This window comes from Dama dama, chromosome 11, assembly GCF_033118175.1.
Source record: "Dama dama isolate Ldn47 chromosome 11, ASM3311817v1, whole genome shotgun sequence".
NCBI classification, from domain to species: Eukaryota; Metazoa; Chordata; class Mammalia; order Artiodactyla; family Cervidae; genus Dama; species Dama dama.
Genome location: NC_083691.1, coordinates 43,150,535 through 43,727,250, shown reverse-complemented (window position 1 = coordinate 43,727,250; position 576,716 = coordinate 43,150,535). Strand labels below are relative to the sequence as shown.

The 576,716-nt window shown below is 37.9% G+C and overlaps 2 protein-coding genes and 1 non-coding gene across 3 annotated transcripts; 2 read left to right on the top strand and 1 right to left on the bottom strand.

Annotated features, from left to right (window-relative positions):
- Positions 1-121,331: 121,331 nt before the first annotated feature.
- On the bottom strand, positions 121,332-417,534 carry WDPCP (WD repeat containing planar cell polarity effector). The gene is made up of 16 exons (XM_061156106.1): positions 417,528-417,534; positions 417,353-417,417; positions 323,588-323,672; positions 310,631-310,678; positions 309,761-309,805; positions 308,144-308,214; positions 307,810-307,869; positions 280,992-281,106; positions 278,672-278,805; positions 274,946-275,137; positions 256,390-256,999; positions 225,990-226,178; positions 222,786-222,909; positions 189,080-189,143; positions 145,531-145,633; positions 121,332-126,722 (listed from the first exon to the last, which is right to left on the bottom strand). Exons 1-16 carry the CDS (start codon positions 417,532-417,534, stop codon positions 126,685-126,687), a joined length of 1,950 nt encoding a protein of 649 aa, XP_061012089.1. The 3' UTR covers positions 121,332-126,684.
- On the top strand, positions 283,526-283,597 carry TRNAC-GCA (transfer RNA cysteine (anticodon GCA)). Its single transcript has one exon. It is a non-coding gene; the product is annotated as a tRNA-Cys (tRNA).
- Positions 417,535-418,050: 516 nt separating the features above from the next.
- MDH1 (malate dehydrogenase 1) lies at positions 418,051-441,366 on the top strand. The gene is made up of 9 exons (XM_061155207.1): positions 418,051-418,202; positions 423,097-423,195; positions 424,235-424,331; positions 426,633-426,808; positions 429,050-429,172; positions 439,069-439,245; positions 439,702-439,815; positions 440,369-440,458; positions 441,028-441,366. Exons 1-9 carry the CDS (start codon positions 418,200-418,202, stop codon positions 441,151-441,153), a joined length of 1,005 nt encoding a protein of 334 aa, XP_061011190.1. The 5' UTR covers positions 418,051-418,199; the 3' UTR covers positions 441,154-441,366.
- Positions 441,367-576,716: the final 135,350 nt, after the last annotated feature.

Below are 576,716 nucleotides of genomic sequence, written 5' to 3'. Positions count from 1 at the left end.
AGCGCCATTTTGGAATCTTCCCTCTAGCTTATTAGTGCCAGGACCTAACCTGACCTCTGCCCAGCAGCCTGTAAGCACCAGTGATAACTGTGATGGTTCAGGCCAAGCAACTAAACTGTACAGGGACACAATCCCACCCACCATCAGTCAGACTGACTTAAGACCCCGGGGGTCCACAACTGCTCCTGCACATGGCTCTGTCCACCAGAAGGCCCAGGACTCAGCCCCATACAGTACTGTGTAGGCACTAGATCCAGGACCCTGTAACCAGAGACCTTGGGAACCAGCCTTATCTACCAGCATGCAAACACTAGCCCCAGGGCAGTGACAGCCATGCTGTCTGTGGAACCAGTCTGCCCCCCAGCAGGGCAGCACCAGCCCCAGGCTCTACCCCCTGGCAGGCCAACACAAGTTTTGAGACACCTTGGACACTGCAGCCAGCTGTTAGGAACAGGCCCCAGCCACCAGCAGCCTGACATCAACTCTGAGACTGCTGGGCTCTGCAGCCAGACTCTAGGATTTGGGTCAGCCAACTAGTGGGCTGGCATTAGCCTTAGGACCTGGCTTCATCCACTAGTGGGTGGGCACCAGACTCAGGATTTTCTAGACCCAGACTCCACCCTCCAGTGAGCTAGTACTAGTCCTGGGGCTTCCTAGCTAGCTGCTTTGTGACAGAACTGTGCCAACCAGCTGTTGGCAGGCTCCACACAAAGTAGGGTTTGGCAATCAACTGGATCAGGGATCAACCAACCCTACCAGACCACTCACATTAGTCAGCCCACTACAAAGGGAGGGACCATACAGCTCATGTAGGAAACACCCCTAGAGAGAGACAGAGAGTGTATGTGTGTGTGTGTGTGTGTGTGTGTGTGTGTGTGTGTGTGGAGTATATATATATCTCTGGTGAAAAGAGGAAAGTGCATTGCTGGGATACATAGGACATCTACAAAAGGCCACTTCTTCGAGGAAAGGAAATGTAACCTATCAGAAACAGAAATAAAACAACAAAGTTAGGCAAATTGAGGCAACAGAGGAACATGTTTGAAAGGAAGAAATAAGATAAAACCCCAAGAGGAACTAAGTGAAGTGGAGATAGGCAATCTTTCTAAGAAAGTTTTCAGTGTAATGATCAAAAATTATCATATTTGTTATGAACAAATAACTTGAGAGAAAAATGGACACACAGAGTCAGAAGTCAAGAGTTGGAAAACATGAAGAACAACCAAAAAAAGATGAAGAATACAATAAATGATATGAAAAATACACTAGAAGGAAGCGACAGTAGACTAAATTATACAGAGGAACAAATCAGCAAGCTGAAAGACAGAACAGTGGAAACCAGTGACACTAGACAGAAAAAGAGAAGAATAAAAAGAAACGAGGACAGTTTAAGAGACCTCTGAGCAACATCAAGCATACTAATACTTGAATTATTGGAATCCCAGCAGCAGAGAGCTTATTTCAAGACTGGAAAACCCATAGCTTTGACTATATGGACCTTTGTCAGCAAAGTGATGTCTCTACCTTTTAATATTCTGTCTAGGTTTGTCATAGCTTTCCCTCCACGGAGCAACCATCTTAATTTCATGGCAACAGTCACCATCTGCAGTGATTTTGGAGCCCAAGAAAATAAAGTCTGTCACTGCTTCCATATTCTCCCCTTGTGTTTGCCATGGAGTGATGGGACTGGATGCCACAATCTTAGTTTTTTGAATGTTGAATTTCAAGCCAGCTTTTTCACTCTCCTCTTTCACTGTCATAAAGAGGCCCTTTAGTTCCTCTTCACTTTCTGCCATTAGAGTGGTATCATCTGCATATCTGAGGTTGTTGATATTTCCCCCAGCGATCTTGATTTCAACTTCTGATTCATCCAACCTGGCATTTCTCATGATGTACTCTGCATTCAGTTTATTAATAAACAAGCAGGGTGATGTTATACAGTCTTGTCCTACTCCTTTCTTAATTTGGAACCTGTCATTTGTTTCACCTCTGGTTCTAACTGTTGCTTCTTGACCTGCATATACGTTTCTCAGGAGACAGGTAAGGTGGTCTGGTCCTCTCATCTCTTTAAGGATTTTTGGGCCTTGTCCTTTTTTGGGATTGGAATGAAAACTGATCTTTTCCAGTCTTGTGGCCACTATTGAGTTTTCCAGATTTGCTGATGTACTGAATGTAGCACTTCAACAGCATCATCTTTTAGGATTTTAAATAGCTCAGCTGGAATCCTGTCGTCTCCATTAGCTTTGTAGTAATGCTTCCTAAGGTCCATTTGTCTTCCCATTCCAGTATATTTGCCTTAGTTGAGTGACCACACCACTGTGGTTATTAAGGCTTTTTTGTATAATTCTGTATATTCCTGCCAATTTTTCTTAATCTCTTCTGCTTCTGTTAGGTCCTTACCATTTCTGTCCTTTTTCATATCCATCCTTGCATGAAATGTTCCCTTGATATCCCCAGGTTTCTTGGAGAGTCTCTACTCTTTCCCATTCTATTGTTTTCCTCTATTTCTTTGCATTGTTCTTTTAAGAAGGGCTTTTTATCTCTTGACCTCATGGACTATAGCTTGCCAGGCTCCTCTGAGAATTCTCCAGGTAAGAATACTGGAGTGGGTAGCCATTCCCTTCTCCAGGGGATCTTCCAAACCCAGGGATCAAACCCAGGTCCCCTGCATTGCAGTCAGATTCTTTACCATTTGAGCCACCAGGGAAGTCCTTTTTAATATCTCCTTGCTATTCTCTGGAACTCTGCATTCAGTTGGGTATATCTTTCCCTTTCTCCCTTGCCTTTCACTTCTCAGCTATTTGTAAAGCCTCCTCAGACAACCACTTTGCCTTCTTGCATTTCTATTTCTTTGGGATGGTTTAGGTCACTGCCTCCTGTACAGTGTTATGAACTTACGTCCATCGTCTTCAAGCACTCTGTCTACTAGGTTTAATCCCTTGAATCTAATTGTCACCTCCACTGTTTAATCATAAGGAATTTCATTTAGGTCATACCTGAATGACTTAGTGCTTTTTCTTACTTTCTTCAAATTAAGCCTGAATTTTGCATTTAGGAGCTCATGAACAGAGCCACAGTCAGCTCCACATCTTGTTTTCACTGACTGTATAGAACTTTTCTATCTTTTGTTGCAAAGAACATTGTTGTTGCTCAGTCCCTAACTTGTGTCCGACTCTTTGTGACCCCATTCACTGAAGCATACCAGGTTTCCCTGTTCTTCACTATCTCCCAGAGTTGACTCAAACTCATATACATTGAGTTGGTGATGCCATCCAACTGTCTCATCCTCTGTCGTCCCCTTCTCCTCCTGCCCTCAGTCTTTCCCAGCATTTAGGGTCTTTTCCAGTGAATTGGCTCTTTGCAATCAAGTGGCCAAAGGATTGGCACTTCAACTTCAGTCCTTCCAAAGAACATAGTCAATTTGATTTCAGTGTTGACCATCTGATGATGTTCATGTGTAGAACTGTCTCTTTTGTTGAAAGAGTGTTTGCCATGACCAGTGTGTTCTCTTGACAAAACTGTTAGCCTTTGCCCTGCTTCAGTTTGTACTCCAAGGGCAAACTTGCCTGTTATTCTGAATATCTCTTGATTTCCTACTTTTGCATTCCAATCCTCTTAGATGAAAAGGACATCTTTTTTTGGTGTTAGTTCTAGAAGGTTTTATAGCTCTTCACAAAACCGGTCAGCTTCATGATCTTCAGTATCAGTGGTTGGGGTACACATTTGGATTGCTATGGTGTTGAATGGTTTGCCTTGTAGTAGTAGTAGATATAATGGTCATCTAAAATTTGCCCATTTCCATCCATTTTAGTTCACTGATTCCTAAGATATAGATGTTCAGTCTTGCCATCTCTTGCTTGACTACATCCAATTTACCTTGTTTCATGAACTTAACATTCCAGGTTCCTGTGCAATATTGTTCTTTACAGCATCGGACTTGACTTCTACCACCACACACATCTGCAGTTGAGTGTTTATTCTTTTGCCTTGTCATTTCATTCTTTCTGGAGCTATTAGTAATTGGCCCTCTGCTCTTCCCCAGTGGCATATTGGACACCTTCAGACCTGGGAGGGGCTCATCTTCTGGTGTTGTATCTTTTGCCTTTTCATACTGTTGATGGGTTTCTCCAGGCAAGAATATTGGAGTGGGTTGTCACTTTGTCTTTCAGTGGACTACGTTTTGTCAGAACTCTTCACTGTGACCTGTCCGTCTTGGGTGCCCCTACATGGCACAGTTCATAGATTAATTGAGTTACACAAGCCCCATTTTCCATGACTAGGCTGTAATTCATGAAGAGAACAGAATTAAATACCTGCTGTTAATAAGATGGTGAACAAAAAATGGACACAAATACTGCATTTAAGAAACAATGTATGGCAGACAGTTAAACCAAAAGGGATAATAAAAAGTGATCTTTATGGTATTTAGAAGAAGCAAAGGATACTGTAGAACTGCGTAGAAGGAACAACTATCTAGTCAGTGGCTTGCAGGAACAGGGTGTATCATTCTGAAGCTTGGGATGAAGCTTGTGCTGAAGACACCAATTAATGTCTTTCTGCTGCTCATTCCTGAGAACTGATCAAAATGTCAAGAAAGAATACATAGAATTTAAAGACGAAAAGGCTAGAGGCAAGTAAAAAGATTCACACAAGGAGATAAGATGAAATAAGGTAGAAAAACTAGTGGAGTGTGGTATGATGGAAGTTAAATGTTTCAAGGTCAAGAGCAGAGTCAAGAGTGTTAAATAGTATAGAGATCTGTGATGAGTTAAATACTAAGTTTTTCTATTGGGTTTAGTGGTTTAAAAGTCATTGGTGATTAAGTGGAAGCAGTTTCAGTGAAGTGTTTAGTTAAAACAATGTTAATCTTTAGGGGCTAAGGTTTTTTAATTTTATTTTAATTGAAGGATAATTGCTTTACAAAATTTTGTTGTTTTCTGCAGTATCTGCATGAATTAGCCATAGGTATACATATGTCTCCTCCCTTTTGAACCTCCCTCCCATCTCCCTCCCCATCCCACCCTTCTAGATTGTTGCAGAGCCCCTATTTGAGTTCCCTGAGTCATTGGCTATCTATTTTACATATGGTATTGTAACTTTCCATGTTACTCTCTGCATGTATCTTACTGTTTCCTTCCTCCCCTCTGCTCTGTGTCCATAAGTCTGTTCTCTATGTCTGTTTCTCCATTGCTGCCCTGCAAATAAGTTCATCAGTACCATCTTTCTAGATTCCCTGTATATATGTGTTACTATAAGATATTGGTAATTCTCTTTCTGACTTACCTCACACTGTATAATAGGCTCTAGGCTCATCCACCTCATTAGAACTGATTCAAATGTAGTCCTTTTTATAGCTGAGTAATATTCCATTTTATATATGTACCACAGCTTCTCTATCCATTCATCTTTTGATGGACACCTATGTTGCTTCCATGTTCTAGCTGTTGTAAACAGTGCTGCAGGGAGTATTGGGGTACATGTGTCTTTTTCAGTTTTGGTTTCCTCAGGGTATATGTATATGCCTAGTAGTGGGATTGCTGGGTCATATGGTGGTTTTATTCCTAGTTTTTTAAGGAATTGCCATACCATCTTCCACAGTGGCTGTATCAATTTACATTCCCACCAACAGTGCAAGAAGGTTACCTTTTCTCCACACCCTCTCCAGCATTCATTGTTTGTAGAACTTTTGGTGATGGCCATTCTGACCGGTGTGAGCTGGTATCTCATTGCAGATTTTTTAATTTGTCTTTTTCTTTTTTTTTTTTGGTCTTTTAAAAAATTTATTTTTAACTGAAGGATAAATGCTTTGCAGTATTGCATTGATTTCTAGCAAACATCAACATGAAACAGCCATAGGTCTACCCATGTTCCCTCCTACTTGAAATGTTTAGGAGCTAAGAGTTGGAAGAGCTACAAGGGAAAAAACAGAAATAAATGAAATAAAGCCATCTTCATCTTATTTTTAAATTGGAAATATTAGTTAAAACTCATGTTTATGTCTTTTAAAAATATGTATTTATGTTCACTGAAAATTCTAAAAAGCTGTAAATCTAGAGAAATTGTAGAAATGGAGAAATGGTAGATTCCAAGTTTAAGGCAGGAAATATATGAATCAGGTACATGTTGCACCGTAAAAGTAAGACAGCTGCCAAAGCCTAATTGGGTAATAATCAAAAGGAGAAAGGAGATGACATGAAGAGAAACAATTGGAGAATCAACACTGATAACGACTACAGGAGGTTGGAATATCAAGCATCTAAAATTCACAGGTTCTTAAAAAATAAAAATAAAAAAATAAAATTCACAGGTTCTTAAAGGTTTTTCACACACACATACTCACACACACACAGTCTCTTTCTCTCATTGGATGTGTGCGGGTTGCTAGGGCATCAGTTCATGGCTCTACACAAGGGGGTGGCAGGCTATAGCTATGTCCCGAGTGCACCTCTTTTTGTTGTAAGGCCTGTGAGGAAAGAATAGTTTTTACATTTTAAACTGGGAAAAAAATCAAAAGAATATTTCATAATATGAATATTACATGAAATTCAAATTTTCAGTGTTCGTGAAGTTTCATTGGCACATAGACATCTTTATTCATTTAAGTATTGTCTGTGGTGGCTTATTTGATGTAATTACAGAGTTGAATTGTTGTGACAGAGACCACATGGTCTGCAAAGCCTAAAATATTTACTGTCTGGCCTGTTACATGGAAAAAGCTTGTTGATCTCTGCTCTGAACATTAGTAAATAAAAGGAAAGAATCAAGCATTTATGCTGGCTTTTGTAAAGTTCCTTTCAGGGAAACGAAACACTTGATGAAGGGTTTTTTTTTGTTTTGTTTTGTTTTTTACAGAAAATTGCAAGTTATAATTACAGATGAAATGACAGAAAATCCCTATTTTTGAAACATCCCATGAAAAAACTTTTAGGCAGTGTTCACCATTGTATTTTAAAACCAATTAAAAGTTTGATGGGGGATTTTTAAGTGGAGGAATTAGATACCATGTGAATCTACTGGTCAATCATAGTATCACTAAATGTTGAGACAATCAAATATTCATGTACCTCATGATGTAAAAAGTTGGCTAGAAAGTTGCACTTCAATCAAGAAAATGGATCAAAAATACAGGAAATAATAGGGGAAAGAAGAACAATTTAAATGGATAATCGATCAACAAAACCCAAAATGTGAGGCATTATGTAGAGTAAATAACCTGGTTTTGCTAAGGAGTGAACTATGTAAATGGATTAGATATAATTGTAAAAGGCAAAACTTTAATAACAGGAGAATATCTGTATAACATTAGGAGGAGGGAAAGACATCTTAAACAAGACATAAAAAAACCTACCATAAAGTAAATGTTGGTATATTCTTATCTTTAATGTGATTGATTTTCTTTTTAATAACTATAAAGACACAGACAAGGCAAGAAACAAAAAGGGAGAAGTTACCTAAAGGATTAGTTGCAGAATGTATAAAGAACTCCTCCAAATCAGTGAGAATAGGGCAAAGAACCCAATAAAAATGAGTGAAAGATAGGAATAGGCATTTTTATAAAGAAAGAACATAAATGACCAGAAACATATGAATGCATGTTTAACCTTATTATTAATTACATAAATGCAAATTAGAATTTCAACAAGAAACTATATCGCAGATACTAGGAATGCCAAAAATTTTGAAATATGAATATTCAGTCTTTAAGTGTTAGGTTGTAGAGCAGTAGATTCTCTTATACTTCATTAATGGAAATAAAAATTGGTAAAACTGTTTTGGGAAAAATTTGGGATTATTTCTTTTTTTTAAAAGTACTTAAAATTTATTGATTTATTGATTTTTAATATATTGATTTTAATTGGAGGCTAATTACTTTACAGTATTGTAGTGGGTTTTGCCATACATTGTCATGAATCAGCCATGGGTGTACACGTGTTCCCCATCCTGAACCCCCATCCCACCTCCCTCCCCATCCCATCCCTCAGGGTCATCCTGGTGCACCAGCCCTGAGCACCTTGTCTCATGCATTGAACCAGGACTGGCAATCTGTTTCACATATGATATCATACATGTTTCACTGCTATTCTCTCAAATCATCCTACCCTCACCTTCTCCCACAGAGTCCAAAAGACTGTTCTAAACACCTGTGTCTCTTTTGCTGTCTCGCATATAGGGTCATTGTGACCATCTTTCTAAATTCCATATATATATGCATTAGTATACCATATTGGTGTTTTTCGTTCTGACTTACTTCACTCTGTATGATAGGCTCCAGTTTCATCCACCTCATTAGAACTGATTCAAATGTATTCTTTTTAATGGCTAAGTAATATTCCATTATGTATATGTACCACAGCCTTCTTATCCATTTGTCTGCCAATGTACATCTAGGTTGCTTCCATGTCCTGGCTATTATAAAACAGTGCTGCGATGAACACTGGGGTACACATGTCTCTTTCAATTCTGGTTTCCTTGGTGTGTGTGCCCAGCAATGGGGTTGCTAGGTCATACAACAGTTCTATTTCCAGTTTTTTAAGGGTTTTCCACACTGTTCTCCATAGTGGCTGTACTAGTTTGCATTCCCACCAACAGTGTAAGAAGGTTCCCTTTTTTCCACACCTTCTCCAGCGTTTATTGTTCGTAGACTTTTGGATAGCAGCTGTTCTGACCGGCGTGAGATGGTGCTTCATTGTGGTTATGATTTGCATTTCTCTGATAATGAGTGATGTTGAGCATCTTTTCATGTGTTTGTTAGCCATCTGTATGTCTTTGGAGAAATGTCTGTTTAGTTCTTTGGCTCATTTTTTGATTGGGTCATTTATTTTTCTGGAATTGAGGTGCAGGAGTTGCTTATATATTTTTGAGATTAATTCTTTGTCTGTGTCTTCATTTGCTATTATTTTCTCCCATTCTGAAGGCTGTCTTTTCACCTTGCTTATAGTTTCCTTCATTGTGCAAAAGCTTTTAAGTTTAATTAGGTCCCATTTGTTTACTTTTGTTTTTATTTCCATTACTTTGGGAGGTGGATCATAGAGGATCCTGCTGTGATTTATGTCGGTGTTTTGCTTATGTTTTCCTCTAGGAGTTTTATAGTTTCTGGTCTTATATTTAGACCTTTAATCCATTTTGAGTTTTATTTTTGTGTATGGTGTTAGAAACCGTTCTAGTTTCATTCTTGTACAAGTGGTTGACCAGTTTTCCCAGCACCACTTGTTAAAGAGATTGTCTTTTCTCCATTGTATATTCTTGCCTCCTTTGTCAAAGATAAGGTGTCCATAGGTTTGTGGATTTATCTCTGGGCTTTCTATTTTATTCCATTGATCTATATTTCTGTCTTTGTGCCAGTACCATACTGTCTTGATGACTGTGGCTTTGTAGTAGAGCCTGAAGTCAGGCAGGTTTCACAAACTGTGAAATTATTTTTTCTAGTTCTGTGAAAAATACCGTTGGTGGCTTGATAGGGATTGCATTGAATCTATAGATTGCTTTGGATAGTATACTCATTTTCACTATATTGATTCTTCCAATCCATGCACATGGTATATTTCTCCATCAATTTGTGTCCTCTTTGATTTCTTTTATCAGTGTTTTATAGTTTTCTATATATAGGTCTTTTGTTTCTTTAGGTAGATTTATTCCTAAGTATTTTATTCTTTTCATTGCAATGGTGAATGGGATTGTTTCCTTAATTTCTCTTTCTGTTTTCCCATTGTTAGTGTATAAGAATGCAAGGGATTTCTGTGTGTTAATTTTATATCTTGCAACTTTACTATATTCATTGATTAGCTCTAGCAATTTTCTGGTGGTCTTTAGGGTTTTCTGTGTATAGGATCATGTCATCTGCAAACAGAGTTTTACTTCTTTTCAAATCTGGATTCCTTTTATTTCTTTTTCTTCTCTGATTGCTATGTCTAAAACTTCCAAAACTATGTTGAATAGTAGTGGTGAGAGTGGGCACCCTTGTCTTGTTCCTGACTTTAGAGGAAATGCTTTCAATTTTTTCACCATTGAGGATAATGTTTGCTGTGGGGTTATCATATATAGCTTTAATTATATTGAGGTATGTTCCTTCTATTCCTGCTTTCTGGAGGGTTTTTATCATAAATGGATGTTGAATTTTGTCAAGGGCTTTTTCTGCATCTATTGAGATAATCATATGGTTTTTATCTTTCAATTTGTTAATGTGGTGTATTACATTGATTGATTTGCGGATATTTAAGAATCCTTGCATTCCTGGGATAAAGCCCACTTGGTCATGGTGTATGATCTTTTTAATATGTTGTTGGATTCTGTTTGCTAGGATTTTGTTAAGGATTTTTGCATCTATGTTCATCAGTGATATTGGCCTGTAGTTTTCTTTTTTTGTGGCATCTTTGTCTGGTTTTGGAATTAGGGTGATGGTGGCCTCATAGAATGAGTTTGGAAGTTTACCTTCTTCTGCAATTTTCTGGAAGAGTTTGAGTAAGATAGGTGTTAGCTCTTCTCTAAATTTTTGGTAGAATTCAGCTGTGAAGCCATCTGGTCCTGGGCTTTTGTTTGCTGGAAGATTTCTGATTACAGTTTTGGTTTCTGTGCTTGTGATGGGTCTGTCAAGATTTTATATTTCTTCCTGGTTCAGTTTTGGTAAGTTGTACTTTTCTAAGAATTTGTCCATTTCTTCCAAGTTGTCCATTTAATTGGCATATAGTTGCTGATAGTAGTCTCTTATGATCCTTTGTATTTCTGTTGTCTGTTGAGATCTCTCCATTTTAATTTCTAATTTTGTTGATTTGCTTCTTCTCCCTTTGTTCCTTGGTGAGTCTGGCTAATGGTTTGTCAATTTTATTTATCTTCTCAAAGAACCAGCTTTTAGTTTTGTTGATTTTTGCTATGGTCTCTTTTGTTTCTTCTGCATTTATTTCTGCCCTAATTTTAAAGATTTCTTTCCTTCTACTAACCCTGGGGTTCTTCATTTCTTCCTTTTCTAGTTGTTTTAGGTGTAGAGTTAGGTTATTTATTTGACTTTTTTCTTGTTTCTTGAGTTAAGTCTGTATTGCCATGAACCTTCCCCTTAGCACTGCTTTTACAGTGTCCCATAGGTTTTGGGTTGTTGTGTTTTCATTTTCATTCATTTCTATGCACATTTGATTTCTTTTTTGATTTCTTCTGTGATTTGTTGGTTAGTCAGAAGCGTGTTGTTTAGCCTTCATGTATTGGAATTTTTAATAGTTTTTTTTTTTTTTCCTGTAATTGACATCTAATCTTACTGCATTGTGATCAGAAAAGATGCTTGGAATGATTTCAGTTTTTTTAATTTACCAAGGCTAGATTTATGGCCCAGGATGTGATCTATCCTGGAGAAGGTTCCGTGTGCACTTGAGAAAAAGGTGAAGTTGATTGTTTTGGGGTGAAATGTCCTATAGATATCAATTAGGTCTAACTGGTCCATTGTATCATTTAAAGTTTGTGTTTCCTTGTTAATTTTCTGTTTCGTTGATCTATCCTTAGGTGTGAGTGGGGTATTAAAGTCTCCCGCTATTATTGTGTTATTGTTAATTTCCCCTTTTATACTTGTTAGCATTTGCCTTACATATTGCAGTGTTCCTATGTTGGGTGCATATATATTTATAATTGTTATATCTTCTTCTTGGATTAATCCTTTGATCATTATGTAGTATCCTTCTTTGTCTCTTTTCACAACCTTTATTTCAAAGTCTATTTTATCTGATATGAGTATTGCTACTCCTGCTTTCTTTTGGTCTCCATTTGTGTGAAATATCTTTTCCCAGCCCTTCACTTTCAGTCTGTATGTGTCCCTTGTTTTGAGGTGGGTCTCTTGTAGACAGCATATATAGGGTTCTTGTTTTGTATCCATTCAGCCAGTCTTTGTCTTTTGGTTGAGGCATTCAACCCATTTACATGTAAGGTAATTATTGATAAGTATGATCCCGTTGCCATTATTTTGTTGTTTTGGGTTCAAGTTTATACACCTTTTCTGTGTTTCCTGTCTAGGGAAGATCCTTTAGCATTTGTTGAAGAGCTGGTTTGGTGGTGCTGAATTCTCTCAGCTTTTGCTTGTCTGTAAAGCTATTGATTTCTCCTTCATATTTGAATGAGATCCTTGCTGGGTACACTAATCTGAGTTGTAGGTTTTTCGTTTTCATCACTTTAAGTATGTCCTGCCATTCCCTTCTGGCCTGAAGAGTTTCTATTGACAGATCATCTGTTATCCTTATGGGAGTCCCCTTGTGTGTTATTTGTTGTTCTTCCCTTGCTGCTTTTAATATTTGTTCTTTGTGTTTGATCTTTGTTAATTTGATTAATATGTGTCTCGGGGTGTTTCGCCTTGGGTTTATCCTGTTTGGAACTCTCTGGGTTTCTTGGACTTGTGTGACTATTTCCTTCCCCATTTTAGGGAAGTTTTCAACTGTCATCTCCTCAAGTACTTTCTCATGGCTTTTCTTTTTGTCTTCTTCTTCTGGGACTCATATGATTCAAATGTTGAGGCATTTCACATTTTCCCAGAGGTCTCTGAGGTTGTCCTTATTTCTTTCCATTCTTTTTTCTTTTTCCTCTCTGCTTCATTTATTTCCACCATTCTATCTTCTACCTCACTTATCCTATCTTCTGCTTCAGTCATTCTACTGTTGGTTCTCTCCAGAGTGTTTTTGATCTCATTTATTGCATTATTCATTATATTTTGACTCTTTTACTTCTTCTAGGTCCTTGTTAAACATTTCTTGCAAAATGAATTCATGAATTATATTAGCTCTAAGCATGGAGGTCCCCCCAAGCCAGTTCTCTCAATGCTATGATTCCTCTTTTATGTGTGTTTTGAGCTGTTATGTTCTATAAGGTTTTTAAATTTCTCTTAAATATGACTCTTTTAGGAATAAAAAAAAAAAAAAAAACACCAAAAAAAACATTTCTTGCATCTTCTCAATCCTTGTCTCCAGGCTATTTATCTGTAACTCCATTTTGTTTTCAAGATTTTGGATCATTTTTACTATCATTATTCTGAATTCTTTTTCAGGTAGACTCCCTATCTCTTCCTCTTCTGTTTGGTTTTGTGGGCATTTATCATGTTCCTTTACCTACTGAGTATTTCTCTGCCTTTTCATCTTGTTTAGATTGCTGTGTTTGGGGTGGCCTTTCTGTATTCTGGTAGTTTGTGGTTCCTCTTTATTGTGGAGGTTCCTCCCTGTGGGTGGGGTTGGACGAGTGGCTTGTCATGGTTTCCTGGTTAGGGAAGCTTGTGTAGGTGTTCTGGTGGGTGGTGCTGGATTTCTTCTCTCTGGAGTGCAATGAAGTGTCCAGTAGTGAGTTTTGAGATGTCTGTGGGATTGTTGTGACTTTGGGCAGCCTGTATATTGAAGCTCAGGGTTATGTTCCTGCGTTGCTGGAGAATTTGCATGGTATGTCTTGCTCTGGAACTTGTTGGCTCTTGGGTGGTGCTTGGTTTCAGTGTAGGTATGGAGGCTTTTGGATGAGCTCTTATCAATTAATGTTCCCTGGAGTCAGGAGTTCTCTGGTGTTCTTAGGTTTTGGACTTAAGCCTCCTGCCTCTGGTTTTCAGTCTTATTCCTCCTGCCTCGGGCGGGGGATGGGCCGGTCCACTGCTGGCCTGCTCACCTCTGGTATTCGCTCAGTCCTTTGTTCTGGGAGCTGCCCAGCAGTGCCTTAGGTTAGGGCTTTTCGCAAGAAAGTTTCTCTCTCTCTCTCTCTCTGGCTATCCCACAGTTTGGGTTGCTATCTGAGGTTAGCGCTCTCAGATTGCCCTCAAGGCATTCAGTCCTGCTCCTTACCCTAAGCAGTGCAGCCCTTACCTCCCTGTTCAGCCCTCCCTTGCTGATGGCTGATGCAAGCTATTTCTCTGCTGGGAGTTGCCCTTAGGCACGTAATTTGTGGGGTTTATTTATTTATTTTTCTTCCCAGTTATGTTGCCTTCTGAGATTCCAAAACTCCCCACAGACCCCCTGGTGAGAAGGTTTCCTGGTGTTTCCAAACTTCTCTTTTGTGACTCCCTCCGCAGGATGGATCTCAGTCCCTAACTCTTTTGTCTCTCTTTTTATCTTCTGTATTTTCTCCTACCTCCTTTCCAAGACAATGGCCTGCCTTTCTGGTTGCCTGGTGTCCTCTGCCAGCATTCAGAAGTTGTTTTGTGGAATTTGCTCAGCGTTCAAATGTTCTTTCAATGAATTTGTGGGGGAGAAAGTGGTCTCCCTGTCCTATTCCTCTGCCATCTTAGGACTGCTCCTGGAATTATTTCTTAAAATTTAAGATGTGCATTGCCTGTAACCAGAAATTCTATTCTTGAGTATATTCCCTTAGAGATATGTAGAAAAATGTTCATAGCACCACTGTTTGTAATAGAAAAAGCTTGAAGCTACCTAAATGTCCATCAGTAGTAGAATAGATGAATAAATTATGATATTCACCCAGTGAAATACAATAGGCAGTGGAAATGAATAAACTTACACATCAGCATGGATATTTTTCCAAAGCATAGGATTGAGTGAAAAAAGCATGTAACACAAGGAATGCACTATGTTTTTGTTTATATGAAGTTTAAGAACAGGTAAGACTAAATATGTTATTTAGGGATGTAGCCACATACAGGAAAATCATAAAGACAAGCAAGAGGATGATTAACGTAAAATTTAGGACTGTGAGAGTAGGTAAAGGGCTAGGAATGTATTTGGGGAGGAGCATCCAGGAAGCTTAAGAAGTTTGGGAAATATTAATGATTAACTCTGGATAGTGAAATTTTAGGTGATTTTCATTTTCTTAACTTTCTGACTTCCCATATTTCTGTATTGTGGCTTTTGCAGAGGCAGTGTTCTGTAGGGGTTTCTCTAGAGCAGTGGTTCTCAACTAGAGGTGATTTTGCCATTCTCCATCATCAAGGAGACACTTGGTTATGTCTGGAGATGTTATTTGAATGTCATGACTGAGGTGGGAGAGTTAGTAGCATCTACTAAGTAGAGGCTAGGGATGTTGCTAATGTTTAATTCCAGAGTGCACTGGATAGCACCCTTAAAGCAATGAATTATTGGGCCCAACATATCAATAGCTCTAAGTTTGAGAAACCCTGGTCTAGAGCCAGACTTAGGGATTGAATTCCAAGCTGTACACCTCACAAGTTGTGTGACTGTGAAAGTTACTTAATCTCTGTGTCTGTTTCCTTGTCTATAAAATGGGGCTAATAATAGAATCTACCTCATAGGGTTGTGAGAATTAACTATTAAAACATTTAAAGTACTGAGACCAGTGCCAGTCATGTACCAGACACTTGATAAACATTAGCATTAATTATTTGATTTTAAAATTTTATTTCTTATTGAATATATTCAGCTGATTAAAGTTGATAGTTGATAAAGAGAAATATGTTGAAAATAGTTATTATGGTAAAAGAAAATTATACAAAGACATACACACAAAATTATACAGAGACACACACACCCTCCTTTAAAATGCAGTGTATGAAAATTTTGAATGAAGGCCTTTGCAAGCAATAATGGCAGGATATTAGGATCTGTGTTTTATCTGTACTTAATAATAATTCATAAATAAGAAACCAGAGGGCTAAACAGAAAATGTGTATGAGTTGCCTGAACATAAACTATACTAACATCTGAACTTAAAGATGTGTGGCCTAACGATTCGGTTATGATAATCATCCTATACTTTAGTACACAATCTGATATTTCTGTTATTCTATATAGCAGCCTTTCCAGTAAGATTCTTGAAAAGTCAGTTTCTTGATTGGATCTCAGGATCTTATCTCATACAGACTTGTATATCAGGTGAATGTGTTTTTAAATTTTGATAGGTTGCAGCTTTTTTAAGAGTTAGTGTTCTAAAAAATAAATTACTTAAAAATATATAAAATTTATGGTTAAATTTCTTTAAGCTTTAATAAACTAATTGTAGATTATTATGCATGCACATTCAACAGTAATATGGACATTTCCCTCCAATCAGTTATTATATTTTCAATATAGATATATTCATAAAGAAGTAGATTGAAATAATGATGTTAATAATGACTATCAATAGTATAGTTCCATATAATTAACAAAGTCCTAACACATACATGGTCTCAACAGAGCTTCACAAAAATCTTTTGGGGTATTTGGAATTATCTATATTTTACAGATGAAGTAGTTGAGACTTAACAGAGATGATTTATTTTTCCAAAGTTATAATTCTAATAATTGTGAAACTATCATTCAAACTCAAATCTTATAATGAATCAGTTACTATGATAATCCACTTTGTGCTTTTAATAAAACTATGAAGCTTTCTCTGACTTATACATAACCTTTTTGGAATTGATATAGCAGGGCACTGATTTCTCCTCTCAAAATGACTTTAGTTGTGATATCAGCAACAGAAGATGGAAAGGGACCCCACATCTGTTACCTCTAAAAATTACACATAAATGTGATAAAAATGAATTTGATAGCTTCATAATTATTATAAACCTTTTATTTTTAAAAGTTTAATTTTGGATAATTGAAAATACACACCAAACTAGAGAGAATGGTATATATAAGCTACTATATTACCCATCATCCACCTTCATCAATCATCAACTCATGACCACTTTAAGTCATGTATATCCCTACTATTTTTTCCACACTGGATTCAGTCAGTTCAGTTCAGTTCAGTCTGTCAGTCGTGTCTGACTCATTGCGACCCCATGACCACAGCACGCCAGGCCTCCCTGTCCATCACCAACTCCTGGAGTCCACTCAAACCCATGTCCACTGTGTTGGTGATGCCATCCAACCATCTCATCCTCTGTCGTCCCCTTCTCCTCCTGCCCCCAATCCCTCCCAGCATCAGGGTCTTTTCCAATGAGTCAGCTCTTCACATCAGGTGGCCAAAGTATTGGAGTTTCAGCTTCAGCATCAGTCCTTCCAGTGAACACCCAGGACTGATCACTTTTAGGATGGACTGGTTGGATCTCCTTGCAGTCCAAGGGACTCTCAAGAGTCTTCTCCAACACCACAGTTTGAAAGCAACAATTCTTTGGCACTCAGACATCTTTATGATCCAACTCTCATATCTATACATGACTAGTGGAAAACCCATAGCTTTGACTGTACAGATCTTTGTTGGCAAAGTTGTTGGCACAGTCTCTGCTTTTTAATATACTGTCTAGGTTTGTCATAGCTTTTCTTCCAAGGAGCAATCATCTTTTAATTTCAGGGCCCCAGTCACCATCTGCAGTGATTTTGGAGCCCAAGAAAATAAAGTCTGTCATTGCTTCCATTGCTTTTCATCTATTTGCCATGAAGGGATGGGACAGGATGCCATGATCTTAGTTTTTTGAATGTTGAGTTTTATGTCAGCTTTTTCACTTTCCTCTTTCACCTTCATCAAGAGTCTCTTTAGCTCCTCTTTGCTTTCTGACATTAGAGTGTTATCATCTGCATATCTGAGGTTGTTAATATTTCTCCCAGCAATCTTGACTCCCGCTTGTGGTTCATCCCCTGGCATATCTCATGATGTACTCTGCATATGAGTTAAATAAGCAAAGTGACAATATACAGGTTTGACATATTTATTTCCTAATTCTGAACCAGTCCATTGTTCCATGTTCAGTTCAGTTCAGACTGGTTTTAACTTGTGCTTCTTGACCTGAATATAAGTTTTGCAGGAGGCAGGTAAGGTGGATGGGTATTCCCATCTCTCTAAGAATTTTCCACAGTTTGTGGTGATCCACACAGTCAAAGGCTTTAGCATCATCAACGAAGCAGAAGTTAGATGCTTTTTTCTGGAATTTTCTTGCTTTTTCTATGATCCAACGGATGTTGACAATTTGATTTCTGGTTCCCCTGCCTTTTCTAAATCCAGTTTGTACATCTGGAATTTCTTGGTTCATGTACTGTTGAAGCCTAGCTTAAAGGATTTTAAGCATGATGATACTAGCAGGTGAAATGAGTGCAATTGTGTGGTTGGTTGAACATTCTTTGGCATTGCTCTTCTTTGGGATTGGAATGAAACTGACCTTTTCGAGTCTGGTGTCTACTGCCGAGTTTTCCAAATTTTCTGGCATTTAGACTGCAGCACTTTAACAGCATCATCTTTTAGGGTTTTAAATAGCTCAGCTGGAATTCCATCACATTCACTAGCTTTGTTTGTACAATGCTTCCTAAGGCCCTCTTGACGTCACACTCCAGGATGCCTGACTCTAGGTGAGTGACCACATCATCATGGTTATCCTGGTCATTAAGACCTTTTTGTATAGTTCTTCTGTATGTTCCTGCCACTTCTTCTTAATGTCTTTGGCTTCTCTTAGGTCCTTGCCATTTCTGTCCTTTCCCTCTTTTCATGAAATGTTCCCTTGGTATCTCCAATTTTCTTGAAGAGATCTCTGGTCTTTCCCCATTTTATTGCTTTCCTTTATTTCTGTGCATTGTGCACTTAAGAAGGATTTCTCTCCTTACTATTCTTTGAACTCTGCATTCACTTGGGTATATCCTTCCTTTTCTCCTTTGCCTTTTGCTTTTCTTCTTTGCTAAGCTATTTGTAAGCCTCCCCAGACAACCATTTTGCCTTCTTGCATTTCTTTTTCTTTGGGACCGTTTTAGTCACCACTTCCTGTACAATATTGTGAACCTTCCTCCATAGTTCTTCTGGCACTCTTATCAGATCTACTCTCTTGAGTCTATTTGTGACTTCCATTGTATAATCAGGGGCTTCCCTGGTGGCTCAGAGGTTGAAGCATCTGCCTGCAATGTGGGAGACCCGGGTTCGATCCCTGAATCGGGAAGATCCCCTGGGAAGGAAATTGCAACCCACTAATTCCTAAAATGTGATGTTCACTCTTGCCATATCCTGATTGACCATTTACAATTTACTTTGATTCATGGACCTTAGAATCCAGGCTCCTATGCAATATTTTTCTTTACAGCATTAGACTTTACTTTCACTACCAGATATAGCCACAGCTGGGCATCGTCTGCTTTGGCTCAGCCTCTTCGTTTCTTCTGGATCTGTTTTCCGCTCTTCTCCAGTAGCATATTGGGCACCTACCAACCTGGGGAGTTCATCTTTCAGTGTCGTATGTTTTTGCCTTTTCATACTGTTCATGGGGCTGTGAAGGCAAGAAAGCTGAAGTGGTTTGCCATTCCCTTCTCCAGTGGACCATGTGTTCTCAGAACTCTCCACCATGACCTGTCTGTCTTGGGTGGCCCTACATGCCACAGCTCATAGCTTCATTGAATTATACAAGATTGTTATCCATGTGATAAATTTGGTTAGTTTTCTGTGATTGCAGTTTTCATTCTGTCTGCCCTCTGATGGATGAGGATAAGAGGCTCCTGAAGCTTCCTGATGGGAGGGACTGGCTGTTGGTAAAACTGGGTCTTGCTCTGATGGGTGAGGCCATGCTCAGTAAATGTTTAATCCAATTTTCTGCTGATGGGTGGGGCTGTGTTCCCTCCCTGTAGTTTGGCCTTAGGCCAAAGTATGGTAGGGGTAATGGCATTAATGGCAACCTCCTTCAAAAAGACTCCAAGGACCATTGTAGTCAGTGGGCTAATAGCAACCTCCTCCAAGAAGGCTTATGCCAACATGCTGTGCTTCCCAGGACTGCTGCTGCCAGTGCCCCTGATCCCACAGCAGGCCACTGCTGACCCATACTTCTGCAGGAGACCGTCAAATACTCACCGGAAGGTCTGGCTCAGTCTGTTATGGAGGTCACTGCTTCTTTCCCCTGAGTCCTGGTGCACAGCAGGTTTTGTTTGTGCCCTCCAAGAGTCTCTAGCAGGTATGGGGTTTGATTTTAATATGATAGTGACTGTCCTACTGTCTCGATGTCGCTTCTCCTCTGTCTTTGGATGTGGGGTATCTTTTTATTTGGTGGGTTCCAACATCTTCCTGTTGATGGTTCAGCAGCTAGTGTGATTTTGATGTTCTTGCAGGAGAAGATAAGAGCATGTCCTTCTACTCTACCATTTTAAGCTAGCATTCAGGTACAACATAAATAAAAGCCCTTATGATTATACAGTGAAAGTGAAGTCGCTCAGTCATGTCCAACTCTTTGCAACCCAGTGGACTGTAGCATACCAGACTCCTCCACCCATCAGATGCTCTAGTCAAGAGTGGGTTGCAGTTTCTGTGGGGAAATGAGGGCTAGAGGGACCTCCTTTTCTGCCATCTTGCTGCTGCTAAGTCACGTCAGTCGTGTCCGACTCTGTGCGACCCCACACACAAAAGCCCAACAGGCTCCCCCGTCCCTGGGATTCTCCAGGCAAGAATACTGGAGTGGGTTGCCATTTCTTTCTCCAGTGCATGAAAGTGAAACGTGAAAGTGAAGTTGCTCAGTCATGTCCGACTTCTAGCGACCCCATGGACTGCAGCCTACCAGGCTCCTCCATCCATGGGATTTTCCAGGCAAGAGCACTGGAGTGGGTTGCCATTGCCATCTTGCTAGTAGCCATCAATTTGTAATTTCAACTTTTTTGCTAGCCTTTTAATACCATTGCCTCTACACATTTTTTCAAATTAACGTGAAAGCAGAGACAAACATACTGTATTTTTCTGAAGACAGAATCATGTATCTTTCAGCCATTAATGCCAAAAGAATCATTTTTTTAAATTTTTAAAATGTTTTTCTCCCAATTATTTTTATTAGTTGGAGGCTAATTACTTATCACTTTGAATTGTTTATTCATCTGCCCATCCTTTATATGAATCATTCCATTGAAATTTTGATTTCATGTTAAGAACAGCTGAAGAGTTGAAGTGACAGTGTTCTGGGTCAGAGTTGGAATCATATAGTACATTTGCTTTGTAACATTAAGTTGGTAGGCCTCAGTTTATGGGGGAAAAAAGTAACTGCTGTATTCTTGGCACTAGGCAACACTTAATACTTCTTTTTCTCTCTCCACCATCTCTCAGATGCTCAAGTTGCTGTCATGTATTCCTTCCTTGGTCTCTTTAGAAAAAAGAACTTCACAGAAAGCCTTTTAACTCGACACGCCTATCTCGTCTTCTCTATCTTCCTTTCTTCCAAATTTTTCATTTCAGTTTCCCTTAGTTCAGCAGAATTGGCCCATTCTCAGAGGTAAAGGTATGAAAATGAGTAGCCCAAACTTACGCTCATCTTTAGGGGACCGTGAAGGGGACTTAGTGAGAACATGCAAATATTTCAGTCCCTTCACAGGCAGCCATCTATGTATTATCTATGTTTTCTGTTTTCATAATTTTGTATGCATGGTCAAATCCTACTTATTTTTGAAGGACACCTGCTCAGCTGAACATCTTGGCTGGAGGTGAATGCTGTTAGCTCTTCATGATTTTTTGGGTACTACTTTTAGGAAGTGTATTACATAGCTGCCTTACATTATAGTACGTACTGTTTTTATCTTCTTGTTACTGAATTGGGTAAGAATCCTGTCGTTTTTCTCAGTGACCTTCGAACTCTGACTTTTTCAAGTGTAATCTTCAGGCCAGTACCATGAACATCACTTGAAAGCTTGTTAGAAAATAAGAATCATGAGCTATACCCCAGATCTATTGAATGAGAATCAGCATTTGAACAGAACCCCCAGATTTATTTGTGTGCTTTTAAAATTAAGCCTTTGTTATAATCAGGTGGCTTAGTATTTTACGTTATACCAGCCAAGAGCAATCTTACAAGATATCAACTAAAAATGGTCAGGATTTTCTTGTTTTTATGCATTTTCTGAAAGCTCTTGCCAGCTATAACACTGTTTTTCTGTCACACTTTGAATACTTTGTGTACCTTGGATACCATTATCTTCATTATGTGTGTTAACCATCAAAGATCTAGCACAGATGTCTTTTTCAAGTTCATTCCTTCTATCAAATACTTGTCTACTGTGTATAGGTTTTTTTTAGTTGGAAAAAGAATGAAAAAGGAAATCATAGGGTTAAATGTTATATATTTTAAATATTGAATATTTACAAATTTAAGAGTTTTTTTAAAATATAATGAAAAAATTCCTTGGGACCTTTCAACTATATACTCATTTAAATACCATAATATTAAAAATATTAAAACCTTTTTAACTTTCACACTATTAAACATTTTACAGCACATTTTTTTTTTTTTTTTTAGTTTGGTTTCTTGTCTTTATTCAATAACTTTTCCAGTAAATATTTAATGAATGTGAGTTAAGTGATAAGCTGTTTGAAAACCCCCTCCTTATTTAATTTTAAGAACCTCTCCTTCCAGCTCATAATTGAATGTATTTAAATTTTTTCTTTCCTTGTTTACATAGTTTTATTTATTTATTTATTTTTTAATTAATTAATTAATTTATTTTTTCAGTGGGTTTTGTCATACATTGACATGAATCAGCAATAGATTTACACATATTCCCTATCCCGATCCCCCCTCCCACCTCCCTCTCCACCCGATTCCTCTGGGTCTTCCCAGTGCACCAGGCCCGAGCACTTGTCTCATGCATCCCACCTGGGCTGGTGACCTGTTTCACCATAGATAATATACATGCTGTTCTTTCACAACATCCCACCCTCACCTTCTCCCACAGAGTTCAAAAGTCTGTTCTGTACTTCTGTGTCTCTTTTTCTGTTTTGCATATAGGGTTGTCGTTACCATCTTTCTAAATTCCATGTATATGTGTTAGTATGCTGTAATGTTCTTTATCTTTCTGGCTTACTTCACTCTGTATAATGGGCTCCAGTTTCATCCATCTCATTAGAACTGGTTCAAATGAATTCTTTTTAATGGCTGAGTAATATTCCATGGTGTATATGTACCACAGCTTCCTTATCCATTCATCTGCTGATGGGCATGTAGGTTGCTTCCATGTCCTGGCTATTATAAACAGTGCTGCGATGAACATTGGGGTGCACGTGTCTCTTTCAGATCTGGTTTCCTCAGTGTGTATGCCCAGAAGTGGGATTGTACAGCACATTTTGAAGAGCAATTCAACATTAAAATATAAATGAAATATTTCACATTTACAGTTTTCAAAAACAGCAATCATGGAAACAAAATGTGATGCTCTAAATTATTCCTGGGTCTTACAAAATTAGAATGAATGGTAAAAGTTCCCTGTTAAATAAATTATGTTTTTCTAATTTTGATAGTAATTTCTAATTTTACATGTAGAAAAACAAACAAATTTAACAGAACATTAAAAAACAGAAAAAGAACATTAACATAATCCAAATATCCAGCATTCTTATCTGGATAGTTAGCTGCTATACTTATTATTATGCACCTTTTTTAACAGAGGTGAATCTATATTGTCTTATGATGAAGTTTTAGGTAACTCTCCTATATATTTAATAAGTCTTTGGATTTAAAATTTTTATTATATAAGTGAAAGAAAGAGAAAGAAAGTGAAGTTGCTCAGTCGTGTCCAACTCTTCACCACCCCATGGACTGTAGCCTACCAGGCTCCTCCGTCCATGGGATTTTCCAGGCAAGAGTACTGTGGGTTGCCATTTCCTTATTATATAAGTTACTATACATTAAAGTGAACTTTTATAGATATAGATTCTATGGATTTTAACAGATGTATAGATTCATGTTATTACCACCACAGAATACAGAATGGTTTCATCATGACCAAAGAATTCCCTCAAGACTTTATAGCACATCCTCCCTTAGCAGTACTCCTGGCAATTGCTTCTCACCATGACTGTAGTTTTGACTTCAGGAATGTTGTATAATTGAAATCATACATATAAAGTTCTATGCCTGGCTTCTGTCACTCAGTATATTGCTCTTGATCTTCATTCAAGATATTACATGTATCAATAGTTTGTTACAATTATATTGCTGAGAAATATTCCATTTTATAGATATTCTAATTTGTTTTTTCACCTGGAATTCCTTAAATATATTTTTACTTTATAAGAAACTGCTAAACTGTTTCCCAGGATGGCTGTACCATTTTTGTATTTTCATCAGCAGTGAATCAGTTCTTGAGTTGCTCTGCATCTTAACCAGTGCTTAGTATTGTCAGTATGTTTTTAATTACAGATATTCTAATAGGCAAAGAAATAGAGGAAAACAGTAGAATGGGAAAGGCTAGAGATCTCTTCAAGAAAATTAGAGATACCAAGGGAACATTTCATGCAATGATGGGCTCAATAAAGGACAGAAATGGTAGGGGCCTAACAGAAACAAAAGATATTAAGAAGAGGTGGCAAGAATACACAGAAGAACTGTACAAAAAAGATCTTCATGACCCACATAATCACGATGGTGTAATCACTCACCTAGAGCCAGACATCCTGGAACGTGAAGTCAAGTGGGCCTTAGGAAGCATCACTATGAACAAGGCTAGCGGAGGTGGTGGAATTCCAGTTGAGCTATTTCAAATTCTGAAAGATGATGCTGTGAACTTGCTGCACTCAGTATGCCAGAACATTTGGAAAACTCAGCAGTGGCCACAGGACTGGAAAAGGTCAGTTTTCATTCCAATCCCAAAGAAAGGCAATGTCAAAGAATGCTCAAACTACCACAGAATTGCACTCATCTCACATGCTAGTAAAGTAATGCTCAAAATTCTCCAAGCCAGGCTTCAGCAATACGTGAACCAAGAACTTCCAGATGTTCAAGCTGGTTTTAGAAAAGGCAGAGGAACCAGAGATCAAATTGCCAACATCTGATGGATCATCAAGAAAGCAAGAGAGTTCCAGAAAAAACATCTATTTCTGCTTTATTGACTACGTCAAAGCTATTGACTGTGTGTATCACAATAAACTGTGGAAAATTCTGAAAGAGATGGGAATACCAGACCACCTGACCTGCCTCTTGAGAAACCTGTATGCAGGTCAGGAAGCAACAGTTAGAACTGGACATGGAACAACAGACTGGTTCCAAATAGGAAAAGGAGTATGTCAAGGCTGTGTATTGTCATCCGGCTTATTTAACTTAAATGCAGAGTACATCATGAGAAATGCTGGGCTGGAAGAAGCACAAATTGGAATCAAGATTGCTGGGAGAAATATCAATAACCTCAGATATGCAGATGACACCACCCTTATGGCAGAAAGTGAAGAGGAACTGAAAAGACTCTTGATGAAAGTGAAAGAGGAGAGTGAAAAAGTTGGCTTAAAGCTCAACTTTCAGAAAACTAAGATCATGGCATCTGGTCCCATCACTTCATGGCAAATAGATGGGGAAACAGTGGCTGACTTTATTTTTCTGTCTCCAAAATCACTGTGGATGGCGACTGTAGTTATGAAATTAAAAGACGCTTGCTCCTTGGAAGGAAAGTTATAACCAACCTAGACAGCATATTTAAAAGCAGAGACATTACTTTGCCAACAAAGGTCTGTCCAGTCAAGGCTATGGTTTTTCCAGTGGTCATGTATGGATGTGAGAGTTGGACTATAAAGAAAGCTGAGCACAGAAGAATTGATGCTTTTGAACTGTGGTGTTGGAGAAGACTCTTGAGAGTCCCTTGGACTGCAAGGAGATCCAACCAGTCCATCCTAAAGGATATCAGTCCTGGGTGTTTACTGGAAAGACTGATGTTGAAGCTGAAACTCCAGTACTTTGGCCACCTGATGTGATGAGCTGACTCATTTGAATAGACACTGATGCTGGGAAAGATTGTGGGCAGGAGGAGAAGGGGATAACAGAGGATAAGATGGTTGGATGGCATCATTGACTTGATGGACATGGGTTTGGGTGGATTACGGGAGCTGGTGACGGACAAGGAGGCCTGGCATGCTATGGTTCATGGGGTCGCAAAGAGTCGGACACGACTGAGCGACTGAACTGAACTGAACTGATTCTAATAGGTGTGTAGGGGTATATAATCACGATTTTAATTTTACACTTTATTCATAGCTAGTCATATTGAATATTTTTTTCATGTCTTATTTGCCATCTGTATATCTCCTTACTAAAGTATCTGTTCAAGTCAAACCTTTTACCCATTTTAATTGGGTTGCTTTCTTCTTGTTGAGTTTTGAGGTTTTTTAAAATACATTCTGCATATAAATTCAGTGTCTGTCATGTGATTTGAAAATATTTTCTCCAAGCAAGTAGCTTGTCTTCTCAGTGCTCTTAACATTGTCCTTTGAAGAATAAAAATTGATGAAGTCCAGCTTATCAGTTTTTTAAAATTAGGACTTGTACTTTCAGCATCAGATCTGAGAATTCTTTGACTGTTTCCAGATCATGAAGATTTCCTCCTACATTTTCTTCTAGAATTTTTGTAGTTTTACATTTTATATTTAGATCTAGGATCCATTTTGAGTTAATTTTTGAATAAACTGTGAGGTTAAGTTTAGGGCTCATGGTTCTTACACATTGATTCCAGTTGTTTAAATACCATTTATTCAAGAGTATCCCTTGTTCATTGAATTGTCTTTATACTTCTGTTGGAGATCAGTTGGGCATATTTGTATGAGTCTACTTCTGAGTTCTCTGTTTTGTTTCATTAATTTATGTCTATCCTTTTGGTAACACCATACTTTAATTAGTTTAGCTTTAGAGCAGGGAATGGCAAACAACAATCCATAGCCAAATCCAGCCCATACCTAGTTTTATAACTATAATTTTATTGAAACAGAGTCATTCATTTACATATTGTCAATGGTTGTTTTCTCTTTACAGTTACAGCCTTTTGTAGCTGTGACAGGGACTGTATAACCTGCAAAACCCAAAATATTTACTAACTGGCCCTTCACAGAAAATATTTGCTGCCTCCTGCTTTAGAAAGACTTATGATCATGTATGATTCTTCAAACATTGTTTCCCCCTTTAAAAATTACTTTTCCTGTTCTGATTTCTTTGTCTTTCTCTATGAATTTTGTAATCACCTTGCTTGTGTCTACAAAAATCCTTACTGGGATTTTGATTAGAATTGTGTTAAATCTTTAGATCAGTCAGAAGACCACTGACATCTTCACTATATTGAGTTTTCCAATCCATAAACTAGTTGAGTGTATCCATTTATTTTGATCTTTTATGATTACTTTAAATAGTATTTTATAGTTCTTGGCATACAGATTCTGTTCAAGTTTTGTTAGATGTATTCCAGAGTAACTTCTAGATTAATATATTTTGGAGCTACTGTAAACTTTAAAAAATTTGACTTTCAATTGTATGTTACTTTTATATAGGAATACAATTAACTTTTATGTGTTGGTTGTATATTCTGTGATCTTGTTAAACTCACTTGTTAGCTGTAGTTTTTGGTAGATAATCTTGGGATTTTATATGTAGATAACCATGTTGTCTGCAAATAGGGGTGGTTTTATGTCTTTCACAAGCTATATGTTTCTTTCTTTTTCCTATCTTATTACATTGGCTAAGACTTTTAGCACAGTGATGTATATGATTGGTGAGAGTGGACATCTTTGCTATTTTCCAAGCTGTGTAGTTTTGTTTTTGTGGCTTCTCTGTATAGATTGAGAAAGTCTCCTGTTTTTTTTTTTTTCTTTTTTTCTGAGTTTTAGAAAATCCTAAATGGATATTAAATCTGGTCAAATGCTCTTTTTGTATCAGTTGATCTGATCTACCAGTTTTTGTTGTTTGAACTTTCAATATAGTAGATTTCACTGATTTTTCAAAATTGAATGAGCGTTTCATTTTCCAAGGTAAACTACACTTGTTTGTGTTGTATTTTTTAAAAATACATTACTGAATTACATTTCTTAATCTTTTGTTGAGAATTTTTGCTTCTATATTTATGCGAGATACTAATATAAAGTGGTTTTTTGTTTGTTTTGGTAGCTTTAGAAACTAAGTTGGGACAAGTTTCATAATCTTTATTTTCTGATAGCGATTGTGCACAATTGATCATTTTTTCCCCCTCTCAATATTTGATAAGAGTTCACCAATGAGACTCTCTGGACTTTGATGTATCTTTTTTGGAGTTTTCTTTTTCTTAACTATAAAGTCAATTTTTAAAATAGCCTTAGAGTATTCAGATTATCTTCTTCATCTTCAGCAAGCTTGGTAGCTTGTGGTTTTTAAATAATTAGTCTGTTCCAACTGTGTTATCAAATTTATATGCATAGAGTGGTTCACAACATTATTATCTATTTAGTGTCTGAGGTCTATTAAGATATCCTTTCTTTCCTGATAATGAGAACTTATGTCTTCTCTTTTTTTTTTGGTCAGTCTGACCAGAATTTTATAAATTTTATTGATCTTTTCAAACAATAACTTTTGACTTCATTGATTTTCTTTGTTTTTCTATTTTCAGTTTCAATGATGTATGCTCTTATGTTTACTATTTCTTTTCTTCTGCTTGTTTTGAGTTTATTTTGATATTTTTTCCTCTAGTTTCTTAAGGTGGTAGCTTAGTCTGTTCATCAAGACATTCTTAAAATAAGCATTTAGTGGAATAAAATCTCCACTAAGCACTGTTTTAAGTTATATCCCACAAATTTTGATATGTTGTATTTTGATATTTTTCAGTTTATATTATGTTCTGATTTCCTTGAGACTGCCTCAGTTCATTGGAGACAGATAAAACCGAAGAGAAAATGAAAACATTCATTTTGTTCTTCAGCTCCCATTATCTTTCTTATATTACCTTCATCTGCATTCTTAAACATAGGTAGAGATGCAGTGAAAACCTGTAAACATCTTTAGGTTGTCAGATTGCTGATACCCTTTCATGTTTATGTTTTAAAAGAGCTTAATATTGCCTATTTTTGGAAATATGCTTAAAATTAGCCAGTTTTAGCCCTATATTGAGCCTTAGAAAAAGACTTTTTAGTTTCTAGTTTTATGGCAACAGACACTTAGTAGGGATAATATGAACTTAATTAGTTCTATCTAATATACAATTAGCTACCTTAATAGCCAGACACATTGGATATGTTCAGTATATTCTACATTTTTTTCAGTTTAAGATGCAGAAATGGACTTCGTAGACATATGCCATATGTTCTTCTCTTATGCCAAGATAACAGGAATTAAAAGACTGAGATGAATAAACAAGGTCAACGTAGACTGAGCCAAATTAGACAACAGAATAATTGTCAGATTTTCTGTTGGCAGGGACAGTTTGTTTTGAGCCAATCTTCATGAATTATAGGCTGTAAATTTGTCTTTTTCTGGAAAGTCTACCACCAGGGATTCTGTTGACAATTATCTTTGTTTTGTAAACACTGAAGATTTTCATCAATTATATTGTTTATAAGCACACATAAGGAATCTGAATAGATGGCCATTTTTTTTTTTTTTTTTTTTTGGTTCCAAGTTAAAGAAAACTGCTTACATATGAATAAACACCAAAACAAAATTTAACAACTTTTAACAGGATAGTATTTCACTTGGAGTTTCTTAGGTATGAATTCAGATATAACAAAGCAAGAAACTAACCAACACTATAATAAATTTATGACAGTAAATATCAGAGTAGATAAATTTGCTAAAATACAAAGTTTATTTGCTCTACAATAAAGAATTTTAGACATCAAAGGGGATTATTTAGTACAAATGAAAAATTGAAGCAACTAGAGAAGTTGACTACTTGAAATAAAATAACTAGGATGATATCAAATATAAAGTAGCTTTTGCTTAGTCCTAGGATCATTTATTTTGCTTATCATTGCTGTTCTCACGCTGTGTGGAATTTTTTCCTTCTAAATTGTTTTTTCTTTGAGTTGTGTAACTTTAAAAATTGCTGATCAAAAATATGAAAAATGAGCTACTTGAATAATGGTTGTCTTGGCCACATCAAAAATATGAATACCAACTTGTTGAATAACGTGTTAATTGCATATAAGGTATGAAGTCTCCGTCAATTCACATAATGGTGGTATTTTTTAGAAACTCATTTATACCAAAGTGTTGTAACTGTTTTACATGTGAAAGTGTTTGATTCTTTTGTATATCTAAAATGTCTACTTTACACACTTAATACCAGCTATGTATTCTTATATCCTATACCTTTTCTTGAATTATAAACATAATCCTTTTATTTATTCAGTATATATCTATTGAGTATCTGTTGCATGTCAGGCACTTTTTTTTGAGTTATAAAGAACCAGCTAAAAAGTATCTTTATTTCCTTGTAAAACTCTCATAAATAATGGGAAATTGAGAAATGTATTACACTGAATCCCAACTCTAGGCTGAATTGGAGTAAGTTTGGCTTCTGTAGATAACCTCCATCTCTGCTTCATTTTCTTGCTGCTACCAGGCCCTTTTCAAAGTCCTGGAGGATGAAGCAGTGCATAATAAACAAAGAAAAGGCAAACATCTCTACCCTCAGTTTAAATGCTAGGAAGTTTGTTTATAAACTCAAATGCAGTACAGTCTATTTAAAACCATTTTTCAGTTGGTTTCTGTGTTACATTTAGTTCAAATTAATTTGGTTTATTAATTTTGCCATACGTTACCCAAAAATTAAAATTTTGTTCAGTGATTTGTAAGTATGTGAAGAATGAGAATAGTATATGGGAAAGATTTACAATTAAGAAACCACATTATGGTTCATTCATGGATTGTCAAGAGTCAAAGTGTTAGTTGCTCTGTTGTGTTCAACTCTTTGCAACCCCATGGACTCTGGCCTGCCAGGCCCCCCTGTCCTTGGGATTTTCCAGGCAAGAATACTGGAGTGGGTTGCCATTTCCTTCTCCAGGGGGTCTTTCTAACCCAGGGATTGAACCCGGGTCTCCTACATTGCAGGCGGATTCTTTACCACCTGAGCCATCAGGGAAGCCCATTCATGGACTGAGTATTTGTTAAATGCTGGTCACTCTGTAACTGGTAATGGATTAGATGCTGTGGAGACAACAGTGAGCAAAAACAGACAGTTTTAACCACTGGTGAGTAGGTCCAGGCTGCGGGCCATGCTGCCTTGCTCTTTTTCTGCCTCTCTGTCTTTTAGAGATTGAGACATTACCAAGCTCCTATAGAACTTTCTTTTTCTTTTCTCTGGTTAAACTTGCTTTGTCTACTGAGAGAGAAGTTACAACAAAATTTTTAATTATCTTTGGGAAGCTAAACTTCCCAAACTAATATTCAAATTAACTCCTGAGCCATAGTATTCAGATGGTGAAGCGTGAAAACAGACCTCACGTCAAAACTTCCCTTGATTTCAAGGCAGGTTTCCCTGTCAATTCAGCACAATCAAAATGATCTATTAAAAATACAGACCACATCCTAACACTTTGTATCAGTTTTATCTTCTACTGTAACAAATGACCACAAATTTAGTGGCTTAAGCAGGGTACATTCCTTTCTGGAGATTCTGGAGGAGAATGTTTTTTTGCTTTTTGACTTCTTGCTTTCCTTGGCTTTATAGTCTTCTTCGTACACTTTTCAACTTGTAGTGGCAGGTTGAGGCTTCTTACTGTGAATCACTCTGATAGTGTCTGTTCTGCCTCCTCCTTCCACATTTAAGGACCTTCTTCCACATTTAAGGATTACATTAGGCCCATCTGGATAATCCAGGATAGTCGCCCTATTTTAAATTTAATCAGATAATTAGCAATCTTAATTCCATCTGCTACCTCAGTTCCCCTTTGCCATGTAATAAAACATAGTCTCAGAATTGGAGGATCAGGATGTGTCTCTCTTTGAGAGACCATTATTCTATCATTCATTCAGATGTCCTGTAGTGGCTTCTCACTGCAATCAGAACAAAGATCATACAGCATAGCATGGCCTACAGAGGCCCTAACTAATTTATCATCCTCCATCTGCTTTTACAGTTTGATTCTACATACTGACTGCCTTTACATATTGACTCTTTGTCACTCAGTTCAGTTCAGTTGCTCAGTCGTGTCCGACTCTTTGCGACCCCATGAATCACAGCACGCCAGGCCTCCCTGTCCATCACCAATTCCCGGAGCTTGCTCAAACTCATGCCCATCGAGTCGGTGATGCCGTCCACCCATCTCATCCTCTGTCTTCCCCTTCTCCTACCCACAATCCCTCCCAGCATCAGGGTCTTTTCCAATTAGTCAACTCTTCGTATGAGGTGGCAAAAGTATTGGAGTGTCACCTTCAGCATCAGTCCTTCCAATGAACACCGAGGACTGATCTCCTTTAGGATGGACTGGTTGGATCTCCTTGCAGTCCAAGGGACTCTCAAGAGTTTTTTCCAACACCACAGTTCAAAAGCATCAATTCTTCAGCACTCAGCTTTCTTCACAGTCCAACTCTCACATCCATACATGACCACTGGAAAAACCATGTCCTTGATGAGACGGACCTTTGTTGGCAAAGTAATGTCTCTGCTCTTTAACATGCTATCTAGGTTAGTCATAACCTTCCTTCCAAGGAGTAAGCGTGTTTTAATTTCATGGCTGCAGTCACCATCTGCAGTGATCTTGGAGCCCCCAAAAATGAAGTCTGACACTGTTTCCACTGTCTCCCCATCTATTCCCCATGAGGTGATGGGACCAGATGCCATGATCTTAGTTTTCTGAATGTTAAGCTTTAAGCCAACTTTTTCACTCTCCTCTTTCACTTTCATCAAGAGTCTTTTCAGTTCCTCTTCACTTTCTGCCATAAGGGTGGTGTCATCTGCATATCTGAGGTTATTGATATTTCTCCCAGCAATCTTGATTCCAATTTGTGCTTCTTCCAGCCCAGCATTTCTCATGATGTACTCTGCATATAAGTTAAATAAGCAGGGTGACAATATACAGCTTTGATGGACTCCTTTCCCTATTTGGAACCAGTCTGTTGTTCCATGTCCAGTTCTAACTGTTGCTTCCTGACCTGCATACAGGTTTCTCAAGAGGCAGATCAGGTGGTCTGGTATTCCTATCTCTTTCAGAATTTTCCACAGTTTATTATGATCCACACAGTCAAAAGCTTTGACGTAGTCAATAAAGCAGAAATAGATGTTTTTTCTGGAACTCTCTTGCTTTTTTGATGATCCATCAGATGTTGGCAATTTGTCCTGTGGTTCCTCTGCCTTTTCTAAAACCAGCTTGAACATCTGGAAGTTCTTGGTTCATGTATTGCTGAAGCCTGGCTTGGAGAATTTTGAGCATTACTTTACTAGCATGTGAGATGAGTGCAATTGTGTGGTAGTTTGAGCATTCTTTAGGATTGCCTTTCTTTGGGATTGGAATGAAAACTGACCTTTTCCAGTCCTGTGGGACTGCTGAGTTTTCCAAATGTGCTGGCATACTGAGTGCAGCACGTTCACAGCATCATCTTTCAGGATTTGAAATAGCTCAACTGGAATTCCATCACATCCACTAGGTTTGTTCGTAGTGATGCTTTCTCAGGCCCACTTGACTTCACATTCCAGGATGTCTGGCTCTAGGTGAGTGATCACACCATTGTGATTATCTGGCTCGTGAAGATCTTTTTTGTACGGTTCTTCTGTGTATTCTTGCCACCTCTTAATATTTTCTGCTTCTGTTAGGTCCATACCATTTCTGTCCTTTATCGAACCCATCATTGCCTGAAATGTTCCTTGATATCTCTGATTTTCTTGAAGAGATCTCTAGTCTTTCCCATTCTGTTCTTTTCCTCTATTTCTTTGCATTGATCGCTGAGGAAGGCTTTCTTATCTCTCCTGGCTATTCTTTGGAACTCTGCATTCAAATGGGAATATCTTTCCTTTTCTCCTTTGCTTTTGCTTCTCTTCTTTTCACAGCTATTTGTAAGGCCTCTTCAGACAGCCATTTTGCCTTTTTGCATTTCTTTTCCATGGGAATGGTCTTGATCCCTGTCTCCTGTACAATGTCACGAACCTCCGTCCATAGTTCATCAGGCTCTCTGTCTATCAGATCTAGTCCCTTAAATCTATTTCTCACTTCCACTGTATAGTCATAAGGGGTTTGATTTAGGTCATACCTGAATGGTCTAGTGGTTATCCCTACTTTCTTCAGTTTAAGTCTGAATTGGCAATAAGGAGTTCGTGATCCGAGCCACAGTCAGCTCCTGGTTTTGTTTTTGCTGAGTGTATAGAGCTTCTCCATCTTTGGCTGCAAAGAATATAATCAATCTGATTTCGGTGTTGACCATCTGGTGATGTCCATGTGTAGAGTCTTCTCTTGTGCTGTTGAAAAGGGTGTTTGCTACGACTGGTGTGTTCTCTTGGCAAAACTCTATTAGCCTTTGCCCTGCTCATTCTGCACTCCAAGGCCAAATTTGCCTGTTACTGCAGGTATTTCTTGACTTCCTACTTTTGCATTCCAGTCCTCTACAATGAAAAGGACATCTTTTTTGGGTGTTAGTTCTAAAAGGTCTTGTAGGTCTTCACAGAACCATTCAACTTCAGCTCTTTCAGCATTACTGGTTGGGGCACAGACTTGGATTACCGTGATATTGGATGATTTGCCTTGGAAATGAACAGAGATCATTCTGTCATTTTTGAGAGTGCATCCAAGTACTGCATTTCAGACTCTTTTGTTGACTATGATGACTACTCCATTTCTTCTAAGGGATTCCTGCCCACAGTAGTAGATATAATGGTCATCTGAGTTAAATTCACCCATTTCAGTCCATTTTAGTTCACTGATTCCTAGAATGTCGACATTCACTCTTGCCATCTCTTGTTTTACCACTTCCAATTTGCCTTGATTCATGGACCTAACATTCCAGGTTCCTATGCAATATTGCTCATTACATCGGACCTTGCTTCTATCACCAGTCCCATCCACAACTGGGTATTGTAAACCTCCCAAATTAGTTCCCACCCAAAGGCTTTGCATGTACAATTTCCTCTCCCAGGAATGCTCTGTCAGTTCACCATATCTTCATATAGATGACTCTTTGTCATTAAGATCTTAACTCAGATATTATCTTCTCAGTGCATATGATATTTCTCTGATCATCAAGTCTTTGTATTTTTTCCTAATAATGAGTTGGAAAGGCTGATTCATATCAATGTATGACAAAACCCACAAAAAAAAAAAAAAAAGAGTCAGAAAAAAAAAAAAAATAATGAGTTGGAAAAAGTTTGTTTGGGTTTTTCCATAAGATGTTAGGAAGAACCCAAATGAACTTTGGTCAGCCCAGTACTTATCATTAATTGACTACTTTTTACTTGTGTATTTTTGCTTCTTATATATATATAATTTTTCTTCCTTCTTCCATGCACCTGAGTGAAAACTCTTTAAGAGAGCAGTGGTCCTACTGTGTGCCAACTCTGCATCCTGAATTTTTTTCACTGTTTTCATAGGTATTACTGTGGGCTTATTTTTTATGTGAACTTTAGTATCAACTTGTCTAACTTCATAAAAGTATGTTGAGATTTTTACTGGGATTACATTAAACTTGTAAGTTAATTTAGAAAGAACAGACATCTTTATAATGTTGAGTCATCCCATCCACGAAGATGGGTTATTTTTTCATTTGTCCAAGGCTACTTTTATATCATTCAGAGTGTTTTTAAGTTTCCCTCATACAGATTTTGCATATTTGTTGCTCAATTTATTACTAAATTTTTAATCTTTGTTGAATTCATAAATGGGATTTTAATCAACCATTCTCTAGCTGGTTATTGTTTGTGTATATGAAAGCTATTGATTCCTACATGTTAATTTTATATTCCTTACTGAATTTTTTTTTGAGGCAAGGAATATGACTATTTGGGATGCCAGCAGGCCCAGAACTTGACAGACTAATGTCTTAAAATAACCATCTTCTCCTTACTGAATTTTTAAAATATTTTATTTTATTATTGATGCCTTAGGGCATTTCAGTTATATTTTCATTTCATTGCCAATAGAGTTTTATTTCCTTACTAAATCTTATGTATCTAGTTTGAAAACTGGCAAACATTTTTAGCAAAGGGCAAGACAGTATGTATTGGATTGGCCAAAGAGTTTGTTTAGGTTTTTCTATAAAGTCTTATGGAAAAACCAAATAAGCTTGTTGGCCAACTCAGTACTTTAGGTGTTGAGCTGTATAGTTTCAACTATGAAGTCATGGACAGTAAATAAATTAATAGCTGTGGCTGTAAAACTTTATTTACAAAAATAGGCAGCAGGTTTATATTTGGCCTGTAGGCTATAGTTTGCCAAGTGTTGCTCTAGCTGACTTACCTAATGATACTGGCTTAATACCTCTTGTACAGTTTTGAATCATAGCAGAGGTATTGGGCATTTTGGCTTTGTTTCTGGTCTTAGTGGAAATGACCTTAGTTTTTACCAGTTAAATAAGATACTGGGATTAGGACTAAGTATATATATATATATATTAGTATTATATATATAATGTATACTAATGTATATGTATTCTCTTGTTAAGAATATATCCCCCGATTGCTATTTTCTTGAGTGTTTTTTTAATCAGAAATGGGGGGAGAATTTTGTCAAAGAATTTTTTATAGCATCTAAAAGAGATAAATCTTATGATTTTTATTGACCTTAGATTTATTAATATGTATGATATTAGTGGATTTGGTTTGCTAATATTTTGTTTAATAGGAATTTAATTTTTAATTTTGACACTGATATTTATGAATGATATTGCTTTATAGTTTTCTTTTTCTGTACTTGAGAAAGTTTTCCTTTATTTTTAACAAATTGGGACAATTTGTAGAACACTGAGAATATCTTGGTAGAATTCTCCTATCAAACCATTTGCGCTTGTTGCTCTGTGTGTGTGTGTGTGTGTGCATGCATGTGCACACTCAGTCACTAAGTCGTGTCTGACTCCTTGCAACATCATGGTCTGCAACTTGCCAGGTTCCTCTGTCTGTGGGATTCCCCAGGCAAGAATACTGGAGTGGGTTGCCATTTCCTTCTCCAGGGGACCTTCCCAACCCAGGGACTGAACCCATGGAGTAGGATTGCTAGATCCTATAGTAGCTCTACTTTCAGCTTTTTAAGGCACTTCCATACTGTTTTCCATAGCGGCTATACCAGTTTGCATTCCCATCAACAGTGCAGGAGGATTCTTTTTTCTCTACACCTTCTCCAGCATTTATTGTTTGTGTGGCCATTCTGACTGTGAGGTGATAACCTCATTGTAGTTTTGATTTGCATTTCTGTAATAATGAGTGATGCTGAGCATGCTTTCATGTGCTTTTTCACCATCTGCATGTCTTCTTTGGAGAAATGTGTATTTAGATTTTCCACTCATTTTTTGATTGGGTGGTTCTGGTTTTTTTTTTTTATATTGAGGTGCATAAGCTGTTTGTGTATCTTGGACATTACTCCCTTATCAGTTTCTTGCTTTGCAGATATTTTCTCTCATCTTGAAGGTTTTCTTTTCATCTGGTTGATGATTTCCTTATAATAGGCCTCATTTGTTTATTTTTATTTCCATTAATCTGGGAGGTGGATCAAAAAATATCTTATTGTGATTTATGTCCAATTCTGCCTATGTTTTCCTCTAAAAATTTTATAGTGTCTGGCATTCCATTTAGGTCTTTAATCCAGTTTGAGTTTACTTTTGTGTATGGTGTTAGGGTATGTTCTAATTTCATTGATTTACATGTCACTGTCCAACTTTTCCGGCACCACTTGCTGAAGAGACTGTCTTTCCCCATTATAGTCTTGCCTTCTTTGTTGTAGAATAATGGGCTATAGTTGTGTGGGTTTATCTCTGGGCTTTCTACCCTGTTCCATTGATCTATATTTCTGTTTTTGTGGCAGTGGTATACTTTCTGGATGAATGTAGCTTTGTAGTATAGCCTGAGGGAGACTGATTTCTCTAGCTCCATTTTTATTTCTCAAGATTGCTTTGGCTATTTGTGGCCTTTGTGTTTCCATACAAGTTTTAATTTTTTTTTTTGTTCTAGTTCTGTGAAAAATGCCATTGGTAATTTCACAGGGATTGAATTGAATATGTAAATTGCTTTGCATAGTATGTCATTCTTCCTACCCAAGAGCATGTTATATCTCTCCATGTTTGTGTCATCCTTTATTTCTTTCATCAGTATCTTATAGTTTTCTGAGTACAGGTCTTTTGCCTCCTTAGGTAGGTTTATTCCTAGGTATTTTTTCTTTTTGTTGCAATGGTAAATAGGATTATTGCCTTAATTTCTCTTTCTGATCTTTTGATGTTAGTGTATAATAATGCAAGATATTCCTGTATATTAATTTTGTATCTTTCAACTTTACCAAATTCATTGATGAGCTCTAGTAGTTTTCTGGTTGCATCTTTAGGATTTTCTATGTATGTATAATGTCATCTGCAAACAGTGACAGTTTTACTTCTTCTTTTCCAATTTGGATGCCTTTCATTTCTTTTTCTTCTCTGACTGCCTTGCCTAGGTCTTCCAAAACTGTGTTGAATAATAGTGATGAGAGTGGACATCCTTGCTTTGTTCTTATCGGAGAGGAAATGCTTTCAGTTTTTAACTATGGAGAATGATGTTTGCATGGATTTGTGTATATTGTCTTTAATATGTTGAGGTAGGTTCCCTCTATGCCCACTTTTTGGAGAGTTTTTATCATATGTAAGTTACGTGATTTCCTTACCAGCTGGCCTTGAAGGTTATTAAAAAATTAATCTTCAAAATATAAGATTTTTGTTGGGAAATGTTTTAAAGCTGATTGTTCTAAGATAATTTTTCTCAGGGACCTGGTAGAATCTTCTAATATATAGATCCAAGTGTTTGTTTTTTAAATTTAATTCTGAAATATTTTCCTAGATTATAGTTTTAAATCTTAATTCTGTTCCACTGTCTTAGTTTTCTTTTTCAAGGAATCAAAATATGTAAGTGCTGTTGCTATTTTGCTTTATCTCCCACTGCATTACTTTCTCCTTGACTTCCAAAAAATTTCTTTACTTCCTTTTTATTCTCTTGTTTTCTGCCATTTTTAGTGCATTTTATTTAAGTTTAATTTATTCATTGGAATGCCTTGGATTTATTTTTCATTTCTCGAATAATATAATCTTTTCCTTCCTTTTCTTTCTTGAGTTCAGTTAACGTACACTCTACTGTCTTGCTGTCTCCTCTCTTTTTTCCTCTCCTTAGTTTATGTCTTTTTAATCCAGTGGTTTCCATGTACTTAGTTGCTTGTTTGAGTATATTTAATTCTGCTTGCGATGTTGCTATATGATTTTCTTCTATTTCACAGTTGTTTTGAGGGAGAGAATTTTCCTTAATTAATGTGTATTGATTTTCATTTTCTGTTCCTTTAAAGTAACTCTGTGTGGAATTGTTTTAACTTCTTCTTCTTTTTGTTGTGTTGGGTATATTTTGTGAAATTCTGGTTCACTAGTGCCCTCAGTATAGCCAAGTCTAGGGAAGGTGTAAGGACAGATGTAGTAACCAGTGGAACTTAATGGCAAATCCAGATTTAATTTGCTTAAAGGCAAAACCTTTACATTTATATGGTCAACTGATTTTTGACAAAATTGCCAAGGCAATTCAGAGGGCGAAAGGAGTCTTTTTCACAAATGATGCTAGGGAAATTGGATTTCTGTGTAGAAAACGATGAAGTTAGATTCTTACATCACATAATATGTGAAAATTAACTCAGAATGGACTTACATGTAAGAACTAAAACTGTAGAACTTCTGAAACCAAACATAAGTAAAAATTGGGGGATTCTTAGGTTATAAAAGTACTTCAAAAGCCATTGTTAAGAAAATGAAATGGCAAGCCACAGACTGGGAGAAAAATATTTGCAAATCACTAATCTGATAAAGGACTTACATTCAGACTACATAAAGAAATTTTGTAATTCAGTAATAAGGAGACAACCCAGTGAAAAATGCATGTATGTTTTTTATAAGTATTTCACCAGAGAAGGTGTACTAATGGCTAATAGCCATTTGAAAATATTCAGAATCGTTGGTCATTAAGGTAAGTTCAGTTCAGGTCAGTCGCTCAGTCATGTCCAACTCTTTGTGACCCCATGAACTGCAGCACACCAGGATTCCCTGCCAATCACCAACTCTCAGAGCTTACTCAAATTCGTGTCCATCGAATCAGTGATGCCATCCAACTGTCTCAATCCTCTCTTGTCGCCTTCCCCTCCTGCCTTCAATCTTTCCCAGCATCAAGGTCTTATCCATTGAGTCAGTTCTTTGCATCAGGTGGCCAAAGTATTGGAGTTTCAGGTTCAGCATCAGCCCTTCCAATGAATATTCAGGACTGATTTCCTTTAGGATTGACTGCTTGGATCTCCTTGCAGTCCAAGGGACTTGCAAGAGTCTTCTCCAACACCACAGTTCAAAAGCATCTTCTGTTTGGTGCTCAGCTTTCTTTATAGTCCAACTCTCACATCCACACATGACTACTGGAAAAGTGAGAGAGCTGATCCTTAGGTAGGTTGATAAGGAGTCTGGGCCCCTCAGGGAGGAAGGGGTCCAGGGTCCTTGAGAAGGAGAAAGGGGTCCAAGGCTCTCCAGGAGGAGAAAAGGACAATTTTTTTCCTACATTCCTCCCTCTTAGTCACATAAAAGGTTTTTTCTTTAAGCCCAGAGGTAATGGCTCAAGGGTATGTTTTTCCTTAAGCTCTATATTATGTATGTAACAACAGTCTATCTTGCTTGAGGATATATTTCTCCTTAACAGGAACTTTCTGACTAATCCTGTTATCTTAAAACATATGTTGTGGGAGTGGGTCTGGTAAAAGTATATAAGGCCTTAATAAGACTAGTGAGTGGGGGCATCCTCCATCCTCCTTCTGATGTCTATGTCAGAAGTTTTCTCTGTCCCTTTTTATACTTTAATAAAACTCTGCTACACAAAAGCTCTTGAGTGATGAAGCCTTTTCCAATCAATCAGTTCTTCACATCAGGTGGCCAAAGTATTGGAGTTTCAGCTTCAGCATCAGTCTTTCCAAGGAATATTTAGGCCTGATTACCTTTAAGATGGACTGGTTGGATCTCCTTGCAGTCAAAGGGACTCTCGAGTCTTTTCCAACACCGCAGATCAAAAGCATCAATTCTTCAATGCTCAACTTTCTTTATAGTCCAACTTTCACATTCATACATAGCTACTGGAAAAGACTCTGATGCTGGGAAAGATTGAAGGTGGGGGGAGAAGGGGACGACAGAGGATGAGATGGCTGGATGGCATCACCGACTCAGTTGTCGTAAGTTTTAGTAAATTCCGGGCGTTTGTGGTGAACAGGGAAGCCTGGCATGCTGCAGTCCATGGGGTCGCAAAAGTAGGACTAGACTGAGCGACTGAACTGAATTGAGAGCCAGAAAGCAGACCAATGACTGGCACAGGGGTGAGATGGGAGTGGAAACTTTTTTGTAAATTGGCACACGGAACCTATTTGGGGTGATCGAGATATTCTAAAACTACACTGTTGTAGTTGCACAACTTTATAAATTTACCAAACATCACTGAATTTTATACTTAAAATGGATGAATTTTATGGTACATATAAATTAAGCCTTGGTAAAATAGTTTTTTAAAAAGTAAGTAAAGACGTAGTAGGACTTCCAGGTGGCTGAAGATAATAGAGGCTATCTTCATTTTTACCTCCCAGTACTTCCTCTATAAATGATACAGAGCATAGGAAAGGGAGGGAGGATTGAACCTCATGAGAGAAGTGAAACTACATGAAAACTATACATTTGGCCTAACTTGAAGACAGAGAATGTCCAAATTTCAAAATAAGTGTAAAAAATGGGAAAAAATCCCAGTGCCTCATTTCTCGAACTCCTGGTGGCCTTGTAGATCAGTTATATAGTTGTAATTTGAGGCATTTTTCTCAAGGGTGTTAAAAGTATATAGGTACAGTTGGTAAATATGAAATATATATCATATTTCATGTATCACATATCATAGCTTATATTCACATATATAAGATATATATATGAAACGTGTGGCCTTGTCATAATTATTGTATATAATTGGAATCCTCAAGAGCAGGTGTACAAACTAAAGACAAAGAGCCAAATCCTGTCCACTACCTGTTTTTGCGTGCTTCCTGGTGACTCAGCTGGTAAAGAATCCACCTGTGATGTAGGAGGCCTGAGTTCAAACCCTGGGTTGGGAAGACTCCCTGAAGAAGGGAATGGCTACCCACTCCAGTATTCTGGCATGGAGAATTCCATGGGCTTTACAGTCCATGGGGTTGCAAAGAGTTGAACATGACTGAGTGCCTTTGACTCACCTATTTTTGTAAATAAAGTTTTATTGTAACACAGCCACTCTCAATCATTTGTATATTGTCTGTGGCTGCGTTCATGTTACAGTCCCAGAGTTCAGTAGTTGCAAGAGTCTACATGGCCCACAAAGCCTATACTATCTGGCCTTTTACGCCAAAAGGTTTTTAACCTTAATTCAAAGCATTATCATTATTATAATTAATATTATAATTATCATTATAAATAATACTATTACTTTGTCCAGTGTTTTTGATTTCACTTGTATTCTTTCTTGTTTACTCAATAACCCAATGCAGCAAGCTGGATAGTTAAATGATCATTTATCATATTTCAAAAACAAATAGCAAGCTTGCATAAGTATAAACATATAGAATCCTAATGCTAAGTAAATATTCTAAGAATATTTTAATATTATAATGATACTAAAACTTAGCAACAGAATACAAATAGAATTTAATATATTATAGTAATTTCATTTGTCCTGGAGTAACATTCATTCTAACAGTGTACTTTTCATATTCATTTCTGCCTCCTCATGCCTGCTCTTCCATGACGAAACTGCTGCAGAATCCTGGCTGTGAGAAAATGCATAGTTTTTCCTTTGACATTTTGTAATTTCCTTGCTTAACTGTTAGTTTGCTTTTAAACAAAGAATATTTCCATTGTTTAATACTAAACACTTTTCCTTTATAGAGAAATTTTCTCAGTTTAGCATAGCTTACCTGTCAGCAGAGACATTCTGTGTTCTTTGTTGAATAATATGTCTGTGGATTGAACAATAAGGAGGGAGGTTATCTGTAAATGTGTCTTTAGCACCTTTAGCATGAGGTGCTAAAGATAGGCCAATAAAACCTTCATTTAGCATATCCCATTTGTCCAAAAGCCCCAGGGGTTTTGTTAAAAAAGAATTAAAATATGAGTCAAATACAAATGTAATTTCTGAACTTGTTCATAAGCACAGATAAAGGAAAATTTTCACATATCCCAGTGAAACACACAATGAAAATCTTGTAGTCATGGTTCCCGACGTCTTGTGTTTTTCTTAGACTTAGCTCAGTCAGGGTAGTTTGATAACTGAATTTTTTTTAATTCAGATTTTAAAAATTCATTTATAACTTGTAATTCATGGTGTTTTAAAATAGCATTTTAGTAATCAAATATTCTGGTTTTTGGTTGTTTACCGATTAACTAGAATATATTATTATATTGGAAACTTGTACGGAATTTTTTATTTTACTCTCTCACATGTAGAACACAATTTGAAAACAGAAAGAAAAATCTTTTTTCCAACATTTATTCCTAGTAAGAATTTTAAAATGTCTGTAGAGTTTGCTGTTCCCACGTCATAGAGATGAATAGAGAACGCTTTAATATTGGCAAATTTGATACAACATTGCTTGAAAAAAATCATTTGAAATATAATGACGTGTGAAAAATATATCTTGAAACACATAAACCTTGTTAAAAACTAACAGCTCTTAGAACTGTAGTGTATCTGTATATATTCTTCTTTATTGAAAAAAAAATTTTAATTGTAAAAATAGTAAACACATAATTTTTACCGTGTTGAGCATTTTTTAAGTGTACAGTTCAGTAGTATTTAAGTATATTCACATTATTGTGCAACAGATATCCAGATCTTGCAAAACTGATCCTGAACATCTGTTAAACACTCCCTATTTTTGCCTTCCTCCAGCACCATTTTACCTTGTTCCCTATAAATGTAACTGCTTAAAATGCATCATGTAAGTAGTATCATGCAGTATTTGTTATGTAACTGGCATATTTCAGTTAGCATAATGTCCTCATGGATCATCCATACTGTAGCACGTGACAGGATTTTCTTCCTTTTTAAGGGTAATATTCCACTGTATGTATATACCATATTTTGTTTCTCGGTTCTATTTCCACTTCCTGGTTATTGTGAATAATGCTGCTATGAACATGGTGGGTCTGCAGATGTATTTTTGATACCCTGAATACAATTTCCTTGGATATGTACATATATAAGTGGGTTTCCTGGATCATATGTAAGTTCTATATTTAATTTTTTGAGGAACTACCAAATGGTTTTTATTGTGGTTGCACCATTTTACAATCCCACCAACAATGCACAAGGGTCACAAGGGTTTCAGTTTCTCTACATCCTTACCAACACTTGTTATCTTCTGGTTATTTTTTAAATTTCATAATATATATATTTTCTTGAAGCATAGTTGACTTACAGTGTTTCAGGTGCACAGCAAGGTGATGCAGTTATACATATATGCACATATATTATTTTTAAGGTCATTTTCCATTATAGATTATTACTGTAATATAAGACACTATCTGTAGTTCCCTATGCTATACAGTAAATCTTTGTTGCTTGTTGCATATTTTTTGTTTAAATTAAAAATCTATCATTCTATTCACAGTAAAGCAAACAAGTGGAGTCACAATGTCATAAATTTTTAGTTAAGCAAAACCTCCATAAATTTTCTAAGATATATATATTATACATACTATTTATGTATATGTATACAAAAGCTTTTCAATACTATGCTTGATAAAGGCTTGATAAAGAACATAAAAGGAGATGGAGAAATCGGAAAACAAAGTAATTGAAATGGGAGCATAGAATATGAAATAGAGAAACTGAAACAGACTAGATAAAAGTAAAAGATCATCATGTAGTCCAGTTGTTTTTAAACATGATTGCTCATTAGAAAAATATCTGGAGCTTTGGGGAAAAGCAATATCTGGGAATTTGTATTTTTCAAAAAATTTCAAGATAATTCAAGTAGCATCTGTATTTTAAAAAGTGGTTACAGGTTTTTCTGCTAAATGGTAATTTTGGTGCTACAAAATTCTGTTACTTTTCTGTCCACCAGTTATGATACAGAGGTATTAAGTGAGTAATAGTTAATGTGATCACAATAGTGTCAGTGTATCAGTTTTCACAATCAATAGCCAGTTAAAAAATAATGGAAAAATGATTGCAAGCCATAATGGAAAAATTATTGACCTAACAGTATAAATAAATACTTGTAGTTTGTGGGGTCAAGCAGATTGATTTGGTAAGTGAAAGTGCATATATGCACATGTTTTCATCTGCCCAGCCAGTCTACTCTTTTGGTTGGTGCATTTAATACATTTAAATTTAAGGTAATTATCAATATAAGGTAATGATCTTTTAATTATTAATTTGATCATTTGATAATTATCAAAAGATCATATTACCGTTTTCTTAATTGTCTTGGGTTTATTTTCTGTAGGTCTTTTGCTTGTCTTGTGTTTCCTGCCTAGAGAAGTTCCTTTAGCATTTGTTGGAAAGCTTGATTTGGTGGTGCTGAATTCTCTCAACTTTTGCCTGTCTGTAAACCTGTTGATTTCTCCATCAAATCTGAATGAGAGTCTTGCTGGGTAGAGTATTCTTGGTTATATAGGTTCTACCCTTTCATCACTTTAAGTATATCATGCTGTTTCCTTCTGGCTTGTAGTTGTTTATGTTAAGAAATCAGCTGAAAACCTGGTAGGAGTTCCCTTGTATGTTACTTGTCACTTTTCCCTTGTTGCTTTTAGTATTTTTCAGCTCAGTTTAGTTCAGTCACTCAGTCGTGTCCGACTCTTTGAGACCCCATGAACTGCAGCATGCCAGGCCTCCCTGTCCGTCACCAGCTCCCGTAATCCACCCAAACCCATGTCCATCGAGTCGGTGATGCCATCAAACATCTCATCTTCTGTCATCCCCTTCTCCTCCTGCCCTCAATCTTTCCCAGCATCAGGGTGTTTTCCAGTGAGTCAACTCTTCGCATGAGGTGGCCAAAGTACTGGAGTGTCACCTTCAGCATCAGTCCTTCCAATGAACACCCAGGACTGATCTCCTTTAGGATGGACTGGTTGGATCTCCTTGCAGTCCAAGGGACTCTCAAGAGTCTTCTCCAACACCACAGTTCAAAAGCAACAATTCTTCGGCGCTCAGATTTCTTAATAATCCAACTCGCACATCCATACATGACTACTGGAAAAACCATAGCCTTGACTAGACGGACCTTTGTTGACAAAATAATGTCTCTGCTTTTTAATATGCTGTCTAGGTTGGTCATAATTTTCCTTCCAAGGAGTAAGCGTGTTTTAATTTCATAGCTGTAGTCACCATCTGCAGTGATTTTGGAGCCCCAAAAATAAAGTCAGCCACTGTTTCCACTGTTTCCCCATCTATTTCCCATGAAGTGATGGGACCAGATGCCGTGATCTTAGTTTTCTGAATGTTAAGCTTTAAGCCAACTTTTTCACTCTCCTCTTTCACTTTCATCAAGAGGCTCTTTAGTTCGTCTTTACTTTCTGCCATAAGGGTGGTGTCATCTGCATATCTGAGGTTAATGATATTTCTCCCAGCAATCTTGACTCCAGTTTGTGCTTCCTCCAGCCCAGCGTTTCTCATGATGTACTCTGCGTATAAGTTAAATAAGCAGGGTGACAGTATACAGCCTTGACGTGCTCCTTTTCCTATTTGGAACCAGTCTGTTGTTCCATGTCCAGTTCTTTTTTTTTTTTTTTTCCTTTATTTATTCATTTATTTTTTCAGTGGGTTTTGTCATACATCCATGTCCAGTTCTAACTGTTGCTTCCTGACCTGCATACAGGTTTCTCAAGAGGCAGGTCAGGTGGTCTAGTATTCCCATCTCTTTCAGAATTTTCCACAGTTTATTGTGATCCACACAGTCAAAGGCTTTGGCGTGGTCAATAAAGCAGAAATAGATGTTTTTCTGGAACTCTCTTGTTTTTTTGATGATCCAGTGGATGTTAGCAATTTGATCTCTGGTTCCTCTGCCTTTTCTAAAATCAGCTGGAACATCTGGAAGTTCATGGTTCACGTATTGCTGAAGGCTGGCTTGGAGAATTTTAAGCATCACTTTACTAGTGTGTGAGATGAGTGCAATTGTGCCGTAGTTTGAGCATTCTTTGGCATTGCCTTTCTTAGGGATTGGAAGGAAAACTGACCTTTTCCAGTCCTGTGGCCACTGCTGAGTTTTCCAAATGTGCTGGCATATTGAGTGCAGCACTTTCACAGCATCATCTTTTAGGATTTGAAATAGCTTAACTGGAATTCCATTACCTCCACTAGCTTTGTTCATAGTGATGCTTCCTAACGCCCACTTGACTTTACATTCCAGGATGTCTGGCTCTAGGTGAGTGATCACGACATTGTGGTTATCTGGTTTGTCAAGATCTTTTTAGGTTTCTTAACCATTTTTTGATTTGCTTGTCAGTTTTTTATTTTTTAATATGGCCTGATTTATGTTTTTAACATTAACCCTCTGGTGGTGACAGTATTTGTCATTTGCAAATACTATCAGTTTATAGGTTATTGTTTCATTTTTTTAAAAAATGATTTCTGTTGCTGTGCAAAAGCTTATAAATTTGACTAGGTCATGTTTGTTTATTTTTCTTTTATTTCTTTTGCCTCGAGAGATTTATCTAAAAAAATCATAAGATTTAGGTTTCACCTGTTTTCCTTCAGCATCTTTGATGAATATAGATTCAATTTACTTATCTTTAGATGTGGATTTTTGCATCTATATTCATCAAAGATACTGTCCTGTCCTTTTTTTTTTTTTTTTGTAGTGTTTTCTGTCTGGTTTGGTGTCAAGGTAATGATGAACTTGGAGAATGAGTTTGGAAAGCTTTCCTCCTCTTCAGTTTTTTGGAGTAGGTTGAGAAGGATAGATTTACATTTTGCTTTCTATGTTTGGTGGAATGCCCCAGTGAAGCTGCTCAGTCTTGGAGTTTGTTTTTTTTTGTTTTTTTTTTTTTTTGGCCGTGCCAGTCACACAGGCTACAGAATCTTAGTTCTCTGGCCAGGGATAGAACCCTGGGCATGGCAGTGAAAATGCTGAGTCCTAACCACTGGACCTACAGGGAGTTTTTATTATTACAGATTCTATTTTGCATATAGTGATTGGTCTTTTCAAATTATCTTTTTTTTTTTTTTTTTGACTCAGTCTTGACAAGCTACATGTTTCTAAAGATTTGTCCATTTCTTCTAGGGTGTCTGATTTCTTGACATATAACTGTGCATGTTACTCTTTCACTCTTTTTGTATTTCTATGATACAAGTTGTTGTTTCTCCTCTGTTATTTCTTATTTCATTTAGGTCCTCTCCCTTTTTAGGTAAAGGTTTGTCAGTTTTATCCTTTTAAAAAACAAATCCTTGGTTTTATTGATATTTTATTTGGTCTCTTATTTTTCTTATTACTTTCCTTTTGCTGACTTGCAGCTTAGTTTTTTCTTTTTCTAATTCTTTCAGGTGATAGATTAGGTTATTTATTTGAGATTTTTCTTGGTTCTTGAGAAAGGACTGTATCACTATGAACTCTCCTCAAGCTGCTTTTGTTGCATCTAGAGATATTGTAGCTATGTTTTCATTTTCATTTTTCTCAAAGTATTTTCTGATTTCTCTTAATTTTATTGTTGACCTATTGAATTTTTTTACCACATTTTTTCTCCACATTTTTGTGTTTTTTTCTGTTTTTCTTTCTGTAGTTGATTCCTAGATTCATACCATCATGGTCAGAAAAAATGCTTGATATATTTTCTTTCAATGGAAATTTGTTGAGGCTTGTTTTGTGGCCTAGTTTGTGGTCTATCTAGAATATTCCTTGTGTGCCTGGAAAGAACGTGTATTCTAATCTTTCTGGTAGTGTCCTGTAGATATCAATTAAGTCCAACTGGTCTATTGTGTCATTTAGAACTTCTGTTGCTTTACTGATTTTCTGTTTAGAAAATCTGTCCATTGATGTTTGTGGGGTGTTAAAGTCTCGTACTGTTATTATGTTTTTATCCATTCTCCCTTTAAGTCAGTTATTATATTTTAAGAATATATTCAGATGCTGCTGTATGTTACCAAGTCTAATATCCATTTCATGTGTTCATCCCTTTATCATTATATGATGCCCTTTTCTTTCTTTATGGCTTTTGTTTTAAAGTCTAATTTTGTCTGACATGTGTATTGGTACTTTCACTTTCTTGTTATCATTTGCCTGAAATATCTTTTTCCATCTCCTCACTTTCAGTCTTTGTGTATCTTTGTCCTGAAGTAAGTCTCAGGTAGTCAGTATACTGCAAGTTCTTGTTTTTAATCCATAGCCAGTCTGTGTCTGTGTTCAGAGCATTTAGTTCATGGACATTAAACACATTATTGATTGGAGGGTTTTTGCAGAAACTAATGCCTGAGGCCAGTGATTTGTTATGTAAATGAATACTGAAGCACCCTTGTTTGGGTAAGTATCCACTTTTCTTTCATTTAATGTGTTTATTGTACATCTCTTCCCAAAGCTTTCTAATATCTTGTTAGCATGGTAGGCAATATAACAGGCAACTCTATGCAGGGGAACAGAACATCTGTTACAAATATATCATGTTTCACTTTGCTTTCCCCTGAAGAGCGGACTCTACACTTTCTGGCAGCATTTCTTATTTAGTCCTGAGAGTAGTATTTCCTTTAGAATATATTGTTTTATTTTACCCAGTAGTCAACAAGGTTTATATTTGTGGTTGGTTCTTTTAGAAATGAGAAATTTTCTTTCTTTCTTTTTTTTTTTTTTTGACTGTCTTTTATGTGGCTTTATTTTTTTTTCCATTTATTTTTATTAGTTGGAGGCTAATAACTTTACAATATTGTAGTGGTTTTTGCCATACATTGACATGAATCAGCCATGGATTTACATGTGTTCCCCATCCCGATCCCCCCTCCCGCCTCACTCCCCATCCCATCCCTCTGGGCCTTCCCAGTGCACCAGGCCCGAGCACTTGTCTCATGCATCCAACCTGGGCTGATGATCTGTTTCACCCTTGATAGTATACTTGTTTAAATGCTGTTCTCTCAGAACATCTCACCCTCACCTTCTCCCACAGAGTCTAAAAGTCTGTTCTGTATGTCTTGTCTCTTTTTCTGTTTTGCATATAGGGTTATTGTTACCATTTTTCTAAATTCCATATATATGCATTAGTATACTATATTGGTCTTTATCTTTCTGGCTTACTTCACTCTGTATAATAGGCTCCAGTTTCATCCATCTCATTAGAACTGATTCAAATGTATTATTTTTAATGGCTGAGTAATATTCCATTGTGTATGTGTACCACAGCTTTCTTATCCATTCATCTGCTGATGGGCATCTGGGTTGCTTCCATGTCCTGGCTATTGTAAACAGTGCTGTGATGAACATTGGGGTGCACATGTCTCTTTCAGATCTGGTTTCCTTGGTGTGTATGCCCAGGAGTGGGATTGCTGGGTCATATGGCAGTTCTGTTTCCAGTTTTTTAAGGAATCTCCACACTGTTCTCCATAGTGACTGTACTAGTTTGCATTCCCACCAACAGTGTAAGAGGGTTCCCTTTTCTCCACACCCTCTCCAGCATTTATTGCTTGTAGACTTTTAGGTAGCAGCCATTCTGAATGGCGTGAAATGGTACCTCATTGAGGTTTTGATTTGCCTTTCTCTGATAATGACTGATGTTGAGCATCTTTTCATGTGTTTGTTAGCCATCTGTGTGTCTTCTTTGGAGAAATGTCTGTTGAGATCTTTGGCCCATTTTTGATTGGGTCACTTATTTTTCTGGAATTGAGCCTCAGGAGTTGCTTGTATATTTTTGAGATTAATTCTTTGTCTGTTTCTTCATTTGCTATTATTTTCTCCCATTCTGAAGGCTGTCTTTTCACCTTGCTCATAGTTTCCTTTGTTGTGCAAAAGCTTTTAAGTTTCATTAGGTCCCATTTGTTTAGTTTTGCTTTTATTTCCAATATTCTGGGAGGTGGGTCATAGAGGATCTTGCTGTGATTTATGTCGGAGAGTGTTTTGCCTCTGTTCTCCTCTAGGAGTTTTATAGTTTCTGGTCTTACGTTTAGATCTTTAATCCATTTTGAGTTTATTTTTGTGTATGATGTTAGAAGATGTTCTAGTTTCATTCTTTCCCAAGTGGTTGACCAGTTTTCCCAGCACCACTTGTTAAAGAGGTTGTCTTTCCTTCATTATATATTCTTGCCTCCTTTGTCAAAGATACGGTGACCATAGGTGCGTGGATTTATCTCTGGGCTTTCTATTTTGTGCCATTGATCTATATTTCTGTTTTAGTGCCAGTATCATACTGTCTTGATGACTGTGGCTTTGTAGTAGAGCCTGAAGTCAGGCAGGTTGATTCCTCCAGTTCCATTCTTCTTTCGGAAGATTGCTTTGGCTATTCAAGGTTTTCTGTATTTCCATACAAATTGTGAAATTATTTGTTCTAGTTCTGTGAAGAATACCGTTGGTAGCTTGATAGGGATTGCATTGAATCTCTAGATTGCTTTTGGTAGAATAGCCATTTTGACAATATTGATTCTTCCAATCCATGAACACGGTATGTTTCTCCATCTATTTGTGTCCTCTTTGATTTCTTTTATCAGTGTTTTATAGTTTTCTATGTATAGATTTTTTGTTTCTTTAGGTAGATAGACTCCTAAGTATTTTATTCTTTTTGTTGCAGTGGTGAATGGGATTGTTTCCTTAATTTCTCTTTCTGTTTTCTCATTGTTAGTGTATAGGAATGTAAGGGATTTCTCTGTGTTAATTTTATATCCTGCAACTTTACTATATTCATCGATTAGGTCTAGTAATTTTCTGGTAGAGTCTTTAGGGTTTTCTATGTAGAGGATCATGTCATCTGCAAACAGTGAGAGTTTCACTTCTTCTTTTCCTATCTGGATTCCTTTTATTTCTCTTTCTGCTTTGATTGCTGTGGCCAAAACTTCCAAAACTATGTTGAATAGTAGTGGTGAGAGTGGGAAGCCTTGCCTTTTTCCTGATTTTAGGGGAAATGCTTTCAGTTTTTCACCATTGAGGATAATGTTTGCTGTGGGTTTGTCATCTATAGCTTTTATTATGTTGAGGTATGTTCCTTCTATTCCTGCTTTCTGGAGAGTTTTAATCATAAATGGATGTTGAATTTTGTCAATGGCTTTTTCTGCATCTATTGAGGTAATCATATGGTTTTTATCTTTCAATTTGTTAATGTGGTGTATTACATTGATTCATTTGCAGATATTAAAGAATCCTTGCATTCCTGGGATAAAGCCCACTTGGTCTGATGTATGATCTTTTTAATATGTTGTTGGATTCTGTTTGCCAGAATTTTGTTAAGGATTTTTGCATCTATGTTCATCAGTGATATTGGGCTGTAGTTTTCTTTTTTTGTGGCATCTTTGTCTGGTTTTGGAATTAGGGTGATGGTGGCCTCATAGAATGAGTTTGGAAGTTAGAAATGAGAAATTTTCTGATGCATCAGTTTTGAAAATTTTACAGTAATCAGTTTGCATTTATAATATACATAAGGTTGGAACAAAAACCTAAGGGAGCAAAATGTAAATGATAATGACAATCATAAGTTGTATAATTAACCCATGATCAATTTTAAGCTTTAAGAACTTTGAATGGTGATGTTAATTGTATCACTCTCTAAAAACATATTGATTTATCTGTGGTCAGTGAAATTTGAGCAACAAAAATCATTATTATGTCTCTGGTCAATGATATGTTAAAATAATTATTGATAGGTATACACTTATTGTCATTTTATTCTTGTTTTTCAATTGTTTTGTGTTCTTTGTTCATTTCTTTTTGTTTTTGCTTGGTGGTTTGAGGATTTTCTTTTGTTGTGTGCTTGCATTCCTTTCTTCATGTTTTTGTGGATCTGTGGTAAGATTTTGACCTGTGGTTACTGTCGGGTTCCTGTATGTTTACCAATAACTATTTCTACCTGCTTTAAACTGATAGTCATTAAGTTCCAAGGTATATTTCAAGATTTATGTTTTTTACTCCCCTCCCCTTCATTTTGTTTAGATGTAGATTTAGATGTCCTATTGTACATCTTTACTGTTAGCCTTTTAGTGTTTAATAGCTATAATCACTTTTACATTTTTTGGTTTGTTTTTTAATTATGTACTGGCTTATTTAAGTGATCTTCAGTCCTTTCAGAAAGTTGCTTGCCTTGTGATTTTCCTTTCCTATATATCCTTGCTTTTCTATTTAGAGAAGATGTTTCAGTATTTCTTTTAGGTTAGGATTAGTATTGCTGAATTCTTTTAGTTTTTGCTTGTCCAAGAAAATCTTTATCTCTCCTTCTATTCTAAATCATAATCTTGCTTGGTAGAGTACCCTAGTTTGCAGTTGTTTTTTTTCTTTTCAAGACTTTGAATATATCATGCCACTCCCTTTTAGCCTGTAATGTTTCTGCAGAGAAATACACTGATAGCCTTAAGGAGGTTCCCTTGCAGGTAACTATTATTCTTTTTTTTTTTTTTTTCTTTTTTAAGTTATGAAAGTATGATAACACATTTGCAGGAGACTTGGAAAATACCAAATAAAATTATATATTCTTCCACTATACAACTGTTTTTTAAGTAGATAAGATATTTAGTTGAAGTTTCCATTTCAAACTCAAAAATTAATAGAATGAATAGACAGAAAAGTAGAAGGATATAGTAGACCTGAGAAACACTATGAGCAAATTCAACGTAATTAAGACTTATACAGTTTTCACACAACAACAGGATACAAATCCTATTCAAGTTCCCATAGACTATCAACCAGTAGACACTGGAACATATCCAGAGATGTAAAACAAAGTGCAAATTTTTCATGGTCTAGAGGTATTGAACTCATAGAGTCTATTCTCTTATCACTGTGGAATTATGTTAGAAATCAATATTGAAAGCAATTTGAAAATAACCCACATATTTTCAAGTGCAGTGTGACATTTACCAAGAGAGATCTTTGACTTAGCCATGGAAAGCCTCAATAAAGTTAAGAGACTGAAAAATACACAGAAAGTGATTGCAGAGAAGAAAGCATTTAAGAGAGAGATTAATATCAAGGATACTTAAAAAAACCCACATGTTTGGAAATTAAATGTCCACTTTTTTTTATAAAGCTTTAGTTGTAATATTCTTTGTTCATTGTCTGAACTGATATTACTAATGTAGGAATTGCAAACTGGACAGTAAATTTCCACTTTTAAATGATGGGTATATCTAAGAAGCTACGACAAGGAAAATGAGAAAAAAATTTGTAAGCAACTCTTTGCTTTTCTCTTACTGCTTTTAGAATCCTCTCTTCAACTTTTGCCATTATAATTATATCTTAGTGTGGGTCTCTTTGGGTTTATCTTATTTAAAATATGTCCTTATGTTCTTTCTGTACCAGATATTTGTTTCCTTCTTTAGGTTTGGGAAGTTTTCTGTCATAATTTCTTCAAATCCCTTTTCAATCCCCTTCTCTTTGTCTTCTTCTGGAGCCCTTATTATGTTGGCTTTTTTTTTTTTTTTTTTTTTTTAATCGTATCATATCATAGAGCTTGTAGGTTGTTTTCTTTTTCCTTTTTTTGTTATTATGTCTGCTGTTCTGCTTCAGTGATTTTCATTGTTCTGTCTTCCAGATCACTCATTGATTTTTCTGTGTAACTTAGTTGGCTCTTCACTGCTTCTAGCTTGCATTTTATCTCAGAAGTAGAATTTCCTATTTTTGATAGGTTAATCTTTATAGTTACTAGTTTCTTGTTATAGTTCCAGTATTTATATTGATAATCTTTTGTAATTTAGTTGTACTTTAAAAATATTTATTGACTTATTTATTTGGCTGTACTGGATCTTGGCTGCGGCATCTGGGTTCTTCAGTCATCATTGCAGCACGTGGGTTTTTAGTTGCAGCATGTGGGATCAAGTTCCCTGATCAGGGGTCGAACCTGGGCTCCCTGCATTGGGATTACGAATTCTTAGCTACTGGACCACGTGGGAAGTCCCCAGTTACATTTTTATTGGCACCTTTTGAACTTGAGGTCTTGTATGATGATAGGCTTTGTTTTATTATTTATTATTCCAGGGGATCTTTTTTGTCCTTTTAATAGGGAGTAGTCTTTTTGCCTTTTCATTTAATTAAATTTCTCTGTCTTATGTGAGGTTTCATGTGAGAGCATGCTTGTGTAGACTGTGTGTACACTGTTTTTGATACAAGGCTGGTTTTGGTATGGATGCCAGCCACACTTTCCTCGGGGTGTACTGTTCAGTATCACCTTGATAGGGGATCTAGTCTGTGTAGGTTGTGAGGTGGGACTTGCTCTCTGCTCCATGGCTGTCACCTTCATGTCAGGGGTGGGGTCTGCTCCCCAGTTGCTGGAGTAAAGGCCCTGAGTGTTGGGCTTGATCCATTACTGTTCCTCTTTAGTGCATACTCTGTCCCAGAGGAGGGGAGTGCTGAAGCAAGTGAGGCCATGTGCTCACATACAACTGATGTACCACCTGGGTAGGCATCCATAGCACTGCTCAGATGCAGCCCAATGTTGCATCCCTTCCCCTGTTAGTTTCATCCCAGATCTAGTGCAAAATTGTGGCATGGTATGAGCACTTACTCAGCTGGTAGCTTGGCCAGGAGTGGGAACAAAGTCATGCTGGTTCTCAGCACCACCTGAATAAATATTGACAATGGTTGCCACTGCCCTACCCCAGGCATATCCAGGCACCCCACGTCTCCTGCCAGTTTCCAGTTGTTTTCCATGAGAATTGTTCCACACATAGGCGTATTTTTTGTGTGTTTGTCAGGGGAGGTGAACTCCATGGTGAGCACCCTGTTGTCTCTGCATAGCTAGACTGAGTCTTTTCCCCCAGGTTGGCTGGCCCAGATTTTGTGCCAAGTTGTGGTGGGGAGTGAGTGGGATCAGGGTTTTCACCCTACTCAGAGTGGGGAGAGTGGCAAGGTGACTTGACCAGTGCAAAATTCTCTCCACTGTGGTTGTTGGCAGGCCAGCATGTGTGCACTTTTTTGAGTAATGTCTAGGCTTCTCAACCCCTTCCATCTGTCCCAGGGGTTCATCCGCCCCAGCAAACAAGGGAAACCTTCCTGTAGCCCAGTCTGTGACTCAACCAGCTTGCTCGCCATGATGAGAATCTATCTATGCATACTTTCTATTCTTTACAGAGCCCTCCCAGGGGCAAAAGTCATGACCTTATGTCTTTTCTCCATCCTACCTAGTTAAAAAGAAATCTTTCTTGTATTTTTGATTGTATAGAAGTTCTCCTGCCAGTTTCCAGTTAGTTTTCCATGAGAATTGTTCCACACATAGGCGTATTTTTGATGTGTTTGTCAGGGGAGGTGAGCTCCATGTTCTCCTGCTCTGCTACCTTGATCTGGTCTACTATTTTATTTTTGGAGCATGGTCCTGAAGGATACAATAATCATGGTTGACAGTTTTTTCTTTCATTACTTTGAATATATCATCCCCATTACCTTCTGACCTACAAGGTTTTCTGCTAGGAAATCTGTTCATAATCTTACTGAGGCACTCTGCATGTGATGAGCCATTTTCTATTGCTATTTTTAAGATTCTCTTTTTGTCTTTGACTTTCAACAGTTTGACTGTAATGTTGGTGTCTCTGTTTATACTAGTTGGAGGTCATTGATCTTCTATAGTTTGTATATCCATTTCTTTCTTCAGATTTGGAAAATTTTCAGCGTTTATTCCCTCAATAAGCTCTCTTTGTGTATGTGTATTCCTTCTAGGACTCCCTCAATGCACACATTGGCCTCTTTGATAATGTCTCAGAAATCTTTTAGACACTCTTCACTTTTTTGCATTTTTTATCTCTTCGCTTTTACTTGTTGATTTCTAGTGACTTATGTTCAAGGTTTGTGATTCTTCTGCCCAGTCAACTCTGTTTTTTAATCTCAAGTGAATTTTTCAGTTCCATTGTGGTATGAAAATTTTCCATGAAAATGTGAAATGGAAATTTTCAGTTCCATTTTTCAACTCCAGAATTGTTGCTCTTGTTTTTAATAGTGTCTATCTCTGCAGATATTATCATTTTATTCATGCATTGTTTTCTTGAGTTTGTATAGCTTTATCTGTTCTCTTTTAGGTTATTTATCACCCATATGACACTTACTTTAAATTATTTGTCACATAGCTCATAGATAGGACTACATAGAGGAGGTGGAACTGAGGGAACAGCAGATTATGTGCCTGCAATCCAGGCCCTCTGACTATGGCAGCTGAGCTAAGTGAAGCCAGTCAGATGGAGAGAGACAGATACCATAAGATTTCATTCATATATGGAATATTAAAAAAAAAACTAATAAACACAAAAAAAAGCCCAAAATGAATGAACAAGCCAAACAAAAACAAACATGTATGTAATAGATACAGAGAATAATTATGGTTACCAGAGAGGGAGGGCAGTAGGGGGAAACGTGAAACAGGTAAAGGGGATTTACCTGTGTGGTGACAGATGGAAACTAAATTCTTGGCGTTGAGTAGATTGTAGGGTAAACAGGAATAGAAATATGTTGTACATGAGTCACATAATGTTATAAATCAATGGTATGTCAGTAAAATTATTTTCTAAGTACAGAGTTCTGACTTTTTGAAAAATCATAAGATCTGACAAAATCTGACCTCCATTTCTTAACAGCAGAAATCTGCTGAATAAGAATAGCTATTGCCCACTTTAGGGAGATAGACATACTCCAATTCATACCACGGGCTCCATCATACCCTATTATTTCCTCAACACTGAAGCTAAGTATCTGTTCTGGTTATCATTAGGCTTATACTCCCATAGGCATTCACATGCCTTCTTAGACACTCAGTTGTGTTCCTTTTTATCCTCCAGCTTCATGGACTTCAAAGTGAGAAAATATTTTAGAGACTATCTTATTTAGCATTTTTGTTGAATAAATGAGGAAATACATGCTGAAAGAGACTAAATAAATTGTCTAAGATCACAGAGAATTAAAGTCATAGATGAGAACTGTCATCTCCTGGGCTTTTCAGTTTTCTGTCTTGATGTGAAATGAAATTTGATAATGTAATTTTATCCTGGGTCTGAAGGCACATGTATAAGAACAAGAAAACAGTATAAAAGACAAGAAAAGGAAAAAGATTAAAGAAAAAAGACTAAGGAGATATTTCCCCTTTTGTTCTAGAGCAAAACGAAGCAAAATTCTTTCATTAGCAAATATTTTGGGCTTTGAAGTGAAGTCGCTCAGTTGTGTCCGACTCTTTGTGATCCCATGAACTGTAGCCCAACAGGCTCCTCCGACCATGGGATTTTCCAGGCGAGAGTACTGGAGTGGGTTGCCATTTCCTTCTCCAGAGGATCTTCCCAATTCAGGGATAGAACCTGGGTCTCCTGCTTTGTAGGCAGATGCTTTTACCGTTGGAGCCACAGGGAAGTCATTTTGGGCTTTACAGGTAATATAACTATCCACAAACTGCCTGAATCAAAAGAAGTGAGCTAAGAGAACTTACTGCTGTTCATTTGTCTATGAAATAAATGGCACTATTTCCCTGATGATCTTACACATTATTCTTTAATTCTATTCTTTTGTTGGCGTTGTGCTTTAAAAAAATATATATCCTTTCCAGTCTAAAATCTCAAAGGATTTTTAGGGTAAAATACATTATAAGATATGCGATCATGTGGAAGAATGAAAGCCTTAAACTGACAGTGCTACTTAACAGAAGCCATTAAAATATTTACAAAGTAGCAGCTGCTCTTGCAAAAAAAAATATACAGCTTCTTGGAGGTATAAAAATAAACAAGTTGATAAGTACAAGATAAACCATTTGATGGCTTCTTTGTGTACACTGCACAAGATATAGAAAATGCTGATAACACAGACTTTTGGACTCTGTGGGAGAAGGCGAGGGTGGGATGTTTCAAGAGAACAGCATCAAAACATGTGTATTATCTAGGGTGAAACAGATCACCAGCCCAGGTTGGATGCATGAGACAAGTGCTCGGGCCTGGTGCACTGGGAAGACCCAGAGGGATCGGGTAGAGAGGGAGGCAGAAGGGAGGATCGGGATGGGGAATACCTGTAAATCCATGGCTGATTCATGTCAATGTATGATGAAAACCACTACAATATTGTAAAGTAATTAGCCTCCAACTAATAAAAATAAAAAAAAAGAAAATGCTGATATTTACAGAACAATTATACTATAAAGCCTTGTAAGTTATAAGGACATAGACCCAGACCCAGTAAGCTGTTTACAAGAATTCTTCATATGCATTTTCTAAACAAAATTTTAGGAAGCCATCAAACATCATAATCCTTTAAGAAATGTTAGGTTTTTGGTTTCTTTTTAAAATCAGCTTTGTTCTTAGAAGATAATTAATTTACCTATCTATCTGTCTCAATTGGGAATTCTCTGTTGATCTAGAACTTCAGTCAGCAATCTAAAAAAAAAAAAAAAAAAATGGCAAATCTTAGGAAATAGACCAAAAAACAAAAAATATTAAAAAGTAACTGAACCATTTGCATTTTAACACCTTCAGTTCAGTCGCTCAGTTGTGTCCAACTCTTTATGACCCCATGGACCGCAGCATGCCAGGCCTCCTTGTCCATCAGCAACTCATGAAGTTTACTCAAACTCTTGTCCATCGAGTCGGTGATGCCATCCAGCCATCTCATCCTCTGTTGTCCCCTTCTCCTCCTGTCCTCAATCTTTCCCAGCATCAGGGTCTTATCAAATGAGTCAGCTCTTCGCATCAGGTGGCCAAAGTATTGGAGTTTCGGCTTCAACATCAGTCCTTTCAATGAACACTCAGGACTGATCTTCTTTAGGATGGACTGGTTGGATCTCCTTGCAGTCCAAGGGACTCTCAAGAGTCTTCTCCAACACCACAGTTTAAAAGCATCAATTCTTCAGCACTCATCTTTCTTTATAGTTCAACTCTCACATCCATACATGACTACTGGAAAAACCATAGCCTTGACTAGATAGACCTTTGTTGGCAAAGTAATGTCTCTACTTTTAAATATGCTACCTAAGTTGGTCATAACTTTCCTTCCAAGGAGTAAGCGTCTTTTAATTTCATGGCTGTGCTCGCTTCGGCAGCATATATGCTAAAATTAATTTCGTGGCTGCAGTCACCATCTGCAGTGATTTTAGAGCCACCCCAAAAAGAATCAGCCACTGGTTCCATATCTATTTGCCATGAAGTGATGGGGCTGGATGCCATAGTTTTCTGAATGTTGAGCTTTAAGCCAACTTTTTCACTCTCCTCTTTCACTTTCATCAAGAGGCTGTTTAGTTCTTCACTTTTTGCCATATGGGTGGTGTCATCTGCATATCTGAGGTTATTGATATTTCTCCCAGCAATTTTGATTCCAGCTTGTACTTCATCCAGCCCAGCGTTTCTCATGATGTCCTCTGCATGTAAGTTAAACAAGCAGGGTAACAATATCTAGCCTTGACGTACTCCTTTTCCTATATGGAACCAGTCTGTTGTTCCATGTCCAGTTCTAACTATTGCTTCCTGACCTGCATACAGATTTCCTAAGAGGCAGGTCAGGTGGTCTGGTATTCCCATCTCTTGAAGAATTTTCCACAGTTTATTGTGATCCACACAGTCAGAGGCTTTGGCGCAGTCAATAAAGCAGATAGATGTTTTTTTGGAACTCTCTTGCTTTTTTGATGATCCAGCGGATGTTGGCAATTTGGTCTCTGGTTCCTCTCCCTTTTCTAAAACCAGCTTGAACATCTGGAAGTTCACTGTTGAAGTCTGGCTTGGAGAATTTTGAACATTACTTTACTAGCGTGTAAGATGAGTGCAATCGTGTGGTAGTTTGAGCATCCTTTGGCATTGCCTTTCTTTGGGATTGGAATGAAAACTGACCTTTTCCAGTCCTGTGGCCACTGCTGAGTTTTCCAAATGTGCTGGCATATTGAGTGCAGCACTTTCACAGCATCATCTTTCAGGATTTGAAATAGCTCAACTGGAATTCCATCACCTCAACTAGCTTTGTTCGTAGTGATGCTTCCTAAGGCCTACTTGATTTTGCATTCCAGGATGTCTGGCTCTAGGTAAGTGATCACACCATTGTGGTTATCTGGTTTGTCAAGATCTTTTTTGTTTAGTACTTCTGTGTATTCTTGCCACCTCTTCTTAATATCTTCTGTTTCTGTTAGGTCCATACCATTTCTATCCTGTTTGAGCCCATCTTTTCGTGAAACGTTCCCTTGGTATCTCTAATTTTCTTAAAGAGAGCTCTGGTGTTTCCCAATCTATTGTTTTCCTCTATTTCTTTGCACTGATCACTGAAGAAGGCTTTCTTATCTCTCCTTGCTATTCTTTGGAACTATGCATTCAAATGGGTATATCTTTCCTTTTCTCCTTTGCTTTTGGCTTCTCTTCTTTTCACAGCTATTTGTAAGTCCTCCTCAGACACCCATTTTGTTTTTTTGCATTTCTTTTTCTTGGGGATGGTCTTGATTCCTGTCTCCTGTACATTGTCATGAACCTCCATCCATAGTTCATCAGGCACTCTTGTCTGTCAGATATGGTCCCTTAAATCTATTTCTCACTTCCACTGTATAATCGTAAGGAATTTGATTTAGGTCATACCTGGATGGTCTAGTGGTTTTCCTCACTTTCTTCAATTTAAGTCTGAATTTGGCAATAAGGAGTTCATGATCTGAGCCACAGTCAGCTCCTGGTCTTGTTTTTGCTGAGTGTATAGAGCTTCTCCATCTTTGGCTGCAAAGAATATAATCAATCTGATTTCGGTGTTGAACATCTGGCGATGTCCATGTGTCTCTTGTGTTGTTGGAAGAGGGTGTGCTATGACCAGTGCATTCTCTTGGCAAAACTCTATTAGCCTTTTCCCCGCTTCATTCTGTACTCCAAGGCCAAATTTGCCTGTTACTTCAGGTGTTTCTTGACTTCCTAGCACCTTATTCTACTAATTTGACATTTTATATTTAAATTGAATGATTGATTTTGCCTTTTTAAAATGAAACTTTTTAAAAAGCAACATTACAGAGCTGCTTTGTTGGTAAGTTTTATTAGCAATGATATACAATTTTATGATCTAAAAGTATTTATGAAGTGAGGATAAAATATAAGAAGGTGGCTTTTGTCAGTCTTGATAGTTAAATGGAAGACTGACACTTGTCATGGTCCTATGATACAAACTTGGAAATTTTATTTAATGACTTCTACTTTAACATTCAGAAAACTGAGATCATGGCATCTGGTCCCATCACTTCATGGGAAATAGATGGGGAGACAGTGGAAACAGTGTCAGACTTTATTTTTTTGGGCTCCAAAATCACTGCAGATGGTGACTGCAGCCATGAAATTGAAACACGCTTACTCCTTGGAAGAAAAGTTATGACCAACCTAGATAGCATATTAAAAAGCAGAGACATTATTTTGCCAACAGAGGTCCATCTGGTCAAGGCTATGGTTTTTCCAGTGGTCATGTATGGATGTGAGAGTTGGACTATAAAGAAAGCTGAGCGCCTAAGAATTGATGCTTTTAAACTGTGGTGTTGGAAAAGACTCTTGAGAGTCCCTTGGACTGCAAGGAGATCCAACCAGTCCATCCTAAACGAGATCAGTCCTTGGTGTTCACTGGAAGGACTGATGCTGAAGCTGAAACTCCAATACTTTGGCCACGTCATGCGAAGAGCTGACTCATTGGAAAAGACCCTGATGCTGGGAGGGATTGGGGGCAGGAGGAGAAGGGGATGACAGAGGATGAGATGGCTGGATGGCATCACCGACTCGATGGGCATGAGTTTGAGTAAACTCCGGGAGTTGGTGATAGACAGGGAGGCCTGGCGTGCTGCGATTCATGGGGTCGCAAAGAGTCGGACACGACTGAGCGACTGAACTAAACTGAACGGGACTTTTGGTAAAAGCATTAGAAGGAAAGTGAAGTCGCTTAGTCTTGTCTGACTGCGGCCCTGTGGACTGTAGCCTAACAGGCTCCTTTGTCCATAGGTTTCTCCAGGCAAGAATACTGGAGTGGATTGCCATTTCTTTCTCCAGGGGATCTTCCCGATCCAGGGATCGAACCCGGGTCTCCTGCATTGCAGGCAGACGCTTGCTTTACCCTGTGAGCCACCAGGAAACCCAAACATTTAAAAAAAAAAAAAATGCATTAGCTGAACAAAAATCTGTTACTAATTTCTAAATCTGTGATATTGACAGTTTGAGAAAACCACATATTATAATTTCATTATCAAATACTCATATGTGTTACAGGATTATTCTAATCTTAAAAACATTTTGATGACATTTTTCCCACCATCAAGTTCAGTTTTTCTTGTCCTTTCAAATACGTTTACCATGTTCTTAAGAAAAATAATTGTTTGTATTTTTTAGAGCTGGAAAAGGGCAAGAACCTAAGGTGATAATATGAGAAGTGTTACGATGGTCAGGCATCATCAGTGTATCAAATTTAAGAAACAGCAGGAGGAAAGAGCCAAGAAATGTAAAAGAGGTGAGCATAAGCAGCTTATCCTTTAGGGTTAATGTTAATGAGGTCCAACACCATTCTCAGTAATTTCAATGCAAATGATCTCTATGAAAGTCATGCCCTCTGGTATAATAGATACAGTACATATTTTGTTGAACAGTTATTGTTTTCATTAGAAAAATATGTAAGCATAAATGGTAAAAGTATATGTATAATTGGATCACATTGCTATACACCTGAAACTAACACTACCTTGTTAATTAACTATATTCCAATATAAAATAAAAAGTTAAAAAAATAATGTCTTATCATCATATCTGTGAGTAAAGTTTGTTCTTTTAACATGGAATTTTTGGATGTCATTGCTTGAGACCTTAGATATAAGTTGATGTGCCTCTACAGAAATAATTAATAACAACTCATTTGTTGCTGCTGTTGTTCAGTTGCTATGTCATGTCCAACTCTGTTACCCCATGGACTGCAGCACACTAGGCTTTCCTGTCCTTCACTAGCTCCTGGAGATTGCTTAAAGTCATGTTTAAGCATGAGTTGATAATGCCATCCAACATTCTCACCCTCTGTTGCCCCCTTCTCCTTTTGTTTTCACTCTTTCCAAGCATCAGGGTCTTTTCCAGTGAGGTGGCTCTTCACATCAGATGGCCAGAGTATTGGAGTTTCAGCTTCAGTGTCAGTCCTTCCATTGAATATTAAGGGTTGATTTCCTTTAGGACTGACTGGTTTGATCTACTTGCTGTCCAAGAGACTCTGAAGAATCTTCTTCAGCATCACAGTTTGAAAGCATCAATTCATCAGTGCTCAGTGTACTTTATGTCCAATTCTCATATCTGTACATGACTACTGAAAAAACAATAGCTTTGATTATCCCTGATAGCTCAGTTGGTAAAGAATCCTCCTGCAATGCAGGAGACCCTGGTTTGATCCCTGGGTTGGGAAGATCCCCTGGAGAAGGGAAAGGCTACCCACTCCAGTATTCTGGCCTGGAGAATTCCATGGAGTTTATAGCCCATGGGGTCACAAAGACTCAGACTCGACTGAGAGACTTTTCACTTTGCTTCACCTTTGTTGGAAAAGTGGTGCCACTGCTTGTTAATATGCTGTCTAGGTTTGTCATAACTTTTCTTTCAAGGAGCAAGCGTCTTTTAATTTCATGACTATAGTCACCGTCCACAGTGATTTTGGAGCCCAGGCTCTTAGGCTGCTTTACTTATCACTGCTTCTACTTTTTTCCCTTCTATTTGCCATGAAGTGATGGAACCAGATGCCATGATTAGTTTTTGAATGTTGAGTTTTACATCAGCTTTTCCCCTCTCCTCTTTCCCCCCCATCAAGAGGTTTATAAATTCCTCTTTGCTTTCTGCCTTTAGAGGGGTATCATCTGCACATCTGAAGTTGTTGATATTTGTCCCAGCAATCTTGATTCCAGCTTGTGATTCATCCAGCCTGGCATTTTGCATGATGTATTCCGCATAGAAGTTAAATAAACAGGGTGACAGTATACAGCCTTGATGTACTCCTTTCCCAATTTTGAACCAGTCTGTTGTTCCATGTCCAGTTCTATCTATTGCTTCTTGACCTTCATACAGGTTTCTCAGGAGACAGGTAAGGTGATCTGGTATTCCTATCTCTAAGAATTTTCCACAGTTTATTGTGATCCACACAGTCAAAGGCTTTAGCATAGTCAATGAAGCATAAGTAGATGTCTTTCTGGAATCCCCTTGCTTTTTCTATGGTCCATTGGATGTTGGCAGTTTGATCTCAGTTTTTCTCCATTTTCTAAATCCACCTTGCATATCTGGAAGTTCTACTACTTCTAAAGTCTACTACATACTACTAAAGCCTAGCTTGAAGGATTTTGAGCATTATCTTGCTAGCATGTGAAATGAGTGTGATTGTATGGTAGTTTAAACATTCTTTGGCATTGCCTTTCTTTAGGATCAGAATGAAAACTGACCTTTTCCAGTCCTGTGGCCACTGCTGAGTTTTCCAAAATTTGCTGGCATATTGGGTGCAGCCCTTTAGCAGCATCATATTTTAGTATTAGAAATAGCTCGGCTGGAATTCCGTCACCTCCACTAGCTTTGTTTGTTGTAATTCTTCCTAAGTCCCAGTTGACTTCACATTGCAGGATGTCTTGCTCTAGGTGAGTGACCACACCATTATGGTTTTCTGGGTCATTAAAACTTTTTGTGTACAATTCTTCTGTGTCTTCTTGGCATCTCTTCTTAATCTCTTCTGCTTCTGTTAGGTCTTTGCTGTTTCTGTCTTTTATTGTGCCCATCTTTTCATGAAAAGTTTTCTTGAAGAGATCTGTAGTCTTTCCCGTTCTATAGTTTTCCTTCTATTTCTTTGCATTGTTCAGTTAAGAAGGCTTTCTGATCTCTCCTTGCCCTTCTCTGAAACTCTGAAGTCAGTTGAGTATATCTTTCCCTTTCACGTCTCTTTTTCTCAGCTATTTGTAAGACCTCCTCAGACAACCACTTTGCCTTCTTGCATTTCTTTTTCTTTGGAATGGTTTTCGTCATTGCCTCCTGTACAGTGTTGCAAACCTCTGTCCATAGTTCTTCAGGCACTCTGTCTACCAGATCTAATCCCTTGAATCTATTTGTCACCTCCTCTGTATAAGCATAGGGATTTGATTAGGTCATTCTTTGGGGTGATGTAGATATATTGAGATTAAAGTACTTTATAAGAACTTTAATTTTCAGTTATTTTTACTGTGTATTGATTGATGGTTGAGTTTCAGTGTACATATGTTATCAAAGTGTATCATATGGCAGTTACTTGAATCAGTCTATTCTAGAGTGGTATGGTGTGAAAATAAATCTCATTAACCAAGATCAAATTTTGTTTTTCAGTGTTCGTCCCAGATGAGAAATTCTAGTGAATATCAAGAATCTCTATTATTTATTATAATATCTATTGTTTATTATATTTCACTTGGTAATCAGTTTGTTTTTGAAAACTGAAATTTAGTGGTGAGATACTAGTAATCATTATTCTATTTCCATATGTGCTACGTCCAAGTCACTTCAATTGTTTGACTCTTTGCGACCCCATGGATTATGGCCTGCCAGACTCCTTTGTCTGTGGGATTCTCCATCAAGAAGCCTGGAGTAGGTTGCTGTGCCCTCCTCTAGGGGATCTTCCTGACTTAGGAATCAAACCTGCATCTCTTATGTCTCCTGCATTGGCAGGTGGGTTCTTTACCACTGGCGCCACCTGGGAAGCCCTATTTCTATACATTTCCTCAAAAATATACGATAAGCTTACAATGAAATATGAGGGCGGTAAAATATGTAAAGTTGAAGTCTTGTTTAAGTATGATTTATTAAATGATTTACTGCTGCTGCTGCTGCTAAGTCGCTTCAGTCGTGTCCGACTTTGTGCGACCCCACAGACGGCAGCCCACTAGGCTCCTCTGTCCCTGGGATTCTCCAGGCAAGAACACTGGAGTGGGTTGCCATTTCCTTCTCCAATGCGTGAAAGTGAAGTCGCTCAGTCGTGCCCAATTCTTAGCGACCCCATGGACTACAGCCTACCAGGCTCCTCCATTCATGGGATTTTCCAGGTAAGAGTACTGGAGTGGGTTGCCATTGCCTTCTCCCAAATGATTTACTAATAGTCTTTAAATTTCAAGGATTCGTTACTCTTATTTTTGAGTTAAAATTAATGGAAACCTATTTTCACTTATTTCATAAACTTTTATTAACTTGTAACTAGATTTTTAAAATAACTGGTAGAGGGTAGACTTTTTATTCAAAGTTTTAAAAATGCAAATTTAAAAACTGTTCCACTAACAAAGGCAAAATGATAATTATTGATCATTATATGAGCTTTATTCTAGGCCATACCATCTGGTCTTAGGTAGGTCATTTTTCATATTGTTAATGAGGGTGTGTAGAAGTGAGCATCTTGCACATTGTTAATTGTGTATTGTTGTTAAATAAATCCTTTTTAAAGAGAAGTTTTTCAGTCTCTATAGAAATAAAAATTTTCATACTCTTTTCTACCCTGGAAATCCTGTATCTTGAAATTTATCCTTTATAAACAATAGCATAACATGCACAAAGATATTTACGAAGATTTTTATGCCAACTTATTAAAAACACACACGTTTTATTATGAAATTTCAACATGTCTGAAATCAGGGAGAATACTGTAATGAATCTCTAAGTTAGTTGTCCATCATCTAGCACTTAGCAATTTATGGTCAACCTTATTTCTTCTACATCTCCAGCTACTTTCACATCCTGCCCACTGGATTATTTTGAAGCAAATCCCAGACAGATGATTTTATTTGAGATATTTTATAACATATCTCTTAAGAGATAAGGGCTTCTTCCTCTTAAACATAACTCAATCAAACCTCTACAGAAATAAAATCGTTAAATATCCAGTCAGTATTTAACCTGGTTAGCTAGTTGTTATATATATATTTTAAGTTGCTGTATTTGAATTAACAGCCAAATGAGGTCCACTAATTGAGTTTGGTTTGTAAATTTCTGAAAGACTCTTTAGAATTTAGAATTCCCTCTTCTTGCACATTTAAAAAATTGGGTCATTTGTCCCACAGAGTTTCCCAGAACCTGGATTTTGTTGATTGAATCTTTTGGGGGTGATTTAACATGTTCTGCTGACCCCTGTATTTTCTTAAAAATTAGTAGTTAGGTATTGGGACTTGATTAGACTTTCATTATTTATTTGGAGGGAAAGGAGATTAAGACTTCCTCATATACAATGTTACGCCCTTCCATCACAAGATACATAACTTTTGGTTCTTTCTTTTCATAAGGTTAGTAGTCGGGGATGGTGACTGTGTCTGTTAATTCTTCAGAGTTTGCAAAATAATTATGTTCTAATTTTGTCATTTGACTTTTAACATATGATATGTTCTGATCCAATACAGTGACTATTCTTAATGATGCTCAAGTTACTGCAATTTTAGCCAGTGGGACTCTATTCAACTTAGTTTTATGTCTTTTATGAATGACCCTACCATTAGTCCTTGATACAGTCCTTGCATTCTGCTCTGAAAAAGTGTTCCAGGATCATCTTAAACATTTCCAGCTAAAGAATAGGAACTGACTTTCTTGCCAAGAACTTCTCAATCCTTTTAATGGGAAAAGTGGTATTCAGGAACCACAACCTGGTCAGTAGTGCCTTTTGATTTAGGAATGGTATTGTCTCTAGAAACTTTCAATGATACAACCAGGATAAAGGTTTGGTTTTCTTTTTTAATTAAAAAAATTTTTTTGTTGGAGTATAGTTGTTTTATAATGTGTTGGGTTTTTTAAAATTTTTTAAAATATAAACTGCATCACTAGTTTATACTTATATTGTCAATTCAGTATAGGCCTACAGTGATTCATCAATGTTACTATATTTATATCTTCATTCTACTATGTTGAAGATTCTAGCTCTTACTGTTCATTTACTTTTATTCTCCACTATATGTGTGACTTTGTCACACATTGTCTAACTCAGTGAAACTAAGCCTTGCCATGGCGGGGCACACAAGACGGACGGGTCATGGTGGAGAGGTCTGACAGAATGTGGTCCACTGAGAAGGAAATGGCAGACCGCTTCAGCATTCTTGCCTTGAGAACCCCATGAACAGTATGAAAAGGCAAAAAGATAGGATAATGAAAGACGAACACCCCCGGTTGGTAGGTGCCCAACATGCTACTGGAGATCAGTGGAGAAATAACTCCAAAAAGAATGAAGGGATGGAGCCAAAGCAAAAACAATACCCAGTTGTGGATGGGACTGGTGATAGAAGCAAGGTCTGATGCTGTAAACAGCAATATTGCATAAGAACCTGAAATGTTAGGTCCATGAATCAAGGCAAATTGGAAGTGGTAAAACAAGAGATGGCAAGAGTGAATGTCGACATTCTAGGAATCAGTGAACTAAAATGGACTGAAATGGGTGAATTTAACTCAGATGACCATTATATCTACTACTGTGGGCAGGAATCCCTTAGAAGAAATGGAGTAGTCATCATAGTCAACAAAAGAGTCTGAAATGCAGTACTTGGATGCAATCTCAAAAATGACAGAATGATCTCTGTTCGTTTCCAAGGCAAACCATTCAATATCACGGTAATCCAAGCCTATGCCCCAACTAGTAACGCTGAAGAAGCTGAAGTTGAATGGTTCTATGAAGACCTAAAGACCTTTAGAACTAACACCCAAAAAAGATGTCCTTTTCATTATAGGGGACTGGAATGCAAAAGTAGAAAGTAAAGAAACACCTGGAGTAACAGGCAAATTAGGCCTTGGAGTACGGAATGAAGCAGGGCAAAGGCTGATAGAGTTCTGCCAAGAGAACGCACTGGTCATAGCAAACACCCTCTTCCAGCAACACAAGAGAAGACTCTACACATGGAAATGTGGTCAACACCGAAATCAGATTGATTATATTCTTTGCAGCCAAAGATGGAGAAGCTCTATAAAGTCAGCAAAAACAAGACCAGGAGCTGACTGTGGCTCAGATCATGAACTCCTTATTGCCAAATTCAGACTTAAACTGAAGAAAGAAGGGAAAACCACTAGACCATTCAGGTATGACCTAAATCAAATCCCTTATGACTATACAGTGGAAATGAGAAATAGATTTAAGGGACTAGATCTGATAGACAGAGAGCCTGATGAACTATGGACAGAGGTTCGTGACATTGTACAGGAGGCAGGGATCAAGACCATCCCCATGGAAAAGAAATGAAAAAGGCAAAATGGCTGTCTGAGGAGGCCTTACAAATATCTGTGAAAAGAAAAGTGAAAAGCAAAGGAGAAAAGTAAAGATATTCCCATTTGAATGCAGACTTCCAAAGAATAGCCAGGAGAGATAAGAAAGGCTTCCTCAATGATCAATGCAAAGAAATAGAGGAAAACAACAGAATGGGAAAGACTAGAGATCTCTTCAAGAAAATCAGAGATACCAAGGGAACATTTCACACAAAGATGGGTTTGACAAAGGACAGAAATGCTATGGACCTAACAGAGGCAGATGATATTAAGAAGAGGTGGCAAGAATACACAGAAGAACCGTACAAAAAAGATCTTCATGACCCAGATAATCACAATGGTGTGACCACTCACCTAGAGCCAGACATCCTGGAATGTGAAATTAAGTGGGCCTTAGAAAGCATCACTATGAACAAAGCTAGTGGATGTGATGGAATTCCAGTTGAGCTGTTTCAAATCCTGAAAGATGATGCTGTGATAGTGCTGTACTCAATATGCCAGCACATTTGGAAAACTCAGCAGTGGCCACAGGACTGGAAAAGGTCAGTTTTCATTCCAATCCCAAAGAAAGGCAATGCCAAAGGATGCTCAAACTACCACACAATTGCACTCATCTCACATGCTAGTAAAGTAATACTCAAAATTCTCCAAGCCAGGCTTCAGCAATACATGAACTGTGAACTTCCAGATATTCCAGCTCGTTTTAGAAAAGGCAGAGGAACCAGAGATCAAATTGCCAACATCCGCTGGATCATCGAGAAAGCATGAGAGTTCCAGAAAAACATCTATTTTTGCTTTATTGACTATGCCAAAGCTTTTGACTGTGTGGATCACAATAAACTGTGGAAAATTCTTCAAGAGATGGGAATACCAGACCACCTGACCTGCCTCTTGGGAAACCTGTATGCAGGTCAGGAAGCAACAGTTAGAACTGGACATGGAACAACAGACTGGTTCCAAATAGGAAAAGGAGTATGTCAAGGCTATATATTGTGACTCTGTTTATTTAATTTATATGCAGAGTACATCATGAGAAACACTGGGCTGGAAGAAATACAAGCTGGAGTCAGGATTGCTGGGAGAAATATCAATAACCTCAGATATGCAGATGACACCACCCATATGGCAGAAAGTGAAGAAGAACTAAAAAGCCTCTTGATGAAAGTGAAAGAGGAGAGTGAAAAAGTTGGCTTAAAGCTTAACATTCAGAAAACTAAGATCATGGCATCTGGTCTCATCACTTCATGGGAAATCGATGGGGAAACAGTGGAAACAGTGTCAGACTTTATTTTTTTTTGGCTCCAAAATCACTGCAGATGGTGATTGCAGCCATGAAATTAAAGGTGCTTACTCATTGGAAGGAAAGTTATGACCAACCTAGATAGCATATTAAAAAGCAGAGACATTACTTTGCCAACAAAGGTCCGCCTGGTCAAGGCTATGGTTTTTCCAGTGGTCATGTGTGGATGTGAGAGTTGGACTGTGTGGAAAGCTGAGCACTGAAGAATTGATGCTTTTGAACTGTGGTGTTGGAGAAGACTCTTGAGAGTCCCTTGGACTGCAAGGAGATCCAACCAGTCCATCCTAAAGGAGATCAGTCCTTGGTGTTCACTGGAAGGACTGATGCTGAAGCTGAAACTCCAGTACTTTGGCCACCTCAAGCGAAGAGCTGACTCATTGGAAAAGACCCTGATGCTGGGAGGGATTGTGGACAGGAGGAGAAGGGGACGATAGAGGATGAGTTGGCTGGATGGCATCACTGACTCGATAAGACGTGGGTTTGAGTAGAGTCCTGGAGTTTGTGATGGACAGGGAGGCCTGGCGTGCTATGATTTAAGGGGTCGCAAAGAGTTGGACACGACTGAGCAACTGAACTGAACTGAACTGATATGTGTGACTATTGGATTCTCATTACCTACATTACTGCCATGGGGTGATATGATTACTACAAAAGCACAGAGTTTTTAGAAAGAATCTTTTTGCCCTTTTGGTACATCTATTTAGGATGTACAGTCACTATGGTTTTTAAAGTCACTTGTTATGATTTTTGTTTTGTTATGGCCATGATTGGGACTTCCCTGTGGCTCAGATGGTAACGAGTCTGCCTGTAATGCACAAGACCCAAGTTTGATCCCTGGGCTGGGAAGATCCCCTGGAGAAGGAAATGGCAACCCACTCCAGTATTCTCGCCTGAAAAATCCCATGGATGGAGGAGCCTGGTGGGTTATAGTCCATAGGATGGCAAAGAGTCGAACATGACTGAACCATTTCACTTTCTTTCTTTCTTATGGCAGTGATTGGGTAGATAGTTTCATTTTTAGAACTACTTTTTGTTTTATAATTATGTAAAATTACTTGGTTCCAAAGTTTAACCTATAAAGCAACACATGCTCAAGGAAGTCTAAATTCTATACCTGCTTCCTAGTTTCTTCTTCTCTATATATAATAAGGATTGTAAAAATTAATAGTCATCCTTTGATTAAAAGTTAAAAATATATTTAGGCAAATGGTAGCATACCCTTTTCCCAACTTGTTTGTTTTTTTCTTTTCACAATAGACCCTGAAGATCACTCTGTTGTATGCATATGTATATGTGTGTGTATTCTTTAATCCTCTCTAGAATGCTCAGTTCTCAATTATGTGGCCATACTATCATGTTTTCAACAAGTATCCTTTTAATAGATATTTTTGTTGTTATTCAGTCACTGAGTTGTGTCTGACTCTTTGCGATCCCATGGACTGCAGCATGCCAGGCTTCCCTCTCCTTCACCATCTCCCAGAGCTTGCTCAAACTCATGCCCATTCCATCCAACCATCTCGTCCTTTATTGTTTTCTCCTCCCCCTGCCTTCAGTCTTTCCCAGCATCAGGGTGTCTTCTAATGAGTCTACTCTTCCCACTCTTCAGATGGTTAAAGTGTTGGAGCTTCAGCTTCAGCATCAGCATCAGTCCTTCCATTGAATATTCAGGATTAATTTCTTTTATGATTGACTCGTTTGATCTCCTTGCAGTGCAAGGGACTCTCACGAGTCTTCTCGAACAACAGAATTCAAAAGCATCAGTTCTTTGGTGCCCAGCCTTCTTCATGGTCCAACTCTCATATCCGTACATGACTACTAGAAAAATGATAGCTTTGACTAGATGGACCTTTCTTGGCAAAATAATGTCTCTGCTTCGTAATACGCTGTCTAGGTTTGTCATAGCTTTTCTTTCAAGGAGCAAGTGTGATCTTGGGCTCCCAAGTCACTGCACATGGTGACTGCAGCCATGAATGAAAAGGCACTTGAATAGATATTTAATAGTGCTGTAATAGTTTTTTGCATTCATCTTACCATGTGTGTATATGTTTATACATTTTTCTTCTTTTTTGGCCAGGTCTTTGAGTTAGATTTCTAGACATGGGATTTCTGGATCAGCGGGTAAATTAGATATTGCTAAATTCTCTTATATAGGCTTTATACAGTTTTGTACTCTCAGACTTTTGAAATCTAACAGGTGAAAAATATCTCAGGGTAGTTTTATTTTGCTGTGAACTCTGTTCGTATCTTTGGCCCACTTTTTTAGAATTGGGCATCTTTTTCCCCCCTATTTTTAGAAGATATTTATATATTAGATAATTAAAATGTTATTCATGTAAATTACAAATCTTGCCCTTATTAGTTATATCTTAACATTTTGTTACTGTGAGGTTTTTTTGACCTCTGTTTTAATTTTAGGTTATCAGATTTACCCTTCTTACTTCTAGATTTTGAGACATAATGTACTGATTTTTCTGTTGCTGCCATAAACAAAGTAAAAGTGTTAGTTGCTCAATCATGTCTGATTCTGCAACTCCATGGACTGTGCCCACCAGGCTCCTCTGTCTATGGAACTCTCCAGGCAAGAATACTGGAATGGGTAGTTGTTCCCTTCTCCAGATGATCTTCTCAACCCAGGGATTGAACTAATGTCCCCTACATTACAGGCAGATTCTTCCATGTCTGAGCCACCACCAAACCGAGTGGCTTAAATCAACACCCAACTATTTCCTCACTGTTCCACAGGTCAGAAGTCCAGGTACAGTGCAGCTCAGCTTAGGTCCCTTGCTCAGAGCCCTATGAGACTGAAATAAAGTTGACTGGGCTAGACTATTGTGTGGTGTTTCTGTAGTTAAGATTGTACTCCTAAGCTTATTCAGGTTTTTGGCTGAATGCAGTTCCTTGAGGTTATAGCACTGAGATCTCCCTTTCCTTACTGGCTACCAGCAAGGGACATTTTTGTTTGTAGACGTTACCTGAATTCCTTGTGAGCTTTCCATGGGGATTCCTTCAGCAACAGAAAGTCAGGTCTCTATCACACTTGAAATATTTCTGACCTCCCTTACTATCACATCTTTCTGACTCCTCTGGCTAGTGTGATAGATTGGGCCCATCTTGGTAATCTCCCTACAAATGTAATTATATTAGCAAAGTTCCTTTTTTACCATAATATAGCATATCTGTGGGTTTCCCTGGTGGCTCAGTGGTAAAGAATCTGCCTGCAATGCAGAAGACTTGGGTTAGAACCCTGGGTTGAGAAGATCCCCTGGAGAAGGAAATAGCAACCCACTCCATTATCCTTGCCTGGGAAATCCCATGGACAGAGGAGCCTGATGTAGTATAGTCCGTTGGGTCACGAAGAGTCAGACAGGACTTAACTATTAAACAACAACGAGTGTATTCATATGTTCTGGGGATTCAGATATGGAAATCTTTGGGGGACCCATTTGGCCTACCACTCATTTTTAGGAAAAGTCTCCCCAATTCCCCAGCTTATACTGGACTTCACCCATGTATTCTAGTACCTAAACAGTTTACATTTAAATCCCTCATCCTTCTGGAATTTATTATGGTGTGAGGAGTAAATACAATTTTATTATTTAAAAAATCTAAAATAGCTATAAAGATTCCATTTACAAAAATGTTTAAGTTAATGTTTTCCTCACTGATTTGGACGGCCTTTGCATTGCTCAGTCATGACTGACTCTTTGTAATGCTATGGACTGTGGCCTGCTATGGATTTCCCAGGCAGGAATACTGGATTGGGTTGCCATTTCCTTCTCCAGGAGATCTTCCGGACCCAGGGATCAAATCCAGGTCTCCTGCAGTGCAGGTGAATTCTTTGCCATCTGACCCAGCAGGGTAGCACTGGGCTGCCTTGATCGTATACTAAATTTCCATGTAGATCATCTACTCTGTTCCATTGGGATGTTAATGTAATACTTTTAATTATAGAGTCTCTAGAGTATTTTTCAGTGTCTGTGGGAACAGCTTCTTCTCATTGTTATTTTGTAGGATTTTCCTGGCTTATTTTGGTTATTCATTGTTCCAAAAGAATTTTACACTTGTTGATCTCAGGGGTAAAAAGTCTTGTGATATTTTTACATACATACTGTTAAATCTGTTAACTTGCCTAGAACTGATTTTGTCAAATGCCTTTTTGTGTGTCTGTGGAGGTCATCATGTTTTTATTCCTCAACTCTACAAATAAGAATAAATGTATTCCCTAGCAAAGCCAGTCTTGCAAATGGAAATAAAATACTTGGTTATAACTTTTTAAATGTGCTACTGAATTCCATTTCCTAACATTTCATTTTAGTTGCATCAAGGATATTTATAAGTGAGAATGGTCTGCAGTATGGTCTTTAGGTTAAGATCAATGGTTTACTTTCTTCATAACAAGAATTTTGAAATTTTCCTTTTTTTTTAAAGTGGTCTGGAAAAGTTGGAAGAGCCACTGAAATAATCTGACTTTTTACAAGTTTGGTAGAATTTCCCTATTAAATTATCTGAGCCAGGAGTTTTATTGTGGTGGGAGACCTTTAGTTTTTCTGTTTTCTTCTAAGGTAACTTGCCATTTCAGTCTGGTAAATTGTGGCTTTTCTTAGAAATGAACCATTCCAACTAAGACTTCGAAGTTATTTCCATAGATACGTAAAAAAGTCTCTTATGATACCTTAAATTTCCTGTCTCAGTGATTATTCCCCATTTCTCACATCTGATTTTGTGTATTTGTGATTTCTTCTTTTCCCCATTAACTGATTAGGTTAGTTACTGATTTGTTTATGCTGATATTTTCTTCAAATGACCAAATTTTAGACTTAGTAGTTCTACTGATTTTATTTTACAGTTTCAACTTCTAGAACCTAATTTCTGCTCTTATTTTATTCTTTCATTCAGCTTTTTTTGGGGGAGGGTGATTTACTTTGTTATTGTTTCTGAAGTTTTTAAAGTTATGTCTGATTTTTTAAATTGTATTTTTAATATAAGTATTAAATGCTATATTTTCCTGATAAATATATTGATATATTTTAATTATTTTTAAGAAATTTTGTAATTTAACTTAATCTAAGAATTAATCACTACTATGTTTTTAAATTTCCAAGTAACAGGCCTATTAATTTTTGTTATTAATTTCTCATTTTATTGCTTTCAGAAAGGTCATATTTTCCAGGTTATATGGCTATTTTTCCTAAATGTTTTCATGAGCATTTGCAGAAAGTTATATCCTCCATTATCAGAATTTAAAATATATTATTAGAGATCTAAAAGAGTTAACTTACTAATTACCTACATCATTAACCTACATAATTAGTAATTAACCTTAACCTACATAATTAGTAATTAACCTTACTAATTAACCTACATCATTTAGGTCTTCTTTTCCCTAAGTTTTTGTCCAATTGATCTGTCTTATATTGAGAAAAGTATAATAAAGTCTCCTTTGATTGAGCAGCTCTTTTTCTCTCTTCTTGCATCTCTTGTAATTTTTTGATGAAAATTTGTTGCTGTATTGTTTGGAATTTTCCATAACCGTTACACCTTCATTGTGAGTTGCATCCTTTAGTAGTATGAAGTGTGCTATTTGTTTCTTTTTTTGGTCAAAATTCTAAATTCTACCATATCAGATATCAAGAGTGTACCCTCTCGTTTTTTTAAAATTTGCATTTGTCCACATTTTATCCTTTTATTTTTAACCTTTCTGAAAATCTCTCCTTTTCCCTCTCCCTCCATCCCTCCTTTACCCACTCCCTGAGAAAGTGAGACCATGTGTATCTATTTTGCAGGCAGTATAGTATTGGATTTTGCTTCGCTAGATAATCCAAACCTTTTTCTTTTTGTAAATGAGATAAACTAAGTTTTATTTATTGATGTATTTGTTAGGCTTCACCTGTCATATTGTTTCAGTGTACATGCACAGTCTATGTGATCTGATTTACTTAATGTATATATCTAAAGTTTTAATACTTAAGAAGTTCTAAATTTATTCTGATATTTACATTTCTGTATTACATCTGTTCAGTTCACATCAGTCGCTCAGTCGTGTCTAATTCTTTGCAACCCAATGGACAGCAGCACACCAGGTCTCCCTGTCTATCACCAACTCCTGTGTTTACTCAAACTCATGTCCATTGAGTCAGTGATGCCATCCAACCATCTCATCCTCTGTCATCCCCTTCTCCTCCCACTTTCAATCTTTCCCAGCATCAGAGTCTTTTCCAGTGAATCAGTTCTTTGCATCAGGTGGCCAAAGTATTGGAGTTTTAGCTTCAGCATCAGTCCTTCCAGTGAATATTCAGGACTGATTTCCTTTAGGGTGGATTGGTTGGATCTCCTTGCAGTCCAAGGAACTCTCAAGAGTCTTCTCCAACACCACAGTTCAAAAGCATCAGTTCTTCAGCTCAGCTTCCTTTATAGTCCAACTCTCACATCCATACATGACCACTGGAAAAACCATAGCCTTGACTAGATGGACCTTTGTTGGCAAAGTAATGTCTCTGCTTTTTTAATATGCTGTCTAGGTGGGTCATAACTTTTCTTCCAAGGAGCAAGCCTCTTTTAATTTCATGACTGCAGTCACTATCTGCAGTGATTTTGGAGCCCAAAAAAACAAAGTCTATCACTGTTTCCACTGTTTCCTCATTTGCCATGAAGTGATGGGACCAGATGCCATGATCTTAGTTTTCTGAATGTTGAGCTTTAAGCCAACTTTTTTTACTCTCCACTTTCATTTTCATCAAGAAGCTCTTTATTTCTTTTTCATTTTCTGCCATAAGGGTGGTGTCATCTGCATATCTGAGGTTATTGATATTTCTCCTGGAAATCTTGATTCCAGCTTGTGCTTCATCCAGCCCAGCATTTTGCATGATGTACTCTGCATATAAGTTAAATAAGCAGGGTGACAATATACAGCCTTGACATGCTCCTTTCCCTATTTGGAACCAGTCTGTTTTCCATGTCCAGTTCTAACTGTTGCTTCTTGACCTGTGTGCAGATTCCTCAGGAGGCAATTCAGGTGGTCTGGTATTCCCATCTCTGAAGAATTTTCCACAGTTTGTTGTGATCCATACAGTCAAAGCCTTTGGCATAGTCAATAAAGCAGGAGTAGATGTTTTTTCTGGAACTCTCTTGCTTTCTTGGTGATCCAACGAATGCTGGCAATTTGATCCCTGGTTCCTCTGCCTTTTCTAAATCCAGCTTGAACATCTGCTTGTTCACAGTTCATGTACTGTTGAAGCCAGGCTTGGAGAATTTTGAGCATTATTTTGCTAATGTGTGAGATGACTGCAATTGTACGGTAGTTTGAGCATTCTTTGGCATTGCCTTTTTTTGGGATTGGAATGAAAACTGACCTTTTCCAGTCCTGTGGCCACTGCTGAGTTCTCCAAATGTGCTGGCATATTGAATGCAGCACTTTCACAGCATCATCTTTTAGGATTTGAGATAGCTCAACTGGAATTCCATCACCTTCACTAGGTTTTTTCATAATAATGCTTCCTAAGGCCTACTTGATTTTGCATTCCAGGATGTCTGGCTCTAGGTGAGTGATCACAGCATCGTGGTTATCTGGTCTGTCAAGATATTTTTTGTATAGTACTTCTGTGTATTCTTGCCACCTCTTCTTAATATCTTCTGTTTCTGTTAGGTCCATACCATTTCTGTCCTTTATTATGCCCATCCTTTCATGAAATGTTCCCTTGGTATCTCTAATTACCTTGAAGAGATCTCTAGGGTTTCCCATTCTATTGTTTTCCTCTATTTCTTTGCACTGATCGTTGAGGAAGGCTTTCTTATCTCTCCTTACTATTCTTTGGAACTCTGCATTCAAATGGGTATATCTTTCCTTTTCTCCTTTTCTTTACACTTCTCTTCCTTTCCTAGCTGTTTGTAAGGCCTCCTCAGACAACCATTCTGCCTTTTTGCATTTCTTTTTCTTAGGGATGGTTTTGATCATCCTCCTGTACAATATCATGAACCTCCATCCATAGTTCTTCAGGCACTCTATCAGATCTAATCCCTTGAATGTATTTGTCACTTCTACTGTATAGTCATTTAGTGTACTATACTTATAGTCATTTAGCCTACTGTATAGTGATTTAGTTCAGTTCAGTTGCTCAGTCATGTCCAACTCTTTGCAACCCCATGAATCGCAGCACTCCAGGCCTCCCTGTCCATCACCAACTCCCGGAGTTTACTCAAACTCATGCCCATCGAGTTGGTGATGCCATCCAGCCATCTCATCCTCTGTCATCCCCTTCTCCTCTTGCCCCCAATCCCTCTCAGTATCAGGGTCTTTTCCAATGAGTCAGCTCTTCACTTGAGGTGGCCAAAGTACTGGAGTTTCAGCTTCAGCATCAGTCCTTCCAATGAACACCCAGGACTGATCTCCTTTAGGATGGACTGGTTGGATCTCCTTGCAGTCCAAGGGACTCTCAAGAGTCTTCTCCAACACCACAGTTCAAAAGCATCAATTCTTCGGTGCTCAGTTTTCTTTATAGTCCAACTCTCACATCCATACATGACCACTGGAAAAACCATGTCCTTGACCAGACGGACCTTTGTTGGCAAAGTAATGTCTCTGCTCTTTAACATGCTATCTAGGTTAGTCATAACCTTCCTTCCAAGGAGTAAGCGTGTTTTAATTTCATGGCTGCAGTCACCATCTGCAGTGATCTTGGAGCCCCCCAAAATGAAGTCTGACACTGTTTCCACTGTCTTCCTATCTATTTCCCATGAAGTGATGGGACCAGATGCCATGATCTTAGTTTTCTGAATGTTGAGCTTTAAGCCAACTTTTTCACTCTCCTCTTTCACTTTCATCAAGAGTCTTTTCAGTTCCTCCTCACTTTCTGCCATAAGGGTGGTGTCATCTGCATATCTGAGGTTATTGATATTTCTGAGGTTATTGATATTTCTCCCGGTAATCTTGATTCCAGCTTGTGTTTCATCCAGCCCAGCGTTTCTCATGATGTACTCTGCATATAAGTTAAATAAGCAGGGTGACAATATACAGCCTTGACGTACTCCTTTGCCTATTAGACCCAGTCTGTTGTTGCATGTCCAGTTCTCACTGTTGCTTCCTGACCTGCATACAGGTTTCTCAGTGATTTAGGTGAAACCTGAATGGTCTAGTGGTTTTCCCTACTTTCCTCAATTTAAGTCTGAATTTGGTAATAAGGAGTTTATGATCTGAGCCACAGACAGCTCCTGGTCTTGTTTTTGCTGAGTGTATAGAGCTTCTCCATCTTTGGCTGCAAGGAATATAATCAATCTGATTTCACTGTTGACCTTCTGGTGGTGTCCATGTGTAAAGTTTTCTCTTGTGTTGTTGGAAGAGGGTGTTTGCTGTGACCAGTACATTCTCTTGGCAAAACTCTGTTAGCCTTTGCCCTGCTTCATTCTGTACTCCAAAGCCAATTTTGCCCGTTACTCCAAGTATTTCTTGACTTCCTACTTTTGCATTTTCAGTCCCCTATAATGAGGAGGACATCTTTTTGGAGTGTTAGTTCTAGAAGGTCTTGTAGGTCTTCATAGAGCCGTTCAAGTTCAGCTTCTTCAGCATTACTAGTTGGGACATATACTTGGATTACTGTGATATTGTATGGTTTGTCTTGGAAATGCACAAAGATCATTCTTTCGTTTTTGAGATTGCATCCAAGTAATGCATTTCGGACTCTTTTGATGACTATGATGGGTACACCATTTCTTCTAAGGGATCTTGCCCTCAATGGTAGATATAATAGTCATCTGAGTTAATTTCACCCATTCCAGTTCATTTTAATTCGCTGATTCCTAAAATGTTGATGTTCACTCTTGCCATCTCCTGTTTGACCACTTCCAATTTGCCTTGATTCATGGATCTAACATTCCAGGTTCCTATACAATATTGCTCTTTAAAGCATTGGAGTTTACTTCCATTACCAGTCACATCCACAACTAGGTGTTGTTTTTGCTTCGACTCCATCTCTTCATTCTTTCTGGAGTTACTTCTCCACTCTTCTCCAGTAGCATATTGGGCACCTACCATCATGGGGAGTTCATCTTTGAGTGTCCTATCTTTTTCACTTTTCATACTGTTCATGGGGTTCTCAAGGCAAGACTGCTGAAGTGGTTTGCCGTTCCCTTCTCCAGTGGACCATATTTTGTTAGAACTCTCCACCATCTTGGGTGGCCCTACAGGGCACGGCTCATAGTTTCACTGAGTTAGACAAGGCTGTGGTCCATGTGTTCAGATTGGTTAGTTTTCTGTGATGGTTGTTTTCAGTCTGTCTGACCTCTGATGGAGAAGGATAAGAGTCTTATGGAAGCTTCCTCATGGGAGAGACTGACTGAGGGGGAAACTAGGTCTTATTCTGATGGGCAGGGCCATGCTCAGTAAGTCTTTAATCCAATTTTCTGCTGAAGGGCGGGGCTGTGTTCCCTGCCTGTTACTTGACCTGAGGCCAGACTATGCTGGAGATACTAAAGACAATGGCTACCTTCTTCAAAAGGTCCCCTGCATGCACTGCTACACTCAGCCCCCACCCTGCAGCAAGCCAGCAGAGACCCATGCCTCCACCAGAGACTCGTGGACACTCAGGGGCAAGTCTGGATCAGTCTCTTGGAGGGTCACTGCTCCTTTCCTGGTTCTGTTTGTGCCCTCCCTGTACCTTCATGTAAATGCCCTTACACCTAAGAAAGGGGGTTTTGTCTGTTGGTTCCCTACTGTGAACAATACTGGAATTAGCTGTTGGCACCTTTTCCACTTTATCCTTCTACAGTATCAGATTTGAAGTAATACTCCTTTTACCTCCAGCCAGTATCTGTAAGGCAATCACTGTAATTATTTTACCCTTATAATTTTTTTCAACACTTTTTGGTAGTTACATTGTGTCATGTCATTCTGTCTGCTACAACTATCATTTAGGTTTTTTTTTTTTTAATGTGTGGTAAAAATAATGCAAGTTAAAATTTGTCATCTTAACTTTTTAAGTATACAATTCAGTATTGTTAAGTATAGTCACATTGTTCTGCAACAGGTCTCAGGAACATTTTAATCTCACAAAATGAAACTCTGTGTCTAGTAAACACTAGACCCCCACCTTCTGCCTCAGCGACCACCTTTCTACTTTCTGTTGGACTACTTTTGATACTTCATGGGAGTAGAATCATACAGGATTTGTCCTTTTTGTCACTGCTTTCATGACTTTTGTGACTGGTTTTCAATAAATGTTTTTTTTTTTTTTTAATTTTTAATTCTCACCACTGGTCTTCATTTAGATGTCTTCATTTATTTTGGTTGTCTGAATATCTTTCTCTTTTAGATTTCCCAGGAATGGCTAATGGGAATAATAGGTTGTTTTGAATGAATTTGGTTGAGATTTTCTTTTCTTGAGTGTCTTACATATATTACTATATTTTGTACTGGAATAAATTGATGCTATAAAAAAGTAATCATAATCTGATTTTATTTGCTTTATAAGAACCTATTCTTCTTGCCTAAATGACCAAAGGATTTCATTTGTCTGTTTTCATTAAAGTCCAAGAATTTCATTAGAATTTGTCCTGGTATCGGCAAAAGTACACTGATTTTTTTCCTAGTTGTGTGACATGCCTTTTAATCTTATGGTATAAAGTATTAAAAAATTTTTATTAGAGTATAGTTGAATTACAATGTTGTGTTAATTTCTGCTGTACAACAAAGTCTATCAGTTAGAGGTATATATATATCCACTCTTTTTTAGATTATTTTCCCATATACCTCATTATGGAGTATTGAGAATAGTTTCCTGTGCTATATACAGTAGGTCCGTATTAGTTATCTATTTCACATAGAGTACTGTGCATGTCATTTCCAGTCTCCCAGTTATTTCCTCTCCCACCTGCTGGCTTTCTCCCCAGTAAGTGTAAGTTTGTTTTCTACATCTGTGACTCTATTTGTGTTTTGTAAATAGGATCATTTGTACTGTTTTTTTTTTTTTTTTTAATTCCACATATATGTGGTCAGTCAGTTCAGTCAATCATATCTGACTCTGCGACCCCATGGACTGCAGCACGCCAGGCCTCCCTGCCCATCACCAACTCCCGGAGCTTGCTTAAACTCATGTCCATCAAGTCGGTGATGCTATCCAACCATCTCATCCTCTGTTGTTCCCTTCTCCTCCTCTCTTCAATCTTTCCCAGCATCAGGGTCTTTTCCACATCAGGTGGCCAGAGTCTTGGAGCTTCAGTTTCAGCATCAGTCCTTCAGATGAATATTCAGAACTGATTTCCTTTAGGATTGACTGGTTGGATCTCCTTGCAGTCCAAGGAACTCTTGAGAGTCTTCTCCAACACCACAATTGAAAAGCGTCAGTTCTTTGGTGGTCAGCCTTCTTTATGGTCCAACTCTCACATCCATACATGACTACTGGAAAAACCATAGTTTTGACTATATGGATGTTTGTTGGCAAAGTGATGTCTGTGCTTTTTAATATGCTGTCTAGGTTTGTCATAGCTTTTCTACCAAGGAGCAAGTGTCTTTTTAATTTTATGGCTGCAGTGATTTTTGAGCCCAAGAAAATAAAATCTGTCACTATTTTCATTTCCCCCCATCTATTTGCCATGAAGCAATGGGACAAGATGCCATGATCTTAGTTTTCTGATAGCTGAGTTTTAAGCCAGACTTTTTACTCTCTTCTTTCAACTTCATCAAGAGGTTCTGCTCTTTAGTTCGTGTTCACTTTCTGCCATTAGAGTGGTGTCATCTACTTATCTGAGGTTATTGATATTTCTCCTGGCAATCTTGATTCCAGCTTGTGCTTCATCCAGCCCAGCATTTTGCATGATGTACTCTTCATAGTTACACATTTTTTTTCTTTTAATGAGGACTTACATGATCCATACTCCTAGCTAATTTTGAATATGCAACACCAAACTGGATTCTTGCTCCCTTGCCAGCACTTACTGACAAAGGTCCATATAGTCAAAGCTATGGTTTTTTCAGTAGTCATGTACAGATGTGAGTTAGACCATAAAGAAAGTTAAGTGTTGAAGAACTGATGCTTTCGAATTGTGATGCTGGAGAAGACTCTTGAGAGTCTCTTGGACAGCAAGGAGATCAAACCAGTCAATCCTAAAGGAAACCAATCCTGAGTGTTCATTGGAAGTACTGATGCTGAAGATCCAATACTCCAGCCACCTGATGCGAAGAGCCAACTCATTGGAAAAGACTCTGATGCTGGGAAAGATTGAAGGCAGGAGGGGAACAAGGTGACAGAGGATGAGATGATTGGATGGCATCACTGACTAAACAGACATGAGTTTGAGCAAACTCTGGGAGTTAGTGAAGGAGAGGGAAGCCTGGCGTGCTGCAGTCCATGAGGTTGCAAAGCGCTGGACATGACTTAAGTGACTGAACAACAAAGCTATAGTCACCAAGTTGTACATTACCTCCCTATGACTCATTCATTTTAAAACTGGAAATTTATACTTTTTGACCCTCTTCAACAATTTTGCCTGCACACCCTTCCTCTTACCCTGTTTCAGGCAACTACCAATTTGTTAGCTATATCCATGAGCTCATTTTAATATTGTTTTTGTTTTTAAATTCCACATATAAGTAAGATTGTATGGTCTTTATATTTTCCCATCTGACTTTTTTCACTTGGAATAATGCCATCACGGTCTATCCATGTTGTCAAAAATGGCAAGATTTCATTCTTTTTTATGGCTGAATAATATTCCACTGTGTGTTTGTGTATATGCCACACTATGTTCATCCATTCATCAGTTGGATAAAACAACACTTCAGTTTCTTCAATGTCTCAGCAATTGTGAATAATGCTATAGTGAACATGGAGTGAAGATATTTCTTTGAGATCCTGATTGCAGTTTTTTTGGATTTATACCCAGGAACAGAATTGCTGAATTATATTGTAGTTCTGCTTTAAGTTTTTGAGGAATCTCAATACTGTTTGCTGTAGTAGCTCTACAAATTTACATTTCACCACAATTGCACAGGCTTCCCTTTTCTCTGCATCTTCACCAACACTTGTTTTTTTTTTTTTTTTTTCTTTTTGATAACCGCCATTCTCAAAGGTGTGGGGTAATACCTCATTGTGATTTTTTTCTTTTCCTAAAGTTATGTAAATATGGTAGCACTTTTATAGGAGACTTGGAAAATACAGAACAAAGTTACATACAGAAAGGATCCTGATGCTGGGAAAGATTGAGGGCAGGAGGAGAAGGGGTCGACAGGATGAGATGGTTGGATGCCATCACTGACTCAACAGACATGAGTTTGAACAAACTCCAGGAGATAGTGAAGGACAGGGAAGCCTGGTGTGCTACAGTACATGGGATCACAAAGAGTTAGACACAACTGGACAACTTAACAACAAAATATATTACAATTATTTTCTAGTATATTCAGTGAACTCTCAATGTCAAACTCCAAAAAATTAATAGATTGAATAGACAGAATAGGAGGACATAGTATGTTAGAAAAGCACTATGAACCAATTCAACATAATTAAGAATTGTACAATTTTCTCACAACAGCAGAATACAATTTCTGTTCAACTTCCCATAGAGTATCAATTAGTAGAAACTGGAACATATCTAGAGATGTAAAACAAGGTGCAAAAATTTCATGATCTAAAGGTACTGAAATCATAGAGTTTGTTCTTTTATCACTGTGAAATTGTTAGATATCAATATAAAAATATTTGAAAATAACCCACATATTTTCAATTGTAATTTGAAATTTACCAAGAAAGATCTTTGACTTAGTCATTTGAAAGTCTCAATTAAAAGACTGAAAAAACACAGAGGGTGATTGCAGAGAAGAAAGCATTTAAATGAGAAATTAATATAAAAATGAGAGATTGCTTTCAAAGATACTTTAGAAACATTGTGTTTTTGGAAATTAAATGTCCACTTTTAAATGATGAGTGTATCTAAGAAGCCATAACCAGGAAAATTAGAAAATATTTGTAATGGAAGTTTTAAAATGAAAGGAACATTTATCAGATTTGAATTTGCACGCAGCTGAAGCTGCTTAATACAATGTAGAATCTTGAGTAAGGTATGAAAACAAATAATGGACACTAGCATAAAATTTTGTGAAATCTGAATGAAATCTGTACTTTAGTTAATAATACTGTATCACATGTTAATTTTCTATGTTTTTTACCACATAGTATTTTACATTCTCAGAAACAGATTAGAACTTCAAGCTTCATTCAAAATGTTTTTTAAAAAACCACTAAATAATAAGCTTTCTAAATTTTTAGCTATAATAGTCGATGCCAGAATAAATGGAACTATATCAAAATTTTGAGCAAATATAAATTAGATATCTGGCATTCTATTCATACTTAGTCAAACAAATGGAACCAAAACATCATAATTTTTTCAGCTGAGCAGAAACTTGTAAGTTTCCTAAAACATTTTAATATGATGCATACTATTTATATATTGTTGTTCAGTCACTCAGTTGTATCTGACTCTTTGTGAACCCGTGGACTGCAGCGTGCCAGGTTTTCCTGTCATTCACTATTTATATATATGTATATGAATACAAAATCTTTTCTACTACACTTGATAGAGACTTGAGAAAGAAAATAAAAATGGAGAAATTGAAAAACAAACTAAATGAAATGGGTGTATTGAATATGACGTGTAGTTTTTTTAGGTCCTTTCCTTCTTTTGTGTTTCTTGCCTAGAGAAATTCCTTTAGCACTTGTTGGAAAGCTGGTTTCGTGGTGCTGAATTCTCTTATCTTTTGCTTGTCTGTAAAGCTTTTGATTTCTATGTCAAATATGAACAAGAGTCTTGCTGGACAGCGTATGCTTGGTTGTAGGTTCTTCCCTTAATATAATGTGTCATTCCTTCTGGCTGGTAGAGTTTCTGTTGAGAAATCAGCTGATAACCTGATGGGAGTTTCCTTGTATGTTATTTGTTACTTTCCCCTTGTTGCTTTTAATATTTTATCTTTGCCTTTAAATTTTGTCAGTTTGATTTCTATGTGTCCTGGTATATTTCTCCATGGGTTTGTCCTTCCTGAGACTCTGCTTCCTGATCTTGGTTGACTATTTCCTTTTCCATGTTAGGGAAGTTTTCAGCTATTACCTCTTCAAATATTTTCTTGGGTCCTTTCTCTCTCTCTCTCCTCCTCCTGGGACCCCTATAATATGAATGTTGGTGTGTTATCCTAGAGAACTCTTAGACTGTCTTCATTTTTTTTCATTCTTTTTTTCTATATTTTGTTTTGCAGCAGTGATTTCTAACATTCTGTCTTCCAGATCACTTATCTGTTCTGCCTGTTTCTCTGCTTTATTCTTTCTAGTGTATTTCATCTCTGTTTATTTGTTCTTTAGTTCTTCTAGGTCTTTGGCAAACATTTCTTGTAACTTCTCCATTCTTTTTCTGGGATCCTGGATTATCGTAAGTATCATTATTCTGACTTCTTTTTTTCTGGAAGATTGCCTATCACTTCATTTATTAATAGTTGTTTTTCTAGGGTTTTATCTTGTCCTATCATCTGGGATATAATCCTCTGTACTTTCATTTTGATTAACTTTCCATGATGTAACTTTTGTTCTGGTAGCTGCAGGATTGTAGTGCTTCTTGTTTCTTCTGTTTAACCTTTGGTGGATCAGGCAAAGAGGCTTCTTTAAGCTTCCTGATGGAGGGACTGGCAGTGCGAAAAACTGGGTCTTGGTCTGGTGGGCAGGGCCATGCTCAGTGAACCTATAATCCAATTGTCTACTCATGGGTGAGGTTGTGCTCCTTTCTGTTAGTTTTTTAGTCTGAGGTAACCCAGCTGTGGAGTCTACAGGCTCTATGATAGGGTTAATGGCGACCTCCAAGAGGGCTTACACCAAGGGCACCTCCCAGGATTGCTGCTGCCAGTGCCCCTATCCCGACTCAGCAAGCTACTGCCAACCAACATCTCCACAAGAGACCATCCAACACTAGCAGGTAGGTCTGGTTAAGTTTCCTGTGGGGTCACTGCTCCTTTCTCCTGGGTCCTGGTGTGTGCAAGATTTTGTTTGTGCCCTTTAAGAGTGGAGTCTCTGTTTGCCCTGGTCCTGTGGAAGTCCTACAATCAAATCCCACTAATGTTCAAAGTCAGATTCCCTGGGGATTCCTAGTCCCTTTGCCAAATCCCCAGCCTGGGAAGCCTGACGTGGGGCTCAGAACTTTCACAATAGTGGGATACCTTCTTTGTGTTATAGTTCTCCAGTTTGTGGGTTGTCCACCAGGCAGGTATGGAATTTGATTTCATTGTGATTGTGCTCTGCCTACCGTCTTATTGCAGCTTCTTTTTTGTCTTTGGATGTGGGGTATATTTTTTTGGTGTGTTTCATCATCTTCCTGTTGATGGCTGTACAACAGCTAGTTGTGATTGCAGTGCTCTCACACAAGATGAACACACGTCTTTTACTCCACCATCTTGAACCAATCTCTCAATAGCTCAATATTCTAAATATGTTGTATTGAATATTTATCGAGATATGTGCATGAGATTCAGTAGCCTTGTAGAGTTTGTGAACTAAGCTTTAATAAGAATGTACTTTAGAGCTTCCCGGGAGATTCAGTGGTAAATAATCTGCCTGCCAATGCAGGAGACAGGAGTTTGATTCCCGGCCCAGGAAGATCCTACTAAAGCCCATGTGCCACAAATACTGAACCTGTCATTGTAGTTTTGATTTGTATTTCCCAGATGATATGCTGAACACCTTTTCATGTACCTGTAGCCATCCATTAATCTTCTATGGGAAAATGTCTGTTCAGCTCCTCTGGCCATTTTTTAATCAAATCATGTGTCTTTTTGCTATTAAGTCATTGAGGTGCTCTTAAGTTATTGAGTTCTTTATATATTTTGGATATTAAGCTGTAATCAGATTTATGATTTGCAAATGTTTTCAAACTTTTTGTTGATGATTTCCTTCACTGATTTCTAATTTTTAAAATGTTTCCACCTTTAAATTCTCTAGTTTTCAAAAGGCATTGAATTCTCTCTTAAGGCCATAGTAAGTCCCTTCATGTTCCTAATTAGATGACAAGGCATTTGGCTACCTTAAGAGATTCTTGGTTACTTTTATCATTTACCAGAACTTCATTGTATTTCTTCATTTTGACATTCAGAACACTAGGCAGAAATCATACTGCATTAGCACTCAATATGGGCCTTTGTGAATACATGAAAATTTTAATACATTTTGTAGCTGCTGGTTATTTGTTCTAATCCACTTATATTTGGTGATTGATGGGAATATGTTGTTACTAGATTTTGGTGTAGATAGATTTTGGGGTTTACTATCCTATTTGCTCTTTATGTTTTACAAGGAATTTCAAAGAGATTGCAATACTACAGTGATGCCATCTTTTCAGAATCCTCTGGCAGCACTGATTTTCATGAAAACTGAGAAAAACTCAAATATCCAGCAATAGAATACTAATTAAACAAATTATAGTATATCCATACAAATTAATAATATAGCTGTTTAATAAAAAGGGGTCAATCTAAATACACATGAAACTTTCCAAAATATTGTTAAAATTTTTGTAAAGGAAATTTGTAAAACAAAGCAATATGTGACCATATTTTGTTAAAATATGTTGGGGAAAAACTAGAAAAATACATAAAATGTTAAGATTTCTTTTATGGTAGGTGGGGTTATACACAGCTTTTATTTTTCCTAATTAAACATTTCATCAGTGTTTGAATTTTATGTAATGGACATGTATAATTAATGTTTGTTATCAAAATACTTAATACCTCACAATACTTAATACTCATCTAAAACAGGTATTTTGGAAGTGGCCAAACTTACTTTCTTTTCCTGAAAGTTCATTAGCATAGTAAATTTTAAAACAGAATAAATGGAGCTAGATTTTATACTGCAAAATGACGTTTTCTGTTCAGGACTACTACAATAATAATGTGGTCTGAAGTCACTGGATTAGGTTCATCTAGAAGAAATATTTTAAATGGCAATGTTACCATTTACTCATTCTAGCAACTCACTGATAAGATTTTAAAAGATCTATCAAATACTTTGAAAAGATTTAAAAAAAAATTTAAAAAACTTCTGTGACATCCTTTTCTTTTGAAGCATTGAAATAATTCACAAAGCAAGAACCCAAATAATCTGTTAGAACAAGGGTTGCCAAACTATGACCAGGCCCAATCTAGTCTGCTGCATTTTTTTCTGCAACCTGTAAAACTAAGAATGATTTTTCCATTTTCAGTGGTTGGAAGAAGATCAATAGAAGAATACTTTGTTACATGTGAACATTATAGAAAATTAATATTCAAGTGTCCATAAAGAAAGTTTTATTGGAAGACAGCCTTGATCTTTCATTTACACATTGTGTATGGCTGCTTTTGCACAATGTCAGATTAAGAGTTGAATTGTTGTGATAGAAACTATATGGTCCACAGATTCTAAAATATTTACCATCTGGACCTTTACAGATAATAATTTGCTAACCTTTGCCTTAGAATACTTCATTAACTTAGAAAAGTGCAGTCCATTAGAATTATAGGTTTTAAATCTCTCCAATTCTATTTTGGTTTAAATAGAGTGATGAACAAAACAATTTGTTTGATCCTCAGTAAATAGTTTTTTTGTTTTTATTCATGACTTAACATAAATTCTTGAGAGCAAAAGGTAAAATAAAATATTTGAAATAGCTTTCTTTATCCTGAACTAAAATCCTACCTCACATCTGTCATGCTAGAGTAAACGGGATGACTAACATATCATTTTGTGTTGGGCCACATAATTAATGGACCAGTGCACACATTGATGAGTTTAGATGAAAAGTGACTGAAATTTGAACTGTTAGCTTTCCCTTTCTTGTTACTTCAAAACTAGTTTGGGCTTTAAACATCAGCTTAACAGGTGCTTATCTTTTCTTGTCAGATAAATAGGCTTCCTAAGACATAGTTCTGTGGTTTGGTCCACCTGAAAAAGAAAAACCCAAGATTCCTACAAATAAAGCACAGATAGACTAGATTATCTCATGCCCCTAAAGACTGCCTCCACCCATTGACACAGCCTTCATATCCCTTCAGATACAAAAATTAGAACTGTCACCACTGAATACCAAGTTACTGAGTAATCACACAGAAAAGTTTTTATCTTAAATTTGAGCACTGACTAGAATTCAATTTGGTAATTCATGGTATGATCCCTGAGTCGGGAAGATTCCCTGAAGAAGGGAATGGGAACCCACTCCAACAGTCAATGTATGACAAAAACCACTACAATATTGTAAAGTAATTAGCCTCCAACTAATAGAAATAAATGGAAAAAAAAATTCCATGAACAGAGAAGCCTGGTGGGCTACAGTCCCTGGGGTTGCAAAGAGTTGGACACAACTGAGCGACTAACACACAACACAACAAATTCATGGTACCAAGTATTAAAACCTTTAATCCTTAACCTAAAAGGTAGATATTTGAATTATTACCTTATTTAAGTTTAGACCACAAAAATTATTTTGTTGGAAGTAAGATTTTGCTCAGATTAGCAGGGGAAGATCATGGGGGGTTTTTATTGACTCTGTTGTGCTTTTCTGTACAGCTTCTACTTTTTGACGAGTTCATATTTTATTAAGATTAAATTATCTAAAATTCAGGAAAGAATATTTAGAATATTATTAAAACTTTAATACTTGTTTTCCTTATTTCAATCCAAAATTATGTAGTTGTTAGAAAAGTATGATGTGAATATGTATTTGTTTTTGCATTTAATATTTTAATGTAACATTAGTCATTTCTCATAAGCTATACTATGCTTTAAAAGAGATTTCCCCATAGTTTTTTACAAAGATAGTAAAGGTCTTCAGTGAAACTTCTCATATTAATAGCAGTTTAAATTCAATATATATTAACAGTATGTTTTAAAATACTGGTTAAAGGGAGGGGGGATTGGGATGGGAAACACATGTAAATCCATGGCTGATTCATGTCAATGTATGGCAAAAACCACTACAATGTTGTAAAGTAATTAGCCTCCAATGAATAAAAATAAATTTAAAAAAATAAAATACTGGTTAAAAACTGCCAACAATTAATAAAATTATTTTCTTCATCCTCAATCTGAAATAGTTGCTGAACTATAATGAAGTTTGTTTTATCTAATTGTTATGTTTAAATATTCAATTTACATACATACATAGTTCCATAAATATTCTTTGCCTTCCTCTTTATTGTTTGGATTTTTTATTTAGTTATTTCCCAGATGGATGATTTTATGAGCCGAAACACAGGAGCACTTTCTGAATTTACCTTTAGGCATTAAGACAAAAGAAGTAGGAGTATTATAACCTGAGTTGTTTAAAACATCACCATGCTACTTTGAATGACAGTTTACAATTTACAAGTAGGGTGTGGCTAATAAAGTCACTGAAGCAGACATAAGCATAGGTTTTCCTTTATACACAGTTCTGGCCTGTCAGTCATACCTCCTAAATGCTTTGTTGCACAGGCATGCCAATAACTAAAACCACATTTTATCACTTTGTACCCAAAGGCTTTAAAAGGCCATGCAACCACATCAGCGTTTGAAAATCCAAGATTAAAGTGTAAGTCCTCAAGGAGAGACTTCTATTCCATCTACAAGAGTAAAATTTCCTTGCAATTAAAATAATGTATTATAAGAATTATAAATACTACATTTTAACAAAATTGTTAAAACTTGGTATTAAAGTGCTTGTTCTGACTTGCTTCCAAATTTTCCATAAGGGAACTTTTACACATCTAGAAAATATTAATATGAATGACTTAAATATGTGTATTATCTACAGTGGTATAATGAATATTTATGCATGTTAAGGCATGGTAAAAACAAAATAACAGCAAAACAAGAAAAAGCTATGGCTATGAATATGTTGACTGTATCTCTTTCCCATGCTGCCCAAACATAGCATCCTTAGTAATTCTTTTTATGCGTTGTCTATGTATATTCCATCTTTTGTGTAGTAATCTGGTACATAGTTTTAACTCAAGGAAGTAGATTTTGATGGTAGAAGCAGGGTTTAAGCCAATGAAAGTTCTCTATATGTCTCAGTGCTTTTTAGTTTTAGAAAATTGGTTCCTATTATAGCAGATTGGAAAGCTGGACATGAGGTTTTTGGGAGCTTGTTAACTTCTTGCATTCCTTCTATGATTAGGGCATGGGATGGGAAAGTAACGAGAGTTGTAAGGTGCAGCAGAAGAATGAGTGAATCTGATTGAACATGCATAACACTAAGCTAAATGTGAGGTAGTTGACTGTAAGTATGACTCTGAAAGGCTCTAGTAAATTTTTAGCTAAAATGAATAGATGGATGTGTCCTGGAGGAAAATGTTTTTTCCAGCTATGATGATGTCTCCTGATGACTGTTGTTTTTTGTTTGCCATTTTAGAAAGTTTTCACTGCCTTACTAGGTGTCTGAAGTTCTCCCTAACTAGTGATTGATGAGAGTTTATAAAGTTATCCAGTACTGCAGATAGAAAGCAGGTGTAGAAGTCAATTACTATGCAGTAATATTCATCAAATGAATAGTAAATTATTATTTACTGGTTAGTGCTGGACCTATGTTTGAATTTTCTTTTAGATACTGAGCCGGGTATATTTGCAGATGACTTCTCGATTTACTGGCCTGTATCTCTTCTTTTTTTTTTTAATTAAAAAAATTTTTTTTGCTAATTAGTTTACAGTGTTGTTGTGGTTTTTGCCATACATTGATCTGACAGCCATGGATTTACATGTGTTCCCCATCCTGAACCCCCTTCCCACCTCCCTCCCCATCCCATCCCTCTGGGTCATCCCAGTGCACCAGCCCCGAGCACTTGTTTCATGCATCAAACCTGGACTGGCAATCTGTTTCACAATTAATAATATACATGTTTCAATGCTATTTTCTCAGATCATCCCACCCTCGCCTTCTCCCAGGGTCCAAAATCTGTTCTATACATCTGTGTCTCTTTTTCTGTCTTGCATAGAGGGTTATCGTTACCATCTTTCTAAATTCCATATATGCATTAGTATACTGTATTGGTGTTTTTCTTTCTGACTTACTTCACTCTGTATAATGGGCTCCAGTTTGATCCACCTCATTAGAACTGATTCAAATGTATTATTTTTAATGGCTGAGTAATATTCTATTGTGTATATGTACCACAGCTTTCTTATCCATTCTTCTGTTGATGGACATCTAGGTTGCTTCCATGTCCTAGCTATTATAAACAGTGCTGCGATGAACACTGGGGTACACGTGTCTCTTTCAGTTCTGGTTTCCTTGGTGTGTATGCCCAGGAGTGGGATTGCTGGGTCATATGGCAGTTCTGTTTCCAGTTTTTTAAGGAATCTTCACACTGTCCTCCATAGTGGCTGTACTAGTTTGCATTCCCACCAACAGTGTAAGAGGGTTCACTTTTCTCCACACCCTCTCCAGCATTTATTGCTTGGACTTTTGGATAGGAACCATTCTGACTGGCGTGAAATGGTAACTCATTGTGGTTTTGATTTGCATTTCTCTAATAATGAGTCATGTTGAGCATCTTTTTATGTGTTTTTTAGCCATCTGTATATCTTCTTTGGAGATATGTCTGTTTTGGAGATATGTTAGTTCTTTGGCCCATTTTTTGATTTGGTCGTTTATTTTTCTGGAATTGAGCTGCAGGAGTTGCTTGTATATTTTTGAGATTAATCCTTTGTCTGTTTCTTCATTTGCTATTATTTTCTCCCATTCTGAAGGCTGTCTTTTCACCTTGCTTATAGTTTCCTTTGTTGTGCAAAAGCTTTTAAGTTTCATTAGGTCCCATTTGTTTAGTTTTGCTTTTATTTCCAATATTCTGGGAGGTGGGTCATAGAGGATCTTGCTGTGATTTATGTCGGAGAGTGTTTTGCCTCTGTTCTCCTCTAGGAGTTTTATAGTTTCTGGTCTTACGTTTAGATCTTTAATCCATTTTGAGTTTATTTTTGTGTATGATGTTAGAAGATGTTCTAGTTTCATTCTTTCCCAAGTGGTTGACCAGTTTTCCCAGCACCACTTGTTAAAGAGGTTGTCTTTCCTCCATTATATATTCTTGCCTCCTTTGTCGAAGATACGGTGACCATAGGTGCGTGGATTTATCTCTTGGCTTTCTATTTTGTGCCATTGATCTATATTCCTGTCTTTATGCCAGTACCATACTGTCTTGATGACTGTGGCTTTGTAGTAGAGCCTGAAGTCAGGCAGGTTGATTCCTCCAGTTCCATTCTTCTTTTGGAAGATTGCTTTGGCTATTCAAGGTTTTCTGTATTTCCATACAAATTGTGAAATTATTTGTTCTAGTTCTGTGAAGAATACCGTTGGTAGCTTGATAAGGATTGCATTGAATCTATAGATTGCTTTGGGTAGTATACTCATTTTGACAATATTGATTCTTCCAATCCATAAACACGGTATATTTCTCCATCTGTTTGTGTCCTCTTTGATTTGTTTCATCAGTGTCTTATAATTTTCTATATATAGGTCTTTTGTTTCTTTAAGTAGATATATTCCTAAGTATTTTATTCTTTTTGTTGCAGTGGTGAATGGGATTGTTTCCTTAATTTCTCTTTCTGTTTTCTCATTGTTAGTGTATAGGAATGTAAGGGATTTCTGTGTGTTAATTTTATATCCTGCAACTTTACTATATTCATTGATTAGGTCTAGTAATTTTCTGGTAGAGTCTTTAGGGTTTTCTATGTAGAGGATCATGTCATCTGCAAACAGTGAGAATTTTACGTCTTCTTTTCCTGTCTAGATTCCTTTTATTTCTCTTTCTGCTCTGATTGCTGTGGCCAAAACTTCCAAAATTATGTTGAATAGTAGTGGTGAGAGTGTGAAGCCTTGCCTTTTTCCTGACTTTAGGGGAAATGCTTTCAATTTTTCACCATTGAGGATAATGTTTGCTGTGGGTTTGTCATATATAGCTTTTATTATGTTGAGGTATGTTCCTTCTATTCCTGCTTTCGGGAGGAATTATGTTTTATCCTAAATGGATGTTGAATTTTGTCAAAGGCTTTCTCTGCATCTACTGATAATCATATGGTTTTTATCTTTCAATTTGTTAATGTGGTGTATTACATTGATTGATTTGCAAATATTAAAGAATCCTTGCATTCCTGGGATAAAGTCCACTTGGTCATGATGTACGATCTTTTTAATATGTTGTAGGATTCTGTTTGCTAGGATTTTTTTTGTTTGTTTGCTAAGATTTTGTTAAGGGTTTTTGCATCTATGTTCATCAGTGATATTGGCCTGTAGTTTTCTTTTTTTGTGGCATCTTTGTCTGGTTTTGGAATTAGGGTGATGGTGGCCTCATAGAATGAGTTTGAAAGTTTACCTTCTTCTGCAATTTTCTGGAAGAGTTTGAGTAGGATAGGTGTTAGCTCTTCTCTAAATTTTTGGTAGAATTCAGCTGTGAAGCCATCTGGTCCTGGGCTTTTGTTTGCTGGAAGATTTCTGATTACAGTTTCGATTTCCGTGTTTGTGATGGGTCTGTTAAGATCTTCTATTTCTTCCTGGATCAGTTTTGGAAAGTTACACTTTTCTAAGAATTTGTCCATTTCATCCAAGTTGTCCATTTTATTGGCATAGAGCTGCTGGTAGTAGTCTCTTATGATCCTTTGAATTTCTGTGTTGTCTGTTGAGATCTCTCCATTTTCATTTCTAATGTTGTTGATTTGGTTCTTCTCCCTTTGTTTATTGATGAGTCTGGCTAATGGTTTGTAAATTTTATTTATCTTCTCAAAAAACCAGCTTTTAGCTTTGTTGATTTTTGCTATGGTCTCTTCTGTTTCTTTTGCATTTATTTCTGCCCTAATTATTAAGATTTCTTTCCTTCTGCTAACCATGGGGTTCTTCATTTCTTCCTTCTCTAGTTGCTTTAGGTGTAGAGTTAGGTTATTTATTTGACTTTTTTCTTGTTTCTTGAGGTAAGCCTGTACTGCTATGAACCTTCCTCTTAGCACTGCTTTTACAGTGTCCTATAGGTTTTGGGTTGTTGTGTTTTCATTTTCATTCATTTCTATGCATATTTTGATTTCTTTTTTCATTTCTTCTATGATTTATTGGTTATTCAGAAGCGTGTTATTTAGCCTCCATATGTTGGAATTTTTAATAGTTTTTTTCCTGTAATTGAGCTCTAATCTTACTGCATTGTGGTCAGAAAAAAATGACTGGAATGATTTCAATTTTTTTTAATTTTCCAAGGATAGCTTTATGGCCCAGGATGTGATCTGTTCTGGAGAACGTTCCGTGTGCACTTGAGGAAAAGGTGAAATTGATTGTTTAGGGGTGAAAAGTCCTATAGATATCAATTAGGTCTAACTGGTCCATTGTATTATTTAAAGTTTGTGTTTCCTTGTTAATTTTCTGCTTAGTTGATCTATCCATAGGTGTGAGTGGGGTTTTAAAGTCTCCCACTACTATTGTGTTATTGTTAATTTCCCCTTTTATACTTGTTAGCATTTGCCTTACATATTGCGATGCTCCTATGTTGGGTGCATATATATTTATAATTGTTATATCTTCTTAGATTGATCCTTTGATCATTATGTAGTGTCCTTCTTTGTCTCTTTTCACAGCCTTTATTTTAAAGTCTATTTTATCTGATATGAGTATTGCAACTCCTGCTTTCTTTTGGCCTCTATTCGCGTGGAATATTTTTTTCCAGCCCTTCACTTTCAGTCTGTATGTGTCCCTTGTTTTGAGATGGGTCTCTTGTAGACAGCATATATAGGGATCTTGTTTTTGTATCCATTCAGCAAGCCTTTGTCTTTTGGTTGGGGCATTCAAGCCATTTACATTTAAGATAATTATTGATAAGTATGATCCTGTTGCCATTTACTTTGTTGTTTTGGGTCTGAGTTATACAACCTTTCTGTGTTTCCTGTCTATAGAAGATCCTTTAGCATTTGTTGGAGAGCTGGTTTGGTGGTGCTAAATTGTCTCAGCTTTTGCTTGTCTGGAGTGAAGGTCGACACTCTAGGAATCAGCGAACTAAAATGGACTGGAATGGGTGAATTTAACTCAGATGACCATTATATCTATTACTGTGGGCAGGAATCCCTTAGAAGAAATAGAGTAGCCATCACAGTCAACAAAAGAGTCTGAAAAGCCATACTTGGGTGCAATCTCAAAAATACCAGAATGATCTCTGTTCGTTTCCAAGGCAAACCATTCAATATCACAGTAATCCAAGCCTATGCCCCAACCAGTAATGCTGAAGAAGCTGAAGTTGAATGGTTCTTTGAAGACCTACAAGACCTTTTAGAACTAACACCCAAAAAAGATGTCCTTTTCATTATAGGGGACTGGATTGCAAAAGTAGGAAGTCAGGAAACACCTGGAGTAACAGGCAAATTTGGCCTTGGAGTACAGAATGAGCAGGGCAAAGGCTGATAGAGTTTTACCAAGAGAACGCACTGGTTATAGCAAACACCCTCTTCCAACAAAACAAGAGAAGACTCTACACATGGACATCACCAGATGGTCAACACCGAAATCAGACTGATTATATTCCTTGCAGCCAAAGATGGAGAAGCTCTATACAGTCAGCAAAAACAAGACCAGGAGCTGACTGTGGCTCAGATCATGAACTCCTTATTGCCAAATTCAGACTTAAACTGAAGAAAGAAGGGAAAACCACTAGACCATTCAGGTATGACCTAAATCAAATCCCTTATAACTATACAGTGGTTATGAGAAATAGATTTAAGGGACTAGATCTGATAGACAGAGAGCCCGATGAACTATGGACAGAGGTTCGTGACATTGTACAGGAGACAGGGATCAAGACCATCCCCATGGAAAAGAAATGAAAAAGGCAAAATGGTTGTCTGAGGAGGCCTTACATATAGCTGTGAAATGAAGAGAAGTGAAAAGCAAAGGAGAAAAGTAAAGATATTCCCATTTGAATGCAGAGTTCCAAAGAATAGCCAGGAGAGATAAGAAAGCCTTCCTCAGCGATCAATGCAAAGAAATAGAGGAAAACAACAGAATGGGAAAGACTAGAGATCTCTTCAAGAAAATTAGAGATACCAAGGGAACATTTCATGCAAAAATGGGCTCAATAAAGGACAGAAATGGTATGGACTTAACAGAAGCAGAAGATATTAAGAAGAGGTGGCAAGAATACACAGAAGAACTGTACAAAAAAGATCTTCACGACTCAGATAATCACAATGGTGTGATCAGTCACCTAGTGCCAGACATCCTGGATTGTGAAGTCAAGTGGGCCTTAGAAAGCATCACTACGAACAAAGCGAGTGGAGGTGATGAAATTCCAGTTGAGCTATTTCAAATCCTGAAAGATGATGCTGTGAAAGTGCTGCACTCAACATGCCAGCAGATTTGGAGAAATCAGCAGTGGCCACAGGACTGGAAAAGGTCCGTTTTCATTCCAATCCCTAAGAAAGGCAATCCCAAAGAATGCTCAAACTACTGCACAATTGCACTCATCTCACACGCTAGTAAGGTAATGCTCAAAATTCTCCAAGCCAGGCTTCAGCAATACGTGAACCGAGAATTTGCAGATGTTCCAGCTGGTTTTAGAAAAGGCAGAGGAACCAGAGATCAAATTGCCAACATCCACTGGATCATCAAAAAAAACAAGAGAGTTCCAGAAAAACATCTATTTCTGCTTTATTGACCACGCCAAAGCCTTTGACTGTGTGGATCACAATAAGCTGTGGAAAATTCTTCAAGAGATGGGAATAGCACACCACCTGACCTGCCTCTTGGGAAACCTGTATGCAGGTCAGGAAGCAACAGTTAGAACTGGACATGGAACAACAGACTGTTTCCAAATAGGAAAAGGAGTACATCAAGGCTGTATATTGTCACCCTGCTTATTTAACTTATATGCAGCGTACATCATTAGAAACGCTGGGCTGGATAAGCGCAAGCTGGAATCAAAATTGCCGGGAGAAATATCAATAACCTCAGATATGCAGATGACACCACCGTTATGGTAGAAAGTGCAGAGGAACTAAAGAGCCTCTTGATGAAAGTGAAAGAGGAGAGTGAAAAAGATGGATTAAAGCTCAGCATTCAGAAAACTAAGATCATGGCATCTGGTCCCATTCCCTCATGGGAAATAGATAGGGAAACAGTGGAAACAGTGGCTGACTTTATTTTTGGGGCTCCAAAATCACTGCAGATAGTGATTGCAGCCATGAAATTAAAAGACGCTTACTCATTGGAAGGAACGTTATGACCAACCTAGATAGCTTATTAAAAAGCAGAGACATTATTTGCCAACAAAGGTCCATCTAGTCAAGGCTGTGGTTTTTCCAGTGGTCCTGTATAGATGTGTGAGTTGGACTGTGAAGAAAGGTGAGCGCCGAAAAATGGATGCTTTTGAACTGTGGTGTTGGAGAAAACTCTTGAGAGTCCCTGGAACTGCAACGAGATCCAACCAGTCCTTCCTAAAGGAGATCAGTCCTGGGTGTTCATTGGAAGGACTGATGCTGAAGCTGAAACTCCTGTACATTGGCCACCTCATGCAAAGATTTGACTCATTGGAAAAGACCCTGATGCTGGGAGGGATTGTGGGCAGGAGGAGAAGGGGATGACAGAGGATGAGATGGCTGGATGGTATCACTGACTCGATGGGCATGAGTTTGAGTAAACTCCGGGAGTTTGTGATAGACAGGGAGGCCTGGTGAGCTATTATTATTCATGGGGTCGCAAAGAGTCAGACATGACTGAGCGACTGAACTGAACTGAAAGCTTTTGAATTCTCCTTCATATCTGAATGGGATCCTTGCTGGGTACAGTAATCTGTGTTGTACGTTATTCTCTTTCATCACTTTAAATACATCCTGCCATTCCCTTGTAGCCTGAAGAGTTCCTATTGAAAGATCAGTTGTTATCCTTATGGGAATCCCCTTGTGTGTTATTTGTTGTTTTTCCTTTGCTGCTTTTAATATTTGTTCTTTGTGTTTGATCTTTGTTAATTTGATTAATATGTGTGGGGTGTTTTGCCTTGGGTTTATCCTGTTTGGGACTCTCTGGGTTTCTTGGACTTGTGTGACTATTTCCTTCCACATTTTAGGGAAGTTTTCAACTATTATCTCCTTGAGTATTTTCTCATGGCCTTTCTTTTTATCTTCTTCTTCTGGGACTCCTATTATTCGAATGTTGGTGCATTTTACATTGTCCCAGAAGTCCCTGAGGTTGTCCTCATTTCTTTTGATTCTTTTTTCTTTTTTCCTCTGTGCTTCATTTATTTCTACCATTCTATCTTCTACCTCACTTATCCTATCTTCTGCCTCCGTTATTCTACTGTTGGTTCCCTCCAGAGTGTTTTTGATGTCATTTATTGCATTTTTCATTATATATTGACTCTCTATTTCTTCTAGGTCCTTGTTAAACATTTCTTGCATCTTCTCAATCCTTGTCTCCAGGCTATTTATCTGTAACTCCATTTTGTTTTCAAGATTTTGGATCATTTTTATTATCATTATACTAAATTCTTTTCCAGGTAGATTCTCTATCTCCTCCTCTTTCATTTGGTTTGGTGGGCATTTTTCATATTCCTTTACCTGCTGAGGATTTCTCTGCCTTTTCATCTTATTTAGATCGCTGTGTTTGTGATAGCCTTTCTCTATTCTGGTAGTTTGTGGTTCCTCTTTATTGTGGAGGTTCCTCCCAGTGGGTGGGGTTGGATAGTTGGCTTGTCGATGTTTCCTGGTTAGGGGAGCGTGCATTGTTGTTCTGGTGGGTGGAGCTGGATTTCTTCTCTCTGGAGTGCAATGAAGTGTCCAGTTGTGAGTTTTGAGATGTCTATGGGTTGGTGTGACTTTGGGCAGCCTGTATATTGACACTCAGGTCTATGTTCCTGCGTTGCTGGAGAATTTGCATGGTGTGTCTTGCTCTGGAACTTATTGGCTCTTGGGTGGTGGTTGGTTTCAGTGTAGGTATGGAGGCTTTTGGATGATCTCTTATTAATTAATATTCCCTGGATTCAGGAGTTCTCTCGTGTTTTCAGGTTTTGGGCTTAAGCTTCCTGACTCTGGTTTTCACTCTTATGCTTCCAGTAGCCTCAAGACTTCTCCATCCATACAGCACTGATAATAAAACTTCTAGGTGAATGGTGAAAAGATTCTCCACAGTGAGGGACACCCAGAGAGGTTCACAGAGTTACATGAAGAAGAGGAGAGGGAGGAAGGAGATAGAAGTGAGCAGGAGGAGAAACAGGGGGACTAACGAGGAGACACATGTCCAGGCAGTACTCTGTTCCCTAAGTGTTCTCTGTGGCCCAGAACACCCACAGAGATTCACAGAATTGGGTTGAGAAGAGAAGGGGAGCGGGGAGGAAATAGAGGTGACCTGGGGGAGAAAAAGGAGAATCAAAAGGGGGAGGGAGTATTCAATCCAGTAATCACACTCCTGAGTAAAAATGGGTACTGAAGATTGGATTCTTACATGTACAAAGTTGATATCAAATACTGAAAAACAAAGATTAAAAATCTAGAGTAGAGGTTAGACTCTTAAAAATACAATATTAAAAAAAAAAGTATAAGAAATATATATGAAGTTCGCTTTAAAAATAGGGTCCTCTTTTTTTTTGCAAGGTAATAGTGGGTTATAAAAATGAAAATTAAAGAAGTAATAGAGGACTTTAAAAAAAAAGAAAAAAATTTTAATTAAATAAAATAATAATAGTAAAAATATATCTAGAAATTTCTCTGGAGCTGTTGCAGGCAGTGTGGGTTCAGTTCAGTTTCAGATAGCTCCTTGTTCCAGCTTATATTTCTCAATATCTATAGGCCCCTTCCAGTGTAGTCGGTGTTAACCACAGGGATTTTAATCTGTTGCACCTGTCACTTCTAAAGCAGTTCCCTTTGTTTATTTGGCTTGTTTGCGGGTCTGTTCAGTGTCTAATTTCCGCCCTGACATAAGGGGGTGCAAGTGGTCTCTTGTTTAGGCTCAGTTGCTCTTTCGTGCTGGGGGGCGGGAGAGGGGCACTGCAAATATCACTGGCGTCTGTGGGGAGCACTGGGAGTGTTCCCGCCACACTGGGTTAGCCCCTGCTCGCAACGTTGTGCTTTCCCTGTCTACACTGCTCAGGCTCCAGGCTGCTCTACAGGGAGCGGGCCCTCAGTTGCGTGCACTTCCCATGCCTAAGCTGCTCAGGTTCAGGTTCTTCGGTACTCCACAAAGGCGCAGACTCGGTTGGGCCTGCATTTTGTGCTGTTTCCAGTCCAAGCAGCTCAGGCAACCAGGTGCTTGTCGAGCACACTCTCTTCAGGTGCAATGAGACTTATCCCCTCCCCATCCCTGCCTCGGTTTCTGGGCGTGCCTGGTCCGGTGTGCCTTGAGTCTCTTCTGAGGAGCTGATCTCTGGCTGCGACCCTCCTGGCAGATGTCAGCCATCCAGAATCTCAGGAAGTCTTTGGTTAGAAACTGGAAGCCTGTTTGCAGTTTGGTAGGGGATGCCCTCTCTGGGGCCGAGTTTTCCCCTTTCCGGCTCTGGCTAGCGCCTGCCTCCCTCCCTGCCTCCTGCCTCCTGCCTCCTGTGGCAAATGGGCTGGTCCGCAGAGGGCTAGCTCTTCTCCCTTATTGCTCAGTCCTTTGTTCTGTGAACGGCTGGCAGTGCCTTAGGTTAGGGCTTTTCACAGGTTAATTCTCTCTCTCTCTCTTGCTATCCCACAGTTTAGGTTGCTATCTCACATTAGCTCCCTCAGATCGCCCTCAGGGCCTTCAGGCCCGGTCCTTACCCTAAGCAATGCCGCCTGCTCCTCTCCATTCAGCCCCCACTTGCTGGTGGCGGATGCCAGCGTCTGGGGTACTTTCCTGCTGGGAGGTGCCTTTAGGCATATAATCTGTGGGTTTTATTTATTTATTTTTCCTCCCATTTAGGTTGCCCTCTGAGATTCGAAAACTTCCCCCAGACCCGCCAGTGAGAGGGTTTCCTGGTGTTTGGAAAAGTCCTCTATTAAGACTCCCTTCCTGGGACAGATCTCCGTCCCTAACTCTTTTGTCTCTCTTTTTATCTTTTATATTTGGTCCTACCTCCTTTTGAAGACAATGGGCTGCTTTTCTGGGTGCCTGATGTCCTCTGCCAGCGTTCAGAAGTTGTTTTGTGGAATTTGCTCAGCGTTCAAATGTTCTTTTGATGAATTTGTGGGGGAGAAAGTGGTCTCCCCGTCCTGTTCCTCAGCCATCTTAGCTCCTCCCTGGCCTGTATCTCTTACCTTGAGGGGCCTGTCTCGAAAAGATTCCTGATTAGGTTAGGCATTGCTATGTGTAGACGTCCAATTGTTTATTCCTATTGTCTCAGTTTATTAAAACAGTAGAAAATTTATGATTAGAACTCTAGCAAAGCTTTATACACTTTTTTAAAGGTTAATTAAGAAGGGCAATGAGGTTATAAAAATGGAAGATGAAATAATGTGTGAGTCCCAGAAGAGTTTAAATATTTTTGATGAGGGGGTTTGTTATCCTACTCTATGGTGGATCCTTTCCTATAGTTGCATATAATATTGCTTAGGAGAATCGTCTCCAGGCTCTTAAAGATGCATTGTTTGGGGTTGGTCAGGTGGTGTTACTCTTACAAGAAATTTAGCTTTACCTGGATAGAAACTTATATAAAGCTGAAAATTAAGAATAAAAATCAAAATCATCCATATATATGATTACTCCTGATACATTATAAAACATCAGCCTTTGGAGTCTGGCTGAAGCATTGCATGGGTTTAAAGGGCCATCACAAGTTTTAGCTCAAGAGTATTTGGAAGACTTTTTCACTTACGATTCTACCCAGTAAGTCCAGATCCTTTAAGACTCACACCATCAGAGCTGTAAGGTATTGGCACAGTAGGAGTTCCCCCACCCTCACCCCCATTTTAAAAAACAAGACAGTGGCTAAAATTGAAGATATTATGTACCATGGCTGGAAATTGGAATACAGGAACAAGAACTGCTGGCTTGGATAATAATTACATTGTTTGCCATGCTAAATAACAAGTCTTTTACTTGCAGTTATAGTGATCATGTAACTCTTTTTGTCTCCTGGTCTGAGGAGGCCAAGAGGAGGCAGCACATTTGGTCAGAATTCTACTAGTGGATAGAGCAGATGGTGCACATAGCTAGGTGGTTTTTCGACTATGCTTAAGGCCCTGCCTAGAGGTGAAGCTTGCAGCATTTGAGTCCTCAGTACAACATTGATATATCATTCTGTATTTATAGTGATGACATTTACAGTGATTTTATATACATCTATAAGCTAGTTAATACTTCATTATGCCTTTCAGTATAGAAGTGTCACAAGGACTTAAAATTTTAAAATAGTAAGACTACTTTACATTTATTTCTAATCTACATTAAAATTATAACAATGTATTATCTTATTAAAATTATGTATGTGTGATTGGTACATATTCATTATCTGTGACTGATTACAGCAAAGGAAAACTGATGTCACATATTTGTTTTAGAAGAGGAAAAGGTAGAAAAATGTTAAGAACAGCTGATCTAACCTATAAAGCATAAAAAACGGGGAAGTAGCACAAGAAACCAATTATCTATAAAATGGATAAATTCTAAAAAAAAAAAGGATAAATTCTTTCATTCTTTTAGTCCCTGATGGACAAAAATGAGAATTAATTATATCAGTACTGAATAAATATTGTTGTTGTGTTCAGTTTCTAAGTCGTGTCCAACTCTTTGCAACCCTATGGACTGCAAATCTGCTCACTACTTTATTGTTGCTGTTCAGTCCTTACATCGTGTGCCACTGTTTGTGACCCCTTGGACTGCAGCATGCCAGGCTTCCCTGGTCTTCACTATCTTGTGGAGTTTGCTCAGACTCATGTCCATACAGTTGGTAGTGCCATCCAACCATCTCATCCTCTGTCACGTCCTTTTCCTCCTGCCCACAATCCTTCACAGCATCAGGGTCTTTTCCAGTGAATTGGCTTTGCATATGAGGTGGCCAAAGTATTGCAGCTTCAGCATCAGTTCTTGCAATGAATATTCAGGGTTGATTTCCTAGAGGATTGACTGGTTTGACTTCCTTGCTGTCCACAGGACTCTCAAGAGTCTTCTCCAGCACCACAATTTGAAAGCATCCATTCTTTGGCACTCAGCCTTCCTTATGGTCCAACTCTCACATCATACAAGACTATTGGAAAAACCATAGCGTTGACTATATGGACCTTTGTTGGGAAAGTAATGTTTCTGCATTTTAATATGCTGTCTAGGTTTATCATAGCTTTCCTTCCAAGGAGCAAGCATCTTTTAATTTCATGGCTACATTCACTGTCTGCAATGATTTTTGGACCCCAAGAAAATAAAGTCAGTCACTATTTCCACTTTTTTCCCATCTATTTCCCATGAAGTGATAGGACTGGATGTCATGAGCTTAGTTTCTTGAATGTTGAGTTTTAGGCCAGCTTTTTCATTCTCCTCTTTCACCTTCATCAAGAGGTTCTTTAATTTGTCTTCACTTTCTGTCATTAGGGCAGTGTCATCTGCATATCAGAGGTTATTCATTTTTCTCCCGGCATTCTTGACTCCAGCTTGAGCTTCATCCAACTCATCATTTGCGTGATGTACTCTGCATATAAATTAAATAAGCAGGGTTACAATATACAGCCTTGACGTACTCCTTTCCCAATTTTGAACCAGTCTGTTGTTCCATGTCCAGTTCTAACTCTTACTTCTTGACTGGCATACAGGTTTCTCAGGAGGCAGGTGAGGTGGTCTGGTATTCTCATCTCTTGAATAATTTTCCACAGTGTGTTGTACACAAAGGCTTTAACATAGTCAGTGAAGCAGATGTTTTTCTGAAATTCTTTACCTTTTTCTATGATCCAACGGATGTTGGCAGTTTGATTTCTGGTTTCTCTGCCTTTTCTAAACCCAGCTTGTACACTGGAAGTTCTTGGTTCAGGTACTGTTGAAACCTAGCTTGAAGAATTTTGAGCATTACCTTGTTAGCATGTGGCATGAGCTCTGTTGTGTGATATCTGAGCATTCTTTGGCAATTCTTCTCTTTAGGGTTGATATGAAAACTGACCTTTCCAGTCCTGTGGCCACTGCTGAGTTTTCTAAATTTGCTGTCACATTGAGTATAGCATCAACTTTTAGGGTTTTAATTAACTCAATTAGAATTCCACCACCTCCACTTGCTTTGTTCATAGTAATGCTTTTTAAGGCCCATCCTTCACACTCCAGGATCTCTGGCTCTAGGTGAGTGATCACACCATCGTGGTTACCCAGGTCATTAAAACCTTTTTTGTACAATCCTTCTGAGGATTCCGGCCACCTGTTCTTAATATCTTTTGTTTTTGTTAGGTCCATACTGTTTCTGTCCTTTATTGTGCCCATCTTTGCATGAAATGTTCCCTTGGTATCTGATTTTCTTGAAGAGATCTCTAGTCTTTCCCATTCTGTTGTTTTCTTCTATTTCTATGCATTGTTCACTTAAGGTTTTCTTATCTCTCCTTACTATTCTTTAGAACTCTGCATTCAGAGGGGTTTAGCTTTCCTTTTCTCCTTTGCCTTTCACTTCTCTTGTCCTCTCAGCTATTTGTAAGGCCTCCTCAGAAAACCATCTTACCTTGTTGTATTTCTTTTTCTTGGGATGGTTTTGGTCACTGCCTCCTGTACAATGTTACGAACCTCTGCTCATAGTTCTTCAGGCACTCTGTCAGATCTAATCCTTTGAATCTATTTGTCACTTCTTCTGTATAATCGTAAGGGATTTGATTTAGGTCATACCTGAATGGTCTAATGGTTATCCCTACTTTCTTCAATTCAAGTCTGAATTTTGTAGTAAGGAGTCCATGATCTGAGCCACAGTCAACTCCTGATCTTGGTTTTGCTGACCGTATAGAGTTTCTGCATCTTCGGCTGCAAAGAATATAATCAGTCTGATTTTAGTACTGACCATCTATCTGGTGATGTCCATTTATAGAGTCATTTCTTTGTTGGAAGAGGGTGTTTGCAATGATCAGTGCAATCTCTTGGCAGAATTTTGTTAGCCTCTACCCTGCTTCATTTTGTTCCAAGACCAAACTTGCCTGTTACTCCAGGTATCTGTTGACTTCCTACTTTTGCAGTGCAGCCCCCTATGATGAAAAAGACAACCTTCTTTTGTTTTTTGGTGTTAGTTCTAGAAGGTCTTTTAGATCTTCACATTACCATTCAACTTCATTTTCTTTGGCATTAGTGGTAGGGGCGTAGACTTGGATTACTGTGATATTGAATGGTTTGCCTTGGAAATGAACAGAGATCACTCTGTAGTTTTTGAGATTGTACCCAAGTACTGCATTTTGGACTCTTGTTGACTATGAGGGCTAGTCTATTTCTTCTAAGGGATTCTTGCCCACTGTAGTATATATACTTTAGCAAAATAATCATTTGCAAAAAGCATAGAGTGAGAAATGAGCATTAACATGATGCATAATATAATGACATTTATTAAGAATATATTCCAATATCAAACAGCAAATATGAACAGTGCAAAAACCGTAATTATGTTTGCACCAACCTAATATGTAGCTATCAAGCTTTCCTAATACTGCTTGTTGAGGAGAATGTCTTTTCTCCATTATATATTCTTGCCTCCTTTGTTGTAGATTAATTGACCTTATGTGGGTTTATTTGGGGGTTCTCTATTCTATTCCATTGAGCCAGATGTTTGTTTGTCCCAATGCCATGCTATTCTGATTATTATAGGTTTGTAGTATGGTCTAAAGTCTAGATGGACTATGCTTCCACCTTTTTTCTCCTCAGGATGCTTTGTCAATTTTGGGTCTTTTGTGCTTTCCTATAAATTTCAGGATTATTTATTAAATAATAAATATTATTTTTTACTTTGATTTATAAGGCAGTAGTTGAGATGCAGACACAGAGAACAGACGTGTGGACCTTGGTGTCTTGATAGGGATTGATTAAATCTATAGATTGCTTGGGTAGTATGGACTTTTTAACAATATTAATTCTTGCAATCAAAGAATGTATATTTGGATATCATTTCCTGTGATATAAATGAAGTCCAATTGCTCTATTATGTCATTTAGGATCTCTGTTGCCTTATTGATTTTTCTGCCTGGATGATTGGTCCATTGATGTCAGTGGAGTATTAAAGTTCCCCGCTATTATTGTGTTACTGTCAACTTCTCCCTTTATGACTGTTAGAAGCACCTCAAAATACTATGTTGGGTACATATATATTTACAATTGTTATATCTTCTTGGATTGATCCTTGATCATTATATAGTGTCCTTTTTTGTGAAGCCATCTGGTCCTGTTGTTTGTTTGTTGGGATTTTTTGAAAATTTATTTTTAATTGGAGAATAATTGCTTCACAATTCTATGTTGGTTTCTGCTGCACATCAGCATGAATTAGCCATAGGTATACATATGTCCATGGGTTCATAAAGAGTCAGACATGACTGAGCAACTTTCATATACAACCTTCCTCCCACCTCCCACCCAATCCCACTCCTCTAGGTTGTTACATAGCACTGAGTTGAGCTCCCTGCATCATACAGCAAATTCCTACTAGCTATCTATTTTACATATAGAAATATATATGTTTCAGTGCTATTCTCTCAGTTCATCTCATCCTCTCCTTCCTTCACTGTGTCCCCAAGTTTGTTCTTTTGTCTGTGTCTCTATTGCTGCCATACAAATAGGTTCATCAGTACCATTTTTCTAGATTCCATACATATGTGTGAATATATAATGTTTTTCTCTCTCTGACTTTGTTGTTGTACAGTTGCCAAGTATTTTCCAACTCTTTGCAACCACATGGACTGCAACATGACAGACCTCCCTGTCTCCCACCATCTCTTGGTGTTTGCCCAAGTTCATGTCCATTGAATCGGTGATGCTATCTCATCCTCTGTTGCGCTCTTCTCCTTCTGCCTTCAGTCTTTCCCAGCATCAGGGTCTTTGCCAATGAGTCAGTTCTTCATATCAGGTGGCCAAAGTGTTGGAGCTTTGGCTTCAGCATCAGTCCTTCCAGTGAGGATTCGGGGTTGATTTCCTTTAAGATTGACTGGTTTGATCTCATTACTGTCCAAGGGACTCTCAAGAGTCTTCAACCATTCAAAAGCATCAATTCTTTGGTGCTCTGCCTACTTTATGGTCCAACTCTCACATCTGTACATGACTATGTGAAAGACCATAGCTTTGACTATATGGACCTTTGTCAGCAAAGTGATGTCTTTGCTTTTTAATACACTAAGTTTGTCATAGCTTTCCTTCCAAGGTGCAGTTGTCTTCTAATTTCATGGAGGCAGTCACTATCTGCAATGATTTTAGGGCCCAAGAAGAGGAAATCAGTCACTGCTTCCACCTTTTCCCCTTTTATTTACCATGAAGTGATGGGGCTGGATATCATGATCTTTGTTTACCATGAAGTAATGGGGCTGGATGCCATGATCTTAGCTTTCTGAATGTTGCGTTTTGGCCAGCTTTTTCATTCTCCTCTCTCACCTTTATCAAGAGGCTCTTTAGTTTGTCTTCATTTTCTGCCATTAGAGTGGTATCATCTGCATATCTGAGGTTATTGATATTTCTCCCTGCACTCTTGATTCCAGAGTGTAGTTCATCCAGCCTGGCATTCCACATGATGTGCTCTGCATATAAGTTAAATAAACAGGATGACAATATACAGCCTTATATTACTTCTTTCTCAATTTTGAACCAGTCAGTTGTTCCATATAATTTTCTGTTGCTTCTTGGCCCGCATACAGGTTTCTCAGGAGACAGGTAAGATGGTCTGGTATTCCCATCTCTTTGTTTCCACAATTTGTTATGATTCACACAGTCTAAGGCTTTTGTGTAGTCAACAGAAGTAAATGTGTTTTTTTGAATTCCTTTGCTTTCTCTATGATCCAGTGAATGTTGGCAGTTTGATCTCTGGTTCCTTTGCCTTTTCTAAACACAACTTGTCTATCTGGATGTTCTCAATTCAAGTACTGTTGAAGCCTAGCTTGAAGGATTTTGAACATAACCTTACTAGCATGGGAAGTGAGTGCAATTGTCCAGTAGTTTGAACTTTCTTTTAGACTGTTCTTCTTGGGAACTGGGATGAAGATTGACCTTTTCCAGTCCTGTGGCCATTGCTGGGTTTCTGTATTTGCTGATACATTGAGTGAAGCACTTTAATGGCATCATCCTTGGGGATTTGAAATAGCTCTATTGGAATTCCATCACCTCCACTAGGAGGTACTTTTTTGGCACCAGTGGCTTCCTAAGACCCACTTGACTTCACACTCCAGGATATCTGGCTCTAGGTGAGTGACCACATCATCATGGTTATCTGGGTCATGAAAATCTTTTTTGTACAGTTCTTCTGTGTATTCTTGCCATCCCTTCTTGATCTCTTCTGCTTCTATTAGGTCTTTACCATTTCTGTCCTTTATTGTGCCCATCTTTGCATGAAATTTTCCTTTGATATCTCCAGTTTTCTTCAAGAGATCTCTCGTCTGCCCCCTTCTGTTGTTCTCCTCTATTTCTTTGTGTTGTTCATTGAAGAAGGCCTTGTTTCTTTTTCTATTCTCTGGTACTCTGCATTCAGTTGGGTGTACCTTTCCCTTTCTCTGACTTACTTCACTCTCTAATTGGCTCTAGGTTCATCCACCTCACTAGAACTGACTCAAAATCATTCCCTTTTATGACTGAGTAATTTTCCATTGCATATATCTACCACATCTTCTCTATCCATTCATCTATCATGGATATCTAGGTTGCTTCCGTGCCCTGACTGTGGTAGACAGTGGTGCAGTGAACATTGGTTTACATGTGTCTTTTAGAATGGTCTTCTCAGGGTATATGCTAAGTAGGGGGATTGCTGGTTTATATGGTAGTTTTGGGATTCCCTGGTAGCTCAGCTGGTAAAGAATTTGCCTGCAGTACAGGAGATCTCACCTCTATTCCTGGGTTGGGGAGATCTGCTGTAGAAGGGATAGGCTACCCACTCCAGTGTTCTTGGGCTTCCCTGGTGGCTCAGGTGGTAAAGAATCTGCCTGCAATGCAGGAATTCAGTTCAGTTCAGTCACTCAGTTGTGTCCGACTCTTTGCAACCCCATGGACCACAGCATGTCAGGCCTCCCTGTTCACCAATCCGGAGTTTACTCAAACTCATGTCTATTGAGTCGGTGATGCCATCCAACCATCTTATCCTCTGTCGTCCCCTTCTCCTGCCTTCAATCTTTCCCAGCATCAGGGTCTTTTCAAATGAGTCAGCTCTTCACATCAGGTGGCCAAAGTATTGGAGTTTCAGCTTCAGCATCAGTCCTTTCAATGAACACTCAGGACTGATCTCCTCTAGGATGGACTGACTGGCTGGATCTCCTTGCAGTCCAAGGGATTCTCACGAGTCTTCTCCAACACCACACTTCAAAAGCATCAATTCTTTTGTGCTCCGCTTTCTTTATAGTCCAACTCTCACATCCACACATGACTACTGGAAAAACCATAGCCTTGACGAGACAGACCTTTGTTGGCAAAGTAATGTCTCTGCTTTTTAATATGCTGTCTAGGTTGGTCATAACTTTTCTTCCAAGGAGTAAGTGTCTTTTAATTTCATGGCTGCAGTCACCATCTGCAATGATTTTGGAGCCCCCAAAAATAAAGTCAGCCACTGTTTCCACTGTTTCCCCATCTATTTGCCATGAAGTGATGGGACCAGATGCCATGATCTTAGTTTTCTGAATGTTGAGCTTTAAGCCAAATTTTTCACTCTCCTCTTTCACTTTCATCAAGAGGCTCTTTAGTTCTTCTTCACTTTCTGCCATAAGGGTGGTGTTATCTGCATATCTGAGAGACCTGGGTTCAATCCCTGGGTTGGGAAGATTCCTTGGAGAAGGGAAAGGCTACCCACTCCAGTATTCTGGCCTGGAGAATTCCGTGGACTATATATATAGTTCATGGGGTTGCAAAGAGTCGGACATGACTGAGTGACTTTCACTTTATTTCATGGTAGTTTTATTCCTAGTTTTTTTTTTTTCTTTTTAAAGAAATCTCCATAGTGGCTTTATCAATTTACATCCTCACCAACAGTGCATATGTTGAAAAGCTCAGCATATGTGCTGAGCTCTTAGTTTTTTCTTACCTGGGAAGTTTTTGATTTCTCCATCAAATCTGAATGAGAGCCTTGCTGAGTAGAGTATTCTTGGTTTTTAGCACTTCCCTTTTATCACTTTAAATATGTTGTGCCACTTCCTTCTGGCCTTTAGAGTTTCTGCTGAAAAATCAGTGAATAACTCATGGGATTTCCCTTGTATGTTATTTGTCAGTTTTCTCTTGTTGCTTTAATATTTTATTTTTGTCTTTTTGTTTGATTACTATGTGCCTCAGCATGTTCCTCTTTGGGATTATCCTGCCTGGGACTGTGTGTGCTTCCTGGACTTGGGTGGCTCTTTCTTCTCCTGTTAGGGAAGTTTTTAGCAAGTATCTCTTCAAATATTTTCTCAGGCCCTCTCTCTCTTTCTTGTCCTTCTGGGACCCTAAAATGAACATTTAATGTTGCCCCCACAGGTCTCTTAGACTCTCTTAATTCAATTCTTTATTCTGTGGCAGTGATTTCCACTGTTCTGTCTTCATGTCACTTATTTGTTCTCTGCCTAATTTATTCTGCTATTGGATCCTTCCAGTGTATTTTTAATTTCAGTTATTGTATTGTTCATCTCTGCTTTTTTCGTTTTTAGGTCTTCTAGGTCTATGTTAAACATTTTAATCCATCTTCTTAATCTTTGTTCCCATTGTTTTCCCAGGATCCTGGATCATCTTCACAGTCATTATTCTGAATTCTTTTTCCAGAAGGTTGCCTATTTTTACTTCACTTAGTTGTTTTTCTGGGGTTTTATTTTGTTCCTTCATCTGGGACATATATGCTTGCTATTTAATTTTATCTAATTTTCTGTGGTTGTGGTTTCTGTTCTACAGGCTGCAGGGCTGTAGCGCTTCTTGCTTCTCCTGTCTGCCCTGTGGCAAATCAGGCTATCTAAGAGGCTTGTGTAAGCTTTCTGACAGGAAGGACCAGTGGTGGGTGGAGATGGGCCTTGTGCCTCTCTGATGGGCAGGGCTGTGCTCAGCAACACTTATTTATTTATTTTTTTATTAGTTGGAGGCTAATTACTTCACAACATTTCAGTGGGTTTTGTCATACACTGATATGAATCAGCCATAGAGTTACATGTATTCCCCATCCCGATCCCCCCTCCCACCTCCCTCTCCACCCGATTCCTCTGGGTCTTCCCAGTGCACCAGGCCCGAGCACTTGTCTCATGCATCCCACCTGGGCTGGTGATCTGTTTCACCATAGATAATATACATGCTATTCTTTTGAAACATCCCACCCTCACCTTCTCCCACAGAGTTCAAAAGTCTGTTCTGTACTTCTGTGTCTCTTTTTCTGTTTTGCATATAGGGTTATCATTACCTTCTTTCTAAATTCCATATATATGTGTTAGTATGCTGTAATGTTCTTTATCTTTCTGGCTTACTTCACTCTGTATAATGGGCTCCAGTTTCATCCATCTCATTAGAACTGATTCAAATGAATTCTTTTTAATGGCTGAGTAATATTCCATGGTGTATATGTACCACAGCTTCCTTATCCATTCATCTGCTGATGGGCATCTAGGTTGCTTCCATGTCCTGGCTATTATAAACAGTGCTGCAATGAACATTGGGGTGCACATGTCTCTTTCAGATCTGGTTTCCTCGGTGTGTATGCCCAGGAGTGGGATTGCTGGGTCATATGGCAGTTCTATTTCCAGTTTTTTAAGGAATCTCCACACTGTTCTCCATAGTGACTGTACTAGTTTGCAGTCCCACCAACAGTGTAAGAGGGTTCCCTTTTCTCCACACCCTCTCCAGCATTTATTGCTTGTAGACTTTTGGATAGCAGCCTTCCTGACTGGCGTGTAATGGTACCTCATTGTGGTTTTGATTTGCATTTCTCTGATAATGACTGATGTTGAGCATCTTTTCATGTGTTTGTTAGCCATCTGTTTGTCTTCTTTGGAGAAATGTCTGTTTAGATCTTTGACCCATTTTTTGATTGGGTCATTTATTTTTCTGGAATTGAGCTGCAGGAGTTGCTTGTATATATTTGAGATTAATCCTTTGTCTGTTTCTTCATTTGCTATTATTTTCTCCCAATCTGAGGGCTGTCTTTTCACCTTACTTATGGTTTCCTTTGTAGTGCAAAAGCTTTTAAGTTTCATTAGGTCCCATTTGTTTAGTTTTGCTTTTATTTCCAGTATTCTGGGAGGTGGGTCATAGAGGATCTTGCTGTGATGTATGTCGGAGAGTGTTCACTTTTAAATTGCTTCTCTGCTGATGGGTGAGGGGTATGTTCCTACCCTGTTGGTTGTCTGGCCTGCGAACCTACAGGCTATTTGGTGGGGCACATGACAGCCTCCAGGAGGACTCAAGCATCCCACAATTGGTAGTGCCAGTATCCTTGTCTCCACGGTGCCCCAGCTGCCCCCCACCTCCACCAGAGGCCCTTCAATACTAGCAGGTTGGTCTGGTCCAGTATCTTAAGGGGTCAATGCTTTTTTCCTCTGGGCCCTGGTGCACATGAGATTTTTTGTGTGCCCTCCAAGGGTGGAGTTTTTTTCCCTCAATCCTCCAGTCAAAGCCCCACTATCTTTCAAAGCTAGATTCCCTAGGGACTCTTCTACCTGCTCCCGGACCCCAAGGCTAGGAAGTCTGACATGGGGCTAAGAGCTTTCACTCCTGTGGCGTAACTTCTATGGTATTCCTGTTTTCCAGGTTGTGGGCTGCTCACCAGATGGGTATGGGACTTGACTGTATTGCACTGTGTCCCTCCTACCATCTCACTATGGCCTTCTCTCTGTCTTTGGACATAGGTGTAGGTTCCAGAATTTTTTTTGTTGATAATTGTTAGGCAGTTGGTTGTGATTTTGGTGATTTTCTTTTAAAGAAGAGGTTGAGCTCACATCCTTGTTAACTATCTTGTGGTAATCTGACTTAAGCCATTTTAATTATGTCTTGGTGTGGGTCTGTTTGAGTTTCTACATGCTTTCTGTATCTGGATATCTGTTTTCCTTCTTTAGGTTTGGGAAATTTTTAGACACAATTTCTTCAAATACACTTTGAATCCCCTTTTGTCTCTCTTCTCTTTCTGGAGCCCCTATTATGGGTAACTTGACATGTTTTATATTATCTCATAGATGTTGTATGTTGTTTTCAATTTTTTCTTTTGTCTGTCTTCTAATTAGTAGATTTCCATTATTCTATCTTCCATATCAATTAACTGTTCTGTTTCATTTAGTTGGCTGTTGCTTCTCTAAGACTTTTATCTTGGGCAACTGTCTGTTTTTTATTGATTAATCTTTATAGTTTCTAGTTCCTTGTCATAGTGAACTGTGTTTCTATCAATAAGCTTCTTTAATTCTTTTGAGTATTTTTATTACTACATTTTTGAACTTAGGGTCTAGACTGGTAAGCTCTGTTTCATTATTCTTCAAGGGGATTACTCTTGTTCTTTCAATTGGGAGTAGTTCCTATGCCTTTTTATTTAACTTTCTCTGTTTCCGTGAGCTTAGAAGAAACAGTTATGTATTGTGATCCTGAAGAGTGTTTTTATGAGGGAGCATCTCTGTGTAGACTGTGTGTGCTGTGTTTTTGGTGCAAGGGCTGTTTTTGGTATGGATGCCAGCCACATCTTTCTTCAGGCATGCTGGAAGTTATCCCCTTCATAGGGGTTATGGTTATGCAGGGTGTGAAGTGAGGCTTCATCTCTGCTCTGTGGCTACTGCCGTTCTGACAGGGGTGGAGTCTGCTCCCCATTAGTTAGCAGGAGTCCTGAGGGTTTGGTTTGATCAGGCTCTGTTGCCCTTAAATGTATGCTGTGCTCCAAAGAAGGTGAATGCTGAAGCAATGGAGGCCTGTGTGGTCACAGAGGAGCTAAGTGCCACCTGTGTTGGCATCTGGGGTTCCATTCAGATGTTACCCAAGGTCATGTCCCTTTCTCTGTTGTTTTGTCTCAGATGCTAAAGAATCTACCTGCAGTGCAGGAGACCCGGGTTTGATCCCTGGGTCAGAAAGTTCCCCTGGAAAAGGGAATAGCTTCTGACTCTAGTATTCTTGCCTGGGAAATCCAGTGGACAGAGGAGCGTGGAGGGCTACAGTCATGGGGTTGTAAAGAATTGGACATGACTGAGCGACTTCCGTATCAGTTCAGTTCAGTCGCTCAGTCATGTACAACCCTTTGCGGCCCCATGAATCGCAGCACGCCAGGTCTCCCTGTCCATCACCCACTCCCAGAGTTTACTCAAACTCATGTCCATCGAGTCAGTGATGTCATCCAGCCATCTCATCCTCTGTGGTCCCCTTCTCCTCCTGCCCCCAATCCCTCCCAGCATCAGGGTCTTTTCCAGTGAGTCAACTCTTCGCATGAGGTGGCCAAAGTATTGGAGTTTCAGCTTCAGCATCAGTCCTTCCAATGAACACCCAGGACTGATCTCCTTTAGGATGGACTGCTTGGATCTCCTTGCAGTCCAAGGGACTCTCAAGAGTCTTCTCCAACACCACAGTTCAAAAGCATCAATTCTTCGGCACTCAGCTTTCTTCACAATCCAACTCTCACATCCATACGTGACCACTGGAAAAACCATAGCCTTGACCAGATGGACATTTGTTGGCAAAGTCATGTCTCTGCTTTTTAATATGCCGTCTAGGTTGGTCATAACTTTCCTTCCAAGGAGTAAGCGTCTTTTAATTTCATGGCTGCAATCACCATCTACAGTGATTTTGGAGCCCCAAAAAATGAAGTCTGACACTGTTTCCACTGTCTCTCCATCTATTTCCCATGAGGTGATGGGATCAGATGCCATGATCTTAGTTTTCTGAATGTTAAGCTTTAAACCAACTTTTTCATTCTCCTCTTTCACTTTCATCAAGAGGCTTTTTAGTTCCTCCTCACTTTCTGCCATAAGGGTGGTGTCATCTGCATATCTGAGGTTATTGATATTTCTCCCGGCAATCTTGATTCCAGCTTGTGCTTTTTCCAGCCCAGCGTTTCTCATGTACTCTGCATATAAGTTAAATAAGCAGGGTGACAATATACAGCCTTGACGTACTCCTTTTCCTATTTGGAACCAGTCTGTTGTTCCATGTCCAGTTCTAACTGTTGCTTCCTGAAGGCTATAGTTTGGAGTTGGTTGGGGCTGGGATTTGAAACTATGTGGCTGCAGGAATTAAGGTGACTGTGCTATTCATTGCCTGAGATCTTGGCTGCCTCTGTGTCCTAGGGATTTTTGCAGCAGGAAAGGGGGCTTTTCTTCTCTTTACAGGATTCCTGGACTGGGATGCCTAGATTATGACTTGATCTGCTCACTCCCTAGGGTGTGGGTCTGCCCATGCAGACCTCTTCCTTAGATCCCTCTCAGGGGCACAGGTCCCAACCCAGTGGGTTTTTATCCCCATCATACCTGGTTATGTGAAAATCTTTCATACAGCTTTGGTTATATAGGAGTTATGCAAGTTTCTAGTTAGTACTCCATGAATATCATTCCACATTTAGATGTGTTTTTGATGTTTTATGACGGGGTGGAGGGGGTAAGTCAGTTCCATGTACTCCTCCATCATCATGATTCCACTGTTCCATATAAAATTTTCAATGATCTTATCTGTATCTGGCATTAAACCTCCTAGGATTTTGATAGAAATTGAGTTAAATCTGTACAACAATTTGGAGAGAACTAGTGCCTTTTCTTTGGTGAATCTTCCAATTCATGAATGTGGTATGTTTCTAGATTGATTAAGTCTTTCATTTTTTCATAAGTGTTTTATAGTTTTCAGCAGAAAAGTCTTGAGTTGTCACATATACACCTAAATATTTGATTGTCTTGAGCAATTGTATGTGTATTGCATTTTAAATCTTGGTATCTATGTGCTTATTATTAGTTCTATGGAAGTACAGCTAAGTTTCAAAATCTCTCATCCTGCAACCTTTCTGAAATCATTTATTAGCTCTAAATGGTTTTATTGTTTTTAGATTCCTGCAATTTTCTATATAGACCATCATGTCAACAGCAGACAGAGATAGTTTTAATTCTTCTTTTCAGTTTGTATGCTTTTTTCCCCCTACTTTTTGCCTAATTGCACTGGCTAGAACTTCAAGAACTTTGCTGAATGACAGTGATATGTGTGAATATCTTTGCCATGTTCCCAACTTAGGGAAAGTAATTGTCTTTCATCATTAATTACAATGCTTACTGGAGGCCTAACATAGATGCTCCTTATCAAATTGGAGAAGTCCCACTCTTTCTGTTTTTCTGTTTTTTCCATCATGAATGAGTGTTGAATTTCCTTAGATGCTTTCTTTACATTGACATATGATCATGTGATTTGTCTTCTTTAGTTTGTTCATGGAGTAAGTTACATTCAGATACCAAACCAGTCATTTATGCCTGGTGTATTCCACTTCATAATATGAATTAATTTTATATGTTGCTCAATTCCATTGCTTAATATTTTGTTAAAATTTTTTCATTTATCTCCATGAAGAATATTGAGTTGTTCTTTTCTTTTTTGTACTGTGTTTGCCTGGCTTTGGTATCAGGGTCATTCTGGCTTTATAAACTAAGTTGGAAAGTGTTCCCTTCTCTACTTTTTTATTAAAGAGATTGTGTTGAATTGGTGTTTATTCTTCTTTTAAGCTTGATAGACTTCTCCAACATAGTCATCTGGTCCTGAAGAAGCTTCTGAAGTTTTCAAATTATGAATTTTATTTCTTTAATATCCTAAGACCATTTAGATTATCCATTTCATACTGGAAGTTTTGGTATATATGGAGAATTATTTATACTATTTCTTTATTATCCTTTTGATGTTTGCAGAGTAACAACAGTTCCTTTTTCTTCCCAGTAGTAGTAGAACAGAAAGTTGTCTTCCCTCCCCCTCTCTTGTTTTGATCAGCCTTGCTAGAAGTTTATTTCATTTTATTGACCTCGTCAAAAAACCAGTCCTGTCTTTCTCTATTATTTTCCTGTTTTCAGTTGTATTGACTTATGCTCTTCTCCTTATTATATTCTTCCTTCAGTTTACTTTATTTTGCTTCTCTTTTTCTAGTTTCTTGAGGTGAGAACTTAAGAGTACTGATTTGAGACTTTTAATGTAATAGAAGCACTTAATGCTAGAAATGTGCCTTTTGGCATTTCTTTAACATGTCCCATAAATTTCAATTTTATTTTTACTCAGTTCAGTATATTTTAAAATTTCATTTGAGACTTCCTTTTTTGATTTATGGATTGTTTAGAAGGGTACTTTTTAGTTTCCAACTGTTGGAGATTTCTTGTTATATTTAGATTTTCTATATTATCAGTATCTACTTTGACTTCATAAGATCCAGAGAACTCAGTTGTTTTAAATTTGTTGACATTTGTTTTTTGACTCAGTATATGGTCTCTCTTGGTATTTATTTCACGAGCAATGGAAAAGTATATATATTCTGATGTTGTTGGGTATTTGATGATGCTGTTGAATTCTTCTCTGTCTTTGCTGAATTTCTCTAGTTGTTCTAACAGTTGTTGAGAGAGGGGTGTTGATGTCTTTGAGAAACATGGGCTTCTCTAATTCTTCTTTTTGTCCTTATTTAGCTTCACTTATTTGGTAGCTCTCTTGTTCAGCACATAAAACCTTTAGGCTTAGTATGTCTTCTTGCTGTGTTGCTCTTTTATAATTATGTAATGTCCTATGTCCATGGTAATTTTCTTTTCTTTGAAGTCTACTTTATCTGACATTAATAGAGTTAGTCCTGATTTCTTCTGATTGTTTTGACAATACCATTTCCTTCTCTAGGCGATCTTCCTGACCCAAGAATGGAACCTGGGTCTCCTGCATTGCAGGCAGATTCTTTACCAACTGAGCTATGAGGGAAGCCCCTCCTATTTATTACTCTCCCACAAATGTGTTTTAAAATTGATGTTTAGACCACTGACATTATTGCTGTGGAAAGGCTTATGTATGTAATTTCATTTTTTGTTTTTTCTTTTAAAATGATACATAATTGATATATGACACTGTACTAGTTTAGGTGTACACATAATGACTTTTATTATGATATATCATAAATATATATGTGTAAATTATATAAGATTAGTTTCCATCACCATACACAGTTACAGTTCTTTTTTCTGTGATGAGAACTTTTGTATTTACTAGACCAAAGAATTTCACAATTTGTATGGAAATACAAAAAACCTCGAATAGCCAAAGTAATCTTGAGAAAGAAGAATGGAGCTGGAGGAATCAACCTGCCTGACTTCAGACTCTACTACAAAGCCACAGTCATCAAGACAGTATGGTACTGGCACAAAGACAGAAATATAGATCAATGGAACAGAATAGAAAGCCCAGAGATAAATCCACGAACCTATGGACACCTTATCTTTGACAAAGGAGGCAAGGATATACAATGGAAAAAAGACAACCTCTTTAACAAGTGGTGCTGGGAAAACTGGTCAACCACTTGTAAAAGAATGAAACTAGAACACTTTCTGACACCATACACATGAATATGCAATACAGTACTGTTAAGTGTAGTCACCATGATGTATATTACTTTACCAGAACATTATCTTACAACCAGAACTTTGTACCTTTTCAGCAACTTCATTTCATCTCATCCAGCCTCTGCCTCTAGTAACTACAGATCTGCTCTCTGTATTCATGGGTTTTTCTTAGACTCCACGTATAGTAAGACCATACAGTGTTTGTATTTCTCTGACTTATTTCACTTAGCATGATGCTCTCAAAATCCTTCCATGTTATGACAAATGGCAAGATTTCCATTTTCATTTACTGGCTTAACAACATTACGTTGTGTGTGCATGTGCATACCTGTATACCCATGATGTCTTGGCTATTGCAAATAATGCTTCAGTGAATGTGAACGTGCAGATGTCATTTTGAGTGTCTTTGTTTCCTTCAAATAAACGACCTAGAAGTGGAATTGCTTGATCATATGGTAGTTCCATTTTTAATTTTTTGAGAAATTTCATACTGTTTTCCATAGTGGCTGTGCTGGTTTACACTCACACCAAAGGTTAAAGGTCCCTTTCCCCATATCCTCACAAACACATGTTATTTCTTTTAAGAACAATCATTTCACAGGTGTGAAGTGCTATCCCATTGTTTTTTGATTTGCATATCCTTAATTATGAGCATTTTTTCATGTACCTTTTGTCAATCTTTATGTTTTCTTTGGAAAAATGTCTATTCAGATCCTCTGCCCACTTTAAACTGGATTGTTCAATTTTTTTCTGTTTAGTTGTGTGAGTTCTTTATATAGATTGTGGATATTCACCCCTTATCAGAAATATGATTTGCAAATATTTTCTCTCACTCTATTAGTTGCTTTTTTATTTCGTTGATGGTCGCAGTTATTTTGCTTTAGTCCTACTTACTTGTTTTACTTTTGATGTCAAATCCAAAATATCATTGTCAAGACATGTCAAGGAGCTTTCCTATGTTTTCTTCTAGAAGTTTCATGACTTCACATCTTATTTTCAAGTCTTTGATCCATCTTGAATTAATTTTCTGTATGCTGAATATGAGAGAGTGGTTCAGTAATTCCTTTGCACATGGCTGTACAGTTGTACAGTCCTAATGCCGTTTATTAAAGAGTCTGTTCTATCCTCATTGAGTATTCTTGGCTCCTTTGTTGTAAGTTAGTTGACTATATTTGCATGAATTTATTTCTGGACCCTCCATTCTATGTTATGGGTCTCTGTGTCTATTTTAATGCCTGTACCACACTTTGTTTTGATTACTACAGTAATGAGGAAGCTTGACGTTACAGCTTTGTTCTTCCCCAAGACTGTTTTGGCTATTTTGGGTCTTTTGTATTTCTGTACAAATTAAGATTGTTGGTTTGATTTCTGTGAAAAATGCCATTGGAATTTTGATGGGGATTGCATTGAATCTGTAGGTTGCTTTTGATAGTATGGAAATGTGAACAATATTCTTCCAATCCATGAACACGATTTATCTTTCCACTTACTGTGTCTTCTTCAATTTCTTTTCAATTTTGTAGTTTTCAGTGTTCAGGTCATTCACTTTGTTGGCTAAATTTATTCCTAGTCTTTATGGTGCAATTGAAAATAGGATTGTTCTCTTAATTTTTCTTTCTGATAGTTCAATATTAGTGTATAGGAATGCAACAGATTTTTGAAAATTGATTTTGTATCCTGAGAGTGTACTAAATTTGTTTAATAGTTCTTTGTGGGGAGTCTTTAGGGTTTTCTGTATATATTATCTGCAAATAGTGACAGCTTTTCTTCTTCCTTTTTGACTTAAATGTTTTTTATTTCTTTTTCTTCCTTAATTGCTCTTGTTAAAACAGCCAATACTCTATTGATTCAAAGTAGCAAGGGTGGGTGTCCTTGTCTTATTACTCATCTAAGAGGAAAAGTGTTAAACTTCCCACTTAGTGGTAAGTATGATATAAGTTATGGGTTTGTCATATTTGGAATCAATAGCAGAAAAAAAATGAGGTGGAAGTGAATAAGTGAGCTAGAAACTCCAGAAACTGGTCATAGAGGGAACCTACCTCAAAATAATAGAGCCCATATGTGACAAATCCCCATTAACATCCTTCTCAATATTGAAAAACTAAGAGCATTTCCTCTAAGATCAGGAACAAGATAAGGATGTCCATGCTTGCCCCTTTGATTCAGCATAGTTTTGGAAGTCCTAGTCATGGCAATCAGAGAAAAAAAGAATCCAAATGGGAAGAGAAGAAGTAAAATTGTCACTGTTTGTAGCTGAAATGATACTGTATATAGAAAACCCTAAAGATGTTACCAGAAAACTACTAGAGCTTATCAGTGAGCTGGGTAAAGTTGCAGGTTACAAAATTAACACACAGAAATCTATTGCATTTCTTTACACTAGCAATGAAAGATTCGGAAGAGAAATTAAGGTAATAATCCCATTTGCCAACACATCAAAAAAGAATAAAATCCCTAGGAATAAAACTACCTAGGGAGACAAAATAACTGTACTGTGAAAAACTATAAGACACTGATGAAAGAAATCAAAGATGATACTAACAGATGGAGAGATAAACCATGTTCTTAGGTTAGAAGAATCAATATTGTCAAAATGATTATACTACCCAAGGCAATCTAAAGATTCAGTGCAATTGCTATCAAATTACCAATGGCATTTTTCACAGAACTAGGACCAAAAAAATCTTGAAATTCATATGGATACAGAAAAGACCCAAATAGCAAAAAAAAATCCTGAGAAAGAAAAACAGAGCCGGAGGAATCAGGCTTCCTGGCACCCGACAAAGCTATGGTCATCAATAAAGTATGGTACTGGCACAAAAATATATAATAGATCAATGGAACAGGAGAGGAAGCCCAGAAATAAACCTATGAACCTGTGGTCAACTAGTGTACAACAGAGAAGACTATACAATGGAGGAAAGATAGTCTCTACAACAAACAGTGCTGGGAAAACTGGGCAGCTAAATGTAAAAGGATGAAATGAGAATTTTGTGTATCACCATACACAAGAAATTTTGTGTATGCACCATACACAAAAAAACTCAAAATGGATCAAAGACCTAAATGTAGGGCCAGAAACTATAAAATTCTTAGAGGGAAACATAGAACACTGTTTGACATAAATTGCTGCAATATCTTTTTGAATCCATCTCCTAGACCAATGAAAATAAAAACAAAGGTAAATGGTTATTATCTTTGTAATTATCAAAAACAAAGATGTGATTCAACTTAAGAGCTTTGCACAGCAAAGGAAACCATCAATAAAATGCAGAGACAACTCACAGCATAGGAGAAAATATTTGCAAATGAAGTGACCAACAAGGGATTAATCTCCAAAATATACAAATAGCTCATGCAGCTAGCTGTATGTCAAAAAAAGAAAAAGGAAAAAAAATAAAACCCAATCAAAAAATGGGCAAAAGATCTAAATAGACATTTTTCCAAAGAAATGGCCAAAAAGTACATGAAAAGATGCTCAACATCACTAATTATTAGAGAAGTGCAAATCTGAATTGCAATGAAGTATCATCACCTCATACTGGTTAGAATGGCCATCATGAAAAAGTCTAGAAACAAATGCTGAAGAGGGTGTGTAGAAAACTGAACCCACCTACACTATTAGTGGAAGTGTAAATTGGTACAACCACTATGGAGGTTCCCTAAAAAAACTAAACAATAGAACTACTATATGATCCAAGAATCCCATTCCTGGGCATATATATATCCAGAGAAAACTATAATTTGAAAAGATACATGCACCCCAGTGTTCACAGAAGCACTGTTTACAACAGCCAAGACATGAATGCACCCTAAATGTCCATAGGCAGAGGAGTGGATAAGGAAGAATTAGTAAAAATATCACTGTAATACTACTCAGCCATAAAAAAGAATGAAATAATGTCATTTGCAGGAACATAGATGGATCTATAAATTATTATACGAAGTAAAGTGAAGTCAGATAGAGATAGACAAATATATTATCACTTATATGTAGAATTTAAACAAATGATATAAATGAGCTGATTTAAAAAAAAGAAAACCACACTCACACAGATTTCAAAAACAAACTTACAGCTATCAAAGGAAAAAGTTGCGGGGAGGGATAAACTAGGATCTTGGGAAACAGATAACCAGGATCTACTGTATAGCATGTGGAACTGTACTTAATATTCTATAATAACCTATATGAGAAAAGAATCTGAAAAAACGGAATGTATGTGTAACTGAACCACTTTGCTGTATACCTGAAATTAACGCAATATTGTAAGTACACTAATATCCAATAAAATTCAAGATGTACTTGAAAGATAAGACAATATTAAGTAGAGTGGAAGAGTTTGCATCGCATGAGAATTCCATCTGAGAAGAAATAAAAATCTGGATAAAATTTTTTAATTTTATCTTTTTCACTTGCCACAAATTGTATCATATACAATATATATAACATTATTATATGTGTCTTTGTGTATGTATGTATGTACACACACACGTAGGTATAGAGGAAGGTCAGAGGTAGGCTGAATTTTACTAAAATTACAACCCAGCATCAATTTAGCACATTTACTGACTGGATTAAAGTTGTCATCCCTCATTCTTCTTGCCCAGCACAGGAAAAGGAAAATCTTCTCTGGAGGAATATAACACCATTGATACATGTATAATTTTTTAATTCAATAATTAGAATTCAGTAAAAATAACTGGCAATGCTAAGAGATAATATCATACCAATGGAAAACAAGAGAATAGGTAGAGGATAAAAAAAAACAGTTTACAGGATATCCAGGTATAGGCCATTAGTAGACAAGGACCACTATAATTTGGTTATTAGTTTTGTTTTATTGTTGTTGGTTTGTAGTCTCTCTTAAGTAACTTCAGGAGCCACTCTTTTCTTTCTTTCTCAATGGTGCTTCTGTTCCACATATCTGCTCCAGTCTCCTTTTTAAAAAGAAATCAGTGCATATAAGACAAATACTCAAAAATTTACTTATGAAAGCATACAGAAAATGAAACCCAAAATATAATACTACTTATAATCGCAAAAATATCCTAAATGTTTAGAAATTAAGAATTTCTGCATTGAAAATTATCAAATATTCATAAAAAGTAAAGACCTGAATAAATGGAAAGATATATGGAAGGTTCAGTGTTCTACAGATGTCAGTTCCTTTTAAACTGATTTTAACAGATTGAATGCAGACCCAATTAAAGTCCTAACAGAGCTTTCTGTGTTGATAGTTGTTTGTAAAATGGAAATGCAAGTGCATAGGGCCAAGAATAGTCAGGCAATTCTGAACAAAAACAAACGGAAAAGACTCACATAACTAGAAACCCAGACCTTTTATAACTCTATAGTAGTTGAAACAATGATGATAGATACAGTGCAATTACCTGATTTAAAACAAAGGTGACACTGAAGAGCAATAGAGAAAGGTTAATCTTTTAAGTAATGGGTGCTGGTTCTTGTGGATATCCATGTGGTTAAAACACATTTTTAAAACCCTTCCCCACAATGTATACAGAAAATAAATTTTATATGGATTATAGATTGAAGTATAAAAGGTAAGACAAAGATCTTAAAACATATCTCTGCAATACCTTGGAGTATTACAAACATTTTTAAACAGGGCACAAAATCTAATCAACATAATGAGAAAAACTAAGAAACTGCAGTACATTACTACTAAAAACTTCTCATCAAAATATAATATTAGAAAAGCAAAAAGGGGAACTCAAGTAGTAGAAAATATTTGCAGTTAAATATTAGGATTATATAAAGAGCTGAAAAAACATGAGAAAAAGAACTGTACAAAACATACTCAAACTGCCAAAAACATATAACTAGATGCTCAGTTTCAGAAGTCATCAAAGAAATACAAACTACATCTATAATAGCAGTATACACCCTTCAGATTGAGTTAAGATGATGGCGCTAACAACTGTTGGCAAAGATGAGACTAAACTGTAGTTCTCATGTACTGATGACAAAAATATAAATTGTTTTAGCTACTATGAAGAAATCTTTAGAGGTATCTATTGAAGTTGAATATATATAGAAATGGATGGGTATATTCACAATGGATATTTAGAAGACTATTTATAAGAACCCCAAACTGGAAACAACTGAAATACCCATCATTGACAAAATGAATAAATACATTGTGTTATATATTGCTATATACAATGGAATAATATACATAATATGGGTGCATTTCACAAAAGTAATCTTAAGTGAAATAAGTCAGACTCCAGCCCTGCCCAAAAAGACCCTACTAGTCATCAACATACGTTACTGAAGTACATACATTTATGAATGAACCTATTAATATTTCTAGAGAAGGACAGACCATTTTCATACAAGATCAGTTAAAACTGACTTGTAGTATTAGAAGTCAGAAATGTTTATCCTTTGGAGGTTTGAGAAGGTGGGGCAAGGGAGACTTGTTAGGGTGTTGTGAAGTTCAGTTTTATTATCTGGCTGTTATATGGGTATGTTTACCGAGTTGAACACTTACAGTATATACATTTCTCCAAGTGTATGTCATACTTTACCATTTACTAATGTACACAGTTGTTTTCCTATGACAGAAAAAAAATTCAGCCCTTTAAAAAAAAAAAGCAAGCTTTGTGATCTAACCATGTTCTTTGTTGAAATCCCATGCTTTGGGACAGGAATTCGTAATGAAAGCTAAACAATTGCAAAGGCTTCAGACAAAAAGGAAAAGTAGGTAATGGAATCGTTATCATTGAATTTTTGGTCAACAAATAGATATATAAACTCGAAACAAACAGATATGTCTGCCGGTAGGCACTCCTAATTTTAAAGGAAACAAGAGATTCCTCCCCAACCCGAATTAGCAGGGCACATTACCCTAATTCACTTTCCTCTGAGTAAAAGACTTTCCTCAACATTTAAGCAGTTGAACTCAATTCTTTTTGATAGATAACAGGGTTTAAAAAAGAAAAAAAGACTATACTACACTCTACAGATCTTTAAGTACTATTTATTTAGGCCCTTTTAAAAGGTACTGTTTTTCTGACTTCTTGCAGTTCCTGACCTGAGTCATCTCTGTGATATGTCATACCCTGTCACATCTAGTTACCTTACACTGAATAAAGAGAAGAAAGGTTATAAACAGCATGCATACCACCTGACATAAAACATTTGCCAGCTATTTCTTCTGCTTAAATGAATACATCACAAATATCTAGACTATTAGCTTGAAAGACTATATATTTTCTAAAAAATAATGAAACAGCCATCTTTACTTATTATAGTACATATATTTATGAGTACACCTAATTCTAGATAAGGAATGAGTTTTACTAGAAACAACATGCTTCTCTTTCACATTTTGTCTTCACTTTTGACCATGCAATATATATGTATATGCACAAACTTGTTTTACTTCCTTCTTAGAGGCAATCTTACCAGGAACACAGTAACTAACTAATTGTGGAATTTAGCCAAAAAATAAAAAAGAAGCAATTGAATTGTAACAGAAAATTTGCCCCAGAAGCATTTATCGTACTTAGGTTAACATACCATTTGTTATGAAAAAGTGTTAAGATCTAAATACTTGTCTTTCTGATTATTAAGGCAAGGTGAAATGAGAAGTCCATAAGAAAAAAGATTTTTTTGACTTAAGAAATCACTCCGCACCTACACTTCATGGCCTCTGTTAATGTAAATTATTTAGCTACACTTTAAGCAAATTTACTGTAACAATGCTTAGTCTTCTATCCCATATTTTGTTGTTATAAATACAACTTTAAATCAAAACACTCAACAAACAAGTCAGTTTCCTTTAACTTTGGAGAAATTGCTGATGTTTACCACTGAATAGGTGAAGGAACTGTTTAGAGCTCAAAGTCTAAGGTAGGGAAATTCAGTTCCATAGTAGTACTATAATCTGCCAGCGCACTGCTCAGGGTTATTCTAAAGATTGTAGGACACACCGATCAAAGCTACTTTCCTGCATTATGCTGTGAAAATGGTAGAGGTACTCACTTTTGGCATCGTTAGGATAATTCAGTAAACAAAGGTGACAAAGTAAACCTCAGGATAATTTGGTAAACAAAGATGACAAAGTAAACCTATCTTTTTTTTTTTAATGACAACCTCCCACCCCACGAAAGACAAAACAACTCAAAAAATAAGTAACATTAGGCAGTAAGATATATATGGGAAATTACAGTGAACTAGCTTGCTGTTCAGAAGCAGAATGACAGAGTGGTTCAGAGTCTAAGATTTGGAATCAAACAGGAATGGTTTTAAATTCTGCTTCTGTCACTTGAGTCTCTGTCCTTACTTATAAATGGGAAAACTAATATTTAACTCTTAACGGTTGTTTGGTTGTTATAAATATGAAACATGATGGTAATTGCCAAGCATAGAACTATGCTGGGTAAGTAACGTGTGCTAGTCTATAGTAATTTTTGTTTGATGAAGATTGGTTCTTTTATTCTCCTACTTTGATAATAGTTCATTTCTGGACTCAGCAGAGTAGAGAATACTTGCTTTCAGAAAGAAGGACTTATATGTAACAATCTCTGTACATCATACTTTCTTCATCTGTAAAATAGATATAAGATTACTGTGACCATTAAATGAGATAATGCAGTGTTCAACATATTCACCAGCTAAAAGTATGCACTTGATAAACAGTGGCTGAACTCTAGCTGTTGCATTGATGACTATGTAATATGTATGCAAGGCACTCAGCCTCTCTGAATTTCATTCAAAAAATTGACAAAACATCTGTCTTGTGTATCTCTTAGGGTTGCTAAGATAATAAAATGATTCAGGTAAGCACTCAGAAAACAGGAAGGCACATAAAAATGGATGGTGTTATTATGGTTTTGATGGCAGTTTAGATGTTAAGTACCATAAAAATGAGATTTAAAAATCTTTTTCATATAATCAAGAAAGTTGTACTTGTTCCACAGACAGTACATAAATGATGACTGTTACAAAAGGACTTTTTCTGTGTTGAGATTAGTTTATTGTAGTCTGGATCAGAAAAGTTACTTAAGGTGAACATTTTTTCTTGTTCATCTCTCAGGAGTGAGATATTTAAGACTTGAATTTATATACACTGTAGTATAGAATATATGACAAATTGATTGTTGAACATTTCTGTTACATAGAAAGGCCTTCTTTGACCTCAGGAATTCACTAACAGGAACAATACATTATTATAAGATTAATTATAATTAATCTTGTAAAGTCCTTTAAAGAAATTCTATAAATGCTTAGCATTTTTAGCTACTAACATCTAACAAGGTTAAGCTCTTCTTCAAAATGAGCTACAGCTTGATGAGTTGGTTTTAAAATAACCTGACATGCCACAAATGGCAGCTGCTCTATCATGTGAGTGATTTAATGATTAGAGCAATCATTAGAACGTCTATGATTAAATAGTTGAATTATTAACTGCTTATTCCTCTAAGATTACTGTTGTCTCAGAAAACTAAAGCACTGAAGAGTTTATCATTTTATTCCACACATCACACTGGCACAGTGTTGAGGCTCAAGGGTCTGCAAGACTTTTGAGGTTCTGATGCTTTATAGTTGCACTGTCCAGTATGGGAACTACTACTATGGGTGGCTGTTGAACTCTTGAAACATGGCTAGTATGACTGAGGAACGAATTTTTTAATTTCATCTATTTAAAAATTTTAAATTTAAAAACTGATTCTCAGTAATTGTAAAAACTTTTAAAGACTGTATGGACCAACTTGGGTACCTGAAATTACTTCTTCAACTGAAAACTATGAACTCTAAATACAGATAAAGTATTTCTGATGAAATTTAACATGTAATTTAAGATATACTTTTAACATGTAGAAAATTTAAGGTTAATAAGTATGTGGCTTGCATTATATTTCTATTGAACAACATTGCTATATAGGTTCAAAGACAAGCAATAAATTACCTATTGTATGGACCTTACTCTCTCTCATATCCATCTGGAGAAGGATTCATGAAAGTTAAAAATTCAGTTCTGGGAGTTGTACAAGTAGGAACAGTTACAGGTCTTGTCTTTGATATATGGACACTTGGCTGTCAGGAACCATAACCTGGGATTACCTCAGTCATGTGCTATTAAATGACTAACAACCAGCTCTTCAAAAACCAAACCCAACAAAAGCCCCCAAACCAACCATTTTCCTGATTTCTGTGGTGTAAAATATTTCTACGATAGCCAGTTTTGAGTTACCAACATCATGTCCTTGAACTTGGAACTGGGAGGAGATAGCCTTAATTGGCACTTGCAAGGCCACTGGAGTTAGTCATAGTGAGTGAAAGTCGCTCAGTCGTGTCTGACTCTTTGCAACCCCATGGACTATACAGTCCATGGAATTCTCCAGGCCAGAATACTGGAGTGGGTACCTTTTCCCTTTTCCAGGAGATCTTCCCAATCTAGAGATCAAACCCAAGTCTCCTGCATCACAGGCGGATTCTTTACCAGCTGAGTCATAAGGGAAGTGTTAGTCATAGTGCATCACTGGAATGCTTTACAAGTTCCTGACATCTGTGTTTCTTGAGAGGTGTGTATGTCTGTGGTGGAGGCTGAAGTAGATCAGCTTGAAATGGAATTCTACATCACAGCAAATTGTAGGATGATTAGACTTGGGCATGAGGGGCATTTTATTTTCTTTATGTCACTAGAAAAACCCTGATTCTTCTCTTACTCCCCTTGAGAATATAGATTTATGGTTATATGAAGCCATTTTGTAAGCTATAAAGATATATAAAATAGCCTAAAGATACTACCTCATTCTGATAAGGAAGATGCATGATTTTAACTCAAACTTTATACACCAACAATATAGCAAATATTTTTTGTGTGGAAAGAGACATCTTGGGGACATGGTAAAAGTATAGGAAGAATTGATATAAATTCTGAATGGAGAACTTAATATGTAAAATATCTGTAAGAAGTCCAAATTCAGCTCTAAAGTTCAATAATTTTATGACTTTTGTTGGCAAATATATGTGAAATCATTCTATTTACTTAGAAATTATTCTTTCTACATTAGCTCCTTTGCTTGGACACCTTGATATTATATCTTATGTAATCTTATGCTCGAGTAAATTTCAGCATAAAGTAAGTCTTTTAAAGGCAGTATGTAAGAGGATTTAATTCAAAAGCATTTTTGAATAAAGTAGTTCACCCTCTAAGAGAATATTCAAATTTATTTGTACCACTAGGTGTGCTGTGCTTAGTCATTCAGTCATGTCCAACTCTTTGCAACCCCACTGAGTGTAACCTGCCAGGCTCCTCTGTCCACGGGGATTCTCCAGGCAAGAATACTGGAATGGATTGCCATGCCCTCCTCCAGGGGATCTTCCCAACCCAGGAGTCAAACCCAGGTCTCATGTATTGCAGGAGGATTCTTTGCCATCTATGCACAAATGATTTTTTCCCCCCACAGTTGTATATTGTATATAGCATTTTAATTTGAGTTCTATTTAATTATATGCACTCATATGCATAGAATTTTAGTGCTGAAAAGACTCGTCTAGTTATCTCTTATTTTATAGATGAGCAAACTGAGATCCCCAAAAGTGACTTGTCACATGGTTAGTCTTGACTTGCTTAGCCAAACTAGGACTTGGCTTTCTTGACTACCATGGTAGTATTCTTAAAGTTTGTAGGATAAAAACTGCCTGAATCTGTCTGTCTACAACTGGGGACTATTGATACAAGGTATTTTTCCTGTACTCTATACTAGCCAAGTTAGTAGCTATTCTTTTTGCTCTTAACTTCATGGTCTAATTAGTTACTTTTACTACAACATATCAATCCTCAGGCAAAATTCTTCATTATTTGATTGCAAAAATTTATTTGGGAACAGTTCTATCCTGGATCAGCACGGTTAACTAGTCTAATTACTAAGTAAGTCAGAGAAGGTTTGAGACATTGAAAAGGAGAAAAAGTTGGGTTAAAGCCCATATTGTTCAATGTTTGCACCTAAGATTATTGTTATCTTTTGCTAAGTTACTGTCCATTTACGAGTAGGAGAATTCTGAAAAGAAGACCTCTTGTTTTATAGTATTGTGATCTAGTATATTAGAATTCAAAAATATGTTAAATATTTAAATGACAGAAAGGTATAACCTGAAAAAAAAAAAAAAAAAAAGAAAGGTATAACCTGAAAATCCACATCTAACAGGAAAAATCTATATATAAGGGCAATTAAAAGTTGGTGTTAATATGCCACATTCTATGATTGACAACGTTATGTCACCACGAAAAATAAAGGTTGGATAATCATGCTTTCTTAGGAATTTTACTGAAAACTTTTATGTCTCTTTTAAGTTACACATGTAATACAGTCTTGTATAGATTTCTGCAGCTAAGCAAAGAAGATAGTCTTTGATGTGCTTATAATTGTGATGGGTTTAGGGCTGCCTTTTTAGGCAAAGATGCCTAGAGGTAGGAAGGTATAGATCAAAACTGACATCATGACACAATAAACAGACAATAGGTAAGTAAAGTGGAGCCAAAAGTGGATTGGCCTGAATGTATCACCTTAATCAAACAAGTAATATAGCCTCAAAATGTAGGTAAACAGTTAACCACAATTTCAAATTGTTTGTAGAAAGAAAAACTTGTAGCCTAATTTTATAATGATTTTATATTAATAACAAGATTTTAAGTATAAAAGAATCTTCCATGTTTTATCATCTGTAATTCTATACAGTTTTACAATGGTACCATGATTTTACAGTAAAACCAGTAAGGCATTTAGGAAGAAGATAACATTAAAAATGAGGCTTTTGAATGTTTTTTAATGGCATGGGAATGTAGGCACAACATACCACTGGGTAACAAAAAGGAAGATAAATAAATGAGTTTTGTTAAACATATGCATAAGAAAAAAAATAAGTTGACTAATATTGTCAGTTATCTCTGGGTGTAATAAAATGAGTAATTTTTTTTAGCCATCCCATGTGGCATGCTGGACCTTAGTTCCCCAACCAGGGACCAAACCTGTGCCCTCTGCAGGAAAGTCCTCGATATTCTCTAAAGTTCAAAATTATGCACAAATAACCTTTCATATCAGAATTTAAAAATATATTTTAAAAGGAAATGGCAAAGCTTCAGCTTTGGAAATTATAAAGCTTCAGCCATTTATAGTATAGTATCTGAAAGATTATATATGATGAGTGTATTTGGAAATATAATACATTTGGAAGAATTTCTAAAATATATAGACAGCCATATTATGTGCAGCTGGGAATAATTTTTGAAATAGGTTTTTAAATCATTTTATTTCTGTGCATATGAGGATCATATAAAAGACGTTCTCCCATTTTGCTTTTCTTCTTCTAAATACTGTTCTTCAAAACTCAGTGTAACAGATGAACAGGTAGCTTTCCCTCGAGTGGCAACTGCTTTTAGCTGTGTTTCTTTTTGCTGCATATATGGTCATCTCAATTAACATAATTTCCAGATTTTCTTACAGTTAGGTGTAGCTTTGTGACCAGGATTTCTCCAATGGGATATGTGTAGAAGTGTTGGTGTGTAACAACTCCCAAGATTGTTACATGAGAAAATAAAACTCTTTCTTAAATTATTGTGGTCTCTTGTGGAGCAGCCTGGAGTGTTATATACTTAACATTGTAGCACCATTATACTACCACTAGGGCACTAACAATGAAGCTCATGTTACCCTGGCCACTTTGACTCAATGTTATTGGAGGTCCTAGCTACAGAAATTAGGCAAGAAGAAGAAGTAAAAGGCATTCAATTCAGAAAAGAAGAAGTAAAACAGTCTTATTTTGCAGATGACATATGTAGAAAACTAAAAAAAAAGTGAAAACAGATAGTGATTTATCTAGATCTGACAGACAGAGTGCCTGATAAACTGTGGATGGAGGTTCGTGACATTGTACAGGAGACAGGGATCAAGACCATCCCCATGGAAAAGAAATGCAAAGGCAAAATGGTTGTCTGAGGAGGCCTTACAAATAGCTGTTAAAAGAAGAGAGGAGAAAAGGAAAAAGATATTCCCATTTGAATGCAGAGTTCCAAAGAATAGCCAGGAGAGATAAGAAAGCCTTCCTCAGCGATCAATGCAAAGAAATAGAGGAAAACAACAGAATGGGGAAGACTAGAGAGCTCTTCAAGAAAGTTAGAGATATCAAGGGAATATTTCATGCAAAGATGGGCTCAATAATAGGACAGAAATGGACCTAACAGAAGCAGAAGATATTAAGAAGAGGTGGCAAGAATACACAGAAGAACTGTACAAAAAAGATCTTGACAAACCAGATAATCACGACGGTGTGATCACTCACCTAGAGCCAGACATCCTGGAATGTGAAGTCAAATGGGCCTTAGGAAGCATCGCTACAAACAAAACTAGTGGAGGTGATGGAATTCCAGTTGAGCTATTTCAAATCCTGAAAGATGATGCTGTCAAAGTGCTGCACTCAATATGCCAGCACATTTGGAAAACTCAGCAGTGGCCACAGGACAGGAAAAGGCCCGTTTTCATTCCAATCCCTAAGAAAGGCAATGCCAAAGAATGCTCAAACTACCGCACAATTGCACTCATCTCACAACGCTAGTAAAGTAATGCTCAAAATTCTCCAAGCCAGGCTTAGCAATACATGAACTGAGAACTTCCAGATGTTCCAGCTGATTTTAGAAAAGGCAGAGGAACCAGAGATCAAATTGCCAACATCCGCTGGATCATCGAAAAAGCAAGAGAGTTCCAGAAAAACATCTATTTCTACTTTATTGACTATGCCAAAGCCTTTGACTGTGTGGATCACAATAAACTGTGGAAAATTCTGAAAGAGATGGGAATACCAGACCACTTGACCTGCCTCTTGGGAAACCTGTATGCAGGTCAGGAAGCAACAGTTAGAACTGGACATGGAACAACAGACTGGTTCCAAATAGGAAAAGGAGTATGTCAAGGCTGTATATTGTCACCCTGCTTATTTAACTTATATGCAGAGTACATGAGAAACGCTGGGCTGGAAAAAGCACAAGCTGGAATTAAGATTGCCGGGAGAAATATCAATAACCTCAGATATGCAGATGACACCACCCTTATGGCAGAAAGTGAAGAGGAACTGAAAAGCCTCTTGATGAAAGTGAAACAGGAGAGTGAAAAAGTTGGCTTAAAACTTAACATTCAGAAAACTAAGAGCATGGCATCTGGTCCCATCACTTCATGGGAAATAGATGGAGAAACAGTGGAAACAGTGTCAGACTTTATTTTTGGGGGCTCCAAAATCACTGCAGATGGTGATTGCAGCCATGAAATTAAAAGACGCTTACTCCTTGGAAGGAAAGTTATGATCAACCTAGACAGCATATTAGAAAGCAGAGACACGACTTTGCCAACAAAGGTCCGTCTAGTCAAGGCTATGGTTTTTCTAGGGGTCATGTGTGGATGTGAGAGTTGGACTGTGGGGAAAGCTGACTGCCGAAGAATTGATGCTTTTGAACTGTGGTGTTGGAGAAGACTCTTGAGAGTCCCTTGGACTGCAAGGAGATCCAACCAGTCCATCCTAAAGGAGATCAGTCCTGGGTGTTCACTGGAAGGACTGATGCTGAAGCTGAAACTCCAGTACTTTGACCACCTCATGCAAAGAGTTGACTCATTGGAAAAGACCCTGATGCTGGGAGGGATTGTGGAGATGGGGACGACAGAGTATGAGATGGTTGGATGAACATGAGTTTGAGTAAACTCCGGGAGTTGGTGATGGACAGGGAGGCCTGGCATGCTGCGATTCATGGGGTTGCAAACAGTCGGACACGACTGAGCGACTGAACTGAATCAAAAAGAAAGTGAAAGTGAAGTGGATCATTCGTATCCGACTCTTAGTGACCCCAGGGACTGTAGCCTACCATGCTCCTCCATCCATGGGATTTTCCAAGCAAGAGTACTGGAGTGGGTTGCCATTTCCTTCTCCAGAGGATCTTCCTGAGCCAGGGATTGAACCTGGGTCTCCACATTGTAGGCAGATGGTTTACTATCTAAGCCACCAGGGAAGTCCAAAACTAAAGATGCCACGAAAAAAATTTTTGGACCTAATAAAAGAATGCAGTAAAGTTAGAGAATACAAAATCAGTACACAAAAACCAGCTGAGTTTCTATATACTAGTAATAGATTATGATAGAGAAATTAAGAAAGCAATCTCATTTATAATTGCATAAAAGCAGAATAAATTTAACCACAGAAATGAAAGATCTGTACACCGAAAACAATGTCTTTGAAAGAAATTGAAAATGACAGAACTGGAAAGAGAGACCATATTCATGAATTAGAAGAATTACACTTAAAATGACGATACTACCTATCTATAGATTCAGTGCAGAACATACAAATCCAGATAAAGAACAAAGCTGGAGAAAACACACTTCCTGATTTCAAACTATACTATAAAGCTGTAATAATCAAAACAGTACAGTTCTGGGATTAAAAACAGACATATAGATCAATGGAACAGAAGAGATAGAAATAAATGCACACATATGTATCAAGTAATATCTGACAAGGGAGTTAACACTCAGTGGGGACAGGATAGTCTCTTCAATAAATGGTAGTGGGAAAATGAAAAATACATGCAGAAAAGTGAAATTGCACCCATATCTTATACCATTCACAAAAACTGACTCAAAATGAATTAAAAACTAAATAACTGAAATCATAAAGTTACTAGAAGGAAACATAGGGAAAAGCTCCATGACCTTGGTCTTGGCAAATTTTTTTTTTTTGGAAGCATCAGCAAAAGCAAGTGACAATGACAAAAATAAGTGCGACTATATCAAAATTTAAAAGCTTCTATGTGGCAAAAGAAACAGTTTAAAACAACTGAAAATATTGGCAGAAGACCTGAATAGACATTTTTCTGAAACAAACATACAGATGGCCAACATGTTCATGAAAGGTGTTCAATACCACTTTTAACCAGGGAATATGGAAATCAAACCCACAGTGAGTTATCATTTCTCACCTTTTAGAATGGTTGTCATCAAAAAGAATAGAGAGAATGTGTTGATAATGACATGAGAAAAAGGAACCCTTGTGCACTGTTGGTGAGAATGGACACTGGTACAACCAGTACTGTTTTTTTTTGGAAGTTAACAAATTAACAATAGAACATATAATCCTAATCCAGAAATCCCACATTTGGATATACAAAGGCAATTACAGAAATATTGAAAAGATATCTGCACTCCCGGGCTTATTGCAGTGTTATTCACATAAACCAAGACATGGAAACAAATGTCCCTCAATAGATGACCTGGTAAAGAATAGGTTGTGTGTTTGTTTAAATTACATACAATGGAATATTATTCAGCCACGAGAAAAAGGAAATCCTGCTATTTGTGCCCACTTGGATGGCTCATGAAAGTATTATAAGTGAAAAAGAGCAAGTCCATATCACTTACATGTAGAAACAGAATTACTGATGGTTCCTAGGGAGTGAGGGGTAGTGGGATTAGGGAGGTGTTGGTCAAAGGGTGCACATTTCCAGTTATAAGATGAACAAGTTCTGGGGATGTAATGCACTGCACTGTGATTATAGTTAATAGTGCTGTAGTGCTGTACTGGTTTATTAAAAATCACTAAGAGTAGAAAAAAATATCACTAAGAATAGAGTTTAAATATTCCTCACAACAAAAACAAAATGGTAATTATGTGATGTGATGGAGGTGTGTCTTTTCTTTTTCATTGTCTCCTTTTCCTGTTTTAATTTTGTATTATAATTCTTCATGCATTCACATATTCATTCATTCAACAAATACTTACTGAGTTACTTATTGTGGGAAGGTCTACACCATGTGCTATGAATTCAATTTAGTCTGTATTTATTAAGCCCAACATCTGGACTTCCTTAGAGTCAGTTTCTTTTTATTTATTTATTTATTATTATTTATAGGGCATACTTTGTTTCATTAAATATCATGTTAAGTGAGGGGGGAGGGGAGAATCAAGATGGCAGAGGAGTAGGATGTGGAGCTCATCATCTCCCACAAATACATTAAAAATACATCTACAAGTAGAACTATTTGCACAGAACATCTACTGAATGCTAGCAAAAGATGTCAGACTTCTGAAAGGGCAAGAAAACCTCCATGTAACCAGGTAGGACAAAAGAAAAAGAGAAAGGAATCAGGACAGGACCTGTGCAGGGATGGGACTGTGAAAGAGGAAAGATTCCTGTACCCTGAGAATTCCCCTCACTGGTGGGGAGATCAGCCTGGATGGAGTAGCTTTGAGAGTGCAGCGACCAGTTTGTCGTAGGCAAAATAGAGAGTAACAGGCACAGACAGTACTGATGCCCTGTGTTCTCCTGTCTCAGATGCTAGGCCATCAGCATGGGTGAGGGCCTGGTGCTGAAGCTCAGGCTTCAGCGGTCAGACCTGGGATAGATTGGCTGTGCAGACATAGGCTGAAGAGGCTGGAGTGTGGCAACAGAGGGTAAACTCAGAAAAGCTGGGTTTCACCAGAGAGGCAAGGAGCCATTATTTGGGAGCATGTTAAGAAAGGGATAGGAGTGCCATGCACTCTCAGGCAACAGGACACCTTCTTCATGAGTTCCAGGGATGGTGTGAGCTGCCATTTCCATCCTGGCTTCCACAGAAGGGCACGGGCCACCAACCCCACTAAGTCCTGCATCCAAGGGCCAATCACTGCCCCTGATGTCCCAGAAGTGCACAGACCCTTGTTGTCACTACAAGACCTGCAAGAAGTCACCAACCACTGTCTCGAGAGTGCACAGGCCACTGCTGCCACTATAAGACCTGCAGTAAGATGATCATTGCTGCCCCCATTGTCCTAGGCTCATCCCTCATGAAAACACCAAAATCACAACCAACTGGTAAACACCCATTGACAAAAGACATTGGAACCTACCAAAAAAGATATTTTATATCCAAAGACAAAGATGCCACAACTAGAAAATAGGAGGAGCACTTCAGTCAAATCCCATTTCCACCAGGTAGACGATCCATAAACTGGAAAACAATTATATTCCAGAGGTTCACCCATGGGAGTGAGAGTTATGAACCCCATATTAGGCACCCCAGCCTGAGGATCTGGCATTGTGAGGAGGATCCCCTAGAGCATGTAGCCTTGAAGACCGGTGGGGCGTGAGTGCAGGACTGGGGGAAACAGTTCACTCTTGAAAGGTGCACCCAAGGTTTCATGTGCACTGGGAACCAGCACAAACCAGTGACGCCATAGGAGCCAAGGTTAAACCTACCTGCAGGTTTTAGCGAGTACCCTGGGGAAGCACGGATCAGCTGTGGCTCACTGTGGGGGCAAGGACACTGGTGGCAGGGGCCCCAGGGAATACTGATTGGCATAAGGCCGCCATTTTGGCAGGAAAACCTGGCGGCAGCCAACAGTGTGCAAGCTCCAGTGTTGGGATGCCTCAGGCCAAACCACCAACAGGGTGGCACAGAGCCCCACCCATCAGCAGATGGGTTGCCTAAAGTTGTACTGAGCTCACAGCCACCTGTAAACACACCACTTGACATGACCACCAGAGGGAGAAGATCCAGCGCCACCCACCAGAGGGCAGGCACTAGTCCTTCCTACTAGGAAACCTGCACAAGCTCCTGGACCAACCTCAACCACCAGGCAGCAGACATCAGAAGCAACAGGAATTATGACCCTGTGGAAAGGAAATCACAAACACAGAAAGTCAGACAAAATTAGATGGTAGAGATGTATGGCCAGCAAAGGACAAGATAAAAACCTAGAAGAACAACTAATAGGCAATCTACCTGAAAAAGAACTGAGTAATGAAAGTAAACATGATGTAAGATTTGGAAAAAGAATGGAAGCACAAACCAAGAAGATACAAGATAGGTTTAATGAAGAGCTGGAAGACTTAGAAATGAACAATAAGTGAAATGAAAAATTAAGAGGGACTCAACAGCAGAATAAATGAGGCAGAAAAACAAATAAGTGAGCTGGAAGATAGAGTGGTGGAAATCACTTCAGAACAGAGTAAAGAAAAAGGAATGAAAAGAAATGAGAACAGTCTTAGAGACTTATAGGGTAATATTAAATGCACCAACATTTGCATTATAAGGGTTCCAGAAGGAGAAGAGAGAGAGAGGACCTGAGGAAATATTTGACAGTTGTAGCCAAAAACTTCCCTAACATGGGAAAGGAAACACTCACTCCAGTCCAGGAAGTGCAGAGAGTCTCAGGCTGGATAATCCAAGGAGGATATTAATTAAGCAAAGGCCAGGACATATTAATTAAACAAGGAAAAGACAATCAGAATATATTAAATGCAATGAAATAAAAGCAACAAATAACATACATGATAATACCCTTGAAGATATCAGATAATTTTTCAGCAGAAACTGCAGGCCAGAAGGGAAAGGCACAATATATATAAAGTGATAAACGGGGGAAATCTACCCCTTTTAAGAATACCCTATCAAGCAAGGTTCTTGTTCAGATTTGATGGAGAAATGAAAGGCTTTATAGACAAGGAAAAGCTAAGAGAATTCAGCACCACCACCAAACCAGCCTTACAATAAATGCTAAAGGAATTTCTCCAGGTGGAAAAGAAAAGGTCACACTTAGAAACAAGAAAAAATTATGAATGGAAAAGCTCAGAGGTAAAAGCAAATGTACAGTAAAGATAAGAAAGCATCCACAGACACATATGACAAAGCCTGCAATCATGAGAGAGTACAAATGCAAAATATTGGAAATGCATTTGAAATTAAAATGCAACTTAAAGCAATCTTGATACATATATATAGACTGCTATATTAAAACCTCACGGGAACCACACTCCAAAATTCTACAACAGATAAAATTCTACAACAGATACAGACACAATAAAGAAAAAGCAGTCCAAACACAACACTAAAGATAGTCATCAAATCCCAAGAGGAGAGAACAAATCCAAACAACAAAATGGCAATAAGAACATACATATGACAATGACCTTAAATGTAAATGGATTAAATGCTCCAACCAAAAGACACAGACTGGCTGAATGGATACCAAAAAGGAAAAACCTCATATACCTGTGTCTATAAGAGACCTACTTCAGATCTAGGGACACATACAGGTAGAAAGTGGGGATTAAAAGAAACCATGGGTAGTAATACTCATATCAGACAAAATAGGCTTTAAAATAAATACTGTTATGAGGGATAAGGAAAAACTACATAATGATCAAGAGATCAAGAAGAAAATATAAACATTGTAAATATATATGTACCCAACACCAGGCTTCCCTGATGACTCAGTCAGTTAAGAATCTGCCTTCAATGCAGGGGATACAGGAGACGTGGGTTCAGTCCCTGGATTGGGAAGATTTGCTGGAGGCGGAAATGGCAACCTTACCAGTATTGTTGCCTGGGAAATCCCACGGACAGAGGAGCCTGGTGGGTTACAGTCCATCGAGTCACAAAGAGTTGGACTGAGCTCAGTCATGTCTGACTCTTTGAGATGCTATGGACCGACTGTATTCTTCCAGGCTCTTCTGTCCACGGGATTTTCCAGGCAACAATACCAAAAGGTGCAATTTCTTCCTCCAGGGGATCTTCCTGATCCAGGGATTGAACCTACACCTCCAGCATTGGCAGGTGTATTCTTTATCACTGAGCCACCAGGGAAGCCCCTGGAGCACCTCAGCACATAAGGCAAATGCTAACGGCCATAAAAGGGGAAATGAACAGTAACACAATAGTGGGGGATGTTAACACCCACTTGCATCAGTGGACAGCTCTTCTAGGCAGAAAATAAGTAAACACAGGCCTTAAATGACAGACCAGATGGACTTAATTGATATACCCATGGGACACAGCAAAAGCACCTCTAAGAGGGAAGTTTAGAGCAATAAAATCCTACATCAGGAAAGATTAAAAATCCAAAATAAAGAACCTAATCTTATACCTAAAGCAACTAGAGGAAGAACAAACAAAACGAGAGTTACTGGAAGAAAAGAAACCATAAAGATCGAAACAGAAGTAAATGCAATAGAGAACAGAACAATAGAAAAGATCAATGAAACTAAAAGAATAAACAAAATTGATAAACCTCTAGCAAGACTAAAGGAAAAAAAAAAAAAAGGAGATGGCTCAAATCAATAAAATTAGAAAGGAAAAAAAGAAGGTACAACTGACATTCCAGAAATGCAAAGGACTGTAAGAGACTAAGCAATTATATACCAACAAAATGGACAGCCTAGAAAAAAATGGACACATTCTTAGAATGGTTAACCTTCCAAAACTGAACCAGGAAGAAATAGAAAATATGAACAAACCAATTACAAGTACTGAAATTGAAAATGTGATTTTTTTAAAAAACTGCTAACAAAAAGTCCAGGACCAGATTAATTTATCAAACATTTAAAGAGTTAACACCTATCTTTTAGAAAATCATCAAAAAAATTGCAGATAGAACACTCCCAAACTCATTCTAGGCCACCATTATACTGATAACAAAACCAGACAGATACCACACAAAAAAGAAAATTTCAGACAAGTATCACTGATGAATGCAAAAGTCATCAACAAAATACTAGCAAACCAAGTCCAATAAAAGGATGATACAGCATGATCAAGTGGGGTTTATCCCAGGGATACAAGGATTCTTCAATATCTGCAAATCAATGAGTGTGATATACCACATTAAGAAATGAAGAATAAAAACCTTATGATCATCTCAATAGCTGCAGAAAAAAGCTTTTGACAAAATCCAACACCCATTTATGATAAAAACTCTATGGAAAGTGGGCATAGAGGGAACCTGCCTCAACAATAAAGGCCATATATGACAAATTCACAGCTAAAATTCTCAACACTGAAAAGCTGAAAGCATTTCATCTATGATCAAGATGAAGAGAAAGATGTTCATTCTCATTACTTTTATTCAGCATACTTTTGTACATCCTAACCATGCAATCAGAAAAAAAAGAAAAGTAATTCAAATTGGTAAAGAAGTAAGACTGCCATTCTTTGCAGATGGCATGATACTATACATTGAAAATCCTAAATGTGTTACCAGAAAACTACTAGAGGTTATAAGTGGATAAGTTTCAGGATACAAAGTTGATCAACAGAAATTTCATGCATTTGGGGTTAACATTACACACTTATATATATATATATATACACATTACACATTTATATATATAAAATATATAAATAACAAGGACCTAAATAAATCTATAGGGGGAAAATATCTGAAAAAGAATGGATATATGTATAATTGAATTACTTTTGCTGTACACAGGAAACTTAACATTGTTAATCAACTATACTCCAATATGAAATAAAAACTTAATTAAAAAAATAAAATTTTGTTTAAACACTAGACATTTAATATTTAAACATTATAAATATTCAATACATATATAATTTAATATACTTAAATATAACATGGAAACTCTGGAAATCACTTTTCTCTAAGGTTTGTTGTTGCTATTTGTTGTTTGTTTGGTAACTTTTTAAAACTGAATCTGCAAAGTCTATATCCTTTGCTGTGTGCAGCCAGTGAAATTTCTTTTCAGTTACCTTAAGAGTCACCTATAGATGAACACAATTTCAACTTAAATATCCATATTATACTATTTACCTAAGCTTCTTTTTTTTTTAGACACTGTATTCACAGAAAAAGTAATTCAAATTAACCAACAATTCCCTACAAATGTAAACAGAAGTGATACCAAATAAGCATTGATGAAAACAAAAAGCACTTTAAAAAAACAGCATTAAATCTTACCAACTCCAGAGGTTATTGATTCTGCATCAATATCACTAGCTCTCCTTCTTGCCACTTCAGCTAGTGCTAGTTCTCCCTTATCTAGTGCAAGGTAATGGATGTCCTTTGGAAATACAGCAAATAAAAGATTAATCCAAAATGAATCTTAGTCAAGTTACAAAGGAGATTCTGAAAAAAAGAACTTATGGTTCAGATTACAAAACAGACATGGCTGATGAACATTCTTTTTTATATTTTAATTTTCTGAGTTTTCTAGTACAAGGAAATTTTCGTAAATTGCAAATCCTGGCTGTAACTAGTGGCAGTTACTTAAATAAATTATTTTGAGTCTTTAGGGAAAAAGACAAGCTGTTAAATGTTCAATATACTCAGTTTTATCAGGGAATAAAAATCTTAGTTGCCGTTTTCTATAATGAAATTTTACTATCTCAGATAGCTTCTTCAAAATTCAATTGTTCATTATGATAAGCAGTTTACAAGGAATATTATTACACAAATTGTTTCTGATATTTATGCATTTGGCACATATTACTTTGTTATTATTATTAATACTACTATTATCTTGAACTCATTCAGTCAACAGATAATCAGTGCCTATTAAGTGCCAGGCACTGTTGTGAAAAGAGAGGTCAATTACAATACCATTTCTCAACAAGCTTTGAGTCCAGTAGGGAGAAAGACCACTGTAAACAACAGCTAATAACTCAGTGGGATAGGTTTTATGGCAGAGTTAAGAATGGTATGGAACCAAAGAGAAGGAACTGATCCTTGATCTGCGTTTTGAAGGATAACTAAGAGTTATACTAGAAGGGAAAATGGAGGTAAGCCAACAGAAAATGAATGGTATCTGACACACATATGTAGAGAAGATTGAAAAACCACAGTTCTATCAGGCAATAACAGGTCTTTCAGTATGGAAGGAATATTTGATGTGTGAGAGAATACAGTGGAAAATAAGGCAGAGCTACTAAAAAAGACTTAGAAATCTTTGGTATACAAAATGATTGTTGGAATGAGAATTTTATTGCAATAAAATGGTTAATAGAATATGAACAAATTTTTAATGATAAAATATAAATGGCCTATAATCATGAGCTTTCAGGGCTTTCCTGATACCTGAGTTGGTAAAGAATCCACCTGCAATGCAGGAGACCCCGGGAATTCCCTTCAATTCCTGGGTAGGGAAAATTCACTGAAGAAGGGATAGGCTGCCCACTCCAGTATTCTTGGGCTTCCCTTATGGCTCAGCTGGTAAAGAATCTGCCTGCAATGCAGGAGACCTGGGCTTGATCCCTGGGTTGGGAAGATCCCCTGGAGAAGGGAAAGGCTACCCACTCCAGTATTCTGGCCTGGAGAATTCCAGACCATAGTCCATGGGGTCACAAAGAGTTGGACACAACTGAGCGACTTTCACTTTCATAATCATGAAAGGATATTTTACTTTCCCAATATTCAAGTTGAAAAATGTAACTTCAAACTGCACAAGTTTTTTAAAGTTGCTACTTATTGGTTGCAGTTTTGGGGAAAACAGGTATTTACATTTACTGGGAACATAGACTTTATACAGCAGGGGTTGGTAAGCTATGGCTTACAAGCCAAATACAGCCTGCCTTTATACAGTCCTTGAGTTTTCAATGCTATTTACCTAGCATAATGCCTTCCAGGTCCATTAATGTTGCTGTAGATGGCTAAAATCTAATTCTTAATTAGGGCTGAGAAATATAAGTATTCTGTGTATCCATTCATCAGTTGATGGACACTTAGGTTACATTTGTATCTTGGCAATTGTAAACAGTGTTGCTATTAACACTGGGGTGAATGTATCCTTTCAAATAAGTGCTTTTGTTTCTCTCAGATACATACTCAGGAATGTAATTGCTGGGTCATAAAGCTATGACAAATTTAGACAGCATATTAAAAAGCAGAGACATCACTTTGCTGACAAGGTCCATCTAGTCATATCTATGACTTTTCCAATAGTCATGTATGATGTGAGAGCTGGACCATAAAGAAGGCTGAGCACTGAAGAAATGATGCTTTTGAACTGTTGGAGAACTCCGACTCTTGAGAGTCCCTTGGACAGCAAGATCAAACCAGTCAGTCCTACAGGAAATCAACCCTGAATATTCATTGGAAGGACTGATGCTGAAGCTGAAGCTTCAATACTTTGGCCACCTGATGGGAAGAGCTGACTCACTGGAAAAGATTTTGACACTGGTAAACATTGAAGGCAGGATGAGATGGTTGGATGACATCACTGACTTGATGGACATGAGTTTGAGCAAACCCTGGGATACGATGAAAGACAGGGAACCTTGGCATGCTGCACTTCATGGGGTTGCGAAGAGTTGGACACAGCTTAGTGACTGAACAGCAACAATGGTAGTTCTATTTTTAGTTATTTTGAGAAACCTCTGTGCTGTTTTCCCCAATTTACATTCCCACCAACAGTGTATGAAGATTTCCTTTTTTCTACATTCTTGCCAGCATTTGTCATTTGTGTTTTTTGTTGATGGCCCTTCTGACAGGTGTGGTGATATCTCATTGTGGTTCTGATTTGCATTTCCCTGATGATTGTACATCTCTTCATGGCTGTCTACATTTTCTTAAATTTTGGAAAACTGTTCAGATCCTCTGCCCATTTTATAATCAGGTTGTTTCTTTTTTGATGTTCAGTTGTGTGGACTGTTTATATATTTTGGATACTAACACCTTATTGGTCATATTATTTGCAAATAATTTTTCCCATTCAGTAGTTTTGTTTTGTTGTTATACTAAGTGAAATAAGTCAGAGAAAGACAAATACTAGATGATATTACTTATATGTGAAATATAAAAAATGCAATTAGCAAATGTAACAAAAAAAGTAGACACAAATACAAAGAGCAAACTAGTTACCAATGGAGAGGAAAGAAGGTCATGATAGGCATAAGGGATTAAGAAGTGTAAACTATTAGGTATAAATTAGGCTACAAGGATATATTATATAATATAGTCAACATAACAAATATTTTATAATAAATATAAATGGAGTTAACCTGTAAAAATTGTGAATCACTATATTATATATAGTATATACAAAGTATATATACTATATACTGTATATATGATAATGTACAGCAACTATACTTCATTTTTAAAAAGAACAGTGTTTACATTTTTAAATGGTTGGAAGAACTGTATTCAACCTCTCAAATCTGAATAGCTCTGGAATTAGCTCATGTTGCAGACTGGAAAATGTTTCAATTTAAAACAAGCCAAATAGTACTTATTGTGAAACTTAACATTGTGATAAAGTTTCTCAGTGAGAACTAACATTGTTTTTACTTGCAAGTAATACCAGGCTGTGTTACACACTTCCTGTAAAAATTAAAAGTCAAAACTGTCAAAAATTAAATGTGAGATCTCCATTCTTATGCAAAGTCTGAGCAATATATTTCAGTCCATGGCATTTTTCAGCATTGATACAAGTGCCAAGGAAATGCTTCCATAGCTCAAACTCTATCTAATGGTGCAATTAAGGGAAGTAATTAATTTACAATGTACTAACATATTAAAAGGCAGTCTAGTCTTTAGCTGATAGCGTTCTAAAAATGCCTTCTGATCAGTGAAAGTGTGCAATTAACCATACACTCATGTCATATATATCAATATTTGGCAGTAGTTGTCTATGAGGAAAGAAATTTGCAAACTGAAAATAAATTTTACCATAGATCAGTATCCACAGATGAATATTTACAATGGATTTTGTTGACAAGGAATAGCACCTTTCAACTCTTATTCCCCCAAAAGAACTCCCTTATTTACATCTGTAGAACTTCATTATGAAAACTGTACTCAATTATTAGATTTTTAACTTTATAAAAAATATTTATGTAAATTTGCTTTCTATCATACTCAATTATTACATTTAAAATTATATTTTATCGATAAAGATCTATGGAAATTTGTTTTCTCAAGTACTTATATAATAACCTCGATTTTGCTTCATGACCCGTTAGTCTATACTATTTGCTATTTGGTGCTTTAATAGAAAAAGTTTGATGATTCCATATTTAATTAATATAGCAGAATTTTAAATTAGCATATATATAATTTTGGAAACGTTTCCTAAGGAAATGATGTGATCAATCTTATGTCCAAGATTGGTGATGTAGAAAAGGAAGAGTCAAAAGAAAACAGAGTAATCAAGCCAAAAATCAAATAATCCTCCAATTAAAAATAAAATTAAAACAGATTGGTGATGACAGCAATACTTATTTTTTCTCACAAAGGAATCCTACATTTATTTACCAAAAATATTACATCTACCTTTTGTGCTTATAATATATAACATGATATTGTTTTTGAGGGGCAAACTCCCTAGATGAGTAGGTGCCCAATATGCCACTGGAGAAGAGTGGAGAAATAGCTCCAGAAGGTATGAAGAGGCTGATTGAGACAAAGCAGAAACAACACCCAGCTGTGCGTGCGTCTGGTGGTGAAAGTAAAGCCAGTGCTGTAAAGAACAGTATTGCATAGGAACCTGGGACGTCAGGTCCATGAATCAAGATAAATTGAAAGTGGTCAACAGGAGATGGCAAGAGTGAATATCAACATCTTAGCAATAGTGAACTAAAATGGACTGGAACTGGCAAATTTAATTCAGATAATTATATCTACTACTGTGGGCAAGAATCTCTTAGAAGAAATGGAGTAGCCTTCATAGTCATCAAAAGAGAACAAAATGCAGTACTTGGGTACAATCTCAAAAATGACAGAATGATCTCTGTTCGTTTCCAAGGCAAACCATTCAACATCACAGTAATCCAAGTCTATGCCTCAACCACTAATGCCAAAGAAGCTGAAGTTGAATGGTTCTATGAAGACCAACAAGGCTTTATAGAACTAACACCAAAAAAGATGTCCTTTCTTCATCATAGGGGACTGGAATGCAAAAGTAGGAAGTCAAGAGATACCTGAAGTAACAGGCAAGTTTGGCCTAGGAGTACAAAATGAAGCAGGGCAAAGGCTAACCGTTTTACCAAGAGAAGACATTGATTATAGCAGACACCTTCCAACACAAGAGACGACCATACACATGGATATCACCAGATAGTCAATACCAAAATCAGACTGATTATAGTTTTTGCAGTTGAAGATGGAGAAGCTCTATACAGTCAGCAAAAACAAGACCGGGAGCTGTCTGTGGCTCAGATCATGAACTCCTTATTGCCAAATCAGACTTAAATTGAAGGAAGTAGAGAAAACCACCAGGCCATTCAGGTATGACCTAAATCAAATCTCTTACGATTATACAGTGGAAGTGACAAATAGATTCAAGGGATTAAATCTGATAGAGTGCTTTAAAGAACTATGGATGGAAGCCAGTGACACTGTATAGGAGGCAGTGATCAAAACCATCCCCAAGAAAAAGAAATGCAAAAATGCAAAATGGCTGTCTGAGGAGGCCTTACAAATAGCTGAGAAAAGAAGAGAAGTGAAAGACAAAAGGAGAAAAGAAAGATAAACCCACTTGAATGGAGAGTTCCAAAGAATAGGAAGGAGAGATAAGAAAGCCTTCCTAAGTGATCAATGCAAAGAAACAGGAAAACAATAGAATGGGAAAGACTAGAGATCTTTTCAAGAAAATTATGATACCAAGGGAACATACCATGCAAAGATGGGCACAATAAAGGACAGACATGGTACAGACCTAACAGAAGCAGGAGATACTAGGAGGAGATGGCAAGAATACACAGAAGAAGCATACACAAAAGGTCTTAATGATTCAGATAACCACAATGGTATGATCACTCACTTAGAGCTAGACATTTTGGAGTGCAAAGCCAAGTGGGCCTTAGGAAGCATCACTACAAACAAAGCTAGTGGAGGTGATGGAATTCCAGTTGAGCTATTTCAAATCCTAAAAGATGATGCTGTGAAAGTGCTGCACTCAATATGCAGGCAAATTTGGAAAACTCAGCAGTGGCCACAGAACTGGAAAAGATCAGTTTTCATTCCAGTCCCCAAGAAGGGCAATGCCCAAAAATGTTCAAACTACCACACAATTGCACTCATTTCACATGCTAGCAAAGTAATGCTCAAAATTCTCAAAGTCAGGCTTCAATAGTAATGTGAACTGAGAACTTACAGATGTTCAGGTTGGATTTAGAAAAGGCAGAGGAACCAGAGATCAAATTGCCAACATCTGTTGGATCTTAGAAAAAGCAAGAGAATTTCAGAAAAACATCTGCTTCACTGACTATGCTAAAGTCTTTGACCATGTGGATCACAACAAACTGGAAAATTCTGAGAGAGATGGGAATACCAGACCACTTGACCTGCCTCTTGAGAAACCTGTATGCAGGTCAAGAAGCAACAGGACATGGAACAACAGACTGGTACCAATAGTGAAAGGAGTACGTCAAGGCTGTACATCGTCACCCTGCTTATCTAACTTATATGCAGAGTACATCATGGGAAATGCCAGGCTGGAAGAAGCACAAACTGGAATCAAGATTGCTGGGAGGAAATATCAATAACCTCACATATGCAGGTGACACCCCTGTTATGGAAGAAAGTAAAGAGGAACTAAGGAGCCTCTTGATGAAGGTGAAAGAGGAGAGTGAAAAAGCTGGCTTAAAACTCAACATTGAAAAAACAAATATCATGACATCCAGTCCCATCACCTCATGCCAAATAGATGGGGAAACGATGGAAACAGTGACAGACTTTATTTTCTTGGACTCCATAATCACTGCAGATGGTCACTGCAGCCATGAAATTTAAGATGCTTGCTCCCTGAAAGAAAAGCAATGATAAACCTAGACAGCATATTAAAAAGCAGAGACATTGATTGCCGACAAAGGTCTGTATAGTCAAAGCTATTTCTTCCTGTGGTCATGTACAGATGTGACAGTTGGACCATAAAGAAAGCTGATCGCCAAAGAATTGATGATTTTGAACTGTGGTGTTGGAGAAGACTAGTAAGAGTCCTTTGGACTGCAAGGAGATCCAACAAATCCTTCCTAAAGGAGATCAGTCCTGGGTATTCACTGGAAGGACTGATTCTGAAGCTGAAGTTCCAATATTTTGGCCACCTGATGCGAAGAGTCGACTCACTAGCAAAGACCCTGATGCTGGGAAAGATTGAAGGCAGGAGGAGAAGGAATGACAGAGGATGAGATGGTTGGAGGGGCATCACCGACTCAATGGACATGAGTTTGAGCAATCTCTGGGAGATGGTGAAGGACAGGGAAGTCTGGTGTGCTGCAGTCCATGGGGTCACAGAGTCGGTATGACTGAGTGACTGAACAACCAAAATGAGTTATCAAAGGTACCATATATTATCTAGTTCTATTTCTTACTGAATTCTTACTGAGTACAGAAGTATTGGTATCTATCAGTTGTTGCAAAGGTTGTTAGATATTTGATTAAGGTTACATAGCTGCTCTGGTATTGTCTTAATACTGAAAATCATTACCTACTTCAAATATCTTACGGATGAAGGGACAGCATTTACAATCCACTGATTGACTGACTGACTTAAGGTCCAGTAGAAATCTTGTCACTTTAAGTCAGAAACAATATGCTCAGGGAATCTTATCAACTAGAACAAGATGGAAATTATTATACAACTAAAGTACATATTTAATATTTTTTCAGAGATTTTTCTTTTCATTGAATACCATTTGGTAATTTAGGAGTTTGATCATATTTTTAGGAAAGCAAAGTTTTAGGGTAGAATATGTCGATTAGGTATTTCAAGTAATGTAACTACTGGCGGCCTTTGTATGGGAGAGTTGTCCTTTATAAATAATGTCTTTTCTTGGTCTAATTGATAAAATTTAATTTTGTTAAATTGGCTCAGGATATGAATAGAGACTTTAAACTGATAGCAATACTTAATAAAAAATTGGAAGCAACTTAAATGTACATCAATGGAAAAAATCATGTTGTTTTTCTTTTTATAATCCAAGAATGCCATGATACTTTCAAAATAGATCTTTATATTCAATAAAGAAATTAGCAGTAATTTAAAAATATATTTCCATGTTCAATTTGCTAGTATTTTATTTAATATTTTGGCAACTTTTAAAAATCTGAAGTATCGTTGCTATATAGTATTATATAAGTGCATCTATAGTCTTAGAAATTCTATCATCTTACTTAACACTTGACTGCTAACAAACCCTCAACTTATATCAAGGTTATAGTAGCCATGCAGAATAAGTTAAAGTGGCTTCTTCCCCCTATTTTTTCATCTCTGGCAAAATTTTTATATGTCTTCACTGAAAATAATCTAAACATATACAGTGCACTTAAGAAGAAACTACCATCCATTAGTAAGTGACATAAATGAACATCTGGTTAAAATAAAGATAGACTATACACCTGCTTATGGCTGAACGACTATAGATCATAAATATATCAATCCTGACACAAAATAACCTCTAAAATTTAGTAGAATTCCAATCAAAATCCCTGTAAGATTTTTCATGGACCTTGACAAGTTGATCTTAAAATTCACTTGTGAAAGTAAATGGTCAAGAATATCTAAGACTTATTCTAGTTAACATTAAGACTATAAAAAGTATTAGCATGCAAATCAAAGAAAAAAGAAAGTTACCCATAAAAAATATCCCTTTTTTGGGTGAGTTACTAATGTTAGTAATTCATGTTTAAAAGTGATGTAAGTGTTGACGATGAGATCTCTGGTCCACAAATTTATTTCTGGAACATGTTCTCTGCCTTTCACTCCTCCTTATTTCTGTGATTTCTACTAGTTATTTAATTCTTATTGGAAATTTGGGTCATTAATTTCAAGAAGGTAATAAGGCTTAACAGGTCTTGAGATGATATTGTATCTATACCATGATTTTCACTTAATATTTCTGTGGGCCTTCTCACTATTTATATATCTGAATGTAGTTTTTAGTAAAATGTAGTAGACAGTATATTTCTGTAACTCCATGTCTCTCAGTGTGAGTTCATGAATCTTTAGAGCCTGAAAAAACACATCTATTAACAATGTCTAGTATCTGTATTACCCCTCAACCCAGCTATCTTCTGGCTACATTTGTTTTAACTTTTAGATAGTTTTAGAGTTGCAATTTAGTTTCAGTATTGGATATAATTAAATAAGCTCATACATCCCTAGGAAATGGTTGTAATTCTAAAAAAGTCAAAAAAGTAAAAGACACTTGGCTATATATTTCATTTTCATGTCTTTTACTTGCCTTCTTAAGTGAACAATGCAAAAGAAATAGACAAAAACAACAGAATGGGAAAGACTAGAGATCCCTTCAAGGAAGCTGGAGATACCAAGGGAACATTTCATGCAAAGATGGGCACAATATAGGACAGAAATGGTAAGGGCATAACGAAAGTAGAAGGGCTTAAGAGGTGGCAAGAATACACAGAAAACTATACAAAAAAGGTCAGAATGATCCAGATAACCACGATGCTGTGGTATCTCACCTACAGCCAGACATCATGGAGTGTGAGGTCAAGTGGGCCTTACGAAGGATTACCACAAACAAAGCTAGTGGACCTGATGGAATTCCAGCTGAGCTATTTCTAATCCTAAAAGATGATGCTGTTAAAGTGCTGCACTCAAAATGCCAGCAAATATAGAAAACTCAGCAGTGGCCACACGACTGGAAAAGGCCAGTTTTCGTTCCAATCCCCAAAAAGGGCAATGCCAAAGAATGTTCAAACTACCACACAATTAAACTCATTTCACATGCTAGCAAGGTAATGCTCAAAATCCTTAAAGCTAGGCTTCGACAGTATGTGAACCAAGAACATCCAGATGTACAAGCTGGATTTAGAAAAGGCAGAGGAACCTGAGATCAAATTGCCAACATCTACTGGATTGTAGAAAAAGTAAGGGAATTCAAGAAAAACATCTAAACATCTGCTTCTGCTTCACTGACTATGGTAAAGCCTTTGACTGTGTGGATAACAACAAACTGGAAAATTCTTCAAGAGATGGGAATACCAGATCACCTTACCTGCCTCCTGAGAAATCTGTATGCAGGTCAAGAAGCAATAGTTTAGAACCAGAATAACAGACTGGTTCCAAATTGGGAAAAGAACAATCAAGACTGTATACTGTCACTGTGCTTATTTAACTTCTATGCAGAGTACATCACAGGAAGTGCCAGGCTGGATGAGGCACAAACTGGAATCAAGATTGCCGGGTGAAGTGTCAATAACTTTAGATATGCAGATGACATCACCCTAATGGCAGAAAGCAATGAGGAACTAATGAGTGTCTTGATAATGGTGAAAGAGGAGAGTGAAAAACCTGGCTTAAAAGTTGACATTCAAAAAACTAAGATCATGGCATCTGATCCCATCACCTCATGGCAAATAGATGTGTAAACAATGGAAACAGTGATGGATTTTATTTTCTTGGGCTCCAAAATCACTGTGGACGGTGAATGTAGCCATGAAATTAAAAGACATTTGCTCCCTGGAAGAACAGTTATGGCACTCCAAGAGAGCATATTAAAAAGCAGAGACAGGGGGAGGAGCCAAGATGGCAGAGGAGTAGGACAGGGGGACCACTTTCTCTCCTACAAATTCATCAAAAGAATAACTGAACGCAGAGCAAACTTCACAAAACAACTTCTGATTGCTAGCTGACGTCATCAGGCGCCCAGAAAAGCAGCCCATTGTCTTCGAAAGGAGGTAGGACAAAATATAAAAGATAAAAAGTGAGACAAATGAGCTAAGGACGGAGATCCGTCCCGGGAAGGGAGTCTTAGGCGGCATTGCTTGGGGTAGGGTCCGGGCCTGAGAGCCCTGAGGACAATCAGAGGGAGTTTCTGTGAGTTGCCAACTTGAACTGTGGGAGAGCAAAAGAGAGAGAGAGAAAATTAACCGGCTGAACACACTGCCGGCCGTTCGCAGAACAAAGAGACCGAGAAAGTCCAGAGAAGAGCTCCCAGGCTGCGGACCGGCCCAGCCACGCAGGAGGCAGGAGGCAGGGGGGAGGGGAAGGTCGCGGCGAGACACAGGGCGCAGGCACCCGACCAGCGCGGGCGGGGACTGGGGCTGGGGACGCGGAGGGCAGAAGGCGCACGCACCCGACTGGCGCCAGCGGAAACTGAGACTGGGTCCGTGGAAGGGAGTGGGCGCGCCACACCTGGGGAGAGTGCGCCCACGAAGCCCCTGGCTGCCTGGACCGCTATGACGGGGAAGGCACAGAGAGCAGGCGCAGCTTTTCGTTCCGCGCTTTTGTGGGACACCTGAGGGCTGGAACCGCGCGCACCGCGGGCGTGCTCCATATGGAGCGGCCGGGAGCCTGAGCAGCACAGACGGAGAAAGCAGTGTCAGCCCCTCCCGGGAGTGCCAGCCCGTCCCCGCGGCGCAAGCCCATCCCCACAGCGCCAGCCCCTCCCCGAAGTGCCAGCCCCTCCCCGCAGAGCGACGGAACTAGCTACCTGAATAAGAGTCCACCTCCGCCCGCCTGTGTCAGGGCGGAAATGAGGCTCTGAAGAGACCAGCAAACAGAAGCCAAATAAACAAAGGGAACTGCTTCAGAAGGGAACTGCTTCAGAAGGGACCACTGCAAGAGATTAAAATCCCTGTAGAAAACACCGACTACACCGGAAGGGGCCTGTAGATATCGAGAACTGTAAGCTGGAACGAGGAACTATCTGAAACAGCCAAAGCCACACTGACCGCAACAGCTCCAGAAAAACTGCTAGATATAATTTTAATTTTTTTTTTTTTAAAGAAGGAAAAAAAATTTTTATTTTTTATTTTTTCTCTTCTATTTTCCTTTAAAATTACCTATTACTCCCCAATTACTCCTTAACTTTCATTTTCATAGATTTTTATGATTTGTTTAATTAGGGAAAAAAATTTTTTTTTATTTTTTTTCTTTCCTTTTTCTCTTCTATTTTCTATTTTTCTTTTTCTCATTTCTTTCAAAGTCCTCTAGTACTTCTCTACTACTCCTTAATTTTCATTTTCAGTACACTATAACCTTACAAAAAAAAAAAAGAGAGAGAAGCCCTATTTTTAAACCAAAATTCAGTTCCCATTTTTATTCAGGAGTGTGTTGATTATTCTCGCCCCATCTTGACTCTCTGTTTTCTACCTCAGAACACCTCTATTTCCTCCTTTCCCCTTCTCTTCCCAATCCAATTCTGTGAATCTTTGTAGGTGTCTGGTCTATGGAGAACACTCTGGGAACAGACAACTGCGTAGATCTGTCTCTCTCCTCTTGAGTCCCCCTTTTTCTCCTCCTGCTCATCTTTATCTCCCTCCTCCCTCTCCTCTTCTTCATGTAACTCTGTGAACCTCTCTGGGTGTCCCTAACGGGGGAGAATCTTTTCGCCATTAACCTAGAAGTTTTATTATCAGTGCTGCATAGTTGGAGAAGTCCTGAGACTACAGGAAGAATAAAACTGAAATCCAGAGGCAGGAGACTTAAGCCCAAAACCTGAGAACACCAGAAAACTCCTGACTACATGGAAGTTTAAGTAATAAGTGACTGTCCAAAAGCCTCCATACCTACACTGAAACCAACCACCACCCAAGAGCCAATAAGTTTTAGAGCAAGACATACCACGCAAATTCTCCAGCAACGCAGGAACATACCCCTGAACGTCAACATACAGGCTGCCCAAGGTCACACCTAACACATAGACCCATCTCAAAACTCATTACTGGGCACTCCATTGCTCTCCAAAGAGAAGAAATCAAGTTCCACGCACCAGAACACTGACGCAAGCTTCCCTAACCAGGACACTTTGACAAGCCAATCGTCTAAACCCACCCACTGGGTAAATCCTCCACAATAAAAAGGAGCCACAGACCTCCAGAATACAGAAAGCCCACTCCAGACACAGCAATCTAAACAAGAGGAAAAGGCAGAGAAATACCCAACAGGTAAAGGAACATGAAAAATGCCCACCAAGTCAAACAAAAGAGGAGGAGATAGGGAATCTAACTGAAAAAGAATTTGGAATAATGATAATAAAAATGATCCAAAATCTTGAAAACAAAATGGAGTTACAGATAAATAGCCTGGAGACAAAGATTGAGAAGATGCAAGAAATCTTTAATAAAGACCTAGAAGAAATAAAAAAGAGTCAATTAAAAATGAATAATGCAATGAATGAGATCAAAAACACTTTGGAGGGAACCAAGAGTAGAATAACAGAGGCAGAAGATAGGATAAGTGAGGTAGAAGATAAAATGGTGGAAATAAATGAAGCAGAGAGGAAAAAAGAAAAAAGGATCAAAAGAAATGAGGACAACCTCAGGGACCTCTAGGACACTGTGAAACGCCCCAACATTCGAATCATAGGAGTCCCAGAAGAAGAAGACAAAAAGAAAGGACATGAGAAAATACTCGAGGAGATAATAGCTGAAAACTTCTCTAAAATTGGGAAGGAAATAGCCACCCAAGTCCAAGAAACCCAGAGAGTCCCAAAGAGGATAAACCCAAGGCGAAACACCCCAAGACACATATTAATCAAATTAACAAAGATCAAACACAAAGAACAAATATTAAAAGCAGCAAGGGAAAAACAACAAATAACACACAAAGGGATTCCCATAAGGATAACAGCTGATCTATCAATAGAAACCCGCCAGGCCAGAAAGGAATGGCAGGACGTACTGAAAGTAATGAAAGAGAATAACCTACAACCTAGATTACTGTACCCAGCAAGGATCTCATTCAGATATGAAGGAGAATTCAAAGGCTTTACAGACAAGCAAAAGCTGAGAGAATTCAGCACCACCAAACCAGCTCTTCAACAAATGCTAAAGGGTCTTCTCTAGGAAATGCAGAAAGATTGTATAAATGTGAACCCAAAACAACAAAGTAAATGGCAACGGGACCACACCTATCAATAATTACCTTAAATGTAAATCGGTTGAATGCCCCAACCAAAAGACAAAGATTGGCTGAATGGATACAAAAACAAGACCCCTATATATGCTGTCTACAAGATACCTATCTCAAAACAAGAGACACATACAGACTAAAAGTGAAGGGCTGGAAAAAAATATTTCATGCAAACAGAGACCAAAAGAAAGCAGGAGTCGCAATACTCATATCAGATAAAATAGACTTTCAAATAAAGGACGTGAAAAGAGACAAAGAAGGACACTACATAATGATCAAAGGATCAATCCAAGAAGAAGATATAACAATTATAAATATATATGCACCCAACATAGGAGCACCGCAATATGTACAGAAAACACTAACGAGTATGAAAGAGGAAATTAATAGTAACACAATAATAGTGGGAGACTTTAATACCCCACTCACAACTATGGATAGATCAACTAAACAGAAAATTAACAAGGAAACACAAACCTTAAATGACACAATGGACCAGCTAGACATAATTGATATCTATAGGACATTTCACCCCAAAACAATCAACTTCACCTTTTTCTCAAGAGCACACGGAACCTTCTCCAGAATAGATCACATCCTGGGCCATAAATCTGGTCTTGGAAAATTCAAAAAAATTGAAATCATTCCAGTCATCTTTTCTGACCACAGTGCAGTAAGATTAGATCTCAATTACAGGAAAAAAATTGTTAAAAGTTCAAACATATGGAGGCTAAATAACATGCTTCTGAATAACCAACAAATCATAGAAGAAATCAAAAAAGAAATCAAAATATGTATAGAAATGAATGAAAATGAAAACACAACAACCCAAAACCTATGGGACACTGTAAAAGCAGTGCTAGGGGGAAGGTTCATAGCATTACAGGCTTACATCAAGAAACAAGAAAAAAGCCAAATAAATAACCTAAGTCTACACCTAAAGCAATTAGAGAAGGAAGAAATGAAGAACCCCAGGGTTAGCAGAAGGAAAGAAATCTTAAAAATCAGGGCAGAAATAAATGCAAAAGAAACTAAAGAGACCATAGCAAAAATCAACAAAGCTAAAAGCTGGTTCTTTGAAAAAATAAACAAAATTGACAAACCATTAGCAAGGCTCATTAAGAAACAAAGAGAGAAGAACCAAATTAACGAAATTAGAAATGAAAATGGAGAGATCACAACAGACAACACTGAAATACAAAGGATCATAAGAGACTACTACCAGCAGCTCTATGCCAATAAAATGGACAACTTGGATGAAATGGACAAATTCTTAGAAAAGTATAACTTTCCAAAACTGAACCAGGAAGAAATAGATCTTAACAGACCCATGACAAGCACGGATATCGAAACTGTAATCAGAAATCTTCCAGCAAACAAAAGCCCAGGACCAGATGGCTTCACAGCTGAATTCTACCAAAAATTTAGAGAAGAGCTAACACCTATCTTACTCAAACTCTTCCACAAAATTGCAGATGAAGGTAAGCTTCCAAACTCATTCTATGAGGCCACCATCACCCTAATTCCAAAACCAGACAAAGATGCCACAAAAAAGAAAACTACAGGCCAATATCACTGATGAACATGGATGCAAAAATCCTTAACAAAATTCTAGCAAACAGAATCCAACAACATATTAAAAAAATCATAAACCATGACCAAGTGGACTTTATCCCAGGAATGCAAGGATTCTTTAAAATCTGCAAATCAATCAATGTAATACACCACATTAACAAATTGAAAGATAAAAACCATATGATTATCTCAATAGATGCAGAGAAAGCCTTTGACAAAATTCAACACTCATTTATGATTAAAACTCTCCAGAAAGCAGGAATAGAAGGAACATACCTCAACATAATAAAAGCTATATATGACAAGCCCACAGCAAGCATCACCCTCAATGGTGAAAAATTGAAAGCATTTCCCCTGAAATCAGGAACAAGACAAGGGTGCCCACTCTCACCACTACTATTGAACATAGTGTTGGAAGTTCTGGCCACAGCAATCAGAGCAGAAAAAGAAGTAAAAGGAATCCAGATAGGAAAAGAAGTGAAACTCTCACTGTTTGCAGATGACATGATCCTCTACATAGAAAACCCTAAAGACTCTTCCAGAAAATTACTAGAGCCAATCAATGAATATAGTAAAGTTGCAGGATATAAAATTAACACACAGAAATCCCTTGCATTCCTATATACTAACAATGAAAAAACAGAAAGAGAAATTAAGGAAACAATACCATTCACCATTGCAACAAAAAGAATAAAATACTTAGGAGTATATCTACCTAAAGAAACAAAGGACCTATACATAGAAAACTATAAAACACTGATGAAGGAAATCAAAGAGGACACAAACAGATGGGAGAAACATACCGTGTTCATGGATTGGAAGAATCAATATTGTCAAAATGGCTATTCTACCCAAAGCAATCTATAGATTCAATGCAATCGCTATCAAGCTATCAACGGTATTTTTCACAGAACTAGACCAAAGAATTTCACAATTTGTATGGAAATACAAAAAACCTCGAATAGCCAAAGTAATCTTGAGAAAGAAGAATGGAACTGGAGGAATCAACCTGCCTGACTTCAGACTCTACTACAAAGCCACAGTCATCAAGACAGTATGGTACTGGCACAAAGACAGAAATATAGATCAATGGCACAGAATAGAAAGCCCAGAGATAAATCCACGAACCTATGGACACCTTATCTTTGACAAAGGAGGCAAGGATATACAATGGAAAAAAGACAACCTCTTTAACAAGTGGTGCTGGGAAAACTGGTCAACCACTTGTAAAAGAATGAAACTAGAACACTTTCTAACACCATACACAAAAATAAACTCAAAATGGATTAAAGATCTAACTGTAAGACCAGAAACTATAAAACTCCTAGAGGAGAACATAGGCAAAACACTCTCTGACATAAATCACAGCAAGATCCTCTATGACCCACCTCCCAGAATATTGGAAATAAAAGCAAAACTAAACAAATGGGACCTAATGAAACTTAAAAGCTTTTGCACAACAAAGGAAACTATAAGTAAGGTGAAAAGACAGCCCTCAGATTGGGAGAAAATAATAGCAAATGAAGAAACAGACAAAGGATTAATCTCAAAAATATACAAGCAACTCCTGAAGCTCAATTCCAGAAACATAAATGACCCAATCAAAAAATGGGCCAAAGAACTAAACAGACATTTCTCCAAAGAAGACATACAGATGGCTAACAAACACATGAAAAGATGCTCAACATCACTCATTATTAGAGAAATGCAAATAAAAACCACAATGAGGTACCATTACACGCCAGTCAGGATGGCTGCTATCCAAAAGTCTACAAGCAATAAATGCTGGAGAGGGTGTGGAGAAAAGGGAACCCTCTTACACTGTTGGTGGGAATGCAAACTAGTACAGCCGCTATGGAAAACAGTGTGGAGATTTCTTAAAAAACTGGACATAGAACTGCCATATGACCCAGCAATCCCACTTCTGGGCATACACACTGAGGAAACCAGATCTGAAAGAGACACGTGCACCCCAATGTTCATCGCAGCACTGTTTATAATAGCCAGGACATGGAAGCAACCTAGATGCCCATCAGCAGATGAATGGATAAGGAAGCTGTGGTACATATACACCATGGAATATTACTCAGCCATTAAAAAGAATTCATTTGAACCAGTCCTAATGAGATGGATGAAGCTGGAGCCCCTTGTACAGAGTGAAGTAAGCCAGAAAGATAAAGAACATTACAGCATACTAACACATATATATGGAATTTAGAAAGATGGTAACGATAACCCTATATGCAAAACAGAAAAAGAGACACAGAAATACAGAATAGACTTTTGAACTCTCTGGGAGAAGGCGAGGGTGGGATGTTTCGAGAGGAATCGGGTGGAGAGGGAGGTGGGAGTGGGGATTGGGATGGGGAAGACGTGTAAATCCATGGCTGATTCATATCAATGTATGACAAGACCCACTGAAATGTTGTGAAGTAATTAGCGTCCAACTAATAAAAAAAAAAAAAAAAAATGGGCCAAAGAACTAAACAGACATTTCTCCAAAGAAGACATACAGATGGCTAACAAACACATGAAAAGATGCTCAACATCACTCATTATCAGAGAAATGCAAATCAAAACCACAAGGAGGTACCATTACACGCCAGTCAGGATGGCTGCTATCCAAAAGTCTACAAGCAATAAATGCTGGAGAGGGTGTGGAGAAAAGGGAACCCTCTTACACTGTTGGTGGGAATGCAAACTAGTACAGCCGCTATGGAAAACAGTGTGGAGATTTCTTAAAAAACTGGAAATAGAACTGCCATATGACCCAGCAATCCCACTTCTGGGTATACACACTGAGGAAACCAGATCTGAAAGAGACGCGTGCACCCCAATGTTCATTGCAGCACTGTTTATAATAGCCAGGACATGGAAGCAACCTAGATTCCCATCAGCAGATGAATGGATAAGGAAGCTGTGGTACATATACACCATGGAATATTACTCAGCCGTTAAAAAGAATTCATTTGAATCAGTCCTAATGAGATGGATGAAACTGGAGCCCATTATACAGAGTGAAGTAAGCCAGAAAGATAAAGAACATTACAGCATACTAACACATATATATGGAATTTAGAAAGATGGTAACGATAACCCTATATGCAAAACAGAAAAAGAGACACAGAAATACAGAACAAACTTTTGAACTCTGTGGGAGAAGGTGAGGGTGGGACAGCATATATACTATCTACGGTGAAACAGATCACCAGCCCAGGTGGGATGCATGAGACAAGTGCTCGGGCCTGGTGCACTGGGAAGACCCAGAGGAATCGGGTGGAGAGGGAGGTGGGAGGGGGGATCGGGATGGGGAATACGTGTAACTCTATGGCTGATTCATATGACAAAACCCACTGAAATGTTGTGAAGTAATTAGCCTCCAACTAATTTAAAAAAATTTAAAAAAAAAATAAAATAAAAAATAAATAAAAAGCAGAGACATCACTTTGCTGACAAGTGTCCAGATAGTCAAAGCTATGGTTTTTCCAGGAAACAAGTTCCAATGTGAGTGTTGGACAATAAAGATAGCTGAGCACTGAAGAACTGATACTTTTGAATTCTGTGGTGCTGAAGATGACTCAAGAGTCCCTTGGACAGCAAGGACATCAAATCAGTCAACCCTAAATGAAATCAACCTTGAATATTCATTAGAAGGACTGATGCTGAAGCACCAATACTTTGGCCCCCTGATGCGAGGGGCGGACTCATTGGAAAACACCCTGATGCTGGGAAAGATTGAGGGGAGGAGGAGAAGGGGGCAACAGAGGATGAGGTAGTTGGGTGGTATCATTGACTCGATCAACCTGATTTTGAGTAAACTCCAGAAGATAGTGAAGGATAGAGCAACCTGGCATGCTGCAGTCCATGGGGTCACAAACAGTTGGACATGAGTGAGCGACTGAACAGCAAAAATAAAAAAAATTATTCCACATATAATTGTGGAATATTTACTATGGGCCAGATGTATAGGTGAATTTACTACAACAGTTAATGAAACTTAAGCTTCTCTGTCTTATTCTTACATGTCCTTCCAGTACCTAATTTTGTACCTAAAATATTAAATTCTTCTTGAAATTGAAGTAGAGTTGATTTACAATATTATAATAGTCTCAGGTGTACAGCATAGTGATTCAGCATTTTTGTAGATTATATTACATTTAAAGTTATTAACAAAATAATGGCTATGTTTCCCTGTGATGTATAACACATCCTTGTTGTCACCTTTATCATAGATAGTAGTTTGTAGCTCTTAATCCTGTACTCCTACCTTGCCCCTCCCTGCCTTCTCTCTCCCCACTGGTAACCATTAGTTTCTTTTCTATTAGTCTTTTCTTGTTTTGTTATATATATTGATTTTTTAGATTCCACTTCTAAGTGATAACATATAGTATTTGTCTATGACTTACTTTATTAAATATAATATTCTCTAGGTCCCTTAAGAAGTATAAGCTTCAAACCCCATAAAACATGGATCTACCCCCTGATGCCCATTCATCAAGTTTTCACATACTGTACCATGCTTAGTGGTTTAGAATCATGTGTCTGGGAGCCACATGGCACAAGGAGACACTGTAAGATATGCAGTCCTTTTTTGTGTTGTTCGTCTCGTCTCTTTTTGGATACTTACTGTACAAGGTTTAAATGGCATGTAATGAGTCTAAAGAGACAATATAAATAAAAATATATTTGAAAAGTGTCATATTGATTAATCCCAACCTTTACTGCCACCCAATCAGGATTACCTAGTGAATGGCTTTATTTAAATTGTTACTAATTGGAAGTTCAAAAAAAAATATTCAGAAGAATGAATCACTTAGTTTCTGTCATTCTCAATGAAAAATTTTAGTTTATCATTTGCCAAACTGACTTATATTAGTAACATCATTTAGCAGTATTAAGTGAAATTGGCTTCCACTGAACAAAAGATGACATACACTGATAGTCTTTGGCCATGATCCAGGTTTAAAAATTTACACATATCCTGTCTGTATCATCTAAGATCTATTTAATAAAATAAAACACTTGCTATTCCTGGGAGCTCATTACCTTTCACAGATGATGTTTAATGTACTACCAGAATGAATATGCAGATTTAAAAGAATATGTATTTCAAGTTAGGGAGTTCCCTGACAATCCAATGGTTAGGATTTGGTGCTTTTACTATTGAGGGCCCAGGTTCAATACCTGTTTGGGGAACTAAGATCCTTCAAGTTATGCAGCATGAGCAAAAACAGAGTATTTAAAGCTTAAAAGCAAACAGTGCAAAACAGAAGAAAACAATAGAATGAGAAAGATTAGAGATCTCTTCAAGAAGTTAGAGATATCAAGGGAACATTTCATGCAAAGATGGGCACAATATAAGACAGAAATAATAAGGACATAATGGAAGCAGAGAAGATTAAGAAGAGGTGGCAAGAATACACAGAAAACTATACAAAAAAGGTCAGAATGACCCAGACAACCACAATGGTGGTCATTCACCTACAGCCAGACATCATGGAGTGTGAGGTCAAGTGGGCCTTACGAAGGATTACCACAAACAAAGCTAGTGGACCTGATGGAATTCCAGCTGAGCTATTTCTAATCCTAAAAGATGATGCTGTTAAAGTGCTGCACTCAAAATGCCAGCAAATATAGAAAACTCAGCAGTGGCCACACGACTGGAAAAGGCCAGTTTTCGTTCCAATCCCCAAAAGGGGCAATGCCAAAGAATGTTCAAACTACCACACAATTAAACTCATTTCACATGCTAGCAAGGTAATGCTCAAAATCCTTAAAGCTAGGCTTCGACAGTATGTGAACCAAGAACATCCAGATGTACAAGCTGGATTTAGAAAAGGCAGAGAAACCTGAGATCAAATTGCCAACATCCATTGGATTGTAGAAAAAAGTAAGGGAATTCAAGAAAAACATCTAAACATCTGCTTCTGCTTCACTGACTATGGTGAAGCCTTTGACTGTGTGGATAACAACAAACGGTGGAAAATTCTTCAAGAGATGGGAACACCAGATCACCTTACCTGCCTCCTGAGAAATCTGTATGCAGGTCAAGAAGCAACAGTTTAGAACCAGAACAACAGATTGGTTCCAAATTGGGAAAAGAACAATCAAGACTGTATACTGTCACTGTGCTTATTTAACTTCTATGCAGAGTACATCACAGGAAGTGCCAGGCTGGATGAGGCACAAACTGGAATCAAAATTGCCGGGTGAAGTATCAATAACCTTAGATATGCAGATGACATCAAACTAATGGCAGAAAGTGAAGAGGAACTAAAGAGTGTCTTGATGAAGGTGAAAGAGGAGAGTGAAAACCTGGCTTAGAAGTCGACATTCAAAAAACTAAGATCATGGCATCTGATCCCATCACCTCATGGCAAATAGATGTGTAAACAATGGAAACAGTGAGAGACATCATTTTCTTGGGCTCCAAAGTCACTGCAGATGGTAACTGCAGCCATGATATTTAAGATGCTTGCTCCTTGAAAGAAAAGCTACAATAAACCAAGACAGCATATTAAAAAGTAGAGACATCACTTAGCCAACAAACGTCCTTACAGTCAAAGCTATGGTTTTTCCTGTAGTTATGTATGGATGTGATGGTTGGACCATAAAGAAGAATGTGCGCCAAAGAACTGATGCTTTTGAATTCTGTGGTGCTGGAGAAAACTGAGGAGTTCCTTGGACAGCAGGGAAATCAAACCAGTCAATTCTATACAAAATCAACCCTGAATATTCATTGGAAGAACTGATGCCGAAGTTGCAGTTCCATTACTTTGGCCACTTGATGCAAATAGTTGACTCATTGGAAAAGATCCTGATGCTAGAAAAGATTGAGGACTCAAGAAGGGAATGACAAGAGGACAAGATGGTTGGATAGCATGATGGACTCAATGGATACGAGTTAGAGCAAACTCTAGGGAATAGTGAAGGATGAGGAGTTCCAGCATGCCGCAGTCTATGGCATCGCAAAGTGTCAGACATGACAGCAACTGAACCACAACATATGGCAGTTCATTATTTTATTCACCACTTTTTATCTATGATAAAAATAAATTCAAAACAAAATGGATAGTTTTCCCATTTAAAAGAAAATTTCCTTTGCCACAGTTACGTCCTTTTCAATCCTAACTTTTTTTGTGTGTTTATCTTCTTTTTCTGTGCCTTGATGACATTTTTTTCTAAACTATTACCTTACAGGTTTCTTCTAGAATGACTTTGATTTTGTTGAGGAATTTTGTTTTTAAATTTTTGATTTAATTTTTTTATATTCTTTATTTTCAGTTCTGTATATTATTTGGATTTGTCTTTGTCTTCTTGAGATGAAAGCACAGGTCATTTATTTTCAATCTTTTTTTAAAATAATTCATTTAAGGCTATGAAGTTTCTTCTGAATATTACTGCTCTGGCTACAAGCCACAGATACTGATATATAATATTTTCATTGTCATTAAGTTGTAAGTTTATAATTTCCATTTGATATCACCTTAGCCCAAGAGTAATTAATAAGTATGCTATTAAATTAGCTCAGGTTTTCTATTTATGCTATTCAAGTTGTTAATATCCTTACTGTTTTTTTCCTACATCTCATGCATCTCATGTGTTGCAGGCAGAATTTTTACCACTGAGCCATTGAGGAAGGTTCAAGTAGATACAGCATTAAATTCATTTAACTACTGAGCTCCAAACTTTTTTTAAAAGAAAAACTTTCAAGGAAAAATTGAAACATCCACAAAGTGCAAGATGTTAGTGCACTCTTCTCTGAAAAACATACTGTAACATCTTGTACTTCGTGGATTTTTCAACATTTATAAGATGCATCTGTTATCTCATTGCATAGGCTGCTTGAATGTCCTCTTGACATGGCAGCCAGCTTCCCCCAGAGCAAGTGATCAGAGAGAAAGGGGCAAAAAGGAAGCCACAATACATTTTATCACCTAGTTTCAGAAGTTACACATCATACTTGAAGTGAGTTACCAGGTCTAGCTCATTCAAGGGATGAGAGGTTAAGGTACCACCTTTTGAGAAGAGGAGTATCAAAGAATTTCAGCACACATTTTAAAGCTGCCTCATGTTTTTTCCCTTTTTAATACTTTGTCTTCGGATCTTTTGTCTGACACTTGGTTTTCGAAGCATTTATTTATATATTTCCCCATTTGAACCATGATATTTTGGGTTTGGAGTGTTTTTTTATATGCAACACATACTTGGATATTTAAAAATCCAATTTTATGGTCTTTGATTTTCTATAGGTGAATTTAATTCATTAACATTATAATTACTGATGCTTAGACATTCTTGACAGCTTATTTTTTATTTTTTATTCACCATACCTTTAATTATTTCCTTCTGATTATTTCCTGTTTGCTTTCTAATAATTTATCAAGTTTTCTTTTTTTTCTTATTTGATGATTCTAAAGTTACACCATTTGTATTGGTTGGTTAGAGCTATTGCCAGAAGAAAACAACATAGCCTGGGCACATTAAATAAGAGAAATATTATTTTCTCATAGCTTTGGAGGCTGGAAGTTTAATACAAAGCTGTTGACAGGTTTGGTTTCTCCTGATGCCTCTGTCATTGTCTTGCACGTGACCATCTTCTTGCTGGATTTGCCTCTGTGCACATACATCCCTGTTGTTGGTCTTTCTTCCTCTTCTTATAAATACACCAGTCATACTGGATTAGGGCTCCATCTCCATGGCCTCATTTAACCTTAATTATATCTTTAAAGGCTTCACTTCCAAATATATTACATTGGGAGTTACAGCTTTAGCATATCAATTTGGAAGGAGAGGAGGATGTAATTCACTTCGTAAAACCACCCATTCCTATTTTTCTGGTGAATATTCTTAAATTCTTTACATACTCGTATCAGCTTATTTTTCTAACAATACATGGGGTTTATCAGTATTTACTTATTTTGACCTCTCCATTCACCTGCTTTTGCTACAACTTAATTTTCACCCTTCCTTTCCCAGGAACATTTTCTTGATTCTTAGTATCCCCTTTTTACAACATGGAGAACTTTTGGCACTTCTGTCAACTTTAGGAGTCATCTTATCTGGATATTAGATTTCTGCTTTCTTTCTTCAATCTAATTTTGCTTGTTTTCCTGTTTTCAGTGGATTCTTCACAACTTCTGGTCCCTTTATGTATTCTTGACTTGAATTCCAGTTATAAGTCTTAAACGCACAGACACACACACACTTATATTTCATCATTAATAGAGGTATGGCAGAGGAGGGAGAAGCTGATGAATACACTCAATCCACTGTGTTAAAACAGAAGAGGGACATTTCATATAGAAGTCAATTCTACAAAGTAGAGACTTCTGACTGGGAAAATTTGAACTTGGAAATTCAAGACAGGTTTGAGTCAACAGAAGTCAAATAAATTTATATTCATAATATTGTTTACAATTATTTTAATTAATTTACATTGATTACAGTTATAATGCTAAATGGTAATTCTTGCTTCAGAAGTGTACAGGTATAAGACTCTTCTAAATAAAAACAGTGCCAAAGAAGCTATTTTATGTCAATCTGATCACCAAGTAAGTGCCTTAGGAGTGGCAGATGTAAGCCATGCTACAGAAATCATGCCAACAGAAGACAAGCTACCCGTACATTATGCCAAGGGAAGGCCCAGGTGGCTGGGGAGCAGCGGCCACAGGTCCTTTCACAGTGTTACCAAATGGCACACACTTGGCTGCCAGCGGCCGAGGTAATCAGGGATGCCAACGTGAGAGAGTTCAGAAGGCACGCTCATCCTCATGCCATCCACCACTGGACCAGAGAAACAGTCGTGGGTGGCACATTAACTGGGTTTTGTGCCACAGTAATAATTAGGTTGGAGAGGTCACTTAAACTTTTAAGAGCAGGATAAGTTCCCAAAGGCACAGAATTAAAAGTATTTCTATGACCAATAGAAACAGATTCCAAAACCACACAACTTCTACCTAGAGAAAGCAGGGACAACAAAGAGTCTAGAGCTTCAACGACAGTGAAAATTTTAAATATTCTTAGAGTTACAGAAAAGTTTGCAGTACAAAGACCTTTTTTTTCTGGAATCATTGGAGAGTAAGCTGCCAACATACTCTTGAAAATGTTTGTGTTTATCTCCTACAAATTTGGATATTGTCAATCAAATCATTAGAATCATGAAATGAACACTGATAACATTACTCTCATTTAATCACTGAAATTTCACCATTTGTTGCAGTAATGTTCTTCACATCATACAGATCCATTTCTTGATAGATTTAGCTGCTGTCTCTCTTTAGTATAAAATAGTTCTTCAGTCTTTCCACTGATATGAACTTAGAATTTTTGAAGAGTATAGGCTAGATATTAGAATGTCTCTCAATTTGAGTTCAATTGGTGTTTCTACATGATTAGATCCAGATTATGTACATTTTTTAATTTTTTGCAGGAATGTCACAGAAGGGCTATTGTTTCCTTATTAAAATATATAAGGTAGCAAGTTATTTTCACTTGTTCAGTTTTGATCATTTGATTAACATGGTGATCTACCAGCCTTCTCCACTGTAAAGTAACTCTTTTTCCTTTTGTAAATTGCCTTGTGGGGAAATATTTTAAGACTATGTAAATAATACTCTGCCACATTCATTAATGACTGTTGCCTTATTCAAGTACTGTTATGATATTTGCCAAACTGTGATTTTCCTCATTTTATCATTCCTTTTATATGTATTAAACAACTTTGTTTATTTACTTATGTAATTACTTATATCAATATGAATGCAGGGTGCCTCATTTTATTACATAATGGATTATAGGCATACTCTGGAGATACCGTGGGTTCAGTTTCAGACCATTGCAATAAAGCAAGTCACAAGAATTTTTTTGGTTTCCTACTGCATATAAAATTTATGTTTACACTATACTGTAGACTATTAAAAGTTTGCAATAGCATTATGTCTTAGAAAACAATGTACATACCTTAATTTTAAAATGCCTCAGAGTGCCTGAAGAACTATGGACAGAGGTTCATAATATTGTACAGGAGGCAGCAAATACAATCATCCTAAAGAAAATGAAACATAAGAAGGCAAAGTGGTTGTCTGAGAAGGCTTTACAAATAGCTGAAGAAAGAAGAGAAGTGAAAAGCAAGGGAGAAAGGGAAAGCTACACCCAACTAAATGCAGAGTTCCACAGAACAGCAAGTAGAGATAAGAAGACTTTCTTCAATGAACAATGCAAAGAAATAGAGGAAAACAACAGAAGGGGAAAGATGAGAGATCTCTTTAAGATAACTGGAAATATCAAAGGAACGTTTCATGCAAAGGTGGGCACAATAAAGGACAGAAACAGTAAAGACCTAAAAGAAGCAGGAGAGATCAGAAAGAGATAGCAAGAATATACAGAACTGTACAAAAAAGATTTTCATGACCCGGATAACCACAATGGTGTCGTCATTCACCCAGAGCTAAACATTCTAGAGTGTGAAGTCAAGTGGGCCTTAGCAACAGTACTTCCAGTAAAGCTAGTGGAGGTGATGGAATTCCAACAGAGCTATTTAAAATCCTAAAAGTTGATGCTATTAAAGTGCTGCACTCAATATGTCAGCAAAATTGAAAAAGCAGTGGCCACAGGACTGGAAAAAGTCCCTCTTCATCCCAATTACCAAGAAGGGTAGTACTAAAGAATGTTCACACTACTGGACAATTGCACTCATCTCCCATGCTAGTAAAGTTATGCTCAAAATCCTTCAATCTAGGCTTCACCATTACGTGAACTGAGAAATTCCAGATGTTCAAGCTGGGTTTAGAAAAGGCAGAGGAACCAGAGATCAAATCGCCAACATTCGCTGGATAACAGAGAAAGCAAGGGAATTCCAGAAAAACATCTATTTCTGCTTCATTAACTATGCTAAAGCCTTTGACTGTGTGGATCATAACAAACTGGAAAACTCTACCTGTCTCCTGAGTACACAGGTCAAGAAGCAACAGTTAGAACCTTATATGGAACAACTGACAGGTTCAAAATTGAGAAAAGAGTACAAGTCTGTTTATTGTCACCCTGTTTATTTAGTTTATAAGCAGGGTATATCATGCAAAATGCCAGGCTGGATGAGTTACAAGCTGGAATCAAGATTGCTGGGAGAAATATAAACAACCTCAGATATGCAGATGATACCACTTTAATGGCAGAAAGTGAAGAGGAACTAAAAGCCTCTTGATGAGGGTGAAAGAGAAGAGGGAAAAAGACAGTGTAAAACTTAATATTAAGAAAACTAAGATCACATGGTATCCGGTGCCATCACTTCATGGCAGACAGAAGGGGAAAACGTGAAAGCAGTGACAGATTTCCTTTTCTTGGGCTCTAAAATCACTGCGGGTGGTGAACTGCAGCCATGAAATTGGAAGAAGATTGCTTCTGGGCAGGAACGCTATGACAAACCTAGACAGTGTATTAAAAAGCAAAGACACCACTTTGCTGACGAAGGCCCGTACAGTCAAAGCTGTGGTCTTTCCAATAGTCATGTATGGATGTGAGATTTGGCCCATAAAGAAGGCAGAGTGCTGGAAGAATTGATATTTTCTAACTGGTGCTGGAGAAGACTCTTGAGAGTCCCTGGGACTGCAAGGAGATCAAACTAGTCAATCCTAAAGTAAATCAACCCTGAATACTCATTGGAAGGACTGATGCTGAAGCTGAAGCTCCAATATTTTGGCCACCTGACGCAAGGAGCAGACTCACTGAAAAAGACCTTGATTCTGGGAAAGAATGAAGGCAGAAGAAGAAGGCAACAGAGGATGAGATGGTTGGATGGACTCACCAATTCCACGGACATGAACTTTGGCAAACTCCAAGAAGTGGTAAGGGACACGGAATCCTGAGGTGCTGAAGCCCGTGGGGTTGCAAAGAGTCAGACACGACGTGGCAACAGGACAACAAAATTGTTTAACAAGTGCTATCGTCTGAGTCTTCAGTCAATTGTGGTAGCAACATAAAAGATCACTGTTCACATATCACCATCACAAATAATGAAAAAGTTTGAAATGTTGCAAGAATTACCAAAATTTGACAAAAAGCCATGAAATAAGCAAATGCTATTGGAAAAATAGTGTGATGGACTTCCTTGAGGTAGGGGTGCAACAGACTTTTGATTTGTAAAATATGCAGTATCTATAAAGGACAGTGAAGATGCAATGAAATAAGATATACCTGTATAATCATCCCATACCATTTTCATGTATTCATTTAAAATTAAAAATATTTCCTAGTTTCTCTTGTGATTTCTTCTTTGATCCATAAGACCTTCACTGTAGCACTGTTTCATATGCTGTTAGTTGGGAAATCTGTATATGTATGTATGTTACTGACATAATTTAATTCCTTTGGTGTCATACTTTAGTCTTCTAAAGTGTATTATGCTTTATTTTATGGACCAGCAGACAGTCTATGTTTAGTTAATATCCCTAGACATTTGAAAAGAACGTGCATTCTAAAGTTGTTGGATATAAGTTCAAAAACTGTCAGTTTAAGCTGGTTAGAAGGTTCAACATATCTTTTTTGGATTTTTTTTTTTTTTTTTTACTACTTGTTCTTTGAATACTGCATTTGTCTGTTACTCTTTTTTGTGTCAGCTTTTGCTTCATACATTTGAAGTTCAGGTATTTTGTACATAAACATTTAGAAATATGTCTTTCTACTCAACTTTATCACAAGTGTCCTTTTTTATCTCTGGTAATACTTCATCATGAAATCTAATTTGTCTGATACCTTACTGTTTGCAGGGTGTTATCTTTATGATTTCAATCTATTTTGTCATAACAACTTAAGTGTTTCATCTTAGAGACAAAATATAATTAGGTCTTGCTTTTTATCCAGTTCCTCAATCTTGGACTTAAAAAAAATTCAGTCTCTATTTTTTAATTGGAGTGTGAATTTAATTGAATTTAATATAATTATAAATATTTGGGTTTAAGTATCTTGGATCTTATCACCATCTTGCTTGTTTGTTATTATCCTGTACTGGCCTCTTTGGGACTTTTAAAGTATTTTTACATTTCTGTATTGACTTTTTATTTTTTATTTTTGGCTGTGCTGGGTCTTCACTGCCCTGCAGGCTATTCTCTTGTTGCAGAGCATGGGCTCCAGGCACAAGGGCTTCAGTAGTTGCAGGACATAGGCTCAATAGTTGTGGAGACAGCTTAGATGCTCCGTGACATGTGGGATCTTCCTGGATCAGGGATTGAACCTGCATCTCCTGCACTGGCAGGTGGACTCTTCACCATGAGCGACCAGGGAAGCCTTCTCTATTGACTTTTTAAAGTTGCATATCTACTTAAAATTTTAAGAAAATCATCTAGGCACTATAACATGCAGTCTCATCACAGTTTATGTAGAATGATATTATACCACTGCAGGTAAAATGTACAAACGTTGCTGCTGCTGCTAAGTCGCTTCAGTCGTGTCCGACTCTGTGCGACCCCATAGACAGCAGCCCACCAGGCTCCGCCATCGCTGGGATTCTCCAGGCAAGAACACTGGAGTGGGTTAACATTTCCTTCTCCAATGCGTGAAAGTGAAGTCGCTCAATCGTGTCGGACTCCTAGCGACCCCATGGACTGCAGCCTACCAGGCTCCTCCATCCATAGGATTTTCCAGGCAAGAGTACTGGAGTGGGTTGCTATTGCCTTCTCCAAAGTATAAACGTTACAGCTGTAATTTTTATTTACCCCAACTCCTTGTGATATAATTTCATATCTATATATGTTATAACTACAATACTGTATTGTTGGTACCTTTGCTCTAAACAGTTATAAAGACATTTTTCCACTGGAAAAATAGTATGAATAATTTTATTATAAGTATTATTAATAATACTTTTATTGATTTTGTTAAGAAAATACTTTTATTGTTAATATTTACCATCTCCAAAGCTCTTCATTCTTTTATGTAGATCCACATTTGTTAGCATATTTGTTCTACCTAAAGAATTTCCTTGTGCTGCAGGAACTTTTCTTGTGGTTCAGATCTGCTGGTGTTGAGTTGTCTCAGCTTTTATTTATTCAAAAGTCTCTTCATTCTCATTTTAGAATAAATTTCACTGGATATAAAATTGTGTTGAAAGTTCTTATTTTTTTCAGTACTTATGCTCCATTATCTTCTGTCATCATTGCTTCTGATGTGAAGTCAGCCATAATTCCTATTAGCTGTTAATATTTCTACATAAATTTTTTATGGGTATTTTAAAGATTTTTCTCTTCATCATTGGTTTCAGTATTTTGGATACTGTGCCAAGATATTGTGGGCCTGGGTAAAGCTGCCTTCTGTTTGGAGCTCACTGAGCTTCTTGTTGTCTGTAGACTAACTTCTTTCACCAATTATATATGTTTTATAGAGTACTTGATTTTGTCTCACCTGTTACTGAGGCTTTGTTCATTTTTGCCATGTTTTCTTTCTTTTCTTCAAATTGGATGATCTCTATTGAACTATCCTCCTATTCACTAATCCTTTATTATATGGTGGCCAATACTTTTTTAAGTAGAATTTTTCATTTTAGATTTCATATTTTTCATTTCTAGAATTCCTCCCCTCACACTTTTTTAAGTAGTTTGTGTCTCTGCTAAGAATCGCTATATATTCAGTAATTATGTTCTTTTAAAACCCTTGAACATGTTTGTAACAGCTGCTCCAAGTGCTTGTCTGCCCATCTCAATCTCTTGGTCATCTTAGGGTCTGATACTATTAGCTTCTTTTTCTCTTCATAATACATCACATTTCCCTGCTTCTTCACAAATGTAGTAATATGTTTGTGCTGGACATTGTGGATGTCACATTGGAGGGAGTTTGGATTATACTGTCTTTCTTTAAAGGATATTGAATCTTTTGTACTAACAAGCATTAAATTAGTGGTGGATTACTTTGATCCTGTCAAGTTGGTTCTATGATTTTTAAAGGCATATCTATTTCAGTTTTATAAATTGTCATAGGATATGGCTCTTAAAGCATGACATTTCTGGTGTTTCATATAAATGCTCAGAGGTTGCTTCACTTTGGCTGAACCAGAATTAAAGCATTATAAATTGTCATAGGATGTGGCTCTTATTCTTAAAGCATGACATTTCTGGGGTTTCATACAAATGCTCAGAGGTTGCTTCACTTTGGCTGAACCAGAATTAAAGCATTTCTCAGCACTGTGCAGCCTCTCCACTCAGCTCTCTGTCACAGCAGAGGCTCTTTGATAAGTTTTGTCTATTGGGTCCCCACTCTTCACACAGATTCTCCCTTTCTGGTATCTTGCACCACAAATTCTAGAACCCTTATCATCCCTGAATTCTGAACTCTTATCTCTTGCTCTTCAGCTGAGTGACATCAGTGGTCTCTGCTCTGGAAATAGTATACAGGGCTCATCTGTGTATTCTCCACTTACTGAGGATCATGGTCCTGCTGTCCTTACTGTACACTGCCTAGATACAGTCTTTTTATATATTTTGTCCAGTTTTACAGTAAGAGGGCAAGTCTGAGAACCAATTTGTCCATTGCCTGGAAGGGGAAGATTCCTCTTTCCCTATTTTAGATCAGTTGAACCACTATTAATTATATCATTATTTTTCTTTGTTTGAATTTAGTAAGAAACAACATTGAACTATATAGGGACCAGTGAGAAGCTGATGCTTTTCTAAAGGACAAGAGATTGAGGATGGTCACAAAAAGTGTTATATCTGTTCAGTTCCCATGACACTCTAAGATACAACTCTTCTTTGTGTCTCCCAAGATGCAGATGAGTTCTCAAACAGCCGACTCATGCATGGCTCAAGGTTCTGAAAGAGCTGTTAATATGATGTGTAGCATAAACCACATCTACTTGAGAGAAAATCATGCATAAACATGAGAAAGTATTCTTTTCTGGGACTGTTAATGAGAAAATAGGGAAACAGGCAATAAGGCTACTTTTCTATGATCCTTTTTTATATTCACTGCACAATGGACTTTTCCTTTTGCTATAGACAAACTTTAAGAGCACTTAATTTGGGTGAATCATATTCCAATAAATGGGGTTCTGTAAATAATTCAGACTAGATCAGACTGTCATGTAGATTGTCATTCTACAAAAAGTAGTCTTCCTGAAATCTTTGTATATTTTCATAAAGATTAAAAAGAAAAGACTAGCTTTCTTAGACTTAGTTATGTGTAGTTATCAAGTCATAAATTACTAAGCTCTGGGGAACTTTCTAATCTTTATATGAGCAGTTTGGTATAATTGGAAATGGCATGGATTTTATACTCAAACATAAACATATCTGAGTTTGAATCATGATTTTCAGTTTTCCTTATCAATTTATCAACTGTAAAATAGGTATATAATTCTATTGGTTAGAATTATTATGCAAATTGAATAATAACATACATAGCCTCTGGTATAATTCAGCCCTTTTGAAGTTGATTAAGAAAAGTTAATTCCTTTAATTTTTTAAGCTGTAATGATTTTGTTACTGGTAATCATAAAGCACTGCTATAAATTTAAGCAGGCATAAAAACAAATATCTTCTACTGTTATAAAAAAGAAAGACTTGCATTCTTCATCATACAAGATTAAAACAATTCTTTAAATGGAAGAGCTGAAATTTTATTTTTTTACTTTCTTTGAAATGAGTTAAAACTGGAAAAAAATTAGGTTTTACTCTTTGAATGCTTTTACTTGGAATCATAAACTCTAGTATGCAACATTTTATAGTTTTATTTGATCTATTTTGGACACAAAATTGATGACATGTCATGCTTAAAGGTAGAATTTGTGACATTTAAGGCTCTTAATGATTAATACTTCAAACATAATAGCACATTGCAGGGAGCTATACAGAATTAGAAAGCAGCTAGTGCCAAGTTTAACACTTATAACTCACCTTCAAAAAATATACTGAAAGCTTCTGATTCCAGTTATCCATTTAAGAATATATAAGAGGATACTCTTGCTGGTAACAACTAGAACAGCTCAATAAAATAATTTTTAAAATTGTTTGTTTTTTGAAGACACTGGAGACCTACCAAGACAGTATTTGAATGACCAAGATCCTAGACAGAAGCAAAGCCCAGAGAGGTAAGTCTGACATTTGGTGCTGCTTTTGCTTTAAAAGCATTTGCAGATTTGTAATTGGTGGCTCAGAGGCTGAGAAACTTAGCAGAAAGCAGTGTTTGAAAAGTTGACAAACCACACAGATCTTTAGGTAAGAGCCAGGCGCCTCTGTCCTAAACTTCCTCCCGGAGTTTGCTCAGTTTCATGCCCATTGAGTCGGTGATGCTATCTAACCACCTCATCCTCTGCTGCCCTCTTCTCCTTTTATCTTCAATCTTTCCCTGCATCAGGGCCTTATCCAATGAGTTGGCTCTTTGCATCACGTGGCCAAAGTATTGGAGCTTTAGCTTCAGCATCAGTTCTTCCAATGAATATTCAGGGTTGATTTACTTTAGGACTGACTGGTTTGATCTCTGTGCAATCCAAGGGACTCTCAAGAGTCTTCTCCAACACCACAGTTCAAAAGCATGAATTCTTCGGTGCTCAGTCTTTATGGTCCAACCCTCACATCTGTACATGACTACTAGAAAAACCACAGCTTTGACTATATGGACCTTTGTCAGCAAAGTGATGTCTTCGTTTTTTAATACGTTATCTAGGTTTGTCATAGCTTTCCTATCAAGGAGCAAGCATCTTTAATTTCATGTCTGCAGTAACTGTCCACAGTGATTTTGAAAAGGAAAGGAGTATAACAAGAATATATATTGTCATCCTGCTTATTTAACTTATATCCAGAATACATTATGCAAAATGCTGGGCTGGATGACACACACACACAAGCTGGAATCAAGATTGCCAAGAGAAATAAAAACAACCTCAGACAAGCAAATGATGCCACTCTAATGGTAGAAAGTGAAGAGGAACTAAAGAGCCTCTTGATGAAGGTGAAAGAGGAGAGTGAAAAGGATGGCTTGAAACTCAACATTCAAAAAACTAAGATTATGGCATCTGGTCCCATCACTCCATGGCAAACAGAAGGAGAAAAAGTGGAAGCAGTGACAGATTTATTTCCTTGGGCTCCAAAATCACTGTAGACACTGACTGGGCTAAGGTTACAAAGTTATCAGTGTCTGCTGAGGAGGTAGAGGTTTAAGCTGGGACTCCTGAAGGGCTACAGTCTTGATGTAAGTATAAAGTGGAAATACACTCTCAGATTGAGACTCAGCTTCAAATAAACTCAATTCCAGAATAGATTAAAATGTAGTTTAACCTTAACCTAACTATTACACTTGCCAGAAACAAAGTAAATTCTTTCTGGAGGAAAATAACGTCATACATAGTCTCAAATTATCACTAAACTTTTAAAATCTTACGCCAAAAATTCAATTTAAAAAAAGGTAAGAGTAAATAATCCCCAAACAACAGCAACAACCAAAAGGCTTACCAAAAAAGGCAATAGTCTTGAGAAAAAGAGGAAAAATACACTAATAAAAGAGAAAAACAGAATAAATATAGTTAATACAAAGAAGGGCAAGAACATATAATAAGTCGGAGAAACAGAAAAGAAATAGTGTACTATTATTTATGTCATATGTCAACTAAATAATCCAATTATAGATAGACTGCCTTTTCTTTTTCTTGGTGGTTTCCTTTGCTGGGCAGAAACGTTTTGGTTTGACATAGTCCTGCTTATATATTTTAGCTTTCACTGCCTTTGCTTTTGGTGTCTTACTCAAAAAAATTACTGCCAAGACCATTGTCAAAGGGCTTTTTCTCAATGTTTTTTTCTAGGAGTTTTATGATTTCAGGTATTACATGTAACTCTATAACCCATTTTGAGCTGTTTTTTGAGTGGATCCAGTTCCATTCTTTTGCATGAGGCTATCCAGTTTTCCCATCACCATTTACTGAAGGGACTATCCTCTCCCCATTGTGTGTTTCTGGTGCGCCTGTCAAAGATTACTGCTGCTACTGCTAAGTCACTTCAGTCGTGTCCGCCTCTGTGCGACCCCATCCCTGGGATTCTCCAGGCAAGAACACTGGAGTGGGTTGCCATTTCCTTCTCCAATGCATAAAAATGAAAAGTGAAAGTGAAGTCGTTCAGTCATGTCTGACTCTTCGCGACCCCATGGACTGCAGCCTACCAGACTCCTCCGTTCATGGGATTTTCCAGTCAAAACTACTGGAGTGGGGTGCCATTGCCTTCTCCGTGTCAAAGATGAGTCAACAGTATATGCATAGGTTTACTGCTAGGCTGTCTATTCTGTTCCATTGGTCTCTATGCCTGCTTTTATACCAGTACCATTAAAATATGGAATACAATGTAACCATTAAAGTAATGATATAGATCTATATTTACTTTATGGAAAACTGTCACTGTTAACATTGTTGAATAAAAAAATTCTAGCTATAAATAAAAAGTTTAATATATAGACTTACATAGAGAAATACTTTAAAGGATGTTCATTTCTGCATAAGAAAATTCCAAGTGATTTTTTTACTTTTTGTTCTTTATATTTTATGGTATTATTTTTTTATATTATTATTTAGTCCTATAATTAAAACATTTTATTTTCATCTAAGGGCTTCCTGAATCAATGATTTTTGCTTACAAAGTATATTATCCTATATATTCATGAAATTTGGGTCCTGTTTCAGGTTATTATTTCTTGCAATTGGTATGTAAGAGCCATCTCTTACTAGTAACAACACATGATATCTCTTTAGTACTCTCTAGTTTACAAAGTACTTTCAATACAGTATCTGCATGGAGACTCAAAAACAATCTCAAAATGGATTAAAAACCTAAATATGACACCAGATACTATAAAACTCTTAGAGGAAAACATAGGCAAAATACTCTTGTGTAAATTGTGGCAATATTTTTTGGATCCATCTCATAAACTGAAGAAAACAAAAGCAAAAATAAACAAGTGGGACCTAATTAAACTTAAAAACCTTTGCACAGCAAAGAAAACCATTCACAAAATAAAAAGGCTACCTAGTAAATGGAGAAAATATTTGCAAATGATATGACCAGTAAGGGGTTAATATTCATACATCCCCTGGATCACAGCCTATGGTGGTGATGGGGCTTGTGTAACTCAGTGACGCTATGAGCCATGCTGTGCAGGGCTATCCAGGACAAACAGGTCATAATGATGTTCTGATCAAATGTGTCCACTGGAGGAGGAAGTGGCAATCCACTCCAGTATTCTTGCCATGAGAACCCCATTAACAGTATGAAAGGCAAGAAGATATGACTCCTGAAGATGAGTACCCCCAGTTGGAAGGTGTCCAGTGTGGTACTGGGGAAGAACAGAGGGCAAATACTAATATAGCTCCAGAAAGAATGGAGGAGCTGGGCCAAACCAGAAGTGATGCTCAGTTGTGGATATGTCAGGTAGTGAAAGTAAAGTCTGGTGCTGTACAAAACAATACTGCATAGGAACCTGGAATGTTAGGTCCATGAATCAAGGTAAAGGGGACGTGGCCAAGCAGGAGATGGCAAGAGTGAACATTGACATTTTAGGAATCAGTGAACTAAAATGGACAGGAGTGGGCAAATTTAATTCATGTAAATATTATATCTATTACTGTGGGCAAGAATCCATTGGAAGAAATGGAGTAGCCTTCATAGTTAACAAGAGTCTGAAATGTAGTACTTGGGTGAAATCTCAAAAAGGAGAGAATGATTTCTGTTCGTTGCCAAGGCAAACCTTATTCAATATCACAGTAATCCAAGTCTGTGCTCCAGCCACTGAGGCCAAAGAAGCTGAAGCTGACAGTTCTATGAAGATCTACAAGACCTTCTAGAACTAACATCTAAAAAAAGATGGCCTTTACATCATAGGGGATTGGAATGCAAAGTTAGGAAGTCAGGAGATATCCAGAGTAATAGGCCAATTTGGCCTTGGAGTACAAAATGAAGTAGGGCAAAGGCTTACAGAGTTCTGTCAAGGGACCATGCTGGTCATAGCAAACATCCTTTCCCAATAACCCAAGAGATGACTTTACACATGGACATCACTACATGGTCAATACCAAAATCAGATTATGTTCTTTGCAGCCGAAGATGGAGGAGCTCTATACAGTCAGCAAAAACAATACCTGAAGCTGACTGTGGCTCAGACCATGAGTTCCTTATTGCAAAATTCAGGCTTAAACTGAAGAAAGTAGGGCAAACAACTAGGCTACTCAGTTATGACCTAAATCAAATCTCTTATGATTTTACAGTGAAAGTAACAGATTCAACAGATTAGATGTGGTAGACAGAGTGCTTGAAGAACTATGGACAGAAGTTCATAACATTGTACAGGAGACAGTGACCAAAACATCCCAAAGGAAAAGAAAATGCAAGAAGGCAACGTGGTTGTCTGAGGATTTTTTTTTTTTTATAAATGCTGAAGCTTTTATTATAAATAAAAGGTTTTTTTTTTTTTTAATATAAATAAAAGCTGAAGAATGAAGAGAAGCAAAAGGCAAGTGAGAAAGGGAAATATATACCCAACTGAATGCAGAGTTCCAGAGAATAGTGAGGAGAGAGAAAAAGGCCTTCTTACATGAACAATGCAAAGGAACAGAGGAAAACAAAAGAATGGAAAAGACTAGAGACCTCTTCAAGAAGACTAGAGATATCAACAGAACATTTCATGCAAGGCTGGGCATGATAAAGGATAGAAATGGTAAGGATCTAACAGGAGCAGGAGAGATTAAGAGGTGGGACGAATACACAGAAGAACTACACAAAAAAAGTCTTAATGACCCAGATAACCACGTTGGTGTGGTCACTCACCTAGAGCCAGACATCCTGGCGTGAATGTCCAGTGGGCCTTAGAAAGCATTACTGCACACAAAGCTAGTCGAAGTGACAGAATTCCAGCTGAGCTATTTCAAATCCTAAACATGATGCTGTTAAAGTGTTGTACTCAGTATGTGTTTAAATTTGGAAAACTCAGCAGTGACCACAGGACTGGAAAAGATTAGTTTTCATTCTAATCCCACAGAAGGGCAATGCCAAAGAATGTTCAAATACTATACAATTACACTCATTTCACATGCTAGCAAGGTTAGCTCAAAATCCATCAAGCTTGCATTCAGCAGCACAAGTACTGAGAACTTCCAGATGTAGAAGTTGGGTGTCAAAGAGCCAGAAGAACCAGAGATCAAATTGGCAACATTTGCTGGATCATGGCGAAAGCAAGGGAATTCCAGAGCCTCAGTGACTACATTAAAGCCTTTGACTGTGTGGATCACAGCAAATTGTGGAAAATTCTTAAAGGGATGAATTTATACTGCCTATCAGATCACCTTACATGTCTCCTGAGAAACTTGTATACAGGTTAGGAAGCAACAGTAGGAGCCAGACATGGAACAATTGAGTGGTTCCAAATTGGGAAAGGAGTACCTCAAAGCTGTATATTGTCAGCTTTTTTGTTGTCACCTACTGTCACCTATTTATTGTTTTTATTGTCACCTATTTATATAACTTATATGCAGAGTACATCATGTGAAATGCCAAGGTGGATGAATCACAAGTTGGAATCTAGATTGGTGGAAGAAATATCAACAGCCTTAGATCTGCAGATGATAGCACTCTAATGGGAGAAAGGAAGGAGGAACTAAACAGCTTCTTGATGAAGGTGAAAGAGGAGAGTGAAAAAGCTGGCTTAAAAATCAACAGTAAAAAAACACAGTAAAAAACTAAGATCATAGCATTCAGTCCCATCACTTCATGGCAAACAGGGGAAAAAGAGGAGGCAGTGACAGATTTTATGTTCCTAGGCTCTAAATCCCTATGGATGGCGACTGCAGTCATGAAACCGAAAGACGTTTCCTCCCTGGAAGGAAAACTATAACAAGCCTAGACAGCATATTAAAAAGCAGAGACATCACTTTGCCAACAAAGGTCTGTATAGTCAAAGCTGTGTTTTTTCCAGTGTTGTGTATGGATGTGAGAGTTGGACCTTTATGAAGGCTGAACCCCAAAGAATTGATGTTTTCGAATTGTAGTGCTACGGAAGACTCTTGAGGGACTTCAAGGAGATCAAACCAGTCAACCTCAAAGTAAATCAACTCTGAATACTCATTGGAAAGACTGAGGCTGAAGCTGAAGCTCCAGTACTTTGACCACCTGATGGGAAAAGTGGACTGACTGAAAAAGATCCCGATGCTGGGAAAGACTGAAGGCCTGTGAAGTAGGGGGTGGCAGAGGATGAGATGGTTAGGTAGCATCATTGACTCAATGGACATGAAATTGAGCAAACTCTGGGAAATAGTGGAGGACACAGGAGCCTGTTGTGCTGCAGTCCATGGGGTCACACAGAGTCAGACACGACTTTGCGAATGAATGACAACAATAACATTCATTACATATAAAAAGCTCCTACGACTCAACATCAAAAACCCCCAAAATCTCGATTACAAAATAAGCAGAAGAATTGAATAGACAGTTGCTTCAAAAAGGATATGTAAATGGCCAACAGGCACATGAAAGAATTCTCAGCATCACTAGTCATCAGGGCAGTGCAAATCAAAACCACAATGAGATATCTCCTCATACCAGTCAGAATGGCTATCATCAAGAAGAACACAACAAATGTTGGTGAGGATGTGGAGAAATGGGAACCATCATGCACTGTTGGTGAGAATGTAAATTGGTACAGTCACTGTGGAAAACAGTATGGGGTTTCCTCAAAAAACTAAAAACAGTACTACTAGCAATTCCACTCCTGGATATATATCCGAAAAACAAAAGCCACTAATTTGTAAAGATACATGCACTTCAATGTTTATAGCAGCATTATTTACAATTACCAAGGTATTAGATAAATATATATATATATAAAACACATTTTCATATATATATATATATATATATATATATATATATATATATATATATAAGCATACTATTCAACCATAAATAAGAATGAAATTTTGCCATTTGAAGCACTATGGGTGGGCTTGGAGGGCATCATGCTAAGTAAAATAAGTCAGAGGAAGACAAATACTGTATGTTATATAAAAGCTACAGCAAATTAGTGAATATAACAAAAGAAGCAGACTTAAGGAACAAACTAGTGGTTACCAGTTTGAAGAGGGAAGCAGGAAGGGCAGAGAGAAACAAGTGGTTATTATGGGATTGTATGAAGTCATCTGTGTGAAACTTAGAAATTGTAAAGTATTATAGAATTCAAAACCTCTTTTATTCAATTAAAAAATCCAACGTATGGATAGGTACTATATTATTATCATCATTTACACATAAAACTCAAAAGTTACTGACTTTGAAGACAACTTATGACCCAAATTCCATGAATCTTTTATATCTTGTATCTTCCAGGTATCTTCTTGTATCTTATATCTTGTATTTATATCATGTATCTTCCAGGTATCCATTATACCTTCCCATTACACCCTTCCTTAACATGATCTGGATATAACAAAGAGTAGAGTATACTTCCCAGAACTGAAAGAAAGGTGATATAGCTGAGAGTAGAGGGGCTGTAGATGCCACTTCAAGGAGTTAGAATTTATCCCAAAGGCAATGAGAAGATGCTAAAAGGTTTTAAATATGGAGGAGTGAAATTATAAATTATGATTGTTTTGACCAGGGGTCTGCAAACATATTTTGTAAAGCACCAGAAAGTAAATATTTTAGGCTCTACAAGCCAGACAGTCTCCTGCAACCACTCAACTCTGCCATCGTAAAGCAGTCATACACATTACATAAGTAAGTTTGGCTATGTTTCAATACCACTTCATTTATGAAAATCTGAATTTGAATATCATGTATTTGAATATCATGTATTTTTAATATCATATATTTTAAAGTATATTGATACTATTTTTTTTAATGATTTAAAACTGTAAAAAGCCATTTAGGGGCTAAATTTTCTTGGTAGGCCATAGCTTGCTGACCCCTAATTTAGAAGACGATCGCTTAGGCTATGTGTAAAGTAGACAAAGAAGTCCTTTCTGGCTGATTTCATCAGGTCTAGTACCCACATACTGACTTTTTAATATTCAAGGTCTGCTCTATCATGCTATATGTCTTTTATCTCTCTACCACCAACAGATATGCTAATGCAAAAAGAATATTCTCAAATTAAGCATTACATTTTATTTGTGACCCCTTTGTGTTCAATGTAGTCATATTTTTATTCTTTAAGGATGAGATATCTTAGGGGTAGAAGGTAATGTATAGGTAGGAATAGTACTGTTTATTTTATAAATTTTTAAATCCAAAGAGATAATAATTCTTAGTATATAGGCTAGATCATAATTTAAATAGTAATAATTGATTAGAAAACATGATAAATTCTTTAGACAGTTTCAAAGTGGAGCATCAAATGTATCTGGTAGATTCATAAGCTTAAATGGAACTTTAAGGCCTTAATGCTCTCTTAAGGCTTTTAATGCTTCTTAAAGGCGGACCATGGGCTATAAATAAATAGTCACATATGAAGAATAAGGATGTAGCATTTTGATTGTTCACTTTTACAAATAAAAAGGAAAGCAAAAGTATCTAATTTCCTTATTTTAGATTTTTATCTTCTACTAGTAAAAGTCCTCATGGGTTAAGGTTAGCCTATTAGTAGAAAGTCTTTTTGGCTTTAAACTAACATGGAGACTTTATATTGTTACTGCCTAAACTGAGACTAAATGCTGAAACATACATGATTTGAAAAGAAGTTTGTAAGATGGCTTTGATGAGTATGGGTGCGTGCTCTGTCATGTCTGACTCTTTGCAACCCCGTGGACTGTAGCCCACCAATTTGTATTGGTTAATACAAATTAACCAATTATGTATTGGTTAATAGTTAATGTAGCATAAATTACAGAACAGTATAATACTACATTGGGAAAGAAAGTTTATCAGACACTAAACATATAAATATTCATCTCTTTAGTTATTATCTTGGCTAGAAAGAAGACTGGGACTACAGACATAAAAAAATAAGGAAATAAGAAGAAAATCTACCTTTATTGCTGAGTAGTGGCAGAGGTGAGGAGGAAATAAAGTGACAAAGTCACTTGGGTCAGAAAATCTAAGAAGTGTTGTAATTAAATTTCTGACACTGTGATGTTTGAATGCATAGACTTTGGTGAAAATAATAAAATGTTCCCTTAATATACTAATATTCCTGATCAATGTGACCTTACAAAATACAGACAACCAACAGATAACAAAAGGTTCATACATTTGAAGTAATTAGATTTTTTTCCCATCATCAATGAATGCACAAAGTACAGTTTAATTGAGTGATGCAAAATTAGAATTTAAACAGCAAACTCATTTCAGAGACAAGATAAACTAATATCATGAACCCATATTAACATCTAAAGCATCAAAGCTTAAAGTACAAAATGTCTCCACTGTACAGAAGATTCAGATAAAAGAATCTTCTCGAAGTTTTTGTTGTTTTCAAGATTTTTTGACAACAGTGAAATTTCTATGGAGCAGAATGTGCTGAAAATCAGGAACCCTGCCTTTGTTTATCTGATCTCATTGTGGCAAAAGATCTTATAAAATTAGAACCTAAATCAGAGCACAAAGATGTGTAAGAAACTAGTCTATTTTACTGTTCCATAACTAATAAATTGAGGATTCAAGCATATTTGAACTTACATTCTCTTGGATCTACTTTGCACTGTGGTCACTTTAAAAATACTAGTGAGAACATTCAAACTTACTTCACACTAAAACCTAAGGGACAAACTGAGCACATTCAAGATCTCGGGGACATGTCTTATCCTGTGTCCTGGTTTCTGAAGCTGTACTTCTATAGGGAATGGATTAGAAAGAAATTTAAGCTTGTTAGATACGAAGGTGTCATCCTCTCACATCAAAGTACACGAGGAGAGACATTCAAGAATTATAAATTCTTAGAAAACATAAAAAATCCTTTGGGTCTGGCAAGGAAAATGTCAGCAAGTCAAAAGAGGCTAGATGGCTATTGACCAGTTTCATGAAGGCAAAGCTGCAAGCCAAGATGGAATAATGCTTTCCCACCATGTGTCGAAGGCACAAATGACACTAATCCTTTTTAATGGTCACAAAAGCTGACAACTTACTCAGCGTTAGAACTGAAGGCACAAAATCATCTCAAGGAATGACTCACCATAAACAGGTCACGAGCACCAATGTCAACAGCTAACAGAAATGCCTTTTCAAATCTTTGGTACCTGTAAGGAAGAAATGTTATATGCTGTGAACAAAACTATAGAAGAGGAGAGAGAAGTTTGTTTAATGTGCTTATATGCTATTGTTTTTGTTCTGATAAAAATATTCTCAAACAGTAGGGACTTCGCCTGCTGGGATCTTCCCGTTGTGAACTTTTATTGTACTTAGGAGGTGCTGATGGACACAGCCTGTGAAGGGGTTCAGTGTAACTGTCAAGGGCAAACATAACCAGATTAGGTGCTGCTAAATGTAGAGAAATGACAACTTAGGAAATACATTTTCTCATTATTTTTTCCTTTGTTGTATTTTGTTGTGTAAGAAGAAAGTAGGAGGATATGGACAATACAGCAGGATAAGAGCAATTAATAAATCATATAATTATATTTTATGTTTCTTAGGTAAAAGTTGAGAAGTCAAATGTTGCATTTTTACAAAACTCTCACATTTGTGATCTGGGGTTGTAAATGAAAATAATAAGTGCTTTCTAAGTATTTTTAAAAGGTATTACTTTCCTACTATTTCATCACAATCATACTATCTTTCCCTGAGGTATAACTGAGAATTTTCTTTGTGAGAACAAACTTTAGTTTACATTAATTACCTCTACAGAAAATTTAAAGCCCTGAGAGAAAAGCATGTCATGAACATATAATTTGCACAGGATTTTGGAATGAAAGGTCATCTATGCTGAAACTTACACAGATGTAACTATCAGTTTTTCTGACTCAAGAAACAAGCAGATATATAACCAACTTGTTCTGTTCTATATTGTGAAATATGATGGTATAAAATACACTAAATTTTCAAATAAAATATAGCAGAAATGTGGAATATTATTAACAGAGTATATAAAGTTTATTAATGAAATAGCTAATATAATTAAAATTCAAACAAGGCTTATTATTATTCCATATGAACTGGTAGGCCAGAAACTAAAACACTTTGTAATTTCCATACTGTGTTTAATAGCTGTTCTCCCATCTACTCTCTGGTTCTTCTTACTAGTATCTCCAGTATTTGCTGAATCCTTTTCAACTATGGAAAATCAGAAGAAAATTGTGTTCATTTTTGTTCCAGGAAGATGGCTGACTCTATATATTCAGTGGACGTGGGATGTAATAGGAAAAGGACAGAAGGTCAGCAAGTTGTACTATTACTACTATTCAAACATTTACTGCCATTTTGCATTTGCTCCCACCTACTACATTGAAACTTTTCTAGCAATAGTAATTATTCATCCTCTAAATTCAAACTTAAAGATAAGTTCTTATCTTATGTGCTTTTTTGGCCATATCTGACCCTATTAACTTCCCCTACTTGAAACCCTCTTTCTTTGCTTTTGGAGATCCATTCTTGCATTTGGAGATTCATCTTTTGTTTTCTCAATTCTTAGATTTCACCTTCTTAGTCTCCTTTTTAAGTTAAGTTTTCTCTGCCTGTTCCATGAAGGAGCAGGCAGTAACCTACTCAGATAGGGTTACTACCTCAGTAACCATAACTACTCCTATGGCATTGATACATCAAAGACACAAATCTCTAGTATCCATTTATTTCTGGAGCTCTAAACTCTTTCGTTCCAGGTATCTCAAATTTAACATGTCTAATAGGTCCATTGACACACCAATTTGGCAACCATAGATGTGACTCATTGGAATTGGGAAATATGAAATTAAGGTGAGCAGCTTAGGAGGCACAGTTCCTTCTAGGTAAGAGGTAATGATTCACATTATGATAAAATGAAAGAATTGGCACTGGCATCTGGTAGCATGATCAACCGAAAACACCAAACGGTGCTCCCAACTATACTGCTTATAAAATACATCTTTAAGTACAACGTAAGACTCTTAAAAAAAAAGAAAAGGAAATTTCCAAGGACAACACATTTTCAATTAAAAAAAAAAAAAAACCAATTAACCAAAGTTCCTTGACTGAAACTAGAGTTAGGATCCATAACCGGAGATCAAAAATGGGGGAAAAGGGCAGAACTACTCTGGCCATCACCCTCAGAAGACTGAGCCTTGACCAAGTCTTAAGGTAAAGGTGCTTAACTTGAGACTTCTGATAAAGCCAGGGGCTAAAATGATCCCAAGTTTTAAGTGCCCTTAACATCGACAGAAACAGTAAAAAGAAAATTCATGTCTGGATTAAAGCACTTTTGATACAAGTCACCAGAATTGCCATAAATTAAAACAAGTATGAGTTCACACTGAAACATTACTAAGTACAAAAGAAACAAGCTACTGTGATGGGAAATTAGAAAATAAACAACAGATTCACTTCTCCGTGGATTTCAGATGATTGAATTATTAAAGTTAGAATGTAAAACAGTTCAGCATATTTAAAGAAATAATGATGGGGCCATGAAAATAAGCTTACAACAGGATATATTAATAATAAAAGTGTTACCCAGTAGATTTTTTAAGAAATAAAAATAGAACTTTTAGAAATGAAAAATTGAAGTTAAATAATTTGGTATAAAGAGAGAATTAGTGAAATAAAAGAGGCATAAGTAAGGAATTACACAAAATGTTAAAGAGACAAGAAAAAATTATAAAGGGAAGTTAGCAATACAGAGAACATGGAAGTTAGCAAAACAGAGAACATGGAAGAGTCTTAACACATCTAATTAGGTAATTAAGGTAAATGTGGACAATTTTCCAAAGCTGATAAATGATATGAATCAATAAACACAAGAGGGACAATATATATCAACCAGGATACACTGAAAAGAATCTATAATTATGCAAATATACAATCAAGATGCAGAACTCTAAAAAAGGTCTTAAAAAGCAAGAGAAAAGACAGGTCACCTACAAAGAAGATAACCTACAAACAGACTGACACCAGACCTCTCAATGACAGTGATGGGTGTAGAAGACAGTAGGGATGTATCTTCAAATGATAGGACAGTAGGGATGTAGCTTCAAATGATAGAAAATAAGCATTTCTCTTGTATAATGTAACAATGGAATTCTCAACAGGTAAAGCAAAATAAAGACACTTTAAGATACGTAAAAACTGAAAGCATTCAACAGATCTTCAATAAAGGGACTTCTAGGGGACATAACTCAGGAAAAAAGGAAGATGATCCCAGAAAGAAGGTTTGAGAAGCAAGATGGAATAGCTTAAAAAAAAAGATTTGGTTAATATACAGGCAGATAAATACACACAGACATACATGCACATACATGAATGTTTTGCTATTTTTAAGATCAGAAAACACTAATTAGATATGTCATACTAATCAGAAAAAAGTTATAGTGCTATGGTCCTTGCTTTTTGAATTGTTGAAAATAATTGATTTTGGTAACTATCACAACCAGATTACAAATGGCAATCATTAAAAGTTTGTATAAATGCTTAAACAGTAATATAGGTAGAGTGGGGTGAAGGGTGAGCAAATTGAAAAATAAGAAAATTCAAGAAGTATTAAAGAAAAGAACACTGGATCTACCCCAGTACACTGGTGAAAACAATGCCTGAGGGCCAATTGCCAGCAAACCCACAGTTAAAGTGTGGCCAAGAGAAGTGCCAGTCAAGCGTGTAATCTGAGGGCCCACACAACAGGGGAAAGGTGATGGCAGAGCACAGCCAGGGGTGAACATCTCCAGAGGGAGAACACTAAGTGGCTTCTCTCCCAGTGTGAGTTCTCTAATCCCACCTACCTCACACCACAGATCAGAAAAGAGCTAAGAAACAGATCTGGGGACCTCTGCTCCAACAACCAGGGAGCAGACCCCACCCCTGACAAGGCAGTGATAACCAGAGAGTCTGTCTGATATGTCCTTTTATACATCAGTTTGGCAGCCATATATATGATTAATTAGTTCAGGATGGGGAACACATGTACACCCATGGAGGATTCAAGTCAATGTTTGGCAAAACCAATACAATATTGTAAAGTAAAATAATAAATAAATTTTTTTAAAAAGAGGAAAATAAAAAGAGAAATATGAAATTAAAGTGGACAGCTTAGGCAATACACTTCTTTCTAGGTAAGAGGTAATGATTCACATTCTGAGAAAATGAAAGAATTGGCTTTGGCATCTGGTAGCATGATCAACCAAAAATATCTAAGAGTGCTCCCAACTAGACTGCTTATAAATATACATTAAAACACAACACAGAACTCTTTAAAAAAAAAAAGTTTCCAAGAATACCACACTCTCAGTTACAAAATAACTAACTAACCAAAGTTCCTTGATTGACACTAGAGTAATGCTCCCTGAGCAGAGAGCAAAAGAGGGAAAAAAGGCAGAACTAGTCTGAGCCATCACCCTCAGAAGACTGAGCCTTGAACAAGTCACAAGATAAAGGTGCTTAGCCTGAGACTTCTGATTAAGCCAGGGGCTAAAATGATTGCAGGTTTTAAGTGCCCTTAACATTGACAGAAACAATAAAAAGAAAATTCATCTTTGGATTAAAACAATTTTAATAGAAGCCACCAGAATTGCCATAACTTAAAACAAGTACAAGTTCACAATGAAACATCACCAAATACAAAAGAAAACAAGCTACTATAATGGAAAATTAGAAGATAAACAACAGATTTACTTCTCCCCGGATTTCGGATAATTGAGTTATTAAAGTTAGAATATAAAATAAATCAGCATAAGATATTTAAAAAATAATGATGGAACAATGAAAAAAAGCATACAACAGGATATACTAATAATAAAACATTATCAGGTAGACATTTGAAGAAATAAATAGAACTTCTGGAAATGAAAAACTGAAGTTAAATATTTCAGCACAAAGAACTAATGAAGTAAAAGAGGCATAAATAAAGAATTACATAGAATGGTATACAGAGAGACAAGAGAGAAAAATATAAAGTAAGTTTAGCAATGCAGAGAACATGGAAAAGTCTAGCATGTCTAATCAGGTAATTAAAGGCAGAGAATATTCCAGAGCTGATAAATGATATGAATCAATAAACACAAGAGGGACAGTATATACCAAGCTGGATACATTGAAAAGAATCTATAATTATGCACATCTATAGCAGAGATGCAGAACTCCAAAAATAAAAAGATCTTAAAAAGCCAGAGAGAGCAATGTATGACAAAACCCACTGAAAAAATAAATAAATAAATAAATTAAAAAAAAAAAAACAAAACCCCAGAGAGAAGAGAGATCACTACAAACGAGATAACCTACAAACAGACTGACACCAGGCCTCTCAATGGCGACAGTGGGACACAGAAGACAGTAGGGGCAAGCAGTAAAATCAGTAAAGAAAGAGAGGTCTTAAACAACATAATTACACAGCTGGATTTACTAGATACACAGAGCTTGTTACTCATTAATTAGTAAATACACATCTTTCTCAAAATACATGGAATCCTCACAAAATTATGTTAGTAAATAAAAAAGCATGTCTCAATACACTGTAAGGAATACTATATATAATGAATCTATTAGCAATGCAGTTTTTGATAAAAAGATAAGCAATAAATTTCATACACATTTAGAAATTAAAGTCATTAATCAAAGAAAAATTCTTAATTTTAAAACACTTAGAAATAAAAACTTGAGCAAACGAGATAATTGAAGAGAAATTTGTAGCCTTAAGTGCTTATATTAGGTAAAGAAGAATGGTTAATGATTGATGAGCTAAATATCTCATTTAATAATTTAGATAAAAACAGAATAAAGGCAAATAGAAAGGGGAAAAATGGAAGCAGTGTCAGATTTTATATTGCTGGGTTCCCAAATCACTGTAGACAGTGACTGTAGCCATGTACTCTTTGGAAGAAAAGCTATGACAAATCTAGACAGTGTATTTAAAAGCAGAGACATTAAAAAACAAAGCACAGACATCACTTTGCCGACAAAACTCTGTACAGTCAAAGCTATGGTTTTTCCAGTATTCATGTACAGATGTGAGAGTTGGACCATAAAGAAGGTAGAGCACCGAAGAATTGATGCTTACCAATTGTGATGCTAGAGAAAATTCTTGTGGTGCTAGAGAACTCCAAGTCCCCTGGACTGCAAGAAGATCCAACCAGTCCACCCTAAAGGAAATCAGTCCTGAATATTCATTGGAAGGACTGATGTTGAAGCTGAAACTCCAATACTTTGGCCACCTGATGTGAAGAGCTGATTCATTTGAAAAGACCCTAATGCTGGAAAAGATTGAAGGTGGGAGGAGAAGGGGACAACAGAGGATAAGATGGCTGGATGGCATCACCGACTTGATGGGCATGAGTTTGAGTAAACTCCGGGAGTTGGTGATGGACAGGGAGGCCTGGCATGATGCAGTCCATGGGGTCGCAAAGAGTCAGACACGACTGAGCGACTGAACTGAACTGATAACATATGTAGGTAATATATGTGGCAACTATATACAAAGAATGGGGTCAGGATGGTAAATGAACCAGTTGAGATCTAAGATTTCTGCATTTTACATGAAATAGTACTATATTAATTTGAAGTAGACTATGGAACATTCAGTTCAGTTCAGTTCAGTCGCTCAGTCGTGTCCGACTCTTTGCAACCCCATGGACTGCAGCATGCCAGGCCTCCCTGTCCATCACCAACTCCCGGAGTTTACTCAAACTCATGCCCATCAAGTCGGTGATGCCATCCAGCCATCTCATCCTCTGTCGTCCCCTTCTCCTCCTGCCCTCAATCCCTCCCAGCATCAAGGTCTTTTCCAGTGAGTCAACTCTTCACATGAGGTGGCCAAAGTATTGGAGTTTCAGCTTCAGCATCAGTCCTTCCAATGAACACCCAGGACTGATCTCCTTCAGGATGGACTGGATGGATCTCCTTGCAGTCTAAGGGACTCTCAAGAGTCTTCTCCAACACCACAGTTCAAAAGCATCAATTCTTCGGTGCTCAGCTTTCTTTATAGTCCAACTCCCACATCCATACTGACTGTTGGAAAAACCATAACTTTGACTAGATGGACCTTTGTTGGCAAAGTAATGTCTCTGCTTTTTAATATGCAGTCTGGGTGGGTCATAGCTTTTCTTCCGAGGAACAAGTGTCTTTTAATTTCATGGCTGCATAATGTGAAGAGATATAGCTAAAAAAGCTTATAGATAAAACAAAATTCTGAAAAATACTCAAATAATCAAAAGAAATGAAAAGAGGAACAAATATTAGAAGAGATAAACAGAAAAAAAAAATGGTAGAGTGACTTTCAACCACATATATAAGTACGTAATTATTAATGGGTCAAACACTCCAATAAAAAAAAAAGATTGCTAAAATGGGTAAAAAAGGAAAACTCAATTATATGCTAGTTTACAAGAAATCTACTATACAGACACAGTGGACAGTAAATGGATGGAAAACAATGCTAGAATGATTAAAATTACTAGATAAAATAGACTTCAAAACAAAAACAAGGAGGCTTAACAGGAAGACATTAACAGTCATAAATGGGCTTCCTTGGTTGTCCAGTGGTTAAGAGTAAGCCTTGCAATGCAGGTTAGTGGTTTGGACCAGAATGAACACTGGTTCAATCACTGGCCCAGGAAAATCCCACATGCTGCAGAGCAACTAAGCCTTGGCCCCACAATGACTGTGCCTGCGCACCACAATTACTGAAGTCTGTGTACATGCTCTGAAACAAGAGAGGCCACCAACAATGAGAAACCCCATACACTGCAAGTATAGAGTAGCCTCCATTCACCGCAACTAGAGAAAGCCCTTGTGTAGCAATGAATGACGAACCAGCACAGCCAAATGTAACTAAAAAAAAAAAAAAAAAGTTATATATAAAAAAGGATAATTGTCTCTAGGGTTAATTGCAGTTGCTTCCTGCCTCTTTGGAGATTCCAAGATCAGCAGGTAGGTCTGACCCAGACTCCTAGCAGATTACTGTTTCTGTCATGGATCCTGGAGCATGTGAGATTTTGTGTGTGCCATTTAAGAGTGATGTCACTTTTTTGCTTGAATATATTTTTCCATCCTTTCACTTTCAACCTATTTGTGTCTCTGAGTCTAAAGTGAGACTCTTCTAGACAACATATAGTTGGGTCGTGTTTTTTCCTACTCTTTAAATCTCTGTACTTTAATTGGTGGGATTGATGTATTTTCATTTAGAGTGATTACTGATAAGGAAGTTTAGTTCTGTCATTTTACTGTATTCTACATCTATCTTTTTGTTCCATAATTCCTACAATACTGTCTTCTTTTCCATATGGTTGATTTTGTCTAGTGTACCATTTTGATCCTTCTCTTTCCTCTTTTGTATTTATTTTAGTTATTTCATTAGTGGTTACTCTAAAGATTATAATATCTTTTATGTTATTTTATTTTATTTTTATTAGTTGGAGGCTAATTACTTCACAACATTTCAGTGGGTTTTATCATACATTGATATGAATCAGCCATAGAGTTACACGTATTCCCCATCCCGATCCCCCCTCCCACCTCCCTCTCCACCCGATTCCTCTGGGTCTTCCCAGTGCACCAGGCCCAAGCACTTGTCTCATGCATCCCACCTGGGCTGGTGATCTGTTTCACCATAGATAATATACATGCTGTTCTTTCGAAACATCCCACCCTCACCTTCTCCCACAGAGTTCAAAAGTCTGTTCTGTACTTCTGTGTCTCTTTTTCTGTTTTGCATATAGGGTTATCATTACCATCTTTCTAAATTCCATATATATGTGTTAGTATGCTGTAATGTTCTTTATCTTTCTGGCTTATACTTCACTCTGTATAATGGGCTCCAGTTTCATCCATCTCATTAGAACTGATTCAAATGAATTTAAAGATTATAATATCTTAATTTTATAAAAATGTATGTTTAAATGATACCAACTTTATAGCATACAATACTTTGCTTCTATATATAGCTCTATCCTCTCCTTTTTTTTATTATTGTCAGAAAGTATCTTTAAGCACTGTGTGCCCATTAACAGATTTACAGTTCTTGTTGTATGCATTGTTTTTAAAATCAAATGGGGGAAAAAAGAGTTACAAACCAAAAATATAATAATACTGGATTTTTTTTATTTACCTACATAGTTATCTTTCCTTGTCTTGTTTATTTCTTCCAAGAGCTTTGAATTACTGTCCTTTAGCCTGACAGACTCTCTTTAGTATTTCTATAAGGAAGGTCAACTAGCAGTGAACGTCCTCAGTTTTTATCTGGGAATATCTTACTTTTCCTTCATTTTTTAAAGGATAGTTTTGCCAGGTGTAGAATTCTTGGTTGACTCTTTTCTTTAGATCTTTAAAATGTTATCCTGCTACCTTCTGTCTTCCATGGTTTCTAATGAAAAATTAGAAAGCTGTCTCGGGTGGAGAGGGAGGTGGAAGAGGGGATCGGGATGGGGAATACGTGTAACTCTATGGCTGATTCATATCAATGTATGATAAAACCCACTGAAATGTTGTGAAGTAATTAGCCTCCAACTAATAAAAATAAAATAAAATAACATAAAAGATATTATAATCTTTAGAGTAACCACTAATGAAATAACTAAAATAAATACAAAAGAGGAAAGAGAAGGATCAAAATGGTACACTAGACAAAATCAACCATATGGAAAAGAAGACAGCTTGTACTCTTATTGAAGAGCTCTTCTACAAGACCAGCTGCTTTTTGCTTGCTGCTTTTAAGACTCTCTGTCTTTATTTTTTGCCATTTTGATTTTGTGTGTTTTGATGTGAATCTCTTTGAGTTGATTCTACTTGAATTTCATTGTGTTTTTTGGATATGTAGATTTCTGCCTTTAGTCAAAATTTTCTTTCCTTCTAAGACTCCCATAATGGATACTCTTGAAAGCAACCCACCTGCCCCTCAGATTCTGTTCATTTTTTTCATTCTTTTTCCTCTCTGCTTCTCTGATTTGATAATTTTATTAAATCAGGTCATATTCTCTGATTCTGTCTTTTGCCTGCTCAAATCTGCTGTTGAGCCCATATAGTGGATTTTTGATTCTAGCTATTATACCATTTAAGCTCCAAATTTTCTATTCAGTGTCTTTTAATTATTTCAATCTCTACTGATATTCTCTATCTGGTAAGACATTACTCTTCTGATCTCCTTGACATCCATTACTTTTCTAAGCTTATATGAGATAGCTAACTTAAACTCTGATTCTAGGAAGCCCAATGTTTGTGCTTCCCATGCTATTTTTCCCCTGTGCATGGGCCACACTTTCCTACTTTTTTATATGCCTTTTAATTTTTGTTGGAATTAATATGTTTTGAATATAATACAGTGATAACTTTGAAAATAAAATTATTCTAGGTTTTACTGTTGTTGCTTTTGAGGGAAGTCATCCACTTGTCTAGTGATATTCTCAAAGCCTATATTTGTTGTCATATGTGATCACTGAAATCTGTTTCATTACCTCAGCAATCAGCCAAATATTTTTAACATCCTGACAGACTGATGTGACAGGTTCTTTTAAAAAATTCTGAAGCAACAAATAAGCAATCCTCTCAGTCTTTGTAGATTGGATCTGAGCTAAGGCACACTTTCACTACTTAGCCAGTGTACCTATGTAGAGCTCAGCCTCAGAAGTCCATTCATGCTTGTGCAGAGCCCAAAACTGCTCCAGTGTTTTACCTCTGGGGTTCTTTCAGGTTTTTTATGAGCAAGCATCCAGATCTGGGCATATGTGTGGAGCCCCTGGTTTCCTGGCATATGAGGTAGTCCTTTAAGGACTTTATTTCCCTTATATTTAAAATGGAAAACTAAAAAGGACCCACCGTATAGCACAGGGGACTCTGCTCAATGCTGTACAGCAGCTTGGATGGAGAAGGTCTGCAACAGAATGGATACGTGTCTGTGTACGGCTGAGTCACTCTGCTGTGCACCTGAAGCTATCACAACACTGTAAGTCAGCTGTATTCCAACATAAAATAAAAAGTCAAGTTACAAAAAAGAACTTAATTCCTCCCCAAATCTTCCTTTTAGCCTTCTCTTTCTCAGGTCTTTCTGTCGATCCACTGCTTTACCCACTCTTCATCTGTTGCCTAAGAGACAGCTATGCATATTATGTCTTGAAATGCTTTTGATGTACACAAATGCTTTTGCCAAACATGTTGTTCCAGTCTGAAGGAGGTGGAATAAAACCAAGTGTCTACAATGGCCCCTTTGGAAATGACAAGACCAAATTCATGACCAGTCTTTGAGGCAGAAGTCCATTGTTGACCTCTGGCAGCTAGCTGACACCAGAAATGGTGACTGCTCTCCCCATGGCCACTGTCATACTAGAGAATGGGGGATGCAGACAGGTAAACAAAAATGCAGCAATGTTTCCTTACTGAGTTAGTGGTCTCTGTCCTTATTAAGCATGTCCCTGATTACTGCAAGTTTTAAAAAAATATGATCCTAGAGTTTTTTTAAAAGTTAATTTTGTCAGTTTTTGTTTGCGTAGTGTTTGCTTCATTGGAAGGACTGATTCTTGGAGCTCTACTCTGATGTTTTCATGGTGTCTCTCCCACTTCTATTTATAGGACCCAATGTGGCATTCATGAGAATATCATTCTGAGATCTCCTACTGAAGGGAATGTAACTGACAGCCCCAGCTGTTCAATTTCGAAATCTGTTGTTGTGTTTTTGTGTTAATGCTACACTTTCCACAAGTTCCTCTGAGGCAATAAACGAGGGCACTGAGGGATACTAAGGCAGTTCTGTTCCTGACTGACATCAGACTGTTAGAGTGGGCAATATTGGCTTGAGGACTCCTGATAGATGAGCCCAACCTTTCTTTGAATTGTTCTGTGGTGTGCTGGAATGGGGGTGGAGACTGTGAATGGGCAGTGGTTAGTAAGTAGACAGTAACATAGGCTGACTACTACTAAGTTGTATTAATGTCCTAAGGAAGAATAATCAGAGACTGAGTGTTCTTTATAGTTAATGGCTAAGTGTGACAGCCAGAAAGCCACTTTGGTAGCTTACTTGTTGTTGTTATTGTTCAGTCTCTAAGTTGTGTCCAACTCTTTCTGACCCCACGAACCACAGCACACCAGGCTTCTCTGTACTTCACTATCTCCTGGAGTTTGTTCAAATTCACATCCATTGAGTCAGTGATGCTATGTAACCATTTCATTCTCTGCCAAGCTCTTCTCCTTTTGCCTTCAATCTTTCACAGCATCAAGATCTATTCCAATGATTGACTCTTTGCATCAGGTGGACAAAGTATTGGAGCTTCAGCATCAGTCCTTTCAATGAATATTCAGGGTTAATTTCCTTTAGGATTGACTGATTTGATCTCTTTGCTGTCCAAAAGACTCTCAAGAGTCTTCTCCAGCACCAAATTGGAAATCATAAATTCTTTGGCACTCAGACTTCTTTATTGTCCAACTCTCACATCCATACGTGACTACTGGAAAAACCACTGCTTTTGACTACACAGAACTTTGTCAGCAAAGGGATGTCTCTGTTTTTTAATATGCTGTCTAGGTTTGTCATAGCTTTTCGTCCAAGGAGCAAGCGTCAAGAGGGTCTTTAGTTCCCCTTCACTTTCTGCCATTAGAGAGGTATCATATCCATATCTGAGGTGGTTATTTCTCCCAGCAATCTTGATTCCAGCTTGTGATTCATCCAGCCCAGAATTTCGCATGATGTACTCTGCATATAAGTTAAATGAACAGGGTGAAAATACACAGCTTTCTGAAACTCCCTTCCCAATTCTGAACCAGTCCGTTGTTTCATGTAAGGTTCTTTTTGACTGCATACAGGTTTCTCAGGAGACAGGTAAGGTGGTCTAGTATTTCCATCTCTTCAAGAATTTTCCACAGTTTGTTGTGCTCCATACAGTCAAAGGCTTTAGTATAGTCAATGGAGCTGAAGTAGATGTTTTTTCTAAAATCCCCTTGCTTTTTCCATGCTCCAACGAATGTTGGCAATTTGATCTCTGGTTCCTCTGCCTTTTCTAAACCCGGCTTGTACATCTGGAAGTTCTTGGTTCACATACTGCTGAAGCTTAGCTTGAAGGATATTAGGCAGAACCTTACTAGCATGTGAAATAAGTGCAACTGTACAATAGTTTGAACATTCTTTGGCACTGCCCTTCTTTGGGACTGGAATGAAACCTGATCTTTTCCTGTTCGGTGGCCAAAGCTGCCTTTTCCAAATTTGCTGACATACTGAGTGCAGCATTTTAACAGCATCATCTTTTAGGATTTGAAATAGGTAAGGTGAAATTCCATCACCTCCAGTAGCTTTTTTTGCAGTAATGATTCCTAAGGCATACTTGACTTTTACACTCCAAGATGTCTGGCTCTAGGTGAACACCACCATGGTTATTTGGGTCATTAAGACTTTTTCTCTCTATAGTTCCTATGTGTATTCTTGCCATCTCTTCTTAATCACTTCTGCTGCTGGTAGGTCCTTGCCATTGCTGTCCTTTATCATGCCCCTCATTGCACAAAATGTTCCCTTGATATCTCCAGTTTTCTTGAGGAGATCTCTAGTCCTTCCCATTCTGTTGTTTTCCTCTACTTATTTGCATTGCTCATTTAAGATAGCCTTCTTATTTTTCCTTGTTATTCTGTGTAACTCTGCATTCAGATGGGTATATCTTTCCCTTTCTCTCTCGCTTTTTCTTCTCTTCTTTCCTCAACTATTTGAAAAGCCTCATCAGACAACCACTTTGCCTTCTTGCATTTCTTTTCCTTTGGGATGGTTTTCATCACCACCTCCTATACAGTGTTATGAACCTCCATCCATAGTTCTTCAGAAACTCTGTCTACCAGAAAATCCCTTGAATCTATTCATCACCTCCACTGTATAATTATAAAGTGATTTGATTTGGATTATACCTGAATGCTCCAGTGATTTCCCATACTTTCTTCAATTTAAGTCTGAATTTTGTAATAAGGAGTTAATGATCTGAGCCACAGTCAGCTGCAGGTCTTGTTTTGGTTGACTATATAGAGCTTCTCCATCTTGGCTGCAAAGAATATAATCTCTCTGATTTTAGTACTGACCATTTGGTGATGTCTATGTGTAGAGTCTTGTGATGTTGGAAAAGGATGTTTGCTATGACCAGTGTGTTCTACTGACAGAACTCTGTTGGCCTTTGCCTTGCTTCATTTTGTACTCCAAGTCATGTTACTCCAGGCATCTCTCAACTTCCAACTTTTGCATTCCAATCCCTATGATGAAAAGGACATCTTTTGTTGTTGTTCTAGAACGTCTTCTAGGTCTTCATAGAAACAATCAACTTTGACTTCTTCAGCATCAGTGGTTGGTGCATAGACTTGGAATACTGTGATATTGAATGGTTTGCCTTGCAAATGAACCAAGATCATGCTATCATTTTGGATGTTACATCCAAATACTGTATTTTGACTCTTTTTTTTTTTAAACTATGAGGGCTACTCCATTTCTTCTAAGGGGTTCTTGCCCACAGATATTAATACTCATCTGAATTAAGGTCTCCCATTTCTGTCCATTTTAGTTCATTGATTCCTAAAATGTTGATGTTCACTCCTGCCACCTCCTGTTTGACCACAGGCAATTTACCCTGATTCTTGGAACTAACATTAAAGCATTGTACTTTACTTCCACCACCAGACACATCCACAACTGAGCATCATTTCCACTTTGGCCCAGCTGCTTCGTTATTCTTGGACCTAGAGGTAACTGCCCTCTGCTCTTCCCCAGTAGCATACTGGACATCTGCCAACCTTGGGGGCTCATCTTTGGTGTTATATTGTTTTGCCACTTCATTCTGTTCATGGGGTTCTTGTGGCGAGAATACTGCAGTAGGCTGCCATTTCCTCCCCCTAGTGTACCACATTTTGTCAGAACTCTTCATTGTGACCCATTTGTCTTAAGTCACCCTGAACAGCATGGCTCATAGCTTCACTGAGTTATGCAAACCTCTTCACCACAACAAGGGTGTGATCCATGAAGGGGTATCAACATAATAAAGGACATATATGACAAGCCACAGTTAACATCATTCTCGATGGTGAAAAGCTGAAAATATTTCCTCTAAGATCAGGAGGAAGACAATATGTCCACTCTTGCCACTTTTATTAAATATAGTTTTGGAAGTCCTAGCCTTGCAATCGAAGAAGAAAGAAAAGGAATCCAAATTGGAAAAGAAGTAAAAGTATCAATGTTTGCAGATGACATACTGAACGTAGAAGATCCTGAAGACACTACCAGAAAAATAATACTAGAGCTTATCAATGAATTCAGTACAGTTTCAGGAAACAGAAACCTGTTACATTTCTATACATTAGCAATGAAAGCTCCAAAAGAGAAATTTAAGACAATCCCATCTGCCAATGCTACAAAAAAGAATTAAAATACCAAGGAATAAACCCACCTAAGGAGACAAAAGAACTGTACCCCAAAACTGTAAGATGCTGATTAAAAAAATTGCTGATGACACAAACAGATGGTGAGATATACTGTGTTCTTGGATTGGAAGAAGCAATATTGTCAAAATGACTGTACTGTCCAAGGCAATCTACAGATTCAATGAAATCCCTATGAAATTACCAATGGAATTTTTCACAGAACTAGAATAAAAAAATTTTTTAATTTGTGTGAAACACAAAAGACTTCAATGAGCCAAAGCAATCCTGAGAAAGAAAAAGAGAGCTGGAGGAATCAGGCTCCTTGACATCAGACTATACCACAAAGTTACAGTATTCAAAACAGTATAGTATGGGCACAAAAAGAGAAATATAGATCAATAGAATAGGATAGACAGTCCAGAAATAAATTCACAGACCTGTGGTCAATTAATATACAACAAAGGAAGCAAGCTAATACAATGAGCAAAGATAGTCTCTTCAATAAGTGGTGCTGGGATAACTGGACAGCTACATGTAAAGAATGAAATTAGAACATTCTCTAACACCATGCACAAAAATAACGTAAAAATGGATTAAAGACCTAAAGGAAAGACCACAACACAATAAAAGTCTCAAGGGAAAACATAGGCAAAACATTCTTTGATATAAACCTCAGCAATATCTTTTTGGATCCACCTCTTAGAGTAATGAAAATTAAAACAAAAATAAACAAATGGGGGTACTTCCTTCTTGGTCTAGTGCTTAGGATTTCACCTGCCAATGCAGGGGATTGCAGGTTCAATTCCAGGTCAGGGAGCTAAGTTCCCACATACCTCATGGTGGAAAAGAAAAAAAACATAAACAGCAAAAAACTATGTTAACAAACTCAAGAGGCTTTTAAAAATGGTCCACTAAAAAGAGGGGGGGGATCTAATTAAACTTAAAAGCATTTGCAGAGCAAAGGGAACCATAAACAAAACAAAAAGACAACACACAGAATGGGAGAAAATATTTGCAACATACAGATAGCTCATGCACCTAAATATCAAAAAAGCAAACAATCTAATCAAAAACTAATTATAAAGGGCTTCCCTGGTGGCTCAGTGGTAAAGAATCTGCCTGTCTCAATGCAGGAGACATGGGTTTGATCCCTGATCTGGGAGGATCCCACATGCCAAGGAGCAACTAAGCCTATGTGCCACAACTATTGAGCCTGTGCTCTAGAGCCCGGGATCTGCAACTGCTGAAGTTCACACATCCTAGATCCCATGCTCTCCATCACAAAAAGCCACCGAGTGAGAAGCCTGTGCACTGCAGCTAGAGAGTCGCCCTTAGAAGCAGCACAGCCAACAATAAATAAACAAAATTATATGTTAAAAGTTGTTTTTAAATGGGCAGAAGATCTGAATAGATATTTCTCCAAAGAAGACATATAGATGGGCAAAAAGCACATGAAAAAATGCTCATGCCACTACTTATTACATAAACACAATTAAAACTTGCAACGAGCTATCACTTCTCATCAGTCTGAATGATCAGCATCAAAAAGTCTACAAATAGTAAATGCTGCAGAGGATGTCGAGAAACAGGAACCCTCCTACACAGTGGAAGGGAATGCAAATTGGTACAACCAACATGGAGAATCAGTATGGAGCACTGTAGGGACATTCCTTTAAAAAGTAAATATAGAATTACTATGTGATCCAGAAATTCCACTCCTGGGCATACATCCAGAGAAAACCATAATTTAAAAAGGTATCAATGCCCAAGCGTCCAAAGCCCAATGTTCACTGCAACACTGTTTACAATAGCCAAGACGTGAAAGTGAAAGTCACCCAGTCATGTCAGACTCTTTGCTACCACATGGACTATACAGTCCATGGAATTCTCCAGAATACTGGAGTGGGTAACTTTTCCCAAATATCATATGATATCACTTATATGTGGAGTTTTAAAAAAATTATACAAATGAACTTAACTGGTAAACAGAAACAGACTCAAAGAATTAGAAAATAAACTTACCGTTACCAAAGGAGAAATGTGTGTGGAGGAAGGGCTAAAGTAGCAGTTTAGGATTAACATGTATATATACTACTACTCATCTCACACACTACCAAAGTGATGCTCAAAATTCTCCAACCCAGGCTTCAACAGTACGTGAACCGTGAACTTCCAGATGTTCAAGCTGGATTTAGAAAAGGCAGAGGAACCAGAGATCAAATTGCCAACATCTGTTGGATCATCGAAAAACCAAGCAAATACCAGAAAAACATCTATTTCTCCTTTACAGATTATGCCAAAGCCTTTGATTGTGTTGATCAGAACAAACTGGAAAATTCTTAGAGATGGGAATACCAGACCATCTTACCTGTCTCCTGAGAAATCTGTATGCAGGTCAAGAACCAGGCATGGGACAACAGGCTGGTTCCAAATTGGGAAAGGAGTACCACAAGGCTGTATACTGTCACCCTGCTTATTTAACTTATATGCAGAGTACATCGTGTGAAATGCCAGGTTGGATGGCTGGATGAAGCACAAGCTGGAATCAAGATTGCCGGGAGAAATATCAATAAACTCAGATACACAGATGACACCACCCTTATGGGAGAAAGCGAAGAAGAACTAAAGAGCCTCTTGATGAAAGTGAAACAGGAGAGTGAAAAAGTTGACTTAAAACTCAACATTCAGAAAACAAAGATCATGGCTTCAGGTCCCATCACTTCATGGCAAATAGATGGAGAAACAGTGGGAACAGTGACAGACTTTATTTTGGGGGGCTCCAAAATCACTGCAGATGGTGACTGCAGCCATGAAATTAAAAGACGATTGCTCCTTGGAAGGAAAGTTATGACCAACCTAGACAGCATATTAAAAAGCAGAGACATTACTTGGCTGACAAAGGTCCATCTAGTCAAAGCAATGGTTTTTCCAGTAGTCATGTATGGATGTGAGAGTTGAACTATAAAGAAACCTGAGCACTGAAGAATTGATGCTTTTGAACGGTGGTGTTGGAGAAGACTCTTGAGAGTCCCTTAGGCTGCAAGGAGATCCAACCAGTCCATCCTAAAGGAAACCAGTCCTGAATACTCATTAGAAAATCTGATGCTGAAGCTGAAACTCCAATACTTTGACCACCTGATGCGAAGAACTGACTCATTTGAAAAGACCCTGATTCTGGGAAAGATTGAAGGCGGGAGGAAAAGAGGACTACAGAGGATGAGATGGTTCAATGGCATCACTGACTCAATGGACATGAGTTTGAGGAAACTCTTGGAGTTGGTGATGGGCAGGGAGGCCTGGAGTGCTGCAGTCCATGGGGTCGCAAAGAGTCAGACACAACTGAGCTACTGAACTGAGCTGAATCTGAAGAATATTTTGTTACAGAAGCCCAAATGGATTAAGACGATCTGTATGCCAGACCCTTTTCCTTGCCTCCAGTAAGACAAAGGACACCCATGTAGGGATGACTTTCTCCAGCTTGAGGGCACTAGCTCTGTTCCTTGGAAGCATGTGTTCTTTTCTTACAAACAAATGACATGAATTTCCTGACTCTTGCTACGTCCTAGAAGGTAAAGAATGATATGCTATACTAAGAAAAATTAGTAATGCAATAGCTCTCTTTAATAAAAATTTGCCAAGTGCTTTTTAAAAATCATAGTTGTATTTGTATTCATTTACTATTTCAGTCCTATTACTGTTTATTCATGGTTTTAAAAATTAGTAATAACAATTTATCTATGGAATACCTTACAGATGTAAAAGTGTTTTTTAATAATTGCTTTATTGGATACAGTACTCCCAAGAGGTAGCAGAGGCAGGTGATTTGATTTCCCATTTTACAGATAAAAAAACTTGCCACCTGTTTCTTGAATCTTTGGAAGAACTGGGATGACTCCAATTCTCTTTCAACTCCACCAATTAGATGCTTAAGTACAATTCACAGGCAGTTAAAATCTCTATATTTCAGGTAACGACTTACTTAAAACATCTCCCAATCTTCTATATGGTCTACCTCAGTCTCTGCTTTCCATTAGTCCCGGAGACACTTCCTGGCCAACTGAGAAAAGCCCTTGGTCCCAGGGTGTACTTAGCTTTGCAGTATTTCTTCTTTCTCCTTGCAGCCATTGTATCTGTTACTTATCGTCTATCATCATTCTTCCTATTATCTCTGTCTTTATCTCTTCCTTACTGCCCCTCTATTCTCTCTCCATACACTGTTTCCCTCCTTTCTCCTCTCCCTATTTTCTCTCCCTCTTACATGCATATCTCAATACAATCACCCCAACGTTAGCTTCTTAAGATAATTCAACCACATCATTCTGGAACCTGCAACTGCATGAAAGCATCCACAATGTCATCAAATGGTCTTGCGCTATTTCTCTCATGCTTACAAATATAAAGTTGCATTCCCAAAGCATATCAACAAACTTTATTAAAGTATATTTTCAAACAATCTCATTAGAAAATAGACAAAGGACATGAAGAGATATCTCACTAGGATATAAAGAAGGAAAGTAAACACATGGAAAGGTCCTCAACGTCACTAGCCATGAAGAAAACACAAATGAAAACCACAATGAAACATAACTACACATCTAAAATTAAAAAATTATGATAGTGTTGCCACAGATGATGAGAAACTGAATTTCTGACACATTGCCAGTAGGAATGCAAAATGACACAGCCACTCTGAAAACAATATGGCAGCTCTATACAGAACTAAACACCCACAGCCTAGCATGTGACTTAGCAGGCACTCCTCAGCATTTATGAAGAGAAGTGAAAATTCACATCTACACAAAAACCTACAGTTGAATGTTCACAGAAACTTTATTTGCAATAGTCCCAAACTGAAATAACCAAAATGCCCCATGATATGCAAATTACTTGATTTTTAAAATTGTACCTTACAATAAAATTGTACCTTACAGAATTTCTTAAGAGTCAGATTGGTGGCTTTATATATATCTGTTAAAAAGTAGTATCCATTTAAACATTTCTGAAAAACTTTTGAAGCTTTTTTTTAAAACTCTCTTTTATAAAGAGATGGGAATACTAGACCACCTTACCTGCCTCCTGAGAAACCTGTATGCACATCAAGAAGCAACAGTTAGAACCGGATATGGAACAATGGACTAGCTGAAAATTGGGAAAGCAGCATGTTAAGGCTGCATGTTGTCATACTGCTTACTTAACTTATATGCAGAGTACGTCACGCGAGATGCCAGGCTAGAGGAAGCACATGTTGGAATCAAGATTGCTGGGAGAAATATCAATAACCACAGATATGCAGAAGACACCACCCTTATGGCAGAAAGCAAAGAAGAACTAAGAGCCTCTTGATGAAGCTGAAAGAAGAGAGTGAAAAGAGCTGGTTTAAAACTCAACATTCAGAAAACAAAGATCATGGCATCCAATCCCATCACCTCATGGCAAATAGATGGGGAAACAGTGGAAATAGTGACAGACTTTATTTTCTTTGGCTCCAAAATCACTGTGGACAGTGACTGCAGTCATGAAATTAAAAGACACTTGCTCCTTGGAAAAAAAGCTATGACCAACCTAGACAGCATATTAAAAAGCAGAGACATTATTTTGCCAACAAAGGTCTGTATAGTCAGGGCTATAGTTTTTCCAGTAGTTGTGTATGGATGTGAGAGTTGGACCATTAAAAAGGCTGAGCACCGAAGAAGTGATGCTTTTGAACTGTGGTGTTGGAGAAGACCCTTGAGAGTCCCTTAGACTGCAAGGAGATCCAACCAGTCCATCCTAAAGGAAATCAGTCCTAAATATTCACTGGAAGGACTGATGCTGAAGCTGTAACTCCAGTACTTTGGCCACTTGATGTGAAGAACTGACTCATTTGAAAAGACTCTGATGCTGGGAAAGACTGAAGGCAGGAGGAGAAGGGGACGACAGAGGATGAGATGGTTGGATGGCATCACCGACTTAATGGACATGAGTTTGAGTAAACTCCAGGAGTTGGTGATGGACAGAGAAGCCTGGCATGCTGCAGTACATGGGGTCACAAAGAGTCGGACATGACTGAGCTGAACTGAACTGAGACTTTTGAGGTCAGATGGACTCAAGTTACAATCCTGGTCTGCCATATATTATATATAATTGTTGGACAAGTTAGTCAGTCCCCCTGAATGTCCTCGTCTATAAAACAAGGATAATACATGCTTACATATTATGACGTGAAGATTAAATGTGATCATGTATAAAGTCCTTAGCTTTAACTGGCACACAATAAATAGTAATCTTTCACAAAATATAAATAGCTTTTATATATATACACACATATCTATATATGAAAATGTATGCTTATAACGATTAGTAGAAAAAAGAGATCAATATTAAAGCAGGATGGGGAGAGAGCGTGTATTGGAAATCTCCAGATTTTCCTCTCAAGTTTGCCTCAAATTTCATTGCTCTAAACAATAAAGTTTATTACCTAAAATTTTTAAATAAGAATGAATTTAATATGACAAAAATTAAAGCAGCAGGGTGCCAAATTTCACCTATTTGTCATCACTTTAAGATATTATTTCAACTGTGGTTATGATGACTAATTTGACAAAATGGTGACAGGAACATTTGACAAAAATATATCAAGAACCTTATAAATGTAAGTAACTTCTGACTAGGAAATTTCACATATAGGAATTCACTCTCAGGAAATAATCAGATAAATGCACAAATATAAGTGTGTGTGTGCATGCCTGTGTGCATGCATGAATACACTTGTTAGGATACATGAATATGGTGTCTATTACAGCATTGCTCATAGTAGCAAAATTTGGAAATAGTCCATGTCCATGAATAAGAGGATGGCTGGTGGTATGTCTTTATAATGCATGATGTGAATCTATTTTTACTGACATGACAAGAAGAAGGCAATGATAGAAAAGAAGACAATGAAGACAAAGAAGACAAGAAGAAGGCAATGTGAAAGAAAATCATCTATTACTTCTACAGTCAGGAAGTTACTTTTATTTAGGCCAAAATGTAGCCTAATGTTCTAAACTGCAATGACAATATGCAGTCCTATGGATTAGGAAGAGTTGAATTCATGGGAGAGCTTTAGGTTTAAACAACATTTATTCATAAAATCTATGAAATAAAAGACAAATACATATCCTCTCACAGCAATAACCACATGTGATCAGAGTGTTCAAGAAAGATTTCACCAAAGTGCTGTCTTTTTTTCAGTCATTTCAACACTTCTGAGGCACATATGTTACCTTTTTGAGGGAAGCTAATATTTGTTACATCCCTAAAACTTAGATGCTCCTTAGTTCTCCAGGTGCTGACAAAAGTCAAGCACCTCTTTAAATAAAATTTTATGAGATAGTTAATAAGAATCAGAACCTATATAGCAAGCTGAATATTTTATTATTTGACCATGGTTATCAGGGGAAAGCAAAATGGAAGTGAGAATTTAAACAGTTGGAACTGAATGGTACTTATCCTATCTACTCTAGAGTATTTCAGATGTGTGCCAATACTTACTATAAGTGGAAATAAGGTTACAACATCTGTTCATAGTTTTTTGAGTTCTAATAAGTTTAAAATGTAATAAAAGAGTAAAGAATTATTAATGTTATATCTATACTTTATCAAACACACAAGAAGCATTTCCCATAAAAATAAACATATTCTGAAACTTATTTATTGCTGCTGCTGCTGCTAAGTCACTTCAGTTGTGTCCCACTCTTTGTGACCGCATAGATGGCAGCCCACCAGGCTCCCCCATCCCTGGTATTCTCCAGGCAAGAATACTGGACTGGGTTGCCATTTCCTTTTCCAATGCATGAAAGTGAAAAGTCAAAGTGAAACAATACCATTTACCATTGCAACAAAAAGAATAAAATACTTAGGAGTATATCTACCTAAAGAAACAAAAGACCTATACATAGAAAACTATAAAACACTGATGAAAGAAATCAAAGAGGACACAAACAGATGGAGAAACGTACCGTGTTCATGGATTGGAAGAATCAATATTGACAAAATGGCTATTCTACCCCAAAGCAATCTATAGATTCAATGCAAGCTACCCTATCAAGCTACCAACGGTATTTTTCACAGAACTAGACCAAAGAATTTCACAATTTGTATGGAAATACAAAAAACCTTGAATAGCCAAAGTAATCTTGAGAAAGAAGAATGGAACTGGAGGAATAAACCTGCCTGACTTCAGACTCTACTACAAAGCCACAGTCATCAAGACAGTATGGTACTGGCACAAAGACAGAAATATAGATCAATGGCACAGAATAGAAAGCCCAGAGATAAATCCATGAACCTATGGACACCTTATCTTTGACAAAGGAGGCAAGGATATACAATGGAAAAAAGACAACCTCTTTAACAAGTGGTGCTGGGAAAACTGGTCAACCACTTGGGAAAGAATGAAACTAGAACACTTTCTAACACCATACACAAAAATAAACTCAAAATGGATTAAAGATCTAACTGTAAGACCAGAAACTATAAAACTCCTAGAGGAGAACATAGGCAAAACACCCTCTGACATGAATCACAGCAGGATCCTCTATGACCCACCTCCCAGAATATTGGAAATAAAAGCAAAACTAAACAAATGGGACCTAATGAAACTTAAAAGCTTTTGCACTACAAAGGAAACTATAAGTAAGGTGAAAAGACAGCCCTCAGATTGGGAGAAAATAATAGCAAATGAAGCAACAGACAAAGGATTAATCTCAAAAATATACAAGCAACTCCTGCAGCTCAATTCCAGAAAAATAAATGACCCAATCAAAAAATGGGCCAAAGAACTAAACAGACATTTCTCCAAAGAAGACATACAGATGGCTAACAAACACATGAAAAGATGCTCAACATCACTCATTATTAGAGAAATGCAAATCAAAACCACAAGGAGGTACCATTACACGCCAGTCAGGATGGCTGCTATCCAAAAGTCTACAAGCAATAAATGCTGGAGAGGGTGTGGAGAAAAGGGAACCCTCTTACACTGTTGGTGGGAATGCAAACTAGTACAGCCGCTATGGAAAACAGTGTGGAGATTTCTTAAAAAACTGGAAATAGAACTGCCATATGACCCAGCAATCCCACTTCTGGGCATACACACTGAGGAAACCAGATCTGAAAGAGACACGTGCACCCCAATGTTCATCGCAGCACTGTTTATAATAGCCAGGACATGGAAGCAACCTAGATGCCCATCAGCAGATGAATGGATAAGGAAGCTGTGGTACATATACACCATGGAATATTACTCAGCCATTAAAAAGAATTCATTTGAATCAGTCCTAATGAGATGGATGAAACTGGAACCCATTATACAGAGTGAAGTAAGCCAGAAAGATAAAGAACATCACAGCATACTAACACATATATATGGAATTTAGAAAGATGGTAACGATAACCCTATATGCAAAACAGAAAAAGAGACACAGAAATACAGAACAGACTTTTGAACTCTGTGGGAGAAGGTGAGGGTGGGATGTTTCAAAAGAATAGCATGTATACTATCTATGGTGAAACAGATCACCAGCCCAGGTGGGATGCATGAGACAAGTGCTTGGGCCTGGTGCACTGGGAAGACCCAGAGGAATCGGGTGGAGAGGGAGGTGGGAGGGGGGATCGGGATTGGGAATACGTGTAAATCTATGGCTGATTCATATCAATGTATGACAAAACCCACTGAAATGCTGTGAAGTAATTAGCCTCCAACTAATAAAAAAAAAAAAAAAAAACAAAGTGAAGTTGCTCAGTCATGTCCAACTCTTCGCGACCCCATGGACTGCAGCCTACCAGGCTCCTCCGTCCATGGGATTTTACAGGCAAGAGTACTGGAGTGGGTTTCCATTGCCTTCTCCACTTATTTATTGAGGTTCATTTATTATACTCTATTATGGTTTCCTTGAGCTATGAGATCCGCAGATATATACAATCTGCCTAATAAATTGTTGATTGTATCTTCTCTGCATGTCTCTTTTCCAGACCTCAACAGGTTAGAATATCTAACAAAGCAGAATTTCTCCTAGACTTTATGAAGTATTCAGTAGCCAAGAATCATCTCTCTCTTAATAGCCACAATTTGCATATCATGTATGTCCTTCACTGTCAGAGAAGACATCTCTGATTTTTGCATTGTGGATAAAGGGTGTCTTCACACCACAGCTTTAAAATAGCTATAGTTGTGTTACATGGTCTATGTTACATGTCCATAGTCATCTTGAGTACACACCAGTTGTGGCCAGGTGCTACACTCAAATGTGCCCAGAGGTCATGTATTTAATACAGTTGATGAGAATACATCCTAGTGTTTTTTAGTCACTTTCATCTGCTAAACTAAAGAGTTAAGACTTCCTGACAAGAAGCAGAAGGAGGCCATCAGTTGGGGCAAGTCTGGAGTTTAAGGTCAACAACTGTCTTGGTCAGCAGCGTCAAACCTGCAGACACAGTTTCCTTACCTATAAATGTGGCCTTTTGCCCAGGCCCAGGAAATCATTCATTGAAGAAGAGTAACAGAGAAGACCATGAAGAGTTAACATCCAAGAGAAAATAAGAATAATCAGTTCTGAATAAACAACTCAACTAGAATTTAGGCAGAAAATGAATTCTGTACATCACAAATGTAAACAGTAATGACTGGAGTGAAAGTCTTAGGATCCATCTGTTCAGCATAATGCCTAATAAGCGAACTGGCACTACTCCTGCCTCCACCGCTATCAAGAATCTAGTATAGTCCTTTCACACTGGACAACAGAGTCCTTAAGGCCGTTACAGTAACTCAAGTGGAACAGAATGGTTATTATCATAGCTTTTTACATAATCATGATTTTCTTTATAATAATGCAAGTTTTACCCATTTGGGTGTTCACTGGAAGAACTGATGTTGAAGCTGAAACTCCAGTACTTTGGCCACCTGATATGAAGAGCTGACTCATTGGAAAAGACCCTGATGCTGGGAAAGATTGAAGGCAGGAGGAGAAGGGGATGACAGGATGAGATGGTTGGATAGCATCATCAACTTGATGGACATGGGTTTGGGTAAACTCCGGGAGTTGGTGATGGACAGGGAGGCCTGGTGTGCTGCAGTTCATGGGGTTGCAAAGAGTTGGACGTGACTGAACTGAACTGACCCATTTTTATTTTTAGACATAATATCTGAGAGAGAATGTTAGCAATATAAGTAAAATTTAAGGACTTATTTCACTGGTATAGTTATATATATATATAGGGAAGTGACGCTGTAAAGGAAAGCCATACTGCCAAATGTAACACAGTTTGGATGCTTTGGGCCATTCCCTGAGTAACTATGAACTGAACTGATTACAGTTACAGTTACAACCTTTGTTTAGGAAAAGGATCAAAGAGCAAAACGGGATTTAGCTCTAAAAGAGAAATCTTGAGGAAAAAGAAACAAGTCTGTGGAAACAGATTTCATGAATCTGTTCATGAAATGGCCTTCAAGTTATTTGTACCTACCCTGAACCAATTTTGTTTAGTTTACTAGTTTACTGATTAGCATCACAAGTTTTTTTCAAACTGTCATTATGGTAGAACTTTCCTCACCTCTTGGCAAGAATCTCAAGTTCCCCGATACCCACAGTTTTCATTTCCAAACAGCCCTAACTGGGCCCACATGAAAATAAGCTCCTGCATCTATAAAAAAGCACACTTATCAGGGGCTTTCAGTTAAAAGCCTTAAGGTTTTGTCCTTGTTCCCTTCTGCTATTTTTCCATTTTGTTGTTTGATCCTTTTCCTAAAAAGGTCTGCTCACATGTAAGAGTCACTTTCTAGAGTCAATCTTTAAATATAATTACCATATCAAAGAAAATAAAAGTCTCTTAGAAGGTCATCATAGTGAATCAATTCAGGATTTTTTTTTAATTTCATGTGCAACAATGTAAATAAATACGTATTTTAAAAAAACAACTAAAACACAATGAAGAAAAAGTATAAGTACAGTGTAGACCCTCATTTGTTAAAAACACCTTGGGACTGGCTTACTTTGTGGGAAAAGTGTTAATTACTAATTTAATTTCATTAACGGTTATAGAGCTATTCAGATATTCTATTTCTTTTTTAGTCAGCTTTGGTTATTTTTAATTTTTAAAGAAATTTCATCTAATTTTTCAAGTTTTTTTGTAATGAAGTTATTCATAGTATTCCGTTTAATTTTTAAAACTTTCTGACATGTCTAACATTAGATCCCATTTACATCCCTAGTATTGTTTACTATTTTCTATATTACCAAATTTGTCAAAGAACAAATGCTTAGCTTTATTAATTCACTTCTATAATTTGTCATTACATTAATTTCTGAACATATTTCTTTCCTTCTACTTTTTTTAGGCTTATTTTACCAGTATTTTCTTAAATTACGTGGTGCTTTTTAAAAAACTGAAGTATAACTGATCTACTGTCGTGGTGATTTGATATCTCTGTACATTATAAAATGATTACTGCAATAAGCCTAGTTATTAGTTTTTTTGAAATGTTTTTGTTTATGAAAAAAGTATAGTCTCCAGTTGTATACAGTACTGTATACATGTCCATTAAATCAATATTCTCTATTTCCTTAATGATACTTTGTTCATTTAATCTATCAATTACCACACCAAAGGAATTAAAATTTTTAACTGTGAAAAGTTGATTTGTCAATTTTTATTTTATGTGTAATTGTACACATTTAGAACTGTTATATCAATTGATTTTTCTATTGATACCAATCTCTAGTAATCCCTACTACTGATTTTGCTTTAGAGACTATTTATATAACATTACTAGCTCTCTTTTGACCTAGCATAATTCTTTACCCATTCTCTAGCTTTTAAACTAAGTACATTTTAGGTGTCTCTTGTAAAAACTTATAAAAAACTGTTTCAACAATCTCTGCAAATGAAAATTTTAATCTACTTACATTGACAATGATTATTGATTTTTAAAATTCATTTCTACTATTACTGTGTTTCTGGTTTTCATCTTTTTTCTGTGGTTTTCCCCTCTTCATGATGCACCCTCCCCCAATTCTTGCCTTCTTTGGGATTCAATTGTTTTTTCCCTTATCCAACATTTTCACTCTATTTGTTTGAAAATTATACACTCTATTTCTGTTCTTTCAGTGAGCACCCCAAAATTTTAACATGTATCTTTTATTTATAAAACCTGGTATTAATAAGTATCTCTACCTTCACTTTAAAAGTCAGGAACCTTAGACTGCTTTAACTTTTTCACTTCTCTTCTGATTTATGTGTTACCATTGTCCAGGATTTTATCTTAATTTTAATCACTTGAATTAGACATCAGTGTTTATGTTTTACATGATCAATTTTTGTTTAGGCTCCCACAAGTTTAACCATTCCTTCCTGCATCTCATACCTTCCTTCTTTTTAGATCTCTCAAGGAAGATGCTGCCCTTCAAGGGTCCTAAATTGATGTGGGAATCCCTGATCCAGTTTCCCATTCTGCTTGAGCCCTAGGTTTTGTCTACAATCCTCTGAGTACACAGCCTTTATAAGCCAAGCACCTCACTGCCAGGTGCCAGCAAATGCCCTCAAGACAAACTGTGACTTTGCTTACTCTTATGGAATCAAGCATCCTTGTCATTTCAACCTATGAGTGTTTCCCTAAGTTTCCTGCCAGCTCAACCATGCTTCAAACAAATATTTTACATATATTATCCATTACATAGATGGTCTGACTAGTAAGTTTTTCTCTGTAGATCATTCTTATTCTCTAAATATTGTTTTATTTACTGAATGTGTTTTATTAGTAAATAAAAGTAAAGTAAAAGTAAATTTTAAAAAGTCTTTTAAAAATCAAATTGGCTAACAGTTTCTTTTTGCCTAACATACGTACTTTTCATAAGCTAAGAGTCATTTCTAAGAGATTACTTTTCCCCCTGAATTCCAAGTATAAATATTGACTCCAACATAATACGCATTATCCTCCAATATAATACAAATTTTCAAACATCCAGGAAAGTTGACATAATATATATATATTTTTTACCACTTAGATTCTATCATCATTTTACAATACTGTTTTATCACATATGTATTCATTTCCCTTTCTATGCATCAGTTCATCTCACTTTTTCTGTTGCAGTGCCAAGGAAAATGCAGACATCAGTACATTTCCCCACAAATATTTTATAAACATGATATTTTTATTTTTAGGAAATAAAGCTCCTTCTCCCAAGATTTTGCTTACTATTTCATAGGCATTAAAAAAAAAAAAACAACTCTAATGTGCCACAATCAATAATACCATTTGAGAGCTTCCCTGGTGGTTCAGTACTAAGGAATCTGCCTGTCAGTGCAGAAGACACAGGTTTGATCTCTGATCCAGGAAGATCCCACATGCTGTGGAGCAACTAAGCCCATGAGCCACAATTATTGAGCCCATGCTCTAGAACCCGAGAACTGCAACTACTGAGCCGTATGCAGGCACTACTGAGGCCCACGTGCCCTAGAGGCTGTGCTCCACAACAAGAGAAGTCACTGCAATGAGAAGCTTGTGCACCACAGCCAGAGCGCAGCCCCTGCTCGCCACAACTAGAGAAAAGCCTGTGCACAGAAACAAAGACCTAGCACAGCCAAAAATAAACAAACAAAATTACTAAAAAATAGTAACACCATTTGAGTCAGAAAATGATACTCTCACAGTTAAGAGGAGAAATAAACAAGTAAAATGAATTATATTTCCATGTTAGTAAAATAAGCTTCATATGTGGCACATTCATTTGAAATGTTTGCCCTTTTATTTCATCATTATCTAGGAATTTCTCTTATACTTCCTATCTGTTTATAGTGAAAAGCTGTTACTTGCTAATACTTCCTTATTCAGCAGTTCTGGAAGAGTATTCAATTTTATGGAAGCAGAGAAATGAACAATCACCTTTCGAACTTAATTTAGGCAAACTTACATCTTCCTTCTATGATATTGTGATTTATAGTAATATGAAATATATATTAGATCTTTGTCCTGTTTGTGACAAAGGAGCTTCCTGGAACTTCCTAAGTGATACAGAGCCAAAAAGATGAAAGTCTTTTGTTACTCTTTCAATCATACCTGAGTTTAGATGAATGAGTTGACTTTCTAAAAGCCTCTACAGATAGGGGCTGAAGCGAGGGAAATCAACCACATGATTAGCAGAACTTCAGCCTCACTCCTGAACTTCTGGGGAGAAGGGAAGAAAGGGGAGCTACAGGTTGAATTAATCACCAATGGCCAATTATTTAACCAATCATGTCTATGTAATGCAGCCCCCATAAATACTCAAAAGGAGGAGATGCAGAGAGCTTCTGGACTGAAAAGTGTGGAGGAGCTGGGAAGGTGGTACACTTGGAGGGCATGGAGGCTTCGAGTCCTTTCTCACATTATTTGCCCTATACATCTCTCTATCTGGCTTTTATTTGTATCCTTTAAAATATTGCCAGTAGTAAGCAAGCTCTATTTTCCTGGGTTCTGTGAGCCACTCTAGTATACTACTGAACATGAGGGGATGGTAGAAACGTACAATTTGTAGACAAGTCAGACAGAAATTGCAGGTAACCTGGGAATCTACTACTTGTGAATGGCATATGAAGTAGGGATAGTCTTACAAGACTGAGCTCTTAATAATGTGGGGTCTGAGTTAACTCTGGTTAGTATCAGAATTGAACTGAACTGTAGAGTTGGTGTCAGAGAATTGGTAGGTGTGGAGGAAAAAACTCACATATTTGGTGTCTGAGTGTTGGAGTGTGAGGGTAAAGGATAACACACGGAATTTTTTTCAAGTCACATTCTAGAGGTCAGTTCTTCCAGCTTAATGAGTTTATGAATCGGGCTGTACAATCTCTTTTAAAATTTTATTGTAACAATCCCCTTATTTAGCTACCATATCAAGATTGTACTTCTACTGATTTCTATCTTTAATGTTAGGAGCAATGATTTACATTATCAGGAGCATTTCTTTAATGAACACTGACCACTTTGAACACATAGAAAACGTTGTCAGTAAAGGACATGAGAAATAAGTTTCAAAATTTAGATTCATCTCGATTTGAAGGAAGGCTGTCAAAATAAGTTTCATATTTGCTCAAGACAAAAAAGGTCAAGAAACAAAAAGCTGTCTCTAGACTTCTACTACTATCAAGATAAAAACAAAATTGTAAACATTTGTTTTAAAAGCCCACACAGTATATGTGTATATCAGCACAAATTCATACTATGACCTCACTATATACTTTTTGATATTAAAATCAATATAATGTTTTATTCTTTTTTTAATCTGGACTCGAGCAATCTGACTCCTCAGCTTAACCAGCGAGTGATCTTAGATATATCCCTACTCTGCATGGTGCTCCTTTTCTTCATCTTTAATTTACTTTATGATGGTCTTCACTATTAGGACTTATTCCATTATCTAATAACTTTTTTTAGAGTATTAAAATACTGGCTAGCAAAGTACAGAAAAAAGTGAAAAAGTGATGCAATTCTAGTACTTCACAAATACAAAATTGTACTTGGCCTTTTTCTCCTCACTTACACAGGAGAACTTCTTGTTGGCAGATTAAACAAAAGGATGGTTCTAACTTAAGCTATCTCATTCAATTTCTTCTAAACTTGTTTCTTTTTTCTAATGCCATGTATAGCCTACTGTCAAAAGAACTACCAAACATTCCTTATAATTGAAACAACAGGAAGCATACAAAAAAGGAAATATGAAAAACCTAGTACACTCTAAGAGACAATGTTCAATTTCAGATGTAATCACACAGAAATGCTACAGTCTAATAATAATGACAGTAATAGTCACCTCATCAAAATACATCCAAATAATAATTAGAATACTATGAGAAAAATCAATGAAAAAATTGCACATCAGTAGAACGTGTGAACATTAGTAGGATATGAGTATTCTAAAGCCAGCAGCATTATAAACTGTGATACTTATGCACAACCAAATCACTACATAAAATCAGGGCAGAGACAGTGAAGCCACTAAGAATATGCCACCAGAATGTCAGCTTCATTAATGTTAATCTTTTTGTGCTCTTCAGGCAAGAGGTGAATTAATTAATTTTCCCCAGAAACAAGGAAAGTAGACTAACAGAGCAAAGAATAAAGCCCTAAGTCCAAATAAATGTGATGTCAGTTTCAGTATCTTTGTCATGAAGATGTATATGTTTATGGATAGAACACTGCTTCATTTAGGGTGAAGGATCTCTTGGAATATACCGAAGTCATTCAGATAAAAAGGCAACATTCAATTGTAGGTCATAACATATACAATATATTAACATTTCTACCTTCTAAAAAGATTTGTTTTCCAAAGGTTTCACTGTTTGGTAGAGATCAAAGTGCCACTTTATAAATAGCTTACTCATTTGTCAATTGATAAACTCAGAAATTTCCTAAGTTAAAAAGAACTGTAACAGTTAGGGTACACGAGAAGTAAAATTGAAACCCAGTTCAACTGGATGTAGTAACTGAAAATTCTATTACTTTCTATTATAAAATATATCATATATTAAAGTATACAAAATGTATACTCTCAGCTAAAAGAATAATACTTTTTAATGGACCCTGATATATACTACACTCACTTTAAGAAAAGGAATACTACTAATACCTTCGAGGCTCCCATGGGCTTATTCTCTTGTATTTCTCTTAACCCGCTCGACAATATCCTAAATTTTGTTCTGAACACTTCCCTGTTTTTATTTCTAGCATTGATATTTTTAGGTGTATCCCTAAAGTAACTGGCTAGTTATTTATGTCCATCCATCCATTCATCTTCCACTCATTTTTTGCAATTTTATATATAGAGAATATACTCTATATTCTCCTTTGATTTCTACAGCATCTGTCTCAGAGTAATTTCTTGTCATTACCTAATTTTTCATATAATCCTTAAGACTAAAGGAATTAAAGGAATTTAAAGGCGAGAAAATGAGACACAGTGAAGCTAGCAACTTGCTATATTATATAGGAAAACAATGGACAAATCTCTCTATAGTAATTCTGAAAGTAAAGCAAACCAGTGGACTGTCTTATAACTTTATAGTACATTTATTTTAGCTGCAATTAAACATTTCTCTGTTCTTAAGAGTACAATTAAGTTAATATTTTTAAAACAACTTTACAAAGTTGGTAATTTTTGCTTTCATATTAAAGGGGCAATTATATTAAAGTGTACTGATGATGTAAAAGACCTCAATGATACTCCAGTATAGTCCTTAATAGGAAAACAAGAACAAATTAAAGAAAGAATATCAAGAGCTTATTTGTTTTTCTCTTATGGGACAGACTATTAGGAAAGAGATAGACATATTATGGAATATTCTAATTAAAGAAGATGGTTCCTTAAATAGGTAATTAGTCTGACACTAATTAATCCAAAATTATCATTTACCTGAGCAAGTGGTGGAAGAATCTCCTTGCATATTTGCTGATTTGGTCTCTGTATTCTAATACAGTCGTATCCAGGAGTGGTCTTGTTGGAGCATAGAAGGTTCCAAGGCTTGCCTCAAGCTGTGCTGTGGAATTCAAACATAGCAGCACTAAAACAAGTTAAACTCCTTCAATTACAACAGAATACTCATGTTTGCAGTCAGTCAGGTTTTGCAAACTTGGACGAAATGTGAGCCTGTTGCAGGAAAAGATGAAATTAAAATATGACAGCTGGTACAAAAACAAACCTGTGTATAAACTTTCACTTGAAGCAAAGCTGACAATGACTCTGAGCAACAAAAAGCTGTCACAACTGAAGAAATCCATAATGAATCAACCTCTCACCACAAATGGGTAATTAAAACAGTGACTCATCAGAGTAACACAATTTGAAACTAGTATTTCCAGTAAAATCAACTCTCAGTGTGCACATTTACTCTCTTTAGCTGAAAGGAGAAAACTAGTCTTACTACATTAGGCATTGAAATCAGTATTAGAAATATCTTTAAAAATAATGCAAATAAAAATAGACTTATTGGAGTAATAATATTTCTTTGTTACAACTTAAAGATAAAAAATCCCCCTCCCTTTCCTAAATACTGTCCTAAACAACACAACACCCTTGGTTTTGTCCAAGGGTGAAAGCTAACATCCCTGGGAGGGATCCCATGCTAATCGACTCTGGTCAACTGACTTCCTGATAGCAAAGAAGGACCAGAGAACAGGTTTGAGAAGCCAAAGGGCTAGTGATTGGGAGAAAAGGGCACTTTTTGTCTAATTTACACTTTTGCCAAGACATGCCAGTGGGGTTGTGTTACCTCCAAGAAATAACTGTGAAATATATAATTACCATGATGGTGAGAGCTGTATCAGAATACAGCTTACAGCAGGATTCCTCTGATTTTTTTTGCACTAGTAGCACTAGGTTGGATAAACAATACCTTATTTAGCAGAACTCTTTTAGGTATATTTGGGTTTGAAAGTATTAAATACCTCATCAGAGTAATTGCTATGGACTTTGCTAAGCTGCTGGTAATTTCTTTTTTTTAATCTCAGATCTAGACAGTAAAGTAAGATGAACTTTGGGGGTATTTTCTTTCAAAGCAGCAGTCAATTTAGATTAAAATTGAATACAGCAATGCCATTGTGAAAACAAGCCAGATTCTCTTGCCATTGCTTGTTTTCTTGACAGCATGTTTCGTACATCTGAAATGTTTGAGCCTACATGGAATACTTGTAGTTCCCAGCACAGTTACAGATTCATTAGATAGCCCAGCTTGATGTTTAAGGCAGAAATGAAGATCTTGAAGATAACCACAGCCCCAGCTACAAATAAAAGAGCTCACTGGGCTCCATTAATAAAAGGAAACAAATTACCATGTCAAATTTGTTAGATTCAGATAGAATAAATCTCAACAGAGAAGAATGTGAATGTTTTAGAAAAGTGTTCTGCAATTACTTGGGGGAAAATGCATACACCTACTTAAAATGTACATATTCTGATAACCTAGCATCATGAAAGCATTTTATTTTAATAGCCTAGTGTATCATACAAATTTTTTATTTCCCTATCCACCCAATATGGTTCCTTGATAATATCCTTTATTAAGGCAGGAACCTGATAATACCCATTTGTGAATTCCCTAATAATCTCACTTACTACACAGGAATCTTATAACACAAATACACTACGGTGCTAACAATTTCACGGTGTTCTGAGTAAGAGTCAATATATTGTTGTCTTCATATTTCCTCAACTGTAAATTTATCATCTCTTACATGGGTTATGTGTACCATAACAGGCTTTCTTTAGGGACCCTGCTATCTACCTAATCTTGAGAGTATACCAATACTAACAAATAATTACTTGAGATAACTCTGCAGGTGAAAATATTACAGTCATCTTAGAGCCCCCAAATTCTGGTTATACTCTTTTTATTTTTAACTAATATCCATTGAGTACCTACTGTGGGTCAAGCATGTGCTAGGCATTTTCTCATTGCAGATGCACTGGAATCTCCATAGATGTGTTGGACTACCTCCAAAAAGCACATTCAGTTAACATTAAATAATTATTGTGGGCCTCCTTTGAGTTGAGGCCAAGTCTCATGATGCAGACTTCTTAAAAGAACATGTTCATACTGATTATTCTTCTCCAAAATTACTAAAAAGAAGGTTAGGTACAGAATACTATCTACCATGTTTACTTTGAAATGGAATAAAATGGAATAAGAAAATCTATAAATATGGAAAGAAAACAGTGAGGGAAAAAGCTCTCCAGTAAAGGCTTTTTGACATATTTCCTGTTTTCTTTACTTTATAAATCACCTATAGAAACATCTTCATTGGCCATGGTTTCCCACTATTAATGTCAATGCTAATCACAAACATTTGAAATAAAGATACAAATTCAAGAATGTTTAGATGCATTTTACATTAAGAAAATAAATTACTCATAATAAAAATAATATATACTGGGAAATATAAAAACTGATTTCATTATTGCATGTGGCACTTTTTTTTCCCTTTTGGTGGGGAGGTTACAGTGCCTCATCTCTCTCTGAAAATAAACATCTGAGATCCTATGGACAAAAATTACTTATTTACAGAAGGTTAGGAAATCCAAGCAGCCAGAAGGTAGAGGGCGATTAGAAGTCTAAGTTAGAATGAAAACAAGAACAACCTAAGCTGTAATTCTCTCTCTGTCACACACACAAACACACACAATCAGTGGTAAGGTCTACTGTCTGGCCAAAGAACTTGGGATGTGAGAAATACTAATGTTTAAAGTGAAGAAGAAATTAAGGATTTTTGTTTAGGACCCTTTGTCTTCCAAACCCTAGGAAGTACATTAAATTCCTCATCAAAGTTTAAAATCTGAGCATATTCTACATATGAATTTAGTCTGAAATGTGCAATGACTTCATTGTGAGTTCCAATACAGGTATATACAGAAAAGTTATTATGTTGACAAATACTATACAGTAAGTTACCATATGGGAGTAATTATTTGATACCTGATTTTGTCAGTTTAATACGGCATGAATATTTTTGTCTTTTAAGTTACAGTAACACAACTCCAAAGCATCCTCAAAAAATAACCAACTCATAAAACATATTTCATGTATATACAAAACTCACTTATGAAATATATTTTAATTCTGACCTTCTCTCTCTGGTGTGAGCTTTTGTCTAAGAAGATGGTTTACAATGGCACACATGCTGATAAAGCACTCATAGCCCAGAGTGTCCCAGTTCATACTACTCAGGATGTTTATTGCCTCATAGATCTCATCACAGTGAACATACTGGAAGATGATGTCTACCAGACCCAGGTGTCCTTGTGTGAAGATACCTGTCACAAAAAATATATAAAATCAAGTGAATCATTTAAAAATAAAAATAACAAAAACATGTTTAATTCTCAAGAGGAAAAAAAAAAAAACAGTGATCTTTTCTTGCATAAAGAGCTTGAAACGTGGGGTTTGTGGGGGCCAATACTCATATATGGCACTGTGGTCAAGTCTTCAAGTATCACCTACCAACTCCATCTTGCTTATGCTTACCATTTACCATATATTAAAACTTTTTACTCTACATGATCAAACTGTTTAGACTAAAAATGAATAAATGTGAGAACTTTTATGTAAATCACAATAGCTAACTGAATTTCCCATATGTGATTTAGGCCTCTATTGTGAGTGTGTGTATTTTTAGCTGTGCTGGGTCTTCACTGCGAAAGGTGGTCTTTTCATTGCAGTGCACAGGCTTCTCTAGTTATGGGGCACATGCTCCAGAGCATGTGGGCTCAGCAGCTGTGGCACAAGCACATGGCTTCTTTAGTAGCGGCATGTGGGTTCAGTTGCCTCATGAGATCTTAGTTCCCTGATCAAGAATCAAACCCACGTCTCCTGCATTGGAAGGCAGATTCTTAACCACTGGACCACCAGGGAAGTCCCTGTGGTATATACCTAAAGACAGAATTTTGATGTAACACAATTCTTATTGACCAGATTCATTATTCTAGGTTGCATCTGATCTTCAGCCCCATGTACTTGGCAGAAAAAAGTACAAATATTCATGACATGCATATTATTCACTGTGAAACAGATCGCTAGTCCAGGTTAGATGCATGAGACAAGTGCTCGGGGCTGGTGCACTGGGATGACCCAGAGGGATGGGATGGGGAGGGAGGTGAGAGGGAGGTTCAGGATGGGGAACACATGTAAATCCATGGCTGATTCATGTCAATGTATCATGTCAATGTCAAAAACCACTAGAATATTGTAAAGTAATTAGCCTCCAACTAATAAAAATAATTGAGAGAAGAAAAATAAAATAAAATAAAAATAGAGAAAAAAAAAGAATACCACATACCAATTTACTTCAAATTGGCATTTAAAGATTATCATCTTTGATTACTAATGATTATTCAGTTCAGTGCAGTCACTCAGTTGTATCTGACCCTTTGCGACCCCATGGACTGCAGCATGCCTGGCTTCCCTGTCCATCACCAATTCCTGGAGCTTGCTCAAACTCATGTCCATTGAGTCGGTGATACCATCCAACCATCTCATCCTCTGTCGTCCCCTTATCCTTCCACCTTCAATCTTTCCTGGCATCAGGGTCTTTTCCAAGGCATCAGTTCTTCTCATCAGGTGGCTAAGGTATTGGAGTTTGACCTTCAGCATCAGTCCTTCCAATGAATATTCTGGACTGATCGCCTTTAGGATGGACTGGTTGGATCTCCTTGCAGTCCAAGGGACTCTGAAGAGTATTCTCCAACACCACAGTTCAAAAGAATCAATTCTTCGGCATGCAGCTCTCTTTATAGTCCAACTCGCACATCCATACATGACTTAGGAAAAACTATAGCTTTGATTAAACAGACCTTTGCTGGCAGAGCAATGTCTCTGCTTTTTAATCTAGGTTGGTCATAGCTTTCCTTCCAAGGAGCAAGCATCTTTTAATTCCATGGCTCCAGTCATAATCTGCAGTGATTTTGGAGCCCCCCAAAATAAAGTCTCTCACTGTTTCCATTGTTTCCCCATCTATTTGCCATGAAGTGATGGGACCTGAAGCCATGACCTTCATTTTGTGAATGCTGAGTTTTAAGCCAACTTCTTAACTTTCCTCTTTCACTTTCATCAGAGGGCTCCTTAGTTCTTCACTTTCTGCCATAAGGGTGGTGGTGTCTGTGTATCTGAGGTTATTGATATTTCTCCCAGCAATCTTAATTCCTGCTTGTGCTTCATCCAGTCTGGCATTTCACATGATGTACTCTGCATATAAGTTACATAAGCAGGGTGACAATATACAGCCGTGCCACTGCTGAGTTTTCCAAACTTGCTGGCATATTGAGTGCAGCACTTTCATAGCATCATCTTTTAGTATTTGAAATAGCTCAGCTGGAATTCCATTCCCGCCACTAGCTTTGTTAGTAGTGATACTTCCTAAGAGCCACTTGACTTCGCATTCCAGCATATCTGGATCTAGGTGAGTGATCACACCATCGTGGTAATCTGGGTCATGAAGATCTTTTTTGTATAGTTCTTTTGTGTATTCCTGTCACCTCTTCTTAACATCTTCTGCTTCTATTAGGTCCATACCATTTCTGTCCTTTATTGAGTCCATCTTTGCATGAAATGTTCCCTCGGTATATCTAATTTTCTTGAAACAATCTCTAGTCTTTCCCATTCTATTGTTTTCTTCTATTTCTTTGCAATGATCAATGAGGAAGGCTTTCTTATCTCTCCTTGCTATTCTTTGGAACTCTGCATTCGAATGGATATATCCTTTTCTCCTTTACCTTTAGCTTCTCTTCTTTTCACAGCTATTAGTATAGCCCCTTCAGACAACCATTTTGCCTTTTTTGCATTTCTTTTTCTTGGGATGGTCTTGATCACTGCCTCCTATACAATGTCACAAACCTCCGTCCATATTTCTTCAGGCACTCTGTCAGATCTAATCCCTTGAACCTGTTTGTTACTTCCACTGTATAATCATAAGGGATTTGATTTGGGTCACACCTGAGTGATCTAGTGATTTTTCCCTACTTTCTTCAATTTCAGTCTGAATTTGGCAATAAGGAGTTCATGATCTGAGCCACAGCCAGCTCCCAGTCTTATTTTTACTGACTGTATAGAGCTTCCCCCTCTTTGGCTGCAAAGAATATAATCAATCTGATTAAAGTATTGACCATCTGGTGATGTCCACATGTAGAGTCTTCTCTTGTATTGTTGGAAGAGGGTGTTTGCTATGACCAGTGCCTTCCGTTGGCAAAATTCTATTAGCCTTTGCCCTACTTCATTTTGTACTCTGAGGCTGAATTTGCCTGTTACTCCAGGTATCTCTTGACTTCCTACTTTTGCATTCCAGTCCCCTATAATGAAAAGAACATCTTTTTTTGAGTGTTAGTTCTAGAAGGTCTTATAGGTCTTCACAGATCCATTGAATTTCAGCTTGTTCAGCATTAATGGTTGGGGTATAGACTTGGATTACTGTGATATTGAATGGTTTGCCTTGGAAACGAACAGAGACCATTCTGTCATTTTTGAGATTATTGTAAAGAAATGATTATTTGTAAAGAAATACTTTAATCTTGTTATTGATCCTCTTGCATAACTAAAGAAAATCCACTTCTAAGCTAAGAGAAATAAGAACATCAAACAAAGCAGGGAGTGGGAGGAGAGGCATTCTGTTAGAATTTTATCTTATCTTTTAAATATGGAAGAACTCTTTTGAAACTAACAAATTCTGTGTAATAAAATGACAATACGTACTAGCACCTTTTAAGTTTTTTTTAAGCTTTTAAAAAAATATTTGTTTGTAAAATCTTTTTCCTTCTGCAAACGTTTACTGATTTGAGTGAATCTACAAAAACTTCTCAGTACAAAGAATCATAAAGTTAAATAAGAAAATGTATGTGAAGTTATTTGGAATCTGTAAAGTATATAATATACGACTATAACTCTTCATTACTGTCATCATCATCATTTACCTGAAATAGTTATAGGTTTCAGAATTTTTAAAAATGTATTAGCTCATGAGAAAGATCCTGAAATTATTTATATTAACTTCAAACTCATATAAAAATGAGATCTTGTGCTATACCAGCAGGACTCAACTTGATAAGGAATCTGGGGAATTACCCTGACTATTCTGGAGGGAGAAAATGGCAACCCACTCCAGTGTTCTTGCCTGGAGAATCTCATGGACATAGGAGCCTGGAGGGCTACAGTGCACAGGGTCACAAAGAGTAAGACAGAACTAAAGCAACTTACACCAGCACCCCCACTATACTAAGCAATAAAACTTTACTATTCTTTTTGTGTTGGCAGAATCGACAAATGCTGCTGTCCAAAAGTCTTCATGCTGCTGCTGCTGCTAAGTCACATCAGTCATGTCCGACTCTGGTGACCCCACAGACAGCAGCCCACCAGGCTCCGTCTCTGGGATTCTCCAGGCAAGAATTCTGGAGTGGGTTGCCATTTCCTTCTCCAGTGCATGAAAGTGAAGTCTCTCAGTCATGTCCAACTCTTCGCGACCCCATGGACTGTAGCCTACCAGCTCCTCCATCCATGGGATTTCCCAGGCAAGAGTACTAGAGTGGGTTCCCATTGCCTTCTCCGAAAACCTTCATGATCCTACAGTAAAGTGCTAGAGGTCTTCATAAATCAGTGTGGTTCCTTTACAGTAGATGTTAATGTTTAAGAATTTTGAAGACAACAAAATATCTGAAATCTATTGAGTCTGTCTATATCCTAATACTTCTTTTTTTTTATTTTTTATTATTATTATTATTATTTTTTTCCAGTGGGTTTTGTCATACATTGATATGAATCAGCCATGGATTTACATGTATTTCCAATCCCGATCCCCCCTCCCACCTCCCTCTCCACCCGATTCCTCTGGGTCTTCCCAGTGCACCAGGCCCGAGCACTTGTCTCATGCATCCCACCTGGGCTGGTGATCTGTTTCACCATAGATAGTATACATGCTGTTCTTTTGAAACATCCCACCCTCACATTCTCCCACAGAGTTGAAAAGTCTGTTCTGTATTTCCGTGTCTCTTTTTCTGTTTTGCATATAGGGTTATCGTTATCACCTTTCTAAATTCCATATATATGTGTTAGTATGCTGTAATGTTCTTTATCTTTCTGGCTTACTTCACTCTGTATAATGGGCTCCAGCTTCATCCATCTCATTAGGACTGGTTCAAATGAATTCTTTTTAATGGCTGAGTAATATTCCATGGTGTATATGTACCACAGCTTCCTTATCCATTCATCTGCTGATGGGCATCTAGGTTGCTTCCATGTCCTGGCTATTATAAACAGTGCTGCGATGAACATTGGGGTGCACGTGTCTCTTTCAAATCTGGTTTCCTCAGTGTGTATGCCCAGAAGTGGGATTGCTGGGTCATATGGCAGTTCTATTTCCAGTTTTTTAAGAAATCTCCACACTGTTTTCCATAGCGGCTGTACTAGTTTGCATTCCCACCAACAGTGTAAGAGGGTTCCCTTTTCTCCACACCCTCTCCAGCATTTATTGCTTGTAGACTTTTGGATAGCAGCCATCCTGACTGGCGTGTAATGGTACCTCCTTGTGGTTTTGATTTGCATTTCTCTAATAATGAGTGATGTTGAGCATCTTTTCATGTGTTTGTTAGCCATCTGTATGTCTTCTTTGGAGAAATGTCTGTTTAGTTCTTTGCCCCATTTTTTGATTGGGTCATTTATTTTTCTGGAATTGAGCTGCAGGAGTTGCTTGTATATTTTTGAGATTAATCCTTTGTCTGTTGCTTCATTTGCTATTATTTTCTCCCAATCTGAGGGCTGTCTTTTCACCTTACTTATAGTTTCCTTTGTAGTGCAAAAGCTTTTAAGTTTCATTAGGTCCCATTTGTTTAGTTTTGCTTTTATTTCCAATATTCTGGGAGGTGGGTCATAGAGGATCCTGCTGTGATTCATGTCGGAGGGTGTTTTGCCTATGTTCTCCTCTAGGAGTTTTATAGTTTCTGGTCTTACAGTTAGATCTTTAATCCATTTTGAGTTTATTTTTGTGTATGGTGTTAGAAAGTGTTCTAGTTTCATTCTTTTACAAGTGGTTGACCAGTTTTCCCAGCACCACTTGTTAAAGAGGTTGTCTTTTTTCCATTGTATATCCTTGCCTCCTTTGTCAAAGATAAGGTGTCCATAGGTTCGTGGATTTATCTCTGGGCTTTCTGTTCTGTTCCATTGATCTATATTTCTGTCTTTGTGCCAGTACCATACTGTCTTGATGACTGTGGCTTTGTAGTAGAGTCTGAAGTCAGGCAGGTTGATTCCTCCAGTTCCATTCTTCTTTCTCAAGATTACTTTGGCTATTCGAGGTTTTTTGTATTTCCATACAAATTGTGAAATTCTTTGGTCTAGTTCTGTGAAAAATACCGTTGGTAGCTTGATAGGGATTGCATTGAATCTATAGACTGCTTTGGGTAGAATAGCCATTTTGACAATATTAATTCTTCCAATCCATGAACACGGTATGTTTCTCCATCTGTTTGTGTCCTCTTTGATTTCTTTCATCAGTGTTTTATAGTTTTCTAAGTATAGGTCCTTTGTTTCTTTAGGTAGATATACTCCTAAGTATTTTATTCTTTTTGTTGCAATGGTGAATGGTATTGTTTCCTTAATTTCTCTTTCTGTTTTTTCATTGTTAGTATATAGGAATGCAAGGGATTTCTGTGTGTTAATTTTATATCCTGCAACTTTACTATATTCATTGATTAGCTCTAGTAATTTTCTGGAAGAGTCTTTAGGGTTTTCTATGTAGAGGATCATGTCATCTGCAAACAGTGAGAGTTTTGCTTCTTCTTTTCCTATCTGGATTCCTTTTACTTCTTTTTCTGCTCTGATTGCTGTGGCCAGAACTTCCAACACTATGTTGAATAGTAGTGGTGAGAGTGGGCACCCTTGTCTTGTTCCTGATTTCAGGGGAAATGCCTTCAATTTTTCACCATTGAGGGTGATGCTTGCTGTGGGTTTGTCATATATAGCTTTTATTATGTTGAGGTATGTTCCTTCTATTCCTGCTTTTTGGAGAGTTTTAATCATAAATGAGTGTTGAATTTTGTCAAAGGCTTTCTCTGCATCTATTGAGATAATCATATGGTTTTTATCTTTCAATTTGTTAATGTGGTGTATTACATTGATTGATTTGCGGATATTTAAGAATCCTTGCATTCCTGGGATAAAGCCCACTTGGTCATGGTGTATGATTTTTTTAATATGTTGTTGGATTCTGTTTGCTAGAATTTTGTTAAGGATTTTTGCATCCATGTTCATCAGTGATATTGGCCTGTAGTTTTCTTTTTTTGTGGCATCTTTGTCTGGTTTTGGAATTAGGGTGATGGTGGCCTCACAGAATGAGTTTGGAAGCTTACCTTCTTCTGCAATTTTCTGGAAGAGTTTGAGTAAGATAGGTGTTAGCTCTTCTCTAAATTTTTGGTAGAATTCAGCTGTGAAGCCATCTGGTCCTGGGCTTTTGTTTGCTGGAAGATTTTTGATGACAGTTTCGATTTCCTTGCTTGTGATGGGTCTGTTAAGATCTTCTATTTCTTCCTGGTTCAGTTTTGGAAAGTTATACTTTTCTAAGAATTTGTCCATTTCATCCAAGTTATCCATTTTATTGGCATAGAGCTGCTGGTAGTAGTCTCTTATGATCCTTTGTATTTCAGTGTTGTCTGTTGTGATCTCTCCATTTTCATTTCTAATTTTGTTAATTTGGTTTTTCTCTCTTTGTTTCTTAATGAGTCTTGCTAATGGTTTGTCAATTTTGTTTATTTTTTCAAAAAACCAGCTTTTAGCTTTGTTGATTTTTGCTATGGTCTCTTTAGTTTCTTTTGCATTTATTTCTGCCCTGATTTTTAAGATTTATTTCCTTCTGCTAACCCTGGGGTTCTTCATTTCTTCCTTCTCTAATTGCTTTAGGTGTAGAGTTAGGTTATTTATTTGGTTTTTTTCTTGTTTCTTGATGTAGGCCTGTAATGCTATGAACCTTCCCCCTAGCACTGCTTTTACAGTGTCCCATAGGTTTTGGGTTGTTGTGTTTTCATTTTCATTCATTTCTATACATATTTTGATTTCTTTTTTGATTTCTTCTATGATTTGTTGGTTATTCAGAAGCGTGTTATTTAGCCTCCATATGTTTGAAGTTTTAACAATTTTTTTCCTGTAATTGAGATCTAATCTTACTGCACTGTGGTCAGAAAAGATGACTGGAATGATTTCAATTTTTTTGAATTTTCCAAGACCAGATTTATGGCCCAGGATGTGATCTATTCTGGAGAATGTTCCGTGTGCACTTGAGAAAAAGGTGAAGTTCATTGTTTTGGGGTGAAATGTCCTATAGATAGCAATTAGGTCTAGCTGGTCCATTGTGTCATTTAAGGTTTGTGTTTCCTTGTTAATTTTCTGTTTAGTTGATCTATCCGTAGTTGTGAGTGGGGTATTAAAGTCTCCCACTATTATTGTGTTACTATTAATTTCCTCTTTCATACTCGTTAGTGTTTGCCGTACATATTGCGGTGCTCCTATATTGGGTGCATATATATTTATAATTGTTATATCTTCTTCTTTGATTGATCCTTTGATCATTATGTAGTGTCCTTCTTTGTCTCTTTTCACATCCTTTATTTGAAAGTCTATTTTATCTGATATGAGTATTGCGACTCCTGCTTTCTTTTGGTCTCCGTTTGCATGAAATATTTTTTTCCAGCCCTTCACTTTTAGTCTGTATGTGTCTCTTGTTTTGAGGTGGGTATCTTGTAGACAGCATATATAGGGGTCTTGTTTTTGTATCCATTCAGCCAATCTTTGTCTTTTGGTTGGGGCATTCAACCCATTTACATTTAGGGTAATTATTGATAGGTGTGGTCCCGTTGCCATTTACTTTGTTGTTTTGGGTTCACGTTTATACAACCTTTCTGCATTTCCTGTCTAGAGAAGATCCTTTAGCATTTGTTGAAGAGCTGGTTTGGTGGTGCTGAATTCTCTCAGCTTTTGCTTATCTGTAAAGCTTTTGAATTCTCCTTCATATCTGAATGAGATCCTTGCTGGATACAGTAATCTAGGTTGTAGGTTATTCTCTTTCATTACTTTCAGTACGTCCTGCCATTCCCTTCTGGCCTGGAGGGTTTCTATTGATAGATCAGCTGTTATCCTTATGGGAACCCCTTTGTGTGTTATTTGTTGTTTTTCCCTTGCTGCTTTTAATATTTGTTCTTTGTGTTTGATCTTTGTTAATTTGATTAATATGTGTCTTGGGGTGTTTCGCCTTGGGTTTATCCTGTTTGGGACTCTCTGGGTTTCTTGGATTTGGGTGGCTATTTCCTTCCCCATTTTAGGGAAGTTTTCAGCTATTATCTCCTCGAGTATTTTCTCATGGCCTTTCTTTTTGTCATCTTCTTCTGGAACTCCTATGATTAGAATGTTGGGGCGTTTCACAGTGTCCCAGAGGTCCCTGAGGTTGTCCTCATTTCTTTTGATTCTTTTTTCTTTTTTCCTCTCTGCTTCATTTATTTCCACCATTTTATCTTCTACCTCACTTATCCTATCTTCTGCCTCCGCTCTTCTACTCTTGGTTCCCTCCAAAGTGTTTTTGATCTCATTCATTGCATTATTCATTTTTAATTGACTCTTTTTTATTTCTTCTAGGTCTTTATTAAACAGTTCTTGAATCTTTTCAATCTTTGTTTCCAGGCTATTTATCTGTAACTCCGTTTTCAAGATTTTGGATCATTTTTATTATCATTATTCCAAATTCTTTTTCAGTTAGATTCCCTATCTCCTCCTCTTTTGTTTGACTTGGTGGGCATTTTTCATGTTCCTTTACCTGTTGGGTATTTCTTTGCCTTTTCATCTTGTTTAGATTGCTGTATCTGGAGTGGGCTTTCTGTATTCTGGAGGTCTGTGGTTCCTTTTTATTGTGGAGGATTTACCCAGTGGGTGGGGTTAGACGATTGGCTTGTCAAGATTTCCTGGTTAGGGAAGCTTGCGTCAGTGTTCTGGTGCGTGGAACTTGATTTCTTCTCTTTGGAGAGCAATGGAGTGCCCAGTAATGAGTTTTGAGATGGGTCTATGTGTTAGGTGTGACCTTGGGCAGCCTGTATGTTGATGTTCAGGGCTATGTTCCTGCATTGCTGGAGAATTTGCGTGGTATGTCTTGCTCTAAAACTTATTGGCTCTTGGGTGGTGGTTGGTTTCAGTGTAGGTATGGAGGCTTTTGGACAGTCACTTATTACTTAAACTTCCATGTAGTCAGGAGTTTTCTGGTGTTCTCAGGTTTGGGGCTTAAGTCTCCTGCCTCTGGATTTCAGTTTTATTCTTCCTGTAGTCTCAGGACTTCTCCAACTATACAGCCCTGATAAGAAAACTTCTAGGTTAATGGCTAAAAGATTCTCCCCCGTTAGGGACACCCAGAGAGGTTCACAGAGTCACATGAAGAAGAGGAGAGGGAGGAGGGAGATAGAGATGAACAGGAGGAGAAAAAGGGGGACTCAAGAGGAGAGAGACAGATCTACGCAGCTGTCTGTTCCCAGAGTGTTCTCCGTAGCCCAGTCACCTACAAAGATTCACAGAATTGGATTGGGAAGAGAAGGGGAAAGGAGGAAATAGAGGTGTTCTGAGGTAGAAAACAGAGAGTCAAGATTGGGAGAGAATAATCTTCGGTTTAAAAATAGGGCTTCTCTTCTTTTTTTTTTGTAAGGTTATAGTGTATTGAAAATGAAAATTAAGGAGTAGTAGAGGAGTACTAGAGGACTTTAAAAGAAATAACAGAAAAAGAAAAATAGAGAATAGAAGAGAAAAAGGAAAGAAAAAAAAGAAAAAAAAAGAAAGGAAAAGAAAAAAAAATAAAAGAAAAAAAAAATTTTTTTCCCCCCTAATTGAAAAATCGTAAAAGTCTATGGAAATGAAAGTTAAGGAGTAATGGGGGAGTAATAGGGGATTTTAGAGGAAAATAAAAGAGAAAAAATAAAAAAGAAAAAAGAAAAAAAATAAAAAAATTAAAAAAAAAAAAAAAAGAAAGAAAAAGAGAAAAAAGTAAAATTATATCTAGGAGTTTCTCTGGAGCTGTTGCGGTCAGTGTGGGTTCGGCTCAGTTTCAGATAGCTCCTCGTTCCAGCTTACGCTTCTCGATATCTACAGGCTCCTCCGGTGTAGTCAATGTTTCCTAGAGGGATTTTAATCTGTTGCACCAGTCCCTTCTGAAGCGGTTCCCTTTGTTTATTTGGCTTCTGTTTGCCGGTCTCTTCAGAGCCTCATTTCCGCCCTGACACAGGCGGGCGGAGGTGGACTCTTATTCAGGTAGCTAGTTCCGTAGCTCTGCGGGGAGGGGCTTGCGCTGCAGGGAGAGGCTGGCGCTGTGGGGACAGGCTTGCGCCGCGGGGATGGGCTGGGGCTGCCAGGAGGGGCTGACGCTGCTCTCTCCGTCTGCACTGCTCAGGCTCCCGGCTGTTCTATATGGAGCGCGCCCCGCGCTGCGCGAGGTTCCAGCCCTCGGGTGTTCCACAAAAGCGCGGAAGGAAAAGCTGTGCCTGCTCTCTGTGCCTTCCCCGTCAGAGCGGTCCAAGCAGCCAGGGGCTTGGTGGGCGCACTCTCCCCAGGTGTGGCGTGCCCCCTCCCTTCCGCGGATCCAGTCTCAGTTTCCGCTGGCGCCAGTCGGGTGCGCGCGCCTTCTGCCCTCCGCGTCCCCAGCCCCAGTCCCCGCCCGCGCCGGTCGGGTGCCTGCGCCCTGTGTCTCGCTGCGACCTTCCCCTCCCTCCTGCCTCCTGCCTCCGGCGGGGCTGGGCCGGTCCGCAGCCTGCGAGCTCCTCTCTGGACCCTCTCGGTCTCTTTGTTCTGCGAACGGCCGGCAGTGTGTTCGGGCCGGTTAATTTACTCTCTCTCTTTTGGTCTCCCACAGTTCAAGTTGGCAACTCACAGAAGCTCCCTCCGATTGTCCTCAGGGCACTCAGGCCCGGACCCTACCCCAAGCAATGCCGCCTAAGAGCTCCCGGGACGGATCTCCGTCCTTAGCTCTTTTGTCTCACTTTTTATCTTTTATATTTTGTCCTACCTCCTTTCGAAGACAATGGGCTGCTTTTCTGGGCGCCTGATGACCTCAGCTAGCGATCAGAAGTTGTTTTGTGAAGTTTCCTCTGCGTTCAGTTATTCTTTTGATGAATTTGTAGGAGAGAAAGTGGTCTCCCCGTCCTACTCCTCCGCCATCTTGGCTCCTCCCTCCTATCCTAATACTTCTAACATGAGAAATAATTGATGTATTGAGAGGAAAAGCTAACATATAGTCATAATTCAAATTGTTTAAAAGGTGATAAAGAGAAAAACTTAAAAAGCAGCCAATTAAAAAAGACACATGATGCATAGGGAAATAAAGATTTAGTAAGTGTCAACTTTGTTTCTGAAATAATACAACCTAGAGACAACAGTAGGGTTTTTTAAAATGTTGAGAGATAAAAATGAATCTGTCTAGAATTCTAGAACTTTATAATAAAACATTGAAAATTCATGAAGAAACATAACACTTAATAACAGACCTCTAAAATAATAAAGTAAAAATGATGAAACTAAAAGGAGAAAAAGTAAAATCCACAATTATCACTGGAGATTTCAGCACATCTCTCTAACTAGTTGAGAAAATGTATAAACAGAAAATCTGTAACAACAGAAAATACTCGAAAAACATTATCAGTGAATTGGAACTAATTGACATTTACAATACTCTTCACCCAACAACGGCAGAGTATACACATTCTTTTAAGTGCATATATAACACCAACCAAGACGGAGCATTATTCTGGGAGATAAAACAAGCCTCATTAAGTTTAAATGCATTGAAATAATACAAAATAGTTTCCCAAACCACAGTATAACCAAAATTGATATAAAACATAAAGATATCTGGAGGATTTTTGGTATATAAGGATTTATATACCAAGATTTTCAAGTGACAAAACATCCCACTGATATCCTAAGTGTGCTGGTAAATGTATGTGGTATAACTACCCCCACTACGGTTGACTTCAAGCACTAATGTGATGTCATGGAGCATGGAACAGGGAAGTGATGTACCACTGCACACTGTTATGTAATATTTCTACCATACAAATAAAACAGGAGAAGGAAATGGCAACCCACTCCAGTACTCTTGCCTGGAAAATCTCATGGACAGAGGAGCCTGGTAGGCTACAGTCCATGGGGTCGCAAAGAGTCGGACACGACTGGGCGACTTCACTTGACTACTTCACTTCATACTTATCACTGGAGAAGGAAACGGCAACCCACTCCAGTATTCTTGCCGGGAGAATCCCATGGACAGAGGATCCTGGCGAGCCATGGTTCATGGGGGTTGCAGAGAGTCAGACACAACTGAAGTGACGAGGCACACACAAATAAAACAACTGTAATTTCCCCAAACACAGAGATAATAGCAAAATATAGTAACATAACTAGGAAGTACGGGAAAAAACCTGAAAAATCTTTAAATATTTAGAAATTAATCAATATTGTATAAAGGATAGAGAAAATATTTTGAAATAAATGAAAATATATCAATAAAATTTGTGAGATATAGCTGTGGTTATGGTATTACTTAAAGGGAAATTACTAGCATTACATTTCAGTTAGAAAAAATGTCTAAAATCTACAATCCAAGTTTCCACACTAAGAACACTTAGAGAAAGAAGAGTAAATAAGACCTAAAAGAAAGAGAAGAAATATTTTTAAAAGTATATTTATAATATTATATTATTATATTTATAATAATATGTTATTATAATTATAATATTATAATAAATATTACATACTTATTATAGAGAAAATTAATGAAAACAAAAGCTGGTTCTTTGGAACAATGTATAAAATTGACCAACTTCTGCCTAAATTGAGGAAAAGAGAAGATACACTTCTCAGTATCAACAATAATCACTACAGGACCCACAGACATTAAAAAATACCAAGTGAATAATATGACTAACTTTATAGATATAAATATAATTTAAATGAAATGTATTCCTTGAAAGACACAAATTATCAAATCTCATTTAAGAAGAAATAAAAATAGATAACTTGAATGATCCTATATTATTTAAATTTGGATGTTTAAAAACCTTTAAACATACACACACAAAAAAACCAGATGACTTCATTGGTGAACTGTCTCAAACAGTAAGAGAAGAAATAATATCACCTTTACATAACTCAAAATATAAGAGAAGGGAATGATTCCTATTGCACTTAATGATATCAGCATTACATTGAGACCAAAACTGACAAACATTACAGGAGAAGAAAAAGAAAACTAAAGGTCAGTACCTCCCGTAAACAAATACAAAAATCCTTAACAGAATATTAACAAATTAAGCAACATATTAAAAAGATAATATACCATGAACAAGAGATTTATCCCACAAATGCAAGGTCACTGAAACATCTGAAAACTAATCAGTTAACTATATGACCAGAAAAATCACACAATCATTTTAACACAGAAAAGGCACTTGAAAAAACCAAACATCCACTGAAGAAAACATAACCCAGTAGACTAGGACTAGAAGGGGACTCCCTCAACCTCCTCCCATCGTGTGTGCCCACTAGTTGCTCAGTTGCGTCTGGCTCTTTGCAACCCTATTGACTGTAGCAGCCAGCTTCTCTGTCCATGGGATTTCCCAGGCAAGAATACTAGAGTGGGCTTACAGTTCAAGATGACGGAGAAGAAGGACATTGAGTTCATCTCCTTCTGCAAGAGCACCAAAATTACAACTATCTTCTGAACAACCATTGACAGGAGAATGCTGGAACCCACCAAAAAAAGATACCCAATGCCCAATGACAAAGAAGCCGGAGGGAGATGGTAGGAGGGGCACAATCATGTTAAAATCAAATCCCATGCCCACCAGGTGACTGACCCACAAACTGGAGAACAATAATACCAAAGAAGTTTTCCCGCCATTGTGGAGGTTCTGAACCCAACATCAGGCTTCCCAGCCTGGGGATCTGACAAAGGGACTGGAAATCCTGAAGGAATCTGACCTTGAAGGCCAGTGGAATTTGATTTTCGAACTTCCACAGGACTGGGGGAAACAGAGGCTCCAGTCTTGGAGGGCACAAACGAAATCTTGCATGCACCAAGACCCAGAGGAAAGGAGCAGTGACCCCACAGGAGACTGAATCAAAATGTCCTTGTTAGTGTTGGAGGTTCTCCTGTGAAGGCCTGGGTCAGCAGGGGCTCACCATGGGGATGGGGACACTGGCAGCAGCAAGTCAACCTGGTGTAAGCCTCTTGGAGGTTAACCCTACCATACAGCCTGCAGACCCCAGGATTGGGTCATCTCAGGCCAAACAACTACCAGGGAGGGAGCACAACCCACCCATCAGCAGATAATTGGATTAGCTTTATTGAGCAAGGCCCTGTCCACCAGAGCAAGGCCCTATTTTTCCTACCACCAGTCTCTCCTATCAGGAAGCTGACACAAGCCTCTTAGCCTCCTCCATCAGAGGGCAGACAGAAGAAGCAAGAAGAACCACAGTCCCATTGCGGCTAGAAAAAAACCATTACAGAAAGTTAATCAGGATGAAAAAGCGGAAAGCTATGTTCCAGATAAAGAGACAAGGTAAAATACCAGAAAAAAAACTAAATGAAGGGGAGATAGGCAACCTTCCAGAAACAAAATTCCAAAATAATGTTAGTGAAGATGATCCAGAATATTGAGAAAACAATAGAGAAGATCCAAAAAATGTTTACCAAAACCTAGAAAAATTAAAGAACAACAGATGAATAACACATGAGAAGAAATCAACAACAGAATAACTGAGGCAGAAGAAGGGACAAATGACCTGAGGAATAGAGTGGTGGAAATCACTTCCACAGAACAGAATATAGAAAAAAGAATAAAAAGAAATGAAGACAATCTAAAAGACTCAGGGACAACATTAAACACACCAACATTCGCATTATAGGGGTTCCGGAAGGAGAAGAGAGAGAGAAGGAACCTGAGAAAATATTTTGAGAGATAATAGTTGAAAACTTCCCTAACATGGGAAAGGAAATAGTCAACCAAGTCCAGGAAGCACAGAGTGTCCCAGGCAGGAAAAACCCAAGAAGGAACATACCAAGACACGCAGTAATTAAAACTGACAAAAATTACAGACAAAGATGAAATATTAAAAGCAATAAGGGAAGAATGACAAATAACATACAAAGGTAACTCCCATCAGGCTATCAGTCGATTTCTCAACAGAAATTCTACAAGCCAGAAGGGAATGGCATGATATATTTAAAGTGATGAAAGGGAAGAAGCTACAACCAAGAACACTCTCCTCAGCAAGACTCTCATTCAGTTTGATGGAGAAATCAAAAGCTTTACAGATAAGCAAAAGTTAAGAGAATTCAGCACCACCAAACCAGCTTTACAACAAAGGCTAAAGGAACTCCTCTAGGCAGGAAACACAAGACAAGGGAAAGACCTACAGAAAATAAATCCAAAACAATTAAGAAAATGGTAATAGAATCATACATATTGATAATTACCTTAAATGTAAATGGATTAAATGCACCAACCAAAAGACATAGACTGCCTGGGTGTATGAAAACATGTGCATGTAAGCACGTCCACTTATCACATCACTCTGCTTGACTCCCCCAAACTGTATGTAATGATTCTATATTGTTTAGGTTAATCATGTTCCCATTATGGCTTGCAGCTGTAACTATCTTTCATATTTTGCCTGGCTACTAACTGTGAAAACTGATAAACATCTTTTACTATTGTGATTACATAACTGTTACTCACTTAATACCATAGTATCATGACTGGTCCACAGGAAAATGAAAGAACTCTATTATCAACAAAACTACAGTTTAATAGAAAAACCTGTAGTCACTTTTTAAAATCCAGGTGCATATTAGAATTACCTTGGAACTTTTTGAAAAATACAAATGCCTAGGTATTGCTTTTTTTTCTCCAGAGCTCTAGATATTTTTCTAATGATCTGCCATATTCAGAAACAACTGAACTATATGAAGATCTTTTATCTAGTTTGTTTCACTTTTTCTATTTCATATTCAGTGCTCTGATTTCATTTAGTTTAGGTTTTTCAACTACTCCATCTCTTCTTTAAAATATGTATAATATATATATTTTAGAATACTTATGAATTTTTGCCTAACTAAAAAATTTATGACATTTTGATTACACTTGTTTGACTTAGTATGAATAGAATGCTAGATTTCTAAGTAAAAAAAAAATAGATATGCAAGAAGCAACTAAGGTGTATTGTATACTACAGGGAACTACAGCAAGTATCTTATAATAACCTATAATGGAAAATAATTCCAAAAATAATATATGTGTATGTGTTTAACTGAATCACCTTACTCTGCACCTGAAACACGGCAGGTCAACTATACTTCAATAAAATATATATATTAAAAAAAAAGAATACTGGAGTGGGTAGCCATTCGCTTCTCCATGGGATCTTCCCAACCCATGGATCGAACCTGGGTCTCCAACATTGCAGGCAGATTCTTTACCATCTGAGCCACCAGGGAAGCCCAGTAACATCATACATTCGCTATATTAAATGCTGTTCACCTAAGATTGGAAACAAAGCAAAGATATCCTGTTTTCACTCCTATTTAATATTGTACCATCCTAGATAGTAAAACAGAGAAGAAAACAAAAGGCCTGCAGGTAGGATAAGAATATATGAAACTTGTTTTTAATTGTAGTTGTAATAATCATCTATGTAGAAAATCCTAAGTAATCTATAATAAAAAGTCACTACAACGAATGAGTTTAACAGGACTGCAGGATACATGTTCAATATTTTCAAATTTTATTTTTATAAAATCCCAATGAACAATTAAAACTTGTAATTAAAAATACTATTTACAATAGCATCCAAAAACATGAACAAACTATTTACAAGATCTTGTACATTTTAAAATATAAAACACTGCTGGGGGAAATTAAAGGCCTGGATAAATGGAGAGATATATTGTGTTCATAAATTGGGAGATTCAATATTGTTAGGTCTTCCCTGTTGCTCAAACAGTAAAGAATTTGCCTGCAATGCAGGAGACCTGGGTTCGATCCCTGGGTCAGGAAGATCCTCTGGACAAGGGAATGGCAATTCACTCCAGTATTCTTGCCTGGAGAATCCCGTGGACAGAGGAGCCTGGTGGGCTACAGTCTGTGGGATGGCAAAGAGTTGGACACGACTGAGCAACTAACACTACAATATTGTTAAATTGTCCTTCTATCCCAAACTGATCTGTAGACTTAATATTCACAATACTAGTATCCAAAAAAGAACTTATGTTCAGAATATATAAAAACTTATGATTCAATAAAAAACAATCCAACTGGGGCAAAAGATTTGAAGATATCATTCATAAGGGAAAATATATGGAAATAAGCACATAAAAGATGAACAACTCTAAGGTTCATCAGGGAAATGCCAATACCAACTACACCTACTACAATGGCTAAAATTAAAAACAGCAATAATGCCAAGTTTTAGTGAAGATGTGGAGTAACTGGAACTCCAAACTATTTTCCTCTTAAACTTAGCGTAGCGCTCAGTTCCAAGGTTTTTCCCAAAAGAAATCAGAATAGACCTCCATACAAAGACTAGTACATGAAAGAACAGATCATTTTCAATGAAACTGGCTAAAATTGGAAACAACTCAAATGCCTGTCAACATGTGAAGATAAATTGTGATATCTCTATATAATGGAATACTACTCAATAATGTGAATGAAAATTTACAGATATACACACCAATATGGAAAATTCACAAAGATTAATACTAAGTGAAAGTAGCCAGATACGAATGAGTAACAGTTTATTAGTCTACTTCTATGAAATTCTAGAAAAAGCAGGTCTAACTTGTAATAGACAACAGATCAATGTGCTTTAGCTTTGAGGGAGGCAGGGACTGACTGCAAAGGGGCTTTAGAGAATTTTGAGGGTGGTGGAAATGTTTTACATCTTGATTATGGTGGTAATCACATTGTTGTTCAGTCTCTTAAGTGGTGTTCAACTCTGCGACCCCATGGACTGAAGCATGCCAGGCTTCCCTGTACTTCACTATCTCCTGGAGTTTGCTGAAACTCATGGTCATTGAGTCCGTGATGCCATCTAACCATCTCATCCTCTGTTGCCCTCTTCTCCTGCTCTCAGTCTTTTCCAATGAGTCATATCTTTGCATCAGGTGGCCAAAGTACTGAGGCTTCAGCTTCAGCATCAGTCCTTATACTGAATATTCAGGGTTGATCACCTTTAGGACTGACTGGTTTGATCTCCTTCTTGTCCAAGGGACTCTAGAGTCTTCTCCAGCACCACAGTTCGAAAGCATCAGTTTTTCAGTGCTCAGCCTTCTTTATGGTCCAACTCTCACATCTGTACATGACTAATGGAAAAACCAGAGCTTTGGCTATATGGACCTATATGACTATACAAACCTATATAACTATAGGTACTATATAACTATATAGGTCCATAAAGATTATATGACTATATGAGGTTTAAGACAGCTTTTTAACTCTCTTCTTTCAACATCATCAAGAGGCTCTTTAGTTCCTCTTCACTTTGTGCCACTAGAGCAGTGTGTGCATGCTAAATCACTTCAGACCTGTCCAAATTTGTGTGACCCAATGGCCTGCATCCTGCCAGGTTTCTCTGTCCATGGGATTCTCCAGGCAAGAATACTTGAGTGGGTTTCCATACCTGTCCCCAGGGGATCGTCCCAATCCAGGGATTGAACTCACATCTCTTATACCTCCTTCGTTGGCAAGCAGGTTCTTTATCACCAGCTCCATCTACGAAGCTCCATTAGAGTGGTATGATCTGCATATATGAGGTTGCTTATATTTCTCCCAGCAATCTTGATTCCAGCTTCTGATTCACCCAGCACGACATTTTGCATGATGTACTCTGCATAGAAGTTAAATAAGAAGGGTGACAATATTCAGCCTTGAGATACTCCTTTCCCAATTTTTAAACAGTCCATTGTTCCATATCTGTTTCTAACTGCTGCTTGTTGACCTGCATACAGGTTTCTCAGGAGGCAGGTAAGGTGGTCTGGGATTCCCATCTCTTTAAAAATTTTCTACAGTTTGTTGTGATCAACAGTCAAAGACTTTAGTGCAGTCAGTGAAGCAGAAGTAGATATTTTTCTGGAATTCCCTTGCTTTTTCTATGACATAGTAGACGTTAGCAATTTGATCTCTGGTTCCTTTGCCTTTCCTAAATCCAGCTATACACCTGAAATTTTTCAGTTCATGAACTGCTGAAGCCTAGCTTAAAGGATTTTGAGCATAATCTTGGTAGCATGTAAAATTAGTGAACTGTATGGTAGTTTGAACATTCTTTGGCATTGCCTTTCTTTGGGATTGGGATGAAAACTGACATTTTCCAGTCCTGTGGCCACAGCTAACTTTTCTAAATTTGCTAGCATATCGACTGCAGCAATTTAACAGCATCATCTTTTAGGATCTGAAGTAACTCAGCTCGAATTCCATCACCTCCACTAGCTTTCTTTGTAGCAATGCTTCCTAAGACCCAGTTAACTTCACATTCCAGGATGTCTGGCTCTAGGTGAGTGACCACAATATTGTGGTTATCTGGGTCACTAAGATCTTTTTTTTATAGTTCTTCTGTATATTCTTGGCACCTCTTCTTAATACCTTCTGCTTCTCTTAGGTTCTTGCCGTTGTCCTTTACTGTGCCCATATTTACATGGAATGTTCCCTCGGTATCTCCAATTTTTTTGAAGAGATCTCTAGTCTTTGCCATTCTGTTGCTTTCCTCTATTTCTTTGCTCTGTTCACTTAAGAAGGCTTTCTTATCTCTCACTGCTGTTCTTTGGAACTTTCCATTCAGATGGGTATATCTTTCCCTTTCTCCTTTGCTTTTCACTTCTCTTGTTTTATCACCTATTTGTAAGGCCTCCTCAGACAATCATTTTGCCTTCTTGCACTTCTTTTTCTTTAGGATGGTTTTGGTCGCTCCCACCATACAATGTTACAAACCTCCGTCTGTAGTTCCTGAGGCACTCTATTAGTTCTAATCCCTTGAATGTATTTGCCACCTCCGCTGTATAACCATAAGGGATTTGTTTTAGGTCATACCTGAATGGTCTTGTGGTTTTCCCTACTTTCCTCAATTTAAGCCTGAATTTTGTGATAAGGAACTGATGATCTGAGCCACAGTGAGCTCGAGGTCTTGTTTTGTCTACTCAATAGAGCTTCTCCATCTTCGACTGCAAAGAACACATCAATCTGATTTCTGTATTGACCATCTGAAGATGTTCATGTGTAAAGTTGTTTCTTGGGTTGCTGGAAGAGGGTGTTTGCTATGACCACTTCATTCTCTTGGCAAAACTGTTAGTCTTTGTGCTGCTTCATTTTGTACTCCAAGGCCAAACTTGCTTGTTCCTCCAGGTCTCTCTTGAGTTCCTACTTTTGCACTCCAATCCCCCATGCTGAAAAGGACATCTTTTTTTGGTATTCATTCTAGAAGGTCTTGTAGGTCTTCATAGAATCGTTCAACTTCAGCTTCTTCGGCATTACTGGTTGGGGCACAGACTTGGATTGCTGTGATACTGTATGGTTTGCCTTGGAAATGAACTGAGATCATTCTGTCATTTTTGAAGTTGCACCAAAGTATTGCATTTCAGACTCTCTTGTTGACTATGAGGGTTACTTCATTTCTTCTAAGGGATTCTTGCCCATAATAGTAGACATAATGGTCATCTGAATTACATTCACCCATCCCTTCCCAAGATGTTGATGTTCACTCTTGCCATCTTCTGCTTGACCATGTTCAATTTACCTTGATTCACAGACTACTGGTTTTTCCAGTAGTCATGTATGGATGTGAGAGTTGGACTATAAAGAAAGCTGAGCACCGAAGAATTGATGCTTTTGAACTGTGGTGTTGGAGAAGACTCTTGAGAGTCCCTTGGACTGAAAGGAGATCAAACCAGTCCATGCTAAAGGAAATCTGTCCTGAATATTCACTGGAAGGACTGATGCTGAAGCTGAAACTCCAATACTTTGGCCACCTGATGCAAAGAACTGACTTCTTAGAAAAGACCCTGATGCTGGGAAAGACTGAAGGTGGGAGGAGAAGGGGACGACAGAGGATGAGATGGTGGGATGGCATCACCGATTCGATGGACATGAGTTTGAGTAAGCTCCAGGAGTTGGTGATGGACAGGGAAGCCTGGTGTGGTGCAGTCCATGGGGTCGCAAAGAGTCAGATATGACTGAGTGACTGAACTGAACTGAATAATCATTAGTAATCAAAGATGATAATCTTTAAATGCCAATTTAGAATAAACTGATATGTAGTATTCTATGTCATGTATATTTGTACTTTTTTCCCCCTAGTACATGGAGTTGAAGACCAGACTTCTCAGGTGGCAGGTCAGGTGGTCTAGTATTCCTATCTCTTAAGAATTTTCCACAGTTTGTTGTGGTCCATATAGTCAAAGGATTTGGTGTAGTCAATAAAGCAGAAGTAGATGTTTTTCTGGAACTCTGTTGCTTTTTCAGTGATCCAACGGATGTTGGCAATTTGATCTCTGGTTCCTCTACCTTTTCTAAACCCAGCTTGAACATCTGGAAGTTCTCGGTTCACATACTGTTGAAGCCTAGCTTGGAGAATTTTGAGTAGCGTGTGAGATGAGTGCAATTGCATGGTAGTTTGAACATTCTTTGGCATTGCCAGAATCTCTTTTCAATGGGAGAGACTGACTGTGGGGAAAACTTGGTCTTGCACTGTTGGGCAGGGTCATGCTCAGTAAATTTTTAATCCAATTTTCTACTGATGGGTGGGGCTGTGTCCCCGCCCTGCCCCCAACCCCATTAATTGTTTGGCCTGAGGTGACCCTATCCTGAGGCTACAGACTCTATGTTAGGGCTAAAGGTGACCTCCAAATGGACTTTTGCCAACACGCACCTCCCCGGACCCCACAGCAGGCCACTGTTGACACACACCTCTGCAGGAGACCCTGCATCACTCACAGGCAGGTCTGGCTCAGTCTCTTATGGGGTCATTTCTCCTTTCTCCTGGTTCCTCGGGCACACAATGCTTTGTCTGTGCCCTCCAATAGTCTCTGGGAATCATGAGGATATACATATTTCCCAAAACTCATTGATCTATACATTTAAAATAGGTATAATTTATTTATAAATTATACTTGAAAAACTTGATTTAAAAATCTGTCATCACTTCTGTATGAAGAAAGCAGAATGCCGTCTGGAATAGCAATCCATCTCAAATGACACGAGATCCAGTTTTAAGATGACTAGGCATCTAATAAATTACCTGACATTTTCTTCCAGCAATAAGTTGCTACCAGTTACCACTTTAGTAAAGTAAACTTTAAATAACTTACTAAAAATAACTTTTAAAGAACACATACTTCTTACAAAAGGTCTGAGAGAAAAATCATACTACTTGCTGTTTAGATGAAGTGACAGATACATATGTAATATTGCCCATGATTTTCAAAATCCTATGAGAGGGAAGAAGTTAGCTTTAATTATTTGTTTAATATCACCACTTGGACATTAAACCTTTTCCTAACTTTGCAGGTGTTCGGAGCACATTGTAGGAGCACTGTAAGTAGATGGAATAATCAACACACTATGGAAAGAGGAGTGTGAGAGTACATGCTGTGACTGGGAAGCTCCTAAGGCAGCAGAGCTGAGAGATGAAGCCTGGGAGACAGACGGGGCTTATTAACTCCTGAAGGATTTCAAGCTGCAGAAAAGAGAAAACTGAAAGTGTCAGTCACTCAGTTATGTCCAACGCTTTGCGGCCCCATGGACTGTGGCCTACCACGTTCCTGTGCCCATGGAATTCCCCAAGGAGAATCCTGGAGTGGACAGCCAATCTTTTCTTCAGGGCATTTTCCTGACCCAGGGATCAAACCAGGGTCTCCTGCATTGCAGGCAAAATCTTTATCACCAGGGAAGCCAAATCTATGACCAGATGTGCACTCTGGTAGCAATTAAGGGGATTAATTGAGCGGTAGGTAGGGAAGATGGGAAGGCAGAGGATTACAGACAGAGGGCCACTGTTTGATCATGGTACAATAGGGAAGGTCTAGATTTAAGGTCACAGTAAGGCTGGATAGAATGAGATGTTTTAGGCAGTGATGTCCTTTTCATCATAGGGGACTGGAAGACAAAAGCACGAAGTCAAGAGACACCTGGAGTAACATGGAAGTTTGGCCTCGGAGTACAAAATGAAGCAGGGCAAAGGCTTCATTTTGCCAGCGTTTGCCTAGAGAACACTCTGGTCATAGCAAATACCCTCTTCTAACAACACTACACATGGACATCACCAGATGGCCAATATCAAAATCAGACTGATTACATTCTTTGCAGCCAAAGATGGAGAAGCCCTATACAGTCAGCAAAAACAAGACCGCGAGCTGACTGTGACTCAGATCATGAACTCCATATTGCCAAATTCAGACTTAAATTGAATCAAGTAGGGGAAAACCTCTAGGCCCTTCAAGTGTGACCTAAACCAAATCCCTTATGATTATACAGAGGAAGTGGCAAATAGATTGAAGGGATTTGAGCTGGTAGACAGAGTGCCTGAAGGACTAAGGCAGAGGTTTATGACACTGCACGGGAAGTGGTGATCAAAACCAGACCCAAGAAAAAGAAATGCAAAAAAAGCAACATGTTGTCTGAGGAGGCCTTACAAACAGTGGGGAAAGGAGTGAAAGGCAAAAGGGAAAAGGAAAGATATACCCATCTGAATGCAGAGTTCCAAAGAACAGCAAGGAGAGATAAGAAAGCCTACAGAAGTGAACAGTACAAAGAAATACAGGGAAAAAAATAGAATGGGAAAGACTAGAGATCTCTTTGAGAAAATTAGAGATACCAAGGGAACATTCCATGCAAAGATGGGCACAATATAGAAAGAAATGGTATGGACCTAGCAGAAGCAGAAGATATTAAGAAGAGGTGGCAAGAATATACAGAAAACTGTACAAATAAGGTCTTAATGACCCAGGTAACCATGATGGTGTGATCACTCACCTAGAGCCAGACACCCTGGAATGTGAAGTCAAGTAGGCCTTAGGAAGCATTACTACAAAGAAAGCTAGTGGAGGTGATGGAATTCTAGTTGAGCTATTTCAAATCCTAAAAGATGATGCTGTTAAAATGCTGTACTCAATATGTTAGCAAATTTGGAAAATTCAGCAGTGGCCACAGGACTGAAAAAGGCCATTTTTCATTCTAATCCCAAAGAATGGCAATGTAAAAGAATGTTCAAACTACTGCACAACTGCATTCATTTCACATGCAATTAATGAGGGTAATGCTCAAAATCCTTCAAGGTAGATTTCAACAGTATGTGAACTGAGAACTTCCAGATGTACAAGCTGGATTTTGTACCAGAGATCAAATTGTCAACATCTACTGGATCATAAAAAAAAAGCAAGAGAATTCAAGAAAAACATCTACTTTTGCTTTATTGGCTACACTAAAGTCTTTGACTGTGTGGATCACAACAAACTGTGGAAGATTCTGAAAGAGATAGGAATACCAGGCCACCTTACCTGCCTCCTGAGAAATCTGTATGCAGGTCAAGAAGCAACACTTAGAACCAGACATGGGAACAACAAACTGGTTCAAAACTGGGAAAGGAGTACGTCAAGGCTGTATACTGTCACCTTGCTTATTTAACTTATATGCAGAGTGGTGGTTTGGTTTAGTCGCTATGTCATGTCCGACTCATTGCAATCCCATACTATAACCTGCTAGGCTCCTCTGTCCATGGGAGTCTCCAGGCAAGAATATTAGAGTGGATTGCCATTTCCTTCTCCAGGGGAACTTACCAACCCAGGAATCGAAGCCAGGTCTCCTGAATTGCAGGCAGATTCTTTACCAACTGAGCTATGAGGGAAGCCCCTCACAGAGTACATATATGCAGAGCAGATGATGAGAAATGCTGGGCTGGATTAAGCTCAAGCTGGAATCAAGATTGCCAGGAGAAATATCAACTACCTCAGATAATCAGATGACACCACCCTTACAGCAGAAAGCTAAGATGAACTAAGGAGTCTCTTGATGGAAGTGAAAGAGGAGAGTGAAAAAGCTGGCTTAAAACTCAACATTCAAAAAACTGAGATCATGGCATCCAATTTCATCACTTCATGGCAAATAGATGGGGAAACCATTGAAACAATGACTCTATTTTGGGTTCCAAAATCACTGTGGACAGTGACTATAGCTATGAAATTAAAAGACACTTGCTCCTAGGAAGAAAATCTATGACAAAGCTAAACGTTGTATTAAAAAGCAGAGATATCACTTTGTGGTCAAAGGTCCATATAGTCAAAGCTATGGTTTTTCCAGTAGTCATCTATGGATGTGACAGCTGGACTATGAAGAAGGTTGAACATCAAAGAATTGATGCTTTTGAACTGTGGTGCTGGAAAAGACTCTTGAGAGTCACTTGGACAACCAGGAAATCAAATAAGTCAATCCTAAATGAAATCAACCAAGAATATTCACTAGAAGGACTGATGCTCAAGTTCCAATACTTTGGCCACCTGATGTGAAGATCCAACTTGTTGGAAAAGACCCTGATGCTGGGAAAGATTGAGAGCAGGAGGAGAAGAAGGCAACAGAGGATGAGATGGTTAGAGGACATCATTGACTCAATGGACATGAGTTTGAGCAAACTCCAGGAGATAGTAAAGGACAGGGAAGCCTGGCATGCTGCAGTTCATGGGGTCAAAAAAGTCAGACACAACTGAGTGACTGAACAAAACCTCAGAAGGCAGAACTGATGGCATTTCATTGCTGACTGGATATGGTGTTAGGAATGAGGGAGGATTCTAGGATGATTTCTAACTTGGAATTCTGTCCATCTAAATAACCATAACATCCCTTAAACTGGAATATATAGGAGGAGAAGCAGGGAGAAAGATGACAACTTCAAGTGTGCACATAATAAATCTGATGCAATCGTGTAGACTCGGGGGGGAGGTTTCCTGTAGTCCAGGTTAACATGTGGGGGTGGAGAGCAGTGGCCTGGGCTGAGGTCAGAGACAGGATACCAAAATCAAAAATAAACTCTTGGTTTGATGCATGAGACAGGGTGATCAGGGCTGGTGCACTGGATGACCCTGAGGGATGGAATGGGGAGGGAGGTAGGAGGAGGGGTTCAGGATGGGGAACACATGTACACCCATGGTGGATTCATGTCAATGTATGGCAAAAACCACTATAATACTGTAAAGTAGTTAGCCTCCAATTAAAATAAATAAATTTTTAAAAATAAAATAAAAAATAAACAAATAAATAAACTCTCATTTTGCATAAAGTGGGAGAGGGGAGCTAAAGATGGAACCTTGGAGAGCCTGAATATTTTCATGAGGAGGCAGAAGAGCATAAAAAAGCACCAAAAAGTTGCATTGAGAGTCACAGAAGGCAAGAACAATGAGAGGAGCCATCAAATGCTGAAAAGTCATCAAGTAACTGAAGAGAAATATGTGTATCAAGTAGGAAGTCACTGGTGACCTTTCCAAGAGCAGTCCCAGGAGAACATTGAAGAGAAGAGCCAGAAGGTGGTGCTGTGGGGGGGAATGGGAGGTGAAGGAGCAGAGAAATTCAGTGTTCACTATTCTGTTAAGAGCTTGACTGTGAAAGGACAGTGAACATGTGATTAATAACAGAGGGGAAACAATTTTAAGGAACAGATGTATGTATGCTGCTTTGTTTCATGGTGTGGCTTGGGCCCGAGACTGCTGATGTAGCAAGATTCATGGGGAGAGCGGGGAAGGTGACAGAATAAAGGTGTCAAGGGGAATGCTGTGGGATCTGGCATGGAACTAGTCTTAGGTAAGAGGAAGGTTCCTATCCCACTGAATTGAAACTGAAAAGATTTATGTACATGGAGGTAAGTGGTTGGGTGGGTGGTGAGGAGCAGATAAAGTTAATGAAGTACCTATTAAAGGGAGATTCTCTGTTGAAAGGGCAAGAAGCTGATCACATGAGAGAGCAGTGAAGGTTGGAAAAAGTGATGATGAGAATGGAAAAGCTTTAATATCTCAGAAATACAAACTAGGAACTCCTCTTTTTAAAATTAATCCCAGTTTACATATATGGAAATATGAATGATGATTGTTAGGTAAAGAAATTCTGATTACACACTGCCTCTACCTAGGAGGATGACACGTCTTGCTCCCTCCTGAGGAAGACATGCTAGTTTTTCACATTCTTATAGTAACCGTGGTGATGGCCTTTTAACCTCCAGTGGCATCTGTGTGATAATTATAAGGATTTAGAATTGAAGCTCTAGCCTTCAACAGAGTTTTCCTTCAACATTACACTAACTGACCTATTCTAAGAGTCAGACTCCAAAAATCTTAGCATATTGGCAGCAGCCACTGACACGTTTACATATGACAGCATTCTATTTTAAACTATGATCTATCTCAGCTTCTTAAATTGTACGCTACACCTTTCATGTCAAAATTTCCAAAGGCTTGCATAACAAGCATATGAAAAACATCTCATAAATGCTCCCTAGTGGGGAAACTGCACATGAAACTACCTGTTTATATATGCAGTAACTTGAATTATACATGAAAATTCCACATGGATGCCCAGAATCAGCACTGTGTTAATTCAAGAAGTATATTAAAATTTCTGGATGTATTTAGTAGCAGATCCTAAGAAAAATCTGTTCTTTAAACAGGGTTTTCTTTAAAAAAAAAAAAAAAAAAAAAGAAAGAAAAAGATCTGTTAGCTGGAATATACTGTTTCAAGGAATCTACTCTTCCTAGGAAAAATAATATATAATAAACACTAATCTTATAATACATTTTCAAAAATCCTGGGAAACTCCATGTTTTCTTCTTTTAAAGACCCTGTAAGACTGTAAAATTTCCCTATTCTATAAATCATATAAGTCATAATGAAAATAAAATTTAAATGATAAATGTCAGTTGCAGAAGTTATCACCTTTTCATTTGAATGCTTGACTTCTATTGGATAATTCTCTTCCAAGAGACCTACTTGGGAAAAAGAGGTGACAGCCAACTCATTGCCTAATTGATTTAGGAACAGTGCCCAGGGAGATAGTCCAATTAAGTTTACAAGCTGGCAATTAGCAGGAAGCCCTCTAAATCCCTACACTGAGAGCCTGTTTACTTTAGTAAGAAGGCAAATGTGCTAGAGATAGGAAGAGAAAGCTGTGCTTTTTGCAAAGCTGTTGTGAGCAGGCCCACAAGGGAGGGCTGAAGAAAAGCTAGGTATATGTTAGTAGACTACCTTCTTGTTTGACAGGTAACTGGGATATACAGAGAGAGGCAGAGAGTTTCAACAGATATACAGAACATCTAACAGCCACTTTAATAAGTGTTGTGCGTGGAGACATACTACTATTAAACGTGTAAGCTAGTCAAAGTAGAACTGGATTATCTCATAATAGATGAGATTACAAACATATTTTTCTTAGATAATACTAATGTTATGAATGGATTTAGGCTCTTTTTTTTTTCATGTGAAAAGAACACAGCCCTCACTTATATCCCTGATAGCTTTCAAGTTAAGTCATTTTCATTAGACTTATTTCATTCGTTCTATTTCAGAGGCAAGTAGATCCATTAAAAACAAAAAGTAAACTGACTGTTATTTAACAAACACTACAATGTTTTTAAAAACAACTTTGTACCACAGAACCAGATCCTGTAAGGGGTTTTGAAATGTATCTACTTTTCTATGTTTTCAGGTTGCAATAATGTGCACTAATTGAAATATTTTTTTTAAAACCTAAGCGAGTTCTTCTCAAGAATGTTACATTATCAAAACTGCCTAAAAAATATCACATATTTTAGGACATAGCTGGTAATGCCAACCTTTAGAAGGCAAATAAAATTCTGCTTTAAAGCCTCCTGGTTGAAATAGTATACATTAATACATAATTTTCCTAATATTGAAATAATTTTTTGAATATTTTTATCTAGAAGAAAAACATAAAGTTACACAAATATCTTTAGCAAATTCTAACCAAGCATTTTCCTTCCTCTTCTTTTAAAACATTTGCTTTACACATTTTCAATCTGGAAAGAAATGAACACTCATCTAAAATAACTTAATAGAAAAAGTATTATATTCCTACACACAGAATTTTACAATGGACACAGTAAGTACTTTTAAAATATTTTCATATGTACTATTTCTTAAGGAATTTTTTTAGTAGACAGTTTATTTTGAAAAGCGTCATATATGGACAGCTCAGGCTTTTTATTCATGTGATGGAAAATTAATGCAATTTCAAAATTTTTGAATATATAATGGACCTTGACATTTTAGAAAATCATCCACAAAACTTTCTTAAGGAAACTACATGTTTGAAATGTAAGCATATTGATGGGATGAGGAACAAAAAAAATCTGCATTCCAGGAATAGTTTTACTGTCTTAATTATACTGTCATCATAAAAAAATTTATTTACTCACCAACTTCCTTGACTTACCAAGTTTAAACAGAAGTACACCCAAAGGTCCTCTGTCAAACCTGAGGAAGAGGAGATTATAGATGTCCCCACTTTCAGGCTTCTTAGAAACAACCTGAGGCGCTATCCACTGCATTTGAACAAGACTGCTAGAAACATCAAAGAATTTTTTGAATTGTAGAGTCTCCCTAGGTGAGTTGTCTTCAGCCAAAAGCTGGATGTTAATAGGAGAAAGAGCCATATCAAATATTTGCAGCTCCCCTTGGTTACTGCCAACTAGGAGAATGGCCCCACTTGGGTGGCAGCTTATTAATGAAGGCAGAAGTTCAGCCTGAGCTAAGAGAGTCACTCTACGGTGAGTTTCATAAAGAATTACTGAAGAATCTTCACAGCCCAGAATCAGTTTGTCTTCAGTAGCATTCCTGCAACAACTAATGGCCTTTGATTTTAGTGGTATTCTGGTGACTGATACACACTGGATTTTGTTCCGAACACATTCATAGACGCAGCTGTCAGCCGCGGGCTCTCTGTCTACACTGATGGAGCACTCCACTGTCAACACCTGATTAGGATGTTTGGTGTCAAAGCGAACATCCAGTGGGTCCCATTCTGTGCGTACAGAACTCAGAACCTGTAAGAAATATAACAAGTATGTTCAGATAGACTGTGGTTTTTCTTCAGCTGTCACACACAGCACTGCATATTAATCTAGAATGCTACTGAATACAGTCAACTACCACCTTAAGTATCAGCAGCATATTAGCAGGTATGTATGTATCTCATATAGAACATATATAAATGTGTGTGTGTGTATGCACACGCTCAGTCGTGTCTGACTGTAGCCTGCCACACTCCTCTGTCCACCGGATTTCCCAGGCAAGAGTATTGGAATGAATTGCCATTTCTTTCTCCAGAGGATCTTCTTGACCCAGGGATGGATCTCCTGTCTCCTCAGTCTCCTGCATAGGCAGGTGGACTGTTTACCACTGAGCTACCTGGGAAGCCCATATATAAATATATATAGCATATACCGAACACAGCAGCAGAAATTAAATTATAAAATTTTAACTTAAGCATTTTGTTTTAGAAAGTCTGTAAGTAACATAAAGACAGATATTTCCTACAATATACAGAAACTAATAGAGTGGGCTTTTAGTAAAATAATATGGCTAGCAAATTATCTAAAGACATCAGAAGCGTGATTTCTAAAGGATGAATAAAGGATTTTAACAATTCAGTTCATCTCCTTCCAATCCACTACCCCTGCTGATTCTAAAATTCCTAGTAAATTATTTACCAGAAATATATTCCTAATTAATAGTGTAAGAAATAAATAACAAAAATGGTCCGTTTTCAAGAACATCTAGCTTCGAGTGACAGCTTGCTGATGTAATAGCCAATAGCAGATACAAAACGAGAAAGTCTGGGCAAACAAAGGGAGAGTGAGATATCTAGGATTTTCGTGCGGGTTCAGGCTACTGGTGAATTCAAGACCTAAGAACTGGAACAGGTACACAGAAAAGGAGGAAATAAGACGTAGCGGGGTGGTGGGAGGAGATCATAAAGAGGGAGGGAACAAACCTAGGTGACATCCAGGAAGACCGTTTGCCCCTTGGTACTCAGCCAAAGAGGAACTGGGGGAGGGACTTGCATTCTAGAGATAAGATCCTCCCTGTTAATGACTCTGGGTATGCCTGCCCATCAGACACCAGATCTTGCAAGACAATCATTAAATCACTTCCATTCTTTGGATTTGGGCTGGTGAGCGTGTTTCTCACAAGCAGGGCAGGGTAGGCAAAGGAAAAAACTTTAGAACCCTGTTAACATTCCTGTAGAAATATGTTCTGTTGTTGTTTAGTTGCTAAGTCATGTCAGACTCTTTTGCAACCCCATGGACTGTAGCCTGCCAGGCTCCTCTATCCATGGGATTTTCTAGGAGTGGGTTATCATTTCCTTCTCCAGGGGATTTTCCTGACACAGGGATTGAACTGTGTCTCCTGTACTGGCAGGCGGATTCTTCTACCACTGATTTTATGGTCAGAAAAGATATGAAGGATTGTTAAGTAGGTCAATGATCAACAGAAAAAAATAAGGTTATGTACTAGTTTTAAAATTAAGAAAAGACCTGGTGAGTAATATGATTTATAATACTGAAGTGAAGTGAAGTGAAGTTGCTCAGTCGTGTCCAACTCTTTGTGACCCATGGACTGTATGTAGCCTAGCACGCTCCTCCAGCCATGGGATTTTCCAGGCAAGAGTACTGGAGTGGGTTGCCATTTCCTTCTCCAGAGGATCTTCCCAACCCAGGGATCGAACCCGGGTCTCCCACATTGTAGGCAGACACTTTACCATCTGAGCCACCAGGGAAGTTCTTATAATACTAGCGAGGCAAAATTTGAAAAGCATTTCTAGTGTGGAAGGGAAAGGCAACAAGAAGAATAAAGGAATAAAGCAGGCCATTCACCTTATTCATATGTAAATGTGGGGGGGGCAAAAATCTGCAGAGTGGTATCTGAGATCATTTCTAACACTGCTGAAAACCTCAAAATTAGATTTAGAAACATTACTAAGCACATGTCTACAAGAGACAGAATTTCACAGAACTCTGCAGGTGTGTTCGTGCACTCGCAGAAGTTCACGCAAAATCTGACGAAATCCAACTGTTAAGGCCAGTATCTGAGTTAGTAGTATTATACCAAGGTCATGTTCCAGGATTTGACAATGTATTACAGTAGGGAAACTAGGCAAACTAGGGGAAGAAGTACAGGAAGGGAATATGCTTTTAGCCATTTTGGCAATTAGTTTAGCAGTTTCTTGAGAGTCGAATTATTCCATTTTTTTTTTTTTTTTTAAGAGCACACAGCTTTGTTACATAGTGCTGCCTTGGGGATGGAATGGGGGTTGATGTGAATTTTTTAAAATCCATCCTAAACATTATTATCAAACTAATCTTCCTAAACTAAATGTTCCTGCTGTCATTCCCTTGTTTGAACCTTTTAACTGTTAACACAATTTTGCTTCCCCGGTGGCTCAGATGGTAAAGAATCTGCCTGCAATGTGGGAGACTCGGGTTTGATCCCTGGGTTGGGAAGATCCCCTGGAGAAGAGAATGACAACCCACTCCAGTATTCTTGCCTGGAGAACCCCATGCACAGAGGAGCCTAACAGGCTCCAGTCCATGGGGTCGCAAAGAGTGGAACATGACTGAGCAACTAACACACATACAACTAATGAATTAAAGTTTCATTCCCCTGCCTGGTATTCAAAACCACATAGGATCCATATCTAACTCTTTCCCTCCCTCACACTCACTGTCCTGCTCTCACTTTTCCTTTTTGTCTAATAAATGCTTGAGTATGAGCTACATGCCAGGCACAGGTCTTGGCACTGGTGGAGATAGAGCAGTGAGGTCCTCATCCTCAGAGAACATACACTCTAATGGCTGAAGATAAGGTTAACAATTCACAAGCAAACATACACAGTATGTTAGCGACTCTATATGTGTACCTTCTAAGTACTCGGAAGAATGGGAAGGGGAGGCAACAGAAGTCAGGACAGGCCTCTCTTGTAAAGTTGACCGGAAAGAAGTGAAGAAGTGAAGGCGTGCAGTCACCTGGAGAAGAGGGCTCCAGGCAGAGGAAGCAGACATGCTAAGGTAGCACTCTTGGCCTGAAGAAGAAATAATGGGAGAGCAACATGGCTACAGAAAATGGAGCAAGGAAGAACAGTGGGAATTGGAGGAGGCGGAAGATTGTGAAGTAGCTTGTAGGCCCTACGGGGACTTTGGCTTTTTCTCTAAACAAGATGAGAAGCCAAAAGCAAAGGAGGAACATGGTCTGCCTTGCAAATCCTAGCATTATCTCCTACAGTGTCTTCTCATTACTCTATTCTGAGGTCAAACTAAAGCTGCATTTTCCCAGCTCTGAAATCTGTTAAACAAGGAGGCCATTCGACTGATGAATCCCTAATGCCATTGTGGCCCAAGAAAGCAAACCAAAACCTAAATCTATAAATGCCTCAATGTACAAAATCAAAATACGAAAGATAACCAATTACAACAGCCAATTAAGCTTTAAACTATAGCCAATCAAATAATTTCCTTTCTCTGCTTCTGTACTTTCTTTCTCAATCTTTCCCCTGTCTCATATTAGTAGAGTGTTCCTAACCACTTTCAGCTTGGCATGGCCCCCCAGAATTGATTTGCTCAAACTCTGAAAAATTTTAGTATGCCTCAGCTTATCTTTCAACAACTTCTTTCATATCCTTTACCTGAAATCCACACTCTTCACCCACAAAGGCTGTCTGTCTTATACCTCCCAAGGTGAAAGTCCATCATACCCAACCCCCTTCTCCTCCACTCCTAATCCCAAATACTTCTAAAAAGCTAGCCAAGGTCAGATGGAATATCAAATTCTGATTTTAAATAAAGCAACAGTTGATTTATATTTATCTGTTGAAGTACAGTTGATTAACAATATTATATACTGATACAGTATTTTTATAGATTGTCCTCCATTTAAAGTTATTGTAAAATAATAGCCGTATTTCCCTATCTCTTAATGTGCTATCTCTATTTTGCCCCCGCTCCGTCTCTCTCTCTCTCCATTGGTAACCATTAGTTTGTTCTCTATATCTGTAAGTCTGCTTCTGTTTTGCAATATTAATTTATTTTATTTATTAGATTTCACATATAAATGTTAATATAGAGTATTTGTCTTTTTCTGACTTATTCCACTCTCTCGATCTTAAAGCAATCAATTGTTCCATACAGGGTTTTAATTGTTGCTTCTCGACCCGCATCCAGGTTCAAGATTGAGAAAGGAGTGTGACAGGGCTGTCTGCTGCCACCCTGTCTGTCTAACCTGTATTCTGAGCACATCATGAGAAATGCTGGGCTGCCTAAGTTACAAACTGGGATCAAGATAAGCGGAAGAAACACCAACAACCTCAGATATGCGAATGATACCACTCTAACGGGAGAAAATCAAGAGGAACTAAATAGCCTCTTTCTGAGGGTGAAGGAGGAGAGTGGAAAAGCCGGCTTAAGACTAAATATTAAAAAACTAACAAGGCATGTAGCCTCATTACTGCATGGCAAATAGAAGGGGAAAAGGTGCAGGTACTGACATATTTCGTCTTCTTGGTTCCAAAATCACTATGGACAGTGACTGCAGCCATGAAATCAGAGATGATTGCCTCTTGGAGGGAAAGCGATGACAAACCTAGACAGTGTGCTGAAAAGCAGAGACATTACTCTGCCAACAAAGGTCCATATAGTCAAGGCTATGGTCTTCCCCATTTCATTATAGGGGACTGGAATGCAAAAGTAGGAAGTCTAGAAACACCTGGAGTAACAGGCAAAATTTGGCCTTGGAATATAGAATGAAGCAGGGCAAAGGCTAACAGAGTTTTGCCAAGAGAATGCACTGGTAATAACAAACACCCTCTTCCAACAACACAAGAGAATACTCTATAAACATGGCCATCACCACATGGCCAACACCAAAATCAGACTTATTATGTTCTTTGCAGCCAAAGATGTAGAAGCTCTATACAGTCACCAAAAACAAGACTGGGAGCTGACTGTGGCTCAGATCATGAACTCCTTATTGCCAAATTCAGACTTAAATTGAAGAAAGTGGGGGAAACCACTAGACCATTCAGGTATGACTTTAATGAAATCCCTTAGGATTACAGAGTAGAAATGAGAAATAGACTTAAGGGACTACATCTGACAGACAGACTGCCTGATGAACTATGGATGGAGGTTCATGACACTGTACAGGAGACAGGGATCAAGATCATCCCCAAGAAAAAGAAATGCAAAAAAAGCAAAATGGCTGTCTCAGGAGGCCTTACAAATAGCTGTGAAAAGAAGGGAAGCAAAAAGCAAAGGAGAAAGGGAAGATATACCCATTTGAATGCTGAGTCACAAAGAATAGCCAGGAGAGATAAGAAAGCCTTCCTCAGTGATCAGTGCAAAGAAATAGAGAAAAACAACAGAATGGGAAAGACAACAGATCTCTTCAAGAAAATTAGAGATACCAAGGGAACATATCATGCAATGATGGGCTCAATAAAGGACAGAAATGGTAGGGACCAAACAGAAGCAGAAGATATTAAGAAGAGGTAGAAAGAATACACAGAAGAAATGTACAAAAAAGATCTTCACAACCCAAATAATCATGATGATGTGATCACTCACCTACAGCCAGACATCCTGGAATGTGAAGTCAAGTGGGCCTTAGGAAGCATCACTAAGAACAAAACTATTGGAGGGGATGGGATTCCAGTTGAGCTATTTCAAATCCTGAAAGATGATGCTGTGAAAGTGCTGCACTCAATATGCCAGCACATTTGGAAAACTCAGCAGTGGCCACAGGACTAGAAAAAGTCAGTTTTCATTCCAATCCCTAAGAAAAGTAATGCCAAAGAATGCTCAAACTACTGCACAATTGCCCTCATCTCACACACTAGTAAAGTAATACTCAAAATTCTCCAAGCAGGCTTCAGCAATATGTGAACCATGAACTTCCAGATGTTCAAGCTAGTTTTAGAAAAGGCAGAGGAACCAGAGATCGAATTGCTAACATTCACTGGATCGTTGATAAAGCAAGAGAGTTCCAGAAAAACATCTATTTCTGCTTTATTGACTATGCCAAAGCCTTTGACTGTGTGGATCACAAAAAACTGCGGAAAATTCTTCAAGAGATGGGAATACCAGACCACCTGACCTGCCTCTTGAGAAACCTGTATGCAGGTCAGGAAGCAACAGTTAGAGCTGGACATGGAACAACAGACTGGTTCCAAATAGAAAAAGGAATATAGAATGATATACAGGGCTGTACACTGTCACCCTGCTTATTTAACTTAAATGCAGAGTATATCATGAGAAATGCTGGGCTAGATGAAGCACAAGCTGGAACCAAGATTGCCAGAAGAAATATCAATAACCTCAGATATGCAGATGACACCACATTTATGGCAGAAAGTGAAGAAGAACTAAAGAGCCTCTTGATGAAAGTGAAAAAGTTGGCTTAAAGCTCAACATTGAGAAAACTAAGATCACAGCTTCAGGTCTCATCACTTCATGGCAAATAGATGGAGAAACAGTGACAGATTTTATTTTGGGGGGCTCCAAAATCACTGCAGATGGTGATTGCAGCCATGAAATTAAAAGACGCTTACTACTTGGAAGAAAAGTTATGACCAACCTGAACAGCATATTAAAAAGCAAAGACATTACTTTGTCAACAAAGGTCCATCTAGTCAAGGCTATGGTTTTTCCAATAGTCATGTGTGGACATGAGAGTTGGACAATAAAGTAAGCTGAGTGCCAAAGAATTGATACTTTTGAACTGTGGTGTTGGAGAAGACTCTTGAGAGTCCCTTGGACTGCAAGGAGACCCAACCAGTCCATCCTAAAAGAGATCAGTCCTGAATATTCATTGGAAGGACTGATGTTGAAGCTGAAACTCCAATACTTTGGCCACCTGATGGGAAGAACTGACTCATTTGAGAAAACCCTGATGCTGGGAAAGATTGAAGGCAGGAGGAAAAGGGGACGACAGAGGATGAGATGGTTGGATGGCATCACTGACTCAATGGAGATGAGTCTGGGTAAACTCCAGGAGCTGGTGATGAACAGGGAGGCCTGGCGTGCTGAAGTCCATGGGATGGCAAAGAGTCAGACAAGACTGAGCAACTGAACTGAACTGAACTGAGCTGATGGTCTTCCCAGTGGTCATGTACAGTTGTGAGAACTGAACCATATAGAAGGCAGAACACCGAAGAATTGATGACTGATGCCTTCAAACTGTGCTGCTGGAGAAGATTCCTGAAAATCCCTTGGACAGCAAGGAGATGAAACCAGTCAATCTTAAGGGAGATCAACCCTGAGTATTCACTGGAAGGACTGATGCTGACGCTGAAGCTCCAGTATTTTGGTCATATGATGCGAACAGATGACTCTTTGGTAAAGTCCCTGTAGCTGGAAAAGATTGAGGGCTGAAGGAGAAGAGGATGTCAGAGGATGAGATGACTGGACGGCATCTCCGATGCAATGAACATGAACTTGGGCAAACTCCAGGAGATGGTGAGGGACAGGGAGGCCTGGGCTGCTGCAGTTCATGGGGTCACAAAGAGTCAGACATGACTGGGGGACTGAACAACAACAACCCTATTCTCTAGGTCTATATACATTGTTGCAAATGTTTTCACTCCTTTTTATGGCTGAATAACACTCCATTATACATACATTCATATATTTATATATATATATATATATACACACACACACACACACACACACAACATACATATGTGTGTGTGTGTGTGTGTGTGTGTGTGTGTATACGCATGCATATACTACAACTTGTTTTCCATTCATCTGTTGATGGACATTTAGGTTGCTTTCCATGTCTTAGCTATTGTAAACAGTGTGGCTATGAACACTGGGGTACATGTATCTTTTCTAATTAGTTTTCTCAGGATATATGCCCAGGCATGGGATATCAGGATCATATGGTAACTCTACTTTTAGCTTTCTGAGAGACTTACATACTGTTTTCCATAGTGGTTGTTCCAACTTATATTCCCTCCAACAGTGTAGGAGAGTTCCTTTTTCTCCACACCCTCTCTAGCATTTGTTATTTGTAGACTTTTTAATGAGGGGCATTCTGACAGGTGTGAGGTCATACCTCATTGTAGTTTTGATTTGCATTTCTCTAATAATTAGTGATGCTGAGCATCTTTTCATGTGCCTATTGGCCATCTGTATGTCTCCTTTGGAGAAACATGTATCTCTTCTGCCCATTTTCTGATTGGTTTGGATTTTTTTCTGATATTAAACTGCAGGGATGAGCTATCTACATATTTTGGAAATTAATCCCTTGGTAGCATAGTATGCAAATGTCTTCTCCCAGTCCACTGGTGAAAGGTCTCCTTTGCTGTGAAAAAGCTTTTAAGTTTAATAAGGTACCATTTGCATGCTTTTGTTTTTATTTTCAGTACTCGAGGAGACAGATTTCCCCCCAAAAAATATTACTGCAATTATGTCAGAGTGTTCTGCCTATGTTTTCCTCTAGGAGTTTTACAGTTTCTATTCTTACATCTAGGTCTTTTATCCACTTTTATTTTATTCTTGTATATGGTGTTAAAGAATGTTCTAATTTTATTCTTTTAGATTAGCTGTCCAGTTTTCCCAGCACCACTTACTGAAGACACTGTCTTTTCTCCATTGTATAGTCTTGCCTCCTTTGCTGCAGGTTAATTGACCATACGAACGTGGGTTTATTTCTGGGCTTTCTCTCCTGTTCCACTGACCCATATATCTGTTTCTGTGCCTATACCAAACTCTTTTGATTACTGTAGCTTTGTAGTATAGTCTGATGTCAGGGCGCCTGATTTCTTCAGCTCCGCTTTTTTTCCTCAAGACTGATTTGGCTATTTGTGATCTTTTGTGTTTCCATTGCATACAAACTGTAAAAAAGTTTTATTCTAATTCTGTGAAAAATTCTGATAGAAATTGCACTGAATCTGTAGATTGCCTTGTATAGTAGAATTATTTTGACAATATTGATTCTTCCAATCCAAGAACATAGTATATCTCTTTATCTGTTTGTGTCATCTTTGATTTCTTTCATAAGTATCTTATAGTTTTCTGAGTACATGTCTTTTGCCCCCTTATGTATTTTATTCTTTTTGATTCATTGGTGGGCTTCCCTGGTAGCTCAGCTGGTAAAGAATCTGCCTACAATGTAGGAGACTCCATTTCGATTCCTGGGTCAGGAAGATACCCTGAAAAGGGGATAGGCTACCCACTCCAGTATTCTTGGGCTTCCCAGGTGGCTCAGAAGGAAAAGAATCCACTTGCAATATGACTGACCTGGGTTCAATCCCTGGGTTGGGAAGATCCCCTGGAGAAGGTAATGGCTACCCACTCCAGTATTCTGACCTGGAGAATTCCATGGACAGAGGAGCCTGGCAGGCTACAGTCCATGGGGTTGCCAAGAGTAGGACACAACTAAGCAACTTTCACTTAATGGTAAACGGTATTGTTTCCTTAATTTCTCTTTGTGAACTTCTGTTGTCAGTGTACAGGTATGCAAGAGATTTCTGTATTAATTTTGTATCCAGCGATTTTACCAGATTCATTGAGGAGTCTAGTAGATTTCTGGTAGCATCTTTAGGGTTCTCTTATATAGTATCAGGTCAACAGCAAACAGAGACACTTTTACCTTTTCTTTTCCAACATGGATTCCTTTTCTTTCTTTTTCTTCTCTGACTGCCATAGGTAGGACTTCCAAAACTATGTTGAATAAAAGTGGCAAGAGTGGGCATCCTGTCTTTTTCCTGATCCTAAAAGGAATGCTTTCAGATTTTCACTATTGAGTATGATGTTAGCTGTGTTTGTCATATATGACCTTTATTATGATAAGATATGTTTCCTTAATTGGAGAAGGAAATGGTAACCCACTCAACTATTCTTCCTGGGAAAATCCTATGGACAGAGGAGCCAGGTGGGCTACCATCCATGGAGTCGCAAAGAGTCACACAACTGAGCATGCACACATGTTTCTTTAGTACCTACTTTCTTGAGTTTTTTTTTTTTAATCATAAATGGATGTTGAATTTTCTCAAAAGCTTTTACTTTATCTACTGAGATAATCATATAGTTCTTATTCTTCAATTTGTTAATGCAGTGTATCACATTGATTGGTGTATATTCAAAAATCCTTGTATCCCTGGGATAAATCTCACTTGATCAAGGTGTATGGTTCTTTTAATGTATTATTGGAGTCAGTTTGCTAGTATTTTGCCAATGATTTTTCGATCTATGTTCATCGGTGATGTATGTCTGTAATTTTTTTCATATCTTTGGTTTTGCTATCTGGGTGATGGTGGCCATATAGAATGAGTTCAGAAATGTTCCATCCTCTGCAATATTTTAGAATAGTTTCAGGATAGGTGTTAACTCTTTAAATGTTTGGTAGAGTTCACCTATGAAGTCATCTGTTCCTGGACTTTTGTATGTTGGGAGTTTTTAAATTACTGATTCAGAATCAGTACTGGTAATTGATGTTTTCATATTTTCTATTTCTGGTTCAGTCTTCCGAGACTGTACTCTTCTAAGAATCTTTCCAGTTCTTGTAGGTTGTACCAGTTCATTGGCATGTAGTTCCTTGCAGTAGTTTCTTATGTTCCTTTGTGTTTCTGTCCTAACTTCTTTTTCATTTCTGATTTTGATTTGGGCCCTCTCCCTTTTTTTCTTGATGAGTCTGGCTAAAGATTTATCAGGTTTGCATATCTTCAAAGAACTAGCTTTTAGTGTTGTTGATCTTTTCTATTGGTTTTAGTCTTTATTTCATTGATTTCTGCCCTGATCTTTGTAATTTCTTTCCTTATACTAACTTGGGGTTTTGTTTGTTCTTCTTTCTCTAGTTGTTTTAGGCATAGGGTTAGGTCATTCACTTTAGATCTTTCTGGTTTCCTGAGGTAAGCTTGTGATCCCTATAAACTTCCCTCTAAGAACTGCTTTTGGTGCATCCCATACATTTTGGATAATCTTGCTTTCTTTTTCATTTGTCTCTCAAAAAATATATCATTTAATTTTTTTATTTCCTCTTTCATTTCTTTAGTGATTCAGAAACCAGACCTTATTGAATAAATTAAGAATTCCATGTTTGCAGCAGGAAATGCACAAGATAACCATGGACTATATTTTTATACCAGAGGGAAGCTACCCAAGATTACTAAGGTAATGACAAGAAGAGAAGCCAACTTGAAGAGAATCCCATTGCTCTAGTTAAAGAATCTGTGCTTCCAAAAGGATAACAATTACAATTTATGAAACCCATTAAGTCAAATAGGTCTAAATCCATGAATTAATTGATTACCTTCAGGAGTGACAGGGAACCAATCCAATCTTGAAAACTAGTAAATAAAAGAAACAGACACTTATCCTGATTACACTATATGAATCCAGCTACTGGGAAAACATGTAGGAGATGAGTAGAAGTGTCTCATTATAAAAGTAATCCAACTAATTAAAAAATAATGTCATTAGATATCACAATTTTTCCAATTAAAAAACACTCTTTCACACATAGTCTTGCCAAAACTGACCACTAACTTGAAGAATTTTCAAAAGACAAAGAAGCATGCTGAACCACATCATGATAATGGGAACAACAAAATCCAGACTGTGGGACACTACAGTTTCAACAGATAACTTTCAATGAAAAAATTTTTAAAGAGGATGGATCAGGAAACTGTAGACTAAAAGAGATTTCAAAGACACATTAACATGTTTTAGGACTTCCCTGATGGTCCAGTGGTTAAGAATTAGCCTGTCAATGCAGAGGACATGGGACTGGTAAGATTCCACATGCTGCAAGGCAAATAAGCCTGTGCACCACAACTGTTGAGCCGGTCGGTGCTCTAGAGCCTGCATGCCACGACTAACCGAAGCCCACAGGCTCTAGAGCCCATGCTCTGCAACAAGAGAAGCTATCTCAGTGAGAAGTCTGCCTCACTGCAGTTAGGGAGTAGTCCCTGCTCCCCAAAACTAGAGAAAGTCCCACATAGCAACAAAGACCCAGTGTAGCCAAAAATAAATAAATAGAAGACACATTAGCATGTTTTAAATAGATAATATTAAACTGCAGTTTTGTGAGATACACACTTAGGTGATATATGAGAAAAAGTGTAAAAGTCACAACAGAGGATACTTCGGGGGACTAGGAAAGGGTTGCGATTAAAATAAAGTACCTGGCACTATTTCTGGTGCCTAGGCAAGTCTATTTCTTGACCTGAGTGTGGTTACAGGGGTGTTTCTTTAGTGAAAGATCATTAAATTATATATCTTGTCTCTATGGTTTTCCTTACTGTACTTTATAATAAAGAGATTAAAACAACCCCATCATCCCTAAGATAGAAAATCTTGGTTATTTAGTTGAAAAATAACACAGTATATACATCCCTTTGGAAGAGATGTCTCTGAAATAGTCTCGCTTTTCAGTTGAATGCATATGTAATGCTTTCTGAATGCTTCTTTTATCAAATTACACTGTATTAAGAGCTGGTCACATTTTTACTTTCTCATCAATTGGCTGCTCCTCTAAATCATTCCTTGACATGTTTTAAGGTTTAACAGCTCTGCTAATATGTTTTTTATTAATTTGGTTAAAGAGATTCAAGTGGCCTTTTCTGAATAAGGTATCTTGAAATTATTGCCATACTCAGAAAGCTTTATCAAATGCTTATAGCTGAAAAGTTAAAATATCTACTCAAATAAGGTAAGAGAAAAGTAAGTTGGGTTGTCATCACATTTTTGACAAAGCTGCTGCTGCTGCTGCTGCTAAGTCGCTTCAGTCGTGTCCGACTCTGTGAGACCCCATAGACGGCAGCCCACCAGGCTCCCCCGTCCCTGGGATTCTCCAGACAAGAACACTGGAGTGGGTTGCCATTTCCTCCTCCAATGCATGAAAGTGAAAAGTGAAAGTGAAGTCGCTCAGTTGTGTCTAACTCTTAGCAACCTCATGGACTGCAGCCTACCAGGCTCCTCTGTCCATGGGATTTTCCAGGCAAGAGTACTGGAGTGGGTTGACAAAGCTAATGAATTAAATATTTCTAAGATGATAGCAATTACTTTTTCCAAAAGTAAATATAAAGAATGTGCTCAGCCACTCAATCATGTCCAACTCTTTGCGACCCCATGGACTGCAGCCTGTTGCACTCCTCTGTCCATAGAACTTTCCAGGCAAGAATACTAGAGTGGGTTGCCATTTCCTACTCCAGGGGATCTTAAGCATGTGTGTGTTAGTCACTCAGTTGTGTCCGACTCTTTGTGTAGCCTGTCAGGCTTCTCTGTCCATGGAATTCTCCAAGCAAGAATACTGCAGTGGATTGCCACTCCCTTCTCCAGGGCATCTTCCCAACCCAGGGATTGAACCCTGGTCTCCTGCACTGCAGGCAGATTGTTTATGTTTGAGCTACAGGGAAGTCCTATATTAAATAAAAAGGACTATCATGTTATGTATGATAATAAACACAAATACCACAGAAAGCTATTTTTAAATGAATTTTATAGATAAAAATGTTTTTCTTCATCCTATTTATTGCATATTTTTCAAAACAATTTTTTTTCCTAGACAACAAAAATCTCTCTTGTTCTATGTGTCTAATTAAGATATATACTGTTGTTTAGAGCTCTGTGGTATGCAATTAGACCTGCAGTTTTCTAATATCCATAAAATAAATTAAAAAATGTTCCTCCTCTGAAAGACAGATAATTCAGTCATAGAGAGCTTATTTCTATGTTTCCTTTGTTTCCTTGTTTTTTTTTTTCCAGCTGCTTGGTAAGCCAATTTTCTACTTAGAGTCTACTATTAGAACACTCATTTGGTTCAGTATGTGGGCTTTATCCTTTCCATGGTCTGTTATGCAAAAGGGATGGCTTTAAACAATTTTTTTAGTTTGTTGTAAAGCAGTGCTTCTCAACTTGGATGCACATGAGAATCACCTAGGGAACCTGTAAAAGAATACTGATGCTGCCTCCCCCTCTGGAGATTCTGATGTAACTGGTCTGGGTGGGTCCCTTTGTAAAAGCTCTGTAGGTGACTGTAATGTGTTGCCAAGGCTAGGAACCACTACTGTAGGATCTTGCCACAGTCCAAATAAAAGCTTATTATCTTTTCTGACTGAACTTGGATGGGAAATGATTTTTTTTTTAATTGTCATTTAATAGATACAAAGATTAAATTTCTTCTTTAGTTGTTACTTTTGTAGTCTGACTTTTAGGGTTTAAGAGTATATTGTATCTCTTATTCTGAAGATTAGCGTAAGAAGTCTATTGGTTGCTAGTGAAAAATATTTAAAGAGATATGCCTGAATATTACCTTTATAGACTAGTAGTTTTAGTTCATGTTTTCCTAAAAAATATGCTACAATTCATGGTTAAGACTGTCTTCATACACACAGAAAGAAACAATTATTTCCCCAGATAATTATTCCAAAAGACATTCACTTTTTTGCATATAGAAGTTCACATGAGGTTCTGAAAAAAAAATATTAATTTTTCCAACAATTTAATTTTGACAGATTGAAAGGACCAAATCTAAGACAGAAGCTACTTGACAAAAAATATATATATTATTATCCATCTTAATATATCAAGATAAAAAAGGGGACATTAGCTATGCAGTCAGTGGTGATAAGTAAAAATCAAGTACAAATATCATATAAAACTTAATGAAAATCTATTCAAATACTTAAACAGGATGGATAATTTTCCAAAAACACAAAATAAGGAAAATGACTCAAGGGAAAAACAGAATTCCTGAAAAAACAACTGTTGAAAACTGGAATCAGTGATAAAAACTAAATCCATCTTCCTTGAAAGACAGCACACCCAGACGCTTTTATGTGTTTTACCAAACATTCAAGTATCATATAATTTCTTTTGGTACTGTTTCAGAGAGGAGAAAAGAGAAAAGCTAGTCAAATCACTCCACAGGCTAATACAATTTTGATATGAAACTTAGGATAGTAACAAAAAAAAGTAAAATTGTGTACCAGCCTTGAGCAAGTTGTAAATCCTCTTTGAAAGTTCCCCCCTTATTATCTCTCTAGGTAGAAACAATCACTTCCCACTGGCTCCTGTACAGCTAACACATACTCTATCCACAGCACTTTAACACTTTAGTGTATGCATGTGTTTTCATATTTGTCTCTCACTGGTAGACACTAAGATCCTTGCAGGCAGGGAAAGCTCTGTATTCATATCCTCTGGCATGAAATACAGTGCTTACTCCATGGTCAGGGCTTCCCAGGTGACTCAGTGGTAAAAAATTCACCTGACAATGCAGGAGACATGGGTTTGATCCCTGCGATGGGACGATCCCCTGGAGGAAGAAATGGCAACCCACTCCAGTATTCCTGCCTAGGAAATCCCATGGACAGAGGAGCCTGCTGAGCTATAGTCCATGGGGCTGCAGAAGAGTAGTACAGGACTTAGGGACTAAACAACAACAGCTACTCCATGGTCATGCTCAACAGCTGATGAATGATGTGAAGAGAGAGAAAGTGAAAGTGTTAGTTGCTCCATCATGTCCATTTCTTTGCGACTTCATGGACTGTAGCCCACCAGGCTTCTCTGTCCATGGAATTCTCCAGGCAAGAATTCTGGAGTGGGTTGCCATTCCCTTCTTCAGGGGATCTTCCTGACTCAGTGATTGAACCCAGGTCTCCTACATGGCAGACTGGTTCTTTACTGTCTGAGCCAGTAGGGAAGCCCCAAGACTGGAGTGGGTTGCCATATCCTCCCTCCAGGGGATCGTCCCAACCCAAGGATCAAACCCAGGTCCCCTGCATTGCAGGAGGATTCTTTACTTTCTGAGCCATCAAGGAAGCCCACGAATATTGGAGTGAGTAGCCTATCCCTTCTCCAGGGGAACTTCCCGACCCAGGGATTGAACCAGGGTCTCCTGTATTGCAGGGGGATTCTCTACCAGCTGAGCTATCTGGGAAGCCCAGGGAAGGGCCTTTCAGGTAGAAATACCTGTAATCTGTACAGGTGTGCACTGCTTGCATGCTCAGTTGTGTCTGACTCTTTGAAACCCCATGGACTATAGCCTGCCAGACTCCTTTGTCCATGGAATTTTCCAGGCAAGAATACTGGAGTGGGTTGCCATTTCCTACTTCAAATTTGTATAGGCAGAAGGTAAGAAATAAAGAAGCAGTGAGTACATCATTTGGCTAGAACATAGATTTGTATAAAGAAATAACACTGAAACAGTAGGTCATGGCCAGTCGGGGTAGGGGGTTGCTTTTCAGTGCAGAAGCTAAGTTTAGCTCAAAATCTACTGAAGGCATTTGAACAGGCAATGGCAAAATCAGACCTTTGCTTCAGGGTTCAGATGAGCACTTTTTTTTGAGGTGCCTGGGACCCGTATGGTTTAAATCCATCATTTTAAAAATTAGAAAACTACAGTCAGGGTGGGTGATCTACCCAAGACCAAAGAACATATCATTAGTTAAAAGCAGGCAGAACCTTACAGGAGTAAACTTGATTCAAGTCACATAGTATATGGTCCAACCAATAGGCAAACTGAAGTTTATCGAACTACAAAGTCCATAAACTAGACAGAGGGAGATGAAGTATGTGGAACATATGTATATACCCTTTTCAAACAGTCCTAATTTCAGGTAATAAGTTCATTTCAAATAAAGGTAATTTGTGTACTGTAAAACTAAAGGTTGATTTATGCTTTTTTTTTTTTTTACTTTTATTGTAAGACAGAACATTTAAAAGAATTCTAGTTGGCTTTATTACATGAAGTCATTTTGATTAGGTCTTTTATTCAGTTAGCCTCTAGATCCAAGATCAGTATGATGGTAGGCATGAACAGGAAGTGAATAGGAATAAAGCACTTCTTTATCCTTACAAAATCCATACCTGGAGCATTAAAAATGGTCTTAGTTACTACAACAAAATTGGAAAAGTTCCAGAAAAAGGTAAATTAATTAAAAAGGGCTCTTCAGTCTTAAAAGATAGCCTGTAAGTTTATAAAATCAGAAGAGGTAAGTGGGGGATAGAGAAAACTTGTACTTCTTCATTATCTCAGAATACTAATTCTGGAAAATACTTCTTAAAGTCTAAATGATAATGGATTTAGAGAAAATACAGGAACATACAATTTTACCTAGACAAAACATACCATTTTACCCACTGAAAAACCACGTTGAGGAGGTTGTTTTTTTCAATTTAAAGTTACATTAAGAAAACAGAATTTCAGACTCAAAGTACTGATACAAGATGAAAATATCCACAGGTACATGATAATGAATGATGACGGAACATTTTCAGAAATAGACAGGGTGAGATCTCATATACACTTCCTAGTTTAACCCTTTTGGTGCTGTGTCCCAGGCAGGACACTATATCGAGAAGGCTGCTCCTCTAGGCCCTCCTTACAAATCCTTGCCCCAAGCCATGGTTTGGCACCACAGTCTTATAGAAAACAGGCATTTGACTACTGTTTGCGAACTGACTAACTGATGTTTAAAGAAGGTGGTTAATAACACAGTTTTGAAAGGCATGAAATCATGAGCAAACAGTAATGACAGCACTAATAATGATAATGACAAGAATCACAACAGTAATTGAGATTATTAATTAATACATGTAATAACAGTATTACATCATTATTGCTCTAAATCATCTATTAACTTGGATATCTTCATTCACTCTGTTTTTCAAATAATGAAATCACAGCACATAGCAGTTAGTAACCTGCTCAAGGACAGAGAGGTAGCTTGTGGTAGAGCTAGGATTTGAACCCAGAAGCTTGTGCTATTAATCATTATGGTATTCAGGTGAGTCCTGAAACTGTCTGTGGATACTCTAGATGTGATACTTTAAAGGATCCCATTTCATATGTAATTACTTTTGTTGAATATTTGGAAAAACAAACTATAGACTTTAAAAAGTATTCACACTTATTTCAGAATAGAAAACTAATAACCCTATTTTAGTTTCTCTTCAACAAAATGTATATATTTGCTTTAGATTTACCTCCAGCGTTCCTTGAGCATAACTCAGGAGCAACAGATTGGCTCTGTCCTTCTCAGAAGAAATCGGGGTCCAAGGCCAAGCATCATCACTGACCAGTGGCCACCAGCAAACAATTGTGTCTTGAACACAACTGATAGCGAGACGACGCTGTGTTGTCCTATTTACTGGGCCAGGGATTTCATAATAGGAAATCTGGTGGTTAAAAAAAAAAAAAAAAAAAAAAACAGAGAAGGATCATCTTTAAAAGGCAAAATCCTCAAAGTATTACAAAAATTAAAGCATCTGTAAATGTAGATAAATGCAAGTAAATATGCATGTTAAACATGTGCTTAAGGAGGTGTCAGAATTTACCAAATTCTTTTGACACATACATAAAAAAGACATATGTTCAAAATTCTCCCCATTTTTAGCAGAGGAAAGGAAAAGGAGAAATGTGAGTTGGGGAGGAATTGGCCATAGCAATCCCAATCAATACCAAAATGTACAGTCATGGTTGCTTGACAGCATCGACCTACACATAGGATTTAAGACCAGCTATATTAAATGACAGGTTCAGTACTGCTGACCAAGAGTGTCGGACTACTGTTTAAGACATAACATGTTAACAGTGACTGACAACAACAAAAGGAAAAACAACTTGAGGCAAATATCGCTTTAAAGACATATATACAAAAATTCTGCATAAAGGGATAAGTCACAGCATCATGAGTAAAAGTTTATGCAGCTTCTGAGAATTATGCTTTTCTTTCTTAGGACGGATTTGTAGAATTTATTATTCAAACTATGTTATTTTGGAACATGGTTATTTGAAAACATAAGCACGGCACCATCTGGGTGACACATGCCAAGGAAATATAGATTGCACCGTATTTCTGCTTAAGGAATTAATGGAAGGTTGATAGCTTGGAAGCGAAAAAAAAAAAAAAAAAACTATCTTGCCATTGCTGGTCAGCAATAATCGAACCACTTTCTGGGGATTAAGCGCATGGCTAAGCCTACTGGACCAGACACTAGCAAAGGGCAGGGGGTCTTCTTATCAGAGAAATGCTTCTGGAGCCAGTCTCACTACATGACAGATTGCTTTCATATTCCTGTCTGCAAGGCAACAAAGGATGGCAGTAATGCGATAATGCCAGAGTGCAATGGGTGTTAAGAACCCGTTGCATTTATGTATTGTATTTAGTAAATAATCAGGCTCATCCAAATTGTGATCTCACCACTCAACCAAGGCCATTAAAATCAAGGTTAATGCTTTAATAATCCTCTGCTATTTTTTTTTTAATATGGTCAAAAGGAACCCTTTTCTATTTGCATGGCCATAATATTATTGACCTCTTCATCCTCTGAATGCACATCAAAAGGAACTGAAATCAAAGTAATTACCAGTGTTGTTCTCTCACGGCAAACATTTAACTCCTTGCACTGTCCCTTCACTATTAAATAAATTGAATTGGATTTTTTAAATGTAGACAGGAAAACCTGCTAAAGGTCAATAATTTCATGATATTTCCCCTACATTTTTCTCTGCCAAAACTGTTTCAGTCTCAAATAACTAAATTATGATATAGCTGTAATGAAGAGCAGGATTGTAATACTATACACTATTTCCATGTTTTAAAATCCAAATGGGCACTGACAGACAACACGAATTACTTTACACTCCAAAGTGCAAATTCTTATATTCAAGCTCTCGATATCACTATTTTAACTAGCTATCTTCTTATTTGAGGGAGATATCACAATGTAATTGCTAAGTCCTTAAAAATACACAAACATTATCTTGACATCCTACCTGGCATTTACACATGTTACTTAAGAACTTCTATATGAGAAAACAAGAGTTAAAACAAGAGGCTGCCACTTTCAACCCTCACATAATGTAAATCATGTATGTTATCTGAAATTTAATGTTTGAGTATTAATGGTTTACTGTTCTATCACAATGGTCAAGAGGGCAAGTGAAGTGAACATGTTTCTTAAAATGTCCTTCCAATGGATAAATGGCAGTTTTTATCAAATATTAAATACCTATATTTAAAATATTGAACCAGAAAATGAAATCCATGGGTTTTCCAGAGGGAAGCAGGCTCCTTCTTCTCTAATGTAAAGAAATGACATGGAGTGCTCACGTTTTTAATTTCTCATATCTAATGACAGAATGAACAAACACATAACTCCCTTACTCAAGGTGTAGGGCCCACATACTCAGTCTATTTTTCACATCTTTTCATCAGAAAAGATGACATCCTAACAGTTTCTCTCTGCTCTCATTAATGAGGAGCTACTATCCTTAAGCTGAGAAGACTCTGCCAAACTACCCACCACACTTAAGATAAAGAAAGTAGGCATACAAAATTTTATATAAATGCATTAAAAGCAGTCACTTTAATAGTTAATGCATTAAAATTAATGCATACTGGTGCATTTTAAAGACCAGTATTAGTAAATTAACAACATTTTAAGGAAAGCTAGCCATTCTGGAAAATAGTATTCCATTAAGAATGTTAAACCATTTTTTACTAGACAAAATATATGAGTACTACAGATTCACAGTTTAAAAGAATCAATATTATACAAAGTGTTATAGAAGCTACACAAGGCTTGCAAACAAAACCAAATTATAGTTTATTACCATGATGAAAAAGTTAATGTATTTTATCCCATGTTAAAAATCTTTTTTATAAGAGTAGATTTTTCCATTAAATAAAATTAAATCCTCCCACATCACTACTAATTCAGTCACAATAAGAAATAGCCCAAAAGAACCCAAAAGGGCAAAAGGTTAGGTCAAATACTATTAGACTTTTCAAACACATGCATAGTTTCAAGCCACAAAGCTGGCTTTTTAGAATCTTTGCCCTTGTTATGGATACTCCTGGTACAGTGTAAGTGTGCATCTTTTTTAAGGAAGCTGTATATCAGTCTCGTTCCCAGTGAACAGTGAACTGTCTCAAATCCACGTCACAGAGGCTGGATCAATCTTGCAAACACAAGTCACTGCTGAAAAGAGGCCCTGAACTGAAACAGCCTGGAAAATGTATGAGATACTCATTCTAGCAGAGAGTATGCCTTCCAAGCAGTTGAAATGTAATGTGGCAAAACTTAAATTAAACACATCATTTAAAATAAAAATCCTGCCTTAACAGATGTAAAGTCCCTGATACAAGGAAACAAATTACCTGGAGTTACTGAAGGGAAAGAGACCAACACATGAAGGAGACTTCTTTTTGCATTTTTCTCCATAGTTACAACTGGATATCGGGCGGAGGGGGATCTTCCCACTCCTTGTTTATTACACTTTTCTATTAACCTTTGAAAGTGTCCTCTTCTCTTTTTGCTTGTAAAATGGAAGCGAGAGCAGCTACCCTTGCCTAGAACAGTGATGTGGGGTCTTAGGGAAAAATGAGAATGGTACATATACTACCACCAGCAAGAAAACCATTTTCAAATGTGTAACTTGCCTCTATTATCTTTCTGATTTCCATACGGACGATGTAAACTGCTCCAAGCATGCCACTGTTAACAGACCCCCATAATGAGAGTCAAAAAAGAAAACTTTGGATGGCCACTGTTTCTAGTTGATCAAGCTTAATCCTATACTATGAATAACTCTGGTTTTCCTGAAATCCATAATCATTTCAGAAAAATAAGCATAACATCAACTCAAGAAATACTCTAGCATACCTTAATAATTAACAATATGACCCTATACGTTCAAATCTCTACCTTATAGTCCAAGGCTGAGAGCTTTTCCAGCCTTCTGTTTGTATCAGGAGAGCTCATCTTCTTGGCAAACTGAATAAAACACAGCTTGTTTTGTGCCAAAAACGATAGGATGATGAAGCCGTCTGTGAGAAGAGCTTAAAAAAAAAGATTTGATAATACTATCAAGTACTAAGTTACAATAAAATAATAACAAATAAATAGTTTCTTCTATTGAAATGTTACAGAAAGCTATTTTCAGAAGATAAATGAATATTAATTGAAATAACTGAAGTCTCCTAAGTATCATTGTGGACATTTTCCAATGATAACAAAGATATTAGAAAGGAACAACAATAATCAAGCTAATCATGCATGGATTTGATATTTTTCCTTTCCATGAGACCATTTCAATATACAACTGATATTTGGGGACAACTTACAAATGAGATGTATTTGGAATAGAGGTAGGAAAAGCATAAAACACTGTTTCATATCTGAACGTAAAGATAGAAACACTTATTTCCACTTAGACTTTAATCCTGTATTTATATGATACAAACCATCTGAGAATAAACTAGATTTATTAGAGGATACAGATCAGTGTTCTCCACCAATTTTTTAAAAAAATTTTCATCAATGAACTTTCTTTCTGAAAGTATACTAGCTGAATGAACTAAAACATATTATACCCAATATGCATATTATATAAAGTAATACTTGATAATGAAGATTAGCAAAAACATTTCTACAGCTATATTTCTAAAGCACACAGATAATCAATTTGCATGGGTTACATAAAGAGCCATTAATGTTATAAAAATTACTGATAAAAACATATAGTAGGAATTTGAGAAATGTTTTACATTGTTCCCAGCATAAAGCAGTTATTGGATGTTTTATATATTTTTCTTTACTTCCATATCCCTGGCTGTGCAAACAGTAACCACAGTAGATCTACACAATTACAGGAGAATCTGGAGAACTGCCAAGAAATCACATTGCTATCATGTACTCATGAGAATGTATGTATTATTTCTGGTTTAAAGAAACAAGTGAAAAAAGATATCTCAGCAACATGAACAGTTTTGGAGGTCTCCTTTTAATTCTAATGGAGGACCACCAAAATGTCAAAATCATCACAGCCACTATTTTATTTGCAGCATCAGTGAAGGGGTTAATTATTAGACATATGAAAATGGAACCTTTTCCACAGGGAAGCTTCCTTAGCACCATGATCCTATAAGGAAGAGGAAGTGACATACTCATAACCCTACCCCCAGCTTATCATCATCAGGAATAGTACTAACGATAGCCATGCTACAGAGTGCTTCTCTCTAAGAAATTGTGTCTGCATTATTCAGAGATACGAGTGAGCACACATAGCAGAAGGGTTTCTATAATCTTACCTCTGTCCTTTCCACTAGACCACACTTTCCTTTAATTATTCAATTTAAGCTATGGATTATTTTGAATCTCTAATGATAATCCAATCAGTTTCTTAGACCTTTTTTTTTCACCTTGAATTAAAGTGCAATCTTAAAACTTTAGGAGTCAGCACACTACAGTGCAAAGAAAATGGGTTCAAATTTCAGCCCAGTCATTTTGGGACTATTCCTTGGTATCTCATTGGGGGGCATGTTCATTAGTATCTCAGCTTCAATTTCCTTATCTATAAAACAGAAATAACTATATCTGACAAGGAATAGTTGTTTTAATTAAATTATATAGGTAGGCTGGCACAGCGAAGAGCCTTTTAAGGATTAATAAATGTCAGTATGCTACCTTTTCAATAATTGGCTTAAAGTCTTTATGTGCTTTGTAGCAATTACATACTAACTGTGATATCACCTTACAGGATTCAGATTTATCTGGTATTTTTGGCATTGATTTTTTATTTTTAGAAATACTGATCAAACTCTCTCAGAAGTTACTATTCATAGACTTTAGTAACAAAGAATTGTCCTAAGAGCCAAAGAACAGATTTTGTTTTTGTACTAAGTGGCTATGCTGACAAATTGGGGTTATTTATTCAAAATTCATGTGAAAGTGAAAAATATTTGAAATGTCAACACACCAAACGAAAAACCCACCTCTTTCAAAAATATGTTCACTTTTTTAAGGAAACAGTAAAAAATACTCAAGAATACTAACAATTGGCAAAAACTTTGACATTAAATCTTAGTCAAAACTTGTATTGGTCCCAGGGGTTGTAACTATGCTTTTACAAGCAATTACTTGTGTTTTCAAGTCCCTGGTGGTAATAATTAGTCTACCTGTTACACACTATTTCTCCTGCCCCACTGTTAACGTAGGCAATTGATTTGCACATGGGGGTAATTACCATCGCTGACGGTGTCTGAGATGAGCTTCCCCACCAGGCTTCTATCAATCACCACTTTCTCCAGCTGCGGCCCGGAAAGGCTTAGGGACGCCAGCACACCTGAACCAAACAGGAGCTAAAAACAGGTGAAGGGAGAGGGGGAGGGAGATACACTAAGAATTAGACTCTTTTAAAAATTCCTCCCCAAATGTACAACTTATACAGATATGTACATGTATATCTATACCATGGAATTATAAAGAGTTCTTTGAAAAACCATCACTGACATTCTGAGTAAAAAAAATCCAGGTGGTTAAATGGTGGAACACTTAAGTGCACTGACCAGTGCTATATGAAGAAACTGAATTTAGTCCATGTTTATTAGAAGTGTAATCTGTTAAATACTTGGAAAATAACCATGTGGAAAAAACTTCCTTGCACTGCACTCGGCGATGTGATGTGTCTTACTGAAATGTTTTCAAAGATTAATATTTATATTAGTAATTAAAAGAAGATTTCTTAACATTTGAGTAGGCATTGCTACGTATTAAACAGCAATCATTACAATGTTAACACCAAGTATTATGATTTAGCCGGAATTTAAACTCCTTCAAATAAAGATCATGTCTAAAATATTAAAATACATGTAAATCCAAGGCAACTAAAGCACAATGTTAAATGTTAAAATTCATAAATAAGTACCACATACCAGAAATAACTTCTCAAGGAGAGATAAACATAGTAAAGTATGAAGGCTTTATTAATATTAGTGTTCACCCAACCACCCAGCAAAAGACGTCTGGGTATCACCATTATGGTTTTATACTGTTCCTTTTCATTTGCGGCAGTATAATTCATTCATCTCCAAATGTTTAAAACTTCTGAAAGGACTATGCATATGTGTATGCTTGTTATCTATGAGATTATGAAATATCAACATTGGAAGAAATTGTTTCACCTTCAAGGCAACAGACTCAAAGCAGATGAATCATGTAATAGCATATGGTATAAAAAGAAAAAAACCAATTGTCAGTAAACTAATCACGAACATGCTAGCCAAATCCAAAGACAACTATGATTTTAAACAAAACAGGGGAATTCCCCACCTACCTAGGCATCATGTCCCAGCTAGAGAGGATGATTCTGTGACAAGACATACTGGGACATGCGTGAACAATGAGCAATAAGAGGGACCAGGTGATTATTATATTAAAAAAGACAACCATTCCCCTACTGTCTAACAGATTCCAGGCATATGAACCAGAAAAGAAACTGAAGGGCCCCATGTGATTAAAGGAACTGTCAATTTCACGTTAATATACCCCCAATGGGCTGGAAGGCAGGGGAAAGGAGAACTTAACTTTATTGGTTTGGGAGACTAATAAGAGAAGGTGAAGGTACGTTTGTTCCTAGAATTTCAAACTACTTCATGAATTAATTAATCTCTTCTGAATTATGAATTACATCCAGCCGTGCCATATACACCTTGATGACTAGCACTAATATTTTCCTTTTAGGGAATACCCCCATAACAATATAACATGTGGTCTTTACCCCTACATTCTCCCCTCTCAAGCAGGCAATTTTAGGGTCATCTTTCATATCTAGTTCTCCCCCTTATAATAGTTTTTTCTCCCCTCATTTATTCAATCTCTTCCTCATTTATTCAGAGAAGTGAAGTCACTCAGTTGTGTCCGACTCTTTGTGACCCCATGGACTGTAGCCTACCAGGCTCCTCCATCCATGGCATTTTCCAGGCAAGAATACTGGAGTGAGTTGCCATTTATTCAGAGCACCTCTAAAATTTGTCCTTTTCTATTTATTTTTATCTACTAGAATTTTACACCCATACTCTTAAGCACCTCTTTTCTTCATTATCTACTACAAGTTCCTAATGGATACTAGCTAGGCCACTTTCATCTTTATATCTTAAAGATATATATATCTTTATATCTTATAGGTATATCTTAAAGATATATATCTTTATATCTTATCTAGTACCTAGAACAAGGTCAGACACATAGCAGGTGCTAACTAAATTCTTAGAGAAAGAATCATAATTAATTCATGATAGGATTAAATAATTTCAAGTTAGAAGGAAATCTGGTCTAATCTTCCACTCCCACATGACATGGAAGTTCCTTCTTTAGCATCTCTGCAAGCATCCTTCAAGGATCCAGCCCATGCTTGAGTGCTGCCAGTAACCAGAAGCTGCTTTAAACAGATGACTAATAAAGAAGTAAAAAGGTCTCTTTGAGGAGACAACGTTTGAGTACAGATCCAAATGAAGTGAAAGAACAAGCCATATGATTACTTGAAGAAAGGGAATTTGAGGCTTAGTAAACGTAAAAACTCTTGAGGTCAGAATGTGCTTGGGAAAACTGACAAAAGGTAGGCCGGTGTGCCTTGAGAGGTGAGGAGTGAGTGAGAGGGATGTTCAGAGGATGGAATCAGCAAGGCAGTCAGGGGACCTTGTTGAGGAGAAGTCATAGGGTTTTAAGCAGCAGTGAATTATAATTTGTATTTTAAAGAAGGATCAGGGCAAGAGTAGGGCTTCCCTGGTAGCTCAGATGGTAGAGCGTCTGCCTGCAATGCAGGAGACCCGGGATCGATTCCTGGGTGGGGAAGATCCTCTGGAGAAGGAAATGGCAACTCACTCCAGTACTCTTGCCTGGAAAATTCCATGGACGGAGGAGTCTGGTAGGCTACAGTACATGGGGTCGTAAAGAGTCGGACACGACTGAGCAACTTCATTTCACTTCACTTTAGGGCAAGAGTAGAAGCAGGGAGACCATTAGGAGGCTACTGCAGTGGCCTGGGTGAGAGATGATAATGGCTTGAACTAGATGGCAATGCTAGAGGAAAGAGTATGTGGATATATTTGAGACGTATTTTAAAGGGGAGCAACCAGGGCTTGCTGAAGAGAAAAACTCAAAGGTTTTGGGGCTGAGCAACTTGGTTTACTGAGATGGGGAACACTTGAGGAGAGGTAAATTTAGATTGGGAGAATCAAAAGTTTAGTGTGGACATGTTAAGTTTAAGGGGTGTATGGACATATAAGTAGAGATATTAAATAGTCTGAAGTCTAGGGTGAAGTGGAGGCTGGAGATTATATTTGGGAGTCATCAACAATGTATGGTAGTGTTTAAAGTCTTGGAACTGAATAGTGAAAGTCGCTCAGTCGTGTCCGACTCTTTTCAACTCCATGGACTATACAGTCCATAGAATTCTCCAGACCAGAATACTGGAGTGAGTAGCCTTTCCCTTCTCCAGGGGATCTTCCCAACGCAGGGATCGAACCCAGGTGTCCCACATTGCAGGTGCATTCTTTACCAGCTGAGCCACAAGGGAAGCCCAAGAACACTGGAGTGGGTAGCCTATCCCTTCTCCAGCGGATCTTCCCAACCCAGGAACCGAACCGGGGTCTCCTGCATTGCAGGCAGATTCTTTACCAACTGAGCTAAAAAGAGTGAAGAGATCATACGGGTGGAACCCTAATCTAATTAAACTGGTGTCCTTACAAAGAACACACAGCAGCAGGCTCTCTTTCCAGGTGCACGCATAAGGAAAAGGCCAAACAGCAACAAAGAAGATAGTCGTTTATGAATCGGGAAGAAAGGTCTCACCAGAGACCAGTCCTCACAGCAAACTGGTCTTGGACTTCTAGCTTCTAGAACTGTGAGAAAATAAATTTGCTGTTTAAGGAAAAAAAAAAAAAAATGGAAAGAAAGAGGCCTAACAACTGAACTCTGGGACATCTCAATCTTCAGATGTGTTAAAAGATCAGGTTAGCCCTTTTATTGACACCTAGTTGGGGTACTTATTAGGATTAAGGTATGTCTATCATTTCTGATTTCCAAATGTCATGTGTTCTAGAAGTAACATCAGATTTTGGAATAAGAAGGTATAAGCAAATTAATAAGTTAATACATTTTTATAAAAACAACCTCTGGGGAAGCATAAGTTTCCAAGTATTGATGCCAAAGGTATTTCTGGATATGGTAATGGCGATAATCAGAAATAGGGAAAAAAATAGTATGAGTCTCAGGAAAAGAATATGCTAGCCCAGACAGGAAAGTATCTCTACCTGTTTCCCCAAAATGTTAGTTCTTAAGCCCTCCAAAATGGAAAAAGCCTATCTTAAGATTTGGCAGGACAAGAAGGAAAAGGGGCACCAAGATATCCCATTTCAAAGAATCAGAGAATCCAACAATTCAAAAAATTAAAAAGGAGCGACAAAGAAGCAAAGGGAGACACCTCCAGAGCAGATCTGAGCTTGAGAAGAGATCCACAGGATGAATAAATGAGAGGGCCTATGGGATTTCCCAAAACTCTGCCAATTTTTATGTAGTTCCCTGTGCAGAAGATGACTAAGGCAAAATAGGAACTGAAACTTTTTCTTTCCCCCGACACCCTTCCAGACAGGAAGCATCTTCCTTGCTAGTTATGCTCTGACCATTATTTCTTTCTATTGCCTATACTAACTTTTTCCTTCTCATGTTTTTAAAATAAGCTCATACCAGAGAGGTGTGTCGTTTTTTAAGAAACTAGGAAATGATCCCCATGATCTTCAGATGGTTCCTCAAATTGGTTTCTCTTAACCTTATTTTGAGTACTTAATTAGAAGTGAAAGGCACTGGGAGAAGAAAGAAATTTTTACCATCTGACATCATTAAGCAAAACAAAAACATAAGCAGAAACAAGAATCCAAATTTCATTCACTCAGGAGGTCAAAAATACATGAATGCCTCCTATATATGCCAAGTATATAGATGGGGATAAGATGATGAATGATCCAGGCAAGTATTGGTAAAATGCGTGTAGAATATAGCGGAAGATCTCATCTCAGAGAAGTGGAGGTTTTGGTTAAGATAGATGACTGCTTCCTAGAAGAGGTAGATTAGTAGCCATAAAGAGAAGTACATCATATATCATGTATTGATCAATGCATCACAGTCTCAAGTACTGAAGAAGAACTGGTGCAGTAAGTAACTGTGAATGAGCTGTTTTATAACAGTGATCACAAACAATTCAACTGAATTCAGTATTCTCACTGGCTAAGGAAACTCCTCCCAAATCCATGTGATCATTGTCATATCTGAGAGAAGTGAAAAGTAAAGAAAGGCATACAGGATCAATACTAAAAATCAACCCTGGGTTATAGGTTTAATCCACCATTTGAGAGGTAAGTCGTGGATAGGTAGCCAAGACTGATCCCATGAAATCATCAGGTGACATGTGGGACACAACAGGTGCTACACACTACAATCTAGAGAGGTAACAAAGTATTATGACCAATGGAGTAAATTCTAGGGTTGAAGCAAATATCTAAAGTATTATTAACCACTCCTCAGGAGGCCCAGGAAATTTGCATCAGGATGGTACCCGACACCTCCCTCAACCTTGACCCCCTATCCAATCCATGGGATAACTTCTGGAGAAATTCAGAACTATAGACAGGCAAACCATTTTACATTGAGGAAATCTATAATGAAGGGTAGGGTCACTGATCATTTTAACAGATAAACTGCTGGAAGAGAGATAACATGTTTTCTGTAATTTATTCCTTCATTCAGCAAACATTTATTGAGTATAGAGAGAAATCATGCCTGACTAATCCATTAAAGTAGAGTGACATAAGTGAATGCAGTTAAGACAAGGATAAGAAAAAAATTTTAATTGACTCACTATAGGGAACTGACTAAAGCACAAGAAACAAAAGGACAAGAAAACATGTATTCTTCTGGATAGAGAAGTGCTAACAATGGGGCTTCCCAAAGATTTGTGTGATGTTATGCAATATAGGGAACGGATACATTCCTGGAAATTTGTCTGCTAAATCTATTGCAAATTACAAAATCTCATTTTTCTCACCTCTTCTCATTATAAAATGAGCAATGCTACACTTTAATCCCTAATGTAATTTTAAATCCAGCTCTTACATATATACATATATATACACATACACACATATACACACATACATAAAATAATTACATACATTTAAAAGTGAGAAAATATTTATAATATTTTATGAAATTCACAAAAGAACATGGTTCAAAGGTAAATCTTGTATTTGCCCATAGTTTTAAAGATCTCACGGATAAAAGCAGCAGTAAGAAGTGAACAGGATAACACATTACTTTTGTATAAAATTTTATAGTTTACAGAGGACTTTAATACATACTCTCTCTCTAATTCATATAAAATGTCAGTACAACTCTGGTACATTGTAAGCATGTAAATTAAAAAAACAATAATAACAACATTAATCCTCATACTAATTCACAATCAGGAGGGTAAAGCAACTAACCAAAGTGAAAGTGTTAATCACTCAGTCATGCCCAATTCTTTGCAGCCCATGGACTATAGCCCACCAGACTCCTCTCTCCATGGAATTCTCCAGGCAAGAATACTGGAATGGGTATCCATTTCCTCCTCGAGGGGATCTTCCCCACCATAGATCGAACCTGGGTCTCCTGCATTGCAAGCAGATTCTTTACCATCTGAGCCACCTAGTCAAAGGTCTCATAATTAGTGGAGAAGCAGACACCAAGACACAGGACAGATCCGATGTTCTTTCCCCTGCTGCTCAGGAACTGACATCCTCTCCCTTTCAGTCAGTTGATTTCCATGTAGTAGCCTATCTGGTTTTCTTCTCTCTAGCTCCTTCTTCAGTCTAAACCAGCGGTTCTCGAGCAGGGGTGATTCTGACCACCAGGGGACATGACATTTGGCAATGTCTGGAGACACTGCGGCGGTTACACCTCTATGTGTTAGCCGCATCCATGGAAGCTCACCTGAACAAAGTGCCTGTAAATGAGTTGCTATGGAGGCAAAGGTGTTTTCCATGTCTTCCAACAAACAGATGATTTGGGAGATCCTCAAAGTCTAATCAACACTTTTCTCACAGAAAGAAAAGTTAACGAATGAGGACCAGGTCAGAGATCTTAAATGAAATAGTGGGCAGTGCACAGTTCAGATCACAGCCTGGAGGAAACCTTACCAAATATCTGTAACCCCATTCAGGGTTATGACTCTGATGACTAATGCCAGCTGTCAGGAAAGAAAAAGCCGAAGGGCAAGTCAGAGCTCTAGCCATAGCCTGATAGAAATATCCTGTAAGAACACCTCGGCTCACCAATCAGCCTTATCTATAATTTAGTCTCTTGAGTAATTCATCCATCAGGTGGGAATGCCCCAAGCAAATGAGCTAAGTCTATGATGTCAGATATATTTCATATTGTAAGTAAACAAATTACCATGCCAGTTGATACATCAGTCCCTTTTTAGTTTGGTTATGGTGAATGTTGTTACTACAAGAAAATAAATGGAGATAACATAAAAGATAGACAGGTTTAATTAATCAGAATTTTTTTGCCCTAGCCTGTGATATAGTGAAGTGGTGTGAAAATTTTTTAAAGTTGCAGACCTACATGAATAGCACCATTCCATTTTATCAGAAAAAAATAGGTGTGATACATGCATACACATGCATAAAGAAATTGTATAAACACAAGAAAACGCAAGAAAGAATTTGACCAAAACGTCTCAGTAAGTCCCTTGAAGAGGTGAAATTGGGAGTTGAAGGCATAAACTTTAACCTCTAGACAAAAAGTTGTTTTTAAATTGGAATTGTGGGTAATTTCTTTACTTTTTAATATGTTATTTGTTATTTTTCTAAAAAACCTTTCAAAAGCAAAGAAGCAGATCTTAAAGTATTCTGCTCACAAATAGAGTTTTAAAGAATGCCTTTATGCCATAAAATGTGTTTCTGAGAAATCAGAATTTGAATCATACTGAAAATGAACTACAGTAACAGGTAAAAGGATTGAGTTTAGGAAACTGAACTAAGACTCTCTCCTCTGCATTTTCACTTATTAAAAAATAAAACACTTTTTTATTATATTGTCTTATTAGATTGCTTACCCATGTCCAATTTCTTTATTCACTAAAAAGATTCTAAGTAACAATTGTAAAGTATGGTATTTTCAAACTGGATTACTCTGCATCTACTAAAAATAAGGAGGGGAGATGTAGATCATTAATAGGTATGTTATATGTTGTTATGTGAAGCTACAGAAAAATATTTACAGAGAATAATATATATAATACCTAAAATATATTTATATACTACTTATTTATATGAGCATTTGTAAATGCTTGGAGGAAGGACATAAACAACTGTTGACTGTGCTTACCACGGTGAGGGTAGTACTCTGAATGTTTATCTGCTTGTATTGCATGCCATTTAACAATGTTAAGGAATCAATTTATTATTTTAAAATTAAAACCTTAAAAGTGGGAATAAAGATCACTACTGAATTCTTTTAAAATTCCTTTGCTTTGAGAATACTATTTTTAATTTTCACCTTTGCCCAGAGATTTTAAATCCACAGGTAAATTCTGCCAATACTCTCAACTTCTCTCAGATCTACCATTTTTAATATAACTCCTTGTCCGCCCTCTTTTTACCAGGACTGCACTCAACAGATGCCCTTGACACCTTCAACTTCTCCTTCCTCATAGTACATACTAACAGCATAAATGTAAAAGAGTATTTCCCAAAGCTTCCTCCACAAAACAGTGATCTTTGAAGATACTCCAAAGTAAGCTTGGAAACATTATATATGACAGTCTCCTCTTGGGGCTGATAATAGCACTCCCTAAGTAAATTTAAACACACACACTCACACCTAATGTACAATAGGATATTATGGTAGCTTTAAGCATAGCAGGATTCTTTTAGGATTAGTATTGTTAAACTGTTACTACAGTGGAACTTTCATTCAAACTGATGAAGCAGATAGTAATTAGATGGTCACACAGTTAAGTGTAAAACTGCAGTAAGTATCAAGAAGTCCATGGTATAACAGCACATAATAGGGAATAGAGCTCATCAGGGAAGGCTTCCTAAGAAAGTGGTAACTCAATGTCAGAGACCTAAGGATAAGAATGTGTTACCTCAGTGAAAGGAGGAGCAAAGGGCATTCAAGGCAGAGCTAAGAATAGTTTGTGCAAGGGCCTCAAAGCGGTAGAAAGCATACAGAGTATAAGCAATGGACAGAAGCCTGGTAAGGCTGTGGCACTGAAATTAGAAAAGAATTTGGTAACAGATGCAATTAAAAAGATAGGTAGGTTGGGACCAGTTCAGTTAAGCCTTTAAGAACAGTGTCATGCTGTAATTTTTTAAACTGAATTTACTGATTTAATTTTTGGAAGAAGTAACACATCCTTGTAGTTCCAAAAGAAAATGACAACAAATTATACAGAGGTATACAATTTCCTACCTTTGTATCCCTCCTACCTCTTCTCCCCTACCCTGCCCTAGTTCACCAGTTTCCAGTTTCTATCTATGATCCAGAGATATAGAAGCGTTTGAAGCTGGAAAGTAACAGATTTGCTTTTAAAAAATCATTTTGGCTACAGGGTGGAAGACAGACTGGTGGGAGCAGGTAGAACAGTGAAGATGAAGACACGTTGAAGTAGTCAAGAGGGAGATGGAGAGAGGTGGCTAGAGTTATGAGGGAAAGGCTAGAGACCCTCTGGTGGAGAAGAGTGACTTAGGAGATAAAATCCAGTAGCATCAGCGATTAGTTGAATATGTGGCAAGGGGAGGAAGGAGAAATGGGTAAAGAAGAGGTTAATTTCAAGTACAAACAGGTGGCTTCCAGGTTTCTGGTTTCCATAAATAAAAGGAAGACAGGCTGTTTACTGAGATTGAAGTGGTAGAAGAGCAACAGGTAGAGGGGCTCTGAATTTCATTTTAGAGATACTGTGTTGGAAACATCTTTGAGGCACCAAAGGAGAGATATTAAGTAGGTAACTGGATTAATGACTGTGGAGCACAGGGGCGAGGCCTGAGCTCTAGAGAGAAGAGGCACTGAAGCTATAAGTATAAGCTGGATATCCCAGGAGTTCAGAGTAAAGAGGAGAGGACATTCAAGGTCAGGAGAAAGAAGCACAGGTCTTGAAAGAACACAGAGAAGAATACTGGAGAGGTAGGAAGAATACTAGAAAAGTGTCATGGAGAATTAATACAAAAAAGTATTTTAAGAAAACTGGCGTGGCAGGTAGTAATGAATCCCCTTGTGTATTTAAGATTATGCCTTTAAAAAAAAAAGTCACTAAATTGGATTTAGTGATAACGGAGGGTTTTCTGTAACCTCAGTGTAAAAGGTTTTCAGTGTAATCAGGAGAAAAGTATGGCCGAAGTTGGTTAAATGCTGAGTGAGCAATAGAGAAATGGAGACTCCAAGCAGAAATTCTTTTGAGAAACTTGATTCTGAAGAAAAGGGCTACGACATGGTAGTATCTGAGATGAATGTTTTTTGTTTTTTTGCTTAAATAGAAAAGAGTATTTAAGTTGACCAGGAATCTCAAGGGATTCCAAATGGTCAAAACAATTTTGAAAAAGAAGAACAAAGTTCTCATACTTCCTGATTTCAAGACATAGCACAAAGACACAATAATCAAAACAGTGTGGTACTGTCAAAAGACAGATCTATAGACCAATGGAACAGAATATAGGGCCCAGAAATACACTCTCACAAATATGGTCAAAATGATCTTCAACAAGAGTGCTGAGACCACTCAATGTGTAAAGAATAGTCTCTTCAACAAATGGTGCAGGGAAAACTGGATATCCGCATTCACAAGAGAGAAAATGGACCCTTATCTCACAGCATACACAAAAATTAATGCAAAAGGATTCAAGATCTAGACTCAGATCCAAAATGATAAAATTTCTTGAAGAAACCATAAGGGAAAAGCCTCATGACATTGGATTTGAAAGTGATTTCTTAGATATGACTCTAAAAGCAAAAACAGACAAAAGTTTAAAACTTCTGTGCATCAGAGTACACAGGTAAGAGTGAAAAGGCAACCTAAAGAGTGGGAGAGCATGTCTGCAAATCATACATCTGACAAGGAGTTAATATCCAAAATACACTTTTAAAACTCTTAAAACTCTACAACAAAAAAATTACTCAATTAACAAATGGGCAAAGGACTTGAATAGACATTCCTCCAAAGATGATATACAAATGGCCAACAAGCATATGAAAAGATGCTCAACATCACTAATCTTTTTCTATGACAGATACCATTTTTCTATGACAAATATCATAGAAATGAGAAATCATCTCATACCTACAGAATAGCAACTATCAGGGGAAAAAAACAAAAAATAAAGTGTTGGTGAAGCTATGGAGAAACTAGGACCCTTGTGCACTGCTGGAGGCATTGTAATATGGTGTACCTGTGAAAAACAGTATAGAGGTTCCTCAAAAAAGTAAAAATAGAACTACCATCTAATCAGCAATGCCATTTGTGGGTATATAGGTAAAAGAAACCACTGTCTCCAAGAAGTATCTGTACACCCATGTTCACTGCAGTATTCACAACAGCCAAGAGAAGGAAGCAACCCACATGTTCATCAATGGATGAACAGATAAGCAAAATGTGGTACATCCATCCAATGGAATATTACTGAGATTTAAAAAGGAAGACAATCCTGTCACATGCTACAACTTGGATGAACTGTGAGGACATTATGCTGAGTAAAGTAGGCTAGTCAAAGAAGGACAGATACTGCATGGCTCCACTTACATGAGGCAGCTAAAGCAGTCAAGCTCACAGAAGCAGAGGGTACAATGGTGGTTGCCAGGGGCTGGGGACAGAGGTAGCGGAGCTGTTGTTTAAGTGTATAGAGTTTCAGTTTTGCAAAATGAAAAAGTTCTGGAGATATTTCACAACAATGTGAATATACTTAATGCTACCAAACTGTACAGTTAAAAATGTGTTAAGATGGTAATTTTGGGGTTTTTTTGTTACAATAAAAATTGTTTAATTTAAAAATTTAAAGTTTATCGGAAAGGTCCATTTGACAGAAAGGATAAATTTAATTATTTCTAAAAAGCAGGTATTTGTGCCAAAAACTATTTCTAAGCATTTTACATATATTAACTTAATTCTTATAAAAAACATATGAGTTAGATATTTTTATCTCCATTTCATAGTACATGAACTCTGGCACAGACAGGTGAAGTAACTTCCCCAAAGTCACACAGCTAATAAAGCCAAGACATGATACAGAGAAAAACAGAACAGCTTGTGCTTTGTACCAGTATGCTGTACCTAAGAGAAGGAATAAAATCAGGTGGGATTCTGAGAAGGCCAGAGGGGATGGGATCCAAATCTATGCCAGAGGATGAGTGCAAGAGTGTTCCCTTTTCTCCACACCCTCTCCAGCATTTATTGTTTGTAGACTTTTTGATGAGGGCCATTCTGACCGGTGTGAGGTGATATTTCACTGTGGTTTTGATTTGCATTTCTCTAATAATGAGTGATGCTGAGTATCTTTTCATGTGTTTGTTAACCATCTGTATGTCTTCTTTGGAGAAATGTCTATTTAGGTCTTTCCCCCACTTTTGATTGGGTTGTTTGTTTTTCTGGCACTGAGTTGTATGAGCTGCTTCTATATTTTGGAAATTTATCCTTTGTCAGTTGTTTCATTTGCTATTATTTTCTCCCAGTCTGAGGGTTTTCTTTTCATCTTGCTTATAGTTTCCATTGCTGTGCTTTTAAGTTTAATCAGGTCCCACTTGTTTACTTCTGTTTTTATTTTCGTTATCCAGGAGGTGGGTCACAGAGGATCTTGGTTTGATTTATGTCATCGAGTGTTCTGCCTATGTGTTCTTTGAAGAGTTTTATAGTTTCTGGTCTTACATTTAGGTCTTTAATCCACTTTGAGTTTATCTTTCTATATGGCGTTAAAGTGTTCTAATTTCATTCTTTTACATGTAGCTGCCCAGTTTTCCCGGCACCATTCACTGAAGAGGCTTTTATAGTGCCCTTGACCAAAAGAAATACCAGAATTTAAACAATAAGTATTTATGTCCCAATAACTTGGTAGTCATTTGAAACATAACACACAAAGAATCAAAGAAAAATACATTTACTTAATCCCTAGGAGGTGTGCACTAGTAGAATTTGCACATGCAAATTCGCAATCCCTGGAATCAGACTGGATATTCTTAACCTTGTGTTCTATGCTAATTGTGTGGTACTGGCTTTTTACCACAGTTTAGTTCAGTTGCTCAGTCGTGTCCAACTCTTTGTGATCCCATGAACCTCAGCATGCCAGGCCTCCCTGTCCATCACCAACTCCCGGAGTTTACCCAAACTCATATCCATTGAGTTGGTAATGCCATCCAACCATCTCATCCTCTGTTGTCCCCTTCTCCTCCTGCCTTCAATCTCTCCCAACATCAGGGTCTTTTCAAATGAGTCAGCTCTTCACATCAGGTGGTCAAAATATTGGAGTTTCAGCTTCAACATCAGTCCTTCCAATGAACACCCAGGACTGATTTCCTTCAGGATGGACTGGCTGGATTGCTTTGCACTCCATGGGACTCTCAAGAGTCTTCTCCAACACCACAGTTCAAAAGCATCAATTCTTTGGCACTTAGCTTTCTTTATAGTCCAACTCTCACACCCATACATGACTACTGGAAAAACCATAGCCTTGACTAGATGGACTTTTGCTGACAAAGTAATGTTTCTGCTTTTCAAAATGTTGTCTAGGTTGGTCATAACCTTCCTTCCAAGGAGTAAATGTGTCTTAATTTCATGGCTGCAATCACCATCTACAGTGATTTTGGAGCCCAGAAGAATAAAGTCAGCCACTGTTTCCACTGTTTCCCCATCTATTTGCCATGAAGTGATGGGACCAGATGCCATGACCTTAGTTTTCTGAATGTTGAGCTTTAAGCCAACTTTTTCACTCTCCTCTTTCACTTTCTTCAAGAGGCCCTTTAGTTCCTCCTCACTTTCTGCCATAAGGGTGGTGTCATCTGTTTATCTGATTTTATTGATATTCCTCCCGGCAATCTTGATTCCAGTTTGTGCTTCCTCCAGCCCAAGGTTTCTCATGATGTACTCTGCATGTAAGTTAAATAAGCAGGGTGACAATATATATCCTTGACGTACTCCTTTTCCTATTTGGAACTAGTCTATTGTTCCATGTCCATTTCTAACTGTTGCTTCCTGACCTGCATACAGATTTCTCAAGAGGCACATCAAGTGGTCTGGTATTCCCATCTCTTGAAGAATTTTCCACAGTTATTGTGATCCACACAGTCAAAGGCTTGGCATAGCCAATAAAGCAGAAATAGATGTTTTTCTAGAACTCTCTTGAGTTTTCGATGATCCAGCGGATGTTGGCAATTTGATCTCTGGTTCCTCTGCCTTTTCTAAAACCAGCTTGAACATCTGGAAGTTCTCGGTTCACGTATTGCTGAAGCCTGGCTTGGAGAATTTTCAGCATCACTTTACTAGTGTGTGAGATGAGTGCAATTGTGAGTAGTTTGAGCATTCTTTGGCATTGCTTTTCTTTGGGATTGGAATGAAAACTGACTTTTTCCAGTCCTGTGGCCACTGCTGAGTTTTCCAAATGTGCTGACATATTGAGTGCAGCACTTTTACAACATCATCTTTCAGGATTTGAAATAGCTCAACTGAAATTCCATCCCGTCCGCTAGCGTTGTTCATAGTGATACTTCCTAAGGCCCACTTGACGTCACATTCCAGGATGTTTGGCTCTAGGTGAGTGATCACACCATTATGACTATCTGGGTCGTGAAGATATTTTTTGTATAGTTCTTCTGTGTATTCTTGCCACTTCTTTTTAATATCTTCTGTTTCTGTTCGGTCCATACCATTTCTGTCCTTTATGGAGCCCATCTTTGCATGAAATGTTCCCTTGGTATCTCTAATTTTCTTGAAGACATTTCTAGTTTTTCCCATTCTGTTGTTTTCCTCTATTTCTTTGCACTGATCACTGAGGAAGGCTTTCTTATCTCTCCTGGCTGTTCTTTGGAACTCTGCATTCAAATGGGTATATCTTTCCTTTCTCCTTTGCTTTTGGTTTCTCTTCTTTTTCACAGCTACTTGTAAGGCCTCCTCAGACAGCCATTTTGCTTTTTTGCATTTCTTTTTCTTCGGGATGGTCTTGCTCCCTGTCTCCTGTACAATGTCATGAACCTCCATCCATAGTTCATCAGACACTCTATTAGATCTAGTCCCTTAAATCTATTTATTACTTCCACTGTATAATCATAAGGGATTTGATTTAGGTCATACCTGAATGGTCTAGTGGTTTTCCCCACTTTCTTCAATTTAAGTCTGAATTTGGCAATAAGGAGTTCGTGATCTGAGCCACAGTCATCTCCTAGTCTTCTTTTTGCTGACCGTATACAGCATTTCCATCTTTGGCTGCAAAGAATATAATCAATCTGATTTCGATGTTGATCATCTGGTGATGTCCATGTGTAGAGTCTTCTCTTGTGCTGTTGAAGAGGGTGTTTGCTACGACTGGTGTGTTCTCTTGACAAAACTCTATTAGCCTTTGCCCTGCTTCATTCTGCACTCCAAGGCCAAATTTGCCTGTTACTGCAGGTATTTTTTGACTTCCTACTTTTGCATTCCAGTCCCCTATAATGAAAAGGACATCTTTTTTGGGTGTTAGTTCTAAAAGGTCTTGTAGGTCTTCACAGAACCATTCAACTTCAGCTTTTTCAGCATTACTGGTTGGGGCATAAACTTGGATTATTGTGATATTGAATGGTTTGCCTTGGAAACAAACAGAGATCATTCTGTCATTTTTGAGAGTGCATCCAAGTACTGCATTTCAGACTCTTTTGTTGACTATGATGGCTACTCCATTGCTTCTAAGGGATTCCTGCCCACAGTAGTAGATATAATGGTTATCTGAGTTAAATTCACAGCAAGCTCTAAAAAGCCAGCTTCATACTTATATGACATCCTCAAAAGGAATGTATTGTGTTCTAATGTTGAAAATCTGCTCTACCTGGAGCTACTTATCTGTGCAGTATCCAACAGAAGCCTTGTGTTTCTCTTGAAATTTTAAAATATCCTGCAGGATTCCTGTGAATTCACTATAATCCCCAGGGTGCCTAGTGTACAGACTGAGAACTGTGGTCTACATGGAATGCGTGGCTTCAGACAAAGGAATGTTCTCCTATTACGGCAGAAGGAGGGATACAGATACAGAGAGATTTACGTGTGTTTGGCACACAGTGGTAACTGGGATATCACAATTTAACCTAGGATTCTACTTACACCAAGGAGAATACCAAATGATAGGTACTCCATCGTGAAGAGCTGCTATGAATGTCTTATATACAACACCGTTTTATGAGAAGTATAGTTACAGCTGCTTTTAATTTCATAGTTTCTTAAGTATATTGTATAAATACTACCTAGTAGTTTTATATTTTTAACTTTATTTTGAAAAATAACGGGTATATATCACAATTGGCAAAAGCACTTGATGTGTTTTCTCTATCAGTTATTTTGGCATATATATATAACATAATATTCTCAAATATCATGAATGTAAAGTTGATGGGTTCTCACACCCAATGCTATATACTTAGTTTATATGTATATTTCTAATTCGTACATTCCAAATAGTGTATCTAATACAAAGTTCTAAAGCTGAAGTCATATTTTAAGTTTCTGTATAAAAACTCAGTACATGTACTCAAATATAATGCATTAAAAGTCTTCTCATTAGCTAGCTTTTGATATAAAATGTCACTCTCCTTATACAAGAGAGGCATTAGATTATTCAGATTTTGAACTCATTTATATTTACACATATTTACTATTAACCATAAGTGGACATAAGTGAAAGTGTTAGCTGCTCAGTCGTGTCCAACTGTGACCCCATGGATGGTAGCCTGCCAGGCTCCTCTGTTCATGGGTTTCTCCAGGCAAAAGTTACTTCCCATTCTCCAGGGGATCTTCCAGACCCAGGGATCGAACCTAAATCTCTTGCACTGCAGGCAGATTCTTTACCATCTGAGCCACCAGGGAAGCCCATAACTGGATATATGAAGGAAATTCATAGTCCTGAACTGGCTTCCTTTGTGGCAAAATACCTTGGAGCTTCCAAAAACATTATTATATTCAAATGCCAAAGGCAGAGGCAGGGAATTATGACTTTCTTTAAAAGAAATGTTTTTAAATGAAAACAATTAATAAAAGAGAAGAAAAAGACCATTTATGAAAAGAATAGGAAGGAAATATTGATTGATAATACAAAGACACATTACTAAGAAGATCAAAATTTTCTTTGTATCATAATCAGGTTACAAAACTTAGCTCATATTACTATTTAAGAGTAAATAGTTAATATAAATGTGAATTATCATAGGTCATTAAACTTTGGATTGAATCAGTCAAGATACACTGTAAATTTTCTATTTATTGTGGAAAGGAATAATTTTTCTTTTGCCTAAGAAAGTATTAGGGCACGATATTAAGATTACACAGGTATACACCTGAGTACAAGATTATCGTGCATACACAAAAATATAGGTATACACTCTTGATGGCCATGGACGTGCATCACTCAGAGCTCCTTAAGGATGAACAAAGGCTGGGAGCACAGCTGACTGACAAAGTCCAAATATTTCCCAGGTGGCTACTAGCCAATGACTGAGCATGGTGTGGTACTAGTCCAACAGGGGACTCCCCTAATGAGCAGGTTTGGTTCAGGAACTCTCCTGTGGCTGAAGCTTTCTGAGCAACATGCTGCAGTCTGAGGCTCTTTATAATCCAGTCCCTTCTTCTCCTTGCTTAGTGTTCAGACCAGCATCACAGTCAAAAGGATCTCCCACCTGATTCCTTCCCCTTTATCTTTCCCATCTCCCCATCAATCACTGCAGTCCTAGTACTATCCTGACATCTGCTTCACAGAAGCACACTGGGCATGTTTAAAAAGTATTTCAATTGAAAAAACACACACATAAATTGTTAAAATGTCAAAGAATACTTGGAATTAAAGCAGCTGTTAACTGTCTTTATTCCACCACAGCCTCTCATCCCATGCTCAAACATAACCAATCAACTCTTGGTCATTTCTCCTGATTCTACCATCTTATTTCTAAATATGTATGTCACTTAGAGTTGCATTCAGAAACCTTAAAAAAAAAAAAAAAAGTAACAGAAACCTAAAAAGTCATTACTTAACCAAACAAAAGTTTGCTTTTCCTCACAGAACAAGAAAGATGGCGTTAGGCTATCCATGGGTGAAAAGACAGTTCCATGACATCTACAGGTACCAGGCACCTACTTTTCATCCCCTCTCCCTTTATTAAGTAGCTTTTGGTCAACATTACTCCAGCGATTAATTTTTCCCGTTTCAGTACCAATTTTCCTACTCCTATTTGCTTACCAACAGAAAGAGAAGTTATTTCTTACATCTAAAAGAGAAATAAAAACCCCCTTTAACCCCAACTCTCTCACAAGCACTGTCCTATTTCTCCATTTTCCTTTATAACATTATATTTTCTAATGTTATAGACCCCTAATTTCTATCCTCCCATATTCCTTAAATATATTCCAGTCAGGCTTCCACCCATACCATCTACTGAACCTGCTCTTACCTAGGTCACCAATGACCTCCGTGCTCCTTCCAATGGTCATCTCAGCCAACTTGTTACTGGTATGTTACATACTCAAAGGCTTTCTTCCTGAAATCTCATTTCCAGGGAGAAGGGAAAAACATTCCCTTCAGGTGCTCCACCTCTTCAGCTACTCCTTATTAGTCTCCTTTCTGCACCTCTCCTTTTCTCTCTCTCTCCAATCCCCAAAGCCCGAGGACCCAGAACTCAGCTGTTCTGCCTCCTCTAGTTCTCTGACTACACTCACTCCCTGGCATTCTTCAATGAATTCCTGGCTTTAATACCAACTGCATTGCTGTCTCCCAAATTTCTATCGCCAGCCCAAGCATTTCTCTAAACTACAGATTCGTATACCCAACTGTCTTCTCTACTTGAATATCTAAATAGGCATTTCAAACACTCATGTCCAAAACTGAACTCTTGATATTCCCCTCAAAAATGCCTCTTCTCAAGTTTCACCAACTCAGTAAATGTCCATTCTTCTAATTGCTCAGGAATTTTTATTCTCCACATTTGACCATCAGCATCATCTGGCCACTTCTCACCACTTAACTGCTCCATCCAGTCAAAACTACTGTATGTCTCACCTGGACCATGGCAACAGCCTTCTAACTGATGGTCCTGATTTGATCTTTGCTTCCTTCAATTTGTTCCCATCAAAAGTGCCAGTTACCCAGTTAAAAAGTATATCAGATCGAGTCCCTTCTCAGCTCAAAACCCCTTAAGACTTTCTAATCATACTTAAGAATAAGAGCCAAGTTCTTTCAAAGGCCTGGAAAGCCCTGTGTAACCACTGTCTCATTTCCTCTCCAATCTCAATTCCTATTGCTCTTCTCCTTGCTCATCCCACTTCAGTCACATTGACTCTCTGCTGTTCTTCAAAACATGCCACATATATTCCCATCTCGGTACCTCTGGAATCCTCTTCTCCAGATACCTTCTGTGGCTTGCTCATTTATGTTTTAATCACATGGTATCTTTCTTGGTCACCAGATATCAGGCCCATCCTGCCCTACCATCTCCCACACATACTTCCTATTTTTCTTGCTATATTTTTCTCTAACAGTTTTTATTACATACTTTCTTACTTGCCCATCTTTTCTTGATTGTCTGCCCCATTAGAACTTAAGTTACAGGGGAATAGGAATAATGGTCATTTTCATCTGTTTTATTACTCACTGGCATCCCCAGCAATGAGAATTCTATCTGGCATACAGTAGGCACTAAATATATATATGCCTTGAGTGAAAGAATGGTCAAAAAGCAGGCCCCTTCAGGCATATTTCAGATCCAAACTCGAAGAGCAAAAGTTGAAAACGCACATCCCTGTTGAGTCTAGCATAATACATAGGTATAGTAAGTACATGTATTTTATTTAAAGAATGCAATATTTGTACAATATTTTGCTTTTCTGTAAGCTGTTAGTGGGTCAGTGGGTGGACATTTTATTGTTAAAGTTTTAAAGACTAACTTCTGAGTATGTTCCATAGCACACATGAGAACTTCTCATACCGAAAATGAGCAGTAGACAAATTTCAAATGTCTCAGCCTGTTGAAGACATATTTTTGGATGGGGCAGTGGTCTGTGGAAAATACCTCTAATTTGAATGTCCTACTCTGCCCTCATAGGAGGCAGTAAAGTGCTCTGTGGAGCCTGGAAGTCCCAGGCAACAGAAAAAGTTGGTAAAAAACATGCAATCTTTCTTTAAAATTCTGATATTTTGCTCATTATAAGTCTTTAGGGGGAGCATTAATTCTGATTTTAAAACACTGTACAGAAATGTTACTTTTAAAAAAGTAAGCTTTCTTGTAAATCCTACCAGGGACTTCTGCTTACTCTGACCAAAAGTGCCTCCTAGTGTCACCTCTAGTTTCAAAAGCAACAGGGAAGCTAAGTACTTTAAGCTGGTCATTTTGCCACTCTAAACAATAGGGTTGGTTCATAAGACAACTGGATATTGGACAAGCAGCTAGCAATGTCTTCCACATATGTTATTTCTTGCATTAATCATTACTTACTGATTTTTTATCAGTAATATTTAATTATCCTATATATTTTATCTCTTATTAAATGTTATTATTATTATTAATTCTCCTAGATCAGATCAGTTACCAGATCTATCAGTTCCTTTTCTTCCCTCCCTCCAACATCACTAAGAGAACCTTCTGTATCCTGCCCTAATTTGGATCAGTGGCTCTCTAGGTCTAAGGCACAGTCATTCTAAGATTTCATTTCTCTCCTGTGTAAGTTTCTCCATTTCCTGAATCCTAAGAATCTTGTTTCTTGGTTCATTCTCTTGCTTTAGAGAAGCATATCTTCTAGTAACTTCCTGAGAAAAAATCCATGGCAGGTAGGCAAGATTTTCTGAGCGCTAACTAGCCTGAAAATGTACTTGCTTTAACATCAATCTGGAATTCTAGAAATAGAATTCTAGGCTAAAGATCACTTCCCTTCAGAATTTTGATTCCACAGTCTTCTAACTCTTTGTGTTGCTATTGAGAAGTCATGTCTGATTCCCATTCTTTTGTATGTACTTTTACTTTTTTTTTTTTTTACTGTGAAAACTTTTTGGATCTTCTCTTTAACTTTGATTTTCTAAAATTCACAATATATACCTTGATATTAATCTTTTTCAACCACTGAGTCCTTTCAAACTGGAAACAAACATCCTCCAGTTCTGGGAAATTTTCTTTTATTACTTTTGTTGTTTGTTTCTTCCCTCCTATTTTCTATCATGAGTAAGATATTGGATCAACCTGCTACTCTAATTTTTCAATTTTATATTGCCTACCATTCACTACTATGTTCTTTTGTCACTCTGTTCTGCATTATAGGGATATTTTACTAATAGTTTTATCTTTCAATTCTTCTACTAGTTTTTCTATCTATGCTGTCATATTTTTAATTTGCTCCTTTCCTTTTCCTTGAGTATTCATTTTCCAAATAGCAACCAATTCTTGTTTCAAAAATTCAAGAACTTCTCTTATTTCTCTGTGGGAATTAACTTTAATTTCCTGAATTTAATTCTGTCTATAGAACCTTACATGGAACAACTGACTGGTTCAAAATTGGGAAAGAAGTATAAAAAGGCTGTAAACTGCCACCCTGTTTATTTAGCTTATATTTGGAGTACATCATACAAAAGCCCGGGCTGGATGAATCACAAGCTGAAATCAAGATTGCCGGGAGAAACATCAACAACCTCAGATGTACAGATGATTCCACTCAAATGACAGAAAGTAAAGAGGAACAAAAAAGCCTCTTAATGAGGGTGAAAGAGGAGAGTGAAAAACTTGACTTAAAATTCAACATTGAGAAAACTAAGATCATGGCATCTGGTCCCAATACTTCATGGCAAACAGATGGGGAAACAATGGAAACAGTGACAGACTTTTATTTTGGGAGGCTCCAAAATGACTAGATTGTGACTGCAGCCATGAAATTAAAAGACACTTGCTCCTTTGAAACAAAGTTATGACCAACCTAGACAGCATATTAAAAAGCAGAGACAGTACTATGCCCACAAAGGTCCGTCTAGTCAAAGTTATGGTTTTTCCCAGTAGTCATGTATGGATGTGAGAGTTGGACTATAAAGAAAGCTGAGCACCAAAGAATTGATGCTTTTGAATTATGGTGTTGGAGGAGACTCTTGAGCGTCCCTTGGACAGCAAGGAGATCCAACCAGCCTATCCTAAAGGAAATCAGTCCTGAATATTCAATGGAAGGACTGATGCTGAAGCTGAAACTCCAATTCTTTGGCCACCTGATGAAAAGACCTGACTCATCTGAAAAGACCCTGATGTTGGGAAAGATTGAAGGCAGGAGGAGAAGGGGACGACAGAGGATGAGATGGTTGGATGGCATCACCGACTCAATGGACATGAGTTTGAGAAAGCTCTGGGAATTGGTGATGGACATGGAAGCCTGGCGTGCTGCAGTCCATGGGGTCGCAAAGAGTTGGACATGACTGAGCAACTGAACTGAACTGGGAGTAATAATCTACTTTGTTAGAGAGGAATCCTCCAAGTTACAGTGAGATACAAACCTCAGTGCTGGAGGAGGGAAGGAGCAGGGGAAGATGTCACCATTGCAGATACAGACTCTTAACTTATTCTCTGTTACTTTCAGCCTGGGCATCTTACTTCTACTCTGTGCTCAGCATCTTCAAGTCCGGAAACCCCCTAGTTTGTTGTTTTCAGAAAATAATTATCCCATTTCATTTGCCTTTTGCACAAACCACCTCTGGTTTTCATGTTTTAGCCTACATCCCAACTGTCAGGTTAATCTCTGTGCTTTCTCTAAATTCTTACTTTTTAAAAAAAGTATTTATTTTTCATTGAAGGATAATTGCTTTACAGTATGGTGTTGATTTCTACCAAACATCAACATGTGAATTCTTACTATCTTTTTAACTTAGTGTCACACAACTCAGCACTCACTAGCATCCTAGTGATTTTATATATCTCTTTTCCTTGACTAGATTATGCTGGCAACTCAGCTCACACTTTATACACATTTTTATTGCCTCCCACAATGGTGGCACTGAAGTGCCTGTCAGTAAATACTGTGTGATGGGTTTTGTTATAAATAAAATGCTATTACTAGTAATTGTAACTTAAAACCACGGTTTGTCAATTATTGTTTTATGACAAAACCAAAATTGGTTTTCATACAAGTTGTTGAAATGAAAGATCAGGTAATGATACTATACATTCTACAACTGAGGAAGTCATGATTAAATGAGCTCCATAAGGTCACAGTTCATCTGTGACAGGCTTGGAAAATAATTTCTACTTTTACATAGCCTGTCAAGTAATTTATTATAAGAACTTAAAAAGAAAACTATCTTTTCTTGGCATTTTAAAATTGTATCAGAAAATGTCAAACAAATATAGAAAGAAATCAGGGTAAAGATGACTATATCATACTTTTATAGTTGAATGTATATATGTGATTTAAACAATTTAACCTAAAATCAATATACATGAAGCTAAATCTATCTTAATAATTATATTCCTTTTAACTACTTATGTAGTAATCTGAAAACATCAATGTGACTTAAAGAACAATTTAAGGAATTAAAAATTTTCACCTCAGCAGTGTACAATTTAATAGTACATTAATGCTGAAACTATTATTCCCTAAGAATAGTTTGGAAAATCAATTAAGAAATTCAAAACAAAAATTTATTAAACATTTTCTCAAAATAATTTTAGGAGACCATAAAAACAATGAGAAATATATGTGATAGCTAGTAAAACTACAACTCTAAATTATATCTCACTTTTTATTCATTTCAAACTAGGAATAGGTACAGTCTGAAAAACCACCTTCAAAAGACAATTTCATAAAGAATGTATGTATAGGTAAGTCTAGATTTATAAACTGTTCTGAATTTACAAGTAGAAGGAATTAGTTTTTAAATGGTACAATTTATGTGTCACTGAATCAACAACATGAACTTAGCTTTGACAATAATGATAACCTATTTAAAAAAAAAAAACATTCATCAGAGGGAAAAATCCAGGCTCAGATTACATCTTCTGAAATTCTTTATGTTGTTGTAGATGCCTTGCTAAATCCTGAACAACTGAACCTTTTGAAGAAATAAGGATCCCTTGAAAAGAGGATAACCATGAGAAACTCCATATAGCCTAAAGTTGTCCCTTTCCTGGGGAAGAGGGGCAGGTGGCGCTAAAAGATTTACATTAGTTAAGGAGTGGCCACAGTCAGAAACTGAAGAGTACAACTATGTTTAGCACCACGATACTGAGGAACTTTTTCCACTTCTTTTCTAAGAGTTACAGAATATTATGTTGTGGTCAACTGCTGCCATTTTAGGGTTAAATACATGGAGAAATTATTAATAAAAATTTAAGCTCATGTTATCTTTAGAGTCACCACACTGGATAATGCACAAAAAAGGGGACCCCCCCTGGAGAGTCTGTAGAGATGGTTTGCTTATTTTCCAACTAACAAAAGGTTAAGGGGATCCTTCTGAAAATTTAGCTTGAGCACCAAATTTTTAATTTACTGTCCTACTAGAGATCTTTAAGAATAAGACAAACATATTTTCAGAAGACCTCGCTAATAATCCTGTCTAGAAACTGAGGAAGTGGGTGGATAAGGCTAGGAGGTCTTTCAAAGGCCTAGAAGGAGAGGGTGGCATGATTTGAGAGAACAGCACTGAAACATATACATTACCATATGTAAAACAGATAACCAGTGTGAGTTTGATGGATGAGGTAAGGCACCCAAAGCTGGTGCTCTGTGACAATCTGAAGGGATAGGATGCGGAGGGAGGTCGGTGGGGGGGTTCAGGATGGAGGGGACACATGTATACCTATGGCCGATTCTACTGATGTATGGCAAAAACCATCACAATATTGTAAAGTAATTATCCTCCAATTAAAATAAATAAATAAATTTTTAAAAATAGGCCTTAATGATGTGGAGACTAACCTGGACTTGTGGGCAGAGAAGGTCAAGTTATCTTGTTGAAATATATCACACCAAAGATGTGCTGATATTAAAAGGTTAATTTAAAGAATATCATATTAATCATAGAAACAAAGTACAAAATATGACAGAACATACAGACAAGTTCCATTGGAAGTGTTAAAAGCAGAGTCATTGGTACAACGGCCTAAGAAATCAGTATTATCAGGTTGCTGTAAATGATGACAGTAATTTTATATATATTCTATCATGCAAATTCATTTTTGGAGTTTAATTAATTCAACAGTGAGGGATATCCCTCTTCATATTCTCCCATACACATGTACACACAAACCTGCTTATTAAATTAAAATACAATAAAGTCTATTTTAAAAGTATTGCCTAGTGGGATGCTCCACTGCATATTTTAAGATGCCTGACAAGTTCCAACTTACCTGTGCAATGGTAAGGGTGGAGGCGATGAGACACACCTCTTGCTATAGGTGGTAGGCTTGCCCTCCAGTCAAGGAATTTTGAACCAGCTTTTAAAGTGTAACGACATTGAGAAGTACAATTTGAGTTGTACTAAGTTTAAAACTTTCTGGTACATATTTTGTATTCAAGTTTTAAAGTTTGATTAAAACTTTTATGAAAACAAATTATGAATTTTTAAATAATTTCATCCTTTTCAACAATATCCTGTTTATTTTAAGCACTCTTTTCAACAATATCCTAAGTTCATTTTAAGAAGTATTATGGTTCTAAAATATTAATTCAGCTTTGTAAGCAGTCTCTGAAAAGTTCTAATTGTGATGGTTGAGGAGGTAAATAAAGTCACTTTTCTGAGTAAAAGGAGACTAGTTTAAACAAAAAATGAGGAAACACTAGAGTCCACTAAAATGAGAGTCTATACTCACTTAAATAGTAGATTAAGATAAGTTTGTAATTACTACAAATTCAATGTTGTAGATTTATGGATGGAGCCACAGGCCTAAACTTCAAACAAGGGTAGTCAGACCTAAAATATGTAAATCACATTGTAAACCAGTAAGAATTTGAGTTGATGCAGGATATTTAATTCCATAAAATAGCTATAATTATGAGTAGTACTGATGTAACTTCAACTACATGTATGAGTAGAATATGACTAATGACTTTTTATCATAAGCAAGTAACATTTTTCCAGGCAGATAGTATTTTTTAAGCCTATTGACACAGCTGAGACATTTGTCCATTATTTTGTGATCAGTGGACAAGTGATTATTATGTCCTGAATCTAGACCCATCCAACATGTACCTCACCTTGTCCATGCTCTAATAGTCCTATCCCAAAGAACATTACATGATGGAAATGCTCTGTAGCTATATTGTCTACATGATAATACGTGGTGACTGAGCACTTAAAATGTGGGTAGTGCAACTGAGGAACTGAATTTTTAATTTTAATTATTTTAAATTTACATTTAAATAGCCACAGGTGACTATTAGCTACCATATTAAACTGTAGCTTAGAGGACTGGAAAAGTTACAGCAAATGTCTTATGTTAGGTCTAATGCTAGTTGGCTTGTCAATTTCCGTAAGCATGCTGTGCACAAATGCTTACAAGAATGGTCAAAAAACTTTTTCTCCCATGGTCTCACCTTCATTCAAAAATATGATTAAATCTATGACAAAAAATACCATCTGAAAAAATGGTTATTCGTGCTTATAGTGTCAACTATACTCATTAATGAGGCAACCTGAGTCAATCAAATGTTAGTTCTAGAATGACTAGAATTCAAACTATGAAATACCTGCTCCTGAAAAGTTTATGTCCATTACCTATCATAACACAAGAATACCAATTACCGCATAGTTTTCAGCTCCACTGGTTAAACACTGCAAAAGCATGTCAAGCCTTTTTACCTGACAGACGTATTTGTTCTTCCATTTGCTCAGCACACACTGACTGTTTTGCATCAGCTCCTGAAGGAAACAGAAAAAGAGAGACTGCAGTTGGCTATACACATTGTCATTATCAGTTAAAGAGCTTCTGATTCGCAAGCAAAAAAAAAAAAAAAAAATATATATATATATATCAGCATGCCACACAAAGATGCAACTGTTTTGGAACTCCTCACTGGACAAAAGCAACACTATCATCACCACGAGAACCGATCCTTTATGACAATTAAAGCTGTTGAAAGATGTTTTAAAACAGGTTTGTTCGTTGCCATTTTTGAAACTTTTGGAAAGATACCTCCAACTCCTTGAGTGAGTCTCGAAGTTTTTCTGGGCGTCTGTTTTTGAGCGTCCATGGAAAATCTCGTGCTGGAAAACAAAACATGTACTACAGTTAGCTGAACATGATTTAAAAAGGAAACTCTGCTGAGCAGTGTGCCTTAGGAAGATTAAAATAAAACACCTCCTTACTTGAAAGGAAGTAGCCTTCATTTCCATCATCAAATGACAGCCTTTGAAAGGCTTTGTCATAGAAACAGGATTTTTACCACAAAACAATCTCCATGATCATAATTTTATGATGACAACTAACAATGCTCAGAGAATCCCTGGGAAAGTTTTCGAAGCTTGTGAACCTAGTATGTAACAGTTAATGATCCACTCTTTACCACAGAAGCAAATTTATTTTCATATAAATAATTAAAAAATTCAATACAAAAGAAATTCTAAACTCTGCAAATAATCTATCAGATCTGAAAACTCCTACAAGTAAATGAATAGTGAGGAAAGAAATAAAATTTTAAAAATAATACACAGAAAATGAATTTAAAATTAAGCATCACACATTAAGGATAAAATTGAGGGAAATCTAAATTTTAATAAATTAGACACTAATAGTGCTCTTTTCTACATAAAATAATTCTCTCTAAAATCTACACAATTCAATAATGATAAGCCTTTGCTTTGTTTTAAAAGTTATTTAGGAGAATCTCAATGATAGCCGAAAACAAACTAAAAAGTTCTATTTAAAAGAATTAAAAAATAATAAATTCATTACAGTGATATGACACCTATTTCATCACAAAAATGAATTCATCTCTGAATTTTCCTAAACAATTTTAAATGCGTGCACATGTGTTTTATGTGCATATATATGTAGTATAAAATATATACAGACATTAAAATTTTTATAGGAGAATGCTGTTTTATTTAAGCAAATTAATGACTTCTATAAACATAATTTACAATGTGCAGAGCCTATGTAAAAAGTTTCAAATCTCTGCCACACGTACTAATACAGTATTTTTAAAAACTAAATGTTAGCTTGACCATTTAAAATGAGAATAAGTAGAATATTTAGCCCCACTTATATTCTAAATAAAAGTCATATTTTAGCCATATTATACTGTAGCCATATTACATATATAACATGTTTATATATTTGAAATTAGTAAAGACTAGAGAGAATAAAATGTTAATACTGATAATTACAAATCTTATTTTCTTACAATGGTTAAAACAAAATAATAACTTAGGTATAATATGGATAATAAAATGTTAACAGAACCATAGTACACTTAGTTTAAGTATATTAAATAAGATAAATGCAGTTCATTAAGAAATACAAAAGCATATATCTTAGTCATAAGCATATATCATGAGCTTATGCTGTTTACATAAGCACATATCTCACCAAAAGTTGAGAGAGATTTCAATGGTCTAAATCAGAAATTTCTAACAATATAATTCTTACTCATATGTTTATGCACCTAAACAATAGAAATTTTTAAGAAATTTTGAAGGAATAACATTTCCTATTTGTACAGACAGCTTAAAATATATTTTAAGACAGAATCTTCAGGGATATTAAAATTCCAGTTTTATAACAATTCAAAAAAATATAAAGTAAACTTACATTCTGCCAGTCTCTGCTTTTCTTCTAAGTTACCATGATCTGTTGCTGATTTTGCAGATGATTAGAAAAAAGACAAAAAGGTGGAAATTACTTTTATTATACTTAATTTTATATGTGCATATGCACATTATTGAGATTAATAAATTATGCTAAACTTTTTAAAAGGCAGTTGGAAAATGCCATAATTTGGATGTTTTCATTTCATGGAAGATTTCCTAAATTTGAAGTGAAAAGGCTTACACAGCACAACGGGTGGGCCAATATCCTGAGTTTGCAATCTCATCAGATAGGGAAAGGGAACTGCAACTGAGCCCAGAACAGAAGCTACTTCAGTCTGTCATCAGAACCATGAAGTCAGCCTATTAACCACCAAGCTAAGCACCTGGGATGCCCACACAAGCTCCACTTCGACAGAGACCAAACAGGAAGTAACTCTAGCTGGGAAGACCTTTTGGCCCATCAAGAAACTTCTGGGATTAACAGGATTAATCAGATAAAGAAAATTGATCATTCACTCAGAAATGCCTACTCCAGATATCAGGTAAGGATCCAGGAGACCAGCATTAGTGGGACCCATGCATTAACAATGCCCTCTACTGGGACAGTGATAAAAAAACGAGACCATACTGTCCAGTTATCAGTTTAATCAAAAGTAAAATGAGAATTTTCATGTTCTGCTATAGCATTTTCTCAATACTGCTTTATTTTACATAAAACAGATATTAACTTCAGCATTTTTCTAAAGAATTGGAGTAAACTTTCTCGAAATTCTAGAATTTAAAGTGCATAAAAACAGAGTTTTTAAGTCAGTATTTTATAATTTAGAATAGTAAGTTTATAAAAATCAGTTCAGTAGAACAGATACTTTACCTGATGGCTCTTTCTTGTCATAATACTGGTAGATCCCAATGTCTCTATCTATAGAAAGGAAGAAATAACATTATAGTAAAAAGTTATGGAGAACGAGAAGCCAACAATTATCCGGACATGGGTTCGTCTATTCTAGGGATATGCATGAAATGCAAAGTTTATCAGTCCACTTAGAAAAGAAATACACAAAACTAGAATGGCATGAGGAAAGGAAGGGTAAAGAACTGATGTCAAGGATGACCAACTTTTTCTCTCAAGCTTTCTCTGATATTTTTCACAGGGCACTACCAAAAGGAACTACCACTAAGCAATACCAAATGAAAGTGGCTAGAAGAATTCTGAGCTGTGGCTTTTTTTTTTTTTCTCTGACTTAACTTGAATCCAGAAGGGTATTTGGGGGAAATCTGCAGAAAAGGAAGGATTAAAGGAAGGTGTGGATAAATTATCTGAAGCTTGTTTAGATTCAAAAACCCTTCTGAACCCATTCAAATTCAGATGCTCTGCTGGGGTTACAAAAGCAAAGCCAGGTTTCCTAAATGCTGAAAGAGATTTAACCATGGAATCTGTCCTTGCAGTTGATTTACAGGAGAATAAAGTAACTGTGTCCATTTTCTTCCTATCTGTGAATACCGAAATACTTCTTTCTTTGAGGTAACATTTGCTTCCTTCCATGAAAAATAATCCAAGTTACTAACAAAAGGATACAACTATTTCTAAAGTGGAAGCAGTGCAGGCTGCCCCCTAGTGACTGACTGCTCTGAACTTTCTCAAACTGAAGGATAAAACTTCTCCCCAAAAAGCTATAATTAACTTCTCCAATATAGTTTTTCAAAAGAGTCAATCGTGTATACTTACTGAAGTTCCATTTTTTTCATTATGCCACTAATTGAGACATATAATTTAAAGAGTGCAGTTTATTTCTGTTGGTTATATTGACAGTCTCTAATAAGGAATGCCAGGGAAAGGTCACGGGTCAGGCTCCTAGGATAACGATATTTTATTTCTTGACCTAGGTGAAGATTTCACGGCTATGTTCACTCTTTGATAGTTCAAAACACATCTTTGTAATCTTTACACTTTTCAATATATATATAATACTTCAATAAAGTGAGTGAAAATCGCTCAGTTGTTTTTAACTCTTTGTGACCCCATGGACTATACAGTCCATGGAATTCTCCAGGCCAGAATACTGGAGTGGGTAGTCTTTTCATTCTCCAAGGGATCTTTCCAACCCAGGGATAGAACCCAGGTCTCCCACACCGCAGGCGGATTCTGTACCAGCTGAGCCACAAGGGAAGCCCAAGAATATTGGAATAGGTGGCCTATCCTTTCTCCACGGGATCGTCCCGACCCAGGAATAATAAAAAGATTCTTGAAAAAAAAAAAATCTAAGAACCATATGCATTATTGTACACAGTCAATATCCTCCAATATTCCATCATTTCATGCATCCAAATATTACAACTCTAGAATAGAACTCTGAAGATAACAAGTGGCCATGAATTCTGTGCACAAGTCTGAACCACTGCATTTGGACCAGAGTATGGCTCTTAAAACAAAAGCAGGACAAGGTGGGGATACAGAGAATGAGCCTGACGTGGTGCGTCAGAGCCCGAGCAGGGAGAGAGGGACGTTCATAGGAGCAACGGCCTCGGGTTGGCTGTCAGAGGCTGAATAAAGTGTGGAGGACATCTACACACAGGGGGAGCCCAACAAAGGGTGTCAGAACCTACAAAGATATCCACGCAAGGAAGAGAGTTGCCAAAGAGATAGAAGACTGTCTGCATACAGTGTGATTTTAAATAAATAAAATAAAGATACGGAAGCCCCAGCTCTCCCACTGTGTGAGAAGTACAAATATTAAAAAAAGAGAACATCAGAATGAACCCTGTGGTGATAGATTAGAATTTAAGGTACTGGTGTGAACTGATGGTTTTCAGTATACAGAAGTACAGATGTGAATGTGGATGCAAGTAAGTGTGTATGCATACATACATACATACATACATACCCTAAGCTCTGGCCACTGACACTGCCTGGGAGCAACAACACTCCAAGAGCAATGAGTGTACCTGAAGCAAACCTTGGCTTCTAGAAACCATTCTCCTCCAAAAGGAACCAAGCTCCTTAGAGAACTGGCTGATTCTAGCACTGAGAAAGGGAAGGTATCAATATAATAACAGTCTGATAGATCAGATCTGTTATGCCAGAAAGAATGGAAATGCCTAAGTATTGACAGGGACATGGCACAATGATAAGAGAAGTCAGCTTGCAAGGTGTCCCACTGACCACTCAGGGACAACTTAAACATCAGAATAAATAATCGTACTAATGGATTAAAATCACCGAATAAAATGGTACCTGAGCCTATAGGGACAAATTAAGTTAAAAATATATTTAGGGACTTCCCTGGCATTTCTGCTTTATTGACTACGCGAAAGCCTTCAACTGTGTGGATCACAATAAACTGTGGAAAATTCTGAAAGAGATGGGAATACCAGACCACTGTATGCAGGTCAGGAAGCAACAGTTAGAACTGGACATGGAACAACAGACTGGTTCCAAATAGGAAAAGGAGTCCATCAAAGCTGTATATTGTCACTCTGCTTATTTAACTTATATGCAGAGAACATCATGAGAAACCTTGGGCTTGAAGAAGCACAAGCTGGAATCAAGATTGCTGGGAGAAATATCAATAACCTCAGATATGCAGATGACACCACCCTTATGGCTGAGAGTGAAGAGGAACTAAAGAGTCTCTTGATGAAAGTGAAAGAGGAGAGTGAAAAAGTTGGCTTAAAGCTTAACATTCAGAAAACTAAGATCATGGCATCTGGTCCCATCACCTCATGGGAAATAGATGGGGAGACAGTGGAAACAGTGGCCAACTTTATTTTTGGGGGCTCCAAAATCACTACGGATGGTGACTGCAGCCATGAAATTAAAAGACGCTTACTCCTTGGAAGGAAAGTCATGACCAACCTAGATAGCATATTAAATAGCAGAGACATTACTTTGCCAACAAAGGTCCATCTGGTCAAGGCTATGGTTTCTCCAGTGGTCATGTATGGATGTGAGAGTTGGACTGTGAAGAAAACTGAGCACCAAAAAATTGATGCTTTTGAACTGTGGTGTTGGAGAAGACTCTTACGAGTCCCTTGGACTGCAAGGAGATCCAACCAGTCCATCCTAAAGGAGATCAGTCCTGGGTGTTCATTGGAAGGACTGATGCTAAAGCTGAAACTCCAGTACTTTGGCCACCTCATGCGAAGAGTTGACTCACTGGAAAAGACCCTGATGCTGGGAGGGATTGGGGACAGAAGGAGAAGGGGTGACAGAGGATGAGATGGCTGGATGGCATCACTGACTCGATGGGCATGAGTTTGAGTGAACTCTGGGAGTTGGTGATGGACAGGGAGGCCTGGCGTGCTGCAATTCACAGGGTCGCAAAGAGTTGGACAAAACTGAGCGACTGAACTGAACTGAACTGAACTGAACTGGCAGTCCAGTGGTTAACACTCTGTGCTTCCAATACAAGGGGAACGGGTTCAAACCCTGGTCAGAGAACTAAGAACCCACATGGCAAAATAAATAAGTAAAATAAAAGATCATCACAGACCACTCATGTTTTTAAAAAATATACATATTAAAAATATATTTAAAGTTTAATGAAGAATAAGATATTCACATATTTCCAAGGTAACACCTTACAAAGTATTAATTCTAAAGGAGAAAGTAACTTTGCAGTGGAGTAGCCTAGCAGACACCACCTTAACCAAGTGATCATGAACACTGTCAGTAAAGACACGGATTGGAATTGTGCACTGCATGTTAGGATACACTGAGAATACAGCATTATTCTTCTGTATACTTCCCACCAAACAAGCATAATCTGCACCTACTTATGAGGAAACTTCAAATGTATCTAAATTTAGGGATATACTACAAAGTAAGTGGTATAAAATCTTCAGAAGTGTTGAAGTCACAGAAGTTAAAAAATAAACTTTAAAAAATTAAAAAGTTGAAGGATTTCTTCCAGAATTAGAGACTAAAGAGACAAGATAACTAAATGTAACATAATTCTAAACAACCATTTTCTATAAAAAAGGATAATTGGGGGTTCCCTGGTGGCTCAATGGTAAAGAATCTGCCTACCAATGCAGGAGACATGGGTTTGATTCCTGATCCAGGAACCCACGTGTCATTGAGCGACTAAGCCCATGTGCCGCAACTACTGAGCCTGTGTTCTCGAGCCTGGGAGCCACAACTATAAGCCCATGTGCCCTAGAGCCTGTGCTCTGCAACGAGAAGCCACAGCAATGAGAAGCTGCACAGTGCAGCTACAGAACAGCCCTCTCGTCACAACTAGAGAAAGCCCACACAGCAATGAAGACCCTGCACAACCAAAAAATAAATTAATTGTTTTAAAAAAGGACAATGGGTGAAACTCTTGAGTGTTAGATGGTAGTACTATTATTACCATTAATTTCTTGATTCTGATGGCTATATATGTGACGCTGGACAACACTTTTTCTTTAGGAAACACACACTAAAGTATTTGGGAGTGGTGAGGCATCAGGTTGATAACTTACTCTTAAATGGTTCAAGAAAAAAAATTCTCTGTACTAGCAAGTTTTTGATAAAACTGTGTGATTATTTCAGATTATTTAGAATAACATTTATCAAAAAGATAAGAAACAACAAATGTTGGTGAGGGATGTGGAGAACAGGGAACACTTCAGCACTGCTGGTGGAAATGTAAATCGGTGTATTCACTATGGAAAACAGTAAGCAGGATTCTCAAAAAATTAACAGTAGAAATATCATGTGATCCAGCAACTTCCCCTCTGGGTATTTATCCAAGGAATATAAAAACATTAATTCAAAAAGATATAGGTACCATTATATCATGATCATTGCAGCATTATTTACAATAGCCAAGATCTAGGTACCCATCAACAAATGAATGGATAAAGAAGACGTGGTATATATTCAGAATGGAATTAAGCCATCAAAAGAATGAAATCCTACCATTTGTGACAACTTGAATGGACCTTGAGGGCGTTATGCTAACTGAAACAAGTCAGAGAGAGAGAAATGCCATAGGACTCCACTTACACGCAGAATCTTAAAAGAAAAAAATTAACCACAAGCTCACAGACACAGGGAACAGATTGGTTGCCAAAGTCAGGAGGGTGAAGGGGAGGGTAGATGAAATGGGTGAAGGGGATCAAAAGGCACAAACTTCAGTTATAAAATAAACAAGTCATGGGGATATCATGTACAGCATAGTGACTCCAGTTAATAACAATGTATTACGTATTTTAAAATTGCAAAGAGATAAATATTAAAATTTTCTATCACAGGAAAAAAAATTATAACCACGTATGGTGGTAGATGTTAACCAGACTTACCAAATCATTATGCTGTACGTTAGAAAAACTAACTTAATGTTATAACTCAATTATACCTCAATTCAAAAACTACTTTAAATGTTAAAACATAATGAGAATATGTAAGAGGGTTACGAACTTAGTCTCAATGGCAGCGAAGGCTTCTCTAGGTGACTTAGTAAAGCCGAGCCCTAAAAAAGTAGGATTGCACATGGGTTCAAAAGGAATGTTCCCAGGAAGGAGAACAGAGAAGCCCTGCTGAAGACCCAGTTGGGGCAGATCTTACTGCCTCCTGGGAACTGTGTGCACCACTGTCTTTGGTCATAGCATTCATTTCCTTTTTTTTCTATCATTGTTATGCCTATGTCAATATAATTTGGCTTCTTGATTATAGAAGTAAACTGTTCACTGTATAAAATCAAGAACAACATAGTTTAGTTTCCTGTATTTCCACTCTTCAGAGACAGCTATTCATAACACTCTGTTTTTCTCTTGAGTTTTTTCTGAATACATTCGTTGTTGTTGTTCAGTGGCTCAGTGTCTGACTCTTTCCAACCCCATGAACTGCAGCACGCCAGGCTTCCCTGTTCTCTTATCTCCTGGAGTTTTCTGAATGTGTATTTATTACTAAATAAAAGTTATGCCAAAGAATTGACGCTTTCAAATTGGGGTGCTGGAGGACTCTTGAGAGTCCTTTGGACTGCAAGGAGATCAAACCAGTCAATCCTAAAGGACATCAGTCCTGAATATTCATTGGAAGGACCGATGCTGAAGCTGAAGCTCCAATACTTTAGCCACCTGATGGGAACAGCCAATTCAGTGGAAAACACCCTGATGATGGGAAAGACTGAGTGCAGCAGAAGGGGGTGACAGAAGATGAGTGGTTGGATAGCATCACCGACTCAATGGACATGAGTTTGAGCAAACTTCTGGAGATAGTGAAGGACAGAGAAGCCTGGCATGCTGAAGTCCATGGGGTTGCAAAGAGTTGAACAGCATTTAGCAACTGAATAACAATAACAATTCCTGAAGACACAGCAATATTAAAATTAAGCCAATTGATAACCCTACAGAGGTCTCTAAGTGTCCAAGTGAAAGGAAGAATTGCACTTTAAATCACCTTAAACCAAAAGTTAGAAATGATTAAGCTTACTGAGGAATGTGAGAGACCCATAAGCTTACTGCCTGCAATATGGGAGACTCAGGTTCGATCCCTGGGTTGGGAGGATCCCCTGGAGAAGAGCATGGCAAACTACTCCATTTTTCTGGCCTGAAGAATTCCATGGACATAGGAGTCTGGTCTGCTACAGTTCATGGGGTCACAAAGAGTTGCACATGACTAACATATACACTGAAGAATGCATGTTGAAAGTCAAGATAGGCTGAGAGCTAGGCCTCCTGAGTCAAACAAGTAAGTTGTGACTGTAAAGGAAAGGTTCTTAAAGGAAAAAGTGTTACTCCACTGAACACACAAATGATAAGAAATGATAAGAAACACTTTTATTGGTGATAATGGAGAAAGAGTTGGCAACCTGGACAGATCAGCCATAACATTCCATAAGCCAAAGCCTAATGCAAAACACGGTCCTAACTTCAATTTTATGAAGACTAAGAGAGGTGAAGAAGCTGCAGAAGAAATGTCTAAAGCTAACAGAGGCTGGTTTACAATGTTTAAGGAAAGAAACCATACTCAGAACATAAAAATACAAGGTGAAGTAACAAGTGTATTTGTAGAACCTGCACCAAGTGATCTAGAAGATCTAGCTAAAATAATTAATGAAGTGCTTGTGCTCAGTCGCTCAGTTGGGTCCAGCTCTTTTGCAGCCCCATGGACTATAGCCTGCCAGGCTCCTTTGTCCATGGAATTTCCCAGGCAAGAATACTGGGGTCAATTGCCATTTCCTCCTCCAAGGGATCTTCCTAATCCAGGAATCGAAGCCACATCTCCTGCGTTTCCTGCATTGGCAGGTGGATTCTTTATCACTGAGCCACCTGCTAAGTCCCAATTAATGAAGGTGCCTACGATAAACAACAAATTTTCAATGTAGATAAACGACCTTCTATTGAAAGCAGATGCCATCTAGAAATTACATAGTTAGAGAGGAAAAGTCAATGACTATTTTCAAAGTTTTGAAGGACAGGCTGACTCTCCTGTTAGGGGCTAATGCCGCTGGTGACTTCAAGTAGAAGCCAATGCACAACCAATCCCAGGGCCCTGAAGATTCTGCTACATCCACTCTGATGTGCTCTATAAATGGCTGCAAAGCCTGGATGGCAGCACATCTGTTTATAACATGGCTTACTGAATAATTTAAGCCTACCATTGCGACCTACAGCTCAGAAACCAAGACTTCTTTCAAAATATTACTGTTCATTGACGATGCATCTGGTCACTCAAGAACACTGACAGAAGATGTACAGTTAGATTAATGTTGTTTTTATGATTGCTAGAATAACAATCATTCTGCAGTCCATGGATCAAGGAATAATTTTGACATTCAAGTCTCATGGTTTACAAAAAACAATTCTTAAGACTATAGCTGCCATAAATAGTGATCCATATAATAGATCTGGGCAAATTCAACTGAAAACCTTTTGGGAATTCCCTAGTGGCCCAACAGTTAGGACTCATCACTTTCACTGCTGGGGCCTGGTTTCTATCTCTGGTCCAGGAATTAAGATCCTGTAAGCCATGTGGCATGGCAAAAAAAAAAAAGAAAGAAAGAAAAAAAACTTCTGGAATGGATCCATCATTCTAGTTGTTCAGCTGCAAAGCTGTGTCCAACTTTGCAACTCCATTCTGGACGTCATTAAGAATATTTATATTTCATGGGAAGAGGTAAAAATATCAACATTAACACAGGTTTGGAAAAAGCTGATTCCAACCCTCATGGACAACGTTGAAGAGGTCAAGACTTCAGTAGAGGTAGTAATGTGGTGAAAACAGTAAGAGAACTAGATTTAGAAGTGGAGTCTGAAGATGAGACTGAATTTCATTGCAATCTCATGAGAATACGTTAACACTTAAGGAGATGCTTCTTATGTATGATTAAAGAAAGTGGTTTCTTGAGATAAAATAAGCCTGCTCCTAGTATGGATGCTATGAAGATTACTGAAATGATGACAAGGGATTTAGAGTATTATGTAAACTTAGTTCATAAAAGAGCAGCAGGATTCGAGAGGATTGACACCAGTTTTGAAAGTTTTACTTCAGGTAAAAATGCTAACAAACAGCATTGCATGCTATAGAGAAATCATTTGTGAAAAGTCCATCAATGTGGAGAACTTCACTGTCGTCTTATTTTAAGAAATTACCATAGGCTCTCTTCAGCAACCAAAACTTATCAACAATGAGGCAGGGCCCTCCACCAGCTAAAAGATTAAGACTTGCTTAAAGTTCCTATGATGTTCAGCAGTTTTAGCAATAAAATACTTTTTAATTAAGGTATATACAATGTTTTTAAAGACATAATGTTACTGCACACTAAATAGATTATTATTGTTGTTATCGTTGTTCAGTTGCTAAGTCATGTCCAACTCTTTGCAACCCCACAGACTGCAGCACGCCAGATTTCCCTGGCCTTCGCTATCTCTAAGAGTTTGCTCCAACTCGTGTCCATTGAGTTGGTGATGCTATCTAACCACTTCGTCCTCTGCCATCCTCTTTTCCTTTTATCTTCAACTTTTCCCAGCATCAGGGTCCTTTTCAATAAGTCAGTTCTTCACGTCAGGCGGCCAAAGTATAAGAGCTTCAGCTTCAGCATCAATCCTTCCAATGAGTATTCAGGGTTGATTTCTTATAGGATTGACTGGTTTCATCTCCATGCTGTCCAAGGGACTCTCAAGAGTCTTCTGCAACACCACAGTTCAAAAGCAACAATTCTTCAGCACTCAGCCTTCTTTCTGGTCCAACTCTCACATCTGTACATGACTACTGGAAAAACCATAGTTTTGACCATACGGACCTTTGTCAGCAAAGTGATGTCTCTGCTTTTTAATATGCTATCTAGGTTTGTCATAGTTTTTCTTCCAAAGAGCAATAACCTTTTAATTTCATGGCTGTAGTCACCATTTGCAGTGATTCTGGAGCCCGAGAAAACAAAATCTGTCACTGTTTCCACTGTTTCCCCATCTACTTGCCATGAAGTGATGGGACCTGATGCCATGATCTTAGTTTTTGAATGTTGAGTTTTAAACCAGCTTTTTCACTCTCCTCTTTCATCTTCATCAAGAGGATCTTTAACTTTCTGCCATTAGGTTGGTTCATCTGCATATCTGAGGTTATTGATAGTTCTCCCAGCAATCTTGATTCCAACATGTGCTTCATTCAGCCTAGCATTTTGCATGATGTGCTCTGCACAGAAGTTAAATAAGCAAGGTGACAACATACAGCCTTGACATAGCTCTGAAGTTTTTGCTGTATTTTCTGATTGGAATGTACCCCTCTGTCTCATTTTGCCTAAGTCTCCCTGTTTACGTTTATGTATTAAGGAAATCAGTTATCTTTCCCAGTCGTGAAGGAGTGGTCTTCATAAGAAATGTCCTGTAACATCTCTGGCAGTCCAGTGGCTGACTCCACACTTCCCCTGCAGAGTGCAAGAGTTCAACCACTGGCTGGGGAACTCCAATCCGGCATGCTGCAGTCCTGCACGCAGACATTTTTTTTGTCTTCAGCCAGTATGTCAGTTCCCAGGGAGTGTCCCAGTTGGTTCCTGACTCTCTGGCAGATGCTTTAAGATTAGTAACTGGGTCCCCTTTACCTACAGTCCATATGTTTCTCAATCTTGTGTTTTGTGTGGAACACTCAGATCAACTGAGTTTCCCTGCCTCCCTTCAGGAGTGGGTTTTCTGTCCCCTGCAGTTTTATAATTTTCCTGGATTCATTTCCCACTGGTTTTCAAAGTCAGGTATTTTAGGGGCTTGTCTCTCCTGCGTAGGATCTAGGGGTTGGGATGGCTGATGTGGAACCTGAATCCCTCACAACTGAGAGAGAAGATTTGTACCTTTGTTCTCTCTCCCGGTTGTGGATTGCTGCGGCTGGGATGTGGTTTTTCCTCTTGGCAATACTGTCTGTCTGTCCTACCCATCTCAGTGCTATCCTTTTACCTTTTGTTGTAGAGGCTCTCTTCATCCATGTTCCATATGTACTTAATTAAATTTGTTGTGCCTATGGGAAGAGGTGAGTTCAGGCTCTTCCTATGCTAACATCTCAAACCCTCTCCTAAGAACATTATCCTTAAACTTGCTGTGTGCCCTTTACTATTTCACTTCCACTCCCTTCCTTGTCAGAGCTATACTAAATTCTGTGTTTATAATCTAATGTTCTTTATAGTTCTTCCACATATACTTGTCTCCTGAAACAATACATTGTTTAATTTAGCCACTGTTTTTGAACTTTAAGTGCAAACATATTGTATGTATGCTGCAGCTTACTTTTTAAACTTTTTCCCTGTAACATATTCCTGACATTCATCTATGTTGTTGCATACAGTGTCAACTCATTCATTTTCTCTGTTGCATAAATATATTTATTAATTCTTCTGCTGCTTGACATTTGGATGGTTTCTAGTTAAGGATGAGTACCATTAAGAACATTTTCTTACATGTGTCCCGGTGCACTCAAGTTATCAAGGCTTTCACTATGGTAAATATCTAGGAGTTGAATTACTGATCAGCCTACTTTGCCTACTGTACGAAACTCCAATACTTTGGCCACCTGCTGTGAAGTGCCAACTCATTAGAAAAGACCCTGATGCTGGGAAAGATTGAAGGCAGGAGGAGAAGGGGACGACAGAGGACAAGGCGGCTGGATGGCATCACTGACTCAATGGATGTGAGTTTGAGCAAGCTCTGAGAGACGGTGAAGGACAGGGAAGCCTGGCAAGCTGCAGTCCGTGGGGTCGCAAAGAGTCAGACACGACTGAGCAACTGAACAACAACAACAGGGCAAAACAGGTAATGCCAAATTATTTCCTAAAACGGTTGGACCAACTCATACTTTCATCAGCAGTGAAATAAGTTTCTTCCCCTGTTTTTTTTCCCCCAATTTCTTTTACTCATTTGAATTAAAAATTTTTTTCTGCTACATACTTTTACTTTCCAAAAAATTAATATAATTTTCAACTGTTTCCTGAAACATCTATATTTCATTTCTTGCTGCTTATATTTAAAAGTGAGGCACTAAAAAGCTGATTAAAAGCTCAATATACATGAACAGGGCTTGCCAACAGTGGGTTTCACTGACCACTCAGGGATCTGGGTGTTTCACTAGAAGACCACGTTAAATATCAATGTAAATAGGCCTTCCTTCTGGGGCCAAGTAGTCTCTCCAGAGAGGACTCCCTCAACTTCTTCCTTCTGTGACATTCTGAGGTTAAGATTAATTTGATTCTAAGGGATTAAGAATATTCCTATGTAGGCTTTCATTTCAGTTTTCTCTGTTTTCAGTTCAGCACCTCTCCCCTATCTTTTTCCATTGCAGCTAGTTTTGAACTTCCCAAAATCAAATATTTCCAGTGTCTCACTACTTCTTACATAGATTTTCAAGTCTCTTTCTGATCACCTCATGCCACAGTCTCATCCTTTTGCATTATCTGACTCCTCAAATTTCTGTACCTCTCAAGACTTTTGAAACCCAAGTTTGCTGTCAGTGGAATTTTCTGTAGACATCTGATATTCAGATTTTTGAGCTTTGGTAACTTCTCTATGCCTTCCAAAAACAACTCAACAGCAATTGTCTCCTTTCCTAGTCATTTAGTCCTTGTGGGTTTACACCTTTATTAGAGTAATTCATTTACTCTCATTTTAGAAGAATCTTGGGAGGAAGCAAGTGTGTGTTAAGTCCACTTTAACTGGAAATTCTTTCCTTACATATTTTAAGCACATTAAATGTAATGAAATTATAATGACAGCATCTGTAGTTCTATATTTGTTATAAATAAACAATGCTTTGCAAGGTAAACCGTTTTCTTAGAAATGATGCTGAAGACATTTAAATACATATGTCCTCCTAAATACAAGAGTTGCTTTAGATTTTCAAAAGGAAAAGATTTTTTAAAAGATGTTTCCTAATGATATATACTTCATCCTCAAATACTAATAAACATTGTTAAAACAGATTTACATTACTCCCTTCCCGAAAAAATGTAAAATGCAAAAAACAAGGATACAATTGTACATATGAGCTGTATGTTTGAAATACTCCTTTTATATCAAACAGAAATGCATTTACCATTTGCAAGCCTGTAAATATTTATGAATATAAACATGTTATTATGAACAATCTCAGGGAAAAAAGCTAGAAAATCTTACATATATCTTAAGAGGAAATAGATATTAGATTGATAAAATTAATGTTTTAAACAGAAAATGTAACTCAAGTTGAAAAAAAATAAGTTAATTAGAGTTAACTAAAAGAAATTCCTTTCCACCAGCCCATTTTTCATTAAGTATAAAGAAAATGGTGCAGTTTCACGGAGAATCTAGGCTCTAACCTTTGCTATTAGGTATTTATATTGTTGTAACTTATATTTGAAAAATATTTAAATTAATCCAGTTTATTTACCGCCAATGTGTAAGGTATTCTTCAAAGACCACAGGTGTAGTTCAGTCAAGCAGAATGACATCTGATGGCAGAAGGAATCTCTATCCTGTTTAAAAAATAATTAAGAAGAGGTGTCAATTAATTATCTTCTATTGCCAATAAAATCAAGATCCCTTAGAAATAATAAGAAGAATCATTTGTCACTACTGATATTTGAGATATGGATCATCAGAATAAACACAATTTAATATATCCTTAGTTAACCATCCATAAATAAATGGAAAAAAAATCATTTTCCTAGATTTAGTACATCATCACATTGAGAAACATAGTAAGAAGAATATATATATATTTGGGTTTCCAATAATATATGATTTTTACAACTCAGTATATTTAGAATTATTTAGTATTTAAAGGAAAAGAAATATCTGCTAGATAGTTATTAAGTACAAAAATATTCTGTGGTGCATTTTTAATATAAAAAGCAAATATTTGCAATCTTTCACATGCAAACAGGCTAATTAAAATGGAATTCCCAAGATAAATGGTATATAGTTACTATTATAGGAAACATATTTACTTAGATGTAAACTCTGTGAAACCACATTAGCATTCAAATTAATTTGTTCATCTGCATGTCATGATAGATCCAGATATTCTATACTACATTCATTTTTTTAAAAAGATAGCAAAACTTTACATCTTATATTTCCTCCCAGTTCTAACAGCAGGGCCTAGTGATGGATATTATTTATACTTAAAAAAAATTAATTAGCGCTTCATTAATTTTGACTAATTGGAGGAAGGCCAATCTGGAAAAAAAAAAGAAAAGTAACATTTTACAAATATTTGAAAGGAATTTAAGTAACTTTCCAATGTTTGCTTGGAAATACATGTAAGTATTATACTACATGTAAATTTTCCTGTATATTAGAAATGCATAAACTGTTGACATTTTCTTTATACAGATCATAAAAAGAACTGTTATTTCCAACAAACTTCTGAATATTTTGTGACATCTACTATATGAAAATAATAGCTTGAAAAATATTTTATGACATTTATTACATGGAGAAAAAAGCTCTCAGCTTCTTTAACATTAGGAGTGACTAAAAATATTTCCCCATACTATTTATGAATGATAATCCAAAATAATTTTAGACACAATACAGACTTTGTTAGTCTTTTTACCTTTACTTTTGACCTCAATGCACTTACAATCATCAAGATTCAGATGCATGTTCAACTAATGACACACAGTTACTAATTATTGAAATGGCAGAGTAATCAATTTCACAGTATAACAGAAGGGCTCAAGCCTGCTTGGAACAGCAGGGCACTGAGAAAGCTACTGAGAAATTATAAAATGTTCACAGGACCTCAGAGAAGCAAAGGATTTCACTAGTTAAAATGATGATGATAGCAGCATATAATACTATGGACCTACCTGTGACAAGCATTCTTCTAAAATTTTACAGATATTAACTCAAATATGTAACTCCTTGAAGTAGTATCACTATTAATCCTAAAATGAGGTAACTAAGACACAGAAAAGACATATAGCCAGCAGGTAGTAGAGGCGGGCTTTCAATCTAAACGGACAGGTTTTCAGACTCTGCCCGCAACGACAGGACACTCACTGTACTGGGGTACACAGAAGTGTAGGGAGTGTATACACAGTAGTTTGAGTAAAACAACAGTGTTAGATCAAGAGGCATGGCAGAAAACAATAGAAAAATGAAGTTGAAAAGAGTAGCGAAAAACAGGCTATAATAAATAGTAAATTTTGGATTGATCTGAATTCACTTTCTTCCTTGTACTAAAGTGCCTTAAAAGTTTAGAGATGAAACAAAAGACCCTTCGACCTCCAGATACGGTATTCTAACCAGAAGATGGCTGCCACAATAGACATGGGGTAAGAGAGCTAGTGGGCTCATTACCATGAAGGATGCAGTTCCTTACTAGCAGGCAATAGAGAAAAAGGGATATTAAAACTAACCTGTATTTTTCAATTCAACTATTATCTTTCTGAGTTGTCACCTGGGAGTGACTAGAGAGGCTGCCATTATTCAAAATATTTCCAAAGCTATGTTCTTTGAAATTGCTTTGAGTCAGTTTCATGAGACTTATTCAGAATTATCATAGTTGTACTTTTTTAAGACTAAAATACTTACTATATTAGAATATGTAAACCACACCTTTGTCATTCAGATAGGTGAGGCCTGGAATATTGAAGAATCAATTAATGAATGGGATTTCTGGCAGTCCAATAGTTAAGAATCCGAGTTCCCAATATAAGGGACATGGGTTCAATCTCTGGTCAGGGAACTAAGATTCTGCATGCGTCATGGCACCACCTAAGAATCAATTAATAAATTAAATAAATTTCATACTTATTAAACTTAATATGTGGACTCTAGACTCTTAACTACCTGGCTTCTTATTCTAACCTCTCACACACACGTACATATGTGCTCAGTGCTCAGTCATGCCTGACTCTTTGCAATCCTATGGACTGTAGCCTGCCAGACTCCTCTGTCCATGGAATTTTCCAGACAAGAATACTGGAGTGGGTTGCCATTTCCTACTCCAGGGAACCTTCCTGACCCAGGGATCAAACTCAAGTCTCCTGTGTCTCCTGAATTGCAGGTGGATTCTTTTACTGCTGAGCCACTAGGGAAATTCTCTAACTTCTCAGGTTACCCACTAATTTGCATAAATTACTTAACTTCTCTAAGTTTCCCCAAACATATAATGGGTATAATAAAGTACCTACCACAGGACTATTTTGAGGGTACCTTTATTTACTTACCTTAATATTGCTGCTGTAGTATCTGCTGCTATTACTCAAATGTCTAGCACCATGTAAATTTATATGGAAAAACAAAGAAGTATTAAACATGATCTTAAAGGTCCATATAGTGAAAGCTATGTTTTTCTCAGTACTCAGGCAGAGATGTGAGAGTTGGACCATGAAGAAAGCTGAGTGCCAAAGAACTGATGTTTTTAAATTGGTGTTGAAGGAGACTCTTGAGAGTCCCCTGGACTGCAAGGAGATCAAACCAGTCAATCGTAAAGGAAATCAAACCTGAATATTAATTGGAAGGACTGATGCTAAAGCTGAAGCTCCAACACTCTGGCCACCTGATGCAAAGAACTGACTCCTTAGAAAAGACCCTGATGCTGGGAAAGACTGACAGCAGGAGGAGAAGGGGATGACAGAGGATGAGATGGTTGGATGGCATCACCAACTTGAGTTTGAGCAAGTTCCAGGAGTTGGTGATGGACAGGGAAGCCTGGCATGCTGCAGTCCATGGGGTTGCAAAGAGTCGGATACAACTGAGTGACTGAACTGAACTACCTTACATAGGGAGAAATGAATGAACGACTTAGTACAAGAGGGATTTTATAATGGAAAAGTACCTATATGTGGAGAAGCTTCTACACCAGAGGAAGTATTGAATTAGGCCATGCAAATGGATTAATATTTCACTAGGAACAGGGAAGAAAAGATATGATGAAACAGGCACATACTTTCTTAGACACTGAGCACTAAAGTCATAACTTGTAGACTATACTAGAAAATAAAAGCACACTTCAATTTAGTGTTTATTTAGATACCAATAATGAGAATTTATGAATTCTAACTAAGGCTGAAGTTTAGCTGTTAGTAGCTACATAATAAGGTTTCATCATGCAAATTAGAGATAAAATTTTAGCCAAAAACAGAAGGCCACACTTTTACTTACATATCAAAAGACGACTACACTTGTAAGTCTACTTTTCAGTTTAAGTCAATCAGTAATAAAGATTCTGTCAAAACATTCCCCTGAGACTTCCCTTGTGGTCCAGTGGTTAAGAGTCTGCATGCCAAAGGAGAGGACATGCGTTCAAATCCCCAGTCTGAGAGGATCCCACTTGCCACAGAGTGGCTGGACCCACCCGCATCATAACTCCTGAGTCCTTGCACCTAGTTGTGATTTGCAAAAGAGAAGCCACCATAAAGAGGAGACTGTGCACCCCAACGAAGACTAGCCCCTGCTCACTGCAACTGGAGAAGCCTGAGCAGCAACAAAGACCCAGCACAGCCATAAATAAATAAGAAACATTCCCCTGATGACAGAAATGAAGAGTCAACCACAGCTCCTTTTTAATCCATACTAGCTATTATTTATAAGAGGTAGAGAAGCTTTTAACTTGAAAACCCACAGGTCCACTGCATGCTGCTGCTGCTAAATCGCTTCAGTCGTGTCCGACTCTGTGAGACCCCATAGACAGCAGCCCACCAGGCTCCACCGTCCCTGGGATTCTCGAGGCAAGAACACTGGAGTGGGCTGTCATTTCCTTCTCCAATGCAGGAAAGTGAAAAGTGAGAGTGAAGTTGCTCAGTTGTGTTCGAGTCTTCGTGACCCCATGGACTGCAGCCTACCAGGATCCTCCATCCATGGGATTTTTCCAGGCAAGAGTAGTGGAGTGGGTGGTCCACTGCGTATCTTTACTAAATTTGAAAATCCTAAACTGCTCGGAAATTATGGAGGAGAATAAGCAAAATGATGTCTGTAGACATCACAGAATGTCAAGTACAAAGCCTTGACTCTTTGCATTTGGACTTAAGGGGAAATTCTGAGACTAGCACAGTGTAGAGCCTTTGATCTGGACTTGAAAACAGGATTCATTTGTAGTTTCACTGGGGGTGGGAGGACTGAGAAAACTGTACAAGTTGTTTCTAAAAATGCTCTGATATATAAACAATATTGCTCCAGTTTCCCACAAAAAAAGAATAGGACAAAGCGGAGAGAGACATTCTACTTAGAACTACTTTAAGGCCCCTGGAATATTTGGTTTAAGGGTCACGAAGTGGCCACAGGGGTGGGTGCCCAGTAGAACATAAGTAGGACTGGCAGCCCTTGACATTACTGTACTCAGAGTGGTGATTTCCAGACAAAGCAGGATCCACACCCAGCAAAAGCAGACATGGTGGCAGCAGTAATGTGTTGATGCAGCAGGCGTGGCAGGTGAGGTGAGAAGAAAATGGCTAGTGCCCATCAGTAAATGATTGGACTTATTTATGAATACATGTGACAACTAACTCTTGCAGGTTCCCCAAAATATGTCTAATGAGGGAGGAGGCTTTGCAGGGTCATGCATTAGCGGGCAGGCAAAAGATAGCCAAATGTAGCTTATTCATCCTTATTTTCCTCTGAACTTCAAATATCCGCTAATAAGACCATATAAAATTAAAAAGAATTAATATGGTAAATTTTTTTAATATTTGTAAAAATCCATTGTTACTAGATAGACATGGTGGGAGGAGACCAAATCAACATCCTTTCTAGTCCTCAACATGTCTTGCCATCTTTAAACTGTGCAGGTTTTTTCAAACACTCAGAACCTTTAAAGGTCTAGCATCTTACTCAAGAATGCCACCAGTTAAAAAGAATGCTGTAATTTCCATGTTTGAAAAATCTGCCTGAAGGAAGCAGTCAAGACTGAGCTCGTATCATTCAAATAGTGTATCAGTGCATAAACAGTGGTTTTTGAAGGAAGAAAGAAAAGAATTTCAGAAGAATTCTGGTTTCAGCATTCTGAGAGGGGATGTGGCCAAAGTTTTAAAAGGCAGTGAAACAGAGAGTGCCTAACAAAGTGGAGAAATACTGCCCTACTCAGCGCCCCTGTGCATTTCTCTAGGGATAAAACCCAATACACAGGACTTAGATTGAAACCTAAAGTAGTTATATAGGGAAAAATGAATAAAACAATGAATGACTAAAAATACAGCAAATTTTCTTAATATTGACTGGGAAAAAGAATTATCCAAGTGAAAAGAACAGCAGAAGGGAAAAGCCAAACAAGAAAAATTGTCTAATAATTTTTCATTTATTTTTAAATATCTTTTTATTTTCTGTTTAATGTTATAAGGTGGTTGATGACAGGCTCAGATGTCTCAGAAGGTCATTCTGAACTCAAATGTCCAGTCTTCATGACAGAATAAGAAGCATGATTTCAACTGAACTTGATTTAAATCTCAATTGTTCTCCTGTAAGGGGGAGAATCTATGATAGCCAAATTCTGAGGATAAAAAAATGAGAGGATCTTAGAGAACCTTTCTCACTTTCTAGTTACATCTTCAAAAGGTTTAAAGCCTTCTTTCCAAAACAGATCACAGTATAATAAATACTTGTCTTAAGATTGTGAGTGTGTGCTAATTTACCTCAGTAGTGCCCAACTCTATGTGACCCTATGGACTGCCACTAAATCAATCTGCAGAATCTCTGTCTTCCCTGGTTTCTTAGGTCAGCTATTTTGACTACTTTGGAAAGGAAAGGAAGCCTGAGGGTAAATAAAACCCTAATATAAAACACAATGGAAAAGAAAAATAAACCAAGAGAAGACACTGCTGCAATTTAACAAAGACAGATGATACCATGGGCTAACAAGACATTTAAAATTAAATGTATGTTAGCAAAATACCCTAAAGAGCCTAAGGAAATCTTTCTTGGGCATAAAGTTAGAACATGTTATTTATTATCAACAGACTTTCTGAGGATTATCTAGTCACCAATTTAAAATGTACAAAATTATAGACAATTAAATAGCACAAGTTTAAAATAAACCACTAGTTGAGTTAGGTATTCTAGTCATCATTAGGTAATTTCAAAATTACCTAAAATATAGTGTATTCCCCCATAATTCCTTGTCTATTGCCATCTACACAGAATTATATTAATTATCTGTTACCCATACACATAAACATATTTAATCAATGTCACATTATCAGAAATAAAGATATTTGAAATATTCAACACTGAACCAAACAATTAGACAATAATAAAGTTTATGTAAAAGAGCAGAGGAGTCTCAAAGAGACTTCAAACTTAGGTTGAATTTATTCAAACAAAAGACTGGCGTATTGGGAACACTGGGTCATCTGTACCTCAGAGAGTCCTATGATATCTAGTTATTAATTAAATATCACGAAAGCTTTGAGCACCTTAGGTGTCTGACATTTTACTATGAGTCACAGATACAGGTATTTATAAAACAGGGTCCCTACTATCAAATAGCTAAAATCTAGCATAGCAGATAAAATAATCACAGAAACAGTAATATGAAGTTCGTGATTAATGCAAATTTAGCAACATAAACAAAGGGCTATAAGCATTCAGTAGATGTTCTAGTTGGATAATAAAGAAACGTTCTTATAAAGTAGGAAGACATTTGAAGATAGTTAAGACTTTGATAAAGAGAGAGAAAAAAGATGAAACAATATACAAAAACATAAATTAGACAAAAGATGCAAGGCATATTTAAGGAGTAGTCAGAAAGTGGTTTGATGCACAAATAGAAGAGATAAATCAGTTCCATAATAAGTAAGTTTTGTTGTGTTTTTTTTACTAAGTAAGTTTTTAAATGCCAAACTTAGGAATTAGGACTTCCTATATTTTGGTAAGTTTCTACTGAAGAATAATGAATAGTTTCTGATCTGGTAAGGTAATTTAGAAAGGAGAATCAACAGATCAGAACTGCTGTAAGATTAACTTTGTGAATGGGAATATTGGAGGGATTTTTTTATACAACTGATCTATATAAGAATAAACACAACACCACCAATATTTAGCAACAAGGGCTTGTTGGGATGCTGGCAGTTGGAATGTAAATAAAGCATCAGATTCAAGTGATCATTTGAAGAAAGTATCAAAGGTGTATGGGAACTGATCAATTGTAGAAGTGAGGAAAAAGGAAGAATCCAGAGTGACCACCATGATATGGGGATCTGCTTACTGTACAGACATGACCCTTGCCTTGAACATGACTCTACTGAGCAGCACAGCTCCATCATCATGTGTGGGTAAAAGAGGACCAGTGCATTCTGTTCACAACGAATGACTCAACTAATTCAACCAACAACCTCCATTTTCCTAGCCACTGACCTGGCCATAGGCCTAAGCCACTGAAGGAAAGCCCAGAAGAAAAATAAAGTCGAGGATAGGTATTTTGGGAATTCTCCAACACAGAGACAATGGGAAACACAGAGTGAGGTGATACCGAGCCAGAAGGGCATGGAGGAGAAAACGATGTGTGTGTTTAAATGGTTGTATAGTGATCAAACCTGTTGCTTCTGAATTTTAATATAGAGATGACCTCATTATGGTTTAATGAGAAGTAGTTTTATCAAGGACACAAAGATTAAGTCTTCTAAAGAAGGTGTGGTTCTACTGCTCTAAATGCTGGGCTCTGAGCCCAAAATGCCTCAATTCTAATCCGGCTATAATAAACTTATCCCAAATCATTCAACCTCTCTGTCTCAATTTCTCCACCTACAAAAACAGAGATAATGATACTGACCTACATTTCTAAGAACACTGTAAAGATTAATTCTGTACAATGCTTTGAAGATGAAAAGTACTGAACATTATTAGTGGGTATTACATAACTAATTGCTTGTAACACTGAAAATTTCATCCTAAAATTTTACTCAAACAGTAGTTATCAAATAAATGTCCTAGTTCCCTTAGTAACATTTATCTCCAAATGTTACTAAATTATTATTTTAAATGTATCTAGTTTTTTTTACATTATATCATGTTATCTCATAGTATATAAAGATCTAGATCACTCCAGAAATCTAGAACACTTTTTCAACCTAAATAATCAGGACATATTTATCTGAAAATTAGCATCTATTTAGACTAGTCAATAAATACTAAAAGGTAATAAATACTTCAAGTTACAAAATTTTAATTTAATAAATAACACTAAGCAATCAAATGGCAGAAGCAAAAGCACAAAGCAGTATGCTGAAAACACTGTCTATCATGTCCTTATTTTTATAAGTTACAGAACCTAAAAGCATACAAAAACCTATCTTCGTACAAAAAATGAAGATTGAAACTTTTAAATCCATTAGACACTCTGTGTCTTTTGTGTCTTCTTGGGTTTTAAAATTATAATCATAATGTATACTAATTGTTTTAAAAAATGGAAATACAAAAGTATTTGATGTTAAAATGAATTCCCTTCCCAGAAGATCCCCCTACTCTGAAGGGACCCATTACACATGGTAGGTGGCCTTCCAGACTCTGAAGTACTTAACAGCATGTCCATATACATCCTGATTTGTTTTGTATTTTAGTAAAGACAGTAGTTTACTCAACATACAATTTGCTTTTTTTCACTGAACACAACAGCATGGATATCCTGTTAGCATATAAAGATTTATCTCATTGTCTTTTTAAAAGGTGCCAGATAGTCCATTGTATACTGATCATAATTTACTTAATGAACATGACTGCTCGTTTCAGGACTATTTTCATCTTACAAATAAAATACTATTAAAGTAAATATGCACACCTCATATTTTAATAGGTACTGACAAACTGGCCTCCAAAATGACAGTACCAATTTACATGTCCACCAGTAACATGACTGCCCTTTTCCCTATGTCCTTCCTCAATATGCTATGAGACATTAACAAAGTTTTTAATTTTTGCCAATCTGGAAGGTAAAAATGAAAAGGTGAAAAAACTTGCAGTTTTAAGTTTCATTTTTCCATTCAGTAAAGAGATCAAACAGCATGTCATGTATTTTTTTAACAACTGTTTCTTCTATAGACTACCATTTCCCATGGTACTTACTTTGCCCATCTTTCTACTGCATTCTCCATCTCATTCTTTGTGCATTAATATTAACCCTTTGTTACATACATTAGACATGTTTCTTTTTAAAATTTATCTTTATATGTGAAAATAAGAGAACACAGAATTCACATTTTTCAAAAATCAGGCATGACATCACAGAAAACTCTTTGAACTCAATCTAGCTATTGCAGTGCAGGAGTGCCAAGGCCAAGATAGCTCTTCATAGCTGCTAACAACTGGTCAGGTGATGCTATTTCTAAACGAAGCCAAAAGCAGTAGGTTCCTGTTTTAAGAGAAGTTGTGCACCATACTCTCTTAAAGAGGCTAGAAGAAATTCTACACCTAGAAAGAATAATAGGAGTCTCTTCATTTTCCCAAAATAAATCATGGGAAAAATCTTTATAAATCTCCTGTTATACTTAAATTTGGAAAATATTTCTCTAGAGCACTGTTCAAACTGTTTAATTCACTTAGGTAAATAGATCACATCAATTTAACACTTCCTTTATTGTAAGCGGTTTTGACATTTGGACAGCTCATCAATGGCTTCTTCATTGTGGCCTGCTTCCTCCTCTTCTACTACTCTTTACATGCAACAAATTAAATTTCACTAATATTTAAAGATCAGTATTGACCTTTGCATAGCCATTTTCTAGGTTCCTGTTAATACAAACATCTTGTTTGCTGATGCTCTTTTCAAATATTTTACTGCACACAATTTTCCATTATTCCAAAGAGACTTGTGTCTAGTTGAAGTGCATTTTTTCCATGATCCTGCAAATAATCACAATGGCTTATATCAGGCATTTTAGGGGAAAAAAGTATGCTTGCCTAAGCAAGTAATAACAGCAACCATAAAATCTTTGCTCACCATCATCTCCAACACATGTACCCACCCTTCTGATCTTTAAAAATATGGACTTCACTCTTTTTAGGATGTATCTCAACCACAACAATAGAGAGACAGGGAATACAGAAATGCTGGCAATGTGATCATGATAAGTAATTCTAGATTGTAATTCCATAAATATAGTTTTATGCTACACTTGAATAGATAGAAAAGAAATGCAACTTTGAAGAGAAAATTAACTGAATTTCAAGAATTCCTAAGGAGATGAGTTAAAGACAAAAGAACACTGAAATGTTCTTATCTAAACCAATGCTAACTGTCGAAATAATTTGTCAGTTTAGAGTCACTATTTTAAAAAGCATATAAATCAAAGATTATTACAAAGTGAGCAAGAATGAAAAAAGAGATCCTTTCTCTTCAAATAGGAAAGAGAGTGAAAAAATCCTGAAGTTGCCTGCAGCTATACCACCTCAACCTTGTCAGATTTCACTTGTCAACACTTTGATGACAGATTGCCACCTCCTCCTCTAAAAAACAAATCCTACTAACTGATGAAAGAGATGGCTTCTTATGAAAAGTGGAATATTATCCATGCAATTTGATAGTTGTACACTTTAAAAACTTTTTTCCCCAAAGAGACTTGAAAAACATTTTTCTGTGACTTTTATCAAAACTTAGAAGCTAGAGAACCAATGTGAGGAAGTAAAGGGTGATTTAAAATGCCTACTAAATGTACTTCATATTCACTATTTAATTCTCCTAGTAACTCCCTGAAATTATGTACTAAAGTGTGTGTGTTTGTTACTTAAGTATTTCTCTGAGCAGGGAATAGCAGTTTTTCCAAGGAGTCCATTTATGCACTATCGTCCCCCATCAACTCTGATGGACTCTAAATTTACAGCTATGGAAACTGATGCATAGGGTGGTAAAATAATTTATACAAGTTCAATCAGCTTGCTAGGGAACAGGACTAGAATTTCCATTCATGATATCTGTGTGGTGCTCATCCAACTTTACCTTTCTTTGCCTAACACTTGCTAGAGCCTTTTAGTTAAGTTTCTGCTTAAGAATCTGAGACAGGTGTCAATTTAGGCTTGTATCCATGGTGAAAGATATATGTAGATGGAACCTATTTTCTGGCCAAATTTACTTTATTTTGATTAAGAAAGCCCTTGAAGGAAGTTATTCAAATGACTAAGGATTATTTTTCATTGGTGTATCAGTAATTTGTAAATAAACTGATGTATCTAAAACATGATTATAATTGGTATTTCTTAGGCGCTAAAGAGTATTCATACTATTTCCTTAGCAAGCTTCATAGATAATATAAAAATAAGCTCCAACATGACATATTAATGCCTTGAATAACTGTTAAATAAATTAACCTCCTTTTAAGTTACTGTCTCAGAGAAGCTTTATTTCTGTGTTGACTTCCCTCATTTGGTAGCAGCTCTCACCAAGTTCTTGGGTTCTCACTCTATAACAAGTTTTTTAAAAAAATGTAAAGAAGCCCTAAATGCTCACAGTTTTGAAGAATTTTGTGGTGAATCTTTTTATACTGTGATTAGATCCTCCTTCTCACTCTTTCTTCCCTGATTGGTTATTTTAACCTTTACTAATGGTTAATCACAACATTATTACTTAGTATATTTTAGTATTTTTTTTTTAACTGGTTGAATGAAGAACCAAAGCAGTTCACTCAGGAAAGAACAGTCTTTTCCTACTGAAATGAAGGGCCTATGAATAACCATCAAGGTCCCCAGAGAAGGGATCAATTTCACCTTAGGACTTAAAATGTTAATAATCCTTTAATACAATGGAAAATTATCACCTGATATTTAAAAATCTGTAGGGTAAAAATAAAGAAGATTCAAAATTATGATCATGTTTTGCCCTAAAACCCAAACAAATAGTGCATTAATAAATAATTTGCTGTTTTTAAAGGGCATATTTTATGTAAAAAGTTACTGAGAAGTACATGGGATAATTATTTGAAAATATGTGGAAAACAATAATTATTCAATGATTCAATGTCAGTTGCCTTTTCCTAAATATTCAGTATCCACAGATTATATTTTCAATAATATCTAAGCAAAATTATTTTAGAATTTATCATTCTGTTTCAGCTTCTAATTATTTTCAGTTTGATTCAACCCACATTTGTGAAGCATCTACTAAGTGGCAACCAAGGGGCCAGGCACTGTGCTAAGCATTCAGAATTAAAAAAAAACAAACAAACAAGTACTCGCACTTGAAGAGGGAACAGCTTAGTAAGGGATGGGATGATGGGAGGATAAAAAACAGTGAATACAATTATTGATACATCAAAGTATGGCAAATAAAATGGAACTGTGTCAAAAGGAGAGTACAGAAAAAAAATAAAATTGTTAATTATAGCATCTAATGTATTCTCAATCACAAAAATAGACATTATATGTCCATTATCAGAACCTGAGACCTCTTCAGAGAAAATGAATAATTAGCATATAACCCAATGGAAACAGTGACAGAGTTGATTTTCTTGGGCTACAAAATCACTGCAGATGGTGTTTGCAGCCATGAAATAAAAAGACTCTTGCTCCTTGGAAGAAAAGCTATGACCAACCTAGACAGCATTTTAAAAAGCAGAGACATTACTTTGCCAACAAAGATCTGTCTAGTCAGAGCTATAGTTTTTCCAGTAGTCATGTATGGATGTGAGAGTTGGACTATAAAGAAAGCTGAGCACCGAAGAATTGATGCTTTTGATCTGTGGTTTTGGAGAAGACTCTTGAGAGTCCCTTGGACTGCAAGGAGATCCAACCAGTCCATCCTAAAGGAAATAAGTCCTGGGTGTTCACTGGAAGGACTGATGCTGAAGCTGAAACTCCGATACTTTGGCCACCAGATGTGAATAACTGACTCATCTGAAAAGACCCTGATTCTGGGAGAGATTGAGGGCAGGAAGAGAAGGGGACAACAGAGGATGAGATGGTTGGATGGCAGCACTGACTCAATGGACATGAGTTTGGGTGGACTCCAGGAGTTGGTGATGGACAGGGAGGCCTGTGTGCTGCAGTCCATGGGGTCACAAAGAGTCACAGACAACTAAGCGACTGAACTGAACTGAACCCAGTCACATGAATATATGGTATTTTCTTAATTCCAGCATCACCATAATTCACATTTGATGGTTACTGAAATGGTATGTATCTTGTAATCATTGTGTATATTTAATATAGTGCGGCTTTGGTAGTTCTCTATTATAACATTCTTGCCGGGAGGGGAAATCAAGATGGTATAGCAGGGGGACATGGAACTCATCTCCCACCACAAACACATTAAAAAAAAATACATCCATGTGTGAAGTAATACTCACTGAAAACCAGAGATAGAAGAAACACTTCTGTACAACCAAGGCTATAAGAAAGAGTCACACAGAATCAGGAAGGAGGGGAAAAAGAAAGATCAGGTTGGGACCTGTGACCCTGGGAGGAAACACAGAAGAGGGTGGAATACAATGGCAGAGATCCTCCTGAGGAGTGAACAGTTTGAGTCACATATTGCGCACTCCAGCTATGGATGTGACAACCAGGAAGATGAATTCTTTTGGCTGGAGGTTGGAGGGCTGGTGGGACTAACTAGGATCTGCTAGTAAAGAGTGTGAACACACCTACTTACTCCCAAAACAATGTGGGAAAAAAACAAATTAAAACCACATGAGGTTCTGGGCAGTTTCCCATAACCACTCCAGTGTGCACCCCGGCCTAAGTCCAATGCCCATTCCATCCTGTGTGCGTGGCTACACAGCTCCACATGGCAGAATGAGGGCTGCCACAGCAAAGAAGAGTGCTCAGTTGTGAAGAATGGTACTAGCCCAGACCCTGCAGCATTTGAACTGGGTAAGAGCAGCAGAACAGCCACTACTGGCTTTCAGAGACTTCAGAAGTAGTCCCAGACTCCGGCTGCAGCCAAAGCTGTCATAACACACACCCAGACCTACACTGAGCACTCATAACTATTTTGCTTGCTCTGAGATGCAGCTCCACACTAGGGAGAGGGTGTTGGTGCTGGAAGTGGGGAAAGCACACACTCCCCACTCTCAGGGCTTCTACTCCAGCAACTTGGGACCTGACCCTGTCCCCAGTAGGGTGGCGTTGGCCAGTAAACGGCGAAGAAGCCTCAGGTCACACCTAGCTCAGGCTCTAACACTTTCGTCCCTAGCTCCATCTCCTTCAAGGTGATATCAGCCAGTATACCCTGAGGAAAGACAAAACTTATGCACACATCAAACCTAGCTCTCTCACCACAGCCACCAGGCACACACATATTATTTAGGGATGCTCCCACAAAATGACATGCCTTCAAGACCTCAATTAAGTGACTGCTTCACCTAAATTCAGAGAGACAAAGAAAATTAAGGAAAATGAGAAGACAGAGGAATTAGTTTAACTGAAAGAACAAGAGAAAACACATGAAAAAAAATAATGAAAAAGAAATAAACCATCTATCAGGTAAAGAATCCAAATCATTAGTAATAAGAATGCTACCTGAATTAGGGAAAAGAACAGATGAACACAGTGAGAATTTTAATGAGGAAACAGAAAATATTTTTTAAAATCAAACTGAAAACACAGTAGCTAAAATGAAAACCACACTAGACAGACTAAACAACAGACCCAAATGATACAGAATAATGAATAAGTGATCTGGAAGGCAGAATAATGAAAATCACCCAACTGGAACAGCAAAAAGAAAAATAAAAAATAGAACAGTTTAAGAGACTTCGGAAAATCATCAATCACAAGGGAAGAAACAAAAAGAAGAAAAGAACAGAGAAGAATTTAAAAAATCAGAAAGTAATAAAATGGTAATAAGTATATAGCTATTTATAATCACTTTAAATGTCAATGGACTAAATGTTCCAATTGAAAGACAGTGTAGCTGACTGGATTAAAAAACAAGGCCAGGGACTACCTTGGTGATCCCATGGTTAAGATTTCAGGCTCTCAATGCAGAGGGCACAGGTTCAAGCCCTAGTCAGGGAACTAGGATCCACATGCAGCATGGTACAACCAAAACAACAACAACAAAAAAAGGCCCATCTGTATGCTGCTTACAAGAAACTCACATCAGAGCTAAAGACACACAGACTGAAAGTGAAAAGTTTTAAAAAGATATTTCATATAAATATAAATGACCAAAACCAGGGGCACAATACTTGTATCAGACAAAATAGGCACCTGATACAGGAGCACCTAAATATATAAAGCAAATATTAACAGACAAAAAGGGAGAAATTAACAATAATACAATAACAGTAGGGGACTTTAACACTCTACTGACATCAACGAACAGTCACTCAAGACAGAAAACCAATAAGGAAACAGTGCCTTTAAATGGCACAACAGACCAGCTGGACTTAATGGATAGCTACAGGACATTCCATACCCGAATAGTAGAATACACGTGTTTTTCAAGTACATATGGAATGTTCTCCACAGTAGATCATATGCTAGGCCACAAGACAAGTCTCAGTAAATTCAAGAGGATAGAAATTATATCTGGAGAAGGCAATGGCAACCCACTCCAGTACTCTCGCCTGGAAAATTCCAGGGATGGAGGAGCCTGGTAGGTTGCAGTCCACGGGGTTGCAAAGAGTCGGACATGACTGAGCGACTTCACTTTCACTTTTCACTTTCCTGCATTGGAGAAGGAAATGGCAACCCACTCCAGTGTTCTTGCCTGGAGAATCCCAGAGACGGTGGAGCCTGGTGGGCTGCCGTCTATGGGGTCTCACAGAGTCGGACACGACTGAACTGACTTAGCAGCAGCAGCAGCAGAAATTATATCAAGTAGTTTTTCTGACTACAACAGTATGATACTAGAAATCAATTACAGGACGAAAAAGGGGAAAAACATGCAGCTGTGGTCAATTAATTTATAGCAAAAGAAGAAATAATTCAAAAAATTTCCCATAACTGAAGTACATGAATTTGCCAGGTTGAAAAAAAAAATCACCAAGTACAATGAATTTATAAAAGACACAAATGCTACGCATATCATTAAAAAATCACAGAACACAGAGGATAAATAAAAATCCTAGAAGTTTCCAAAGAAGGAAAATAAAGCAAAAACTGCTCACTTAAACAGGATGAAAGGAATCCGAATTTTCAATAGCAACATTAGAAGTTAGAAGACAAGGGAGTAACATTTTCAATTTTTGAAGGAAACTAATTTTCTACCTATAATTCTATATGTAGCCAATTGTCATTTCACTGTGAGGTTAGAATAAAGACATAAAAGAGGCAACATCTTAAAATTTAATTATCACGTATTGTTCTTCAGGCAGTTACTAGAAGATCTGTCCCACCAAATGATGGAATACACCAAGAGACATGATGAGATCCAGCAAATAAAGAATCTAACATAAAAACAAGGGGAAATCTTTCTGGCTTACTTCACTCTGTATAAGGGGCTCCAGCTTCATCCATCTCATTAGGACTGGTTCAAATGAATTCTTTTTAACGGCTGAATAATATTCCATGTTGTATATGTACCACAGCTTCCTTATCCATTCATCTGCTGATGGGCATCTAGGTTGCTTCCATGTCCTGGCTATTATAAACAGTGCTGCGATGAACATTGGGGTGCACGTGTCTCTTTCAGATCTGGTTTCCTCAGTGTGTATGCCCAGAAGTGGGATTGCTGGGTCATATGGCAGTTCTATTTCCAGTTTTTTAAGAAATCTCCACACTGTTTTCCATAGCGGCTGTACTAGTTTGCATTCCCACCAACAGTGTAAGAGGGTTCCCTTTTCTCCACACCCTCTCCAGCATTTATTGCTTGTAGACTTTTGGATAGCAGCCATCCTGACTGGCATGTAATGGTACCTCATTGTGGTTTTGATTTGCATTTCTCTAATAATGAGTGATGTTGAGCATCTTTTCATGTGTACAGCATACTAACACATATATATGGAATTTAGAAAGATGGTAACAATAACCCTATATGCAAAACAGAAAAAGAGACACAGAAATACAGAACAGACTTTTGAACTCTGTGGGAGAATGTGAGGGTGGGATATTTCAAAAGAACAGCATGTATACTATCTATGGTGAAACAGATCACCAGCCCAGGTGGGATGCATGAGACAAGTGCTCCGGCCTGGTGCACTGGGAAGACCCAGAGGAATCGGGTGGAGAGGGAGGTGGGAGCGGGGATCGGGATGGGGAATACATGTAAATCCATGGCTGATTCATATCAATGTATGACAAAACCCACTGAAATGTTGTGAAGTGATTGGCCTCCAACCAATAAAAAGAAAAAAAAAGAGAGAGAAAAATAAAATAAATAAATAAATAAAAAAGATCACATGACAAAAAAAAAAAAAAAAACAAGGGGGAAAAAAGAGTTCTGGAATAAAAATAAAGAGAAATCCTACAAGGATAATTGTTATCTCATACAGACTGAAGCAGGAGAGCAGAGAACTCTAGGAAGGATATAGCCAACGAAAACTAATATTGAAAGTAATAGATTACCTGGTCATTTAAACTTACTAGAAGAAGATTTACACTTCTGCTAAAGGTGTTAATGAAGAAACAATAGGTCAATAAAAAATAACCAAATAAAAGGCAAGGCAACTACTGACTACACAAACAACAAAGTTATAAAAGAAAAATATAATCATAGTAAGCTACATGGTTAACTTTGATTATTTACATAGTTAGAATATATAAACACACAATATTAACAAAAAATTATGGTATACTATGTTAGAAAGGAGAGAGGAAGTGTGCGTGGGAGGGAATAAGTGTTGTAAAAGTGTGTTGGTCGCTCAGTTATATTTGACTCTTTGTGACCCCATGGACTGTAGCCCACCAGGCTCCTCTGTCTATGAGATTCTCCAGGCAAAAATATTGGAATAGGTTGCCATGTCTACCTCCAAGAGATCCTCCCGACCCATGGATCAAACCCTAGTCTCTTACTTCTCCTGCATTGGCAGGCGGGTTCTTCACCACTAGTATCACCTGGGAAGCCCACAAATATTAATACCTGAAGAAATAACTAAAGAACTGAAAGTGGTTGCCTCTGGAGAGTGCTGGGAAGATGAATGCCATTGTTAGTTATGAGTCTATAGAACTCAATTTTTTATACTGTGTATGTGTTATTTTGATTTAAAGAAAAGGTTTCCTACCTCCATCAAGTTTATTCAGTATAAATTTGTAGATGGAAACAGCACTGAACAATGAGTAAATGCCTCATTCCCCCAACAGCACACTTGTGCTAATGGCACTTTTGTGCTAATGGCTTTTATTGTAAACATCCTTTGTGTGTGCATGCTAAGTCACTTCAGTTGTGTCTGACTCTTTGCGACCCTTTAGACTGTAGCCTGCCAGTCTCCTCTGTCCATGGGATTCTAAGAATACAGGAGTGGGTTGCCATGACCCACTCCTGGGGATCTTCCTGACCCACGAATAGAACTTGCTATTCTCCTTCAAAATGAGGGAAAATCACACAGTTACAGCATTGACAGAGCTAATCGTATTGCTTTGACAGGCACTTTCTATAAAAGAATATTTTCTATTAAAAATACAACTAAGATTCTTCTGGGATAAGTTACCACTTTTGACTTCGTGACATTCCATTATGTCACCAGGCATTTTAAAATACATGCAACATGGCTAGGCTGCCCACAGCTACCAATTACTATTTAGGAGATGCATATTCTGTGGAGTATCAGCCTAACTTAAAGCTTTAGGCAGACCTTAAACATCCAAACAGAGATACGTAGCTCAGGAGTGAGACCTAAAATGAAAAGATGGGGTTAGAAGCCAATGACAAAGTTAAACCCACAAATGTGGATGGACAGAGAGGGTGGTAGCTAGAGGAGTTTCAACATGGAGGGAGGTGTTTTTTTTGTTTGTTTGTTTGTTTTAAAGATAAAAGAGACATAAACTATTGATTATTTTTATCACTCATATTTGCAACCTCTCTTCCCATGTCCTCCTTTCTAGAGGAAACAGGGCCAGGGCTGCAAGGGCACAGCATCAATTGGTTTTGTTGCCAACTCAGGCTGCAGCTGTGTGTCTGTAAACAGTGCAATTCAACATTTGTCACAGACGGTGCCAGTCAATGAGAACGTACCTACGCATTCAAAGCAGGGTTTGTTATTTTTTTCAGGAGTTAATAAATAATATGTGTCAGTTATTTTCCAATAAAGGAAATGTAGGTGACATACCTTAACTGCAAATAATTTCTTTATTTATAAAGCAGCACAGATAATACAAATAAATGGTGGATTTGACACAAACACCGGTAACTATGCATCCTCTTTTCATGAGCATCCCAATTTACACTCATGAAAGTTATCTAATTTATGAAAGTGATGTTTGGACATGATTTAGTTATTTCAAACCTAAGTTTTATGGTGTGACTTTGTTACAAATTATTCAATATGTGGCTCACTCAAAAGTACTTTCCATTAAAGATACTCAATAAAAGGTTTAACACTGTTACAGTACAATGGTCCATTCCTGAAAACTACATTTGTGTTGTGTGTTGTTAACCACCCACATCTAAATCACTGATAATGCCAGTAAGGATATATGTGTAATTTGCCTTTAGAAATTACATTTACTTGTTCCTCACCAAGTCTGGAAAATCTCCAAGGTTTTAGTGTTATTCATTTTATGTTTGATCAAGGAGAGAGAAGAAATTCTAATCTAATTAAAGAGCACCTACCGTATGCTAAATGCTTTATATTCATTTTCTCATTTAGACTTTACAACAACCATAGGAAGAAGTATTACTCTATTTTACAAAGCACAACAGTGACAGAGATATACTTTTAACACAAATGTTTCTAATTTCAAAATCCATCATTTTGTGCTACTTTCATTGTGGGGTATTTAAAACAATTTTTTTTTTTTAAGTTCTGACTGCTCTACCCACTGTTCCAGCTGCTCTAGCCCTCCAAAAGCCAAGTCTTCCTTCACAGACACCCATCACCCCAGGCCAGAGGAGGGGGTGTGACCGGCCACCATGCTGCAAAGACACTCAGCCTGTGAAAACAAAGTTATGGGAGGAACAGCCAGCCTCTCACAAACACCCAGCAATCCCTTGCCAGCCATGTGTACGAACCACCTGAGACAGTTCCACCAGCTCCAGGCCAGCCTTCAGATGACTGCAACCTTGTGAAAGATCCTCAGCCAGGACAGTTCAGCTATGCCACTCTGAATATCTGATGTGCAGAAACTATAAGGATGCCAAATGTTTATTTTTTAAGGTCTGCTAGCCTTTTATTAAATATATGAGTAATAAATTTTAATGAGGGCAACTTTTCCAATCTTCTTATCACCAACTCTCCTCCCTTTCTCAACCACATAAAGTACACTCTGGCTACACAGAAATGCTCAGTTTTACTGAAAGAGACAGGGAAACAGGGGTGAGCATCCAGAGTGTGGGAAGGAAAGAGGCAGGGAGAGTGAAAGAAAAGGAAAAGAAAAGAAAAACAATAAGTTTTCTTATCAGTCACCACTGTCATGCGTTCTTTTCCCTTTTTGGCTCCATCTCAAACATATCCCAACCTTTCTACTTCTTTCCATCTTGGTTATCATTATTCTAGTTTAAACTACCATCTTATCTTGGCTGGGGAATTCCAATAGCTTTCTTGACTGGTCTCTCTTTTGAACTTCTGAGCCTCTATAATACATATCTAATAGTAATATTAAAATATTTTAACTTTAATATTATGCACAAGATATAAATATGATATTTAATAAAAGTATTTTAAAATATATAAATTAGGTCATTTTATTTGTCTGAAAGTGAAACTGTTAGTCACTTAGTCATGTCCGACTCTTTGCGACCCCATGAACTGTATGTAGCCTGCCAGGCTCCTCTGTCCATGGGATTCTCCAGGCAAGAATATGGAGGTGGGTTGCCATTCCCTTTTCCAAGGAATCTTTCTGACTCAGGGATTGAACCCAGGTCTCCCACATTGTAGGCAGATTCTCTACCATCTGAGCCATAAGCTTCTCACTGCATGTTTTAAAGTCTTTATACTAACTTACATACCCTGTGTGAGTTGCCCCTACTTTTTCTACATAAGCTCTCTTCACTCCCCTCAGAAAAACAAGTTAGGGTAAAACTGTAAAAAGCCTTGAATAAAACTGTAAAGAGTCTTGAATAAAACACAGTAGGCCTGAACTTTATCCCATATATCAATAGTTTTTCAAACTTTTTTTTTTTCCTGGCAAAACACTTTTTCCTTGGAGAAAATATTGCACATAACTCCAATATAAAACTTGGAAAAGTAGAGATGTTCCAGTTGAAGGTCCAGGAATCCACTCCCACCACTAACACCAACAGTTCCTCAAGACCAAATGGTTACATGGCGGCAGAGGGGAGAAGGGAGAACATCCTGTAGTTATCAATTTCTACCTGTATTGCATTGCCTGGATTGACCTTCTATGGCTCAACTTCTTGTTCACATTCTGCTCTTTAAGAACATATCTTTGATTTTACCTTCGGATTACTATTTCAGTCTGTAGTTAATTTGTTACATTGTTTTATTCCTCAAAAATATAAATACATATTGTAATTTTAACAATCACATTTTTAATTTCAAAGACCTCTTTCTCTCATTGCTTCTTTTAGATAGTAGCCTGTTCTTGTTCCTTTATCTTCTGAAATCTCTCGAAAGTTACAGATTAAAGCATTTTATATGCTTTTTTGTTCCTTGAATTGCTTCACGAATCAGTTGTCTGTTCATCTCTTTTCCTGCTGTGGATTTTATTAAGTGTCTGATGATCCTTGGCTCCCTCTTTATATTTATTTGTAAATGAAGACCTAAGCTCATGAGTACACACAGCTGACTCAGGTTTTCTCTCCAGTCATAGAGCTCTGTTTCCCCCATCCAGGATCTTTCTTGTACAGGAGGGATGACTGTTGGTGTGACAGTGGCTTTGGGCACATTAAGATGTGCAGGCTAAACAAACAAACAAAAAAGATGTGCAGGCTAACCCACAGAAGCAAGTTGAAGAGGCCCCAACTGGCAAAATCAGAGAAGAGTTTTAACTGTGATGATAGAGTACTCTAATGTATTTCCCTCTGGGCAAGACTGTCTTGCTTTTATTTTTCCTCCTGTCTATGTCTGTAATATAGCTAAGTTCTCCCAGGTCATTTCATTTTCTACTCTTTTCTCATGCACCCACAGCCACGTTGGAAGCCTTTCTGAGATAGGCTATTTACCTTACATACAGCTTTTGAATTGCAACAACTGGTAAATGACACTGCTGCCACACACACACACACACACACACACACACACTGACACACGAGAGAGAGGGAGGAGTAGGAGGGAGACAGAGCATGTGTGTGTGTGATAACGATACAGACTTTTAAATAATTGCCCTACCACCAAGAACTTGAAAGTTCTGAAGCTCCCCTTTCACGCACAGTTATTTTCTTTTTGTCATTCTGGATACTCCTTTTCCAGTCTTCTGCTTTCTATCTCTGAGGACTTCCTCACAATTTTAATGACACCATTTTTATTCAACAGATATTATTCTTTCCCTATTTTAAAGAATTTGGAAAAGAAAAGGAAGTAGTGGCATCTATAGAAAAGTGATTTAGAAAGTGAAAAGGCCCTAGAATATCTAGAAATTAAGAAGAAAGATGTAGTGGAGTAACAACGGTTAAAGATATCAATCTTGCCATGATCTACCTCTTCAAATTCATCATTTACCACTTTCCTCAACTTAATATACTCCAAGAAATATGAACTTTCAGTTCCTCAAAAAATGTCAAGCTTATTCCTACTTCAAGCTTTTGTATTTGCTGTTCTTTTAATGTGGAAATTTGATTTTTTCATGATTCAGATCTCTGTGCAAATGTCATTTCTTCCTAAATATCTTCTTCAATGACCATCTATAAAATAGCTCCCTCCCAGTTTCTGTCACATCATTGTTTTGAGCTGTATTGAGCTCATTCTATTCTAATATTATCTTTCTTTTTTTTTTTTTTTTTTTTTGCTTACTTGTCTGAGTTCCTCAGCAAGCATAAATGCTACATAAAGTTGTTCTGTAGTATTCCCCACTGTACCATGAATATTCAGTAAATATTTGATGAATGAAGATCTGGGAAAGACGACATGGCCAATGACACAATGTCTCAAGGAAGGCAAGAGAAACAGCATCAACAGCAAAGTCGAGGTGCTAGACATGAAAAGAAATAACTTATTTTTGAGGTACATGGGAATGAAAGAAAGATAATTAAGATGTATTTTGAGATGTTAGGAGACAATTTTCCATAAGTGTCTCATGTTTCCTTGAGAGGCACAGAAGGCCTTTTGTTCTAGACTGTCTTTTCAAAGACAGCAAATAATCCTGAAAAATGAGATAATGTCTCTCATGGGGCAAAGAGCAGGCATAAGAAGTTGGGTTCCTTAGGCTCAGGGCTCCTTTTCTCTGATGTAACCCACTGCACACACAGGTGGTCACCTGAGTTGCTTCATCTCACCTAAGGGAAATGGGGCTCAGGGAAAGTAAAAGTGGAAGTCGCTCAGTCTTGTCTGACTCTTTGCAACCCCATGGACTGTACAGTCCATGGAATTCTCCAGTCCAGAATACTGGAGTGGGTAGACTTTCCTTTCTCCAGGGGATCTTCCCAACTCAGAGACTAAACCCAGGTCTCCTTCATAGCAGGCAGATTCTTTACTGCAAGGGAGGCCCAAGAATACTGGAGTGGGTAGCCTATCCCTTCTCCAGGGGATCTTCCCAACCCAGGAACTGAACCAAGGTCTCAAGCATTGCAGGCGGATTCTTTACCAACTGAGCTATGAGGGAAGCCCTGGGGTTCAGGGAACCAGCCCCAAAATTCTGATACATCAACTACTCTTATTACTATGAGTAAACTGTACTTCATCTCTGACCCAGGAGTTGTATATTTTCTATCAGCATCTATGAAGTTGGCAGGGTAACATTTTAATTTGCAAGTAAGGTAAAATCTCAGACTCTTCATAGTTCTTGATGTGAAGCAGGAAGGGAAAAAGTGAGACATTAAAGCTTAATGTCTTATTTCTTCTAGTGAAAATTGAAAGGATGTCGTCTGCTGAGTGAGGCAGGGAGAACTATGGGAGATTTAACAAAAGTGGTTTTAGATATAGTCACTCTGATGAAAAGGGGAAAAAAGCAAACTAGAAATGAACACTTCCTTTTTACCCTATCCCTTTCATCAGCTGGGAAACACTGTTTTGTTTTGTTTTGTTTTTTTGTCTCATTTATATTAATTTTATGCCCTCTCCCACACTAAGGTTTGATTTGGTTCAGGCCCTCCACTTCTTTCCTGGGTTATTTTAATAACCTCTCCAAAGAATGTCTCTTTGCCCTAACACAGTCTACTGATAGATTTGTTGTTGTTCAGTCGCTAAGTCATGTCCAACTCTTTGTGGAGATTTCTTAAAATCACTCAGTGTGGAGATTTCTTAAAAAATTGGAAATAGAACTGCCATATGACCCAGCAATCCCACTTCTGGGCACACACACCAAGGAATCCAGATCTGAAAGAGACACGTGCACCCCAATGTTCATCGCAGCACTGTTTATAATAGCCAGGACATGGAAGCAACCTAGATGCCCATCAGCAGATGAATGGATAAGGAAGCTGTGGTACATATACACCATGGAATATTACTCAGCCATTAAAAAGAATTCATTTGAATCAGTTCTAATGAGATGGATGAAACTGGAGCCCATTATAAAGAGTGAAGTAAGCCAGAAAGATAAAGACCAATACAGTATACTAACACATATATATGGAATTTAGAAAGATGGTAATGATAACCCTATATGCAAAACAGAAAAAGAGACACAGATGTACAGAACAGACTTTGGAACTCTGTGGGAGAAGGCGAGGGTGGGATGTTTTGAGAGAACAGCATCGAAACATGTATACTATCACCAGCCCAGGTGGGATGCATGAGACAAGTGCTTACAGCTGGTGCACTGGGAAGACCCAGAGGGATGGGGTGGGGAGGGAGGTGGGAAGGGGGATCGGGATGGGGAATACATGTAAATCCATGGCTGATTCATGTCAATGTATGGCAAAAACCACTACAATATTGTAAAGTAATTAGCCTCCAACTAATAAATGGGAAAAAAAATTAAAAAAAAAAAAAAAGACCCCATGGATTGCAATATGCCACGATTCCCTGTCTTTCACTGTCAGAGTTTGCTCAAACTCATGTTCATTGAATCAGTGATACCATCCAACCATCTCATCCTCTGTCATCCCCTTTCCCTCCTTCCCTCAATCTTCCCCAGCAATAGGATGAGTGAACTCTTTGCTTTAGGTGACCAAAGTATTGAAGCTTCAGCATCAGTCCTTCCAATAAATATCCAGGGTTGATTTCCCGTAGGATTGACTGATTTGATTTCCTTGCTGTGCAAGGGACTCTCAAGAGTCTTCTCTAGCACCCTGGTTTGAAAGCATTGAAGAATTCTTCGGTGCTCAGCCTTCTTTATGGTCCAACTCTCACATTCATACATGACTACTGGACAAATCATGGCTTTCAATATATGGACCTTTGCTGGCAAAGCGATGTCTCTCCTTTTTAATACGTTGTCTAGATTTGTCAAAACTTTTCCTCCAAGCAGCAAGTGTATTTTAATTTCACAGCTGCAGTCACTGTCTGCAGACCAACCATCTCGTAAATGTTGGGTCCCTCAGTGTCCTTCCAGGATCCTGCTCTCTTCTCTTTATATCCTCCCTTCAAAACACCATATCAACTCTAATTATTACCTATATGCTGATGACTCTTAGTTACTAGTTCCCATTTCTCCCCTGGGCATCTGGTTATATAATATTCAATTTTTTTACTGGCCATCTCCATGCAATATTTCACATTAACTTGAAGTTCACCATTTCTCTAACTGAATTCATTTTCTTCCCTTCCAGACTTCTTCTATGGTTCCAATCACATTGAATGGAAGCACTATCCACCTAGTTACCTAAGTCAGAAATTTAGGTGTCACTTTTATTGCTATTTCTTCCACAAGCCTTCACATGCCATCAATCACCAACCCTACGGTTCTTACTAAATATTTCATAAATTCATCTATTCTCTCCAGCTCTATTGCTACCAAAAAAAGTTTATGACTCTAATGCACCTCAAACAATTACTCAGAAAATCCTCACATTATGTCCTTGCTTCTAATCTCACTCCTTCCAATTCATTCTCCATAGTGCTGCCAGTGCAATCCTTCCAAATAGTAACAATAACCATGTTACTTCTCTGAAATGCCTTAATGACGTCCCATTGCATCAAGGATGAAATTTCAACAATACAAAGACCATGCATGAAATGGTCCTTGCTCAAAGGTTAAACTTTGTCTCTGAACACTGAAGTCTTAAGAGTACCGTAAGTCTTACCAAGTTCTTCAACTCCTCCTTGCCTTGCCACAGACAGTGATTTCATATGAAACACACTTAACTATCCCCACTTCTCTCTCTCTCTTGCAATACTTCATCTGGTTAACTCTTTCACACACTAGGCCTCAGACCAGCCAAAACTTTCTCCAGGAAGCTTCCCCCAACACCAGGCTCCACTAACAGTTGGTTCATCGGTTAAACCTAATGCCATCACATGTACTTTCAGAGTGCTCTGTACTTTCCCCAGTCATGGCACTCATCAACCTGTATGTTTAAATTTTAATTACTTATTTACTTATCTGTTTCCACCACCAGAATATAAGCAACTTGAGCAGTGATAGGTAACTTACTTACTCATATAAAACATACCAGATGTTTTATAAATATGTGCTGTCAAATGAATGAATGAAGGAATGCCTTATCTTTGCTAAAAAAGAACACTCCCAAGGGCTTCCCTGGTGGTCCAGTGGTTAAGAATTCCCCCTGTAATGCACAGGACACCAGTTTGATCCCTGGTCCAGGAGATCCCATATGCTGCAGAGCAACTAAACCAGTATGCCACAACTATTGCGTTTGTACTCTAGAGACCAGAAGCCACAAGCCGCAACTACTGAGGCCACATGCCCTAGAGCCCATGCTCCACCACAAAAGAAGGTCACCACAATGAGAAGCACACATATCGCAAACTAGAGAGTAGCCCTAGGTCACTACAACTAGAGAAAAAAGCCTGGGCAGCAACAAAGACCCAGCACTGTCAAAAACAAATAAAATTTTTAAAATAAATAAAGTCTCCCAATGCCAAAATCTGGGCCTAATAAAATTGTAATCACCATAGACTAGGCTCAGAAAAACAAGAATTTTTGAAAAAATTTCAGATACTTTAAAATAAGGCTTAAATTTCAAAGACCATCATCTGAATTATAAACATACACCTCAAAATACCAGAAAAGAACCTCAAGAGTCATGCAATCTAGGACTCTGCCTTTAAACAAGTAAAATATTATCAATCCCTCAGTTACATATGACCAAGTATTTGTAACTTAGTGTTAACTATATTATTTAAACTAATGTAAAATTATAAAATTAGATCTACAGAATTCCAACTAAGATATTAAAATAAAAATTGACTCGTTGCATACAAAATGATTGATTAATATGATAGCATAGAAAAACAAGAGAAATGTGACTATTATAGAACCGCTTTTTGTTGTTTAGTCGCTAGGTTCTGTTTGACTCTTCTGTGACCCCGTGGACTGCAGCACGCCAGGCTCCTCTGTTCATGGAATTTTACAGGCAAGAATACTGGAGTGGGTTGCCATTTTCTTTCTCTAGGGAATCTTCTCATCCCAGGGATTGAACCTATGTCTCCTGCATTGACAGGCAGATTTTTTACCAATGAGCCACCAGGGGATTAACCCATGCTGTAATTAATATGCTGTAATCCATATGAGTTTAGAACTTTTTACCATTTTAAAATATTTTAAACTATCACTTCAAAAGAAAAAATGTTCTTTTGAAAAATTGTTTTGAGTATTCAAATGGAAAGAAATTTATACAAGCAAGGTCATCCAGCTATGAAGATGTTTTCTATAACCCAACAATTTTAGCATATATTACTAACATAAGTCTGTTTTAAATGTACTATATCATTCTGCATATTTTCTTTATAGCTTAATATGAGTAAGTATCATTGGTGTCAACACCTCTTTTAAAAACATTCATTCACGTATCATTCAAGGAAAATATTTTTAAAGTATATATTATTTTGACTTGTATTTCCAAACTGACAAGAACTCAACAATTATAAGGGTTCATGTTTTTTTAATGTAATAAAGCTAAAAGAAAAGATGGAATTAGCCTGATAGAATTTCACCATCTAATGGTTCTCAGAGTCAGAATCCTGTCACTTCTATTGAAGAAACATTTTAGAAAAATAAATTATTTACAGAAATTTGTTGCTTTTATTTTGTTCTGAAAAATCACATGAGGTATGATACAACCACTATCTGTGATTAGTGCAGATATTTTCAAAGCAATATAGTGTTAGTCATTTGAATTCATGAGCTGCTGTCTTTCTCAGACTTTTCTCAACTTTTCCCTTTGCAGTTCTTGAACTCAATCCTCCTAGAGCTTTTAATAAACTGTTAAAATTGTTTCAACATCTGTTGCGAAAGTATTTCAAAGAAACCTAAAATGTGAAACTTTTCCCAAATATATGCAATTATTATCTTTTTTAAATCAATGTGTATTTTCTAAGACAGTAAACTCACAATTTATATCTATCTAGAAAACTGTATTGTATCACTGCAATCTGGCTAATTTTTTGAAACAGAAAGGAGCTCTTTACATTTGCAGTAAAAACTGTACAGACATTATAAGGTGAAAGTAGATAGAATTCTTTCACAGTGCCAAAGCTTTTGTAATACAGAATAATCTGAGTGTGCTAAGGTCTGTTCCATAAACAATGGTTAAAAAAAAATTCTAGTAAAACTGATTACTCCAAGTATTGTCATACTAATTTTTTATTAATATATTTCTTTCTAGTAGTATCTACAGGCAATTGAAGAATTTGAAATAATAATTCTATTAAGTATTGTAATTAACTTATAAATAAATGGACAAATAGGTAGATAAAAAAATAATTTCTTGAGTGACTCAGGAGATGTATTCTTAATTTCTTAAACAGTTAAACAATTTCATCATATTTATTGGTATTCTAAATAGAAGCAAGATATTCTATTAAAAGTTTATGTTCTAGGAGCTTTGTAGTAAGTATTACTTTGACAAGCAATTACATTTCAAAAAACAGCTAGACTTTGAAAAACTATACAAAAATTGTATTTTGTATGATTTAAAGGTGGCTTGAAGATGGTCTACACAGTTCTATTCAAGAAAAAAAATTAATTTTCTATATTAAGAAGTAGCATTTAATTTACCAATTATTTTTCATACGGGAGACATAAATATTTTGGCATCTCTTAAAACTCTTCCAAAACATAAAAATGTTTTTCTTTTACAGTTAGGTTATTTAAACTCTTACAAAGTCAGTATTAACAGCTAATGTAAACAAATTAATCTGATGAATTAAAAGAAAGTAAGGAATTCAGAAAATTCACTACATAATGTGTTCACTTTCAGAGCAGACCATTATGTACACCATCCAAGTAAAGAGAGTAGAGACGGCAGCTTGTTGATACAGAAACCCCCTCTCACAGTTGGTTAAAGAATGAACTTGGTGCTTGCAAAAGACACTGCTAGCCCTTCACACATAAAGAAATGCTAACAGTGAACCAGAAAACATGTAAAGAGTATGTTCCATATTATATATTCTAATAATCGTATCTCTATACATGATTGCTTACGGTAAATATGAAGTGCAGAAAAGCCGAATGCTAGAACTACGTGTTTTTCTAGTTAGAACACGATTAAATTCTGTATTTCAGTTTTTAATTGATCCCATTTTGATTTAATAAGCTTTTAACTCAAATGGATGTCAGTAACACTTTAATTTTTAAAAACTGTATGCAGGCAGTGCTCAGTCAGAATTTATAATTCAATACAGTGTGTAATAAAGTTACCATCATACATTTTTTTTACTTCATGTTATTCTTAATTATACTAATATAATATTAAAAACTCATTTCTTTCATATGAAAGATTACTTTCATAAATTTTGCTTTTTACCACAATTTTCTCCCTTGTTTTTTCGAAATCATTTAACATTATAAAAATAGAGGAATAAATATTAAAATACATAGCAAATGTTTCATTTTTGCCTCAGTGGGTGTTAAAGCAGCATTGCTGGGTTTCTGCCCTTTTCTTCCCCCTCATTCTCTTACTGACAAATGTATTATTCAATATTTAAAAATAAGCATAGAAGAGTTGAGTAAAAGCCATCCTACCTAATAACTTCAAACTAATGAAACCACAGACTAACTTGATTCTGTTTTCATCATCACTTTCACATCTCTTTCAGCCAAATGTTCATCAGCCGAAAACAGAATCAGTCACAGCAATCCCACTACCCTAATGCATATTCCGTATGTAACTCCCCACGCATCAAATATAAAGTTTGCACAGTTTATCTTTCAAACATCTAAATAAATATGTACATATATAATACAAAATCCAAATTACTTATAAAGCCTTAACAAATTTATATGTGTATGCACATACATACATATTTATACTTCAATAATATATATACATATCCCCCCAACAAACACACCCCACATGTATATATCTCCATACTCTACCAGTCTTCTACCTAGCTGAGAAGTTGAGTTACAGTCATTAAAAGGATTATCCAAAATAACTGGCTGAATAACAATACCTTGGATAGGGTCTGAATGAGCTATATATTTAACAGAGCGTGTCAAATGTGAGGATTCCCATTCTGAAGACTATATGTGTACGACCTAAATGAAACTGTTTGAAGCCTGAATACTGCATTCAATAATACAGACCTGGGAAGGAAGTATTTTTTTTCCTTCCTGAAGTGAATTTGATGCTTCTGACTGACAGATTGAGAAGAAAAAGTATAGCTCCAAAGTAAATTAAGTATTCACAGAACAAAGAGTGCAGCTGCAGGAGCAATTCAAATTTCCTATCACCAATGTTTCAATCCTCTTTTAAAAGAACCATTTCTGAGGTCAAAGGTTACTCCCATTTTCATAGCTATTTAGCCCCCTAGCTAATGTAGCTAACTAACATGGGTGCCATTAAATAGTGACAACTGCGATAATGTATATATATCTATGAGAGCAGCAAGTCATTCTATAAAGGCTGCCAACTACTACAAAAAATAGTGATTTTTCAATTCCACAAATTGTTTCCATGATAATTTATCTAACACTGGTTTACATTACTCAAAACATATTACATTCCAAAAGTTACAAAGGAGACTGAAAATTAATTTTAAATAACAATATAGATCATCCAATAAGCCACAGTCCAACCACTTGGACTTACAAAGTAATCCCAAACTATCTCTGATGTGTGTGTGTCTGTGAGTCTGTGCACATATATTCTCCTGTTTCACAAAAAGAAAACAACTCTGCCTTATGAACCTCCTCTGCCAATTACTGATAATAGCCTACCTGGTATTATACATTATAAAGAAGCTTGAAGATATTCTGAAATAAGTAAGTAATACACAATTTGGTCAAAATTTGAAATATCAAAGATTCAAAAGAAAAATACTAAAAGTGATACAAAGAGAAGTATTATTATAAATGTTAAAGGGAAAGAATTCCATATGATATAAACTTAAATTTCTAATAACGTAATTTCTGAATAGTTGCAAATGGAAAATAAGTTTGTAAAAAATTTAAAATTCTATGTTGTTTCATTACATTACTGAGATATACAGTCATTTTTATATAGCTCTGACAGAGGATATAAGAGTCACAGAAAAGAGTGAAAATGCACATACAGGTTGTGTAATTCTATTAGTTATGAGCCTACTGAAGTACTTAACACTGACTCTGATTTTTCTGTGATTATTCGTGAATGTTTTAAAATGGTAAAATGGTAAGATGGCTTCACTTTGTACTTCCAAAATATTGACTTTTAAAAATGAATGTAACTGAAACATTATTCACTAAATTGCTGGAAGACATAAATTAATTTTTTTTTCTTTTTTTTTTTTTTTAATTTTTTTAAAGAAAAAAAAAAAAAAAAAAAAAAAAAACCCTGTATCTCAAATTGGAAAAGAAGCGAAAAGGAAAAATAACTTTCAGAATTAAGACTTAAGGCTTTAAATAATTATCTGTAGAGAACTATTTTCTTCTCTTTAATATACAAGTAAATCAACAATAATTACTTTTCATTTTAGAAACTAAATCTTCAATTTAATAATTTAATGACCCGAACTTACACAGGAATTTGCAAGGGTTTTTTTTTAAGTGGATAAAAGAAGACAAAAAATGCCAAAAGGAAAGCTATTGTCTAGTTTTGACTGATCAACAATCACTTGATATGATGAAATATATTATTACAGATAATTGTTCAAGTCCTATGGCATCTTAGAATGACTTGAAATAGTAAAGGGTTGGCCTGTTTTAACTGCAGTCACAAAGCAATTCAATATTTAAATATTTATAGAAAACCAAATTAGATTAGTTTTCTTTTCTGCTTTTGTTTTTTTTTTCTTCCTCTTCTGTAGTTAGTTGAGCTTTAAAAGACAATATAAAGAGTATACAAATACTTTGGGATCTTTGTTGTTGAAATTTTAAGACAGGCCCCCATTTTAATCCCAGAACATGTTCACTTTAAAATTTTGAGAATTCTCATTTCCAAAGAGTCAGAATATTCCTCAAGTCAGAATATTAATTTCATCCTCCTAGCTCCCTAAAAACCAAAAAATAACCTCACAACTTCCAAATAATTCACTATACGGTCCTTACACAATTGCGCCACCTAGTGTTTACTATCCAATAATCATACAAATTTAGTACCGTTTTCTCAGTATTTAAAACAAAACCAAACCACTGCCATCACCCAAAGGATAGCACCACAGTACATCAACCACACAAACTTCAACTTATCTTTGTTTAGCTTACAAACGTGTAATAGTTTAATGTACTAACATTTCAGATTTTAACTGTGATCTACTTAAATATTCTCAATGTCCACTGAGTTTAGCTCTCAACTCTGAAAATACATATTTCAAAAATGCTCAAACTGACACATATTACTTCAAGAAAAAAATTATTTTAATATCTAGAGTACGTTTCATTATCAAAATTAACAGGGAAAAATAAGAATGGTGATGGCTTCTTCATGGGCAAAGGCAACAACATACTTTCTCTTCTGTCTACTCCTTTGGCTTCCTGAGGGCAACAGAAGGTTAGTTTCCTGTTCTCTACCCAGAATCACAGTTTAAATACTATATAGCTATATATAAGGAAAACATACTACTATAGTTTCTGCAGTAAATTATTTGATTTTTTTAAATTGATGCTCTTGCTATAGTGTTGAGCAATAACTTCTTTAAATTGCATCCATGAGTGATAAAATACCATAATTATATGAAATTTACAATAGTAACCTGACATTTATTTAACGTCATAATCATTAAAAGTCATAATTACTGTTCTTACATGATAATCAAGCATAAGTGCTAAATTCCTGTTCATAGGAATTACCATAATCCACATGGCCTTCAGGTAGTCAAAATCAAACATTCCTAAGAAAAGGCTGGAGGAAGACAAAAGGAAATTCAGGTGGAAGAGAAAGGTACTCTAATGCCCTATCAAAGTCATTAGATCTATATTCTATTAATACACTTGGGAGAGTCAATCCTACTTCTTTCCTAGTAACGATGTGCCATGGTCATAGGTTACTTAACTCCCTGGGTGGTAAGTATATCAGTTCTCCAACTTGTGAACCTCCACTGTCAAAAGCCAGGACAGAACCAACACACTTTGGCTAAGAGTGGTTAGTGTGAATGTGTATGGAGTGTGTACGGGGGCAGGGTTTGAAGGAGGGAAGGGGAGAGGTGGAGGGAAGGAAGGAGGGAAAAAGAAAATGGAGGGCTTGAACCCAAACTAAAAACTATTCCAGGTTCCCCATTTTAACAGTAGAGGTGTGCAATCAAATCTTTGGAAGAGTGTCATTTCCCTTTGTTTTCCAGCACTAGATCTTCATCAGCCATGCATTTTCTTACCTCAAGTCCACTCTATGATAATCTTCCCTTTCGTCTTTGGACATTTCATTTTTTACGTTCCCCCTAGTTAAAAGATATGATTATATAATTTATCTAAATCTGAACATAGCAACAATCTCAAGTAGAGCTCAGATCTACCTAGAAATATTTAAGTGTTTACAGAACACTCTGTATCCCCTAGAGGCTGAAAGTACGTAAGGATATTACACTTTTACGGCAAAAAATGAAACAATGGTCCGCAAAGGTTTGCTTTAGAGTTGCTTCTAACATATTCATAAGATAACTATTACCTGTCATGAAAACTAGATTCTATGGTAATAAAAGAGGCTCAGATGATTTTGCAGAGAAGGCAATGGCAACCCACTCCAGTACTCTTGCCTGGGAAATCCCATGGACCGAGGAGCCTGATAGGCTGCAGTCCATGGGGTCGCTAAGAGTCAGACATGACTGAGCGACTTCACTTTCACTTTTCACTTTCATGCACTGGAGAAGGAAATGGCGACCCACTCCAGGGTTCTTGCCTGGAGAATCCCAGGGATGGGAGCCTGGTGGGCTGCTGTCTATGGGGTCGCACAGAGTCGGACACGACTGATGTGATTTAGCAGCAGCAGCAGATGATTTTGAATCTATGAAATGTGGCTATGGTGCAGAAATTTTTTCAAACTTAAATAAAACTCACTAAAAAATTTCCCTGTGCTATACTGGTCTAGAATTTCCATGATCCTACAAGCCAACTCTGATAACAGAGTCTCCTAAGATTCTGAGACCCATGGCTCTCAGGACCCTAAATCTGATTTAGAATCCCAAAGCACAATAACTACTAAAATGTTCTGGAATATTATATCCAGGGAAGCAGAGAAAAAAAGAGGATGTCTGTGGCCTATAATTAGCTTAGCAAAAAGAAGACATATAGGTGAGATTTGCTCCTATTCCTCCTGCGGAATCAAATAAAATTAGAGAATGCTAAAAAAAAGGTTCTTATATGTAAGCTATGTGGTGATAGATAACCCAGAGCCTTGAACATGAACTAAGAGCAAAAGAGTAATATTAGCTTTTAAATTCAAGATGAAAACAAAGTCTAGGCCTGTCAAAGATAGGGAATCCAACAGGCAACCAATCCCACTGTAAACCTTGAACCCTTAAGTTCTACATTCTCAACATAAGGTGCTAAATTCCCACCCAACTTCTCTTATACCTAGAGGACTCTCAAGAAAGCTGCCTTGGTACTAAAGGCAAAGGTAAGGGAAGGCAGGGGAAGGATCCTGTTCCTGAGAAACTAGCTCAAAGTCAGCCACCACATAGAACTGCAATCCAAATTTTCTTGACCTGGGTATCCAAAACACCTTAAGTTTTTAACTTAGCCCAAAGTGGTTCCAGACAGGTAGTGAACATCAACAGCAAAAATGCAATTTTGCTTGGGGGAATTAATACACACATTCATTCCAGACCCCAAAGACTCCCCAAAAGTAATTTTTCAAATAAAAAGTGACATAATGAAATATGGCATCATGAGCAAGAACCAGTAAAGATAGTAGAAACCAGAAACAAACAAAAAGAATTAACATATTAGAATCAGCAGGTACAAATGGGCTTCCCTGATAGCTCAGTTGGTAAAGAATCCACCTGCAATGCAGGAGACCCCAGTTCAAATCCTGGGTCAGGAAGGTCTGCTGGAGAAGGGATAGGCTACCCACTCCAGTATTCTTAGGCTTCCCTTGTGGCTCAGCTGGTAAAGAATCCACCTGCAATGCAGGAAACCTGGGTTTGATCCCTGGGTTGGGAAGATCTCCTGGAGAAGGGAAAGGTTACCCACTTCAGTATTCTGGCCTGAAGAATTCCATGGACTATAGTCCATAGGGTCACAAAGAGTCAGACACGACTGAGCAACTCTCACTTCACTTAACCAATTATAAACTAACTGTGTTCATTATATTTAAGCAAATTAAAAACTCAAGGTTGAAAATACTGTAGCAAACAGTAAACTATTAAAAATAAACTTAGATTTTAGACAGAAATAAAATTCTTAGAAAGAAAACATAATAATTAAAATTAAAACTCAATGGAAAAAATTAACACATTAAAGAACTGGAAGACATGAAAGCATTAGTTTGAAAGTTAGTTTAAAATATTTAAGCATAGTTTAAGAAACTTAAGAGTGCAAAGTGAGAAGTTCCATGGTATGTCTGATGTTGCTTAATAAGAAGAAATGGGGGCAGAGGTAAAATTTGAAGAAATACTATGAAATTTCCCACACTCAGATAAAATAATAACCTACAGACACAACAAGCTCAACAAATGCAAAGCAGGATTTTAAAAGAAAGAAATATTCATGTCTAGACACATCACAGTGAAACTGTACAAGGACAAAGAGAAAGCCAAGATTTCAAAAGTAGTTAGATAGGTTTTAAATAAGCAACACTAAGACATTTCACTTCAATAAACACAAGAGAAACTATGTGCTCTGAAAAGATCTGAGACATGAAAAAAAAAAAGTAAGAAATACAAGTATGAAACCATGTATTAAATGCATAATAGCAATTTCTCTTGAGGTTTTAATAAAAGCAGAATTGAAATACAGTAAGATATAAGCCAAGAGTCAGGCAAAAGTATTAAAAATAATTGAAAAATTCTAAGGTGCAAAGATGGGCTCAATAAAGGACAGAAATGGTATGGACCTAAGAGAAGGTATTTAGAAGAGGTGGCAAGAATACACAGAGGAACTATGCAAAAAAGATGTTCACAACGCACATAATCACAATGGTTTGATCATTCACCTAGAGCCAGACATCCTGGAATGTGAAGTCCAGTGGGCCTTAGGAAGCATCGCTATGAACAAAGCTAGTGGAGGGGATGGAATTCCAGTTGAGCTATTTCAAATCCTGAAAGATGATGCTGTGAAAGTGCTGCATTCAATATGCCAGCACATTTGGAAAACTCAGCAGTGGCCACAGGACTGGAAAAGGTCAGTTTTCATTCCAATCCCTAAGAAAGGCAATGCCAAAGAATGCTCAAACTACCACACAATTGCACTCATCTCTTACACTAGTAAAGTAATGCTCAAAATTCTCCAAGCCAGGTTTCAGCAATACGTGAACCATGAACTTCCAGATGTTCAAGCTGGTTTTAGAAAAGGCAGAGGAACCAAAGATCAAACTGCCAACATCCACTGGATCATCAAAAAAGCAAGAGAGTTCCAGAAAAACATGTATTTCTGCCTTATTGACTATGCCAAAACCTTTGACTGTGTGGATCACAATAAACTGTGGAAAATTCTGAAAGAGATGGGAATATCAGACCACCTGACCTGTCTCTTGAGAAACCTGTATGCAGGTCAGGAAGCAACAGTTAGAACTGGACATGGAACAACAGACTGGTTCCAAATAGGAAAAGGAGTATGTCAAGGCTGTATATTGTCACCCTGCTTATTTAACTTATACGCAGAGAACTTCATGAGAAACGCTAGGCTGGAGGAAACACAAGCTGGAATCCAGATTGCAGGGAGAAATATCAATAACCTCAGATATACAGATGATACTACCCTTATGGCAGAAAGCTAACAAGAACTAAAGAGCCTCTTGAGGAAAGTGAAAAAGGAGAGTGAAAAAGTGGGCTTAAAGCTCAACATTCAGAAAAAAAAGATCATGGCATCCAGTCCCATCACTTCATGGCAAATAGATGCGGAAACAGTGGAAACAGTGGCTGACTTTTTTGGAGGGGGATCCAAAATCACTGCAGATGATGACCGCAGCCATGGAATTAAAAGACGCTTACTCCTTGGAAGGAATGTTATGACCCACCCAGTCAGCATATTAAAAAGCAGAGACATTACTTCGTCAACAAAGGTCTGTCTAGTCAAGGCTATGGTTTTTCCAGTAGTCATGTACAGATGTGAGAGTTGGACTATAAAGAAAGCTGAGCACCGAAGAATTGATGCTTTTGAACTGTGGTGTTGGAGACGACTCTTGAGAGTCTCTTGCACTGCAAGGAGATTCAACCAGTCCATCCTAAAGGAAATCAATCCTTAATATTCATTGGAAGGACTGATGCTGAAGCTGATACTCCAATACTTTGGCTACCTGATGCGAAGAGCTGATTCATTTGAAAAGACCCTGAAGCTAGGAAAGATTGAAGGTGGGAGGAGAAGGGGACGTCAGAGGATGAGATGGTTGGATAGCATCACCGACTCAACAGACACGAGTTTGAGTAAACTCTGGGACTGCAGCCTGGCGTGCTGCAGTCCATGGAGTCACAAAGAGTTAGACACGACTGAGCAACTGAACTGAACTGAAGGTCCTTATATTGTCTGAAAAGGAAATAGAGGTATTGATTAGCCTTAGATTTTAAAAGTTGGTCTCTCCTCCCCTCAGTCCTACTCCCCTCAAGTGACCCATATTAAGTCACCTCATCTTCCATAATGCTATTTTACAGGTGAAGCAACAAAGGCTTCGGGGAGGCTGCTGGGCTGACCCAGAGTTGCTAGACAGATCAGATCCATTAGCACAGCTTTCACTATTCTGACTGCAGCAATCCTTGTACAGTAAACAGTAAGCGCAACTTGTGATCTCCTGGGGCCTCCAAATCTTCCCCAGTCTACTTCAAGCCAACAATTCCCTGGAAGGGTCTAAAAGAAGAGAAATGAGTACATAACTTCCAAAGTAATGGAAAGAGAAAATGGAGTAACAACAACAACAAAAAATACTAATCAACAATAAGAAATCATTTCACACCTATTACAATGGTGAAAATCCAAAAACACTGACAATACCAAACGTTAATAAGAATGTGAAGCAATATAAACTATCATTCATGACTGATAAGAATATAGCCACTCTGAAAACAGTTTGGCAATTTCTTACAAAATAAAATATACTCTTACAATATAATCCAGCAATCAGACTCCTTGGCACCTATCAACTAAAAAGAAAAATCAAAACCCCTGTGCACACAAAAATCTGCAAACAGATGTTTACAGCAGCTTATTCATAATTGCCAAAACTTGGGAGCAAGCAAGATGTCCTATAGGAGATGGATAAACTGTGGTATATCCAGACAGTGGAACATTATTCATCACTAAAAAGAAATGAGCTATCAAGCCATGAAAAGATACAGAGGCCCTTTAGATGCACATTACTAAATGAAAGAAGCTAATCTTAGAAAGGTTATACACTTTATAATTCCAGCTGTATGACATTTTGGAAAAGACAAAACTATGAAGATAGTAAAAAAAAAAAAAAAAGGATCAGTGATTGCCAAGGATTGGGTGGGGGGAGGAATGATTAGGGAAAGCAGAGGATTTTTAGAGCAGTGAAATTTCCTCATACTATAATAGTGAATAGGTATCATAATACATTTGTCAAAACTCATAGAATGTAGAACATCAAGAGTGAATCCTAACATAAACTAAGGACTTTGGGTAATGATGTGTCAAGGTACGTTAATCAATTGTAACCAATGTACCATTTTGGTAAAGGAGGCTGTGGGAAGGGGGTGGATTTGAGTGGGGTGACTAGTAGGTATATGAGAACTTTCTATACTTTCTGCTTAATTTTTCTGTGAATCTAGACGTACCCTAAAAAAATACAGTGCATCTTTTAAAAATTCAACCAATGCAAAAGTAGGCAAGAAAGGAGAGGAAAAGAAACATAGACTAAGAAGAACCAATAAAAATCACAAAATAAGATGGTAATCATAAAGATGAAAATATAAACAATTACATCAAATATAAATGGATTACGTGCTCCAGTTAAAAGGCAGAGATTGTCAGACTGGAAAAAGAAAACTAAAAGCAAATATGTGATACTTAAGAGATATATATAAATATAAGGATACACAAAAATTCAAGATAAGAAGAAAAAGGATTCATTAAGAAAATGCTAACCAAAAGATGCCTGGTGTAATATTAATACTAAGCAAGAAAATAAGGTGAAAGGCATTCTAAGAATTGCTACAGTAAAGAGAGTCAATTTATAATCACAGGGGTTAGGTTCACCATGAAAAAATTAACTTACATTGAGTATACGTCCAATAATACAACCTTAAAATATCAAAAATTTAACAGAACTAAAAGGAAAAATAAATAAGTCTAATATTTCCTCATTGAAAGTCATAAAAATGGGATATATGTATTAAAAAATTAATAAACTTTCCTCAATAAACAGATAGCACTACACTCAAAAGCTTCTGCAGAATATACACTCTTTTCAAATTAAATTTGGAAATTAAAAAATCAAATGGGTCAAAACAAATCTTCAGAAATAATAAGGGGTTTAGATCATACAAAATATATTCTCTAATTAAGCTGGAAATAAAAAACAAAAATAGCATTAAAACAAATATCCATATGTTAGAAATTAAGAAACACTTCTAAATAACAAGAAAAAGTTAACAGAAAAAAACGTTAAATATTTTGAACTAAATAATAATGAAAATTCACTTGTGCAAAGCATCTACCTTAAGAAGTTAAAAATAAAAAGGGCTAAAAGTAGCACTATTCACAGTAGTCAAAATAAAGATACAACCTAAGTGTCCTTAGTAAATGGAAAAGGAAAATGTGGTATACATATACAATGGATTATTATTCAGACTTAAAAAAGAAAAGTCTGCCATTTGTAACATGGATAAACTTGGAAGACATCATGCTAAGTGAAATAAGTCAGACACATGATCTCCCTTATATGTGGAATCTAAAAAAAACTCTTAAACAGTAAGAATGGTGGTTACCACCAGAGACTAGAGGATGGGAGAAAGGAGAGATACTGATCAAAGGATACAGACTTTCAGTTATAAGATGAATAAGTTCTAGGGACCTAATGTACAGCATGGTGACTGTGTGTGTGTGTGTGTGTGTGTGTGTGTGTGTGTGTGTGTGTTCATGTTCAGTCACTCAGTTGTGTCCCACTCTTTGCAACCCCATGGACTGTTGCTTGCCAGGCTCCTCTCTCCATGGAATTTTACAGGCAAGAATACTGGAGAGGGTAGCCATTTCCAACTCCAGGAAAAGTTCCCAACCCAAGGATCAAACTCACGTTTCTTGTGTCTCCTGCATTGGCAGGCAGATTCTCTACCACTACATCACCACTAACAACAACGTACTGCATACTTGAGATTTGCCAGGATCGTAGATCTCAAGTGTTTTCAGCAGCAGCACCACCACCCCCCCCTGCCCCACCTCCTGCCACAAAAAAGGTAACTGTGGGAAGTGATGGATACATCAGTTAGTTTGACTGTGGCAATCATTTCACAAGGTATACATTTATTGAAACATCATGGTGTTTACCTTAGATACAATTTTTGTCCAAAATAAATTAATAAAAAAATTTTAAGAGCTTGAAAGTAAATTCAAAGTAATTTGGAAGGAAAAACAAAAACGGCAGAAATTAATTAATTCAGAAACAAAAACACCACAGAGAAAGTTCAAGTACTTTATATTTCAATAGAAACTAGAAAAAAAGTAACTAGCATAAAAAAACATTTTAAAACTATATACTCTTACAAATAGTTAGCAATTAGAAAGACAGGCAGTTATAAGAACAAATCCATAGTAAATGCTGCTTATCCCCAAGGTTCTGAATTGTTCCAAATGCTAAGGAGGGGAGGTTAGAAATAGGCTGTTAATTATGCAGGGAAGATGCAGACTCTCAGTTCTTTCCGACATTATCTCCCACTGATCCCCACTCCCCCAAGCCAGACCTTTCTGGAGCAACTTTTGAATCCCTGTTCTGTCCTAAACATCTTCAGATACATTTACAAATGCTTTCTCTCCCTTTTTTTGCCTTCTATAAAACTGGTTTCTCTTACATTCCCCAGTGATGGTCCTTTCTCCTTATCTCATGCCTTCCTAACAGCACTGTTTGTCTCCTATCTTAAGAAGAAAAACAAAAAACTTTTCTCTACCCTCTGTTAACATCACTTCCCTTTTTTTTTTTTTTTTTTAAACCAACTCTTGAATGAGTTTTCTCCACATCCTCCATTGTGGTCTCACTCTCAACTCCTACACTCTGACTTCTATCTTCACCATCTATGAAACCTGCTTTCTCTAGAGTCACAGTACCTCCCTGCTCCTAAAGCTAATGGACCTCTTGCAAGCCTTATCTTACTTAAGGTCTCTCCTACTCTCTGACACCATTAACCATATCCTCTTTATGGAAAGATTCTCTTCCCCACACTCTCCAAATAGCTTACTTCCTAGCTCTCTGACCACTCTTCCTTAAGCATCATATTTTTTCTGCTTATACCAGAATTCTGACCTGCGTTCTGTTTTCTTCTCACTTTATATACAATCCCTAGATGATCTTACCTTCTATCATAGTTTCACGTCCCATTTACAAAATTAAATCTCAAGCACATAACCACAGGATGGTATGCCATCTCTTCTCCAACTATTTCAATTCCTTAAATGAGAATTTCTGCATATCATGTTGCCAATCATGGACCAAAATTGAAGCCCTCATCATTACCAAGCAAACCTGTCCATCTTCTTGTGGTTCCAGTTTTAGTAAATGATATTTCCATTCACTTAACTGATCAAGGTAGAAACTTACATATTCTTACATATTGTTCTTACGGCTCACATCTAATCAATTACTATCCACTAAATTCTACTTTGGGCTTCCCTTGTGGCTCAGCTGGTAAAGAACCTGCCTGCAATGCAGGAGACCTAGGTTCAATCCCTGGGTTGGGAAGATCCCCTAGAGAAGGGAAAGGCTACCCACTCCAGTATTCTGGCCTGGAGAATTCCAAGGGGTCGCAAAGAGTCAGACAGGACTGAGCGACTTTCACTTTCCTTCAAATTCTACTTTATAAATATCTTTCAAAATTATCCAAATCTCTCCTTTAAAATACCAGCATCTATCCTAAGATTTCAAAAACCAACACCCTAAAATTCATCCCTTCTTATAAATAATATGAACTTTTTCTACTTTCAAAAGAAAAATTAGGTTAGCTTTCAAATATTTATATATCAATCTGTATACACTTAACTATGTTTAACTACATCCATATGTAAAAAAAAAAAAAAACCTCCCTCTACTTCCAACTACTTTCTTCTACTCCCAATTGAATAAATTCATCCATTCTTTCAATTCATTCATTCAATCAAGATTTCTTGAACACCTGAAGTATTCCAGCCACTGTACTAGGAAATGAAAGATAGGCAGTTTGCCCCCAAAGAATTATACAGATTTCTACACCTACCATTAATTTAGGGGGAAAAAATGTTTAGCATGGGAAAGGTCAATCCAAAAGACCCCATTCCTTCAAACAAAAGGACTTTGGGATGTCAGATCAAGGGTGACCTTAATGTATTACAAGTGTAAAAGAAAACATGTGATCTCACAATTAAAAATAGCCCTAAGTAATAAGGACAACAGCTAAGTAGAAATCACACTGCCACATGACTTTAACCCAAGTCCCTGTGGGATGCAGAGGCTTAAGCCACAGAACAAAACTTTTCAGGACAACACATGAAATCAGACTCCTTGAAATACCCTTACTACCAGTTTCAGCAGGACTGCCACCTATGAGCCCTCAAAACCTAGTCTGCCAGACATTTTGTATTTTCCTTTGAGAGGTCTTCATACTTCAGAATTACCTGGTTCTAAAAGCTAAGCTTTCGTATTTTAATTGTCTTCCATCTCAGAAGGGCCCTGTTCAAACAAAGACCCATTCTCATCTCAGCCAGCCAGCTCAAACAATCAAGTGAAATATACTAATGCACCTTAGTGGCAGGCTTTATAACTACTCAGGGTGCAAGTGAGTCCATGCCTTCCTCAAGGAGTTATAACTAGAATGATTCTCAACTGAGGAGGTAGAGAAGAATTCAGATTCACCCAAGAGGCTTTGTCAAAATATGCCTTAAAGATTACAGTATGAAATATGCATTTATAATTGGACGCAGCAATCCTCTTCTAAGAATGTAAAAAATACAAAAAAGACCTATGCCCAATACAATTCATTGCAGCACTATTTTAACAGCAAAATAACAGAAACAACTCAAATGTCCATCAATATGCAACTGGCTGAATAAACCATGGCACAACTACACAAAGGCGTTCTATACAGCTATTAAAAAGAATGGTAAGTATCTCTATATACTTGTACAGATTTCCAGAATAGAGTGATTAGTGAAAAAAGCAGAGTATATAGCATCTTGTTATTTATCTAAAAAAGAGATACGCACATATGAATGATTTTTTAATGAAAGGATAAACCAAAAAATAATTTTTTAAAAATGGTGAGACAGGCTAAGCTAGAGTGGAAAGAAATGAAAGCTAGATTTCTCTAAATGTATCTCACTTCATAGGTTTGATTTGGAAATCATGCAATGGTTTACAAAATTATAAAATAAAATTAAATAAAAATGAAGGGGAAAAGCTATCCCCTAAAACTAAAAACTAAAGGAAGTTCAGTCACACCAAGAACTACTTCAAATGACTTTAAATACAGTAATTTACGATTGATCCCCAACGGAATATCCAAAGGGAGAGATATGGGAGGAATGCCAAGAAATTAGTTTTTGATAATCATGTCACTACTAGTGATTTATTACACTAAAATCATATCTGTTTAAGTGCAAGATTAAATAATTATGTTGCTATCACCTACAAAAAATTTTTAATAAAATCAGAGTAAAAACCCTGTATAACTGAATCTGAATCACAATTATTAGCATGAACTTACGTATTTTCTCTGCAAAAGAAATAAATATTTATTATCCCCATCCACTAAGAAGGCCCAGACCAATAATGGGCACTCCTAACTACCAAACTGTGTCTTCTATATACATTTCCCACAAAAACAACAGAGTTCCTTGGAGAAGAGGCAGGTTTCAGAACTAGAATAGGAAATGTATAAGATAAGCTTCATATACCTTGTCATACTGAAAATACAAAGAATCTTTCAAAGATGAGTGGGATTGTATCAAAAGGATCCAGGAGGCAATTTGAAGAGACTAACATTTTGGAAAACATTTGGATTATCATCTAAAACTCAACATCCACATCCAATATGGCCCAGAATTTCTACTCACAGGTATGCGCTATGCTGTGTGCAGTCGCTCAGTCAGGTCCAACACTTTGCGACCCCAAGGACTGTAGCCTGCTAGGCTCATCAGTCCATGGGGATTCTCCAGGCAAGAATATTGGAGTGGGTTGCCATGCCCTCCTCCAGGGGATCTTCCCAACCTAGGGACTGAACGCAGGTCTCCCACATTGCAGGTGGATTCTTTACCATCTGAGCCACCAGGGAAGCCCAAGAATACTGGAGTGGGTAGGCTATTCCTTCTCCAGGGGATCTTTCCGACCCAGGAATCAAACAGGCATCTCCTGCATTGTGGACGGATTCCTTACCAGCTGAGCGACCAGGTATACAATCCCCAAAACATGTACAAGAAAAAAAATGTGTAAGAATGTGTACTTGCTTGTACTTACTTGATTGCTTCAGAATACCAAAAACCTGGAAACAAAAAACCAAATGCCTGTCAGCAGGAAAGTGGAGGACAAATCACGCAATACTCAGAAGAGAATACTACACAGCAGTTGAAACCAATAAAGCACATGTACGCAACAGTATGAATGAGCCTTACCAATATAACATTAGGATGTGGGTAGTTGCCAAAGTTACTGGGGTTTTTTTGCCCAACGTTGAGTTTAGAGTTGTTCATTACTTTAAAAAATAATCAATAGTAGAAAGAGGAAAAAAGACAATGCTTATGCTAAAAGTTTTAGATGTTTTAAAAATCTGGTCAAAAACATTAACTGTTATAATGCAAATGAATATTGTTCACACCAATATTAGGTAACATTAAAGAAATTAAGGCCCAAAGTATTTTAAAAGCAAAATGCTGGTATAATGTTTTGGTTCCCTAAAACCAAATACATACATGTGAATTATCTGTTGAAATAAACGGCACCCACTTGAAAAAGTAACAAATATTTTTACAATCTTCTAGATTTCTAGTTTCCCTTTTTAAACTAATGTCCAGTATATTCTCTTTCTTTCTTATTCTTGTCATCCTAGTATACATCTAAGAAGGAGCACTTTGTTTTCTTTAAAACTTTGTATATTTTGTACTCTATTAAAAAGACAAGTACTGTATTATATTATCGAAAGAAAACTATAAAAATTTCTTCCAGTGATATATTTAATGTGTGAGTATTTGGGCATTCTCAAAGTGAAGAAGGCAGTGGCGGCGGGTGGAGGCCGAGAGGAGACACCCCATGTCCAAGGTCAGTAGCGGCAGTCCTGGAGATACCCCACGTCCAGGGTAAGAGCAGCGACTGTGCTTTGCTGGAACAGCCGTGAAGAGATACCCCATGTCCAAGGTAAGAGAAACCCCAATAAAACAGTAGGCGCTGAGAGAGGGCATCAGAGGGCAGACAGACTGAAACCACAATCACAGAAAACTAACCAATCTAATCACATGGACCACAGCCTTGTCTAACTCAATGAAACTAAGCCATGTGGTGTCTGGCAACCCAAGGCGGACGGTCATGGTGGAGAGTTTTGACAAAACGTGGTCCACTGGAGAAGGGAATGGCAAACCACTTCAGGATTTGTGCCTTGAGAACCCCATGAACAGTATGACAAGGCAAAAAGATAGAACATTGAAAGATGAACTCCCCAGGTCGGAAGGTGCCCAATATGCTACTGGAGATCAGTGGAGAAATAACTCCAGAAAGAATGAATAGATGGAGCCAAAGCAAAAACAACACCCAGCAGTGGATGTGACTGGTGAGAGAGGCAAGGTCCTATGCTATAAAGAGCAATATTGCATAGGAACCTGGAATGTTAGGTCTACGAATCAAGGCAAATTGGAAATGGTCAAACAGGAGATAGCAAGAGTTAACATCAACATTCTAGGAATCAGCGTACTAAAACAGACTAGAAAGGGTGAATTTAACTCAAATGACCATTATATCTACTACTGTGGGCAAGATGCCTTAGAAGAAATGGAGTAGCCATCATAGACAACAAGAGTCCAAATGCAGTACTTGGATGCAATTTCAAAAATGACAGAATGATCTCTGTTTGTTTCCAAGGCAAACCATTCAATATCACAGTAATCCACGTCTGTGCCCCGACCAGTAATGCTGAAGAAGCTGAAGTTGAATGGTTCTATGAAGACCTACAAGACCTTTTAGAACTAACGCCCAAAAAAGATGTCCTTTTCATTATAGGGGACTGGAATGCAAAAGTAGGAAGTCAAAAAATACCTGCAGTAACAGGCAAATTTGGCCTTGGAGTGTAGAATGAAGCAGGGCAAAGGCTTATAGAGTTTTGCCAAGAGAATGCACTGGTCATAGCAAACACCCTCTTCAATAGCACAAGAGAAGACTCTACACATGGACATCACCAGATGGTCAATACCAAAATCAGACTGATTATATTCTTTGCAGCCAAAGATGGAGACGCTCTATACAGTCAGCAAAAACAAGACCAGGAGCTGCCTGTGGCTCAGATCATGAACTCCTTATTGCCAAATACTGATGTAAATTGAGGAAAGCAGGGAAAACCACTAGACCATTCAGATATGATCTAAATCAAATCCCTTATAATTATACAGTGGAAATGAGAAATATATTTAAGGGACTAAATCTGATGGAGTTTCTGATGAACTATGGATGAAGGTTCGTCACACTGTACAGGAGACAGGGATTCAGACCATCCTCAAGAAAAAGAAATGGAAAAAAGCAAAATGGCTACCTGAGGAGGCCTTACAAATATCTGTGAAAAGAAGAGAAGCCAAAAGCAAAGGAGAAAAGGAAAGATATACCCACTTGAATGCAGAGTTCTAAACAATGGCAAAGAGAGCTAAGAAAGCCTTCCTCAGTGATCAGTGCAAAGAAAGAGAGGAAAACAGTAGAATGGGAAAGATTAGAGATCTCTTCAAGAAAATTAGAGATACCAAGGGAACATTTCATGCAAAGATGGGCTCCATAAAGGACAGAAATGGTATGGACCTAACAAAATAGAAGATATTAAGAAGAGGTGGCAAGAATACACAGAAGAACTGTACAAAAAAGATCTTCATGATCCAGATAATCACGATGGTGTGATCACTCACCCAGAGCCAGACATCCTGGAATGTGAAGTCAAGTGGGCCTTAGGAAGCATCACTACGAACAAAGCTAGTGGAGGTGATGGAATTCCAGTTGAGCTATTTCAAATCCTGAAAGATGATGCTGTGAAAGTGCTGCACTCAATATGCCAGCACATTTGGAAAACTCAGCAGTGGCCACAGGACTGGAAAAGGTCAGTTTGCATTCCAATCCCAAAGAAAGGCAATGCCAAAGAATGTTCAAACTACCACACAATTGCACTCATCTCACACACTAGTAAAGAAATGCTCAAAATTCTCCAAGCCAGGCTTCAGGTATATGTGAACTATGAACTTCCAGATGTTCAAGCTGGTTTTAGAAAAGCCAGAGGAACCAGAGATCTAATGCCAACATCCATAGGACCATCAAAAAAGCAAGAGAGTTCCAGAAAAACATCTATTTCTGCTCTACTGACTGTGCAAAAGCCTTTGACTGTGTGGATCACAACAAACTGTGGAAAATTCTAAAAGAGATGGGAATACCAGACCACCTGACCTGCCTCTTGAGAAACCTGTATGCAGGTCAGGAAGCAACAGTTAGAACTGGACATGAACAACAGACTGGTTCCAAATAGGAAAAGGAGTACGTCAAGGCTGTATATTGTCACCCTGCTTATTTAACTTATATGCAGAGGACATCATGAGAAACGCTGGGCTGGAGGAAACACAAGCTGGAATCAAGATTGCTGGGAGTAATATCAATAACCTCAGACATGCAGATGATACCACCCTTATGGCAGAAAGCTAACAAGAACTCAAGAGCCTCTTAATGAAAGTGAAAGAGGAGAGTGAAAAAGTGGGCTTAAAGCTCAACATTCAGAAAACTAAGATCATGGCATCCGGTCCCATCACTTCATGGCAAACAGATGGGGAAACAGTGGAAACAGTGGCTGACTTTATTTTTCGGGGTTCCAAAATCACTGTAGATGGTGACCGCAGCCATGAAATTACAAGACGCTTACTCCTTGGAAGGAAAGTTATGACCCACCCAGTCAGCATATTAAAAAGCAGAGACGTTACTTTGCCAACAGAGGTCTGTCTAGTCAAGGCTATGGTTTTTCCAGTAGTCATGTACAGATGTGAGAGTTGGACTATAAAGAAAGCTGAGCTCCGAAGAACTGATGCTTTTGTTTTGTTTTGTTTTCATTTATTTTTATTAGTTGGAGGCTAATTACTTTACAATATTGTAGTGGTTTTTGTCATACATTGACATGCATCAGCCATGGATTTACTAAGATCTAAATGTAAGACCAGAAACTATAACACTCCTAGAGGAGAACATAGGCAAAACACTCTCCGACATAAATCACAGCAGGATCCTCAATGACCCACCTCCCAGAATATTGGAAATAAAAGCAAAAATAAACAAATGGGACCTAATGAAACTTAAAAGCTTTTGCACAACAAAGGAAACTATAAGCAAGGTGAAAAGACAGCCCTCAGATTGGGAGAAAATAATAGCAAACGAAGCAACAGACAAAGGATTAATCTCAAAAATATACAAGCAACTCCTGCAGCTCAATTCCAGAGAAATAAATGACCCAATCAAAAAATGGGCCAAAGAACTAAACAGACATTTCTCCAAAGAAGACATACAGATGGCTAACAAACACATGAAAAGATGCTCAACATCACTCATTACCAGAGTAATGCAAATCAAAACCACAATGAGGTACCATTACACGCCAGTCAGGATGGCTGCTATCCAAAAGTCTACAAGAAATTGATGCTTTTGAACTGTGGTGTTGGAGAAAAACTCTTGAGAGTCCCTTGGACTGCAAGGAGATCCAACCAGTCCATCCTAAAGGATATCAGTCCTGAATATTCACTGGAAGGACTAATGTTGAAGCTGAATCTCCAATACTTTGGCCACCTGATACGAAGAGCTGACTCATTTGAAAAGACCCTGATTTGGGAAAGATTGAAGGCAGGAGGAGAAGGGGATGACAGAGGTTGAGATGGTTGGATGGCATCACCAACTCAATGGACATGAGTTTGAGTAAACTCTAGGAGTTGGTGATGGACAGGGAGGCCTGGCATGCTGCAGTCCATGGGGTCGCAAAGAGTCAGACATGACTGAGCAACTGAACTAACTAATGTACATTAAAAAGCAATTCAATAACAACAAAAAACAGTTAGATGCTCTTTAGAAGATTATGAGGTATAAATATAGTATGTCCTTTTGGGTGTTTATCAAATTAGTTGAGAAGACAGAAAGTATAACACAAACAGTAAAACAAAAATGCAGAGGATTTAATAGGAAATATATGATTAAATGTCAAAAGGTTTCAATAAATAAGCTATAAAATTTAACATGAGAATTCACCATAGAACAATAATGATTAGAAATACCTTCAAGGAAGAAATGGAACTGACAAAATGAGTTCAGATGAGTAACAAACATTCAGAAAACAGAGGCGAGAAAATCACATATAATTAGGGCCAAAGATTTTTCTTTAGAATGAAATAAATAAGAGTGTGTTCTCGAGATGATTTCTACAAGGTGGTAAAGAGGGAAGTTAGAAAGATAGGTTATCACTGAACTATAGAAGACTGTGACTACCAAACTAAGGGGCATGAAATGCAATTTAACCTGCTTGGATCTAATAGCACTGAAATGAAAGCATTCAACAGTCCTTCACTGACACTTGGGGAAATTAATATTTTAAACGCTTCTGGTTCCCCTAAAACACCAAAGAGGGAAAGGATGGATATAAAAATAAGCTTGATTTAACTTTACCAGCTTTTCCAAACTAATAACAAAATCACAAATGAATAATGTGAACTCTTCAACTGTTAAATTCTATTTATGAAATATGAGACTACTTTTTCTTTTGTTCTCTTCAAAGACTAAGCATGTATTTCAAGGTTGCAGGACATATTTCCCCCATCTTGGTACATGTCAGAGCCAGTTATTTCTGCAGCTTTGAAGTCGCTTCAAGGTCTGTCATTTTGTTAGCTCAGGGGATGAATGCCTGGGGTATTTTGTCCTCATGGATGCTATTTTTCCTTAATGCATCCCTGTTTAGAAATGATTTATGCACTGTAGAGTATAGGATATTTTAAGATTTAATAAAAAAAAAATCAAAAGTCCCAAGTCAACCTTCATATATTTAAGGCATAATTTTCCACTCATCTATTTTGTATAAACACTCAAATTCATTTTTGTATCAATCTTCTCATTTTAAACTTTTTTTTTTTTGGCCACATCACAAAGCATGTGGGATGTTAGTTCCCCAACCAAGGATGGATAAAACTCGCCCCCAATGAAGTCAAAGTGTGCAATGTCGTAACCACTGGACCCCCAGGGAAGTCCCAATCTGATCATTTTAAAAAAAAAAATTTTTTTTCTGAGTAAATAGAGCATCCAATGTGAACTTGGTCATTGATAGTCAATTTTAGAAAAGAACTTTTTCTTTCAAAAAAAAAAATGTACGGTGAAACAACTTTAATAGAAAAGCTGCATGAAGAGTACAAAGACTCTTATACACCTTCAATCCAGCTTCCCCAATGGTTAACACTTTACCTCATAAAATTTACATTCTCTCAGACACACACATTTCCTCCAAACATCTGAAATTATTAGGTTGGTGCCAAAGTAACTGCAGCTTTGGACCGTGAATTTTAAATCATTATAACTAGACTCAAATACACTTTTATTAATCAAAATAGGAACTATTACAATCAATACTTTTTTGCCAATGAGAAATAAATTGGCTTATTCCTGTGGTATAAATAATCCGTACTTTGGGATTTGATGAACTCTTGGAAAGCATTTTTCTGCCTCCTGCTGGTTGTGAAAGTGTTTTCCCTGCAAAAAGTTGTCAAGATGCTTGAGGAAATCGTATTTGGTTGGCAAGAGGTCAGGTGACTATGGCAGATGGGACAAACTCAGAGCCCAACTCCCTCAACTTCCGAAGCGCTGGTTGTACGACGTGCATTAGGTATGGTCATGGAGAAGAACTGGGCCCTTTCTGTTGACCAATGCTGGCTGCAGGCACTGCATTCAGGGCGTCTCATCAGTTTGCTAAGCATACTTCTTAGATGTAATGGTTTTGCTGGGATTTAGAAAGCTGGTCAGATGACCAGCAGACCACCAAACAGTGACTGTGACCCTTTTCTGGGGCAAGTTTGGCTTTGGGAAGTGCTTTGGAGCTTCTTCTCGGTTCAACAACTGCTACTAGACTGTCACTATTTCTAGGCCCTCTCAGAGATCAAAGCCAGGAAAACACTTGTAGGTATACACTCACATATATACATAAATCCTTACATATAGCCCACAGCTGGTTCAGTAATTAAAAGAACTGCATTTGTAATTGTAGTCTTAAGATCATCCAAAGAAACAGGTTTTATTGCATTATAACAGTTCTGACATGACCTCACAAAAAACCTTACTGGAGACAGAACAGATAATGGAAGAGAGCAAGGAAGATGACCTCCCCTCTATTGGCCCACTAGTCTGAGATAGTGTCATACAACTCACTTTGCTATACAGCAGAAAGCAATACAACACTAGAAATAAATTTCAGCAAAATTAAAATAAATAAATGGCATGCACACAAGCACAATAATGGGTACTATTTGTCTTTTTGAAAAATGGTATAATAGCATAATCACTGCAATGTGGAAATTAAAACATTCTAAAGCACTGCTAAGTAAGATTTATAGAGTCTTCAAAAAGAAAGGATCAGAAGACACAAAAGGCCACATGTTGCAGAATCTCACATAAATGAAATATATAAACTGGACAAATCCATGGAGACAATAAGACTACTTGCCAAGGGCTGGAAGGAGGGAGAAATGAGAAGTGGCTACTAATGTACAAAGCATTTCTTTTGGGGGTGATAAAAATGTTCTAAATTAGACAGTGGTGATGGTTGCAAACTATAAGTATATTAAAACCCACTGAATTATATACTTTAAAAGAGTAAATTTTATGGTATGTGGATTATTATCTCTATAAAAAAGGGAGGGTCAATAATTCAAGACTTCCTAATGGTATACCAAATGCTAACATTTGTGTTTTCTTGTGTTGCCAAACTTCCTGAGGCTTTTCTGTATACTGAACACAGCAACTAACATGTGATAAATAATACTGTCACTTAAATGAAAAGGTGCTCCATCAGAAAAGGTCAACCTGTCTAGAATATAATTGGAATTTTCAATTTTTCACTTCATTAGCTGACAGAAGTACAGTAATCTTCTCGTAGCATTTGAACAGGTAGGTATGCTTTGGAGTTTCACTGTCAGAATTCTATCTCCTGTGGTTTGGGGAATATTTTATTCAGCAGATCTGCAGTGCATATTTGAGGACTCTATGCCAACACTGTCTCAATTTTACCCACAATCTCTGGCTTGCCGGCATCTCCCAGATCTGGGCTTCTTGTAAACTAAGACCAGTGTCCCTAACTTTTTCATCCAGTTGCAAATCAACATCTGTGGCAAGCCTCCTACTTATGATAGGAAGTGAATTTTTTTTTTTTTTACTGTCATCATGAACTTGATCTCACCTAACAAAAGACACAATTAACTTTTTCTTCAATGTTAGCCATCTTCAATCAATAGGACTAAAACAAAAAAAAATATTATTCAAAATTCACAAAGATATGCAATTATAAAGTAAATTTGAATAATTAAATTTCCAAAATGATTTATTCCCAAGTCTAGGTATTTATACTTTTGAAGTCATTAAAGCTTAAAACTACACTTTTAAGACTTTGGGTATATTCTTTTCTTAAATAAAATACCAAATTTAGTCACAGTCATATAGAAACATTTAGTCATTCAGAATATTCAGAAGACCATAACTAACAAAATAACTCGCACCCCCTAAATACACGAGATGATTTTCTTCCCCCCCCAAAAAAAAACAGTTGTCTGGGAGAATATCAAGCACAAACAAGCAAGGACCAAATTAAGGATGACCTAACTGATCAATATTCCAATCCCAAAGAAAGGCAATGCCAAAGAATACTCAAACTACCCCACAATTGCACTCATCTCACACACTAGTAAAGTAATGCTCAAAATTCTCCAAGCCAGACTTCAGCAATATGTGAACCATGAACTTCCAGATGTTCAAGCTGGTTTTAGAAAAGCCAGAGGAACCAGAGATCTAATGCCAACATCCATAGGACCATCAAAAAAGCAAGAGAGTTCCAGAAAAACATCTATTTCTGCTCTACTGACTGTGCCAAAACCTCTGACTGTGTGGATCACAACAAACTGTGGAAAATTCTAAAAGAGATGGGAATACCAGACCACCTGACCTGCCTCTTGAGAAACCTGTATGCAGGTCAGGAAGCAACAGTTAGAACTGGACATGAACAACAGACTGGTTCCAAATAGGAAAAGGAGTACGTCAAGGCTGTATATTGTCACCCTGCTTATTTAACTTATATGCAGAGGACATCATGAGAAACGCTGGGCTGGAGGAAGCACAAGCTGGAATCAAGACTGCTGGGAGAAATATCAATAACCTTAGATATGCAGATGATACCACCCTTATGGCAGAAAGCTAACAAGAACTCAAGAGCCTCTTAATGAAAGTGAAAGAGGAGAGTGAAAAAGTGGGCTTAAAGCTCAGCATTCAGAAAACTAAGATCATGGCATCCGGTCCCATCACTTCATGGCAAATAGATGGGGAAACAGTGGAAACAGTGGCTGACTTTATTTTTCGGGGTTCCAAAATTACTGCAGATGGTGACTGCAGCCATGAAATTAAAAGATGCTTACTCCTTGGAAGGAAAGTTATGACCCACCCAGTCAGCACATTAAAAAGCAGAGACATTACTTTCTCAACAGAGGTCTGTCTAGTCAAGGCTATGGTTTTTCCAGTAGTCATGTATAGATGTGAGAGTTGAGCACTGAAGAATTGATGCTTTTGAACTGTGGTGCTGGAGAAGACTCCTGAAAGTCCCTTGGACTGCAAGGAGATCCAACCAGTCCATCCTAAGGAGATCAGTCCTGGGTGTTCATTGGAAGGACTGATGTTGAAGCTGTAACTCCAATATTTTGGCCACCTGATGTGAAGAGCTGACTCATTTTAAAAGACCCTGATGTTGGGAAAGATTGAAGGCAGGAGGAGAAGGGGAAGACAGAAGACGAGATGGTTAGATGGCATCACCGACTCAATGGACACGAGTTTGGGTAAACTCCGAGAGCTGGTGATAGACAGGGAGGCCTGGCGTGCTGCAGTCCATGGGGTCGCAAAGAGTCAGACACAACTGAGCAACTGAACTGAAGTGAACTAACTGATCAATGAAAGGCATACTATGAGGCTAAAAAACTGAGTGAATAATTAAATAACTAAAAAAAAAAAAAAACTTGGAGAAATGCCTAAAGATCAGAAAATTTCCATTGAGACATAGAATGCTGAAGTGGCAGGATATTAATTAGGCTTAATTAAGGTTTCATTTTCTGAAGAAGTATAATACAAAAGTCAGGCATCCTGGGTTCAAACTTGGCTCTGCTACTTACTAGCTACGAAACCTTAGACAAATCATTTAACATCACCATGCCTTGGTTTCCTCATGATAAAAAGTAACAATAGTAACTACCCAGTTAAGTTGCTGAAATGAACAAGTAATGTAACACAATGTTTGACCCATAGCACTCAGTATTATTTATCAGAGAATCCTACATTATTTCAGTTCCTTTTGCAGGCTACTGGTATTTTCAACTCTACCATTTAAAAATGACCTGATGTTTGAATATCTAATCAGTTACATAAATTTGTAACTCTTTGAAATTTACATTTGGCTATATGGCAGGCTACTGAAAACTGCTGACCTCATTCATATTTTAGCAGTACCTCAGTGGTTGTTCTGAGGATAACAACATATCTTGTTACTTTCACAGTCTATGGAGAGTTAATATTGTACCACTTCATATTAAATGCAAGAATCTTGCAACTGCCTTCTCTCAACATTATACTTCAATCATTGTATGTATTACATTTACACATGATATAAATATCACAATACAATGTTATAATTTTCACCTACACAGTCAAATGTATTTTAAAGAAACTGGGGAAAATAAATATACTTACCAACATTATTTTCCATTTCGGGTCCTATTCATTCCTCCAAAGACCCTAGTTTCCATTTGGCATCATTTCCCTTCAGCCTGAGGAACTCCCCTTAGCATTTCTTATAGTGCAAGTCTGCTGGCAACAAAATCTCATTTTCATATGCCATGTTATCCTCTCTTTCCAAGTGTTGACTCTTCAGTTTCTTCCTGCTATGGTCATTCTCCAGTGCCTTCAGAGAGCCATAGCAGTTTTGTATTTTGCCCAGAATTTATAATATTTTTCTGCAGGAAGATTAGTTCAATACAAGCTACTTCACTATTATCAGAAGCAGCTCATATTTTAAGATGCCAGAAAATTTTTAAACATTGAAAGGATATTCTTGGACATGTGACCATAGGTAAAAGATGGATTACACAACTTCAAAATGATAATATTCATGGCTATCACCATTATTCCATAAACTGATTCATAAGGTCTATTAGGTTATAATTCAGCAACCTAAATTATTTCAGCACTGCTATTTTTCCCACATAAAATATTTTTCCCACATAAAATATGTACACTCCACTTTGATCTTTGTACACTTGATAATGATCATATACCTAGAAACATAACCCTGTATTTGGTTGTTTCTTTTACTAGTTAGATTTTTGTTTTGGTTCTTATTTGTTTGCTTTATAAACAACAGAAAACAACTCCAGTTCATTTCAGCAGAAAAGAAACAGTGCAAGAAAATCAAGTGGGTCACAGAGTCAATGGAAGCCTAGAAAATCAGACTCCAGAGAAACCAAAGGAGACAAGGTATGATGAAAATGCTATGGAACTCAGGTCCCATAACCCTTGAAACCCATGGAATACTCTTCCCCACTCTCCACCCCATACTGCCAAACTCTCAACTATTCCTGAGTCATCTAATATAATTTAACATCTTGTCTGTGTTGTTTTTAGTCACTCAGTCGTGTCTGATTCTTTGCAACCCCATGGACTGTAGCCCTCCAGTAGGCTCCTTTGTCCATGGGATCTCCCAGGCAAGAATGCTGGAGTGAGTTGCCATTTCCTTCTTCAGGGGATCTTCCCAACTTAGGGATCGAGGCTTTGTTCCTGCATTGCAGGCGGATTCTTTAATGCTGAGCCATCAGGAAAGCCCTAATTGAACATCTCCCACTCCATCAGAAGTTGGTGTCCTGGATAGATCTGACGGGTTCACAGTCTAACTGCCAGGGGTGGAAAGGTAGAGCCTACCTCACCACACACTTGGTATTCCCCCAGAATGAGAAAGGATATGCAACTGCAAGTTAGTTCTGATATATTATTATTAATTATAAAATAGAAAGTATGAACGATTGGTGAGGGGTAAAACATCAAGAGCAAAATCATACACTGTGAGGATTTTGTAAAAGTAATATGCTGTGCTTGGTTCTTTCATGGTTCAGTACCTCTAATTATTTTGGAGTTAAAGTTATACCCAACTTAAAATCAAAAACACAAAGCTCTCATTTATAAAACAAATAAGGCAAGGAGGAATTAATTTCATTAGAAGAGGATTCTTGATTTTTCAAAAGTATTCACTGCTGGCTTCCTTCAACTAACTGGTTCCTCCAATACAATTAAAATAAGATTAGATTTATAAAACCCTCTTTTCTTCTACTATCTGAACCAGGACACAGGTTTTCACCATTCAGCTTTTGTATTTACACCCAGATCATCATTCTATTGCTTTATAGATTAATGCATTTCGGGGTGCTTGCCCTCACAGAATTTACATAACTAAAATAAGTGGACGGACAGGAAACAATTGCTCTCTTGTGACTACTAAAATCAAGTTAATGTGAACAGTAAAGTTGTGAAAGACTGAAAGTCAATCAGTACCGTGACTGGGGAGGCCATTTGTATTTCACAGACTAGGATTTTTGCAGGAGGCCTGCCCTGCATAGCTTGCAGGATTGTAGTTTCCTGTCAGGGACAGAACCTGGGGTCACTGCAGTGAAGCACTGGGTCCTAACCACTGGACAACCAGGGAATTCCCCTTGGATAGGCCTTTTTTATAACTCTGTAGAGAGAGAAAGTTAACTTGTAGAAAACTGATATATATAATAAAAGAAATGATTTCCGGCCACAGACATGCAAACTGGCCGTGATCACTACCCAGTGGATACTAATCAGCTTTGCCTATTCTGCACTGTACATGTAAATCAGCATTACTCATTTAACTATGTCTACTTTGAACTGGCAACAATATTAGAACTAGTGAGTTAAATAAGGGCTCCCCAGGTGGCTCAGTCAGGAAGACCCCCTGGAGAAGGAAATGGCAATCCACTCCAGTACTCTTGCCTGGGAAACCCAATGGACAGAGGAGCCTGGTGGGCCAGGCTCTTGGGGTTCATGGGGTTGCATAAGAGTCAGACACGACTTAGTGACTAAACAGCAACAAGAGTTAAAAAAAATCTTTGACATAAGTTCATTTATACGTGTATAAAAGTCATGATCATATACTCCCATATTTTAACTCTTTACCTAGTTGTTTATTACAATGGAGAGCACAATTCATAGTCTGGCATCAAGAGTTTATTTTTTAACACGCACATGGTTAGGTAATCCTATTTTTTCAACTAAACATAGCTTAAATATCCACTAGTTAATAGCTTTCTCATAACAGACTTACAATAATAAAATCAATTTTTCACCAGAAAAGGCCATGTTCTTTTAAAGCCCTCACTGTAAGGGAGCCCTACAACTCAACTTCAAACATTCTTAAAGTAATTTGAAATAATGGTAATTAAATGCTTTTTAAAAATTCCCCTGGCAATGAGTTCTATTTAGTATGAAACTTAATTCATAGATGCATGTTTCACTTTTACATTTAATCCTACCTACAGAGTAATTTCCAAAGTGATATTTCCTGAAGCCAAAACCCAGACTTCATGTCTCTAGAATAATCTTGCCTTGTAGTGGTTTCAAATCAGTAAGTCTATATGCCCTTCCCAAAGTAGTTCTGACTGGCCCGGGCTTGTTGTAAATAGTTGGTCCAGTTAGACAGCTTTTTAAATGTCAACACACTTAATTCACATAATGTACAAGGAAAGTATTGTATTTTAAAACAAAGATGCATTTCCTCTTGTGAAATAAAGCTAATCATTTGAGGAGAGTCTGCTTAAGGGAAATGGGATAGTTTTACATTCTCTAGAAAAGAACTGAGAGGCTAGTTCATCTCACTATTCCCTCCCTTTATCCCATTTTCAAGCATGACCAAGAGATCAAATGTTTTATGTATGACAGAAAAAGAAACATATCATTAAAGGATGCAAACCTGCTAAATCTAAGTCATATAAGCCTGTGAGATTACCCAAAACTGTTCTTTTTATCTCTGAAGAATCAAATCGCTGAAGAATCAAATAATTTTATGTTAAATACAAATTTTTCAAGCTCTCAGGCATATTCCCTCTACAATTTTAAATAAATATACTTGATATGAAAAATAGCATTTTATCCAAATATCAAATATTATACTGAGTATTTGAACAGCAAACACAAACAGTCCTAATCCCAGTCACAGACTATGTTGTGAAATGTTAATGTATTTAAATTTTTTAATTATACATGGAATTAACTGAAATACTGCACTTTAAACAATTAGTTATTAATATTTCAGTCACATTAAATAACAAGTACACAGGAACAAGTGACACTCAATGTACAAAATTTTCAAAAGCAAACTGTACATTGTGGGAAGTCTGGTTTTTGCTTCTGAAAAATGCTAACTGCAAACAATCCAGTCTACACAGATATTCACAGAAGTGCTAAATAACTCTTTTTAAAGAACACACTAAATGATGATGCCATAAGAACTGAAAAATAGGGGGAAATACACTGGTAATTTATACCTCTTAATCAGGCCAAATTAATAAGCCAGACTTAATTAACAGTCATGTTTCACAATATTTTTCAAGAATACAAGGTATTAAATTACTGAAAATCCTTGTCCCAGTTTTATATTAATTTTTAGCATGACCACGATTTAAAATAAATATCACAATATTAATATTCTAAAAAGCGCTCAGAAAATGAATTACTTAGCTTACACTGCCTATAGACAGACCAGAGCTCTAATCTAGCAGGATGACAAAATCAGGATGCAGATACATATTGCCGATGATGTTCACAGTAGCCATGTAGGGAAACTGCCTACTCTACCAAACCTACTCCAAGAAGAGCTAGTCACAGGATATGCCATGAAAAGAACATGCGTTTTGAATAATTCCTTTCCAACTGCCCACCACCACATACCACATATTGGGCTGGGAATGGGTACTGACATAGTCTGGAGATCGCTAAGCATCCTAGCTACACTGGGCAAGGGGAAGCAGAGGGACAGGATTGGTAGAGGAAACACTACTCAAACAAAACAGTGAAAATCTCCGAGGCCAATCTAATCCTCCGAATCTCTATGTCTCTCTCTGAGGAACTATGGATACATCAGACAGTTTAGAGCAGGAAGAACAGCTGAAAGACTTATTACACTGGTCTCTGCCCCAAATTCTGACACAGAGCTCATAAAAGCCCTATAAACAGGGGTGCCAGGAGAATCTTTTTGTCCTCATAGTTAGTCTTTGACCCCAGTTTCCAGCAGAAAGCTCCTAAAACTCTTCAATTTCCTAAGTGATAAGAGCACTGAGAGCACCTTTTATTTGCATATTTGATCTCTGACCCCAGTTCCTGAAAGAGGACTCTGAAATCCCTTGGAATTCTCTGGATGACAGAAGTGTCTTTGGCTCTGATGAGGCAACCCTGAGTAGGCTTCTGGATAGCTTTTGGATTGGGCTGGTCACCGGAGAGACCAAACTATGATTGGAAGTTTGGAATTTCCATCCCCACCCCCTATTCAATAAACAGAGGAAAGGAGCTGTAAATTAAGTTAATAACTGATCACACGTATAAGACAAAGCCTCCATAAAAATTTCAGTATTATGGGATTTAGAGAGCTTCCAGACTATGCTAGTGAACACATCTAGGTACCAGAATGGTGATGCTCCCCAATTCCACAGAGATAAGATCCTATACTCAGGACCCTCTCAGAACTTGCCCTATGTATCCCTTCATCTGGCTACCTGTGTCCTTTATTTCATCCTTTATTATATGATAAAATTGGTACATGTAAGTAGCTGTTTCCCTGAGTTCCATAAGCTGTTCCAAAAAAAAAAAAAAATCCAAGGGAGAGGAGGACCAGGGATATACAATTTGTAGTCAAGATGGACAGAAGATACAGGTAATCAGGGAACCAAGCACTTGCAATTCCTTTGCTAAAAAGAAAAAAATAAAAGGAGGAGCTGGGATTTCCCTGGCAGTCCAGTGGTTAATACTCTGTGCTTCCACTGCAGGGGGCATAGTTTGATCCCTGGTCAGTAAACTAAGATCCTGCATGAGGCGGCCAATAAATACATAAATAGTAGAAACAAAAAACTAGACTGGCAGGCAATAAATAAGTAAATAAAAAGTACAAAGTAAAAACTGGACTGGTAGGCATATGAAGCTGTGTTAGGAGAGGGAAGGTATGGTACAGGATGAGGGGAAATGTATCAGTTCAGTTCAGTCTTTCAGTCTGTCCGACTCTTTGCGAGCCAATGAACTGCAGCACAATAGGCCTCCCTGTCCATCACCAACTCCCAGAGGATACCCAAACTCCTGTCCATTAAGTCAGTGATGCCATCTAACCATCTCAGCCTCTGACGTCCCCTTCTCCCCGTGCTCTCAATCTTTCCCAGCATCAGGGTCTTCTCAAATGAGTCAGTTCTTTGCATTAGGTGGCCAAAGTATTGGAGTTACAGCTTCAACATCAGTCCTTCCAATAAATATTCAGGACTGTTTCCTTTAGGATGGACTGGTTGGATCTCCTTGCAGTCCAAGGGACTCTCAAGAGTCTTCTCCAGCACCACAGTTCAAAAGCATCAATTCTTCAGTGCTCAGCTTTCTTTATAGTCCAACTCTCACATCCATACATGACTACTGGAAAAACCATAGCCTTGAATAGACAGACCTCTGCCGGCAAAGTAATGTCTCTGCTTTTTAATATGCTGTCTAGGTTGGTCATAACTGTTCTTCCAAGGAGCAAATGTCTTTTAATTTCATGGCTGCAGTCACCATCTGCAGTGATTTTTGCAGCTCCCCCAAAACAGTAACTCTCACCCTCAACACTCTCACACTGTTTCCATTGTTTCCTCATCTATTTGCCATGAAGTGCCATGAAAACATGAATGGGATCTGCAAAAATGAAAATTCCTTCAAATGGTTTAAAAGACTTGTGAGAGAATTCTATTCTTTTCAAAGTTGCTGTTCCATAAGCATATAAAAAGCTCTAAATTACTGTGCATTTTTTACAAATCATACAAAAAGTCATAAAGGCATAATGTATATTTTAAATATAGTAAACATATAATAAAACATAAAAATGAATAATGAAACAAATATTCATCCATCCACACATCTTAAGAAGCAGAAGACAATTACCAATACTGAAGACACCAGTGTATCCTCTCCTACTCTCTACTTCAGGCAAATACTATCTTGAATTCAGAATTAGTCATGCCCCTACTCTTCTTTATGGTTTTATCAGATGTGTATGAAACTCTAAGTAATAGGATCTTTACATATTTAAAATTATGAAATTAGGATCATATTGTATGTGTTATGATTTACTTTTTTCACTCAACATTATATTTTTTATATCCAGTTATGTTCACATGTGTTGTTACGGCCCATTCATTTTCAACATTCTCTTACTGACAGACAAATGGATGCTTCGAGTTAGAAGCAGTGCTTATGAACATTCTTATACACCTCCTGATTTAACTGGATTTCCATAAGAGGGGAATTGTTGCACTATGTTTCTAGACTTTATGGTCATGCTGTATTACTACCCCACTGTATCAATTAAAAGAAACCAAGACACTTATGCAGGGTCATAGAGCTAGGTAGTAGAGTTAAAACCTATAAACTTTACTCCTCTTACTTAAAGGAAAAAACTCAAGGTAACTCATACTCCTGGAAACTATTATCAAAGGGAATCCTGAGAGTAAATAGATCAGAATAGGGAGCCCAGAGATAAACCCACACACCTACAGTCAACTAACCTTTGACAAAAGAGGCAAGAATAGACAATGAAGGAAAAAAGTCTGTTCAACAGGCATTGCTGGGAAAGCAGACCAAATGCATGTAAATCAATGAAGTTGAACACTCTCACATCATACGCAGAAATGAACTCAAAATGGCTTCAAAACTTAAATGTAAGACACTACACCACAAAACTTCTAGAAGAGAAGAGAGGCAAAACATTCTCTGACATACAATGTAGCAGTCGTTTCTTAGGTCATTCTCCCAAGGTAACAGGGAAAAAATAAACAAGTAATAAACAAATAAATAGATCCCAAAATAAACAAGTGGGATCTAATCAAAAGTCTTAGAAGAAAAAAAACCATAAACAAAATAAAAAGACAATCTACAGAATGGGAAGAATATTTGCAAATGATACAACCAACAAGGGCTTAATTTCCAAAATATTCAAATAGCTCATACAGCTTAATAACGACAACAACAATCAAAAACTAGGCAGAGTATATAAACAGACATTTCTCCAAAGAAGACATACAGACGGCCAAAAAGCACATGAAAAGATGTTCACCACGGCTAACTAATCGAGAAATCCAAAATCAAAACTATAATGAGGTATCACTTCATACCAATCAAAACAGCTATCATCAAAAAGTCTACAAATGATAAATGGTGGAGAGGATATGGGAAAAAAGGAACCATCCTACACTGTTGGCAGGAATGTAAACTAGTGCAGCCATTATGGAGAACAATATGGAGATTCCTTAAAAAACTAACAATAGAGTTACCATATGATTCTGCAATCTCACTCCTCATCATATATCCAGAGAAAATTCTAATTCAAAAAGATACATTCACCCCAGTGTTCACAGCACAACTATTTACAAAAATGTCAATCATCAGATGAATGAATAAAGAAGATGTGATATATATATATATATAGATACACAATGGAATATTAGCCATAGAGAGTGAAACAATGTCACTGGTAGCAACATGCAACATGACTGGACCTAGAGATGATCATATGCAGTGAAGTAAGTCATAGAAAAAATATGATATCATTTACATGTGGAATCTAAAAATTATATAAATGAACTTATTTACAAAACAGAGTCACAGATGTAGAAAACAAACCTACGGTTACCAAAAGGGAAGGGAGGGAAGAAGAGATAAATTAGGAGTTTGGGATTAGCAGATACAAACCACTATATATAAAATAGATAAACAACAAGGTCCTAATGCATAGAACAAGGAACTATATTCAGTATCTTGTAGTAACTATAGTGGAAAAGAATCTGAAAAAGAATCATTTTGCTGTATTCCAGAAGCTAAAAACATTGTAAATTGTCTATACTTCAATAAAAAATAGATAGAATTCTGATAGGCAATATTTTATCTTGTTTTACACGAAATTGAAAGAGGAGGTGCCAGTAGCTGACTCCAGTCCATTCTACTTCTTAACTACTCTTGGCAACTTGATCACATGACATTCACATGACCACAACTTTCATCTTGTTAAAATAGTCTGTACTTCATAATTCCTGAAAATTCCAGCCAAATACTTTATAGTGAAATATGCTGGGATGTATGTAAATCATGTGTGTATGAAATAATAAAATAGCAGGACTTCCCTGGCAGTCCAGTGGCTAAGACTCCATGCTCCCAATGCAGGCAAGAGGGGTTCAATGCCTGGTCACAGAACTAAGATACTGCAGGCCATGCAGCATGGCCAAATAAAATAAATTAATAATAATAATAAAAAATAATAATAGTAAAGCACTATTCATTGTGATCACATTTTAAGTAAAATTACAAGCACCTTAATTTCTTTCATGACTAAATTTGACTTTGGAAATTCTGTTTAAGACTCACTGAAGTGAATGTAATAATCATCTTCAAATTACTCTGTATTCATTTTAGAAGTTATTTGAGGATAGTTTCAAAAACTGTTTTGCATGTCATTCAAACCAACCAAATAATTTCCAAGATACATAACATTATTCCTGCATTTAAAAAAGAGTACGAACCCAAACTTCTTTTTATTAGCTAAGTCATCTGATCACTCCTTAGCCCTGGACAATCCTCCAATTTAAAAATATTTATGTGAAGAGGACTCTGGGAAAACGGCAGAGTAGGAGACACCAGAAATCAATCTGTCTCCCTACCTGGATGACAATTACATTAGCAAAATCTGTCTAATACAAGGAACTCTGGAGTCAGCTGGAGGCTTCCAACTTCCAGGAAAAACTTTAAATATACAATATCAGTTAATTTTAGTCCCCTAGCCACATAGCAGGCAGCTGTGTACATGTTCATGGAGCCACTTACACAGGGCTTATGGGGGCTAGGTGGAGTAAAACAACTCTGTCCTTCAAATATTGGGCATCTGTGATCCGATCACTGATTACTCCTTCTCAGACAAACAAGTGGGCAGTCAATGTTGCTGCACCTTCTCTCACTGATGCACCTTCTCCCTCTGGCTAAAGTGACTTCCCAAAGATATAAACAGGCAGGGCCCCAGGCTTCCCAGGTGGCAAGGAATCCACCCGCCAATGTAGGAGACATAAGAGACACAGGTTTGATCACTGAGTCGGGAAGATCCCCTGGAGGGCATGGCAACCCACTCCAGCACTCCTGCCTGGGAAATCCCATGGACAGAGGAGCCTGGATGGCTATAGTCCATGCAGTCACACAGTCAGACACAAATGAAGCAACTTAGTATACACACACACCCGACATCCCTGGTGGTACAGTGGATGAGAGTCCGCCTGCTAGGGCAGGGGACATGGGTTCAATCCCTGCTCCAGGAGGATTCCACATGCCACAGAGCAACTAAGCCCACGCACCACAACTACCAAAACCCATGCACTAGAGCCTGTGTTCCACAAGAGAAACCACCACAGTGAGAAGTCCTTGCACCTCAAGAAAAAGTAGCCCCTGCTCACACAATGAGAGAAAGTCCACAAGCAGCAACAAAGACCCAGGCAACCATAAATAAATAAATAAATAAATTTTAAAAAATAAAGAGCCAGTGCCCTTTTTCACCCCTCTTACATTTTTTTCCCATTTCTTCTTTTAGGAACCAGATATTAAAGACTAGGATATTCACAAACCACTGATATACAAGAAAAATTAGAAAGTGACCACACATGTCAAGAGAAAGGTACAAAAAAAAATCTGAATACACATTAAGTTTACACCTCAATCTGATTTTCAACATAGACAGGTCACAACAATCAAAACACAAAAATAGCAAATCCTGGAAAAGGCAGACAATCTCATTTCCAGAGTTACACCATTAGAGTCATATGTCCAGTGCTCAACGAAAAACCACAAGGCATACAAAGAAAGAGGGAAAGTTTGGCCCATTTAAAGCGAGAAAAATATAAATCAAGAGAAACCACCCCTGAAAGATGTAATGGTAGACATACTAGATGACTTTAAAACAACAGTCTTAAATATGCTGAAAGAATCAAAGAAAAATGTAGACAAAGTCAAGAAAACAATGTGTGAACAAAATGAGAGCATCAATAAAAAGAAAGACAATCGAAAATAATGATGCTGAAAAGTATAGCAGGTGGAGTCAAAGGCAGGCTTCAGCAAGAAGGCAGAAAAATCACTGAACTTGAAAATCAGACAATGGAAATTATTAAAGTTCACAAAAAGAAAGAAAAAAGTTTTAAAAAAAGTAAACACAGTCTAAGGGACCTATGGAACACCATTAAGTAGACTAATAAATGCATCATGTAAGGCCTAGAGGCAGAACACAGGAGAAAAAGGCAGAAAATATTTGAAGAAATAATGACTGAAAACTCCCCAAATTTAAAGAAAAACATGAAATTAACATCCATGAAATTCAACAAATGCCAACTGAGATGAATTCATAAGATCCAGACTGAGACATATTATAATGAAACTTTAAAAAGAGAGAATCTTTGTGTATGGTGTTAGAAAGTGTTCTAGTTTCATTCTTTTACAAGTGGTTGACCAGTTTTCCCAGCACCACTTGTTAAAGAGGTTGTCTTTTTTCCATTGTATATCCTTGCCTCCTTTGTCAAAGATAAGGTGTCCATAGGTTCGTGGATTTATCTCTGGGCTTTCTATTCTGTTCCATTGATCTATATTTCTGTCTTTGTGCCAATACCATACTGTCTTGATGACTGTGGCTTTGTAGTAGAGTCTGAAGTCAGGCAGGTTGATTCCTCCAGCTCCATTCTTCTTTCTCAAGATTACTTTGGCTATTCGAGGTTTTTTGTATTTCCATACAAATTGTGAAATTCTTTGGTCTAGTTCTGTGAAAAATACCGTTGGTAGCTTGATAGGGATTGCATGGAATCTATAGATTGCTTTGGATAGAATAGCCATTTTGACAATATTGATTCTTCCAATCCATGAACACGGTATGTTTCTCCATCTGTTTGTGTCCTCTTTGATTTCTTTCATCAGTGTTTTATAGTTTTCTATGTACAGGTCTTTTGTTTCTTTAGGTAGATATACTCCTAAGTATTTTATTCTTTTTGTTGCAAAAATAAACTCAAAATGGATTAAAGATCTAAATGTAAGACCAGAAACTATAAAACTCCTAGAGGAGAACATAGGTAAAACACTCTCCGACATAAATCACAGCAAGATCCTCTATGACCCACCTCCCAAAATATTGGAAATAAAAGCAAAACTAAACAAATGGGACCTAATGAAACTTAAAAGCTTTTGCACAACAAAGGAAACTATAAGTAAGGTGAAAAGACAGCCCTCAGATTGGGAGAAAATAATAGCAAATGAAGAAACAGACAAAGGATTAATCTCAAAAATATACAAGCAACTCCTGCAGCTCAATTCCAGAAAAATAAATGACCCAATCAAAAAATGGGCCAAAGAACTAAACAGACATTTCTCCAAAGAAGACATACAGATGGCTAACAAACACATGAAAAGATGCTCAACATCACTCATTATCAGAGAAATGCAAATCAAAACCACAATGAGGTACCATTACACGCCAGTCAGGATGGCTGCTATCCAAAAGTCTACAAGCAATGAATGCTGGAGAGGGTGTGGAGAAAAGGGAACCCTCTTACACTGTTGGTGGGAATGCAAACTAGTACAGCCGCTATGGAAAACAGTGTGGAGATTTCTTAAAAAACTGGAAATAGAACTGCCATATGACCCAGCAATCCCACTTCTGGGCATACACACTGAGGAAACCAGATCTGAAAGAGACACGTGCACCCCAATGTTCATCGCAGCACTGTTTATAATAGCCAGGACATGGAAGCAACCTACATGCCCATCAGCAGATGAATGGATAAGGAAGCTGTGGTACATATACACCATGGAATATTACTCAGCCATTAAAAAAGAATTCATTTGAACCAGTCCTAATGAGATGGATGAAGCTGGAGCCCCTTATACAGAGTGAAGTAAGCCAGAAAGATAAAGAACATTACAGCATACTAACACATATATATGGAATTTAGAAAGATGGTAACGATAACCCTATATGCAAAACAGAAAAAGAGACACAGAAATACAGAACAGACTTTTGAACTTTGTGGGAGAATGTGAGGGTGGGATATTTCAAAAGAACAGCATGTATACTATCTATGGTGAAACAGATCACCAGCCCAGGTGGGATGCATGAGACAAGTGCTCGGGCCTGGTGCACTGGGAAGACCCAGAGGAATCAGGTGGAGAGGGAGGTGGGAGGGGGGATCGGGATGGGGAATACGTGTAAATCTATGGCTGATTCATATCAATGTATGATAAAACCCACTGAAATGTTGTGAAGTAATTAGCCTCCAACTAATTAAAAAAAAAAAAAAGAATCTTAAAAGCAGCAAGTGAGTCATCACATTGAAGGGATCCTCAGTAAGATTATATGCAGACTTCTCATCAGAAATTTTGGAGGCCAGAAGACATTCAACATGATACAGAAAAAACTGTCACCCAAGAATCCTATTTCTAACCAAACTGTCCTTCAAAAATGAAGGGGAAATTCAGACATTTCCAGATAAACAAAAGTACAAGATATTCATGACCACTAGACCTGTCCTACAAGAAATATTCAAGGGACTCCTGCTAGATGAAATGAATAGAGAAGGCGATGGCAACCCACTCCAGTACTCTTGCCTGGAAAATCCATAGACGGAGGAGCCTGGTAGGCTGCAGTCCTCTGGGTCGCTAAGAGTTGGACACAACTGAGCAACTTCACTTTCACTTTTCACTTTCATGCACTGGAGAAGGAAATGGCAACCCACTCCAGTGTTCTTGCCTGGAGAATCCCAGGGATGGGGGAGCCTGGTGGGATGCCGTCTATGGGGTCTCACAGAGTCGGACACAACTGAAGCGACTTAGCAGCAGCAGCATCTGCATGTCTGAGGTTATTGATATTTCTCCCGGCAATCTTGATTCCAGCTTGTGCTTCCTCCAGTCCAGCGTTTCTCATGATGTACTCTGCATATAAGTAAAATAAGTAGGGTGACAATATACTGCCTTGATGTACTCCTTTTCCTATTTGGAACCAGTCTGTAGTTCCATGTCCAGTTCTAACTGTTGCTTCCTGACCTGCATACAGGTGTCTCAAGAGGCAGGTCAGGTGGTCTGGTATTCCCATCTCTGTCAGAATTTTCCACAGTTTATTATAATCCAATAATCTCCTTATCAGTAATTATTTTAAATATAAGAAAGCAGTGGCAGTTTTACTGTCAGACAAAACATACTTTAAAACAAAAAAGGTTACAAGAGTCAAAGATATATGTTGAAAAAAAAGCTTCAATACAAGAAGATACAATTATAAACATTTACACACTAATGACAGACCATTAAAATATATGAAGCAAGAATTGACAGAACTGGAGAGAGAAACAGACACTTCTAAAATAGGGTTGAGGACTTCAATATCCCGCTCACAATAATGGATAGAACCACGAGAAAGAATATAACTAAGAAATTGAAAACTAAATGCAACAAACCATCCAAATCTAACAGACATATACAAAACACTCAACCCAACAACAATGGCATATACATTCAAGTATACACAGAACATTTTCTAAGACCCACTATACATTATGCTACAAATTAAAACTCAAAAGGCTTTAAAAGATGTAGCTCATACAAAGTATCTTTTCTGGCCACAATGAAATAAAGTTAGAAATCAGTAACAAGAGTCAAACTGGAAAAATCAAAAAATTGTAGAAATAATACACTTTAAACAACCAATATTTCAAAGGAAAAAATCACAACCAAAGTTAGAAAATACTTAAAGACAAATGAAAATGAAGATACAGCATACCAAAACATATGGGTTGCAGCAAAAGCAGTGCTGGGGGGAATTTATAGTTATAAATGTTTACACTAAAACACAAGGTACATTTCAAATCAACAACTTAATTTTACAACTGAAGGAACCAGAAAAAGAACAAAACCCCTCTAAACCCAAAGCTAGCAAAGGGAAGAAATAATAAATATTAGAACAGAGGTAAATGAATAAAATACAGGAAAATAATCGAAAAAAGTCAATAAAAACAAAAGTCGGGTTTTTTTTAAAGTCAACAAAATTGATAAAAAAGAGGAAAGACCAAATTACTAAAATCAGAAATGAAGCTGAGGACATAACTACCAATTCTTCAGAAATAAAACATACTTAGACTACTGGGAATAATTGTACACCGAAAAATCGGTCACTTAAATGAAACAGACAAATGCCTAGAAACACACAAACCTACCAAGACTCACTCATGAAGAAACAGAAAATCTGAACAGACCTATAACTAGTAAGTAGACTGAATCAATAATAAAATCTCCCAATAAAGAAAAGTCCTGGACCTGACAGATTCAAAGGTTAATTCACCAAACACTTGAAGAACTAATACTAATCCTTCTCCAAATTGAAGAAAATGCTAATCCTTCCCCAAAATTGAAAAAAAGTGAACACTTTTTTTTTAAAGTGAACACTTCTTAACAAATTCAATGAGGCTAGCATAACCCTGAAAATAAACCCATGCAGAGACACTACAAGAAAACTACAGACCAGTATCTGTCATGAATATTGATGTGAAAACCGTTACAAAACACTAGCAAACAGAATTCAACAGAATATTAAAAGGATAACACCAGGACAAAGTAGGACTTATTACTGGAATGCAAGGATTGTTTGACTGATGTAATGCACATTTATGTAATAAAGAAAAAAAGCACATAATCATCTCAATTGATGCAGAAAAGTATTTGACAAATTTCAAAACACTTGAATTATAAAAACACTCAACAAAGTAGAAATAGAAGGAAACTACTTCAGATAAAAAAGTTGTATATGGAAAACCCACAGCAAATATACTCAATAGTGCAAGACTAAAAGCTTTCCCTTTAAAATCAGAAACAAGGTAAGCATGCCCACTTTTACCATTTCTATTCAACATAGTACTGGAAGTTCTAGCCAGAGCAATTAGGTATGAAAATGAAATAAAAAGCATCCAAATTGGAAAGGAAGAAATAAAATAATGTTTGCAAATATGATCTTATATGGAGAAAACTCTAAACACTCCAGAATAGAAAACTGTCAGAATAAAGGAATTCAGCAAAGTAACAAGATAACAAAGTCAACAGGCAAAAATTATTTGTATTTCAACACATCAACAATGAAGAATCTGAAAAGGAAATTACAAAATCAATGCCATTTACAATGGCATCAAAAAGAATACTTAGGAATTAAGAAAGCAAAAGACATGTTCAATGAAACAACAATGCCTTGAAAGAAATGAAGAAGACAAATAAATGGAAACATATCTCATGGTCACGGATTGGAAGATTTAATATAGGCAATGTCAATACTACCCAAAACAACCTTTGGGTACTACAGATTCAACACAATCCCTATTAAGGTAGGAGGTAGATGGACTCCCCTCCCCTGAGGGTAAAGCAACTGGAGATTCACTCTCTACAGACTGAAACTCCAAGACAAGAAAAGTAGGACAATTAAGGGAGGAGGCTGGACCCTGCACAGAACACATACTTCTTATTCCTGAAGTCAGGAGACCTCCTAACCACACAAGCACAGAAGACACTCCTTGGAGGCCAAAGGGGAATTATGTCAAGGGATGTTCTACTCAGATGCCTTTTCAGTAAAATCCATCTCGGCTAAGAGATGCATGTGCACAAATGGGAGGATCCTGAGATATACCAAATATGGACTGTGAACCAGGTAATTCAAAATGATTGGCCAAAGGAAACTGGGAAGAAATACCCTAGAAGAGTAATTCTAACTGCCTCGAGGGCATGACTCAGTGACACTCTCTCTCTCTCTCTCTCTCTCTCTCTCTGAGTCGACCATTGTGTCTATCCACAGGTACTAAATACTTCACTTGTTTCACTGCTTTCCATCTTTGTAGGAATTCTTTTCTGCAAAGCCAAAGGACCAGGGCCCTTGTCACTGACCTCTGGTCTAGTGGATGGTACTGGTATCTGGTACTTTCACCGCTATGACCCTGGTCTAGTGGATGGTACTGGTATCTGGTACTTTCACCGCTATGACCCAGCCCAGCCTTCAGCTGGGAACCCAAGCCCCGTTCCAAGCCACTGCAGGCCGAGGCCACCCGAGATCACTGTCAAAATCCCAATGACATATTTTGCAGAAATATTAATAGAAAAACTCAACTTAAATTTTAAATGGAATCTCTAGAAACCCCAAATAGCCAAAACAAATGGAAAAAAAAAAACAACCTCAAAACTGAAAGGCTCATAGTTCTGTTGCTGCTACTGCTAAGTCGCTTCAGTCGTGTCCGACTCTGTGCGACCCCATAGACGGCAGCCCACCAGGCTCCCCCATCCCTGGGATGCTCCAGGCAAGATCACTGGAGTGGGTTGCCATTTCCTTCTCCAGTGCGTGAAAGTGAAGTTGCTAGTCGTGTCCGACTCCTAGCGACCCCATGGACTGAAGCCTGACAGGCTCCTCCGTCCATGGGATTTTCCAGGCAAAAGAATACTGGAGTGTGGTGCCATTGACTTCTCCGCATAGTTCTGTTAGGTAGTTAGAATTGGAGAAAGGAATCCAGAATGGTGGTGGCTGAAAGACAAGGAAGGGAAAAGCCCGCAAAAATAGAACAAAGGAAGGTACGGGGACTGGAGTGAGGACCTTAGGAAGAACAAACAGCACTCCTGGCTAGCCCAATTTACATAGGGAAAGCTCAGGGGGAGGAAAAAACATATAAAAAGAGGAGCCAAAGGGCTGGGGGTCTCTCTCCTGCGCGCACGTGCTCTCTCTCTTTCTCTCTCTTCTCTTTGTGTCTTTTGGATCAGAATGCCCTCACACCTCAAGGATGTATTTTCCTTTATTTTCTAAATAAAACTGAGCTGTAACACAGAGCTGTAACACTGAGCTGTAACACTGTCCGCTTTAACATCTGTCGCTTCAAATTTTTGTTGTGACGAGACAGAACCAAGGAAATTACACACTCCCCTGACAGTTCTTAATATCAAAACTTATTACAAAGCTAGGATAATTCAAACAGTGCAGCACTAGCATAAAAACAGCTACATAAACCAACAGAACAGAACAGAAAGCCCAGAAATAAACTGTCACATAAAATGTCAAATTTTTGACAAATGTGCCAAGACCATTTAATGGGGAAAAGGACAAGTCTTTTTAACAAATGGTGCTGGCAAAACATCATATCAATGGGCAAAAGAATGAAGTTGGACCCTTACTTAAAACCATATATAAAAATTAACTCAAAATGGGTTAAGGACTTAAATCTGAGAGACCTAGAACAATAAAAGTCTTAGGAAAAAACATAGGAACAAAAGCTTCATAACGTTGGTCCTGGCAACAGTTTCTTTGGTATGAGAGCAATGGCACAGAAAACAGACAATTTGAAAGTTGATGTTAATGAATTTGAAGTTAATGAAAATTTTTAAAGTTGGGGCATCAAAGGACATTACCCTTAGTAAAATAACACATTACTTAAAAAATCATCCATTAATACATGATCCATTCAATAGGCAAGATAGGCCTATGGATTTTAATGTGGCAGAATAGGAAATATTCAATGATATTTTTTTCAGGTTACATTTTGCAAATAACCTTTGAGAAACTACCACTTGTGTAGTTTAACTTAGTATCAAAGATGAATATTACCTGAAAGAGTTATTTAAAACACTATGCCTTAAAAAAAAAAAAAAAGAAAGTTAACTATTCAGAGATCTACAGAGTAAAAAGGCAACCCACACAATTGGAGAAAATATTTACAAACCATATATCTGATAAGGTATTAAGACAGAGAATATATAGAGAAGTTCTAAAACTCAACATCAGAAAAACCAAAGAATCAGATTTAAAAAATGGGCAAAGGATTTTAGTAGACATTTCTCTAAAGAAGATATAGGAGTGGCCAGTAGGCACATGAAAAGATATTCAAACCACTAATCATTAAGGAAATGCTAATCAAAACTAGAAGGACATACCACTCCACAGTATTAGAATGGGCGCTACAAAAAAACAGAAACAAAAAGTGTTGGCAAGGATACCGAAAATCAGAACCTGTGCAATGTTGATGGGAATGTAAAATGGTGTAACTGCTAATGAAAACATGGCAGTTACTCAAAAATTAGAAGTAGCGTTACCACATAATGCAGGAATTCCACTACTGGGTATATACCTTAGAGCTGAAAGCAAGGTCTCTAAGAGATATTTCTACACCCATGTTCGGTGCAGGGCAGTGTGTGCACGCTCAATTGTGTCCAACTCTTTGCAGCCTCATGGGCTCCTCTGTCCATGGAATTTTCCAGGCAAGAATACTGGAGCAGGTTGCCATTTCCTTCTCCAGGGTATCTTCCCAAGCCAGGGATTGAACCCATGCCTCCTGCATCGCAGGCTGATTCTTTACTTCTGAGTCACCACTACACCAATGCTATGTAAAGCTCATATTGCTATGTGAGCAGATACCTAAGCCAACAGTAAGGGCACATTAAGTTACTCTCCAAATATTACTTTGCTAGTTTCAATTAAAGGGAATCAGATTACAAAACTGTTACACAAAAAAAGCCTAAAAGTTTAACTGTATTTCATTAAGGAAAACATTAAAATGAATTATTTTTAACTAGATGCATACAACTTTTACATACATTATAGATAAAATTAACAGGAGGTTAAGTAATTTCATAGTGTAAAAGTATAAAATCTTCTAAGTTCCAAAATACCTACAGTATAAAGAGCCAATATTCAAGTTTAGGGATCTGAAACTTAACACTCCTTTAATAGCTCTGCTGGAAGTTGTTAGAATGGTATTTCAAGTATTTTCTCTAATCTGAATTAAACATTATCTAAAAAATGCTAAGCTGGGGAAAAAATGCTAAGAACATCTCCAAATCCAGCATAACAGTTCAATGCTCTATTGTCTGTTGCTTTAACAAAATGAATGCTTACAACGAATTCAGAAACCACCTGGAGATTCAAACTCACAATGAAACTGCAATGGCAAATTATGCTACTTGACATTAGTTATTACTAGAGATGGTTCTTTAAGAAGGCAGAGAAGACAGACAACCTTATTATTAGTATAATTGGAAACATGCTGATACTTCCACCTACTTCTCTCTTCCAACATATATTACCTGTGAAATGTTCATCATTGATGCATTCCTTCATCTGATTAACAAGGGGAAAGGGAAAGTGTTATTGCTCAGTCGTGTCCTACTCTTTGTGACCCCATGAACTGTAGCCCTCCAGGCTCCTACATCCATGGGATTCTCCAGGCAAGAATAATGGAGTGGGTTGCCATTGTCTTCTCCAGAGGATCTTCTCGACCCAGGGATCAAATCCAGGTCTCCCACATTGCAGGCAAATTCATTACCATCTGAGCCACCAGGGAAACCCGATTAACAAGGGGAACCAACTCTGAAGAGAGCGAGGCCTGTGAACTACTAGACAGGAGACTATGGTTGTGTGCATCTGGGTTGGTGGACAGAGGCATACATGTTTGTAGCCTTACTGGAGTATGGAGATGTCCCAGCCTGCTAAAAGACTGTGACGAGAATTCTGCTTACAAAAGTTCTTCCTTGTAAATTCACTGTAAATCAAGGACAGAAATTATGAGATTTTTAAGAACGACAACAGGGGGAAATATTTTTCTCTTAGCAGCTAGTAGAAGAATTCATTTAGTGGAATACAGAAATTTTAAATAAGGGTTTGAGGTGAAAGTCAATACTCTGAGAAACAAGATTTGGGGAATAATGCATACCTACTCCATATGAGAAAAGGAGATCTCATTTGCTCCTCAGAGAGGGAGGGACAGCCAGAGGCAGCTGCTGTGTCCTGTCCCACAAGAGCCATTCAGGCACTGTAAGCCCAATGCTTAGTATGGAATTTAATGTAAGCCACACTCTTCCAGCATATTACATAATGAAATATTTATTCCAATTACGGTCAAGACTGATCTTAGAAAATGTTACTTTCTACTTTCTATTGACAAATATAAAATCATCTGCTAATTGTCAGACCAACTCACTTTCAGCAAGTCACTTTCTTCCTTTATTAAAATACATACACACACAAGTTTGTGAAGTGTTAAGAAGTTTACTGAAGGAATACTTTTCCTTTTATCATACTCCTAACTTCATAAATAACATCATTTTAAGCCCACTTTGCACCACTTTAATATAAATTAAGCAATGAGAAATAGCATTATCATGATTCATGTGATTTTAAACATTTACACTTTATTATCACTGCACCATTTTAATCTTAACTTTTAGTAATCTCTCTTTCAAGTACATTCTATAATTTATTTCTCAGTTTTTTACAATATTCCTCAAAACTTAACTCATTTATAATATATTGTAAAGGAAATTATAACCTTTACAACTGTATAGACATGGTATATTTTAGATGTTAATTTTTAAATGTGTGAGGGAATATGGAGGGTTTTTTTTCTGTTTTTAATGTAAGATCTTAGTTTTCTTGCTTAGTTTTCTTAGCAAGAAGCCCTCAGACAAGTCACAACCTTTGAACTGAGTTTCTTAACCTGTAAAATGAGGATGATAATCACTCACTCTGCTGCTGCTGCTGCTAAGTCGCTTCAGTCATGTCCGACTCTGTGTGATCCCACAGACGGCAGCCCACCAGGCTCCCCTGTCCCTGGGATTCTCCAGGCAAGAACACCGGAGTGGGTTGCCATTTCCTTCTCCAATGCATGAAAGTGAAAAGTGAAAGTGAAGTCGCTCAGTCGTATCCGACTCTTTGCGACCCCATGGACTACACCCTACCAGACTCCTCCATCCATGGGATTTTCCAGGCAAGAGTACTGGAGTGGGGTGCCATCGCCTTCTCCGATGTATATATGTATACACATATATAAATATGCTTTCTGTTAAATGTAAAACAAAATGATTAAATTCATGAGGGCCAAGAAAAATAACACCAACATTAATTTTGAGTCCTTCTTATATGAAATAGTTCAAGGAAGACACCACATGACAAATCTCAGCTGTAAGTCATGAAAACTTGATTCATTTCCAGGTTCTATATATTAAATTTAACATATAAGTAAATTCCTTATGCGTCACAATTCTTTAAACTTGGCAAAATATGGGAGAGCTATTATAAAACCAGACTTGGGAACTAAGGCACTGAAATGTTCAACTAAAAAGGAACAAAGGCTTTAGATGTAGCAGCAGTGTTGTAGAGAGCCATCCTTACTCAGGGAATCCCATCTTTTGGGGACAGTTTGCAACTTCCTATCTTTACAATGAGCACTTTGCAACATAAATTCTAAGGTCTGTCTTAGAAAAGTACAACCTTCCAAAACTGAACCAAGAAGAAATAGAAAGCATGAACAGGCCAATCACAAGCACCAAAATTGAAACAGTAATAAAAAATCTTCCAACAAACAAAAGTCCAGAGCCAGATGGCCTTACAGGCGAATTCTAGCAAAAGTTTAGACAAGAGCTAACACCTATACTGCTCAAACTCTTCCAGAAAATTCCAGAGGAAGGAAAACTCCCAAACTCATTCTACATAGCCACCATCACCCTGATACCAAAAACAGACAAAGATACCACAAAAAAAGAAAATTACAGGCCAATATCACTGATGAACACAGATGCAAAAATCTTCAACAAAATTCTAGCAAACAGAAGCCAACAGCACAATAAAAGGATCATACACCATGATCAAGTGGTTTTGTCCCAGGGATGCAAAGATTCTTCAATATATGCAAATCAATGTGATACACCATATATCAACTAACTCAAAGATTAAAAACCACATGATCATCTCAACAGATGCAGAAAAAGGTTTTGACAAAATTCAACACCTATTTATGATAAAAACTCTCTAGAAAGTAGGCATAGAAGGAACAACATATAAAGGTCACATACAACAAACCCACAGAAACATTATTCTCAATGGTGAAAAACTGAAAGCATTTCCTCTAAGAAAAGGAACAAGACAAGGGCATTCACTCTTGCCACTGTTCTTCAACATAGTTTTGGAGGTCCTAGCCATAGCAACCAGAGAAGAAAAAGAAATACAAGGAATTCAGATCAGAAAAGAAGAAGCAAAGCTCTCACTATCTGCAGATGACAAGATACTATACACAGAAAACCCTAAGGATTCCACCAGAAAATTACTAGAGCTAATTTTACTACAATCAAGGAATACAGTAAAGTTTCAGGATATAAAGTAACACAGGATATCCCTTGTATTCCTGTATACTAACAGTGAAAAATCAGAAAGAGAAGTCAAGGAAACAATCCCATTCACAGCTGCAACAAAAATAATAAAACACCTAGGGATAAACCTACCTAAAGAGACAAAAGAGCTGTATACAGAAACTGTAAGGAACTGATGAAAGAAGTCAAGGATGACACAAACAGATGGAGGGATATACCATGTTCTTGGATTGGAAGAATCAATACCATAAAAAATGACTATACTACCTAAAGTAACCTAGAAAGTCAATGCAATCCCTGTCAAACTACCAATGGTATTTTTTACAGAACTAGAAAAAAAAATTTCACAATTTGTATGAAAACACAAAAGATCCCGCAAGAAGAAATGAGCTGGAGGAGTCAATCTTCCTAACTTCAGACTATACTACAAAGCTACAGTCATTAAGACTCTGTCATATTAGAACAAAAACAGAAATACAGACCAATGGAACAAGATAGAAAGCCCAGAGATAAACCCATGCACGTATGGGCACCTTCTCTTTAACAAAGGAGCCAAGGATATACAATACAGAAAAGACAGCCTATTCAATAAGTGGTACTGGGAAAACTGGACTGCTAAATGTAGAAGAATGAAACTAGAACACTTTCTAACATCATACACAAAAATAAATCCAAAATGGATTAAAGATTTAAGTGTAAGGCCAGAAACTACATAGGCAGTACACTCTTTGACATACATCACAGCAAGATGTCTTTGACGCACCTCTTAGAATAATGGAAATCAAATGTAAACAAAAGGGACTTAATTAAACTTAAAAGCTTTTGCATAGCAAAGGAAAAAAATAAACAAGATTAAAGAACAACCCTCAGAATGGGAGAAAACAATTGCAAACAAAACAACTGACAAAGGATTAATTTACAAAATATACAAGCAGCTCATGCAAGTCAATACCAGAAAAACAAACACAATAAAAAAACAGGCAGAAGACCTAAACAGACATTTCTCCAAAGATAGATGGCCAACAAACACATGACAAGATGCTAAACACTGCTCATTACCAGAGAAATGCAAATCAAAACTACAATGAAGTATCACCAGTCAGAACTGTCATCATTAAAAAATCTACAAACAAATAAATTCTGCAGAGAATGTAGAGAAAAAGAAACCCTCCTGCACTGTTGGTGGGAATGTAAATTGATACAGCCACTATGGAGAGTAGTATGGTGATTGTTTAAAAAACTAGGAATACAACTACCGTATGACCCAACAATCCCACCACTAGGCACATACCCTGAGAAAACTGTAAGAGACACATGTACCCTAATGTTTGTTGCAGCACTTTTTACAATATCTAAAACATGGAAGCAACCTATGTCCATGAACAGATGAATAGATACAGAAATTGTGGTACATAATATGCAATGGAATACTGCTCGGGTATAAAAAAACACACATTCGAGTCAGTCCTAATGAGGTGAATGAACCTAGAGTCTAGTATACAAACTGAAGTAAATCAGAAAGGGAAACACAAATATTGTGTATAACATGTGTATGGAATCTAGAAAGACGGTACTGATGAACCTATTTGCAGGGCAGCAATGGAGACACAGACATACAGAACAGGCTTGTGGACACAATGGGGGAAGGAGAGAGTGGGACAAATTGAGAGACTAGCATGGAAACATATATATTACCACATGTAAAACAGACAGCAAATGAGAATTTGCTGTGTGAAACAGGGAGCTTGAGCCCCAGTGTTCTCTGACAACCTAGAGAGGCAGAATGGGGAAGGAGAAGGGAGTGGGGTTCAGGAGGGAGGGGACATATGTATACCTGTGGCTGATTTGTGTTGAGCCCAACACAATATTGCAGAGCAATTATCTTCCAATAATTGTATTTTGTTCTATACTTCTAAATATTGTACAATTGTAATCTTTGATAATTTTTTTAAAAAGGGGAAAAAGTAACTAAATGAAGCTATGTCAAATAAAACGCAAAAGAAATTATACCCAGAATATTAGAAATTATCATTTTAACTAATATATTTGCAAATTATGTTGTACTAGCCTGGTCACTGTTGGGAAATAAGTTATAACAGACCTAAAAATTGCACAGTGACTAGAATATTGAGATACCTGTCAGAAAACTTGAATCAACTATTTAAGCCATATCTTTATAGCCTACTCTATCATTTGTTATATTATCAGAAATAATAAAAAATGGCAGCCTTAAACTGTAGGATCCAAATGAAAACCAGGTGTGATGAAGTCTGTATTATTCCTTTCACTGGGAAAAATTATGTAATTATAATGCTAGTAAATGCCCATAATTATGATCGGAGACAATGTACTGAATTATCAAAAATATTATAAAGATTAAACATTATCATTATTAAAAATTCTAAGGTCTGCAGAAAGGTTATTAAACAAGTAAGCATAATATATGCCCATTCTGTGGGACTCCATTTATTTCTCATTTGTTGTATGGCGTATGGAGCCAACCATACTCTCCAGGCAAACCAAGCACACCAGATAATAAATACATTATACTGGAACAAAAGACAATTTTAAGTATACATTTTATGATCTAAACTAGCCTTAATTCTACCTATAGCTTAAGTCTGATAATTTAGCTGAATGATTTGCTAAACAAATTAATAATAAGCTATTTACCAAAACATGATAATAAATTTTTACTAAATTATCAAAATACATCTGGGAAATTTCTGATATTCTCAATATTTCGCAACTTCTTCCAATCACTTTCCAGTATTATTTGCATTTACAAAATTTCTGTTTAGCAAGAAAAGTTTGGAGGGTTTAGGTTCTTTAAGCCAAGATTAGTCTTCCAACTCCACAATGGCAATTTTAAAGGCATTTTGTTTGTTCCTATTGTGAGAAAGGTATCATGTTGTGTTCCATGAGGCATTTACAGATGTACAAGACACAGTCTCTGAACTCGAGGAAATTTCAGTCTAATAACTGATACCGAAAAGCTGAAAGTAATCTACAGGGACTCCCCTGGTGGTTCAATGGTTAAGAATTCACCTCACAATGCAGGGGACAGGGGTTCGATCCTTAGATGGGGACTAAGGTCTCACATGGCTCAGAGTAACTAAGACCACAGGCTACAACTAGAGTCCACACTTTCACAGTGAAAGATCCCGTACGATGCAATGAGGATTCCATGTGTTGCAATTAAGACCAGATGCGGGCAAATATTTTTTTTTAACTAATATACAGTAAACACCACCAAAATTGTACAATTAACATTTTATTATATGGGTATTTTCTCACATTACTGTATTTGCTTTGAAAGTGAAAGTCGCTCAGTCATGCCTGACTCTCTGCAATCCCATGGACTGTTGCCTGCCAGGCTCCTCTGTCCATGGAATTCTCCAGGCAAGAATACTGCAGTGGATAGCCATGCCCTTCTCCAGGGGATCTTCCCGACCCAGGGATCGAACTCCATCCAGTCTTTCACGCTACCATCTGATGGTAGGTTCTCTACCATCTGAGCCACCAGGGAAGCCCCATATTTGCCTTATTTAGATGTTTATGGACTAACTATTCATCTTTCTACAATTCCGTCAACCCACCTTGTATTTTTAATGCATTTCAAAGTTTCTGGCATAAGTATGTTTCATCCCTAAATACTTTAGCATACCTATCACTAACTAGAGTTTAGTAATTTTTACAGATGTTTTTAGAAAAAAAATTACAAATATGAAATGCACAAATCTCGTATCATTTGCAGATTTTTACAAATTCTTATACCTCTGTAAGGCAAACTCCTATCAAGATATAGACCATTACTGTCACCCAAAAAGTTCCTTCATGCTCATTCCCAATTAATCCCCACCTAGAGGGAGCCACTTTTAGTCATTTCCACACCCCACCCCCGGCCCCCCCGCCCCGAGATTAAATATACAGGTAATTTTTAAAATTCAAAACAAAGAGCCATCAGGCTGAAGAATCAAAAAAAGACTTCATGTGGATGGACAGGTGTGCAGATACACAATAAAGTAAATAAAGCAAAATGCTTAACAAGTGTAGAAATTAGACAGGTACTATACAGGTGTGAATAGATGAAAGTCACTCAGTCATGTCTGATTCTTTGCGACCCTGTGGACTGTAGCCCACCAGGCTCCTCTGTCTATGGAATTCTCCAAGCAAGAATACTGAAGAGGGCTGCCATTCCCTTCTCCAGGGGATCTTCCCGACCCAGGGATCAAACCCAAGTCTCCTGCATTGCAAGCAGATTCTTTACCATCTGAGCCACCAAGGAAGCCCCAGCTATATAGGTGTGCCAGTTATCAATCTGTTATCTCTCAGCATCAAATCTACCTTTCTTTGCCCCACTTTATGACAATGGAACTAGAGTTCTAAAGGCTTCTCCTTCACCAGCTTTAGAGAGGGCCACGGGGTGACCCCATCACGTCACCACGTGTGCTGCTGTGCTAAGTCACTCAGCTGTATCTGACTCTCTGCAGCCCCGTGGACTACAGCCCACCAGGCAGCTCTGTCCAAGTAATTTTCCAGGCAAGAATACTGGTGTAAGTTGTCATTTTCCTACTCCAGGGGATCTTCCCAACCTGGGGATCGAACCTGTGTCTCTTGAGTCTCCTGTACTGGCAGGTGGATTCTATGCCACTATGCCACCTAGCAGCAGAGAAATACTTCCCTTCTGGATTCTGGTTCTCTATTATTATTATTAATTAGAGTGAAGGCCCAAAAGCACTGATGAGGAGACAGGTTCCAGCCGTGGCCTCATGCTCTGTAGCCACGGTAGGTATGCCCTTTTTGAAGAGGCTTGCATCCAAGCTCTGGGAAGGACTCTCTCCCAGTCTTTCTTCCTTGTCCAAGTAGTAAGAGCTGCTCTTTTGCAACTGCTACTTCTGGGACCTTTAAACTCTGAGCTCTTTTACCTCTTTTAATAGTTAATCACCTCTCCTTGTTCTGGTTAACAATTTGTCATATTAAATTTTTTTTTTCTTTTTTTCTTTTTTAATTTTTATTATTATTATTTTTTTTTCCCAGTGGGTTTTGTCATACATTGATATGAATCAGCCATGGATTTACATGTATTCCCAATCCCGATCCCCCCTCCCACCTCCCTCTCCACCCGATTCCTCTGAGTCTTCCCAGTGCACCAGGCCCGAGCACTTGTCTCGTGCATCCCACCTGGGCTGGTGATCTGTTTCACCATAGATAGTATACATGCTGTTCTTTTCAAATATCCCACCCTCACATTCTCCCACAAAGTTCAAAAGTCTGTTCTGTGTTTCTGTGTCTCTTTTTCTGTTCTGCATATAGGGTTATCGTTATCACCTTTCTAAATTCCATATATATGTGTCAGTATGCTGTAATGTTCTTTATCTTTCTGGCTTACTTCACTCTGTATAATGGGCTCTACTTTCATCCATCTCATTAGAACTGATTCAAATGAATTCTTTTTAATGGCTGAGTAATATTCCATGATGTATATGTACCACAGCTTCCTTATCCATTCATCTGCTGATGGGCATCTAGGTTGCTTCCATGTCCTGGCTATTATAAACAGTGCTGCGATGAACACTGGGGTGCACGTGTCTCTTTCAGATCTGGTTTCCTCAGTGTGTATGCCCAGAAGTGGGATTGCTGGGTCATATGGCAGTTCTATTTCCAGTTTTTTAAGAAATCTCCACACTGTTTTCCATAGCGGCTGTACTAGTTTGCATTCCCACCAACAGTGTAAGAGGGTTCCCTTTTCTCCACACCCTCTCCAGCATTTATTGCTTGTAGACTTTTGGATAGCAGCCATCCTGACTGGCGTGTAATGGTACCTCCTTGTGGTTTTGATTTGCATTTCTCTAATAATGAGTGATGTTGAGCATCTTTTCATGTGTTTGTTAGCCATCTGTATGTCTTCTTTGGAGAAATGTCTGTTTAGTTCTTTGGCCCATTTTTTGATTGGGTCATTTATTTTTCTGGAATTGAGCTGCAGGAGTTGCTTGTATATTTTTGAGATTAATCCTTTGTCTGTTTCTTCATTTGCTATTATTTTCTCCCAATCTGAGGGCTGTCTTCTCACCTTATTTATAGTTTCCTTTGTTGTGCAAAAGCTTTTAAGTTTCATTAGGTCCCATTTGTTTAGTTTTGCTTTTATTTCCAATATTCTGGGAGGTGGGTCATAGAGGATCTTGCTTTGATTTATGTCGGAGAGTGTTTTGCCTATGTTCTCCTCTAGGAGTTTTATAGTTTCTGGTCTTACATTTAGATCTTTAATCCATTTTGAGTTTATTTTTGCGTATGGTGTTAGAAAGTGTTCTAGTTTCATTCTTTTACAAGTGGTTGACCAGTTTTCCCAGCACCACTTGTTAAAGAGGTTGTCTTTTTTCCATTGTATATCCTTGCCTCCTTTGTCAAAGATAAGGTGTCCATAGGTTCGTGGATTTATCTCTGGGCTTTCTATTCTGTTCCATTGATCTATATTTCTGTCTTTGTGCCAGTACCATACTGTCTTGATGACTGTGGCTTTGTAGTAGAGTCTGAAGTCAGGCAGGTTGAGTCCTCCAGTTCCATTCTTCTTTCTCAAGATTACTTTGGCTATTCGAGGTTTTTTGTATTTCCATACAAATTGTGAAATTCTTTGGTCTAGTTCTGTGAAAAATACCGTTGGTAGCTTGATAGGGATTGCACTGAATCTATAGACTGCTTTGGGTAGAATAGCCATTTTGACAATATTAATTCTTCCAATCCATGAACACGGTATGTTTCTCCATCTGTTTGTGTCCTCTTTGAAAGAGGAAATTAATAGTCATATTAAATTTTTAAATAACCAGTATAGTTCTCTCTCCTGACTGAACTCAGAATACTGTCAAGGATACTCACTGTACAGCTTTTCTGCATGTTTGAAAATGTTGGGGGAGGGAGGAAGCAGGGAGATATATTTTAAAAGACAGGGAAAATGTTAATAATTATTGAAGCTGCATGATGGACTGAAAAATTACACTGTCTCTTCATTTTGCTTATGTTTGTAACTTTTTGTGATAGTTTTTAAGTGGTGGTGGTGGGGGGGAAGCTTCATATACACCAAAGCATTGGAAAGAGTCTGGCAGAATGGATTTTAACAGGCAGAAATAGAGTCTGAGAGTCCAGGTGAGGAAAAGCACACTAAAAGTAGAGGCAGAATACTGTAGGACTTTGTTGCTTGTTTGAGCAACAGCAAGTAAGCTGGCTAAAGTAAAGGTGTACAATGCAAATGAGTATCTTTGCTGAGATCTTTTTTCCTCCTCTTTAACTTTCACTTCAATGTTAGTTCTTCATATTCAATTGCTTTTTCCCCCCTACTCTCCTGTCCCTCCCCATACTTCTACTTACTCTCCAAAATCTTCTTCCACACCCCTTATTAACCATAAATTGATCCATTTAGAGTCTTTTCATACATCTTAATTTTTTTAAACAATGAGTGTAATTATTAAATATCTATTTTGGACATATTTATGAGAAAATGTAATTATGTTTGTGCTTATATAGCACTTTACATGTAAAGTCATTAGCAGTGACACAAGACATGTTTTCATAATCTCTAGTTAGTAGGAGATAAGAGAAAATATTAATTTATTATTTTTATTATTGTTGAATAACTTATGACTTTTTATGATTGTAAAATACATCTGTACACACAAGAGTGAGTATGTGTGTCAACACATTATCTCCAGGAAGGAGTTCATAATATTCTTTGTTTAGCTGAGTGGTGAATTGAACAAACAATAAAATTAATACTCTCCACCCACCAATACATTTAAAGCACCCCTATGCTATTCCCCAGTGACATCTCTCTCTCTCCTTCCTTAAGGATGACAAAAATCACAAAATTTGACTTCAAAAAGCATTTTTGTTTAAGCCAAACTGAAAATATTATAAAGTATAAAACCAGCTATACATGTAATAAGAACTCATAATAAAGGTAACATAATAGAGAACACATATACTATGCAAATAAAACATATATCACGATTCATAAAAAGTGCATAAGCACCTGTTGCACACATTAAAATGTACAAACACCCCAACTGAGTTCCTTTCTCTGTTAACCTTCATTATCCACAAGGTCTGAACCAAGTGGCACATGCTCTTCTATCTACCTAAAATGCGACGGGACATAGGCGTCTTGCTGTACCTCACTGTGCACACTGTTTGCTGAACCCACAGTAGGCACGGCGCAAGCCAAGAGGCTGGAAGAAGCAGCGAGGAGCTGTAGGAACTGCATCTCCTGGCTGACACAGCGGCTGCAGCAGCAGTCGTAACCTAAACTTCTCTCCTGGCTGACACAGAAGCAGACTTAACATAACCATAATGGAGCCCACAAGGGCTTTCCAGATGGAGCTTAGGCATGCTTACAGAACAAAAGAAGCCCATGGCCAAGCGAGTACCTTGTGAGGTGCATGCACAGTGCTATAAGTGATCTCAGCTGTTACATAATCATTATTTACAAAATGTGGGGAGAGAGACATCCTGAATACTGCCATCTTGGCTAATTTGCTCTTTCCCTATAACAGGTATTCCAGAACAGTAGACAGCAGAAGACAGATGTTGTCTGCGTCACTCAGGCAATGACTATGCTTTCCTATCCCCTCTTGATGATGCCAGCTTGCAGGTGCTAGGTTTCACTCATGACCTAGGACAATGCATTGTTTGTAAACTTTGCACACCAAAACTGTTAATGTTAGTTCTTCCAGAAAAAATCAGCAACGATTAAGACAAGAACTGGGTTTCTCTCTTGCCTCGCACAGGACTCCTCCTGTGTAGTCAGAATCACTGATAGTGATGCCCTCCATAGGGTATACACATGGGCAGAAGAAATGCCTCCACAAAGATATGCTCCAGCTGCTCCTGCTCTGGAAGATGCCTTGCTAATCCACTAAGTTTTGGAAGCCATGCAGCAGAACTTTGGGTGATAACAAAAACATACTATTCTGTCACCTGTGGCTACTGAGCACTTGAAATGTACCTGGTGTGACTGAGAAAATGTTTTTAAATTAATTTTACATTCACATATAGTTGACAAACGATATTATGTTAGTTTCAGGTGTACTACATAGTGACTTGATATTTGCATACCTTGTGAAATGACCAAGATGAGCCTAGTAACCATCTGTCTCCATACAAAGGTATTACAGTATTACTGGCAATATCCTTAATGTTGTGTATTACATCCCATGGTTTACCTATTATATAACTGGAGAGCTGCACATTTTAATCCCCTACACGTATTTTATCCACCTGTCTATCCCCTCCCTTCTGGAAACTACCTGTTTGTTCTCTGTTTCATTTGTTTTGCTGTTTAGATTTCATGTATAAGTGAGAGCATGTGGTATTTGTCCTTCTCTGACTTATGGACTGAGTATAATACTCTCAAGATTGATCCATATTGACAGAATTGTCAAGATTTATATTTTTATGGCTAAGTATTATTCATATATCACATCTTCTTTTCCCATTAGTCTGCCACTAGATCCTTAGGTCGCTTTCATACCTTGGCTACTATAAATAATGCTGCAATGAACATTGGAGGGCATATATCTTTTTGAATTAGTATTTCTGTTTTCTTTAGGTAAATGCCCAGAAGTGAAACTGCTGGATCATATGGCAGCTCTACTTTTATTTTATAAAGAACCTCAATGCTATTTTCCATAGGAGCTGCACCTATTTACAATCCCACCAAGACAGCTTAGCAATATTTTTTAGTTAAGTCCCCTCATGCAAGTGAAACAAAAGAAAAATAAACAAATGAGACTACATCAACTGAAAAGCTTTTGCACAGCAAAGGAAACCATCAAACACACAAAAAGGCAGCCTAGCAAAAGTGAGAAGAAATTTGCAAATATATGTACAATAAAGAGTTAATATCAAAAATATATAAAAACTCATATAACTCAACTTAAAAAACCAAAATAACTAAATTAAAAAATGGACCAAGGACCTGAATTGAAATTTCTCCAAAGATGTACAGATGGCCAAAAGACACATGAAAAGATGCTTAATTATCAAGGAAACACAAATTGAAACCACAATGGGATACAAATTCACACCTGTCCAAAAGGTTATTACCAAGAAAACAACTAATAACAAGTGTTGGTGAGGATACAGAAAAAGGGAATGCTTGGGCACCAATTTTATTTAATTTTTAATTAATTTGAATGTAATAGCCAAATAGCAACACAATTCCAGGCTTAGTTTGTTAAAAATCAGAGCCTTAGAACACGTATGTTTCAGTCAGTTCAGTCGCTCAGTCGTGTTAGACTCTTTGTGACCCCATGCACTACAGCACGCCAGGTTTCCCTGTCCATCACCACCTCCTGGAGCTTGTTCAAATTCATATCCATCGAGTCAGTGATACCATCCAACCATCTCATCCTCTGTCATCCCCTTCTCTTGCCTTCAATCTTGACCAGCATCAGGGTCTTTTCCAATAAGTCAGTTCTTTGCATTAGACGGCCAAAGTTTTGGAGTTTCAGCTTCAACATCAGTCCTTCCAATGAATATTCAGGACTGATTTCCTTTAGGATTGACTGGTTAGATCTCTTGCAGTCCAAGGGACTCTCAAGGGTCTTCTCCAATACCACAGTTCAAAAGCATCAATTCTTTGGTGCTCAGTTTTCTTTATAGTCCAATTCTCACATCCATACATGACTACTGGAAAAACCATAGCTTTCACTAGACGTACGTTTGTTGGCAAAGTAATGTCTCTGCTTTTTAATATGATGTCTAGGTTGATCACAGCTTTTCTTCGAAGGAGCAAGTGTCTTTTAATTTTATGACTGCAGTCACCTTCTGCAGTGATTTTGGAGCCACCCAAAATAAAGTCTCTAACTGTTTCCATTGTTTCCCCATCTATTTCTCATGACATGATGGGACCAGATGCCATGATCTTAGCTTTCTGAATGTTGAGGTTTAAGCCAACTTTTTCACTCTCCTCTTTCACTTTCATCAAGAGGCTCTTTAGTTCTTCTTCCCTTTCTGCCATAAGGGTGGTGTCATCTGAGTATCTGAGGTTATTGATATTTCTCCCAGCAATCTTGATTCCAGCTTGTGCTTCTTCCAGCCCAGCATTTCTCATGATGTACTCTGCATATAAGTTAAATAAGTAGGGTGACAATATACAGTCTTGACGTACTCCTTTCCCGATTTGGAACCAGCCTATTGTTCCATGTCCAGTTGCTTCCTGACCTGCATACAGATTTCTCAGGAGCAGGTCAGGTGGTCTGGTATTCCCATCTCTTTCAGAATTTCCCAGTTTACTGTGATTCACACAAAGGCTTTGGCATAGTCAATAAAGCAGAAATTGATGTTTTTCTGAACTTTCTTGCTTTTTCAATGACCCAACAGATTTTGGCTATTTGATCTCTGGTTCCTCTGTTCTTTCTAAATCCAGCTTGAACATCTGAAGAATCATGGTTTAAGTACTGTTGAAGCCTGGCTTGGAGAATTTTGAGCATTACTTTGCTGGCATGTGAAATGAGTGCAATTGTGCAGTAGTATGAACATTCCTTGACATTGTTTTTCTTTGGAATTGGAATGAAGACTGACCTTTTCCAGTCCGTGGTCACTGCTGAATTTTCCAAATTTGCTAGCATATTGAGTGCAGCACTTCCACAGCATCATCTTTTAGGATTTGAAATAGCTCAAATGGAATTCTATCACCTCCACTAGCTTTGTTCGTAGTGATGCTTCCTAAGGCCCACTTGACTTCACATTCTAGGATGTCTGGCTCTAGCTGAGTGATCACACCATCATGGTTATCTGGGTCATAAAGGTCTTTTTGTATAGTTCTTCTGTGTATTCTTGCCACCTCTTCTTAATATCTTCTGCTTCTGTTAGGTCCATACCGTTTCTGTCCTTTATTATGCCCATCTTTGCATGAAATGCTCCCTTGGTATCTCTAATCTTCTGAAGAGATCTCTAGTCTTTCCCATTCTATTGTTTTCCTCTATTTCTTTGCATTGATCACTGAGGAAGGCTTTCTTATCTCTCCTTGCTATACTTTGGAACTCTGCATTCAAATGGATATATCTTTTCTTTTCTTCTTTGCCTTTAGCTTCTCTTCTTTTCTCAGCTATTTGTAAAGCCTCTTCAGACAGCCATTTTTCCTTTTTGCATTTCTTTTTCTTAGGGACGATCTTGATCACCGCCTCCTGTCACGAACCTTCATCCACAGTTCTTCAGGCACTCTGTCTATCAGATCTAGTCCCTTAAATCCATTTCTCACTTCCACTGTATAATCGTAAGGGATTTGATTTAGGTCATACCTCAATCGTCTAGTGGTTTCCCCTATGTTCTTCAATTTAAGTCTGAATTTGGCAATAAAGTAAGGTCATGATCTGAGCCACTGTCAGCTCCCGGTCTTGTTTTTGCTGACTGCATAGAGCTTCTCCATCTTTGGCTGCAAAGAATATAATCAATCTGACTTCAGTATATACCGTCCGGTCATGTCCACCTATAGAGTCTTCTCTTCTGTTGTTGTAATAGGGTGTTTGTTATGACCAGTGGGTTTTCTTGGCAAAACTCTGTTAGCCTTTGCCCTCCTTCACATTTTGTACTCCAAGGTCAAATTTGCCTGTTACTCCAGCTGTTTCTTGACTTCCTACTTTTGCATTCCAGTCCCCTATAATGAACAGAACATCTTTTTTGGATATTAGTTCTAGAAGGTCTTGTAGATCTTCATGTTTGCAAGATGTTAAATGCCAAAACACTACCTGCAATGCTGCAAATGTGGTTCCACCTCCTCTACCCTAGCTGTCTGGAAGAAACATCTGTTTGTTCTCATTCAGACAGCACCTCTTTTGTGAAACTGTGGCAACCCAGATTTACTAACCTGCTACCTAACTACTACTAACCAGGTCACACCATGATGCCATTATTGGTTTACACATCTGTGTTCCCTGCTAAACTGGGAGCTCTAAAAAGGCAGCAACTGTGTATTACTAATATCTGGATCCCTAGTGCCTAACAGAATGCCACACCCTAAAATTCTTGCTCTATGCTCTCCTGGCCAGTTTATTACAACAGTCTTCATCTAACCAATCCATATTCTCCACTACTCTTATTTGAAACCTCATAATCCCATCCATAACCAACATCTTAGAACTGGAGAAATTATAGGTCATATTATTAATATCTGTATCAAAGGATGTAGTGTTTTACTTCTACATACAATTGCTCAGTAGAAAACACTGTAGAATAGTGAAAACTATGCACATTAGAAACTCAAGTTCTCTAAAGACAAGTAACAAGGCAGCGGACACTGAGGTCTGGAATTCAGGACTAGACACAAACTTGAGAATGTCTAACACAGAGGTGGCATTTTGAAACTAGCAATTCATGAATTAGATCACTAAGGAATTAAGTGCAGACAGAATACAGGTACTCCAAGGTTAAGAGATTAGAGGCAGAAAAAGAACTCACAAAGAACACTGAGAAGGAGCAACCAATGACAGAGGAAAACCAGGAGATAGTTGTCTGAAAAACAGGTGAATAGTTACTTAAGAAAGAGAGTCATTAAGCTATGATAAACACTATTGATAGCTCCAATTAGAAAGTAAGATTCTATTTCTTTTCCATAATAGCAAACCCTCCAAAACTGAGGAAAGAAAAACTGAAACATACCACTTGCATTCAATTACCAGTGAACAGAGTAAAATTGAAAGATACCTTTTGGCCTTTAACTAGCAATGCAACCAGAAGTTACACCAATGTTATCTAATATAGATATTTCATTTATTTCACACACATGCTATTCTAAAGCATTACATCTTAATACCACATGCAACAAGGTTTCAGAGAGCACAACAATTTTCTTGGGCAGCATTAATTTCAAACGAAAACCTCGTTAAGTTGTTTTACCAGCTGAGACCCCCTAATTAACAATCAGAGTCTCCCATTCAGCTGCCACGCTTTCCTTAGAAATGCAGGTTTTGCATAATTTAAAGCTCAAGATGGTTTAAAGAGCATCCGGTTTCCAAAATAGAACGGACAAAAGTATCAACATTCCCAGAGGACTTAAGAGAAAAAGTTAGACTGCACACCAGTAAGGGACGGGCTCATTTCCCACAAAGCAGAAGCTCAATATTTTTCACGTATCTTGAGAAAAGCTGTATCTTACAGCAGGGACATGGCACGAACTTCAGGGCCCTCCACAATACCTTCCCCCTAACAGTGCGCGGAGAGAGGTACTGGCGAGCAGAAGAGCTGTACCTGTGTCCACAAAGGCAATGCGGGACGGCGCACAACCGCAAACCAGACTCTAGGGTCTAGCCTCGGGCTGGGACTCACCTGTCTCCTGAGTGTGGAAGATGCGCAGCCCCCAGCCGCCCCTGAGAGGGCGTCCCCGCAAACCCCTCACTACGTCACGGGACACTACGAGAGCGAGAGTCCTCTAATTAGAGAAGAAGGACCCTGGAGGACGCGGAGCTTTCGCTGCGTCCTTTCGGTCTCGGAGATGCCGCACCACGCATCCCTTAAGAACTCTTCAGCGGCTCCAGCGTGCGCGCGCTCTCCCGCCTCGTCGCTTAGCAACCTGCGAAGCCGTCCAGTCTTCCCGACTAGTCACATTCCTCCCGCCCCTGCAGATTGTGAAGAGTTTTTAAAAAGATTTTATTTCCGGGTCGACCCAGCTTTACCCAGCGGAAGATCTCTTTACCTCCCAAGTTTACCCTTGCGGGGAGGATAAAGGCTCCGTAGCGGTGGGGAGGGTGTTGTAGCTAAGGGGTCCGTCTCTCCTCCCTCGAGTTACACGCGCCTCCCCTCCCGCCAATTGCTGGGCGCCATCCGGCAGGTCCTTTTCCCTGGAGCCCAAATCATCCGCTTGTCGCAATCCTCCAATCACAACCGCCCGCCCTCGGGGACTACTTTGCAATCGGGGAAAAGCGCAGGGAGCAGAGCGTGAGAAGAACCTCTGAGCTCGGGAAATGTAGTTCTAACACTTGAAGGAATTGCATTGGAGATTGCGCCAGAATCAGGGCAGAGTAAACTACAGTTCCCAGAGGGCCTCGCGGTCGGGAGCCGAGTTTTTCCTTTTCTAACACCGCTCGCCCTTTCCGAGTCGGTTCCGCGATAGAGGTGACCCGACTGCCTGAGGCTCATTCGGCAAGTGCAGAAAGTGTCCGCACCCTTCCCAATCATGGTGAGTGTGGGCCCCTGCATGCTGCCCACCTACGGCCTTCGCGCCCCTATGTGGCGTTTCTTGCGCTTGAAGGACTGTTGGGGAAAGGCTGTCCAAGGAATTGTCCTTCGCGCCCTCTGGAAAGTCTCGATTCATTTTCTGGGGACTGTCGCAGTGACCTAGTTAGTTATTGGGAAAGAGTTTATTTCCAACTGAGGTTCTCAGAAGGACTTTAGAGAAATCACTGGCCTTGGCGAGGCGAGATCTCAGCCCTTCTGCATGTTGGGGGTACAAAATACGAAACTGGGGGATTTCTCCCAAGCACGCTCTGGGGGATTGATAAGGCCGATAAGGTTTGAAATGCGGAGTGTTGGACCTTAACCTCTTTTCTCCTCTTAAGCCTACAGTGTTTTTAAGGGCTTTTGTCACAAAGCTTTTGAAAGCAGAATGCCCTCAATGCAAAGGTAGTGCATCTGGTGAGGCTCGGGATTACAATCTGCCTTTTCGGGAGAAGTGCTTCCGCCATGTCTAATTTCACGAAATGTGATTTAAAACCTGTTCATTGATCTCCTTCTGTGCCAGTACATGTTACAGTGACGGCGCCCCTAGACAGATAATTTGTGCCGGTGTTTTTTACTAATCTGTATGTTACGAATTCTAGAACCAGCACTTTTAAATGTTACACAACGTAATCATCTTGTCATGAAGATTTGGACACCAAGATCTCCATATCTTGTCTCTGTTGAAAGGGAGAAGGAAGAGGGTGGGGGTGAGGGAACTCTGACGTATGAATAATCAGCATGCTGGTTGAAGGTGACATTTGATATCAACCTGAGAGAAATTGCTTCAAGTACTTGTGTTTATAGTTGAGAATGGTTTTTCTCCATTGTTTCAAAATACTAAAATGAATGGGGAAATATTTGAAGGAATTGGAACATTTCTAGAACCTGAAAAGACGTGTTTTCGGGGCACGGGGATAACTCCATCCACCTTTGAAAAGGAGCCAGTGGGAACAGCTTCCAATTTTCAGTGATAAACCTAGATTCCCTACTTATCTTGTCAGATAACATAATTAGTCATTTAAACGATGGATTCAGTGGTTTCTGACCTAATCATCTTAGCAGGAAAGCAGAGGTACCTATTAACAGAGAACCTCAGACTTCATAATTTTAAAACTGGATGGAACCTTTTAAAAAAAATCTTGACCATCTTAAATTTGAGTTTACTGAAACCCAAAGCGGATGTGGTTTTCTCAAGGTCACACAAGTTTGCCTCCAAGGACCTCACACTCTTTCCATTTTACTATATTTTGTCATTTAGACAGGTAAGTCATTCTGAAATTTTATTTTTAGTTGCTGAAGTTCTGGATGCAGATGCAAGTTCATACTGCAAATACAAGCTAAATTATATATCAGCATTTATATTACTTGACAGTTTTACAATGAGAATACTATATTTCTAGAATTGGAAGGGAATTTGGAAATTATTTCCTCTAATCTTCAAAAGTATGGTTAGGTCAAATGATTTTCCCAAGGTCACACAAAGATCCTGGGCCCCCATTCTTTCTTTGTTTTTCCTGCGTGGTAGATCAAGGCAGGCCTGACCCCTGGAAGGTCACTGGAGCACCAAATAATGTCCTTGAGGAAGAATCCTCCTGTCAGATGACTCAATCGCCTTGCCTCCTCAGGAGGGTGTGTAAACAATCACTGTGTTACAAAAGAGCCATCTTGTGTAAAGCTGTTAAAAATCAGGATTTTGTGTTTTTTGTCTTTTTTTTTTTTTAAAGGAGGGGATCCTTTCCTTGTGTCCATTGGGAATGACAGCAAGAATAAACTGTATGAAAGAATCTGAATACTGTTTATGTGTCTTTTATATAACAGAAATATGTATAAATAAGACAGTAAAAATGGAATATATGGATCTTTCTGTAGAATAACAGAAGGAACACTTAAATTCAAACTTTACAAACAAAAGACTTGAACACTTGCTTAGGATAGAGCCTGCATCTGCAGGAAGGTCATTAATACCCTGCCAAGAGCAAAGACATTCCTTCTTTAAATGTTGGCAGACTGCCCAGATATCTAAGCAAAGAATAGTAACCTCTCTTCATACTGTAACATTGTGAAAAGTCAGTGGGAATCTCCCACCCTCCTGCTTTTCAACTGTAATGATGCAAAGAGCAGGCAGAACCAAATACTGCGCTTTCTTTTCTGTCTCATCATCAGAGATTCAGACACTAGGCTTCATATTACTTATAATGAGATGGAATTACCTACCTATGAAAATACTTTGCTCAGTGATACACAGGAAGGAAACTGCTGAGATAGGATTAATGGCTATTTATTAGTTGCCCACAGTCCCTTCACTAGGGACTGTGATATTTGGAACCGCCCCCCCCTTTTTTTTAGTAGCTAAAATTAATGCCTAAAATTGACTGCATTATTCTAACCATTTACCTGCTTTCTGGGAGGTTTTAAGTTTTATACATAGTAGTAGTAGTCACTTTCCCCTCATTTCTTATTCTAGGTTGCTTTCATTGAAGTAGCATGTGTTCGTATTTCTCTTAACCCTTGCTTTCCTTCATTCAGCGTATCCTTTTTGAGTGCTATATGGGAGTGCAAATTTGAGTCAAAGGCAGACTATTCTCACAGGAGTTCCACAGTGTAGTGGAAAATAAACATAAGCTACAAGAGTCCTTGGAAAATCTATGGTGACAGAGACCTGTTATTAGAGTGCTTGCCCCATACTAGTCTTACCACTTTGTGTGTTAACTGTCTCAATCCTTACTGCCTTGTTAGGTAGCTGCTATTAACTCCATCTTAACCTTAGAGAAGCAATACAGTAACTTGACTAAGGACATACAGCTGAGTTGAGGAATCCAGATTTGAACCAGAAAGTCTGGCTCTAGAAGCCATCTCTTCATCACTCGACTGCATCTCTAGCCTCCTCTTTTAAAAAACTGCCTTATCCTCTTGTTTCTTACATATGGTTCACTAATGGATTCTCTGGCATGTATTATGTACAAGGCACATAATAAAAGACTTTGATTAGAACTACTGAGCTAAATAATTTTGCTAACCATACCTGGAACTATTGTCACTATTTTCAAGTTTCTCAGTGCAAGTATATAAAACAATTCTTTAAAGCATGTTGGGTTTGCTTCCAAACAATTCTTTTACATTCCCAAGGTTTTGATAGTAATTTTACAAGAGCCAGCTACTCCTTCAGCAAATATTTGATGAGCTCTAACTACATGCCAGGCATTCTTCTAGGCAGCTGGGATACAACAGTAAAAATAGACAAAGCCCCTATCCTTTAAGAGCTTGCATTCTAAAGAGTGAGACGCAGTCATTTCTATTATCATGTACTACAAGGAAAGAGAGGGAAATGACAGAATTTAAAACATGTAAAGGCCATGTGATAGAAAATAAATATATAGAATAACACATAGTGTTCTTTAAAACCTAAAGCCTATTGGGAACATAAATATGTATTGTTTTAAACTGGATTATTTGAGAAATTATCTTATTTTGTTTATTTAGATACGAAAGCATGGGGGAAGTTGGTGAAGAGTGTAGGGAAGAGACACAGAAGGTCAGGAAGAAACTCCATAGCTTTTCCCCTTGTTCTCTACTCTGGGCATCTCTGAGAAAGAAACACATACATAGTCTGCAGTGTTCAGATTCATTTCTCTACAGCATTGGCACTGTCCTGAGATTTTTTCTTTTTCCCGTCTGAATTCTATAGATACCAAACTGCCAAGAGCTGGCCCCTCTTAAGAGGGAATTCTTAATATAAAGAAACCTAATGCTTCTCTCCCCAGTCAGTTCAGCCACTTCTCTCATGTGGGTAACAAATGAGGTGACACATTTACCACTTACAGAGTGGAAGTACATCTACGCACCATTGTCCGAGAAAAGAACAATTCCCTTGATTGAATTTTTCCATCTAAACTTACCCATTAAGTTTCCAGGGATTTTTGTTCAACTCTTTTTATTTTTTTTTAATTTTTTATTTTTTTTGTTCAACTCTTTTTAATAGAGATATGTCTCTCCTTTTAATTCTCTGAGGTTAATTTAACTTATTTCTAATAATTCAGGGTCATCACTCTGTACTAGATATATATACTTTTCATCCATATGTTCAGATTTTGTTCAAGGTCTATGACTTCCTTCTATTATATGTTCTTTGTACTTTTTCCTCTCCCTCCCCTTTAATATTAATTTTCCCTTGGAATCAGGTTGTCAGCTGTGACTACCTGTTACTACTGTTGTTTGTTACTTATTGCTAAAATTTATTACAATACAGATTATAATCCAGATAAAATGTATTTTAATCCATCACTTTTTTTCTTTTTTTTTTTTTCATTTTTTCTTCTTAAATAGATTTATTTTTCTTCCCCCAAGGACTTGAATCATGATTAATAAACTTTCTGGTTCCTTGTAAATGGAAGGTTTTAACCTCTGTTCCTCTTCCTTGTGTGAAGGGTTCTTGTGAACAGAAGGGAGTGGGGAGATTTGCATAAGAGGATTTGTAAGGTTCTAGTAGCCGCCGGGGTTCGTATCATCATATGATGCACATCAAAATTGTTAGGACTATTTTTAATGGTAAAATATCCTAAAAGAGATGGATAAAATTTTATAAGTAAATCAAAGATATCAGGGAGAGTTGGCTAATACCACATAAATGTGCCAAAGGACACATGTCCCAGAAGTCACTCTATTGCTTTGTGCATGCTGTTTACTGGGACAAGTCTGGAATGAATATCCTCTACTAAGCCAGATGTGAATGGTCTTTAAAATTTTACAATAGCTTTTAAAGTATGTGGTTGTCTTATTAGAGAGAAAATAATGACCATCTTTAGGGTAGAGTAGCCTTTTTTAAATAAGGTGTTAATGGGTCTCTTTCATTACAGTCTGAACCAATCCGAGTCCTTGTGACTGGAGCAGCTGGTCAAATTGCATATTCACTGCTCTACAGTATTGGAAATGGATCTGTCTTCGGTAAAGATCAGGTAGGGGCAAGTGTCAATAAATCTTAAGTAAAAGTAAGAACATTTTCAATAAAACCCTGTATTTAGTTGCAAATAAATTTTTAAATATTAAAGGAATGAATAATTCCAATAAATGTCCAAGACACGCAACTATAAATGGAATCTGGCAGGTTCCATGCACCCCTCTGGGCACTGAAAATGCTTTGCAAATTATAACTGTTCCATGTACTGTTGACTTGGTGCTGCCAGCAAATGTCATAATGACAGTAACTGATACGGAGAGTCAAATGGGAGAGAAAGTGCTGAATCAGCACTTTCTTGTTCATAAATGGTCTTTAGACCCAGAAGAGTTAGACAGGCAAATCAGTTTCCCAGTCTGAAGCAGGTACCCTCTATTCCCTGGTAGCTCAGTCAGTAAAGAATCTCCCTTCAGTGGAAGAGACCTCGGTTCGATCCCCAGGTCAGGAAGATCCCCTGGAGGAAGAAATGGCAACCCACTCCAATATTCTTATCTGAAAACTCCCACAGACAGAGGAGCCTGGCAAGGTATAGTCCCTGGAGTCAGAAGAGTCAGACATGACTTAGCAATTGCACCACCACCTCCCTCTACCCTAGCAGGTCCGATTAATGTATACTAAAATCCTTTTCTATGATAATCATCTATCCATTGTCCTTACCCATGGATATCAAGTTCTTCCTTCATGCAAGATACTGTGCTTAGCTTTTTATGAACTGAAATTGGATACACAGCCATCAACAATAAAAGCATGGTGTGGCATGTCACTTCAATTTGGTATTTCTTCCATGTACTCCTTTAAAATTCAGTAAAGGTGATTCCTCTTAATGTGTCTGTTAGCAAACTATTGCTGGTTTTATAGTATTCCTTTTTTTTAGAGTAGCCTGCTGTTAGACACCTGACTTCCTAAAATAATTATCATTAATTAAGGGGAATTACACACATATACACACCAATTAGCAAAAACTCGGCAAAAGGACTTTTTCTGTGACTAAATGACATAACCAACACTGACAGATGCTGTCCTTGCTGTTTATCTGGCAGCCTATCATTCTTGTGTTGTTGGATATCACTCCCATGATGGGTGTCCTGGATGGTGTCCTGATGGAGCTGCAAGACTGTGCCCTTCCCCTCCTGAAAGGTGAGCTGGGAAGTGGAGGAGAAAGGGATTTTATAGTATTTTATATCTTTAAAACAGTAGATTTTAGAGCTTTGTTAACTGGCCTTTCAATTAGAAACTATTTCATTAAAAGTTTTTTATTTTTGGACTACTATGACTTGGTAAGATGTATGTATACCAAGAATGAATAAATGAATAGCAAATGTCAAGACAGAGGTCTTAAGTTTGATTGAAAGATTCATTAAAATATTAGGTCAGGCTGTAAACTAATTTGAATGTTCTTCTTCAGCTCTACCTTCATCATTATCTTTTTTGGGAAAGGGAGGGTAAGAATTAATAATACTCTGAAAGAACTTGCACAAATCAAAAATATATAGATGCCCAAGAGAAACCATGCTCAGAATTCATGTGTCTGTTCAATAAACAGTTACTGGGAGGGCTGCTCTGCCACCTCAATAATTTGATTGCAAAGTTATGTAAGAGAATGCATTAATTACCCTGTCCGAGCTGTTCTGCTGGATCTTTTTCCTCACCCACTGTTTCCAAATCAGCTTCCTACGTTGCTTTTTTCTTTTTTTGTGTGTGTTTTTTTTGTTTTGTTTTGTTTTTTTGCTTTTTTCTTATTATTCCCTTCTCTGCTGAGTTCCCTCTGCTGACTCTTGTGTACCCAGGTTATAGTCAGCTTGACCTTGGTCAGCTGTGAATATAAAGGTTCAGCAGGTAAGGCTGCATGACTAGGAAGAAGATGGATTGTTTTTTTCTCCAACTGGTGCTCTCATGTATGATTATTTGGGGACTTACAGCAGCCTAATTGACACAAGTCTCTGATCTAAACATTTATCAGTGACAGTACTATATTCTGATTGTCTTAGTATTTGGGGGCTGCTATAACAAAAATACCATAGAGTTTATAGGTTTATAAACAACAGAAATTATTTCTAATGGTTCTGGAGGTTGGGAAGTCAGTAATCAAAAAGCCAATAGCTTGGATATCTGGTGAAAGCCCAATTCCTGCTTCATAGACAGACATCTCACTGTGTCTTCACATGGCAGAAGGGGTGAGGGAGCTCTCTGAGCCTCCTTTATAAGGCACTAATCTCATTGTGAGGGTTTCTCCACCCATGACCTAATCTTTTCCCAAAGGCCCCACTTCCTAATACCATCACACTGGGAATTAGGTTTCAACATATAATTTTACGGGAGTACATCCAGTCTATAGCACTGGTCATGGCCTTTTTAATACAGTCACCTAAAGAACCATGATACACAGCTGATGCTTTAACAACTCAGGGCTTAGGGGTGCCAACCTTCTCCGCAGTGGAAAATTCAAGTACAATTTATAGTTGGCCCTCTGTTCACACTTCCTCTGTATATGCAGGTCCAACCAACCTCAGATTGTACCTTACTGTAGTATTTACTATGGGAAAAAAAATCCACATATAAACTTGACATGCACAGTTCAAACCTATGTTCAAGGATCAACTGTATGTTCTTTAACCAGAAAATATTGTGGTATATGTTTATTGGACTGCAGCATAGTGGTTGAACTCTGAACCAATCTGGACTTGAATGACAGTCCCACTCCTTTTTGACAGGTAGCTAATTGATCTCTTTAAATTTCATTGTCTTCACCTATAAAATGTTTGGGCTTCCCTGGTGGCTTGAATATGCCTGCAGTGCGGGAAACCTGGGTTCAGTACCTGGGTTGGGAAGATCCCCTGGAGGAGGGCATGGTGACCCACTTCAGTATTCTTGCCTGGAGAATCCCATGAACAGAGGAGCCTGGCGGGCTACAGTCCATGGGCTCGTGAAGAGTTGGACACAACTGAACAACTAAGCACACAGCACATAAAATGTTAAAATTAATTGGGACAAAATAAATCTCTCAGTGTTATTCCTTACAGAAAAAAACTCCTCAAGAAGCACGATTTTAATTTGGGTGATACCTTAAAACTTAAAGTAACTGTAACTTAAAGGTTAGGTGAGTTAGATTCTCTTTTTTGTGTTATCGGTGGTAATTAATATGAATAATTAACGTTGCTTTGAAAGGTATATTATACCTTGCATCATAATAAAAGATGAAAGCTACAGAGTTTTGAAATTAAGATAAGCAAAATAAATGTATTGACATTTCTGCTTATGTTATGGTTGTTGAATTAATATATTGCCTTTCTTTTCTTAGGCCCTTTAAACTTTGATCACTGTGATTTGTAAAAGTAAACATTTGCTGCAAAGTGGAAGAGTTACTGGGTAGATTCAGTATGAAAAAACCTCAGACTTCGGTGTTTAAGTAGCTCTGCATATTTATTGCCATGTTCACAGATGTCATCGCAACAGATAAAGAAGAGATTGCCTTCAAAGACCTGGATGTGGCCATTCTTGTGGGCTCCATGCCAAGAAGGGATGGCATGGAGAGGAAAGATTTACTCAAAGCAAATGTGAAAATCTTCAAATGCCAGGGTGCAGCCTTGGACAAATACGCCAAGAAGTCAGTTAAGGTGACCAACAAAATATTTTACAGGGTTTTTCACTATCAGCATTTGAAACTTCTGCTTTCAGCATTTAAGTGAAAATGAAATAATTTGTTTTGTTTTTTCCCCCAGTTCTGTACAACGGTCAGTAAATACAGGTATAGGGTTTTGCTTGATTAGCCCTCCCTTTCAGGGCTTGTTCATATAGTGTAGAAATCTATATTCTGAGGGGCTTAAAAATATTTTGACTATGACATGGAGATTTAATATTAGTTTTTAAACCTGTAGAAAAGGCACAGAACCTTCTGGTGCCCTTTTAGCTGCACAGCACTTTTTGTTCAGACATTTGGATTTGTGTGTGGTTGTGAAGGAAGATGGCTGTAAGCTGTGTTTATTCTCAGTGACAGGAAGTGGTGGCTTCTGAGTGCTCAGATTTTCTCAATCCAGAGGAATTTTGATATACTTGTCTGTTGAGGAGTTGAGTCAGTTATGACTTCTGGGTGTTAAACCTATTGGTTTTAAATTTATCTTACAGTAAAGCCTCCTTTTACCAATTAAGTATCAGTTACCTAGAACTCAAGAGACTGAAAGTTGCTCAGTGTGTTGGACTCTTTGCGACCCCATGGGCTATAAAGTTTATGGACCTCTCCAGCCAGAATACTGGAGTGGGTAGCCGTTCCCTTCTCCAGAGGATCTACCCGACCTAGGGATTCAACCCAGGTCTCCCGCATTGCAGGCAGATTCTTTACCAGCTGAACCACCAGAGACACTTGAAAGTCTTCCCTGTAGCTCAAACAGTAAAGAATCTGCCTGCAACATGGGAGTCTCAGGTTCAATCCCTGGGTCGGGAAGCTCCTGTGGAGAAGGGAATGGCAATCCACTCCAGTATACTTGCCTGGAGAATCCCATGGATAGAGGAACCTGGCAGGCTACTGTTGATGGGATCCCAAACAGCTGGACACAACTGAATGACTAACAGTACTACCTACCTACCTAGAACTTAGTTAACTGTCACAGCAAAAAGGCTTGCTGGTTAGAGGTTTTACTGATTTTAATACACTTCTTTCTCCCAATCCTGAATCCAAAGAAAGCTAAAAGAAAATTTTATAAGATTTTCTAATGTTTCCATTTATAATGTTCTATTATAATACTTGATAAACACCTGAATTTCTGCTCTGTGCAGACTTTACTTCAAGTAGTTAACATTTATTTTCTGTAATCATTAACAGAAAATAATAAAAATAAATTGAGTAGAAGTCCCCAGGTCTCTTAGTAAAAAAATTACAAGGCTGCTTGGAGTTATTGTGCTGCTTGCAGAGTAATTACCTCTCAGCCAAAAATGTCTTTCTAGGGGGAAAGACACACCTACACTGGAGTAGCTAGGGATATTGGAGTATCATATCTGCAGCTTGCTCATGGACAGACTCAAAAAAGACTAAGGGCTGTGTGTGTGTGTGTGTGTGTGTGCGTGTGCACACGTGTGGACACATGCACACACACAGAAGGTGAGAGAGATGGGGCAAATTGTAGAATCTAGGTAGAGGGGATGTGGGAGTTAGTCTTTGTAAGATGCTTATAGCTTTCTATAAGTTTGATATAATTTCACAGTAAGTTTTTTAAATCATTTTATTAAAGATTTTTAAGACTTGTAAAAAAAATTAATGTATTTGTTTTCCTATGCTGTATTGTAATTCACTGTGTCCCCCTTTCAAAAAGAAAAAAAGCCTGAAGTGCTTTCTCCTGAAGAGATTGTATGAGTATGAAGGGGTGGGAACTGGTATTTTAGCAATTATCCCAGTTAATTCTTAGGATTAGGCAAGAATGAGAAACACTTTTCACTCATAAGGGCAAATCACTGCCCTAAAACAAACTCCTCAAAGAATTTCTTTCTTGGGCTACCTTTATGAGACAGGAAATTTTTATGATTGACTCAAACCCTGAGATAGAGCTTTCGGTTACTAGTTTTTTATGGCAAGAAAATAAATGCTGTCCCTGTTTTAGCAAAAACACAATCACTTGTATATATAATGGTGGTTTTAGTAAATGTTTTCAGTAGTCACATCAAATACTAACAAGAGGAAAAAAAATATTAGAAGGGAGGATAGAAACCTCCTAGAATCTAGAAACTAGGGTAATAACTATACATATTTAGCTCACACAAACTTGATAAAAAGGCCACACGTTACATCAGTCCTATCCTATTGATAAGTTGGTTTACTTAAATCAGTGTATGGTGTGAAGCTCTGCTGTGCCTCTTGTACATCCTAGGTTATTGTGGTGGGGAACCCAGCCAATACCAACTGCCTGACTGCCTCCAAGTCAGCACCGTCCATCCCCAAGGAGAACTTCAGTTGCTTGACTCGTTTGGATCACAACCGAGCTAAAGCTCAGGTAAGAAAGATGCCTTTTCAAATCTTAAATGTTCAACTTTAAACCTTTTTTCTCACCCTTAAAGTAACTGAATCTTAGTTTGTACTTTTTTCCTTGTTTTGTTTTAGTATAAAGGTAGCTATTCCACTTTGTTAGGACATCTTTAAATCTAATCTCTTAAGGCAGCTGAACTTTGTACTTAATTTTCACCATTATATTCCATTTCCTTTCTTTAATCACATGTCACTGCTAATGTCCTCTTGGTACAGTGGTTAAAAATTAGTCATTAGTATAGATAATTCACATAATGGTATACAATTATTTTTGTCAGGTACATAGGAAATTATAAAAACAAAGGCTTGAGTTTTGTGTGTTTCATGTGGTTCTGCTTTTTTCACTCAGATAAGCAATCAAATTGATTTAAATTTTATATTTAGTTTCACTTTCATTTTTATATCCTTCTCATATTCTACTTCCAATTTACCTTGATTCATGGACCTAACATTCCATGTTCCTATGCAGTATTGTTCTTTATAGCATCAGACTTTACCAGATGCATCCACAACTGGGCATTATTTCCGCTGTGGCTCAGCCTCTTTATTCCTTCTGGAGCTATTTCTCCACTCTTCTCCAGTAGCATATTGGACACCTGATGACCTGGGTGGTGGGGGTTACAGCTGGAGGCAGGGGTTCATCTTTCAGTATCATATCTTTTTGCCTTTTCATACTGTTTATGAGGTTCTCAAGGCAAGAATGCTGAGTGGTATGCCATTCCCTTCTCCAGTGAACCATATTTTCTCAGAACTCTCTACCATGACCTGTCTATCTTGGGTGGCCCTACACAGCATGGTTCATAGTTTCATTGAGTTAGGCAAGGTTGTGGTCCATGTAATCTGCTTGGTTAGCTTTCTGTGAAATGTGGTTTTCATTCTGCCCTCTGATGGTCCATGAATCAAGGTAAATTGGAAGTGGTCAAACAAGATGGCAGGAGTGAACATCAACATTTTAGTTATCAGTGAACTAAAATGGACAGGAATGGAATGGACAAATTTAATTCAAATGACCATTATATCTACTACAGTGGGCAAGAATCCCTTAGAAGAAATGGAGTAGCCCTCATAGTCAAGAGTCCGAAATGCAGTACTTGGGTGCAATCTCAAAAACAACAGAATGATCTTGGTTTGTTTCCAAGGCAAACCATTCAATATCACAGTAATCCAAGTCTATGCCCCAATCACTAATGCTGAAGAAGCTGAAGTTGAATCTTACTGTGAAGACCTACAAGACCTTCTAGAACTAACACCAAAACAAGATGTCCTTTTCATCATAGGGAGCTGGAATGCAAATATAGAAGTCAAGAAGATACCAAAAGTAACAGGCACATTTGGCCTTGGAGTACAAAATGTGAAGCAGGGCAAAGGCTAACAGTTTTCCAAGAGAACGTGCTGGTCAGAGCAAACACCCTCTTTCAACAACATAAGAGACGACTACACATAGACATCACCAGAAAGTCAATACCAAAATCAGATTGATTATATTCTTTGTAGCCAAAGATGGAAAAGCTCTATACAGTCAGCAAAAGCAAGACTGGGAGCTGACTGTGGCTCAGATCATGAACTCCTTATTGCCAAATTCAGACTTAAACTGAAGAACGTAGGGAAAATCACTAGGCCATTCAGGTATGACCTAAATCAAATCCCTTATGATTATACAGTGGGAGAAACTAATAGATTCATGGAATTAGTTCTGATGAACAGAATACCTGAAGAACTATGGATGGAGGTTCCTAACATTGTACCGGAGGCAGTGATCAAAACCATCCCCAAGAAAAAGAAATGCAAAAAGGAAAAATGGCTGTCTGAGGAAGCCTTACAAATAGCTGAGAATAAAAGAGAAGCTTAAGGTAGAGGAGAAAAGGAAAGATATACCCATCTGAATGCAGAATTCCAGAGAATAGCAAGGAGAGATAAGAAAGCCTTTTTTAAGTCAGCAAGGCAAAGAAATAGAGGAAAACAATAGAATGGGAAAGACTAGAGATCTCTTCAAGAAAATTAGAGATACCAAGGGAACATTTCATGCAAAGATGGGCTCAATAAAGATGGAAACAGTATGGGCCTAACAGAAGCAGAAGATATTAAGAAGAGGTGGCAAGAATACACAGAAGGACTGTACAAAAAAGACCTTAATGACCCAGATAACCATGATGGTGTGATCACTCCTCTCGTGCCAGACATCCTGGAGTGTGAAGTCATGTGGGCCTTAGAAAGCATCACTATGGGCAAAGCTAGTGGAGGTGATGGAATTCCAGTTGAGCTATTTCAAATCCTGAAAGATGATGCTGTGAAAGTGCTACACTCAATATGCCAGCACATTTGGAAAACTCAGTAGTGGCCACAGGACTGGAAAAGGTCAGTTTTCATTCTGATCCTAAAGAAATGCCAAAGAATGTTTAAACTACCATACAATTGCACTCATTTCACATGCTAGCAAGATAATGTTCAAAATCCTTCAAGCTAGGCTTCAACAGTACGTGAACCGAGAACTTCCAGATGTACTTGCTGGATTTAGAAAAGACAGAGGAACCAGAGGTCAGATTGCCAACATCCATTGGATTAGAGAGAAAACTAGAGTATTCCAGAAGAACATCTACTTCTGCTTCATTGACTACGCTAAAGCCTTTGACTGTGTGGATCACTACAAACTGTGGAAAATTCTTAAAGAGATGGGAATACCAGACCACCTTACCTGCCTCCTGCAAAACCTATATGCAGGTCAAGAAGCAACAATTACAACCTGACATCGAACCATGGACTGGTTCCAAATTGGGTACGTCAAGGCTATATATTGTCACCCTGCTTATTTAACCTTTATGCAGAGTAGAAATGCATCATGCGAAATGCCGGGCTGGATAAAGCACAAGATGGAATCAAGATTGCAGGGAGAAATATCAATAACCTCAGATATGCAGATTACACCACCCTTATGGAAGAAAGGGAAGAAGAATTAAAGAGCCTCTTGATGAGGGTGAAAGAGGAGAGTGAAAAGGCTGAGTTAATATTCAACATTCAAAAAACTAAAATCATGGCATCTGGTCCTGTCACTTCATGGCAAACAGATGCAAAAAAAGTGGAAGTAGTGGCAGATTTTATTTCTCTGGGCTCCAAAATCACTGTGGACAGTGACTACAGCCAGGAAATTAAAAGACACTTGCTCCTGGGAGGAAAAGCTGTGACAAACCTTGACAGTGTGTTAAAAAGCAGAGACAACACTTTGCCCACAAAGCTCTGTATAGTAAAGGCTATGGTTTTTCCAGTAGTCTTGTACAGATCCTAGAGTTAGACCATAAAGAAAGCTGAGCACTGAAGAATTAATTTTTCTGAATTGTGGTGCTGGAGAAGACCTGAGAGTCCCTTGGACAGCAGGGAGATCAAACCAGTCAATCCTAAAGGAAATCAACCCTGAATATTCACTGGAAAGACTGATGCTGAAGCTCCAATACTTTGGCCACCTAATGTGAATAGCCAACTCACTGGAAAAGACCCTGATGCGGGAAAGATTGAGGACTGGAGAAGGGGCAATAGAATATGAGATGGATAGCATCACTTATTCAATGGACATGAGTTTGAGCAAACTCTGAGAGATTGCGAAGGACTGGAAAGTCTGATGTGCTGCAGGCTATGGGGGTCACCAAGAGTAGGGCAGGATTTAGCAACTGAACAATAACAATATGCATATTCATGAGTGAGTATAATCTTCCATGTAAAGCTGGGTTTCTAGATGCACTTGCATAGTACAACATGCTCAAACATACATGCCTTGCATGTTCAAAAATGGCAGTCCTTGGGGTAGAGGTTTTAGCATTAAAATGAGGCAAAGTTCACTCTAGGTTGTCAAAATCCAGGTACCTATTGAGTGAAGTCACAAGGGTCAGCAAAGTCTCATTCCTTAGACTCCAGTTAATCTGATGAGTGAATGCTTAAGGGGTTTTGGATGCTACAAAACAGCTCAAGAATGTGCTTCTGATTGATCTTTACCTTTGAAACAGGACAGAAAAGGGAGTCTTTACAACTGATTTGTTACATTTGCTATGGTTACTTCTCTTGCCTAATAACAGTTTTTTGTTCTTGCATTCTTTGTTCTTTTTAAAATCATTAATTACTGAGATCTATTCTTTGTTTCTACATGAAGACCTAGGAGGCCTTAGTTCACCTTTCTCCCAGTCTCCTTAGAACAGAAGCCTTCTGAAATTCACAGTCTAGTTCTTAACTCAAGCTTGTCCAGTGCGTGTTACAATTTCTCTTATTGCCCAGGATTTTGCTTCTGTAAAATATGACAAACTCTGGTTTAACTGCATACCTTCCTTATTACTGTCTGGCTAAGAAAACCACTGCTTTACACTGAGAGCTGATAATCTTTCAGCTCTGGAGGGCCCAGTGAAGGAGAAAAGAATTTACATTTAAGTTTCTACACTAAACTGAATGTTCTACATTTAATTTGTCGTTTACTTCTCATAGTAACCATATGAGGTATCTGTTATTATCTCCTGTTTAACAGATAAGAATTCTGAAGCCTAAAAAGGTCAGGGAACCTGCTCAAAGTCACAGAGCTAGTCAGTAAAAGGGTCTGCCTAACTCCACACCCTCGTGTGTTCCTACACAATGGTATGGGGCATGCATGCTAAGTCACTTCAGTCGTGTCTGACTCTTTGGGACCCTGTGGACTGTAGCCCATCAAGCTCCTCTGTCCATGGGATTCTCCAGGCAAGAATACTGGAGTGGATCGCCATGCCCTTCTTCCTGATCTAGGGATCAAACCCGTGTCTCTTAACATCTCCTGCATTGGCAGGCAGGTTCTTTACCACTAGCATCACCTGGGAATGCGATCAAGTGACTTAAATCCATTCACTAGCTCTGTGACCCTGAGAAAGTGTATTCAAGCTGTAAAATGAGATAATGATTGTTATCTATCTCATATGGTAGTTATGTGCACTAAACGAGAAAAGATCTATGTTAAGACCTTATCTTGATGCCTATCACTTAGCAAAAACTCAGTAAAGGTTGGCTGCTGTAATTATTACTGATGATGATGATGATGATGATGAGATATATAACCAAATTTTGAGAAGAGTCACACTTCAGAAATCTCTCAGTTAATTTAGAAGGTATTTGGATAACAAGCTTAAATTACAAATATTTCCTGAGAGGCTTTGGGCTGTGGGCTGGGTCTTTTTTCTTATTATTTAGCCAGCACTCAGTGGCTGGGAAGAAATGGGAGTTGGTTTGAGTGACTGGAGGCAGGAGATTGGGGTACTGGAGAGCAGTTATGGGGCTTCCCAGATGGCGCTAGTAGTAAAGAACCCACCTGCCAACGCAGGAGATGCAAGAGACAAGGGTTCAATCCCTGGGTCAGGAATATCCCTGGCGGAGGGCAGGGCAAGTCAGTCCAGTATTCTTACCTGGAGAATCCCACGGGCAGAAGAGCCTGATGGGCTACAGTCCAGTGGGTCACAAAAAGTCAGACACGACTGAAGCAGCTTCACAGGCACACCCAGAGCTGTTATGAAAGAAAAGGTGGTACCACAGGTGTTGCATCTGTGGACTTTGGATTACCAGATGGTGATTCACTGTGTTGCAACAGGGAGAAGACAGTAGAATGATGACAACACCAACAAATTTCCACCTGTGCTGTTTGACCTGAGGCCTTAGTGGAGGCAGGCATTGGAAAACTCTGCTTTCCAATGTACAGCAAAATGATGCTTTGTCCCAGTGCCTGCAACAGTTTTCCTTGCGGGGTGAAAGTCTGAGTGAGGAAAGAGGGAAGAAAGCCACAAACTTTGACTTTGGCCCATGTTCCAGCATGCTGCTTTGGCACAGTGACAGCTGTTAGGAAGTTTTTGAAGGAGCTGTTTCTTGCTCCTGTAGAGGCTGTTAATCCAGTGAGAAAAGTAACAGACCCAAAGATTAATTTTTCTTACATGAATGAAGACTGCAGCTGCTGCTGCTGCTAAGTCACTTCAGTCATGTCCGACTCTGTGCAACCCCACAGACAGCAGCCCACCAGGCTCCCCCGTCCCTGGGATTCTCCAGGCAAGAACACTGGAGTAGGTTGCCATTTCCTTCTCCAATGCATGAAAGGAAAAGTTAAAGTGAAGTCGCGCAGTCATGTCTGACTCCTAGCGACCCCATGGACTGCAGCCTACCAGGCTCCTCCGTCCATGGGATTTTCCAGGCAAGAGTACTGCAGTGGGGTGCCATTGCCTTCTCCCTGAATGATTACATAATTTGTTTTAGAAATCAGAGGGCCTCACTGCCTAGTGACTGTTTATCCCCTGCAGAATTCCCCTGTGTATTTACAAACCAGAGCTACGTATGTTGTCTCCTGGCCGGCAAGGTAATTTGTCAATGAAACCAGTTAGGTAGTATCACAGAGAAGAAAATTAACTAGAGCTGGAGAATGAATCAAAAACTGTTCAGCAGGTCTGTGTGACAGGCATGAAAATGCCTAAAGGAGCAAGGAGCTGCTTACTATCCGGGGTACATGGTAGTTTAGCTCTGACCTGCATGATATTCAGAAATCACATCTGCTGGGTGCCAAGTACTGGCCTTTGCTATCCAGAGAGAAGCTGATTAACTCAGGAGATCTAAAGAACAAGAGGAAATGGGCAAACAGGACACAGGAAGTCAGGGGAGCCTCCTGTAGGGAGGAGAGGCCTGTAGGCAGTTTGTCCTCACTGTACTTTGGAGTTGACATTCAGCAGAGTTGGGATTTCTAAATTGTTGATAATATACATCTTGGCTCACTTGCCTGAGTATAAATTTTCCTTTTTCTCAATGATGCCAGCTAAATATAAGTAAGAACAGTTCTTTGCATGTCCCTTCAGGTCATGGCACACACAGAAAATAGTACTCATTGCATAGCACATCACTCTACCCCTACCACTAAGCAGATCAGTAGCCTGGTGCCCCAGAAACCAACCACCCAACTCATTTGTGAAGACGGATATGGTAGTTAATAGTCCTAATTTTTGCAGAAGTCTAGATGAAGTAGGGATTAGATCAGAAGTGATTTTAAATGTCAAAAACAAAATTTTAAGTTATTTTTAAAATCTATTTTAGGACTTAAAAAATGAGTCTCAACTTATAAGGGTCAGTGAAAGTAAGCACAACTTGCTTCTTCCTTGACTGAATAAATTAGCATGAAGATGAGTCAAGGCATTGCAAACATTTTAGGTAATGGCTTTTTTCATTTGTATCATTTTGGTTGGTTGGTTGTCATTTTTTTACTTTTTATTTTGGGATAATTATAGACTTAGAAGAAACTGCAGAAATAGTACAGAGAACCCCATGTACCTACCACCCTCCTCCCCCAGTGATGACATTTTACATAACTATAGAGCATTATCAAAACTAGGAAATTGACTAAACTACACACCACACTGTTAAATAGCTTTACTCAGATTTCTACAGTTTTTATGTCTTTATGAATGATCCTATGTCATCTAATTATATATTAGATTACTATAACCACAGACTGTACCATCACCCACAAAGAACTCCTATTCATGTTGCCTCTTTATAGTTACACAGTCCCTCTCCTTTCCTAAACTCTGACAACCATTTATCTGTTCTCCAACTCTATGCTTTTGTCATTTTAAGAATGTTTTAAAAATAGAATCCTGGCAGTAAGTAACCTTTTGACACTTTTTTCATTCAGTATAATGCTTTTAATAGCCATTCAAGGTCTTACGTGTATCGGTAGTTCATTCTTTTTATTGTTACTCCATTTATTTAATTATATGAATGTACCACAGTTTGTGTTGGAAGACAGAAGGAATGAAAAGTGCCCACCAAACTAAGAAGGCATCTTGAGACCAAAACACAAGGCAGGCAGCTCCATATAAGCAATGAGTCAGTTTATTACACGGTAACTTACTCACAGGGTGGGATTGGGATCAGGCAGACAGTGACCCAGAAACATTTGCAGCTGCACACCGTTCCACAGAGGAGCCGCAAGGACAGTTTTGTAGTTACCCTCGGGTACGAGCATAGGTACTTTGAAACAGGACGTTTCTGAATTAAGATTTATGAACGGATAACTGGTCTCGTGGGTGCCAGGAATGTCAAGGGAGGTTTTCATCATTATTTGGAGACCAGCAGAGCAGAGAGGCTGGCTACCTGATCCTGATGTTTGTTAAACCGTATAATATAAACTACAAAGCCCTAGATGTGATTCACTTCACAGGTCAGTTTTAAAGGATAGGAGAACCTAAAAGGGCCCAAGATGGTGTCAGTTATTCTAGCAGCCATGCTTTATTTAACCATTCTTGAAGGACCTTTGAGTTGTTTCGAGTCTGGGGCTAAAATATCAGGCTGTATTCTCTTTGCTATATGGTGAACACACAACCAGAGCTTTGATGCGGTGCTGCTATTATCTGTGTATGCAAAAGCTGTAATTCTGGCACAACTATTTTGTTTTTCCTTTCCTTCTTATTGCAATGTAAAGGGAAGAAAAATCACAATGTAACCCTAACACATCAGCTTTTAAATTTTTTTCTAAAACCTTTCTATTTTAGATCCTTATAAATTCTGCTATCTAATTAGAAAGAAATTACAGGAAAGCAAGTATTAGAATTCCCTAGTAGCTCAACTGGTAAAGAATCGCCTTGCAATGCAGGAGACCCTGGGGGCAGGAAGATCTGCTAGAGAAGAGATAGGCTACCCACTCCAATATTCTTGGGCTTGCCAGGTGGCTCAGCTGGTAAAGAATCCACCTGCAATGCAGGACACCTGGGTTCAATCCCTGGGTTGGAAAGATTCCCCTGGAGAAGGAAACAGCCACCCGCTCCAGTATTCTGGCCTAGAGAATTCCATGGACTGTATAGTCTATGGGGTCGCAAACAGTTGGATATGACTGAGTGCTTTCACTTTCTAAGTAAAGTATAGGAATAAAGCCAGCCAATTAATTTTTTGGCTTCCTAGTACATATAAAAGTTTTATTTGTATGTAGTGTGTTAAGTATGCAAAAACATGTCTAAAAAATGTATACATATAATATATACATACTTTAATTCAAAAAAGGCTTTGTTGCTAAAAAAAAAAATGCTAACCATCATCTGAGCCTTCAGCAGGTCATAATCTTTTTGCTGGTTGGGGGGTCTTGCCTTCATGTTTATGGCTGCTGATTGATGCCTTCATGTTTATGGCTGCTGATTGATCAGGGTGGTGGTTGATAACGGTTGGGGTGACGGTGGCAATTTCTTAAAATAAGACAACAATGAAGTCTTGATTTCACAAAAAATTTCTCTATAGCATACAATGCTGTGTGATAGCATTTTACCCTGAGGAGAACTGATTTCAAAACTGTAAGTAAATCTCTCAAACCTTGCCACTGCTTTATCAACTAAGTTTATGTAATATTCTAAATCCATTCTTGTCATTTCAACAACCTTCATGGCATCTTTACAACTAGGAGTGGATTCTACCTCAAGAGCTTTAAACATTATAGGGTACAGTATTGAAGTAGAATGCTTAAAAGTAAGGATCATCTTACAGTTTATGGATGACTTATTTGTATAGTAGCTTAATCAAATATAAAACACCAAAGTTTAATATTGCTTAAATACATAAATGTGACCTTTGTTTTGTTGTTAATACTTGGAGATGTCACCTAAGTGTTTCTGACCAATCAGGTATTTAGATACTTTCTCTACTATTAAGTTCTTTTGGGAAACTTACCAAACAGTAAAATCTTTGGGGGGTTTTTTGTTTTGTTGTTTTTTTACAAATCAATATAAGTCTGTGTTCTCTTGAAGTTTCAGAGGTTTTTATCTTAAGGACATTTGTCAAATAGATCACAATTTGAAATTTAAAACAAAAAAAAATTTGTCTAAGTAATGTATTTGTTTTTTGTTGAACAAGATTGCTCTTAAACTTGGAGTGACTTCTGATGATGTAAAGAATGTCATCATCTGGGGAAACCATTCCTCAACTCAGTATCCAGATGTCAACCATGCCAAAGTGAAACTGCAAGGAAAGGAAGTTGGTGTTTATGAAGCTCTGAAAGATGACAGCTGGCTCAAGGGAGAATTCATCACGGTGAGAAAAATCCAGGAGATCTCTTCACAGCCAAGCTTCGAGAACTCTTGAGAGACACACACATTACTGACCTGAGTCTCCCCACAGTGGGTGGCAGGAGGAAACCCAGAGACAGCAGGCCTTTAATGAGTGTATATATTCTTTGGGAGTCATACTGAGGCAGTCATAATCCGATCTGATCTACTGTGTGGCAGTCAAGATTGATTAAGTGGGAAAAAACTAGATACCCTCCAATCATCCAGCTATCTTATAGAGGTCCATTTCTTCATATAAAGTGTGGTCAACTTTCTGTGTGGGTCTTTAGTTGTCCCTTTTCAGGAAGACTGGTGCTTCTAAGTGAAAGAGGCTAATAAGGCCACCATGGGGTAGTTGTGTGATTTTGGAGGGGACACAGTAAGCTGTAGTTTCAGCCTTTCACCCCAGGAATAACCCTGCTGTCTCTGCCTGCCCTCCCAGACTGTGCAGCAGCGCGGTGCTGCCGTCATCAAGGCACGAAAACTGTCCAGTGCGATGTCGGCCGCAAAAGCCATCTGTGACCACGTCAGAGACATCTGGTTTGGAACCCCAGAGGTGAGGACTCAGTGACTCCACAGGCCACTCTTTTATTTTTTCCTCTGATGCTATAATGTAAAAAATCAAACAAACAAAAAGACATGTGGCCTTGCAGTCAGGCCAGTTAGGTTCCTATCCCAGCTCAGCTACTGACTAGGTGAGTAACCTTGGGAAAGTTGCCTAACCTCTCTGAGCAGTTTTGTCATCTCTTACATGGCATTTAACTCGTAGGGTTATAAGGTCAGTGAGACGAAATGTGGAAAACACCAAACATTTTTCTTCTTCAAACCTATATTGGGCCACCAGCTTCCTCATTTATAAAATGAGGGTTATGTTTCTCTGGCTTACTTCACACATGGATTGGAAGAGTGGGCTGAGATAGTAACCATGGAAGTTGCCTTTTTGTGTAAGTGCCTGATGCTGATTCTTTGTACAGTAATAAGTTACGCACAGAGTATCAATAAGAACCTATCACTTGGTCTAATTTTGTTAGTTCATGTGTCCTTCAGTTATGAAAAGAAATTCTTTATCACCATGCGAATATAAAACATTGACTGTTACTTCTTTTCAGGGAGAGTTTGTGTCCATGGGCATTATCTCGGATGGCAACTCCTATGGTATTCCTGATGATCTGCTTTACTCGTTCCCTGTTACAATCAAGGTAAGGTAGTATGAGGTTTTTTTAAACCCTCTGTCCCCTAATGGGATACCAGTTGTGTGTTTTTATTAACAATGGTATATTTTAGTCTAGAAAGTTGTTCCTTTACTAAATTAGACATTGTTCTCAGCTTTAAAATCATGTGAGCACAACTTCAGGTCACTAAAAGATTGAAATTAATCTGGAAAGCAAGTTTCAACTCTCCCAACTAGACACTTTTTGTTACTATGCCTCTCATATTGGATATCTATAAATATTCTCTTACTTTTAAATGAAACAATGGTTCTCAGTATTGTCGCTCTGTATTAAAACTGTACTGAAGTCAATAGTTTTTTAATGTTTGCTAATTAAAGCCTAATTTAAAGATGATTTTTCTATATTCAGTCAGTTTCAAATTCAAATGTTGAGTTTTTTTCAGAATTATGTTAATTATGATCTGGATTTTGGTTTGCTTCTTTAGATTCACATTTTAAAACATACTCCTCTAAATTAAGTTCAAACTAAGTTGTTGCTTGCTGGAACAACTTCTAGTTTAATCATAAATCTCTTAATTTGCATTTATTTTCAAACAGGATAAGACCTGGAAAGTTGTTGAAGGTCTTCCTATTAATGATTTCTCACGTGAGAAGATGGATCTTACTGCAAAGGAACTGGCAGAAGAGAAAGAAACTGCATTTGAATTTCTTGCCTCTGCCTGACTAGACAATCATTTCAATGTTACTAAATGCCCCAAAGCTGAAGAATCTAAATGTCGTCTTTGACTCTAGTACAAAATAATAATAATGCCATACTTAAATAACTTGTGAAAAACAACACACTTTAAAGATTTTGTGCTTCTTGGTACAAGTTTGTGACGGTTTATCATCATGCTGTTAGTGTCGCATTCTAAAATAAATATATATTCAAGTGAAGATGACTTGGACTCTAATTCTAGATATTTTGTTTCTGTTCAGAAAACAAATGCGCATGTTTCCCAGCTTGCCTAAGGGGGTTATGGTTTAGAAAAAAAAAAAAAACAGAAAAAGGTAGTAAAGATAGAAAATGTTACAAAGTAAAGCACAATTCTCTCATATTTAAATAGAATAGGAAAATCCCACCTCATAACCAATCTATTTTGGAACATAATTTTAAGTCAGTCTTTTCTTTTTGGCCGCACCATGCATGGGATCTCATTTCCCCTCCCAGGGAGTGAACCAGTGCCCCCTGCAGTGCAAGCACAGAGCCTCAGCCACTAGACCACCAGGGAAGTCCCCAGAATATGATTTTAAACATTACGTACATTAGGCAGTTTAACATATTTTTTTTAATCTTAATTTATGCTTTGTGGATAATTTGGTTTTAACGTTAGCTGTTAAGTAGACTGCAGGTAATATTCTGTTAAGTTTAATGCCATTGGTAAGGGTGGAACAATCATTTTCATGACAGAAAAGAAAGATCATAAGCTGTCCCTCAAGGTATTCTATAGCAGACAAGGATTCATTTACACTTCATAACTGGTAAATGGCGCAGAACTTTATACTAGTAGAAATATTCTCAGTCTAAGCTTATTACTAGAAACATACTCCTATTCAAAAAAACTAGCCTTTTCTTTTTCCAAAATTCTCGAGGACAGGAAACATCTATCTTTTTCATCTTTGTTGTTAACTCTGTACATAAAAGATACTCAATATCATAGATCTCTCAGGGTTTACTACAGTGCTGTTTGTGGGTGCCCAAATACATGACTGGGTTTGTTACTTATTTCATATGTAGAAAAGAAAGCAAGTAAGTGAAAAAGCTTTTAGAATTGCTATTAATTAGATTTATAAAAATTTTCATAGAACATTTTTAAAATTTTAGAAAAGCACAAATGTGTACCAGTTATTAAATTATTTTCACTTCCAAACACACCCTTCTGTTCTCTTCTTGGGACACTGGAACTGGGACTCTGCAAACATTTCTTTACCAGCTACTCCTTGTTAAAATCTGACCATAAAGGGTACCAGAGGGAGAGTAGGCTGAGGAGGAAGGAAAAGAAGTGTGCTCCTGCTCCTCCACAAATGAGTCAAATGTACCTTTGAAAGAGCAATGAGGGCTTCCCTGGTGGTTTAGTAGTGAAGAATCAGCCTGTCAATGCAGGGGACATGGGTTCTGTCCCTGGTCTGGGAAGATCCCATTTGCCACGAGGCAACTGAGCTCCTACATCACAACCATTGAGCCAAGGAGGCGCATCTGCTGAAGCTGGTGTGCCCTAAAGCCCATGCTCGGCAGCCAGAAAAACCCCTGCTCACCACAACCAAAGAAAACCCAGGTGCCGCAATGAAGACCCAGAGCAGCCAAAGATAATTCAAAAATAAATCTTAAAAAAAAAAAGGCAATGATGTGGAAGCACAAAGTATTTCAGGTGGAAATTAAAAAATGCTATATGAAGTAAGCATGTGAGTATAAAAGTTATACAAGCCAGGAGACACAACTGAAAGATAAAGTACAAAGTTAGACTTATTCAATAATGTGTTCTCCTCTATTTTATCATCCATTTTTAAACACTGGCCTATTACTGGATTCTGTAAATTAACCTCACCCAACTTCTTAGAATCAGGGATGACATAAATATAAATGAAATGATAGTACATTTGAGAGAGAGCTGGGAGACTGAGAGATCCTTCTATAGAAATAAGTAGTTTCTCACCAACTATGCTTATGAAACAGCTTTGTGTTGCATATATTCACCTTGTGAAATATCCTTTATGATTTCACTTCTGTCACCTTAACTAAGAAAACAAAGCATTTTATTGCCTCCTCTCTTCTTGGACAGGGTCCAGGCCCAGGAAATTGTGCCCTTAAGAAGCGTGATAATTTGTGGACAGCCCATGCCTTTCATAAGCATTTTACTAGAATTTGAAGAAATTCACATGGGTGAGTATAGGGCAAAAGACGGTACATTTCAAACCAATGAAGTTGGATTCAAAAACTTTGCAGAAAAGTTACAATCTGAATAAATAAATAAAGGCCTTAGGAGGCCTTTAAAGATCCTTACCCTCATAATGTTTCCCAAACAACAGAGAAAGATGGCCAACAAAAGCTTTTTTAAAACATTAAAATGTATTGGATTAAAAAAAAAAAAATGGATTGTTTTTAATTGTAAGAAACCATAAAGAAGGAGGGGGTGGGGAAACCCCTATGATCTTCCTGCCAATTAAGTCATTTTTTACATAAAAATAGTACATACATGTTAGAAAGCGAAATGGTGTTAAATGAAAACCAAAAAAGCCCCTTCCTTCTCCCAAGGATAAACTCTCTTGAAAAAAAGGAGTTTCTTTTTATCCTTACAGGAAGAAAAAATACAAACACACATTTATTTTAAAAGTTAAAAAAGTGAAAGGCTATACAATGAAAAGAAATTTCCCTTACTCATCTAACTCCCACACACTTAAACCCATTTTTGTCTCCTTGTTGAGAATACAGAAATAATTGATGCATAAACCAAGTATGTATGTGAATATGTGGGGGTGTGTTTATAATCTTCCCCTTATATACATAAATCATAACATACTGAAGAAGGAATTCATAGGGCCTGGACTCCATCTCAGGCCTGTCTGTGCTGATCGTGCGCGGCCACCTCTCCAGTGGACTCTGAACTCTGTGCTTAGCGCCTGTGGGAATGACAATGGAAGGATAAGACCCCCTCTGGGCAGGGGAATCTTGAAGAAGAGAAAACAGACACTAATCACCCCTGCCTCCGGACACTATCTATCAGAATGTAAGCACAGACTTATCAGTTATTAACTATTTGGAATGTAACTTTGGGCTTATTGATTATTGACTGTTTAAACACATAACACGTGAATGATGGGGTTATTGTAGTTGTATTTACCCTTCCTTTGTTTATGTAAGTCTCAAGGGAATTGGGGTAGTGGGTTTGGACATGTACACATGGGGTATAAAAGATTTTCACAAATGCTGGTCGGGTCCTTGGCTAAGAGGAGACTCTGCCTTGGGCCCGCCGGTGTAATAAACTGCACTCCACTATCTGCATTGTCCTGAGTGAGTTTGTTTCCCGGAAAGCGTGGCTATAACAATACTAAATAAACCGTCCCAAACTTTGCTTTTTTCTCTCAATTACATCTCTTAGAGCTATGTTGATATCTACAGAACCACTTCATTTATTTAATCAGCTGTGTAGTACTCCATTGAATGGATATACCAAAATTTACATGCTTCAATCACTAGTCAATGCACTGTCAGAGTCTTTCCAATCTTTTACTATACTATTAAGAGGCTATACTATTTTTGTAAGTAGGTTATTGCACACATGTGCAAGTGCATATGTGGAGTGAATTCTTAAAATGGATTTTTTGTAACACTATTGAATCTGATTTGCTTTAAAAGCAGCAGCCTTCTGGGTCCTTTAAACCAGTTATATTTCTCAAGGAATGTCAACCAGGGACAAGGTCTATTAGAAGGTACTTTTCTGAAAACAAAAGACAACAGAAATAGTTGCTAAGTTGTCCTTTTGAAATTGGAGTAAGAACCCATGATCTTTATGATCTTCTCAGCTTTAAACAACCTTAACAAAACAAGAAACATATCCACAAGTGGGTTTCTGAATATCAGTTGATTCTAACATTAATAGAGCCTGAAAGGGTTAGTAACTCAGCAGAAGTATGTAAGCTTTGTGATATTTTCCCATTAGTGTTCCCTAATTGATGACTGGTACTGTGTGGGCTATACTGACACTATTAGCCATCCTACGGTTTCATAACATTTATGACACCTGCCACACAGGATTGTGGTAAAATTAAATTAGATACTATTCACATAGGTGCTTGACACTCAATAGATGAAAGATAAATGTTACTTTTCTTCACTACTTACACCGTGCTTAGTGAAAGATGAAACCATTTCATCCATTACTAAGGTACCAACTAATCTAGTAGAAAATTATACAGGCTAAAATATTTTTAATATGAAAAAGAAAGTCTAATGTGTAAATTTAAGTCCTTTCTATATTTTTTATAGCTTATAATAAGAAATATCAAAGAAAAATAAAGCTAATTTTAAGATTCCAGTGGCTTTGGTATTGCTAATGATGTCAATTAGTGCACACTTTTGCTTATCCTGAGGGGAAACAGGCCATATCACTCTACTACTGCCTTCCTCTAGTATTACAATTCAAATATGGTAGAATTACTTAAATGCAGCAGTTCATGTGTAGAAAAAGAAATAACATAATGAAAAAGTATATGCAAATAAGGATATTAGTGATAATGTGAAAAAGAACTAAACAAAATTACAATCCATAGAAGGATTTTACAGCAGGCAGAAATCTTTAAGATTATTTAGTAAAACCCCTTTGCATTTATTTTTTTAAAAAAAGAATTGATCTAATGACAAAGATCTTTAAAGTTTAAGTATCTTGGGTTTGTTTATAAAAAACAAAAGGCCTTTCTATAAGATGCGGCCCCCCCCACCCCCCCCCACCCCCAAAGAGCAGATTAAATGAAAAAACACGTTTAGAAATGGATGCAAACCAGGAGCTTTGGCCTGCTCTCCTGGCAGGTCCTCTGGGGCAGAACTGAGCTCCAGTAATTAGCACTTCACCGGGGAGGAATTTTAAAGAACTCTCAACTAAGCCATTCACAGCACAGAGTAAATTCTTGCACTTAGGAGGGGAAAAAAAAATCTACATTGACCATGCTTTTGCAATCCCAAGAGATAATAATTAACCACGGTTTAATGTATTTGTTGGAGTAATAATGTAGACCAATTGCCCTTCAACTCAGCTATCAAACTCAAAATTTTTCAGGATTATTTTGAACTTAGAGATGGGTTGAAAGTAAGATTAAAATGATTACATTGTACTTTCAAATGAAACTATGACCTCATTCCTTCATATATGTATATATTTGCATATAAATTTTTATCTTAATCTTTCAGTGGGAAAATAAAAACAAATATCTTAGAAACCATACCAATTTTAGACAAAACATGAAAATGAAAGAAAGATATTTTGTTAAAATTCTTCCTCTGTACTGTTTGTCTTCTCATAAGTTTTTTCTCATTTAGTAAAAAAAAAAAAAATTCATCTTATGCATTTTGCATTTCAACTACTAAATCCTTAAGGATTAAGACAGATTTAAATGAAAGAGGAGCTTATGTAAATATAACCACCTTTGAGTTGGAAATGGGAACAATTTTCTCTTCTGCTCAGATACCAACGTCCTGTTGAGAAGAAGATTCTCCAAAATGCTCAAGCGAGTGCTGTGAATGAAAGCTCAGCCAGCATGGAATGGAGAACTGGGAAGACGAGGAGGATGCTTTATTTTCTGGGGAGGGGAGTGGGGGACTGCACTTTTGAATTTAATAACTTAAGGGGGGGTACAATCTGTAACTTAGATACAAATGGATTTCCTTGTATTCCTACAACATGTTCAGTACAGTTAAGCATGATCAGTAATTTACGATTAAGAATTTAATTGCCCAGGTGTCAGGCCATTTTTTTCCCGAATCTATTTACTACAATTGTCTAATGATAAGTGATTATCTCCTATGTTCATCCCTTAGATGCTGAGCACTGGGCATGCTGGAACAATTTCTCTTTTAATACCCCTGAGCTCTAGTTGACACAATTCTGCATGCCCAGGGTTCGCTTTTCTAAGCATAGGCACCACAACCCTTTTTAAGATGTGTTACCCTTGATAGAAGAGGGATAATCATTTGGTTTTAAATTGGTTGTAAACTGTATGTTGTGAGAAGGGTCTAGTTCAACACTGACCCATGTTAAGATGTAAAATTAAACACAACCACTATCAGGTTTCCCAGGAGGATTTTCTTTATTCTTTGATCCTTCTATTGCATTTCTTGACCACTGCCTCCTTCCCCAACCCATGTTAGTCTGCTGACCATCTGGGGAACAAGAAAAAAGAATGAAGGGCAGTGAAGAGTTTTAAGCTGGTATCAGAATGTTGGGTGATGGGTAACTCGGATCATCCATGAAAATTATCCAAACAACTTCCTTTTAAAAGACAATGGCAACCCACTCCAGTATTCTTGCCTGGAGAATCCCGGGGAGGGAGGAGCCTGGTAGGCTACAGAGCCGGACACGACTGAGTGACTTCACTTTAAAAGACTAACAGAGGGAATTTCCAGGCTTGATATGATCATCCTCCTTCAACTCCATCTAGCCACAACTCTCCTATTCTTCAAGACAGCTTAATTGTCATTGTCTCTATAAAGCTCCAATCTAAAGTGATTCTTTATCTTCAACTCCCATAGAGTTATTCAGTATAACTAGCTCACATGACTTGGCAACATCAACTCCCATTGAATTCAAACTGCTGTTATTACTTACTATTCCATGGGTCTATGTCCTTCTTCACTAGATTGTAAACACCTGAAGGGCAAGATCTACATCTTTTATTTTCTCTAACAGCCTAAGGCTTTAAATAATTGTTGATTTTAAAATAAGCAAGAGGACTTCCCTGGTGGTCCAGTGGCTAAGAATCTGCCTGCTGACGCAGGGGACATGAGTTTGAACCTTGGTCTGGGAAGATCTGACATGCCAAGGAGCAACTAAATCTGTGCTCCACAACTACTGAAGCCCACAAGCCTAGAGACAATGCTCCACAACATAAGAAGCCCCTGTTTGCTATAACTAGAAAACCCATGTGCAGCAATAAAGACCCAGTACCGCCAAAAATAAATAAAATTTTGTATAAAAGGAAATGCTAAAAAAATAAATTTTAAAAATTAAAGAAAATGAAAACAAGGACAAAACAACTTGTTCACATGAAAAGTCGAGGACTTGGGTAAATGACACATTTTGTGAGTATTCCCAAAAAAAGATAATTTTCCTGCTTTGATCTTGATTAGCACTTTTTGTTTTCTAAAACCTCAGTCTCAAATACTGAATTTTTTGTTTCCCAAGAACAGGATTCCTAGTAGACTATCTTTAACTCAAACACAAAGCTCATTTATTCTTAACTTTCCTCGGGATTTTCATGATCTAAAGTCACAAGAGTCATGATATTCAAGGAGCATTTCACTGACAATATTTACATTCTAGTTAATGACTTTTGTACTTTAAAAATACTGAAAACCGTAACTTTACTGTTATATGGTCTGCATACCAGCTTCTTATATTATAAAATAGGATCACCTTTCTATTTTATACCAACAAAAGGCAGTTTTTTTCCTCTCACTCAAAAAAAATTATACCATTTTCCCACTCTTAACTCTCAAAACAAAATGAATATCATACAGTTAATTATATCTACTCAGTAAAAGATGGCAGCAATAAATGTAGGAGATCAGAATATATACCCCCAAATATGCCACTCTGGCATAAGTGCTAAGTCACTTCAGTTCAGTTCAGTTCAGTTCAGTCCAGTAGCTCAGTCACGTCCACCTCTTTGCGACCCCATGAACTACAGCATGCCAGGCCTCCCTGTCCATCACCAACTCCTGGGATCCACCCAAACCCATGTCCATTGAGTCTGTGATGTCAGCCAACCATTTCATCCTCTGTCATCCCCTTCTCCTCCTGTCCTCAATCTTTCCCAGCATCAGGGTCTTTTCCAATGAGTCAGCTCTTCACATCAGGTGGCCGAAGTATTGGAGTTTTAGCTTCACCATCAGTACTTCCAAGGAACGCTCAGGACTGATCTCCTTTAGGATGGACTGGTTGGATCTCCTTGCAGTCCAAGGGACTCTCAAGAATCTTCTCCAACACCGCAGTTCAAAAGCATCAATTCTTCGGCTCTCAGCTTTCTTTATAGTCCAACTCTCACATCCATACAAGACTACTGGAAAAACCATAGCCTTGACTAGATGGACCTTTGTTGACAAAGTAATGTCTCTGCTTTTTAATATGCTGTCTAGGTTGGTCATAACTTTCCTTCCAAGGAGTAAGCGTCTTTTAATTTCATGGCTGCAATCACCATCTGCAGTGACTTTGGAGCCCCCTCCAAAAAAGTCAGCCACTGTTTCCACTGTTTCCCCATCTATTTGCCATGAAGTGATGGGACCAGATGCCATGATCTTAATTTTCTGAATGTTGAGCTTTAAGCCAACTTTTTCACTCTTCTCTCTCACTTTCATCAAGAGGCTCTGTAGCTCCTCTTCACTTTCTGCCATAAGGGTGGTGTCATCTGCATATCTGAGGTTATTGATATTTCTCCCGGCAATCTTGATTCCAGCTTGTGCTTCATCCAGCCCAGCGTTTCTCATGCATCAGTTATGTCCAATTCTTTATGGCCCTGTGGACTATAGCCTGCCAGGCAACTCTGTCCGTGGGATTCTCCACGCAAGAATACTGGAATGGATTGCCATGTCTTCCACCAGGTGATATTCCCGACCCAGGGATAGAACCTGTGTCTCTTACATCTCCCGCATTGGCAGGAGGGTTCTTTACCTCTAGCATCACCTGGGAAGCCTACTGGTGTAAGAGCTGAAGACAACTGAGAAAAAGCAGAGAGAGGATGAGCTCTCTGATGTTCCCAAGTTACCTGAAAACAGATCATAAATTCCCCTTGTGACGGTGTCACCTTCCCCTGTCTCTACTTCCTAGAACAGGAGGGGAATAACAACTTTATCACCAAAGACAAGACGACCCGAAGGAAAAATTCTACACAAACTAGCCCTAACTAGCCCTTATTGACCATTAGTTCCCTACATATGTGCCTTCCTACAAATTACTGCCCCTAAAGTCCCAAAGTTCCTTGTCACTTCTCATTAAATTTGTTCTCCTTTGTCCAAAAGGTATGAAAGTTTCCGAGCCTAACTGTGTCTTTAAGGATTTTCTTTATTGTCTATGTTGAAGCCCCCAGAAGCAGGTAAAACTTGTAACTTTAGATAAATCTGTATGCATTTTCTCCTGTTATCCTGCCTGATGTCAAATTTATTTCACAGAACGAGCCAGCGAACCTAAGAGAGGAGGGGAAAAATGTCCTCCCCCGTATAAACATATTCTGATAGTGAACATGAAGCAGGAGATAGATGGGCTACAGGTTAGACATGTATAGCCAGCCTCCTGTTTACACTTTTAGATAGAAATAACAACACGAACAGGGTAAAGAGCTGCACTTAGACTCTGATGGACACTTTAAGATAACAGTCACGGCAGGGGCAGAGAGGAGCCGAGTCCAGCGCTGATAAAAGATAAAGAGAGCACATATTTCTCATTCCTGAGGTCAAGCAGACCTTCTCGATTACACATGCACAGAAAGCCTCCTTGAGGATCAAAAAAGAGGAGGCATTGCCCCAGAATCTGTGATGCCAAATCTCCCACAGACCTCTGCAGTGGAATCTATCTGGCAAAAGGTTGTTCACACATGTTGGGGAGGGTCCTGGGGCAGGGCAGGTGGAAAAAGAAACAAGATAATTGGCCAAAGGTAAACAAAGCCCTGGAAGAACTGCCTTATTTAAATAAATGATTTAACCACCTCTCTATGGTGTTCCTCCTTAGTAGAGAGGATGAAAGTTAAAGTGTGAAAGTATTAGTCTCTCAGTCACGTTCATGGACTTCTCCAGGCAAGAAAACTAGAGTGGGTTGTCATTTCCTACTCCAGAGGATCTTCCTGACCCAGGGGTCGAACCTGGGTCTCCCATGTTGCAGGAAGATTCTTTACCATCTGAGTCACCTGGATGCCTTTAGAGAGGATGCCCACACCATTTTCTCTCTGGGTGTGTATCTCTGTTTTGCTTCTGTCTTAAAGAAGCAAACTGTTTCTCTGAGTACTCTCCCGTTAGATGTGCTGCGTCTCTAATAATAAGCTTTGCATCTGTTTTTACAGTTTTTGTCTCCTTGAAACACTCTTGCTTTCAAACAAGGCAAGAGCCAGAGGAACTCTGCTTCTAGCCTCTAGCTCTTTCTGGTCTAGTGGTTGGGATTTTCTGGTTTTCATCCATCTACGCAAGTTTCATTCCTGGGCAAAGAACTAAGAGATCCTGCTTCAAGTCACCACTTAACTGCTTTCTCTTCCAGACAAGAAACAACTTCTGATCATTCTATTTTTGAATTTAGGAACAGAAACAAAAGACCTCATCTTTAAAAATTTATTTAAAATGCATAAATGTCTAAAAAATAAAGTCTATTAAAGAAAAAAAAAGGCATACATGTCAAATGAGGAAAAACTAAGACCAGAAGATGTTAAAATAAGGAGAGAATCTCATTCTAAAATTCAAAAAATATTTTTTTGCTACTTCTTTTCTATTAGGGAATTCACAGCTACAAGTTTAAACTTCATCTGGTTTAGAGGAATTCAGTTTTTCCATACAGAGCATCAGCTCAACTTAACACCTTGGTATGTAGCCTAAGGAATTTCAAAGCCATCTGCAATAGCTACCCACCTTTTAAGTAAAAAATCACAGGAGTCTAGGAGGAGGGCACATCCTATGACAGTTAGTTTAGCAATCAATTGGGTTAAGTTGGAGAATACTAAAGGCCTTCAGTTCAGTCGCTCAGTTGTGTCTGACTCTTTGTGACCCATGGACTGCAGTATGCCAGGCCTCCCTGTCCATCACCAACTCCCAGAGTTTACTCAAACTTATGTCCACTGAGTCAGTGATGCCATCCAACCATCTCATCCTCTGTCGTCCCCTTCTCCTCCCGCCTTCAATCTTTCCCAGCATCAGGGTCTTTTTCAATGTGTCAGTTCTTTGCATCAGGTGGTCAAAGTATTGGAGTTTCAGATTCAACATCAGTCTTTCCAATGAATATTCAGGACTGATTTCCTTTAGAATGGACAGGTTTGATCTCCTTGCAGTCCAAGGGCCTCTCAAGAGTCTTCTCCAACAACACAGTTCAAAAGCCTCAATTCTTTGGCAGGTCTCTCCTAACGAGCCCAGACCCAGGACCAGAACACAGAACACTGTATCTCAGGGCTGGAACGGGCCTCATTGCTGCTTAGTCCAGTGGCCCCAAACTTGAACTCATCTACAAGCTTAAAAAAAAACCCTCAGGACTTTTGCTTCCAGAAAAGTGGAATAGACATTATTTTCTCTATTCCTCCCTGTATAACTTAAAACCCTGTCTTTATATATAAAATAAATATTAAAAGACTCTGAAAACTTGAGAGAAGGTAGACAGGATCAAATATGTTCTCTGACCATGATAGAATCAAATTAGAAACAAAAAATGGAAAGGTAACATAAAATCTCCAAACACTTGGAAACAACAAATGAAAATACAACATATCAAAAATTGTCAGACACAGCTGAAGCAATGCTGAGGGGAAATTTAATAGCACTAAGTGCATACATTAGAAAAGAGGAAGAATCTCAAATCAATTATTTAAACTCTCACCTCAAAAACCTGGAAAAAGAAGAAAGAGGGAAAAAACAGAGGAAGAAAATATTAAAGATGAGAACATAAATCAGTGAAATTGAAAATAGAAAAACAATAGAGAAAATCTATGAAACAAAGAGTTGTTCTGTGAAAATATCAATAAAATTGACAAACCTCTAGCATGAATAACAGAAAAAACAGAGGGAAGACACAAATTACTAATATTAGTAATAAAATTACTAATTAAAATTAGTAATTAATTAGTAACTAATTGTTAGTAACTAATTAGTTACTAGTAATTAGTAGCTAATTAGTAATAAAATTAGTAATTAATTACTAATATTAGTAATAGTAATTAGTAATAAAACAAAGACATCACTACAGGCTCTACAAACACTAAAATAATAATAAATGAATACTAAAAACAACTCTACATTCAGAATTTTGACCACTTAGGTGAAACTAACTGATTCCTTAAAAAATACAAACTACCGCAACTCATACAATATGAAATAGATCATTTGAATCACCCTATAACTATTAAAGAAATTGAATTCATAATTTCAAAGCTTCTAAAATTGAAATCTCCAAACCTAGAGTTTTTCCAGAGAATTTTTTTTAAATGTTTGAGGGAATTAACACTAATTCTACACAATTTCTTCCAGAAAATAGAAGAGGAGGAAACACTTCTCAATTAATTTTATGAATTTAGCACTACTCTGATAGCCAAACTAGACAAAGACAGAAAAAAGAAAGAAGACTACAGGCCAACATGTCTCATGACTACAGATCAAAATTTATAAAATATTAACAAATAGAATTCATCAACATTTGAAAAGAACTATACATTATGACTAAGGGGAGTTTATCCCAATATTTGAAAATCATTCAATGTATTCTATCATAAGTAACAGACTAAAGAAGAAAAACTATATAATCATATTAGTTGATACAGGAAAAGTTTTTTACAAAATTCAACACATTCATGATTTAAAACTCTTAGGAAAATAGAAATATTAAAAGCAAACACAAAAATAAAAAAAGGAACTTTAGCTCAATGGTAAAAGAATGAACACTTTTTGTTATGAACTGAATTGTATCCCCCAAATGCATATGTTGAAGACCTAAACCTTCATGCCTCAGAATTTGACTATTTAGACATAGCATGTTTAAGACATAATTAAATTAAAATGAGGGTCTTGGAGTGTCAGATTGGTGTCCTCATAGGCAAAGGGAGATTAGGACACCCAGAGAGACACCATGGGTGTGCATACATTGAGGGATGACAGTGTAAAGAGACTGTAAGAGGCCAGACCAGCCATGAGCAACTCAGAGAGAGTACTCAAAAAACCCCACACCTACTGACACTTTGATATCAGCTTCTAGTCTCCAGAACTGTGAGAAAATTAATTTCTTTTATTTTAGCCACCATTCTGTGTTATTTTTGTTATGGCAGCCCTAGTAAACTAGTATACTTTTCCTTCCAATATCAGGAAAAAGCAAGGATATTTGTTCTCTCCACTCTTAACCTAATGCTGGAAGCTCTAACCAGTGCAATAAGGCAAGAAAAGGAAATAAAATGCATACAGATTTGGAAGGAAGAAATAAAACCCCCCTACATGTCAATGATATGAACATCCATGTAGAAAATCCCAAGGAATCTACAAAAAATATCCTAGAATTAATAAATGATTTCAGTAAGATCATAATATACAAGGTTAACATATAAAAATTAGTTCTATTTTTATATACTAGCAATGAATATACTGAAAACATCAAAATTTTAAATGGTTGGTTTCAGTATACAGAAAAGTGATTCAGTTATATATATATATATATATGTATTTTTTCAGAGTCTTTTCCAATATAGGTTATTATAATACATTGAATATAATTTCCTGTACTACACAGTAGGACCTCATTCTTCATCTATTTTATTTATAGTAATCTGTATCTGAAAGTGAAAAGTGTTAATTGTTCAGTTGGGTCCAACTCTTTACGACACCATGGACTATAACCTGCCCGACTCCTCTGTACATGGGGTTTTCCAGGCAAGAATACTGGAGTGGCTAGCAATTTCCTTCTCCAGGGGATCTTCCCAACGCAGGGATCGAACCCAGGTGTCTCCCACTGCAGGCAGATTCCTTACCGTCTGAACCACCAGGGAATCCCATCTCAAGTTCCAGATGTATCTTCCCCACCTTTCCTCTATGGCAACCATAAGTTCTATGTCTGTGACTCTATTTCTGTTTTGTAAATAAGTTCATTTGTTTCATTTTTTAGATTGCACCCTGTGATATCGTATGATATCTGATAAAATCTAGGTCCATCCCTGTTGCTCCTGAGGGCGTTATTTCATGCTTCTATATGGCTGAGTAATATTCTGGTGTGTATGTACCACAGCTTTCTCCACTCATCTGTCAACGGACATTTAGGTTGTTTCCATGTCTTGGCTATTGTGAATAGTGCTGCTATGAACACTGGGGTGCTTGGATCTTTTCAAGCTAGAGTTTTCTCTGGATATATGCCCAAGAATGGGATTTCTGAACTGTCTGACTAACTTTTGACAAAGTTTCAAAAGCAATTCAATGGAGGAAAGACAGTCTTCAACAAATGATGTTGAAGCACTTAGACATTCATAGGTAACAAAGAAAACCTAGACCTCAATCCTCATGTAAAAATCAACTCATAATGGATTACAGACTTAAATGTAAAACATAAGACTAAAAAAATTTAAGGAAAAAACACAGGCAATGTCTTCAAGATCCAGAGCTAAGCAAAGCATTTTTGGACTTGACATTAAAAGCATAATCCGTAAAGGGAAAACTGATAAATTGGACTTCATCACAACTGACAATTTTTGCTCTGTGAAAGACCTTGTTTATAAGATGAAAAGGATAGGATAGGATAGACTAGGATAAAGTATTTGCAAACCACATATTTAACAAAGGATTAGTATCTGGAACATATTTTTAAAACTCAACAGCAAGAAATCAATAGTTTAACTAGAAAATGAGCGAAAGGCATGAACAGATATTTTACTAAAGAGGATATACAGGTGTCAGGTAAGCACATAAAAAGATATTCAACATCATTAGCCACTGTTGTTGTTGTGTTAGTCACTCAGTCATATCCAACTCTTTGCAACCCTGTGAACTGTAGCCCGCCAGGTTCCTGTGTCCATGGAATTCTCGAGGCAAGAGTACTGGAGTCGGTAGCCATTCCCTTTTCCAGGGGATCTTCCCAACCCAGGAATTGAACTCGGGTCTCCTGCACGGCAGGCAGATTCTTTACCATCAGAGCCAACAGGGAAGCCCCATCAGCCATTAGGGAAGTATAAATTAAAATCATGAGTTATTGCTACATGCCTATCAAAAGGGTTTAAACAAAAAACAGTGAAAAATGCCAAAAGCTGGCAAGAATGCAGAGAAACTAGATCACTTATACATTGTTGGTGGGACTGTAAAATGGTACAGTCATTACAGAAAACTAAAACTTGAAAAACTAAACATGAAATCACCATGTGACCCAGACCTGCACATAAGTATTTATAGCCATTTTATTCATAATAGACTCAAACTGGAAAAAAACTAGATATTCTTCATCAGATGAACAGTTAATCATGTTGTGGCACATCTATACCACATGTAATACTACTCAACAATAAAAAGGAATAAACTATTGATACATGTAACTACCTGGATAAATCTCCAGAGAATTATTTTGAGTAAAAAAAGAAACAAAAAACAGTCTCAGAAGATTATATATTGTATGATTCCATTTATATAACATTCTTGAAATAATAAAATTACAGACATGGAGAACAGATTAGTAAATAGCCATATCATTCCTAAAGCTCACAATGACTGAATCAGTTTCCCACCAGTCAAACTGGAGACTTTGCTGAATATGTGGGGAGTTTGGTAGAGATCACAGATTGGTCATACCTTAGTAGTGGAGCTAAACCACTGCACCATAGCCTACACCATAACCTTAGATGTGTCCTAAGAGAAAGCAAGACTGAAAAAGATCAAGTTAATCTGTGAATAACTCCTACCAGAATAAAGTCAAACACTTTATAGGAACAAAATAATAGCTCTTACTCACTAATGTGAAATTTAAGTCCAACATCTAATAAAAATTACTAGACATACAAATTACATGGGAAAATGTGACCTATAACCCAGAAAAAAAGTGGTTGACAGGAACAGACCCAGAAATGACAGATGATGAAGTCAGTAGACAAGAACTTGAAAAGAACTATCAGAAGCAATAGATACTCACTGTTCTCTACTGGCCTGAGTAGTGGTCTACATCTTTATTGTGGTGAATAGAGCAATTGCTTCACATTATAGCTCTGATTTTGACTCTTGGTTAAAAAAAAAAAAAAAAACAGTGTATTTTAAATGGCTTGGATAGAGTTGCTGCATATATACCCTGTAATAGTGCAAAGAGAGTGTCCAAAGTCCAGATGATCTATGTCCTGAATAATCTCTTACAATCTCAAAATGCATTTGTGGAAAAAGATGGAGTGGGTGGTTTAAGAAAGTCCTTCCTGGGATCTGCCAGTTGTTTTGCAGCCAGGTACTTTTTTGCCCCACTTCTATGATGGGGTAATCTGCCCTATGTACTGATTATGCAGAAAGGTCACTTGGATCCAGTAGAGAGGTTGAATTATTTCAATCAAGAGAAAACTTGAAAAATATTGCTTATCCTGTTTATCATAAAATCAAGACACTGTAGTAATACATACAAGTTAGTAGTTCTGAAAGGCAGGAGTTACTTATATGTCCTTTAAACATCCAATAACAATAATTTGCACCCCTCAATCCTGTGTAATGGCAGAAGGTTCAGTAGTTTACTGAGTCCTCTGATCTGAGTGTTACCAGAAACACTTGGGAAATGCTGATATGTTCCACAAGGCTGAAGTGCTTTTTGTGGATCATCTTAGTCAACTAGCTCATTATGGCTCACTGCTTCCCTCTCTTATGCCTCCTCTAACTTTTACATTCAGTCGGGCTGTTGTTGGCAACTTCATCTCAAGTGGATGAGTCTCTGCCAAAACAAGACTAAGGTTGACCTCACCTGACAGAAAAAATGTAAGACAACAGAAAAAAATTATCACACTCATAAGAAAAAATATCACTGCAGATGGTGACTGCAGCCATGAAATTAAAAGACGCTTGCTCTTTGGAAGAAAAGTTATGACCAACCTAGACAGCATATTAAAAAGCAGAGACATTACTTTGCCAAAAAAGGCCCGTCTAGTCAAAGCTATGGTTTTTCCAGTAGTCATGTATGGATGTGAGAGTTGGACTATAAAGAAAGCTGAGAGCCGAAGAATTGATGCTTTTGAACTGCGGTGTTGGAGAAGATTCTTGAGAGTCCCTTGGACTGCAAGGAGATCCAACCAGTCCATCCTAAAGGAAATCAGTCCTGAATATTCATTGGAAAGGACTGATGTTGAAGCTAAAACTCCAATACTTTGATCACCTGATGCGAAGAACTGACTCATCTGAAAAGACTCTGATGCTGGGAAAGATTGAAGGCAGGAGAAGAAGGGGATGACAGAGGATGGATGGCATCACCGACTCAATGGACATGAGTTTGAGCAAGTTCCGGGAGTTGGTGGTGGACAGGGAAGCCTGGTGTGCTGCAGTCCATGGGGTCACAGAGTCGGACACGACTGAGCGACTGAACTGAACTGGTGAAAAATAAAAAAACAAAACTAGATATAGTAGGCTGCATGGTGGCCCCCCAAAAGACATGTCCTAATTCCCAGAACCTGTGAATGTTACCTTCTTTGGATGAGTCTTTACAGCTGTAATTTTAAGTTGAAGATCTTGAGAAGAAAAGCTTACCCTGGATTAACTAGCTGGGTCCTACACTTAATCACATGTATTCTTATAGGAGAAAGAGAGATTAAACTGAAAAACACAGGGGAGATAAACACACAGAGACGAGGAGGAGGCAATGTGACCATGGAGACAGAGGTTGGTGTGTTGTGGCCACAGCCAAGGAAAGCCTGTAGCCATCAGAAACTAGAAGAGGCAAGGTATGGATTCTCCCTGAGAGCCTTGGAGAAAAGAACACTTTGATTTTGGATACCTGGGCTAGAGAGAGGATAAATTTCTGTCATTTTAAGTCTTCCAGTTTGTAGTTATTTGTGACAGCAGTCACAGAATCTAATACTAGATATTGATATTACTGACTATGGACCCACAATTTTCCACAGTGTCCCAAAATGGCTACCCCCAACCTACGCCCCCAGTCTGTGGCCACACTGTAGGACCAGCTCCCATCCTCATGATCTAGTTGGAGTATAGACCAATTTCTCTTTTATTCTGAAGAATGAAGAAAACCCTTCCATTTTAATGATCCAACCATTTCAAGAACCTCTGCATGGGCTTCCCTAGTGGTCCAGTGGTTCGGACTTCACCTTCCAATGAAGAGGGTAGGGGTTCAATCCCTGCTCAGGGAACCGAGATCCCACATGCCTTGTGGCCAAAAAGCCAAAACATAAGACAGAAGCAATACTGTAACAAATTCAATAAAGACTTTAAAAATGGTCCACATTAAAAAAAAATTCTTAAAAAAGAAGAATCTCTGCAAAGATGCAACTCTGGCCAAAATAAAAACAGCAGGAGGATTATAGGAATATGAGTGCCCAAAAGCAAGTGTATGTAGGGAAAAGGGTAGAGAGGAGGTGGTGAAGAAGAACAGAGAAAATGAGATAGAGGAAAGAAGTGATGAGAGCCTATAGTTGCTGGATATTGTGTTTCCATCCACCCTTTATCAATTATGTCAATGTCTAAATAATGTCTTAGTAACAGAGCACTAGTTGAGCTTAGTAAGGACTCTTCACATAAGAATATAGTCAAGTATAAATTATTACTGCAAATGTTTTTTTCATCAGTAAAAAGGGTCTTTTAACTACATGTATTTGACAGAATTCAATTCCATTTGGTAGAAGACAAATCTAAATTTAAATTAGGAAATCCTGTTATAATTTCTCATTCTCTATCCTTCTATTTCATAGCACTTACCATCATTTGTAGTTACATATTCAATTGTATAAGTGTATACAACAAACCTCCTCAAAACTTAGTGGTTTAAAACAACACACTGTATTATCTCACAGTTACTAAGAGTCAGTTTCTATAGGTTCTACGTGCACAGCTTAGCCGGGTCTTCTGCTTCAGTGTCTCTTATAAGGTTGAAATCAAGTTGTCATTTGGGGATGTCATCTCATTTGAAAACAACTGGAGGGATTTACTCTCAAGCTCACTCAAGTGGTTGCTGGCAGGATTCACTTCCTTGAACTGTTGAATTGAGGTCTCAGTTCCTCAGGAGCCTTTGGCTCCATGCCACATGGGCCTTTCTATAAAGAATCTCCCAGCATGGTAGCAAGCAAAAGGACAAGAGAGACAGAATCAGTAAAAGAGAGAGTTATTCACGTACAACAGATCTTACAGTCTTCTGTAATCTAATCATGGACATGATATCCCTTCACTTTTGCTATATTTTTTTTCTTTAGAAGCTTTAGAGGTGAGTCACTAAGTTTAGCTCACACATAAGGTGAAGGGATTACACAAGGGACTGAGGACCAGGAGGTGGGGATTGTTGGGGTCATCTTAGAAACCTGCCTACCACTGAACAATTAATGTCTATCCTTTCTACCTCCTCAATTGATGGTAAATTTTTGAAGGACATGATCACATCTATGTGTTTGTGACTGTTTTCCTAGCATCAAGTACAACTCATGGCAAAGAGTAGGATTTAATACATTCGTCTCGAAATAATAACATACTTACTGGCTATAATTATTGATGTTTAAACAAACATGGATATTTATTTTATCATCCATAACATGTAGTGTTTGAATCATCTTTAACACACACACTCATCTACTTTCTGTTAAAACTTTGTTGTCAGCCTAAGTGCTTTTTTTAAATGCAAAATGCCATGAAGATAAATAATTACACACTGATGCTATATTTTGTAGTATCTATGAAACAAACAAAATGGCAGGTGAAGTAATAGAGGCCAAATACAGTAGGAGGCAAATGACTACTGCAGACAATGGGTGCTATTGAAGGGCCATCACCAAGGCTCTTTTAATGATTCTTGTGCCTTCATTGATCAATAAGACCTTCGTAAATGGAGGTTGGTAAGGAGAGCTTCCAAGTAGGAACAAACATCTAGACAAAGACTTGAAGGTAAGGGTGTATGTGTTGTGCTTAGAGATTCATAGTAGAACATCTGGCAAGAGAGAAGGGTGCTTACAAGGAGAACTTGGAAATAAGGCAGGAGGGAAAGCATAAAATTTTTAAATGATGAAATTGGAATGGAACTTAGTGGTCATATCATATGAGCTTTAGAGAGGACAAGTCCATAGCAGGGTAGGAAATATTAAAGAACAAAGAGTATATACTTTACTGTCAAATAGCTGGATTTGAAACCCAGCTCTGCCATCCATCAAATTAACTTTAGGCAAACAGCTACTTCACTAAACTTCAGTTTCCTCATCTGTAGTAATAACAGTTCCTACCACTTGACTTTTTTTTCAGGTTTAGGGGCTTCCCTGGTGGCTCAAATGGTAAAGAATCTGCCTTCAGTGTGGGAGACTGGGGTTCAGTTCCTGGGTTGGGAAGATTCCCTAGAGAAGGGAATGGCTACCCACTCCAGGATTCTTGCCTAAAGAATTCCATGGACAGAGGATCCTGGCCGGCCTCCAATCCATTGGGTCGCAGAGTCAGATATCATTCGGTCTGTGTATTTATGTATGTAAGCATACATATTCTGACAGGAAACACTAGATCTCTGGATCAGAGAACAGATACTTTATTACTTACAGAGCATCTTAGAACTGGTTCCCTAAGACCCATGGGCAACATGGCTAAGATCCTAATGCCACAGTGCATAAGCAAGAAGGCCGCACCACAGAAGAACCCAAAAATCATAATACTCAGAGCTTATAAGGCTGCTGGCATATCTGCCCACTCTTCTATAAAGAAATGGATAGATACCTTATCTTCACTCTGGACGGTAAGCAAATGTCTCTAGAGGAGGAGCAAATGGCTCCGGGGAAAATGAATTACTCCCGAAGAATACTCTATCTCCCACTTCCTAGATGCATTTGCTGTAAAATCATTCTTTAGCTAAGTCAACTGATGCTCTTTGTTCAAAGAGCCCAGAGAGTGCAGAAATGCGAAAATATTCTTGGAGAGCTGCCTCCCAACAATAGGTATCCAGTAAATGTTAGCTGCCTTCATGAGCCCAAAAACAGTGTTCTTTACTTCAGTCTCTCAAACCTTTCCCACAGATGCCACTGTTGTTAAGAGCCAGAGGCTCACGGGCCACCAGATACCCTAAGGTGAAGAGTCTCACTATTCCATGTCATACATACTTCTACTTGGTCATTACCTGGCCTACAACTCAGCAATCTTTTGGCTGCATTCTTGAGTTTCTTTCCCAAAAGTAATTTCTGTAGATGTGAGATTCTGGAAAGCAACTTGTCTGTAGTGAGATAATATTTTGAACTATTAATTAATGGTTTTCATGTGCTTTGCCCATTGCACTTCTGCAAATGTGGCAGCTACACCTGGGATCACTATTATTTGGGGAAATTTTTTCACCAGGGAATCAGAGAACAAAGATGCCAAGTACTTCAAGAGCTCTGATTCAGAGAGCTCTGACTCAGATATTTAGAAGCTACCTGATCTTATAAGACACACAATGTACTTACAATTACACAATGTACTCCTTTCCTACCCTAGGACTAGACATAGACCCCTCCAAGGGAAAGTAAGAAAAGAGAGTAACAGTGCACTCTGCTGTAACTTGGCTCCCAACCTGACCTAAACTGAGGGGATAGGGAGGAAGCAGAAACAGAATCCCCCACAAAGTGGCAAGTGAAGAGTACAGAAATGAAGGCTACAGGATGAACTTCAGAGGTTTTAAGATTTTGTATGTGGCATTTAAAAGATTTGGTTGGAGACCAGAGTGACTTGGGCTTCTAAAGTTAGGTGTTGTGTGACTAAAATATTTGGAGGGAGTTTATAGATTAATTGGATGTTGTAATGATAGGCTTTTACCTTATAGTTGCTTTAACTCTTATTATGAAACAATTAGAACTGGAATGTTTTAATTTGACAATTGGTGTTGATTTTATACATTTGTTGATTTTTTTCATGTTTTCAATAGAAATAATTTTTTTTCCTAGTTTGCAGAGTTGGGCATTTGCCCCCTATATCAACATGCTCCCCACACCTAGCCCACGCTCGGCTGAGGGGCATTTGAGCATCTGATAATTCCATTAAACTGAGAATCTATAGTTAAGGGAGACTTGAGATAACTAAATCAGCATTACAATTGGTTATGGGCAAGTTTGCTTCAAAGTCATATCATTTTTATTGAAGTATAGTTGATTTACAATATTGATTTAGTTTCAGGTGTGTAGCAAAATGATTTGGTTTTATATGTACACATAGTTTTTGATACATAAGTATTTCAGATTATTTTCATTATAGGTTATTATATGATATTGTATTTATTAATAGTTCCCTGTACTATACAGTAAATCCTCTGGCTTATCTATTTCAAGGTCATTTTTAGAACATGGAGAGGTCCAGATAGAATTCTAAGTGAGAAGTAGAGGCTGAAGCTCCAGGTTTGGAAACCATCAGTATATAAGTGGTCATTGAAACCAAGGTTGCATCTATCAAGGTTTTTGGTTACAAACAACAGAAACCAACCCTGGTTATTTAAGGAAATAATTTATTAGAGATAATAGGTAGCTTATGGAGTCTCCAGGAAAACAAGAGATCCAAGCTTAGAGATTTTATGATAAGAAAGAATTCCCAATTCACATTGCAGGTGCTGGGTCCTGACTCTGCAGTTGGTACCACCAATCCTGCCAACACATGGCATTGGGTGCTACCATCAACTTCTGTGGCAACTGCTTCTGGACACTGGAAGTGCTGCTTCTACCTTTGCCAGAAGGGCTCCATGAGAGGCTCCTCTTTCCTTTATTGGTTTCCCAATTCAGTCTGGCATGGGTACAGTTGAAATGCCTAGGTTCTAGCTGCAAGGGAGCCTGGAAATGTGCCTATTGTTATGGCCTCCTTAGTAGTATGCCACCAGGTGGTTGGTGGTGTAGTGGTTAGCATAACTTCCTTCCAAGCAATTGACCCAGGTTCTATTCCAGGCAAATGCATGCCCTTGGGCTTTCCTAGTGCCTCAGATAGTAAAGAATCCACCTGCAATGTAGGAGACCCAAGTTTGATCCCTGGATCAGGAAGATCCTCTGGAGAAGGGAATGGCTACCCACTCCAGTTTTCTTGCCTGAAGAATTCCATGGGCAGAGGAGCGTGGTGGGCTATAGTCCATGGAGTCACAAAGACTCAGACATGACTGAACAATGAACACTTTTTTCACTTTTAGAAGGAAGCAAGGCCTTTTAAGGAGGAAAGAGGGCTAAATGTGCAACGTGGTCAAGTGCTAAGTCACTTTGAGTTATGTCTGACTCTTTTGCAACCCTATGGACTATAGCCTGACAGGCTGCTCTGTCCATGAGATTCTCCAAGCAAGAATACTGGAGTGGGTTACCATTTCCTTCTCCAGGGGAATCTTTCCCACCCAGGGATCAAACCCACATCTCTTACATCTCCTGCACTGGCAGGCGGGTTCTTTACCACTAGCGCCCCCTGGAAGTCCTTAATGTGGCCAAAAAGAACAACAAATGTCCACTATAAGAACAGAAGCTGAGATGGTGAAAGAGCAGATGTGGAAGTAAAGAGAGAATATAATAATTAACAGTAAATATTTATTGAGTGCTTACATGTTCAGTACTTAATATATATGAAATAATTTACTCCTTAGAACAACTGTCTCAATTAGAAACTTTTTTTAAAAAATAAACAGCACATGTTTGAGAAGTGGACAGTTATTTTTAGTTGCCTCACAGAAACTATTGGTTTGCAGGTAGGGAAACTGACTCAACAGAGTGATTAAACTCATTATCCAAGGTGACCCAGCAAGGAGCGCTAACTCCAAAATGCACTATACTGCCTCTCCATGGAGAGGACTGAAGATGGAATTCTAGGAAACACAGATATTTAGGCAACAGACAGAGGAAGTGAAATAGATTGAGAAGAAATAAATGGTCACAGAGCCAGAGGAAACTCAAGAGGAGTACTCTATATCAGGAGTCCTGGAATAAGAAATGGTAGTTGTGTAAGTTTCCTAGGGCTGCTGCAACAAAGGAGCTTAAATAACAGAAATTTATTGTCTCACACTTCTGGAGGTTGGATGCCTGAGATGAAGGTACCAGCAGAGTTGGTTCCTTCTAAGGGCTAAGAGGGAAGGATTTGTTTCATGCTTCTCTTCTAGCTTCTAGGGCTTTGCTGGCAATCTTTAGCATCCTTTGGCCTGTAGGTGCATCACCTGAGCTCTGCCTCCACATGGGATTCTCCTCAGTCTTCCCTCTTTATATGTCTGTCTCCAAATTCCCCCTTTTTAGAATGACACCAATCATATTGGATTAGGGGTCTATAATACGCTCGTGTGATATCATCTTAGCTAATCAACATCTGTAGTGGCCCTACTTCCAAATAAGATTACATGCTGAGATACTAAGGGTTAAAACTTTGACACATGAATTTGGGGATGGGCGTGCATTCAATTCAACTCACAATAGTAGTCAACTATATGACTGCTGCAGAAAGGTCAAGAACAGTGAAGGCTGCATATAAACTACTGGATTTGGCAACTAGTAGCTTACAGAGAATTTGGCAAGAATCATATTATTATTTCAGTAATATGATACTGGTAGACATATATTATAAAGAAGTTGACATAGGAAAGCTGCTTAAGAGAGGACACTGACGGAAGTGAAAGTGAAAGTCGCTCAGTCGTGTCCGACTCTTTGAGACCCCATGGACTAGTCCACGGAATTCTCCAGGCCAGGATACTGGAGTGGGTAGCCTTTCCCTTCTCCAGGGGATCTTCCCAATCCAGGGATCAAACCCTGGTCTCCCGCATTGCAAGCGGATTCTTTACCAGCTGAGCCACAAAGATGCATATACAATTCTCTATATGTTTGATGGGACAGGAAATGTATGGCCATCTCTATAGAGGGAGGCAGATCCCTGTGAATTCTTTACCAAGTAATCAGTGGTATAAATAGAAATGTTATGGTTTGGTGGTGTTATTTCCTATGTGTCAAGCCAAATCTTTAGGAAATGTGATTTGAAATCAACAACTGGTTTTGGGCAGACATCTATAACACATGTGGTGGTGTTGCCATAGTGATAGTCACGCTAAGAAATTCGGAAGACAAAATTTTAGATACTAAGGACCTTTCCATATATCCTTCCTGAATGTTAATATTATTCAAATGAGTAACAGAACACTTCAGATACTTTTGTTCCTTGAAAATGAAACACCTTCCTTCCTCTGTCTGAAGACACTCTTCTAAAATGCAAGAACTCAAATAACTGCAAATTCAAATACAGTTTTTGAGCTGTACCACAAGAAGGAATAGGCGTCAGAAGGCCAGTTTCAGCACCTGCTGTTTTCATTTCTCTTTGCTAGGACCAGTTGCTGTGTTTCAGAAATAGAAGCTCTGAAAGCGAAGATGTATGACTGAGAACATGGAATTGGTTCCCTACATATATTTAAAACTCCAGTTTGAAAGAAATACTTTATTCCTTTTCAAACTTCCCTACCGTTGCAGTGAATTCATATCTTACATGATCCCACAGGACTGAATTTTATTATCCCATCTTCTGGCTGGAAATAGTTTAGTCCTGTGTGCTAATGACTGATTCTCCCAGAGTGTGGCCACCTGGCTGTCAGGGCTTTTTGAGGTTCCTGCCACAGCCAAGTTGCTCATTGTTGCATATTTTTCACTTCCTTCTGTTTTTACTCCACTGCTTTCATCCATGAACACCATGAGCGCGCTTGTGGAGTGTGTTGGAACCTCACCATGAATCCTACTCCACACAAACAGCCTATTGCCTCGTCTCCATGTTCCACAGGTGTTCTCTGCCAGAGAAACAAGGAAATCAAGCTTGGAAACTTGTCAAATTTCTGCTGATAGAGCCTAACAAATCAACCAAAGAAAGGAGGCATAGATAGTCACAGTGCAGGTGCTTTTTGTAAAAAGATTTTAGGAAGTTTATTTCATTTGATGAGACACTTGATTCAAAAAGAAACCATCTCCTGGAAAAGTCCAAACACATTTATTAAAATGGTGGGGCCCTATCTTGATTGTAGTGGAGGATGAGGCAACAAATAGGTGGCCGTTACTGGGCAAGAACAGAACACAAAATGAGATGTTGGGCACCTTGGTTCCTTTGCAGGGAGGCACTGGTTGTCACTGATCAGCTCTCCTTAGCAATATGGGGTGGCCTCTCACTCTCTTCTGCACTTCCTCTTCCATCTGTCCCAGGCCTCAAAATGTCAGGTTCGGTGCTCCCAGGAAAACTAAGAAGTCTAAAAAGGCTTAACACAAAAATAATGTGTCCACCAAAAGAAGCCAGTCCTTTTACAACAACCGGCAGAAAAGTTTTAGTTCACACAGTTCTGTTTTTTTTCTGGATTTGGCTTTAGCACAACTAAAAAAGTCACTCATAGCACCATCCCAAGAGAGCTGCTGCCTAACCTAGAAGAAAATATAGATCTGCACTTTTAGAAAAATAAGATAAAAACTTGATAAAAAACTGTGAAATTACACTTTTTATTTATAGTGTAAATATACATTCATAAACAGGACTCGAGATTAAAGTTCCTACATTTCCCTTCCTGGCTGACAATGCCACAGATAGAGTAGGGATGGGATACTAGATTGCTTTATCACACACTCCACCCTCCTCCGATCCCACCCCAACCTTTCCAGACAAACTGAGGAATTTGACTCTGTCATTCATTTCTCCTTTCCATCCTTCTCTCTTCCATACACTCCTGTCTCTTTCTTAGGTATCTTTACTTGTTTTGTGGGAGATTCTAATAGACCAGTTGTTTGTTTAGTCGCTAAGTTGTGTCCAATTCTTGTGATCCCATGGACTGTAACCTGCCTGGCTTCTCAGTCCACGGGTTTCTCCAGGCAAGAATACTGGAGTGGGTTGCCATTCCCCTCTCCAGGGAATCTTCCTGACTCAGGAATCAAACCCAGGTCTCCTGTAGGTAGATTATTTACCAACTGAGCTACAAGGGACACTCTAACAGACAGGAATTAGATCTAAATCTGATCTTGGTCTATCACCCATAAATTATTTCTGGTGTAATTTTGAGGACGCTAATTGCTGTCTATAATAATCCTCCTTTCCCAAAGTGTTAGGAAACTGCTGCCAGCAGCCTTTCAGCCAGATCCTAATCATCTTAAAACTTAGTAGCTATTAGGTAATGTGCTCCAGGAAGTATGGGTCAGCAACAGATTTGGTTTTCTTTGGTACCAAGTAGATAAATGTCCCAAAAGCCACACCCACATAAACTCTTGGGAGGAAAGCTTCAAACTGGCTTCTCTGAACTCTACCCCTTCCCTTTGGAACTCCAGAAGATAAAACCATGAAGTCTGGTAGGATACAAACAGCAGTTAAAGCCCGCATAGTGCAGAGTAGCAAAAAAAAAGTCTAAACACGGCATGGATATGTACTCAGACTCAATCTAAGCAGTCTGATTCTTCCACAAGGTTTACCTTTTAATTTAAAGAATACATGCTCTTTTGTATACATTTTAAAAGTCCTTCTCTACCTATACTTACTCAAAAGCCCAGTGGTGTGCTTAAGCACTTTGGCTTTGTCAGGACTCCTACAGTACCCACTCTAGTCAGTGTACCACGGTCTACGTGAGTAGCTCTCCTAGGAATTGTCCAGTGTGCAGCCTACATGACAGAACATGGAGCCCCTGGTTGGAGTTCTGGTATACTACTTACCAGCTGTGTGAACTCAGGGAAGCTGTTTCTTCTCTAAGTCTCATATTCCTCATCTGTAGAAAGGAGATGCTATTGGTACCTCCCTCTTAGGATTGCTGTGAGGATTAAATGAGGTCAATTAATTAAGGACATGGTAATAACTGTTTCCCTAGTAGCTCAGGTAGTAAAGAATGCAGGAGACCCAGGTATGATCCCTGGGTGGGGAAGATCCCCTGGAGAAGGGAATGGCAACCCAAAATCTAGTATTTTTGCCTGGAAAATTCCATGGACAGAGGAGCCTGGTGGGCTACAGTCTATGGGGTTGAAAAGAGCTGGACACAACTGAGCAACTAATACACAATAATTGTTAGGTATATTGATAAAAATAACAAATGGGTACTGAATATCCTAAGGTCCCCATTCCTCCAGTATTGAGTCACAGAGAACACATCTGTAAGAGCAGTAAATGAGCATAGGGCAGGAGCACATTGCTACACCCACAACAACATAGTTTTTCAAGGCTCTAATTAATGTAATATTATGAATCTTGAAAGCTCTTTCAGGGTGCCAGGCTTTTCTGTTACCAGTCTATAATCCCTTAGATCTGCAACAGACCTGACATCACTAGGTACCCATTGTTGTCTGACTTGCCTTGGCTCTGGCCACCTAGCTCTTTTCCTTCAGCTCTTTCACTCTCCATGACTGTCCACCTTGGAGATTTAGAGTTATTACCCAGGGAAGGTGGGATCCTGAAATCTAACATTTGGAGCTGCAAGTTCTATGATCAAGTACGCTGGGAAAGGTAGCTTCTGTTTTTTTTTTCCCCTCCTGTCCTTGAAATACAGGTCTAGCTCCATGGGGAGAAGCTACAGAGATAGCTTTTCACTGATATTCTACTGAAAACTGCAATGCAGCAGGAAAATTACAGGAACATGAGTGTCCAAAGACGAATATAAGGGAAGGGTGAAGAGAAGGTTGTATAAAAACAGGGAATAAGAGCAAATGAGGTGGAGGAAAAAAGTGATGAGAGTCTCCAGTTGCTGGAGACTATGATGACATCTGCCCTTTATCAACCTATGTCAAGATCTAGGATCTGGTCAGAAATGGTTTCTGGGTTTATTAATCACACTAACCTTTGTATTGAGTTAGCATTGTAAATAACAAGGGTCAGTGACCCCTTATTATCTAAAGTAATGGGGACAAATTTAAGGCACAAGTGTGAAATAAGAGAGAGAGAGGCAGAAAAAGGAAAAAGAAGGCTGGAGAAAAGGAGACAGGTAAAGGAAGGCTGAAAAAAGTTATTGCTCTTGAGGAACCACTTAACAGGCATAGTTGCCACTGCTATGCATAACATATTTTGCAGAGAAGGGAGCGAAAGAGGTGAAGCCTGTTGCACAGCCGGGTGCCTTAATTCTGTCCCTGCTCAGGCCCAGCTTTGAGATTTTGAGAGACTAAAGTAGTGCTCAGAGTGCCCAGGGAGGCGGTTAGGATCCTCTTCTGTTTGTTGATGTGGTCCTTTCCTGTCCCTGTGACTGAGAATGTGCCTACCAGACCTCCAACTACTGGGAGTGTAAGTAGATGAACGGCCTAGCTCCTGTGCTCTGAAATCCGTCATATTTGTTCCAAGGCTAGGTTCACCACAGACTGCTCCTGTCAATGACAGAGTACAGCGGGGATGCTAGGGCAGGCCACTTCTGGGAAACGCAGGAATCTTCTGGTGATTTTTTTTTTTTTTGCTCTCCAATAGCCTTGCTGAGGCTTTCTTAGTTCATGGCAGTCTAAGATCTTCCATCCATCCTCCTCCCTTCTCTCTCTTCTTCCCTTGGTATCGGATTACTTGCTTCCTGAACTGATGGCTCTCCCAGCCTTGTTGGCCTCCCTGCTTATTTTCTTTCACAGGTGGTCCCTCCTAATAAAATCCTTGCATATTTAATCTCAATTTGGTGCCTGCTTTCCAGGCTCACATAATCTCCAAGCACTAACAGAAACAGAAAGTCCTAGCTCTTACTACTCATCATGCACAATGCAAGGTCCTAAATCACTGCTTGTTCACTTCTACTTAGACAGTCTTCACAGTGCTACAGGTGTGATGTTAAAGCTTTGGTGGTTGCCATGTCATTCCCATGCTCGAATGCAGCAGTTCTGGCTTTGTTTATGAGCATTCCCTTGGTCCATTTCTGTGGGAAAGTGCGATATTCCACTTTCTGGGTAAAAGGCTTGCTTTTACTCCTCTAATTCCATTATAAAGGAGTCAACGGCAGCATCAACTTATTTGATCTCAACATTATAGGTGTCTAACATGCAAGACATGGAGTACTTGTTCTCCATTTCTTCCCAACAGCCTTGACCTTCAATTGCCCCATCCAAGGGAAGAATCCTATTTGGAATGACACACAGGGCACCTTCTATGTCTACCCACACCTGCAGATCCTGTATTGTATCATTACATCTACGAAAAGTCACAATAATTCCACAGCTTTTCAACCCATAGAGACAAAACTGAGTTCTGTCTAAGGCTATGTTCTTAGTTTTTTCTGAGAAGCTTTACTTAATGAATTTATAATTTATAGGTACAGTAGAGCATAGGAACATAATGAACATATATTTTGGGGATGTTGGCATAGGAATATTTGGCAAAAGAAACATGCAAACCATAATATTTTCTCTTGTTTGAAAAAATCTACCAAACTTGTAGCCTTCTAAACAAGAAGGCTTATTTGTATTTCCTTGAGCATCTAAGATTTTGTAGTTTGTTTTTTTATTGCGGTAAAACACGCATAACATAAAATTTACCATTTAAAACTGTAAACTTCAGTAACATTTGATACATTCACAATGTGTGCAACCATCACCAATATCTAGTTCCAGGACATTTTTATCACCCCAAAAGACAGCCCGATACCCATTAAGCAATCACTTTTTTCACCTCCCCGTCACTCCAGTTCAGTTCACGTCAGTCGTTCAGTCATGTCTGACTCTTTGTGACCCCATGAACTGCAGCATGCCGGGCCTCCCTGTCCATCACCATCTCCCGGAGTTTACCCAAACTCATGTCCATTAAGTCAGTAATGTCATCCAACCATCTCATTCTCTGTTGTCCCCTTTCCCTCCTGCCTTCAATCTTGCCCAGCATCAGGGTCTTTTCCAATGAGTCAGCTCTTTGCATCTGATGGCCAAAGTATTGGAGTTTCAGTTTCAGCATCAGTGCTTCCAGTGAATACTCAGGACCAATTTCCTTTAGGATGGACTGGTTGGGTCTTCTTGCTGTCCAAGGGACTCTCAAGAGTCTTCTCTAATACCACAGTTCAAAAGCATCAATTCTTTGGAGATCAGTTTTCTTTGTAGTCCAACTCTCACATCCATACATGACTACTGGATAAACCATAGCCTTGACTAGATGGACATTTTAGGCAAAGTAATGTCTCTGCTTTTTAATATGTTGCCTAGGTTGGTCATAACTTTCCCTCCAAGGAGTAAGCGTCTTTTAATTTCATGGCTGCAGTCACTATCTGCAGTGATATTGGAGCCCCCCAAAATAAAGTCTCTCACTGTTTTCACTGTTTCCCCATCTATTTGCCATGAAGTAATGGGACCAGATACCATGTTCCTAGTTTTCATAATGTTGAGCTTTAAGCCAACTTTTTCACTCTCCTCTCTCACTTTCATCAAGAGGCTCTTTAGTTTTTCTTCACTTTCTGCCATTAGGGTGGTGTCATCTGCATATTTGAGGTTATTGATATTTCTCACAGCAATCTTGATTCCAGCTTGTATCACGCCAAGGCAGTCACTAATCTGCTTTCTGTTTTTATAGATTTTACTTATTGTGGATATTTCATATAAATGAAATCAGACAATATGTAGCCTTTTGTGTTTCCTTCAGATAACAAATTATTTTCAAGATTCATTCACATTATCACATGTCCAAATATTTCATTCCTTTTTATGGCTGAATAATATTCCATTGTATGCTCAGTTAATCCTTATTACTTATAGATTCTGTATCTGCAAATTTTCCTACTTGCTGAAATTTATCTGTAAGCCTCCAATCAATACATGTAGTGTTTTTGTGACCATTCACAGACATGCACATGCACAGAGTGTTGAAAATTTCCAGTCACTTGATGTGCATGTTACCAGTGAAGGTATAAAAAAAGCAATATTTTGCCTTTTTTGTTTCAGCGCTCACACTGTTAAGTGTCTCTTTCACATCCTATTTAGTTCCATTCAGGTTTTTGCATTTGGGGGATTTTTGTTGGTGATTTCACTGTTTAAAAGGCCCTCCAAGTATAATATTAGAATGCTGTCTAGTGTTCCAGCATCTAGTGAAAGAAGACTATGATATGTCTTATGGAGAAAACATGTGCATTAGACAAGCTTCATTCAGGAATGAGTAATAGTACTGTTGGCCACAGGTTCAATGTTAATGAATGAACAACATGTAGTAATGTGTCTTTAAACAGGAACACACATAAAACAAGGCTATGTATTGAAGAGTTGAGGAAAATGTTGTGGCCACAGGCTTGCAGGAACCTAGCCCTCTATTTCCTGTAGAGTAATAATTCAGTATTTGCTGATTCAGTGTTTGTGACTTTTTTTTTATAGAAAACTGTCTCTCTTTATTGTGAATAAAGAGATCTGGCTGTACGAATCACATTTTGTTTATCTTCTCATCAGTTGATGGTATTTGGGTTGTTTCCATTTTGGGCTGTTATGAATAATACTGCTATGGACATTTGCGTACAAACTTTTCTTTGAACACCTGTTTTTTAATTCTTGGGGGCATATAACCAGATGTCCTCAGTTTTCTTTCTTTTTCTTTAATTTTTATTGGAGAATAGTTGATTTATAATGTTGTGTTAGCTTTAACCAATATGACCCCACAAGAAATCACTGCCACAAGAAATGATGAAGGTTTGGGGAGTAAAAGGTGGAGAAAGAAAAGAGACAGAAGGCAAAGTATGTGAGTTGGGCTCAGGGTGAAAACAGAACTGGGCTTTGAGTTGCAGAGCAAAGAAGATGATCGAAAGGAGGCCAAGGACAAAGAAAAACAAAAATTGAAGAGATAAGGAATAGAACCAAATCAGGATCAAAATTAGGCAGTTCCTTAAGCTAAGGGTCCACCCACATGGACCAGGGAGAAGGCAACGCATGAGACGGTGGAGAGCAGATCAGAGCAAGAGGAAGATGGGAAGAAATAGAGAGAGTCCTAGAGCTGTTAGACACACATCCTCGTGCTCTTTTTTCCTTTTTCCTAATTGAGGTATTGTTGACATAAAACACTATGTTAGTCTCAGGTATATAGTATAATGATTCAATATTTGTACTTTGAAATGATGACTTTAATAAGTCTAGTTAGCATACATCACTACACATAGTTACAATGTTTTTCAACATTTTTTTCCTGTGATAAGAACTTTTAAAATCTCTTACTGGTGCCCTTGATAGGTGCTTGCAACTGCTGTTAGAGGGCATTTAGCACAGCTCTAAGAGTGTCACATCTGAAGCCAGGTCTAACTTGGTGTATCAGGCCAGTTGTGTCATACTAGATGAGTTGTTCAGTCTTTCTGTTTCAATTTTCTCATCTTAAAACACCACCAATAATGGCATTTATCTCATAAGGTAATTGTAAGAATTAAATAAGATAACGAATGTGAATTAATTAGCATAGCACCAGGCACATAAGTGCTTGATAAATGTAGATTGTTGGCCCTCTGTATCTGTGGATTCTGCATCCATGCATACAACCAACCCTGGATCAAAAATACTTGAATAAAAATTCCAGAAATTTCCAAGAAGCAATTTTTAATTTGCTGTGTGCTGTCAATTATTTACATAGTATTTACATTGCATTTACATTGTATTAGATATTTTAAGTAATCTAGAGATTTAAAGTTCATGGAAGACTGCACAGTTACATGTAAATACTACACCATCTTATATAAGGGGCTTGAGCATCTGTGGGTTTTTATATCTGTGGAGGGTCTGGAACTAATCTCTCACAGATATGGGGGTGTGACTGTGTATTGACTCTATGTATGTAGACATGTGTGTTTGGGGAGGATGGTTAGAATGAAGAGGAGACGTTGACAATTATGCCATACTCAGTTTTTAAACAGAGACCAAGATGGGATTAGATATGCAAGAGATTTATTGGGGAAATGCCTGTGAAGGATAAAGTGGGAAAGAGCAGGAGCAGGTAGGAAGTGCCATCACATCACAGTGTAAGTCTGGCACATATGTAAGGAGAGAGGGAAGGAAGGAGGCTGGGCAGAAAGATCCTCAAACATAGCACAGTTCTGAGCAAGTTTTGGCCAGGCTGATGGGGAGACCCTGAGCTAAAGTTGTCTGTTAGGGGAATCTCCCCTTGGGTATCCTCACTTGAATATCCACACTGTGCCCAGTCATTGAATGGGAGCCACTGGAGGCTGCTGGTCAGCAATGCTCTTCGCAAAAGGTTCTCTTAACAGAATATCTGAAGAGTGTATCTCTATGTCCCTTACCTCCCAACAATAACCTATCAAAACCCATTTACTCACTGACTGAATTTGCTATAAGGATAAGAGAGTGCTTTCCATGATGTGTTTGTACCTCCTATAGAAGCCCCTTGTACTACAAGGAGATCCAACCTGTCCATCCTAAAGGAACTCAGTCTTGAATATTCATTGGAAGGACTGATGCTGAAGCTGAAATTCCAATACTTTGGCCACCTGATGCAAAGAACTGATTTATCTGGAGACCCTCCCTGTCCATCACCAACTCCCGAGTCTACTCAAACCCATGTCCATCGAGTTGGTGATGTCATCCAGCCATCTCATCCTCTGTCGTTCCCTTCTCCTCCTGCCCCCAATCCTTCCCAGCATCAGGGTCTTTTCCAATGAGTCAACTCTTCTCATGAGGTGGCCAAAGTATTGAAGTTTCAGCTTTAGCATCAGTCCTTCCAATGAACACCCAGGACTGATTTCCCTTAGGATGGACTGGTTGGATCTCCTTGCTGTCCAAGGGACTCTCAAGAGTCTTCTCCAACACCACACTTCAAAAACATCAATTTTTTGGTGCTCAGCTTTCTTCACAGTCCAACTGTCACATCCATACATGACCACTGGAAAAATGATAGCCTTGACCATATGGACCTTTGTTGGCAAAGTAATGTCTCTGCTTTTTTTTTTTATTTTCCAAGAGGAATAAGAAATTTTATATTTTATTTTATTTTTTCAGTTTTCTTTCTTTTTCCATTTATTTTTATTAGTTGGAGGCTAATTACTTTACAATATTGTAGTGGGTTTTGTCATACACTGACATGAATCAGCCATGTCTCTGCTTTTTAATATGCTATCTAGGTTGGTCATAACTTTCCTTTCAAGGAATAAGTATTTTATTACTCCCCTCCAAAACCTCTTCTCCCTGACTGCTGTTCAAATTTCTTGCTTCCTTTTTTCCCGTGGGGAGAGGACACAGAAAAATGGCTATTATACTGTCATGTACTCTTCTCTACTCTTTTTTACAATAAACTATTCTTAAACCTCAGAGTTGGCACTTTCTATTTAAATCTAGTGTACAATTACAATAAAAATTTTTTTCTCTTTTAACAAAAAAACTAAGTCTTACAAATCAAAAGCTTTCAGCCTATTGTTTCTGAGCAATAATATTTAAGAATTCATCCAAAATTCAACTGACATTTTTTGTCTTAGTAGCTAGACATTTTCCCCTTGAAGTTCAGATATATAAACTGATATCACTTGTTTAATGTGGTGATAAAAATGAATGTAAAATATAATTTAATATCAAAATATTGCCCAATGTAACATAAATTTATGGTTCAATTGTAGAAAACATGAAAATCTAGTGATAAGATACTCTATGACCAATTTTCCCCCCATAGCTTATAATTATAATAATCCCCATTAGTCTACATATTTTCTCTAGGCTTAATGTTTTAGCTTTATTTAAATATTATTAAATAGAGTTCTACCTCTGATAATGGCTGAGTAGTTTATTTGGAATTAATCCTGGCACTGATAACAACTGCCTAAGATGGAGAAAATAGAAAGTAAACATTTTAAAGTCACCAGAAAACTGTTGAAATGGTTAATAGGGCCAAGATCCCCAAAAGAAAGAAGTCTAGAGGGGGAACTCAGCATTTGATCCTCTTTTCCATAAAAGGAGTTGTTGATTATGAAAGTGAGGGCGTGAGAGGCTGAGCAATCTTCTTGGGCTGGGAAAAAACCTATCAAGGAGGAGTGGCCCTGGGAAACACCCCACGCTTTTGTTCGGGAAACTGAAAGGCTACACCAAGGAGTAACAGTGGATAGGAAACAGTCCAGCCCTTACAACATGGTTTTCAATCATGAACGCACATCAGAATTACCTAAGGAGACTGAAAAAGATATTAATACCCTACAATTTAAAAAATATCTGTGCAATTATGCTGAGTGAGAAAAGCCAATCTCATGATAATATGCACGATTTGTCTATATTAACAATTATGAAGTAACACTAACTGGGATGGACAGCAGATTAGTGACTGCCAGGGTTTAGGGATGGAGGGTAGATGATGGGTGTGGCTATAAAGGGTGTCACAGGGAGTGACTGTACAGTTGAGCATATCTATTGTGATGGTGGTTTTGGAAGGCTACAGATGTGAAAAAATTACACTGAACTCCACCCCCTCCACACACACACAGGTGCCTGTATAACTGTTGAATATGCTGCATGAATTGTGCCAGTGTCCCCTTCCTGGTTTTCATATTGCAGTTCTGTGTGATGTTGGCATTTGGTGGGAGAGATGTACATGCAAGCAGGCTAAGTTGCTTCAGTTGTTTCCGACTCTTTGCAACCCCCTGGACTGTAGCCCACCAGACTCCTCTGTCCATGGGATTTTCCATGCAAGAATAGTAGAGTGGGTTGCCATTCCCTTCTCCAGGGAGAGATGTGGGAAAGGAGTAAATGGGAATTCCCCATACATTTCACATTTCTTTGTAACAACATATGAATCTATAAATATTTCAAATAAAATTTTTAAAAGACTACCAAAAAAAAAAAAAAAATCAATGCCTCACTCCAAAAAAATTGAATCAGATCTCTGGTGTGGAGTCTAGTCACCTATATAATTTTAAATCTTCTACTGTGATTCTAATGTTCATCTAGGGTTGAGAACTACTGTCTTACTGGTACTGTTAGGACACTTTGAATAATTTCAATACTTGGTTAAGGTTATCTGCCACTAGTCTAGTTTCTTCTAGAGCAAGAGTAAATCCTCTATGGAAGAAAATAACACATTCAGGGTCAAAAATTGTCTCTATAATTTTTCAAACTGAACGCCTATCAAGAAGACAAAATTTGATCTAAACAGATACTAGAAACATCCACAGAAGATCAGGATACTAAAATTATCAGCCAATGATTTAAAAGTAACTATACTTAATGTGCATTGATGGATAAATGGACCAAGAAGATGTGAGACACACACACACACAATGGAATATTATTCAGCCTTAAAAAAAAGAAGGAAATCTCACCATTTGTGACAACATGGGTGAATCTGTGGAGAGCATCATGATAAATGAAATAAGCCAGACAGAGAGAGACAAATACTGCATGGTATTACTAACATGTAGAATGTAAAAAAAATCAAACTCATAGAAACAAAAAGTAGAATAATGGCTGCCATGGACTGCAGAAGTGGGAAAAATGAGAGAAAGTTGATAAAAGAGTACAAACTTTCAGTTATAAGATTAATAAAGTCTGAGGCTCTAATGTGTAGCATGATGATTATAGATAATGATATCAAATAAAAGAAATTTGCTAAGCATTCTCACCAAAAAATGGTAAATATGCTAAGCAATAAATGTGTTATTTAACTAGATTATGGGAATCCTTTAATAATGCAAATGTATATCAAATAATCATTAATTATGACTATTAATCAATTATTAATTAAATATATTACAGTTCTCTCTGTCAATTATGCCTCAACAAAGCTGAAAATAAACAAATAAAAGCATTCTTAAAAATAGCTCCACAAACAGAAAAAAACACAAAGAAAAAATTCTTAAGCAGTAAAAATACAAAGCAAACCACACCTATGCACATCATAGTAAAAGTACTAAAATCAAAGACAAAAATGTCTTAAAATTAAGCAGCAGAGAATGAAAGGCATAAAGGAACAGCAATAAGATCAAACCAGATCTGAAAGAGACACATGTACCCCAATGTTCATCACAGCACTGTTTATAATAGCCAGGACATGGAAGCAACCTACATGCCCATCAGCAGACGAATGGATAAGAAAGCTGTGGTACATATACACAATGGAAAACAAATTTAAAAAAAGATCAAACAGTGTGATTTTTAACAGAAAAATGAAAGTCAGAGTAAAGGCAGTAATATCTCCAAAATACTAAAAGAAAATTAGTACCAACTTGAATTATATACCCACTGAAGATATCCTTCAAAAATGAAATAAAATAAGGTCATTTTCAGACTAACATAAATTGAGAGAATCTGTCATTAAAGGAAATAAGAAAGGGTACTCTGGAACAGAAGGAAAATAATCCCAGACAGATATATAGGTCTGCATGGATTGAAAAACAATAGGATAACATGTGGGTAAATCTGCATGTATATTGATAGTATATATTTTGTTGATTTCACACCTTGGTAGATGCTTCAAAAGATTTGTTTACATAGCATTTAATACTTTAAAAAGTATTCTTAAATAAGGTATATAATTTTATTTTTATAACTATTGTGTGGTAGAAAGTGAAGAGGAACTAAAGAGCCTCTTGATGAGGGTGAAAGAGAAGAGTGAAAAAACTGGCTTAAAACTCAACATTCAAAAACCTAAGATCATAGCAGCTGGTCCCATCACTTTATGGTTAATAGATGGAGGAAAAAGTAGAAACAGTGGTAGGTATTATTTTCTTGGGCTCCAAGATAACGGCAGATAGTGGCTGCAGCCATAAAATTAGGAGACGCTTCCTCAGAAGAGAAGCTATGACAGATCCTTGTTGGCAAAATGATGTCTAGGTTTGTCATAGATTTTCTTCCAAGGAGCAAGCATCTTTTAATTTCATGGCTGCAGTCACTATCTGCAGTGATTTGGAGCAAAGACATCACTTTGCCAACAAAAATCTGTATAGTTAAAGCTATGGTTTCTCTAGGAGTCATGTATGAATATGAGAGTTGGACCATAAAGAAGGCTGAGTGCTGAAGAATTGATGCTTTTGAACTGTGGTGTTGAAGAAGACTCTTGAGAATGACTTGGACTGCAAGGAGACCCAACCAGTCCATCCTAAAGGAAATCAGTCCTGAATATTCATTGGAAGGGCTGATGCTGAAGCTGAAGCTCCAATACTTTGGTTACCTGATGCGAAGAACTGACTCACTGAAAAAGACCCTGATGTTGGAAAAGATTGAGGGCAGGAGGAAATAAGGGTGACAGGGGTTAAGATGGTAGGATGGCATCACTGACTCAATGGATATGAATTTGAGCGAGCTTTGGGAGATAGTGAAAGACAGGGAAGCCCTATATGCTGTAGTCCATGGGGTCGCAGAGTCAGACATGACTTTGCAACTGAACAATAATGACAGGAAAGTCCGTACATCATTTAGGAATGTTTGCCTGCAGGTATTTGAAAAGTGAATAATAGCTTAAACAAACAGGGAAAGTTTATTTTTTTCATATAATAAGAAATAAAAGGCAGGCAATCCATGGCACTAATCAAGGACGCAGTCATTTTCTCTTTCTGCTCCATTATTCTTAATTTGCTAGCTTTCAGCCTTATGGTCAACAGATGGTTGTCCCTCCAGGCAGCACATTTCCATTTTTGGAAGGAAGAAAGGAAAGATCAAAAGGATTCATCACCCACTTTGTTCTTGCCTGGAGAATCCCATGGACAGAGGAGCTTTGTAGGCTATAGTCCATAGCGTTGTAAAGAGTCGGACACAACTTAGGACACACTCATGCACACAGGGGGAAAGCAGTGCTTTCCCAAGTCCACTTAGCAAACTTCCGCTTACACCTTATTGGCCAGAATTGTTTCACAAGGGCACCTCCAGTTGCAGGAGAGACTAGGAATTGACAGAACCTTTATCTTTTCAGTCTCTATTGCAGAGGAAGGCAAAAGGAAAGGGGGCTGGGAAATAATGGGAAGTCAACCTACAGTACTCTTGCCTGGAAAATCCCATGGATGGAGGAGCCTGGTAGGCTGCTGGTAGTCGGACATGACTGAGCAACTTCACTTTCACTTTTCACTTTCATGCATTGGAGAAGGAAATGGCAACCCACTCCAGTGTTCTTGCCTGGAGAATCCCAGGGATGGCGCAGCCTGGTGGGCTGCCGTTTATGGGGTCGCACAGAGTCGGACAAGACAGAAGTGACTTAGCAGCAGCAAGCAGCAGCAGCAGCAACCTACAGTACTTGCATAGTGGATAAGGTCAACTGGCTGTCTAAATATTCACTCCACCTTCCTTTTAGTGTACCTTTCTGTATTGCAGAGGCTGGAAAACTGAAAACAACTTTTCCCAACTAGGATTCTATATGATTTAGCTTTTGCTAATTAGATGCTCTTAAGATTTGGGAGGTGGAAATGAATGAGGTGAAAGCCATTCTGCTGTTTCTTTGACCCTTTCTGCTAGCAGGCATAAAGCACTGGCTTCTCTTGTGACAGCATTTTAGTAGCAAGTTGCTAGCTTCATGGGTAAGAATGGGCCTCTTTTAGAGGAAACCCAGCTCAGAGATTCAGCATAGATCTGAAACGAGCAGTGTGGTGGTGATGGCAGCAGCTACCTGATTCCAGGTATGTGCTCTGGAAGCCAACAGTCCCAAAGATGGTCTCCTGCTGGTAGCAGAAGTCACATTTCCATCAATGGTTAGTTCAGCAAAACTGTTCTGACAGTTATTTTTGAAAGTATCGCTTAGAACGTAACCCTACATCTCTAACTAAAATCTTTTAAGTTTCTAATTAAATGTGATAAACATCTTTGTTTAAAATAGTTCCTATTTTCCATAGTTGATCTTGACTCATATAACTGGTGCTGGTGGTAAAGAACCTGCCTTTCAAATGAAGGAGACAGACAAGAGACTTGGGTTCGATCCCTGAATCAGGAAGATCCCCTTGAGTAGGAAATGACAACCCACTCCAGTATTGCCTGGAAAATTCCATGGACAGAAAAACCTGGCGGGTTATAGTCCATGGGATTGCAAAGAGTCGGACATGACTAAATGACTGAACAAATACTTTTTTAGGTTCCCAATACCTATACTTAAGGGTGAAAGTTGCTCAGTTGTGTCTGACTCTTTGCAACCCCATGGACTATAGCCTGCCAGGCTCCTCTGTCCGTGGAATTCTCCAGGCAAGAATACTGGAGTGGGCAGCTGTTCCCTTCTCCAGCGGATCTTCCCAACCTAGGGATCGAACCCAGGTCTCCCACATTGCAGATGGATTCTTTACCATCTGAGCCATCAGGGAAACCCACCTATACTTATCTTTTCATCAAACATACACTTAATTTGAAGGGGTCATTCCATCCCCAAGATATCATTCAGTTGCTGCATTCAGTTTGAGAGATTCTTATCCCTCTCTGTCAGTTTCATAGTGGTTCCCCACGAAGCCATGGAGTTAATCTGCCTTCAACATCCCCAGCCTAAAATGTGAGGAGAGAAAACAGGATGATTGCAGTATGAACAGGAAACCTGGAGCCGCAGTGGTCCAGGAATCCATGACACACATGGAATCCCGCTGGAGACAAATGGGGAGGGCTCTGATAGGGAAGTCAGCTCCATGGCTGAACCATCTGACTCTTAGTCCTACCTCTGCCCTTTGGACTATTTCCCATTTATCCTCCATGGTCACATTTTATTTGGTCATTGGACAGTATACCACTCCTGTACAAATTTTATAGCCCACTTCTTACTGACATGGATTCAGGGTTCCAAGGATTGCTTTGGGGTCTAAATTTTCCATAACTGGTTATTGGCCAGCCAGGCCTTGCATTTCTTTGACGCTTCCATGAATCTCTTTAGGAGGTTTCTTTTCAATCCCATGTGTAAATCACCATAGTCAAAGGCTTGCTTTGATACAATCTTGAGTCGAAAGATTTTTTTTTTTTTTTAACCTGCAGGCTTATTTGCTGTATTCATCTCTTCAGCCCTTCCTTAACTTCACGGTCATTGTTTTTTAGACTGGCTCCTCCTAAGTCAAGTTCATCTCTCTTGTTAACACTTTGTAGAAAGTGGCAATCATTATGAATAGGGTATGTATTGGGGGCAGTATTAGGAGGAGCATAATTGAATAGATCAAATTGTTGTTTCTAAACTCTTCATGGTTTTCTGAGCAACTGGCTTACTCTCCTCTATATAGTTTTCTTCAACTGAAATGATGGTGTAAGAGACCCCAGCTTCTGTCTTTCCACAAAGATCAACAATCAGACAGAAATTCATGAACAAATTCAGCTCTGGGGAGAGATATATAGTCGACCTAAGGAACTTCAGCAACAAGGTAGAACAAAGCAGGGCAATGTGTGCACAATAAAGGAAAGAAAATAGCTTCATTTTGCCTGCAGCCTCCCATCCCCTAGGCTGGCACTGCTCAATGTCAGGAGAAAATTCCCTGACTGGAAAGAGTTCCCATTGCTGGGAGAGCAGAGTGAGCAATCTGGTCCTCAGGCTTTTGGTGCACCACATGAAGGACCCTCTTTGGCTTTACTTCACCCAGAGAACTACAAATCTGAGATCTATAGAGGTGGCTACAAACAAGGAGAAAAGCAGGGGCTACCAGTGTCAGCCACGCAGTAGGAGCAACCAGTTTCCAGTGACCTGCTTGGCTGAGGACCTCAGCAACTTTCACCTAAGAAGAACCCAACAGCCAGCACAGCTCCCACAGAATCCCTCCAGATTTCACCATTTTTTGCCCCACGGGTATTCATGTGCACAGACACCAACCAGCTGAGTCTTTCCCATCTTCCTCTCATCTCCCCATCTTTGCTTAGGAGCTTAGTCCAGGCCTCTGCCGCTACTTGAATGCAAGACACCACCCTCACATCTGTGCCCTATCAATGTGTACACTCAGGGCTAGGCCTTCAGCTATCCCCCTGCAAGCTGCCAGCCTGTCAGCTATCATCAGCCCCCACTGATGTGTGTGTCCCTGTGGCAAGATCCATAGCCACATGTACCCACTGACCCTGTTTCCTGTCACCGGCCTGCACCATGGGACTCATCAGAAGCTAGGCCCTCCAGCTATGTACCTGAACACCCCAGCCTGACTTCCAGCACTGGTCTCTACTGCTCCCGTGGTAAGACCTTGCAGTGTGTGTGCTAACAGCTGGGGACTAATAGCTGCAGGTGCACCACCGCTTGCCTGATCCTTTCCATTTGCTGTGGGCCCACCACTCTGTGTGTGTCTGCAGTAGGCCCCTGTCACTGCATGTGTGTGCACACCACCAGCACCAGCCACTCCTCTCGCATGTCCGGACGCCTAACACCTGGACCTGGAGGTGCTAGTGAGGACCCCAACAGCATTTGCAACCACTAGAGATTCCCCAGGGTGCCAGCCACGAAGCACATAGTTGATGCTGTGTTCTCCAGCAGCCTGAGTCCAAGAGCCATAATGCCTCTTTGGATCTGGAGTCACCACAAATGCCCACACTTGTTGCCCTGTGCCACTAGACTCAAAATCACAGTGTACTCTAGTGTGTCCCCATTCACAAGTGAAGGTCTTTCCTAACTGAAGTCGGTCCACAAAGCATGGAAAATGCGACTGCTCCTTCAAATAGCCACATACCTACACAAGACGATAGGAATCACAAAGAATCAAGGAACCATAGCACTACCAAAGGAACATAGTAAACATTCAGTAACTGACCCCAGAGAAACAGACACATGAATTACCTGACAAAGAATTAAAAATAATTGCTCTAAAAATGTTCAGAGAGCTACAAAAGGACACAGGCATACAACTTACAAACATTAGGAAAACAACATAAAAATAAAACAAGAAGTTGCACAAAGAGGAAAAAAAGAATCAAACAAATTTTGGAGCTGAAGAATACGATGACTAAACTGAACTGAAGAATTTGTTGAGAGCCTCAATAGCAGATTTGATCAAGCAGAAGAAAGAATCATTGACTTTGAAGACAGTGAACTTAAATAATGTGTTAGATTAGCCGGTGTTCACAGAAACATACAGAACATCCATCCAAAATCAACATAATATATATTCTTCTCAAGTGCAAGGCCACAAAACAAGTCTTAGTAAATTTAGGAAGACTGAAATCATCTCAAGCATCTTTTTTAACCACATGGGTATGAAACTAGAAATAAACTACAAGAAGAAAACTGGAAAATTCACACATATGTGGGGATTAAACAATATGCTACTGAACAACCAATAGGTCAAAGAATACTTATCAAAATAGAAATCAAAAATATCTTGGGATGAATGAAAATGGAAATACAAGATACAAAACTTAAGGGATATAGAAAAAGCAGTTCAAAGAGGGAAAATCAGAGTAATAAACCCATATATTCAGAAGCAAGAAAGATCTAAAATAAACAATCTAACTTCACACTTCAAGGAACTAGGGAAAAAAGAACAAACAAAATTCCAAGTTAGCAGAAGGAAAGGGATAACAAAGATCAGAGTATAAATAAAATGGAGAGTAGAAAAAAAATAGGAAAGATCAACAAAACTAAGAGTTGGGTTTTGTTTTTTAAAGGTGATCAAAATTGACAAAGTTTTGATCTTTTGACAAGAGAAAAGAGACAGAACTCAAATAAAAATAATTAGAAATGAAACGAGACAGTACAACTGTTAGCACAGAAATACAAAGGATCATAAGAGAATAATGTGAACAATTACATACCAAAAATAGTATGAAATGAATAAATTCCTAGAAACATACAACTTAACAAGGTTGAATTAAGAGTAGGAGGCCTGAACAGGCCAATATAAATAAGAGGATCAAAGGAGTAATTAAAAAAAAAAGCATAATATTGAAAACCCCAATTCAGAAAAGTCCAGTATCAGATGGCTTCACAGATGAAATCTACCAAACATTTGAAGAATTTAGTATCAATTCTTCTCAAACTCTCCCAAAAAAACTCAAAGAGAGAACAGTCACAAATTCATTTTATGAGGCTAGCCTTACTCTGATACCAAAGCCAGATAAGGATACTACAAGAAAAGAAAGCAGAAGCTGATATTCCTGATGAATTTAGATATAAAAATATTTAACAATATACTAGGAAACCCAATTCAACTGCACACTAAAAGGATTGTACCGCATGATTAAATGGGATTTATTCTTGGGATGCAAGAATGATTCAACATATGCAAACCCATACATGTGATAAACCACATTAAATGAATGAAACACAAAAATCAAACCATCTCAATAGATGCAGAGAAAGCATTTAACAAAATTCAATATTCTTTCATAATAAAAAATCTTAAAATGGGTTTAGAAGGAACATACTTCAACATAATAAAGGCCACCTATGACAAATCCATAGCTATTATCATTGTCAGTGGTGAAAGATTAAAAGCCTTCCCCTAAGATCAAGATCAACATAAAGGTGAGCACTCTCACCACTTCTTGTCAATATAGTATTGGAAGTCCTAGCCAGAGCAGTCAGGCAAGAAAAAGAAATAAAAGGCACCCATACTAGAAAAGAAGAAGCAAAATTATGTCTGTTTGCTGATAATATGAAAATACTAAGGACTGCACCCAAAAAACTGTTAGAATCAACAAATGAATTCAATAAAGTTTCAGGACACAAAAAAAAACATACAAAAATCAGTTTATTTCTATATAAATACAATAAACTATACAAGAAGAAATAATGAAAACAATGAAAATACTAAGGACTGCACCCAAAAAACTGTTAGAATCAATAAATGAATTCAATAAAGTTTCAGGACACAAAAAACAACATACAAAAATCAGTTTATTTCTATATAAAAACAATAAACTATACAAAAAGAAATAATGAAAACAATCCCATTCATGATAACACCAAGAACAATAAAATACTTAGAAATAACTTTAACCAAGTATATATACACTGAAAACTATAAGATGCTGATGAAAGAAATGGAGACACAAATAAGTGGAAAGATATACTATGTTCATGGACTGAAAGTTAATATTCTTAAATTGTCCATACTACCCAAAGCCATCTATAAATGCAATTCATATCAAAATTTCAATGACAATTTTCACAGAACTAGAGAAAACAATCCTAAAATTCATATGGAATCACAAAAACCCCTAAAGAGCCACAGCAGTCATGAGAAAGAATAAAGCTTGAGGCATCACATTTCCTGATTTCAAATTATATTGCAAAGCTATAGAAGTAAAGTCAGTATGGTATTGGCATAAAAACAGACACATGGATCAATGTAACAGAATTGAAAGCCTAGAAATAAACTCATGTATACATGGCAAACTAACATTTGACAAAGGATCCAAGAATGCTTAATGGGAATAAGATTGTCTCTTCAATAGACAACATTGGGGAAACTATGTATCCACATGCAAAAGAATGAAAGTGGATCCTTATCTTATAGCACTCACAAAAATTAACTCAAAATGGATTGAAGACTTAATTGTAAGACCTTAAACCATAAAATTACTAGAAAAAAATATGTGGGAAAGCTCCTTGACATTGATCTTGGCAATGATTTTTTGGATATGACATCACAAGCATAAGCAATGAAAACAAGAATCAATATGTGGGACTGTGCATGAACATGCTAAGTCACTTCAGCCGTGTCTGACTCTTTGTGACCCTATGGACTTTAGCCCACCAGGCTTCTCTGTCCATGAGATTCTTCAGGCAAGAATACTGGAGTAGACTGTCATGCCCTCCTCCAGGGGATCTTCCTAACCCAGGGATCGAACTCACGTCTCCCTCATTGCAGGCAGATTCTTTACAATCTGAGCCACCAGAGAAGTCCTCTGTTAGAATGGCTATTATCAAAAAAAGACAAGGATGTCAGTGTTGTTGTTCTCTATTTCCTCAACCATGTTTTTGATTGTGGAAGGCACGGGGAGAAGAGAATCAACTCAACAGCAAGATGGGCACGTAGAACGTTAGCAGATGAATGCCGTATTGATGTCCATGGCTCTGGAAAGGTTATGTGTTCTTCTGTTTCCTTTAGCATCACCAGCATGTCTGTCACAAGACCAGCCCTTTTCAGAAGCAGTTACAAAAGAGTTTGTGTTAGTTAGCAGCTGATTTTTTTTCTCTCTGCAATTTTCATTCCAAATGGGAGTAAAAATATATTACACCATAATAACTGACTGAGCACAATCAGTTCAGTTCAGCCGCTCAGTCGTGTCTGACTCTTTGCGACCCCATGGACTGCAGCACGCCAGGCTTCCCTGTTTATCACCAACTCCTGGAGTTTACTCAGACTCATGTCCATTGAGTTGGTGATGCCATCCAACCATCTCATGCTCTGTCATTTTCCTCCCACCTTCAATCTTTCCCAGCATCAGGGTCTTTTCCATTGAGTCAGTTCTTCACATCAGGTGGCCCAAGTATTGGAGTTTCAGCTTCAACATCAGTCCTTCCAATGAACACCCAGGACTGATCTCTTTTAGGATGGACTGGTTGGATCTCCTTTCGGTCCAAGGGACTCTCAAGAGTCTTCTCCAACACCACAGTTCAAAAGCATCAATTCTTTGGCACTCAGCTTTCTTTATAGTCCAACTCTCACATCTGTACATGACTACTGGAAAAGCCATAGCTTTGACTAGACAGACATTGTTGGCAAAGTAATGTCTCTGCTTTTTAATATGCTATCTAGGTTGGTCATAACTTTTCTTCCAAGGAGCAAGCATCTTTTGATTTCATGGCTACAATCACCATCTGCCGTGATTTTGGACTCCAAAAAAATAAAGTATGTCACTGTTTCCACAGTTTCCCCATCCTTGACTGAGCACAATAATTGGTTTTGTATACATTATCTTATTTATAATGCTTACTAAAACTTATGAGGCAAGTACAATTAATATTCTTATATCATTAATATATTTTTTCCATTTACAAAATGTAATTTTGTAAACGGAAAAAATCCTGAGACTCAGATACCATTTCATGGGTTCACTCCCACTGACTGTTAATTTACAAACTTATGACAAATGTACAGTGATTTTTTTTTAAAGGAATTACATATATCTCAAAGCATTGGTTTACTTCATATTTTTAAATTAAGTTTAGAACAGTCTACAATACCTGTTTTCAACTTAATACAGCTCATAAGAGTGTTTATAAGAAATACACTTGTTTCTGAATATTATTTACTTACTTGGTGACTTTCAAACATTGTTTTCAGTATTTGCTTAAGAGGTTAAAAGTTTTTTTAAAAAATATGTAAACACAGTTCAGTGATGTATGAGATCCTGAACTGTAGAGGAAATGCTTGTGAAATAGTAGAGGTGCAATAAGATAGAGATTCAAACCTTCAGAGAACACAAAGAACAACAACAAAATTTCAGCTATGAGGCAAGAAGAGCAACATGATGTAAAACTTATCACAGACAAGCTCCAGGTGAGAATAACTAATAAGCAATAATCAGTCAGAAAAAACTCTGACTTAGGGAATAATGGATTCTAAATGTGAGACCACAACATTAAGAACAGGAGTTAAACACATGATAGACACTCACTAGAGGCCATCATGAGGGAAAGGCTTTACCTAACCCTGATATCAGAACACCCACAAGAGCTGTTGATGGAGGAAGTAACAAAAAACTACAGAGATCCTGCTAGCAAGTCCATGTAACAGTGACTTTCAAATCAAAGGCATCTCTTTTGTTTCTTACATTCTTTCAATGCTTTATCATGATTTTATTGTGCTTGCAAGCAAATATATGAAATGTTAAACTTAAGTAAGGTCTGACCCAGTATTTTCCCATTATCCTCTATTACCTCTTGACTGTCATACAAAATGAAGACTCCAGAAATTGCCAGGTTCTATTCAACCTTCCCTACCAAGAGGTCACCTTGATCTATTATTAGCACACTATATGACACACAAACAAGAATTAAAGTCGTAAAACATCATTATAAGGCAAATAGCAAGACTTTTAAAGACCTGAGAGAGACGTGAGCAGTATCTTATTACTTATATATACCCTTCATCTTTGCCTTCAGATGGTAGGTGGAAACTGCAATGAGTGTTTAAAGAGGTCAAGGGTAGGGCATGAGTAAGAGTCAGGCAGACTGGGTGGAACCATTAGCAAACGGTGGTCAAGAGTTAGACCATCTGTCCCTTTGAACAGCCTGTTCTACTCTGTTCAAAGTATTTACAATCAGTTATTTTAATTAACCTGAAAAATGGTTTCCTGTGGAGTAGGATGGAGAGGAAATTATTATAAAAGTACATCTAAAACTGTTAAATTCAGCTGTAAAGGTTAATTATCATAATTTTACAAATGAGGAAACTGAGACAACTATTTTAACTCCTGGCTCTGTGCTCTTTTCATACCATCCCAATAAATCCCTACCAGAAACAACCTTAGCCTTCTACATTTTGATAATACACATCAAAAAATGCCAAGCAGATTGTCCTAAAGGTAATACTCAAGGATATATGTAAAATTTATCTAGGATACCATTGAACAGCTGCTGAAGGAAAAAGATCAGAGCTAAATATATATATACTATATAATAAAGTATGTTATATCATGTTAATATATAATAGGTACATATAAATAACAAATATATAAATAATAAGTATAATATCAGAGCTAAATACATTTTATTACATACAATACAATGTATTATATTATAATTTATATTTATGTAATTATAATTTATATTTATAACATACATATAAGGTATAATATATGTAATATACATATAACATGTATACATATGTGTATATAAACATATACATGTAATACATATATTAATATAATCCATATTTGTAATATATAATATGTAAATGATATTTATATAATATAAATATCATGTAATAAATATAATGTAAATATATAAATGTTTATATAAAGATGAAAATTAAATTACATAGGGAAATGTCATGGTGTAAGAAATAAAAAATGTGAACACATTACAAGAGGCTTCCCTGATAGCTCAGTTGGTAAAGAATCCACCTGCAATTCAGGAGATGCCAGTTCAATTCCTGGGTTGGGAAGATACACTGGAGAAGGGATAGGCTACCCACTCCAGCATTCTTGGGCTTCCCTTGTGGCTCAGCTGGTAAAGAATCTGCCTGCAATGTGGGAGACTTGGGTTTGATCCCTGGATTGGGAAGATCCCCCTGGATAAGGGAAAGACTACCCACTTCAGTATCCTGGCCTGGAGAATTCCATGGACTGTATAGTCCATGGGGTCACAAAGAGTTGGACACAACTGAGCGACTTTCACTTTCACACATTACAAAAGAAGTATAGAAACATAATACTGTAAATCAAATTGGGGGGTAAAATCAATGCACATGCATGCTCGTAAAATACACTTATTAACTTAGTTCTGTTATAAGCAACAGTAATATCAACAATAGCATTTTTGCTCACAACCTAACCTCCTGTGGGCACCGTTAGTACCATGACTTTCATCTCTAATACTATTGATCTATATGGCTTTTAAAAAACTACATACTATAAAGTATATGTGTGTGTGTGTGTGTGTATACCCTAGTGGCTCAGCTGGTAAGGAATCTGCCTGCAATGTGGGAGACCTGGGTTTGATCCCTGGATTGGGACAATATCCTGAAGGAGGGAATGGCTACCTACTGCAGTATTCCTCCCTGGAGAATTCCATGGAAGAGTTAGACATGACAGAGTGACTAACAGTTTCAGTTTCATATGTTTTACTCATTTCAATTAGCAGGGAGAAGTTTACAAAAACTTGCTGAATGAATGAAACAATTTCCCCCAATATACACTCTATTTGTTTTCTAAATGTGATTGTCTCCATTATCTTAGAGCCAAATTGCTCTCATTTTTTATATCTGGAAGGATATTTTCTGTAGGTTTTGCTAGAGTCACAGATTCATTCCTTCAAAAAATTTTATATACCTATAACACCACTGACCAGCAGATGGCTCCACAGAGCAATAAAACTCACTTGATTTAAGGTTGATACATGTGTAAATCATTAGTGATGGAAATCTTTATGTTTTAATCATAACAAATTTGACAGAAGACATTTAATTTGCTAAATTAACCTAGGAATGTTTTTGAGGAATGTTTTGAGAAACTTTTAGAAACAAATATTTTTCAAGAAGTTCCTCATGAAATTGCTATTATCATTTTCTACTTCAAAATTAACCCATACTTTTTTTTACAAAAGTAGCTCAACACAGATATAAACAGGAAATCATCTGGAATTAATTGCTGCTTTTAAGTGCTATCTTCTAAATAATGTAAAACAAAGGAATATGCAGCAATGTTATTTATTCAGTGATGTCTAGAAAAATAAGTGTACCAAAATTTCTTCTATATAAACCTTACATGAATTTTTATTTGAAAAATACAAAACAATATTGAATATAAACTTCACCCTGAAAAGTCTCTTCAGGAATAAATATACACATCATGACACATCTTGAGGGCTTCTTCCCAGGTGGTGCTAGTGGTAAAGAACCTGCCTGCCAATGCAGGAGACTTAAGAGACACAGGTTTGATCCCTGGATCAGGAAGATCCCCTGGAGGAGAGAATGGCAGTCCACTCCAGTATTCTTGCCTGGAAAATTCCAAGGACAGAGGAGTCTGGTGGGCTATGGTCCATAGCATCACAAAGAGTCAGATACGACTTAGCATGCATGCATGACATATCTTAAAGAGAATACTCAGTTCCCTTAACATTCTTATGTACTATATTATTTTGCACTCAGCATTCTAGGGATAATAAAAATAGTCATTATTTTTTCTAGATTTTAAAATATAGTAGTCCATTCTGTTTTGTTCATTCATTCAAATAACTAATACTTATGGAATACTTGTGTGCTAAGCATGCTTTGTAAGTCACTTTACATGTATGATTTCATTTAATTCTCAAAGCAATTCTATGAAGTAGATACCATTATTATCCCATTTTATAAATAAGGAAACTGAAGTGGAGATTAAATAATTACTTTCAATTCAGACAGATAACGTGTCAAATGCAAACTACGGTTGTTTAGCTCCAAGTCCACTGACCCTCCATGCATTCATTCATCAGAAAGTATTTTCAGAGGGACCATGGCGTATGCACTGCTCTCCCTGATGTCATACAAAAATCTATGCACAATCCCCATAACTTGGGGAGTGTTATAAACTAGTTAATAATGATAATAACATGTGCATTAGTATGAAACTTTATCATTTACAACAAGTATGTTCAAACATACATGAATGTTAAATAACTCTTTAAGAAAACACTGCAGATGTTGATACAGGCTAGTATGCAATAAAATGCCACAATAGTGATACAGTGATCCAGCAATATAGGTAGGCAAAGAGAGGATAGCTGTGAACTAGAGTAGGCAGACATAATTTAATGAAGGTGGTGGGTCTGAGCCAGTCCTGGACAGTGGGGGGAGGATTTGAGTGGGCAGGAAGGAGCTGGTATTCTGGCAGCCCCAGGGGCACAGAACCAAAAAAGAGACCAGATCAGAAATAACCCAAGGCAATTGGAGGTTGTGGGAGATACAGGTGTAAAAGTAGGTTGGGGATAGACTTTAGAGATCTCTGTCAAAGGAACATCAGGGACTATAAGAGCAATAGTTGGTAAGTAATTGGTAACAACCCAGAAGGTTCCTGGGAGGTTATTTAGCTGCTAAAGGTCACTATTGTATTTGCAATGGAACTCTCAGAGTTGAAAATACTATTCCAAAAAAGAGAAAATACAATTTCAGTGTTAAAAATTCTGCAGTTATCTACATCATTTATTGATTAATAAACCTTTTAGTAATACTTATAAAGTGTTCTGAAAAACCAGAGCTACTTGATTTATGTGTATATGCTAATACTGTTTCATAAAAATTAAAACCTTTTTTTGCCTTATTTATGATGCTTTTATACTAATTTGTTTTTGCATACTTTTAAATTCTCCTCTGCACACACTGAATCTCTATCATTATACCCCCATCCTCTCTCTCCTTCTTGCTCTCTCTCTCTCTCTCTCAGCAAAGAAAATTGGTCACAGTAAAACTTACTAACACAGGAGTAAAGAATATATATATCTCCACATATATATATATGTGGTATATATATCTCCATATATATATATATACACACACACACACACACACACACATGATTTTAAAAGGAGTAATGGATATATATATTCATGATTCATATATATATACATGATTTTAAAAGGTTTGAGTTTCCACAACAAGATAGCCAGTCTGTTCAATCAATTGTGTGAAAAATAATGTGGAAACGTGTTGCCCAGAATCATTTAGAAATGATTTGGTCAATGATTACTGAAGTGATTCAATCAGAAATATACATCAGTGATGACATTGCAGAAAATTCGCTCACTTTTTAAAAGATGAGGCAGTCTTTAGAGCAAAGGTTCCAAGTATCGGTTATTGAGATACATGACGATCTTTCTTTGATGTGGGTGTAACTTCCTTTTCCCCACGTTTCATACTCTCCTCAAGCATTTCAAGAGATGCACTTACTGTTTAAATAAAAGTATATCAAAATCATTTTTTTTTTCAAAATCATTTTTGACTTGAGAATTTTAATCTAAATTAAGTGGGTAGTTGTCTTGGCATTACAAAAATCACAACTTGGATGCCTTCAGGGAAGCAGGAAATAATTTCACTTTATTATGCCCATCTCTATGAACTGAAAATATGGCAAAGCACAAACCCTTTGGCATTTGATTCCATTTGCTGACAGAGCCTAGTTGTCTCTGATAACTAGGACTTGTTATAATTAATCATTTGGACTTGAATTTCTTCACCTTTAGGAGTGGAAATTATAGAAAAGGAAGGTAGAATTCTGAAAACTTGGTTCAAATGTGTGTAAGAAGCATAGTTGAAATGTCCCAGGTGCATATTATTGTTGGAGAGAGAAAAAGGAAGGGTGACCTTTCAGAGGTCAATAACAAATAGATTTTTCAAGGTTAGTCTATGAAACCTAGTAGGAAAAGGCAGGAAAAACACTGATTATACTGAGAAGGATTCAACTTCCATCTGAGCAAAGGTTACAAAGTTCTGAGGAAGGGTGAAATAGGGAAGGGGGGGGCGGGGGGGGGAGAAAATAATAACATAGACAAATCAGGATTGAATTTTCAGAAACACCAATCAACAGAATTGCAGATTCAAACAATGAAAGCATAAACAACTTGGGCACTACTTTATTTCTTTTGCTTATCTTTTTTTCCCTCTTTTCTTTGATATGAATGTGGTAATGAGAAACCCAAAACAGGAGGAGAGAGGTATGAATGAAGGAGGAATGGAGAAAGTGAAAAACTACAGCACTTATTCTCTCATTTCTACCTCCTATATTTAAATTTCAGATAAACAATAAATACTTTTATAGTACAAATATGTCCCAAATATTGCATGGGACATACCAGCGATCCCAATCCTGGGCATACACACTGAGGAAACCAGAATTAAAAGAGACATGTGCACCCCAATGTTCACTGCAGCACTGTTTATAATTGCCAGGACATGGAAACAACCTAGATTCCCATCAGCAGACAAATGGATAAGAAAGCTACGGTATATATACACAATGGAATATTACTCAGCCATTAAAAAGAATACATTTGAATCAGTTCTAACGAGATGGATGAAACTGGAGCCCATTATACAGAGTGAAGTAAGCCAGAAAGATAAACACCAGTACAGTATACTAACACATATATATGGAATTTAAAAAGATGGTAATGATAACCCTATATGCAGGACAGATAAAGAGACACAGATGTATAGAACAGACTTTTGGACTCTGTGGGAGAAGGTGAGGGTGGGATAATCTGAGAGAATAGCATTGAAACATGTGTATTATCAAGTGTGAAACAGATTGCCAGCCCAGGTTGGATGCATGAGACAAGTGTTCAGCGCTGGTGCACTGGGAAGACCCAGAGGGACGGGATGGGGAGGGATGTGGGAGGGGGGATCAGGATGGAGAACACATGTAAATCCATGGCTGATTCATGTCAATGTATGGCAGAAACCACTACAACATTGTAAAGTAATTAGCCTCCAACTAATAAAAATAAATGAAATAATAATAATAATTAAAAAAAGAAATAATAATAATAATAATAAAAAGACATACATACACTAAAAAATCATTTGCTGTTTATTTGAACTGAGTATCCTGTACTTTTATTCGCTAAATCTGGTAGCCCTAGGAAAGAGCCACTAGTCTTAATAGAGGTGGATCGCCCTTTGTTTATCCTCTTCTTAAAAAATTATTTTAATTGAAGTAAAACACTCATACAAAAAGAACACTTATCATGAGTGTACAGGTCACTGAACATTCACAAATGAAGACACTCATGTAGCCAGGACCCAGGTCAAAATGCAGACTGTTAGCCCCCTAGAAGCCTCCCCTGTGCTCCTTTCCCTCCAACAAGAACAATTACCACCCTGACTTCTAACAGTAAATCTTCTAGATTTGCCCATTTCACCACTCCTTCTATTTAAGGTTGGTGGCCTCATCCTTATATTCTAAGGTTTCCACCTACGTGGCAGAAACATAGACCCATGGCACCATGTTAAATGTCCCGTTGACTGAACACACTTGAGGTTAGGGAAGAGTGCTCCTGCCTCCATGCGTTAAGCGAATTCTCTAGGAAGTGTATTTATCCAGTACCTTACAGGACAGAGGGTGGGCAGAACCTTCCAGGGAACCTAGGAGGTAATACTTTCCAGAGGAACCAGTAGATAACAAAGGCAGAAATTCAGAAGTGAATCTTCTAGGATATATTATAGTAGGTTATGTACTTTGGACTGGGAGTAATTTCGTTGGTGGTACACTTAACAGAGAGATAGTAAGAACAACCATTCAACAGACTTTCCCATGTAGAGTTTGAAGGTGATCTTATAAGTCATTGTCCTCACTCACCCTCCAACAAATAATGCCCATTAGTAGTGTTCATCTGCATTGGCACAGCTTTTTTACATAAAGTTGTTCTATGAGGCCACCTGATACCTCTGAGTCTGTAACTCATTCAGCCTGTAGAGAGGATACTGGTCTCATGCTATCAGAATGCATTGGAATCATTCCTATAACTAAGGACAGAGGATTAGAACAGAGAAGAAAGTCCCTTCCCATTCTCTCCAGTAGTGCTGGGAAAGATAACCGCAGGAATTGAGTCTTAAGACAGAATGAGATCATCTCTGACAGGACCTTTACATGAAACAGCCTGGAAAAGATGGAGGCTCCAGCGACACAATGAGTTTACTAAATATCCCCAAGTCTTCCTTGCAGTTGAGCCCACAGAGCTGAGTCATTTTATGAGAACTCTTGCATGAAGAACTAGAAGTATATGACATGGCTGGCCAAGGATCCTTCTCCAGTTGGATCTGAGAATGGGATTACTGGTGATTCAGTCTAGGAAGGACTTTCAGATATTAGACTGGGTAGTGCCCAAAAGTCTAAATAGTTTCTGAGCAGTAGCATTCCAGGCAAAAGGGAGGCAATGACATTCTCTCTGCCTCTCCAACCAAGTTCAAAACCAAGAAGGTAAAACATGGTACTTCCATTTCCTGTCACTGTATTCCTTCCCTACCTGGTATATAGACTGTCCTGTTACAAACACAATGAAAGAAGAACGTTTAATATGGTATCACTTACATGTATAATTTAAAATACAACATAAACGAACATATCTATGAAACAAAAACAGATTCACAGATATAGAGAACAGACTTGTGTTTGCCAAGATGGACGAAGAGGAGGCAAAGACTATGAGTTTGGGATTAGCAGATGCAGACAATTATATATAAGATGGGTAACCAAAAAGGACCTACTGTAAAACACAAGGAACTATATTCAAAATCCTGTAATAAACCATAATGGAAAAGAGTAAGAAAAAAAATTTGTATGAATAACTGAGTGACTGTACAGCAAAAGTTAAACACAACATTGTAAACCAACTATTTTGTTATTTAGTCACTAAGTTGTGTCCGACTCTTTGTGACCCCATGGACTGCAGCATGATAGGCTTCCTTGTCCTCCATTATCTCCTTCAGTTTGCTCAAACGCATGTCCATTGAGTCGGTGATGCCATCTAACCATCTCATCCTCTGTCTCCCCCTTCTCCTCCTGCCTTCAATCTTTCCCAGTGTCAGGGTCTTTTCCAATGAGTCAGCTCTCTGCATCAGGTGGCCAAAGTGCTGGAGCTTCAGCATCAATCCTTCCAACAGATATTTAGGGTTGATTTCCTTTATATACCAATAATTTTTTTAAAAGGAAGTCTATTTGCACTGCTGTTCATAATATCAAGAAAGTAGAACACTATGTAACAATGGGACCTTGATTAAATGCATTATGCTATATTCCACACAATGAAATCTTATCCAGTCTTTAAAATGACATTGTATTTTTATTATTATCTATGGTGAAACAGATCACCAGCCCAGGCTGGATGCATGAGACAAGTGCTCGGGCCTGGTGCACTGGGAAGACCCAGAGGGATCAGGTAGAGAGGGAGGTGGGAGGGGGGATCGGGATGGGGAATACATGTAAATCCATGGCTGATTCATGTCAAGGTATGACAAAAACCACTACAATATTGTAAAGTAATTAGCCTCTAACTAATAAAAATAAATGAAAAAAAAAAAATGACATTGTAGAAGAAAATACTACTGCAGTAATAGTAGCCAAAGCTAGTCCTATTGATATAAACCCTGTACTTCTACTTGTCAGGTACTATTCTAACTACTTGACAAATGTTGACTCACTTAAATTTTCACAACAACTGTTTGAATTAGGAACAATTAATATTCCCATTTTTCAGACAAGGAAACTGCAGTACCTTTATCAATTAAAGGACATGCCTAAGGGTCACACAGCAAGTAAATAACAAAGCTGGTATTCAAATCCAGACAGGCTAGCTGCCGAGTCCACACTGCTAACCGTATGATGACAAAGGAAACTGTTACTCATTTATCAGTAAGGGAGAAAAGCCAGGTTAAAATGAAAAAAAAAAAGGTTGGCAAGTGTGATTCCAATTCTATATCAAACATTTAAAAAAATCATCTGACTATATTATTACAGAAAAAATTACTATAATGATACATGCCATAGTGTTAACAATGACAGATCCGAGTTTAAATGATTCTTAATTCCCTCTTTATAATATTCTGAATTGTCTACATTTTCTGTAATACATACTTCTTGACTATTTTAATGAGGAAAAAATTGTTTAAACAATACCATCTCTTGGGGAAATCAACTCAATAATTGTGACCTTTATGTAAGGCCTCCTGATATGAAAGCAAGGAAAGCAGTCATATCCTACAGAAAATGTTCAACAACATGCCCAGATCACATCATGCCAACCATCTTGCCTCAGAGAAAAGTGAGCTTCAAACTTATTAATGCGTAAATCCAGTGCATAGGAGGTGAGCTCTGCAGAGCAGCAAGCAGATGTTAGAAAGCTGAAGCTGGCAGGGACCTCAAACTTCTTGAATCTATGCCCTCATTTGGTAGAGACTGAGGCTTGAGACATTACCCATAGGAAGATGGTTAACTGGGAGGCCCTTATAGGAAAATGGCATTATCCTCAAGAAACAGAATTCAGCGGGAAATTTCACAAGTCCTTTAAAATTTAGTCACAAAAAGTCATGGCAATAGCAAGAGGGCATTTGAGAAGATTTTTTAATCTTTCTGTGGCCACAAAAGTTTGCTCTGAGTAAGCTCTGTGAGTGTATTGTAGCAAAGATTCATGCATATAATTTGGGAGAGTTCAAAATGAGCTATAACTGAGAAGAATCTACCGCAGATGATGACATGGACACATAGCCTTCTTTTCCCAGGCTACACCCTCTGACAGGGCTGGGTTACAGACAATCTCCCCGAAGGTGCCAGTGGAGGTAACCCAGCGTTCTTGGACTTCCACTCTAGTCTGGATTCCCTGAGGGAAGGGTAAATTGAAAAACCAAGTCTCCCAACCAGTCCCACCCTTCCAAGACATCATGGTGACTCATGGGAGGATGGTAGAGAGAGCTGACAATCTCTAAGCAACATGGTTTTTCAAAACTTGACCTTTTCAACAACTACTCCCAGGAACAGGGCCAATTAGTGAGTCCTGCAGATAGAGCAGCCTGTTCTAACAGCTCCCTTCCCAGCTGCATGCCTTCCAGTATCTCTTGCTGATTCCAGGTCTTGAGTCTCCCTAGCTGTGTGGATCACAAAAAAACTGTGGAAAATTCTTCAAGAGATGGCAATATTAGACCACCTTACCTGCCTCCTGAGAAATCTGTATGCAGATCAAGAAGCAACAGTTAGAACTGGACATGGAACAACAGACTGGTTCTAAATCGGGAAAGGGGTATGTTAAGGCTGTATATTGTCACCCTGCTTATTTAACTTATATGCAGAGTATATCATGTGAAATGCCAGCCTGGATGAAGCACTAGCTGGAATCAAGATTGCTGAGAGAAATATCTATAACCTCAGATATGCAGACGGAGAGGGCGATGGCACCCCACTCCAGTACTCTTGCCTGGAAAATCCCATGAACAGAGGAGCCTGTGGTAGGCTGCAGTCCTTGGGGTTGCTAAGAGTCGGACACGACTGAGCGACTTCACTTTCACTTTTCACTTTCATGCATTGGAGAAGGAAATGGCAACCCACTCCAGTGCTCTTGCCTAGAGAATCCCAGGCACAGGGGAGCCTGGTGGGCTACCATCTATGGGGTCACACAGAGTCAGACACGACTGAAGCGACTTAGCACCAGCAGCAGCAGATATGCAGATGACACCACCCTTACGGCAGAAAGTGAAGAAGAACTAAAGAGCCTCTTGATGAAAGTGAAAGAGGAGAGTGAAAAAGTTGGCTTAAAACTCAACATTCAGAAAAACTAAGATCATGACATCTGGTCCCATCACGTCAAGGCAAATAGATAGGGAAACAATGAAAACAGTGACAGACTTTATTTTTGGGGACTCCAAAATCACTGCAGATGGTGATTGCAGTCATGAAATTAAAAAATGCTTGCTCCTTGGAAGAAAAGCTATGACCAAACTAGACAGCATATTAAAAATCAGACATTACTTTGCCGACAAAGATCCGTCTAGTCAAAGCTATGTATTTTTCAGTAGTCATGTATGGATGTGAGAGTTGGACTATAAAGAAAGCTGAATGCTGAAGAATTGATGCTTTTGAACGGTGGTGTTGGAGAAGACTCTTGAGAGTCCCTTGGACTGCAAGGAGGTCCAACCAGTCCATCCTAAAGAAAATCAGTCCTGAATTTTCATTGGAAGGACTGATGCTGAAGCTGAAACTCTAGTACTTTGGTCACCTGATGTGAAGAACTGACTCATTGGAAAAGACCTTGATGCTGGGAAAGATTCACCAACTCGATGGACATGAGTCTGAGCAAGCTCTGGGAGTTGGTAAAGGACAGGGAAGCCTGGCATGCTGCAGTCCACAGGGTTGCAAAGAGTCAGACACGACTGAGTGACTGAACTCAACTGGCTCAGTGATGATGTGCCACCTCTAGAGGGCAGCTCAGAGCAGGGCTTTAACTGAGTTCCGGAATGACAGCACCACAGATTTTAAAGAAACTGTGCAAACGTCCTGGAGTACATTAATGAAACAAGCCTACACTCTTCTACAGAATGTCACAATTTTCACTGCCTTCTCAAGTCATTTGCAGAACTCTTGGACTCCTGTGTACAGACCAAAAATGTATACAAGTATTTAAACGAAATGGAACTATTTGATAAGAGTTGCTAGTCTTACAAAGAAAGAACTGAGAGGTTTCAAAGGGAAGGATTTTTTTTCAGCTCAGATAGTGAACAAGGCATTCATTGAGGAGATGGCCTTTGAGCTGGGCCTTACAGATGGACCTAAATAAGAAGAGATACAGCAGAACAGGAATGCCTAGACAGTGAGAAATGTTTGAACAAGATTTTGAAGTTATGAAAGAGTCAGCACAGCAAAACGAGAAGTTGTTTTTTCTAAGACAGAGGTGTCCTATATCCAAGCCAAGACCTGAGAAGAGAACAATATTTTATCAAATCTAAGATGGCACAAATGTATCAATTGCAAGATGCACTCTGATTTCAGAGATGTTTTCATCATTTAAAAAATGTGTTTTACATTTCTCCATAGAAGAAATACAGATGTCCAACCAAAATATGAAAAGATGCTCAACATCACTAATTATTAGAGAAATGCAAATCAAAACTACAATGAGGTATCATTTCACACCAGTCAGAAGGGCCATCATCAAAAAGTCTACTAACAATGAAGGCTGGAGAGGGTGTACAGAAAAGGGAACTCTCCTGCACTGTGGGTAAGAATGTAAATTGGTACAACCACTATGGAGAACAGTCTGGAGGTTCTTTAAAAAACTAAAAACAGAACTATCATTTAACCCAGCAATTCCACTGCTAGGCATGCATCCAGAGAAAATCAGAATTTGAAAGGACACATGCACCCCAACGTTCACTTCAGCACTATTTACAATAACCAGGACATGGAGGCAATGTAAATGTCCATCAACAGAAGACTGGATAAAGAAAATGTGGTAGATATATACAATGGAATATTGCTCAGCCATAAAAAGGAATGAAACTGTATCATTTGCAGAGACATGGATGGGCCCAAAGATTGTCATACAGAGTGAAGTAAGCCTGAAAGACAACAACAAATATTGTGTATTAACACATATATGTGGAATCTGGAAAAATGCTAAAGATTATCTTATTTGGAAAGCAGAAATAGACACATGAACATGGGGAACAAACATGGATACCAAGGGGGGATGAGAGGGTGGGAGGAATTGGGAGACTGGGATTGATATATACCACTACTATGTATAAAATAGGTAACTAATGAGAAACTGCTATATAGCACAGGGAACTCTGTTCATTGCTCTGTGGTGATGGAAAGGGAAGGAAATCCAAAAAGCGGTGATATACGTATACATATGGCTGATTTACTTTGCTACGCAGCAGAAATTGACACAGCAGTGTGAAGCAACTATATTCAAATAAAAAAAATAGATGGATAAACTGTGGTATATTCATGGGGTGACATATTACTCATCAATAAAGGAAATGAATGCTGAATAGCACAGGATATGGCAGAACTTTAAAGCATACTGCTAAGTGAAAGAAGCCAGTCTGAGAAACTATAAGTTTATTATTCCTACTCTTTGACATTCTAGAAAAGGCAAGACTTTGGAGAGAGGAAAAAGATCAGCAGTTGCTAGGAAGTTCAGGTGGCTAGAGTGAGGTGGGGAATGGATGACTAGGTGGAACACATGGGATTTTTTAAGGCATACAGAAATGATTCTGTATGATACTGTAATTGTGAATTCATGTAATTATCCAGATGCAACCTATAGATTTCTGTTACAATTAATGTATAAGTATTGGTTAATCAATTGAAGTAAACATAGTATATTATAGCATGTTTATTTATAAGAGGAGAAACAGTGGGGAGGGCAATGACAGGGTGTAAAGGAACTCTTTGTACTTTCTACTCAATCATTCTATAAACCTAAAACTGCTCGAAAATACAGACAATTAAATAAAATCACATCACGAACAAAAAACAAGTGTCTTAGAATAGATGAAACACGATTAGTAAGGGTCATAAAGGTCAGTAAAGGTCAGTAAGGTCTTAAAAATCAGATAGGAAGGGTAAATGGTAAGGAAGGGGGACCCTAGAAGGCTTCTGAGCAGGGTTGTGATATGTTGAAGATTGCTCTAGTTTCTGCAAGGAGGCCAAGGTGAGCTATGTTGTGCTAAAACCACTGCATTAGTTCAGGGCCAAAGGAGCTAGAGAGGTGGCGATAGGAACATAAAGGTCAGACATAAGAGATATTTTCAAGGAAAACCCAAGTGAGTCAACCACATAGACATGCTGAATGAGAGAGGAGTCAAAGATGAATTCCAGATGGGTAATGAGGAAGAATGTGCTATGCCTGTCATATTTTATGTTTCCAACTTATGTTTTCTTCTTGCATGTTTTTTCCTTTCCTGATTTTGTCTAGATAGTAACTTTTGTAATTCCTTTTCTTCTCTATTTACTGTTTTAAAATTTTGTATTTCTATTTTTATAGTGATAATGGTGGCTCTTACATATTTAAGCCTACATTTGTATACAGACACAAAAAATTAATAGCTACTTCTTCTCAAACAGAATGGAATATTTAATTGATTTTTCTTTCCTTGTCCATCCACATCCTCATCCCTACCCCTTTCAGGCTTTGCTGATATTATCACATTTAGAATTTTATTTGGGTGCTAGATTTAGGCACGTTTCATATCTAGTCATAAGTGTTAATTAATTATGCTATAAAAGGCAAAGGAGAAAAGGAAAGATATACCCATCTGAAAGCAGAGTTCCAAAGAATAGCAAGTAGAGATACGAAAGCCTTCCTAAGAGATTGGTGAAAAGAAATAGAAAACAATAGAATGGAAAAGACCAGAGATTGCTTCAAGAAAATTAGAGATATCAAAGGAACATTTCATGCAAAGATGTGCTCAATAAAGGACAGAAATAGTATGGACCTAACACAAGAGAAGGCAATGGCAACCCACTCCAGCAGGTTGGAAGATCCCATGGACGGAGGAGCCTGGTAGGCTGCAGTGCACGGGGTTGCGAAGAGTAGAACTTCACTTTCACTTTTCATTTTCATGCATTGGAGAAGGAAATGGCAACCCACTCCAGTGTTCTTGCCTGGATAATCCCAGGGATGGCGGAGCCTGGTGCGCTGCTGTCTATGGGGTCGCACAGAGTCAGACATGACTGAAGTGACTTAGCAGCAGCAGCAGCAACAGAGGCAGAAGATATTAAGTGGGGCAAAAATACACAGAAGAACTATACAAAAAAGATCTCAATGATCCAGATAACCACGATGGTGTGATCACTCACCTAGTGCCACACATCCTGGAATGTGAAGTCAAGTGGGCCTTAGGAAGCATCACTATGAACAAAGCTAGTGGAGGTGATGGAATTCCAGTTGAGCTGTTTCAAATCCTAAAAGATGATGCTGTGAAAGTGCTGCACTCAATATGTCAGCAAATTTGGAAAACGCAGCAACGGCCATAGGACTGGAAAAGGTCAGTTTTCATTCCAATCCCAAAGAAAGGCAATGCCAAAGAATGTCTAAACTACTGCACAATTGCTCTCATCTCACACACTAGCAAAGTAATGCTCAAAATTCTTCAATCTAGGCAAGCCGAGAACTTTCAAATGTTCAAGCTGGATTTAGAAAAGGCAGAGGAACCAGAGATCAAATTGCCAACATCCACTGGATCATAGAAAAAGCAAGAGAATTCTAGAAGAACATCTACTTCTGCTTTATTGACTATGCTAAAACTTTTGACTGTGTGGATCACAATGAACTGTGGAAAATTCTTCAAGAGATGGGAACCAGACCATCTTACCTTCCTTCTGTGAAACCTGTATGCAGGTCAAGAAGCAACAGTTAGAACTGGACATCGAACCACAGACTGGTTCCAAATAGGAAAGAAGTACATCAATGCTATATATTGTCACCCTACTTATTTAACTTATATGCAGTGCATATCATTAGAAATGCCGGGCTGGATGAAGCACTAGCTGGAATCAAGATTGCTGGGAGAAATGTCAATAATCTCAGATATATGGAAGAAAGTGAAGAAGAACTAAAGAGCCTCTTGATGAAAGTGAAAAAGGAGAGTGAAAAAGCTGGCTTAAAACTCAGCATTCAAAAAACGATTATTATGGCATCCAGTCACATCACTTATGGCAAACAGATGAGGAAACAATGGAAACAGTAAGAGACTTTATTTTCTTGGGCTCCAAAATCAGTGCAGATGGTGACTGCAACCACAAAATTAAAAGACGTTTGCTCCTTGGAAGAAAAGCTATGACCAACCTAGACAGCATATTAAAAAGCAGAGACATCACTTTGCCAACAAAGGTCTGTCTAGTGAAAGCTTTGGTTTTTCCAGTAGTCATGCATCTAGTCATACGTGGCCATAAAGAAGGCTGAGCACTGGAGAATTGATGCTTTTGAACTGTGGGTTTGGAGAAGACTCTTGAGAGTCTCTTGGACAGCAAGGAGATCAAACCAGTCAATCCTAAAGGAAATCAATCCTGAATATTATTAATTGGAAGGACTGATGCTGAAGTTCCAATACTTTGGCCATCTGATGCGAAGAGCTGTCTCATTAGAAAAGACCTGATGTTGGAAAGACTGAATGCAAGAGAAGAGGACGACAGAGGAAGAGATGGTTGGATGGTATCACTGACTCAATGGACATGAGTTTGAGCAAGCTCCAGGAGATGGTGAAGGACAGGGAAGCCTGGCATGCTGCAGTTCATGAGATCACAAAGAGTTGGACATTACTGAGTGACTGAACAACAAATGGAAAATACTCCCCCCAAACAGGATCACTTTCAAGCCATCAAAAATATATTAAAACTTATGGAGACTTCTACTCCAAGGCCTGCTATGAATTTCAGTTTATGGTCCATGTTGTGCTAATTCCTAATAACTCCTATCTCTTAATTGTTGCAATTTTTAATACTGCTGTAATTTATGTTTTCCTAATTTTTTTTAGCTTTACTGCTCTTAAAACTCTGACTGATTTAGCATATGTCTTATTCTTACCCCAAGATGCATGTTTCTAGAATAAAGTGTACAGTTTTAATTGCTGCACCTTAATGAAACCATGAGAGATATTCAGAAGGAGCACAGAAATACAATAAAGTGCTTGAGGAGCAAGGGCTGCTGTTGTGTAGGGACCAACAATAATCATTAGGGATGTTATGTTTGGGAAAGAAATGACTTCTAGGGCATATGGTTACGGGTTTTGAAATCAAGAGGCAAAGATGAGGTGAGTTTACTGGTAGAATACTTACACTAATATTAGAACATTTTATGAAAACTTTTAAGAAATAGAAAAATTAAAGCTGTTGAGTTTCACAAGAAGTTGTTTTCCTAGACACCTTCTTTTGCTTCTTCATGTCTAATCATTATCCTTCTCTGTCCTGCTCTGGCCCTGGGAGGCTGACTAATATGGACAGTATCAACAAATTCCCTTTCTCTCTGGCCAGGGTTGGGTCTGGCCAGTGAGGTGGTGATGAGAAGCCCAGAGGAAGGAGACTGGGAGATGGAGGGGAGCGAGGTTGGGATATTTGTTCCCCAGCTTGCTTTCTACCATGCTGTGCAGGGTTGGCTGAAGTCTATCTACTGCAAGTTGCCACTCTTGTCAGACAGCTCTCTCCATAGTCTTTCTGGGTTCTGGGAAACATATCCTCCCTTGCCCACTCAAGACTTGTGGGCAGTAACAGCTCCCCATTGTGCTCCCCAGATAGGTTTATCCCTTGTTGATGTCTATAAACTTTGCCCATACCTTGTAAATAGTGCATTTACTAACTTCCTTCAATTGCCTGAATGGAGTATGCAATCCATGTCCAGACACATGCTGGACCCTGACTGACACATTATTGCATCTAGAGATCCCTGCACCCAAGAAATAGTAATAGTAGAAAGCGCAAATGTAAAAATGTGACCATGGTTAAAAGAGATGACCCTGATTTTGGTCACTATGTACCATTTTGAGATTGTATTATTGGAACCAGGGGATACCAGTTGGGCTGGGTGGTTGAGTGAATATAGGCTTTTGCTTTTAGAGAATGGATATTTCCACCATCAATAATCTTGAGACATGGTTAATCCCTGTGTAGGAAAAAAGTGATACTATGTACCGTGGAAGGAGGGGCTTCCATGTGTCTCTGGATTAAGGATCCATTTGTCCCTAGACCTTGAAATATGAAGAGCAGGTTTGTGCAGGTGGTTAGCTATTTTCAGGGCACTAGCATCATTAAGCTTCTGTTTTTGTCAGGAATGGCAATAGAGACAACAGCAGCTCAGAGACAAAAATAATCAGCACTTGAGGTCTTGGGGTAAGGTACCCCTAGCCTGGAAAAGCCTTGTATCTACTTCTTAGCCACACTGAAAAGTGGAAAGTATTATCAGGATGTTCTCTTTGGACCAAAGGGAAGAGTTTCTTTTTCCCGAAGCTAAAGTGAGGGCAACAGTGGGCATTGGTGGAGAGAACTAAGTCCATGACAGAGAACATTCCTGAAGGTCAAAGCAGCAAGAAGGCCAGAGGGGACAAACAGGAAGGCTCTATTTCAGAGAGCTTTATATACCAACAAAGGTAGTACAAAGTTTCAGATATTGTTGAGGGCACTTTGAGAGAAGTGAATTTCCAGCACACAGGCCGGTAGGAGAGAATGCTGTCATAATTTTAGTATAAAATGAAAGGATACTTTCCATTGTAAGTCATAGACTGTGAAGTTGGGAATACATTGGTTGCAGAAATAGCTTCCATAGGGTCAGGTAAACCCTATCTTTAGTGGACTGATAGCAGTTTACTTATGGAAAGTGAAACATATTCCTGAGGACTGATACTGAAGAAACCAAGGTTCCCTTCCACAAAACTCCCTTTGAACTTCTGCTTCAGTCAGAATGCAAGATTAGATGGGTATGGCAACATTTATGGATTTTGTTTTCATTGAGGTTCTGCAATTCACTTTTCCCTGTACTAGAGACAGGAATAGTTCTTGGAGCTTTCACAGGGCTGATGTGATGCCTGATTCCTATTTTGGCTTAAAGGAACTTAGACTCTCATTAGTGGCCAAATCAACTCTCATTAGTCATATGAACCTTGCACGTTTACTAAGAACTTGCCGTCTGCTCTGGCAAGAAGTAAGGGCCCTATATGCCAGCTAAAAGCACATCACCTGACAAACTCTAATATAATGTAAAGCCTGGACTCAGTTTATGTAAGCAGTATACCCAGGTATCATCTAAAAATATTGTTATGTTATTAGCTTGGATCAGATACACTTCTCAAGATTTTTTAAATGTATCAAGAGTAGCTTCATATATTAAGAGTTCTGTAAAAGCTCAAGAAGAGAAATTACTGAGAAATAAATATCAACTCTCATAGGAAAAATAATTCCTCCTGTCCTTGGAAAACGTTAATCAAAAGTACAGGGTCCAGCTAGCTTAGCATCTCAAGATGATAACCTAGGATAAAAAGAAACTGATACTTAAGGTTTTAACATAAACTTTCCTATGAACCAGATCCTCCTGAATATGGTTAGAGTCTGAAATGTCAGGCTTTCTCCTGTCCACTACCACCAATTATGTATGACTGGGTTCAAATATTCTACCTCAGGGACATTTTGTTTCTCCACAGGCATAAACATTCCTCTCTTGCCAGGAACTTGTGAGCTCTCCTCAAGGAGTTTCTTGCCGTGTGAGGGAGGGAGACCCCACATAGCCTGATGTACCTAATCTGTTCTGTGACATCTGATGGAAGAGTGCATCTGCACGGCTCCCTTGCCTCCCTGTCCTCTTTTGACCTTTCTGTTTAAACTTGAAGTTATCTCCAAGAGCATGTGACTCCAGCAGCATGGGATCAGGGATCAGGGCTGAAATATTATAGACACAGTGGATCAGCAGCCAAGGCGCAGTTCCTCTGACTCAGGCTACGCAGTGTTCTGAGGTTTCGTTTTCTAGCAGCCATGTCACTCAGACTGTAATGGCTTTGCAACTCTGAGGAGTAATTCTGAATTACAGCATGGCAAGATTCCTGATGGATGAGCTCATTTTCTGGGTGTACTATTTGGGCACATTATGTCAACTATATTAACTTGAATAAAACCTGCAAGAAAGAGGAGGGTTTTTGTTTCTAATTTAGTTCATCTTAACTCTGTTAAGGTTGTGATTCCATTGCTCACCCTGACTAGCATGTGGTTACAGGGATGGCAAAGAGTTTCCTGTATCAAGAGGTCAGACATCCTAACATTGCCTCTTTGTTGGCACTGTAGGATAGGTGTTGGCTGTCTACCATTCAATATCTACTATATCTTCAATATCAATGTTACAAAAGGAAATGTCTATGAGGACATTCAGAAAACTGAACACAGGCATGGGCTTTCAAGAGTCTAGCCTATTTCTACAACAAGCAAGTTAGACTAGTCTTCATACCAGTTTGCCCACAGCAGAGCAACAGCTTTTAGGAAAATAGGCAGATGTCTTCTTATGTGAAAACTAAATGGTAATTAATTTTAGTCAAACAGTCAAAGTATGCTGAAAGGGCAAAAACCTGACTCCTGGCAACTTTAAACTTTTTTTCAGATTTTTTTTTCTCAGAACAGACCTCATCAGAATTGGCTTCTTCCCTTAAAGCAATTCTCTTAATTGACTTTGATGTTAATTATAGTACAAATGTGGCCAAAGGGCAATAGATCTGCACTGATGGAAGTATTTCAAGGAACACGTGGCAGAAACTTACCTAGATTGTTGCTTTAGTTCTGTCTGTCCAGGAGCAGAGGTCAGTTGGCTAAAACACCTTTTCTGTCAATAACTTTATGCCCTTTGAGTCTTCAGAGAATTCTCCTTAGAGGCTCACAGGGATGTGCTCCTCCTACTAAGAAAATGTTCATTGCATTAATGCCATGGGTTTTTCCCTTCAGAAGTAAATTTAGGAAAACAGTTTATCAATTTCTTAAAAGGTTAAACAGAGTTTATTGTGTGACCCAGTAGTTCCATCCCAGGTATATAACCAAAAGAATTGAAACAGGTACTCAAACAAACACTTATATATGAATTTCATAGTAGCATTATTCACAATAACCAACAGGGGAAAACAATCCTTCAATAGATGAATGGATAAACAAATTATGGTATACACATATAACAGATGGAGGAGGGCATGACAACCCACTCCATCCTCATGGACAGAGGAGTCTGATGGGCTACAGTCCTTGGGGTCACAAAGAGTTGGACATAACTAAAGCAACTTAGTATGTACACAGGCACATGTAACAGAATATTATTCAGTCATAAAAAAAGGAATGAAGTGCTGATAACAGTATAATGTGGACAAAACTTGAAAACACTGTGTCCAGTGAAAGAAGTCAGATACAAAAGTAACATTCTATATGAATCCATTTATATGATTTACAGAATAGGTAAATTTATAAGACAAAGAACAGACTGATGGTTACCAAAATCTGGAGGGAGGGAGGTATGGGATTGCTGTTTTTTTGACTTGTGCCAGGTCTTTGTTGCTCTCCACAGACTTTCTCTAGTCGCAACAAGCAGGGGCCACTCTTTGTGGCAGTGCGTGGGCTTCCCATTGCAGTGGCTTCTCTTTGGCACTAGTGGTAAAGAACCTGCCTGCCGATGCAGGAGACATAAGATGCATGGGTTCAATACCTGGGTTGGGAAAATTCCCTGGAGTAGGAAATGGCAACCCACTCCAGTTTTCTTGCCTGGAGAATGCCATGAACAGAGGAATCTGGCAGATTACGGTCCATAGGGTTGCAAAGCGTCAGACATGACTGCAGTGACTTAGCACGCACATACTCTTGTGGAGCACAGGCTCTAGGAGCGTGGGCTTCAGTAGTTGTGGCTCATGGGCTGAGTTGCTCAGCATCACCATATGATCTTCCCAGACCAATGTGTTCCCTGCATTGGAAGGCAGATTCCTATCCACTGTGCCACTAAGGAAGTCCAGTATGGGATTTCTTAATGGGGCAATGAAAATATTGTAGAATTTGGCATAGATGCTAGTTACACAATATTGTGAATGTACTAAATACCACTGGATTCTTCACTATAAAATGGCTAATTTTATGTTATGTGAATTTCACCTTAATAAAAGTTCAATTATCTGCATTATGTGTTATGCAACTCAGAATATCTTTCGATCCGAGGCAACAGGACTATAAGTCTTAGGGAGTGAAACAAGGGTTTGGACCAGTTACTAACAATGAGAATCTACTTCAGCCACCTGTAATGTTCCAGATTCATAAAGAGGAGCCTGACAGTTCACCAAGGAGAGAAATGATACCTAGTCCTCATATTTGTTGGCAGCTGCTTCAAAGTAGAAGAGGCATTCATCTCTCTGACAGCAACGGCACTTGAGATTCCATTTTTTTCATGCTTTACAAAAATGTGTTTTCAATTGAAAACTGATGCTCTGCTTTGTATGAAAAAAAATCTTGCAATTGGTGATGTGCAGAAGAAAAATGACCTATTCCTACTTGTACATTCCACTGCATTTAAATTCTTACTGCAAAGATAAAGCCAAGAATTCTCTGCTTCTCAGGGTCAGAGGTGTCAGAATTGCCATTCACCATAAAATCAGAGGGACAGCAATGGTAATTAAGTCTTTGGGAAACAGACCAGTGAGGACTCGGGGCAGGGGGGCGGGGGAAGAAGACAATGATATAGGGATTTAGTATTTAAGGGATAGAATCACATGGAATGGTGATTATCTGTCCTCTCTTTCAAAGGAAAGAGGAAATAAGTCTAAATATACAGATAGGCTTCTATTCAGCACTAATGTGTTCTTGCTGCAAGGATTAAAAGAACCTGAAATAAGGCACCAAGGAGGGCTACCACATTTCTTTAGGAGATATTTAAACTCTGGGAAGCTGATGGACGTGATGAGTTCTGAAGTGACAGTTCACTTCTCTGACTCTAGGGAAGCTGTCACAGATCAGAATCTTTTTTCTCTTTAGAAAAAGGCATCTACCTGTCTGATGTCTTAATAGACCTCTCTACCTGTATGTAACATAATTCCTTCATGATTACTTTCTTGTCCTAATCTTAGTGGGGATAAGGAACAAAGACATTATTCAAAATACAATCTTTCAAACAGTTGAAGCTGATTGCAATAAGCTCATCTCCACCTCAGATAAGTTTTGCATTCTCTGGGTAAAAGAATACTAGTTCTTAACTTAATCATCTGTGGCATTCTTTTTTTTTTTTTTTTGACTTATAAACAGCAAAAAATGTATTTCTTGTGGCTCTGGAGCCCTGAAGTCTGAGATCAGAACACCAGCATGATGGGATCTGGTGAGAGCCCTGTTCTTAACTTGTAGATGGCTGCCTCTGGGCTATATGTTGACAAGGAGGAGAAAGAGAGGGATAGGTCTTTCTCTTCTTTTTTTTATTTTTTATTTTTATTAGTTGGAGGCTAATTACTTCACAACATTTCAGTGGGTTTTGTCATACATTGACATGAATCAGCCATAGATTTACACGTATTCCCCATCCCGATCCCTCTGTGGCATTCTTATCATTATTCTAAACCTTTTTATTGTAGTCCAAAATCACCTTTATGATTGGGCAGCCTAACTTTAGAAAAGAAGCAGAAGTGCCATCTGAATAAACAGGAAAACAAACCCAGAATGTATTTGAGTTGTTCACTTACTTGGTTCCTAGGATAGTGGTTACTGTTCTATGGACCACGAAAATGCCTTCATTATTGAGAAGATGCAGCATGCAGTAAGGGGCCAAGGGATGGCCAGGGAACAAGGAGGAGGAGCCATTGAGTAATTTATTAGAAAATAACTGGCCCTGCAGGTAACAATTCCTCAAATTAAATATTAAGAACTCAACTGGCCATGCCTTATTCTTTTCCTACTTTTACGTTTTACAAGGCCAAAGGCAAAAAAATAACAGACCCAGAGCCAATGTACAGTAGAACTGAAGTTAGAATCCAGGAGAACTTTACTGCCAATCTAGTGCTCAGTCCACTAAAGTAGGTAGGCTGCCCAAATATGGAAGCCCAGTTAACATAATAAATAGATTGTGATGGTGTTCACATAAGCACTCTGCAAAAAATATCCTGTAATCTCATTTTGGTAGTAATTTGATGTTTAGATCAAATTGACATCTCCACACTTCTTTAAGCATGAAATATGTTATAAAGACTTATTGTTGCTTCATAAAACAATAATGCAAGCAAGACCATAAACTTAAACATTTGAATAACAAGTAATTCTCACGACACTCGCATTTATTACTTTTATGGGTCTGTATGGCACAGAGGTTATGATGGTGATTTACCAGGTGTGAAGTCTCTGAATACCTGCTTGGTGGGGGAAAATGTCAGCCTGTAGATCAAAGTCACATGATACACTCGGTTGTAAGATTCTAGTGTTAGAGCCTCAGGTCAAAGGCTAGACTTGCTCCTATACTTTTCACTTTTCACCTTCCAGGAGAATTACAGTGCATCGTACTTATGAGCTGCTAACAAAATTCTCAGCTAGATTTGAGTCATTTAGAAAACAAATGGCTGGAAAACAGGAAACAAAGCATGATGAAATTTATTTTCAAATGGAAAATTGTAATTGGCTCATTTTGAAGGGAGAAAGAAAGAACATACTCATCAAAGAGAGCAGAAGATAAATTATGAAAAATGAAATGGAGAATTCAGACAAGAAATAAGATGGGTTTACCTCAAAGCATATCTAAAATCCAATTTTTAAAAATAGAATATTATAAATACTCAGAACCAGTCCTTCTGAGTGAAAAGGAACTTCTAGACAAAAGGCAGCCCTGGAATACAGAGGCTCTGGCACACTCTTGTTTTCTGTCACCATGGAGGAGTATAGCTCCATGTTGATCCTGGGGTTATAAATGTTTATAAGCATAGTTCTGGGTAGGCAGTACTTTCCAGCTTCACACAAGCCATTTGGAGGACCCTTGGGAGGTCACTGGGTCATATCCTTATGCAACAAGGACTTGACCTACTGAAACACTAGGGGTGAGTCCTAACAGTACCAAGACTGGGCATTGAGGGAACAAGCCATGCTGAGCACAGAGGGTGGCAGTCTGGATGGGCTGCACAGTCAATAGAAGTCATTCAAACAAGAGGATACCAAGAGTGATCCTAGAGGTCAAGCCAAGATGAGAACCAAGATGAGGAACCAGATGTCAGAGCCAAGGGCAGAGCTTAAGCCCCATGGCAATATTCAATTACTTGGGGCTGAGACAGTGACCTTTTCATGCTGTTCATGGGGTTTTCAAGGCAAGAATACTGAAGTGGTTTGCCATTCCCTCCGCCAGTGGATCACTTTCTGTCAGAACTCTCCACTATAACCCATCCATTTTGGGTGGCCCTACACGGCATGGCTCAAAGTTTCATTGAGTTAGACAAGGCTGTGGTCCATGTGATCAGTTTGTTTAGTTTTCTGAGATTGTGGTTTTTATTCTGTCTGCCCTCTGATGGATAAGGATAAGAGGCTTATGGAAGCTTCCTGATGGGAGAGACTGACTGAGGGGGAAACTGGGTCTTGTTCTGATGGCAGGCAATAAAGGACAGAAATGGTATGGACTTAACAGAAGCAGAAGATATTAAGAAAACGTGGCACAAATACACAGAAGAACTATACAAAAAAGATCTTCATGACCCAGATAATCACGATGGTGTGATCACTCACCTAAAGCCAGACATCCTGGAATGTGAAGTCAAGTGGGCCTTAGGAAGCATCACTATGAACAAATCTAGTGGAGGTGATGGAATTCCGGTTGAGTTATTTCAAATCCTGAAAGATGATGCTGTTAAAGTGTTGCACTCATATGCCAGCAAATTTGGAAAACTCAGCAGTGACCACAGGACTGAAAAAGTCAGTTTTCCTTCCAATTCCAAAGAAAGGCAATACCAAAGAATGCTCAGACTGCCATACAATTGCACTCATCTCACACACTAGCAAAGTAATGCTCAAAATTCTCCAAGCCAGGCTTCGACAGTACATGAACTATGAACTTCCAGATGTTCAAGAAGGATTTCGAAAAGGCAGAGGAACCAGAGATCAAATTGCCAACATCTGTTGGATCATCAAAAAAGATAGAGAGTTCCAGAAAAACGTCTACTTCTGCTTTATTGACTACGCCAAAGCCTTTGACTGTGTGGATCACAACAAACTGTGGAAAATTTTTAAAGAAATGGCAATACCAGACCACCTGACCTGCCTCCTGAGAAATCAGTATGCAGGTCAGGAAGCAACAGTTAGAACTGGACATGGAACAACAGACTGGTTCCAAACTGAGAAAGGAGTATATCAAGGCTGTTTATTTTTACCCTGCTCATTTAACTTATATGCAGAGTACATCATGAGAAATGCTGGGCTGGATGAAGCACAAGCTGGAATCAAGACAGCTGGGAGAAATATCAATAACCTCAGATATGCAGATGACACCACCCTTATGGCAGAAAGTGAAGAAGAACTAAAGAGCCTCTTGATGAAAGTGAAAAAGGAGAGTGAAAAAGTTGGCTTTAAGCTCAACATTCAGAAAAGTAAGATCATGGCATCTGGTGCCACCACTTCATGGCAAATAGATGGGGAAACAGTGGAAACAGTAGCTTTAAAGCTACTTTTTAAAGCTTTTAAAGCTTTTAAAGTAGACTTTATTTTTGGGGGCTCCAAAATCACTGCAGATGGTGATTGCAGCCATGAAATTAAAAGACGCTTGCTCCTTGGAAGAAAAGTTATGACAAATCTCGACAGCATATTAAAAAGCAGAGATGTTACTTTGCCAACAAAGGTCCATCTAATCAAAGCTTTGGTTTTTCCAGTAGTCATGTATGGATGTGAGAGCTGGACTATAAAGAAAGCTGAGCACCGAAGAATTGATGCTTTTGAGCTGTGGTGTTGGAGAAGACTCTTGAGAGTCCCTTGGACTGCAAGGAGATCCAACCAGTCCATCCTAAAGGAAATTAGTCCTGAATATTCATTGGAAAGACTGATGCTGAAGCTGAAACTCCAGTACTTTTGCCACCTGATGTGAAAAACTGACTCATTGGAAAAGACCCTGATGCTGGGAAAGATTGAAGGCAGGAGGAGAAGGGGACGACAGAGGAGATTGTTGGATGACATCATCAACTCAATGGACATGAGTTTGAGTAAGCTCTGGGAGTTGGTGATGGACGGGGAAGCCTGGCGTGCTGCAGTCCATGGGGCCACAAAGAGTCGGACATGACTGAGCGACTGAACTGAACTGAATGAGGCAGTGACCAGATATCTCAGACAAAAGCAACATATGGGGTGTTGGAGAAAGAGGGAGAATTCAAAATCCTTCACCTAACATTTTGATTTCTAACAATGATGATTTTTTAGGCCCACCTAATTTGCAGTGGGTTAAATTGTAGCCGCCCCCCACCCCCCAAAAAAAATCTGCTCATGTAATAACCCCTTATTTGGAAAAAAGGGTCTTTGTATATATAATTAAGATAGAGACAGGATCACCCCGTGTTATCTGGGTGATAAATTCAATGACAATTGTCTTTAGAAGAGATGGCAGAGGAGAAGACACAGACAGAAAGGAGGAGAGGCCGTGTGAAGACAGAGGCAGAGACAGGAGTTATGGAGCCATGAGTCACTGAATGCGTGGAGCCCCCAGAAACTGGGAGAGGGTGGGGAATTCTCCCCTAGAGCCATTAGAGGGAGCACAATCCTGCCTATACCTTGATGTCAGACTTCCAACCTCTACAACTGTGAAAAAATAAATTTTTGTTGTTTTAAGCAATTAAGTTTGTGGTCATTTATTACAACAGCCCTAAGAAACTAATATACCAATTATACTGTGCTTCTCATGAAGGGGTGTCTTAAAAGCCCATATGACTTCTAATACCACCATCTACCTCTGCACAACGCACACACACTCAGCAGCCTAAAACAAGGGCTCCTAGGGTGGCAAATTGGGCATAACTATCTGAAGACTGAGTATGAATATGCCGGAGCTCAATCTGTTTCTGGGTTTTTCTGGTACCTACCTAACTGGCAGAAACGATATATACAGGGGGAAATAAATCTATTATTACTTAATAAATGGGATTTGTTTAAAGCATTGAATTTTTCAAAACATGGGGTACAAAAGTAAAAAATTTTTAAGAATTTGGTTGATTAAAAAGTAATTGCTGTTTTGCAGAAAAAGAGACACAGAGATACAGAACAGACTTTTGAACTCTGTGGGAGAATGTGAGGGTGGGATATTTCAAAAGAACAGCATGTATACTATCTATGGTGAAACAGATCACCAGCCCAGGTGGGATGCATGAGACAAGTGCTCCGGCCTGGTGCACTGGGAAGACCCAGAGGAATCGGGTGGAGAGGGAGGTGGGAGCGGGGATCGGGATGGGGAATACGTGTAAATCCATGGCTGATTCATATCAATGTATGACAAAACCCCCCCAAAAAAAAAAAAAAAAAATAGCTAGTCTTAGAGAAAAAAAAAAAGTAATTGCTGTTTTGGACCATGAATTTTAAATCATTATAGCTAGGCTCAAACATTTTTATTAATAAAAAAATGAGCCAAACAATCAACACATTTTTGCCAAAGAGAAATAAGTTTGTTTATCCCTCAGCATAACAATTCATGCTTTGGAATTCGACAAACTCTTAGCATTTTCTCCCTCCTACTGGTTGTGGAAGAGTTTTCCCTGCAAGATGCTTGAAGAAGTGGTAGTCAGTTGGTGAGAGGTCAGGTAGAATATGGTGGATGAGGTGAAACTTTGTAGCCCAATTCATTCAAATTTTTAAAAAAGTATTTATTTACTTATTTGGCTGTGTGGGGTCTTAGTTGCAGCATGTGGATTTAGTTGCCCCACAACATTTGGGATCTTAGTTCCCTGACCAGGGATTGAACCTGCATCCTTTGCATTGCAAGATAGATTCTTAACCACTGGACCACTGGAGAAGGTCCTCCTTCAACTTCTGAAGCATTGGTTGTGTGACCTGTAGTAGGGCATTTGTCATGGAGAAGAACTGGGCCCTTTCTGTTGACCAATATTGGCTGCAGGTATTGCAGTTTTCAATGCATCTCATCAGTTTGCTGAGCATACGTCTCAGATGTAATGATTTCACCAGGATTTAGAAAGTTGCAGTGGCTCAGACAGGCAGCAAACCACCAAACTGTGACCATGATCTTTTTTGGTGCAAGTTTGGCTTCAGTAAGTGCTTTGAAGCTTCTTCTTGGTCCAACCACTGAGCAGGTCATCGCTGGTTGTTGTATACAGTCCACTTTATGTCACACATCACAACCAGTTACAAAATGGATTGTTGTTGTTGCATAGAATAAGAGAAGACAACACTTCAAAACAACAATGTTTTAAATTTGTGGTTAGCTCATGAGGCACCCACTTTTTCAGTTCGCTTCAAATGCCAAACAACTGTAGAATGTCAACATTGGTCAACATTGAGTTCTTCGGCAACTTCTCGTGTAGTTTTAGGAGGATCAGCTTTGATGATTGCTCTCAATTGGTTATCGTCAGCTTTCAATGGCTGGGCACTATGCTCCTTATCTTCAAGGCTCTCGTCTCCTTTGCAGCAATTCTTGAACCACCACTGCACTGTATGCTTGTTAGCAGTTCTTGGACCAAATGCACTGTTGATGTTGCAAGTTGTCTCTGCTGCTTTGTGACCCATATTGAACTTGAATTTTAAAAAATCACTCAAATTTTCTTTTTGTCTAACATATTCTTTATAGTCTAAAATAAATATAAACGGTAAGTGGTAAGTCATTAGCAAAAAAATAAAGCAAGAAATATGCATTAAAATGATGTATAAGATAACCACATTAATTTAAGAATGTATTCCAATATCAAATTGCAAAGTTCAACAATGCAAAATCACAATTACTTTTGCACCAACCTAACAGTAAAAAAATTTACAGCCATAGTTCTAACTTGTTTACCTTTGTCTTTCTTACTGTCTCTGGGGTGGTGACAGGATCTCCTAAGACTGGGCTTAAGTTGTCCCAAGACAGGGTCACTCCATACTATCATTTTCTGTACTATTCTGTTTCTTCATTGTTGCATATATTATTTAAGTGAACTCAAGAGAACAAATTCTGAAAGAGATGGGAATACCAGACCACCTGACCTGCCTCTTGAGAAATCAGTATGCAGGTCAGGAAGCAACAGTTAGAACTGGACATGGAACAATAGACTGGTTCCAAATAGGGAAGGGAGTACATCAAGGTTGTATATTGTCACCCTGCTTATTTAACTTACATGCAGAGTACATCATGAGAAATGCTGGGCTGGATGAAGCACAAGCTGGAATCAAGACAGCTGGGAGAAATATCAATAACCTCAGATATGCAGATGACACCACCCTTATGGCAGAAAGTGAAGAGGAACTAAAGAGCCTCTTGACGAAAGTGAAAAAGGAGAGTGAAAAAGTTGGCTTAAAGCTCAACATGCAGAAAGCTAAGATCATGGCATCTTGTCCCATCACTTCATGGCAAATAGATGAGGAAACAGCAGAAACAGTGGCCAACTTTATTTTTTTGGGCTCCAATATCACTGTAGATGGTGACTGCAGCCATGAAATTAAGACGCCTGCTCCTTGGAAGAAAAGTTATGACCAACCTAGATAGCATATTAAAAAGCAGAGACATTACTTTGCCAACAAAGGTCTGTCTGGTCAAGGCTATAGATTTTCCAGTGGTCATGTATGGATGTGAGAGTTGGACTATAAAGAAAGCTGAGCGCTGAAAAATTGATGCTTTTGAACTGTGGTGTTGGAGAAGATTCTTGAGAGTCCCTTGGACTGCAAGGAGATCCAACCAGTCCATCCTAAAGGAGATCAGTCCTGGGTGTTCATTGGAAGGACTGATGTTGAAGCTGAAACTCCAATACTTTGGCCACCTCATGCGATGAGTTGACTCACTGAAAAAGACCCTGATGCTGGGAGGGATTGGGGGTAGGAGGAGAAGGGGATGACAGAAGATGAGATGGCTGGATGGCATCACCGACTCAATGGACATGAGTTTGAGTAAACTCCAGGTGTTGGTGATGAACAGGGAGGCCTGGTGTGCTGCAGTTCATGGTGTTGCAGCATCAGACATGACTGAGCGACTGAACTGAACTGACTGAAGAGGACAAAAAATGCTTAGTAATTTGGAACTGTACTAAAAATTTATGCCTTTCTCTTGTGTATCAAATACACAGTCTTCAACTGATAAATATAGAATGTGAACTCCAATTTTTTTTTTAAAAAAAATCACTGCTTAATTACTCAAAAGCTAGATATAAAGTCCCTGCAGGGTGGGAACTTTGCTTTGTCCTTTTGCTTTGCTTCACTTCAGATCTTAAGAACCAAGAACAGTGTCTGGCACATAGGAGGCACTCAAGCTTAAAGCCCCATTTGAAGAAAGTAAAAATATCTAAGTGAAAGTTTTAGTTGTTCAGTTGTGTCTGATTCTTTGTAACTCCACAGACTAGAGCCCACCAGGCTCCCCTGTCCATGGAATTCTCCAGACAAGAATACTGGAGTGGGTTGTCATTTCCTTCTCCAGGGGATCTTCCTGACCCAAGGATCAAACCCACATCTCCTGCATTGCAGGTGGATTCTTTACCATCTAAGCCACCAGGAAAGCCCCAAAATGTTTAGTGTATACCCAAACATACTTTATGTAAGAATCATAAATTAAAAGTATTAGTGTTATTAGAATGAAGTATATACATTTCAATAATAGAAATAAAATTGCAATTCTCAGTTTTCAGGTGATTCTCTTCTGGCCTGTTCCATTCTGCTACTCAATAAAGCCAGAAACTCTCATCAGTCAGGCTGAAACTGTTGGTAACAAGTGCATGGAGTCTCAGATTGCATTCAAAAGTGAAACAAAAAGTTATCTGGGTCATTTGTCATTTTAGATTATTGCCACTTCTTCTTTGTGTTAACACTGACAGCTCTCTCTGCTGAAAGTATTTGGGTTAGAGATGAAGTTAGGAACATGGTCTTGTATTTTCATAAGATTGAAAAAATATATATGTGTGTATATATATATTTTGTGTGTGTATATATATATTTTTAGATATATCCACATAAAGCCTTACCCAGGAAAATAACAAGTCACTTCTTTTTTTCTCAAAAGCAACTGACAGTAATAGAAATAAAACAATTGTTCTTCACACTTTCTGATGGGGATTCCTTTAGATGCTCAATTCCTGTTTTAGCTAAATGGTTTTGTGACTGCTTCTATGACTACTTCTCCATCATGGTGATGGGGCATGCCCACACTCTCTAAAGAATTGCTGGTTTGACCACCAGAAAGCAGAGTAGGAACAAACCTTGTTCTAGAGTAATTTAGCAATAGACCTGCTGTTGGAGTTCCTCTCATAAAAGGATGGGGGGCTGAAGACTAACAGCAAGAAGAGAGGTGTTTACTGAATTCTGCTTGTGTCTGATATTGTGCCAAAAGTGATATGGTCATTAAGAGCATGAAATCTAGGGTCAAATTGCTCAGGTTTAAATCCTGGTTCCATGTCTTAGTAGCTGTGCATTCTCAGGTGAGTTAGTTAACCTCTCTGTGCCCCTTATAACAGAGAAGGAAATGGCAGCCCATCCAGTATTCTTACCTGGAGAATCCCAGGGACAGAGGAGCCTGGTGGGCTGCCGTCTATGGGGTTGCTCAGAGTTAGATACAACTGAAGCGACTTAGCAGCAGCAGTGCCACTTATAAAAATACTGTTATTATTAAAAAGGAAACACATGTCTTAAATGATACATTAGATGAAATGGATCTCTTTGATATCTTCAGGACATTCCATCCAAATGAAGATGGAATTCTTCAAGATGGCATTCTTCTCAAGTGCACATGTAACATTCTCCAGGATAGACCACATCTTGGGTCACAAATAAAACCTCGGTAAATTTAAGAAAATTGAAATTGTATCAAGCATCTTCTCTAACCACAATGCTATGAGCCTAGATATCAATTACAAGAAAAAAAACTGTAAGAAACACAAACACATGGAGATCAAACAACAGGTTTCTAAATAACCAACAGGTTACTGAAGAAATCAAAAGGGAAATCAAAAAATTTCTAGAAACAAATGGCAATGAAATCATGACAACTCAAAGCCTAAGGGAGGCAGCAAAAGCAGTTCTAAGAGGGAAGATTATAGCAATATAATCCTACCTCAAGAAACAAGAAAAACATTGAATAGACAACCTAACTTTATGCCTAAAGCAACTGGAAAAAGAAAAATAAAAAACCCCAAAATTAGTAGAAGGAAAGAAATCATAAAGATCTGAGCAGAAATAAATGAAAAAGAAATGAAAAAAACAATAATAAAGAGTAATAAAACTAAAAGCTGGTCCTTTGAGAAGACAGACAAAATTGACAAACCCTTAGCCAGACTCATCAAGAAAAACAGAGAGAAGAATCAAATCAACAAAACTAGAAATGAAAAAGGAGAGATTATGACAGACAGTGCAGAAATACAGAGAATTATAAGAGACTACTATGAACAACTATATGGCAATAAAATAGATAGCCTGGAAGAAACGGACAGATTTATAGAAAAGTTCAATCTTCCAAGACAGAACCAGGAAGAAACAGAAATTATGAACAACCCAATTACAAGCACTGAAATTGAAGCTGTGATCAAAAATCTGCCGAAAAACAAAAGCCCAGAACCAGATGGCTTCACAGGAGAATTCAATAAAACATTTAGAGAAGAGCTAATGCCTATCCTTCTAAAACTCTTTAAAAAAATTGCAGATGAAGGAACACTTCCAAACTTATTCTATGAGGCCACCATCACCCTGATACCAAAACCAGACAAAGACAACACAAAAAAAGAAAACTACAGGCCAATATCACTGATGAACATAGATGCAAAAATCCTCAACAAAATTTTAGCAAACAGAATTCAGCAACACATCAAAAAACTCATACACCATGATGAAGTTGGGTTTACTCCAGGGATGCAAGGATTCTTCAATATATGGAAATCAATCAATGTCATACACCATATTAACAAATTGAGAGACAAAAACCATATGATCCTCTCAATAGATGCAGAAAAAGCCTTTGGCAAAATTCAGCACCTATTTATGATTAAAACTCTTCAAAATATGGGCATAGAAGGGACCTACCTCAACATAGTAAAGGCCATATATGATAAACCTACAGCAAACATTATTTTCAATGGTGAAAAACTGAAAGCATTCCCCCTAAGATCAGAACAAGACAAGGGCACCCACTTTCACTACTATTATTCAACATAGTTCTGGAAGTCCTAGCTATAGCAATCAGAGAAGAAAAAGAAATAAAAGGAATCCAGATTGGAAAAGAAAAGTAAAACTCTCACTGTTTGCAGATGCCATGATACTGTACATAGAAAACCCTAAAGATAGTATCAGAAAATTAGTAGAGCTAATCCATGAATTTAGCAAAGTTTCAGGATACAAAATCAATACACAGAAATTACTTGCATTTCTATAAACTAACAATGAAAAATCAGATAGAGAAGTTAAGGAATCAATTCCCTTCACCATTGCAACAAGAAGAATTAAATATCAAGAAATAAACTTACCTAAGGAGAGAAAAGAACTGTAAACAGAAAGTTAAAAGACACTTATGAAAGAAATCAAAGATGAAATAAGCAGATGGAGAGATAGTCCATGTTCCTGGGTATCAATACTGTGAAAATGACTATACTACCAAATGCAATCTACAGATTTAATGCAATCCCTATCAAGTTACCAATGGCATTTTTCACAGAAATAAAACAAAAAATTTCACAATTCATATAGAAACGCAAAAGACCCCAAATAGCCAAAGCAGTCTTGAGAAAGAAGAATGGAGCTGGAGGAATCAACCCTCCTGACTTCAGGTTATAGTACAAAGCCATACTCATCAAGGCAGTATGGTACTGGCACAAAAACAGAAATATAGACCAATGGAACAAGACAGAAAGCCCAGAAATAAACCCATGCACCTATGGGTCCCTTAATTCTGACAAAGGCGGCAAGGATATACAATGGGGCAGAGAGAGCCTCTTCAATAAATGGTGCTGGGAAAACTGGACAGCTATGTGTAAAAGGATGAAATTAGAACACTTCCTAACACCATACACAAAGATAAACTCAAAATGGATTAAGGACCTAAATGTAAGACCAGAAATAAAACTCTTAGAGGAAAACATAGGCAGAACACTCGACATAAATCAAAGCAAGATCCTCTATGACCCACCTCCTAGAATAACGGAAAGAAAAACAAAAGTAAACAAGTGGGACCTGATTAAACTTAAAAGCTTTTGCACAGCAAAGGAAACTATAAGCAAGGTGAAAAGACAACTCTCAGAATGGGAGAAAATAATAGCAGATGAAACAACTGACAAAGGATTAATTTCCAAAATATACAACCAGCTCATACAACTCAATGCCAGGAAAGCACATAACCCAATCAAAAAGTGGGAAAAAGACCTAAACAGACATTTCTCCAAAGACGACATGCAGATGGTTAACAAATACATGAAAAGATGCTCAGCATCTCTCATTATTAGAGAAATGCAAATCAAAACCACAATGAGATACCTCACGCCAGTCAGAATGGCCCTCATCAAAAAGTCTACAAATAATAAATGCTGGAGAAGGTGTGGAGAAAAGGGAATACTCTTGCACTGTGGCTGGGAATGCATATTGATACAGCTACTATGGGAAATGGTATGGAGGTTCCTTAAAAAACTAGGAATAAAACCACCATATGACCCAGCAATCCCACTCATAGGCATATACCCTGAGGAAACCAAAATTGAAAGAGACACATGTATCCCATTATTTATTGCAGCACTATTTACAATAGCTAGAACATGGAAGCAACCTAGATGTCCATTGACAGATGAATGGATAAAGAAGTTGTGATATATACACACAGTGGAATATTACTCAGCCATACAAAGGAACGCATTTGAGTCAGTTCTAATAAGATGGATGAACCTCGAACCTATTACACACAGTGAAGTGAGACAGAAAGATAAATACTGTATTGTAACACATATATATGGCATCTAGAAAAATGGTACTGAAGAATTTGCTTGCAGGGCAACAATGGAGAAACAGACATAGAGAATAGACTTAATGGACATGGGGAGAGGGGAGGAGAGGGTTAGATGTGTGGAAAGAGTAACATAAAAACTTACATTACCATATGTAAAGTAGAGAGCCAACCGGAATTTACTCTATGGCTCAGGAAACTCAAACAGGGGCTCTGTATCAACCTAGAGGGGTGGGAAGGGAGGGAGATGGGAGGGAGGTTCAAAAGGGAGGGGATATATGTATACCTATGGCTTATTCACGTTGAGGTTTGACAGAAAACAACAACATTCTGTAAAGCAATTATCCTTCAATTAAAAGATGATTTAAAAAAAGAAGAAAGCAATGCTTACATTGACAGAACTAGCATAAAAAATACTGTTATTATTAGAATGAGAAGCATAAAAGAAATATATGACATGAATAGAAAGAGACTAGGTTGAAGAGGAAGGCATAGCATTGTAAAGGTCTGACAGGGTTTCTTCATTGATAGTTTTTAAAGTCATTTTAGTGCATTTTCCCTGTGCACAAGATGAATCACTGATGGATTGAAGGATAAAGTTTTCTTTATACATTGCAGTTAAAAGTAATGCAAACATCACATGACATTTTCAGTGAAAGTTACATTTCCGATTTCAAATGAAAATACATATTAGGATTTCTTTATGGGAGAAGCTGAGAAGGAAGTCTCCGGTAAAAAACCACTTACCTGGCATTACTATACTGAGTCTTCAGGCTGCACTAAGATCATTTACAGTCAAGTTGCAAATGTTGACACAGTGTTACACGGGTAAGTTTTCTGTAGAATTAAATGTATACTTACAGATACCAGGATAAGCATTTCTACTATATTTTAGTAGAAATTGTGACAATTAGTAGAAAAAGTCAACAATTGAGTGACTAACACTTTCACTTTCCTAGTTCATTTACATTATTGTGATAGTTTCAGGCATACAGCAAAGTGATTCAGTTTTATGTAACATATACATATTTTTTTCAGATTATTTCAATTATTGATGATTATAAGATAGTATAATTCCCTGACAGCTCAGTTGGTAAAGAATCCACCTGCAATGCAGGAGACCCCAGTTTGATTCCTGGATGGGGCAGATCCCCTGGAGAAGGGATAGGCTACCCACTCCAGTATTCTTATGGCTTCCCTTGTGGCTCAGCTGGTAAAGAATCCACCTGCAATGCGGGAGGCCTGGGTTTGATCGCTGGGTTGGGAAGATCCCCTGGAGAGGGGAAATGCTACCCACTCCAGTATTCTGGCCTGGAGAATTCCACAGACTGTATAGTTCATGGGGTCACAAAGAGTCAGACATGACTGAGTGGCTTTCACTTTCACTATACTTTAACTGAAATTGCCTAGTCAACATTTTCACTGAGAAGTTTATCACAGATGCTATTCAGTTCAGTTCAGTTCAGTCGCTCAGTCGTGTTCAACTCTTCGCGACCCCATGGACCACAGCACGCCAGGCCTCCCTGTCCATCACCAACTCCTGGAGTTTACTCAAACTCATCTCCATTGAGTTGGTGATGTCATCCAGCCATCTCATCCTTTGTTGTCCCCTCTCCTCCTGTCTTAATCTCTCCCTGCATCAGGGTCTTATCCAGTGAGTCAGCTCTTCACATCAGGTGGCCAAAATATTGGAGTTTCAGCTTCAGCATCAGTCCTTCCAATGAACACCCAGGACTGATCTCCCTTAGGATGGACTGGTTGGATCTCCTTGCAGTCCAAGGGACTCTCAAGAGTCTTCTCCAACACCACAGTTCAAAAGCATCAATTCTTCGGTGCTCAGCTTTCTTTATAGTCCAACTCTCACATCCATACATGACTACTGGAAAAACCATAGCCTTGACTAGACGACCTATGCTGACAAAGTAATGTCTCTGCTTTTTAATATGCTATCTAGGTTGGTCATAACTTTCCTTCCAAGGAGTAAGCATATTTCAATTTCATGGCTGCAATCACCATCTGCAGTGATTTGGGAGCCCCAAAAACATAAAGTCAGCCACTGTTTCCACTGTTTCCCCATCTATTTGTCATGAAGCGATGGGACCAGACGCCATGATCTTACTTTTCTGAATGTTGAGCTTTAGGTCAATTTATTCACTCTCCTCTTTAACTTTCATCAAGAGGCTTTTCAGTTCCTCTTCACTCTCTGCCATAAGGGTGGTGTCATCTGCATATCTGAGGTTATTGATATTTCTCCCAGCAATCTTGATTCCAGCTTGTGCTTCTTCCAGCCCAGCGTTTCTCATGATATACTCTGCATATAAGTTAAATAAGCAGGGTGACAATATACAGCCTTGACGTACTCCTTTTCCTATTTGGAACCAGTCTGTTATTCCATGTCCAGTTCTCACTGTGGCTTCCTGACCTACATATAGGTTTCTCAAGAGGCAGGTCAGGTGGTCTGGTTTTCCCATCTCTTTCAGAATTTTCCACAGTTTATTGTGATCCACACAGTCGAAGGCTTTGGCATAGTCAATCAAGTAGAAATAGATGTTTTTCTGGAACTCTCTTGCTTTTTCGATGATCCATCAGATGTTGGCAATTCGATCTCTGGTTCCTCTGCCTTTTCTAAAACCAGCTTGAACATCTGGAAGTTCATGGTTCATGTATTGCTGAAGCCTGGCTTGGAGAATTTTGAGCATTACTTTACTAGCATGTAAGATGAGTATAATTGTGGCATAGTTTGAGCATTCTTTGGCATTGCCTTTCTTTGGGATTGGAATGAAAAGTGACTTTTCCAGTCCTGTGGTCATTATTGAGTTTTCCAAATGTGCTGACATATTGAGTGCAGCACTTTCATAGCATCATCTTTTAGGATTTGAAATAGCTCAACTGGAATTCCATCACCTCCACTAGCTATGTTCATAGTGATGCTTTCTAAGGCCCACTTGACTTCACATTCCAGGAGGTCTGTAAGACTACAAAATTGTAAGATATATCAAACTCTAGAAAGATACTTAATTACCTGGCCTTCACACAGTTACATGGATTCATTAAATGATCTCACTATACAATTTTAATATTCCATTAAAGTATTCTAGGGATTCAAAAATGAATCAGGCATGGCTTCTTCTCTTGAGGAATTTACATGCTAGATGGGGCAAGAGTTAAAGTTCAGAGTATTATTCACCTTAAGAAAATGCCACCAGATGGAAATATAAATTGGTATAGCCACTATGGAAAACAATATGGATAAACCTCAAAAAATAAAGAGTTAACATATGATCCAGAGAAAAGTAATTCAAAAAGTAATTCACAGCAACACTATTCAGAATAGCCAAGACATGGAAACAACCTACATGTCCACCAGCAGATGAATGGAAAAAGAAGACGTGGTTACACATACATATAATGGAACACTACTCAGCCATGAAAAAGAATGAAATAATGCCATTTGTAGCAATATGGCTGGAACTAGAGATGATCATACTGAGCGAAGTAAGTTAAAAAGAGAAAGACATATCACATATATGTGTTACTTACAAGTGTAATCTAAACTATGACACAAATGAACCTATCTGTAAACAGAAACAGGCACAGAGAACAGACTGGTGGCCGCCAAGGGGGTTGTGGGAGAAGAATAGATTTGAGAGTTTTGGAGTAGCAGATGCAAAGTATTACATACAGAGTGGACAAACAACAAGGTCCTACCATATATCACAGAGAGCTATATTCAGGATACACCATAACAGAAGAGAATATGAAAAAGAATGTATATATATGACTGAATCACTTTGCTGTAAGGAAGAAATTAACACAATTTTGTAAATCAGCAACTGTGTAAATCAACTATACTTGAATAAAACAAATTTTTAAAAAAGAAAAAAAATACCACCAGAGAAATTGAGATAAATTATGAGTTCAGGGAAAACTGATTACTTACAGCTGGTTGAGGTCTAGATTCGATGGGTCTCCTTCCCCACATCTGAACGTACAATCTCTTGAATTAGAACAATTCACTCAGATCATTGCCCACTGCCCCTAAACTAAAAGGGAAAGTCACTCACTTTTATAGAGTCAACAACTAGTAGAGTGCAGATTAGGCCAGGAAAGGGACTGGGGGTAGGGTCTTCACTTCCAGTCCTTGTATCAGAAGGACATCCGAAGACTTTTCCAAAGAGCCTGTTATATTTTTTATAGAAACAAACACAACTAGTTTTGCTCTAATTGCATTAGGACTATATGATAAACACCTGAAAAGAGAAAATGATCAGTCTGGACCAACCGTTTATAACTGAAGTCATCTTGTTTTTTATTTATCTGAATAATTGAATTATACAAACAGTGTGACAGCTCCTAGTCATAATAGCCCCAGCAGGTGAGAAGGGTCTAGCAATTAATTCAATCTATTAGAGAAAGGTAAAAGTGTTTTTTAAAGGTGCATATTTAGATATCCTCTTGAGCTCCCAAGAAGAGGGACTGGTTATAACATATAATACTTAATAAAATGTTCCTTCATATGTGTGGATGTATGAACCAGCCTAGGTGTTATTTAACACATGTATAATCATCTTCTTGTGCCCCTTTTCCCTCCAAATAAACTAAAAGCAATAAAATAGTCATCTCTAGCCACTCCAACAGTTGTGGCATTCACTTTTCTTTTTTGTATCTGGGGAAGATACCACATATTTTGACACCTGAATATTATTCTGTCTTGCATTTTAAAAATTGTTTCATGTATGTATATTTCTTAAGTGGAATATTTCTTATTCCACTTACGAAATTACAAGTTCCTTAAATAGAAAGACATCTTCATGGGTGTTGTCTGCCATTTATGGCAAGGAGCACAGTAGACGTTCAGTATAAACTTTGGCATTCAACTTCCAACCCAGATAGCATCATCAATTTACACCTTGAGGCACATTTGAATGATACATAATAACACAATATAAAAGGAGAACACTTTGAATATACAGTTATCATCAAAATATGGTAAACATTTCTATATTTCAGAAGTGGTCACTCCATGTCCAACGGGGCAGAGCAGCTCAGGACTGAATGCAAGAACAGCGCTACAAAGAGGCTTTCCCACCTGTGAAGCTGCCATCCTGGTTGCTGTCTGGGATTACAGATTATAAGAAGCTGCTTATCCAAGAAGGAAACAGGAAACAATAGTTTCGCGGGAAGGACCTGCCCAGTTACCAGCTTGTTCAGAGACTAGATTTATGGTAGCTTCACATCACTGCACCACTAAGGCACTGAGCTGCCACCGCAGAACTGATGAAGCATTGGCAAATGCACTTGAACCACTGCTAAAAGAAGACATCTGTTTTTATGCCAAAAGAGGTGGAGTTAAAGTTCTCTATAATGATAAGGAAAACAGGGAAAGGTGTTTAATGGGAAGTTAAAATATGCTAAGGTCCATATTTTGTTAGGGAAGAGGATGGAGATATTAAACAATTTCATACTTTAGGGAAAATAATAGTTAAGCATAACATAACTTAAAGCTCCCCTAGTAGCTCAGACGGTAAAGCATCTACCTTCAATGCAGGAGAACCGGGTTTGATCCCTGGGTCAGGAAGATCCTCTGGAGAAGGAAATGGCAACCCACCCCAGTATCCTTGCCTGAAAAATCCCACGGACAGAGGAACCTGGAGGGCTACAGTCCATGGAGTCACAAAGAGTTGGACACGACTGAGCGACTAACACACACACAACTTAAAGAGTAAGAGTACAATCGATGTCAAAGTAGAAGAGGGAGTGAACAGAAAATTCAAAGTAATATGGCAAAAATAAGTTCAATTATATCATTAAACAATAAATGTGAAAGGATAAAATTCACCTATGATTTTATCAGATTGGCTTAAAAATTAAACTGTAAGCTTTCTTAAAGATATACATTTCAAACAAACACAGAAAGGTTGAAAAGCAAAAGACAGAAAGAAAAAATATTATCACAGATAAATAAAAAACTAAAAGCAGACTGGTTTATCAGTTACTATCAGACAAAATAATACTTACACAAAGCCCATTAAAATATAAAAAAGGAACCATCTACCAAAGACTTATGTGGGGCTTCCCTGGTGGCTCTGTGGTAAAGAATCCACCTGCCAGAGCAGGAGACATGGGTTCAATCTCTGATCTGGGAAGATCCCACATGCTGCGGAGCAACTAAGCCCATGCCCCACAACTACTGAGCCCTCATGCGGCAACTAATGAGCTGCTGACACCCTAGACCCTGTGCTCTGGAACAGAAGAAGCCACTGCAATGAGACGTCCACACACCACAACTAGAGAGTAGCCCCCTCCGCCCCTAACTAGAGAAAGCTCACTCAGCAGTGAAGACCCAGTACAGCCAAAAATAAAAACATAAAATTATAAAAGCTTAAGTGACAAGATATTTGACAAGACAGCCTTGAAATAATAAAGCAAAAACTGAATTATAAAAAGAATGGAAAATCCAGTCAGTCTTGCAGGAAGCAGATATCTTGTTCAGGAGAGTTTACTTGAAAAGAACTGAATGAAATGACTACTTATACAGATGCATACAGGACTGAAAGGATAAAAGACGATGGTGAGGCACTGAACAACTAACTGACAAGAGGGGAAAGCCATTACTCCTCCAGATCTGAAGGAACAAAGGGAGGAAACAGAATGACTGGAGCCCAAACAGAGACGCGGAGGGATGGCGTTTCCCAGGTGGCCCAGTGGTAAAGAGCCCACCTGCCAATGCACAGGAGACGTGGGTTCGATCCCTGAGTAGGGAAGATCTCCTGGAGGAGGAAATGGAGAACTTCTCCAGTATTCTTGCCTGGAAAATTCCATGGACAGAGGAGCCTGGTAGGCTATAGTCCACGGGGTCACAGAGTCAGACAGGACTGAGTGACTGAGCATGGGCACATGAGCAGAAACACAGCCGTGGAGGAGAGGCTGACCAGAAGGGGTTCTTGCCCTGGAGGATGGCAGATGCTGGTGGGGCAAGCAGTGGGCCAAACCTACTGACCTTTATTAATTTCAAGGCTATCTTGTCAAATAGCTTGTCACTGAACAAACCTAACTGGAACCAAAGGGCAAAAGAGTAGAGAGCTAAGAATAGATTTTTCAAAGGAATTTATTATTTAATACTAGTGGGTCTTTCTTTATGAGCATCTATAAATCACAGGGGAAATGGAGAATAATCACAATAATCCTAGTGAGAAATTTTAACATCACTTTATCAGAAACTGATAGATCAAGTAACCAAGAATTAGTCAGATGCAGAAGACCTCACAATACAGTTAACAAGCTTGACTCAACAGATGTGTGTGTGTGTGTGTAGACAGAGAGAACCTGCTCCTAACAGATAGAAAATATACATTCTTGCTGAGTGTATTTGCAACGAAATATTTATAAAAGTTTACCATACTAGGTCACAGAGGATTGAATGCTAAAGGATTGATATTACATGGCACATAATACAGTTCGATTAGAAATCAGCCTTGAAAGATAAATTTCTATGTGCTAATATGAAATGACCCTCAAGAAATATTTCTAAATGAAAAGAATAAGATATGAATCATCATCTATTTTATACTAATATTTGCATAAAATAATCTGTCTCTACTTATATATGCACAGAATACATCTGGATACCCAAGAAATTATTAATAGTGGTTGCCTGTAGGGGTGGAGAGTAATTTATCTTGTTTGTTTTCTAAATCTTATTCTATTTGTATCATTACTTAAAAATTTAAAAAGCTAGTTAAAAAATGCTGAATGGAATTGAGATAAGCTATCCACATTTTTTCAGTCCATTTTCAAGGAAGTTTCCCAAGCTGGCTTTGTAGCCTGTAGGATCTTAACCAAAATGACTGGCTACCATGGCTTACCCTAGGTTATACCAAATTTCCACTTACCTTCCCTCATTTGTTTTTTTCCTACATAGAAAGCAATACCATAATTCCAGTGTATCTCTTCCCACTGACCCTAAAATGAGGCGATTTCTAAAAAAATAAAAGCTGAGCTCTTGAACATAAACAACATTCCTGAGACCTCTAAATCTCAGTACAGTACACACTGTACTGTTCTTTGAGAATTCCTGCTATGGAATATGGAGGACATAAAATAATCAAGACAAGAAGTAAATATTAACACAACCCATTCAGATGAATTCCAAGAATGGGATATCTAATTTACATTATCTTATACATTTTAAAGCTCATTCCACCAGTCAGAAATAGTTAACACTTCTCTGAGCATGCTGCCATTCCTGACAGAGACTCATTAACCCAGAGCCTGAAATGTCAATAGCCAAGTAATTTCTCATCTGACATTTCAAGTGACAATGGGGACATCTGAACAGAAAGCCCCAAAGCAAACAGTTCTTTAACAGCCTTCTATATGTATAAGGGAGACTCTACATTGATGATCCCTGCTTTTTTATAAGTCAGATACAGGGTTCAGATACAAGAGTCGAGGAGAATTGGCATGACTACATAAATAGAGCTGGCACTCAATTCCATGACTTATATTCACTTGCCAATTTATAAACTGACAGTGAATGCTCTCTATCTGCTCACTTCAGAGGGGCGTCAGGAGAGGAGCATCCTGGCTAGGATTAGAGGCAGTCCACTCGCAGGTATCCGAGGGCCTGGGCAGCACTCCTCAGCAAGCTAGCCAGTTTTCCTCTCTTACCTGGTGCCCATGACTTGGGAGCTCAGCTGGGCTTCTGCTCAGGTCTCGATGTGTACTTCATCACGTCAGGGCCTTACGCTAAACAACCTCTTTTTGATGGCACTCTGAGTTTTGGAGTCAGGACCCAGGATGGAAGCCCCAAGTCCTGCTATTTTCTATTTGCTTCTGGTTGATCACGCCCTCCACCCCTTACCACCCAGCTCTCTGCCTTCTGGCTCCCTGTTGCATTTGGCCAATGGGAGCCCTGACTGGAGACACATGAGAGAAAGAGAGTTGAACGAGTTGGTTTCAGCTGTGCTCTCACACTGAGGATCACTATTCCTTTCAAGACAGCTTCCACACCCACAGCTATCTCCTTGCAGGGTGCAGGGTCTGGGAGCTACTCTCTCTGGATACTTTGATTCTAGGGGCGGTACAGCTCAGCTACTACTAGCCCCAGTTTCCTGCACTATTTTCGTGGTCCTCCACTTTGCCCTCATTTGGTAATACCTTGTGAAACAAACAACCCCTTCCTGAATTATCTTCCTTCAACTTTGCCACCTGTTTCTGGTTGAGACCCAAAGTGATATGCCCACCTGCACCACTGATGAGTTGAATGGCTTTGGACAGACCATGTAACTCCTCTTGGCCTTAGCTTCCTCATTCACAAACTATGAAGGTATCCTACCCCGAGAGGAGTTCACAGGAAAATAGCGGACACTTCGTAAATGTGCTTCTACCCACATCTCTAAAAAGCTACTTACAGTAGCCCCACATAGCAACTAACTGGCTGGATCTCCCTGGAACTAAGGTGATTTCACCGCCTGACTATGAGTATTGCCCGAGGTTACTGCTGCTATATTCTTGGGATTTCCAGATCTTTATAGCTCACTATTTGACATCTCCACTGGGATGTCTCACAGCTATCTTAAAAATCCACTATGGCCCAAACAGAACACATGTCCTTCCCTCCTAAACTCCCCATATCCTCTAGTCCAGTAACATACCATCTACCCAGTTTTTAAAGGCAGAAATTTGGGGGGTAATTCTTGACAACTTCCTTTCCCCATAACCAGCCAAGAAACAACTCTTGTCAATTCTGCTTTCTATATCATCTCTGGAATTTGTCTATTATGCCCCAAGCTGGATGCCACAACCATCACCCAGACCACTGTTATCTCCCAGCTCAGTTCAGTTCAGTTCAGTTCAGTCGCTCAGTCATGTCCGACTCTTTGTGACCCCATGAATCACAGCATGCCAGGCCTCCCTGTCCATCACCAACTCCCGGAGTCTACCCAAACCCATGCCCATTGAGTCGGTGATGCCATCCAGCCATCTCATCCTCTGTTGTCCCCTTCTCCTCCTGCTCCCAATCCCTCCCAGCATCAGGGTCTTTTCCAATGAGTCAACTCTTCACATGAGGTGGCCAAAATATTGGAGTTTCAGCTTCAGCATCAGTCCTTCCAATGAACACCCAGGACTTATCTCCTTTAGGATGGACTGGTTGGATCTCCTTGCAGTCCAAGGGACTCTCAAGAGTCTTCTCCAACACCATAGTTCAAAAGCATCAATTTTTTGGCACTCAGCTTTCTTCACAGTCCAACTCTCACATCCATACATGACTACTGGAAAAACCATAGCCTTGACTAGATGAGCCTTTGTTGGCAAAGTAACGTCTCTGCTTTTTAATATGCTATCTAGGTTGGTCATAACTTTCCTTCCAAGGAGTAAGCGTCTTTTAATTTCATGGCTGCAGTGACCATCTGCAGTGATTTTGGAGCCCCAAAAAATAAAGTCTGACACTGTTTCCACTGTCTCCCCATCTATTTCCCATGAGGTAATGGAACCAGATGACATGATCTTAGTTTTCTGAATGTTGAGCTTTAAGCCAACTTTTTCACTCTCCTCTCTCACTTTCATCAAGAGGCTTTTCAGTTCCTCTTTACTCTCTGCCATAAGGGTGGTGTCATCTGCATATCTGAGGTTATTGATATTTCTCCCAGCAATCTTGATTCCAGCTTGTGCTTCTTCCAGCCCAGCGTTTCTCATGATGTACTCTGCATATGAGTTAAATAAGCAGGGTGACAATATACAGCCTTGACATACTCCTTTTCCTATTTGGAACCAGTCTGTTGTTCCATGTCCAGTTCTAACTGTTGCTTCCTGACCTGCATATAGGTTTCTCAAGAGGCAGGTCAGGTGGTCTGGTTTTCCCATCTCTTTCAGAATTTTCCACAGTTTATTGTGATCCACACAGTCGAAGGCTTTGGCGTAGTCAATAAAGCAGAAATAGATGTTTTTCTGGAATTCTCTTGCTTTTTCGATGATCCAGGGGATATTGGCAATTTGATCTCTGGTTCCTCTGCATTTTCTAAAACCAGCTTGAACATCTGGAAGTTCATGGTTCACATATTGCTGAAGCCTGGCTTGGAGAATTTTGAGCATTACTTTACTAGCGTGTGAGATGAGTGCAATTGTGCGCTAGTTTGAGCATTCTTTGGGATTGCCTTTCTTAGGGATTGGAATGAAAACTGACCTTTTCCAGTCCTGTGGCCACTGCTGAGTTTTCCAAATTTGCTGGCATACTTAGTGCAGCACGTTCACAGCATCATCTTTCAGGATTTGAAATAGCTCAACTGGAATTCCATCACATCCACTAGCTTTGTTCATAGTAATGCTTTCTAAGGCCCATTTGACTTCACATTCCAGGATGTCTGGCTCTAGGTGAGTGATCACACCATTGTGATAATCTGGGTCGTGAAGATCTTTTTTGTACAGTTCTTCTGTGTATTCTTGCCACCTCTTCTGGATCATTATAATAGCTTTCTCCAGTGCTTCCTATGTCCCCTTTGGTACCTTCTAGTCCAAAATACAGAGCAGCCAGAGTTTCTTTTTAAAATGTAAGTCCTTACAGAGGGTCTACAAACACATGAAAAGATGCTCAACATCACTAATTATTGTTGTTGTTCAGTTGCTAAGTAGTGTCTGATTCTTTGCAACCCCAGGCTCCTCTGTCCATGGGATTCTCCAGGCAAGAATACTGGAGTGGGTTGCCGTTTCCTACTCCAGGGAATCTTCCCAACCCAGGGATTGAACCCACATCTCTTCTGTCTCCTGCATTGGCAGGTGGGTTCTTTACCACTAACACCACCTGGGAAGCCCGAAGTATGGGAAGCCCCAATAATGGGGCAGAATTTAAGAGTGGTCAAACCTTTTAATGGCAACATGAGGAAACTTAAATGGAAATACAGGCAACAAATTGTAAAATTCTCCTAGTGAACAATTTTTAAAAGTTCTAAAACTAACCATTAACACTAGCCTCCCTTCTTTAAAGAACTCAATGAGAGGTCTGTCTAAGCCCACCTCAGTCAGACACATGTGGGCATGTGAACACTTCTTGAAAAGTCTATTTGTACAGAAGGGCAATTCATTTTTGTTTCTAGGACTGGCTGGGAGCCTAGAAGAACTGCTTTCATACCCATTCACCTCTGGATTTTTTTTTTTTAATAAACTTGCAATATCTTTTTACTTGAAAAGTAAATTGCTTCTACCTTGAAAGCAAGTGAGTTAAAGAAGATGAAGTTAAAAGATTCCCTCAGTACTGCAAATTCCAGAAAACAATAATCCAGACATGGTATTATTTAGCAGTCCATGATAATGTAACCCTACCTTCAGAAGAATATCTGAGAATAAAACGAATGTATCTTGTAACACCTAGCCATGCACAGACATATGAGTAACAAAATAAGGGGACAGAAAGAAGGAAAGGGAAGTTAGAGGATGGTTTTATCCAAACAGCAGATTTATAGTTTTGGGGGAGAAGGAACATCTGCTCCTAACCTACCTTAATGTAGGAAGCAACAACAAAAATAGTCTTTTAGAAAACAGACCCACATCTGAAGCTGTAAGCTCCTATTCACAGGAACTGTGCTTGGCGGAACACCAAGGCCTGGACTAGGGCAAAACAAGTGAGAAACCTGCCTGCCAAACATTTAAGGAGGTGCTCACTCTCAGGGTGGATCAAGGGCAGGGTTAGGTCTGAGAACAAGGGCCTCCTTAAAAGTTGATCCCTGGCACCTCACTCACCTACTGGGGCCTGGGTTCTGCCAAATGCTACACAACAACATGCATGTGATACTTTTTCAAAGTAATGCTGCATCCTTTATTTTATTTAAGCCTTATAACAACTTTAGAAGGTAGATATAAAATCACCCTCATTTTAAAGATGAGAAAACTGAGGCTCAAGGATAAGTGATTTACCCAATTATTCCATCAGCAAGCAGGCTATCAAGACTTGAATATGGCACTGGCATTCTTCCACTCAGTAACCCCCTCTTATGCCACTCAGGACAACTTATCTCTTATTTCCAAGAGGATACCTTCCAGCAGGTACCAAAGAAATTTTTAACATATGGTCTCATGAACACAAACTGAAAATAACTTGAAAGTTACAATAAACTTACTCTCCATCTAACTATCCATCCAATCTCTATAACCAGCACCAAAAATTATACATTTCTACTAAAAACAATCCTTAATCCATATTCTGTAAGAAAATACACTTTCCTATTTTGTACAGCTTTTGAAAAAGACTTAGTTATAACCACCAAAGAGTCCACCCCATACTATTTCAAACTCATGTATTCCTCCTCAATATCAGGGTCAAAGTAAAAATCAATTATAATGCCATGTGTGCGTGCATGCTTACTTGCTCTTTGCCACTTTATGGACTGTAGCCTGCCAGGCTCCTCTGTCCATGGGACTGTCCAGGCAAGAATACTGGAGCGGGTTGCCATTCCCTTCTCCAGGGGATCTTCCCAACCCAGGGATCGAACCCAGGTCTCTTGCATTGCAGGTGAATTCTTCACAGTCTGAGCCACCAGGGAAGCCCTATAATACCATATTTTACTAAATAAAGTATTTCTTTGAAAAAATATATTCTAAATAAAACACTGACACATGACTCTGTTTTCTAATCCAATATTGTCACAAAAGGAAATTAAGGATCCTGGTTATATGCTAGCAATTTTATTAAAATTATCTTAATTATTATATTTTTATTAAAGTATTAACCTAAAATTCTTTTTTAACTTAAAAACCATTTCATAATATATCACATAAAATGATAAAATATTTTAAAACTTCCCAGAGAGTGGAGTTGTTCTGTAGAAAGCAGTTCTCGAGTTCATAAAGGTGGGACTGGTGGGAGGTTTGACTGAGAGTTTGCATTTTCCATATGAATAAACAGACTCAGCCAGGAGAAGTGTCCTGTCAAGGTCACTCAGTTAGTCGCAGGGCCAGGACCCACATCTCCTAATCCCCAGTCCAGCATTCTTTCCCTGAACCTTGCTGTCTCCTGATAACACATCAGTCAATTTCCCCTTCATGCTAAAAACAAATCAGAAATACTGCACCACTCAAATTCCTATTTTTTTTAACACGTGGAATAACTTTCATCTACAGTTCAAGGCTTTCCCTCCCCCACCTCCAGATTAAAGGGACACAGCAGTTTTAACCAAATTTTGGCACAATATTTAAGTTCCCTATGCTATTTCTGTGCAATGAGAAAAAAAAACTTCCTATCAAAAAATAAGATTACAAAGAGGAATTATAAATTTTATCACAGAGAGGCTGCTTTTTCTTTTCTTCCTGTGTCTGATACTTACTCCTGTGTTGTTGTCTTTTTTCTTATAAGCCTGAAACTCATCAAATACAGTTCATGCTCAGTTTTCCACCTGGGCGCTTCCTTGACTGGCATTTGTTTATACATACTGGGGATGGGAGAAAGAACCAATGCTCTGGGCAGAGAGAAGATAAAAGCAATTGTCACTCAGTGTTTGTAATAAAGAAGATGGAGTAGTTTCTGATAGTAGGAGAGAACCAGAAAAAGAATAAGTGTGCATACGGAGACCTATACACATGCACGTGTATGCCCCAAATGGACATTTATATGTATTATCAGAGTCAACCTTCTCAAGGACCCTAGGAGGAGGATATTATTTTTACCCCCAGTTTTCACATTAGGAAACAGACTAGCCCAAATGACAGACCTAAGATCACACAGCTAATATGTGAATCTGACCTCAGGCTGTCTGACTCTAAAAACTCATAGAAAGGAAAAGTTTTCTCTCTTCAATTTCCAAAGACTTACTTTCTATCTCTCTCCAACAAAAATAAAAAGGGGAAGAAATGGTCAGTTGTGTATCTAGAACAAAAAAATCCCATAACGATTGAAGTCTTCTATGAGTTCTATCGTCTTAAAAAGTCTCCAAGAGACAGATGACAACATTCTTTAGGGAACTGATTCAAAAGCAAAAAAAGATACTGAGAAAAAGAAAGAAAAAAATGGGCATGAATAAAAGAATGTCATTAAATGAACAAAACTGACTTACTAGTAGGAATGATAGCTAGAGAATAAACTGTGACCAAATGCTGATGACCTCACTGCTGAGTCCTACAAAGCCTTTAGACAGTTGCCTGGACCAACATTTCACTATTATTTTCAGTGGTATGTGAGAGAAAGGTGAAAGAGCCAAGTCCGTGAAAGAGAAGAATTAGCAATAACTTATGTTTCTTTTGACTTAAGTTTTAAAAAATATTTTGAAGTCTTTATTGAATTTGTCACAATATTGCTTCTGCTCCATGTTTTGTTTTTATGGCTGCAAGGCATGTGGGATCCTAGCTCCTTGACCAGAGATTGAACCCACACCCAAACACCATTGCAAGGTGAACTCTTAACCAGTAAACCACCAGGGAAGTCCCTAGCAGCATTTTAAAAGATAAGAATGAGACTGTTTATAAACTGGTGGTTCTTTGTGTTCCTAACTCAAGTAATGAAGGTTTTTTTTTTTTTTGACTGAGGTGAAATTCACAGAACAAAAATTAATCATTAACTTTTTGAAAAGTGTACAATTCAGTTGCACTTAGCACATTCACTGGGGTGAGAAACCATTACCTCTAACTAAATCCAAGACATTTTCATCATCCAAAAGGCAACCCTGTACCCACAATAATACAGATAGAAAAATTGGCAAAAGAGAAGGGAGTAAAGCAAAAATTCTAGTGGTATGGCACAAAGTAAGAATTTAAAAGAAACAATGTATATTTAAAAATCTTATTTAAGGAATATTTTGCTGAAACATTATCAAGTATAATGTACTGTTCTAAGTGCTGGATACTTTTATAACAAATTTCCCTGGCAAAGCAAACTTTATTGTGGCCCTGAGGTCAGCTGCTGAAACCAGACAGTTGGGGGTGAAGGGCTCTTGAATTGCATCTCTCACAACACTTCCACCACCTTCAGACACAGATGGAGGGGGACTCGTGTAAGGGGCACCTTGAGTTTGCAACACATTCTGAGAAAGGCCGACTCGCAGACCCTCAGCCACTGCAGCCAAGCCACTCATGGCTCCTCGTTTCTTGGATTCCAGCTTCTTAGGTCTAAATGTAGGTTTTGCTTTTCTCACAGGGCTCTCGTCTTTAAAACTGGGTCTCACTGTTTCTCTTCTTTCTCCACCTTTCTTTCCTTAGCAATTCGTCTGTTTCTGCAGCACTAGTCTCTTGACTTGTTTGACAGGAGTCTCCTCCTCTAGAGATACCTCTGAAAGTGAAAGTCACTCAGTCATGTCCAACTCTTTGCCATTCCATGGACTACACAGTCCATGGACTTCTCCAGGCCAGAATACTGGAGTGGGTAGCCTTTCCCTTCTCCAGGGGATCTTCCCAACCCAGATCTCCAGCATTGCAGGCGAATTCTTTTACCAGCTGAGCCACGAGGGAAGCCCAAGTATACTGGAGTGGGTAGCCTATCCCTTCTCCAGTGGACCTACCCAGCCCAGGAATCAAACCGGGGTCTAGGGATACCTCTATATCATCATTTTTCTTCTTCTCCCTTCCAGCTCCTCCTCTTCCCAGATCTTCACTGTGAAGGACAGGTCTGAAGCGTCATAACATTCTTGGCATGAAGAACATAGGTCCAAAGCCAACTTGAAACTGAAAAGTGACTGAGGAGAACGCTCTAACCCCATCAAGGTGACCTGGGTAGGATGGAGGTGATGTGATGGGTTCTGTCTTCTTGTTCTCCTGGTTTGCTGGAGACAGGATCTCCACAAGGTTCATCTTTTCTTGGGCTTTTTCTCCAAGCAAATCATACTAAGCAACAGCTTACAGTCCTGCTTCCCCTCCTTCTGGGGTTCAAAGGTCCAAGTCTGCTTCTGCTGGCTTAGCTCAGAGCCCCGGGGCATGGCTGTTACTGCCTTTGCAGCTGTGCTGCTAATGCTGCAGCCCTAGGATGAAGAAGGTAGCAAAAATACCTTCTAGCGTTTGTCTTCAAAAGAGTTTGCAATCCAATGAAGAATTCAGATGTGTAATCAAATGGAACAAGGTAAGGAAGAGGACCCAGAGAGAGAAGGGTTAAGATATCAAAAGGAGGTCGTAGAAAGACTATTTCCTATATTTAGATAAAGAAAAGTTCTGGGCATTAATCAATGATGATCTCCTAGGACTACAAAGAGCAGGAAAGTGCCAAGTAAACTGCTAAAATAGGTGAGGATGTTACATTGGCACATGAACACAATCTCCACTCTCCAGGAAAAAATGAGGAAAGAAGGGAGGCTTCATGTGATCACAGGTCTTTCTGATGTTATGGTGTGTAGATCCTCTCACAAGGAAGTGCCAGCTAAATCCAAGAGACTTCAGGGAAAGATATGAAAAGGAGGTGTTATTATGCAGTTCTAGCCATAATGGCATCATTTGGAAAAAAAAAAAGAATGTGAGTATTTAAGACACATAAAGAATAAGCAATATAAACAGGTATATATGCCAAGAACAACAAAAATCAATGGGACATAAAGAGGAATATGATAGCGATGTAGCTCAGAGGGTAAATAATCTACCTGCAGTGCATGTCTGACTCTTTGAGACCCTATGGACTATAGCCCACCAGGCTCCTCTGTCCACGGGATTCTCCAGGCAAGAATACTGGAGTGGGTTGCCATGCCCTCCTCCAGGAAGAGAGATCTTCCTGACTCAGGGATCGAACCCATATCTCTTATGTCTCCTGCATTGGCAGGTGGGTTATTTACCACTAGAGCCATCTGGGAAGCCCCATATATAAATATATAACCACTTTATATATGTATTTATGCATATCAATCATGAGCCCCCTGGCAAGTCATCTAACTGTATGTTCTCATTTAGGTGCATACTTTCCACTGAATGGCTATTCTCTGCCCCCCATCCCCCCACCAAAAGGAAAACAAGGCCTCAACTTTTCTCAATGCCTCACATGTAGCAATGCCTCAAGTGAATTCTTCACCTCACCAGATTAAAATTTGTCTGCAGAGTTAATGTTGATCTTTTTCATAGAGTTGCATCAGCTTTAATAAACATTTGGACATCACAGTACATAAACTCAAGTGAACCTAAACCACTTTTTAAAGCTGACTACAGCACAATGCTTGAAAGAAGGGAACTAGATATTAATAACATGCTAAATCTGTGGTTTAAGCTGTCTTAACTTTCTCATTTTTCTTTTTATTTTGATTTTCCTCATTGAAACCAGAAATAGGCTGAGAAATTATAGGATAGATAGATAAATAATAGATAAATGGAGAAATTTCCCGTGGTAACTCTGATAAATTTTATTCATCAAACAAACATTTGTGGAGGAACTATAATGTGCCAGGTACTTTGAGTAATACAAATATGGGGCAGACTTTATTTATGACTTCATAAAGCCAATTATCTATGAGGAAAACAGACATGAACATAAATATCTGTAATATAAAGTAGAAAGTGATAACTGCTATGAGAGAGATACAGATAAGTTGCCACAGGAGTTCAGAGAGAAAAAGAGGCTACCTACATTTAGAAGAGATCAAGTAAAGCTGGTAGCAGAATCCTGGCCTTAAAGAATATGTAGAAAGTAAAAACAGGAAGCAAGAATCAATGGGACAAAGGCAGAGAGCCAGAACATTTCTGGGCGTGTAAAGAAAGAGCAGGGAGCGTGGAAGGCTGTGGTAAAAGGAGTAACAGGCCACAGGATGCGAAGCTGCACTGGGCTAGAGAATATAGGACTTTGTGTGCCGTGAGGAGTTAGTATTTAAGTAAACAGAAAACTTAATAGCTTTTAATAGTTTTCAAGCAAAAAAGTAACATGAGAAGAGCTGTACTTGGGATTAAGCTGATAATTCAAGTATAAAATCATGTGTAAAAAGGGTTAGAGGGAAGAAGCCAGGTGAGAGTCAGAAGGAGAGGCATGGAGGAAATAAAGATTATAAAAACAGAATCAAATAAATGTTTCATATTCCTGTGTTAATTTGTATTCCAGGAAACTAATTTCTTTTTTTTTTTTCTATTATTTTTTTTTTCCAATGGGTTTTGTCATACATTGATATGAATCAGCCATGGATTTACATGTATTCCCAATCCCGATCCCTCCTCCCACCTCCCTCTCCACCCGATTCCTCTGGGTCTTCCCAGTGCACCAGGCCCGAGCACTTGTCTCGTGCATCCCACCCGGGCTGGTGATCTGTTTCACCATAGATAGTATACATGCTGTTCTTTTGAAATATCCCACCCTCACATTCTCCCACAAAGTTCAAAAGTCTGTTCTGTATTTCTGTGTCTCTTTTTCTGTTCTGCATATAGGGTTATCGTTATCACCTTTCTAAATTCCATATACATGTGTCAGTATGCTGTAATGTTCTTTATCTTTCTGGCTTACTTCACTCTGTATAATGGGCTCCAGCTTCATCCATCTCATTAGGACTGGTTCAAATGAATTCTTTTTAATGGCTGAGTAATATTCCATGGTGTATATGTACCACAGCTTCCTTATCCATTCATCTGCTGATGGGCATGTAGGTTGCTTCCATGTCCTGGCTATTATAAACAGTGCTGCGATGAACATTGGGGTGCACGTGTCTCTTTCAGATCTGGTTTCCTCAGTGTGTATGCCCAGAAGTGGGATTGCTGGGTCATATGGCAGTTCTATTTCCAGTTTTTTAAGAAATCTCCACACTGTTTTCCATAGCGGCTGTACTAGTTTGCATTCCCACCAACAGTGTAAGAGGGTTCCCTTTTCCCCACGCCCTCTCCAGCATTTATTGCTTGTAGACTTTTGGATAGCAGCCATCCTGACTGGCGTGTAATGGTACCTCATTGTGGTTTTGATTTGCATTTCTCTAATAATGAGTGATGTTGAGCATCTTTTCATGTGTTTGTTAGCCATCTGTATGTCTTTGGAGAAATGTCTGTTTAGTTCTTTGGCCCATTTTTTGATTGGGTCATTTATTTTTCTGGAATTGAGCTTCAGGAGTTGCTTGTATATTTTTGAGATTAATCCTTTGTCTGTTTCTTCATTTGCTATTATTTTCTCCCAATCTGAGGGCTGTCTTTTCACCTTACTTATAGTTTCCTTTGTAGTGCAAAAGCTTTTAAGTTTCATTAGGTCCCATTTGTTTATTTTTGCTTTTATTTCCAATATTCTGGGAGGTGGGTCATAGAGGATCTTGCTTTGATTTATGTCGGAAAGTGTTTTGCCTATGTTCTCCTCTAGGAGTTTTATAGTTTCTGGTCTTACATTTAGATCTTTAATCCATTTTGAGTTTATTTTTGTGTATGGTGTTAGAAAGTGTTCTAGTTTCATTCTTTTACAAGTGGTTGACCAGTTTTCCCAGCACCACTTGTTAAAGAGGTTGTCTTTTTTCCATTGTATATCCTTGCCTCCTTTGTCAAAGATAAGGTATCCATAGGTTCGTGGATTTATCTCTGGGCTTTCTATTCTGTTCCATTGATCTATATTTCTGTCTTTGTGCCAGTACCATACTGTCTTGATGACTGTGGCTTTGTAGTAGAGTCTGAAGTCAGGCAGCTTGATTCATCCAGCTCCATTCTTCTTTCTCAAGATTACTTTGGCTATTCGAGGTTTTTTGTATTTCCATACAAATTGTGAAATTCTTTGGTCTAGTTCTGTGAAAAATACCGTTGGTAGCTTGATAGGGATTGCATTGAATCTATAGACTGCTTTGGGTAGAATAGCCATTTTGACAATATTAATTCTTCCAATCCATGAACACGGTATGTTTCTCCATCTGTTTGTGTCCTCTTTGATTTCTTTCATCAGTGTTTTATAGTTTTCTATGTATAGGTCCTTTGTTTCTTTAGGTAGATATACTCCTAAGTATTTTATTCTTTTTGTTGCAATGGTGAATGGTATTGTTTCCTTAATTTCTCTTTCTGTTTTTTCATTGTTAGTATATAGGAATGCAAGGGATTTCTGTGTGTTAATTTTATATCCTGCAACTTTACTATATTCATTGATTAGCTCTAGTAATTTTCTGGTAGAGTCTTTAGGGTTTTCTATATAGAGGATCATGTCATCTGCAAACAGTGAGAGTTTTACTTCTTCTTTTCCTATCTGGATTCCTTTTACTTCTTTTTCTGCTCTGATTGCTGTGGCCAGAACTTCCAACACTATGTTGAATAGTAGTGGTGAGAGTGGGCACCCTTGTCTTGTTTCTGATTTCAGGGGAAATGCCTTCAATTTTTCACCATTGAGGGTGATGCTTGCTGTGGGTTTGTCATATATAGCTTTTATTATGTTGAGGTATGTCAGGAAACTAATTTCTATTGAGTTAATATAGAAACAAGCCTTTGATTCATTGGTAACAATACAAGTCACTTGTACCCAAAGGTACGTAGAAAGTTCCCCCAGATCTCTCTCTAAAAAAAAATAAATATGAACTATCAATAACCTCTGGGTGTCCTTTCAAGGTGAATCTTTCTCCTTCAAATACTGAATCTGTTATTAGGATTCTTCAGGGAGAGCTCTAAAAATCCCCAGAGGTTAAGGAATGCAGTATACTAGTCACAGAATTCTGGACTAATCACAGAACTCGGGCCAATTTGCTCCACCTCCAACTTTACCAAGAGTGAAACAGAGCCCCAAAGCAGGAACTGACTTGTCCAGGGAAATATGGCTGGTTAGAACTCCAGTCTCCTGAACCCTGTCCCACCCCCTAACTCACATTCCACTGTGAATACTCTGGGTTGGCTAGAACTGAGGTATCAAAATAAAATAACTCTCTTAATTTGCTTGGGCTTAGAACATGGATTTCAAACAAATGGCAATCAAGCAAGGAAAGAAAAAAAAACCACAAAACTCTCTGTACCAGAAAGCTGGAAATCTGCACGGTAGATTTTTTACATAAATAAACAGCAAGGCATTACTATCTGGTTGGAATATTGACATACCACACACCTCGCTCATTAGGTATCATAAAACACTGAGTTAAGTGTAGTATAACAACTACTTGACTCTTTCTGGAAAATACTGGTTACTTACGCAAATTCCTTACATCTTACAGAGACTTGTGGTCTCCAAACTTCAAATATTTTTCATGGAAGATAACAAATATGTTTTTAATAGAATTCATTTTGGGATTTCAGGAAATAATTGAAAATCTGCAGCCTATAGGCACTGCACACGTGAAGAAAAAGGGCATCAATCTCTCAAAATTCTGGCAGGAAAGGAGTGGCTGTTTCCAAAGTTCTTTTTCCTTTGCAATAAGCTGCTTCTTAGTGCCAAAAAACAGCTCATCAGCAATGTTGTTTCATTTTATAGGGATGTTTTGAGAGAGAAAAAAAAAATTAGTAATGTGTCCTGTGATTTTTCAAACCTTATGTCCCAAAGCCTATAATAATCTTGCTGCTTTTTATTTTAAAAAAGAAAACCAAATGTTTGAGATTTCATCTTTAAGTCTACTATGTTCACTGCAAGCACATACTTTAACCTTATTACAAGAAGCAACACGTAGTTTCTTTAAATGCTGCCCAGTCAAAAAAGAACATTAAAAAAACCATAGATTCCATTAAGGACTGGGTGGGGTTCTATGTGTAACATAAGTTACACATAGTAAGAGCCACAGCTATAAAATAGCATTTCCTTACCTCTGCTAGAGGGTTCAACCTCTATTACCCCTAAGTCAGGGTACCCAGGGATGTCTCATGTATGCTCATGTGTGCTAGCTCCCTAGGCTGCCAGAAGGTGTTCCCAGTTCTCCTTGCCTGATAAAAGCAACTGCTGCCAACCTTCCAAGCTTTGCCATCACTGCCCAGCGAAGGCACCGCCAACGTGTGCAGGGAGGTCTGAAAGCCTGAAGTCCAGCCTCAAGGCATTGGAAGTGTTGACGATCCTGGCACCACTATTCATACGACTGACAGGCGCACTCTTTGTGTCCTAAGATTAGCCAAATAAAACAAAACTAACAGACAAACAAACAAAAACTCAGCTCCATTAGTTCTTACTAGATTTTATATTACAGCCATGCTGGGGCCACAGGGCTCAGCGACAGGCTGTTCAGTAACTATTTGTTGAAAAAATGAGTGAGTCCACCAGGCTGGGCTGCAAACAATCCGATGTCCTCAACTCCATCTGCTGCCCTTGATGCAACCTCTGTAACTTGATTCTTTCTTTTATTGGCTTCACTCTTTTGGGGAGGCAATTCTATAAATAGAATTTCAGAGGGCCCACCTCCACCAGACCCCAGGAATGCCCAGATATGCCTGAATCCTGGAAGGAGAAAACTTACTTTCAAGCATTCTTTCTTTGTCTTAGAAAAGGGAATTACAGAATTGACATACAAAATTTATGTTTTTTATATGATTCTCATCAGATGTTATGAATTAGTAGCCTGCAGCCAAATCTGGCCAGATGATTTTTTTCTTAAGCCTACATGATTTTTTAAGTATTTGAACTAGAATACTCTAAATCAATTGTTCTCATACATACACATGTGTCAGAATTAATCTTGTTAAGAGTGCTGGGCTCCATCCCCAGTTTCTGATTCAGTGTATCGGGGTTAGGGTCTTTTAATGTGAATTTCTACCTAGTCTCTGATGCATTTCTGGTCTGGGAACATACTCTGAGAACCACTTTTGGGGGGTTCACTGGTTTTCCCAGACTCCATCACTAGAGTATTTCATCTGGTCTACTTCACTTATTCAAGTTACCCATTTAGCTTTTGAGTTTGAAAGCTTGAAACCCTGTACAAGGCCCTGTATCCTTGTCTGTTGAAGTAAAATGCTAACTCAAGAGCTAATGATTGGGAAATGGAAGATGTAGAAACAAAGAATAGCTGTTGGGCTAGGAAACTGGTAACAATTTAGACTGTATATTTCTGCCATCTAGCAGAATCAGCAAACTCCCAGTTCCTTGAAAGACAGAGATAAAGGCTTGACACACATTCCTAGATTGTTTTATAGGAAGCAGCCCCCTCTAGCTGAAAATTGCTGACCACAAGAATATAGCCCTAGACTGGCTGAAACCAGAAAATTGATGATGCTTGAAACTTCACCTTGATGCCAACCAATCTAAGAACTGTCCACGAGCTGATCACGCCCTGCTTCTTGAATACTATAAAAATCCTGACTATGTCCTCCAGGGTGGGTCACTTGGTTTTAAGGGCATTAGCCCATCATGGCCCTCTTTGCCTGGCAAGGCAATAAAAACTATCCTTTTTTACTTCACCCAAAATTCTGTCTCCATGTTTCTATTTGGCACTGGTGAACACAGGCCCAGTTTTGGCAATAAGCTGAGTCTCAGTATTTCAAGTGAAAATTCATGGAGATGACTGTATTACTCAATTTGTTTCACTTATAACATTTGGCTTATAATATTATAATATTATAACATTACAATAAAATGTTCAGTAAATGGTGTTTCTATTACACAGGTCCTTATTTTTCATTATGGCTACTACTGACACTTGATTATTCTTGCGATTACCATCACCTTTTCATCCATGTACGTAAATTTGCTCGATATTAGCTAAATTCAGAAATGGAAAATTAAAAAGGCCAGATTGCTTATGACAAATGAGAAAGAAATTCAATTTTTGTCTATTTATGTCCAATACTATCTCTTTTAAACAATAAATGGTAATGTTTCAAGCATATGTACATTTGAATTTCTAACCTGTACCTTGGTCAAAGACCAAATACTTCCTAAATGAAAAATACCAATGATATTCATAGCTATAGACTTATATATTTAAACCTGTCATAAAGAATGAATATTTTTACATTTTTGTTGTTTAACTTTTTACTGAAATACAACAAATAAACAGAATAGCACATACACCTTAAGCCTAACAGGTCACTGAATTTTCACAAATTGAACATACATGTCTAACCAGCACCCAGAGCAAGAAATAGAACGTCACCAAGCCCCCAGAAATCTCCCTTATGCCCCTCTCACAATTTTAACCCCACGGGTAACAACTATCCGGACTTTTAACATCACAGATTTGTTTTGCCTGTTCTCTCAATTTATACAAATGGACTCACATTATATACTACATTGCGTCTGGCTTCTTTTGATCAACATTATGTTTATGAGATTCACTCACATTGGTGTATCTAGTTTGTTCATTCTCTCCAATACAGTATTCCACTGTGTGACCATCAGTCAGTTCAGTTCAGTCACTCAGTCGTGTCCGACTCTTTGCGACCCCATGAATCGCAGCACGCCAGGCCTCCCTGTCCATCACCAACTCCGGGAGTCTACTCAAACCCATGTCCATCGAGTCAGTGATGCCATCCAACCATCTCATCCTCTGTCGTCCCCTTCTCCTCCTGCCCCCAATCCGTCCCAGCATCAGGGTCTTTTACTACTGCTTATTCATTCTACTGTTGCTGAGCACTTGGATCATTTACATTTTGAAGCCATTAGAAAAAGTGCTGCTATACACAAGCTTATATGTCATTTGTTGTACATACATAGGCATTTCTGTTACGTTTATACCTAGGAGTAGAATGGCTGGGTCATAGGGTAGGTGATATTGCTGGTTTTCCAAAGTGGTTGTACCAATTCATACTCCCTCTAAAAGTGTACAAAAGTTCCAATTTCTCTATATTCTCACCAGCACTTTGGATTTCACTGACACTTTAAAAACAGGTTTGCTTGGACTTAAGACACTGGTGTTTCCATTCGACTTTCACACATCTAAAGTTTACTGTACAATTTGTATCACTTTCAAGAAACTGAGACATGAATCTGTCTTTAATAAATGAATGGGTTTCACAACCAATTTGTAAATCAATACCTTAAATTAGTGAATTTTCTACATAAGTGAAATATTCTCCTGCCATGTATTATCTACTATTTGTTTTTAAGTCACAAAGAATATCTGTATGGGAAGATATGATTACTCTCTGCGCTTGCAGCTATAATCTAAAGGTGTAACCAACAGTACTTTGTATTTGTTGACTGGGTGCTGTTGTTTGTAGTAACTCTCCTGAGAGTGATGCTCTTTTAGAACCACAATTTTAGTAATGCAGTAAGAAGTTCAAGTCCTCACTCTACAACCTCAGTGATTTCTGGATAATGTCTGCCCACCAGGAAGAATGTTGGTAGTTTCTGGCCGAAGCTTGACTCTAATGATTCATAACAAAGTTTCTAATATCATGCAGCTCCTCTCATTCTGCTGTAAGTCTCCCTCAAAAACACTTCGATAAAGCACAAATAAAGACATTTTTTGTGTCACTATCAAGGACCAGTCTCAGGTTCCTGGGACCTTCTTTTTTTTTCCAAGGCTGGTTTTCTCCCCAAAATCTCTGGTAGCCAAGTGCTGTAATACAGTAAATATTTTATTAATTGTTCAATTGAGCAGGAATTAGACTTAGCAAAATCAAGATATTATGTATTTCCCGTACTTAATGTTAATTTCTTTCCTTTGACTTCGAGTGATTTCTGACTTTGATACTTTGCATCTTAAATTTTGTTGGTACACCTGGTAATTACAATATTTACACCTTTCTTCTCTTAATATTTTACAGCTTAACAATGTAACTTCTCATTCCATATTTGTCATTTTTAACCAGTAGCTGGATAAGCAGAAAAATCATTGTTTTGGATGATTTTATTTTTTAAAAGCATAAAAACTTCAATTAAAAAAAAAGATATATACTCATTTTTTAAAAATTCAAGCAATTTAGAAAAGTGTAACAAGTAAAGAAAAAGTTTGCTTCCTCTTATCACTCAGAAATTAACCATTGCTAACCTTCGGTGAATATTATTCTAGACATCTCTCTATGCCTATCTACAGATAAAAGGTTAGACAAACAGAAAGATAAAAAGATGTTATTACAATTGGATCACACAAAAGTTAGTGGTTATTAAAAAATCACCAGTTAAATTTAACAAAAGAAATGCAAACTGAATGATATGAAATAGTTGAACTTCATATAAATTTTTCATCGCATTTCAGGCATAGTTTAGAGATTGGGCTAGTCTCACTCCTGATGCTAACTCTTGGCTAAGCCTAGAGGAATTTCTTGACTGCATATCCAGCAATATTAATTAGTCTCCTCAATCTCTGATAGTTCATCTTATCATAATGTGTGTTTTTGTCAGTAGCTTGTTACTTTGTGTAAAAAGATAAAATGGAAAGAAAGAAATGAAGAAGGGAAGGAAGAAAAGAAGGAAGGAAGGTCAGTTTCTATTTCAACATCTGTATTCTGGTTTGTCATTTTAATGGTCCCCTTAATTAAAGGACCATGTAAATTGCAGACGATGCTTGCTGAGCATTATAGGGTGGACTAGTTTTTTGTTGTTGTTGTTGTTAAATCGGTCTGACCTTCCTACTTCATTCTGGAATAGGTCCAAAAGACCACTATGGTGTGGTCACATCAGAGATTACGGTAACCTGCCTGATCTATTTCCTCTTAGTGTGGAAGGAGTTTGCATTAAAAGTCTAGTCTTATTCAATCTGTTTTATGTAGCCTGTTATTGCTATGAGGCTTCTTTTTTTATCTGCAAAATTCTAGTGAGATTATCTTTAGATCATGAGCACAAAACCTCAGAGCAGTGGTTTCTAAAAAAAAAGACCCATACAAAATGACATAAAAATGTTGATGGATTGTGTATTGTATGCTCTGCACAATGACACAACCATGAACTTGCAGAATGTCTGTGTAATGTACCAAGAAGCACCAGGGAAACTCTATACCCAGTCTTTAAATTAACAACATAGAGCACAGTGTTATCAATTGCATCTCATAAACTAGACTGTAAAGAATCTCAGAAGGCTATAATTGAACATGAACTGTCTATTCATTAAGAAAGACCAGTTTGACCCAGACAAATGCGAGGAAAAGGACTAACACATCTTGAGCTTCTATTTTTATGCCATATAAGCTGTTTCTAGGTTGTCCTTTGCATTCTCAAACAACCCTCTGGAATCGGTATTGTTTGCATTTTCATGTTACAGACAAGTAAACAGGGCTTTGAAGGAGCTGATGTAATGAACCAGAATCTGAATCTAGATCTGTCCAACATTAGGACTTTGATCCTGAGCTGTTCTCTCTTCCTGCAAACTGTTATCTCAAAAAAAATTCAGACTAAACATCCAACGAAGCTTGGTATAAGGATGATATGGGCAGTCAATGTATGACTCCACTACTACTTGATCATTCCTCAGAGCATCAGACCCACTATCCAGTAAGGCCATCTATGTTCTCTCAGAGTCACACCTAACATTAGATGGATTTGGGTACTGCCTGTGCCTGCCACCTGATGCTGCCAAGGGAAATGGAAGAACAGCTGCTGGAAAGACTTACTAATTCCTTTGAATAGTTTGTGACATTATCTAAACTTTAGATTCTAAAGGGCTTTGTAGATACTGCAATTTAAGAGAAAAATATATCAAGATATATCTGGAAACAAGAGAATGAGAGGGTTTTTGAAAATTTTTTGTTAGTAGTATATGTAGACTTCTCAGATAATGTATACGAAAATTAACCCCAAGTTATGACTACTTGCGTGACAGTTTTGGCATTAAGAGATGGAATTCTATTTGAAAGGTCATGTGCACATTTGAGCAACCTGATATCAAGTGATCTTATTAGGGAGATTACATGTAGACCTTGTGATATTAAAAGCATTTTTTAAAAGTCATGAGCTGCTTAAAGGTAGAAACTGATTGTCAATGTGATATATTTGTCTTAACAAATTTAATACCATGGAAAACTAAGTTTAAAAATGGATTCACTGTTTCATCACTCTTTGTGACTTAAAAATCTCTCTAAAAATACATGGGTAGAAAATTCATACCTCCTAAGGAACAGAGGGTATTCTCAATTAAAGTGTAATAGTCCACTTGACAGCAGGGACAACTTCTGTACATAATGTTCTAAAGAAAAAAATCAGTGATTTCTCTAACCTAAAGTCGTATGTTCCACATGTATGAATGGTGTGGATATGGAGGGATAGAGGAGACAGGGTGTTAATTCTCATTTTATTTTATAACTGGAGAAACTGAGAGAAGTGCTGGATGTTATCATAGTGTTCATGGATTCATACACTTTTATCTGTATTCACATTCTCTCTAAGCAGAACACCTATACTTTGGTTCAGATCAAGGAGGCCACGCCTTCCTCCTTGTTTCTAATCTGCTCTAATTTGAAAGCTGCAATAGCCATGCAATTCCTCTCGCTCCCTGGCCTTGTTTTATGCCTGTGGTTGGGAATGGCACTTCACTTGTTTTTTGGTTTTAATTTACTAAAATTACTTATTGAGATAAGACTCACAACACCTTTATATCAAAACTTGTATATGAAAACTTTTGATATAAAACAACACTTTTATATATAAAAGAATCACCTTTATATCAAAGTAACTGAGTACAATTCTATGAATGATTGATTATGTTCTTCCACTTTTCAGACATCTCTCATGTTGAAGTAAAACAAACGATCCAGACTAAGGCACACAGGATTCGAATTAATCTTGGAAATTTGTTTCTCATACACTGAAGAAAATTATTAACCTGCAATTGCTTAAAAAAAACAAGTAACAGAACCAAAGGAAGAGAAAACAGTTTATACCCTAAAGAGAAATGAACTCACCATCACATTTTTCTAAGTATAGTTCTTCCAGTTTTTTCCCTTTGAGAACTCTTCTGTATGATTCTCCCCTTTTGGCTTCACAGTCTGCACAACCCAGAGAAAAACCTCTGATTATAGAAACTTTCCATGTGGTGAAATTTTAGGTTCCCCTTTCCCCTACCCACCCCCACCTTCTGCACAAATAGTTTCACCATCTGTCTATAACACAGCCTGAAATTCCACCCATTAAATATATTCCTTCAGATTACATATGTACCTATTTATTTTAAAAATCATAATCACTTCAACATTCCCATCAACCAAATACAGCTATTTATTTGTTTTAACTATCTCTGATATTTTCAGTGCTTCTGCAGATATTTTTAATCATATAGACAGTGGGTGAATGCATGTTTAGTTCTGGTTGCTCATTTAATGTTGTTTAGAATATCCATATGCCAATACCAGGCATATATTTATCACATTAATCTTAACCGTTAGTGCATTCTCCTTTGATAATTTACAATGCATAAGGAATTTGAATTGTTTTAAGTTTTGTTTTCATAAACATTTCTCCCTTAAATGTTACTGTACACATTTTGACTTTTTGAGATTATTTTCTTAAATAATCTTAAATTTTCCAAAGTAGAAATCCTGGGCCAAAGAATGGCAATACTTTAGTATCTCATTTCATTTTTCTAACATGGTTAAACCTACTCCACTGAAAGATCGTATCGATTTGTAATGCTATCAGCAACATTTGAGTACCAGTCCCTGTATACTGTTTAGTTCAGTTCAGTTCAGTCACTCAGTCATGTCTGACTCTTTGTGACCCCATGACCCGCAGCACGCCAGGCCTCCCTGTCCATCACTAACTCCCAGAGTCTACCCAAACTCATGTCCATTGAGTCAGCAATGCAATCCAAACATCTCATCCTCTGTCGTCCCCTTCTCCTCCTGCCCTCAATCTTTCCCAGCGTCAGGGTCCTTTTTAGTTAAAAAATATACACATAGTATTTATATGTGCATAGCTAGAACTCATAATTGTTCATTTTATTTTTTTATTAAACAAGGTCATGATTTTTCAATTATTGTTCCAGTATAGTTATTTCATCTGGAAAGTCTAGAGTCTGGATGTTGATCTTACGGTTCTGCATTAAGATCATACAACAAGAAAGTGACTGAATTAAGATTTGAATTTAGATTTGTCTGACCTCAAATCACTCCACCATAAGGAGAGGGGACTGGGCTGGAAGGTTGTAGGGGAGCTGGCCAAAAATATAGGAATATTCTTTGTATATTTTATAAATTAAAATTTTTAATACTATATTAGCTTCATTGCTAAACATAGTATTCATACTGAATAGTATATAGGTAATTCCAGACCACCTGACCTGCCTCTTGAGAAAGCTATATGCAGGTCAGGAAGCAACAGTTAGAACTGGACATGGAACAACAGACTGGTTCCAAATAGGAAAAGGAGTACATCAGGGCTGTATATTGTCACCCTGCTTATTTAACTTATATTCAGTGTGCATCATGAGAAACGCTGAGCTGGAAGAAGCACAAGCTGGAATCAAGATTGCCAGGAGAAATATCAATAACTTCAGATGACACTACCCTTAGGGCAGAGAGTGAAGAGGAACTAAAAAGCCTCTTGATGAAAGTGAAAGAGGAGAGTGAAAAAGTTGGCTTAAAGCTCAACATTCAGAAAACTAAGATCATGGCATCTGGTCCCATCACTTCATGGGAAATAGATGGAGAAACAGTGGAAATAGTGTCAGACTTTATTTTTTGGGGGCTCCAAAATCACTGCAGATGGTGATTGCAGCCATGAAATTAGAAGATGCTTACTCCTTGGAAGGAAAGTTATGACCAACCTAGATAGCATATTAAAAAGCAGAGATGTTACTTTGCCAACAAAGGTCCATCTAGTCAAGGCTGTGGTTTTTCCAGTAGTCATGTATGGATGTGAGAGTTGGACTGTGAAGAAAGCTGAGCACCAAAAAATTGATGTTTTTGAACTATGGTGTTGGAGAAGACTCTTGAGAGTCCGTTGGATTGCAAGGAGATCCAACCAGTCCATCCTAAAGGAGATCAGTCCTGGGTGTTCATTGGAAGGACTGACGCTGAAGCTGAAACTCCAGTACTTTGGCCACCTCATGCGAAGAGTTGACTCATTGGAAAAGACCCTGATGCTAGGAGGGATTGGGGGCAGGAGGAGAAGGGGATGACAGAGGATGAGATGGCTGGATGGCATCACCGACTCGATGTACATGAGTTTGAGTAAACTCCGGGAGTTGGTGATGGACAGGGAGGCCTGGTGTGCTGTGATTCATGAGTCGGACATGACTGAGCAACTGAACTGAACTGAATTATAAACTGAAGTCTTGCTAGGAAATAGAACATTGTTAATATTTTAGAAGTTCTGTGTGGGTTCTGTACTCTCTTCTAGAAGTAACCTAAATAACCTACTCTCCCATTTCTGTGATTTTTTTCCTTTGCTTTTCTTTATAATTTTACCCTTTATGTATGCCTCCTGAAATTACACATTGGTTGGGTTTTATCTGTTTCCAGATATCATGCAAATGGAATTATACTGTCTGTATTCTTCCTGACTCAACATCATGTTTATAAGATTAATTTATATTGATACATATAGCTATAATTTATTGAATTTTATTTCTGTATAGTTGCAATAGTTTTATATGCTGTATAACAAATTGCCACAAATTTAATGACTTAAGACATCATTTATTATCTCAGTTTCCACGGGGTCAAGAGTCCAGGTGTGACTTAACTTAGTCCTTTCCTTGGAGTCTTACAGGTAGTAATCAAAGTGTCAGCCAGGCTATATTCTCACCTGAAGGCTTAACTGGGGAAGGATCGACTTTCAATCTCATTCAGATTGTTGACAGAATGCATTTTCTTGCACCAATCATGGAGTGATATTCTCTCACCTTGTCATACAACATAATCTAGTCAAGAGAAGAACATCCTGTGATCTTTGTCATGTTTTCTCAGAAGCAAGTCATATATTCTGCCTGCATTCAAGTAGAGATTATGTACAGTATAATAGCAGGGGTAGAGATTATGGGGGCTAATTTAGAATTCTGCTTACCACAACAGTAATGTAATATTTATTGTATGTGTAAGCCATAATGTATTCATCTAATCTACCACTGATGGACATTTAGATTGTTTCTAGTTTGGGGGCTGTGATGGTTAATTTTTTGTGTTAACTTGGCTGGGTCACTGTGCCCAGATTTTTAGATGTTTTTGTGTGGGTGTTTTTGGATGACATTTAAATTGTTGGTCTTTGAGTAAGGCAGAGTGCCCGGCATAATGTGAGTAGATCTCATTCAATCAGTTGAAAGCCTGAATGGAACAAAAGACTGACCTTCCCTGAGCAAGGGGGAAACCTGCCTGCAGACTGCACTTTAACTGCAACATTGACTCTTTCTGGTTCACCAGCAAACTGTCTTTGGACTCAAACTGTAGCTATTTCCTGAGTCTCCAGCATGCTGGCTCCCCCATCAAATTTTGGACTTGCCAAGCCTCCAGAATGGCATGAGCCAATTCCTTAAAATACCTGTGTGTGTGTATGTATACATAGACATACACACATACAGATCTTATTAGTTCTGTTGCTCTGGAGGACCCTGACTAATACAAGGGCTATAATTAACAATTATTCCATGAATGTTCTCTGTATATCTCCTGATGAACATGAGGAAGAGTTACTGGGTATATACTAGGAGTGGAATTCTTAGGCTGTAATGTGTGCCTCTATTCACCTTTATCAGGTAATGTCAAGCTATTTTTCAAAGTTTTTATGCTCATTTATACTCTTACCAGCACAGCTGAGTTCCTAGTAATACAAATGCTCAAATTTTTGTCAACATGACTGTGTGTGTATGTTAGTTGTTCAGTCAGCCCGACTCTTTGCAACCCCATGGACTTCAGCCCACCAGGCTCCTCTATCAATGGGATTTTCCAGGCAAGAGTACTGGAGTGGGTAGCCATTTCCTTCTCCAGGAGATCTTCTGGACCCAGGGATTGAAACCAGGTCTCCGGCACTGCAGGCAGATTCTTCACCCACTGAGCTACCACGGAAGCCGTTATGGCTCAGCTGATAAAGAATCTGCCTGCAATGCAGGACACCTAGGTTTGATCCCTGGGTTGGTATGAAATGCTATCTCATTATGGTTACATTTTCTTCATAAGTGATTAGGTCGAACATGTTTTCATGTGTTTATAGGCCATTTAAGTTTCTTCTTTTGTAAAAGATTTGGTCAAGTCTCTTGCTTTTTATCCACTAATTATTTTGCCATTTTCTTACTGATCTGTAGCAGCTCTTATATATTCTAGGTATTAGATCTCAGCAATATGCTATAAATATCTTATAGTTCTTTCCTTGTCTATGATGTCTTTTGATGATCAAAAATCTTTAATTTTAATGTAGTTTACATATCACCTTTTTTCTCTGTGTTTAGCATTTTGTGCTTTAAGAAATCCTTCTATATTCTGCTGTCTTGAAAATGTTTTCCTATATTATCTCTCAAAGGATTCAATTTTGCCTCTGACTCATTGTTCTTTATTTCTCTCAGGAATTTATTTTGAAGAGTTAGATATTATTAAAGAGACACTGGAAGGGTGTACTGCCTCAGGACACTAGGTGGTTAGGACACACAAAGAGGTATCAGAATGGATGAAAGATGTGCTTAAAGCTCCAAAAGATAGAAAGGCACTAAAATAACTGTCTATTATCTCACAATTTTGCCTAGGTTTAGTTATACAACTGTAATTAGAGTAATCTATGACATAATTGAGTAGTGAAAGTGTTAGTTCTTCAGTTGTGTCTGACTCTTTGCAACCCCATGGACTGTAGCCCACCAGGTTCCTCTGTCCGTGGAATTCTCCAGGCAAGAATACTGGAGTGGGTAGCCACTCCCTTCTCCAGGGAATCTTCCTGACCCAGGGATCAAACCCTATTGCAGGCAGATTTTTTACCATCTTAGCTACCAGGGAAGCCCATAATTAGAATAACCTATGACATAATTAGGATAACCTATGACATAATCCCTAAGAAACAAAAAATTCTTAACTCAAAAGGAAAGTTCATTTGAACTCAAAAACATTTAAACAATTCCATTTATTTTACTCACAACCTTGGTAAAATAAATTGAAAAGCATAATTTTTTAAAAATATGCAGAGACAGTTTTACTTCTTTTCCAATCATCTTTTTCCCCTTGCTTTGCTACCTAAATAGGACCTCCACCACAATTTGAATAGAAGTTGGGAAGGTGGGAACTTCTTGTTTCCAGTTTTAGGAGGAAAGCATTCAATGTAACCAACAGAAGAACAAACCTGACTAACCTTTGTGCTCTGTTGCCTGTGCTTAGTCATACTGGCTCTGCACCTCTGTGTTACCTTTAGACTGAAACATACATGACAGTCCATTCTTTAAGTCATTCAATAGAGACTAAAATGTTGCATAACAGAGAATAACATGTCTTGATGGAGGTTGAGAGGAATACTATGCCCAGATTTACATGGGCAGCTGCAAGAAAAAAGGTTTATCACATCTTCTCTAAGGTCTGACCAGCACCAAGAAATTCTAAACAGCCAGGCATTCTTCTTCCCCTTTTAGTATGGAAAAAAAGTCTAAATTCTAACTCGGATAAGATGATTCTTTATAACATTAGTCTATCATCTTCTCAGTCTGCTTGCTTTCCAAATTAAGTTACTATTCCTTGCTCCAACACTTCATCTGTCAGTGTATTGGCCTGTCATGCAGAAAGCAGTACAAGCTTGGACTTGGTTAGCATGATCATTAAGTGTGGTATCAGCTTAGGTTTTTATGAGCTTGAGAAAGCTCCTTCTTATTCCTAGTTTGCTAAGGGATAAGTGTGTGATGCATTTTGACAAATGCTTTTTATTCATATATGGAAATGATCTCTTTTTTTGCCTTCTTTATTCTGTTAATGTGGTTACAGTGATTGACTTTTGAGTCTTAAACCAACCTTGCATTCTTGGGCTAGATCCTTCTCAAATTGTCATGGTATATTATTCCTGTTACATATTGTTAGAATCAGTTAACCATTTTTTCAAGGATTTTGATTCTGTGTTCATGAAAGTATTGGTAGATAAATTTCTTTTCTTGTCTTGTCAGGTTTTAAGATCAGGTATGGTTATAAGCAAGCAGGAAGATACTCCTCCCTTCTCAATTTTATGTAAGAACTTTTGTAAGATGAGTGTTATTTCTTCAGTGACTGCTTGATATTATAATAGAATTCACCAGTGAAACCATCTGAATTTACAGTTCTCTGTTATGGCAAGTTTTTGACAATTACATTTAAGTTATTTAATAAATAAAGGACTATTAGTATTTTCTGCTTAATCCGTGTTGACTTTGGTAAATTGCATTTTTCAAGAAATTTACCCACTTTAAGTCATCAGATTTTTTGGTACAGAGTTTTATATTATCTTATTATCCTTTAATGTCTACAGCATTTACAATGATAACTTCTCTTTTGTTTCTAATATTAGTGATTTATGTTGTATCTTTTTCTTGATCAGTTTTAGAATTTATGAATTTTGTTGATATCTGAAGATCATCAGCTTTTGGCTTTCTTAATTTTTCTCTCTCATTTTTATGTTTTTAAGTCTTTTCTAAGGTTTTGAACTTGTCTTGTGACCTAAGACAAACAGAATGCCAAGATATTTCTCCAGTGAATATCTAGTTCAGGGTCTGCAACAATAGTAAGCTATGTGCAAGTTCTGCATGACAAGAGAACTCCTTTATAGAGGGGAAAAGAAGTTGGGAGGGTTATAGTAAACAAAGGGCTTTCATTGGCTGAGTACTTGCCAGGAAATAAGAAGAATCCTTCTTCTTCATGTTGGGCTCTGCTATTGTCCTAGGGCATGAGAACTCTCCATTCTGATTTGCTAACTCTGTTTAATTAAGGTTTCCATTTACTAACTTTTTTTACAGATTGAGAATACATTTTCTTCACTCATAAAGCCAATATATCAGTAATGTAAGTAACGGAGAAGATCTCACCTCTCCTGTTCAGTTTCATGGAAATAGGTAGTCTTAGATCAAATTCCCCAGAAGTAGAATCTAAGATAGGGATTTGGGTGCATGTGGATTATTGAGGGAACATTCTTTGGGAAAAACTTGTAAAGGAGGGAAAGGAGCATAACAGGGAAGCAAAAGAACTGCCAAGCAAGGATCTGGTATTAGATAATATTATCAGTGAAGTTGCTCAGTCTTGTTCGACTCTTTGCAATCCCATCAACTGTAGCCTACTAGGCTCCTCCATCCATGGAATTTTCCAGGCAAGAGTACTGGAGTGGATTGCCATTTCCTTCTCCAGGGGATCTTCCTGACCCGGGATCGAACCTAGGTCTTCCGCATTGTAGGCAGATGCTTTACTGTCTGAGCTACCAGGGAAGCTAGATAACGTATAGCCTTGGCCAAATTTACATAGGGGAGGGCTCTGGATATAAACAGCACCACAGACTTGTCATCCTTTTTGGCAATAGGGCTGGATTTTGACACATTATCTTGTTTGACCATTGGTTGTGGGTCATATATGGAAAGGACTTAATTTCCTGAGTGAGTTGGTTCCCATTGGTTGATGGAAATTTTCTGGAGAAGAAGGCTAGCTGTAAACCACTAACAGCCACCCCCACAGGAGCTGGGGTTAGGTGCTTCTAGCAAGTAAAGGAGATCTGCAACTGTGCTAGTCAACATACAGTGCTAGTAAAAGAAAATAGAATTTTCAAGTGGAGAATATGCAGTGAATATTTAATCACATGTCTTTTAAACAATAAAATGTTTTTGATAGTGTTTAAAGAACTACTTGAAGAATTACTATTATTCCAATAGTAATCCTTACTCAGAGGAATAATATCCTCACATATACATAAGGCTTAAAGTAAGAAAGAATAGAATACAAAGTTGATGTATTAGTTAGGACAGACTGAACCATTATAAAATTTAGACCACAAAATGTAATGGCTCTAAAGAAGTTTCTTTCTCTCTCAATAATCCAGGTTGAGGTAGGAAGCTGAGAAACTAGCAGAGAAAGCTCTTCTCTACAAGGGCACCCAGGAACTTGAGGTGATCACCACTCTAAACCCTTCAACATGTGGCTTCTAAGATTGTCATGGGCATTGTCATCCAGTGGATTTGCTATATAACTTATAGACTCCTGCATAACAAACTCAGAAGCTTAAATCAAAACTGTAAGATTGACTATTTCATAGTTTTTGCAGGTCAGAAATTTGGGAGTGGCTTAGGTGAATGGTTCTGTCTCAAGATCTTTCATGAGTTTACAGTCAGATATCTGTTGTAACTACAGTCAACTAGGGCTTTCATTGTGGCTCAGTTAATTCTGGTTGTGGGCAGGTGGCCTCAGCTTCTTGCCACACAGGCCTCTCTCTAGGACTGTTTAAATATCCTCATGGTGTGGCAGCTGGCTTCCCTCAGAGAAAGTGATCTAAAAGGGCAAGAAGAAAGTCACAACATCTTTTATGACCTAGACTTGGAAATCATATTCTATCTCTTTTGCAATATATAGGTCAGCTATATTCATCAGTGGGATTCCCTGGTAGCTCAGCTGGTACAGAATCCACCTGCAATGCAGGAGATCCTGGTTCAATTCCTGGTCAGGAAGATCTGCTGGAGAAGGGATAGGCTACCCACTCCAGTATCCTGGGACTTCCCTTGTGGCACAGGTGGTAAAGAATCCACCTGCAGTGCAGAGACTTGGGTTCAATCCCTGGGTTGGGAAGACCCCCTGGAGAAGGGAAAAGCTACCCACTCTGGTATTCTGGCATGGAGAATTCCATGGACTATATAGTCCAAGGGGTCACAAAAAGTCAGACATGACTGAGCGACTTTCACTTATATTCAGTGGAGGAGAGGATTAGACAGGGACATAAATACCAGGAATCAAGAATCATTGAGAGCTATCTTGGAGAAGCATTGTGGAAGGTATTCACAGGTCAAGACTACTTATATTCTATTTGAGTAAATTTATCACACATCTAAATAGCAAGAAAAGCAAGGACATGCAAAATAGATGACCAGCCATGTGTCTTTTGTTATAGTGGGAGAAGGGGGCAAGGCAGTATTTAGATGCACATCTGGCAGACTCTACTACAATTTGGAAAATGAATCAGGAAGAGAAAATATTCAAGAGATGAGTAACTAAAATAAAAACAACAAAAGTTGATCTTAGTGAACAAATTTCCAACTATGTGTATCCATGCCAACATAATGTTTAAAAATTTCTTTCTGGTTTCATGAAATTGTTCTTGCCAACAGCATCTCAGAGGCTAAAGCTTTGAAATTCCAATAGGTTATCTGAAAAGCCAACATCCTAGTCTTAACTTTAACAAATGTTTTCAATTTATTTTAAGTAACTGACATTAAAAAAAAAAGTGCAAAAAAATACTAATGTCTATTAGTGAAACCCAAGACATAAACACAACAGAGAATATGTAATTTGTCTGCATACTCACTATCTAGAAAACTAGAAACTTAAGAACAAAATAGGCCACCCCTTCTTTGAGAATCTCCCTTAAGAAAAATGTTTCCTATGCACTGATTTAGGTCACAGACCAAATAATTCTCACTGCATTTCCTCTGAAAACAGTAAAACTTCAGATAGAAGACATAAGCATTCAATTAAAAGATATTTTCAATTATTTTCGCTTAATGAGGAAGAGACAACCTTAGTTGTAACATGAACCTCAAGTGTGGGAAATTTTTCTTCCTAATTTGGCTGTCATATTCTGCATCAAGGAATTCTAATTCAAAACGTTATTGATTTCTCCTAAACATTTAACAGCTCAAAACTAGTTTTTGCTCATATTTCTCTTGAGGATAGGACAAATTCCTTTTAAAGTAAGTTTATTTGACTATACTTGGTTGGAACGACAGAAATAGCACTTGTAAAAATTCTATACTCTCTGAATTGTTTCATGCTGCCTTGTTACTGTAATAATTTAAGGAGAATATAGCCTTATTTCAAGGTCTGTTAGTCCTTTAATAATGAAGAATTATGTAAATCAGATGGCAAAATTCTGGTCATGGATTATCATCACTCTGTGACAATTTGGTTTATGATAAAAAATAAAGCAAATATCGTAATACATTATATGTGTTCAATGGAACTTAAATGTTTTAACCCTGCGACTAGGAGCAGTCATGGTGGGAGGAGAACACACACAGGAAAATAAAGTTGAGAACCTTGACTCACTCAGTCATTTGCTAGGAAATGTTAGGCAAGTCATTTAGTCTCTTTGAGCTCTGGCTTCCTCATTTAAAACAGGAATACTAAAAATGTCCTCACCAAGGTATCTGTGGATTAAAGGAAGGAAAACAATGTAAAGGCACTTAGCAAACATTTATACAGTACATGAAGGTTTTGTCTGTAATAGAATTTCAGGAAAGAAAACTCAGAGATGCCAAGTGACGTACCTAAGACCATATATTCAAGGACATTTTCTAGTGTAATTGCCACTACATTATGTTTACCCGAAAGCCTCTTGCAAGGGGTGTATATACCAGTTAGTTGCAACATGATGGGTACAGGACCTAACTGGTTTTATATATAAAACCAGAGTTTCTGTTTTTGTCAGCATGTCAAGGGTGGGGTCTGATCATTTGCATTTCTAACAGTTCCTAGGGTATTGATTTTGCTGGTTGATTTGCTGAGAGGCACCCAGAAAATCTTTTCAATTGGTCAAAATGGCTCAGGAAAAAGAGATAAACTGTGAGTCTCTCAACAAAGTCTAGTAAGCTCAAAGTACACACGTTTACCATTGAGAGGGAGAGAGACAGATGGCAATAAGGAAGCACAGAAAGCATGGTAGAACCACGTCTCAAAAAGAATTATACAATGGTCACTGGCAAGTAGAGCAGACAAGAGTCAAACAGGTTAAAAAATCTACTAAATTTTTAGGAGAGCTGTGTTTGAGCCACCTACCTAGACCAAAAGAGACCGTAATTTTTTTGAGATTTAAAACAATGCTTGGGCTTCTCATTGTTCACCATCAGAAACTGGGGTGAGAAAATTGCTCAGTTCTGAAAGAGCAATATTCCTCAACATCTGTTTCAGATTCAGCCAAAGAGGAAAATGAAAAATAAAGACTCTTCCAAAAGGCGTAGCCAGGGGTCACAAAGAACAGTGAGCAAAAGAAGTGTCTCAAAATCAAGGTGTAATTTGATAAACCGTTAAGGAAGGTGGCTCTCAAAAATTCTCCCCAGCAGGATTTCAGAATTCCTGCAGATCCCTATTTGCTGTGTATTTGCCATTTTTCCTAAGGAGAGTATTTATTACAATTATCTTGTTTTCCTATGCTACCATTATAAATATATGTATTACATTTCACAGGTACAGGTAGAAGTAGCATCATGATTTGAAACTACCACATCTTACTCAAAGGTCTCAGATTATGTACTTCATGCCATAATTGTATGGGATTTTGAGGTTTTCTTCCTTAGGGAGTGGGTGAGTATATTTTGTATGTCATAAGTAGAGTGAATTAAATATTTGGTGACCAAAAGGGGATTAGCTATTAGGGTTGTTCTAAACATTCTGGTTCGTCTTCCAGAGATATGATAAGATTGTACTTCCATGTCCTTTGGCATTAGATATAGATAGGTGATTTACATTGGCCAATGAATTGTGGGTAAAAATGATATTTCTCACTTCCAGGCAAATCCTTTGAAAGCCAGTGCATTATTCATGTTTCTTTTCTCTCCTATTGTAGTGATCACAGAAACACATATTGAGGTTTGGTCCCTGAGTCACCATGATGCACAGACCCTCTTGGTGATGGGATACTGCAGGTAGAGTGATGAAGATATAAATACTTGTTGTGATCAAGCTTCTGAGATAAGGGGTTTCTGGTTTCTATAAAAAAAAAAAAGGCAGCACAAAACTCTTTAGCTCATTGAGACCACATCCTGCACAAACGAACTTCACAGGTAAAGATCAATTTCAACCAACCTGAGATTAAGTTTTTTTTTCCTTAACTAACCTAATAAATTGTATTTCCAAATAGCAGGTGAAATTGTTTGCCAAAAAATTCTGTCATTGATAGAACCAACAAACTAATCTCCAACATCTATGTTCAGTCATTTCATTATAGACTTTGGCTACAACCTATGCCATATAGCGTAAAAATGAAAGGCAATTATCTGGTGAATTTTGTCAGGTTAGATGACTAATATGGATAATCAGACTTTAAACAACATTTTCCCACAATGCAGTGAAATTTTGTTCTCTCTTGAGTTACCCCAAGATAGAAGCTGCAATTTTTACTATATTTTACCTTTCTAGGAAAAGTTGATAAGAACAAACAACTGGTATTGAGGAGGGAGTGAATCTCCAACAGAATTTTATAAAGATAAAGGATGTTCTCATTTCAGTAATTATATATATATATATGGGTATATATATTGTTACATTTTCATATAATTTTTAATATTATTATTTTTATAGGGATTATTACATTTATTTGTGTTTTCAATTTGTGTACAACCATGTAGCTTCTCAGATAGGGATTAAACTAAGGAGAGACTGCAACAATTAAAGGAAGAGTTGTTTTTTTTTCTTCTTTGTAGAATGAAATCATAAGCAGAACTCATCAGCCCAGCATCATTTAATTGACAAGAGTTTTCATAAAGAAGAGTCCAGGAATAGTTCAGCACAAGAGGCCTCACACAGAGGCCACAAATGACCCCCTGTGTTTCAGAAAAGCAGAGTGGAAGAAAAATACTGCAGTCATGAGGACCTTAACGAAAATTTGTTCTTTGCCTGTCAAAAAAATACGACTACTTAGCTTGTGATTTGTGGGTTTCAGGGCAAGCAAAAGAGTTTTGTAACTCTGAAGAAACTTTTAGATTCTTAAAGGGAACCCATGAGTAGGCAGAGGGTATGCTGGAGAAGGAAATGGCAACCCACTCCAGTACTGTTGCCTGGAGAATCCCATGGACAGAGGATCCTGGTGGGTCACAGTCCATGGGGTCGCAAAGAGTCAGACACGATTGAGCTACTAACACTACCACCACCACCACAACAATGCTATGAATACAGGGTAGAGTGACCATAAAGCTAATGAAGCATTCATTTCAGGACTCCTCCCTTGCACAGGCCTCCTCCAAGGTCCTAGGAAGGGATGCAGCAATTCTGTATTTATAATTTTTTAAAGCAGTGCCCCCTATATCACATAAGCTTCAGCCCCTGAGTTTACATCAGTTTCCATAAGGAGGTAGCAAGCTGACTGGAAAGCGTTGTCACATCTTCAGGTGTTGTGGGTCAGGTGCAGGACACTCACAAATAGGAAATTAGTCCTTCCCCGAGGAAAGGAGGCGTGAGAGTGTTACCAGCTACAAAACTGCAGGGTGTGGGACAAAATGAAAATGCAGGGCCAGGAAACGTATTTTGTTAAAGGGACTAAAATATAAATCTTTCTCCTTTCTTCCTCTTTCTCTCTCTCAACATGTCACGGAAGTTTAAAGTTGCTATTTAACATAGTGCTGTCTCAGGCACGGGGATCCTTGTGCAGTGAATGTAGAATCTTTCACACAGTGGAGAGGTGACCCCTGTTACCCACGAACCGTGGGGTGCTACCCCCGCCATCAGCCACTACAGCAATCCACTGCTTCCCAGTCAGGGGTGAGGAAGTCTCCTCTTCCCAGCAGCCTACTGCCCCAACCCACAGTGGACAAGAGACCCCTGGATGCACTACATTCCTGCATCAGGGGTGGGCTAGAGACTTATTCTGCCAAGTCCCTGATCAACATGCTGTAATGACATTTCCCCAGGATGGGGTTGTCACTTCCACGTCCACCTGACCCCAACCTCTCTATGTCTACATCCAGGTCCCCACAAGGGTAAAGGGAAGCAGCCACTACTGGGAGGAGGTGGTGAGGGGGAGGCTGGATATGTCTCTGGGAATCAGAGAACAGGGTGGTGGGCAATGGAGAATCCATCCAGGGCGGTGGTGGGAGGTGGGCTGTGCATGGGCTATGGGATACATGCTTCACTGCCCTATCAGAGCCTGCATTTACAAAACACAAATCCGAAGGTGAAAGTACTAAAGAACTTCAAGATGATGACCACAGACCATTTAAACTCTTGAGCACAGAGTCTCTAGGAGGCTATACCCAAGCAGGTGGTCCTGCTTGAGGGCTTCATGTGCCAGCCAGATTTTTACTCATTCACTCAACCATTTTGATCACTGTGTATGTTAGTTGTTCAGTCATGTCTGACTCTTTGAGACTCCATGGACTGTAGGCTGCCAGGCTTCTCTGTCCATGGAATTCCCCAGGCAAGAATACTGGAGTGGAGAAGTATTCCCTTCTCCAGAGAATCTTTCCAACCCAGTGATCAAACCCTGGTCTCCTGCATCACAGGCAAATTCTTTACCATTTGAGCTATAGGGAAGTCCTATTTTGATCATTAAACTCTGCTATTTAAAGACTTTAATCTCACTGTCAATTGAAATCTCATTTCCCTGTCTCCCAAGGCAGAACTGAGCTGGGGCCCTGATTATTAGGGGGCCTGGTTCTGAGTTGTCTCCTCCTTCCCTCTTCCAAAGTTGAACTTTGCAGTGTTGGGCAGGACAGGCAAGTGACTGGGATAAAGATATCTTCCTCTTTTGATGGGTTGTTGCTTCTCTCTGGTTAACCTTGTTGTTCTGAAGATGCCTTCTGTGTGACAGTCCAGTTCTGCCCTCCTCGTAGGGTGCGTGTGTGAATTCTTCTGAGGTAAGGCCTGCCCACTGCAGGAATCCCTGAAGCAGAAAGAGTCACCCCAACTTTATGATTCCACAGCTTTCCACCTGGCCCCTCAATGCTTTATCTCACAGCCTCTTAATACTATGCGTGTTACTGGCCTTTCCTGCTCCTCCTCTGCCCCCTTGGTTTGGGGTGGGAGGGGAAGACTCCCTCTTCTCCCCCAAGGGAGGATGACTCACAAGCCTGAAATTCTCCCTCCTTCTAGTCTTCCTAATACATAGTCCAAGTGTGAGATGAGTGGGTGAGGTAATGATCCAGGAGAAATCAGTTGGTTTGGTCTACTTTAGGAATCTTGGAAAAGGCATGTTGTTGCCATTGTTGATCGCTGTCTTACAATGTACGGTATAAACTCATTTTGTTTTGGGCTAGGTCCTACCTGATAATTCCTGGACAGTATTAATCTTTTTAAAAACATACACATTGGTTCTAGAAGTCAAATGTAGTATGTCAAAACTTACCCAATTATTCATGTTAAATATGCTCAATGTTTGTATGTCAATTATACCTCGATAAAACTGTTATAAAAAACAAAAAAAGACACACACATCAAATAAATAAAAGTGAAAGTCTTAGCCTGGTTCTTCAGGACCATCACAAGATCACCACCACTTTCTGGCCAAGGTTCAGGGCAGGCTTGAGGTTAAAGTTGCTTTGTTTTGCTGTTGTTGTTTAGTTGCTAAGTTATGTCTGATTCTTTTGCGACCCCATGCCTGTGAGTGGGAGCGTTATGAACCCAACTCTGGGCAATCAGCCCAGAGCTAAACCACTAAGTCCAAGTGCCTTGGCAGAGAAGAGAGGCTGGTATGGATGTCAGAATCTTCAAAGAACAGAGAAGATTTGGTGACTGAAGGGAGTAAGGGGGATGGGGAGGAAGATGGATGCTTTTCTTCTGTAGGGAATTTTCTATGGTCCTCAGTCCACTTATGTGAACAGGACAAATGAATTAAAAGCAGCCAGTCTGAAGATTTGACATGAAAATGATATCTACACATTGAGAATGGTGAGAAAGAAAGCATTAATTACCCTTTTCAAATTATAGCCAATAAATTAGTCATTTCTGGTTTGAGTCATGCTGTACTATAGAAGGACCACATAAAACAGTGAAAATAGTGTATAATTGTGTGAAGCCTCATTCATTTATCAAAAAACATTTGATGAGTTTCTTTGATGTGCTAGACCTATTATATATTCTGAGGATGAGGCAGTGACCATGACAATGACTCTTGATGCCCTGAAGCTCACCTTTGTCTTCTGATATAGCTTTCTATATTTGAAACATGATAATCTACATAATTAACATGATTATTTGACCATAAATTTTGGTTAGGTGTATGCTTATTCATGTCTATATTCCTAGCACTTAATACCTTGACTGACACATAGAAAGTTCTCCAAAATTATTTATTGACTAAGTGAATTCACTCACAGTGAGAATAGTATAGCTGTTGAAATTCATCAAAAACACACATATTGTTAATTTGGTGTGACTAAAACTTCATGGAACCAAAATCTATCTCATATATTCTGAAGTGTGACACTAAAAAAGTATTTGATTAATGAAATTATGTAGAAAAACATTCTTATAAAGTATATATTCAGAGATCAGTCAGGAGTTACTTTTGTTTGCTTCCATTATGGCTATTCCTCTATGACAACAATTTGCTGCTATAAGCTATTTTTTAAAATGGAATCTTTTTAGTAGATTAAATTCAGCTGGCTTCAAATGCAATAGGGGACAATGTAATGGTGAGGGGTAGAGGGGTATAGATGGCCACATCTCCAGGGAATTCTATGACCTCAGTGATGACTGACCGAAATTCTTTCCTTGTGTGAGAAATTCTATGTTCCTGAGAATTATTGTTATTTTTTATTGAGGTAAAAAATGTTTTTTATTTATATAAAATTCATATAACATAAACCTCTACCAAGTTCCAAAATATTTTCATCATCCCAAAAGGAAACCCCACCTGGGTTCGATCCCTGGGTCGGGAAGATCCCCTGGAGAAGGAAATGGCAACCCACTCCAGTATTCATGCCCGGAAAATCCCATGGACCGAGGAGCCTGGGGGGCTACAGTCCATGGGGTCGCAAAGAGTCGGACACGACTGAGCGACTTCAGCTCAGCTCAGCTCAGCAGCTGAGAATTTTAAAATTTTTGGCTCCATGTAAAACTAACCCTATCATCTCCATAATAGAGGAATAAAATGAAAATTATTTTCCTCCCAAAAGTATAAAAATAGTTATAAATAATAGGGTTTTCAGGGCTAGCCAGGGGCCAATGTGTGATTCCAAGAGTGATGACTTCCTGACCTCTGGGTGATCCTAGAACACCAAAATGTCAACTGGGTTTTGAAGAATATTTAAGATTTTCAGACTTAAGTGATTTTGAATTATCAGCAACCAGGCAATCAGCAGATTTGGCAAGTAGTTAAAAATAAAGTGTGGCTTCAAAGATTATAAATGGGCTGGGAGGTGAAGAAAGCTGCAAACACTACACTAACAGCCTCCAGAAATGGCCTCTTTACAACTCTGACTGTACTGATGGAGAATATGTACTAGGGAAGGGACGCAGATGTTTGGGGGAAGGACCAAGAGGCCTCTTGGAGAGAAAATCTGACCTAATAGAAGAGCCTGGAGGAAGAGTTTGGGCCAGAAACAAAGGCTGAGTCACCAGAAGGGCATGGTTTCTCTGATTCCAGTACTATATTTGTCATTCAGATTCCTCTTCTAACCCAGATTTCTCTTGGGGCTCATGTTGGGGTGGGGTAGGGTGGGGGACATGGTGAGTAAAAAAATGGAAAATTGAAAGAGCTGCTTAGCTAAAAAGGAGGAGTCCTGAACTAGACTAAGGCTTCAAGCAAATATGCATGGGAAGAGCTAAATGCTGGGCATTTATTAGACAAGGAGGATATAATGATATTATAAAGAAGATAGGCAAATTCCTGTCCAAAAGAAGTTTATAGTCTGGAGGTAGATATTTAAAATAGGACTACATAAATCCCAACTATTGAACAGGAAAGACAGTGCAGTTGGGAAGGAAATGGAAGGCTTCCCTGAGGAAACAACGTTTCAGCTGAAACCTGAAGATTAAGGGGTTGGGAAGGGTGTATAAGTGTTTTCTGAGGTGGGAGGAGAGTGAGTTTAAGGCCAGTGGAGCCAACTACAGGAGCTGGAGGGAAAAGCAGCAGGATACAGTTTATGAAGGAGAATATTCTGCTAGCAAACACACCCGGCTCCAGACAGAGCAGAGAATCCTACCCTATTGTAGGAATGTGGGGTGTGACCTGAACTAGGCCCTCAAAGGGTTTGGTAAAAGGATTTATCAGGTGTTCTGTATCTCCTCCGAAAATGCACTAGCCCATTAATTTGGCCATATCACATGTTTCAGGCTTCTGTGTATTAATAACATTATTCCAAAGATGTGGATTCAATCTCTCCAACAAAGTCCAAGATTATTCCAGAATCTGGATCAAGTATCATACCAGGAGTCAAAACTAAGATATCTGGTACTGGCAGGGCCAGTGTCCTTCCAGGTTAACACTTCTGGCTCAAATGGGGGGCACACGTGTTCATATGTCTGCCTGAGAAACCCCCCACAATATTAACTCCTCCCTAGTAGGAAGGGTGTGGCCATGTTTGTGCTTTTTCAACCGTCACTCCTTCAGCAGTAATGAGCAGCCTAATACAGTAATTTTGAGATGTAGATACACAGCCATCATTATCATGATCACTAGTGGACAGTGTGTGTATACTCGGTCATGTCCAACTCTTTGCAACCCAATGGACTGTAGTCTGTAGCCTGGTGTGCTGCGATTCATGGGGGTCACAAAGAGTTGGACACAACTGAGCTACTGAACTGAACTGAAAGATAAATGATTTTGAGAATATTTCGTGTGTTTATTTTCCATCTGAATATCTTCCTTGTCTGTTCATATCTTTTGTCCATATTTTAGTGTGTGCATTCTTATTGAGTTTCAAGAGTTCTTTATGTATTCTGTATACAAGTCCTTTATCTGATATGTGATTTGTAAATATTTTCTCCTAGTCTGTGGCTTGTCTTTTCATTCTCTTCACAGTGTCTTCTGAAGAGCAGTTCTTAATTTGATGTAGTACAATTTATTAAAAATTTAAAATGAATAATCCTTTTGGTTGTGACATCTAAGGAATCTTTGCCTAACTCAAAGTTATTATGATTTTTTCCTAAACTTACTTATAAAAGTTTCATAGTTTTATGTTTTATACTTTGGACTATGATCCATTTTGAATTAAGGTTTTATATGGTAAGAGATATGAAGTTCATATTTTTGCATATAAATATTCCATTGTTCCAGCACAACTAAAAAAAAATAAAACCCGAACTATAACTCCTTCACTGAATTGCCTCATATCTTTGTTGAAAATCAATGGACCATATATGTGTAGACCTATTTCTGAAGTCTCTGTTCTATTCCATTGAATTACTTGACTATTCTGACACAAATATCTTTAAGTCTTAAAGTTATATTGTGTAAAGTCTCCAACTTTGTTCTTTTTTTTCAAAATTGTTTTGGCTATTCTAGATTCTCTGCATTTCCTTACAAATTTTGAAATCAATTCGTCAATTTCTAAAATAAATGCCTGCTAAGATTTTGGTGGAGGTTGCATTTGAATCTATAGATCAAATTAGACAGAAATGACATCTTTAAAATACTAAGTCTTCAATCACTTGGGTGCTTAAAAAATACTGATGCCTGGCTACTCCAGATCAACTGAATCAAAAATCTCTGGGGATGGGATATGGGTATCATTATTTTCTGAGAAATTCCTCAGTTGATTTTAATGTGCAGCTAGGGTGGTAAACACTAGGCCCTGTCCTCTCTATTTGTGGGGTTCTGCCAGTTTAATCCTCTGAAAAGGGAATAAGTCATGTTGAATAACACAAGGAATTATGGAAGGAACTAGTGATGTTGAGCTTCAGAGAAAAACTTTCAAGGATACGTGGACTTGAAGGGCTATCATATAGTTGAGGCATTAGATTGCTTCTAATCCAACAGACAAAAACTTGAGGGAATCAGGTATCATTGCAGCCCAAGGAAGTGTTTTCTAACAGTCAGTGATGTCCTCAGAAACAATGGACTTTCTGGGAGAGGTGACTGTGGCAGTCCCATAGGCTGGATAACTCTTTAGTGGGACTCATTGATTCAACATTTGCCATGCCCCTACTACTTACTAACAGAAAAGTTGCAGAGGTTTTTCAGCATCAGAATAATTTTTGGAAGAATGGTTTAGTTAACCACTGTGAATTTCTGATTCTATGAAATATTTATTTAATAATTTTCATGATTTTTTTCATGAAATGGCTATTAGTATAGTCTTTACCATATCCATATCTCTAAATCTGGGGGGAAAAGAAATGTTACTTACGGGTAACTAGTTCTGTGTGAAGATTAGAATACACAGGGACACATAGAATTATGTGGGAGAGACAATAGAAATGCTAATAATGGAGAAATCTTAGGCTTCCCCGGTTGGTCCAGGGGTTAAGAATCTGCCTGCCAAAGCAGGGGACATGGATTCAATCCCTGGTCCGGGAGGATCCCACATGTCATGGACCAACTAAGCCCCTGCACCACAACCTCTAGGCCTGCATGCTGCAACTACTGAAGCCCACATGTATAGAGCCCATGCTCCACAAAAAGAGAAGCCCCACAAGGAGAAGCCCACACAGCAAAAGGAAGAGTAGCCCCTGGTTGCCACAGCTAAAGTATGCAAGCAGCAATGAAGACCCAGAGCAACCACAAATAAATAAATAATAATTAAAATAATGGAGCAATCTTATTGGGAAAAGAAAGCTCAGAATCATGCAACTTCTGAAGGATGTATCTACTGTGTTGATTGCAAGAGAAGGGCAATGATACTGTGCTGTAAAGTTTATATGGAGATAAAATAGCAGTTAAAATGTCTGACAGATTTTAAAATATAATTAGTTTTTTTAAGTGCACATGAAGTGATGGCCATAATTCATCATATATTGGACCACAGAGTCAAAAAATGCAAATAATTGAAACCATATAAGCATGTTCTTTAATTACAGTGGAATTAAGCTAGGAAATCAATAATAAAATAATTAGAAAATTACTAAGTATTTGGAAATTAAGTAATACACTTCTAAATAACCTATGGATCTAAGAAGAGACCACATTTAAAATTAGAAACTATTTTGAACTAAAAAATATTTTTTTCATATTATGAAAGTACAACATATTAAAAATAAGGCACAACTTAAGCTGTGCTCAGAGGCATATTTGTAGCCCTAAATGTATATATTAGAAAAGAAGAAAGGCTGAAAATCATTGTAAGAGTTAGGGAAATAATACCAACTTAAACCTAAAGGAAGTGTTAGAGTGAGTCAAATGAAATTATCTGTATTCAACAATTTTTTACTTTTACAAACAGTAATTTCATTTTGTTCAACCTAAAAGAAGGAAGGAAATAATAAAAACGGAACTTAATTTATAGTGAAACAGCAAACAAAGTTATAATGGTGAGAATAAAAACTAAAGTTGGTTCTCTATGAAGATTAATATTTGATGTTACAGAGTTCAAAGGTCCTCAGTTCATAAAGTTCAAAATTATTTTCCTCCTCCCCCACCTCTCCTTATTATCATATACTATTTTCCTTTTCCATTATCATTCTCTTACAATTATATAGTAAAGTTTTTCAATGGTTACATGACACATAGTATTGCAACAGATTGAAAGTAAAAGTACATAAGAGAAACCAGCTCTCTTCTATTAAATCTGATATTAAGAGAGACTTGAAATGTGAAACAATGCAATTCTTGTCAATCAATTTTTGTTATAAAATATTGCTATTTTCATTTAAACAAATATTTTTTAATAAAATGGTGTTACTTGTTTAAATGTAATTGGTTTTTAATGAATTAATAAATATTTTTAAATGG

Coding starts and splice junctions, on each gene's coding strand:
- MDH1 (XM_061155207.1), top strand. Junction 424,332..426,632: donor TGCCCTTCCCCTCCTGAAAG/GTGAGCTGGGAA, acceptor CCATGTTCACAG/ATGTCATCGCAACAGATAAA. Junction 429,173..439,068: donor ACAACCGAGCTAAAGCTCAG/GTAAGAAAGATG, acceptor TTGTTGAACAAG/ATTGCTCTTAAACTTGGAGT.
- WDPCP (XM_061156106.1), bottom strand. Junction 307,870..308,143: donor ACTCACTCAAGGAGTTGGAG/GTATCTTTCCAA, acceptor TGTTTCCTTCAG/GAGCTGATGCAAAACAGTCA. Junction 145,634..189,079: donor GTGCTCGTGACCTGTTTATG/GTGAGTCATTCC, acceptor GTATTTCCAAAG/GACATCCATTACCTTGCACT.